Here is a 468,175-nt window from a genome sequence, read left to right as displayed (position 1 = left end):
CCGAGTGACAGCTTCGGATTTCATCCCCCGGGTGCCTCTGCGCTCAGGGACCACCCCGCTTTTCTTCCCGGGACCCCCCAAAACGTGCCGACCGCCCCGTCCCTCTTCCCCAACCCCCCCCCCCCCCCCCCCCCCCCCCGGCGCTGCGGGTGCCACCTGCGCCGGTGCGCAGAGCGGCAGAGCCTGGTGTGAGGGGTAGAGGGATTAAAGGGGTTCGGGGGGTTCCGCGGGTGCGGAGAGCCTCCTCTGGCCTCGATGCTGGTCAGCCTCGTTCTTGGCATTCACCGCGTGCCTTAATTGTATGGACATTTAAATCAAGGTCCGCTGTGAACACGGAGAGAGGGGCCTTTCCTCGGGAGGGAAAAATACAGAATCAGAGGGGGAAATTGGTTAAAATAAGGGTGGGGGGAAGAGGGAGGAGGTGGGAGAGGGGCCGCGCTGCCCACCGCTCGCGCGGAGGGCAGCCTTTGTTCTCCGCGCCCCGCGGAGGTCTCGCGCGCCCTTCCCGATGGGCGGGGGGGGGGGGGGGGGGTGGGATATAAAATGTAGCCTCCCCCCCCCGGGAAAAAAAAAGAAAAAGGAGGATATAAAATAAAATGAAATGAATGGAGGAGCGGTGGGGAAGGGGCCGGCGGCGGGGTCGGCGTCGCCCGTTACCTGCCCGCGGCTCTGCCCGCCGCTGCCCGCTCCGCCGCCTTCCCCAGCCCCGCCGCGCTGCTCTGCTCTGCCGGGGGTGGGGGGGGCCGGGCAGCGGTAGGAACCTGCCCCCGACCGCCGGCTGCAGTCAGTCCTTCCGCTCGGATCCCAAGTGGTGCAAAAAAAAAAAAAAGAGGAGAGGGGCCCATCTGGCTTCTCATCAGCTTTGTCAAGTCTTGCATACGCTAAAATGCTAATGACCTAGATAGCTCATGCAAAATGCAGCAGAGAGAGGGAGGGAGGGAGCAGGGAGGGAGGGAGGGAGGGATGGATGGAGGGAGGGGGGAGGCAGGGGGAGTGGGGGAGCCCGGGTGCATCACCCCCCTCCCCATCATCCCCCAGCCCTTGCTGGCCAATGCATCTCGGTAGGTACGAGCGGGGCTTGGATTTGAAAGGTCACCCGGGTACGACAGGAGGGAGGGGGAAACACAGGCAGAGCCCCCCCCCCCCCCCATAAACCATCCCGGGTCCCCCCTCCCCAGCCCTCGAAGGGGGAGAAAAGTGTGCGGAAAAAGGGGGGGGGGGGCAGCCCCCACTGCACCTTCCCTCCCCCGTGGGCTGCTGAGGGGTGTCGTGCTCCCCCACACTTCCCGACCCCAACCCCAAACCGTGCCCCCCCATACGAGGAGAGAAGGAAATACCCCCTGTGCAGCCCCGCCGTGGTCCCTCCGTCCGGCAGCCGATGCAGCAGCGCGGCCAGGCGCGTAATCCCGCGGATGATGCTTAAGGGGTGGAGGGGGACTGCCCCCCCCCCCCCCCCCCCCCCGCCGCGCTATGCGGAGGTGAAAATTATATATATGCGTATAAAAATATATATATATAAAAAAAGGGAAGGGGGGGGATCAAGTCGGGCCGGCAGCGGGGAGCGGAGAGGGCGCCTGGAGGGCGCGGAGGGAGCGCGCAGCGCGGAGCAGCCGGGCGGGCGCTGCGCGGAGAGAGGAGCTGTCAGCGGCGCCTTCTCATTTATCATTAGCCAGCCCTAATCTCGCTCGCTGTCCTCCTTCGGTGATGTTGATCCACTTTCCCTCCCTCCTCCCCCAGCCTCCCCCCCGCCCTTTCTCCGCACACCCCCTCCCCGTAAAGGATTATTCAGCCAAAAAAAAAAAAAAAAAAAAAGGAAAAAAGGAAAAAAAAAAGAGAGAGAAAAAAATCACAGCTGCTGACTCCGTGCGCCGAAAACAAGGCGGCTGCAGCCCTCGCCCCCAGCCCCTCTCCCGCAGAGATGCTCCGGGTGTTGTCCGCAGAAATGCTGCCTTTTAAAACAAGGAGCGATCCGCGGGGAGAGAGCCCCCAGCCCAGCCCAGTTCCCCCCGCCACCCCCCACCCGGCTGGGGCGGGGGGGGGGAACCCCTATCCTGGCCCCCCCCGGCCTCCCCTAGCCCCGCTGCGGAGAAAGGATGCTGCAGGGAGGGAGCAGCTTTGCGAGGAAAAAAGAAATAATAATAAAAAAATTATCATAAAGGACCAGTTTTGGATGAGGCTTCACTTTCTCTCCCCCCGCCTCAACCCCCCCAGCACTGCTGGTTTCATGGCTACGCTACTGTAATTATGAATTCTTCTTCTTGCGACTTGGTGTGCGTGTGTGCGAGGGGCTGGGGGTGGCAGTGGCTGTGTTTTGCGGCTGACATCACTGCAGTGGCGTGGGGCTGACAGCTCCGCTCGGGCTGCAGTGGCTCCTCCGCTTTTTTTTTGCAGCCTTTCTGCTGACAATTGCTAGTGAATGGGGGGGGGGGGGAATAATAATAATAATAATCCCCCCCCCAAAATATGAACCCACTCCATCTCACTGTGTTGAAGGTGAATTTCAAGGAGAACAGGGTGCTTTCTGTTGATGGTGAGGTCCTGGTGTATACTAGTGCTAAGAAGTGCATACTGTACCTATATCCAGGGATACCTCTATATTCCCAGCATCACCGGTCCTTCCAGAGCGCCCTGTCAGACTGTGTAACCTTGCCAGGGTGCTGCTCAGCGTAACCCAGGCTAAACCCCTGGCTAAAGCAGGCTCTGGAGGCAGGAAATCCTTTATTACTCGCCGGGTGATTTCGTGTCAAGGGCATGTGCCCGCTCCTCGGGTCTCTTTGCACAAGCTGCAGCTAAGAGTGCTGCTGAGATAATTTCAGCTACGCATCACACCGCGTTGCACGTATATTCCTTCTCATTGCGTGAAGATAAAAAGTGCCTGCCTTTTTTTTTCACTCCCCCCAGTCGAGGCCTAGAAGTTGCTGAGATAAAACCTCATGGAAGCATGAGCACAAGGTTTATACCCTCAACATTGTGTGTGTTCAGAGCATCCAGCTCCGAATAAGCACAAGAGCCCTGTGCGCATTGAGGGGTGGGGGGAGGCCCGATGTGCTTGAAATCTTCGTGTTGAGCAGGATGTGAGCCGTGGCCCTTTCTTCTTAGTGCTGCTTAACAGTAGTACCGTTTTGTTACCACTGCATTAATGACATTTCATCTAATGCACCAAATCTTAGTAGTTTTCAAGGAAATACTGGAAATTAGGTGTTTAAAATTGCTCATGAAAGCCACCAGCCAGGACACAAGAATCTTGCAGTCTTCCCTTTATAGCGGCACCCTCCAAAAAAGATGACACAATACTATTTGCTAAAAATGAAGACCAAAACGCTATTTATCCTGAATGAGCAGCTTCTCATATACCTCCTTTAAACTGTTTGCAATTCAAATAAGGAACCATATAGCATAGATTTTAAAGGTCTCACTGACAGAAGCCAACAGCCAGAGCATCCCTCTGAGACCGCCACGCTTCCAACCACAGCTGGAGCCAGGGGCCGCAGGAGCATCAGCCGCTGCCCACAGGCAGCTGCCTGATGGGGACCGTGCTGCAGCCTGCGCTGGGGATGGGGTCACGGCATTATCATGTTATTTATTTCCTTCTGGGTTTTCTGTCTTGGAGATTATAGAGAACTGGGCTGTTTTACCTGAAAGTAAATATGTGAGTTTCATGGGAGGTAACGGTTGGAGGTGAAAAGTTGCAATTTCAGCACCCCTCCAAAATTTCTTCTCTCTCTGTTTTTTATAAGTAACAGTGCTCTATCTCTATCTACCTTCCTTTGGAGGACCCCAAAATGCTTTGGGAATCTGCACAAGCACCAGTCCCAAGTGGCAATTTGAAGGAAGTAAATGCAATTCCCCCTTTACACAAGTGGGGAAACTGAGGATCAGTGCCTCAGGGACATTTTGCCACCCGTCCTTCATGGATTCAAATGGAAAGGAGATGCCTAAAAAGCCAAGCTATGGAGATGGAAAACCATGGAGGCAGCTGGAGATGTAAACCCAGAGCAGGGCTTGCATCGCTCACAGCCCTCAGCACTGGGATTTTCAGCCTGAATTTCAGCCCACTCGCATCAGGGCTGGATGCTACATTATAAACCCATTCTGGGTTAATTCTTCCAGGGTCTTTTCTAGTTCATGCTTTTGCCCATTCCTCACTGTGTTTACTGGGGGTATTTTAAAGCATACTCCAACCCGCCTGACAATACATTAGGCTCCCTTAAAAACATAAATCCTTGGACTAAACCGATGACCCATTCCCTCCCTTTGCACTATTAGCACATTAAGAAATTAAACGATAAAACTCCTAAAGATCCGATTGACCAGAATTGCGCCGCTCCATATGGCATGGCATATGTGCCCGGCCCTCCTGCGCGCCCCGCTCGGAATCGCCTGGATGCACACTCAGGCTGGCTGGGATGGGAAAAGGGTTTCAAGGCGAATTCGGATGGATTTAGAGTTACTTTTTTTCTTTTTTCCTTTTTTTTTTTTCCATGACATTTCACTTTTCTGCTCCACCCCCAGTGCCAGAGGGAAAACTGTAGAGGTGATGTGTGCCCTGAAATAAGGATGAGGAGCTTTGCTTTGTTGGAGGAGGTCAGGTGAGGCTATTTAACACTTTCTAGGACAGCTCCTAAAAGACCATGCACTTAAGAAAACAAGCCCAAACCAACATCCCCACAATCAGCTTAATGACTGCTGGAGGTGGCTCTGGGGAAACGGGTCCCTGCAGGTGGGTGCTGAGTACCCTTTCTGCCCTATCCACTCCATGATACATTACATTGCAGCAAACAATAGGCTCTGGGCCTCGCTGGGAGTTTTCCCCAAGCGACGGTGGCAGCATTTCTAAAAGCCTTCAGAAGCTTTTTTACTGCTTTGGGGAAATTTAAACCTCATTTTGCATATTTTGTACTTTTTTTCTTGGGGCTCTGCTCAATTTCTGGGTGCTGTGAGGTGCAAGGGGGTGAAGATGGCAGACCCAGAGCAGGCAGCACCTCTCTGGGTTCAGCCCCATGCCTGGCACTGAGGAGATGGATAGGCAGAGCCCATACTGACAAACTTTAACTCTAAACGCGACCTAAACCAGCTTAGTGGGGATATACATGAAGGAAGGGATTAACCCCCCTCACCCCCCCCAGCCAGGAGCAACAAATCCCATTAACTCGCCATCCCTGGGAGGGGAAATGCTGCATCCACCAGTCCCTGAAATAGGGACCTGCCCCATTTATTTATTTAGTTATTTCAGATGAAAATCCCAGCCTGTGACAATGTGTCCTGCACAAGCTCTGTACTGAGAATTAATGACGGCTTCTGCGGAAAGCATCGGCATCACTGCGAAGCAGCCTGACCGTGTTATTCTGGTGCGATGCCTTCGTCGGCTGCTTACTTCCTAAATAGTTAATTCCTGGAGACTGCAAGAAGGTTAAATATGTATTGGGATCAGATGCAGTCACCTATAGCTCCCCTTTCTGCAAGATTTCTCAGGGCTATGTAGAGATCTGGGAGCAAAATTCAGCAAGAGAGGGATGAAAAATCTCTCTCTTCGGGAAAAACCCGGCTTGCTCCCAAGTTGTAATTTGCTTTAAACCAGGAGAATTACTCACCGAGGTGATAGGTAGGAATTGCACAAAACATAGTGGGGGGAAAAAAAGAAGCTGTTAGAGACAACAGCAGAAAAAACCTCTGTTATCTATGGTAACAGTCTGGAGACCGATTTATACAGCGTATAAATAGAGTAGGAGAAGCTTTCCCCATGTAGACACTGCAATGGCAAAGGGAGAGTTTATTTTACCTTCCCTTTCAGGTTCAGCTTCATATGAAAATTCCCTGTTGAGGCAGCGGCCCTCTGCTCTGCAGGGAATGGCATTGCACTGATTCCCACAGGAAACGGGCCCAAACTTTCTCCCCTTGATGCCGTGCTGGATGCAGACATGAGATGCTTGGTGCAGTCATGGGATGCAAGCCTACATTCCCTCTTTCCTCAAGTAGCCATTTCATCATAATTAACCCCCCAGCTCCCCCAAGAACAGCCCTCTCTAAGCCCCCAAATATTCTTACTTTGCTTACTGTTGGGTTTTGTGGAGCATGAAAGCTGATGGACTAGATCCTTATTTCAATTATTCCCTTCCACATTTTTTAAAATATTATTTCATCTACTGGCTGTAGAGAAAAAACAGAACAAAAAACCAACCCAAACCTATTGTACTCTGTGATTTATTTCTGACTTTTTCTTGAGGGGGGGAAAATCAACTAAAGGTCTCTGAGCTGAGGGTTCAAAATAACGCATCATGTGTAAGCAAATAATATTGGAGTAAGCACAGATTAAAAAGGAAAGATGTAGTGGCAGGCTGGAGCCCTGTTAAGGGTTTTGAGAAATGCAACACATATTTCAGAGAACAAAATGTGCGGGGTAGTAGTGAGATCTCAGTGTGCATCTCAGATGTACCTGAGCCATTCATATTTGGGAGCCGCAAACCCCATCACGTCATTTGACCCCTTCACATTTTGCGCCTCTGTCATTTTGTGAGTATTTGCAAAGCGGATTAAACCCGAAAACTCGCCTCGCCCTTGCTGGAATTTGCTATTTATTTTCCAACCTGCTCTGCTACAGCAGCAACGGCCTTGAAATCCCACAGCTTCAGCTTTACGGTGACATCTCCCGGTGTACACATTATCTTGGCTCCTATTGTTCTATAGGTCAGCGTGAGAGCCCTGAATCAGGTAAAAGCACTTTCCTAGTCCCTTTTGTGCCGTATGCCACAATATAAATGTCTGCCTAGTGTGTGTTTCCCATACGCAGATTCAGCTGGCATTGAACAGCAGATGGTTCAGGTAGCGGATTTAAAAGCAGTCCTAGCCAACCCCCAGCCCTGACCTATATCGCAAGGCGAATGGATGAATGCCAGGCATACCTTTGCTTCGCCCTATGTCGATCATATATCTCTGGATTATTTTTTACCCCCATCAGCTGTCAAAAAAAAAAAGAAAAGGGAAAGGAAAAATAAAAAAAAAAGCAATACCTTCATGACTGATATTTACACAAGTAAATATTTTTTATGTATATACAGCCCATATGAAATGATTTTTAATGAATTATCTGTGAGTGAAAACAGTTCTGTAAATCAGCAGGGCTGCAGGCAATTTTTACCATATGTCGGCTTGCATTTGTATCACAGGATTTGTTTTTTAGCGAGGACAAAATATCTTCTTTTCTTTCATTGCTTCTGTGCTAGAATTAGGATCTACATAACTCAAAGCATTTAGGCAAGAATATTATCTGTTTTTATTGGACTATTATTAATGCAAAGGTGAATGTGTCCTGTACTGCACTGCACACTCAGACAGCAAGGCTGTAAGAGCTGCATGTTAGCAGGGAGGTGGTATTAAAAATCTCTTTTTTCCCCCATAAAGCTTCCTTCAAACCTTTCTCCAGGAGGTTTCTTAGAGTAAATCATAACAATACACTGCAAAAAAATAATAATAACTCTGCAAAATATAAGCCGTGTTCTGCCTACAACCCTCCCTTCCCCCTCCGTAAAATAACATCTGAATTCTTAATGGCAATAAGGATGAATTACTTAACGTATGGAGGGGGTGCTCAGGCTAAAAACACAGTCCATAATAATGCTAAGCCTTAATGTAACTGTATTTACCCGTAGAAGTGTAAAGCTTGACATGCAAAAGAGGAGCTGAAGCCCCAGATGAGGAATTTCCACTGTAATACCCTGCAAAATGCAGGTTAAAACTTCTGACTGATCCAGGTTAGGAATAAATGGCTCTCCTAAATTCAGTTACAACATCAAGATGAAAAGTGGCTGAGGGCTGGAAGAAAAAACACAAAACCTAACCAAAATAACTACAGAGATCTCTTATTCCTGCTTTATTCCTGAACTCTGGGGATTTTATTCCTGAGCTAGTAATGCTGAGGAAATGTTTCAATTATCTTTTAAAAATATTGCTGCAATAAAGAATCTAAAGCCAGACTCTTTATCGTGTAGCTGGGGCTAAATTGGGGTGGGGGGGTGGCATGGAACTTCACCTGGGTTGGGCTGGGTGGGAGGAGAAGGCCTCTGGTGACAGTGGTCCTCGCTCCGCTGCACCAGACCCCAAACAAAGAGAGGTTGCCCTTATTTGTATATGGGTCCTGTATATTGAGCGATTTGCTGCTGACTTCAATGGGAACAGGATGCTTTCCATTTGCCCATGGGAATACTCCTGGCGATGCTGCCTCGAGCAGGGGGGAAGGGAGAGAGTTTGAAAAGATTTATTTTTTATTCCCAAGAGAATAAAAATAATAAATAATAAAAATGCAAAAAATCCCAATTCTTTCTCCTCTGATCCCATGTTCATTCCCTCCCCTCTCCCGCCGTGTGGCAAGGATACAGCCACGAAACAGAAGACGGCGATTACATTATGATGTAATGCTTAGATGAAAAATGTCATAACCATTTGTCACCAAATGCCCTGTGTACTGCGATGAAGCAAACAGTATGAGACTGACAGGGCTGATGAAAAACAGCACTTAAGCTAATTTTTTTTCCTGCTAAACTCTGTTGTGCACTATGCAAATATGATTGCGAAAGTGGGACATTATCAACACTTTAACGCTAGTTAACTTTCCAAGATGATACTCGGAGCAATCAACATAAACTTAGCATACAGTAACTTAAATAACAAAACTGTTTCACCACTTGGAGCTGACATTTGATTCCAGCCAGTGCAGCGCCGGGTGATGGATTGTGCCGTGCCTGCGAACAGATTAAAAATACATTGCTTCAGATCACTTGTGGCAGTAGCGAACAGGAACTGGTTTTAAACCGGAATAACAATAATAGCAATTATATACCAATCTGGCCTGAATCATCTCACCCTGCCAGCAGTTATTGATTATTAACAGGGTAATATTTGCATGAGCCCGCCTTAGATCGCATCCTTCATCTTGCTGGCTTCTGCGCCAGCACCTAGCAAGAACCAACCCACTCCAGTCCTGCAGTGGGCACTTGCAGCTCTTAAATTTATCAAGTTATTCAACAGCCTGATTTTATTTTCCCTAAAGTTCCAATTCCTAACGCCATGTGATCATGTGAGAATTGCAGCTTTCCTTTCCTTTTTATTTTGCCCCTGGAAAATAAAACTCCTTATCCACCAGAGCTGTGTGTTGCAAACCCTAAAGGTCATCCTCCCGAAGAAAGGAAGACTAACCTGTAATTTGTTAGTTTTAGAAGATCACAGCAGTGGGACATGAAATGATGAACCGATTTACAGGAGAGGATGGGGAGTGCATCTCCCTAGTTAGGTTTTGCCCCCTTCCCAAGGCAATGAGGAATAATAAGAATACCTTAATACCTCCCAGCAGGGCTCAAAAGAGATGGAAAAATAGGCTTTAGGGTGTGAGCTGAGGGGGAAAAAGAAAAACCCTGTGCTGCAGCTGAACCCACAGAGAAAAGTTGAATCTGAATTTGATGTCACGGTGTTATTGATTGGGATGTTAACAAACCCGGAGCGCGGCAAGTGGAGGGAGGTTGGACAGCAGCCAGCTGCCGCTGCCGGTCCAGGCCTGGAAGGATGCCTGCTCAGATATGGCAAAACCCACTCCCATCCTAGGTCTTCCCAGGTCTTCTTCAAAAACGTTAATTAAGGCTCACACACTGAGTAGAGTACAGGGAGTTAGATCTGGTTTGCATGTGCAGAATGCAGGTGTGGGGAGGAGAAGCGCCTTAGTGAGGGTGGCTTACGGAGTCCACTGAGACTTGATCCACATCCTCACAGTCTGAGCCCTCCTCTTTGGACTGAGCCTCATTTGGTCTTCTTAATCAAACCGCCGGTGATCCTATCAAGTTCATTAACGAAATGCAACAACTCATAGCAAATACTATAGATTGGAGGAACAAATGGTACCTTTTCTGAGTTTTGGGATATACCGCAACACACAGAGCTGGTGCAGGGACTGGAGAGATGAGCAGAGCACCAGTCTACCATAGGAGGTCTGGCCAAGGAAACAATTACATCCAAGGAAGAATCTTCCTTCTTGTCTCAAGGAATTTCTGGCTGCAGAAATCCACTGGAGCGCAGGGTCCTTCCCCTTTTTGAGATGAGGGAAGGCTTTTTATGGATAAAGAAACCAAAAAAGACCTTAGTGGAGCTAGATCAGATCTGAATTTACACCAGCCCTGTAGACCTTGTGCTAGGCTTGCTGCTGACAGCATCACACTAGAGAGCAGAGAAAACCCTAGCTAGACCCTCCTGCATGACCTAATTTATTTAAAAAATGACAAAATATGCTTTGACTCTTTGCTAGAGGGGAAGAGCAAGGCTTACACATCACACAGGTCTCTCTGCTCATGGTGGGGTGGGAATCAGCTCTCCAAACTCCAGCTGTTTTGTTGCCTAGTGCCCAGATCTGCTCCAAGCTGTCTCTGAAGCAGCAAACTGGGGGTACCAAGACAAGGGTGAGACTCCATATGCACCCCAAGGTCACAGCTCCCCTGTCCCAAAGATCTCATGACCTATGATAGACCATCTGGCACAGGTTTATGTATTAGTAAATGCATAGCTAAATTCTGAAATTTATCCCAAGGGGTTTGCATATCTGCTCTGGCAGTGGCCCAGGGTGAATGAGAGATTGGAAACAGAGTGGTCCAGCTTTTTCAGGTCAGGGATGGGATGGTTTTGGTTCATTAGCCTGTGCTGCCCCAGCAGCTTGCCTTGATGCTTTACTCTCTTTCAGCTCCTTACATGCTGCTGGAAGGGTATCACCAAAGCTGTCACCAGAGCCAGCGTCTTGCAACACCCATGATACCTCCAGGCAGCTCTTTACACCTTCTCCCATGTCTCGGGTCTCTCTGGACTTCAGCCACTTGCAGGTTCACACCTCCAAAGGGATGTCTGGCCCTGGGAAGTAACCAGAGACCACCTCCCCATGGTGGAAAGCTGCCTTCTGTAACCTTGGCTGCTCTGCGGGGGGAGCTGAGGTCACCCAGCCTGTTCCTGTTTGACAGGAGAGTTCTCATTCTCACCCAATGCAAAGGCACTTCACCGCTGAATTTCTGATGCTGTAACAAGCCTGGTCCTAGTCCCCAGTTGCTTCTCATGGCCATCAGCAAGTCCTGGAGTGAGAGCATAAATGCACTTGTTCTGCCTTCCTGAGTGCAAAGAAAGTGCCTCAACAAAGAGGATGAAATATTTCTCATGGCTTTCTGTAAATGAAGGGAGAAAAAGCAGGGCAGACAGCAGCTACTTGAACCACTCCACCTGGCAATTTGTAGCCTACAAGAGTATTGCTGGGACAAGATTTTTCTGCCTTGGATGAACCCACTGCTTTGTCATCTCTGCCCACATTCCCTTATCTGCTCTTCCAGCTCCTGGTTTTGTAATAATTAGTGAATGAGTCTGTGAAGGGTGAGCAAGAACAACTCCCAGAGCCTCTTGCTTTGCTCTTCATCACACCCCCAAAACCCAAGTCCCTCTCTGCCATGGATTTTTGTTTTGCCAGCAGCAGCGGGATACAGGGGACTACAACCAGTAATCTCAAATATCAGGAGTTATGTTATTGAGGATTCCTTGGTCCTCATTTTCAATAGGGAAGGGATCTGGGCATGCTGGAGCTGTCTTTCACCAAGCTGATGTCCACCATAAAGAAAATGGCTCTTTTTGGCTCTTCCAAAGCCCCTTTCTGCACTTGAAATGGAGATCAAGAAAACATCCCACTTGCCATCACATTGTCTCAAATCACTGCTCTTTTTTCTTTGCTTTGAATGACCAGGATCCGCTCTTTTCTTATGTTTTATACATGGTCAGCAAGAGGCAATCTCTTTCATAATAGGGCAGGAGCACATCCAATTAAACTGGCAAACAATATTACATTTTCCTATTACTTTGCAGAGAACATCCTTTCTGGTAAAGAGAAGCCCAGAGGTTATAGAAATTTTAAGGATTTCTTTTTCAAACTCTTCCATGGCTGAATCTGTGATCTCAATTTGAATTAGTTGGTACCTGCTGTTTGGGCTGTTTGTTGTTAGATGTCACTAGCAATGGTGACGCCAGAAAGGCTGTAACACAATAGACTCAAAAGGATCTGAGGTCAAGGGCAATAAAGTTTAAAATATAATCTGTTCTTGCTTGGTGATATTTTTGCACATATATATCCTGAAAAGAGAATTTGGAAGAATAATGCTTTCAAATGCAATCTGAAGAAAGTCACAGGGAAAAAAAGGCAATATATTTTGTAATGAATTCATTTAAGCAACTCAGGTGATATTGTTGATTTGCTGCTCCCTGGATTGTAATTTATTAGAAATTGCTTCTGATGTTTACAGGATGCATAAAGAGTAGTTCAATGTAAATAAGGTGCTGCTGTATGTTTAAGTGTCCCTTCTGGTGAATTAAATAACGTTGTGAAAAGACTTCTTGCATATATTTATTCCACTTCCTACTTCAATGTCATCTTGGCTCAGTTAACTGAGGAGAAAACCCAGATTGCATGTGAATATCTTCCCATTCTTGATGGACCCACAGTCTGATATGGTCTGAAACCCCCAAATCATGCTGTGTGCTCTGCTGCCCTACTCACCCCCTTAACCTGATTATCCCAGGGACCCCGGTTCTGCTTTTTTTCTAGGCTGAGATGCCACAGTGTGAAGCAGAAATGGTCCCTCCCCTCCCTCGGTCGCTGCACCAGTGCAAAAGTGCTGAGCCCAGCAGATGAAAAGCTGCTGTCGAATGGGGAGAAGGGCGACTGTGGCACGTAGCCACTGCAAGATAGAGCACACAATATTATTCAAGAGTCACCTTTTCAGTGGAGTGATTTGCTTCATATGAGGCTTGCTTTCAACATAGAAATAAATCTGAAAATCTATATACAACCGTCTCCAATTGATCAGACAAATCTTGCATAGCCAAGGCTAATCAGAACGAGTTGTAATGCAGAGATTCCTTAAAGCATCTTAAAATTAATGGCAGGATCTATCCCAGAGCTGTATTTTTTTTTTTCCAGAGTGCTTAAAGGGGGTTATGCAGGCATAATTCAGCTGGATCGAACAGTCTAATCTGAGATTTACATGATTGGTAATGCTTACTTCTCTGGTAATCAATTCTTGCATTGCAAGATGGAGCTCTGAAACGCGCAGCCTTGATGTGAAGTACATTAATTCTTTCTAACAGGTTTATTCCTCCACCATTTTGAGCATGGTTTTGCATTACACCCCTCACAGACAAACCCAACAAAGCAGGTTTGTTTATTTAACCGATTTACAGCCAAACTTTAAATACCAGCACTTGCTGTTACTATTAACCATGCCCTCCTGTTAATGCAGAAGCACCTTGTAAGCCCCCAGAGAGCTTTCAGAGCATGGCACCCTACATTTTCTCCCAGCAACGGTGCCAGCTTCCTCAGGCAAGCTCCTGGTCTGGTCTGCTGTATTCGGTGATCACCCTTGGCTCAGCACCAAGGCTCAACACAAGCTGTATATCCCTTACAGTTTTCAAAACAGAGTTTTGAACTTGTTTTCCAGTATCACTACAATAGTCCAGAAAGCCCTTTAGCAAACATGAAATCCCAACTTCTTCAGGGCAATGTGTGTTTAACTGACCCTAAAGGATTTGGGGTTGTACAGGAAGCTGAATTTGTAGGGGCTGCTCCCCCATGCTGCAACCACATCGTGCTTACTGCCTAGCCCAGGTATAAATCCATGAAGGTATTTATGCCTCCACCGTGGATCTTAACCCATAGGAGCAGAAATGTAACTGCATGCCATATAAGCCTCACCCTGGGGATGCAGGAGGCACATTTTCTGCTTCTCTGTGAGACTAGGCTTTGGTGGTCACCCACATAAACAAGTGAATTTTTAAGCATCTCACAGTCCTGGTTATGGTGTTACTTGGTGGTGGTGAGTATCTCAGCACCTCCTGACCCTGAAGTGTCACATCTACAAGGCTTTAAGCTCTGCTTTAGGTCATTTGGAGATCAAAATCTCTTCTCCTTCTGCTTTTTCCATCCTCTGCGGCTATATGCTGAGTTTGGCTGTCAGAATTCTGTCACCAGTGCTGGTTCCTGAAGCAGAAGAGACTCTAACTTTTTCTTCCTTCTGTATCTAGGCAAAGAGATGTTTGTGACACAAGCTGAGTTAGAATTAGACTTATTCATATTTTAATTTTTCTGAGCAGAAGCATAATGTTCCTTAGGCTTGATCTTGCAAAACACTGGTTGCTTTGGCCCTGATCCATGATCGGAAATCATGCATGGTGACTTGTAGCATGTCTGGGGGACGTTATGTCTGTCTGCATATAAATTCTGGAAAATATATGATGTGTCGCTAACATGAAGCAGTCTGTTCTAGTACTGGTGCTGGGTCAAAACAGCAGGAGCTGTGTCCAACCAAGAAAGGATCATGTCCATGAACAGCACTGTGCAGAAGGAATGCCAAAGTCTTTCTCTCAAGAAAGGGGAAAGATGGAGTTTGCCACTGTTGACGATAATGAGCTTACACAACCTTGTTCATCTGAAATTAATGTTCTTCTGTGACTTTGCAAATGATTTGCACTACCACAGAAAAGAAAAGAGGTGTCATTCCGAAGGGATGGGGAGTTGTATTTGTACTTTGTTTCTCCTCATCTTCTGTGGGAAATACTGCTCCTGATAATGGACCCACGTTTAATGGCAAGAAGTATCATCCTTTTGCAGTCCAAGTGCTCATAGGACCTCTTAGATTTGGCTTTCTGGATTCTCTTGTGGGACAGGAGAGAAGAAAGCTGAGAGGAGATTAGAGAGGGAAGGAGCTCATTAGTGGACAGAGTGCTCTTCTCTCTCCTTTCTTGTAAAGCCTGATGAATGCCACAAATAGGAGAAGAAAATTATAAATAAGCTCTGGCAGAGCTGTTAATACCTTGGAGTTGGGCTAGGATCCTGCCATCCCACAGCTGAGCTGTGGCACTGTGGAGCATGGACCTGCAAATGAAGACTCCCCCTCTGTGCTGTGCTGGTTCAGCTGAGTTGAATGTGTCAGCAGGCAGCACAGTTTAATATTTATAACATGTTTTGACCAGGAATATATTCAGCCTGTTTTTAAGATGCGTGGCTCTGCATGGAGGGACACCTCACATTTCTGAGCCCTATGGAAAGCTCCTGGTCCATGAAGGAAGCTGGGAGAACTTTATAGCTGGTGTTCATCCTTTATGGAAAAGGTTTCCAGCCTTGCCTTGGTTTTCCAGCAGCTGGGAGGACAACCAGAGCTGTGGGTGGGATATGACATGATTCAAAGGTGGGAGAGAACATGATATTGGGTTATGGATACAGGATGCCTAGGAATGGCATGGGCTCTGCCAGGGTGGGATCAGATGCAATTGAATCAGATGTCTTCATCTATGTTTGCTCTTGTTTACATTACCTTAGAAAATGCTTCTGCTGTTGCTTTAGGAATAAATTTTCCTGGAAGCAGTTCCCAACCGTGGGTCAGTTTGTTTACATGAAGAAAGATTCAGACAATGAGACAACATCATTATGAGCACAAATAATCATCAAATCAAGCTTTTAAAGCAGGAGACCATTTTCCAGCAAACAAACCAGTTAAAATTCAGGTTCTAACGAGAGACCAGAAGGAAAATCTCTAGCAAGAGGAGCTGAAACCTGTCTTGTTTGGATTATGTGATTAGAAATTTTACTATTTTCAGTATCATTAATCTGAAAAAGTACGTAATGTCAGCAGAAATCAGTCAGCGTAGGAGGAAAATTTGGTGAGCATTTTAGGTGTTATTTCTGTGTTGGAAATCAGTTGTTAGCTGGAAAGCCCACCGGGAAGTTAAAGCAGTTGATGTTTCATCTCTGTTGCGCACAGAGCTGGGAGAAATCAGTGCTTTTTGGAAGGGAATTTGCATGGGACATGACAGCAGTTCCTTTCACATGAATCCTAACTTCTCCACATACAGATATGTATTTTTTAAACGTGAAATTCTGGGGGTCTGAGAGTTGTTCATAATTAAGTACGTGAAAGAGAAGTGGCTGGTAACGAGGAAGCTTTGTTTCATGTCTCCAAACACGCATCCCCTAGATGAGATTTGTGCCTATGAAGTCTTTCCAAGTGCCTGTGCATTATTTGAAATGTAAATAAAATATTCCCAACTGCTCAGACAACGAATGGGAGGGTGAGAGCAGTCTATGAGGTGCCTAAATTCAGGGCTAAACCAGAAGATGTGGGCACAGGTCTCCTGGTTTTCTGTCTCATGACCCATTGCACACAGAATGCATGAAAGGGCAAGAGATTTGGAGGTTGCTTTCCAAAGGAGAAGTCACCCCATTTTCACCTTCATGTAACCTGCTTAGCAGCTGATGTGACTGAGCTGAAACCAGGCCCCCTCCAATTTTGGTGAAAGCTGATGCAATGGGAACGGGTCTAACACAAAACACAGTAATAGGTCAGGATGGGTTTTGAGATCAGAGATCCTGATTTATATTTATACTTCACTATTTCCCATCCCAATAAAAAATGTAAAACAACCTTAAAATGACTGTGCAATATCAAATTCTCTCCTCTCCTGCAGAGGTCTCTAAGGACAAACCCCATGAGAGGCTCTGTTGAGCGAGGGCTAAAGAAGAGCCAGGGGATTTAGGCTTTGTCTCGTAAAGAGTATTTCAATGCATCACCCTGAATGAACTGCTGCCAGAGCTGCCAGCCAGTCAGTGATTTCCTCAGCAAACCTCAGAAACAGGTGAAACACTGGGCAGGGCTTGGAGCATCATTCAGCTGAACTTTTAAAACAGCATTCCCTGTAATAGGATTAAGTGGCAACAACCAATAGGGGAGAAGGCTTGAAGAGATTTTGTGAGGCATGCAAGAGGAAGGATTAGCAGGAGATACAACAAAAACGGATGCCAGGAGAGTGCACTTAGTGCTAAGGGCAAGTGGTGCCACGTGCGGTGCACGCGCCGGGTTGGTTAACCTCTGCACCTCTGCTCCAGGGCAGCCTGGACTCACCTTCTTCATCCACAAGAAAAATCCCTGCACTGTGCCTAATGAGATGTCCCACTGTCACTTGGACACCAGCTTGTGCTGTACGTTAGTACCGACATGGTCCAGGGCTACTGGGGCTGGCGGCTGCTGGGAGCGTGGACAGCTGTATGCACCAAAAAGAGACTATTTAAGGCCACTTCTCCTTTGCAGTCTGGTAGCCATGGAGTGATTGTTGTTTCAACTACTCTTAGCTTTCTCACCTCAAAACGCTCTGACAGGTGTGACAGCAAATTCATGCAGCAAAAATAGTTATCTGAGTGGGGTCCCAGAGTCATTCTTTTGCTTCCCTTTTGATTTCTGAAAAATTAATCTGCTAATGCATTTGTTCCCCACATGACACTCTTAATAAACTGTGTGAAAACATATTTTCCCCAGCCAGTGGAATAATCTGAAGACCTGTGAGTTTACATTCTCTCGTGGTCATGTTTTAGCCATGGATATTGAACTTAAGTAAGAATTGTAAGTGTGCCCTACCTGCTGCATAGTCTGTGCTTTAATGTCACAGTCTTTGTGAATTCACTGATTCAAGCTGGGTGAGATCTGAGCTGTTGACAGTCTACACCCTCATACCTGAAAAGACTTTCCAGCATACAAACATGAGGCCATGCCACGTAACTTCAGGCATTATCAAATACTGTTTGTTTCCTGTAGAAGATGGAGGTTTGTGTTCCTGGAAACCACATAGCAAGAGTCAAGGGCCTACCAAACCAAGGACTTCTTGGAGTTTCCTAGCTTTGTAATTTGATATATGGCTTCCAATAAGCAGAAATCCTGCTATTTTAAACTTAAAGAACAGCTCAGCTGGCCATTCTTCCCACTAACCATCTCAGATCCTTTCATACTATTTCCCTTTGTTGATCTAAATGCATCCTTCCTATATTTGTCCACCAGAATGGGACCTTACTGGTGACAAGATTGTCATGGTGATGGGTACCTCTTGGCATCAAAATAGCGAAGAAACACTTTGAAATGTCCTTGTTAGCAGCAACAACAGCAACTATAGTATGCACCCCATAAGCAAACAGCTCCAATTGATGCTGCTTCTTGTTTTATCCTGAGACTGAGTTTTATCCAGAGAAGTGGCAAATGGCCCTGGAGTTATGGGTTGACCACTCTAGTGAAACTTTGACAGATTGAGAGCATCCCATTGCTGCTGACACGTGGATGGTTGCACATGACTGCTCTGAGATGCTTATTCATCCTGTTAAGGCTGGCTATAGCGTAATCTTCTTGGCAACTCTGGGCCAGGGACATGAGATGTCACACAACCCTTCAAACTCAAGGAGCTACATCTACAAGTTGGCTGAATGTGGATGCAGCTGGCGAGCTCTTGTGGCATGCTGCAGGTTATTTTGGGAGGCAGAGCCATGGAAAAATGCTGAGAACTCTTGATTTGATCACTGCTGCTGTCCCTTGTCGGCTTTGCAGAGTTCTGCTTTGCATCCACATGTGCTAACCCATACTTCAAAAGCACAATGTTTTCCACTGTGTCTGTCTTGCTTAAAACCTCACAGAGGTGGCTTACACTGCTCCATACTGGGTACAGGCTCCTCATCCAGATCTTAGAGGCTTGATAACTCTTATCCCACATCTTAGAGGCTTGATAACTCTTATCCTACAGATTTATTTGTGTAGCCACCCAAATCAGACCTCTTCCACTACTACTAAAGAGGCGCAGTGCAGGCCATGTGGCTAGGAGCCTCCCCTGAAATCAGTTTCATATACTAATACATTATTCCCCGTCCCAAATAATCCTGAAGAAACCTGGAACCACACAATGATACAATCTAAGTGGACTTCTCAGTGGTAGAGGAGGTGACCTGAATAATGTAGTACAACTGCTCCATGTCAGAGATGAGCTGCATCCTGGCTTTTTGACTGCCCTTTTATGAGTTCATGCCTAAACCCAAGAGACAACTGTCAGAGTCATGCTGTGTCCATATTATCAAGGGCTTCAAAACCAGGTGGACACATCCCAACTGCTTTTTGGGATTGGCACTTGTCCTGCTATGCTGAGCAAGACCTTGTTCTGTTACTGTAAGACCTACTGATATAGAAGTCGGGTTTGAGTTTTCCATCTACATCCTCCAGGTACCATTTCTGATTCCCTGCACTGAACTCCATGTCTGGGTTTTCTTTCTGTATTTCTGACTCAAAGATCTCTTAAATGTACTTTTCATGTCATTGCAGCCTCTACAGACGGTTATACTTCAGACACATCCCCAAATATCAATATAGCAAAAAAAAAAGAAAGGATGTGAGAAGGAACACATCTCTTAATGATGTAAAAACCTTTTTAAAGGACTGCAGTTGGATATTTTTTAGTATAAAGTGACTCCTTTGGGACCTACCCTTGGTATAAACTTGTGCTGATATACTCTAGTATCTAAAATAAATCTGAAGTTGAGGTTATCCTTTTGAGCTCAATCTTATGAAACATGGAGTACCATCCCACCTGGAACGATCATGTTTCTTTATTCCACCTCTGGGTGCAACTGAGGATCTTACTGACCTGTTCTATAAGGCTGAACACTATGTACCCATCTTTATAATGCTTCTGTTGTGAATGTTGGAGGTGGCTCTGACACTTGACTTTTCTCTCATGAGAAATGTGGGCTACAAAGATCTTCCAGAACAGCCTCTTCTTATAAATAAATACATTTTCAACAAAATTCCCTTGAAATGTGACAAGTACTTTCACCTGTTCTCTGAAGTGCATATCATAATATCTGTACCAACATTGATGTATAACTTAAATACAATACAAAGCTCCCAACATAATCAAGGGTTTTCTCAGTGCCTTCTGTAACAGTTAAATGAGCCCTGGTGCCATTCAAGTAGGAAGGCCTGATTGACCTAAATGTTAATGCTCATGTTTCTTCAGAAACCTAACCTTCTGAGTTCACTGCTGCTTGACTTCAGTCATTGCCCATAGGTTTGTGTGGGTATGGGACTTCTGTCTCCATCACCAAATGCCTTGGGCAATTACAAATTGGATGTAAGACCTGAACATCGTGTCCTTGGGGACCAGCATTCATCTCGTGGTAGGCTCTGTCAGAAACAGTAAATTTAATGGCTGTTGTTGGAGCCCAGTGGTAAATCAGTAGCATTACCCTGGTATGGCTTGACCTGGGACAAGTAGCACTGAGCTAAGGGGGTGTGAGCAATCTGATCTAGTTGATGTCCCTGCTCATGGAAGAGGTTTGGACTTTAAAGGTCTCTTCCAACCCAGCCATTCTATGATTTGATGATTCTATGAAATAATCCCTAAATCCAGATTAGCACAGGTTAGTGATTGTTCTTAGTGTTTTGCTTGGGTGCAACCACCCTGTTTAGGGGTACAAGGGGGTTGGCAGTGCAGATGTGGCCACATTGCTCCAGCCATCCTGGGGCGAGAGGACAGACCCCAGTGCTGTTTATTTTACCAGGACAGATACAGCCCTTAAGTTACCATTCCATTTGTTGGTATCCAGCCTGTTATTAAAGTAGCCATCTTCCTCTGCTAGTGTGCATTTGTTTTGTCATAGGCTTCATCTGTATTTTCTAAAGCTGTGCTCTAAGAAAGTTGTAATTGGAATCTTGAAATTTAATTTAGTGGTTGCCTGGTTGTCGGACAGTTTTTCTGCCCATTGTAGGCCAGACATAATCATAGAATCATAGAATAGTTAGGGTTGGAAAGGACCTTAAGATCATCTAGTTCCAACCCCCCTGCTATGGGCAGGGACACCTTATGCTAAATCATATCACCCAAGGACTTGTCCAACCTGGCCTTGAATACTGCCAGGGATGGAGCATTCACAACCTCCCTGGGCAACCCATTCCAGTGCCTCACCACCCTCACAGTAAAGAACTTCTTCCTTATATCCAACCTAAACTTCCCCTGTTTAAGTTTTAACCAGTTGCCCCTTGTCCTATCACTACAGTCCCTAATGAAGAGTCCCTCTCCACCATCCTTATAGGCCCCCCTTCAGATACTGGAAGGCTGCTATGAGGTCTCCACGCAGCCTTCTCTTCTCCAGACTGAACAGCCCCAACTTTCTGAGCCTGTCTTCATACAGGAGGTGTTCCAGTCCCTTGATCATCCTCGTGGCCCTTCTCTGGACTTGTTCCAACAGTTCCATGTCCTTTTTATGTTGAGGACATCAGAACTGCACACAATACTCCAGGTGAGATCTCACAAGAGCAGAGTAGAGGGGCAGGATCACCTCCTTCAACCTGCTGGTCACGCTCCTTTTGATGCAGCCCAGGATACAGTTGGCTTTCTGGGCTGCAAGTGCACACTGCTGGCTCATGTTCATTTTCTCATCGACCAACACCCCCAGGTCCTTCTCCACAGCGCTGCTCTGAATCTCTTCTCTGCCCAACCTGTAGCTGTGCCTGGGATTGCTCTGACCCAGGTGTAGGACCTTGCACTTGGCATGGTTAAACTTCATGACGTTGGCATCAGCCCACCTCACAAGCGTGTCAAGGTCCCTCTGGATGGCATTCCTTCCCTCCAGGGTATCAACTGAACCACACAGCTTGGTGTCATCGGCAAACTTGCTGAGGGCGCACTCAATCCCACTGTCCATGTCAGCGACAAAGATGTTGAACAAGACCGGTCCCAACACCGATCCCTGAGGGACACCACTCGTTACTGGTCTCCAGCTGGACATTGAGCCATTGACCACAACTCTTTGCATGCGGCCATCCAGCCAGTTCTTTATCCACCGAGTGGTCCATACATCAAATTGATGTCTCTCCAATTTAGAGACAAGGATGTCGTGTGGGACAGTGTCGAATGCTTTGCACAAGTCCAGGTAGATGACATCAACTGCTCTACCTCTGTCCATCAGTTCTGTAGCCCCATCATAGAAGGCCACCAAATTGGTCAGGCAGGATTTCCCCTTAGTGAAGCCATGCTGGCTGTCACCAAGCACCTTGTTGTTTTTCATTTGCCTTAGCATGCCTTCCAGGAGAATCTGCTCCAAGATTTTGCCAGGCACAGAGGTGAGACTGACTGGTCTGTAATTCCCTGGGTCACCCATTTTCCCCTTCTTGAAAATGGGGGTTATATTTCCCTTTTTCCAGTCATCGGGAACTTCACCTGACTGCCATGATTTCTCAAATATGATGGACAGTGGCTTAGCAACTTCATTCGCCAGCTCCTTCAGGATCCACAGATGGATCTTATCAGGACCCATGGACTTGTGCCCATTCAGATTTTTAAGATGGTCTCGAACCAGATCCTCTCCTACAGTGGGCCCAAGGTCTTCGTTCTCACAGTCCTTGCATCTGCCTTCCAAGACTTGGGTGGTTTGGTCAGAGCCTTTGCCAGTGAAGACCGAGGCAAAGAAGCCATTCAGAACCTCAGCCTTCTCCAAATCCTGTGTAGCCAGCTCTCCCGAGAGCTTCCAGAGGGGGCCTATGTTCTCCCTAGTCTGTTTTTTATTTGCTACGTGCCTGTAGAATCACTTCCTGTTATCTTTAATACCTCTAGCTAAGTTTAATTCTAACTGAGCCTTAGCTTTCCTAACCTGGTCCCTAGCTTCTTGGACAACATCCCTGTGCTCTTCCCATGCCGCCTGTCCTTGCTTCCACTTATTATAAGCCTCTTTTTTCAACTGAATTTTCCTCAGGAGCTCGTTATCCATCCAAGCAGGTCTCCTGGCCCTCCTGCTGCACTTCCTTCTGGCTGGGATGCAACACTCCTGAGCTTGCAGCAGGTGATCCTTGAATGTCAACCAAGAGTCTTGGGCCCCCCTGCCCTCTAGGCTATATCCCATGGAACCTTCTGAAGCAGGCTCCTGAAGAGGCCAAAGTCTGCTCTTGTGAAGTCCAGGGCAGTGAGCTTGCTGCATGCTCTTCTCACTGTCCTGAGGATCTCAAACTCAACCATCTCATGATCGCTGCACCCAAGGCTGCCCTGGAGTGTCACATTTCCAACGAGCCCTTCCCTGTTGGTGAGCACGAGGTCAAGCATGGCACCTCTCCTGTTGGCTCCTCTATTACTTGCAGAAGGAAGTTGTCTTCCACACAATTGAGGAACCTCCTGGATTGCTTGTGCCGGGCTGTACCGTCCTTCCAACAGATGTCAGGGTGGTTGAAGTCACCCATGAGAACAAGGGCCTGCGAGCGTGAAGCTTTTCCTATCTGTCTATAGAGTGCTTCATCCACAGAGTCCTCTTGATCAGGAGGTCTGTAACAGATCCCCACAGTAATGTCTCCCATTGCTGTTTTCCCCTTAACCCTGACCCACAGACTCTGTTGACTGATCACCTCTCCCCAGACAGAGTTCCATACTCTCCAGCCTATCCCTAACATAAAGGGCAACTCCCCCTCCCCGCCTGCCAGGCCTGTCTTTCCTAAAGAGCCTGTAACCTTCCATTCCAACACTCCAGTCATAGGAGCCATCCCACCATGTGTCTGTGATGCCTATTATACCATACCCCCATAGACATGCACACATCTCTAATTCCTCTTGTTTATTCCTCATGCTACGGGCGTTTGTATAGAGGCATCTGAGCAGGGCTCCAAATGAAGCTGGCTCATTGGCTGGAGCAGCTGGGATATCTCTACATTGCTCTGAGCATTTATTATAGGTTCTGGCAACTGGCTGGGTGTGTTGCAACGGAATGATGCCCCCCTCCCCCAACACATCTAGTTTAAAGCCTCCTTGACCAGCCTGGCAAGCCTCCTACCAAAACTGCTCTTCCCCTTCTTTATCAGACCAGCTCCACCAGCCCCCACTAGACCTGGCCTACAAACTTGGGTCCAGTGTTCAAGACACCCAAACCCCTGACTATGACACCACCCTTTTAACCATTCATTAACCTGGCCAATCCTCCTAGCTTTTTTTAGGTCCTCCCCTGTACCCTGGAGAATTGATGAAAAGACCACCTGAGCTCCAGAGCCCCTAACCACCTCCCCCAGGGCTCTGTAGTCCTTCTTTATGTTCCCCAGGCTACTGCTATCTATATCCCTAGCACCCACATGTATCACTAGAAGTGGGTAATAGCCCGTGGGACTTACTAGAGCAGGCAGCCTCTCTGCCACATCCCTGATCTGTGCCCCTGGTAGGCAACACACCTCCCTTGAGACAGGGTCTGGCCGGCAGACGAGTGCTTCTGTCCCTTTCAGTGTAGAGTCCCCTACTACTACGACCTGCCACTTCTTCCTGGCAGCACCAGTAGAGATCTTCGTTACCAGGCCATCAGCTGGCTGTTTCTGGCTCGAGTGCGTTTCCTCAATAGTCCCCTGCAGGACAGCAAAGCGGTTCTGCGTTGGGACAGGGGATTTAGGGGGAAGCCCCTTGCGTTTGGTTGTCCTTTTCCTTCTTTTTTTTTGTTGTTTTTCCATCAGAGGCAGAATAAGACAGTATGTCCTGAATTACTAAGTGCAGTACAAGTTTATTGGCTGCTGGATATCCTTAGGGTTGGGTTTTTTTTGGTTTTGTTTGTTCTTTTTTTCCATGACACGTGTAGATACTCGTTTTTGTGACTCTTGTCTATGGGCCTTAGTGTGTTGAGTTGTGCTGATACATAGGAAAATAAAGAGAAATGGTGAAAAAAATACCCCAAAATTGAAAGGCCAAGCAGTGGTTGAATTAAGATAAAATAACAACCTCAGCCTTAAGGTTGTCATATTGCTAATAATATATATTCTGCCAAGACCAAGAGGGGGAAAGAGGAGAATGTTTGAGAGATGGATAGGAGCTGAGGTTAGAAATGACTCTGCAGCAGAAACAAAGTTATTTAGTGTCTGCCTGCTTGCGTGATCTTCACTTTGCTTGTACTGAGATGAAATCCCCTCCAGTGGATGTGGCAGCCCTGGTCAAATGGGTCATGATCACCTCCTCTGTTTATGCTGGCTTGTCCATAGCCAGACTCCCTTCTTGGGAGGATCAGCTCAGGGCATTGATGAATGCACATCTGTCTGCACCCATTTCTGTTGAAATGCCCATAGAAACCCCAAGCAGCCATATAGTAAAGTTAGTTGGGCTAAAGTATGTTTTTCAAGCCTACATTCAAACTTGAAGCACAGGGAAAACCCATGTATTTGGGCTGCTCCTGCTTTTATTATGTAGCTGTAAGTCAAAATAGAACACCCCTCCCCCCCCAAAAAAAACCAAAACCCAAAAAGGAACCACCACAGAACCAGATATGTTCAATGTAAATGCCTTTAAGAAAAAAGTAATCTAAAATTAAAAGTGAATTCATGATGATCCCTATTACAGTTTAAATTTATTAATAACCACTGAAATCACAAAGTACCAACAGCATCATTTAAGCAGTGACTATTTGTGAGCTGTTGCTTGGGAGCCTGACCTAGGCTTGGGGGAAGGGTTGATTCAGGTTTTGACAAAAAATACTATTCTGTGGGTGCAAATAGCATATTTTCTCTGGTCACTGACGCCAGCACTATAGCACCATGTGAACATATTCCCAGCTGGAGGGCTGCTGTGAATTTTGTGTAAGATGCCCAGATTCTTTGGAGAAACCCAGCTGCAGTTCCCTGGCAGCTACCTGCTCCTGCCAGTGGTCCTCAGTTGACATTATCTCCTGGCTTCACCTCTGATTGCTTCTCTGTCCTCTTTTGCTCTCTGTTGGAAGCCCTTTCCCTCTGGCAGATTGATGATGTAATAGGGGGTGTCCCCAGTGGCTCTGCTGCCATCTGTCCCCTTCCCATTGGCACAACCCAGAGGCACCACCACTTTGGGGTGGGTTTCCTGAGTGCTTCCAGGGGTCAGGTTTTCCCTTTAATGACTGCTGTGTGGAGCAAACTTCTCTCTTGGTGGGATGCAAGTACCTGAAAACTGTGCCCGACCACAGGACAAAGCGTCCTGCCTAGTTAAGACACAGTGGATACAGGGAGGCTTCCCCTTTTCTGTAGGATCTGCTCCAACATGCTATAAAAATAACTTATTCCAAGATGCTCTGGTCCCAGGAGGGAGCAGAAGACCAAATCCTGGTTTCTCTTCTGGCCTCATCTTTTATCCATCCCTGTGGCTTTTCTATCCCCTGGCTGCTGCTAATCAGCATTCCTCTCAAAGAGCAGCTGCTAATTTGCTGGCAGTAGTGAGTGCGTGCGAGTGTGGGGAGGTGGTTGGGGTGACGAAATGACATCTTCTCGGCAGCTCCTGCCCAGGCTCCTGCCTCCAGCATCACCAAAACACCCCTTTTCCCAGGCTCAAAGCCTCTGTGGCAAAACAGATTCAAGCTGGTGTCCTGAATCCCACTGATGAAAGAAAGGCTGTTTCATAGCACTTGCATTTTAGGTAGAAAAAAAAAGTATTTGTATGTGTATATGTGTTTGTGTGTGCGTGCATGTGTGTATATATAAATACATATATATATTTTCCCCTCTGAAACAACTTGCTTCCCTTTGGGAATAAAGGGGATCTTTAAAAATGCAAAAATTCCTTCCAGACAGTTTGTCATGTCTTACTAGAAACAGCCGACCCTATTAGCAATTTAAATGATGTCTCCTATTAGCATAATTTTTAATGAAGCAAAGCACGTGTTTCACATTTGTGTTTTTGATGCAGTGGGGAGGAGGCACTTGGACACTCAATGAATGTAGTAGGATTTGGCTTTGAGAAGACCAGGAGTAATGATGCAATCCTTTGACAGTGACTCAAGCTGGTGCATGAAATTCAGTATTGGGTGTGCATGTCTGTGTGTTAATGGTCCCCTGCTAAGGCAGTTGATGATGTCCACGTGGCCATTGTAATGGACTGGTCTATAGATGACACCTCCTATTTCAGTGTGACACCATGTAGATGCTTATACCAGGATTAACACTGCACACACTTGACATGCACACATGATTTCTGAGTCTTGGCTGAGACCTTATTTCAGATAGTCCTCTGCAAGTGCATTTTTGCATTACAACAGTTTTCCCCAGAATCTATCTATAATTTGCTGGAAAACCTTCACTGACAAAAAAGGCCATGGGAATAACCCCCCACCGCTGTTGGTCAGTCTGCCAGATTTTTAGATGCAGGTGGAGTGAATGGAGAGGCATATGGGGGTTGTGCATGTGTGGTTTTGCTCCTTAAGCAGCAGGTGTGAGATGTAGTGTGGGCATCCTGAAGGTCTGTGAACTATTTCTGCTCGTGAATAGACAAGCAAAGTCATCTCTATTGTGTGGCCAGCTTCACCAATGAAAACACAAACAGGGTCCACTGGAATATTTTTGGGATTCAGAACAGATTGCAAATTGCCCATTGTTGGATGTGAACATAAAAACTCTGGTTTTCATGTATATCTTTTTTTTTTTCTGTTTTCTCCCAGAATCTGGAAATAGCAGGATTTTTCTTCCCTGCTGTCATTCATAAAGTCTTTGGCAGATTTTAAAAATGATCCAGAAACTTTCTCAGGCCATTGCCCTACAAGCCAGGCTGTGATTGCCACCCCAAGTCCTCCTTACCCACTTGGAAGTCCAAAAGGGACCAGCAAACCCAGAAACACAGATGCAATATATGATAAATAAAATCACTTGCCACCCCAGATCTGTTATTATTTCAAATTCTTATTTGCTTTACAGTACCCTTGTGGCAGTGTTCAGGGAAGGAATGCCAATGGGTTTTCAACTCCATCGAACATCAGATAAGGCAGAGCTGTTTTGCGGTTTTTTGCTAAAATGTGACATGATTTCTCTAAGATGAAATAGTAGCTGAAATGTGCCCATATTTGCTGTTTTCCCCCCTGGTTTTCCCCCTCTCCCTGCCTGCAGCACTGATCCATTGCACTACACCAGGGCCTCACACACGAGCCATTTGCGACGTTAGAAGGGAAATTGTGTGTGGGTGTGAAGTCTTGTGTGCACACATGTTCCACATTTTGTTTGCTTAAAAGCCCGTGTAAAGCTTTTTTGTTGTTTTTCTTAATGGGGAAATCCTCCTGGGAGCTGAAGTTACACAGGCAATAACGCACAACATGAACCAGTAACCGATCCCCAATGGCAGGACAGAAATGCCGTTGTGCTGGGCCACCCTTTGGGAAAGCAGAAGGTCACTTGGACCAACCTCTTTCCCTGTGCCAGCCTCCCCTTCTCGTGCACGAATGGTCTGCCATGATACGGAAACATCCTCATTAGGATAATAGGCAGATTTCCAGGATCCACTTCTGATTCCCTCGTCCTGGAACAGTCCCAAATATCACAGATGTTTTGACGGCTCTCCCAGAGGGCGGCAGCAGCTCGTCCTCCACTTGCGGCACGTTGAGCCCTGGCATGCTGTGAGCAGCAGGCTGCCGATGCCCTGTTCTGTGCTGGGGATGGCAGCCACTCCAGTGCTCCCAGTGAAACCAATGCCTTCACCCCAGCAGAATGAGGTCTTTTTAGGACATCCTGCAAGCAAGTGCTGCTTCTTGAGAGGGACCTTGCTTTTAAGAAAGACACAGAGGAGATAACGACAGATGCAGACCCATGCTTCCTTTCCACAGGCCAGAAAATTATGAATAGGAAACAAAGCACTGAATTGCAGTAAGGACAGTTTGAGCATTAGGGCAAAAAGCAGGGAAACCTTCAGCATCAGGGTGGTCTTCAGCATCAGGGTGACCGTCCTCAGTCTACTCCAGCGCCAAACAAACACTACCCTGATTTTCATGCTGGGTACCATCCTGACAGCTAGAGGATGGGATGGTGAGTTGAGAGAGGTGAAACCGTATCTTGATTTGTTTGGTAACCCCAGTAAATTATTTCCCTTCCACCTTCCCTCCTATCCTCCCCACCTGCCTCAGAAGAGGCTGTGAAGCTTACTTCACTCAGGATTGCAAAGTGCTTGGGAAAGTTCAAGTGAAAGCATGGAGCTGTTATTGTTGCTGATGTTTTATTTTTCTCTGCCAGTCAATTAAGGGGGAAAACCTGACAATCAAAATTGTTTATCGCACTATATAACAGCCTCTTGTAGGGTATGTCTTCCTTGGGAAGGAAACAAGAGCCGCCTGTTTATGAGAAGACTGGAAATATCAGACAATAAGAAGTGTCTCTGCATGTTGCCGACCTGGCCCATCTCCCACCTGCTGTCCTCATTTATATCTGCTCGAAGCGATTGTGAAGTGGGCTCAAAGTGCTGTTCTGGCAGGGTAGCATTGCTGGCTGTCACAGGACCGAAGTCAGTGTAACGAGTCAGACCCCGAATCAGAAAACATGGGGCTCCTCTGTGCTTGTGAGTGAGCTGAGGTGGGAGTAGGTGGGCTCTGAAGGGTTTAACTCCCAGCTTGGAAACCTGGTGCGGGAGAAAGGCGGTTTGCACTGCTGCATGATATGAGACTTGCACAGGTGGCACGGGTGCATATATTGTTCATCCTTTTGTTTTCCATCCATTGGAAATAAGCTAAAAAAATCTGGGGCTGCTCAGCTTTGCTGCGCTCAGTTGATGTGTCCTGCTCAATGAGATGCTGTGGGTTTTGTGGCATGGCAACAAATTCAAAGCTCAAGATTCAAATAACAGATAACTGTTATTTGAATAACTGGCAGAAGAGCCATCCTTAGTGCTGCCTGCCTCATACCCTTGCTGTGCCTTTTTTCAAAGCCCTTCACAAATATTAACCAAATAAAGTGCATTGAAGAACCCTGCAAATTAAGTTAGGGAGATGAGGATTGCATGTCTAATGCTGTGCAGAAAGCTCCTGGGCCACTGCTGTTTTTCCCTACAGGACCACCCATCCCTGAAGAAGTCATTTGAGTAACCCTGCTGGAATTCCTGGGGAGATACCATACTTGGTCTTCAGGTTGTCCTCTGAGCTATGCTCTCGTAGCTCCTGGACGTCAAGCTAGTCCTCCATTTACTGAGTGAGCAAGTGGCTGAGAAAGTGCTGTATGATACACCATGGACACAGACATAAAGATTCATTGCTACCATGGGGATAAAATATAGCTCTTTTCCTACCTTCTCCACATCGCTTTTTCCTTTGAAAGAAATCCCATGGTCATTCATGGGGAGGTATCCACAAAGAGCCACAAGAGAGGACCCACATGTTCATGATGAGGAACATCAAGATGCTTCCTCAGGTCATCAAGCTGAATTAAAGTATCATATTGAAATTCCAGGAGAGACCTTAGTTATTCAAGTTAGAGCTTGGCCAGAGCATTGGGGTTAATTCTGTTAATCAAAATATGTGTGCTAGCACCATAAATGATCACAAATAGTTCCAAGCCAGGCTTGATAACTCCTTTGAAGGATGTTGCCATCAGCAGCAGAGACCTACTCAGGACTATTCAAGTACATAAGGGGAAAGCCATCTGCAACTTTCAGCACCAGCCAGAGGCTGCAGATGCCAACATTGTGCAGCCAGCACGTGCAAGGCTGTCTTACTCAATATAGCCCAATGAAATGTCTGAACTACCTCTTCCTTCTCAGAAGGCCAGTTGTCCTGAAAGGATGTGTCTCTGGCCAACATAGTGATCTCCATACGTACACACAGAGGCTAAGGAATTTAGAAAGTACATTCTGCCCAAAAGGGATCTTTAAACTGAAAAATATCTTTGGTATTCATAGTGCTACCTCAGTAATGGTGCTGCTTAATGACTATGCTGGTACAAATAAATAACAGCAATTAGCTAACAGCTGACAGTGGGGAAGGATCCTTTCTTCATTGGAAGTTGAAGCAGTTGCCATTGAAACCAATGGTAAGAGTCTTCCTTTTTCCCCCCAAGAGACCAACCCAAGTCATTCATGAAGATTTGATTTATATGTCCCATCACTGATGGAAAGGCTTGAAGTCCAGGGAGCTGAGAGGGAAAATGTGGAGTTGCGTCTCCTCTGTGAGTAATTCCCATGAGAACGTGGATTCAGACTTCATTAATAAACAGGTCTGTGGCAGACACACATCTGCTTTGTGTTATCTTTGAGTCCTACAAACACCGCACAAGCAGCTTGCTGCTTGTGCAAGGCGGGATGGCATGGTCCCCCATATCCCAGTAAGCCACTGGGAACACACAGCATGGTTAACATCCTCTTCTGCCGCAAACTCCCAAAAGATGAGGATGATGCACTTGGAAATAGCAGAGAAGTGGCTGTGGTGGTGGCGTTCACACTATCCGGATCTGAGTTTAGCTCAGGAACACAACATTCCTGAAGACCTCAATATCAGACAGGGATATTCCACACCTCCTTCACCTCCTGGTCCTTCTGTATCCAGGCCTCTGCTGACTCTCCCACAAGATCTGGCACAGAGCAGTGCCCTGACTTTACTTTTATAGAAGCTGGGTGGTTTATTACCCCTGTTAGACTTCCTGTCTCCCCCAGTCACTTGAACAAAGCATTGGGGAGATAAGTGTTTTGAGAGCTGGAGTGAATTTAATTTATTTTATTGTCCTCATTTTATCTGCTGGGTGGAGGTCAAGAGGAAATATTCCATCTTATTTTGGATTTTAATTTAGGAATATCTGAGTTATCTGATTGAAACTGATAATGCTAAATATTTCAAGGAAAGGTATGTCTAATGTTCAATATTTCAGGGAAAGGTGAGGTTGAATTTCCCTGCTTGTTAGTAAAGTTTTTGTAAGCCTCTTAATCAGAATTGATCTTACAGCTGAATGATTCCTTAGGTGGGGGCTTTAACTAGCACTAGCAGTGCAAGGATTTATTTGTCCTACTGTTAAGATCCCCTGGTTGCTGTACACATTCTCCCAGCAGTTGCTTGCTCCTGCTGTACTATGCTGTCATCTGGAACACAAAGTGATAGTAATTGGCCTTTTAATAATATCACAATGTCCAGCCTGATCAAGTGCTAGGACTGATTTGGGCTTTATTATCATAAAATCTTCCAGAAAATTAATTGCTATCTCTGCTGGTGATAACCCAGACTCTTAAAGATTAGTATCTCCTCCTGGTTTAAATGGTAAACTTACTGGAAGAAGGGTTGTCTTTTGCTTTTCTTGCTTAAACAAGATATAACTTGCAGTAAGGAAGAATAGTGTTAATGAAAGTTAAACTTCTGTGGCTGAACCTGGGTTTGTTTCCTCCCTCCCTCCCTCCTTCCTTCCACCACTTTTAGGCCAGCACTAATCCTGTGAGGTTTCAGAGGAGCTCCCACACAGCATGTAGTTCTTGTATGTAGGTTTTGCACTGGGCAGTTAGTTAAATGCATATGAAATGACTTGTCAAATGTGCTACAGAGTAAATGTTTTTTTCCTGCTCATTTGTTGCTTAGGCTAATGTTGTGAAACAGCAGAATAGGCCTTTTGCAATTGTAATGCTGAGCAGTCAAGCACAAGCATGTTAGCATCTAGTGGTGCCCTCAAATTGGCAGCTGGCGCTTTAGGTATAGCCCTTAAAGCTTATTAAATTGATCGGTCTTTGGAGTTCTAAATCTTTCCTACAGTGTCATATTTATGGGCACTCATGCCTACCAGTTGCTCTGCTGAGATTAATTGGCATGTCTTTGTGGGATCTTAAACTTTGATGTAAGCTATATGAGATAGTGCCACCTTCACCAAGTCTTCTGAAAGCACCTTTGTAATAAATAAACAAACTGATTTTGTTACATATTTATACTGTTGACCTCTCTTGTACAGCCATCAAAAGAGGTTCAGGACATTTCTATTGACTGTGCATCCGGAAATTTAAACCTCCAAGCCAAAGCTTCAAATTCAAAGCCAAGTTGATGGGAATCAAAATTTCATTGAGAAATCCTGCCTGAACAAAATGAGAGAAAAAAGATGGTGAAGAAGTAATTTCTTTGCAGATAAGTGCCCACAGCACCAGACTTCCAGAAGAAAGGTGCTGTGCCAATAACCCATTTTCTGGAAGGCTTTCCTAACTTTAAACAAATCCCAGTTGGAGATCCACCCAAACCCCACAGCTTTGTGGAATATGGCATGTTGGTGTCTCTCCTCAGATGAAGCAGGTATACACTGGCTTACAGCTAGCAATGAACCTTCATGATGGTGGTGTTCCAGAACACGTATTGTCACATTTCTTGCCATAAGAAGACCACAGGTCTTAAAGTTTGACCTACATTTATTTTTCTTGCTGATGCAATATAATAATATCCTTAAAAGGACCTGGTATTCTCTGGACTTTCAACTCTTATGTTTGGGGAGTTCATTAACCTTTTTAAGAACCACAGTTACATACCGTCTCCTTCCTCAGCAAAGGGAAGTTATTTCTCTCTGTTTTTCTTGTTCCACTCTGCTGTGGCCCAGGAAATGGAAATTCATTACAAGGTTTACAAGGGGTTTCCCTGGCACTGTGGTTTCCATAAGTGATGGGAGGATTCAGCAGCCCCTTCTGAAGCTCCTATGCTGTTCATGGAGGGGACAGTACTTGGATTTATTGTCCTCTGCAAACGCTTGGCGTGATCACTGTTTCTCCCCTACAAGGATGGTGGGAGGCACATCATCTTCCTCTCCATGTAGCTGCTGGTGAAGACATGAAATTAATGTGACTATATGGAAGTAGGCTGCAGATCTTGACTGTCTAACACTCCCCGGTTTCCAAAACCATGCTCCTAACACAACACAACCATAGGCTGCTCCAGACCCAAAGCTTGTGGCAAAAAGACGATTTTGTTCCTCTGCATTAGCCAAGGTACCTCAAGGTGTGAAAGATAAAGGTCTCTAGTAATTTATAACTGCTAATGCTCTGGCCCTGAAATCATCATGGAAGACATTTTATTTTCTGTTTATTCATCCTGACTTGAAGTGAATCAACTTCTGAGCTCACACCATGTGAGAGTGGCAGTGGCGCATGTTTTCTCTGCCAGGAGAGAGTATCCAGGCAACTAGACCAGATATCAAAATCTTGTCAGATTTCTCCCACCCTGTATTTTGTCTGTCTTACGGCCCTTATTACCACTGAATTTAGGACCCGTCGATCACTAATGAATTCAATTTCACAGCTGCCTTTGGCAGACAGAGCAATGTTTCCATTCCGCAGACAGAGATCAGAGACATGGAGAGCCATGTAGGAAACGTGGCAGAAGTAGAGATTAAAGTGGGATGTCCCATGTGGTCAGCTAGTAACAAGAGATCCTTGTTTAAAGGTGGGAACAGTTCTGAGTGTGAGGGGTTCAAGCTACAAAAGGAAAAGCTAACAACAAGGTGTTGTGTTACTGGACTGTGGGAGAATTAGTGCTGGAAGGGGCCTCAGGACATCTCTGGTCCAACCTCCTCCTCAAAGCAGGGTCAGCCCTGGGTTTAGACCAGAATGTTCATCCAGTCGGGTCTCAAAAACATGTAAGGATGGAGACTGCATTTCTGTAACTCACTCCACCCTGGTGCCCTTTGCCCACAGTCTGAAGCATTTCCGCACCCTTCTGCCAAGTACCAGCCCAGTAAGTCCCTGCAAATATAACTTGGAAGAGGGACCAAATTCATCAGATGGAGGACAAGGATTTTAATGATGAAACCAAGAAGGTCTAGTCCTGGTAACAAAATATGGAACCCTGTGTATGATTTAGAAGTAGGATCTACTCTACCTGATACAGGCACGCAATCTGCCATCTAAATTGTGCTTTTGTTCTGAAACACACATATACTTGTTGCTTGCTCAGGGCAGAGAGGCAAGTACTCTGAAGACCTCTATAAGAAGATCCTTAGACCATCCATAGCTTCTCTGGGCACCCATCCCTGGGCAGGAAAACCAGATCAATTTACCTGTCACTGTAATTCCTCCCCTCTGAGTGAGAAGGAAAAGCCAAATGCTGCGGCATTAACTTTTCATGCTTATCCTTTTTGTTCCTGCTTTTTGTTCAGCACTTCATTGTCAAGAGGAGAAATTGAGGAAGACAGGCATCATTTCTTGTATGACCAAACAGCCAGAATGAAAATGGAATACCTGACTTCTTTTTCCCCAGTTGTTAGGAATGTGGAAGTCAGCCACAGACATTGTCATGGTGGAATGGTGGCTGGATACTAAACTAAATTAGACTTCAGGTAAGTGTGGAATTTTGAGACCTGAGAATTATTCGTTATGTTACAAAGATTCATCTCCCTCTTTGGTCATATTAGGGAAAGAATGCATTTTCTTCTATTTTAAGTTAGAATAAATGTTGTTGATGACCCAACAATCTCAAAATTATTCCCCAGGGTGGGGCAGAAACCAGGAAAATCATGTGCATTTTTAATTCTTTGTCATTTTAGTTTAATGTCCTCAGGTTTTATTTCTTTCACAATTCTTCTCAAATCCGATTATTCCAAAGCCTATGTCCTAATTAAAAAGCACAGTGCCTTTAAAGAAGAGATGGTATGCATGAATGTCCTAAATAGAGAAAAAGAAATAAATAAAGGGCCTGTTAAATTTTTTACATAATGTCCCTGAATGAGGAAGCATCCCCCTCTTCCTTTTTGACCTATGGATATCATTAATATGGACTGTTCCAGCACAATGAACTGGAAAGAATGGTAATATTTTTAATTTCCTCTCTTCGGCAGAAATAGATGCTTTACCACAGTAATGCCTGCAAGGGTAATACACTGACTTCTGGCTGACATGAAATGGGACTTAAGCTTGGATTTTGTGGGTATGTCAGAATAGGGTCTGATTGCTTCAGGAAACAATATTCATGCCACAAATTCTAATAAACCTTCAGAGACAACTCACTGAGGTTCTTCCCAGGTGACCTGGAGCAAAACCAGTTCACAATTCCTGTAGGGAGCTTGGCTACCCTTGGTAATATGGTCAGGCACTTGGCTGACAAATCCACAGTTGTGCCTGTTTGGTAGCATAAATATGATTTTGTAGTACATTCTAGGTGTAATTCAGCTTTCATGTGCTGGACATGGGCCCAACTTCACCCAGATTTGCCATTGTTCTTCCCAAGAATAATTTACATAACAATTGAAAGTGATACTAACTAGTTAGAAATCAGCTATTAGAACAGATTTCAGTGACTAGTGAACCTGCAACCAGGCACAAGCAAAGGTGAGAAGCAAAATGGACTCAGAAGTGTGCAGGGGAACTTGTTCATTCCATTAGTGCAGCTCTCAGCCTTTCATTTTACTGCTTAAAATTATTTTGCTAATAATCTTACTAAAGAAACACAGGAACAACTAAATCAGTAATCATCTTCTCTTTTCTGTCTCCCAAAGAGTTTGCTACTCTGTGGGCTATGTGGTCCCATCTGATTCACGTGCTGTTTGTTGCGGGACTGAAAGGAGCTGCTCTAACCCCTATCTATGCACTTTGTCCTTTCAAAGTAGAGGAAAAAAACAGCTTGGATTTTAGTTTATATGCAGAAAGTCACACTGCAAGTACACTTTGCAGTTTTCCAGTCCCCAGTGGACACAGTATGTTTGATCTTTCTTTGTTATATTAAAAAAAAAAAAAAAAGATTCATCCAAGGAATTATTTGAGGCAAAAAAACCCTTTTACTGCTCCACAAAGTTTTAGTGGAGGAGAAAAAATTGAAAGAGTAAACATGCTGCTTCCCTGCAAGTCAGGATGGGGGACTTGCGGCAGGGTCCTGAAGGAGGAGTTGCCTGTCCTCATGTCTAGGCTGGACATCACGCTCCTGTGATGCTCCTGTGCAAAGGCATTGATGTGCCAAGGACAGCAGTGCATGGAGTAAAACCCAGATCCTCAATCAAAACCACCCCAAACAGGCAGGACAAATTGCAAACATGATCCAGGGCAGGAGCTTGGGCTGACAATGGCTTTGATGTGTCGTGTGTCCTTTCTGCTGCTGCAGGAGTAAGGACAAAGGGAAGGGCAGAAGAAAGCTGCATTTAGAGGGCTTTTTTTTGTACCAAAGGGAAAGTACAGTGATGGGACAGCAGAAGAGCATGAACTTGTGAAAGGCTGCTCTGGAGCAAATGCAGGTTGCTCCCCAGGAAGAGGATTAGAAGAAATAGGCTTTATTTGGGGGAGGAAGATTTAGGCTAAATATTAGGAAAGCTGTTCCACCCTGAAAGTTGAAAAAGACCTTTTCCAAGAAGGTCTTGGAAAAAAAAAAAGGCATCAGCATGGCTGTGACCTCTTCAACAAGATTTCTTCATTTGGCTTGAATGGGGAACTTCATAGATCTAACATGACCCACACCATGTTTCATACAGATCCTAGCTGTAGGCTATTGTTCTCCCATGTTTTGTGTTGGTGCATGGCCTAGGGAAGGCCTCTGAGAGCTCTTGCTGGGTTGAAGGAATGAGTCAAATGTCTGTTGGGACTGCACTGAGCCTATTTCTTTCCATCTTGGTGCAAGTGGAGGCTGAACACTGGCCGAGAGACCCTTTGGAGGTGCATCCATCTCTCTGGCTCCCAGCCCTCGGAGCAGCACAGAGCATTTCCCTTCACTGCCCATCTGAGGCATAAAGCTCAGGAGATCTAACATGAGCACGCAGGAGGGGGCACAACGGCGAGCATAAATGATCAAAGGGCAGAGCAGGCTGATGTGCATAAAGACGCTGTGATACAGCAGAAGAGATCCCCTCTAGCCCTCACTGATGCTAATGCATATATTTACCTCCTGATTGACTTCATAATTAATTGACTATGCAGGGTAGATCCTTCTCACACCTCCCTTGTTCTAAATAGAGCTGCAGAATGCTGCAGAGTAACATGGGTGTAAAACCGAGCCATGCAAGGGATGAATGTGGCCTTTTGTCTTTATTTTCTCTGAAAGTACATAAAAGCTATAAGGAGCCTGTAAGGATATAAACGAGGGCAAAAGTGTAATAATTTAAATCCCCAGACTGGGGTAGGAGAAAATGAGCATACAGAAGGGCTCTGGCAGTAGTTAAAAAGAAGAGGGTTTTGTATTTTTGACTCTAAGGTGGATATATTGTAAAAAAATATGGTAGAAAGGTAGGGGAAATTAATACTTCCATCCTGAGCAGAACAAGGAGAAGAAACATTTGTTATGCAAATCTTTTCATTATTGCAAATCCCTAGTGCTGATAAGAGATAAGCGTTGTTCTAGCTTTATTTCAAGTAGCTCCTGCACAGACGTGGGTATGTGATTATATTGCTGCAAAAGAAAGAAACAAACACACACATTTACCCTGTACTTTTATTTCTGTTACTGGAACATGAATTCTGGAGCCTGCCTGAAAAAAGCATTTGGTCCATTGAGGCTTGTTCATTTTACTGCTTTGTTTTCTGCTAAGGTGACATCTGCTCCTGAATGACCTTAGCATCTTTTCTCTCTGCAGCCTGGCCCGGGTGGCCGTTCCCTTTATGCGCATACATTAATGTTCGGGTGAATCGCAGCTTCATGAGGTCTGTTCTTTATCCTTTTCATTTCCACTAATCCCAGAGCCTGCAGGGAACAAAGGGCTGGATCCTCATGGTGTAAACGGCCAGACTCCACTGTAGGGATTTACATCCACTACGGCATGACACCGGTTATCTCCAAAACCCATTCCCCACTTCACCATCTCCACCATCAGATTCCTTGTCCTTGTTGATAATTTATTGCTTCCCCCCTCTCTGCTTTTTTTCTGCTTAGGAGGCAGCTGTAAGATTTGCTTGCAGCAGTGGGGGGGGGACAGTGCAGCGGCAGCTCCCATCCTGGGTACCCCCTGCCCTGATCAGACACATTGCAGCATGAGGGAGATTGCTGTTGGGTCGCAAGATTGATGCACCCAAATGGCATGGGATGCTACTTTCCTCCCCATCACTGTGTCGAGGTGCTCCATATTTTAGTGGCCCTACTGCAGGATCTGTCCCTGACTGCTGCTGCCTTCCACTGAAATCAATGAGGTTTGCTCAGCCCTGCATTTAGCTGAGACACAGTTATCTGTCCACCTAGCTATTAAATTACATTTCCACATTACAACAGAGCTTCCAAAGTTTGCAATATAATTTCAGTCTTCATATGCAGCTCTTTGAGCTATTTTCCCCCCTCCCATTGTTTTACCGTTCTCTCCTCATTCAGAAGCTCAGTGTTGAAACCAGAATATTACATTTGTCCAATCTCCCTTTGTCTGGCACCTTTGGTTTTTGCATCCCCACCAAATGAAAGCAATTTTATAACTGACTTCTCTGACCTGGCAACAGAATGACATGCCTACAGTTTCTGCTACAGATTCTCTTTGCTGTCCATAATAAGTTACTTAACCATTCCATTATTTCATGCCAGTTCCCGGTGGGTTTTAGCTGCACAAGATGTCTTTCTGATGAAATTGGCACTGGCTTTTAAAAAATCCAAATCAATTATATCTCCTGGGCCCCGCTCGAGACTTTAAAAGAAGTTAGTTAGGCAGGATCTTTGTTTTGCACATCCAGGTGGAAAATGCACAGGTATTTTTTCCCTACACCTGCATGTTACCAACAGCTCACATTGTTTCTTTAATAAAATTGTTTATTGTTGGGAGAGTCAGGAGCTCACTCAGGGAAGAAATTTGGCTGATATATATGGCAAGACTCCAATGGCTTTAATAAATGCAATGTTGATCACTTGAACAACAGTATCAGCAATATGGCATGGATGTGATAGCCCTTTTTTCCAGTCCTGGTTATAAAGTACCAGATAACACTGCTGTGTCAGAGGGCAACTCCCCTTAGAAGGGAAGAATTATGATCTGGGTGTTAGGTCTGGTTTCTTCTCCCATCTTCTCCCTAGCAAGACTTTGTCCTGGAGCTGATCCAATTCTTTTTCTATTCAAAGTGATACTGAAATCCAATATTACCTATCCTGGCAAGCTCTCTGGTAAAGAAAGAAATTAATCCCAATGAACATTTTAAGCACCATTTTCACTAGTTTTCTGAATCTTCTTAACCAAGTCTTACTCAAACTATTTCCTAAATGAATACTAAAATGTTCATTTACGGAAAGGGAAAAAGAAAATCAACTCCTTCACTTCTTCGAGGTCATATCGTTATGCAAAAATCCACATGTGCACAACTTCCCACCTTTTTAAAAAATCAAACCTAAATTTGACTTGTTCCAAGTACCTAATGGGAGCTGCAATTTCTTGCTAATTATATAATTACTCCAGATTGTTATGTAGCACTGGCAATTAAACACTTGAAATACTTTTAGCTTGAAGAAAGTAATTACGTAATTCTAGTGAATCTGCTCAAGTGAAGCTGCATTGGTTCCTGCTCCCCTTCCCCTATGACTTCACGTCCACAGCCCCTCTCACTGAGATGAAACGGTGAATTCCTGAGCTGCTGCTGAAATGGCAGAACTCGGCCAACCTTGGCACATCGCTTTATAGCACCTGAAGGGCAAGACAGGTATGATGCAAGGGGTTAACATGAAAGGAAGACCTTATTTATGTGAACAGAGTAATGTGGATGTGTGTGTGTATATAATAGTCTGGTTTTAGAAGCCATTTTCCTTCTAGACACTAGCAAGGCTATGCCCAAGGGAGCATCCCAGCATTGCAGTCCCCAAAAGGACCTCCCTGTCACACTGTCCAATGTGACTTCCCAGTGGATATTTTCATGGGAAATGTTTGCTCATGCCCCAAAAAGAATGCATTGCATGGTGTGGCATCTCCCATACAACCTCAGTGATAGCTCAAACATAGCCCAGTTGCTATTCAGCGCCTCCTTCTGTGTACCTGGAGTACCCACAGTTACGAATGTCTGAACAACACAGAAGAAAATGCCCTTGTCCCTATAGCTCAGTGTAACATCCCTTGACACCTAACACTTTCAATTCAGGCATCAGTTCTGTCTCTGATGTCTCTGCAGTCTCAGCTCTCTATGCCAAGATACTCCAAAGACACATTAGTCTTCAATCCTGTACTTCAACTCCTTCCTTCATAATAGCAAGGAAAATTATGAAGGAGTCTGGAATATTTTTTAGGGCTAGTCCCATAGGAGCAGGGACCAGTGAGCATTGATGCTGGCCACAACTGTCAAATACTGTGTCTTTTCACTGCATCCTGCATGGAGAATGAAGTATGTGTGTAAGTAAGAGCTGTATGAGATTTTAACGTTGCAGTAACCTCTTGGTTCAGACTTTAAGAAGGTTTTGAAGACAATTATAAGGCTTCTCATAGGGAGAAGGGTAAAAATAAGGAATAAGAGCAAAACAAGTTAAACAACTGGCTGAATTTTTGACAGCCCTCCAGCAAATAAAAAGGCTGGGACTTGATGATGCTCAGTTGAGAAGAATTCATTGCTATCTGCTGATTTCAACAACAAAAACATCCCTGCTGTATTGTTTATAAGGAAGGTATCATGACTCAAAGACCAGGATTTTTCATGGATGTTGATTCTATGTTTATGTCCCATGGTCACAGTGACTCTTCCTTCTTGCCTCATTTTTACCTTTTATATGGGGAATAAGGACTGAGAGTGAAAACCCTAAAACCATTAATCCTTGGCCCACTTCTGGAAGAAAACAGTATGGACTTGGAGCCTCCCTTTGATGATGACACTTTGACAGATCCCATTGTCCACATGCCACCATCATGTGAATTTACTGTCTTTCTCCTCTGTGAAGCTAAAACTCAGCCAGATCCCTCCTGGGCCTGGAGACTGGAGCAATGGGCCCATCTTTGGTGGTGAAATTTCATCCCACACTTGAAGCCTCGATGTGACGTTTTCCCATGTGCACTGCAGGGCCCACAAGAAGGTTTTCTGCAGGTAACTGGAGATCTCCATCCCAAGCTCACTGCACTGACAGAAATATTAGGCTTGGCTTGGCTCCATAAGACTTTGGTTAGTCCCTGGATTATACATATGTATGCATATATATATGTGTACATTACACACCACTATATAGTATATAAATCTCTATACCACTGATCACTTCACATTGGGTCTTGCTGGCCCGATGCAAATAAAGCCCTTACTGAAGCATACACAGCTTTTACACACATGAAAACCAGTGAGTTGAGGCCTCACTTTGTTAGAAAGCATTTTCATCCAAACCCAACTGGTGCAAACTGACCTGGAAAAAATACCTCTGTCACTGGGATGATCAGAGATGATCTGGTTTGACTTGATAGAAATAAAAATATAAAAAAATCCAACCTCTTTCATTTTTCTTGCTCCTCCTAAGCTGAGGGCAGTCCTCTGTTTAGTCATTCCTAGGGCTGAAACCAGCATGGAATGCTAAATGGATTAATTAGTACTACATCACTCTAAATTTAGACAGCTTCCTTTCAGAATTAGATTTCTTCAGGTTTATGCCATTATATTTCTTAAATGTACGTTCTCAATCACATTAGCAATTATGAATACATTACATTTATTTTATTTTTGAAATATTTTACTGTTGTACCTTAGGGTATAAAATACACACCATGTCCTACCCAAGCAGAAATGTGAGGTCACTACCCCTCACGATTTTATTCCAAATTTCATGGTTTTGTTCCATATCTCATGATTTTGTTCCAAATCTCATGGTTTTGTTCCATATCTCATGATTTTATTCCAAATCTCATGGTTTTGTTCCATATCTCATGATTTTATTCCAAACCTCATGGTTTTATTCCATATCTCATGATTTTATTCCAAATCTCATGGTTTTGTTCCATATCTCATGATTTTGTTCCAAATCTCATGGTTTTGTTCCATATCTCATGATTTTATTCCAAATCTCATGGTTTTGTTCCATATCTCATGATTTTATTCCAAACCTCATGGTTTTATTCCATATCTCATGATTTTATTCCAAATCTCATGGTTTTGTTCCATATCTCATGATTTTGTTCCAAATCTCATGATTTTGTTCCATAGCTCATGATTTTGTTCCAAATCTCATGATTTTGTTCCAAATCTCACGATTTTCAAGATAATCCTGAGATCCCCTCCCCAAAACCACCCAGTATCTCCTTGTATGAGAAAATCAATTTTCATTTGTCATGCAAGTTTTTAATTCTTTGAATTGCAGGGATATTCTTGCAAAAAAAAAAGGAGCATTGCAAAACCCGGGAGGTGAATAGAAACATTTGCCATTCAAACTAAACCTCTTTTTGCCTCAGATAATCACCGGATTGTGGGGACTAATCTCGTGACTTCTCATCATCACAAGTTAACATTGCTGAAAATTACAGAAATTGATACAACAACCAGCCAACCAAAAACTCCCACAGGGAAGGATCCTGGAGCAAGCACGTCATCTTGGAAGCAGTGTTAGGGCCATTTCTGTGCCTATGCCGTAAGCTTTGCAGTTCTTGTCTTTCTCCATTACGTGTGAAGACAACTGTGGACAACCAGACTGGATGTGTTCTGTTACATCAGGGTAAAAGGCACTTCAGGTCTGCATTGTAGGCTCTTCAAGAGAGTTTGACAATTTTGTATATTAAATGAATTTGCTCAGAAGTGTTCAGCATCTGACTCCTGATGAAAATCTGATCAGATTTTCAAACCAGGCAGGGGTATATCAAATTTAAGTTGTGCACACTCGAACATCTGGAGTTGTTGAGCTCTGCTGACAGTTCTGGTCATAGTGATTCTGTTGATATAAATAGGCTATTCTGCAGAAAATCTGGTGATTAAATGAAATAGTGACAGAAACACTGAAAATCTGTGAAACTTACAGAAAGTGAGGATAGGTGGCAATATGTTAAAAATAAAAATGAGAGTATTTCACATTCCCTGGTATTATGAAAAGTGCAAAATGAAACAATATCTATTAGCTCGGCACATTGAAGAAGACCAGCTGTAGAATGTTTACTGGGAGGTGTTGTAGGTGTGCAGCAAATCAGTTTGTGGTGTCATAGTAGTGAATGAATTCAAAAGTGATTTCAGGCAGAAGGGAACCTGAATATTTTTAGGGAACGGTATCATTAACAACAATGACAGAAGCAGCAGTGAAGAATTTACAAGATTTGCAGACATAGCAAGAAAACTAAACCTGATTCAAATAAAATGCCAAGGCAGTTTATAGAAAAGGATGTTTCTGCTTTAAAGAGCTCATTTTTACCAGTTTGTAAATTAATAGTGACTGAGAATCATAAATGCTTCATGACTAATGACTGCAGAGCTAGGAAATGGAAAGACAACAGCTCTGCAGCCCCTTTAGAGACAACCACCATGACTTCACCAAGGGCAAATGGTGCCTCACTAGTCTAGTGGCCTTCCATGATGGAGTGACTGTCAGGACCAGGAAAGAAAGACCTATGGGTGTCATCTACCTCAATTTCTGTGAGGCCTTTTATACAGTGCTCCCCAACATTCTCACTTCTATCTTACAGCAGGCAGACCCTGTGGTGTATTGCCCCTGTTAAATACTGCCCTGGGGCAGCCTGAAAGAATCATAGAATCACAGAATACCAATTGGAAGGGACCTCAAGGGTCATCTGGTCCAACCTTTCTTGGCAAACCATGACCTAGAATAGATGGCCAGTACTGTGTTCAGCTCAGGAGCCCTCAACACAAGAAGGACGTAGAGCTGTGGGACTGGGTCCAGAAGAGGCCACAAAGATGCTCCGAGGGCTGGAGCACCAATGCTATGGAGACAGGCTGAGAGAGCTGGGCTTGTTCAGCCTGGGGAAGAGAAGGCTCCAGGAAGACCTTAGAGCAGCCTTTCAATACTTAAAGGGGCCTTATAAGAAAAATGGAGACAGACTTCTTAATAGGGTTTGTAGCAATTGGGCAAGGGCAACAGTTTTAGACTGTAAGAGGGTACATTCAGACTAGATATAAAGAATAAATTTCTTATGACAAGGGTAGTGAGGCCCTGGCACAGGTTGCCCAGAGAAGCTGTGGCTGCCCCATCCCTGGCAGTGTTCAAAATCAGGTTGAACGGGGCTTTGAGAAACTTGATGTAGTGGAAAGTGTCCCTAACCCTGGAAGAAGGGTTGGAACTAGGTATCTTTGAAGGTCCCTTATGACCCAAACCATTCTGTGATTCTATGCATATGAAGTATCTCACATTTGTACACAAAGTCAATACAAGGTCTTGTGTCTTCTTCATGCTCTCGTTGTACAGCTCAAGCCTTGTTTGCCTGGTTTTCTGCTCTCATAGGTAAAATCGAAAAAATAATCATTAATGAACAGCCTTGTTTGTCAGTAGGTAAGTGACTTGCTTATCAGCCTGGGCTCTTCTGGTTCTGCACAAAACCATACCTTGAATATCATTTCTGTCCCAACAAATCTCAGACTACTACTGTGTGGATTTGCACTCCTCAAAGAACCTACCTTTAACAGGAGGAAGCAATGTACCTGCTGGTCAATCAAACGTTGTACAAAGCATGGAGCTGGGGCACAGCAAATGATTTCAGGGTACTCTTGTGAGGCACTTCAGAGATTGTCTGGTGCCACCTGGGTGTCGTGGTACAGTATCACCTTCTGAATTTTGCCCAAGAACAGGGAAGACCAACAAGGTTTAGACATTGGGATAGATGCAGACACACTTGACCAGCTTTATCTCACCTAATGTAAGGTCTTAACAGCATGCAATAGGTGAGATTATCTCCTCCTATGAGACTCTGCAGAAGTAACTCATACTGAACAGCCAGCAACTTAATAATGTTCATGAACAGGCAGTCAGTGCCAAAAATGAATGTTGCTTTTTGAGTAAATCCAATGTCCTTGGACTTCTGCAAAGCATTTAAATTAGCACCATATAACACTCCAATGTCAACGAAATATCCCTTTAATGGATTCAGTACAGGACGATCTCACAAAGCAGTCTGAAGAGGAGAATCACTGTCAAAAGGAGGGATGTTTATGAAAGTTTCACGTAGATCAAAACAAGGTCTGACATCGTTCCACATTTTTATTAGTCACTGAGAAATAAACATAGAAGCACTGCTGATGAACGTCCCAGGTATCCCATTGATTTACTGCAGTCACAATGAGGAAGGGACAGCTGGTTTTATTGCACCCTAATCCAAACTTAAATGCATTAGGAATAAAAAAGGTGAATTGCTCTTGGAAAGCAAAGGCTCTGGAGAGGTGTTAGAGGTTTAATAGATGGTGAGTGAACAGAGGCTGTCATGGCATACACCAATGTGATAGATTGTAAATGTGATGCTTGGAAGCACAGAGAGGAGAGGTGTAAAGGGGTCAGCTTCTCCTAGACCCTCTGCATGCAAGGAACCTGGAAATTTGGGAGACCCAAAGATTTTCCTTGCTGTGGTTGTATTCCTGCGACATTGCAATGCTCAGCGCATACGAGTGCTAGCAGTAATCATGACTTTTTTCATACCATTTAAAAGGCCTAAGGCAGATGACTTGCAAACTTGGGGTTGTGTGAGATTTCCAGGAAATTAGTATTTTTACCTTCTAAACAAACACAGCGTGTTCATCATCTTGGACTGTGCTTTCAGTGCAAAGGGATTTCTCCATGGCACATCCCAACTGCTGTGGTGCCACGTACCCATTTTACAATCTCAGTGCCCACACCCTTCTCCCCGGGTGCCTGTGTTTGTCTCTCTCCCCTGATATTAAGATGCGGAAATGCTCCCAGCTGAACAGGGTGTCAGAAGTGCCTCTCTGAGCTGGTCTTCATTTGCAACGTCTTGTGAAGATGAAGAAAAGAGGTACCCTGCTGCAGATAGCGTGGATTTTGGAAGCAGGACTGACCAGGAGAAGGCTACTCATACAATACCCAGACCCAGCAATTCAATGTCTTTATTTTCATATCGTCACTCTTATTGGGGTTGGGAGCAGGGAGATGTGAGCCTCCTTCTGTAGGCAGGAAAATGAGGCAGAGAGACATTAAAAGTAAGACTAACAGAGGGATTTGGGTAGATCTCATGGATCTAACAGTTGCATTAGATGTGCTATTCCTAAATCCTGTTCATCAGAGTCCCAGCCAGGTTGCTATACAACCTAGGAGATAGCTGATGTACAGCCATGCTCAAATGAGTAATATTTGCATTCCCAAGCATGTGAGTGGCCTTTATACCAGCATATTTAATAGTGCCAGGGGATGCTATTAGGCACTGAACCTGTCAGGGTTTACATTTTTTCTTCCATCAATTCAATTTCAATTCAATCTGTTAGGAAGGTTTTAGCGAGCCAGGACCAGTACAAAACAGAAATGGAGGACTGTTTTTTTCTTCATTAATTCTAGGAATGGAGCTTTCTGGTAGGATGCTGATACCAAAGCTTTATGCCTTCCTTTCCCTGAAGAGTTTGAGCTCCCATCTTTCTGCAAAGCTCTTAGGCTGCAATCCCAGGACAGGATGTAGGTGTGGTATCTTCCTTCAATGAAAGCTTTTCAGTTTCCCTTAGCATTTAAATATTAATTGCACCTGAGGGAGGAAGAGGAAACATGACCCTTTAGCTTGACTCTGACAGGGGGAGGCTCAGGTTATGACTATGGGGTCAGGCTATAAGGGTGCAAAGGCAGTATTAAATTGTCAGTGTGTTCTCTGGCATAGTTTTGGTCTGTGCTAAGTAACCCTGACCCAAATATTCCCTAGGCATAGCAGAGGGTATAGCGTGAACCAGATGTCATTCCCAGTGAATGGCATGGACATGGCCACCCTTGTTTTGGGACAATGAGCTTAGCTGTACTGCTTGGCCTCAGGGCAAAGCGCCATTCCCCAGCCTTCACTAAACCTTGTTTAGTTTGTTAGTGTGAATGAAACTGAGGGATTAATTTATGGAGCAAGGTCTGGGTCACAGGTCTCTCCCAGCAGCTCGATGAACATACGGCACATAAGAGACCTATCTCAGCAGCTTCAGCAGGAGAAGGTAAATTCATCCCCTCCCTGAGAAGAGTCTAGAGTGCGGTCAGAGAGAAGAAAATGGGAGGAGAAGCCTGCTCTGCGCAGGAAAAGATGTGCTTTTCCATCCCACATGCTCTGAATGCTCTGATGGGTGGATGCATTGTGACAATTGCCGAGTTTGAACAGAAAGACAGTCTTTTTCATGAAAGCAAAGTCTTGAGTACCTGGAGTAGGTGCAGGACTGTGAACCTACAAAAGGGAAGTCCCTTATATGTTATATGCAGTAACAAGTGCCGTTATGATGCCATTGTCAAGGCTAAAGAGGTTGGTGCTGCCCATCTGAGCTCTACCACATTTGAGGGACGTAAGGCATTGTGGGTCTCAGAACACATGAAGGCTGCTCTTGTTCATGGCTTTACGGTATTGACACCAGCCAAACCTCCTTTGAAAATTTAGTCCTAATCCTAGAAAATTTAATCCCAGGTCTGTGGTCAGAGGAGTTCATGGTCTGGCAAGGAAATTAGTTCAGTGCGTATGTCCCAGCCATATGGTTCAGATCTCTTTTGTGGTAATGCTGTCTATAGAATTATAGACTCATAGAATCCCAGGTTGGAAGGGACCTCAAGGATCATTTGGTCCAACCTTTCTAGGCAAAGCAGGACCTAGACTAGATGGCCCAGTACCCTGTCACCCTGTCCAGCCAAATCAAACACTGTGTCCAACGCTGGGGAGTCCACCACTTCCCTGGATAAATTATTCCAATGGCTGATTGTTCTCATTGTGAAAACATCTGACCTTGTGCTCATCACCCCTTGTCTTTTTCATGTGACTCCTTGTGAAAAAGGAGTCTCCATCTTTGTAGCCAACCTTTAAATACTGGAATGTGGTGATAATGAGTATATAAGCATGTGAATACGTGCATATATTTATACATTTAAACATATTTTTACATGACTGTATGTAAACACATCTATAGAAACTCATTTTCACCCCACAAAAATCATTGAAGCTTAAAAATAATTTCACAATAAAGAGTAAATAGGGAACCATGTCTTTTTTCAAAATATTTATTATAGCATAATTCTTCAGGATGCAGAACTTTGCCATGGCTTCGCCAGACTCATACCCACCTTGTGACTAAAGATGGAAATGAAGCCCAACACTCTGCAGAATGTTAAATGCACCCTCAACACCCTATTTCTTCCAGTCTTGCACTTGCTCTTTTATAACTCAGATTTAGGGCTAGTCTTTCTGGTCAACCTTAGCAGGGGTTGAAACTTTGCCACTTGAGATTTAATTTTCTGTCTCTTTCTTCTATCAGTAAGTGAATCTTCGATGTTCTCTCTGCCAGTCATTGTGCCTTTCTGCAGCTTTATATTTGTCTTGATTGTACTATCTTGTGAACACAACTGTCTTGAAACAGAATAGCATTGATGCACAGACTGTCAGTCAGAGAGAAGTCAATCTTGTTCTTCTTTTAATCATGTGGGCTTTCCCCTTTCCAATTCTTGGTGACTTTCCTCCTACAGGAAATGAGTAGGATCTTCTGGCTCTATTATAACATTTTACCACATGTGTTCTCTTTTGTTCCTAATTTCTCTTCAAAAGTGACTGCCTGGGTCGCTTTTCCCATGTTAACACCAGCGAAAAAAATGAATTTTTATTTCTCCTTCAGCAGCTTGTGACAAGACTTGAAACCTGTATTCATTGTGCAGTTAACCATCGTAGTATGTCTATTTACTATTTCAGGCACTAATTAATTCTATTTATCCTCTCAATGTCCCTTGCTTTTGAAAGAGAAAGAATACTGTGTGCTTGTCCCCACTTTGCAGTACTTAGGCACGGAGAATTGGTACTCACCCAAGAAAGCGCCAGAAAGGCACCACAATACCACCAAACACACACGTGGCTCCAGCGCCCTCCTTGCAGGTTTCACCCCAAGAAAATCTCCCTCTGGCTCCTTGGCACTAACTAGAAAGCCACTCCAAATGAAGGCACACTGTGTTATTCGTAATACTTTACACAGTTGTATGGTTTTAGCAGCTCATCATCTTGTGACTGCCGGTAAGAGCACGTATCAGAGCAATAATCAAGGTAGAATTTGGCTTTTAATTATACCCTATGTGACACATTGAAATCAGCACATCACACAGCAACATCTGAATGCTCAAATGAGAAAACTGGAAACATGTAAGTGAAAGGGATTTGGTAAAACTTTCCTGTTCTGATGGAGGTTAAGAAACTGAGTTTGGTTTCACAGAACTCTTGCTGAAGGCAAAATTTGGTCTTTTTGCTCTCTTTTCTTGCCTTTTCTAATTATTTTCTTCCCCCCATAGGACATGCTGGTTTAAAAAAATACTGAATGTCAAAATTACTAAAAGCTAGCTTTGAAAACCAAGTAATAATTCATTTAAAATCAGCATCAAACCAATGCCTCTCCCTAGTGTTCTCCAGAAACTCCTCAAAAAATAAGGTGTTTCAAGAAAAGCAGTTAATTATACTGACATAATGTGGAGCAAGACATTTATAAAATCCCCTAATGGCTGATCAAATGATCAGAGAATCACAGAGCATTTGCAATTAAACATAGAAATATTCTGGATTTCAGGTTGTGAGTTGCACTGTTGGTGGTCATCTTGTAGTGGCATATAATAAAACAGTTGTAAAAGCAAAGAAGCCCCCTTAGAAGATCAGATGATGAAGAAACACGTTGTGATCCTGAGATAATAGAAATCTGTGCTGATTTTTCACCAGTAGCAGGTGAATTAACTAATTCCTTTCTTCTGTGCTTTCCTAATCTATGCGGCAACAATTTTTCATCTTAGAATTAATCAAAGATTAAAGAAAAATAAAAATCCAGTAATTATTTTTATCCACAAGAAATTTGAATTACAATAAGGCATAAAGTAAGGGAATTTTCAATGGAATTTTTCCTTTGAAAAGCATGTGGCCTAGGTTATAGATGAGAAAATATTCATGCCCCTTTCTTGCTTGTTTGGTAGAAGATCCCACAGATTGTCCATGCTTGGTCTATGAGTCTTGTGTTAATGTCAACAGAGGTGAAAAGATTATGAAATTTAAAGGAAAGCTTGCTTTGTGAGCTCTGGGAGCCAACACCTTCCTTGTTTCTACAGGTTTGCAAAGAAGTTGAAAAGCTTTCACAATATCCTGTGGAGACATACAATTTGTATTCAGAACAGGCTTCAGAAGTGACAGCAAGATTTTCCATCCGAGATTTCCTCAATTAACCCCAAGACATGAAAATTGGCATTTCTACTAATATTCTCCAAGGTCTCAGGCTTGTGATGAGCAGAGCGCTGTCTCTCATTAGTGCACCTGTAAGGGCTTTGCAGCAAGCGCACGCACCTCCCAGCATCTGAGTGGTTTCCAACTCTGTGTCCGGATCAGCAGCTCTGCTCTCACGGGAGGGTGAAGGTAATGCCCAGACCTCACTAGAGACTTATGTTTGTCAAGAACATGCAGATTGACAGTGCCACTGGGTTTTGGTGGCAGTCCTCTCCAAAGAGTTTTAGGAGTAGGTCTGAGAAAATATTTAATCCCTCAAAACCATGAGCAAATATAACTATCTCTGTCATCTATATCTATATAATATCTATATAATATATGTTGATATCTAAATATATGCACACACACACACACACACACATATATATGTATTTGCTGGTTTTATTTTAATCCAGATCTATGATTCTATGATTCTATTACAGAGCTATTCCTCAGTTGCTTGGTCATGTAGCGACACTTCCTGAGATGTCCTAAATGGGATCAGAGATGCTATGGGTGTAGATGATGCAATAAAAAGGGGAACGATCATGTACACTGGATAAATATAATGTCCAAACTCAATGTTGGGGGTAAATTTTTAGATACTTATGAACAAATACTTCTTGGAGATGTAGTCGGTAAAAAAAGGAACTCCTGGTTTACTGAGGTATTATAAAAGAGACACTCTGTATGAGAAGCTTAACGTATTGGGCTTCATAGGAACAAGAAAGCCAAAAATATCACCAGTACAATCGTGGATTATAAAGGTGCCCTATGAAAAATGAGGCAGCTTGTTAAAAGAAAATTAGTACAAGCCATGACTGGGTGAAATGTTTGCAAGCAGCGGAGATATTGTTTAAAGACACCATATTAGAGGCTCAGAGAAAATACATGGAGTGTATCAAGAAAGACTTTAAAAAGACTGGAAGAAAGCTACTGTAATTAAAAATCAGAGTGAAGGAGGCTATTAAAAGTAAGAAGACTTCGTGTTCAAACAAGATCAAATATAGAGCATACATGCTACTAAAAAGGTAGACTAAAAGATTTGAAGAACAACCTTCTAAGAGCACGAGCAGATTATCAATCCTTTCCCAAACAGGACTGGATTAAGAAACCTGCTAGGCAGTGTGGAGAACCAACAGAGGACAGGAGTGTTAAAATGAGTAACTTCAGATACGCAGGCCATAGTGTATGTGTAGAAGAGCACCAAAAGAAAGAGAATCTGAACTGTCTGTGTAAGGGAAATTGCTTGTGATAATAACAAAGAACAGACACAGTAAGTGCATGAAGTTGGGGAAGAGTCCACATGGGTTTTGCAGGCCAAAGTCTTACTTAACAAAATTGCTAAAGTGCTTCACCAGCACCAATGGGTATGTTAATCTGGTTATGTTGTGTCTGTCACCTTTCAGACCCCTACCAAAGAGCTACGAAAAGCAAGCTGCCATGGACAAGACACATGTTTTTTCACCGATTAAGCAAGTATTGGAGCTATGGCAGATAGGGCTGCAAGAAGAGCAGAAACACTGCCCAGTAGGAAATAAAAAAACCCCAAATTCCTTTTCCTCCAAGTGACAAACTGAATGCTAGGAACCGTTAGGAAGTGAAAAAGAATAAAATAAATCCCATTATTTCACATGTGTAAAAGCCCATCTAGGGAACTGCATCCAATTTCTAAACTCCCCAGTCAGCAAGAAAGATGCTCACAAACTGGGAGTCCAGTGGCACCATCAATATGCTCTAGGAAAATGAAGCACATGGAATATGAACCAAGGCTGAAGGAACTGGGTTTGTTCAGCATTAAGAAAAGGCTGAGTGGAGATTTTATTGCCATATTAGTCCAACTTACAGGAAGGTGTTGAGAAGATGGAGCAAAACTCTTCTTGGAGGTGCACAGCAAAAGGAAAAGATTGAAACCTGCCCAAGCTGCATACATACATAAACGTACAGAACAAGGGAGGTTCTGCCTAGATGTATGGGAAACAAATCTCCACTATGAGGGTGGTCAAACATTGGGACAGCAACCCAGAGAGGCAGTGGAACCACCATCCTTCCAGATACTCAAAACCTGAGTGCAAGGCCCTGAGCAACCTGGTCTAAGCTAAGTGTAGGATTTGAGTGGCAACATCCAAATGTCCCTTCCAACCAAAACCACTTGTAAATCTAGGATTGCTTTGCATGTCTATAGATCACGTTGCCTCTGCACCTTGGAAACTGCATGCTGTTCAGGTCACCTTCTTCCCCCTCAAAAAGGACACTGGGAGGCTGGGAAAGTGTCAGTGAAAGGAGAGTGAGGATGACGGAGGTTATGGAACAAGACTAACATGAGAAGAGGCGAATTTGACTGCAATGGACAATTGAGCCTGGAGAAGAGGAAGGGAGGGGTATCTGCTCCAAATTATCAAGTGCTGTAAAGACATGAGCAGAGAATGATTATAATTTCACAGTACAAGACTGTACTGAGGTGAAGGCGCAGGAGGCTCTGGGGAAGTGCCATGGTACATCTTCCCTATTCTCAAAGTTTTCTACAAGTGTTTGTGAGTGGCTTGCTTAGAAAGAGGAGACTACTCAATAGAGTCAGTGCTGTCCTGCCAAGGCTGGACACAAGCTCTAGTGAGCCTGGGGGCATTTTGCTGAAGACTTACACACAGAAAAACCTTGTCCCAGCCTAGCATTTCGTGTGGACCAATAGGTATATAAGGGAAATGGTGAGCTCCAATCCTTTTCTCTGGCCTCAAATGCTGCTTGCCTGCGTTAGCATGCCTTGCCTGCTGACATGTTTCTGCAGGTGAAGTCAGGATTACTAAAAGGCTGGTGAAGGCCCTGGCACAGGTTGCCCAGAGAAGCTGTGGCTGCCCCATCCCTGGAAGTGTTTTCGGGTCAGGTTGGATGGGGCTTGGAGCAATCTGGTCTGGTGGAAGGTGTCCCTGCCTGTGGTAAGGGGTGGAACTAGATGATCTTTAAGGTCCCTTCCAACCCAAACCATCCTATGATTCTATGAAAGTGTTCAAGATGGAAGCTCACAGTGGATAAAGAGAAAAGCTGCTGCCAGGGCTCCTATGCCTTTTATCTCTGAAAACTTCTCCCTTCCCATCTGCTTTTTTAACTGGCAGAGCACTCTGCAGTGTCTGTGTTTTCATCTGGCAGGTTTTGAAGGGCAGAGGGAGGAGGAGAAATAGTGGGGTGTGCATTGGTTGCTATTGTCTCTGGTGGCAAGCTGGTTTTGTCTTTGAGGAAAGGTGACCATCACAGGCTTTCATGACATCAAATTAGATCTTGGAATGTTTAAAATAATAGGAAAATGCATTTCCCATTGACTTCTTCGGGAGCAGCTTGCACAATTCTGCAAGCAGATGGCATGATGTATATTAAATTATCACTTATGTCGGGGGGCTTATTTTAAGGATGGAAGTGTCATCTCTTGGTATTTGTGCCAGAACTGCTCATCCCCAAACCAGGATATTTTGTATCCTCCCAGCTATCCTGGAAAACAGTTGAAGGCCCATGTCCTTCTCAAAGACAGGTAAAAACTCTAACATCTTGTTCTTCTTTTGCATCTCTTAAAGAAAAGGGAAAGCAATTTCAAAAATCCCCTTTATAAAAGAAGGGTCCAAATTTGCATTAATTGAACTAAAGGCAAATGTCACCCAGACTTCATTGTAAATCTCCTCCACTTGGGTGAAGGTTCACATTGACGAACAGTGACAATATGAATAAGTAGTGCAAACATGACTAGTAAAGACCAAGAAGTCTAAAGCAAATGCTGAGTCATCAACAATATTTATAACCTCCCACACTCAGAATAGAAGATACCAAGGGACTGCAATTACTGAGATATGACAAATGTTGAATTTTTAATGACACCAGCTGTAGGACACTTCGTCGTCCAAGAACATTGCTGCGGAAAGTCACAACCTTTGCTTAATCCACATACACTGGTTGTGATTTATGCTCTGTCCAGTTTTGCAGCTCTCCACACCCCATTTTCCCCTGTCCCACTCCTCTCCATAATCTGGTTTTATCGCAGACCCTTTTTCTGTGTTGCTTGCAATCCTCTTATGCTCATTTTGGTGCCTTATACTATACAGTTGTTGAAACACATTCTTCTGTAGAGGATCTGTACTAGAATTCTCTTCACACCACACTTTCTAAACTAGCCTAGTAATTCTACCCCATCACCACAAAAAAACCTGTATTTGCTAAACACAACCTGCACTGGGCTAATTATGGCTTTGGGATATTCTGCCTCATTTGGAATGTGAGTTCACTGGGGGCAGAAGAGGTGACAAAGTCCCACTGGTTCCACTGGGATTAAAATATTTAGGTACTGACAGAATTTCAATACCCAATTACCTTTGATGATCTGGATCTGTGCCTTGCTGTACATACCACATAGGAATATACTGCATTGCAATTCCAATAAAGAATGGAATCAAAAGTCGGTACATCCCATGGATGATAAAGAAGATAATTCATTAGGCAGTCAGATATATTTTACATTTGCTGTTAATTTATTTTCTTCTAAACAGAATATTACCTGGCATTTAATTTCCCTCACAAATCTAGCTGCTGCCAGGAAATGTCCTGGTATTTTTGTTTAAGCATTTCACGTGTCTCTTAATCCATTTTATTATGATTTCTCCAGTGAAACTCTCTCAAACACACAACCTTTCCATTTACATCAGCACCTGAATGCATTTTGCAACGCAATGATGAGCTGTGCTGCGTATCTATTCCCAGAAGAGCTTTCCGTGTTGCAATTCAGTAATCGCCGTTATTGATGGATGCCAGAGCAAAAATAATGTATCTGTGGTCAAAGCCCTAAAAATTTCTCATGGCCTTTTATATTTTATTTTCACGTGCTTCTCTTATGCTTGGAGGTGAGGAAACAGCGCACGGTTCATAAAGATCATCTAATTGCCTCGTTTGTAGGAACCGGCTGCTGCAGTGGAGGAAGGAGCCCACGAGAGGGCTCAGGGAAGCAGCCTGCATCCCTGGACCAGCATTCCCAGGAAGAGGATGGGCAGGGCAAAGCCGGACCTTGAGGGAAAGCTCATCTGTTCAATCGTATTCACCAGGCTCCTTAAAACATCTCATACAGGGCAAGCAAATAAACGAACAGTCCAAACAACATCAGCTTTTATTACCGTGGAGAGCATCATACATGTATTTTTAATCTTTGCCTGTGTATTTTTTACAAACTTTATTAATAACAGGGCATGGTGCTGTACGGTAATATATGATCACACTTACAGCTTATGAAGCTTCCTTTCAGTTTTATAGTATCAGCACAGCAGGCTCTGCTGAACACCACAGGAGCACATTTATAAAAAGCTTATTACAGCATATAGCATCAGAGTTGTTTTCTCTTTTTTTTTTTTTTTTAAGGGGGAAACCAGCGCTGTTAAATATGATTATTTCCTTTAGTAGGGCAGCATAAACAACTCTGTCATTTGTTTTTATAAAGTCATCAGTGCCACTGCACACAAACCAGCAACGACCAACAAACCCAAGGAAGCTACTAGACACTGTGCAATGCATTTAAAATCACCGGTGGAGCATGTTTATGTTGCATAATTTTCCCAAAAAAAACCTCAGTTGATTTCATTAGTGTTTTGTTTTCTATTGTGCAGCTTACAGTCATGTGAAAATGAAACCAGACAGAAAGCCACAATATTTTGACCAAGTGCATACTTACGCATATAAGCAAAACAGGCTGCCAGCAATATATTAGGCGACATGTAATACTTTTTCCACTATCTGATCTATGACAAGGTAGCCTGCTAGGAAAAAAAAAATTATATTTACAGAAGTGATGTTTTTATAGATTTTGAAGATACTGTGTGTTATCTGCAGAATTTATTATGGGAGACTGTAAAGGAAATTCAGGTATTTCTTTGTATTTGCAAGTTAGACCCTGTCAGTACTTCCAGCAGAGCTGTGCAGCTGCCTTAGAGAAATGTTACAGGGATAGCCTTCATGTCACCACTTCTTATTTCTTCAATAGAGATAGTTTAAATAAAGTCCTTAAAATACTTTAGCCACTGGTATGGATTTACGTCAATGGGCTTAAGACTTTCATTAATTTGAAAGAACTTGAAAAAGGTATTTCAGCAAATATGAACTTGGGTTCAGGAAGGAAAAAGGTCTTAGTAAGGGAGGGAAAATATCTTGAGGACTATGAGATCAGTAAGGAAAACCTGGACTGGGGAATATAAACTACTACTTATGATGGGGAATGTAAAGGATGTTACCATAGAACCACAGAATGGTCTGCATTGGAAGGGACCTTAGAGATCATCTAGTTACAACCCCCTTGCCATGGGCAGGGACACATGTTATGTTTATGTTATGTTATGTTATGTTATGTTATGCTGTGTTACATAGTCAATTTATTTTGGAATGGGTAGTCAATGTGTAACACAAGTAACAATTTTGTGAGGTTGAAATCTGCTGTCATATTGTGCAGTTTTCCCCAGGTAAACAAAGGAAACCATTTCTGACAAATTTCAGGTACCAAAAAATCAAGGTATCTACTCTAAGGGACTCACTAGGGCACCTGGTAGGAGTTGAATGAGATAAACCTCTCTGGAGAACAGTCCATCCTCTCTGTCGTCTTTAAAGAGCGGATGAATTATGTTCTGAAGACACCACTCTCCCTTTGGTTGCTATGGAAAATACCTAGATGCCCAGCTTGGATGAGTTCCTGTACTTCTAAGTGGGTAGAGCCAGGTGGTATCAGTCCCACCCAAAACTCCTTTTCTGTGCCCTCACCTGTAGTGATTTATTCTTCTTCATGAAGTCCATCCTGCAAGAGTTCAAGCTGATAAAAAGACAGAAATTCCAAAGTGAATTGTATAGAAAGTATTTATTGAGAGATTTAATTACTGAAGTTACAGTTTTACCAAGAGAAAAGCTGCGTCATGATGGCTTCCAAGTAGTGAAATCTGTGTTAAAATTTCAGATTTTAGGCGGGAAATAATGCTAAATGACAATCTCACCTGATGTGTGCAGCAACAACCACTCAAGGTACCCAGTAATTTGCCCTCTAATAAACTGGAACTTGACCTACACATTTTGTACCACAGTGGGAAATCTTGATTTAAAAAACCCAGGATTAAGCATCAGCTGCTGGTTACTTCTCCTCAGCCAAGGAACTTTTTGGAGCTGGGAGAAGCCATACCATTGAAGGAGCTATCTGCTGCCTCCCTAGCTACCAGCTGCCTGGCTGCAAAGTGTTCATTGGTTCTTGCAGGTGTTTGTATCTCTGCAGGACCTAAGCTCAGTGGTGACAGACAACACCACACAAAGCTGTGTGACAGCTAAGGTCTCCGACTTTAGTGCCTGGGTGGGTTATGGCTAACGGTTTGGATATGTTTTAGGCGTCTAGATATGCATGGGACACCTGACCTCTGAAGATGGGCAAGGCTTTTCTGTTTGGTGGTCAATGGAGTGAATGAGCTCTTAAACCAGTGATCATTTCTCCACTGAAATTGCTCTCCTCACACCACTGACGGTAGCACTTTTTTCAGCTGCTCCCATATAGGAGCTGAAAGCTCTTTGAAATGCTCTACAGTATCAAAGACGTCTGTGTGGAGCTTCCAGATATGACACTGTGAAACCAGTGTCAACCTGGAAGAGCACCTGAAGTATAGGTGATATGCACTACAGCATCAGGAATGGCACCACACGCTTATGTGCAGGCAGCAAAACCAAGCCCTGCACTGACCAGCTCCTTAGTGGCTGTCGTGGGAGCTCAAAACTGATTTGCAGATGGGCAGACACCTAGACATCCAAATGCAGGTGCCTGCATCACCCTGGCTTGTGTAAACACATGGAAACTAGTTACAAAAACACACCTTGAAGCTCCAGTGAAGAGAGAACTAGAGGTTAAGCCTGCCAGCTTGCAGACAGCTTGCCTTTTGCATTACTTTTTTTTCCATAATTGCTACAGTGCAATGGAAAAATAACCTGTGTGAAGAGGTACTTCCATCCTGCACTTTTGCCTTCTCCCTGGCATGTGCTGTAGCCTCTATTAAATTGCCCATTGTTTTTGACATCCCCTTTTAATCCCAAATCATTGCATTATTCTGAGGTACAGTGCTGATGGCTCTTCTATGTCAGTTCCATTTTTAGTATAATTTATGTAGCTTAATCTGTACCTAAATGCTCACCTAGATCCCAAACGGAAGGCAGATGAAGGACTGATTAATCTTCCCACCTATCTCTAGAAACTGTCTCATGAAGATTGTTTTACTGTATTACCATCTTTACTGTCCTTCTGGGGTAACAGAGACAGCTGTTGATACTGGAGTTTGGGTCTCTTGTTTCCAAAGAGAATTGTGGTACTTACGAGTCTCTGGTTCCCTTGATTGAAAACCCTTAAACCCACACACATCCCTTTTGCTAAAACTGGGCACCAGCAGGTTTGTTCTGATGAAAGTAAGTCTTTTTTCAGAGATCTCAAGATGTGGCCAAGTTACAAAAGGTGATTGCAATGAGGCAGTCATCATATAGTCAGCGTATTTGCAGTGATGTCAAGTCAGCATCAGTCTTAAGCTTGATTGCCATTTTTATCAGTTAGGAAGAACATGGAAAGTGATTTCCAACTCCTAGCAGCTGACCCCAAAACTGCAGGAGAGGTAGTGACAAAGATGGAGGACTGGAACAAGTCTATACTAGTGATTTAAATGGTGCCAAGAACTATGCATAGAACACAATTTTATATGTATTTGCCATAACTGCTTTCTATATATTGACAGTAAATTACTTAAGAGCCCTCGGGAGGCACAGCAGTGTACCTCTGAGGCTGGAAGCTCAGACTTCCCTTGCATAGATCAAAGCAAACCCAAGCAGGAATTGAGAAACCACATTACATCAGCACTTGCTTTAGTCTGACCAGTGCCAGAATGCTGTATTCATTATTCACACCTTCATTAAAGTGAAAAAATGTAAAAAAAAAAAAATCAGGAAGTATGTAATTTGAAAAACTAGAGAGGGTATAGCGAAGTGCATTGCTTAGAGAATTAGAAAACATACTGTGCTGTGATGAACTCCCAGAGTCCTGTTTATCTTATCTTGAAGGATGACCACAATCTAGAGCAGTAAGTCTGGATAACACAAACTGGATAAATAATCTCTTCATCCTAGCAAAGATAAGCTAAGATTTAATGGGTAGGAGCTGAAGCTAACCTAAAAATAAGGTGTGTATTTTTAACAGTAATCAAGCACTGAATAATCCACTAAAGCCTGTGGAGGATCATCTTTTGCTGCATGTTTTCAGCTAAAAAAAAAATAGAGATTGCTTTTCCAGGAGATGCATGTTGCAGCGCAAACCTGCCTTCACAATCAGGTTATTGCCACAGAGATGGTTACACAGGGCTTTACTGGCGTCAGGATACAGCAGATTTTGCTACACGGGAAAACCACATCTATCCTAAACCACAAAGACTAGCAAATTTATCTCTGAAGGGAAGGATTATGTACAGTAAATATCAGGTTCTGGGATAAACTGTCTAGATTTTGAGCAAGTTCCTAGGATTGGATGATTAGAAATTTGTGTAGAGCCCTGGCTGAAAGGACACAGGTAAGTCCATATCCTGTTTCTTCTTGCTCTCCCTTAATTCAATCTCTTTCTTGGTACATATAAAGTCTATGTTTAAGTGTGAAGCATAGTATACCATAAATAAAAGATAATCATGTTTTGCTGCTTGCTTGGACAGATAAATCCCTACCATGAAAACTTTTAAAAGTTAGAAGGTGATTTTCGGAATCCCCTACTCTCACCTGTGGATGGAGAGAAGGGGATAGTGCACACCTTCCTGAAATGCAAATGGGATTTATCTAGTTTTAAAAGTATGCTGTTTCCATGGAGCCAGCCATCACTGAGCACTTGCGAAAACCATCAGTTTTTATTTGGTAAGTGGCATGACGACTTATTACTATTTAATAATTTGTATCTGGTTATGAAGCAGGAGCAGAGTGTGCAAACTGCTGTACACAGAAACAAAGGCTCTTTCCTGCAATAATGGCTGTAATCAAAATGCACCAACAGCCCCACTGTCCCTGCACTAACCACTGTTCTGAGTCCCACTGCTGGTCCTGCCGTGCCCTGCTCTTAACCAGCCTCACAAATGATGCAGCTGAATGCAAAGGGTGAGGAAGCAATTTTCCCTATAAGAATTAATGTACTGGAAAGGACACCTACGATTTAAGAGATACACACAATATAGACAGGACAGCACGTACGGCTTGGAGGATCACTGGGATCATTGGAGAGGAGACAAGGCTGGTGTTGCATCAGCTGGCATTTCGGAGCACATCAGGGCTCTGAAAGACCTCATCCACTTCATCTGTGAGGCTGAACAGCTAAACATTCGTCTGTTTTCCTGCCCTTCACCTCTGACTGACCTCGATTCATGCAAGGAAGACGGCAATGAAATTGTAATGCCTCACAAAGAGGCAGCAAGGATGCTCTCAGTAGAAGATTCAGGCTAAGCATTCAGGCTCACAAAGTAGATACATTAACTCTGAACGGAAAATTGCACTGCCAGCCATTGTGATGTTAACCAGTGCATGTTTTAGAAACACATTCTTGGCAGGTACTGGAGTGAGTACAGATACTTACGGTGAAACAGAAGAAATGGTCAGTATAAAACCTTCTTTAGTGGCTTCTTACAAAATAAGAGCTGGGAAACATCAGCATGACTATAATGGGACAACTATCATGAGAGAACAGTCAATTAGGTAAACACATTTGGAATGAAATTTACATTTTGTTATTGAGCATTTCTGATTTTCACTAACTTGTACTGTCAAAATATCACAGCTCTTTATGCATCTCTATATTCACTCATGCTTTATTTAATGCAGTCTCTTCAGGCTCTTGCAAGATTTTTTTTTTTTTTTTGAGGTCACCTGAGGTCCTCTCCAGTCCTGGTATCAACGATTCAAACTATACCAAAATTTAACAAAACTTGAAAAATGGGCAGCAATCCTGGGACTACATGTGCTCAAAGATTATGTAGTTCACCTTGCAAACAGGAACACTGAATCTGAAAACAGAGATGAGGCAGCTTGCCTCTCAGGTTCCCATCTAAGTTTCAATTTTACGGAAAGCCTGACTCCTAAAACATTAGGAGCATCTGGGATTCTCACTATTGCTGTAAATACCCACCTCCTTTATAAAGATGCATTAAATTCTATGCCTCAAGAGTATCATAAACAGCTTGATCATGAGCTGAATGGAACTGCATTCGTCATAGACCATTTTTGAGTGAATTATCTGGCCTTCCTCTCACAGACCAGGCATTACTCTGTAATTTCATAACTTCTCTCCTATTCAGCCACCAACGGAACTTTTTCAAACCCCCCCAGATGAATTTTCCACTGAATTACTACCACGTCCTTCTGCAACTTCTTTGCTTTTTCTTACTCGTGCACTGTCTTTTTCCACACTGACACTCTCACTGCAAGATGCTTGTCTAGTTCACAACTGTTTCGTACAAATTCCCCTTCTGCCTATTGACCATGACTACATGCACAGAATGAGCATCAGTTGTTTGAAAAACGAATCACCATTCCTCTAGCTTCTCCAAGTCTTCCTGTAAGAAACTTGGTGATATTATACATCCAGTCTGCACCATATTACCCCCAAAGATATGGTGGATTATTTCCACAAATACTTATACTCTGTTTTTTGTTTCTATGTTTTTATTACAAACATGTGTGCAGACACCAGTCTCTAGAACTGAATGCTACTTGGACCATCTTCATATAGAAAGTACTCAGCAAGTCTGGCATGATACAGTACACTGGCTAAACATCACATAGGGGAGTGCTACATATATGAAACTGTGAAAAAAAGATTGTTGCACAGTAAAACATGTAACTGCACAACCAGTCTGTGTGGCACCTTTTGCTGAATGTGTTTGCATAAGCCTTCTCCTCCCAACTGGGGGCATGGACAGCCAGGCAGGGGGTAGAGAAGACACACAGCCATACCCCAAGAGGTCCATGCATACAAAAATCCCTCATGAGGCACTGCCCATGTAAAAACATACTGAGCCAAACTGCACATGGGGCCTCCAGAGCTAGGAGTGTCCTATGCCTTATATGGGATCTCAAAGCATGCTTCATGCTTTGCATGGGACTTCCAAGCACAAAGCATGCCTTGCATGGGATCTCCAGAGCAAGAAACATGCCTTGCATGAGGCCTCTGAGCACAGAGCATGCCTTGCACAGGTCCTCCAAGCATGGATCATACCTTGCATTGGGCCTCCAAGGATGGCGCATGCCTTGCATGGTCTTCCAGACCAAGGAGCATGCCCCGCAAGTGTTTACAGCTCGGAGAGGAAGGCCCGGGTCAAATTTCAGCACGCCGAACCCCAAGACAGGACTACTTTTGGGTGGGTGCACGCAAACCACGGCAGCCAGTCCCTACGAGGGATGTCAGTGTGACCGAACGGTGCCTTCACCCCTCGGTGCACGCAGACCTAAGGGCACATCGCTCAGGGCACAGGGAGTTAGGTGCCTCCTCCCGAGCCGGGGTGGGCGGCGGGTGTTCCGCCAAGATCCCCTCAAGACACAACAACGGGGATGCGGCGCCCCGTCCAGAGCCCCCAGGCCAGGGGTAGGTGTGGTGTGAGTCCGGCGGTGCCCGCCACCGCTCGGCAGGGGGCAGGCCTCGCACCCCGCCGCGAGTCCCCACCCCGCCCTCACGCTCAGGCCGGCGCCCGTCCTAACGGTCGGCGCGAGCCGGGCCGCTCACCCCTCCCCGCCCGCCGCCAACTCCCCTCAGGGGCGATGCTGGCAGTGCCACGGCTCCTCCTCCGCTCACTCTTCAGCTTCACCTTCGGAATGAATGACTCGGGCTCCCGGCTGCCGCAGCGGGAAGAGGCGCTCCCCGGCAGGAACCAGCGCACGCCGGTGGCAGGTAAGGACTGATCCCACCCCGCTCACCCCTCGCCGCCCGCCCGGGGACCCACTCCGTCAGGCGACCCCTGCACGCGTGCGCACACCGCGGCGGCTTTGGGGGGTGGTGGGGAGGGAGTCGTTCCTGCGGCGCCTGCGCAGCGGCTGCGGCGCATGCCTGGCTGGCACTCAGCCGTTGGGGGTGTGTGGAGAGGGGAATGTGGCGGCGGGGGAAGCGCTTGTGTGAGGCAGCGGCAGCGGGTGCTCAGGGGGGTGCTCAGGGGCAGTGTGGAGGGTGCCTGGAGAGTGCGGTTGATTCGTCATTTAGGTGCGCAGTGACGCTTGCTGTGCACTCCGGTCTTAGGAATAGGAATCGATTGCTGGAGCTGCCGACAAGCGCGTACTTTTCTTGGCTGTATATGAGTTTTCTGTTTAATTTTTACTGAGGGGCATAGTAGTCCTATTCAGGGTTTTAAACAGGTTTACCTAGTCGTTACTTTTTCTGTTAATAAAGCCTAACCATGGTGTGGATGTTCAAACCCTAACATCTGCAAAGTGTTTTTAAGTGCTTGGACAATAGTTCTTTCTGTGATTTTCTAGTAGAACTTTCATCTTGAGTAAATTTGTATTGTCAGGTAAGCAAAGTAGCAGCTGAGGATTAAGCAATTTCACCTGTCAGTGCTCTGGAGAACTGAAAGCATTGCAAGGTTACTGTCAGCAGTATTCAATAGGAAGTAGAGTGGCATCTGGGTGCTCTGAGTCATGAGAGCATTCTCCCATTGTGCAAAGTGTTTGTCTTTGCTGCAGGTCTCTAGCAAAGTCTGTGAACGTAGGGGAAAAAAAAATATTTAAACACAGAAAGGACATAGGTACTGGTGGGAGAATAAGTGGATGAGCATAGAATCTTGGAATAGTTCTCCAGGCTGAACAAACCCAGCTCTCTCAGCCTCCCTCCATAGCAGAGGTGTCCCAGCCCTTGGATCGTTTTTGTGGTCTCCTCTGTACTCACTTTAAGAGCTCCACATCCTTCTTATGGAGCCCCAGAGTTGGATGCAGGACTGCAGGGGGAGGTCTTACCAGTGTGGGGTAGAGGGGAGAGTCACCTTCCCCTCTGATGGCATATGCCCATTGAAAGAAGTGTTTTGAAAGCAGTAAAATCTTCACTGTATAGATACGTGGTAAAATACTGAAGGTAGCAAGCACATAGAGTTGAAAGGTAGCAGGAAGAATAGTATGTCTGATGTGGAGAAAGTGAACTCAAAGGAGGGGTGTTGAGATGATGTTAGGACAATGAACTCTACCAAGAGTAGTACATTACCTGCGTTAAAGTGGCACCTTCACATTACTTGTAAAAGCCTGGGAGGAAGATACATGGTGTTCAGCCACTCCATAAAATGATTTTGTGCTGCTGTACATAAGGCCAAGTATCATTTTTTCAGCCATTTTTATGTTATGACTCATTGTGGTGGTGTTTGTAGTAAGTGTCGACCTTCAGTGAACTGCAAAAGTTAACATGTAAACTACTTTCAGAAAAGAATGTCCATTTAAATTTTAACATTGTGTAACATTTACTCAGTACCAGTTCTTTTGTTTAAATTACTTTTAGATCGCAGAATCAGAGGAGTGTTGGTTGGAAGGGCACTCCAGTTCAACCCCTGTGCCAATGATGCACTGCCTTCTTGTCATAGAACTTTTCCTTGTGTCCAGCACGAACCTTTTCCAGCACAGTCAGTGGCTGCTGCCCTTTCTGATACTGTCTGATGCTATTAAGAAGGGTTTGCCTGACTTGTCTCTCTGACTCCTGGTTAAGCTGCTGTAAGATTGCCCATTGATTTTGCCCTTCACCAGCTGAAATGCTCAGCTTCTGCAAGCTCTGTGGGTTTGTGTGCTGCAGCCTGCTGACCAGCTTAACCACTGGCCTTTAGGTTTTCGCCATTTTACTAGTATCTCGTGAACTGAGGGCCTAAAACTGGATGCGGTATTACAGGTGAATTCTTGCCAGAATAGTGTAGAGGAAAGGTTTTTTAACTCACTGCCCATGCTCCTTGCAGCGCAGCACAGTAGATGGGTTTGCTTTATTTGCATTGAGAGCACATTGCTAGCTCATATTTAACCTGCCAGTCAGCATATTCACAGCGTCTTCCCAGCAGGTCTGAGGTGATCTTGTACTGGTGCAGAAGTTGCACTTCCCATGTCTGATCTTCATGAAGTTTCTGTTCATGTAGACCTGAAATTTTTCAAGGTCTCATTGGACTGAAGCTCTGCTGTTTGGCATGCCTGCTCTCACGCTCTGTTTAGTGTTGCCCTCAAATTTGCTGAGCATGTTTTCTGTCACATCATTCATGTTATTGTTGAAGGTATTGAATGGTACTGGCCCCAGCATCAGCCCCTGGGGTAACCTGCTACACACTAGACAACAAGATATTGATCACTGCCTTTTGAGTCTGGTGGTTCTGCCAATTTTTGATGTGTCTAGTGCCTAGCAGTCTGTTCTTCCAGCCAGTACTTGCTCAGCTTCCAAATGCAAATCCTGTAAGAGATGGTGTCAGAAACCCTGCTAAAATCAACATATTACATCCTCTGCTTTGCCCTCATCTGCATAGCTAATTATTTCATTGTCAAAGGCACCTGGCTGTTCGAACTTGATTTGCCTTTGGTAAACATGTTGACTATTCCCGATTACTTTCTTGTTCTCCATGTGTTTGGAAATAATTTCTAAGAGGATATACTCCATGATCTTTCCCGGGACTGAGCTGAGGCTGAGCATCCTGTAGCTTCTCAATCCTCCTTTTGCCTTCTGTTACTATCACCTGTATCTCATCGTCAGAGATCTCCCCCAATAATTGATTTTTCTAGATATCACTATATCTAGATCTGTCACGGTGTTGGGATGGGCTCGCCAGGAAGCTTGCCTTGCCACTCTGGAAAAAGTCCATATGGCTCCTTGGATTTGAGCACCTTTAGCTTCTTTAAGTGCCTATAACCCTTTTTTAGAATCATAGAATCATAGAACAGTTAGGGTTGGAAAGGACCTAAAGATCATCTAGTTCCAACCCCCCTACCATGGGCAGGGACACCTCACCCTAAACCATCTCACCCAATTGCTCGCATTGTTTGCTGGTTTTCTTTCTGAATGTACCAGTGCATGGAGAAGTTTTGGAGTAGTCTTTGTGAAGACTTAGGCAAAAGAGATTTTGAGTACTTTGGTCTTTTCTGTACTACTTCTAGGCTGTGTTCTGTATTCATAATATACCTAGATTTCCTTTGAACTTTCTTTTACTCCTGTAATTTTTTGTGGAATCATTTCTTGCTGCCATTTATGTTCCTAGCTAGTTTTTAACTCCAGCTTTGGTCTTTTTGTGCCTAAATGCCTAGGCAATGCTTTTATGCCTCCTTTGTCCTTTCTTATTGTTTCTCCTTCTTGTATGCTTTCTCGTTGCATTTTCATCTGTTAAGTAGCTCTGTGTTTTTTGACAAAGTTCCCAGTCTTTCTGTTTGATAATTTGTTACTTAGCTCTCTTAGAAAATTTTTGGGAAAGTTCAGACCACCCTGAAGAGCACTTTCTCCCTTTGACAGCCTCTAAGGGGCTTCTACATAGCAATTCCCTAGATAAACCAGAGCCTGAGCTGTGGAAGTCCAGAATGCTTAATCTGCTCTTTACCTTTGCAGCCTTCCTTTGGGTCCTGAACTCCATTGTCTTTTGGCTGCTACAGCTCTCTGTCATCTACTGCTTCAGTGTCACAGTTTCTTCCCTGCTTCTGAACAGCCAGTCAGCAACCAACCTCTGGCACTTTAAATATGAAATTGTCACTAGTGTACCTTCCTGACTTGCTTACACAATTTGGTGTTACCCTCCCAGCAGATTTCTGGGAACTGAAATCTCACAGGGGCCAGAGCCTGCAGTCCAGAGACTTCTGCCATCTGGTTGTGGAAAGCCTCATCCACTTACCTCCTCCACAACATCTCCAGTGTTTTCCCTCTGATCTTGACTCAGAGACTCTCAGCAGAAGTGACTTCAGTTTTACACTTGCAGCTCTGTGCCTTCAGGGAGTTTGTTTCAGTAGAGTGCAGCTCCCCATTCTATTATTCTGTGTAAACCTTTCCTAAATACCCTGTTCCCATTGATGGCACTGCTTAGGTTGTGTGTGTTGTGCCAGGTCTCTGATTCTTGTCACATCATAGGTTTATGGCCACTCTTGGACACTTGAGACTTATTTGTGAACTAAACTCTGCCTCAGTGTGCAGACACTTGAGGAAAACATTTGCCAGACCTCTCTTTTAAGTGGTTACTAGCACTGATCCTGATCCAGTGACCTTGAGATGTCCATCCTGTTCATCTTCAGTGGTGTTGAGGGCCTCTGTTTTCTAGGTGAAGAGCTACAGAGCATTTAGCTTCTTGTCTGTGCAGTATTTTTGAAGATCCTGTTGATCTCCTGCTGCTCCCTGATGTGATGTAATGGACTGACATCTTCCTGCAGCTCCTTCCCTTGTGCTGCAGCAACTGGATCTGCTAGAGCACAGCTGTCAAAGGTGAGGCTGCTGCTACTGCTGCAGTCCCTGCAGAGGAGCGCCAGGCTCTCTACACAGCCTGAGACCACTCTTAGGAGTTAACTCTGGAGGGAGGATGCTGAAGTACTGCAGGTGTTAGTCATGTCTGGGTCAGGGCATTGCGTCCTGGAAGGTGTTTTCAGCAGCTGAGGATTTTCATGAGTGGCACTTCTGGGCTCTCTTTGAGCCTCCTGCACATTGTGTTTATTGTGTTGCACCTGCATAGCATCGTGGTCATTACGCTCCAAGTTCCTGATGCTTTCTGGGTGCAAGATAGGCATGACTGTGTTCTGCCCCTCAGTGGGATACATTGTTTGCTGGGGAACCTCTCATGTTGAGGGTTCTTGATTGCCATTCACAAACCTTATGAGTACAGAGACCAGGTCAGATGCTCTCTCCTTTGCTGGAGTCGAGGAGAGGAAATAACAGCAGAGAGAAAACCAGCTGAGTGACAACTTCAACTTGAAAGTTGCATTTTAATCTAATACTATGAAGAGCTAAAGTGCATTTCTGTTCCTTTGTAACATGCTGACCATGGGATTATGTGTGACTTGACCTTGTCTATATAACCCTTTTTTTGTTTTATCATAAGGTTATTGCTGATGAAAGACTGGTTGCAGTGAGACACTGTGCCAATGATTTGAAACGTTCTTAGGTGTGCACTTAAACACAGAGCACTTAGTGCAACACTTTAACCCCAAAAGTTCGTTATCTCTTGATACACAAATAGGAAGATATCGAGAGGGAACAAGACTGCAGTTGACACTATGACTTGTAAAATCCAGCGTCTATTTTTGATACCCAAAACTTAAGGAGAACCTTAAGTAATTCATGGCAATTTAAGGAAAAGAAACAAAAATTAGTAAGTGTTTGGAAAACCTGACTTCTGCCGACAATAAAAATTCACTTTGCTTGGTTTACATCTGGTTGAAAACTTCTTTTTCAGAAAACAGGCGAACTGGCAATTTAATTATGATCTAAATGTTTCATAAAACCTAGAAAAGACATAGTACCATGCTTTTTGTCTTCATGAAGAAAACTCTACCAAGCTGCAATGGTTGGAAGTTGAAACATAGCAAAGTGATTCAAAATACGCACCTTTTTAATGGTGCGAGTTATGAAACATTGGAACAATTTCTGAAATTTTGCTGAGCATCCTCTGTCAAATGACGTCTTTAATCAGTGTTTTCTTTAAAGAGCATGATCTGATTCAAGCAAGAATTAATTCATGGAAATACTGTGCTCTTTTATATACAGAAGGTCAGGCTAAAGTTCACCGTGACCTCCTCCACATTTATAATAATTGCCCTATTAATCTATAAATATACAGCTAAGAGGTTTAATAGGTTTAAACGATTGTGAGACTGTCTACCCATGAGCTGTACCTTTACTGCCTTAAAAAAGTCGACCCACTAGGATGTGTATGTTACAACCTAAGTACCTCTGCTAGCAACAGAGCTGAGATGGGATTTCCTCATACTACTCACTGGGACAAAACATTCCTTTTATATTATTAGGGGTCCTTGACTAGTGTTGCTACCACTATCATAAAATAGTTAAATACGGTAAGCAATACATCCTCACATCCTCATAAAAAGCAGCCATGTTTTAACAGTAAGGTAACTAAAATTAATTCTGAAAACTAGGGTTATACTGGAAATGTAGAAGCAATAAATTATGTGGTTTTACTTTAAAGCATGACATCGTATTGAACCATTATAAAGAAATCATTTGAAATAATTTCTACTGCAAGCAAAGAAAACAGCACAAAAAACTCCAATTCCCAGGTTTTGAAATTTGTTGGAGATCAGATAAATCCAACTTGATTATGAAAAGAGTAAGTGAAGGTTAATAATATTTATATTGTTTTCAGCTCACAGCATTTTTTTATGCCCATTTAACTGACTTCTACAAACAGAACCCTTTGTAGCACAAGCCAGCTATTTCCAGTGACTTCACAGAAATCTGTCAACCTTGGTGTTTATTTGCCTTGGTATTGTTAAAACAAATAGGTGATCTCTGAGTGAAAGGGTGTCTCTGCCTAAATTGATATAAGCTGGGATATGGTGATCAGGGGCTCTTACCAATGTGTATTAACTGGTGGGAGGGAATAAGGGAGGTGGACACATACTCTTCTCACTGGTGCCCCCTGGATGGACAAGGAGCAATAGGCACAACTGGGATGTAGGAAATTCCATTTCAACATAACAAGAAAGCTTTTCTTCTCTGAGGTTTTTCATCTCTGAGGTTAAGCAGTACCTCAGACAAGTTGTTACTTCTCCATCCTTGCAGGCGGTCATGACCTGAAAGGACATGGTCCTGAGCAATCTGCTCTAACTGACCTGGCTCTGAGCTGGGGAGCTGGACTGGCTTATCTCCAGAGGCCCCTTCCAGCTTCAGCTGTGTCAGCTGTGTCATGACTCTGCACATCCTCTTAGCTGTAGCTGTGGTGGTAGCAGCAGTGTCCATCTTTTCTAGGATACTCTGGCAGTTACAGAATACCCTCAGGATCTTGACAATCTTCCTCTGTTGGGAGACTGAAATGACATCCTGCACAAATATGTTAAAATAACCAGCCAAAGCTTACCTGGGATGATGGTATTTCTTTAAGTGACTGCAGGAGGCTGGAGCCAGACCCTCAGTTCTGCTTTCTTTCTGGCCACGCTACTTTCACAAATTTCTGCTCATGTAACAGTCTGACCCATGGCAGAGGGGGACATGATTTCTGTCTCACAGGATACTCCAAGTGGTTAGAATATACTTGTGAAATGTGTTTCAGTTTTCCCCAGGCTGAGGAGAGGTATGCCATTTTTTTTCTAAAGTTTCTAGAGGATGTACGGAAGTTTTACAACAGGGATCACTTGCTTTTCCTTCAGAGACACCCTTCTTGACATTACATTTATGCAGAACATAAACAGCTGTTTTATGGGAACTGCTTTACTCTTCCTGTTCTGTCCCCTGCCTGCTGAGGTAGTACTTGCTTTTCACAGGATATAGACAGATTGGATTCCACCCTGAATGACTGCATGAAGAAATGTATAACTTTTATTCTTACATGGAGATAATTTCACAAGACATTTTAAAATGAAATTATTTTAGGTATCATATACCCCGTTAGGACATGTTTATTTGATTTCTAATGTTGCATTTAGTTGGACATCTTTTAGTCTTAATAGTTTCCAAACACAACATTCAGAAGCAGAAATAACCCTTTAAATTGTTTCACTTCTGTACTTGTTTTAGTGGAATTTAGCTCTTCATGCTAATCTTTTTTACCATCCCTAAAACACTGAACAGAAATTACTGGAATTGCACTAGTGGCCTGTGGTCTGATACTTTAATTTGTCTCATCCCCTGCGGCTTGGAGAAGATGGCTAGGCTGCATATGCTGCCACGGGCGCATGGAAAGGACTTCCGACCAAGACTTTAACTATGTGTCTTTGTGGCCTGGTGCAAAGGCTTCCCAGTGGAATTTGATCCCTGTGGGCATGTGATCGTCCAGTAATTCAAATAATTCAACAGTCAGTGAATCTGTATTGTCATGACAGTTTAAATTATGCTGACTTGTAATGATAAAGTGTAGTGGATATCACCAAACTGTGATCATTGGCTGAAACCACAAGTACTTTCTTACCAAGGGTGAATGGTAAAATGGAGAACTGCTGCATGGGACAGCCCATCCCATGAGAGCTGTGAATCAGTATGGCATGGAAATCTCCATGGGTTGGTAACCTCTTTGTACTGTGCAGCATTAGGGAAAAAAATCTGGTACCTTGTGCTTATTTTTTTGCTTAAATATATATGCAGTGTTAGGGTGAGAAGATTTAAAGAGATTTTCCCTGATATTTTGTCAGTTTGCTGAGTAGTGCAAGGCACAAAACTTTGCAATAGAATTGCAAAATAAAGATCATAGAATCACAGAATGGTTTGGGTTGGAAGTGACCTTAAAGCTCATGAAGTTCCAACCCCCTGCTATGGGCAGGGACACTTTCCACTAGACCAGGTTGCTCCAAGCCCCATCCAACCTGGCCTTGAACACTGCCAGGGATGGGGCAGCCACAGCTCCTCTGGGCAACCTGTGCCAGGGTCTCACCACCCTCACAGGGAAAAACTTCTTCCTCATAGCTAACCTGAATCTTGCCTGTCAAAGTCATTCCCCATTGTCCTGTCATTATATGCCCTTGTAAAAAGTCCCTCTCCAGATTTCTTAGAATTTTATGCTGAGATTCAAATCAGAAAAGAGTTTAAAGCGGAGTATGTTTCTTTGTAGAAGCACCTCACCCTCAAGTAACTTTATTATCTGAAAGACAACTGAAATTTGTGGTTACAACATCTTTACAGGTAGGTGTGAGATTAATTTGCTTGCTTATCCTGTCTGTAATACTGTGGCTTTTTGTCTTTCTCCTTTTTTCTTTTTTTTTTGCACCTTGTCAGGTATTTATATTGAAACACTAAGCAGCTCGTTTTCAAGCCAAGTGTACAACTGTAAATATTGTACTGTCATTGGAAAAACAGGAATTATTTTTTAACCACGCATTGCATTTACATTTCGGAAGATCTTGCAAGGAGAAGCAAAGGTTAAGTCAATCTAAGTGGATTTTTTTGTCATTTGCATGTGCTTTTTAGCTCTTGGCAGCTGGAAAACAACAACAAAAAGGAAGTTAGTATGCACACACAATGCTTGATAGATTAAAAGCGTATCGGAAATACGTTAACAGAGCTGTACATCCAGCTGTCAAAGGGTGCTTCCAAGGTAACACCACCCCAGTATAAAACCTTTGCACTTCCTTATCACCTCTAACTACACTGCAATAGAAAGGACTTCCTCATTCATCGCCAAGCCCTCTCCAAAAAAACCTGGAAAATCTCTTGTTGGAGTCCCTGGAGTTCCTGGCAGGCTACTTAGCATGCCGCTCACTGTGTGAGCGCTGGCATGAAGCAGCGTTGCACAAAGCGGTACCCCCAGGACCACGGCGGGGAGGGTGCGGAGGATACTCTCCCTGGGATTTCTCCTGGCAACGGTGTGGGTTGCTGGGAAACAGAACTACTGAAACGGGGAGAAACTTTACCCAACTGGCAGCCTCTTGAATGCAAATAAGGCTTGAAGGAGGCTCCTCTTCCTGATACTGTAATTTCCCTCTCTGAAATGAAAAATGAATCCAGAGGTTCTATATTCAGAAGATTATGTGTGGATGCTGCTCTAAGGAGTCATTCAAAGTTGTGTAGTAAAAGAGGATAATTATTTCTAGTAGAAGGTAGCGGTGTGGCACGCTGCATTCAGTAGCTTCTTGTTGCTGCTATTATGAAAAGAGATGTAATGTCTGAATTTGCCAAATTTGTGTTGTTAAATAAACCTGTCAGGAGAATTAAACACAAGGGTTATATTTACACAGGTTATTTTTTCACTAGGGAATATTTTACATTATTTTGCTTGAGTCCTGGGATACATTTGACTTCTTTGTCTAATTGTGTCCGTTTATCCTACACAGTTAGGTAATGTGATTTTGACTCAGAAAATAAGAAGGTTGAGAGAAACATCTCACTCCCTTTACTTGGTGTCCATGCTACTACTTGAAAGACTTTTGTGCTTGGATGCTAAAATTCATGGTGTCATCTATGTCTTCAGTTGTGCCTGTGTAACTTGAATGAACAAGTATTTTTCAGTGTGGCATGTGGCTGACTTCATCATAACCACACAAGCACAGAGCATGTGACTCTTTATTAGGGACTGTAGCGATAAGACAAGGGGTAATCTTAAGCAGGGGAAGTTTATATTAGATATAAGGAAGAAGTTCTTTATTGTGAGGGTGGTGAGGCACTGGAATGGGTTGCCCAGGGAAGTTGTGAATGCTCCATCCCTGGCAGTGTTCAAGGCCAGGTTGGATGGAGTCTTGTGTGACATGGTTTAACATGAGGTGTCCCTGCCCATGGCAGGGGGTTGGAACTGGGTGATCTTAAGGTCCTTTCCAACCCTAACTATTCTATGATTCTGTCATCCTGTGATTCTATGTTTGGGGAAGAGTAAGTTGATTTTAAATGATGGGCTGTTGCAGCTATTTATGTCCAAGTAGACATTGCTGGAATACTGGGTAGTACGTCAGGTTGTGCCCTGGATCGCGCATCTGCCTCTGTAACGCTCATTTGGTGAATGTATCTCACAGGTAGAGACATGAGATTGTATTGCCTATTGCTCCTTCTATTTCCACAACAGACAGGAGAATATGGGGGGAAAAACCCCTTGTTCTGACTTCATATTGTCCCAGGTGCAAAGCTGGGAGAGAGCACTGAAAGGCACTGCATGTGTTTTTGAATTGCTGCTATATGTAGGGGTTCAGCAATATACAGAGTTACACCTTTATAGGTAAACCAGGCACTTGCATGTTTAATTCATCACATGGTGAACATCAAAAGACATATAAACTAGGTGAATAGTGCACCCCAGATGTCTCTTTCTTCCACTGGCTGCAAGGAGAGTGTCCAGTGACCAATTGACTTGTATTTCAGTTATATAACTGTTTATGTTGGTTAAATCATCAACACGCCTGTCCCAGTCTTCTTTTGGTTCCCGCTGAAGTGATCAGGCAGTTGCCTAAAACAGCAAAACCAGGATTCAGCAGCATCTTTAGGTCATTGAGAACACTCAGGAAGTACAATATTGAAACTCCTCATACTTCAGTTTATTTGAATGAAGGTAAGTGCAGGATATACCTTACATGAGGTTACCATAAGGCAGATTTAAGGTGATTTGAATGCTTCATCTCTTAACCTCTGTGTCTTAGTCCTTTCGTGTTTCTTTGATGTGTAGTATTTACTTTGTGCTTTTTTTGGCTTAAAAGCTTCTGTGGCTTAATAAACGTCTTCCTGTCAAATTTATACCTTCAAGTTACAGCAGAGACATTGCCTTCACTTCAGTTCTATGTAGTTTTTATTAAACTTACTTTTACTTTGTGACCATTGAATTATTTGGCTTATAATTTGTGGTGTGATAGGCATCATGTTATTATTACATGCTATTATTTTATTTATTACGTGTAGAACTTCAGTTGAATGGATACATTTGTATATTGCTCTTATTTTGTTACTCACAAATTTTTACGATACATATGAAGACTGCATTTCAGTTTCTAGTACAATTAAAATAATACATATAAATTTATCTCTAAATTGGAGAGACATCAATTTAATAGATGGACCACTCGGTGGATAAAGAACTGGCTGGATGGCCGCATGCAGTGTTCAAGACCAGGTTGGACAAGGCCTTGCGTGATATGATTTAGTGTGAGGTGTCCCTGCCCATGGCAGGGGGGTTGGAACTAGATGATCTTAAGGTCCTTTCCAACCCTAACTATTCTATGATTCTGTGATTCTGTGATTCTATGTAAAGAGTTGTGGTCAATGGCTCCGTGTCCAGCTGGAGACCAGTAACGAGTGATGTCCCTGTGGGATCGGTGTTGGGACTGGTCTTGTTCAACACCTTTGTTGGTGACAGGGACAGTGGGATTGAGTGCACCCTCAGCAAGTTTGCCGATGACACCAAGCTGTGTGGTTCAGTTGATAACGCTGGAGGGAAGAAATGCCATCCAGAGGGACCTTGACACGCTTGTGAGGTGGGCTGATGCCAACCTCATGAAGTTTAACCATGCCAAGCGCAAGGTCCTACACCTGGGTCGGAGCAATCCCAGTCACAGCTACAGGTTGGGCAGAGAAGAGATTCAGAGCAGCGCTGCAGAGGAGGACTTGGGGGTGTTGGTCGATGAGAAAATGAACATGAGAAGGCTTCAGTGTGCGCTTGCAGCCCAGAAAGCCAACCGTATCCTGGGCTACATCAAAAGGAGCGTGACCAGCAGGTCAAAGGAGGTGATCCTGCCCCTCTACTCTGCTCTTGTGAGACCTCACCTGGAGTATTGTGTGCTTAAAAAGGACATGGAAGTGTTGGAACAAGTCCAGAGGAGGTCCATGAGGATGATCAGGGGACTGGAGTACCTCCTGTATGAAGATAGGCTGAGAAAGTTGGGGCTGTTCAGCCTGGAGAAGAGAAGGCTGCGTGGAGACCTCATAGCAACCTCCCAGTATCTGAAGGGGGCCTATAAGGATGCTCAGGAGGGACTCTTCTTTAGGGACTGTAGTGATAGGACAAGGGGTAACAGGTTAAAACTTGAACAAGGGAAGTTTAGATTGGATATAAGGAAGAAGTTCTTTACTGTGAGGGTGGTGAGGCACTGGAATGGGTTGCCCAGGGAGGTTGTGAATGCTCCATCCCTGGAGGTGTGCAAGGCCAGGTTGGACAGAGCCTTGGGTGGCATGGTTTAGTGGGAGGTGTCCATGCCCATGGCAGGGGGTTGGAACTGGATGATCTTAAGGTCCTTTCCAACCCTAACTATTCTATGATTCTATGAAATAAATCCTTAGTTCAAATAAGATAAAAACCTGCGATGTTTATTGCTGTTTCTTTTGTATTGCTCATAGTTAATTCCTGTTGCAGATATGCAGAATTGGAGTTAATAGTATTTCATCCACCTGAGTGAAGAGATTATTTTGGTCTTAGTTTTGAAGACAGGATTTTATTTTCTGTTGAGTAATCTGTGTTTTTTTTTAACTGTAGTTTGGGCTTGTTTTTTAAAGAATTTAACTTTCCAGGAGCTTCCAAAGGTATTTTGAGGACTGCCCAAAATTCAGGAATGACTGAGAAGCATAACTCTAGTGGGAATCAATTTTTATGGTGTCCCTCAATGTAAGACGGAAAGCTCTCATCTTGAGGATGCATGCTATATTTATGGGTAGAGGTTTAGTGCCTGAGATACTGGCTGGTAACTTCTGGTAGGAACCCAATGAGAAAATAGATGTGTAGTGCAAGGGATGCTTGTTCTAATTAGACAATGGATGTGCTCTTAGAAAGCCTGAAGGTTTGCAGTGAAAACATGCCACATCCTGGACTACAGCTATGGAATCGGAGAACACTCCACTACCGTTGTGGGATGCTAGATATTTTCCACAAACTGTGGCCATCTCTGGCCATTGGGTAGGAAAAATGTATTGGTATTGCACCCTTGTTCTCAAAAGGAAAGCATGGATAGGTTGTTAATGGTGGTGTTGGTCTGTCTCCTCTCACTGAGGCATGTTCTGAGTAATGTTCATGCTTTTATGGAGGTCTTCCTGTTTCTGACATTCCCTTCCTGTTCCTGACATTTTTTACTATTTACAGGCGCAGATCCTAGGATCATAGGATACTCCAGGACTTTGGGAGATCACTGGTTTATGAAATCAGTGGATTGACAGCTGGTCTACTGCGTCTTCCTGGGTTTTAGTGGTCTGTAATCATCTGCTACTTTCAAATGTTGAGCTTACATTTAAAAAAAAAAGGACAAAACACTATGTCATGGAATCAGTGGATGATTTCCCAATCTGTTTTAGCAAACTGCAATAAGATTTTTTCTAGGAGTATCAAAAGCAAAGTAACTGCACCACAGATAGCATTAGAATACATAGGGTCCATGGGGGCTATTTATATTGTTGTCTTGCTTTTGTTTATGTTCTTCCTTAAGGATTCTTCTTCTTCCCTAAATAGGGATATGTGAATCTACTTTTGCACTCACGGAGGTTGATGTGCGATGGGGAGCAGAAATTAAATTTCATCTTAAAGAGGTTGCACTCAGACAACTAATAAAAAACTGCTTACAAAGTTATAACGCCTAATTTTGGTAGCATTTGAGTGACAATTTTCAAATTACTATTTAGAAAGGGAACAAGAAAGAGAAAAAATCAGTAGGCAAACCAAATGTAGAGTGTCAATTCTTAAGCAGTATGGGCTAGTATGTCTTTATATGAAAAAGAAAAATATCAGATGATCTAGAGAATGTTTACAGTTGATTCTCAAGATACTGATTTCAGAATTTATCTAATGATTTTTTTTTTTTTTTTTCTGAGTGATTTTAGTTTATTCTGACTCTCCTCCTGTTTTTTACCATTTCTCCCATCAGTCATAAATTTAGCGGTTTTGGTATAATTCCTCTTGATCACAGCTACAACTTTTGAAATTAAGCACTAGGTCCAACAGGCTGTCTGTTTGCCATGTTCACTTCTTTAGAAGTGGAGCATTATGCTTCCAAAAAGTGTCTTCTGATGTTGTTGGCAGCTGGACAAGATTCCTATTTAAAACACTGCATTAAGCAGTGCAGGGATTTGTGGTAGGACCTTATACCTTGTATTTTACAGTTGAGTGGATTTATGTGTTTTTCTTACCAAGTTGCTGAAATTTCTTGCCATTTGATTTAATTTGGTCCCTTGTGTCATTCTTAGTCATCAAATTGCTTTTTAAACTACCTGAAATGTTCTCTTTTACTGGAGCCATCCCACTCAGGACAAGCTGGATTCAGACTCTAACGCTGGAAACCCAAATGGGCATTGCAGGCTGTTTCTGTGCCAGTACATTGAACTGTATCAGGGCCCCAGTTCTGCAGATATAGCTCTATAACTCAGATCATCCCTGTTAAACTGTTAAGACAGATCCTGGGTCTGCCTTTGCTCTGGTCAACCAATGCGTTTCTCTGAAATTCCTACACATGGTTCAGGAGCTAGCATGGATCAGGAACTCTTCCCAGTCAACAGTTTGATGCAGCCATCCTTTTTCAGAGTGTACAAGTCTGGTGTGGCTGTCCTTGGGCAGGGGATGGGACCTGTGGTCACGAAATACTCATCAGCAGGCCTTAGGTGTCTCTCCAGTCTTTGGTGATGCGAAAGTGCAGACTTTCAGGCTTACCCTCTTGCATTTAAATGACTAAATTTCCCCCTAAGTCCTCATTAAGAAGTCATCCTTGTGTTGAGCATTTCACACACCAGTTAAGACTTACGCACTGTTTGATTTAATTTACAACAATTAAAACAAGCTTTTTAAATAAGACAGAAAAGAAGATCATAAAATACCTATCCTTGATGGATGTGTGGATATCTGTGTGCAGACATTCCTGGGTACTACTGTTGTAAAAATATTGTTAAGTATAATGAATGTGGAAAATGAATAAAAAATTGCACTCTCTGGGCTGATGACTGGATGCAGATGAGGTTTTCTGAGGTATTAATCTCTGTAGAACCATTTAAAACATTTAATTTGTTAAAACTTAACTGGTTAAGAGAATATTGAACACAAAATAAAGTGCCTTGTACCTGAATTTTACAATAAAGCCCTTGTTTAGTACAAAATAATGTTTCCTCACACATGAGTGGGTAGCCTGACCATATTTTGGATCAATACTCTTGCTTAGTTATTTGACTGTTTCAGAACCTTCTTTTTCATAATCAGTGAAGATATCGAGAGTTTCTGTCTACTTCAACTCTATTTTCACTCTATCCAACTTAACTGGAAGCAGATTCCATTATGAGTAACTGTTTCTACCTAAAGTGCTATGCATATATTTTTCATGTTCCACATTGTAATTGCTTTCCTAAATGACAGTCAGAAATGCCTGTGAAGCTGGGTTCCTAACATTTTGTTTTTTTTTAAATATGTGTTTTTCTCCAGAGATCTCGAAGGAAATTATAAGCAGTTAAGGGTACAAATGATGTTTAAACTTCCATGCGGCACTTGTATATAATGTATGTATCTAAAGTGTTCTGGGTGGTACTGGATGTAGAAAATGGGAAAACATTTTAATCCATCAATGCAAATCCTATTTGATATGCTCAGAAAACCAGCTGGTCCTCAAAAAAATGAAGAAGAATACGTTTAGTGAAGATTGACCCATATATTTTGCAATTTCAAATTGGGGTGTAATACAGCAGATGATGAGTAGTTGAAGTATATTCCCACAGTGGAATATTTAAGAAGTTGTTGACAGCTTCCCATAGAGTTTGGACTTGCAATTTTTTGGACTTGCAAAGCTGGAGATCTCCACTCAATAGCGTGATGGTGTGCCAGCCCTAAACCCACTGCATTGCGGCATAGTCCAGGCATGCAGATTTGCTGCTTTGATTTTCAGCTGGATTCCACTGGAAAAATCCGTTCCTGGTACTAATCCTTTTCTACAGCTCACCTGACTACTGCAGCATCCCACAGAAAAGGCCACAGTCATGCACACATTATGTTGTCAAAATGATAAATGATGGTGGTGAGTGGTCAGCCGCCAAGGAAAAGGCAGTCTGTCCTGGAACAAAGTTAATTGAGTACATGTACAGCTATGCAAAACAAGCTGTTGTAGGCAGTCCCTGATAGGGATATTTCATTGGTCTACTGACCAATAGCCCTGGAAGTCTGGGGGACCTGAGGTGCATGTGGGAGGTCACACGCACAGGGACACCTTTGACCAGACCAGGTTGCTCCAAGCCCCGTCCAACCTGGCCTTGAACACTGCCAGGGATGGGGCAGCCACAGCTTCTCTGGGCACCCTGTGCCAGGGCCTCACCACCCTCACAGGGAAGAACTTCTGCCTGAGATCTCATCCCAGTCTCCCCTCTGCCAGGTTAAAGCCATTCCCCCTTGTGCTGTCCCTACAGGCCCTTGTCAAAATCCCCTCTCCAGCTTTATTGTTGGCACCTGTAGGCACTGGAAGCTGCTCTAAGTTCTCCCTGGAGCCTTCTCTTCTCCAAACTGAACAAGCACAGCTCTCTCAGCCTGTCTCCATAGTAGAGGTGCTCCAGCCCTTGGAGCATCTTTGTGGCTTCCTCTTGACTCACTTCAATAGCTCTTTGTCCTTCTTATGTTGGGGACCCCAGAGCTGGATGTTGTTCTTGCAGATCTAGTCTTTCATTCAGGTCCAGAATGTTCATACATTTATAGGCCTTTATTCTTGTTTTCTCATATGTTTTTTCCATTTTTGTGGTTGAATCCTGGAATCAGCACTTACAGCTGTTGCTACCTTCTTTTTGCTGCTTCAGTGTGGCTGCAATATTCCTCCCCTCTCCTTCCCCCCTTATTTCTCTCAGTATTCATTCTCCTTTTATACTGGTCTCTATGTCATAGCTACATTCACTCACTTATGGGTTCTTAGAGCTTCACCAGTGTTTGACTATTTAATAAGAAATGAAAATTGGAAAAGTGGAGGGTCATTAGGCAATTGATTTTCGTCATCAGATTTTCCATAAGAACAGTCCAGGTAATAGTAGCCTTTTTTCTGTCACATAATGTACTTTAATAATATATCAACAAAGTATCTGGCTCGAAATTTAGCCTCCTGAAACACCTCTGGAGGAACTGGCTTCACTTTTTTTTCTAATGGGAATGCCCAGAAATGATAACAGGAGTGCAGTAGCAGAAAGGTTAATAGAGTTATCCCTGACATGACAAACATGCCACTTCAAGAATGTTTTTATTCTTAAAAGTATAATGTTTTGGGGAATATCATGCACATGCTGCTTTTGAGCAATATTCTCCTATCAGGTGGTCAGGATGAAGTGTTACACAGCTTTCACTGATCCGTAACGAATGTTCTGTCAAGGAAGATGAAAAGGGAAATGAGAGGTATACCTAACGTTAAAGTTTTAAAAGTGACTACTTGGGTTTAAAGTGTCTTGATGAGTTTTCAAATGGGTAAAGGTCTCTCAATGTGTACAAATACTTGTTAATATTTGTAGGTTATATTATCTGTATTCAGACATTCATTTACTGTTTTTCATGAGAAAACCATGAGATCATAGAATGATTTAGGTTGAAAACGACCTTAACTACCATCTGGTTCCCCCCCCTGCAAATGGGCAGGGCAGATCTGAAAGTGGTTTTGCATTTTATTCATCATTCTCTCATGATAATTCTTCTCATGAAACTTGCCTGATAGATTTGCCTTCCCTGCAAGTGAAGAAAATAAGCTTTGATTATATGGAAGGAGAGCCAATCTTCTCGGTGTCTTCTGTTCCAAATATAATAACTTAAGGGAATGAATAGCTTCTTCTATTCCTATGTTTTCCACTTGTAAGGTAGAAGTCATGCTCATTTGGAAGGTATACTAGGACAGGTATCCCTGTATACTACTTTTGCAAGACATAGGTGTATTTGAGTTAGATGGAGAAATATATGAATAAAGGGATTTTGAGAAATGGCAGAATAAGAAGGCATCAGGAGGCTATTGCAGGGAGAATTTTATATGCACAAATTGTAGGGGCATTAAGGTGAAATATTTAAAAGTTGGAAAAAGAATCGGAACTGAGAGATGACCAATGCACAGATAAATATTATTTTTTTCCCTAATTCATAGCAGAAAGATCACAGTGATATGTAGATGTTCCAAAAGAATAAATTTGTAGATTTTTCTGTGAGCATGGGGTTGTAGACAGAGTTGAATGACAGACCTACATGTTGTTCTGTAATGGTAAACCTGTCAACAACAAAGATGGTTAGATGTGGACTAGAAATAGAAGAATACTTGGAGAGCAAGATATCTTAATGCAAAAAGGAAAGAGGAAATGACTGACATCAGAACAGTGGGAGACCCAGATGAAAACATGGAGAAAAACAAATTGAAGAAGCTAGTGGGGAAGGTGAAAACCAGACAGAGAACATAAAAAAACCTGAAATACAAGGTGTGAAGAAAATTTTGTATTTTCTTCCTATTTGGAGGCTAGTGGATTAAGTGGGGTGCTAGATTAATCTGGGCTGGAAATTTATTTATGTGGTGAAGGAGATATTGGTTGCATTCTGGCAGCTCAAACTGGAGGGAGATGCATCTTGGGAAGTGTCACTGAGGGCAGTATAAGCATTTCAGTGGAGTGGGGCAGAACTGTAATTACAGAGTATGTAAGAGAAGAGAGAGGGAATTAAGAGAGCTACAGCAAACTACATATTTGAAAAACATGATTTAAGACAGGAAGGATGTAGTATTTTCTGCAATGAGATCCACTGTATTTGGAGCAGGGGATATTGAGAGATAAAATATGGCTCTTCATATTATTAGCAAGGCTCTTCAGGAAAGCATTTGGCTACTAGGGAAAGTATTTGTTTATTCTGCCATACTTTCAGTTAGAGTAATGTAGAAATAGTTAAAATTGTTTATTTCTGTTGGAATTATATATACGTATTTTAATATAGCTGAAATACTCTGTTGTTAGTACATACAGTTTTTGAGGGAAAACTAATTAAAAGATGAGTTTCTAATAGTGACAGCTGAAGTAGGATAGCCTTCCAGAGGTAATTCCCTGACAGTAATTTCTATGAAATCTTTTTGTTCCCATGTCGATACCTGATGGTCTTTCTGTAAAGGCAAACTGACACATTAAGAGTTTTCTGTCAAGTGCACAAAGGAAAGAAATAGAAAAATTACACATGGTGTATTTTTTTCCAAGTTGTCCTGTCATAATGATGCTAGGTGCTAATTGAAATGATATGATGTACAATATTGTGAGGCAAAAATGTGATTTTAAAGTTAATGATGTTTCTTCTGGAGTTGGGAGGCTACTGGGGAAAACATGGATAGGACTTTACAGTCGCTGGAAACAAGACAAAGGAAGCCTTGGGAGAATGTCTAATTTGTCCACCTGGCTGAAGGTCAGTTAATTAACCTATTTTTTAAAAAAGTCCCCAATAGTTAAGATTACAGTCGCTCACAGAATGCAGCAGTTGTTATCTTCATAAAGTTTTTGCTTAAGGCTTAAGCTAGATCTTTATTGTTTTGGTTTAACTTGTTTGAGTTCTTGTTCTGCTCATGGTACTTAGAAGAATTACTATTCTCCGGTTGAGTACCACATTTTCAGTATTTGAAGGCTGCTGTCAATTTTTTCTTGATTGAATAGGTGTAGCGTGCTGGTTTCAGATCTGAAATGGAGATATTGGAGATATAATGGGGGCTTATAAGGATGCTGGGGAGGGACTCTTCATTAGGGACTGTAGTGATAGGACAAGGGGTAATGGGTTAAAACTTAAATAGGGGAAGTTTAGATTGGATATAAGGAAGAATTTCTTTACTGTAAGGGTGATGAGGCACTGGAATGGGTTGCCCAAGGAAGTTGTAAATGCTCCATCCCTGGAGGTGTTCAAGGCCAGGTTGGACAAAGCCTTGGGTGGCGTGGTTTAGTGTGAGGTGTCCATGCCTATGGCAGGGGGGTTGGAACCAGATGATCTTAAGGTCCTTTCCAACTCTAACTATTCTGTGATTCTATATAGTGTATCTCAGGGTGCTCTGGGTGTGTAAGTGCCCATTATGTTCCATGGAGGTGTAGACCTGGAGTGAAGCCTAGAAAACTTGCTTTATAGGCCAAAGAAATGGGTGGGAAGAGCAAGTGAAACAGAATTTCTTGATAAATTTATTGTTGATCTTGGAGAAGGCTTTAGGGAGATCGTAGAGCAGCCTTCTGTACTTTAAGGGGGCCGACAAGCTGGAGGGAAGCTTTTTACAAGGGCCTGTAGGGACAGGACAAGGGGGAATGACTGTAAACTAACAGAGTGGAGATTGAGATGAGACCTTAGGAAGAAGTTCTTTCCTGTGAGGGTGCTGAGGCCCTAGCACAGGTTGCTCTGAGAAGCTGTGGCTGCCCCATTCTGGCAGTGTTCAAGGCCAGGTTGGATGGGGCTTTGAGTAGGCTGATCTAATGGAAGGTGTCCTTGCGTGTGCTAACAGCTTGGAGCGAGATGACCTTTAAGGTCCCTTCCTACCCAAACCATTCCATGATTCTATGATTTACCAACTGCATTGCCATACTTGGTGTATCACAGACATGCACCTGATGGACAAGACAGATATAAATTAAATGGTTTACAACTGGCAGACATTCTCACCTAGCCCTCTCGTTGGGCTTTAGTCTGCTCTCCAAAGACCTTTGAGAAATGTGAATTTTAAAGAAACACTTTTAAAACTCCAGGGCTTTCTGAGCCTGAGAAACAAAGCATGCTCCTGTGTTAGACTGAGGAAGAATATTTTTCCCCCTTTTTTAGCCAAGTAAACTATATCCCTGAATCAAACCATAGGGAAGATCTAATCAGTAAGTCCCAAATAACAACTTATCCCTGAAATATCTGGGACTCTATATGGTGTCTCTCATCAAGAAAATGGTAGTATCCATAGACATATAGGGAAGTTTTGGTGTTTTTTTCTGGATAATCAATTTTGGTCATTAATGTAATGCATATGTTTTAAAAAGTTGGCATTTTGCCTTGGCAAATAGCTTGAAGATTAAAGATTTATTCCTGTAATTCTCCTGTGAATTCTCGTCATTTGGAATATCTTGAATGAAGTTCCAAATGTAATTTTCTATCCTTAAAGTCTTAAAATATACCCAAAATTTTTCCACCAAGTTAGCTGTTAATGCTGAGCCATTACTCCTATGAAAGCCACAACCAGAACTTGTGCTTTTGAATTAGCAGATGACATCACTGGCATCTACGGATGTGTGGAGATTGCTAAGGATTTTTTGTGTATTAGCTGCAATCAGATTTATTATGAATTTTCAGTTGGTTTTTAGTAATGCTAGAATCGATAGGAAGTAGTAGTTTTCAAGCTGGAGTTTAGAAAGTTAAAATGTGCATTACTTTTGAATGTGATCTTAATTCAGATCTAGACGTCTCCCGCTCCTGGCATCTTCCCATGATTCTCGTGAGGAGAGAATAAAACATATTATTTTAAGGAGTATTTGGTGCTTATTAAAATTACACATACGCCCGCCTTCAAAAGAGTCTTGATTTACTGCAGGTTGTTCATGTGTCGCATGCGGACATTTTTAGAGAACAGATTTCTTATCACTGTGAACAGTGAATGGCTTCCAGTGCTCCACGATCAGTGAGCAAAAATGTTATATCCATTGTAAAAGGTAGGAAACCATGAAATCTATAAGCCGATTTGGCAGAAGAAGCGGTTGTTGGTGCCAAGATTTGGTTACTGACCCACAGTTTCCTGTTTTTAAATATATTAATTGATTCGCAAAGAGCATCTTTTGGAAAACAAGAACTCAGACAGACTGGCACAGGCTGGAGCTCCGCCAAGACTGCTCGGGAAGGTTGCCATGCTGGGAGCGAGAGAGTGAGAGAGCGAGCGAGCGAGAGAGCGGAGGAAAGAAAAAAAGGCAAGACTTGGCACGGCTCAGTCAAATCAGCTTCTTTTGTCTGCTTTCTCGGCTTGAGCTTCAGGAAAGAAAACCATCCTGGGGTACAGAAAAACTCAGAACTTTTTGGTTTTCAAACTTAGATAGCTTTTTAAGTCTCTTGGGCTGTTTGAAAGTGGTGGTACATTAAATGACGTTCAGTTGCCAGTGGTAAGAGAAATAAAAAGACTTCTTTAATGAAGCCTCCACAATGTCAGTTTATACATATGGGAAATACGATATTTGATTTTTATAATTTTTTTTTTTTTTGTATGCTGAGTAAACTGTAAGAGAGCCGAGTAACTTGGAAGATTACAGGGGGAATGCCTAAATAAAAGGGATAATTTTCATTTTTTGCATGAAAAAAAAAGTTTTCATCGACATGAACATGCTTGAAAACCAAATCTGACCTCTTTCGGAATATGTTCAGAATGGGAATTTCAGCATTTCTCTTATATATGCTACAGATGTGAACTTTTAATGGAACCTCCTTAAAGATATCGTCTGAGCCAGCAATGAAGTGAGAGTAGAAAGTTGTGGCATCTTAATACAAAAGTAAGTATGTTCTTAAAGCAACAATATTTATTTGTGCTGCTTCACACTGTCCTTGCTCCATCTCCCAGCTATTAGTGACAACACTGAAGACCAGCAGGGCAAGCCGAAGACACCCAGACTACGCCTGAAGGGCACAAAAAGAAAGGAGAGCATGGTTGCTTTGCTGCTGCTCTAAAATATTTCTTCCAGTGCATCTTACTAGAGAGGGTGTGAAATTGATGAATTTTCTACATTTAGAGGAAATAAGAGATAGAAAAATATTGACTTCTGCCAAGTGAGGAATGTTTGAAGATGACAGAGCTGGATTTGAACTGATGACACTGGATACAGAAACTTCAATTTATAGTTACAGTACCTGTTTGCTGTAAATTGTGAAAAAATCTGCTCTTTTCTCATACGTGGATTAAACCAAAATATGTGACGACTGAGGCGTGGATGTCTTATGATTTCAATAAAATTAAGGACCTAAAAATCCACTGTTTGTTTTCTCCAAGGGTGCCTGGATTTTCACTGAGACAGATACCTTATTCCTGATTTCAGAGGTACAAATACTAGCATGCTACCTATTAGGCCTGGATGTGGTTGGATTATACTTCTGCTGTGACAGTCAGCATCATTATATCAGAGAGTAACTGTAATGCATAGATTTTTATGGATCGTCTTCACTTATAGTAAGTATTATACTATCCTTAAGGAATAGATTGTTCAGCCTTTAAGATATGCAATTTCTGACATGCTGCAGAAGTACATTTCCCTAATTCTTATATGCTGAAAGAAAGGGGGAAAAAAAAAGGAAGTAATGAAAAGCATTTTGACAGGAATGTGTTTGTATTTTAACTGTACATCATGGCATTTTGATTACTAGACTACTAGAAATAACTGTTCTTTTTGATTATGGAAAAGAACTTGGGTTACTTAATATTACATTAAATTGGTTTCATAGCAAGATATGTCATATTTTTACTACATTAGTGAGCCTTTTGATAGATACTGGAGTTAAATAGTGGGTAAGATGCTGTTGTGATTACCATTCGATGCACTGAAACCTTTTAATATGGTTTGTTAGTGATTTTTGTAGAAAATGCCTCCATCATGTTATTATAAAAACAGCAACCCTATCTTTCAAAATCATTAGAAAATATATTCAACAGCTACATTCTCAAATAGTGATTCCGCAATAGATTGCAAATTGATACTCGGTGGAAAGGAAGTGTTCGGAGGAGTTCAGTTTTGCTTTCTGTGTGGTTAGCTAGTATGTTGTTCATTCCTGCACAGATATTAACATGTGATGTGATCGGGAAAACAGGGAGATGTGATGGGGATAAGTTTGCAATCACAGCTGTGTAGTAAGTTTGTCTCTCTGTGTGCATATTATGAAATTAATTTCCTTTATTTCTTGGAAATAGTCTCAAAGCGTGTGCTATTTTATTTAATCACAACATTTCAAAACAAATTTTTAATGGGTATCCTTATTAAGAGTCAGAAAACAATAGAAAACATTTATCGTGGTGTCTCTAAGTGAAAATAATCTCTGAATATTAAAATAACCATTTTTCTCTCCAGAGTACTCTAGGTAACTTCATAAATGATTTCTCAGGTTTTAAACCTGTTCAACATGTGGGTCCTTGCAGTGCATTTTACAGATAGAAATATTACAAATATTTGGACATATATTCACACTGAAGGTATTTTGAAAGCAGCTACTACAGTTTTGAAAATATTATTTATCTTTGGCATTTCTAGTCAGTACATTTTGGTTTCCTAAATGAGATATCTACCACTGCAGATTTCTTTTGGCCTACATAATAAACAAAGTATTTTTTCTTTCTGCTAAACCCTTCACTTTTACAAGTCTACCTAAGTGCTTATTTGTGGAAAATACCCCAAGTTGGCAAGTTAAAATCAAAATTGGGATTGCAGGGTTTAAATGGTTGGTTCCAGAATGTTGATTGAATTGCATGCTAATGTAATTTGTGAGTGTAATTTGACATGGTTTATGATATTTATATATTTTTTTACAAACTGTATAATAATCTGGAGTTTTCTGGATACTTTAATCAGATTATTTATTATCATCATTCATTTATGGTCTTTATTGGCTAAGTTTAGTAACTTCATAAACAAACAGTTTGTGTTTAATTCTTGATGAATCTATATATATATTTTGGATTGGATTGTGCAGTTTATTAAAGTGTCATACTGTGATGTGGAGGTGAGGATTAGACATTAGGGTTTAACTTGATTTTTCTAATTGAAGTACAGAGGCATAATATTATTTCATGTAGGAGCATTGAGTCTGGTGCTGTAGTAGGCCTATGTCTGATCTCACTTGTATGTACTAATAATATATAAACCAAGGTTTATTCTTCTTTTCTTACTAGTATCAAAGTAGATTAGGATCAAAATGAGACCGTAAAGGCTTAGGTTTTGCTTTTTATATTGATACTTGTAAACCATTTTTTACGCAGTTTTGAACAAAATTTGAGCGAGCGCTTACTATGAACCAGTATGTTTATTGCACAAGGAGGGTATGTGCAGTTCTCAGTGTGACTATGCATTTCTCCTAAATATGGCTGTAGGATAATAATATAAATGTTAATACAGTAGTGTTTCCCTCTTATCATCTATACCTTATCATAATTTAGCATAAATTACTTTTCCACTTGTTCATGAAAACAGACGTAGACTTCTTCATTTTACTTAAAATTGTTTATCCAGTATTATGTGTGCATGTCCTGGTTATACTTCCAACACCACAAATTGGCATAGTGGGATTGATTTTGGTGGAATTCCACTCCTTTATTCCAGCTGGGTCTATAGGTTACAGTCTTAATCTGTGCAATAGAAATTTTGAGCAAAATTGATAGCATTTTGTCCAGTGTAACTGTTAATACAGCATCTAAATGATTTAAGTAACTATTGTAATTATTGTGGAGGAATAAACAATTTTAGAAGGTGGTTTAGATGACTGTCCTGCTGGTTCCGTGAATCACTCTCTTTACTGACCTTAAAGGTAACCCAGGGCAGCGAGCTTAGACTGAGACAGCTGACATTTAATTGTCTAAGTTTGAGGAAGATCAGTTAAATACTTAATAAGGTAATGTAAAAAAGAAGAGAGTTTTAAAACAAAAAATAGCATTGTTTACTTGTACAGGCTTGTGCGCCACTACAATGCAGTATTTGCTATATTCAATGTCAAAGTTAAGAAAATAGGGCAAGTGATAAGAAGATGAAAATACTAATTTGTGATAGTTTTAAATTGTCTTAAGATAACTATTGTCTTCTGTGTTCCCATTTATTTTATAGATAAGGAATAATCCATGCTGTTTAGGGCGTGACTGACTCTGATGATCTTGTGGAAAATACTGTAGAAATGATAGAAGCTCCTCCTCTTGATAGTTATGGACATTTGTATTTTTCTAGTAGCTTTGTTATTAGCAAGTTACACCTAATATAATCTGTTTCTCTGAGTCACTATAGCAGTTTTTCCATATTTGGCTGAGTCTATGCAATTTTAAAATATTTGTATCTTCCCTGAAGCAGACAGGGAACCGTCCCTAATGTAGTTAAAAGCTCTTGTGGTCTTCACCTTGTCTTGGGTGTTTCCTGTCCTCTTAGGGTCACAAAGATGCCACTTACTGTGGGTAGAAAAATTGGTTGGCCACCTTCTCATCTAGGTCATGGAGATACCAGGATTGAAATGTGGGCCTATTTTGAGTGTTGTTTTCATTACAAGGAGATGAATTATAGGTCTTGTACGAAATTCCCTTTATTGGCCTTTCTTTACATTTGTTAAATTGTCTATTTTTTTGTAAGTAAGTTTTACGAGACTGAGCAGAGCGAGGCTAGCTTTGTTTTGTTGTCTTAGTATAATGAAGGTCAACTTTCTGGGTCTGTTTCAGTTTTAAACATGGTGAAGACAAAGGCACTTGAATCTTTTATAGTGTTTTAAACTGGAGAGTGACTTTTGTATTTGCTACCTCCTAATAAAAATGTAACACCCTTCTCTTCTGTATTTTTTCCTGTGAAGGTAAAAGATACCCTTGAAGGTACTTGGTGACACTTGTTATGTTTTCTGTTTTCCTAAGTATTTTGAAATGGATTAATTTGATTTTGTTTCTATTTTTTCACACACGATATAGTTTTCCCAGATCTGCATGAGAAGATATTCTGTGCTAAATAGTTTGAAGAGAGTCTATGAATTTCTTTTTCAAAAACCAGCAGCTCACCAGAGGTTTACATTGATGCTGTCTTCATTCTTCTGATAGTAGTGGATAGGAAAACATTTGTTTAGGGAAATGGGATACAATCTGTGGGAATATCTGGGGAGTTGAGGTGCCTAACAGCAGTATATAGTGCTGCTTTAGACATTCTAGGCTGCCTGAGATACCTTCATGGAATTGGCAGGCATGACATAGGGTATATAGGAGAACTGCAGTCTTCTGCAGGTACAGCTGAAGCCAGGTGGAGGCATCTGAAAAGGTATCAGGTATTTGGAATTACTTTCTTTTTTATCACTTTACTGATGAAGACTAAAGACATTTTGTAGAGATTCTTTTTCCATTAAGTATTTGATCTGTGAAGTCAGATTGTGTAATGCAAAGGGCGAGGGCCCTACAAATAATGTAATGACAAGAGATCTTGTGAGTACAGGATCAGGATCCCTTGCAACATGTCCTCTTAGTCTTACATTTTGGGATCTTAAAACAAATCTTAACACTTGTTCAAAGGTCTTTTTTCTTTCTCTCTTGAACCTGTCTTCTCTAATCTCTGAAATTTTAAGTTCTAAGATGACTGATTTATTTTAGTTGCTTTAACTTATTCTGCTATGTCTTCATTCTTCCCTATTTCTTAGGGATTGAACACTGAACAAATCCCTTTTTGAGAAAAGGACTTTTCTCAGTAAGGGACACAGGGTTACTAAGGTATCCTGTCACTACCTATTTCACATGAAGAGTTAAGATGAAGGGATCAGACAAAATCATCAAGGAGACCCTCCTGTTGAGTCATGAGGTTCCGAAAGGAGCCTCTTGCTTTCTGAACTCCTCAGAGTCCAGGTGTGGCTGGATCCAGACTTAGTCTCAGACGTGGTCAGTTGTTTATGTCTAAAGGATTTTATATGTGCAATCAATCCTTTATATCACTTAGCTAAGATTTCAGAGTTTAGCATGCTGTTCTCACTAACTGAGAATCTGTTGCAGCAAGGAATCTCCCTAACCTCAAGGAGTAACCTTGAGAAGTGTCCCTGCTCAAGGGGAGATTCTGGCGTGTAGCCCACTGCCATGCAGGAGAGCTCAATGGCTGGCCACTGTTTGTGAAGTGAGATAATTTAAACTCAGTCACATTTGCGTGCTGTCTACAGAAGTTAAGGTTTTTTTTAAACTTGGGTCAGACCGTGACCAGGATTTTGGTTGGGGTGGTGGTGCACGTTGCTCAGTTTATCCTTTGGTTATTATCTGTCTCCCTTGAACCCACTTTGAATAAGATGCAGCCATGACAACCAGATGCATCCATTACCACCACCACTTGTGGCTATCACTTGAACAGAGTTATGGGAAAAAGAGGTCATGCTAGGGAGTGGGGAAACACACTGTGACTTGCTCATTCATTGCTGATTAGGAAAGCACTTCTTTCTAATCTTCATAGATGAGAAGGCAGGAAGGATTTCCAAGGAGAAAGAGGACTTCTTTACTAGTAACTGTTATTTTAAGGCTTGCTGCTTTCACATGCATGGGTTGCCTTTCACTCTGCATTGGCGTTCTAGATAATGTCAGGTATCTGTAGTTTGGGAGGCAGAATTGGATGTTGTTATTATTTGCTTGCATATAGTCTTCATACATAGATAATTACACCATCCTGCACAAATCTGCCCTGTATTGTGTTGTCTGTGGTTCCGAGATTGAAAAGAGACACTTAAACCTTGGTTATAAAAGGTATAGGAAAGCCAAACTTCTTGGCTACAGCCCTCTGAGATTCCTGAAGGGAGCCAGTGATGATAGAGGATCTGTCTTTTGAGGACATATATTTCTTCAGCAGCTGGATGGTTGTGATGCTTCAGAACAAGAAAGGAGTGATCAGTGGCAGTACAGACATGTGCTGTACTGAAAGAAAACCAGCGCTGTTTGCACTTAAAACCAACACTGGCTTATATCTGCACTTATAAGGAAGGCAGCATTTTTATTACTTTGTCTATAGCTTTATCCAGTGAGCAAGAATGTTGTAAGAGTAATCTCGTATACTGACCTAATGCTTACATACAGATTTTTGGCACTCTCCAAGCAATTAAAACGTGGGCACTTGGTAGCAAACTAAGAACTCCACTTCATAATCTATAGATAAGAATTTTGTGGTCCCCAAAAGACATGAAATGAGGTATATATGTCTTTCTATTGTGTCCCACTGCTGTTACACTTACAGCTCTTGTTTTCTGTTTTTGTGCACCCAGTGTAGTAAGATTTTATAAATGAGCTTATGTAATGTTATATTTCTTGGATTTGGTTGTTTTGTTTTATTTTTCCCACTATCATTAAGCTTGTAAACTCACAGTACTGGTGTAATTTTGCATTTAAGATACATATTGTAATAAGATGCATTGTCCCAGTGTGATGTTTTCCCTTTTATATGGATTCATGCTGTACAATATAATTCCTTTTTTCTAGCACTTTTTTTTGGTGTAAATTAATCTGAAAGGGAAATACTAAAAGCCGATATATTTGCAGTGAATGAACTGATTTTAGCAGAGAGAGTGATGTGGTTCCCTGCAATGCTGTCTCGCTGTCTCTTCTTTAAAACTGCTGTGTCGCAGGAGGCTGTTGTGGTACATAAGTTTATAGTTGGGAAACATTATTCTTGTTATTTAACTCAGATGCTGACATAATGAGTGCTCTGCTGTAATGAATATTTGATGGCTTTATGCTAATGTAAATGCCCAACTATCTTGCCAGTTCTTTTCGATCTTTATAACCTTTTAAACAGCAATTTTGAAAGTGTTGCACTTTGTCTGACCAATGCGTTTTGATGAAAAGCAAGGATATTTTTACAGACACACAGTTAACACCTGCTAGAATCCATTTACTTGTGGTCTTGGCTGTTCTTCAGTGAGATTTTAATGTGAAATGATCTCTTTAGACTCATGAGAGAATTGGGCCAGTCAGTATCTTCAGTATACGTATGTAGAACACATTATGGCGTTTCCCCTCATTGTTGGCAGACAGAGGTAAGCACTTCAAGGCAAATTTGTTCATCCTATGGTATGATGCTATTGGAGCCTCAGGTGGAATAGTTTCTAGTAAAACCAGTATATTCTAATTAATTTTCTTCTAGAAGTGCTGAGTTATGACTGAGGTGCTCATAAGCAGTGAGTTTGTAAATCAAAGGCTTCCTTTAGCTTTCTGAATCTGGAGCAGGTCAACGTTCTTTAAAAATTACTAGCAGTATGCAGAATCCTTTGTAGGCACATAATTGCATCTAGCTCTTAGTGTCTCTGTGTGTTTCTGTGTATCCTCTGGGTGATGCTACCAGGGTGCGCTGTCCCACATGAGACATTTTAGAAGACCGTATGAGTGAATGTGGCACCTTCTCTCTGTAATTTGCCCTTCATTCTAGCAGTAAGGAATTATATGGAATAATGCAAATTTTAAGATTTTCTCACTGTATTTCAAGAAAAATATGGTCCAACTGGAAACAGCCCAGAGGACAGCAAAGACAGTGATCAGAGGTCCCCCTGCCATGGGCAGGAACACCTTCCAGTAGACCAAGTTGATCAAAGCTGCATCCAACCTGGCCTTGAGCACTTCTAAGGAGAGGGCATCCATAACTTCTTTGGGCAACCCATTCCAGTATCTCACCAACCTCATATTGAAGAATTTGTTCTTTACATCTAATCTACATCTAACTTTTTCATCTTAAATCAGTGAGAAGAGCAAATTTGAGTAATTTAGCCTAAGGAAGGGAAAATGGAAGGAAAATGTGATAGCACTAAAGTTATGTAGAAGGCTGCTGTAAATCAGAAGGTCGTAATCTGTTCTTCATGCCTGTGGTGGCTCAAATAAGGCATAGTGGACTTAAACTGTGTCAAAAGAGATTCAGTGTAGATATTACGGAACGAGTTGTGCAGAAACATATAGAACAGTACTGGAATAAGTGATCTCTGGGTCTTTGGAGTAGTAGTCCAATCTTGAGACAGACTGATGGACTACGTTTTCTCTCCGGGACCTCCTAACCTGTTTTTATAATTATTGATACAGTACATGAAAAAAAAAAAAAAAAGAGACAACCTGACCCAAATGGAAGGATGATGCTTTAACAAAACATCATAACATTTCTAAAACTACATTCCATCAGTTGGATTCACTTCCAGTTTGTTCTAATTCCAGAACTGTTCCCTTTGATCAGGAAGGCCAACAAAGTCGGGGTACATCAGGTTCTACTAACAGTACATATGAGTAGTAGTAACCAGTAGAGGTTGTCAAGTCCTGTAGTGTGATGGAGGTGAGGCTGGAGTAGCTCCATGCCATGAGGTTCACCCAGTTGTGAAGGTGATCCATGGAAAGTCTGATTTGATACTTAATTGGTTTCTTTATTTTTTTTTAATCTTCTTACAGTATTTTGAAAGAAATCTGTAGCAGAAAGGAGAGATGTGTTAAGTCTTTCAATACTTAGCTGTGCCAGGGAATGGCACCTCTGTATTTTACGGGTTTGTAGTGCAAGGAAGCTTATGATGCTCTGTCCAGTCTTTCCCATGTGAACTTGCAGCCTATTTTCTTGCCCTAATTTTTGTTCTAAAAAGGGAAAGTTTCTTCTGCTCTGTGTTGTCCTTTTTGTATAGGAAACTTGCATGTTCTGTGCTTGGCCAGCATACTCATTACTATCACAGGCAATCTCAGTGTTCCTGACTGCATATTTTACCTGCTTTTGGGTCATATGTCAGAAGTGCTAAATTTTGCATGTGATATTTTACCTCAGCTGTTTCATCCTTTGGGGTCAGGTGCAATCCCACTGGCAGGAATTATGCATGATATTACCGGAAAACATTACAGCTGACCATGTCTTATAATGAAAGGGCAGGGTACCATGCCCTGGAGTGGCCAGGCTTATATTTGCTTTGTGGATTCCTTTATAAGGAGTTCATTGAAACAAATCTTCTGGGTATTCAGGAGCCAAAGGTAGTTTTAAAATGAAAAAATATTTTTAACGTAATCATATAGTGAAAAAAATCAAAGAATGGTAGGAAGGAAGACAAAGCAGGGATAAGAAGAAATGTTTGTAGATGACATCTTCCAAGAAGTGCCCGCATATGTGTTGTTTGTGGTCACATTGCTTTTGCTATTAGGAACAGAAAGCTGTTGGTTAGGAAAAGTTCTTTTACTACTGAGGCATCTATTTCCCTTGCCCTGCATGCTTGTGTAGTAAATACACATCCTCTTACGCTCACAGGGAAAGGAGGGTGTTTTATCTTTGTCCTGTATGACTGTGGTCTGAGGGAATAGAGCCAATTAAAATAATTTAATTTTGGACAACGTCTGAAGAGTCGGTATCCTATGATATTACTGCTGCATGTTAGATCATAATCACCCTTTACTTGCTTGATTTTTTAATATATTTGGAGTTTTCTTCATGTTCAGTATTTATTTTCGTTTTCTTTTGGATAACTGCCAAAATCCTTGTACGCTTTTTTTTTATCTGTAACTTACTACAGCTTACTTTCGCATAGGAGATTTTGCTTAAAGATGAGAGAGGTGTGGTGCACGTATCTGTACAAATGTATATATGTGGAGAGGTGTTTGTAGTGAAAGTTAAAGTTTATGCTCATATGCTTCCCAGAGATAATTAAAACATTATCTTTTTCATCATAATCAAGTATAATAGCTCTTGTTTAAATATTATTTTTTTTTTCTTGGTAGGTTTTCCAGTTATTCTGGTCTTTGACTTACTTTGTACACTTACTTACATTTGGATTTCCGAGTGACATTAAGATCAAAGGCTCTGTAATTGTTTTATTGTAAATCATTATAATTTCATTTGCAATAGATAAAAAAGAGACAAGCAAATGTGGATAGTCCTTGTCTGCCTACCCTCTAGTAATGCATTTCCTTTTCATTGCCTGTGCTGGGAGTTGGGAGTTTCTTATATTGCCTCAAAATCACTGTTTTTTCTTTACAAGTCACTTCTCTTTTATGTATAAAAACTTGATGGATTTTGTTAGGTAATGCAGTTATTTGTTTTAAAACGTACCTTTGGGGTTCCAGCAGTCTTTTGTGTAACGCTGTTACATATGTGAGTGATGGGCATGCTGAATGCTTAACTTGCCTTTCAGAAGGACATGTGAAAATAAAATGTGGTATTTGCAGTTCTTTCAGGATGAGACCAGAAGTCTTATGAGGCACTAGTGTGAAAATAGCAGATGGAAAAATTTGAGTGCACTTCCTCTGATCCTAACAACTGAACTGAAAAGCAAGACCTGAATTTGTCTAAAATAGCGAACCCCTTCTACTACCTTGAAGAGGACCAACACAATTTCTTTCACTTGTGTTTTCTGCTAAAGTGCTTGATTTTTTTTCCTGCCTTTTTCTGTCACAGGACTGTGCCTGGAGACTTCTGGATCTAGTTCTTTTGTTCTTAACCTTCAGCTCATGTCATGCCCCCAAACAATGACATGCATCTCAAAGCTCTTGTCTTTCTCCCTAGGGTCCTCTGAGACATCAGCAGCATGAAAAGCTCCTTGCTGACACTGGGAAGCTGTGAGCTTCACTCCAAAGCTCACTGCTGCTGTTCTATTTCCCTCTTTTCCTTTTCAGACACATTTACATCATTCTCATATGGGTCTACAGTCTCGGTGCCTCATGGTGCAGCATCAGGAACAAGACCAGTGCTGATGGTACCAACAGTATGAAATACAAGATGTGGTCATGGATTTGTCATAGAATAGCTTAGGATTTGTGCCTAAACATTTAAAATTACTTTGATTTACTCTTTCATTGTTTAAACAGTAAAAGGAAATTTGTCCCATGCAAAACTGCATCTGAGTACTGCTAAGAGTTTTTATTAAGCTTCTGCTTTATTTAACCTCCTCACTTTTCTAATTTTACTTGCCTCTTTTTAATGGTCATAATAAAGAAGGTGATAATGTTTGTTTATTATCACACTACCATTCTCCCTTGCACTGTAACTAAAGTCAGTAGACCTTCATTTAGTACCCTCAGCGTCTGAGTTAATATTTCTCTTGCCTTCCTTTTTACTGAGAATTTATGCCTCCAAACATTCTGTTCTTAACACATTGCAAATAAATTTGTGGCTCCCATTACTGCTGTCAGGTGCTGAGCACCCCGGAGAATGGGATGCCAAATAATCATTGTCACACATGGACTCATCTGTTTTATTAGCAGTCCAAGTTTGCTACACCCCAAAAAGGACTCACACAGATCTTACAGTTCACTGAAGAGGAAACTGAGAAACTGAACTTAGTTGAAGAAGGTGTTGCCACCTTCTCATGCAGCACAGGGTCCACCAAGAAAGAGCACTGTGCTGTATTTTAAACACTTTAGAGCCTGGCTCCATTTTGAGCAGTTAAATGATGTAAAAGGTGTTTTTTCCTCACTCCCATGAGTGCTCAGACGAGGACTACAAACTTGCTGTCAAAGTTGCAAAGCTAATGATAAACCTGAAAATACTGGGTTTTTATGGATCACCTGCAGATTGCCTATGACAGCCTGCAATTACTAGTTTGGGTGCCATAGCTGAGAAACAGAGTAATATCCTTGTCCGGGAAAGTCCAGTAATGCAGTGTAATGGTACAATGATTTTAATATTGATGAATATGCTCCCCACAATATCTCATGTATAGTTTTATTGGTAACCTAGGGATACTGCTTAGCAGTTTCAGATAAAATTTTCTTTATATGAAATCGAGGAGGCCTGGAAATCATTTTCTGTATTGTTATCTCCCGTTTTGGTTGAGTCTAAACTTGCATGTCACAATTCATACTGGGACTTGAATGTAATAGCAGGACTTGAACTTTTGCTATCTACACACAGCTTCTTACTTCATTCTCTCTGGTTTTGCACTAAACTTGGACTGCATCTTTTTGACAGTAAGTGAAATTAAAAGCTGCTTCTCCTCTGCACAGCCTAGGAAGTGTCACCTTTCCCATAATTCTTTATCCAGAGATTTTTTGTTGTCAACTATTGCAGATTCCCAAGTTGCAGATTTTTAAATGGACACGTTATGTTTAGTTGTTGTAAGGATGATTACAGATATTTTGTATACTTCAGGTATTTTGAAATCAAGCTGTAATTTTGCCAATGGTGATAGCAGTTATTCTGAAAAGACAGTTGTGAAGCAGTTGGAAGCCAGTGAGTTCTGTACCTTAGGTAGCAGGACTGCTTTCAGGGCTTTCCGGACTTAAGTTCTGCAAGAGTGGCCAAATATTTCAAGCACATATGTTGAAACTGGCTTTCAAAGCTTGTATTTAGGCTTTGATTCTATTGGAAGGTGTAAGAGACTGGTCCTTTGGAAAATCAGGCTCCTCTAATTACGTAGGTAACATACTTTAAAATGTTAGATTCTGTCTATGAATCATTCTCTCCCTTTATTAGACATGACATTTCCATTTAATTTCCCAGTGGGATTCCATTTAATGTTTTCGAAACAACGTCAGTTGAAATCATATTTGTTTTGGTTGTTTGTCTTTATAAAGAAATTTTTATTAGAGGAATTGCAAAATTTTTAAAATGGAGGAAAGAAGAGTTTTTAGAGATTAAATATTTGTAAAGTTCCATGTGTTATTTTCTTTGAAATTCAATACCTTGAGTAGGTGCCAAAATGGTGAGGCAGCTGTGGCACATCTAAATATAATATCAGAAACAAATTATTTGGGAGTCTGCTGAATTTTCTTATTTTAAGCCTGTTTTATTCAGTGAATCATATTTATTTAGTGCTGCTGTGAGCAAAGCTAATGCTTTGGTTTTAATTTAAAGATGAAGTCAGTCCATCCTCGGAGTATTCTTTTTGTCTTATCAGGAATGATTTTTTTAGCAGGTGTATTAAATTTTTGTTACATTACCAGCTATGATGCAATATCAATTCTGTTCTAAATATGTCTGTTCTAAATAAAAGAAGGCCAAGTGATTTTTGGCTGTGGGACCACTGCCTTTTGTCAGTCAGGTCAAGGCATGGATTCAGGTGCTGAGACAAGATGCTCTGTATTCTCCAAATGTCCTGTTCTTTTGGAGATTACAAAGGCTAATTGGGTTTAAAGTTTTATGGGTGATCACTAATGAGATTCTCCAAGATATTTGAGTTTTTGCCTTGCTTTTGGTTTGGTGAAATGTGGTGTGTAATATGAAATTTAAATGTGTTAGGAAAAATTCTAGATGAAGAAAAACTGCTTATGCGATTGCGTGAGTGTGAAAAGGGAGAAAACTAGCAGAGGGGGGAAACAACATATGTGTGAAGAATTAGAGAGACGTAAAATCTTAGTACACTGCTTATTAATAGGATTTATTGCTGCTCTTTATAACAACCCTGACTGAAACTGCTTCTTTTACATTTCTCACTTGATACATTTTCAGGAAATTAGAAGAAAGCATTAAATGTGTTACCTTCTAGGCTCATGTCCCCTTTCTCTTCTGATCTTTTTACTTGTTAGGTTTTAAACATTTATGGAGAAAACGCATTTTTAAAGGGCATGTAACACAAAGGTAATAATCACAGTGCCATGCTGTTTTATGGGGCAATAATCAAGTTGCCTTGTTTGAAAAAACTACTCGGCCTTCATTCTCCTAGGCTTTACCTTAGGGAATTGAGCTGGATTATTGCCTTGTAAAACAGTGCTGCATTCCTTTTGTTGATTGATTCTAAATCTTTGCCTATCACTAATCACGAAGTACTTTCTGTCTTGCAGCATTCCTCTTCCTTTCCTTTGTGGCTTTGTCCTGCATTCAGAGAATTCACAAATAAAAGCTGAGTTCTGCCTGATTGGTGGCACCCTACTGTTAATCACCATTCTGTGAGTTTCTGTATGTTATACATTTATTTTCTTCAAATGAAGGGGAATCATAGCACCCTCCATGGAAGCAGCTTCTGAGTGAGATTCACCCTGCCTAAATTTAACTGAAGTCATTCAGTCTGATTTAATGGGGAGCTTAGTGGTGCCTTTAGTGGTGGTGAGGATCCACTGCCTACCCATGGGCATCAACTAAACTTTAGACCACATATCCACTTTCTGCATCCACTGGGATGTGACCCTGTTCAGTCTGATTTAACTTTAATTTGTTCTGCTTTGAGCAGGTGTTAGTCTTCAGACATCAGTGGTCCTTCCGAGCTACATCTTTCATGTGATTGAAATGAGGAGGTGCTGTCTTTATGTTACTGTCACAAACTGCACAGGAAGCCATGGATTGAAGCATGCTTCTTCTGTGTCAGAGAGTTTTTTTGGGTTGGATAAAGCCTTGGGTGAGATGGTTTAGTGTGAGGTGTCCCTGTCCATGGCAGGGCGGCTGGAACTAGATGATCTCAAGGTCCTTTCCAACTCTATTCTATGATTCTGTGATTCTATCACTGGCTTTTGGAAGCCATGCTCTCTTCCCATACTCTTCTTTAGTAGTTCATAAACTGTGCAGCTAGACAGAGAAACTTCTTGTTACTTTCTGGGTATGTTGGAGAATACATCCCAGGGGACTGGCTCCTGCACAAGTGTTCTACTCCCTCAGTTTTAAGTACACTACCAGAAGTTGGAATAGCTGCATGGTAGTTGGCTGCTTTCAAACTGCACATCACCACTAAAGTTACAGTTAGAATAAATAATGTGGGGAATATTTACAAGTTTTTCAAATACTTGATAAGAGGGGTGGTCAAACCGTGCTTGGTTAACCCATCCCAGGATCACATCTGAAATATATCTTTTTGTCTATAGCAACCTACGTCGTCATCATAAACAAAATTGTTTTCTGGTCTTGATCAGTCTGATCACATCCACACTATTAAACTCTTTCACCTGACAGAACTCTACAGCAAAATTCAAAACATCTTTTTGAAAGGTTCCTGGCCTGTACTGTCCCTGAGTAGATAAACACACCACCCAGTCTGCAGGGACAGGGTCTTGTATCTAGTGTGTACTGTACATCTTGTTTAAATTTGCTTAAATTAGAATTTTTCTCCCTTTCCTTTCCTACTCAGCTTTGTGTTTTCTTGTTCATCATTTGTCTAGGAGGCAGTTTCTGCTTCTGTTCCTGACAGCTAAGTGACCTTACATGCTAAGATATGCTATTTTTTTGACACACCATGTGCAAGCATCTCTCTTGTGCTTGCCTGAATTACAAGGAGGATATTAACTTTTAGTGGAGTGGGCTCCTCTTTCTCACCCAGAAATGCAGGTTTCTCACCAGCATGTAGGTTTCACAGTGAAGTTCTTCAGTATTCTGTGTTTTATAATTTTTATCAAAATATGCAGTAGCAAATGTATACTGTAGGCATAAAAATGAGACAAATCACTGCACCCCCCTATTGACTGTTGTTGGAGAACAGACATGTTGATAATTTACCACCTGATCGTGATAGTGAATTTTGGGTACTTGATCCTAGATCTTGTTTTTAAAAGAAATCATAATACTTCTTGAAGTTCTCAAAGCTTTGTATGCTAACAGCTTAGTGGAGCCTTTGTATGAAATTGTAAGAGGTGTGACCACACAAGAAATTAGAATTTTTCTGTTCTTTCAAGTGATGTGTGCTGATGGCTACTCACTTTTGCAAATATCTTTGATTATTGAACATTATGAACAGAAATATATAAAATAAAGGTAACTCCAGTTCACCTATGTGAACCAGTTTAACACTAACAATATCCAAAGGATTTTTATGATCACTGTATACTGATGAACAGTGTTTTATGAAAATGATATATTGATAACAATTGCTTAATAATTTGTAATGTGTATTTTTATTTTTACTCTGTTTGAATTTGGAATATAATGGCTAACATATTTAATTATCATCAGATTATTAGCATTAAGAGAATTAGGAGGAAAAAGCACAGGTTGTAGGAGGATGAAAGCAACGTGGAAGTCACTGAGTACTCAGACACCTGAACCTCAGGTTTTGGTTGCAGCAAGTCTATGAAGAGGTTTACAGTGAAGTGCCAATTTAATTTTAGAAAACAGGAGTTCTCATGTGCTGTCACCTGCCTTTGGTACATGCAGGTTGATATATGCCTTCCCTCTATGTATACACAAGAGATGTATTCCTTAAAAAGGAAACATATTTCTACACCCATGTCCCGTAATTTCTTATTGTTTTGTGCAAATGAAGTCAGAAGTGTATTTTAACTGCAGTTAGAGCAACATAATTGGTAGGATATATGATGCAAATAAATTGGTCAGATTTTCACCTAATGTACCTCTGCTTCAATTCTGCTGTCCTTATGAACTGTAGTTATTGTTCTTGCATTGTAGTTATCTTTGAAGAGGCAGGGTTGCCTGTGGCAGTCGCAGCAAGATCAGAAGAAAATTTAAATGATTAATTAATGTAATCTAGTGTCTGTTTTACCAAAGGCTTTCAGGGACTTATTTAGCTCGATTAATGAGAGAAACTCCAACAGCAGGTTTTTAGAATAGGTTTTTGAAGAGTGTAAATGACATAGCTGCTGGAGGGAAAATGATCTTACACCTCTTTATATTAAATCACAGACTGAATTAGTCCTAAGGAAAAATATTCTTTTAAAGCACTTATTTTTTATGTAGTTATTGTTTATTATTTGTAAAAATCAGGCTAGTACACAATTTCTTTTGAAGTTGTAGAGAACAGAGGATGTAAATCTCAGTAAGAAAAAAGTCCACTGCAGGATAATGAAATTAGGTTCTGGGAGATACTGAAATTCATTTGGGATAGGGAGTACCTGGAGGCTGGATAAATATTTTAGGACCTGTTGTTATCATGCTTATATTTGAAAGAGGAACTAATATATTATTATTCCATACTATTACACACAGAGTTATGTTAAGTGGGACTTCTGGAAGTTAACTGGTTCAGTTCCTTGCTCTGAGCAGGGCTGCCTTCAAAGTTAGGGCCTTGCTCAGTTGAGTGCTGAAAATCTTTGTTGATGCAGATTTCATTGCATTTTTTGGTACCTTGTTCTTTTGCTTAACCATTTCCACTGTGAAAAATCTTTTCCTTGTATGGAAATGGAGTTTTACTTGTCGCTGATATTCTTATTTCTAAAGAACTGTTTTAATACTTCCGAAGTATTTAAGTAGTTGCCGGTTTTGTTTTGTTTTTTTTTTTTAAACAAAGACAATCTATTCATTGATTATTTCCAGCAAATTTTTAATGTAAGGCATACTAGCAATTGATACTGAATGATGTAATCAATTCCTGTCCAGCTGTAATCAAGTTATTTAACATCAGTGAAAATGTTTGTCAGCCCAGAAGTTACAGCTGTCTATGAGGATGCAAAATGTCTTGAGTTGAGTGGAACAGTGGCAAACTGACAAAGATACAGAGACAGATCTTCAGAGCTGCCTTAATTTTTGTTTCTTTTTGGTAGTCTCAAAACTATTCAGATTCAAAGGCTGTCTTCCTCATTATTCCTTTCCTCCACCCTTCTTTATACAATATGCTAATCAAAATGGTAGTTAAGTAGAGAAAAACTCATCTACTGTAATTCTATAGCAGACAAATACTGTAGTTTTTGAAATGAAAATTAAAAAGTGAAGGTTTGCACTGTATGGAAAAGTATTTTTCTTTATACTAAAAATGTGTATGCTTTACACGTGGCTATAGGGACTAAGGCTAAGTGCATTAATTTAGAAGATGTGCCAATTATTCTTCCTCTTTCAAGAACAGGCACAACAATGTTATACTCACCAAAGGTCCAGCTGGCAATCAAGGGGCCAATATGACAGTGACAACATACAGCATTGGAGGTGAAGTGATAAAGGAATAAGAAAGCTAGAAAATGGAGGGATAAATCCCCAGACAATCTGAATATATGAGTCAGAAAAGGGAAGGAAGGAGGGTGACTTCTGGAGGAGAACTGAATTAAGGAATGAGAACGTGTGGTTTTTAGGGTAACTATGACATGACTCTGAAAAGAGAGATTGAGACATGGAATTTCATGGGCACTCATTTTAGGTCATGAGCCACAGAGGAAACCCCCCAAAAGAAGGCGATCAGTGAACTGCCTCTTCATTACCATTGACTATTGACATATGCAGAGCAGTTCCCCCGGGAGATAGTGAACCCTCTTTGGGTCTCCATGTTAGCAGTATCCCCTGGTTCTCAGTGTATCAGACCTGGTGTCCTGGAAAGCAGACTAATACACTAACCATTTGTGGAATCATTATGGACAGCAAGGTTTTATTTTATGTTATTGCATAGTTTCACCAAATTAGGTCATATGATATGCCTACATTTTTAATATCAAGAGGTTTCAATAAAGGTTAAGAGAAAAGTATCTTACTCTCTTAAAGCTTGCATAAGATACTACATTTGAATGCAAAGCAGCTGCTTCCATGAACCATAAAGCAGACCCAATGCAGCAAAGAGGTTCATTATTCAGTCCAAAACCACTCATGCACAGCTCACAAATGCAAGCACAAACGGCATCCCCTATGGCTTTTCAGTGAAGCTGCTGGCAACAAAAGGTCTATTTCTTCATTAACTGTATATACATCTTGATTTATCCTTGTTGGCAAGCTAGCCCACCTTATTCCTTATCTTGTGAAATACACACAATAGCTTGATTATGATTATGATACAGAAGAGACAGTTTAAATAGCCTTTAAGTAGCTTAATCTTACCCATAAATGGCAAAAGTTTATTTCGTCACTTTTCGATAGTTTATATTTAAAATTGCCATTGTCTTCCTGGTATGTATTGGGGTAAGATATACCAGGACAGCAAAAGATATTGTGTTGCCTAAAAATTTTCACTGGTGTATATCTGTCAGTGGTAATTCTGTTATTGCTTATGATCAGATACTAGTTCTTCTAGTTCAGTCTTTCACCAGAGAAGTTTGTGATTCATTGGTGAGAGAAATTAATAAGTTGTGTCCAAAAGCTAGTAGAGTGAAAACCACAGCAATTTAACTTCTTTGTTTGTACTGAAATGAACCTTGGGACTTTTCCTTCGGACAGAGTTACCTCTGGGAGGGGTACAGATGCCATGTTTCTTCCAAGTAACAAGAGAGAGGACAAGAGGAAACGGCTTCAAGTTGTGCCAGGGGTGGTTTAGGTTGGTTATTAGGAAAAAATACATCGCCGAAAGGTTGTCAAACACTGAAACGGGCTGCCCACGTTAGTGGTATTTAAAATGTGTAGATGCCCACGTTAGTGGTATTTAAAATGTGCTCAGGGGCATGGTTTAGTGGTGGACTTGGCAGAGCTGAGTTAATGGTTGGACTTGATGATCTTCAGTGTTTTTTTCAACCTACACAATTCTATGATTCTGTTAAGGGTTCCCAGATTCTTGTTTACCTACCTTTGGCAAAAGTATGATGCAGTCTTGAGGGGTATTAGTGCCTGTGCTGAATACATCTGATCCCCCCATTTTTGGGAGCCCTGCCTGTCAGAAATGCTGGATCAAACAAGCATGAGGTATTGATGGTAAGCAAACTTCTTGCTGTAAGAGCTTTAGGTGGCACTATAAAGAAAGTGAATGGCCATATTGCTGTCATTTGGGGTGCCTCAGCCAGGTACTACATCATCACTGGGACTAGTCACCTCTGAATGTCTTTGGAGACCAGTGCAGTGAAATTAACTGAAATGTCTGTCTCTCCCTATTAACTGCGGATATTTCTGGAGGATGAGTCTGTGCTTCTACATGACAAATACGCCTGTTAGCTTCCTGCAGGGGCTGAGAAAATACGAAGTTAAATTTGACAAAATTGTTTTGGGCTTGTGTTTGTACTTTGTGCCTACTCTCTTTGGTTTTCACTCTGAGTGGCAAGCCCATTGAACTCTGGTTGTGGTGTTTCTTGAATTTTATTTATATAGCTGAGATTTGTTTTTGTACCGTGTGATTTTTGCCACACATCCACAGTAGTTCTTGCTGCTAGAAAAAAGTGGGAAGAAATTTAAACACCACCATATCCCTGCTTTTAGTCTTAATTCCTTTGAGTTGGATCAAAGACTACCTAGTAAAAGAAAGAGAAGCTGCTAGTCTGAGTTAAAAATGCCTTCACAGACTTATCACCAAATGCCAAAGGAACATCGGTTCTCTTACTTTCTTCTATTTTCCCAATACCTGTAATCCTCCTCATGTTTATATTTACTTTTTTTTTTCATTATTTAAATCCACGCATTCTTTGATGTTCAGCTGCAGAAATGGAGTTTTCAGAACTTGTGGCTTTCTCAGTATCTTAAAAATATTTTAGCTTTAATACCGTAGCTGCATACATAATTTTAATATAGTGATATACAGTTTTATAGCTTGCCATTTGCCTGTGCTTTTATGTTGAAGAAGCAAAAGTCTAGTATTATGTATTGTTATTAAAACTGAAACTTTAAAACATTAATTCAGTCAACAAGTAAAGAATCCTGCAAAACATTTGATGTTGGTTGCAAAAATAATGTCAATACTGTATCATATTCAGGAGAGCACTTTATGTGTTTCTCTCCTTTATGATCTATAACACTGCCTTGTTTTTTTCCAAAGCTTCTGTTGGATCCTTCTTGTTGAGATTATTTAACAACCGGGTTTCTTGTGTCCTTCTGGGAGCAGAATGACACTTTTCACTGCTGCCTATTGTAAGATTTTCTTACATTTCATTCTTATGATTCTGTAATTATGTTGGATCAATGTCTGATTGTGTGATAGTTTAACATAAGGATCATCCGCCTCAGTCCTCCTCTAATGGGCAGAAGCAGATGCTATATTTGATCAAGGGTGATACAAAACTTTCACTCATTTTTATTAGCTTCTTTTATTATACTTTTTTGTATGGAAAATATCCTGGTCCTGTTTTGGTATACCACTGAGCTGTATATCACACATCATTTAAGTAGTTACCGAGCCTTGAACATTTGAGTTACTGTGTTAGAATTTTTCTGAGTGAAAAGATTTTTGGTTTACATTGGTTTTAAGGTACAAGTTGTTTTGATCAGTCTTTAATAAAATAAAGATAAATTTAATATAATGTCTTTCATCATTATTGACACTTTGGGATTGTAGTCTCCTAGCAACAGGAAAGAAGAAAACCTGGAAGAAAAATGGTTATGTATAGAAAAATCTACTTCTCCCTACTTACTTCTTACTTTCAAGCTCTTAGTAATTGGAAAAACTGAACCCAATTTTTTTTTAAAAAAGTCTTTACTGCTAACTACTTTATGTATTTTTGTCAATTCGTTTTAATGGAGGAATGGTCAAAGATTTTTTTTTAATGATCCCTGCAGTCCAGCTGTGCAGGAAGAAATAATGAATTTTGCTAACAATGCTGAGCTTAAACACAATTTTTAACCACATAACACTAAGTTATCCATGCTGTTGGGTCATCTGAGCCTTGTACAGGGTGAAACAGGCTCCAAGAATAAATGCACCCTCTGTGCTGGGGAGTATCTGTCTTTAGCAATCAGTGGTGACTGTATGTCAGCCTATCCCTCACCTGGTTTTCCTCTGTGGTTGTTGTAACTTGGGTCAGTGACCAATGAATTCACACTGTGTATAGAGAAGAAGCTGCTTCTCCGAGGCTGTGTAAGAGATACCCACACAGCTGGAAACAAAATTCAGATTATCCAGGTATCCCACCTACTGGACCAGAAGCCCTTAATCCATAGCAGATAACCAACATCCTGCCTTTGAGACTGATATTAATCACAGCAGTGATAAGAGGTTGTGCTGCTGTGATCTAACTGGGCAGAGGAAGTGAGGGGTGGGTGATGTTGCCTGTGACATTTGCATTGCCAGTATTGTTGCCCACAGGTCTTCAAATATTGAAGGTAATTTGCTGTTCAACTATGTTTTGCTTTTGATGATATGTGGCTGCCAGTGCATTATTTATCATAATGCACTGATTATAAACATATTATAAACATACTAAATCAGTTAGCATAAATGTATGGAAAAAAAAATTAAACCTAAGCACAGCCCCAGAATTCCTTTCCTTTTTGGTTTTCCAAACCAGTGCATGGCTGTACATATCCTCTTTTCCAGTATAGAATCACAGAATGGTTTGGGTTGGAAGAGACCTTAAAGCTCATCCAGTTCCAGCTCCCCTGCCGCAGGGGTCCACTAGACCAAGTTGCTCAAAGCCCAGTCCAGCCTGGCCTTGAACACTGCCAGGGATGGGGCAGTCACAGCTTCTCTGGGCAACCTGTGCCAGAGCCCAGGGAAGAACTTCTTCCTAAGATCTCATCTCAATCTACACTTTCTACCTCTTTAAAAGAAAGCTGCTTCTACCTGTGACTTATAATGTCCCTGTATTCTAGGTTTCTGACTGACTTGTCTTGGAATTAATTTGATTAATTTCTATTATTTAATTACTCTGTCAGGATTTTAAATTGAGTCTAATCTGCCTTCCTGTGTTTTCACTCTGTCTCTCACCCAGATGCATGATCCCTGCATCACAGATGCTTGTAAGCATTAACATTAAAACTGAGCTAAACTTGCATTTAAAAACAAATACTATTTTAAATGGAGCAGAAGAAACACATAAGAAGACATAACCTTTTAGTTTGATACCTGTAGTTACTTCAAGCTTTTGGCGTATGAGGATAGTTAAACGTTATTGTGATAAACAGGGATGCTAGCAACACTGTCTTGATCTCTCAGCTTCATGCCATTTCATGTCATGTGTGATTTGAGTGGCTTTTTGGTCTTGTTTTTCATTATTATTTTTTTTTTTTAAATAAATAAACGCATATAACCTCCTTGTTGATTTGGAGAGCTATTTTTTTTAATTCACGGAACGTCACTTTGTACTTATTTACATGTTATACACTGATTTTCTCTGTACCAGTAGAAATTCCAGTTTCTAAAGATGTTTTAGTTGAGCATACCAAGTAACACTGCTAAAACTGGGACAAGCTATATAAGAATGTGTTCTGTTTGCATATCTGGACAGTTCAGAAATCAGTCTGCAGTTTATGAGATGCTGTCTTGAACCATGAGAGACATTTCAAAGAACTTCCCCCTTCTCACAGGGGTATTTGTGTAATCATCTTTGCTGGAACAAGTTCATTTGACATACTAATGAATTCTTAACTCCAGGAGGTTCTTTCTGCAAAGTTTCTTTACATCGGATTTACTGCTGTCAAAAGTACACAAGAAAAATTAAGCCAGAAAATCTGTGCCATCATTGCTTTTGTTGCTTCATGAAAATGTGACATGCACAACATGAAGAGATGATTAACTAAGATAACTGTTCATATTGCGTGGAGAGGAACAGCCTAAGCTCTAACCTTGCTCTTTTGTGTATAAGCAAAGCCCTGGGATGATGCCATTGTAGGTCCACATTAATTACTCTGTAATTATAGAATCATAGAATCACAGAATGGTTTGGGTTAGAAGGGATCTTAAAGCTCATCTGGTTCCAGCTACCCTCCCATGGGCAGGGATACCTTCCACTAGACCAGGTTGCTCAAAGTGCCATCCAAGAATTATCCAAGAAGAGAAACAAGAATTTTTGAGAGAATTTATTATAAGGGATATTGGATATGTGTACTTATAATAATAATAATAATAATAATAAAAAGAAGGCTTTTCTGTAAGCTGTCCTCTTTTGTAGACTTTCATTAGTTTTCACCATTCTTTTTTTTAATGGCTCAGCTTGGGTTGTCTTGAGTCCATGGTCACAATGGAAACATACTGTATTTGGAGGATAAAATCAGTTTATTTTTCAAAAGCTTAAAACCTGTTTTGGAAGAAGTTATTTGACCTGTATGTGCTGAAGACATATTTAACCTCATAGTTCTGTTATGTGATGTCTTGTATGACAGGTGTTTAGCACAGAGGATTGCCTGTGTTACCCTCAAGGTGTCAACAGCCTCTAAGTACTGTATTAAACCAGTTCTTGTAATATTATTTTTAAGGGTGGATGCAGGTGATTTGTGCACATTAGGACTTCTTCAGTACAGAGCTGGCTAACTGATTTGTTCTATGATGCTTTTCTGGAGGGTAATTACAAGTAAAGAGGGGTGTCCAAAGGCAGAACAGCGTTTGCAAACCCACAGGTGTGTGGTTTTTTAGCATTACGCAGAGTGCGGATGCGCGAGGGCACAGGCTCTGCTGGGATGGTGATGAGCGTATTCCAGGACAGGAGGTGACAACCATGGTATCTCCTTTGGTAAGTCTACAGGAGGAAATAGTGTGAACCAATAGAAACAAAATTTTAGATTTAGATGTCATTGAGGGTCTGATGTCCATACTTGAAGACATTTCAAAACTTTTTATGTTGGATTAGCTGTAGTCTGGTCCTGACTGGTGAATACCCCTTTGCAGTTGGAGTATATTAAGCACATTTCTGGGGTGTATCTTCCAGTTTAATTTTAGCCAAGAAGAATCAGCTTCATGCACTCAGAGACTATCCCTAGTGTGAAACAGAGCAATTAAGTGGAGATTATCACAAGGTTTGCCTGAATAACTCCTCACTACTTCTACTCTAAGCTTAAACACTTAATGTAGATGCACCTTTTATTGCAGCCATGGGGGTGAAACTTTGGTTCAATTGCCTCCAACATATCCTAATTTGGAAGGAACTTGTTTTTTCTGAGAGAAAGTCTAGGAACAAGTTAATAAAGTTTTGACAGGTAGCAGAACAAACCCAGAAGCAAATCAGCTATATTATCTTGGCAGATTAGACAAACCTTCCAAATACTCTACTGTGGGGTAATGATACTCTGTTCGCTTCAGTGATTTATCAGGTGTGTTTTGAATAACAGAAGATCTTTGGCAATGCACCAACAGCAAATTTGATGCTCACCCTTTTGCACAGCCTTCTTGCCTGAATCTCATATCAACTCTCAATACAGAGAACATGGGGAAAGACCTAACTGCACTGAAGACCTGTAGTGATCCAAGAATATAGGCACAGTTCCTGGCATAATGTGGCCAAGAATAAGATTAGTTGACAATCAGAAGAGTGTTTCCAAAAATCAGAAACATTAAGTTCTGGAGTGGGCTTCCAATGGCAGTAATAAGGCAAATAACTTAAATGCTGTATAAATGAAATGACCGGTGTCTTGCTGAGAGCATGGGGTTGGAGTCAGTGACCCAGATGGTTACTTCCTCGTAGAATAACAATTAAACTGAAACTTACAATATAAAGTAGTTTCCAATGTGAATTGTGTTTATCTTAATATCTGATTTTTTTTGAAGATGGTTTGACTATCTGGCCTTTATGAGTCATACTACTGTAGGCTGAAGATAAAATTTTAACTCATTGAGGAAAATATGCTTCCATTCATACAGTCTGAGATGTGCTATTCCATTCTATATTCTCAGAAAAATGCCTTGGTGAATAAAAGCTTTTTCATTAAATCCGTGCTATCATATCTTCCTTTTTTACATTTGGTAAGGATTAATATTACTTTATTGTTTAGTCATAAAAGAACAGGTCCTCATAATGAATTGTGACAAGAGAGAGGTGAAGAAGAACTTTGATAGACAGATCTGATATAATGACACAGAAGATAATGTGCAATCCACTATCCTCCTATCTTGATCTTTTATATATGTTCAACTGCAGAAGAAATTGAGGAAAAAAAAGCTTTTTATCAAAAAAAAAGAAAAGAGAACATTAGACAGTTTGATTACAGAAAGCTTACTTGAATCACCACTGTGGAGTAGAGAATGTGTATGACCATCCAATCCACTTTTCCTTCCAGCATGGAAATGTTAACATTCTCTCACTGATACTGGAACCTAGTGAGGAATCATTTTGCTGATGTCCTCAAAACTGTTAATTTATCCTGCAGTTCCTTTGCTGGCTGAAGACTGAGAAGAATTTGGAGAAGGCATGAATTATCCAGGGCATTTTGGACATGTTTCTTCTGTCTTCTTCATCTCCTTCTGCCCGAGGGAAAGAAAAGACTTCCAGCCTGTACCTCTGTGTTATAACTGAACAAAACTTCTGTGATTATCCTGAATGCCTGTCCCTCCTTGTTCCCAGTAGTGTCTGCATCAGCTGGCCAGCTTCAATCAGGTTTGAAGGGAGGAAGGCATAACTTGAAAGAGAGAGATCAGTGAGCGCTCACACTAATGAAGAGGAACACAGGGAAATTCAGTTCTGCTTTAGGGCTAGTTGGCAAGCTGATCAGTGTGTCATTGCAGCTGTCTAATCAGCAGAAGCATGGCTTCAAATTAGCCTCAGTGTGTTTCTTCAGCAGTAAAAAACGGTCAAATGACATTTGGAGCAAGTAAAGTTTACAAATCTATAGGAAACCAGACTTTGCTGGCTGCGTTTCTCCACAAAACCCCAATTAAACATGTTAGTCCACACGTGATACAGTTTCAGTGTGAACAAGTAATTTTTTTTCAGGTGTGAAGGTTTGCTTCATTCTATCATGTGAAAAATCAAACCATGTTTTTCCACGTTATGATTTTCCTACATACCATTATGACAATTGATTGTCATATGGAGGCATTCTCCTCTTTGCCCCATCCTTCAGCACCCATCTCCAAAATGCACATTTTCCTCTAATTCTCATAGGGTATTAAAAAAATTTGAGTGTAAAAATTTGTGAAGATGGAAGTAAAAATAGTTGACGCCTAGCAAGTTCAACATTGGCCTTCCAAGGGAATAGTTTCTGCTCAAATACTGTCTGCATTTGTTCCAGTATGGCACGGCTTTTATTACATGTTAATTTTACCGTGGCTGGAAGTGTCACCCTGAATCCAAATAGCTGCCTGGTTTTGAAGAGACTGAGTTTGTACTTGCTTGTAACTTTAATCTCTCTAAAAGTGCTGAAAGAAGGATTTTAACATGGTAGTCTTTGTTTCTTTTGTTTAAAGATGTGTTTAATTCTTCTTAAAAAACTTTTTCAATGAGATATTATCATTAAAATGCTGTATTAAACTCAACGTCATGAATAATTCATAATGCAATTTTGAAAAAAAAATTGTCATGCAAAACTACAATAATTAGTTTTATGTGATAGGAAAAGCATTATTTTCATATTTAGACAGGAAGTGAACGTTCATTTAGATGCACTGTTCATGTTATACTAAATTATGACATAAACTAGTGTTTGTAATTTTAAAAAATGACAGGTTAATTTGAAAACCAGCTCTAAGATGCAAACTTGTATGTTGCCACCTACCTGATAAAATTGATTACTTTGTCTATTTATGCATTTGCTGTTAAGTGCGTGGCTTTAAAATGTGGTTGCACATTTGAAGCTAGCCTTGAGCCCATGGTGTTGCCTTTTTTTTTTTTTTTTGCTTTTATTCATAATATCTTGAGTAGTAATATCTGTAATTTTCTGAGGACACAATGACAATTCTCATTAATTGTCTCCAATCTTGTACACAGCTTTAAAGAAGTTTTGAGGTGGTTGGATGGAGTCATGGTGTATGCCACAAAATACTACTTGCCCGAATCTGGGATTGGAAGTTGCCTAAATACTGTTGTACAAATACTAACCTTTATCTTCTGAAATGAGACTGTCTGGCAGTTTTGAGTCAGGCTGTGTTCTTTTCTCTTATGACATCCGAAAAATATGCTTACTTTCTCAAACAGAGCAAGGTACTGTGCTAAGTGCCCTGAACTGTCCTTCTCAAAACCCTCTGTTTTGTAGAATCCCTCTTAGTTATTCGCTGAATCAAACTGAATGGCATTTTTCAGCTTCCTTAATCACCATGTACACAGCAACTAAGAAGAAAACAATTTTAGTTATTTAAGTTGTGATTAGGTTCCAGGCTCGTGTAGGAAGAGGGGCACAAACGTTTTCACATTCTCTGTTGACTTCAGTCCTTGGGCTGATGGATGGTGGCATGTGTTTTACAAGAGGGTAGTAAAATGAAACTTCATTTCATTTCAGATACTGAGGATCTGCCATGATCTTATTAAAAGTTGAGCCCAGCTTTACATCTTGTGCTCAGAAAAGTTTTGGCAAGTTTCTTTGATCTTTTTGGCAGTCCGTGGGAAGAAGCATTGTAATAAAATGGCTTGAATAATAAATACAATACATATATTTTTAACAAATGCATTACTTTTAATGCAGCTGCTGGAATACTTTTCTGCGTTGGTGACCATTGAGCAGTGCAAAGTTTAGTTTGCACTGGGTGGATAAAGCTGAGTGTTGTGATCTGTGAGACCAGGAAGGTTAGGAGATGAGCTGGGAGCCTGCAGCTTTGCTTCAGTGATTGCTTGGGTGCTCTCACTTGTAGCTGCGAAGAGCTTGCACAGCCTGTTAGATACAGGCAGGTACTGGGATAAAATGAAACACTGAAAAAAATCCTATTCACAAAGCAGAGCTGAAGTCCTGCCAGAAAAACAATAATGACAGAATTACATCTGTATCATGACACATACACACAGCGGGATTACTGTAATAGATGTAGACAGTCATAATTCTGGCATTGCCAAACTTCTGAGCACCCGATTTTGTGATTTTAACGTGACTTGAACCAATTATTTAAATAGAGTAGTGCTGAGAAAATGCTTGTTGAAATGCAGTCAAAAGCTCAGAGCAGCAAATAGAGTTTTGACTTATTTCTTCTGTTAATCTGAATGGCAGGCATGTCACAGCGGGCTGCAAGCATCGCACTCAATGTTTTTAATATGGGCAGTGGTAAGATACTCAGGCCTTGGCTTTCTGTGTTAAAAGACTACTGTATGGCTCTGTAAACCCTTAAAAGGTTTAAAAAAACCCTTTAAAAGCTTTCAATTAAGTGAAGAGTTCAGCACAGCTCTGCATTGGTAAAATTCTTTCACCACTATCCTGCATTTAAGATCCTTTCCTATTGCTAATTGTTGAAATGAGTTAGCTGTGTTTTAATTATGCTGTTAACATCTTGAGCAGTACCTGGACATGTGGCAGGGGAAGTAAGGTAGAGGTGTACTAGATAAAGGTTATTGAATCATAGAATTCCAAGTTGGAAGGGACCTCAAATTTCGTATGATCCAACCTTTCTTGGCAAAGCATGTCTCAGACTAGATGGCCCAGCACCCTCTCCAGCTGGAGCTTGACAGTTCCAGTGCTGGGGAGTCGCATCACTTCCCTGGAGAGATTATTCCAATGGTTGATTGTTCTTATTGTGACAAGTAGTGAAAATTTCTGAAAAAAAAACTTCATGAGAGTGTTGAAAATAACACTGGCATATCTAAATTATTCCTAACTATTCTTTTTAGTGGGGCTTTTTTTGTATCTCCAAGATAATTTTGGGACTACCACATTTGTGACTGGTGCCTAGTTTAAAGATCTGGAAAAGAGTTTGTTCTACCATCTAGGAAGATTCACTATTGCTTTTGTACCATGGAGTTTTCTCTAGCATGAAAAGGCTATAAATTAGTAAAGAATTCTTTTCTGTCCCATTAAAGGCATCATCAGAATAGTCCTTGCATTGGTTTTGACACCTTTTGTAACTTCATATTCTGCGCAGATCAGTGCATACCCATTTCATCAAAGCTTATATATGCAAACTTTTGTTGTGTTAATGTAAGCTCCCTCAGGGTTCTCTGTGGCACTAGCACAAATTTTAACATTTTGACTTCCACACTGCTGGATTTTGTGTATGTCACCTAAAAAGCAGCAAGAATTTTGTTTCTTTTTTGTTGTTATTGCTAGTTCTTTGTTACTTCAAAGGCTTTTGAAGGCACTTTCCGCTATTTTTGTGGATGCACTCATTTCTTTCCATGAATTAAAGTCATGGAATATTTTCTCCAATACCTTTAGAACTGACAGGTTCTTTTTGAGCTTTCAAAGGCATGGCAAGAAACAGGGTTGTGTCGTTATCAACACTGTCAGATTCTTTCTGTAACAACAAAAGAGCCATCTGAAGACTCTCTATTGCAAGATGAGAATTTATTGTGGATGTGCAGAAGCCCTGCCTAAGTTTTCTTCCCATTGCTCGTGGTGTACCAAGTACCAACATGACAATAGCATTGTTATAAGTAGTATATAAAAGCCATATTGCCTAGGCAAAGTAAACTGCCATTTCCTAGTGCAAGTACACTAGCCCTGGGAAATGATATAGCAGTATAAAAAATATTTTCATTTTTATGGATAGAATTTCTACCATATGGCAGTGGTGCCTTGATCTGGTGGGCTCTGTGTGGATCTTTCCTGACTTTTGTTTTTCAGTGGATGATGTGTTCCCTAAGGCTGGAGACATGTGGCAGTAAAGGCTGCTTTAGGATTAAAATTCCTACAGCATGGAAGAATGAAGCATTGGATCAGCAAAGCAGTTAATATCAAAGAGAACAAAAGAATAAGGGGTTTTCAACAGAGTTAAAAAGAATCAATAATAAGAAAGCCTTCCCGCCAGTAAAAAGGGGAAACCCACAATATTTTGACACAGCAGAGAAAACACTAGCCTTTTTATATAATACAGACTGAGAGCATATACCGTGATTAGTGACACTTAAGACACTGAGATGTGAGAATAAAAGCATGAACTTGGATAACTTCTGTAATAAAAAAAATGAAATTCTCAGATAGATAACCAGAATTCTTAGAAGGGCTGGAGTACCTCTGCTCTGTGGATAGGCTGATGAGAGAGCTGGGCTTGTTCAGACTGGGGAAAAGAAGGCTCTGGGGAGAACTTAGGGCAGCTTCCGGTACCTAAAGGGGCAACAAGAAATCTGGAGAGGGGCTTTTGACAAGGGCCTGTAGGGACAGGACAAGGGGGAATGGCTTTAAACTGACAGAGGGGAGATTGAGATGAGATCTTAGGAAGAAGTTGTTCCCTGTGAGGGTGGTGAGGCCCTGGCACAGGGTGCCCAGAGAAGCTGTGGCTGCCCCATCCCTGGCAGTGTTCAAGGCCAGGCTGGATGGGGCTTGGAGCAACCTGGTCTAGTGGAAGGTGTCTCTGCCTGTGGCAGGGGTTGGAACTGGATGAGCTTTGAAGGTCTCTTCCAACCCAAACCATCCTATGATGCATAGGCCTATGAAGATGGCAAATTCAATGTGACTTCATTGACTTCAGTGATTTTAGCTTGTGAAAAGGTCTAAGTCTCTTTGATATGACATAATAAATAATCCTGTTTTCAGTCCAAGTTATGACTTAAAAGAAATTCTGAGTGTAAATTCAAGGACCAAGGATCTGATTTGACTTTTTGTTTTATCAGTTTTGAATTTTTGACAGCTTGTAGCCTTAAAACTGAGATTAAACATACCGGCAAGTTACAGTGTTGTATGACGAAGTTTAATGTTTGTAGAATGAAGATTAACTTGCTCCTCCTGATAAAAATAGACTGATATTTGCAGTTCAGTTTCTTACAACTATATATATACTTTTTCTATTGCAAGTGCTTTTACAGTAGATCTCTGAGTTACTGAGTACATCATCCTCTAAATGTGCCCCAGTGTAATTATGGATAAATACTATACTTCATGAAGAAATGAATGTGTATTAATATTCTGTTTCATTGGCATATTCTTTGTACTTTGCCTAAGCAACTACTGAGAGCACAATGATTACATTTTAAAGATGTGAAAAACATTGTTCTGTACAAGTTGTAAATACTCAGTCTGCTGTCTTTACAAAATTATTTGTGTTATTTATATAGAACTTCCTTTTAGAAAAAGAAATAATTTCCTTTTGTAGTATTTAACATTTGCTCTCATATGCTCTGTTGTATGTTCAAGGGTTTTGGTTTTTTTTTTCTGGAAAGTGTTTTAAATCTCACTTCAACAAAGTCAAGGCAAATTCTCATTTTAATTCTTATGGGAACAATATTGGGCCAGTATATCTTAGATGTCTTTTAATGTGGTGGTTGACATTTTAAACCAGTTGGAGGATTAAAAAAATCGAGTTTTTAGGACTGAAATTGAATTAATTGCAATAGGTATGTGGACGAATGCATGATTTAGTAATTATATATATTTTACAAAAAGAGCACCTGTAAAGTCACGATGAGGGGATCTTTCAGCATACATACTCTAAGTTCTTTCCCAGGCAAGAGAACCAAGTGGATATGCACTGATGTTATTTTTAGAAATTAATTAAATAACTTGAAAGTATATTCAAGGTAATGATTTAGGAAAAAATATTTTGGATATAGATTGCTCTCACTTCCCGTCTTTCTGCAAATCTTATTTTCATTTTTCCCACTGTTTTATTGTTATCTTGTGAATAACTTTAATTATATTTAATTTGGGGTAAAGCATTAAAATTCTCTTTGCAGGGTTTTTTTTCACAGCACAAATCAGTAAGGAACTTTCTCTCATTTGCCTTTCTGTATCATTGTCTGCAACAACTATACAATTCCAAACTAGAGGAAAATATTTTCTTAAAGAAGATACTATAGTCAGTTTGAGCCAAGAAAATGTCATTAGAACTGTGAAAAAAAGAAGCAGAACTTTGTAAATATTCTGCGTAGCTGTGTAAAACTTTACATTCCTGCATGAATCATTTACATATGTGAAAAAAAAGCAACAGCTCTGAAAATACAATTTTAAAAATGATACATCAGTATTGGTTCAATATCTCACCATACTGAATGCTGCATATGTCTCTCTATACAAGGGGGAATGATTGCTGACCCAAATCTGATATACTAACACAAGCAGAATGGAATGCAAGGAGATAAAACATAGGTGTGTACTCGTTATGCTCATGCTAGTAAATTACATAGTGGTGGTGTGTGTGGCCAAGAGCCAAAACTCATATTCTGTATATACTTCATGTGTTCTCTATGCATCCCACCCAGCTAGCATTTGATCACAGTCTCTGGGCACATTTTGGCACTTAATTTGGCACATTTGGCACATTTGTGTACTAAAACACTCTGGCACCAATTTGGATGCAGCCTTCCTGTTTTGGAAGATGGGAGTGGTTTATGTGAATATGGCCAGGCTGGTGTCAAGCCATGGTCTGTGGGCTGCTGTGGGCTGCTGGGAGTCGTACCCAGAGAATTCACAGGGTGAAGAGCTGATATTGTTACCACCACCCCATAGTCCTATATATGTACCCAGTCATTAAAGTGATTTTTAACTGTTAATTGCTTGACAAGTCTATGGAAAAATTGATTTTACAGAAGAATTTGCAGAAAGAAGGGAATACTGGGATGTTCTGAGTGCACTATTCAGCATAAAATAATAAATGTACACAGGGAAATAGCCAGAAAGTATGTGGAAATTCACATTGTTGGTCCATCAATCAGAGTAACAATATTATAGTAGCAGCTGGTTAGAGAGTTTCAGAAGGCTGCACAATTCATTTGAAAGTATTAAATATAGGAGGGTTTAACTTGATGTCTATAGTAGTATCTTACAGAAGAATGTAGTGACAAGTGACCACCGTGACCAGCTGTGCTTTATGTGGAAAGAGAAAGTGCAGCCTATGAATCTGGGAGAGAATTATGGATGGAAATAACATGGTTTTGCTTTACAATTTTAGCTGTAAAGACTGAAAGGAAAGATCATTTTGGAGAAATTTATTGGAGCAAAAGCAGCACCTGGAATTGTAGTAAAAGACCTATGCCTGAAAAAAGCAAAACACCAATTTTATAGAAATGCCTAACTGCTATAAGTCATGGTCATCAGATTGTGCTGTGATGAAATGGTTGGAAGGCACAGATGATGGGGACCTTCAACTGAGGAGACTAGTGCAGCTATATTAACTTAACGGTCCTACATTGATTTACATCAATTAATTCCTAGTTTAGAAGCTTATTACTGTAATACCGTTACCTGATTACCCTGATTCCAGCTTCAAAACATGCAAACAGGTCAATTCTTGAGCAAGCCTTGTGGAATGTGGACTTTTCAAAGGTACTGTTTGCTTAATGACAGTGATTAACACGTAAGATCATCTACTCTAATTTGATCTCAGTGGAGGAGTAGAGAGAGTGGACATGAGAAATGCCATCGCTTCTTATTGCAAGTGCTTTGGCAACAAAAGACCAGTATATGTAAAAAAAATCCCTATGTAGAGAGTGATGCTCATAAATTGTGTTTTTTATGATAGTGAGCATGGATGAACTAATTTGTTGTCACCAGAGATACAAGATTCCTGACACTTTTCTTATCACATGAGGATCTTAGTTAATGGAACAGAAAACTAGCATATTATGATTCCTTGAGCTTTGACAAGTCCAGTTTTCATCTTAGACAGAAAAATCAGGTGCCATTGCCAGATAACTTTCACATAGTCATTGAAATAAAGTACATATTTTATAATTCTCACAGATTAATTTATCAAACATAAACTATTTTCCTCATATAATAATTCTATACTCATATTTACCCAAGTTACTTCCTGAGTCTGCAATATTCATTTATACATTGGGGAAGAATAAATAGAAGGTATATTTCTGCTAAACTTCAGTCTATAAATTGTAGTCTGCATTGATCAAATTCTTGGTAAAATATTCTTGTTCCCAAATAGCCCCGCTAAAAAGATTACCTGAATATCTACAATCCAGGTTTTGTTGGTTTCTTCTGTATTAACAGTACTCCTGCACAGGAATGTTAAGAGCCTTTCCAATCATGATGCTGGTTTTCAGAACAGGATACAATGAATATTTCCTTCAAAAGCTTTCATCTTTCTTTTAGTCATACCTATTCAGCTATAATAATAGCTGGACAAAGAAATTTTTTTTAAGTCTTTCTACCTTAAAAGGCTGAAAGTTGTTCAGTTGCAATTTAGGCTTATTTATTCATTGCCAGCTCATACTTAAAGTTCTGTAAAACTGCTATTTTTGCTCTTTACTGGCATTCTCTTCTGCTGAATTTTGATTCTTGTCATACCTGCATGGTTCTTGGTGAGGTCACTTTATACGTCTTAAAGCTTCTAGCATTTAAACTGAGCCCATGAAGTGCTTCTGGAGGCTGATGCACAGTCTGGGGAAGCAGGTCCACCCTTTACCTCCCTCTTTAAAGAGCAGAGACGTGATTTAGCTCTTTGGTTATTTGAACTTCTCTAATGTAAACTCTCCATCTCCAAGAACTCCTGTCATGTCAGCACTGTAGGTTTGTGTCTCAAAGACTTGTGATACATTAAGCAAACAGACAGTGTTTACGTGGTTTGAAAGGTAGACAAGTCTAGGCAAAACCAGTAAATTCATAGATTCACAGACTCCTAGAATGGTTTGGGTTGGAAGGAACCTTAAAGATTCTAGTTCCAGCCCTCTGCCATGGGTAGGGACACCTTCCACTAGACAAGGTTGCTCCAAGCTCTGTCCAACCTGGCCTTGAACACTGCCAAGGATGAGGCAGCCACAGCTCCTCTGGGCAACTTCTGCCAGGGCCTCACCACCATCACAGAGAAGAACTTCTTCTTCCTAGTATCTCATCTAAACCTCCCCTCTGTCAGCTTCAGGTCACTACCCCTTGTTCTATCCCTATTTGCTTGTATATTGCCCTGTAAAAAAAAAATATCTTTTATTCTAGCAAGCCTTCCATGTCTCAGTTTCTCCATTGTCATTGCAGTTAGATGAGGTTTCCAGTCCTCTTCCTGCAGCTCTTGACTTGTTCTCTGGAAGACAGTGTTTCTCCTTTGTTTTGGTACAGCCATGTCTAGTCTTGGCTAGCCTCTCAGTTAAAAAAGAAAACCCTTTCTCAGCTCTATCATAATTATGTTGCCTTGTTTTCAGCATTTAAGATGCTGAAGAGGCTTTTTGATGGTTTATGGAGGGACTTATTTCTCCCAGCTCTTTTCAAAGAATTACTCTGGGTGTTTTTCTTTGAATGAAGGATCATTGAAATTTAGGACCATTATTGCCATCTCTGGCCTAGTAGAAACAGAGTCCTAGGACGACAGTGGATGGAGGGGACCTCCTGAGGTGTTTGGTTCATCATCCTGCACTTACAGCAGATTGCCCAGGGCTTTGACTATTAGAAGACCAGATAGATCCTGCTGTCTTTCTGAGCCCTGCCCCAGTATTTGGTCAGGTTTACAGTAAATTTATTATTCTTTCTTATTTTGAGTTGGAACCTCCCATGTTTCAACTTTTGTCTGTGGCCTTTTGTCATTTTAGTTTACACTTGGAAGAAGGGCCTGGTTTCATCTTCCTTACAATGCCCAGTTAGGTAGACAGCAACAAGAATGGCTCTTAGCCTTCTCTTAATGTCATGCAAACCCAGTTCTTTCAGCATTCCCTCCTGCGTCCTGTGTTCCAGACCTCTAACCATTTTGGTACTTTATATAAGGCTCTGCCTAGTAATCTGTGTACCTACCAACCTACCTTCCTGCCTACATATATATGTACCTATCTGCCTGTCTACCTATGTTTTTGGTAGCCCTGTATATATACAATTGTTATAGGAATTATCTGATTCCCTAAAGCAGTGGTTAATATGCAACTTTTAGCAGTTCTATAATAACAGCTTCACAAAGTCAAACTGTGTGTGGGCTATGTAGGTGAAATCACACAGGTTTTAAGTCACAGGGTCATTCTTAGTATAGTTGAAAAGAATTTTTGTACATATTGTTAATATATAATTTCTAATTCCACATCTAAGTGCTGTTTTCTTCTTTTATAGTACATATCTTCTTTGGTTACAGTGTTTGTCTCCATAAGCGATGCATACAAAGAGAGTGGCTGCAGTCGTATGTTTTACAAATGCAAAATGACTAAAATTAATATTTTTTTTTTGTAAGCTGAAATTTTGGAAATACCATAAAATAAACATAAAGCAAATGAATAGAGAAAAAAATATAAAACAAATAGGATGTGTATTTTTTATTTTAACTACCAGGATCTGGAATGAGCTTACAGATGTTAAATACCATATTGTCTTCTTGTTACTTTTATTTTATTCTTTTACCTTGGTTATTAGAAGAACAAATGATAATGGAATTTAGAGGATGAGCAGTGAGGATCAAGAGACTGAAAGTAATATTTGCAGGTCCTTAAAGATGAAGGTAGCAGAAAGCCGAATGGTTTCCAAAAGGGGACATTTCATGGAGTGATTTATCTGATATGGCATTGCCATTTATTGTATAATTTCAGTCTTGTTGCTATGGGAACCAATTTTACTGTTGCAGTGATTGTTAATCAGGATTTGTAGTTATACCATTTTTACCACAAGGCCTTATATCCTTACAGATTAAATCATGGTTCTCATTGACAGTGGTATACATCACACATTATTGCCAGAAATAAAATCTGACCAACCTTCCTGTCATTTTTCTCACCATTACCAGAATCAGAGAGCAAAAGCTTAAGTTAACTTTTACAGGAACTCAGGGGTTCTGCTTCGGGTGCATTTGTCATGCTTGTACAATTCCAGGAAAAGAAAAAAACCAAACCGCCAACAAAGCAAGCTTCTGCCTTACAGTATAGTAATTTTATTTTTCGTTTAAGTGGAAATGAATTGAGTACTCAGGAGACACACTTTCTACATATTGCTAATTCAAGTATCTCTTAAAGTAAAATTAAAGCTTAAGGTCATCTAAAGTTATGAACTTTTCACTCTAATGACGAGAGGGAAATATTTGTGTTTATGGAGGGAGGATTCGACTCTTGAAGTTTAAATATTTTAGCAGTGTAAATATTCTGTATCTTTTCAATCTTCCCTCTAGTTTTATAACTGTCCCCACAAAGATGGTGTTGGCAAGGAACAGGGACAAAAGTGCTAATGCAGGCTAGATTGTATTATCTTTTGCAGGAGGATACTAGGGTCAAAGAGCATGATTTCTCTGGTCCTGGTCCTGCTCGATTCTCTGTAAGGTGAAAAAAAATGGGAGGAAGAATTCTTTCTCTCCAAATTTACTCCCTTGTTGAGTTGAAGAGCTAGGCTGAAGTGTTTGGACACTAACAGCTCTAAAGTAATGAACACATGCATTTCTGCTTGTTTTTTTGGTGTATCTTACTAGTTTCTTTGCTATCAAAACAATCCTTTAAATTCTGAAACAAAAAGCTGCTGGTAAATTGTAAACTGATGAAATGCTGCACTCAAAGTTCACAGAAAACTTGAAAAACCTGTAAGAATGGTTAACTTGCCTGTTCATCTCAGCGGGTGTTTTATGCTGAAGTATAGTGATGATCAACATTGCTCAGTGTTCACCAGAGATCATTTTAATGGAATCATTAAGCAAAATGCTTGTCTCTTAAGTCCAAAGCTACTGACCTCTAATGGCAGAGCTCCAGTTCTTCACGGCCCCGGCCAGCTCCTTTAACTTGCACAATGAAATGTTCTCAACACAAAATTTGTGATCAATTGTGAGATGAAATTACGTAGATCACATCATTTGAGTCCGGACTGGGCTGGGGACTATTTTCCTGCTTCCTCTTTTATTTAAGTGGCATTTGGCAGTATTTCTAGAGTGCTAAACAAGAACAATGCAGAGCTGTTCACGTTGTTCCCAGATTTATCTGGTAGTATGTTATTCAATATGATACAGCCAGGTAACATTTTATGTGATACTTCACAAAACCCCTCAGACTATCGGCTTTTTCCTGATGAACCAAATTCACAGCTTCTCTAATTTCAAGTCAGCCCTGTTGAGCCAGGAACGTCTTTGTAACAGTTTTGTTTTCACTTCATTGTATTCCAAGTACACTGAGGGACACAGAATCAAAATATTAGCAAGGTGCTAGTCACATTGTTTTGATCCCTTTCCTGATTTTCTTTCTCCCTTCTTTCTCCTTTTCACGTTCGCTGCTGCTGATACCCAGCCCCCACTATAATTCTGATTGGCTAAATTAATTCTGCAGCATCCTGCTGTGAATAATTATGTTCATCCAGTGTGGAGCTGGATGCCTTTCTCCCCCCCTCCTCCTCCTTGCCTAAATTATAATGTGACAATTGAAGCTCACAGCTGGCTCATCAGAGGTGGCCAGTTTGGGAATTGGCACATCTGAATGTGCCTCTCCGTTAACTCCCTGCCTTGATTGCTTAAGACAAGACATATGTAAACCCCATGATTATTACAATTTTGTGTGTTTCACAAAGATACTGCTTTAAACTGCAAAGCTGTTGTGTTTGTTGGGGGAGGGGAAATTACAGGAATTTTTCTCTTCTCCTCCCCACCGTTCCCTCCAACAATAAATAGCTGTCAGACTTATGTCAAGAATGAAATTATAGGAGCACATGAGGCCTTGATTACATTGTTTTGGATAGATTGCTATTAGCATACTGAAATGAAGTCTAATTTGTCAGTGCTTTAGCTCAGTCAAGAATCAAGTGACACTGGAGGGGTAAGGGATATCATCTACAAGAAATGAATGATGTAATTCTGTGCAACCGTTCTGTAGCTTGTTTCAGTTATCAGTGGTTAAAAACAAACAATGAAATAAATAAATATATTCTACTGCAATGTATTATTAGTTGGGAGGTAAGGCAAAGCTGGCGTATTATTGAACAAAACAGTCAGGTTAGATGTCATTCTTTGTGAACTCATTAAAGACGTCTCAGAAGCAAATTGGTGTATATTTAATCTATCCTCACACGGCTTGTAGTTCACTCAGTACGTTTGTATTTTAGAGTTGAAAAGATACTAGATTTTATTAGCTGTTTGCATAATTCATAGCACATTGCCAATTTCAGCTGCCGTGCATCCTCTGATGATGTGTGCTTATTATCAGATAATGTGCAGGGCGAGTGCCCTTGTTGTAGTTTTGTTGTTTACAATTTTGGATGATGTGCACACATTGCTCACTTAGTTTGAAAATCTTTCATTCTGTATTCTGTGAGTGTGCTAACCTGTAAATGTTTCAGTATCTGTGGCTCCTAGGATGGTAGTTTTATTAGTCACAGATACATTGGTTTAACTACCTCCCTTTTGGTTGGAGGGTTGGTAATAAATAAAACTTGTTTTGATGGATTCTTGAAACAATTGACCTGGAGTTTGGAAAGGGTCAAGATCCATTTGGGTTTACTGGGACAACTGAGGGCAGCAAGAAGAGAGCATGAGCTGTGCGTGATGATACATAAAAATTCTACTTGCATGAGCTTAAGTTGGCCGTGTTCTTTCTGAGTGGCAAAGTAGTGGGTGAGACACGGGAGACATCCAAATCATTTAGAAAAGATTTATACCACAACATCATGAATTTGCTAGATGACACATGCTATTCAGAAACTTCTTATTGAAAAGTTAGACATTTTATCTTTGTAATTTGAAATGCTGAGCACTTTATTATAACTTAAATTAATACAACTGCATCAGCCGCAGATGGAAATGGTAATTACAATTAATTCATTTTGAAACATCCCTAAAATGAAACAAAATACCTTGCTTATTCTATAAAAGGCAGTTTGAGATCTGCTGTTTTGCAGAGGTCTTACTACTCAAAGAAAACATGGTTTTATTTGGTGGAAAGCTGGGAGTCTCTTGGTTTGGTGGCTCATGAAGCCTGTGGAGCTCATTGGCAAAGGCCTTGGTGAATGCCAGTTGTTTACCAGAGCTCAGAAGGTGCTTACAGAAAAATCCATGAAGAGCTGTTAAACAATAAAGACTACTTCCAAGAGAGGCTTTAGGTGCAGATAACTGTAAATGAGAGACTCTACAAGGAAATACTGCTGTGTGCTTATACTGTTACACTGGGCAACATTAAAGCAGCATCAAGGAAAGGGACCCAGATATACTTTTGGTCAAATCTTGGGTTTATATGGAATGTTGATTAACTTGTGTTTTAGTTAGTGTTTACCTAGGGTTTGTTTTTATGTGTACTCCAGATGGTTGGTACTCCAGATGGTTATGGTACTCCAGATGAACTGTTTCAGTAGGTTGGGCTTTCTAGAACATTTATAATACAAAGACAGTTGAAATGATAGATCTTAGTAAAATAGGTATTATTAATGTCATGTTTTAAATGGTTCCAGTTGCTTCAGTATTAGGTGCAGAGGGCAATGGAGAGAAAGGGTGAAAGGAAGTGTAAGGTGAGGTGGAGTCAAAGGGCTTTCTAAGTCAGAGCAGGTATCTTCACTGGTGCCAAAGACCCTTTGAGCATGGGCTCATCACTAAATCTTTCTGGTAAAGTAGTGAATGCTGCATCTATAATTAGCCAACTAACTCCTTTCCAAGTCTTAGTCTAGACTGAGTGTGGGGCTCAGCTGTGCTACCTAGGCCTGGGAAGGAGACGTGAACATTAAGGTGAGTTACGTGATGACCTGGAATGAACCAAAATCAAGTCAACCCTTGCCTTGCTATGAGACTTCCAAAAGGCCCTTGGTAGTCAGATGAATTGATACAACCTTGTAGTCTCCCATTGGAAAAACATCCAACATTGGGTAGTATTTATTCTGCAGTTTCTCAGCTGTCTTGGCCTGTGATGTGACTATGAGGCCAAAGCATTAAACTCAATCCCAAACATCTATTGTGGTGGGTCTGAGGAATATTTAAGATGTTCTTTGGTTATAATTCATAGCTTGGTAATCACTTCTGTACTGGCTAAGACATGGAAGCCATGGGAAAAATGAAAATAGCACAGCATGGTTTCACTCTCCAGGATGCCTGAAGCTTGCAAAGTGAACTTGATAGTTCTGAAATACACCTTTTATATCCACTATAGTGAATTCTTGCTGATATTTTGGTACAACCTCAAAAGGCATATTGTATTGTCATTGTATCAGTTTACTAAGAAATATATCTCTCAGAGTTAGGTGAATTTCATTTCTGAAACTGGTGTATAAGCACACCTTGAAATCACACAGAGCTCAAACAATTGAAGTTATTGACAAAGAAAATTTCAGTTCAGTTGAGATCAGAGGAAGAATCAAGTTTACTAAATGGAAAAGGTCAAATTCACAAGAAAATCAAGGTGGCCTCAGATATGAACTAGAGAGAAAAATAGGTAGTAAGTATTAAAAATCCTAATCCAATGAATAAAGAATCTTAAAAATTCTGGATTCTAAAAATCTAAAAATATTTATGCAAAGGCTAAACAGTATTTCTTGCTGAACCATGTTTTCATGGAATAGTTCTACTGAGCTCTTTGAAAATCAAGTTCACCTCAATAATGGCAATGAAGCCACTTTACCCACACTGAAAATGATAGCAGTGTTGCTGTTGGTGATGGTAAGTACCAAATGTTGGAATAAAGATCTCATGAACTCATATTAAAAAAGGAAACCAGAATTTTTAATTAGAGAAGATGCCTGTGGTATCTGAATTTTTAATTTCAGTGGTGTGAATGTGTTGTAAATATTTCATACAAGGACTACTTATAAGTCACCGGAGTTGCAAGTTTAAAAGAAGTTAATCAGAGTAATAGCTGTGTTTGTTAGGCATTTCAAGTGCTTCCCAAAAAAAGTGAGAGAATGCAAACTCATGTTAGTATCTCCATGACTTAATAAAAGATGCCAACAGTGTGCCAATACAGCCAGAGGAAAATCTGGTAAATCACTTATTTCCTGAAAAATGTGACTTTCAGACATAATTAACCCAGCATTCATACACTTGTGACAATACTATTGATTAGCTAATCAATGATAACTAAATACACACCTCTAAATTACATATTTTAAAACACATTGCGTTATAGCAATGGAAACAAACCAATTAAAGTGCTTTAAATGCCTACAACTAATCAGGAATGTCATACATACTAACTGTGACCAAAATTTCAATTAATGTTTTGATACGTTACATCATATTCAAGAATGCAAAAAATCATGAAGTAATCATGTTCATCATGGTCATATCAAATGATCTCTGAAACATGCTATCAAGAAACAGTGGTATTTTCTGACATTTGTCAACTTTTTCTTATTACAGATAGAGACTTCATCTGTTTCTGTATATATATATTTGTATATAAATGTATATTTATATATATTGTATGTAGTTTATATAAAGTATATATATATACATATATGTACATGCATATATAAATATATATATAAATGCCTGGCTTAGTGTGTCCCAATTCCAGGGTGGCCTCAAGGTAATATTGCCAAATCTATCTCTTTTATATAATGTTGTTTCTATCATCTCCTTATAGAAGGTGTGATTGAATATTTTAATGTGTTACAAAAGACTAATGCTGGAGAGGTTTAGGTGGTGCATTGTAAATGACTAACAGGATAAATGTGTGTGTAGAATCTTTTCTCTAAGTAAAGTAAGATTTGTGTGCTGAATTATATTTGGAGAGTGCCAACAAATCATAATTTTCTCTTTGGGAAATGTTTGGATAATAAGAATTTGTGTCAGTATCCCTACTGTATTCCTTTTATTTTAACTGTAAACTATGGTGAATGTCTCTAATTAGATGAAAGGATTTAAATATGTGGTTTTCAAAATTAAGTGGACACTGGGCACTTTAGAAATCTCTTTCTGAAGTGATTAGTGTAAAAATGAATAGTAACAGTATATCAACTTGATCCATAGAGGAGTAGATAGGAAATAGGTGGTGGAAGAATTGCCAAAAATGCAAAGAGCAGCAGAGAGATAAAAATGCTAGAGTAGGACTGGCATTCAGTTCAAAGTTAATACACCTGAATTTAGATGTCTTTAAATTCAGTAGTTGTCTATGCTCTCATAATAGGCACTGTTGGTGCAGCCCAGAGAGCTGCCCTGCCAGTAATGTGCATGTCTGCTTCAGGGAGTGTTACTTTGTGGGGCCAGTGATGAACCTTCCCTGCCGTGTTTGTGCTGGTTGTAGGTAAAAAGAAGGACATGGAAACAGCACTGTGCAAATAATCGGTTCTTCTAATTCAGTAACAAATCTCGTTTAAGAATGTTTCTGATGACATAATTTGGAGTTTTACCATCGAAGACAAAGAAAACTGCATAAAACAAGTCTTTTGGTTTAAAACAGTGTTTCCATTTGGGGCACCCCTAGGAAGATATAAAGCAAGAAGAAGCTAAACTTTAGCTGTCAAGGATTAGTGACGTGGATGCTTTCACCAGATGTGAGAAATCCAGCTTTCATCTTCTTTTCCCTAACAGGATTTTATGTGATTTCCCCCTAGTTTTAAGAGATTACCTTCCTTTACAAGCAGTGAAGGAGACACTTTTTCAGGTGGTGCCTTTGACCTTTTGTCCATTTTGTAAATAAGCATTAACTGTATCAGGGAACTGAACCCACATGTCCTATTTCCAAAGGAGTACTTTAAGTGTCCCAGAATCAGTCTAAGTTGTGGCTTTGTATTATTCTTAATCCACTGCAACTACAGTTTGATGCTAAAAGAGTTTATCACTAAATGATCTGAAATACATTTTTCAGTGCGTGTACTCTTAAGAATTGGCTGGCAAATTGTTAGGAACCTGAAACCAGGAACTAAAAAGGCTCAAGATACTAAAGATATGGAGAAAGGTAGAAGACAGCTGAAATATACATAAACTGTGAAAGCTATATAAAAAATAAGTGCTAGAAATTGTATTACAAAATGATATTATTATTTTGTGAGCTTGAAATATACAGGTGCAGGAAATGGGAAATTTTCTAGTGAACACAATATGATCCTATTAAACGTGTCAAACTTGTAAAATAAGGTCATTATTCTGCCCTCCTTGCCTGATTTGAGTGCTGTATTCTATTTTGGACATTCTTTTAAAAATAGAACAAATTAACTAGGTTGACTCTATGTGTAATCAACAAATACATTGAATTTTACCAAATAAAATTTTGTTGAAGATTTTAGTAGGACTAAAAATGGTTTTCCTCAATAAATGAGTAAATAAAGGTGAAAGCTGAAGGAATGCAGTCAGTAAAGAAGGCAACTTTTCCACTTAATTAATAACAAAGCTGTATATACAGCGATGACTATTTCTTGTTGGAACTCCTGATCACTAGCCAGCGTTCAGGATTGCTTGAGGAGACAAAGTTCGGCCAGGCATGTCAATTATGTGTTTCTTACACAAGAGCCTGTGACTGAGCAAGGCACAACAGAAAGAAGTTGCCAGGAGTGGATGTAGGGTAAATGCAGTTTTCTGCTTTGGAGACCAGCAAGATGAGAAAATTTAGCTCTTAACAGAACTTTTATGATAATAAAACAAAATTAAAAAGTGACCTAACACATTTACTGGAATATGAGGCCATCAGCTGAAGGTTCTGTGAATGAACAGCTCACTTGAGTACTTGATTCTTCAGGTTATGCATGCTCAGGAACTTGGCTTTTAACACTGGTAGGAGGAAACTGAGAATCAAGTAGTAAGATGTTCAGAGGAAGTTTTCTAACAATAAAAAGTTGAATTAGAGCACATTATGTACCTGTATCATGTTAGAGAGCTTTTGCAGCCATTGCAATTTTTCAAGGGAAAGAGGGCAACTCTGGAGCAGTAGCTCTTCTGCGTAGGAGAGGACAATGGCAGCTTTTGAGAGCCAAGCCACAAATCCAGCATCCTTTAGCTATAGATACTGGAGTATCAAATTGGAGTTATGATTTTTCTGGTATGTAAAGTTCCAGGAAAGATTAATTTAAAAAAAATTAGTCAATGAAATAAAAAAAACAGTGGATGAAGCCAGTGGCCGGGCTGGCTGGGGCTTTGACCAGCCTGGTCTAGTGGAAGGTGTCCCTGCTTATGGCAGAGGGGTAGGAGCTAGGTGATCTTCAAGGTCCCTTCCAACCCAAACCATTCTGTGGTCCTATGATTCTGCAATATTCAGATGACATAAAAAGAGATTGAAGGCAGTGGTAAGGGCCTCTTTGAGAAACTGAAATTGCGTTAGTCCTTCCAGCTAAGTGATGAGGTGTATTTACAAAGTCATGCAGAATATAAGAAGAAAAAGCATGGGTTTGTCTCTTTGTCTGTGGAAATAGAACTCCAAACTCTCCTGTGTGAAGAAGAGAGACCTGCAGCTGTTCACTTATATTTCTACTAGCTTCCCATGAGCATCATCTGCCACTTTTAGGTGATACCTTTCTTTACACTCTGGAGGCTGAAGAACCTATTAGAATATTGGAAACTTTGGTCAAATCCCCAAAACCATAGAAAAAACACTGGCATATCTGTAAAAGAGAAGCATTCTTTCCTTTCTCCCCGAAGACTGAACAGAAGTATCTTTTGTACACAAATATTTTTATTCCTTATAAAAATATATATGAAGGGAAGTCTTCTCAGTAAAGACAGCTTATGGAAAGAGGTGGTCAAAAGAATTTATGCAAGAAATAGCCATTTCTTAGAGCAAGCAACAAACAACACATAGCAGTTGAGCAGCTTCTATTCCTATCGAGCATATAATAGTATATACTATCTAGAGAGAAGGTGTCTGAGATCCATGGCAAATAGGTATATGTATAATTTAAAATAATTTTTTTTTTTTTTGCCTATGAGAACAGCAGCGTTTCCAATAGTAACAGAACTCAATGAAATTTAAGCTTCCATGTGAACTGAACCCTTCACAATTTGAGGGTCTGACTCAGGAGACAGATGCAGCTCTGCACTATTTAATGCTCTCAGAAACAGCGATGTCTATTTTGTACTTCTCTATATATGTCTAAATAAATATACAAAATAGTCCAGATCGTTTGCAGAGACATTCTGATTGATGTATTTTCCCTGATATTTTTAATCAATTGGTAGCTTTCATGTATTAATGAGCATGTGCAAATAATTCCATTGGAGAGGACTTCAACATTTTTGGTATAGAAAGTGGCATCTATTTATTTGACTTCTTTTGCAACCACTCATTTATGAACAAAGGTGCCCTTCTGTGTAAAACTGTAAAAAAATGTGGAAGTGTGCAGCTAGGAAATGGATCTCTGAAAACCAACAGATGATCTGTGAGATCTTTTCATGGAAAAAAAACAAATGAAAAAATTACGAATACAAGACTGTAAGCAGAACTTTAAGTATCATTTGGTAAAAAGAGTTCATCTGGAAAAGGAAAACAGAACTGCAATATTGAGAACAATGTAAGAGAGAAAGAAAGGAATAGGATGCACTCCTGTAATTAGAGGGGGTAGATCAGGATTAATAGAGGTTTAGGATAAATATAAGCAGAGAAGGTTCTCAGCAGTAGGTTTTTAAAGTTATATTCCAAAGTTCAATAGCATTTCTCCAAAACTGTGAATGTCTAATACCACCACCAGAATAAAATTCCAATCAATTCTTGAAATAAATCGGAATTAGTCATCCCAATTAAGTACGTGGGATTAAAATAAGATCTTGTTTGACTTCATTTTCTCTTCATCTTGTGAAAATCATGTAAAATTCTGACAGGTGTGCTGTTTTCTTGGCGCCGCAGTCGGTATTTCCAGAAAGGTAGCATTGACCTCAGAGAGAATGCAATCGCTACAATTTCATCAAAGGGGTTTCATGTGCAGATCATGCAATAAGTTCTTAAGGTTTGGAAATGGAGATTCTCCTTGGGATTTAGACAGATGGACACATCTATTTTTATTTGGTTTCACTTCACAGGTTTCTGACTGCTAATTTTGCAAAGGCACAGAGGTCATACGCGCATATGTAATGTTCCACAAGGTCGGAGAAACATGTCAAAGCTGTAGAAATGTGAACTGGACACATATGCAATACCTGCTTGAGTAGATCCCAAACTTTCAAGGTTTTTTTTTTGCGTGGTACGAACAATGTGTTCAGATTTTTAAAGGAGCAATACAGCTTGTTTCTGAGAAAATAATGTTAAAGCAGGGGTCAAGCTATCACATTAATTACCTGGAGGTCATTTTGAGAAAATTACTATCAAATGTGTCGGAAAAGGTTTTATATTCTCACAGAAATTATGATCTGCTGTTTCTATGGAAACTGCAACAGTAGTTCATAAAAGCTCTTTAATGGAGGTTTACAAAAGCTTAACATCCTGAAGTCTAGCAACATCTATAGTAAAAGCACACACTCATGCACAGAAGCTAATTTCATCCTGCTGCAACTCTGATTTCAGCCAGAGTTACTTCAGGCATGAATTGAGTCCTCAGCATTTTGTAGTTTTAAAAGATACAGGGATAAATATGATAAGATAATATTTGAATTGCAATCCTCAAATCTTTCTCCTCTGTTGGACACACACACACTGTCATACTGTCAACCTGATGAAACGGAGCAAATCTTGAAGGAATAGAACTGTTTAAAAATGAACATTATTTCAATCTGTAGAACATTCTGGCCTAGGATCTTATTTTTGCATTTCCATATTCCACTAACTGTGCTTTTCTGGTGGGTTCAGTCTGGAGCGAGCATGAGCATTCTGCTCTTCTGCACATGCTTAACTTTAAGCATATGAATAATAATACTGGGTTCAGTGCATAAAGATAAGAAAATGCTTATTTGCTTTACTGGCTCTGAGCCAGATTGCGCAGCTCCCACCAAGAGAATGCCCGATATCAATGATTAAGAATAATGATGAAAACTGGAATTTTAATTCTCTTACATAGTTTGTTGACAACTTTTCCAAGATTAATATTCCTTTTACCTACCATGCACAGTCTGTCTCTCCACTGAGATATCATTGTGAAAAATTCTCAAGAGGCATGATGGACTGCACTTCCCTGTCTTTTAGTGGAGGGGTCTAATAAACATGAATCTTGAAAGAAGAGGAATAATGTGATATTTTAGCTTAAAGTGCAGTCAGGATTATTACTGTGATTTTGGGAAGATTCAAAATACTGCTGATTTGCTGACAAACCTGTCACACAAATCTTTAAAGCTCAGTAACAGTCCCAGGAAAGAAATGTGGGTGGAGTGATGGTGAAGAATAGGCCATTACATAATCTAATGGAAGTGATAGAAACACCCTTACAGCACTTGCTTGCAAATGTTAGTTCTGTTTGATTCTTCTGCTTTCTGCTAAGGCTTTTTAACACCTCCCATTCGTTTACACTGATGAACTGCCTTATGCAATTGAACTGCAGACTATTTGCAAACTGTGGCATCATTGATGTTTTTCTGTTTGTATTTGCTAATGAACATGTAAGCAATTTGGGATTAAATTAATGATAAAAGTTTGCTCATCTGCATAAAAAGTAGATTTTCTTCCTTTGCTAAGTGGATATCACATGAATAGGGAGAGAAAAGAATGGCTATAATTTGTTTGCAGCGTTAGTGTCATTTTAAATGGAATCCTCCAGTTATCACTCTCTTCTGTGTACCAGTGTGGTTTGGTGTATGCACTAAATCTCCTTTCAGAGGACCCTAAACCAACTTATCATATTGGTAAATAAAATCTGAACTAGTGACTGACCTTCAGGCATCTTTGTGCACATACGCAATCTGAGTAAGTCTAGTCCAAATAGCATCTACTGCATATAATATACAGATAGGGACTTTATCAACAACTGCTTGTTTAGTCGTTTATTTCTGTGAAACTGAATGACTTGCTCTTGTAAATATAATCACTGGGTTATGTAAAAATGTAAAAGAAAAACCAAACAAATTCTGTCTTTGTGGCCATTGTACCTTCATGAACTGCTCCCAGGTGAGTTCTTCCCACAGACTGCAGTTCTTTATGAACTTCTCCAGCCTGGGTCCCCTCCATGGGGTGCAGCCCTTCAGGAACAGGCTGCTCCAGCATAGGTCACAAGTCCTGAAGCAAACCTGCTCCAGCGTGGGCTCCTTTCTCCATGGTGCCACAGGTCCTGTAAGAAGCCTGCTCCAGCACAGCCTTCCCACAGGGTCACAGCCTACTTCGGGCATTCTCCTGCTCTGGCATGGACCTCCATGGGCTGCAGGGGCACAGCTGCCTCACCGTGGGCTGCACCATGGGCTGCAGGGGAATCTCTGCTCCAGTGCCTGGATCAGTTTCTCCTCTCCCTGTGCACTGACCTTGGTGTCTGCAGGGCTGCTCCTGTCACGTTTTCTCATTCCTGTCTCCAGCTGCAATTGCTTCTGCCCAGTAACTTTTCTCCTTAAACACATTATCCCAGAGCCCCTACCACTGTTACTGATGGGCTCAGTCCCAGCCAATGGTGGGTCCATCTTGGAGCCGGCTGCGTTGGCTCTGTTGATCACTGGGGAAGCTTCTATCAGCTTATCACAGAAGCCACCCTTGTAGCCCCTCCATCACCAAAACCTTGCCGTGGAAACCCAGTGCATAGCCATGGTTTGCACACAGTATCAGAAGTCCTGGAAGATACAGGTTTGCTAACAGCATCTAAGAACTAGGTGAGTGTTGTTGACGGGAAGCATGTAACTGAAAGTATGAAAGACTTCAGGTTCCTTGAGTTCATTTTTATTACAACCAGAAACTCAGTTAAAATACAATCAGAGGTGTCACTCAGTTCAGTAGAAGGTGGATATTAGCAAGTGTGAGCAAGCAAGCATATATGTGTTTTAGAGAATTTCCTGAAACCTTAATTGCACTGAAGATGTCAGTTTGCTCATGGGGTTGGCTGCCAAAAGGGGCATGGCTGACTCTGTAGCTATTCAGCCATTAGTGATGGTTAATGCTGTTCACAATTTGGGAGTGATTTGAGAAACCACATGGTATAGGCACACAGTCAGCAGTCAATAGAAATAGTATGATGCTTTTGTTGTTTTTACTTTCAGAATAAAGTAGGATTAAATTGAAGTCTGTGACTAAAACCCCACTATCCTCAGTGAGGACAGCCATTTTAGTCATTGACTAAAGCTTTTTTCCCTCTTGGTGTCACTAGTTAAGATAAAACAATAGCAAAAAGCCCACCAGCCAGTAAACATAAACAAGCTCCATCTGTAATAATACTACTAAATAGTTTGGTTTGTTGTGGAGACCCTGATTCTTTTACAGCCTTTGCCTGTTGTGGTTCCAAGACCAAAACAGATATGCATGAGGACCAATGGAATATCAATTTCTACTGCACAGATTCATTTCATAGAATCATAGACTCATAGAATCATAGAATCATAGACTCATATTCATGATTATATGAATCATAGAATGGTTTGGGTTGGAAATGACCTTAAGATCACCTAGTTCCAAGCCCCCTACCATGGGCAAGGATGCCTCACCCTAGACCATGTTGTCCAAGGCTCTGTCCAGCCTGGCCTTGAACACTCCAGGGGTGGAGCATTCACAACTTGTTTGGGCAACCCATTCCAGTGCCTCACCACCCTCACAGTAAAAAAACTTCCTCCTTATATCCAACCTAAACTTCCCCTGTTTAAGTTTAAACCCATTACCTCTGTTCTATCACTACAGTCCCTGATGAAGAGTCCTTTTACAGAACCTTTGCATGGGTTTGTATCTGTAACCTCTCAGTTGCAAGACTTAGCCATAGTTGGGTGAAACAGAAAATTAGTCTTCTGTCTTGTCTACATCACAACCAAATTGGAAGGTGTCCCTGCCCATCACAGGGGGTTGGAGCTAGATGATTTTTTAGGTCCCTTTCAACCCAACCCTTTCTGTGATTCTGTGACTGTCAGTGTGTTACATTACTATACTACTCCTAAAATATCCTAAAAAATATTAAAATTCTCCAACCTATATTCAGGGTAGTATTTAAGATTACATTGATATTGTAATAATTCTATGATTCTATGATTAATTATTTTAATTGCAAGAATGAAAATACTTGTAATAAGCATAAATATAGATTTAACAAAACTATTTATTTTTTCACAGAATCTCTTAATTAAGCAGATGTAGATAATGTGTGATATTACTATGCCTTTAGATACCTGATTTCTAAGAAGTGTTTGTCACTTAGGTACATACACTTTATAAGTAGAAGGAAAACCAATATAGATTAAATGTTAGTAACGTTTTTCAAAATTTGGCTATCTAATACCCATATAATTTCATTCGGTAAAACATTACTGAGAATATTTATTTAATTAAATATCATCTGTTTCCTCATTAATATGTGGTTCTTCTTGGCCATTTTGTTGTTTCTTTGTGCAGAAATTGTCCAATAAATTTGCATCAACCCTGATGTATTTTCTTCATTAGATGCTTGGGGTGATGAGTCCCCAGGCAGGCCTTAATTTGATTTATAGCCTACAAAGAATTGAACCTTTTTTACAAATTAAAACCAAAATGAAACAAACCATCTTAGCATGACCTTCGCTGAAGCTCTGAGAAGTACTACCATTTGCTTTTTTCTTCTGGAAAAAATCATGTAGAAAAGCTGCAATCATGTTATAGCAACCTATTATCACAAAATTAATTCTGAAACTGTTTGTACTCAGTTGAGTAGTCCTCACTAAGGCAAGAATTTTTATCACCTTAAACCTGGAATTTGTTTATCTTCCTTCTGTTCTGCATTTTATTTGAAATTTTCCAAGTTAGCTACTATATTGAGATGGGTATTTCTGGGATTTGATGTAAGATGCTTAGACATGTGAGTGAATAAGTGCCAGTTACATGTGCAAGTGCAAATTATGTGTGCCAGTAATTGGTAATAAAGTCCACCGCTTCAGCTGTGACCAGAATTTGCCAACCTACATCCTAATTGTCCCCCACAATTTAATTTCAGCAGGTCTCCTACCAGTTTATTACACAGATTAAAACAATGTGTATTGCCTATATTAGGATTTGAAAATGTCTTACGACAAAATTTTCTGTCTGCCTTGTGTTAATATTGTGTTTTAAAATCATTCGCACACTTAATCTTGATAGGACAGATGAAATAGAAGGGAGGTACAAGGAGTGTATGGTCAGGGAAAGCCACACATGCTTAAGAAAGCCAAATGAAATAATTAGTAGGGTTATTAGATTGTTGTGTACTACAAGCATCCAACACTTCTTCAAGCTGGAACACCATGGTGATGGATTTAGACACTTTTTTGTTTGACTGAAAAATTCAACAAGCTTTGAGGCTTCTGCTTTAAATTCCAGATTGAAAAGTCCAAAGGAAGAGATGTTACACTGAGCAAGCAAAGATCTACCTAAGAATTACTATTTCGAAACCAGGAAGCATCTAGTAGTCTTTAATTAAACGATTGCAAAGGTTTTTTATTTTAAACATAAAACCTTGCTTTATTTTCTTAAAACATGTTTTAGACAAGTGGCTAAGTTAAATTTATTTGGAGTTTATAGAAGTTGAATAGGTACAGACATTAGTATGGGAAGATTTCCTTCTAAGAATGGAAGCTTGGCATTATTATAGGTAATGTGAAACAAATCTAATGTGAGCAATGGGCAAGCTTAATTATAAGTGTATTAACACTGCAGCTAACATGCTGAGTTTCTAATTGAAAAAATCATGGTCATTGTTTCTGTATTTTCCTCATAATGAATGATTCTGGTTTCTCAGAGTGATTTCTAATATTTTGCTACTTGATCCTAGTTTGAAGTTTGATCAGCAAATATAGACCTTAATTTGGCAAAATATTGCTCGTGTGGTGCACCTTTTCCTGGTAGATTATAGAGTTGAGTAAGATCCTCTTGTGTGATTAATTTGCAGCAGTGTGCAATCTCAGCTCGTGAGCAGTGCTCTGCAGAGTAAGTGCTGCTTAAGCATAAATATAGCAGGTTCCTTGGTTTTCATCTTGCTCAAATCTCAGCCTAGCATTTTGTAGGAATATGTTTTGAGATCAGCTCTTTCTAATGCTGGATGCCCAGATTCACAGCAGTGCTAATGAAGGTGGCTCTGACCTCCATGAGCCTGTTTGTGCTTGTGTCCTTCACCCAGCTGAGAACCTATGCATTAACATGTGTTACATGGAACAAAATAATGTAGGAGTTGTACCTATTGTGACCATATTTCTCCATCCCTAATTACTGTCTTGAGATCTATAATGATATAAATGAGTATGGCTTGAATCTGTTTTATACATCGAATGTATCTTCTTCATAATGAAGTCCACTTAGACTGGAGAAATAGTGTGGTTCAGTTCACGTGTACAAGCCGGGGGTGTGTAGCTTATTAATTTCTATTTGAGTCATATGTGTCATGGACAAAGCCCTTTGCTTTTCAGGGTTTTTCTCTCATACATTTCTGAAATATCATGCCTGACTTAAAGAGTTAAACTGGGTATAATTTACTTTTCCCATTTCAGGAAGCTGACAAATTTAAGGTCTGATCCAAATCATATGAATCTGACTTTAGCATATTTTAGAGTTCACACAGTTTAGATCCATGATTGTAACGACTGTGACTTCTTTACTTGAGTCACTTTAATTTCCCTGTATTAAATTTTTCCCTTGTCAAGAACTAGCACTAATTCAAATTATATCTCTTTCCGTTGCTGATTAGGTCATTAACATTTAATACTGATTTGAACATCAAAACTACTAATCAAGCACAAATATTAATGGCTCTATTTTACAGCTTTTCCTCTGACCTAGGCTGTGAACAGTGTGGATTTGCTATGGACCGACAAGTTCTCAGGGCACCAGACATTTCGATTTTGTTGGTGAGTGTGAGGAAGGGTTGGAGGGATTTCTTTTACTTACCTCCTTTTGTTCCCGAAGTGATTCCTTGCTGGTGGTGATGTGATTTATTTATGATAATGTGAGCCCTGTCCATTCCCAGTACACTTGTTTACTTTATGATCTGTCCACACTGTTCCCTCCTTGTTCATCAGTCTTGACTCTCTACATGTGGACTTCTCCTTGGGAAGGCGCATAGATAATATTTGGTGGCGGTAAAAATTACACTACTGGGTTTAACAGAGGAAAGACTGCGTGAATAAGTTAATATAACATAATGGTCTGCTAATTAATCTAGTCTAGTCACGTTCTTTATTATCCATTATTTTTATGTGTGTTTCCTTTCTAAACAGGACTTTCCATTCAAGGTCTTTCTTCTTGAACTTGAATATTAGTCAGAGGACACCATGAAGATGCTCTGAGGGCTAGGGAACCTGTGCTGTGAAGATAGGCCGAGAGAGCTGGGCTTGTTCAGCCTGGAGAGAGAAGGTTCCAGGGAGACCTTAAAGCAGCTTCCAGTGCCTAAAGGGGTGACAAGAAATCTGGAGAGGGGCTTTTGACAAGGGCCTGTAGTGACAGGACACAGTCCCTAATGAAGAGTCCCTCCCCAGCATCCTTGTAAGCCCCCTTCAGATACTGGAAGGCTGCTATGAGGTCTCCATGCAGCCTTCTCTTCTCCAGGCTGAACAGCCCCAACTTTCTCAGCCTATCCTCATATGGGAGGTGCTTCAGCCCCCTGATCATCCCCATGGCCTCCTCTGGACTTGTTCCAACAGTTCCATGTCCTTTTTATGTTGAGGACACCAGAACTGTACACAATACTCCAAGTGAGGTCTTATGAGACTTATAAAGGTATCAGTCTTCTTGTACCATTTTGTGCAGGATTTCTCAGATACCTTAGAATGGCATTATCTTTATCTAAGTACCTGAATATTTCCAAATGTGTCACAGGATTACAGGAGCTTCCTTGCTTTTGTTTGTTTGTTTGTTTGACTGTATTAAATGTGCATTTATAGAGAGAAGTACAAATAGTCTGGGACTCTTGGCTCTTTGGAATAATGCACACAGCAAGATAGGATATTTGTTGATGCTTTAATTTGCCATAGAGCCACTGATCATCTTGCCCAAATTCTGAATTAACACTGAAGAACAGCTGTCTATAGCAAATAATTTAACTCCATGATTCTGGCCACTTACTGTATCTTTCATCTGGCAGTGCATCTTTTTGAAGGTTATGTGCCCATGCCTAGTTTGTTGGATAGGGCTGCTGCAGCTGAACAGGATGAATGAGAGTTTATGAGTTTATGTGGCACTCCTCTGAATGTGCTAGAGATGATAAGCAAAGAAGAAATTCACTTTTTAGAACAAAACCTAAACAGAAGGAAATCCAAAACACTTGGAGGCTTCTGAGAATGCCTTGAATTGCATTTTGAGCTACTCTTGTGGCGTATAGCTGAAGTGATGGCCCTAAAGAAAGCTTCAACCCTTCCATGCCTGTGGAAATAGTGATGCAGGATTAGTGAAAAGGAGGGAGAGAGATTAAAGGAGGAGGTATTTTTGAGAACAGTTCCCAAACCAAATATTGCCTGTCACATTCTATAATTTATCAGCAAGCTGACAGCCTATTTCAGATTTGGAAACATCCCAGAATTTTAAAATAAATCAAGTCACCCTTCTCAGTTTAAGTAGTACTTTGCCCCTTATCTTGGCTCTACTGTTTGTGGACTAGCATAAAGGGAAGGTGGCAGAATCTAGCTTTAAATTAAATGGATTGGCATTTTTCCAGTACCTACTTTTTCCTGCTACCATGAACTGTGTCAAGATCTTTTTTGCTCTCAGTTGACTGTAATCAGAATGTCATTTTGTCATTATTGATCCTTTCTTATTAGTGCCTGAAAATGTTGTGTTTGAAAGTGCTGCTTCCTTTGTCCAAATTTACAGCCAATATGCAAGTTTCCTCATCCTCACTTCTCCGTGAGCATGTTTTCTTACATTTATCTTTTCATGTATTACTTTCAGTGAAATTCATACGAAATGTCTGGTCTGGATGAAGAGAGAGGAGGGAAGAAGATAGGACTCATGTAACCTCTCCTCATGATCATCTTCCCTATTTCTATTCCTTTTTTACTCCACTGTAACTTGTTGTTGAACCATGACATCTCAGAAGCTGTCAGTCAACCTGTCAGCCCCCTTTTTTAAGTGCATGATATGAGATTATGCAACTTTCACTTCTGTCTTTCTAATGCTCCCTTTTCTCTTTGCTGTCATGCTGCCACAGTGGCAACATAAGTGATCTACTCGTGTTATTGGTGTCTTACCTTTGTTCCTTCAGTTCTCCCCTTACAGAGTTCACTTACCACATCAGGCATTTCCCTGGTGAGCTCCGGGACAGAAACTTCCATTATTGTTAATTTTTCCTTAGTCAATTCCTGAATATCTCCACATGAGACGAGACTTGCGTTGTGCTTGATGACAGGATGCCTAATGTAAATGGTTCTGGCCTAAGAGAAATTGAATGTAAAACCATCTACCACTGCACTTCCGATCAAAGAGCAAAACCCTTTTCACACATTTTGTTTCTTTATGCTTCAGATAATTTCTCCAACCTGGATATGAATTGTTACTTTGTCTGTTACGCAATTGTTTTTCAAATGAGTTGGAACAGGGTCTTTATCCTTTTCAGCAGTTCCCTGTTGATTTCTCAGAAATTGTTGCTCATGGAGTGGGGTTCATAAGAGGTTTGTTTGTAAGATACATATTCCATGGGGTGTCATTTAGATAGGACCTTTGGCCAAAGGTCTCAACTATTTCTGTGATTTTGTTTTTCACTTATTGGTTTTCAACTGACCTGCACTTGCAACTCTGAGGAAAAAGGTTTGAAGGAGCAAATTCAGGCAAAGAGGAGAAATTAAGTTTTTTTCTGCTTTCTTGGGGGAAAAAGGAGAAAAATAAGAAAAGAGAAATAATTTGTCACTCTTTCAGTCTTACAGTTCCACTGGCTATGATTTAGCCACTGGCTCAACTAGATAACATTCTGGATCCTCGTGTCTTGTTTGCATACATTTTTATATATAGATGAAATATGTGTATAGGTGCATGTATATATATACACATATATTCTTTTTATATATATATAATGTATGTATTTGTATAATGCAAAATGAAACTTGGAATCCTTCAAGATTATTGTGTAGGCATGAGTATCGCTGTGTTACCACTTAACATTTATAGTTTTGCAAAAACCTGCTTGTCATGGTTTAAAGACAGCTGGTAACTAAATACCACACATCTGCTTGCTCGCTCCCCTCCTTCCCCAACATCCTCACCCCTGGTATTATGGGAAAGAGAATGAAAAGAATGTAAAGCCCATGGGTTGAGATAAGAAAAGTTTAATACTAAAATAAAGTACAGTGTACTGCTACTGCTAATGGAAATAACAAGGAGAGAGATATAAAATTAAAAGAGAAATTAAAAAAAAACCCGATAAGTAACAGTGGTGCACAATACAGTTGCTCAAGACCTGCTGTTTGATACCAGGCCCAACCCAGGCAGCGATCGATCCCTTCTGGGTAATTCCCCCCCAGTTTATATACCAAGCCTGACATGCTGTTTGGGTCAGCTGTCCCGGCTGTGCTCCCTTCTGACTTCTTGTGCCCCTCCTCACTGGCAGAGTATGAGACTGAAAAGTCCTTGAATCAGGGTAAGTGCTACTTAGCAACAACTAAAACATCGGTGTGTTATCAGCATGTTCTCAGACTAAAGCCAAAACACAGCACTTCACCAGCTACTAGGAAAGTTAACTGTATCCCAGCCAAAACCTGGACACCGCTTTAGAATAACCTTAAATGTTTAGGCTGTATACCGTGTTTTATGCCAGTATTTTCAACTAAATGACAAAATTCACTTCCAAATGGTTTAGACCCATCTTTGGGTCTTTTTTTGAAATAGAGGGTATAAAAACAAATTTCCAGTTTGATGATACACCCTAGCTTTGGCATAAAAGGTGCTGAAGCTAAACTTATTATCCAGGCTGATTCTAAAGTTAATGCTGTTGGCTGCCAGAAGGTGTTTCTAGATTCCATTGTTAGATGATTCCAAGTAGAGAAGGGGAGTTCATCTCTTCAGTTGCCACTTTCTTTCTGTTGCCCCAGAAAGAACTTTGTGTTCATTAGAGATATTATAGCTAATTATATCAGGTTAGATAAATCTCATAGTTAAGATTTACAGTTCTTATTTTCCTGCTATTCAGTTGGTTGATGATATCAATTAGTTACCTTGAGTAAATGAACCAAACAGTCCCCCATAGTTATGAATGGATATCTTAGCAGCACTGAACTTTCCCTATATGTAATTAAATTAAGTTTTATTCCTGAGCTTTGACATGTAAGATAATATTTTAGTCATTCACTTTACTTTTGAAAGCTGTGTATAAAAAAAGACTATACACTACTTTCTGCATGATATATAACAAGGAAAATACTTTTAATTGGATTTTCATTTTCAGTTCACTGTACAATAATTTAATATAATTGTTTGTTAGAGTTTGTAGTCTCTGCTACAACAATTAAAAGTGAAAAAACAATAAGAAGAAGCGCTCATGTTGCACAACACGTAGCTGCTAGATTTTGCGTGTTTTCCTTTGCAGTTATTAACCAACAAAGACATTTTTCTAGTGAAAGACATTTTTCAAGAATTGCATTACTAGCTAAACAATTTCAAAGCTGCATTTAATAATATTGTAAAATAAAACTATTTCCTATGGTTGACTGAATAATGTAGTTTCCTCAAATAGTGCAAGCCTTAGCTAATTAACTAGGTGCTTTCATACCAGTAGCTGATTATTGCTTCTGGAAACAATCATTTAGGCACTGAGAGAGGAACAACACATCTTAATAAAGACATTTTTCCTTACAGATCAGCTCATTAAATTTTTTCTAATGCATGTTGTCAGCAAGGTTGTAGAGTAGTTTTGCCTGATCCAGTAAACTTTCGTTGGTTTCTGGTTGCATAATGGATATATAATATTTACTTGGAAGGTCTTTCATAGCCTGATAAACTAATGAAACTGGGGAATGCGTAGAGTAGGAAGGATATTTAGCTAAGTGCTCTGTTTTGAGGAAGCTGCACTTGTTGCTTGCAGATATTTGAAGGGTGAGACAGTACAAGAGCCTGCAGGCATAGGACAAGGGGGGATGGCTTTAAACTGAAAGAGGGGAGATTGAAATGAGATCTTTTAGGCAGAAGTTCTTCCCTGTGAGGGTGGTGAGGCCCTGGCACAGGTTGCCCAGAGAAGCTGTGGCTGCCCCATCCCTGGCAGTGTTCAAGGCCAGGCTGGATGGGGCTTGGAGCAACCTGGTCTAGCGGAAGGTGTCCCTGCCCATGGCAGGGGGTTGGAACTGGGTGAGCTTTGAAGGTCCCTTCCAAACCAAACCAGTCTGTGGTTCTGAGAAGACAGTAAGTATAACCGCAGTCATGACGTCAAACCTTTATGAATCTTAGTAGACATAATTGTGTTGGGTACAAAACTAGAAAGAAAGTTTGTGTTCTCTATTACTTATGTATTATTTAGCTACTTAAAAACTGTAAGTCAATAATCAATAAGAAACAGCAGCAGTTGGCTGTTACACAATGTACATTAGAGAAAGATTAGTCTAAGCACATGGTCCTTATGTGTTTGTAGGAGCCATGTGCTTAGATCTGTGAGTTTGGCTGCAAATTAAGTGCATTAATTAAGTGAATTACCTGTAGAATGAAAAGAAGTTAAATTATTTTAGATCATAGTCACAAAGAATAATTCAGGGTGTCTTACTTTGAAGAAAGTTACTCTGAGAAAATTTAACATGCTTTGTAAAGAATATTGAGATTCTCTGCTAACACTTTTTGTAGAAGGAAGATTTTGCTAGTTGAGGTAGCCAAATTTTTAGAAGATATTTTTCATGAAAGGAATCTATAATAAAAGTTTTTTTTATTCTTAATCAGAACTAAATATTGACACTAAAAATGCCCTATCTTTAATCACTGTTGTGAATTTGCAATTGATTTAGGTTGTTCCAGAAAAATATAATTATAGGGAAAGCATTTTTGCTATAATTTTTATTTTGATTTGAAAAGATAGTGTTCAATAAAATAAACATTAACATTATTTTTACTTAAACTAACGAGCTAGCTTGAATAGCGAAATCAAATATAAAATTATCTTTATAATGAAAGACAGCCTTCACACAAATCAGGCCATATTTTTTTCAAACATGAGTCTGCATTTGGGGTCTCTATGCAATTATTTCAGTATTTGTGTGTCCATTTAATTGTGGACACTTATCTAGAAGCAGTTATTATGCTGTTACCCTGGTCAGCAAACTCATGTAAATCTGTTGTAAATGCTTTGTTGACAGTTATGTGATTTTAATTTATTTATATAAGCATCAGTAAGAGAACAAATCCGTGAATCACAAGCCGTGGATATGCTGTGACATGCAATCTTTAATGGAAGAGTTGGGCTTGAAAACTGAGTGAAGTTTAGGTATTTTATTTTGACACTGAGTGTTGCCTATACATTTCTTTGTACTGCACTGTGACAAAGATGGCATCTCAATCATTTGCTAAGATTTCTCTTTTCAGAAAGAAAAATCATCTATTAGATTTATTGAGGCTGGAAGGACCATGGGAGGTCTTAAGTTAAGACTGCTCAGAGTCAGCACTGAATTTTACCAGCTGTGGCTTGAAAACCTCCAAGTAAAACATCCCACAAACTCTCTGTGCAAACTGTTCCTGTGCTTTATTATCTTTAGAGTCCTCTTTACATCAGTTGGAACCTCTCCTTTTCTGATTTGTGGCTGTCGTTTCTCCTGATGTGCAGCTCAATAAAGAACTCAAGTTTCTCTATCACTTTTTCTGCTCTTTTCTGAAGAGGGCTGTATATGGGTATTGGCTACACCCTGTGCAAAGGTAGTCAGATGTGTCCCTCACTCTTCCTCCATAAACAGCTGAGAGTCACTGGGTGCTTTTGTGACCTGGTTCAGCAGCAGCATAACTGTGCAGGTATCATCTTTATATTAGTCTGGGTGAGAAATGAAACAGGGTCAATTTAATTTGCAAGGCTACAAGTATTTGACTCCCCAGAGTGACTCTTAGTCTTCAGAGACAGAGCAGAGTCGGTGACTTGGACAGATGAAACTGTGCCATTTACTTTAAGTAGTTCCTGTTATGCTTATATTGGTAATAAATTCAGGTCTTATATTCCTCTGTAACATCAGAGTGAACAGCTTTTATATTTAGCTGTGCAAGGAAATAAGCCACTGAACTTACAAACTATTCTGCATTTGATTGTATCAATTTTATATTATTTGAACCTTTCTCAGTAAACATAGCAGTGGGGCATGAGTTACAGCTGTAGCTTTTTCTCACATCACTTTCTGTTCTTCCATTGGCTTTGTGCTCTTCATTTATTGCCTCCCCTGAGTCATCAGTATTGGTCTAATGGACTGGAACAGCCTAAGGTGAATGGTAATTACTTATTGAGTTGCTGATAGCCCAGATGAGAATAGGACTTATTAGATCAGTAATAATGGAAATCTGTGTTTAATGTAGAAATTTTAGAGTCTAAAGGAAAAGTGTCTGAATGTATCTTTTTTTTTTTTTTATGCAGGAACTTAAAATATTGTTGTAGAAAGGTTTAAAATGAATTATATGAATCACATTGTCAGAAGAAGACATTCTGAGAAGTAAGCATAATAAAAGTGTGCTGATTGTGGTCTTTCCTAATGAAACAATAAAATGAAAATGTTTTGCAACCCCTCTTTTAATATGACACAATAGGAAAAAAGTGTTCAGTTTCCTAGCAAGAGATGTATACAGCCTGCTTACATCTACCAAACAAGCACTACCCTTAAACTGTCTGAAAAGCATCCTCAGAAGCGCTGCTGTTCTCCTTTCATCCATATTGGGATGATCAGGGCTCAGCAGGTGTTCTGGGTTGAGATCTTGTTAAATCTTGTTACCTGCCATTGTTAGGGGGCTGATTGCTTGGATGGGCAATTATAGGAGAACATAACCCATATGAAGTCACTGATATTTTGTTTCTTTCTGTATTTTCTCTCCAGATGAATACAATGTTTTGTATTTTCTTCCAATCTTTAAACTTTAGTGTATTGTTGCAGGCGTAGACTTGGCTTCCTTTCAATATCCATCAAAGTAATTTTCTAATTCATCATCATGAAAGGCCCTTTATTAAAAGGTCTGCAGCTGCATTGTTGAATAAAATAACAATGTAACAATAATAATTTGTATTAACTGACACGCTCAATCAGGAAAGTGGGGTCTTTATTAAAAAGTCTGCAGCTACAATGTTAAATAAAATAACAATAATAATTTGTATTAACTGATGTGCTCAATCAGGAGAGTGGTGCTCCACTGTGCAGGGTAACGTAAAACACCTAAGCAGACATGACCCTCCTCAGAAAGACTGTAAACTGATTTAAGACTAGGTAGAACAGCTGTGTATAGTAAAAAATAGGAAAGGAGATTAGAAGGATGAAAATAATTGCAATAATGTCCATCATCTGCATCTTCGCAGCCTATGTTTGCCCTGAAGTTTTACCAGTTTTTCTACGATATTTGTTTCTCTAGTGAATCAGTTGTATAATGCAGTCACAAATAAGACATCAGAACAAAGAGAGCATGAGAACCAAGAATAAAAGAGCTATATCTTACGTGAATATGAAGTAAAAATTTCTGTGTGCTGTATTTTTCTGAAGTAAAAGAAAAAAGGTTTTAAAACCTTCCAAAGGAGAAGTGTAAGTGATGCCAAATAACTAAAATTAGAAACTCCATTATGTCCTTGTATTCTTACATGCCATTAATTTAAACAGATGAGACATTTTGTAAATCCAGCCCAATGAGAAGCCCCAGTGATTAGGGAGGCAGCTTATTGCTGCTGGGTGGTTCAGCAAAAAGCATGATTTGGAGACTTGTTTTTTGTGGTCTTTGCCTAAGATACAAAATAGCACTTTGAACACCGGTGTCACAAAAAGCTCAACATAATTCTTTCTGAAACAGAGAGCCTGTAATTTTCCTCAAGTTCTAATTTTTCTGATTTGCTTGTGCTATTCTAACAGCTAGGAATGAATGCTTCTTAGAATCCTGTGTTTTCAGTAAGCAGTATTTGAAATGTTTTTTCCTCAGATCAAGTCTGAAAGACCCTTGAATACTTTCTCTATTTGTAAGAGAAACTTTGCCTTCAAGTAAACCGAGAATAGACTCTGATTTCTGTTGTGTTGCCTGACCTGTAAGATTTACTCTTTCCCATACTGAAAATTCACCTTGGTGCTGGGATAACCTGACAAATTCATGGCTGGAGTTGCATAATGTTGTTGGGATTCAGAGGGTCCTTTCCACTGTTACAGCCATGAATATTTCTTAATGTCAAATAAATCCCAGGGAATCTCAGCTCATTCTAGGATTCTTTACCTTGTTCCTTTCTTATCTTTCAAACAGACTAATCCTTCAGGGCCAGTCATGCAGTGGTAGATATGAATTAATACCAAGATTCAGGTCTGCTGCGTTGCTGAAATCTGCCAGGCAGTATCAGATATTGTACAACATCTGTGTGGCAATGTTGAATGAACTGTATCACAGGCCTTGTTCCAATATCATGTATTAATTTAAAAGATGTTTTTACATCCAGGCTACACTCAGTGCTTTCTGACTGTAATAGGTTAAAAGCAATTATATTTTATCTAACCAAGCAGACAGTGTTATAGTCTCTTACAGTTTGTATTTGAAGAACTGTCTGGAATTGCCACCTTCTTTTGTTGTCTTTTCTTTCTTTGTTTTCATAATACTTCCAGTAATCATAGCCCAAAACTGAGTAGCTAACTTGATTTCTTCTTTTCCTCTTGAGTTGTCAGATCAGGCCACATTTGATATGTGGAGGTGGTTCATTGCCTATTTTGGTGGGTAGTTATTGCGTATTATATTTATGAATATTGCCTTCTTTATTTTTTTTTTTTTGGCTTTGAGGAGGTTACATGGCAAACCATTTCAGTTTACATTGACTACTGTCAGAACTTCCTTTCAAGCCAAGAAATCTGAACCGCCCGTGGATAGATAAGTGTGTGGAGATAATACCTATACAATAAGATCTAAACAATGTGCTGTAAATCAGTGCCTTATTCTCCAAATTACAGAGTTAATCATATTTCTGTCAGAGATTTGCAACTGAGATTAATTACTGAAGTTTAATTATACAGCCATACATGAATGTAGATATATGAATATATGCAGGGTAGTTAATTTGAATTTGCAAGGTTGTTTGTACTTGCATTACTAAATACTTTTGTCCTTGTTAGGTATTAGTTGTTGACCCTCTTTCCATCAGTTTACGTGTTGTTTCCAATCATTTGAAATAAAATTTATAGTGTTTAGCCATAATTGTTTCCTGTTTCAGGTTTCTTTACTGCTGACTGTGATGAAGTTAATGGTTTTGTTAGCACAGGTAGCTTAAACCCTGACACACACATACTCAGTTTCCTTCTCTGCTGCTTTTGTAACCAAGGGTATGTCAGGTCGCTCCTAATTCTGTCCTTCTAAGGGCTGTGAGAAAAACTGTGAAGTATGAGATGCTGTAGAGGCTTTCAAAGTGAGACAAATTTGCAGAGTGCGTTTTAAATTCTTCTCCTTGAATGCCTGCTTATGTGATTTTTGAAGTTGTTTTTCCTCAAACAGTTATAGCAGGGAAATTCAATCAACTGAACATTTGTAGGAAGCAAATTCAAAAGTGAAGTGAACATGGTAAAAGCAAATTAATTTCAAAATGTGATTTTCATTAGAAAATGCTTTCACATTGTTGCCAGTAAGAATTCATTCAGCTCTACATTGGAAGTATTAAGATAAAATTTTTGTTTCACTTTGGGGAAAGCAGTGAAACTGAAAAGAAAAAAAAAAGAAAAAAGAAGAGTATATACATAGTAGGTGTTATAAAAATTCAAGATTCCTGTGCTTTATTTGAGCCATACACTTGACCATCCTCGTTCTGGATGAACCACTTCAGAGGTCCTAATCCCATAGAGGACACTACTACTCTCATAATTGTGTTATTATCTTACATTAGCCAACCTGGTAAATGATTAGTTATATGTATGTATTTTAATGTTCCACACATAACTTAGATTTCCAATTTTCAAATACCAAATAAAGTTCAGTAACCTTAATAAAGACAGCAATTATGTTTTCATTATTCCCTCACTGCTTGTTAAATTTGGTCTAGAGTGTTTTGTGGATCCAGAGCAATAAGCAGTATCTTAGTTTGAAAGGTATTACAAAGTTTTGAGAAAAACATAGTTATTGTTATTGGAAATGTTCAAGATTTTAATGTGAGAATGTCAGAGAAACTTATAGTTTTTTTTCCTCTGAATAACTTGATATTTTGGAGCTCTGATAATGTCTTATTGAGCCTTTCATCTGTGGGCATTGCCAATGAGTCTTCAATAGTAGCAGGCAAAAGTTGTCACCTGAATTTGGCAGCATCTCAGCCCTATTCCATCTACATTTGTACAAGGACAAAGATTACTTCTCAAAATTAGACACCGTAACTTCCAGGCTCATGTCTTTCTGCAGATTCCTTGATGTAAAAGTTTGCATATGGCTCTCTCTAAATGGACTTCCGTTATCTTCTTGGAAAGCTAGTTGAACCTCATTGTATCTATTTACTGCAGCAGTCTTAAACAGCAGCGCTCAGATTCGTCCAACATAACATCTAAAAAACATCCACAACCTTAAGGCAACATCTATGCTAGTGAGCTAAACAGAGCTGTGGCCTGTTCATTGAGTTTGAGGCCAGTAGGGTGGTTTGGCCATCTTCATGCTATTAAACTTTCTTATATCTTCCAAAACATCACATGCCTGCCAAGATTATACCTTGACTTGCTCTAACTCCTGAGCCTTCCTGGGAATTGCCTGGGAGAGTGTTAGCGAAGGTTCACCATGAAACTGTACCAAAGACCATGTAACTGGGTAGAGCTTTCTTTGTGTCCAGCCCATGTGACTCTGCCACTCTTGATATATTACTACAAGCAAAGCCTGAAGAGTTAATAATCTTGTGTCAGTTCGTACTGTCCAGGTTCATTCATCAAAAAGCATCACGCAGGGGAGTCAACTGGTATTTGGGTTGGTGCTCAGGAGAAAAGCCGAAAACCAGTGTGGTCACACAGACTGAATAACCGGCATAGATTTGTAGGCAACCAAGAAGCAGGTTCTTAAGGTTAGGTGATTGAATGTGCACCAATTCTTTTAAAATCTAATTATTTTCCTTGAATACTAGTTGAAATAACACACAGGAGTCAGATTTTTGAAAGATCTTAAAATATTAAGCACTGAGCTCTTCTGAAAATCTGCCATCAGTTCAATAGGAGCTATTGAATAATTCTGAAAAACTCTCCTTGATTATGTAGTGCCATAAACTGCAGATGGTCATAATACGTGCAGCAATAAGAAAACAATGCAAAATTGGAGTCACATTTGCAACACTATTTCAGCAATATAAAGATAAAAATACTGTAGGACTGCTGTGGTTTTCTGCAAATGAGGCATTGTAAACTCAGGTTACTTGATGTTATATTTACTTCTTGCAAATCAAGACACAGTAAAGTACTAAAACCATCATTATGTTTTGTCATTTTATGAAGGGGAAAAATGTTTAAAAAATCCATATCCATCTTATCTACCAAAATCTGCTTTGTCTACCATGAAATCACAAACATTACCATGTATTACTCATAAAATTGTATGAGTAGTGACTGGCAAAATTATAAAGCAGGATTTCTCAGCAATTCTCTTTTGTTTCATGGTTTAATCAAGGAGGGAATACTGTGGGCAGCCACTGAAGTAGAAGATACACAGATATGGGACATTTCACAAGCAGTAAGAGCTAATCAAACTCACTCAGAAAGGAAGATATGCAAAACAGGCAATATTCCCATATTTCTCATTCATTCCAACCTGTGAAATTATTGAATGTGAGTGAGTTGTAAAGGAGTGATAGTGGTTCCATGAATTGTATGTCAGACCATAACCATGTAGCACAAGCCTAACCTGAGCTAAGGATGAGAGCTTGAGGTGATTTATATGTAACACAGCCATAATGGATAAATTCATTGCACCCCAATTTATTCCATTACAATGTAAGCCCAATGTCAGTTTCAGTGTATAACAGATCTGAAGGTTCGTATTCTGTTATTAAGATTGTTCAGAGCAAATGAAGACTAGAAAGGGTTCTGTATTTCTAAAAGATGTACTTTAATAATTAGAGTTAATTAGTTAATAGAAAGAGGAGGAAATTTTTAGGAAATTGATTCTATATTCAGAGGAATGTGTTGTGCATTTGAGTAACATATACTTTATATTTCTTGGTTGGAAGAAAGGTTCAATTCATGTTAGGTAGGGAGAGTACATTTACTATTAATTCTGGAATTGTGTCTACTAACAGAATAAATACTGAGGTACAACTAATGCTGCCATAATAACACAGTCTGCCCTTACTGTGCTTGATGTGCTTGTTTTTTTCTTCACAGGGGTGACATTCTTTGGAAATACAGGATTCCCTAGAAAAAATATTTTGAAATTAGGTTTTACAGTGGGGATGACAAATCACTTCTTTGCAAATAGTGAGAAATGTTAAATGCATTTGGCAGAAATGCAGATGCTCACAGTATAGGTGTTGCTATCTGAGCTAGTCACTGCTGGCTTTGTAACAGTCAAGGTCTGATTTGAATGTTTTAGATGACTGCTGTAGGATGTGATGAATCATGTTAGAATTACCAGCCTATATCACTACGTCTTTATTTGTTTGTATCTCTTGCTATAATGCATTAAAATGTTCATTTTGATGATTTTCAGAATAAATTCTAGCTTTCAGCTGAAATTTCTTGGGATTTGTAGGGCTATTCATAGAAACTTCAGCATAAAGAAGCTAACCAGCATAAAGAAGATAACTTTAGCATAAAGGAGCTAAAAGCTTGCATTTTTTTCATCCACAATCAAGAGAAAGACAGTGGGAGAGAGCTTCATTCAGAAGGTGGTTCAAAGCTGAAACCTAATTTTAGGTTATCAATTGCTCTCTTGAATGCCCTTTCTCCCCATTGATCATATAGAAGCAGTTAGTATGTTTAACGTTGGGGAATATATCGCTTATGCCTGCCCAAATAATTGCCAGGCCCAGTTTCTGTCTTTTCAAAGGGAGAAATCCTTTCTTAGTATCTCTCAAACAGGAGGGTGAACTTGCCATGCCTGCCTCCGGTCCGCCGAGCAGCAGCATAGAGCAGGCTGTTTGTGCTCCCTCCTCCCTGGCTGCAGGGTGCTCTTTGCAGCCCACATACCTCCCCACAGAGCTGGGATCTTCCCCTCTTTGTTTCATCTTGTTCTTTGGGCATTTCAGGGAGCAGCCTGTTCCTTCTGGTGCTCTCTAGTCCATGGCAGATGCCTCTTATAATAAAGTCAGCTATGCTGATTATACTCCCAATTGCCCCGTAAGCATAAATTTTCCCAGGCTGAAAGCATGATACAGCAATGCCAGTAAAGAAATATTAGTGTTTTTGGTGGAGTTTAGAAGCAAACCTCTAGCTGTGCTGCTGTTGGACTTAGTAATAATACCCTCCTCAATCAGTATTTTGGTATATTCTACAGTTCTTTTTAATTTTAGTATTAACATAGGTTACCAATAATTAACTATATGGACAAAATCCATTAAACTTTTCTACAACTTTCCTGATGTATTGACATGTGTAATATCCTTTCTAATCAAGCCCTCTTTTTTTCCCTGTATAGCTTTGTCAGTCTACATCCTTCCTCATCCACTCTGCCTCCTTCCTTCATAGCTCTGAGACATGACCCCTGCTATTCTGTTTCTGGATTTCCTCTAAGGTTTCAGTACCAATTACATCTAACTGTTCCAGATTCGGTAGTTGTTTAATGGTGCATACAGTCTTTTTGTTCCACTGTCCTCTCTTTAGCCTGGCTTCATCTCCCACAAAAGTCAATGCTGGAGAGCCTACATGTAGGGTAGGTTGATTTCAGAAGTGAATAAAGCCTGATAGCAAGGTAGAATCAAATTCACTTTGATTCCATTCCTTACAGCTGATCCGCTTTCTCTGCTTTGTCTACAGCCTTGCTCAGGAGATCGCTCCAATGACAATCACTAGACAAACAAGTTTCTTTGTACAAGTGTCTAACATAAGACTTTATGTTAGATGCTCTTATGTAATGCTTTTTGAGGGTTTAAGTCCACTTCTTAACCTGAGTGTGGCTTTGAGATAACAGTCATCTGGGAATGGTTAGAGGAATTTTAAAAATGGAACTTAGGGTTTCAAAGCAGAGATACTTAAAGATGCAGTGAATCTGATGTTCAGATGCCATGTAGACAGCAAGCAAGGCTGCAACCAAGATAACAACAGTTCAGTGCCTAACCCTGTCACCCTATGAGAACTGTGTGCATTATACTTAAGTTTTCTGAATGGCAAATGCATCTTCATTCATTTCAAATCCTCTTGCATCTCCTCAATGACTGATGCACTTGAGAAGGTACAAAATGTGAACTGGAAGTTTGCTGTGAAGCACCTGTTCATGAATGAGCCTTTCACTGTGGATATGGGTTTGTAGAAGTCAGTGGCTAATTTGGTGTTCAATGGTCACTAGTTTTAGTAAAGAAACATAGTTGGAGCCTAGGATCCTGGGGTTATTTATTTGACATAAAAGTGAAAACAAAAGTATGAAATATTTTATGATGTATTTCTAGATACTAAGAAATAGTATCAGCCTTAAACTGCAGTAGCTGTTCAAGACCAAGTTGTAGCAACTTTCTATAACTGGGGTAGCTACTTCCTGTTTCACTTTAAAAATTGTCCTTTTAGAATCCTTTTCCCATCCACTCCAGACGCAATTAAAGAAGCAATATCATTACAAGCCCTTTGCATAAAATATATTTATGGCTGAGGTACATTTCTGAAGCTTTGAGTGAGACGCATCCATCCTTTTAAAGAGGTAGTTAATTGATGACTGTGGTCTTTGAGGTGAGTTGACACTGGCTGAATGCCGGGTACACCCCCAAAGCCACTGCCCTCCTCAGCTGGACAAGGGAGAAAAAATATAATGAAAAGCTTATGGGTTGGGCTGCAGTTCTTCATGAACAACTCTAGCATGGGTCCCCTGTGGGGTCAGTAGTCTTGCCAGCAAACCTGCTCCAGCGTGGGGTCCTCTCTCCATGGGGCCAAAGGTCCTGCCAGTACCCAGCTCCAGTGAGGGCTTCCCATGGGGTCAAAGCCTCCTTCAGCATCCTCCTGCTTGGTGTGGGGTCCTCTCAGGCTGCAGGTGGATACCTGCTCCACCATGGACCTCCATGAGCTGCCTGGGGATATCTGCTCCATGGACCTCCATGGGCTGCACCGCGGGCTGCAGGAGAATCTCTGCACCAGTGCCTGGAGCACCTCCTCCCCTCCTTCTGCACTGACCTGGGTGTCTGCAGAGCTGCTGCTCTGACATGTTCTCACTGCTGTCTCCAGGTGAAGTTCCTGGGTTTTGTTATTCCCCCCCCCCCAACCCCTGTCTTAAATACGATATCCCAGAGGTGCTGCTACCATCACTATGGGCTCAGTCCTGGCCAGTGATGGGTCTGTTTTGGAGCCAGCTGGCATTGGCTCCATGAGACACAGGGGAAGCTTCTGGCAGCTTCTCAGAAGCCAACCCTGTAGACCCCCCCACCAAAACCTCACCACATGAATCCAATACAGCGGTTTATAACTCTGTTCTTAGCTTTTTTTCCATCAGGTTATGAGCTTCCTTGAGTAGCAAAATCCCAATTCCCTTTCTTTGAAAAAGAAAAGCCAGTTGGATGAACCTTGGCATTACCTGATCCTGTATTTGCTGTGCCGATGGGGGTATTACCAGAAAAAGGCTGATGTTCACCTGAAACAGATTGCGAGGGGAGGCCTGGACCCGTCAAGCTTAGCTGAGCATTAGGTCTGGTCATTTATCACTGTCAGATGGATGGGGGGGGGGAAGAAGCACTGGACCGTTCCTGCTCGTGTGCTGACTGACAGCTGACTGAAGCCTAATGCAACCTCCAGGCAGATAATCTGCCATCAAGGGGGAGCGTGTCAGAGAGAGATACTCTATCACAGGCTGCACGCTGCTTCTTGCTCAAAGCTACTGACATCTTCACAAGGCAAAAAGAAATGTCAGTTGTGCTTTAAGGGACTGCGGTCTATTGTAAAGCTTCGCTAAAACTGTGCTGTACCTCATTTCCCTGGCTTCGTGTAGATGCATTTTTTGAGAAGAACAGATTAATGGCGTAGTGGAGACATGCAGTCAGGCACAGAAATGGTAATATGATGACAATGTTCAGATGAGAAAAAGCACTGTTTGTTTCACCTATCAATTTAATTCACAGGGCTGCAGATATGCTGCAAAGCAGAGTAATTTTAAAATAGCAAATCCCACCCTGCCAAGCATAGGCCTCTGAGTAAGCCTACATATTTAAGGAACGTCGTTTCAAAAATATCTTTTGAGGGAAAAATGAAATTAAAGCAAGGAAAATCTACTAAGTAAGGATTAATACTATTCCCTGCAGTGTTTTGTGTAACAAATAATTCCTTTAGATGCTAATTTACAGGAAGATAAGCTCCCAAACTGGTGTGAGACTATCCTATTTTCAAAAATTCTTGTTCTACCACCTGATGAAAAATCCTGCATCTTTAATTTTGTCAATCTTAAAACTTATTGGTTTTAATTTGCTATTATTTTTATTAACAGTATCTAATTTTGCTGTTTATTACAAATCATATGCATTAACTTAACTGTGGAACATTTTAATTGAGCACTGCTGGAGGTTTTCCAATAAATTAACATTACATACTTCAAACAGATGTCTGAATTAGACATTGTTATAAGACATTGTAATTAATAGAAGTATTACTCAAAATAAAATCTCAGGGCCTTAGAAAAATTAAATTGTAGGTGGTGGAGTGATGTCAAGTCATTAATAGAAAATGACTGTTGAATTCCCTCTATTGGGTTTTATCAGGCCAATAAGCACCCTTTTCTAAATAGCTGGATAGGGATTTGAACAGACACTTTGGTATAAGGGACGTGGAACAGTGAGGTGTTTTACCAGTGATATTGTGAAGTTCTTTAACCTGTCATTGTGTTATTTGTATAATATGTGTAATAATACCTTTCTGGGATGTTGTAAAGTTTCAATATCATGTGTCAGATTTTTTGGCATACGGAAATGACAATAGGACAGGTTGTTCTGGCTTGGATCTTCAAAATTAGTAATTTTGTTTTAATTGCTGTGGAGAACAAATACAAAATTGGTATAAAACAGGACATTTGTGGAAAGAGGAATCCTTTCTTCAACAAAGGAAGTTTCAATGAGTACACAGAGATACTTTCAGCAAAGTATCAACAAGTAGACAGAGAAAAGTATGAATGTGACTTTTCGTTGGTATTGCTTCTCTAACTGAACGAAAGCAGTCTGGTTGAAATTAATTTGGCCCGGTATAGCTAACTTAATCTGAGCTAACCACTACAGAATCCTTCATATTAATTTGAGGAAAACAGTCACCTGTAGGATAAGATTGATCTCTTCTGTGTGCGGATGCCAAAAAGTAGATTAAATGCTCAATACTCATATTTTCCCCCATTAGTCCAGGTGCTTTGGGTGACCCAGCTTTTCTGGGTCAAGGTCTTCTATACTGTATTTCTGAAAAAAAACCAAAGAAATTGCATGTAGAGCAATCTCATCACCGCATGTTTCACTGCGATATTAAAATACTGTAGTATTAGTCAAAGAAGTCAACACTGGAGAAGCAGTGTTTCTATATGAGTTGCTCTGCAGGAAAAAAAAGTTTGATTTATGTCTCTGTGTATGTAATTAAGGGCTTGTAAAACCACTGCTCTACTCTTTATCTACAACTTCATGGCCAGCCATGACTTTCAAAGGGATTTTCCCACTTTGAACATGTATGTAAATAACCAGCAAAAATTATCTTGAGTCTAATTTTTAGAAGCTATGAACATAAAAAAATCAATAACAGCTCATCAGTGTTAAGATACCTGGTTTCAATTGGCACAAGACTGAACTGCTCTCAGGCTAAGCCCTCAGAAAGTGAGCATCCTAAATCAAAAGTCATGTTTAGATGGTTATTTATATAGATATTAATGTGTGAAAGGAAATCATAAAAAGGCAACCTTCTCAAAAGCAGTTTGGGAGATTTTGCCATGGGGTCTGCACTGTTTTCTGTACCTAGCTTTTCTTTGCATAGGCTAGCCTAGAATATGGCATTTATGTTGCTGATTCACAGGCAAGGAGATTTTGAGCCAAGCAGTGCCAGAAACCACACCAACAGAGATGATATCCCCAGCAGCAGTCTCTGTTAGAGAAGCTGAGGGCATGTGTGTTTCCAGAGTCTGGCTATTATAAGAGTTTATTTCTCCTGTGAATCTTCTCCCCTTCCCTCAGGCCATGGTCCCTGACCTTTTTGACAGTTGGTTTTTTTTTCCCATTTCTGCCTGAAGAAAGATGAGGGTGCAAGCTCTTCTTCCACAATAAGAAACCAGTAGTATTCCTGGAGCTACTTTGCATCTCTCTGTGCATCATTGCAGAATTTCTGCCTAGAGCTAGTGCTAGTTTTCATTTTTCATGGTGTACACATGATGTCCCAGTTGAGTATCCAGTGCATGTTTTATTCATGTGCTTTACACCCCTTCTTTGAGATCATTAATAAAGCCACTAAAGAAACCCAGATTTAACAATCCTCTTTGCCACACTCCACTGGACATCTCCTCCCAACTCAGTGACACTATGTTTATCATTGTCCTTTGTTCGGATCTCTTGGTTTCCCAGCCTGATAGTAGTCTTACCCAAGCTCGTTTAGATAATGGTTTCAGGTGGGGTTTTGAATGGCATTGTCTCCAATTCTGAAATAGAGTCCAGTTTTATTTTTATCAGTGTCATTCAGCTCTCCAACTAACAACCCGATGCTGCTGACGCTGCCTGAAAAACAGTAATGGTAGAAGCTGCATGGGTAGCTTGTGTTATGTGGATAACTCAATACCACACTCTGCTCCAGGTTTAGGGCTTTTTCGCATGATGATACAGAACTGACAGACAGCTGAAATCTCTGCAGGTCAGCATACCCAACTGAACATTCCCTACAAGCAGACTAACTACTGTCAGGCTTTTCATGTATATTTTCATAGCTAGAGGAAGTTTAAGGGGGAGATAAAGAGGTAGCTCTGGTTTTATCCCTCCTGAATATAAGGGGAAGTACTACAGAAATGATGAGGAAATTTGTTAAGAAGTGTAAAGAGTGATGGCTGGCATCTCTGAGGGATGAGAGATGGAACATGACATTCAGCTGGTGCATGGAAGAGGAGTGGCAGTGTAGGCTCAGTTTGGAGAGCCTCAAAAGTAGGCAAGCAATTCCTGCTTGGTGCAATAGAGAAGCAATTTGAAAAGGAGAGTGACATTGTCAAACTGATGGACTAGAACAGTGTTCTTTGCAGCAATATTCTTAGGGAATTTTAGTGCTCCAGGGAGCCTTTCTCAAGTCCCAAGGAAGGCATATTTTAGCAATCAAGGTGGGAGATAATGAGGACCTAAACTAAAGGTTTATATGTACATGTAGATAGCGGGGCCACATTGTAGAGTTATTAGGAAGATAAAATCTTCACTATTTGAACACTGCGTATCATCTTAGAAGGAGCAATTATATTTGTATTTCTTGTTTAATTTTAAACTTTTGAGTCTCAGTGTTCTCCATCTTTTAATCTCCTAACAGGCAGGTTAAAAAGCCTAGGTTTGAAAAATGAGATTTTCATGTTATGTGATAACTCCATGAGTTGGGTTTCTGGGAAGTGAAATGATGTGACAATCCCAAAAATACTACAAGAGTTGACTACCATGTGTATCTAATATATTTCTGTCTATGTTACCTGTCTAAGCTGGGTGAACAGTGTACTGATTAGTGGTCTATTACTGCAGCACAGCGATAAAACTGCTTGTGAGGTAGACTTCCTTCCAGCAACCACTCTAGGTAGGATTGTTACAGAAGCATAGAATCTTTAGGCTGGTGTTATTTTCCTCTGCTCTTGTGTGCTTTCCTACCTTGATCATATGTTTTACTGTTACCATTTGTCCTGGTTCACAACCCATAATCTCTGCTGGTGTCAAGGCCCTATTTTAATAAATACGTGTGTACACACAGGTACATGTAATGCTCCCACTGAACAGGTCATAAATCTCAATGATATTACTGCAGGTGATATAGGTGGAATTTATCTGTGGTTGTCACTAGTTTCCCTATAATCAGTGCTCAGAAATTGACATTTTTAAATATGATTCATATTATTCTGAAGAAGACATCCAAAATGTGTGAGATGAATCACCATAGAAGTGGCTGGTTCTTTTGAGAGTACAGAAGGATCCAAGGCTGAATACTCAGATGTAAATACCAATTGTAGATGACTAAAGCCAGTGGCGTGAATCCCAATTTAAGCATATTTAATTTAATTTCCATGTGTCTACTCCAAAACTCAATAGATAAACACCTGGCCTATAGAATCAGAAAATATATCAAGCAGCACACGTGGGTACAGTCAGGTTGTGAGCACTCTTATGTATCTAGGTCTCATGTACTCTCTGTATGTGGAAGTCACATAGTCATAGAATTGTAAAATCATTTAGATTGGAAAAGACCTGCAAGATAATCAAGTACAACCATTAACCCAGCACTTCCAAGCCCACCACTAAACTGTGTGTCCAGGTACCACCTATACATGCCTCTTAAGTACATCCATGGATGGGTGACTCCACCACCGCCCTCGGCATCCTGTTCCAGCGCTTGACATCCCTTTCCATGAATAAATGTTTCGTAACATCTAATCTAAACCTCCCCTGGCACAACTTCAGGCCGTTTCCTCTTGTCCTATCACTTGTTACTTGGGAGAAGAGAATGACCGCACCTCCCTACAACCTGTAGCAGTAGAAAATGATTAAGATCTCCCCTGGACCTCCTTTTCTTCAGGCTAAACAGCCCCTGTTCCTTCAACCACACAGTGGTACATGGCTTTGTGTCCTTGAAAGCAGTAAGTCTGTTATTGTAGCTTCTAGGATCTTTCCTCTTATTATACATTTAATATATCCCTGATCCTCATATTTTACTCCCACCCCCCACCATTCTTTAGCCTGTTTTTCCTTTTGCATATGCAGTCTCCTCTGACTTTGCAGCCTGTATGTTCATGCTGCACAGCCTTTTTCCCTTGTGGTCTGTAGCTGTGAGACAAGCTGCTGCCTATCAGCACAGTCACACAGACACAGGCACAGCTGTTTAGCCACTAATCTGCAAACCATGGTAGATTGGAATTTTCAAAGTAGCTATTTCTCCTCCTCTGCATCTCCACTGCCTTCTTCTAAGAAATGACTTCATTTTCCTTTTCAGTAACTGATTTTCCTGTCATTCCTGTTGGTACATTTCCCAGTAAAAACTGCAGAAGAATATCAGTGAGCGATAATCTTGCCTTTGTTCATTAAACAGAACCTATGTTTTTTGAGGATTCCATGTGTTTTGGAGTCTGAACTGACACACTGTGCTAGGACGCATCACATTTTGCAGCATCAATCAGTTTCTGTGTTGTAATCTGTTTGATAGAATGGATGCAGCAGAACACACTGTGTCACTTTGTGAGACATCATCTCCAGAATACATTACAAAACCGTTTTCAGCTACCACTCTTTCCTGACCTATTTTAGTAAATGAAGCTATTTATTTTTTCCACAAAATTTGTAATTAATGTTTTCCATGGAATGATACCATGCTTTGTTAATAATAGCTGGGAACCACCATGTGAGAACAATAACACAATACTACAAATAGTTGTAGGCAGTACATTACCATTACGTAGTTGACCTCTCTTTTTAATTCATAATGGGTTGACAGCTGATCTCTAATCACTGATGGAGGATGGAAGTAGAGGAATGGGAGGTGAAAGAGACCCAATAGATCACATACACCATCTCTCTGCCAATGCAGAGAACCAAAATAACACGTCAGAGTTGGAAACAGAAATGGCTGGGTTCAGGGAGCAATGTCCCTTTGCTGAAAATATCCTTTGGGAGACAAAGGGATTTGAAACGTAACACTTTGGATTTCATCTGATACAATATTAGATTTGCTTATTACACAGGAGCTTGCAGAACTGACAGTTTTGCTCATTGAACTAGACCTGAAAATCATAGAATCATGGAATAGTTAGGGTTGGAAAGGACCTTAAGATCAAGTTCCAAACCCCCTGCCATGGGCAGGGACACCTCACACTAAACCGTGTCACCCAAGGCTCTGTCCAACCTGGCCTTGAACACCGCCAGGGATGGAGCATTCACAGCTTCCTTGGGCAACCCATTCCAGTGCCTCACCACCCTAACAGGAAAAAATTTCCTCCTTATATCCAATCTAAACGTCCCCTGTTTAAGTTTTAACCCTTATCCCTTGTCCTATCTCTACAGTCCCTAATGAAGAGTCCCTCCCAAGCATCCCTATAGGCCTCCTTCAGATACTGGAAGGCTGCTATGAGGTCTCCACGCAGCCTTCTCTCCTCCAGGCTGAACAGCCTCGACTTCCTCAGCCTGTCTTCATATGGGAGGTGCTCCACTCCCCTGATCATCCTCATGGCCCTTCTCTGGACTTGTTCCACAGTTCCATGTCCTTTTTATGTTGAGGACACCAGAACTGCACACAATACTTCAAGTGAGGATTAAATAAAGAAGAGCTTCTATTTCATCAACAGCTATTAAGAATTTATGGACAAAATTCTGCCATAAATTGCACATCTAATACTACTACTAGCTTCCCAGAGGCCTGAAGTAGAGCAGCCCTCACCCTCTAAGAGCATGCCCTGGTGAAGCTATGCTTTCATGGATTTTTCCATTGAGTAGCTTTTTGAAATCCTAAAAATGATGATGAGAGACTCCACTTTCAGGGACAGGGATGAACAGTTGGGTTTAGACAGTTCAGGTTGGAAACAAGGGGATTTAGATAATTGGGTAATACCTATTCCTTTGGCAGCACTACCTGCAAACTTCCTCCCCTCTGTCCTTCCCAGATCATTGTGCAAACATCTCAAAAGCATTTTTTGAGATCCAGGAGATCTTGGGAAAAGGGACAGATGTTAATAAGGGGAAAGATTTCCCCTCTCTTTGAAGAAGTAAGGATCTGTTTCAACAGTAATGACTGGAACAATCCTATCCTTGTACAGTTTCTAAAATCTTTATATATAACATAATTTGACTCATGCATAACTCCTTTGCAAGGAGGTCCAATGTAAACCTCTTGACTCAATTAGAGGGTCCCCCTTACCCTTTTGACGTTCAGTGAATCATTTTAGCTTGATTCCACTTTGATTTTCCTTTATATATTCCATTAGACATGAGCTATTGACCAAGTTGGAAACTAAGACTAGATCCAGCCACGCCTGTGTTCCATCAGGAGTTTAGAAAGCAAGGGGGTGTATTCTGAACCTCGTGACTCAATGAGAGGGTCTCCCTTACCCTTTGTGCTTTCTGTCACTACTCTTGCTAATACCTTTGGCAGTCATTTTTCAAGTGACCCTAAACCACTCATATAACAACAGGCATACACATCAGATACCGTATTAGACAACTATTTCTTTTTTTTTTAAGGAAATATCTTCTGGGCTATAAAATAGGTAAATGGTGAAAAGTTTTGCCTTTATGCTTTTGTCTGAAAGATCTGTCAGGCTTACTCTTAGAATAACTGACAAAGCAATCCAAATAACTGTTTTGATCAAACTATCAGTCATGCCTACTGAGAATGATAGGACAAAAAAGGAAAGGTTCTGGCTCTGTGACAGTTAGGCTTTCAAACCAGAATTTAGTCAGATTGAGCTAAAATTGGATGAATCAATTGTTAAAAGATTTATCAGAGATTTAGCAATTACAAAAAAAAATTATAATGGTTACTGTTAAAAATTTAAGAGGGGTAGAGTGAAAATAAAATGAAACCTTCTTAGATTTAAAAAGTCAAGCCTCAAGGTTTGTATTTAGGTATATAAATGGTTGACCTCCTTTTCAAAAGTACTGGCCAGTTGTGGCTTTTGGTGAAGTTAATAGAAATTCTTTAAGCCCAGAAGTTTTCAGAATCAGGTAATTTTCTCAGGTGCCTCATTTTAGGTACAAGTGCAATAAAGCTCCATACTGAAATGGAGCCCTGTTTTGAGGATATTGAGGAAGTTTTTTACTTGGAAATGTGAATAATACAGTTTTTACTGTCTTTTAATTCCACAGGCCATGTAGCCTGTTCATACATATTATAGTAATGTTGGTTCACTGATAATCAATTAAGTGCTACTTGTAGACTTCAGTGGAGTAGTATAAGACTTCAATAGAGTACTGTAGAGGATATCATTATTTGAAAAAAAGAACAGGTATTTGGTTCATCCTCTGTTGACAGGTACTGCTTAAACTAAATGGTTAAATTAAAAAGAAAATACTTGTTTAGAATATACTGGTAAGTAAGGCTGATTTTGCTTCCTTTGAGCTAAGTTTCCATGAGTCACCTGTGTTGAACTTTTACTCAAGGGCAGTGAAGTCCTTATTTTTACTATTTAATCTTCTTTAGCTTAGGATTTCCTCTCTTTGATGGCACATACAGACCTTTTACTCATTACATGTTAAATGGTAACCCTGCACTGCCAAACTTATACCAATTTTTTTCTAAATGTCACAGTCTTTCACTGGGAATAAAATGAGATAATTTCTTGTTTACAGGGCAGAAAAGAAACCCACTGGCCTTCAATTATGTACTGTATATTGATGGTGCACAGCAGTAAAAAGCGTTATATGAAAAAACAGTGGGGGATGATCAGGCCTGATAGCCCCTGTATCTCACAGTGGGTTACCAATCATGCCATGAGGAGCTTTCACTGAATGTCTTACTTCTCACAAGGCACTTCACTTGTCTTGTGCTGCAGGTTAAATTTGTTGCTACATTGGTTTCCCCGCTACTGATAATTCTGTCTTCTCCTAAAGTAGTAAACTTCCTCGGCCATCACAGGAGCAATGAACCTGATGTCTTCATTCATTCTACTGTAGCATTCATTCTACTGTGGTCTTTCTGGGGCGTGCTAACTCCAACACTGAAGTTAAATTTGGGCATTCACCGAATTTTTAAATTACAGAACATAGCAGCTGTGGGTTACAGTGAAATGCCATCAGTCTGTCTTCATGTTATGAGTTTTCAAATAGTGTCTGTCATCCTAGTTTTCATTATTTTGCTTTAGAGAGGTGGAGTTGTGACTGTGGATGACATGCTCCTCTCACAGCCAAAATTTAGGAAGCATTTAAATAACTTGCTTATTCAATGCTGAACATTTTCTTCACCCCTCTTTATGCAGATGAAAACAGTCTTTTTCATGCAGCCCTGGCTCTAAGTTTTATGTCCTTTATTGCCTCCAAAGCTTTGTGAACGTATTATATAAATATATTATTTAAATATTTTATAAATATAATGTAAATATTATATGCACATGCCATACACAGCTAACACTTTGCAAAGTGAGCTGTGCTTTTCTGTTTCTTTGGTGCCCATCTTGCAACTCTTATGATATATATTATGACTTATATGCCATGTTTGGAAATAATAATTACCAAGTTATTTTTAGAACTGTTTACAAAATTCTTATATCCCCATACGTGCTTTCTCTGTTATCTGTATGGTATTTCCAGGCTCTCAGTGTTCTAGCTACATAGACAGTTGTTTGCTGTAACCAGAGGAGAAAAAACCTCCACCAGGGTGGTGTGATGGAAAACGTAGGAAAAGGAGTCTGAGGCAAAATGTAAAGGAGAAGGGAGTCATTCAGGCAGTAGCTGATTTGCTTTAGAAATTTCCTCCCTCACCTCATCATCCCTCTTCCTCCTCCTCTCCCCATGTACCCATCATGTTTGTGCTGGTACGAGATGGAGTAGGCTCATGCTAATCAGTTAATCAGCTATTTTCAATTCAATTCCTGTCTGTGCTTACCACAGAAAATTAACAGTCCTTGTGTATAAATATGACCCCTACTCCTGGATTAATTTGATTATGTGAGAATCTCAGTTTTCATTTAAAAATAATAACTTTCTGGCTGCTCTGATAAAACAAGTTTGGATATGTAGTCTAAATATTCCCTAATGGTTTCAAAATCGAAAGATAAATATGAAGAACATATGAATCTCTTTATAATAAAAAATAAATATCCTCAAATCTTTACTCTGATCGCTTGAGATTGAATATTTTGAGACCAGAACATTTCCGATTTTGAGTCAGTGCTGGATCAGCATTCTCTGAAAGCCAAATCTTTCTTAAGCAGCTTAATTTGGGTCCACAAATAGAGAACTCATGTTCATTAATGACTGTGGGTATCTTAACCTAGAGTTTCCCTTGGATATCGTCACTTACGCAAAATGCCTTGTGTAGGCTTGCTGTTGCTGATTTCATTGTGGTACAACTTCCATTTCATCTGTTCTACTTGAGAGAGGATTTTGCCTATGAGTGACTGGCTGCTCTACATTAGAGCAGTGCTTTGATTTTGCACATGCAAAAAAGAAGCACAAACCTCAGCCTCTAATCATTGCAAGTTTTATTCTCTTAAAGGTCTGATACGTGCTATAACTTTTGTAGCAATGGCTTTATTAGGAATCTAGCTTAATGGCAGTGAATTTTTATTTAACTGAACTTTACATTTCCTCTGGCCTGATGGCCCAGGGAACAGCAAATCTGCTTAGAACCAAAGTCAGGCTAGTTTGAAAGGAAGTATTTTTTATAAAACTTCCTCATTGGAACATCTTCTGTTAAATTTATTTATTACAGGTGTGATACCACTGACATACATAGAACTGTGAAGATAAATGAAGTGTATGCTAATAAATTAAAATGTGCCAGAGAACAGGTCCAGGCACTGAAGTTGATTGTCCGTGTGGGTAAATTGCTAGGATAGGATCTAACATGATTTCATAGGTTAATTAACACTCTCAAATAGTTTCTAGATATGACTTGTTTATTTTAATAGTTTACTAGTGCAGAAACAGCCTAATCCGTGTGTGGACAAAACTTTACTTGAAGTTAGAGAATCTTTAGCAAAGGGCAATTGTAGCACTATGTTAGAAACTGTTGAGGGATAAGCTGCAGAGACTGAAAAATCTGAAGAAAAACTGAGGACCTGTTTAGCAACTTCTGATTATCTTCCCATACATTATGCTGTTTCACAGATACAGAGGATCTGTGAAGGATTATTTCTATAAAAAAACCAAAGAATCTAAGGAGGGCAGGCTAGGCACTGCACCAGTCTAAAGCAGACTTTGCCTGAAGCTAAAGTTGAATGTTAAGACCTCTAGGATGTGTGCTGCTTTCAGCGCATGCTAGTTCTGTTCAGAAGGGAGCAAAGTACGTTGCAGATATCTCTCAGGCTTAGTTTGAAAAATGGTAGAGAGTTTTTGCAGTTGAGGATGGAGCAACTTTCGGCAGTTTTCACAAGAAGTCCCCTGTTGTTTGTTTGTGAATTAACATTCCTGAAAATGCTGCCAGCTTGAATATCAGTAAAAGAGGAATAAAAAATTCATTCCTTACCAATTGGCTTCCTGTTGAAACCTTGAGGATCAAGAAGGTTAAGAAAATGCATAAAGACATCCATGTCCTCCCAGTTTCCAAATGGCTGAATAGTGTTGTAGTATACTAAAGGATGAACCTTGTCAAAAATGTTGTTTTCACCATTAGGAAGCTGAAGTTAATTTCTTATAGTTCTTTTATCAGTGTTCCCTGATAATCTTTGCATGCCTCTGTAACATGAGGTTATATATTATTTTTTGTAAGTCCTTATCTCTGAAATGATGATGATCTTGGAAGAGTAATTTGTTATTTCTGTTGGCAAGTTACAGGGAAAGTCCTCCTAATTTTTTTCTTCTGGGGCTACTCAATCCAATTAGTCTGTGAGAATTAAAGCTTATGATTTCACAAGAAAAACTGTTCTCTAAAAAGCCCCAAAGTGCAGTGTTCTTTGAACATTGCCATTGTTTAGACACTGTTTATACTTCTGTGCTGATACTTTTGTCCTAAGGTTGAATGTAAGTTTTGTGAAAGTCCTTTTTTTTGCTGTTTAGTGTATTTAGGCAAGGTGCAGGGAATACTAGAAAAATGGTAAAACAAAGTACATATGACAAGAAAATGCATTATCTGGCTATGATCTTCGAAACAAAAGTATAAAGACATTGGAAGACAACTTGAGAACTCTGAAAATATTACTTTCATTCAAGCCTGTTTTACTTCTAAAAGTTTAATTTTAATATATTGAAAGCCTCACCATTTCAAATGCTAACTATTTCATACATCATGTATGTCATCACTCTTTAAATGAAGGCAGCTATCTGGAATAGGGCAGAGTTAGTTGATTTGATCTTGCATGATGTTTCATAATTTTTCTGACTGTTCACTCATCTCGGATGGCTGTAGATCATGTTAGTAATACAAGCTATAGCTAATGAGGTTAAAACCTTGTATGGCACTGGTCATAGTACTCCCACTCTGGAACCTCCCAACAATTTCCTTCCTAAAACCCCTCTCTTGGCTTGTGAGGTGTGAACATTCAATCTTCCCAAATGCAAACGATTGACTCCATGGCACTTCCTGCTCCAGTGGCAGATAACCCTGATTTTCCTTTCTCATTGACTGTTGATAAATGTTTGATGCCAGCTGGGATTAGTACTGTGCTATGCCTCCCTGCTAATGAAAAATATTGCTTTCAGAGAACTCACAAGGCAGTCCCATGTTCTTAATTTGACCTGGTTTATTCCTCACCAGTTTCTGTTCAACAGGAAATAAAATAATGCACATGCTGAGAAAACCTCTTGGTTTTCTCCCTGGAAAGTATTTTGTGTACAGAAACCTGTATTTTAATTTCAGGCAATTTTCTTTCTGCTATTGTTGAAATAAATCTTAGTGATCAAGCAATGAATGTGGTCATGCTAGTGGAAAGGATTGGAAATATTCTGTTGTACATCTGTGTATTTTATTTTATTTGGAGGTTGTAGAGCTCTTTTCCAGGTTATAAATACAACCCTTTGAGGTTATATGCACAACTCTGATTATACAGTAGTGATAAGCCTATATTATTACATTTTCCTTATGCTGAGGAAAGTACACTGGGATGAAAAAGAAGTGCATTGGGATGTGAAGAATGTATTGTTTAGTTTGGAAACTGAGCAGCTTCTAGTCCTTGGGAGCCATCTTGTCATGGAAGGAGTAAACCCAGGCTTCTACTACTTTACTGGATAGAAATAATCCTTATGAGCACCAGCGATGCCAGAATATTGCATTTCCCTGTAAGCTTTGAATTCCTTAAGACTGAAAGTCTCATTCTTGATTTGGATTTTGTGCAGTGCTTTGCATAGGTGTTCTGTCTTATGTCCTCCTGTATGCTTGTGTGAGGATATATAACTTAGTCTTAAGCCTCAGCTCATGATCCTGTAGCTCATCCATTTGCTTCGGCAGGCCCGATTTCCCAGATCCCAGCTGCTCCGTAGAAAAGATGGTATCTCACCTGTGAGTAGGTAGCCATGGTGGTGGAAAAGGACTGTTTACTACAGTAAACTTCAAATGGGCCAACTTTTCAATTTCCATTAAAATAGTGGGTGATATTTTGCTAATTTTGTGTCATGCCTCAAATTTTCAAAGAAAAATGGAAGAAATCTGTCCAAAACATAGAGGAAGTGTCCTCTGGGGAAAACATCTCCATTGCAGAGACCTGGTGGAAGATGGAAGGTGCTGGGGCCGCTGACTCCAAGTCACTGAGGGCTATTGCAGGATGGGTTTTGTTTTGCATTTTGTGCGCCTCTCCCCTTCTTCATTAAACATTGGTTAATGGAAGAGCAGTTATGTTTGTTCTGTTACTGTGGTTTCCAATGGCGACAGTTATTTAACAGTTTTAAAACAGCCTGAAGAGTGACGGCTGTAAAGGACAAACTGTCATGAGCGGGTATGGCATTACAGTGTGTTGGTAAAATGTTCATTTTAGCGAACAGATTGCTGGTTGTATTGGGTGTAAATGTCCAGGTTTTGGTAGTGGGAGGGTTGCAGGGGTGTCCTCTTTGAGGAGGTAACCGGGGTTGCCCTGTGTCAGGCCCAACTGGATACAGCCAGTTCTGACAAAATGTATGTAATAAAGGGCAAAACATGGCACAGCAGTGAGGAATGGGGAAAAAAATGTGAGACACAGCCTATAAGCCTGAAGATCAGCCAGGAAGGTGAGCTAGGGGAAATGGGAGTGGGGGAGTAAGGTGGTGGTGTGTGTGTTTCTCACTATCCACTATTCACACTATAGTGAATTGTACAGGTCGGCTTTCAAAAATCTGACTTCAGGTTTCAGTAGAACTGTAAGAAAAAAAAACCTGTTGGTTTATGCAAAGCGTATATTCTGTTACATTTTTACTTTTTTTTTTTCCCCTTTCTAGATAAACATCATGTCAATGGAAACAGAATGGTAGAACCTTTCCCAGAGGGAACACAGATGGCTTTATTTGGTAAGACATCAGTTTTAAAATAAAAGCTCTAAGCTGTATAATGTTACTGCCTGCCAAATTTCTTAATTTCAGCCCGAGTCCTGAGAGTTTTATATTCTGGGCTGCTATTGCCATTTTCTAATGACTACAAGGTGATTGAGAGGTCTGTACCCCAAAAAAGGTATACTAAAAGTATTTTTCTTAATTAAACAAACAGAAGTTTTGAACCCATATTTTGTTCCATAAAAATTCCCAAATTGTGTGATAATTCCAGTAAGATCATTTATTACTCCAAAAACTATCTTATCAATTGATGACTGCAAAGAAACATAGCTTTTGTATGTAGCAAATGTTTCTGTAGTTACATGGCAGAAAAGGAGAAAGGGTTTGTGGATGACACTGTTCAGTTGCGGTCATGATTTCTTCAAGTTCTCTTCAGAGTTCCTCTAATCCACTATTGTCTTTCTGCCAGTATCCCCTTGTCTGTGGGTTTTTGGAACATAAAAGAATTCTTGGAGGTGTGGAATAAGAGACTGTTTGATAAATTTTTTTGCAGCTAATAGAAAATGATTGTATGTTGCTTTTTAGGTTTTAAGGTCAAGATGTATTTAGAGATTCTTCTTGGAATTTCTTAGAGCAGGCAGGGTCAGAGAGTTCTGGTACAATCTCAAGTTGATGAAGTCTTCACTGTTTAAAATCTTGTAAAGGTCCTCCTTTATTTCCTGTGGGATGGTCAGATCAGTTTTCCAGTCCTTGTGGTGGGTATTGGTGTGAGTGCTTCTACTGGTTATCTCACAGTTAATTGGACATGATTTCTAAAATTTCATAGAAAGGAATATCCTACCTATGGAATTTTATTGGAAGAGCACAAAATCATATTAAACAGCCTACTTTGAATAATTCCTGAGCAACTCTATTATATTCATATCAAGCTTGGTAACTAATAATTTTTAAATTGCTCTAGGTTTTCCACAAGACTGTGATTGCAAATGTTGGGCTAGGTGGTGAAAACTCATGCTGTTGCCATCTGTGCTGTGAATAAATGGAAAACGTACATGTTCTTAGGTTTACTATTAGACCTGAAATATAATAGTATACAAACATGACTCTGATGATAATTGTTGTCATTTGTTGGCATTGACATCACGTGCTGATATGTAATATGGAAAAATGGAGCTACCTGTTGCTACCTCCAAGGGGGCAGCATTTGCTGGCCCTGTGTGGATGGGAATGAAAGGAAGCGCTCAAAGAAGAAAACAATTATCTGTTAGTAATTCTTCTTCTCAGAGTGTTACTCATCCTATCGTTGTATACTCCTGTTAACAGCAAGTTCTTTGTATTTTTAGGACTCTGTAAGGTAGGGGGAAGAAACTTGAGCTAGTCTGAGCTAGTAGACTTTCTGCCTTCACCTTAGCAAGACAGGGCTTCTCACCCTTCTTCGCCAGAAACACCCCCTAATCTTTTAATTGGGCTTGCACAGGGACAAGTCTCGAAGAGCTGTAGTTACTAAGAAGTAATCCCTCTTCCTTTAAAAGATCTACAAAAGCTAAAAGATGGTAAATAACCATATGGTTTTGTAGATATAGCCTACTTGCTGTGATTTTTTCTACTGCTTGGATAGTTTTAGATTCACCACTAAAACTAACACTATGAAACATAATGTGGGGTTGTAAACACTAATCCTTTTACCTGCTCGCAAAATGCAGTTAGATTGCATTACATAGCCCCATCTTCTGCAAAACATCCTTCAAGATGCTTTTACTGATGCTGCATTATTTGCTTTATGATAGGACTTTTTTGTTTTGATCAAGTACAGGTGAATGCACATGGGTCGTTGTTCTTGCAGGTTTCCCATTTATAACCGAAGCTCATAGTTTTCAAAAGACTGTTAAAATGATCTTGAGATTCTCCAGTTGTCTGTTAAGGACAGACATTCAGCTGCCTAATACACACCTATTGTTCATTAGAATAAAGAAATGCACCCTTGTTTCTACGGTGGTGAAGAAGCTGGATTTCAAGGGTGGGGGTGACTCTTTAATGGGAATCTTTTAATGCTAACCACCCAGTGACCTCTTAATGAAGTTTCCAGCTAATATTGAAGCATTAAGAGCATGGGAGGTACACGAGCACCACTCACAGCCTCACTAGAGACTCAGTTGCTCTATCAAGAATCACTGCGTCCCTTGAAGTAAAGAGAGGGGTGTGTTCCCTAGTTAGTTGACTGAAACTGATGAAACTCTAGATGTTATATGTTTAGGGCTTGTAAAGTAGAAACTATACAATAAATGCCTGCTTTATAGCTTTCTTGTAATTTTTGTGGCCATAGATATTTTCAGTCACAAGTACTTTGCCTGTAGTGACTGATTTTGACCAAAAACCTAACCGAAAGTCAAAACCTAAACAAACATTAGGGGGTTGATAATGTTTTGAAAAGAAGCAATTTAGGGTTTAATATCAGCTTTTGGGTAGAGGTGTAAAAAAGGAAAAGAAATGCTTCAAAGCTGCAGAACATATACATCATTCAGTAAACTAATATGTCCATCAGTGCCGTTGTAATTCCTTGCATATTTAAAGCACATTTAAACACACTGCTGTATTTTGCTAAGAGATATTTCTGGTCAGTATTTAATACTTTTAAATGCATATATTTCTTATCGAGTACTGCTATTGGAAGACTCCCAGAGCAGCTATAAATTCATTCTGCTTCATATGCTATCTTGTTTCTCTAAGAGGAAGCGTTGTGTGTATGGTGTGTTCATAGAAGGGCTCTTACTTACCTATAGTAAAATCTGGCAGTAGTTCAGATACGTAATTATAACACTTTTTAAATACAGGACTAAATTGTGTTGTATTTGCCTGAGATATACTGGCCAGTAATGGGATAATTGGTTCCTTTTTGTAAACAAAATATAGATAGAAGTAGTATGTTAAGTAACTGGTAAGATCTAAGTACAGACATTTCTGAGTTGGCAGTTCTGCTCTGCACTCACTAGACGGCAGCATGTTCTCTATAGTAACTCTATAGAGACATACTATTGTTGTACTTTGAGTGAGTTATTATATCCTGTTGAGACTCAGGTGTAGCCTGTGCACTCCCACAGTTCCCACTGCTTCCAAAGGTTATTTGAAATCTACAACAGGATTACACCGAGATTGCCCAATTAGTGCCAGCAGAGCGAAGAGTTTCTCAGCCATTGCACATGGTGTTTTCAGTTGCCTCTGCATTGTGGCACCATGCAAGACCTGTGTAGCTTATGTGATTGGAAAGCTGAGCTCCTCAAACAAGATCTGCTGTTGGGTGGTTCAAGTCTTTCAAATAAAGGCTTGATCGGGGCAAATTTTCAACTAAAAGAAAATGATTTAAGGTGAAAGAGGGATGGTGTGTTTCATAACTGATCACTCTATTTAGAATTCCTTTTACTTGTTCCTGAAACAGCTACTGCTGGCCATGTAAGATAAGGAAGTGTGTTAGGAAGTCCTGGTCCAACTGAGTTTTCAATTACTATGTTTTTATGATAAGCTCTCTACTCCAGAAAAAGGAAATCATAGGAAACAAAGTTTGGACCGCAAGAGAAATACTTTTTTTATAGACAGTAAAAGTAGAACAATTTTTCTCTGTTGCTCAAAGAAAGGAAAGAAAACTTTAAACCAAAAGGAAAAAAATTTAAACCATGTCAGAAAAGATTATTATTGAAAGAGAATGTAAGACTTCATGATATTGAAACAGGTGTGTGTGCTATGATCCAATTTGTAGGAGAAACATCTACAACAATACTACCAGATGTTACAAGGATCATGTTGCAGAAGATCCAAGAGCCAGAGGGTATGTCTTTCAGAACAATTCATGTTTCTCATGTTAATTCTCTTTAAACATATTGGAGAAGTGAAGGAAGTGTACTAATTGGCTGAATTTATAAAAGACTAAGGCATTAAAGCTGTTCTATGTTCACAAGGTGGTATAAAAATGGACAATGAACTTTCTACAGTTCTGGAATAAGAAAATGAACCTGTGAAGACATTGTATAACAAACAGGGGTTGGCTGCTCTGTCCTTGAACCAAATCATAAAATCAGAACAGTTTGGGTTGGAAGGCATGTTAAAGATCATCTAGTTCCAACTCCCCTGCCATGAGCATGAACACCTTCCACTAGAACAGGTTGCTCAAAGTACCATCCCACCTGGTCTTGAACACTTGGTCCTGTTCTTACCTTTGCATTATTAAAGAAATATATCCTTGTTTCCCATTTTCTTTTTTTATCTTCCAGATGCTGACTTACAGAGAGCATCTTTTTGTTGCCTTTTCCAGAGAACTGAAAACAACCCAGTTCCCTGCCCCTGCTATCTGTTCCTGGTTCATCCTTATTGCGACCAGTGCCTAAACATCTTCTTTGTAATTGCCTGATGTATGATGATCTGGTTTGCTACTCAGAGGGTATGTCAGCTCTAAGCAATTGCCAGGGAACTCATATATATATATATGTTTCTGTTATAAAAGTCTAACCAGGGAAGGCCTGAACTGAAAATTTTCCCCTAAGCCTGTTGTAAAATAAGGTGATAATCACAGAAATAAGTATAATTCTGGGGCCTTTTAAAAATAAAAAATCTTGATATTCAGTTTCTCTGAATGCATATCACAGGCATTACTCATTAAATGCTGGTGATCTGATTTGATAACATCATGCAACAACTTTGTGGTTGTAAATGTGGCCAATCACAGAGCAAGACAGACCCAGATAAATGCAAAATGCAGTGGTCTGCTTGGTCTTTGCCAAGGACATTTCCTGACATTTATAAACACTAATAAAGGACAAAAGAGTATCCCTAATGCAAAGTGAAAGCTGTCCTTGATCAGCACAACCCTTCATAACATTCTTTTATTTCAAAGGATCCACATCTCCTTCTTTTTTCTTCTGAAAACAAAAGTAATGTGGCCTTCAAACACAGTATCTGTCCTTCTCCATCAGGGACTTGCTTATGTTAATTCAGCTTTCTTGAGGTATATGAAGAATTTAGCCATGTGTGATTTTCACTTAGAGGGGGTATTGCACATTAGAGGTTTTTAAAAGTAAATCAGATTACAGCTTTTCAGGCAACATCATTCACCTTAAAACAGACATTTAATTATATTTTGGGGACTTCCCCACTGAAATGAGTAGAAGAGACTGAGTTAATTTTCTTGGATAATTTTTTGGGGATAAGGCTCAATGATCTCCAACGTCTCTAACATACGTTTTATTTTCTGTGCAAAAAGCCAGCCAGAGCACCTAGATTACTTCAGTAATGAACAAGCCTTGCAGAGAAGTAATTTCTTGCCAATGATAAATAGGGATGTATCAGTGACTAGGATGAACATATGCTTGGCATCATTCTGAGTTGGTTTAAGTTTGAAATAGAAGTAAATTATCCTGCTAATGACTAGAGGGTGCCCTCGTCAGATTTATGCTGCTTTGCAGGAGATATATGTGTGTATGTGTGTGTTTATGTGCTGGGATATATACACATACACATTTACCATCAGCATTTATCCTTTGCTTCCTGTTAATAAAGCACAGGGCATGGTGACATAGCATAAAACATACAGAACTGTGATGACATTGTATTCAGCCATGAAAAATGTGATGCTAATTGTCAGTAGTTACAATGGCAGAGAGAAAAAACATATAAGGAGGTTTTTGGAGGGATTAAATTGTGTTGTTTTGATAATTTTAGATGTACTAGACATACTGTGACATTCACAAAGTGTCCTCAGTGCATCTTACAGATCCTAATGGATTTATCTCTAAAAGACTGCTGTCACAAACTGACAATATTATAGCTGGGGATGTGAGACTGAGCAGATAGTGTCCTATACTAAAAAATGTGGATTACTTATTACTGAGTTATTCAGTTTGGGATAATTTAGAGTAATTTTCCTGCTTTTCAATTTTTTTTCTCACCTGATGATGTTATTGGTGATCTCAAAAAACATATAATTAGATATCTTGCTTAAAACTGAAGGTACAAAAATCTGCATCTACTTGCAATACGCGTGCTCAGAAACACTCCTGAATCTTGGGGGAAGTCAACCAGATCTTTATATTGATTTCATTGGTCCTCTCCACTCATCCAGCTGGAATTAATCTCAATAGATTTTAGGTATGTAATCTGAAGTGGTCTTCAAGAATTCCTCACTAGTCAGAGAAAACACATTTGGAGGTCAGTTCATAGCAGCTGTCACATAAAGGAATAAATAACCCTCTGTAGGTGCCTTGTTCTGTCGAATGCTGTCTAAACAACTAGTTTATACTAGGGGAAATTGATTCATTCGCATAAATGTGTTGCAAATATTTTATGCCATTAGAGGTGTCCTTTGAGGACATTTGAGATGTCCACAGGGGCTGGCAGGGATGATAAAGGTCTCACAGGAGATCCATACTCTTCTGAACTCAGAGATAAAAGCCAGGTAAGTTTATGTAGGATATCCCAAATGATACTAGATACTGTTGATTATGGATTACATGTGCAGATAAAAGTAAGTGTAATGTGCATGCATAATCTTCCTTGATCTCCAGCTTCCTATGACACAGGTCTACCTTTTGTCATGTGTGCCACTCTTATGCTAGTCCTGTGCAGAACTCCTGCATAAGGATGTGTAAGGCAGCTCAGATGACACCAGATGCCTTTGTTTATGCATCATTACCAAACCCTGGATCCCCACTGACTGCTGTGGGAGCTTGGACACACTTTGTCAGATGTGAACACCTATTTGTAACCATCTCGGTGTAGTTCAAGTCTGCATGCTGAAGCACACTGTAGAGGTCCCTGTCTCAAGCGCCTGAGGTTAGCTGGGAAGAATTGCTTCTAAAATATTTCTCACAGAATCCCACAGTGTCTCAGTATATGCCAGGTACATTATTTACCCTTCTATTTAGGGCAATGCCCACATTATTAGATTAATTTCAATGTCAGTCTATGCTGGCTACTACAGTCTCTCTGTGTCTCTGGGAGACACACGCAAGTCTTTTGTCTTTAAAAAAGAGTGAAACCTCCAGCCTTTAAGAGGGCCAGACAGCATTTTGTTCCAGATTATTTTTCTTCTACGATACCACCTGACTTTGCTTTCTGTGCGGGACACGCTTTACAAAGGAAGGAAAAAAAAACACTTCAGCATCTACAAGAAAGAAATAATGTGATCATTTTTTCAAGTAAGATAAGAACTAATCACAAAAAAATTCTGATTTGAGTTGAACTGTAAGTAATTTTGAAACAGCCGTAGTTATTTGTTTGTGAGCCAGAGAAAACAGCATGTGATATGTCAGGCTTTGAGATAAAATTTATTGGTGTGTCATTGGCTTAAATCCAACATTATGCTCATAAATAATATAATCCTAGTGTGACACATTTCTGCTTGAACCTTGACTGAAAATTATTGAGAATCACATTATGAATTATGTAGTAGCAGTCACACATTAAAGTCAAAAGGGTATAACTCGAGTGAAATGCTGAAATGTATTTGTAATTAGGTACACTATCTAAAGATGTGTGCTTGCAGAAAGGGCAAGGTGTCTTCCTGTGTATCCAAAGATATGACACAGAGCCTTGCTGCAGACTCATGCTAATGGTCACCCAGGTATTATTGCCTCATTCTTCTGGGATGGAAAGTCTGATGTGGTTGGACGTTGTAATCTGTGTCACTCTTTTGTATGCTGTTAGCACTGTCTTTTGTCTCTTAATTTATACTAGCCCGGTATGAGTCAAGGTTCCAGACAAACCTCGACAGTAATACGCAGTCCAACTGCATAGCGGGATGTGAGTAACTCAGTGTTATTCACTTGAATGCGCCTGATAAGTCAAGAGAGGACAAACATAGGGCTTTAAACATCAAAATGGCTATACTCAGGCTCATCAGGTGTGATGGTGTTTATCCCTTTGGTAGATAAAGAGATTATCAATAGTTTTATTTTCGGGATGCCAGTAAACCCAAGATCTTTTTACTGTGCTGCTGCATTAACGATCTGGGCATGTGTTTTTTTCAGATGTAGAGGGACTTTTGGCAGCTAACATGGTCTCTTTTCAGACCACGGTCTCTTGTGTAGAGTGCTGCTTGGCTGTAGTGGTTATTTCTAGTCTACTACAGAAATTTGCACTGGGGTCACTACTTTGTTCCCAGGCTTTCTTCTGCAGAGTATCAATCTGTTCCCTTTGAAATGAAATCTGCCTGTGGTTCTGGGAATAGTTCCTTCTGGGTACCACTCCTTCTAGTCACACTGTGAAGCAGAGAGAAGTTTCACTCCCTCTGCTCTGTAAGATCCCCCAGTATTTTCCTAGCAGGCCTCAATGAGTGCAGCACCCACCCTTGGTCTCATGCTACAGAAGAGCCACTCTTAACAGACTGACACTGCTTTGAAACAAAACCCCAAATTGAGAAAATATGTATGCACACATACACACAACACTAATTATGCCTTAGAGCCATAAGCGAAATGTGTTTTGCATGGTAAGTGGAACAACAAAGTTGTTGACTACATTTCCCACCTCAGCTTTTCTTGAATGTCCTAGATCTTATGCCACAGTATATCCCGAAAACAGGGAACAGCAGAGTTGTGTTAATAAATGAAGCCAGGCCTTGAACCAGCTGTGGTACACACACAATGAGCCAACTGGAGCTGACCACAGGGTGAGGATTTAGCATCTGTGAAGAATTCATAAGTACTCCTGACTTTGACTTGTTCTAGTACTTTGTCTACCTTCAGATAAAGATGACTGCATATAATAATATGGATTTATACAGATTTTCTCTTGCTAGACAATGTCTTCCCTATCCTCTGTTCTTGCTTGCATCAACAGACTTTAGAATAGGTCGCCAGTTCCTTGGTGCGTGTGACAAAGCCCAAGTTTATATCTTTGTAAGACATGTGTATAATAGATCTTTTTAAATCTTCAGTAGAATATTGTCCCTTACTTCATTTTTAATGCTACTCTTGGTTCCCTCCAGTTGTTTGTTCCAGACTACAATTATTTATGCTTTACGATGCCTCAGACCAAACCCAAGAGTAAAGCAAACATGTTTGTAACCTTGTGGCAGTTTTGTTGCTTTAACAGACTTACCGACTCTATACAGATAATTTCCCAAGAATTCAAGGTACTCTGTGGATCCAAAATGTTTTGGAGCATGTGCTGAAGCTTACAGAAGTGCTATATTGTTTGCAACCTGAGGCTAGAAGAGTATCTCAACTCATTCAGTTGCATTCTCCCTGGCTGCAGTCTTCTGTGAGTCTAAGGCACTTCACTGACAGCTCCATCAGTTGTATTTTGCCTCCAGACTCCCTTCTTCTACACAGCTTTAGGAGGAGGGTAATGTAAGGATTTTAACTGATGTCCAAGTGTGCAGTTCCTTTCCATGTCAATGCCTGTTGTTGGAAACTGGAACAGAAAAGAGAACAAAGCAGGAATTATCATTATGCCTGTGTGTAAACTCATGGTTTTCTGTGTAGGGAATACTGTATGCTTTTCTGCAGCAGTAAGGTGAGAAGAGATCTAACAGAACTGAAAAAAGTTTCATGGAGGCAAAAAGAGTGATCGGAAGTATGGAGCATCTTCTATACAAGGAAGAACAGGTTATACTAGGACTATTCAGTGTGAAAAAGAGACAACTTAATGGACTGTAAGAGAAGTCTACAGAATAATTATAGGCACAAGGAAGGAAACAGGGAATTGATTTTGCAGAATATCTCCCTGTGTAAAAATAAGGGCCAGAAGAAAGGATACAACTGAGAGCCAGTTTGCAAATAAATCAGAGGAACTGGAATAAAATAAAAGACTATTGATCTCCTTGCCAGAGGATTTTCTGCATACAGAAGATTTCTTTGGTTGAAATGGGGCCAGAAGAAGTAGCTGGAAGAGAGATCCACTGAGAGTTATTCAAATCACAGCAGCCTCAGAAATCCTGTAAAAGTCAGAGACCAGGACTGTAGTACTGGCAAATAGAGTTTGTGTTTGTCCTTTTCTTATTCTTCCCTGAGTACCTCCTGTTCTCAGCTGTGAGATGGTTGCTTATTATTCCATACACTGTATGTCATAGGTCACATACATCATGTGGAGAAAGAACTGGGTCTACAAGAAAGCTGGAGAGGGATTTTTGACAAGGCCATGTAGGGATAGGACAAGGGGAATGAATTTAAACTGACAGGAGATTTAGATTAAGAAAGAAATTCTTCTCTGTGAGGGTGGTGAGGCCCTGGCACAGGTTGCCAGGAGAAACTGTAGCTGCTCCATCCCTGGCAGCGATCAAGGCCAGGTTGGATGGAGCTTTGAGGAGTATTGTGGAAGGTGGCGCTGTCCATGGCAAATCCAAACCATTCCAAGATTGTATGATTGTTGAAAATGGTGTTGAAAACCATGCAAATGCAAGCCACATCTGTCATTAGTTTCCTGTTGAGAAAGATTTATAATGAGAAATAGTAAATTAAAGATGCATGTGAATCTTTTTCTGTTGGACAAGTTTTGGGCAAGTGTTGCAAACTTGGCATGCATTCAAGTAATCACACCTAAGCTGCTTTGAAGTCATATGTAGAAAAAAGCTCCAAAGCCCCAAAAGTAGGTAAAATGACTGATTGCACAGTGGGTGCTGTAAAATAGGCAACAGCTCTCTCTGTATGCATTTCTAGCTTGGCATGTATATGAGAGATGTCTGTGCCTCTTTGTTTGGGAAGCTGGTAGGCTGAAGGCATAGCAAAGGGAGACCTCTTACTGCTTCCACCCCGGGCAGCACCACTCTATGACTGTGGTACCTGAGTTATCCAGGCCTGTTTGGGTAACTACAGGTATCCAAAATTCATGAGTACAAGGAGCTCTGACCATGGTTTGTATAAGCTATTTTATTATCCACTTCAGTGTTCACTCTATTGCATCTCAGGCTTGTCTGTCGTGTATCACTTCTGAGAACTGCATTATTCTGAAATGCAGTAGTCAGAGGTAATATGTACTGCGTTGCTTTACAAAAAATAATGATTGCTGATTCAAAACCTGTGAAGAAAGAGAAAAAATCTGCTGCATACAAAATTAAGTGTTATCTTTGCTTGTTCAAAGCGTTGCTATACAGCAACCACATCCAGATTCATGGTAAGGATGGAAATTTTCACCTTAGATGGCTGCTGCCATGGTGCTTCTTTAACAAATGACAGTGTGTATGTCTGTAGCATATTATGAGGCTCTCCCAAAAGCCTTCTTCAAGGTTAGAGAGGCTATTTATTGAAGCAAGAGCATGCTACTACGCACCTTAAAACAGCTAGACACTGTATGCCTCATGATGCCACCGGCTTAATATTCTGCCAATCACTGCCAGAATACACAGGATGTTTAGAGGATGTCTAGGAAAAACATGGGGTCAGAGAGTGAGTAGGGCATGGACTTTGCTACACATAATGGCATTTCCTGTGCCGACCCCTCAAAGCATCTCAGACACTACCTCAGCATTTATTAAAGTTGCTTTATTTTCAACAGTGGCATACCACCTTTTTTGGCAATGAGTGCATGTCAAGTACTGCATAACTGGTAAATGACTAACCACATACCTCTACCTGTCCCTCTGGATATAAATTATTTTTTCTGTAACAATCTTCTCTGGTATTTTCTTGTGTAATCGTCTTTTTTTTGGGGGGGTGAATAGGAAAGTTATTCTCTTTTGCAAGTGAGAACATACCATAATTTTATTGGCTACTAACAGATGAGAAAATAACTCTTGGAAATTCTGTATTTTCATTAAGGACAGCTGTGGTTCAAAATAGATGAATTTTAATGATCTTCTGGGTAGACTTAGAAGGCATTTATTATTTTGGGCTTTTGTTGGAAAAGGGTTAAGGGTATGTTTCTTTGGAGCTGGGGAAAGAAGGACGAAAGGGCTGCTTGTTGAATTGGGCTGTTATTTGAATGTAATTATTTTTTGCTCCTGAGCAATTATAGATTATAAATTTAAATAATTGTCAGGGTGCCTACAGCTTTCCATTGTTGTCTAAAATCTAAGGTTATAAGTGAAATAAGCAATACGAGATTACTTTTTCTGAATGTGTCTATGGCAGTTAATTTAACTTAGCAATAGTTATGAAAAAAGGAAAGAAAAGCCAAAATTTCTATTCCTTGCAGTAAACAAACTTTGTAAACAAGTTATTATTTTCTGCAGCATAGCCCTAAAAGCGATTCTTACTTTGCTGGTAACAAAATGTGATGCTTTGCTTTTATAATAGCAGAATATATTTTGTTTTGCTTCTGTATATTTCAAGCCCCCTAAGGTTGCTGAGAGATTAGAGAGATTTTCACAAGATGAGGGTAAGGCTTCTCTATTATGCAGAGATGAATTTATATGAAAGATACAGTTTCAAGAGAATCAAATGGATTACACAGCCCTGATGACATCTCTTATTTTATGTGTACATCAAGTTCTAACTTGAGTAGCAGAGCACTAAAGTGTGTCAAATGACCGAAGATGATCTAAAATGAATCTCTGCATAGTGTTGGAATGCTTAGAGCAAAGGAAGATCACAAAATGATTTGAAAGCCTCAGATCAATGACTGAACTAAAGATGTGATGCTTTGCAATGAAGCAAATAATCAGGTCGATGATAGGACTGTGTAGCTCTATCTCAATCCCTTTCACATATTATTATACCAGAGGTTCTTTTTTATCCCTAACAGACTTTTGAAAGGTAATATATTAAGGAACTACTCCCTTCTTCAAAGGAGATAGAAAAGTAGCTAGACTGAATTTGTCTGTGCACAAGCTGGCATAATTTATTCTTTAGTGACTTTATCCGTGGACATTCCAGTGATTTCATTCAGATTAAGGTTTGGTTCAATTTTCAGACACTTCAGAGGTGTGGAAAGAGCTTCTGATGCTTATATTCATACTCATCATATTTTCAGTGATCTTTTGTAGGAGAAATTAGAAAGAGTAAACAGTTAAAGGAGTCAGAAATTTGACCATAAACACTGATGTTTTTTTCTGCGTCGTTGGGAGACTTCAGTCATTACCTTTGTGTCCGAAACATCAGGTCCCTGCAGTACTTCTTAAGACTACTTTTAATTGATTAGATATGAGAGGCATGCAATTTTAATCCAAATATTTTGCACTTAAGGACTTAAAGTTTCTTACTTTGTGAAAAGGATTTCTTTTCTGCAGGTGATATCCATTTTTGGTGCAATATTGCCTTGTATGTGATGCAGTTGTTCATGGAAACTGATGCCAAATTGATCCAGCCATGACCATTAACACAGTTGCATTCCCAAATCCCCAAACATGAAAGAAAACATGTTTATTTTTTTCCAAGTCATGAATTGTACAGTTTGTGACTGTTCTCATTTATGTTTATGGAAGTACCCATATGAATGGTCCTGTAAATAGAAAACTATTCTTTTGGGGCAGTTGCTGTTTTGTTCTGTATTTGTACCTCAAATCCAGCAGAATGGAATTCAAATCTGTGATGAAAGCTTTTATGTGCTGTGGTTTTGAAAATAGAAATGCCACTAATGGGAGGAACCAGCCTCAGACAGGTCTTTCACAGTCTGCATTCAGGCTTGAAGTCCTGAAGCTTCCTTCTCATCTTGATTTTCCTGGTTCTACACCTGTGTAAATATATTGGAATCAATGATTTAGACAATGCCAAGTAAACAGAATTAGTTCAATTTTATGAATGAAACTCTATCAAAGAACAAAATAAACTTTCATAAGATGTAAGTCTTCAAGAGTAAGACATTGTAATTCTTCTTGTATGAATATTTATTGTTAAATCTTTCTGTCCTGTGCCAGATCTTGACTGGTTCTATCCTCAACCTAACAAATATCAGGATCACCATTTGGTAGATATGGCTCAACATAAAGCAATCACAATGTTCTACTATATTTTTTGTATCTTTGGAAGCAGTTCTTTTTGTCTTATTTTCTATGTTACTGTATTGCAGCTATATTCCACTGACAGAAGACAAATAAAATGGAACTTGCTACATTTTATAAATGCAGTTTACTGAAGAATACAAACCAACCAAAATATGTGAAGGAAAAAGTTAGAAAATGCATGGTTTTATCAAGTTGTGTTTCTGTCACCCAATAATCATGGCATGTAAAAGAGATTTTAAACAAAGACCTGTTAGTTGGAATCCTTTGGTATTTTTCCAAAAGGGATTCTTTGCTTTGCTTTGGGACCACTTATACCTCAGTTGTGGAGTACTTAAAGGTAATAATTCATAAATTATGGTTCATATGAGGCTTAATTATTGTGTACAGAAAGCTTTGATGTTTTTGGCTGAAAGGAGCCAAATATGTGTGAATTACTATATAAGTATTTGCTTTCTAGAGGAGGCAGAAAACATGGTCCCCACATCCAAATGTTTGCTGCCAGGCTTCCTCCTGTGCCATATTCCCCCACTGGTGTCTTTTTGGGGGTGGGAAGTAAAGCCTGTGAATTGTATGTATATGTTTGGGGCTAATGAACCCTGCACATCTTCCAACTCCTTTTAACCTTTCTCTCCTAATTAAGAAAATGCTGAGTGTGATTAATGCGGAACAAATAGACGCAGAACAGTGACTGGGAATAAAGCATGTCCCACAAAATGATGGAAAAAGGCAGAGCTGCAGAAGTGGTTGGTTTTTGTCACTCTTGCAAGGACTGCTTCTCTTCCTAGTCACTTTTAGGGGTTGTTCACAGTGTTAATTCTCATTATTTAGCCCCAAGACTCTGAGCGGTTCGGGTGTAGCTCACAGTTATGTTGCACAGTTGTCCTTCCAGCTCTGCTTTTACCTCTTCTCCTTCTAGTGTGTGATGATGACCTTTCAGATCAGCATAAATGATTTTTTTGAGTGGGCCATATCTTCCAGTTTCTGGCAATTAAAGGCAAGATGTTTTCCAACAGGGGGTTTTGATGATGGAATTTTCTTATTATGTGGCCTCACCAGAGAACAGTTTCCTTGAGGTTCAGGATAAAATTGGTTTAAATATTCCTGCTTACTGGGTGGGGAAAGAATACTGAGGCAGTGAATAAGGCCATCTTTCAAATTATTTTAATGCACTGACTTGTGTATATCCCTGCTCTCTGCTGGTTAAGATCAAAACTGCATTTAAATAGGAATATTTGAAATCTCTCCTACTGTGACTGTGAAATTTAGAGCAACTGTGGTTTGTGCCTTATTAACATTCTTGATATTGGCTTCAGATTTATTTAAATCCTGTTGATTTTGTATTATTTATAACTTGTAACATGCTTTTACGATGGATTGAATAAACACATTTCAAGACTCATTTTCTATCTCTCTATTGCTTTTCCCAGTTTGAGTGCTGTTGTCTCAGAGGGATTTTCAAAAGTCATACTTGTACTTATGACATGTTATGCATATTTTCCATGCTGAAAACATGGCAGTTTTTCTCTTGACAGTAAAATATTCCTTTTCTATTATGATAGTCTGCTTTTCCTTTTACAATAATTCTAATCTGTTGTGCAGATTTTATACAAACATACCTACATACACAAACATGTGCCCGCACGCATTTTGAATGTCGGCAGCTACCATACAGGCATAAATGAATTGCCTGGCCATTTGGTAATTTGAATGAACATGAGGCTTCTGCTTTGCCTATGGTAAAAGAAGCAAACCCAACAGTTTCTCTGGGAATTCATGCAGTGTGAACAGAACGCATCTTGGCAAAATGGTGAGCCAAGAAATTCCTCTTTAGTTGCTCTGTTAGGCAAACTGCATTTTAAATTTCTTGCCGAGGGCTTTGTTTGACTTGCCCCAGGCAAGCTGTTCAACATATTTATCAACCCTGTTGTCGCATTAGAGCCAACGCTTATCTAGGAAGATCATCAGCTCAATGCCATCTGTCATCAGGAGTTTTTATTTCTTTCACCTGAGTTTCTTCTCCATTTTAGTTTTTGTTTGTTTTTGTTTGTTTTTTTTTTAATATTCCTCCCAACTATTTCTTACTTGATTGCTTTTCTCAAATATTCTGTGATTGCTCAAATATTCTCTGGTTGCTCCATGTTAAACCCCTAAAGACATCAATAATACAATTTTACTTGAAATCTTGATTGATAACATTAATCCTATATGCATCCAGATGGCTTACCAAAGCACCCTACATATTGCAGTGTTATGTAAAAGATGATACTGCATTTCAGTCTGAATCTGGAATTCTTTCCAGATTCTCACAAGAATTTGAAAAAAGTCAGAACAAAGACTCTCGGGTAATTTCATGCTGTATTTTCAACTTGGTGCCTGTGAGGCCATAGCTTTGATCATTTTAGACTTTCAGGCCCTTATTAACTGTTGTGTTAGCGCTCAGGCAGAACGGAAGTTTTCAACAGAGCTGTATTCACTCGCTTTATGTGTGATTGTAAGATCCAGTTGTACTTTTGGATTTCTGTCCACAGTAACAGTGAAGCCAAAGGAGCTGGCATAGTTTCCTGCAGAGACCAAAACTTAGTTTTCTGAAAGTCTCGTGCCATTGAGCTATGTAAAGTAAAGTAGAATTATTGTAAGCAGGCATACAACCCCTGTGTATGGATTAGACACAGGCTGGGTGTTTTCCTGGGTTTCCAGGACATCCTGTTCTCCTTGTTGTCCAAACTCGGTGTTTGCCTGTGTCCCATTACATTTCTTGCCGCCTGCTTGCCCATCTTCTCTTTGCAGGAGAGAGCACAGTGGTGCCTGCCAAGGTCTCATCCTGACCTTGCACGGGGAAGCCAAGGTATCCACTTCAACCTGTGAAGTACTAAAAATTAATGGTCCCCACAGCTTCAGACCACACGGCATAAATATCTCTTTGGCTCAGTACTTAGAAACAGCAGTACTTGGACTGACTTCAATCAGTCAGCTGTACCAACTGCTCCACACGTTTTTTTTAAAAGAGAAAAATGCCAATCACACTCAGTATTTGGTGGAAATGTACGAAATAAGAATTATTATATAGGTATATAACTTGCTGAGGTTCACTCTATTCCTTCCAACTGGGGAAAATATCATTTCAGTTCAAAGCAGCTGAGCATTTCCTTCTCCAGATTTTATAGAGGTAACTAAATCAATCGTATTCAAAATTTGGGCCAAGTCCTAGACTGGCCAAGAGAAGCGGGGCTACTGGCAGCTGTGTCTTCAGCTCCCAGAGAGATGCTGGCTCGAGCCAGACACACTGAGGTAGGCCGGTGGGATGTACTGTTGGCTGTCCTTTACTGCTTCAATGTATAGGAGCAGGCTGTGCCCCCAGCTACTTTTGGCTGGGTACTGTAGCGTTTGAGCAGCTGGCAGAATCATCGCTTCCAGGGTTTCAGAACATAAGCTGGCACAAGAGACAATCTCCTCTGTCTACTGTGCTCCTGAGCTTTGGAAAGATCCTGTCCTGCTACTTACTGTGATCTGGGGTTAGGGAAGAGGTTTCCAAAGGTACTTTGCTCTTTGTTCTCAGCAAACAAGCATGTTTTATTTTTCTGAGTATATATTTAAAGCTGACATTTCCCCCTTTTTAGTGAAATCGTACATTCTAAAATCCTGTTAACAGAAGGAGGGGCAGGATCCTTTGCAATTCATCTTCTGCAGTGAAGCTTTGCTATCAACCTGGCATTGAAAGAGCTTCTTAATCTGCTGCATGGAAAAGTGCCTTGAAGTGTGGGTGTACGGATTGCAGGCGGTGGGCCAGAAAAGACTTGGCATGCCAATGAAATAATGCATTCATTCTTCAGAATATGACAAAAAGTCTTCTGGATGTCCTGTTGGACTGTGGGGAGAGAGCATGCTAGTAAATAAAGCTGGCAGGAACAAAAGGTCGTTGGGTAGTCAGACAGAAGTCAGGTTGTGTGTGCACCTGGTGCCAGGCAGAGAAGGATATACCACAAAGGTAAAGGACAAAGGCATTAACAAAAATGCTCTGCAAAGGAAAATACCGTATACATGTACATGTTTTAGAGAAAATATGAAAAATAGACAGTATATAAAAACAATACACCTGAAGTGGGTTTCTTTAAATGGAAAGCAAAGAGTGCCTGAAGCATCAGCCTCCTTCAGCAACTATAGAGTTCACAACTTAATAGGCTTTTATTAGTAAAGAATGGGTACATCTTGTGAGGTTTTAGTTTGGGTTAGGAATACCCTTCTGATGCAAATGCATAATGGAACATTGGGGAACCTGTATGGAAAGCAGTGTTACTCAAAGATGTGATAGGAACAGACATTGGAGAAGGGGATCAGAACAAAGATGAGTAAAGGTCACCTTTGCAGGATCATACGGTTTCTTGTAGCAGTGGAGAAAACATCTTAAACATTACATCATTTTCAAACAAGTTTTTGAGTTTTTTATTTTTGTTTCTGTATCGTGGCTATTGGATGCAGTACACAATATAGAGAATCTAGCAACATTACAAGCTATGAACATTATTATGAGGGAAAATAACTTTGTAGTTAGCAATTTGTCTTAGGATTCATCTATCTTATGCTGCAGAATAGATTTCTACAAATGGGCTAGTCATGCCAGGCTCTTTTTTATAGTTGTGGAAGAGAAATAGACAACTTTCAGACAGAAATCACAGCATTTTGGGAGATTTAACTGCAGATTCAGAGACCTTCAGGTTTGTGTAATGTCTGCATGCAGGTTATGGACTTGATTCTCTTGACTTAAAATATACAAACAGGTACACTGGAGATGTCCAGGACCATTTTACCTGGCCTCAGGATGTCTTTCAAGAAAGGCATGTTGTCTCTCCAAAGTCCTCTGTCATTTATGTCGCACCTTGTGTAGATAGATGTCTTGGATATTCTGAGGCATCTCAAATGACCCTGGATGTCTCTATTTAGGCAGATAAATTAATCCCTGAACGAATGAGCTCCTGTTTCAGTCAATGGAGACCTAGTCAATACGGTTAACATAATCCTTAAAGCTATTCATCTCACTAGAAGGTAAACACCTGGGGTTCAGTTCTGCTTGGTTTATTTCTGAATATTTCAGAATTATTACAGATTATCTATAACAGTGGGATGCATTTGTCTCTTATCAGAGTAACATTTTGCTTTCATTATTTTAGAAAAATGCTTCAGCTTGTGCTACTTTTTACTAATATGCAAGTGATCTGGGTTACCTATGGAAACAAATGTTCCTTGGCTGAGTGTAAGGCTGTGTACAGAAAGTTGTTTAGGAGATATATATCCGTATGTATATAAAAGAAAATAGTGTGAGAAAATGGGTGTGGATGCTAGAAAGGAATAGGAGTAGTAGCATGTATTCCTGGATTGCATGATTAGTATTATTTGTAGGGATGAATGAACATTTAAAGATTGCCATTTGAATCTGTTTGGTTTTGAAGTTCAAAAGAAAAAATCTTTAAATACCTTTTGAAATTCCAATTAAGAGTCAGTCAAAATCCATGACTAAAAGAATAGTTTTTGTTTTACAAATTAGCAATTAAAAAGTGACAAATATCTTCAATGCTTTAACACTCTTCTGCAATACCCATTATGTTCAAATAGTACTTTTCCTGGGAACATGAGTATGTCCCTCAGAATTTCCTTTTTTTTCCTTTCTCTTAGGAATGCCTTTGGAAGCTCTCTATCTAACTCTAAAGCTGCACTCACTTCACCAGTACTGGGGATTATGCAAATCATTCCATGAATAGTTTAAAATCACATTCATGTTTTCTAGTTTCAAATTATAATATGGGTGGCTTATTTTGCTTTTATGTTTCTTTTCCTGATGTTTTTTACTAGTTTCTTTTTTCCTTTGAGTTTCATTTAATTATTTAATTGAATTACTTTAATTATTTATTTATTCAGTTTTCTTACTAGAGTAGTAATAATTAGGGAAAGGAAATTTTTTTGTACTACAAGACTATGCAAAGTCTTGAACTGAGATTATTTTCCTATTTTAATACTCATTGTTCGTGTTTAACGTTTATGTCTTGAGGCATCCAGTGCTCTGCAGAACAGACATTCCATGAGCTGATGTGTCTTAACTCCAGAATATTATGTGGGGTTTTATTGTTAATATTTCTCTCCTTATGACAATTTCTCTGTAGAATATGGCACCACTTTAGCAGAATAACAAACATCAGCTGCTGAATGTATTAATACTGTGGAAAGCAATTTAGTATTGTATTGTTGTAAATTACGTCCCTTTACTAGCAGGTTGTTTCATTATGACAAAGATTTCAATTTTATCTGTTCTCGTGGATGTGAGGATTTATGCTTTGTGAAAGGTGCCAGCGTACTTACAAAATGATGAGAATAGTTCACCAAGAGGATAAAATGTCTGTCTCTTAGAGGAAGGAGGGCAGAATGAATTCAGACATAAACAGGAAGAAGAAAAAGTGACAGAAACTGTGATGAGGATGTAGGTCACTAGATGAAATCAACAGGCCAGAGAGGGCTATCAATAAGAGAATCTTAATTAGCAGTTATTGGTCAAGGAGAGTCAGTGACCACTACCCTGATGATCCGTAATTTGAGGCAGTGCAGTTAGGGATTTATTGGACATTAAAATTTTTGAAATAAATAGGAAATGAATGAGCATTTCTATTTTGTATTTGATGTTGGGCCTGTATCTGAACTCAAACCGTAATTGTGGGTTACTCATTTGAACTCAGGTGTAGGCACAGGAGCACGTGGGAAAAATTTTGGGTCTGTATTATTCCTTGGTGTAAATTAAATAGCTCATTCACCACCCCTCAGCGTGCTTGTCCAGACAATGTTAGTTTGATAAATTTGCTACAGTGTCCTTTCTTGCACGGTCTCAGCATCACCTGCTGCAGACATAGGTGGGATTATAGGCAGCTGGAGCTCAAACTTCCCAACTAATATTAAGGATGCACTTTAATATTAAGGAAACATCCTTATGCAGTTTATTTTCTGCACTTTGCATACAGATCCAGAGACAGACTTAGGATCTAACAAACACCCCACAAACTAAATTGAAAGCACCCTTGGAAGCAGACTAACATAGTCTAAGTCTGCCAACTGTGAGTTCTGATGCCCTCTTCTTCTCTCCGCCTAAATCCAAAAGATGACTGTTTTTTCTGGATAACGTGTTTGGATAAACAGTGTCAGGGGAATTAGAGAAAAACCTGATGAATTCTGAAAATGCCAAGAAGAATAACTGGACAATGTGTGTATTTAAACATCTAAATCTAAGATAGATCAGTATTAAGCGAATCCTGACTCCTTCTTTTGAGATTGCATTTCTGAATACAAAATTTTCTTCTGTTGAAGAAATTCTGATTATCAGAATGACCAAGATCTGTTAGAACAGACTGGATAGCCATTGAAAAACTGTGTTCCTAACTTTTCACTATCTTGCAATGGAATGGAAATGCCTTTTTGGGGAACCTGTGATAGACTCGATATACAATAGGCATTTCACATAATTAAATGATGATCCTAGTCATCATTTTTAAAAACTATGTTTTCTGTGACATTAGCAAAATCAGGTGCACTTTTTGAATAGGTTCTTCATCACAGTCAGATTCTGTAATGCCTTCAAAATGTCCTCATAGATAAAGCAGCATGAAGACATAGTCAAGATTCAGCTATATCTCTAAGGCTGGGGATGAGGAGTAAAGAACTGAAGACAGAAATGATGAGGCTCAAGGGTTTTATTTTAACAGAGAATTGGCTTCTTACCCCAAACTGTGTATGCTTATGCTTGGTTCTGAACTTTGTTACTATATGCCTGTTCGGTGTAAAAGGGTCAAGATTTCACACATCCTCCATGTTAAAGTATTGTAATGAATACTGGCAATGTGCTTCACATCACTCAAATGTACTGTGACAGTTTTGGCAGGATACACGTGGTATTTTTGCAAGGAACTTGAAGACGTACCTGTGTTCACATACAGATTTACACATAACTGTGTATCCTGAAACATGAATAAAAAAATAACCAATTATTTGGTTAAACACTTAAAACACTGTGTCTAAAGTACATATTCAAAGGCTGCCTTCACAGTTCAAAGAGCACTTCACACCTCACTGTTCTAGCCTCCCTCTTATCCATGACCTGACTGTTGGGATGAAACATGGGCATACAGTGTCCCCCTGTACATGCTCTGCTTTGTGTGGGGAGAAAACCTGAGTGTCAGGGATTACTGATGTTCTCTAGTTATGCTTTCGATTTGACAAGGAAGCACAGGACCACAGCTGCCACTTGTGCTGTGCAGCATAGGCAGAGTGATGTATAAAAACTCTCACCCTGTATCAGTTGATTAGACCTAGGGGCATAATTCTTGAGAAGTTTTCAGACTTGAGATAAAATAGCAACATCAGGTATAGAAATACGACCTAGTTTAAATCACCTTTAGGTAAGTGGGTGAGTGCCTGAAAAATATCTCAAATAAGAATTCTTGGTTATTCATTCTTCAAAATGGGGAGGGAATTCCAAGAGAGGTCCTAGAGCAATTTGCCACTAGCCTAATTTAGCTGAGAAACCTAAGTCTGATAGCTATAGCTATCTCTGTAGTCAGGGGAGAATGACTGTAATTTGATCAGCAATTTGTATCTGTGTGCTGAATTGTTCTCAGGACTTGCCTGCCTCTTCCCCTGGCCTCCAGGAACAGGCTAGGCTCCTACTTTATGCAACTTGCTTGAGCACCTGAATTGGAAGGAAGAATCTGGGTCATTACTTCTGTAATTTTTGGGGCATTACAACTTTAATTTGAAATTAATCTCTGAAAGAGAAGAAAGAATATACCTTTGTGGGTAATCATAATTGATAGAAGGGACTGTTTTGTTCTAGTTGTATTTGAAGGCACATTTCTAATTTTTAACCCCTCATATCTCCGGTGCTATCAACAGAGAGCCCATTGTGGATTATTGATTTCTGAGTGTATTTAATATTTTTAGTTTATTTTTATGGCCTTTTTAAATTTTTTTTTCCAAATATTTTAGTATGGGAATACTAAAAGTAAATATCTTCTCATTGAAAAAGACATCACCCATATCAGAGATAAGCTAAACAATACAGGTGTGCCTGACATGTTTCAACTTTAGAGAGTCCTCCAAATCGTAGTTAACATCTCTAAACTGTTTAAGCCATCAGAGCACTGTGAATGTTATTTGCTTATTCCTTCCCCCAGCTTTCAGGCAATGTGCTTGATTTCTGTTAGTAGAAGAGCTTTGCTAATTTACACCTGTTGATGGCCTGATGTCCTTTGATAATTGGCCACGTGGGTGAATGACTTCCAGAATTTTGTCTGAACATCAAATATCTGCATGCATAAATTGTTAAACTAAAGCATTTCTCCTTCTGTATAGCATATAATTGAATACATTATTACTGCCACCTTTTAAGACTGCATATGCCTGAAAGAAGAAAATTAAATAACTGTCTGCCATTAATACAAATTACTGTGTTTTGACAGTTTGTTAATCAACTAAAGTAAAAATGATGCTGTACAAACAATGCAGGTGCCTTTTAAGTAACTTTTTTTTTTATGTGCATGAGAATTCTTGTTTGGGCCTTTGAACCTTGTAGGATTTGTCCTGTGTGATATGTTAATATTCAGAAGCATAAATAAAGCTTTATTTGAGTTGTGCTCTGGTGGTGCAGAATGTATTTCCATGTTTCACCATCATATGCTGGCTATGGGTGTTCCTTCCACGTTGGACTATATCAGTATGCAAATGAGTGTTTTAGTATAGATCATATTTTGACATAACGGTATGTACTTTATACTATATTCAGGTATGGGCTGTTTCTGGGGAGCCGAGAGGAAGTTTTGGAGACAGAAGGGAGTCTACTCCACTCAAGTGGGTTATGCAGGAGGGTATACTCCAAATCCTACCTACAAAGAGGTCTGTTCAGGTAAGTCTTCCTCGTTGGTATTTAAGAATCTTGTCAGGTTATGAGTGACAATAAACAGTAAAATGAGTGTCTGCAGCGACTAAAGAGGTTTGGTGTTTAGTCAACTTGGGTATTGGCCTTTCATCCCAAACTGTAATGAAATCTATGGTATACTCATCCCAATGTTATCTTCTAATAATTAAGAAGCTAATGTATGTACAAATATTCTGGAAAAAAAATGTCCTGGGTTCAGCAGAAGCAGTCATTTTTCTCCTTCTTAGTAGCTGGTGCAGTGCTGTGTTTGTGACTTTCAGCCTGGGAAACACTGACGACACCGATGTTTTTAGTTGTCGCTCAGTAATGTTTACTCTGACCAAGGACTTTTTGAGTCTCATGCTCTGCCAGGGAGGAGGGGAAGCCAGGAGAAAGCAGAGACCGGACACCTGACCCAGATTAGCCGAAGGGGTATTCTATACCACAGCATGTCATTCCCAGGATATAAACTGGGGGGAGTTACCCAGAAGGGCCAAATTGCTCCTCAGGTCAGGCTGGGCATCGGTCGGCGGGTGGTGAGCGGTTGTATTCTCTTCCCTTGTTATCTCCCTTATCATTATTATTATTGGTGGTAGCAGCAGTGGTTTGTGTTATACCTTAGTTACTAAACTGTTCTTATCTCAACCTGTGGGAGTTACATTCTTTTGATTCTCCTCTCCATGCCTCTGGGAGCAGGGGGAGGACGAAGCTGGGGGGAGTGGGCGAGCAGCATGGTTCTGAGTTATCGACTGGGCTTAAACCATGACAAAACCCCCAAAAAATCTTTAGGAAATTAATTCTGTCTCAAATTATGCAAAAGGGTTCCTTAGAAAAATCAGGAGTTTTGATTTTATGTTAGTCTGTATGTAAGTATGAACAAAAATTAGAAAGCGCACATAGATTTTTTTATTCTTTTCATATAACCAAGATGTTGTATAGAGAAGTATGAATTTCTCCTGTGTTCTTATTAATAATTTGTTATTTTTCATACAGTTCAGTGCACAGTATCCTCTCATTTCCATGCGAAACCTTGCATTTATTTTTCATTGCACTCTTATACTAATCCTTCTACATTACTAATAACCCAACAGTTTCTTTCTGCGATCTAAAACACAAAACCACTGCCAGCCAACCGACTATTGATGCTGTTAAAGCAGATTCTTGCTTTCTGATACTCACTGGTGGGGAACAGCTTGGAGACGTTCTTTTGGTTTATTTCCTTGTTAACATTTTTTATACCTAATGCTGAAGTTGATACACTGTTCTCAGTGACAATCTGACTTGACAGAAAGAGCATAAAATGCTTAGTGGCACAAGCAACAAATGGACTCTTCAGGAACTGTGCAGAAGTGCTGCAAGACATCCAAAAGAAGAATCTTTCTAAAAATAGTAAAAAAAAAGGGAAAAGATGTGTTTTAAGTTGGAATAGAATAGAGTACAGTAGGGGTAGGGTAGAACAGAATAGAATATGTCAGTTGTGATGGAATAGACTATTTATATTCTATTGACTTAAAATTATATTCTACTGGTACTCTATGGAATTGAATAGAATATTTCAGTTGGACGGTGATGATCTAGTCCAACTGCCTGGCCACTTCAGGGGTAACCAAAACTTAGAGCATGTTATTAAGGGCATTGTCCAAATGCCTTTATTAGTAGACAATACTGCACTAATTTGAAATGCCTTATACATGCTAAACAAAACTTCTAGCTTAGGGAAAACAGGCATGCAATTGAGTGCAAATGCTTAATATATAGAGATTTAAAAATATCTAGAACAAAAAAAGGACACCTTGCATTAGAATTAACTAATTAGTAGATACCCAGAACTCCTGCAAAACATGGCAGTAAGAAGTGTCATCTGTGGAAGGATTGGTGGTGTGTCTTATTTGTCCAAATGATCCATTATTTCCTAATACTTCTGCAGTCTTCTATTTTGTACTTTCATCATTTGCCTGCACTATCTGTAATTTTTGTAAGCATATAGGGTCAAGGCCTATTTGGTAATTATTGTCCACTCTGTTTAATGGCCTGGGTATTAAATAATTAGATGATTTATATAGAATAGGGATATGCAGCACAATTTTGCTTTCCCAATGAATTCAGAGTTCCAGCACACTAAGGGTGAGTGTGATGGGCTGTGGAGTGTTTCTCCAAAAATAAGAAGTGCTGGTGATTGGCCAAGGGGAGATGTGAACACAGGACAAGATGGTGTAGCCAGGGATGTAGAAAAAAGATACCATCTCTTTCAGTTCTATGCAGTATAGGCTAATTTTCTATTTCAGAATAGGTCCATAGTACTGAGCTACCTTGAAAGCTTTTTACAGCTGCTTTAAGTATTGCATTTTTCAATAGTGAACAAAAATTAAAATGTTAATTAAATAATAAGAATCCTGGAATAAAGAAATAGGAAAAATCTTTGAAGCCTATTTTTAGATAGTTGTTTTAGTTAGATTTGTAGTGCAAAACCACAACTGAGGTTATTTTTCTAGTGGTTGTTTTTACGCACATTTGCATTATGGATGTTTATATTCCTCCAGATACTGGACACTAGAGGATTTCTTACTCAGAGATATTCAGAAACATAAGCACATATATCGTAGCTTTGTCTGAACATAAATGGGATGTGTGTATGCCACACATTTCTCTTCCTGGTTGTGCAGCTGAGCTGAGTTGCAGAATTTACTGATTTCAGCCTGCTATTTTTTTCCTACTTGGCTTCCTCTAGCCCTATTTTATTCTAATTCTATTCTGGTTTGGGTTGGGTTTCTTTTTTCTTTCTTTCTTTTTTTTTTTTCATCTTTGAACATATTTTTTGGATGTCTCTTTAAAGAGAGATCACACAAGGTCCCCTAAGATATTGCCATCTGACTGCTTCTAGCTGCAATAGTTTTCACTGAGAAGAGCAGTTCGTATGAAATAGTAGACTTCAGTTATGCACTGCGGTTGCAACTTTCTTATTCATCTGTTCTGGCAAGATTATATCTATGGTAAACATTTAACAGACATGTCCTCTAAATCTAGGAAGGACATCAGAGACATCTAAACAGTATCGACTTGGCAAGTGCTTGAGCTTTGCTTTCAGCCCATGCAGTCGTGAAAATTCATGCGGGAAAGTTATTTTAGTCCAACACCTTTCTGGCATTCTACTCTGAAGAAGAAAAAGCAACAGTTCCTTGGATTAAACATTCATCACTTCTTCTAAAAGCACATTGTCAGCTTCAGTCTTTATACTAAACCTGTTAGTCCTGAGTATCTTCTGCAGAAAACAAGAAAATTATGTTTCTTTCTTCTCTTCATGCTCTTAATAGGTTTTCTAGTAAGAAAGCATTGTGTTGCTTCAAGGGAATACAGGTCTGTTTTCCACACTGGTGGTGTTCCAGTCTTCTGCTATGATCTTTATTTGTTAGACTTCACTGGGAAGCAGAAGTGGTCTGCAGACATACTATTAAACTGTGTGAGTGGACACCATTTCTCCTACATCACCCAGGTTATACTGATTGGCTATACTGTTAACAACACTGTGTTGGTTCCCCCTGGAAACTTAAGCCTGTAAGGGCAAACCTCCAACCTCATAAGCCTTGCATGATTCACCTCTCTATTGGGGAGGTAGGAAATTCATGATTCTGCTTGAAAGGATCAGGTTAGTGTTACCCTGTGCAGTCGTGGGACAGGTCATTTAAAGATTTTCCTAGCAATTGATCTGCTATTGTCTTGCTAAATTGATGTCTGAAAGATAACTGAGTTACTTTGAAGCTTATGAGTAGAGTGCTGTAAAATTATTTTTACATTTTGTGGTGACAACCATACAGATAAAAATCTGAAAAGGCATTCTGGAGTGTGCGAAGGATTTTGAGCTATTTTCAGAGCATTAGCCTAATACATAAATAGACCAGTTTTGGCCAGCATTAGACAACCCAGGATGTTCATTCAGTATGAAACAGCTTTTCATATTTTGCTTACAGATGTTCAGAACAATTCTGTTTATCTGTATATTCATAAGCTTTTTGAAATCTGCATAACTCAAGTGGCACTGAAATCAGAAGGGAAAAACGCTGCTGTTGTTATTCATAAACTGGTTATGTACAATTACCATAAAAATATGCAGCTAACAATGATTTTCTTAAAAACAGGTCAGTTTATAAGCTTATGGTTCAGGCTGTTAACATCTAAGCAGGTTATTTTATTTTGTTTTGAGGTTTTTCCTTTGTTTATCTTCAGCAACTAGAATGTGAGAAAAATAGATGAATATGCCTATTTATTATCCAATATTAGTTAGAAGGCTTAGTGAATGTAACAGTTTATTTAGTTAGTTAAACCAATTTATATTCTATTCAATTCTAGGTACCTTTCTGAAGCATATTCTCTTGTACCCAAATCACAATCCTTAATAATGAACAATGAAATATAAAAAATATGCCACATGGACTTAGTTTTGTCTTTGAGTTACATAAAATATCGATTATGAAGTTATTTTACATTTCCCATCTTTCTGAGGGATAGTATTGTCTCTTGCATACTGATTAGTCTTCTGACTGATTCTTGTATGTAGGAGTTCCAGTTGTCCTTAAAATGTCTATGCTTCCAAAGGTCATCTGGAAGACTTCAAAATAAATAGCTGATGGAAGAGAGTGGAGAAAGGCAAAATTAATTTCTTGCTCTGCTACCTCCTATCCCTTTGGTCAGTTGGTGATTTACAAAGTTAGTTCTATTTCTACTTCATCTTAGTTATACTTGAAGAGAAGGGTAAGATAACCAATCAAGTCCACATCAAGTTGATGGTTAGTATGCTTTTGCTTTAAGAATGGAAACGTGTGCAGGGGGTTTGTCTCCATGATGTGGGCCTTATTTGACATTATCATGCATAAACAGCATGATCATTAAATCCAACAGCAGAAAATCTGACTGGCATTTTTCTTGAGCTATTAATAGCAATATAGACAAAATAAAATATGGGAAAATATTTCTTTCCTTCTCAGATTTCCCATTCTCTACAAAATACAAATGAATATGGATGTGCCATCCTTGGAAGTGTTCAAGGACAGGTTGGATGAGTCTTTGAGCAACCTAGTCTAGTGGAAGGTGGAACTATGTGAGCTCTAGGGTCTCTTCTGTGAGATGATTCTGTGATTCTAGCAATGTCCAAACAACTACCAGTATGTTGTGATAGTGCCTTATGTTACTTGGAAAGCCATTTAGACACCACAACACTATTCCGAAGTGGGTCTGATTCTCCAAAATGTTTAAATGTATAATTAAACTACAAATATTCCGTTCACTTTCTGTAGCTTATAAGGGGATCTGAAGGTTTCCATGAGCAGATACTGAGTCCCCAAGATTAAAGTTTCCAGGCAGTAATGAGAATGGCTCAGAACATTTTCTTTTATTATTACATTGCTGTCAAGAGAATAGATTCCTGTTGTGCCTTTTTCTGTCCTTTTTTTTTTCTTATAAGAACAGGATATAGGAATTTTAATGACTTATAGGTTCTGTGAAGAACATCAGTGTTCACCATGCCCTTGATCCATACAATGTGCCTTGATGCTATTGGCCAATTGCTCTGCCTCTCTTCTTTTTTTTTTTTTTCTGCCTAGTTCACCTGGAAAGGTCAGCCAATCAAAGTAAAAATATTGTATTGATCAAAGTAATTTACTGTGGACATTAGTGGTTTGTATATTTTTGTAGCAAATGAAGAAAAGGGTTTTGTAGAAAATATATATTTTTTATTAACTAGGCCACAGGCAGAATAAGTGGTGTCTCTCTAATCATGAGACTGTAGTCCTAGGATCCTCCTAGGTGTGCAGACAAAACCTTGATATAACCCTATAAACTATAATTTGTCCTCTACATAACTGCTAAGTCATGAAATAAAATGAATGCACCAATTTAACTTCAAAAAATCATTTGGAAAGGTGATAGCAGATGCTGCTGCAACATTAAAACCTTGGCAACAAGAAATATAACAAATGCATTAAATTTCATTTGCCTGCTATATTGCAGTTCTGGCTAGAAAATTGTCTACGTTGACATTATTGACATGTTCTTTTTCAACAGAAGAGCTTCTTGTTGACCAAGAAAACTTAATTATTCCTTTGAATACTAGGATACAGAAATGTATTCTGTAGATTCAGCATTTAAAAATAAAAGGCAAAATAAATACTACTGACCACTGTCTGAAAAGCAAAAAGCTCACTGTGCACAAGGGATGGTAGCTGCTCTGCTTAGGGACTTCTGCTGCCTCTTTAATCAAGGTTAAGTTTATGTTTCCATTTCAGAATTTGACTTCTCAGGGCTGATGTCTTAGCCGATACAGGCTTGGAGAAATTAAACTGCTATATATTATTTAGATACCTGATTATGCCTCGTGGCAAATTTAAAATCCTAAAAGCCTGACTGCTATCCTTTTCCTTTTATCTGTTTATCTCAGCATTGCCTATATTAACAGGCTTAGGTTGTAGTAGCAGTATAAATACTGAATATATTATTTATTATTAACAACTTTATTTGAATTGTATTCCACTGAGATGTGTTGTTTCCATCTTTCTCATCTCCTGGTTTTATTAAAGATATATATAAGATGGAAATGTGATAGCCCCAGAGGTTGAAAGAGCCATTACAGAAAAGTCAAAGACAAAATCTTCTGACCTGGAGCCTACACCAAGTTCCCAGAGGAACTTTGTTTTCAGAAGAGAATCCATGCAGGGTTAGGCTGTGATGTTCACTGTGTCACTGTGCCTGAAAACAGAAGAAGATGCAGCAGAAGGCTGCTTCTCATTTTAGGCATGGGAACATGGTGTATTTGTGAAAAAGATGATGTTATCAAAGGCTCACTGTTGTTACTATGGTTAGTGGATATTTCTTACATTTTGTTTTTCCTATGGAGACACCTGAAAAAGGAAAACATCAAGGCCAGCCTACTCAGTCTACCAAACTGTCCTTCCAGAAGTATTGATTACTACAGGTGATAATTCCATTGAGGTCACCTGTGGCTATTTGTTTCCATGAGAACCATTCTTGGTATGTTATGTTTGAAGTATCTTGTGCAAACTGATACTACTACTAGTCAAAAGAAAGAGGAAAGCAACAAGCAAAAGATTGTAATAAGGCATAGAGATCAGAGATGGAAGAAACCAGGGAGAAGCTACAGCTATTCCAGAGCATCCTCTGAAGTAAAGTAGATGATAGAATGCTTTTGTTTTCCCTGTATTTCTTGCTAATTGTGTTAATTGTGTTTGTTTTATTTTGCTGCTTCTACTGCTTATTCCCCTGGTGAAATCTTCCTTTCTTTAGTGGCACATGACTGAAATGCTGTGAGGGTAATATGGACATTTCTGAGAATATATTTTTCCTGAAATTTGGAGAATACTGAAATTACTGTGTAAACTTAACCCACTTTGACTTATTCCCTTTATGGAACATGTTTCTATGCTGACATATAAAAGTTTGTTAATTGTGTACTGTGTCACCACAATGATTAAGGTTTTGAATAATTCTACAAGTGACCTGTGCATTTTCTATGTCTTGGATGAATGATGAAAATATCTAATTACAAGAGTTCAACTTTCTTCTGTTTGCTCAGCTGTGCCCATGAAGACTATTGTATCTCTATTTTTAATAAGCTAAATTATGATAGTCAAGTTCTGCTCTGTCTTACGTTTGTAGATTCATGCACTCTCATGTGAGTTTGCCCAGGTAAGAATGTGATCTGTAAGTAAGACAAGAATTTGATCCAGTGAAACGAAAGGCAGAACCTTTGGGGTCTTTATGGCAGCTGCAGTGCTCTGTAGCAACAGTTTCTGTATTTGACATGAAGTAACAACAGGATAAAGAATGCTTTGAGAAGGATCTGGGGAAAGCCAAAGCTTAAGGGAGTTCACAGAGTTATTCACATGGGCTAAGACTTGAGTACATCCCTTGCAGGTGTTATTTTTTTTTAGAAGAGTCAAAAATCTTTCAAATGCTTTGTTGCACTAAAAAAGGCAGAGATTGTAAAGCTAGGAGAGGCTGTAAATTATGACTGAGGTACGATTCTGGTGTAAGAGAAGGTATAGGATGCCATCTATAAACTTTTGCATGCAGTATCAAAACCTATGACTAGGTAGGCTCCATCACTTTATTTTTGTATACTTTCAGGTTAGGTGCCCTAAGTACTACTGTAATCACAGTAGTAAGCTATGAAGCCCAAGCTACTGAAAAGGCTGTTACTCAGTTTTTATTTGAATACCCAAAGTGATAGAAAATCTGCCATTTCCATTGGTAGGAAAATTCCCCACAAAACAGGGTGCAACAGCCCTCATAATTGATTTGTAGGACTCAGATAGATCTACTTAACACTGCAGCAGTGATCTTGACCACTAGAGCTCAAGAGATATTCCACAAGCCACACAGGATCCTTCTGACAAAAGATGACTGAGGTACAATTGACACATGGGCTCCTTCTGCTTTTTGTTCATTGACAAAAATTGTGTCTTCCTGTGTGGGACCTGTGTGTTCCTACAGCATAAGCGGGAGGGAGAGTGTATCACTCTTTTCTTGACCCCAGGATCTACGATTTGTTTGATGAAATATGTTAGCTGTTCCTTGACTAACTGGGTCACTTAAAGATTTATTTCAGTTTTCACTCAGTAACTAAAAAAAAATCCCTTTTTATTTAAGTTATCTTTCTGGAAATTTCTGGGTTATAAAATTTAAAAAAAAAGGGAGAAAATAAAGGGAAGGTAGTTAACTAGTTGAAATGTAACTGCTCTGTTGTTTCACTTCAAGCATGCATTTAATCTAACAATCTACTTCAGCAAAAGTTTGCGTGAGTTTTGTTTTCATAATAGGTCACAGTTTAATAATCACTGATGACCTTTTCTGTATTAATTTGTTTATCCATTTCTGTAATATGATTTTATTTCTGGCATTTACAAATGTGAGAGGAAATTGTGGTTTCATTAACTCTTGGTGCTGAACCTGTGCAGGAAGTGTCAAATAAACCATGGTATAGTTAAACGATGTTTTGCTAAAGGTTATTTTATGGCAGCTAGGTATCAATTATGTCTGGGAGTGAAACCCAGTAAGCAATGTGGGTGTGGGTGGATCCTGGGAGTTCTTGGGCTGGGAAGAAGCAAGAGGGAATTTCCAGCTTTGCCTCCTTGACTCTGCATGTGGTGTATGCCTGGAGGCATTTCTGTACCTATTACTGAATGCAAAAATATATCGTGGCAGTGCTTGCATACGCATGTGCCCACAGTGCTAATACATAGATCTGGCTGGGAAAAAAAGCAACTCTGACATGTGGCTAACCTTATTTTTTTGTCTACTAGTCCCCACTTGGCTTTATCCAGTGTTTATTCAGTGAAGCGATTCAATTAGAAACTGTTTTTATTTTGTTTCTGAGCAGTGAAAAATGTTAACTGTAGCTGAAATGCCTTCGAGTGATTCTGTTCTAATGCCACATTTCCATAAAGTCTATACAGTTTGCTTCCTGCTAAAATAGTACAGCAGTAGAATGGAAATATTAAAAAGTGTCATTAATGTTTTGAATGCTGGACTTGGCATGGACTGTAACCTTGCTGGTTAAAGCACAGGAAAAGAAAAAATGTTCCTTTCTTCCATCTAAGACTTAGAGAAAAGACAAGATTGCTGCAGACTGTTGGAAAAATCAGAAGAAACTATAAGAGAATTTTAATTAATATGATGAGCCATCATCTCAGAATATGAGTATGTACGTGCCACTGCCTAGAAGTCGAAAGTAAGTGAACATAAAACAATTTCAGCTATGTTGTCCTTGGGCTCTCAGGCTGCTACTGGGTTTTAAACGGGAGTGTGATGCGGACTGTGACTGTCCTCAGGAATCTTGCCAAAACCAGAGCTGCATCCCTGTTACCTGGCACTGAAACATATGATAGCATCTGTTCTAGCACCTCTGGCAGGGGGAAGAGCGCTGCTGTCACCAAAATCTTGGGGTCAGCTTGCTGTTTATGGTGTCCCACTGGTGAGGTGCAGCTTTGGCTGTCATTAGGCAATACCATTTCAATCTTGAGGAAGTCAAAGGAACAAGTCTAAACTTAATGGGTGATACTCAACACATTTGTGTTAAAGGGATGGTAGTCTATGTCTATGTTCAGCTTAGAAACTTCTCCAGGGTAGCTAGGTGGAGATGGTAGAAACCTCTCAGCATAGGTGGGAGGCTGCTGGGACTGGAACCAGGAGTAGTAGCAGGGAGTAGTTAGCCACATTGGACAAGGTATGGTACTCTCTTGAGGGTTGTTTGAGGAGACAGGCTTCATCCCCCATGGGCATTGTTGAGCTCTTCATGGTCCTGTCACAACACTTTGACCTCCCCCACTAAGGCTCCTTTCAAGTTCAGTGCTCCAGAGGCAGAGGAAATGGAGATCCCTTTCAAGTACTTTACAGATACTCATACATCGAATTGCTGCAGGGAGCCGTAGCAATTGTTTTATCTTGCTCCTCTGCAAGCACAGTAACTGTTCTGTTTAGCTTAGGAGCCAGATAAACAGCAGAAATATTCATTGAGGTTCAAACATGCATTATAGCTGGCAGCCTTGACTAAGATACATCTCCTTAATTATAAAGGTTAGGAGAGAGTTCCAAAACACAAGAAAAATTTGCCATCACTGTGAAGCTTTTACTTATCTTTCTAAAATACCTTCAGCCTAGCCCTGAGTTAACCGCCTCACTGATATGAAAGAATACATTGCTTCTGAAAAGGAGACTGGTTTAAAGAAGGCTCTCTAGCCTGTACTATTATGGAGGTCATGATTTATTCTGGCCATAACTTTATTCATTTCAAAAAGGCGACAGGTACTGTGTTCTAAACTGAAAGTTTGCATTATCATCAACCACCATGATTACACATAGTTTACTTTTTAAAAAATATTTCTTTTTTTTTTAATTTATTTTATTTTAGTATTACAATTACAGTGGTTTAGATTTTCTGGAAAGGATACAGGGTTTAATCATGTCATTATGTGTGCTGAATGCTGTGAAAATTCTTTGTTCCATCTCAAGTGGAGCACCATTATGATACTCTTAATACCCATTAAGAAAGTAATAAATTGCGCCAAATTGATCCTAGACATAATTCTGCTGATGTAAATGGTGTTACATCAGGAAGAAATTTGTCTCAGTCTGTTAATGTCATGATAAGATAGAAAAGTGGCCACTGAGCACCAAACGTGTCTTGGAAAAAGAAGTTCCTCTTTCCTTGATTAGGCTCTGTGCAATGCTTTGAAGCCACAGAGATTTGCAAGAGCTCAAGTATTGTTATTATTAGTACTATTGTTATTATTTTCTGAATGGACTGAATATGGTGAAGAAAGTGGTTAGTATTCTATTTCATTCTCTCCTTTCAGTTTTTGGCATTGCTCTTTTCTTCAGCAGAACTGACCCTGAACCAGTGGTAGGTGCAGATGGGACCATTATTTTTCACTGCTTCATTTATTTTGTTTTAACAAATGGATTCATTTTATTTCTTGCCTCATTCGTCTCTGTTCAGGGACAGTTTAGCCCTTCTGCAGGTGTTCAAAGATGTTCAAAGGCAGGAGTAATGTGTAATGAGTTCTCCACTCACAATGCAATCTCTCAGCTTGCCTTTGTGATCAGAAGCCTTAAAGTGAAGCTAAAATTAATATAGACTGGGATCTGGTCCTTAGACTGTGAGCTGAATTTAGGCACTTAGGTTGAAAGCACAAAGAAAGTAGGATCCAATTTGTGTTAATTAAGTAGGTTGGATTTTTAGGTGGGGAGGGGACCTCTTCCTTCTTCTCTCAAATGAGCAGTAACACTTGATCCAAACTGTAAATGTGGTGGGTACAGAAGCAAAAGAGATCAAATTCTTGCAGAGGAAAAAGCAGAGGTCCCAGATTTGGCTTCTCACAATGTATCTGGCATGAAAATATTGTAAAGTATTTCCTCCTCTCTGCCCCAGATTGCCCTCATCAGTAGAAGAAAACAAGTGTCTGGTTTTAGGGCATCCAGAGAAGGGCAAACAAACTGGTGAAGGGTCTGGAACAGAGGTCTTACGAAGAATGGCTGAGGGAACTGGGGATGTTCAGACTGGAGAAAAGGAGACCTCTACAACTACCTGAAGGAGGTTGTCGCAAGGTGGGAGTCAGTCTCCCAATAACAAGTGATAGGACAAGAGGAAATGGCCTCAAGATGTACCAGGGGAGGTTTAGATTGGATTTGAGGAGAAATTTCTTCCCAAAAGGGTTGTCAAGCATTGGAACAGGCTGTCCAAGGCAGTGTTGGAGCCACCATCCCTGGAGGTATTCAAAAGATGTGTAGATGTGGCACTTAGGGACATCATTTAGTGGTGGGCTTGGCAGTGTCAGGTTAAGAGCTTGATGTTCTTAAGGTTCTTTTCCAGCCTAAATGATTCTGTGATTCTGTGATTCTATAACATTGCATTTGTGGCTATACAGTGGCCTTGCTTCATCAGGATAAGTAACAAATGTGCTTTCTGAGCATATCCTCTCGGCTGGTAGTTAGGATGCTCTCAGGAGATTGCATCTCTTATTTTGAGAGCCATTTGGGATCCACACATCAACCTTCCTGAGCAGGTGTTTGACCCGAGGGCTATCACACAAAAGCTGAGCAATAGTTTGGTACCAACTCCCACTGTTTCAGATCTAATTAACTAGGAAGAGGAAAATACTCTTCCTGGTCTTTCTCAGAGATTCATACACTCTGAACTTCACCGAAGTTCCTCATGATTATAAGTATCTTTTATGTAGCGGTGGGGATTTAAGGAACTTTGCGTAATAAAGAATTATTTCTAAAGCCTGTTGGAAGGATGACTGTTTCAGGAAGCTATGGAAAAGAAAATTATTAATTAAAAAGGGGAAAATTTTGCAGCATTTGTTGCTATTGCTTATGTAATAGGCAGTTGTGATCTACTAAAGGTAAAGAAATAGTGTCACAACAGATATGGAAGGCAAATTCTAGAGACTACCCAAGTATAAAGCCAAGTGGCTTACTGCATATTCATATATTTACCACCTTCCGTTCTTCTCTAATTCCTTTATTTTTCATATGATAATAGACTTTTCTCAATGCAGGCTCATTGTTACTGGGAAATAGAATTTGTCTACACATGATATGTTCATATATCATGTGAGGGCAGAATTAATCAAAACAACTGAGCTATGAGCAGGGATATCAGTTGCTTTTTGCCTCCTTTATTCTCATCTTTCTGAAACTGAATTGTTAAACATGAGCTTTGCTGCAGTGTCAAAGAGTGTCTTACAAAAGCTATTGCCATGGTGTTATACCTAGATATGAATTCTTTTTATATCACTGGCACAATAAGTTTTTATTTATTTTTACTTTGGCCTATTTAATAGCTCTTCATTAGAAGAATAGCCTGGAGTTTGAAGAACAACTTAACTATTAGAACTACTGCTCCCATAGTATTTGATAGAGATTGCATAAAATGTTTTCAAATAACCTTTTTCAGAAAGTTATGAGAAAATAACTCCATCTTTTCCCATGTCTTCCAAGAATCCCTAAACTACCTCTGTAGTTATCACACCAGCAATGCAGCCTTCCTCTCCTCTTTTGAAACCCCTCCTAGAAATGAAACTGCTCCCCAAATGTGGTAAGGGAAGATCTTCCCATTTAATTACACCTGCACTAAAAATGGATGACAGAAGTTCCTGTCATGCAGCACTGCAGTCTTGGTTGGTGTGTGCTTTCTTCCCTTTTGTTGCTCTTACCTTTCATATTCCTCAGCAGAAGTTTTAATGCTGGACTTTCCCTGGCAGCTCTTTGGAGCAGAACATACTGCAGAAAGGAGGAGGAGCACCTCAGCTACGCTGCTACCTTGAGACTGCTGATTTCCTTCTATTCCAGGCTCCAAGGCTGACTCGGATGACCTTCAGTTCTTCCTTCCTATTGCCCTCATTTATAAAAAAAAGAGATACTGTATCTTATCTTGTCTTATAAAGTACTTTCAAATCTACAGCCATGTGGATTTTTCTGGTACTGAGTGTTGGAGGAAAGCATAGGTAACAAGGGGAAATCTAAAGGTTTCTTTTATCTCCGGTAGTCATAGAGAATTTCAGCTGGTGTATGTAAGTACTTAGATATCTAAACTATTTAGTTCAGTTGAAAAGGAACTATGTATCAGAACATTTTACATTAAACATATTTTTTAGTGTCCATTTTAAAATTCTGGTTCCTTTCTGGTTCTGTAGGCTGCAGAAGTAGGTACTGTACTGCATCATATAAACAAATCTTCTTCTGGGCACTTTATAATTGTGCAAATATTACAGTATAACACATACTACATGCAATGGCTGCCTCCCAAGCCTGCTCTGTATATTTCATTAAAACACTCCTTTTGATTGAAATAAACTTTCAGACACAGATTTTTACAGCACTGCAGCATGCAACTTGATAGTTTCATTCAGTACTAACATATATTGTGCAAATGCATTAAATTCATTGGAGTTACTGTTGTTATTTTAACGAAGTTATTGACAGAAAGATCTGGCCCTAAAACTTTGGTAATTTTGACATACTAAGTATAGCTAAAATGAAACAGCAAAGCTAACATTATTTTTCCAGTGGATGGACTGTACTATATTGTCTCTTTCATTGGAGACTTTCTAGGAAGGTTTGGGTTTAAAAAAACTTTCTCCTACAGAAATGCTCTAAAAAACCCTATTTCTCCTATGAAGGTTTTAATTCCCCCAGAAATATTTAAACCACTTTTTCTGTGTCTCCTCAATTGAATGCAGCAGTGTTTCACTGCTACAAGCCAGGGCAAATCTTATTTCATCGTAAAACTCCTACCTTGACACAACCAAAATAATAATAAAAAAAACAACCCCTGGGGAAAAAAAGCCCAAACCCTGAAGCCAGAAATTACTGCTTATGCAAGGATAGTGTTAGTGGTTGAACCATTCCCTTTTAAATTATTCCTCTCTAATTGGTAACCCAATGTAATGGGTAAGTGAACATATTTCACAGCAGCAGCTGTTGGATGTTCAATGACTGGAAAATACAGTGATGGTTAAGTGTATGGAGTACTCATCCCATCAGTAAGAGTAAGTTAATCATATACAATTCACTGAACAGTAGAGTTGCATTTGCCGAGCAGTGGGCTGCCTTTTAATTGTTGTAGGTCTTTTTCAGTATCTTGCAATATCTTTTGTCTCAGCTGTAGCAGTTTTGGTTGCATCCCTAAAACTGTCAGTCTTCCTTATTTTTGCAAGGGCCTAACAATTCCTCCTTCACAATGCAGCTTAAATTGGACCAGATGCTGCATCAATAGAACAGTCTGCCCATCTCAGAGGCATTAAGCCCAAAATTATTTAGAAAATTGAAGCCTTTAACATACACTGGATTAATGTGATTAAGTAGAGCTTGCTTTAATTCGTAGCCATCTATTCCTTTATTAATAGCCATTTCATCAACAGGAGTAGCACATATGGGTACAAGATGACTGAAAGTTAAATTGATTGCTGTAAGCCTGTAAGAAAAGCATTTAATGTTATAATAATAACTGATTTAAGACTTCACTGTGGGGCATTTTAGATAGATTTATATCAGCTTATAGACACATTATTTATTAACATCTTTTAATTTTTAATATAAGCTTGCTAAATGGAAGTTTGGTGGTTGGTTTTAGTTTTGAGTTTGGTTTTTTTTTAATTTTTAATCCTGTCTTGAAGTCTGCATTTGATATACAAGATCAGTACATTTATAAAGGAGGGTCTCTTATTAAAAAAAAAAAAAAATGTAAATTATAACAGCTGGTCCAGGGCATAGTGGAGTTGAGACTTCTGTCAGGCTTAAGAAAAGATAAAATGGAACAGAGCTTAATTTTATGTGAGTATCATCCAACGACACACATTTCTGATCCTATTAGCATTATAAGTTCTGAAAGAGTGTGTGCTAGACCACGTACAACCTATCATATAGGGAATCCATCACTTACACACTTAAACACTCCATTTCTGGGGAAGGTTCAGGTGGTCCTTACTCCTTTTCCACCTCAGTAATTACATATGTGCAAATGTATACATGCACGCAAATGTGTGGTGAGAGGAGAGAGGCATTTACAGCATGACCCAAAGCCATGGAGGTGACCATTCCAACAATTTACATTTGAAGAGATATAATCCCAGTACCTGGGATTGTTTCCTGGTACTGATTAATTTGCTAGTATAGGCATAGTCTAAAATCCTGCTAAAGATAACTAAAATGCCAAACTTTCTATATTCAAATTGACTGTGTCATCCAGAATAAGTCTATAAATTTAAAATGGACAATGAAATAAACTAGCTGTAGTTTATTACCGCCATTACTGTTAAGATTTAGAATCATAGCAATGCTGTTTGGAAGGGAGATGTGAAAGTCTTTACTCCAAACGCCCATCTTCAACACTCAGTTAGGTCATCAATGGCTTTGGCAAGCTAAGTCAGGAAAAGCTCCAAGGTTACAGAAGTGCACAGCATAGTGTGCTCCACTGCAGCACTGACCTCCTGGTGACAAAGGCTCTCCTAATGTCCAAGCTTATGGCCATTGTCACTTTCTATACTATCCATCACTGCTGAGGAAAGAAGATTTTGTTTACAACTCTCCTATGAAGACAGACCGAGAGAGCTGAGGTTGTTCAGCCTGGAGAAGAAAAGGCTCCAGGGAGACCTTAGAGCAGCTTCCAGTGCCTAAAGGGGCTGACAAGAAAGCTGGAGAGGGGCTTTTGACAAGGGCCTGTAGGGACAGGACAATGGGGAATGGCTTTAACCTGACAGAGGGGAGGTTGAGATGAGATCTCAGGCAGAAGTTGCTCCCTGTGAGGGTGGTGAGGCCCTGGCACAGGGTGCCCAGAGAAGCTGTGGCTGCCCCATCCCTGGCAGTGTTCAAGGCCAGGGTGGATGGGCCTTGGAGCAGCCTGGTCTAGTGGAAGGTGTCCCTGCCCATGGCAGGGGGTTGGAGCTGGGTGATGTTTAAGGTCCCTTCCAACCCAAACACTTCCATGATTCTGTGATCCTACATGATTGCTGTAACTTCTCATCAAAATATTCTAGGTTGGATTTATCTTTCCCTTTAACATGCTCTTTGACAGACTCGTCTTTCTGCAGGTCATGTCTTTTCACACCTTGCTAATTTGATACCATTCTGTTGACCTTCTTAGTTTCTGAACAACCTTGAACTGTCCAATAGTCTGGCCTTCCTCCTGAAGGGAAAAAAACAAAAACCAAACCAAACAAAAATGTAGATGTCAGTGTGATTTTACATGTAATTATAGTTTCACACAGTTCATAGTTTAAGGGGGACAACAAATAATCTAATCTTCAGGCTATGTCACATTTCCTACAACTCACTCTTATTTCCACATCGAAGCTCAGATAACTGTGATCCTATGTGCCATATGCAAGAAGCAGACAATGGAAAACTACAGCTAGCATACAAGACCTTAGCAGTGGCAATTCACTAAATATCCTCAGATGATCCCAGGGGAAAGTTATGCACCTTCCTGCAGATAAAATGAGAGATGAAAAGAGCAAAACACATTAACCATCCATCTGTCATGGAGAAGTATCTCTTCCCTTTCCTTCATCTGCAGTGTGTACCGCATAAGCCAGATGTAGGGCACCGGACCATTGTGTCCTCACTGCAGTGGAATCTGTGCTTCATTGGAAGGCAAAACTGGAAGAAAGATGGAGAATACCCCTGGCTAGTTATATAGAGGGAGCTGACTATAAGTATCAGTGTTGACTCTAGTAATTGTTTTAGTGAGAGTTGGAAACTAAATGAGTGCCAAGCATTACAAAAGTGATGTTCTCAGTAAAGCTTGTGAAAGAAAGGAATGATGGATAGAATCCACATAGATTTGTGGATTCTGGTGCTGTGGATGACCACCATGACTGCTGGCCTCCTGCATCTGCAGACCATAGAATTCAGCGCAGAAGCTTGGATTAAAAGTAGCTGAAGAAGATAAATGATGTCAAGCGGTTATCCCTCAATGTTAAGAAATTGTATTTTATTACAGGTGGAATTTATGTAACCTCATCATTTAGCCACAGGATCTTCCTGTGCCTGTGTCTCTTAGAAAGACTAGAGCTCTTCTCAATATAAGAAAAATTATCTCCAAGGAGTTGTGTCTGTGAGAAAGAAATGTGTGTCCCTCATTTTGCCAGATTTGATGCTATTCAATTCTAATAGATCTCACAGTAGTAGGTCATGTACAGTAAATAGAAACGTGAGCACAGTGATTCACATTATTTGAATATTTTACTTCCTTGAGATTTGGTTGGGGTTTTTTGTTGGTTTGTGTTTGGTTTGTGTGTTTTTTTTTGTTTTTTTTTTTGTTTTTTGATAGATTGACAATTACTTTTTTTTTTTCTCATTGTCTTCAAAGTGCTTATGGGCATCCAAGTTGGGTGCTTCTGTTTGGATGATTTAATGTCAAGGAGTACTGGTTTCACTTGAATTAAAATGCTTTCTTACTTTTCTTAAATACTCCTATTTAAATGGGAATTTTAGAAAGGATGCCAGTGACCTGTAATTTAAAACTCTTAGTTTGTGATTGGTTGAATAGAAATAATTGATAGTCAAATACAATGAGTGTTCATTAGGTTTAAACAGGAGGCAAATTCTTTCACTGGTCTAATGTGAAGTATAACAGTTCACATTTTATGAAAAAAAAAGAGAAGCAAAAATATTTTTTGTTGTATGTAAGTAGCAGTATAAACAGTCCAGTGTTTACTGGAGTCAATTTTAATTAATTTTATCAGTGCCTGAAATAAAGGTTGCTCTTGTTGGCCTATTACAGCATAATTAATCATCAATAATAATTCGTTTTGCGTGACTTCTTGAGGTTAAGCATTGGCACAGCCATTCATTAAAATTGGGGTGAGAATTAATGATGTCTAAAAGGTTTGCCACAAAAAGCGGAATATCTTTAAAGATTTATTAAAGGCTAAGGATTCATCTCCTTGCCTTTATTTTTTAAACCTGATCTCAAATATGGGTCATGCAGCTGTAGAAATACATGAGCTGGCATTTGATCTATTTCCAGTGGTTAATGGTCTTTGTGAAACCTGTGACACTATGCAGCATATTTTTCATGCTGTCCTTAAGAATAAGCTTGTCATCACTAAGTGGGGTTTTATGCTCAGGATGAGATTCTAGGAATGAAGAATTCCACTTACCATAATCAGAAATGAGATATTCTAAAATGTTGATGTAGCCTTGGATGATGTTGGCAATGGAACAAGCTGTCTCTTCTCATTGCAGGGACCTTCATGAGGACAGTTGGGAAAATAAACTTACAGTCAAGCAACCATTAATAGAATTGTAGAATGGTTTGGTTTGGAAGGGGCCTTAAAGATCATTTAGTGATCTGGAATTTTTTCCAGCAGTTTCAGTGGGTGGCAGGGCTCTCTCCTATTCTGTATTTGTACAGCACCTTGCACAATGGGATGGCAGCTACAATTTGCAATGTAATGACCAGGTATTGCAATAACAAAGTGAGTCAGAGAAAGGGGGAGATGTGATTTTCTAGCAGAAGGACAACCCATTGCTCTGTTGTACGCTCAGTAGGGTCCCCAGGATGCGTTGTGATTGAAAGGAGCCTCTCACTAGTGTCACTGGTTTTCTCTTCACGATTAAAGAAAATAAAGCATTTTAACAGTTGTGCCTCAACCCCATCTACAGTTAATGGAGAACAATTGATGGGTCCCCTCATGGTGGGTGAAGAGCTGCTTTGAGCCAGATGAGAGGTAAGATCAGAACAGTTGATGACTTAGTCTACACAAGATCCTGATTACCAGGCTGTAGGCTGTGACATCCGTCAAGATCAGACCGGGTACAAGAGCTCTAATGTTTCTGTTTATCAGATAGGGATTCTTTGGGTAAGCGCACATCTTAGACTGCAATGATATTTCTTTGATTAACCTTAAGTTGCATGGTAGCTAACCCTTTTGCAGTGAGCTCTCTGCAGTTTTCTGGCGTTCTCTGCATTCAAACTCATTTATTTGATCATCATATCTTTAAGTTTTCTAAATCTCTTTTTTTACCAACCAACGAACTTTTTCAGTTTTTCTTCTTTGAAGCCCCCTTTCTTTCTGTTGCAGAACACCTGTTATCTGTTACAGACTGCCTGATCAAGAGGATTCTGTGGATGAAATGCTCTATAGACAGATAGGAACAGCCTCACGCTCCCAGGCCCTTGTCCTCACAGGGGACTTCAACCATCCTGATATCTGTTGGAGGGACGGTACAGCCCGACACAAGCAATCCAGGAGGTTCCTCAATTGTGTGGAAGACAACTTCCTTCTGCAAGTAATAGAGGAGCCAACAGGAGAGGTGCCATGCTTGACCTCGTGCTCACCAACAAGGGGGGGCTGGTTGGAAATGTAGCGCTCCAGGGCAGCCTTGGTTGTAGTGATGATGAGATGGTCAAATTTGAGATCCTCAGGACAGTGAGAAGAGCATGCAGCAAGCTCACTGCCCTGGACTTCAAAAGAGCAGACTTTGGCCTCTTCAGGAACCTGCTTAGTAAGGTTCCATGGGATATAGCCCTAGAGGGCAGGGGGCCCAAGACTGTTGGTAGGTATTCAAGGATCACCTGCTACAAGCTCAGGAGTGTTGCATCCCAACTAGAAGGAAGTGCAGCAGGAGGGCCAGGAGACCTCCTTGGATGGCTAAGGAGCTGCTGAGGAAAATTCAATTGAAAAAAGAGGCTTATAAAAGGTGGAAGCAAGGACAGGAGGCCTGGGAGGAATATAGGGATGCTGTCCAGGAAGCTAGGGACCAGGTTAGGAAAACTAAGGCCCAGTTAGAATTAAACTTCACTAGGGATGTGAAAGATAACAGGAAGGGATTCCATAGGTACGTAGTGAATAAAAGACGGACTAGAGACAACATGGGCCCTCTCCGGAAGCTATCAGGAGACCTGGCTACCCTGGATTTGGAGAAGGCTGAGGTTCTTAGTGAATTCTTTGCCTCAGTCTTCACTGGCAGATGCTCTGACCGCAACACCCAAGTCTTGGAAGGCAGATACAGGGACTATGAGAATGAAGACCTTGGGCCCACTGTAGGAGAGGAACTGGTTTGAGACCATCTTAAGAACTTGAATGTGCACAAGTCCATGGGACCTGATGAAATCCGTCCATGGGTCCTGAAGGAGCTGGCAAATGAAGCTTCTAAGCCACTGGCCATCGTATTTGAAAAATCATGGCAGTCAGGTGAAGCTTCCCTTGAAGGGAAATACAACCCCCATTTTCAAGAAGGGGAAAATGGATGACCCAGGGAATTACAGACCAGTCAGTCTCACCTCTGTGCCTGGCAAAATCTTGGAGCAGATTCTCCTGGAAGGCATGCTAAGGCACATGAAAAATCAACAAGGTGCTTGGTGACAGCCAGCATGGCTTCACTAAGGGGAAATCCTGCCTGACCAATTTGGTGGCCTTCTATGATGGGGCTACAGAACTGATGGACAGGGGTAGAGCAGTTGATGTCATCTACCTGGACTTGTGCAAAGCGTTCGACACTGTCCCACACGACATCCTTCTCTCTAAATTGGAGCAACATCAATTTGATGGATGGACCACTCGGTGGATAAAGAGCTGGCTGGCTGGCCGCACACAAAGAGTTGTGGTCAATGGCTCAATTTCCAGCTGGAGACCAGTAACGAGTGGTGTCCCTCAGGGATCAGTGTTGGGACCGGTCTTGTTCAACATCTTTGTCGCTGACATGGACAGTGGGATTGAGTGCGCCCTCAGCAAGTTTGCTGATGACACCAAGCTGTGTGGTTCAGTTGATACCCTGGAGGGAAGGAATGCCATCCAGAGGGACCTTGACACGGTTGTGAGGTGGGCTGATGCCAACCTCATGAAGTTTAACCATGACAAGTGCAAGGTCCTGCACCTAGGTCAGAGCAATCCCAGGCACAGCTACAGGTTGGGCAGAGAAGAGATTCAGAGCAGCCCTGTGGAGAAGGACTTGGGGGTGTTGGTCAATGAGAAACTTAAAATGAGCCGGCTTCAGTGTGCACTTGCAGCCCAGAAAGCCAACCGTAACCTGGGCTGCATCAAAAGGAGCATGACCAGCAGGTTGAAGGAGGTGATCCTGGCCCTCTACTCTGCTCTCGTGAGACCTCACCTGGAGTATTGTGTGCAGTTCTGGTGTGATCAACATAAAAAGGACATGGAACTGTTGGAACAAGTCCAGAGAAGGGCCAAGAGGATGATCAGGGGGCTGGAGCACCTCCTGTATGAAGACAGGCTGAGAAAGTTGGGGCTGTTCAGCCTGGAGAAGAGAAGGCTGCGTGGAGACCTCATAGCAGCCTTCCAGTATCTGAAGGGGGACTCTTCATTAGGGACTGTAGTGACAGGACAAGGGGTAACGGGTTCAAACTTAAACAGGGGAAATTTAGTTTGGATATAAGGAAGGAGTTCTTTACTGTTAGTGTGGTGAGGCACTGGAATGGGTTGCCAAGGAAGTTCTGAATGCTTCAACCTTGGCAGTGTCCAAGGTCGGGTTGGACAGAGCCTTGGGTGAGATAGTTTAGTGTGAGGTGTCCCTGCCCATTGCAGGGGGTTTGGAACTTTATTATCTTAAGGTCCTTTCCAACCCTAACTATTGTATGATTCTTGCTCTTCGCAGACATTTGTACCACCCACCAAAGACTGTACATGACTTACTTATCTGCCTCTGGCCTTACTGCAGTTTTCAATACTTATACTGGGCATATTTTAGCCCTCTTCCTCAATAATCTTTCATGAATATCATGTTAACAGGGGCAATAGCTATAGTTTATATTTAAAAGAAATCAAATGATTTTAAATGTTCTTAAAAGGAAGGTACAGTTTTGCCAGGGCACACTAGATGAAACAACTAAATATAACTTTTTATACTTTTGTCTTGGGGATTTTTCCCTGAAGCTTAAGGAACTTCTCTGCAGTTCCTCTGTCACATTTGTAGTGTGATTGCATTTTGAGAGGCGCTCTGTTTTGATTCCATGTCCAGACATTGGTCTTCCATCATGTGACATGCAATGTCTACTTACTCACTTTTCGCTTACTTTCTCATAGCTGTGTTCTAGATATATAAATTGTGAAGGAGTTGTCTTTTTAAGCTCCTACCCACTTACATAATTTGTTTCTGTTTAAGAGTTTTGCAGGAAAGAGGTTCCTTGGGCGGTTTTAGACCTTTCTGTCTAGACTCCTTTATTATTTTTGCTGGAATAAAAAGTGTTTGTCTAGTATAAATTAATACTGAATTTTCCTCCTGGATTCTTTTTTGCTGGAAGCCCTCTGAATGTCTGTTTGTCCTCAGGAAGTTCTCTGCCAACCTGTCTCTTTCCAGTTTGATGTCTAGGAGGAGCCTTTGGTGAAACCAGGTTGCCTGTACTGCTTTTTGCGTATTCGTTTTTGGGAAATTGTGAGGGAAATAATGATCCAAATCATACTTATTTATATCATGTAACTGTCAGTTTAATAAAAGTTAGATATGAAAGAGAAGTTTTCAGAGTACAAATACAGAAATTTATCCTTTTTTTTTTATTATTTTAGCTTACAGTTCATGGCTTTTAAGATATGTACAGTTTTCTTCTAAGTGCTCTGTTGGTGTCCCTTGTATTCAGAGATCTCCTAAGACTAGTAACCTCTTCCTGAAATCACTTTGGAGAGAAAAAGAAAACTACAGTTTTTGTTATTCTAGTGGAAAACAATAGGTATTAAAATACCTCATTCTCATTTCTTCTTTTTTATATTCCAGATTATTTAATATTTTCCAACTCCTTACATTGAGCTTGCTATAAATAGTTGTCCCTGGTATTATATTTACCTCCATTTATCCCTTTCAAAGTTGTTCTCAATGCATGGCATATTCTTTGCATTTCTATTATTCTTTGTCTTCCATTTATTTAAGGAAATGTTGCATAACTGTACTACAGAGTCTTTGCAGTTAAAAGCTGTAAACTTTTCAACAAAAAAAATCAGTATTTTCTGCTAAATTCTCATTAAAAATATTCCTTTAATAGATGGAAGCTGGATTTAAGTAGTGAGTCCAAGTATTTTCTTTATAAATATATATTCTTTTCCATCTATGTTTTTTCTGTACCAGAGCAGAGCTCCAGTCTTGCTTTGGTTTGGGATATTATAGCTATTTTTGTGAATGAATCTCTCCTTAAGACTCTTTTCTGGAGACTTGGGTCTTTATAGCTCCTTACTCCTGAGCCTGCTTGTGGTTGTCCTGTAGTATCACTCCCTTGATCTCCATAAATATTCAGGCAAACTGGAACACAATCTAGAAATAAATGGTTTCGCCTTCGTAATCATTTGTGACTGCATGATTTAGTGAGTTTTTAGGTTCTTGTACCCACTTATGCAGTCTGTGCTACTATGATGGACTCTAGAAGATTGCTCGAGTCCTTCTTTGCTCTGTGCAGTCAGCTGCCTCTATTCCTGGCAGATGGAGCAGTCAGAAGGTTTCTGCCTTTCAAACCCTTGTCATTTGTTTATCTCTCAGAGCTTTTGGGGATTATATTAACATTTGGTTTATTCACTGCTTTTTAAAGGCAAATTTCAGTGTTTCAATCATCTTTCCTCATTTGGCAGTCATCTTCTTGCCCTATGGTACTTCACTTTGGAAGTGGTTTGTATTATGAGTCTGTTTTCTTTGGCAAGAGAAGGACATGACACAGGTCCTAAAGCCATTGTCTGACTTCACGTCCACCAAGGCAGTAACTAAGGTAGCATTTTTGTAATGTATAATCATAAATTACTACCTTTTGAAATTCTTACCTGAAGTCAAAATTGCATCACCGTATATATTCCACATTATTATCTAAGCATGATAATATTGTTTCCCTTAGTCCCACACTAAATATTTATATTAGATAAGGTTTTGCATTTGGGTTTTAAAAGAACAGAAATGCTGTCTGCCCAGGGCTTGTTGTATTTAGAGAAATTATGCTGCATCTATAGAAAATTAATTATGAAGAACACAGTGTGATAGTGGGTTGTGCTTTGCAAAATGGGGATAATGGAATCCAAATTTAGAAAGTACTTTGAAATCTTTGGTACAAAGGCATGGTGCAACTGTGACAGAGTATTAATCTTTCATCCTTAAAGTTTTTCATGCCTATGGATAACAGGACGTACGTAATATATCACTGTGCTTATCTATTGTGATAAAAAATGTCAACATAATTTCATTAATCAATTTTTTTAAAGGAGCTTTGCAATGAAACAGTCTTCTGAGCTACTAAATTCATTACTGTATGACACAGAAATTGATGATAATAGACGCAAGCTAAAGCTGTGTGGTACAGTGACTCCTGTGCTTTAGTTAGCGGCAGAAGCCCGAGTTGCAGTTTGGTACAGGTCTTACCCCTAAGCAAAAGGCAATTAGTTTGTTGAATGCCCTAAGGTCTTATTCTGTGCTCAATTCTCTTGTCATCCTCCTTCATTATGTTTTTCAAGAATGACCTGTATACCTGGTACTTATCAAGAAATCAATGTGTTTGTCATTTATAGAAAAGCATATATATGAATAAAAGAAGTGGTATTTCAGTTTGCCACAGCTGTGTTACAGTAGCCTTGTTACATTCCTTAATAGACATTTTCTTATCTGACCTTATGTGCACAAGTATGTCAGATAAGGAATTAATATGAGGGGAAATTAATGAGTAGGACTGAAGAATACAAGGACTTAAGTCCTGAATAACATTTTTTTTTCTTCTGAGGAAACTAAATTCACTCAATCCAAAGTATCTAATAGAAACCTAAGCTGAAAATTTGGGATTGAATTCTCACAGAATCTAAATCTTTACTTTCACATGAATAATTTTAATCAGATGAGTACCTTTGCATTTGTGATGTGTTACACCCTTGATAGCAAGTTCATCATGTACTTTGGACACAGTACACAGTTTGCTTTCTTTGAGGAGATGGAAAGAAACTTACTTGGAATGAAAAACGATGGACTCTGTGTCTTGTTGTACTATTCCAAAGCTTGGATCCTAGTCTAGGGAAGAAAATTGAATGTTTTGTCCTGCTTTATGCTGTTAAGTGTTTGTCCCATCCAGGCAAGTGACAAATTCAGTGACATTTTGTCAAAACTGTCTGTCTTCGGTGAAACATCTTCTTTGTACATTGTGTGTTCATATGACTGGTTTTTGACCTTCTGCCATTTCTTATCACTCCCCAAACTGCCTTTCATGAGATACATTGTGATTTTTTGCATATTTGAGTTTATGAAACACATTTTTGTTTCCAAGACCATGACTTAAAGTTTTTTGTATGAAAAACTTTAGCATGCCATTCTTAAAGCAAACATACAGTATAAACCAGTTATGTCCTAATTCTTGGCTCCACAGCAATGTAAATTGCTTTAAATAATACAAGATTGCTGTTAGTTATGAGGCTACGGTTCTGTGGTTCCCATTACTTCCTCCATATTTAATCCTTCATTATATTAATTTCATAATTAATATGTCCTAACCTAAAGCTAGCATTTCTTACTTGCATGACCACTTGTTTTGTTTTATATTCCTCTAATCTAACATTCAGATTCAGACAAGTCAGATGTTATAAGCCTGGCATGGAATTTCCTTGGTGTCACATACAACTAGTTTGCCTGTAAACACAATTTATTGGCATGTAAAGGTTCTGTCCATCTGATATGTAACTTTAGGGTTAAATTTGGGTTTTTAAATGAGAACTTTTTAAATGTGGCAATATGATGTCTTTTTTGTTCCCAACAATGTAGCTGAAAGATTTTAATTCACCTATATAAAGATCATATAGAAATTGTAGTTAGGTTAGAGTCTACCTCATCAACCATGATGAAAAGAAGGCAATACAAAAAGTCCCAACTCTTTGTACAGATAACAGTGTTTGGGATAGAAAGACTTTGTTAAAGCTAAGTGAACAAAGGAAAAAGAGGGGCAATTCACTCATATATTCACAGCATTTAAGACTGGTAAGGGCTCACAGCATTATTTAATTTGACATCTTTTATATCATAGGTCATTACTTTTCATCCAGTTACTATTTTATTAAGCCCTGCAACTTTTTCCTTTAAGTTTAAATGCTATGTGCCTGAAGTGTCTCTCCCAGAAGGAAATCAAATCAGACTTGAAAACATCAGGAGATGAAGAATTGACTGCTTCCCTTGGTTTATAGGACGCAGGTTTATAGGAGCACCAGTGATTCAGTAGTGTAATTGAGCAGTAACCATCTTCTGTACTTAAAAGATATGCCTACTTTTCCATTTGAATTTACTGGTTTCCATTCCTACCACTAGCTCTTGATGTGCCTTTTCATTACTTGTTCAAAGACCCCTTTTGCACTTAGTCATTCTCTTCCTGAGAAGATGCTTATATCCTTTAATTAAAAACCTCTAGGTTTTCTTTTTGAAAGGCTAAATATATCATGCTCTTTGCGGCTGCCACTGAAACTATTTTTGAGGATCTACTTAGTCAGGATTGATCTCACCAGTGTTGCTTCTACCAACCTCTTTTTTACTTCTTAGGCTTCCCAATTCATTCAGTATTCCAGTTTATTTCAATATTGCAATGAAATTTCATATTTACTTACTTGTGCACTGCCACTCTTGCACTTTCCTCAAAGCTTGTTGCCCATTTGCAGGTATTGTTTGTGTCACTTCTGCCCTTAATTGGTAATTTTACATATGACTGTTTTTAATACATTCTTGATTGAATGGCCCAGCACAGCAAGTAATTGCTTTGTAAAACCATCCTATCAGCCTTCTCATTTGAGTTATCCTCAAATTTTATAAGTTGAAACTTCTTTCTTTAAAATTACTGATGAAAGACTTTTAAAGCAACAGGATTTGTACCAGTCCCTGCAGAGGACAGATAAAAATGCTGCCATTCAATGCTTGTTCCCTTCAGACAATTTTTTTTAGAACTGTCATTTAGACAATTCTTAATCCATTTAACATCTGCACTATTGGTACTGTATAGTGTTAATTTTTTAATCCGGCTGTCATGAAGTAATAAGTCAAACGCATTAGTAAAGTCTAAGTCAGTTGCTATTACATCCTACATTTATTAAAACTAGACTTGTAATTTCATGAGAGGATGAAATTGAGTTTGGCTGACAAGACCTATGTTCCATAGAACCATCTCGATGGGCATTAATTATATGCCTATCTTCAACATTTTTCTTCAACTGAATGCCATGGGAAATATTCTGCTGTATTGTTGGGGGGCTGTGTCAGACTAATCCTTTAGATGATGGGGTTCATCCAGTTCAGTGATCTCTTCTGTACCCTGGCTAGCAAAGCAGCACAACTCAAAGCAGAGATATCCCACAGAATCATAGAATAGTTAGGTTTGGAAAGGACCTTAAGATCATCAATTTCCAACCCCCTCTGCCATGAGCAGGGACACCTCACTCTTGACCATATTGCCCAAGGCTCTGCTCAACCTGGCCTTGAACACTGCTAGGGATGGAGCATTTACCGCCTCTATGGGCAACCTGTTCCAGTGCCTCACCACCCTCACAGTAAAGAGCTTTGTCCTTACATCTAACCTGAACTTGCCCTGTGTAAGTTTAGATCCATTTCCCCTTGTCCTAGATAAACCTATCTCCCTAGTGTGCAGACATTTCTTCCGATGCAAACGGTAAAGAAGCTTTCCACTGACATGTGCAAGAAATCACAAAATTCGGTTTCGCTTTTTTTTTAAGCTGAGATTCCTTTTGAGTAAAATTAAATCAGAATATACTGTCTAGTAGCATGCTCCAACTGTGAACAGCATCCAGTCTACAGGACCAGACCAGAGCAAGTCTGAAGTGGTCCCTCTTGAAGTGCTTCCAGTGTGGACACTCAACCTACAGAAGGCATAACCTATAAGGACAGTGAACGAGATAGTAAAGTTTTGCCATTTCCTTTTGTCCTATAAGCTGTATAGTTTTATTTTTCCTTTTATGGGTTCTTCAATGTCCATGTATTTTAAAAATAAGAACAGAAAAAGTGTCATTAGTAGAGGTTTTGCTTTCAGATATTCTGTTCAGTGTCTAATTCTCAAAACCAATTTACTGCTAAAGAATACATAGGATTTTAACAAGCACACGTAAGAACTTTTTACAGCTATACTTTATAAATTTTAAATACTTGCAAATAAGAAACAAGTTAATTTAGTAGTTTCATTTTGAGGATTTTTAGGAAAAAAAGAGCAATATTCTTTGTTCAAACTGACAATCTTTATTTTAAATTCATTCAACTAGTTTTACTGAAAAAGACAACTGAATATCTGTGGAAAAAATACCAATAACAGCATTTTATATCCCATTTTTCACTGTTATCTTTATTCTCTTAATTTTGATTTGACAATCTAGAAAACCTAAGTGATTCTAACAGTCACCAGAAATGCACTTTATAACAATTTATTGTTCAGTCAGCAAAATTTCTTGTCTTTTAAAGTTTTCATTTACTGTGTAATTAATCTGCCCTCTTCTAAAATAAATAAATGAAATATAAGAAAATTCTTTCTTCAGATGTATGCACCACATCGTAGATGCTGTATATGCTATTTTCTGTAGGTGCTAGAAGAGACATGGTTTCCTGTGGTCCAGGCAGAAGTTTCTGCCTTCCAGGCAGAAATTTCTAGAATTTATGGAAAATTTTACTCTGACTAACAACTACAGGACTGGCTGGACCATAGTGATAAATTGACTTCTCACTGTATAAGATTGACATACTTATATATAACTGTATAAAAGAGCATGAATCACACTGAGCAAGTAAAGCATTATGTTTTGTAAAGCATAAATTCACAGTTGATAATAGACCAAACATTATCTCCTATTTCAGTGCTAACAAAGTCATTAAAGTTATTTGAAATAGAAAGAAGAAAGTTAAAAAATAGTAGCCACATGTTAGTGCCATTGTGTACATGATACATTTTACAGTCTCTTCCAAACAGTGGGAAAATCACCCTGGAAAACTGAAAAGTGGTCAGGAAACCATTAGCTGCCAAAGGTGACTGTGTAAAGATGGGTTGCTGACTGTCTCTTCCAGTAGAGCTAAAAGAGTCTCAGAAGAAGCAAGTAGGAGCCAAGTTCAGATAAAGGCAGTTGATTCTTCATGTATGGTGTAGTAGATGTATCACATATTCTTTTGCAGCCTTTCCCTGGGCATCTGCTTATGGTCTTGGCCAGGGAGAGGCTGAATGTCTGAGTTAATACTTGCTTATGTTCCCAAAAAGGAAAACAAAAAACTGTGTCCAACAGCGTCATTTATTAGAAATATTAGAAATTCATTTGAAAAATTCAGGGAATAAAGATAAGGGATGACTTCCTAGCAGTCTTTGTACAGAATGATCTTTCAAGAAATAAGCTTAGTTAATAAACAAAATATCTGTTGACTTTGTTTTTCTTCTTTACTTGTTTTAAAAGTGAGAGGTATTGACCTCATGATGAAGTGTCCTTGACTTCTGGTGGATTTTCAGTCTGTTGGGTTCTTTTGAGTCAAGAGCTGTTACTTAAGTGAAAAATATGGGCCTGCTCCAGTGAAATTCTCTCATCTGTGATTAGGCAGGAAGTAAAATAAAATTATCATAATGGACCCATCTTAAAAATCTATTGCTCTGTGATTATTTCCACTTTTCATCCCCATTACTTTCACGGAAAAAAGTAAGAGTTGAGGAGGTCCCCAAAGTGTGAGCTCTCAGTGTGTTAGTGTTGAACTCCTTTATTTCACACATTGCTATTTTAGGAAGAAGCTGGAAATTTTATTAGGGATAACTACAACATAAAAGGCTTCCCAGGCTAGTTTGGAGAAATGGATGCTCAAAAGGCCTACTACTTTTTCGTGTAATGCTTTGCATGTTCACTAGTGCCTACGCTTCAGCTAGCACAGATTGTTGTAGCTCCAAAGTCAATAAGCTCTGAAATGAGCATCAGCTGAAGATCTACCACCTATTTGTTTACATTATCTTTAGACTTTTACTGAATTTAGGACCTTTATTTCAGTGGGGAAAGAGAAGCAAGTCCTTTTTTATTGAAGAAGTGGGGCAGGAGGGAATAGTTTTGGCAAGGTCGCTGCTTGAACTTTATAACTCAATTCACCCAGGGCTGGGCCAGCTGGAGATGAAGACCACATGGCATGTAGCAGCACTGTAGCTGCTGGGTGTTCGTTCACAGGTGAGGTACTCTCACGCCAGCCCTTTGAAGTTGTTCCACTTTGCCGAAATAATTAAATGCTTACTGAATAAAGCAAGTTAAGAATGAATTCGCTTCGATAATCCCTTGGTTTGGGCGCTCACCTGGGAGATGATTAAGAAGGTGAAAATCTAAACGATATTAGGAAGAAAAAAATTGAAAAAGAGCACTGAGGTGTCACTCAGATGTCTTTTTCTGTTACTTTTTACAGGAACATTTTTGCCAGAGTTTGAATCCCCACTGAAAGAGCTCACTGTAGCTAATCCTCTGAGACTGTTCTAAGTGGGAAATGGATACAGGATAAACAGACAATCTGCTGTTGGCACACAGCCCTCTCTGCCATGGTGTAATAAAGTCTTATCATCTGCAGCAAGGTTCTTCAATGGCTAAGCTCTTTCTAAAGCTGAAGGAGAACTGAGCACCATAACTGGAAATCCAATAATGGCACCTATAAATAAAGGATTTCTATTTGCACAGCTAACAGCAAATGAAATTATTTTTAGTGATTAAATAAATTATTAAAAAAACCTGGTTCAAACATTAAGGTTTTTTTTGGGAGAAGACTTCAAGAAATGTTCATACTTGTTAAAACTTTTGGAACTTTTGGGAGCATGCTTTCACTGTGGAATGTTAAAAATCAGCTCATTAAAAGCAATAGGAGAACTGAGGACACCATGACTGACTTAATATAAATGGACCTTTCATGAGAAATTTTGAAGGAGGCACTAAGGTGAAGAGCTCAGTGTCACTGAAAGAATAGCATCTATCACTGATCATTTAAAATCGTTTCAGCTGTTGAGTGTTAGCCTGTTAAATTTCTTCCTAAAAGACATGCAGCTTTTTAGAGCAAGGGGGTTTGTTATTTATCTTTGATTACTGCCTCTCCATTTTAAGAAATCCTACAAAAAAGATTTGATTAGAAATATTTCAGTGATTTTTATTTGTTTTTTTACAATGCAGAGGAATGGTTAACTTTCAGCACTTTTCTGTCAGCACTGTAGTGTAACAAATATATGAAATCCAAACTGAAAGGTACTTATTCTGTTTTTATAGTCAAACTTAAGCCTAACAAAAAAAGTGAAATAAGAAAACCATAAAATCACAGAATAGACCTTAAAGCTCATCCAGTTCCAGCCCCCTGCCACAGGCAGGGACACCTTCCACCAGACCAGGTTGCTCCAAGCCCCATCCAACCTGGCCTTGAACACTGCCAGGGATGGGGCATCCAAAGCTTCTCTGGGCAACCAGTGCCAGTGCCAGTGCCAGTGCCAGTGCCAGTGCCAGTGTCAGTGTCAGTGCCTCACCACCCTCACAAGGAAGAACTTATTCCTTACATCTAATTTAAAAATCAACAGGGAGAACCCAATTTGAGTTCCCTTTTGCCACTTTAGCTGCAGCTGACTCATATTCAGCACTAATGAGCTATTCATTTCCACATGCTACTTAAGGTAACCTTCTAATATCTTTTGATTCCTTCTTGTGGGACATGTTGAATCTATAGAGAGTTTGTTCTTTTTCTTTTCCTGTTGCCATTTTTTCACTGTGCTGCTTCTAGGAAGTGTGGTTACTCTGTTCCTCATAGAGCCTTTTATCTGTCTGTTTGCTCATGTGTACCTAGCTAATTGGAATAGTTTCCCTGAAATTGTTAGCAAGTAGGTGTGCTCACCACAAATGACTAAGATTGTTCTTAGTAGAAATGGCCACACCATATTCTGAAAGACAATCCACTAGATTATGGAAAGGCTTTGGGAAAATGAGTGGTGAATCTGATGGGACCAGTAGCATTACCTCCTTTCGCTGAGGATGAATATTGATTTTAAATATGCTCTAGGTTCTAACAGTCTGTTAGCCACATATCTGAGGATTTTTTCTCAAGGTCAGGCTATAGTTCTTAAAGTAGCACCATTATTTCCTTATTCAGTGGAAAAGAAGAAAGCTGATTCTTTGAACTTATGAATTAGAGCAGACAGTGTTGACAATATGTAATTGCTGCTTCAATTGAGAGGAAAGGTAATGCCTCTGTTGTTTTGAAGTTCTTTAAGAAACTCCCTTGTGATCTAAAGCTAGTCATCTTAGACAAGCAATTTGCTCCTGAGTGATAAGAACCTTTCATAAGCATTGCATTGGCTTACAAAAAACACCCCAGCCCAACAACAGAGAACAGAAAAGGGAATTAAAGTCAGAAGCCACTCCTTAATCTCTTTTCAGTTACACAGTGTAGGCTTGCAGGAGTGGGACAAACTTCTGTCCAGTTGCTCTCCTTTAGCTCAAGCAACAGCAGCAGTCCCTACTTGAACTTAAGCTAAGGCTAGAAAATGTTATTTTCACTGATAGTCAATATTAAGCTTTGAAATCTGGAATAGATTCCATCCCTGACCTCAGTTGGCTGTCAGTGCATGCCCTAATATAGAAAGATCATTTCGTTGTTTCATTAAGCCAATTATCTCTGACTTGTACTCACATTCTGCTAAATGTATGATCCCTTTCTGCCAACCTACCATCCAAATTTGACTGCAGATAATGAGTTGCTTCCATGGACTTCAGTAGGCATGGTGCATGTAAAAGAGGAATTGGGCCATCATTTGCCTGTGCAGTTCCCTGGTGGACAGGATGACATGGCTTTAGCTACAGGTTACAGGAAACCCGTGTATTTTCTGTCTTTTAATCTCAGACAGCGTATCTTTGCTGTATTGTGAAGAACACTAGATATGAACCAATTTGATTTTGTCAAAATTTTATTACAGGTATCCCAGATGTGTCCCCTTTTACTCCTCTGCATTAGAAAGTTTAATCCCAGTCTTTCAAATCCCTTTTAATAACTAGCCCACCCCTCTGTGCTTCATTTAGGTTTTCTTCATTTCAGGTGCCCCATTAACTAACGCTGTCATAGTTTTCCCTGTTAAGTTTCTATAATATACCTTAGCATCTTTTTTATTTCTTTGTACTTTTTTTTTTAATTAAAATTTGTCTCAGTACTGAATTGCTTTTTCTACTGAACACTTCTCAGTTGGTCATAGATTTTTCTTGCTTGGTGACAGCTAATTCAGAACCCATCAGTGGGCTGGATTCATCTGGTTCTTGCACTGCATGAAATTAAACAGTTCTATTGAAGTCAGTTGGGTAAATCTGAAGTTTATGCTGGCATAAATGAGATAAAATACTGGCCTGGTGTGATCAAGAAGCTTATTGCGTCCCTACCAAAAGCCAGGTCTGCCTGTCCAGTTTACTTTTTTAGTTACTTAGTTTGATGTAACTGAAGAATGGGGTAAGTTTCATGCATATATTATGACAACAAATATGCCTACATTTATAAATTGCAAAAGACACATAACTATGTATAAAACTTTAAGTATAAAATCCTTGTGTAGCATGCAGTGTGATGGACTTTCACCCTGAGATGTCTGAGCACTCGATCTATTAGTTACAACTGAAGTGAATTATTTGGCCAGATCCTTCGTATTTTATGAAGCTGGATCTTTCAACAATATTGTGAGTGACTAGGCACATAAGGAATGACAAAGCCATACCCATGATGTAACTAGAAAACTGGAATAATATGTTTTAACGTGCTGCAACACCTGTCAATATTCCACAAACTTCATGTGCTGCCATAAAGTTCAGTCAGGCTCTCTTTGACTCTTTTTGAACCCCACTGACATCAGTGGTTTTGATGATGTGAAATAGTTTGAAACTGTTTGTGTGATCTTGTGTAAACACACCCTTGAAATTTGCTTTTATAATAAATTATTTTATCCATATCTTACCTGATGGAAATGAATCCTGGTTTTATACTGTCAGGACAGCTTAGCCATACAAGTTTTCATATTTCAATGTTGTAATTAGAATATTTTAAATTATTTTGCTAGTTGTCAGTTACAAATATTTAAAAACTACTTTTGGTTTTGTTTTTTCTTCTTCTTTCTATAAGCTGACAAACTACTGTAATGACATTGCTCTAATATCTTATTTCCTCTCTGAATGGTTTATGTCATGCTGGCCTTGTCCAAACTAGCAAAGATCTTAAAGCTGGCAAGTATATAAAATATTGTATAAAAAGGCTTAAGTGTGAATGATGGTAAATCAAAACACCTTTAGAAAAAAAAGAAAAACAAAGGATTGTGCTTTGAATCTCAGATATAAAAAAACTGATACGCACTAGCTAATTCTCACTAGTAACATCTGATTTTACTTTGTCTTTAAAGGTAAAACCGGCCACACAGAGATTGTACGAGTAGTGTATCAGCCAGAAAACATCAGCTTTGAGGAATTGCTCAAGGTCTTCTGGGAGAGTCATGACCCGACACAAGGTAGAGTGATGAGTGAGCCAGTATTTAATTATCTTACTAATTACAGCTGGGATAATTAGTGTTTGAGCTGCATGGAAGAGATGAACCTTGAAATCACACTGGAGCTCAGGAATATGATTGCAGACATTTATTGACAGAGAAAGAGAGGGAGAGAGAGAATGAGAGTACAGAAATGCACAATACCCCTCCTCCTTTACAGCTGTCTGTGCTGGGAAAATTCCCACAGAGAGGCACAGTAGACAATAGATTTTTTTTTCAACTTTGATTATGACAATTTCTTCTGTAATGCTCTCTTTTGTCTCTTTTAAATTAAAGCATATTTCTTTGCAGCTTCAGAGCTGGCCTTTTTATTTGTGCAGAGGACCTTTAATCCTTCATAAAAAAAATTGTTTTTTATATTTTTCAATGGCAGTGAATATCATTTATGATTAGAAAAAGGGAACAAAATGAGGTAAGAGATGGTGTGTAGAGGCACCACCAGAGCATTCTAGTTATTTGCCTTATTCAAACCTTTTATTTAATTTATCTTTCTTGGAAGAGGCTTCATGATGACATTACACACATCTGTGCAAACAGAAATGGGAAACTGTGTTGAGAAAACATTTTACATGTTTGTATAGTTTCAGTAAACATCATTCTTTCTACCATTTCCCAGAAACACTGCACACAGTAACTCATTTCAATATTTTAACAGCTATCATAATTATGACACTTGTTACTACATCTGGAAACAAAAAAAAAAAAACAACGCAAATAATACCTTCAAAATGCGATAACATCCTTGGAAACAGTAACTCTGAGAAAGGGGTTATTGTGGATAAGTGTCTTCCAGTGAGCCCAGAGCACAACGCAAAGGCAAAACTGGCTGTTGTGACTCCTGCCTGTATGAAAAGGGAAGCCTTACTCAGGTGTTTGAAGCTATTTTCTGTATGCAGAGTCAGTAAAATCAGAACATTTTGTGCAGTTTCTGTGTTGACATACCAGTAATTACACTGAAATATCGCTGGGGATTCAAGGAAGGGACACAAAAAGGACATAGAGCCTAGAAAACTGGCCTGATGCTCTGAATAAACACGTTCAACTAGTTGAAGAGAAAAAAAAATTGATCAAGTAATCTTTACAGGTGCATATGAGAGGAGCAGATACCTTGTAGTGAGGTTGACAACCCAATGGCTAATAAAGCCATAAAAAAATCCCATTGCTGAAAGGTGAAGTTTGAGAAGTTCCACCTTAGATTAAAATAGTTTTACAGCTTTTAGTGTAATTAAACATTGGTGTCTTTTTCCAGCACTATCCTTTTGAATCATGAGAAGAAATTATGTATCCATGTGTTGTGTGGTGGCCTGTATTGTTGATTTATGAATCTCCCTTTTCAACTTCTTCCTTTATGGTTGTGTTCAGAGTAAGTTACACCATTCTTGAAATACTTGCAGCTCTGAATTAAGACAATGACCATCTTCAAATCATGCTTCAGGGCCTTTGTGGCTTACTTGTCAGGGTCAGGAAGGAGATTTTCTCCTTATCCTAACAGGAGTTGTGTTTAGGTCTTTTTTTAATCAGTTTTTTTTTTTTGATTGTCAGAGACTGTCCATCAGAAGAGGCTGGCTTCTTTGCAATGGGCTGGTTGTTTTGATATAGCAGAGAAGCCTATTTTGGGATAATTGGTTCATGTGTCTTGTTCTCATGTTCAGCAGATCCTGAGTGCTAGAGCTGGGAACTAATAAGCAGGACTATAGGATTCTTTGCCTTCCAAAGCAGTATGAGGAATGGATTTCTGTTGAAATAATCTGGGCCACTACCACCTAATGAGTTATCTGCCGTGTCTGTAATTTTGGATTTGAGAGCGTATGGTTGGACTTTGCCTGTGGCACACATGAAATAGGGTCAGTCTCTAAAGGACTTCAGTGCTAAAGGCTGACTGAAATTCATATGCTGGACCCAATGTGGATGAAGTGTAGCAGTTGTGATAACAGGTCAGATCAGATGAAGTTATCGTTCCTTCTGGCTTTAAAACAAAGTAAAATGATGACATTATGTCTTCATATTCCCCTTGAATTCTCATGTAACTGAGGTTCAAAATAGTTCCAGTCTGTGCTTTCAGAAGAAGGTTGGATGCTGGCAGATGTATGATTCACTCTTTGATTTCTGGCAACTGGGGAAACATCACCTAATTAGCCCGGGCACAGAGCCACACTAATGTGGCGGTATTCCTTCTGGGATGTGAGCTGATATCTCTGTATGACACTGAGCTGTGTAGATACCCAAGTCATTCACAACTGTCTCAGGCATCTGTGTGGCACTGTAGTGCTTGGTGTGAACATACATAAGCCTTTATCTAAGCTTGAATTTCCAAATGGTTCTTCTGTAATAATTTTCAAAATGTGAGTACATCACTATCCACAGAGCAGATGGCACTCTTCTCTGAAGACTTTGCATATCCAAAACTTGGACAGGTTGCTTTACCAAAGTATTCTTATGGTTCTTTAATACTAATATCTGTTTGAGAACCTCGCAAAGCTCATTTTTGCAAAGCTGTACCACCTTTCTTGATTGAGGAAAACCTAAACCGCACGGTCCCGATTTCAAGTTCTTTATTTTGTAAGATGGGAATGTTATGCTTATATACCCTTTCAGGTTTGAGCAGCAGAAGATATTTAAGGTGGAATTGTTTCTTTGCCTTGGTTTGTGTCTACTCCCTGCCTTTAACTTGCTACGGGTAATGTGGTTTCATGTATAGATACAAAAAGTGAGAGTTATTTCTCTCACTTACGATATTTTTCTCCTTTCCTGAGGTTCAGTGATGTGCACAAAGTAAATCTTATTTAGCCAGCCTTACAGTAATGCAGATCTGTCAAAGAGAAGTTTTTTTACTAAGCAGATAAACTTTTGGCACACTCTTTGGATAAATCCAGCATAGGCAGAAAATGTTGGACTTCCTGAGTATAGTGCTCACTCAAAAGTCTAAAAGCTTTGTCTGTGGCATTATCTTACCTTTTCTCTAGAAGCTGAGTTAATGTCATTTAAGCCTGACTACCCCCAACAGCAATTATGTACTTGTCTAATTGTTCTGATGTTGTTAAACATCAAATATGTACATTCTGTTGCAGTTAAAGACCTTTCAAATATCAATCTAGATGGTACAGAGTTGCTTAAGTGTACAAACTGGAAGTCCTATATACTAATATTCAAAAGTTCCTGCTTTCTGAACAGTTGGCCTCCTGCCTCTAAGATGAGACTGTCATCTCACTGGGATTCGAATTTTCTCTTGGTGACAGCCTGATTCTTGTTTCATGAAGCTCTTGAGTCTGAGTATTATACAGAAGTCTGTTGAAAAGCAAGAACCTTTAATCAAGTCAAACAACCTAAGAGATTCTCCCAGATGAGCATCTCATAAGTGTAAGGCCCTGATAAAGTCCTCCTTGACTATTAATTTAGGCTTTATTTTATAATTCATTACATTTGGGATATGGAAAAAGCAACAAACAAACCCCCCAACTTCTGTCAAGTGACATATGGTTGTCATCCCTGTTCAGCCTATAATGCACAGGTGAGCATTCTTTCTCTTGTGGGAATGATCTTGTCTATATGAGGACTGGTATGTATAGCTCTATAAGTGCTTCAAGTGTTTGCTTCTTTGACATTGATACAGAAAAGAGAATAAATGTGAAAATACCGAAAATGCTGAAAATACTGGAAAAGAATCATATGGCTGTTCACTTTGTACATAATCTTATTTTTCTAAAGTTTATAAAGGTTTGGGGATTATGTATTACCTTGTTTTTTGCACTAAAGAGGCCATCCTCAGCCCCTTCCAGATTTTTAATTTATATACCTTAAAATTGCACTCCAACAGTGGTTCTGCTGGCACCTCCATGCTGTCTGTCTAGAGGGATGTGGATTTTCAGACCTCCGGTTTGTTTGTATTGTGCCTCAACCAGCAGTTCCATGATTGCTATAAGCTAATCTTTGACAGGGAAAAGGGCACTCTCTCCCTGACCTGTCAGCAGGATACAACCTCTTTCTTTGTGTTGACATTGTCAGTCACAAAGTTCTCTGATCAAGCTGAAAATTAACCCGGCATGAATTGAAGTGAAACATAATTTTCAGCCAGGACTTCAACTGCCAGGAGCATGACTGCTGGTGGGACTACCCTTCTGGCATTAGCACTATCCTATGGTGTGTGAGCCAACTGCAAAACCCAACTGTGCTTATGGTTAGGGAGGAAGATGGCATATTTTATCTCATCAGAAAGTCTGGCCACTCTTTGTGGGGTGTCAGAAACTATTTCTCCAACTCTTTGGAAAAATCTATCTGATATCAGAGGAGTTTGTCATTGTGCAAATGTGACAGCGTATTACTGTTCGTAATTCCCCTGACCCTGTGTGTGATTGATGTCCTACTTGTGTCAGAGATTTCAGTCCAGTCCAAAGGGTTCCTTGTTGCTTTCAATGACTTTACAGGAGGAAAGCAGAAGACAAACCAAAACCTATTTATTTCTCCTTAAAACATGTTTGGGGCAAATGAAAATTCTACTTGCCTCCTTTAGATCTTTTCTCTCTTGAACACAATCCAAAACGAGTTCTTGCTTTGATAGTTCTGCTCCCCATATTTGTCAAGAGTACCTAATCCTTCCCAGCCCACAAGAAGTAACTTAGGTACAACTACCATTCTCTGGAGTGGGGCCCTGATGTACACAAATCCCATCCTTTTTCATTGCTGCTTCTGGCTTTCTGTTTGGATTTTTTACTTAATTTGGAGGAACTGAGAGGAAGCCAGGCCTCCACAGTTCTGGCTGTCTTCTGACAGTGGAGTGAAGGGTGAAGGCACCCATGGCCACTGCTCTCCAGGAACTTCTGGAAATTTTCTTCTAGCCTTATTGATTCTTGGAGTGCAAATTTACAAAGAACCTAAGTTGCTGGTAAGTAATCTCGTTCCTCCCTTCTGTCATGAAGAAGTCCTTAACTTGCCTGTGTTTGTACAGGAAATGTAAGCAGAACTGATATTTTTCCAGCAGTTGAGGACCATCTGTACTACAACAAACTCATCACCTGCCAGATTTATTCAGAACATCTCTTAGTCCATATGTCTTGTGTATCCATGGTAAAGAAGAGATGTATGAGCCATTTCTCCTCCCTGTGACCTTCCAAACAGTTTGACATTTAGCCTTAGTGCTGATACATGAATTCTCTGGATTAATATCTTTTTTTTCATTGTGCTGACCCATTTTAGTTACAGAGGGTATATTTATTTCTCAACAGTTTTGAAGGACTGTACTTTTTTTAGGCATTGCATATGGAATCTATCATCTGCAAATAATTAAAATCAGACACTAGAAATGACATTGTATTGCTAATGAGCAGATGTGTCTACTTATACCAGTGGAAGAACAGCTGTACACATAAAAAACAGTAAGGCGACTCTAAACCAGCATTATGTATTCTGTACAGGCTTGTAACTTCATTTAAAGTTTAAAGGGAAAAAAGTAATCTCTTCATGTAAGATAGAACCATTTTTTGATTTTTTTCTTTACATTTCTGTAACTCTCTTCCCTTTATAATTTGAATGAAATTTGCATGTCTCAGATTAAAGCACAGAGCACCTTTGTCTTGTATTTCAAATGTTATTAAGAGTCCTGATGGTTTCAGCATTATTACAAGGTGTAACAAAACACAGTAGAAATACAAAATCTATTGTCCCCAGACATATTAAATATATTCAAAATAGAATTACCAACCCCTTAGGGAGCCATTCTTGGTCCAATACTCTTCAATATTTTCATTAATGACTTGGAGGATATAGTGGAGAGGATGCTAATTAAATCTGTGGTAAAGATATTGCTAGGAGGCTCTTGGAGGAAACGAATAAAACACAGCTCTGTGTTGATAAATTAAAAAAGCCATGGAAATCGATATGCTGAGACACAATAAAGATAAATGTATTCATGCAGGACTGAATACTCAACAATAGAACTATGATCCGAGTTGCTTGATAGGAGACAGTGTCTTCTGTTGCCTTCAGATTCTGATTCCTGTTATTTCCAGTGAAATGTCAATGGTGGGATATAGCTGACTGATGTCTACCCATCCCACCAACAACCAGTTTAGTGGTCCCTTGCCCATCATCACTTCATCAATACCTGCAGTTTACATTTCTTGCAAAGTGGCAAAGATGGTCTTTGCCAATGATGCTTAACCAGTATTGTACTTTGAGAATGCAACTTCATTTCTTTCATGACGTTAAATGCTTAATGTTATGTTGTTCCTATTCTTTATCCTTTCTCTAGAAGGAAATATGCATTAAAAATAAATACATAATGTTAGTCTGCTTTGCATCCACAGGAATTTTAGCTGTCATGACCTAATTTATTAGTTCTCTATTATTAGAAATCTTCTATTAAACTCTTCTTAACCATATAAATTAGAATAGACTTTTTCTGACCTGTATTTCTAGTTTAGGAGATGTTGGTTTTCCATATCACAGTGAGAAGCAGAGATTTGACTCTGCATCTTTTTTAATGAAGGGGATTATTAGAGGGTGCAATGGTTGCTGAGATGGCTGAATAGTTTGCATTATGAACTGAGTGGTGCTGAATCAATTCTGGCTCAAGGGCAAAAGTCCTTCTGGGCTCTTGATTTCTTCTTATCTTTAAACTACTTTTAGCCTATTTATTTTATAATGATGTGTTAAACAGTTCCCCAGAACTACCTAAAATTAATTTTATCTTTCAGTATTGCTGCAGTCAGTAATAAAATGGTCCCTTGAAGATGAAAAAAGTCATGGCATCAATTGTTTCTGCCACTTTAGATGACACTGTGACTCTTGTACTGTGGGCAACATGAACCCACCACTCACCTGAAGGGAGGGTAGATTTAGACTAGATATAAGGAAGAAATTGTTTATGATGATGGTGGTGAGGCACTGGTACAGGTTGCCCAAAGAGGTGGTAGATACCCTGTCACTGTAAGCATTAAAAGTCAGCTTGATGAGGCTTTAAGCAGCCTGATGAAGTTGTCCCTGGTCTTGGCAGGGAGGGTGGACTAGATAAGCTTTAAATTCCCCTCCAATCCAAACCATTCTGTGATTCTATGATTCCTTTTGTTCCTAATACCTATAAGAACAACTTTGGAAAATGTTTTTATTCTATTACAACATTCCTCAGGATGATTTCTGGATTATTTCATAATTATAGCATAGATGCGTTTGTAACAGCAAAGGAAGAAAAGGGATGAAGGAGGGAGTCTTCATTTTAATTCAGGCTTGTTGATTTGTAACTTCTGAAGGAAAATTTGGACTTCTCAATGCTTAGGACTGTCTTCAGTAGCTTTCAAATATCCCTGAAGTCAATAGGTATGTAGTGTGAATAACCACATCTAGATTTTCATTATGTTTGTAGAACTAGAAATCTTATATAGGACTAAGGACTTAGAAGGTCTTTTTCTGCAGGATTTTTTGATGGACTGTTCCTAGTTTTTATACAACGAAAGCAATAGACAAAGTCAAAGCAAAGTAATTTGAACCATTCTTTTCTTCTTTAAATAACCCACTAGTGAATTTCCTTGTACTTTGGTCTAAAAATCTGAGGCACTGAAGCATGGCATCATTAATCATAGTTTATGGTGATTATTAGTAGGCTTTTAATCTTTGTTTTCATGTATAATTAGGTACAAGAGGTCAAAACTGAATCTCTTCTAAACAACAATATTTTCAGTGAATGACTGGTTTTCTCTGCCTGCTATTTTCTCTTGCATATTTATAAGAACATACTTGTCTGTGTTTTGAGAGAGCAGTGGCCTGTGAGCTTATCTGCTGATAAAAGCTAATGACAACACCATTAGTTTTATTATCACTAATTATTTTTATTACTATTGCAGTAACACCTGGTGGTTCATAGTAGGTTTAGATTCATAATGATAACACATGCCTAAATTTAGGCAAGACACTAGTGAGCAACAGATAAAAGAAGAGAAATTAGAAGACACATAAAGAAAACAACAGCAAATCTGTGTGATTCCATAGCTGAGCTCTATGTAGTACCTGATCTGATTTCTGTATTCCTTAATTATATTTTAACACATGATCAGTAGTTGTCCAGCTTTTTGTAAGCATCACAACACAGCTAGTCAATATAGAAAAGAGTCAATGGTGGCTCATTGACTGAGATAGCTGTAGCCACCATTGACAATGATGGGTAAAGACTGAGATAGTCACATAAATTTAGACATTTCTGTAGTCATGGAGGGTCTCAGCTACCATGATTGTCAGTAAAAATGTAGTCAATACAGTTGACTCACCCCAGTTAACACCTGTGTTTGGTCAGCTTTTGGTTTCCTAAACCTGGAAGCTTAGTTCCGTCTGCACTGATAAATATTGTTAAAAGATTTCATTCTTATCCCAAGAACTCTTCTTCTAAATCAAGTCTTCATTCGGACTCTCTAGTTTTCGAAAATATTTGAACTATCTTGAGAAGCAATGTGATGCATTTTATAACTCTTGAATAGTAATAATGCTAATAAAAAGCAAAGATAATTGATCAGAGATGGAGCCTATGCTGGTATACCACCACCGCTTCAGTGACAGTCCCTGCTACACTATACAGGAATGTCTCTGAACAGCGAACACAAAAGCTGTAGTTTTTAACCTATATGAAATATGTGTGGTGTTTGTGTTTCTTTTTTACTGGAAGAAGACACCCAAACCAACAAACTAGCATGTGGACAAGCACAAGACAAAACTTGGAAGCAGAAAATGTTGTGGGCGTTTTGCTGGATTGAACTTAAAACCTACCACTGCAGAGTTATGCATTCTGAAAGTTGCCCCTTTATTTCATATTGAATACAAGCAGGCTGCCAAAATTGTAGAGAGCAAAGCTCAGGAAATGTTTTTGGCATATGTAGTGGGGCAGGAGAGATTTATTCCAGCTGAAAGAAGGTGGTGAAGAATCGCCAGAGTGCATTTCTCTTGTTAGCTTCTAGTTCTTGCATGACTTTTACCAGCAGATGCTAGGGTGGACCATACTAATTTAGTATGATGTGGTGATGGTGAATCACAGAAGGGTTTAAATTTGAAGGGACCTTCAAAGCACATCTAATTCCAACCCCCTGCCACAGGTAGGGACACCTTCCACTAGACCAAGTTGCTCGAAGCCCCATCCAAACTGGCCTTGAACACTTCCAAGGACGGAGCATTTACAACTTCCTGGGCATCTTGTTCCAGCGCCTCACTAGGTAATGTAGTACTTTTTTTTTTATGATGACCAAATAGGGAAGACCAGAAGTATAGTTTCCTCTTTGACACTGAAACCCATGTATATTGGAAGGTTTGTAAACCTTTATTTCTATTGACAGTACAAAAGTTTTCTTTAATATGTACAAGCTCATTCATGTCTTGTAACCTTCTGAAGATACATTTTTATTTTTCATTTATCCTTCCTGCTGCCTGGCACCTTGAAACTCATCAAGAACTCTCAATTCACAGCACTGTAACTAACTTCTCTTCTATTAACATTTTTCTCCTTTAATCATATGCTATAAAGAGTTTTACTTTCCCTTGGCAACTTTTAAGCTGTATAGATGTAATCATGACAGTGAGTGATGACATCAAGCCAGGATGACATGGTGCAATTGATTTTTACTAAATAATTATATGATGAGCTGAAAGAAGGAGTTTTATTAGTCTTAACTCAGCAAGGATTGATTGGGGAAAAGAAAATGACCAATCAGTGTATCAGGTTTCTGCAGGAATAAGAAAATAAGTGACAGCTGCAGAAAAGTCTATAAATCACAGAAAAAATTATGATAAAAATAAGAGCTTTGAGCTGCCCTTTAAAATTTCACTGGGTGACACAGAAGAGTCTAACAGACCTTCGTCATTTATCTCCATTATGTTTTAGATCCTCTGAGAATAGCAAGGTTGACAAATGATGCCATTACATTTTTTCATTATTTTAAAATGGGAAGAAGATATGGAATGTTGTATAAGTATTACTTTCAAGTCATTATAGGGTTGAGTCTTCAAAAGAAATCCTTGATTTAGCCACTACGATAAATATATTTTGCTTTAGCCTTCTGTATGTAATACATTAAACAATCACTGTTTTGAAACAAATCTGGTTGGTTGCAATTTCTAGAGAAAAAAAAAACCCAACAGCATAGTACTGAAAAATCTATGGTTTTATTAATGCTGTGGATATTACTATTTCTTATTGACCTCAAGATACTCTGGAGTTAGACAGGAAGGACAGCGACCCACCTAAGATGCATCTCAACAGAAACCCAAATTGTAGTGTAATAGCTGTGTAATTGCTTTAAAGGGGGAACTCTTTGCCCCTGCCAATAATACACTGTAGTTTTGACAACGTATAGAAACTATGAAGGAAAAAGTATTGACCAGCTGAATAGAACCAGGATGATTTAATCTATTCTAGTCATTGAAATCAAGGGGGAGCCAGTATTTACTACTTTGATGCCAACGAAATATGAAGGAAATATGTGGGAGACCAAAATGAAGTAATTCCCACCCAGGTGCATTAGAAGATGTCAGAGAGGTTAGAGGGCTTTTTAGAGCCATTTGTTTGATTGTTATCTACATTTTGCCAAATAACAGTTAATCCAATGGCAGTATGCTTGGTTGCATGGCTATCTCAACCTGGCAATTGTTCCTTTTTGCAGTATCTGGGAGAACATCACAGCTCCCTGTTCTCTCCATCTACCTTCCTGTGGCCATGAATTTTTATTTCGTGTAAGTCAGAGCAAGCGCTCAGCTCTTGAGTGCATTTTTTGATTAATTGGTGTTCTGTTTGCTGGCACAGTGAGAAAATTTTATGTTCTCCAGAGTGGTCAGCTTTGGTCAGCCAAAGTGAAATTCGTAAATATGATCCATGCCCAAAATCTAAAGACATTTAGAGCTCCAGATGCCCTCATTCTCACTGGTTCTCCAGAGACAAGAGCTTACGAGGACTGTCCAGTTCTCACACAGGCTTTGGGCTTATACTCTGGCACTGTGCAGCTGTATCCAAAACCAGGTATTTTTGTCTTTTGCTAGAGGGTTGCAAATTCTGTGCTTTTCTGTCACTTCTAAAATCAGCTTCTCTATCTGAATATCTCTTTGACAAAAGATTTTATGGCCATTCTCAGCATAGCAGCCACTTTTCTTTGTCTCAGGCATCAACAGCAAGTGCCAGCCTTTTGACTCCAGGGTATATTTGTTCCTGCAACTGTTGGATGTGCTTCTGATCACCTGGTCAGGGAGGTGGATATTTGCCTTTTTGCCAGTTACTGTCTTGTACCACTGACATTTGGAAAGTACACCCAGATGATATGGGGTGACCTTGAAAACCCTGAGCTGGCCAAGAGGGTTCTAGTGTTGGAATCCTGGAGGACCTGATGTGAAGCTCAAGGACTTGTCTCTGCTCTAAACCTTCTTCACCAGTAAAAATCAAGTAAATCACCCAGGCTTTGGCTGTGTTTGCATCACAGCAGGGATGTTGGGTAGCCCTTTAAATTCTGCGTGGTAGTCTGTAGTTACAAAGATTCTGATTGGCACTGGGAAACCATTCCATGATTCAGTGGAACCGAAGATGTCTCAGAAGACTTTTTCATAGTCTAATGAGCATCCAGTGCAGCTAGAATCAATGGTATTAATCACCTGTAAGAATGTGTTTTGATTTAGCAGTGACAAGTATCTTCACATATGTTTAGCATCTTTATTAAATTTATTATTTATATTTTCTCTTTCTTATCTGAAACCTAATGTATATGACTAATGTTAATGGAGAGAGACAGAATGCCGTGACAGACAAAATAAGAAAGTCATTTCAGAAAAGGAAGGAAATTTAAGTGCAGATGACATTGTGGATTTTTTAGATAGCCAAGCAGAGATAATTTTTTATTTAGTAGACTTTATTTTTTCAGACAAAGACAGGATTGTTAAGCTCAATCATCCTACCACAGTTGTTTAATAAATTGAGTATCTTGCCTTGTTTGCTACTCATTGAGTTAGTGAATCTCAACAAGTAAGACTTGCCAGAGGGTTTTAAAAAATCAGTGATGGACCCTTGAGAAGTAGGTTTGCATGTGTGAGGTATATTACAAATAACAACAGCAACACTAGTAATTGATTATGTCTATACGCATGGAATTTATTTTATTATCTCGTAGTCTTTGTGCTTTAGCTAATGTATTAGCTACTGATTGTGGGAGATTTAGGTACAAATTGATTTAAGTAACATGGAAAAATGAATGGCATTTTAGCTCAGATGATTGATCACATTAAAGCTACACTTTGGGCTAATAATTATAATACCTGTTCAGTCTTCTTCATAGCTAATGGATGATTTAACAGTGCAAGCCGACACTTGAGTTCTAGGAGGGGCTGTTACTGTTGCACAGTTCGACCTCCTCCTTAACTTCATAATTCTATCACTGACCTTGTACAGCTCTTTGAGCTTTGGTATATCTTTACGGAAAATGTATATCCTTAATGTGAAGCCCTCAGGAAAGGGATATGGCTTTAGGTGCATTGTTCCACTGATAAATGCTCTTTGCTATTTGAATGTTGCCTTATTTCCCATCTGGATTTTGTATATTTTGACTTCAAACTGGCCTACATAGTTAGGCAACATTGGCAAAACTAAAGAGCCTTATTTCTCAGGGTCTTTCTCTATGTCATATCCGTATTTGTGAATCAGAATCAGTTCTCCTCTTAAACTTTGCTTCAGTAAATTAAGCTGACCACTTCCCTATTGCTATGCAATGGTGGCATGTGCATATGTTAAATAATCTTGTTTATCTTCTCACTCAGAGCACCTTACACAGAAGTTTATGCTAAACTCATACTCTTGAAATGCTTGCTTGAAGCTGGTATACTACATAGTGATCCTCCATTTATGGAGATTTTTGTAATCAACTCCTTAGTTGGTTGTTAAGTAGTTTGTTAAGCAGTAAATAGATTTGTTGAATACTAATTCTTAAGCTCAAACATCAATCAGCATTAACATATCTTGGCAAAACTAATGCTTTACTGGCCTTTACTGTATTCATTTTGTGCCTTAATATTCAGTAACACTGGCTTTACAAGAGCTCCCTACTACTCTAAAATACTTGCAAAGAAATGAGCAAAGTATTTTTTGCCTTGCAGACTACACTATTAAGTATTGATGAAGAAGGTAGTTGTTGTTCTTGTGTGTAATAATGAAACACTTTAGCAGCTAAAAAGTAAACCAAATCATCAGAAAACTCTGTAACTTTTTTTGGAATCACATCTCTGATGTATACTGTTGGTCACTGAATGGAATTTTTGTCCAAATGCATCTTTCAAAATATTTCTGCACCTTTTCATTCATACCTGTTTCAGCCAGATTTTATTTATTGTACTATCCTTTAAACCAGTTGTCTGTTTCCTTGGAAAGTGCAAGAGGGATAAAAGTTATCATGTTTTAATGAGTAGTATTATGTTGGTAGCGTCTTTTCCCCCCAGTATCACAGGCTCTTTCTCTATCCTCTGCCTTTTGCTAGGGGGGCATCAGGGTGTACAGTTTTTTTTCCATTTCATCTCTACAGTCCTGAGAGTTGATGGTAATCTTCAAAGGGGCTTCTGTATTCTGGTGGCAGTCAAAATACAAATCCCGATGATTTCCAATTTGTCTTGGGTTGCAGGCATTTGAGAAGAGTCTGCTTGTCTGAGTCTGCTTCAGACCCTCCAGCTTTTTAACTCATCCAAGTCCATATACAACACCAGACAAACTCAAACCGAATACTTTTTATTAGAGAAACGCCATTTTGAATGCAAAATTGGGAACGAGGTATGAAAGACAGAAACTGGGAAATAGCAATTGCAAAACTGCACCTCCAGACCATTCTTAATGCTAAAGCTCCTCTTTAAGGCTGTTTTTTGACTTTCTGGAATGATCCACAGCAGAGCTGGCTTGCAGTGTTGCTGCCTGGGGAAAGGAGAGTGGATAGTGATGAAAGACAGCAGTGCCTTTGGCCAGCGTGGCTGCCTAGGACAACATAATGCCAAACCATTCCTGAACTCGTCACCTAAGGGGTTAGTAATCTTCTCTCTGCTTTGGCCCATTATTTTATAGTTTTGTAGGTAGTAGCCATCCCATATTTTGAAAATTCATACATGAGCAACTTCATGCAACTAGTCTTTTGAAGGGATTTGCATACATCAGTATTAAAGGGACTAATTACCAGAATTACTCATTTATGGTATAATTTGAAGGAGTTACGGATATGTCTAACTAGGGTTTTGTTTTCAAAATGTCACATATAAACAGTATTAGATACTTTTGCTGTCTGTATTATCCACGTGTAGGTTGCAAATAGAATTAAAGAGATATATCCATATATACCTGTGCTTTCTACTTTTCCCAAACTCAAAAAAAAAATTGTGAAAGGGTTGCTGTTCCTAGGCATTGCTCACTCTGTAACAGTACTAACTCAGTGAGGCTTTATCTAAACCTTTCTCCTTAGCACAATTCTCTATCAGAGTGCTCTTTGGAGCTCAGATTTGAGAGCTTCGTAAGAGATGCTGTTAGGAATGGATAACTTCAGAGGTAACTTGACAATACATGCATACCAGTCTTGGTTCGTGAATAGAGAAGAATAGCTAATTACCTCCAAGGGTGTTTTGAATCTTTCTCCCATTAAGAGGTACTCCCCCAGCACAAGAAAGTTTTTAAGCACTTAGTAAAATAAACTTTTTTTTTTGTAAACGTTTCATAGTTCAAAATAAATAATTTAAGAGTACCTTGATTACAGTAACTCTAGCTTGATTATTTAAGGTTTTACATCTGTATTTGACTACTGTATGATTTACCAAAATGTGAAATGCTCACATTTCATTTGCATGTCATTTAGAAGGAGATATCAGAGTTGAATCTCTTCAGGACTATTTAACCAAGGAAAGACTTGGACTTCCTAAAAATACCTACTGAGTATGTACATAAGAGACTGTGCTAATCAGGTGTATGGAATATCCTAAATTTAGGTTTATTGAATTTAGGCCTGCAGCCTAGTCAGGTAGGGAGGGTGATCCTTATGGTGTGCTGTGTTTTCTTTCTCCCCAGGAATGAGACAAGGTGGGGATGTTGGCACACAGTATCGCTCGGCCATCTACACATTTTCTCCTGAACAGATGGAAGCTGCCTTGAGATCTAAGGAAAGATATCAAAAGGTAACACTGGGAAGGGCATGGAAGGGCTCATATGTAAGCAGAGGTCAAAGCTGTCACCAGTTATCACAAAATCACTTCTTGTGCTGTGCATTGTCTTTGTGTTGCTATTGGACCTCCTCATTCCAGTACTGAACTTGCATCGTATTTGCTTTAAATTCCAACTTCTGCGAGATTTTTTTTTTCTGTGTGTGAGTCATTTTATAGCTGTGCAGGAAGAAAAATAGTTACTTGTGCAGAGATATTTTTAATCTTTTACAAGTTTATGTGGGTGTGCCAGAGGAGAAAATCTGTGATCTTAAAGGTATTCAAGTGTATCTGGACCCCTCACTTTGAACGGTGTATCCAAACTCTCAGACCCAAGAGTTCTTGAACAATGGGGGAAAGTCCTGATCAATATTTGATCTTGATAACTCAGAATCACCCACCTGCTGCTTATAAGATGCTTCTATCGAGCCATTCCATAAATGTCTTCAGTTAAATGTGACAGCCCCTGACTTAGTAAGACTATTTGTTTTGACACTAGAATTTGTGTGAGAGAAGATCAACCTTTCTATACACGGTTCTGTTTTTCATTGAAGATGGATTCTGTCTCTTCCCTGCCACATAAGCTATTATTTAACCAAAGGTAGAGGGATTAGTGGCCTATAGTGTTGCTGCATTGCAGTTGCTGTCTGATCTTCCTTGTGGCCTTGTCAATGCAAGATTCAGATTCCACAGCAGAGATATATCAATTCTTTTAATTTATATAAAAAACCTCCACACCTAGGACATCAAATCTACAGAGAATAACTATTAAGTAGTGCTAAAAGAATATCAGCTTTCATACATTCATTTATACTATGAATTAACTCAAGTGTTATGTTAATGAACATGGGGTTTTGGTGTATATTTAACATTAGAACTAAACAACTGGTTTTTTTTTTTGGAGAGTGGGGTTATATCAGTCAGAAGCATCTACCAAGGTCCAAAAAGGAGGTGCATGTGCTGAAGTTTTGTGCGGTAGTTTGGTTTGCCTAAATGTGCGCATGACATTGGTGGGCTGAGCTATGTGTGCATTTTAGAGTTGGTTTATATATACAGTTGGCATTATTTTGCATGCAAAGAGATTCTCTGAACTGCATTAACTAATTTGCAAGTCGTGCTTAGCAGTGTGATAACTGTGCATGTAAATTAAGTGTTCAGTGACATATATATGTATTTTCTTGTAAGTATCTGAACACATGGGGATAAGTCAGTCTGGCAGGTGTTTATTAACTGAGTGGTTTCTGAAGGTTTGGTATTCATATTTAAGATGCAGGACTTCTTTCTACTCATTGTTTACCTTAGATCCATTCCTTTTCTAAATTGTTTTTGTTCCTTTCTGTTAGCATCTGCTGACCAACATCACATTGTAAATCTTACAGCTTTCAGTTTGCTTTCCCAACTCTATTATTCTCTGCTGTTCTTTGTCATTAGACTAATACAGACTTGAAAGCAAAATTACGATGTAGGAGATTGCAATATGATATTACAGAAATTTCCATCATCAAATAGATTTCCTTAATGGCACAATTTAAAATTTACCTACTTTGAAGTCTATCACCATTTGAAAAGTGTGTATAATTAGTACATTTATATAATTAGGCACAACTCTGTACGTGATCACATGTAGGGTTTGTTTTTGCATTGAAGTAGGGGGAAGGAAGGGTCTGTGTCACCAGCTAAGGAAACACAGCAAATATATATTGAAATTCCTACAGGATATGTGGTTTCTATGTATTGTTAACAACAATATCTACAATAATATTTGTTGTATTGCAGTAGCAGTAGCATGGTTGTATGAGAAACATACTGAACAAACAAAGTGTTCAGGAATCTCTTTCCATATTAAATGTTTTGCATTATATTATTTTAATGTAAAACAATCACTTTCCTTATCATTCCAGTAATTTAAAATAAATACCAAGCTCTTCTGTCAGTGGCACATGCATGTCTATGCATGTGATGACAGATAAAAACATGCGGAGATAGTGTAACACTAGATTTTTCCATGATAATCAGTGGTGCATACACCAGATAGGGGAAGGACTAACAAATATCGGAAGTACAATAACTGCAATAAGTATGAGTGATTCTAGAGTTTCTTGGCATAGCAAATGAATAAAACCAAAATGCAGTTTGTTTGTTCACTGGATAATTTTGTGTGTGCTCTTAGATGGTATTTTTTAGCTGAGGACCTGGAAGAGAGCTCAGAATGGCCTCTGAACAGAAGGTATGTATTTGCTAGATGATTTCTTTTCATAGGCAGGTAGGGCTGTTAACTTAAAGGAAACATTTTTCTTCGCTGAGTGTAGAAACCGTCCAACCCCAAAGTTTATATTGTGAATTCCTTTCTCCAAAAAGGCTAGCCAGAAGTGCTAGCTCCTCTGTGGTAGTCAGACAGCCGTGTTCAGCTCTGTCTACGTTCAGCAGTTAGTGTGGGCAGAGAGGAGCAGATCTGCAGAACAAAGCCTTTTGTACTGAAGATCCAGAAAACACTATATGCATTTGAAGAGGGTTTACCCTTCTGTAGCTATAGTTTGGTCCTCAGAAGCACACATGCTACTAGCAGGTGGAAGTCACTGGTGCATTTCTGGTACAGCTCCATCAAAATGAGTTCATCTGTCCCAGTGGATAGGAGATTTATTACACAAGCACGCTTCTGCTCCAAACTGAAACACTAATGTAGCTTATACCTTTAGGGTACTGCTATGCTTGAGTGGAGAAATACTGTAGTTAAGTGCACTATGTCCTTAGCTCCTACCAGCCTATGAGTGGGAATCATAATGCACAGTGAGCCCAAGTATCCTGCAGGGTTACATCTATTTTAAGTTGTGAAACTTGTTGCTGATTCATGCAGCTGTTTTAACATCTGAGAAATGGCGATGCAGCAATGAATATGCATCGAGCCATGTGTCTTTAGCTCTTGATGAAACTGAATGCATACAGTCAGAGTTGGCTAGTGGTAATACATATTGTAATACTATAGTGCTGCCAGTAAATTGTAACACAATGTAAGTGTAATCAGAAAGACATACAATGAGGGCCAGGGCTTGGTGAAAGTACTGCAAATGAGCTGTTCCATCAGTTTTGCCTGAAGCTGAAGTTTTATAGTGCAGTTGAACCTGGGGTTACTCAATTTTCAAGACAGTTGCTAGGCTGCATTTGGTTTTCAAATGGATTATCTAGGCAATAATCCAAATAATGAAATCAGGGTGGGAAAAAGTTTGTATTTATTTATTTATTCATTTATTTTCTGCAGCATTTGAAGCATTTCTTTTGTCAAGCACTAGCACACTAGGTTTTCAGACTGCAAGAATGCACAGAGTAACTCCTTTCTATGTTTGGCTTATATTAAAGTAGTATGCAAAAATGCCAATATCTCTGCATCTTCATGTAGGCCAGCACTGACAATAAACACCATGCAGAGGGAGCAAAACAAAGGTGTATAACTTTTTTATGAAAGCAAATATTTGTCAGGAGGAGATCCTTCCACAAAGCAACTAAAGGGCCTTTCTGTGAATAATTATGAGTCTTGAGGTCTTGACAGAGGTGTTGGGTGATGTGAGGAGGTAATAAACTCCTGATTTGTTATAGCTAAGAGAAGTTGATGGGGAGAACTGCTGTTGTTTACATCATGGTTGTAATCTGGGAGATTAATAAGGGCTGAAAGTCACAGGAGTATAGAAATATTGAGATTTTTATGAAGACATTAAAAGTGTGGCTCTTACTGTTTTACAGTGATGGGTTTGGGGAATGGTGTGGGGGGTGGGCTTTGTTTTGTTGGTTTTTTAACTGTAAAAGTCCTGAACAGTTGGATGGTAAATCATGGATGACCAGGGGAAGAATGGGGATCAATGTTATTTTACGCAGTTGTGGATTTACAGTGCTATCGTTCATTTGTAATGGCCAACTTTCAGTGTGGCTGCAGTTACACAATAGCACTCCTGATCCTGAGCTCACCACAGGAGATCCCAGAACACACTGAATTAACACTGAGATTGACTTTGCACCACAGTATACCTCACAGTACTGGCCTTCAGGAAATGCAACGGTCTCTGCAGCACAGCAGCCTTACAGGTACTGTGTAAGTTTCATAAGCTTGGTGTGAGGTGATGAGGGAACAGCCTAACAAAATCCTCAGCTGCAAAATCAAGAGCTTCATATTTGATATCATAGAAAAGAGATTAAAAAGCTGGAGTTTCCTGGCCAGTGCAATGAGCTTTGGAGCAGCAATCTGCAAGGAAATGAAGTGGTGAGGATTGTATTTGTCAAGGCTGGAGGAAAGGCTGTTTACAGACCTACAGGATTGATGGTTTTGAGTCTTCCATTGCATCAAGGAATGCCCTGTGGAGTGAATTTACATTTATGTGATGTAAAATATCGCTGTGTGAGTTTAGAACATGCTTTGGCTGGGAGACAGTTTTTCACATGTTTTTTGGCTGGGAAAGTTAAATAGGTCTTTTAAAAAGCAGGTTGTTATTAAAGCAATACAATAGAGCTCATAAAAAAATAACGCCTGCTTACTCGCCTTCAAATTATGTCTATTTCAGAGCTTTATGTATTGAATTATCTTTGCTTCACTCTGATGTGAATAGTAGCTGCTTGATTCCTGATTGATGGTGGTAGTTGTTATGAAAATAAGTAAATCTGATCTGATAAGCTAAGCCATTATTTGTTTTGTAATCACTCATCTGTGCTGCAGAGATACCTTTTTTAAGTCCATCCCTCCTGAGAAGGAGGGAGCTGCATTCCGCTGTGGATGAGGAGGTTTTGTGTGAACAGTGGCAACAAGATAAAAGTTTTAATGGCGTGAACTGAATTTCTTTGTTGAATTTTGTCTGAAATGCATCTATATGATGCATTTATAAAGTTTTGTGGTACATGCTGTGTCTACTTTTTTCTACCTTTTGGGTAGGGAATTCTGTTATGGTAGGCATGGTCAGTGCCATATGTTTTTCTTTGCAGCCACAACATATGACATGAGTTTACTCAGTATTATAGTCATTGTTTATCTGGCTTTTTTTTCTTAACAATTTTTCCTATGTTTCTGTGCTGTAGAATCTTATCTCATGTTGTGGGTGGGAAAACATCTTAGTATCACCATCAAGATGTCTTTATTTTGAAACTATGAAAAGTACAGGATGTGTATGTCCTTATGAAAATGGAAGTGAGCACAGGAGGTCTAAGGACACCTCTCAAATTTCACTGAGGTAGAGGAGAAGTGAACCCAACCTATGAGGAGTGCAGTATGCTACCAGTTGCGTGCTATTTCTGTTCCCCTGGATGCAGCAACAGCACATGCTGCTTGTTTTTGTTAATGCTGAAGAAAGCAAGATTTTTTTTTAGCTTTTGATTCTGCATATATGCTGTTCATTTGATCAAAGGCTGGGTGTTTCACTTAGCCCTTTGACTGTTGCAAATATAGCTAATCATGCATTTGAAATTAGGACTATGAACAACAGTATGAAACCATACTTCCTGTTTTACAGTAATTTTTTCATCTGGGTGTCCATGGAGTTCAGCAAAGAAGCCATTTTCTTTATTGTACGGTGAATGTGAAACTGGTGCTTCATGCTAACGCTTATGTTGGACATTTAAACTAATGTTAGAAATTGTCCTACAGTAAATTAATGTAAATAGTGAACAGATTTAACTCCAAGAATGGATTGTAAATAAAACATTTCCTGCTTTATATTGCATGCTCTGTTCAGCTCGCCAGTAATGTAAAAACATCCTAAATTTGACCAGACATCAAGTTTTCATACACTTAGGCAGATGAATTCTCAATCTTCAAGGCAGATCCCCGTGCTGATTCAAAAGATGAGGATATGAAGAGCTAAGCTGTCTACAGCAGTCGTGCTATTTGGTTGTCCGACACTATCTGACCTGGCCTCCAGCTGCCGCTCCAGCTGGCATAGGTCTCCTGTAAGTCCTAGTCATAGCAGTGGTAAGGCAACACACTAAAGCTAAATACCTTTATATCAGCCTATAAATGTGTTCATAAATGGTTCAGTGGCATACAGGATCATTCTGAAGGGCTTCTATCTCAGGCTTTTGAATTTCTTGATCCTGATTATGCATCTGTTATGGCACTTTAAAAGTTTCACAAGCACATTAAATGTCAGGAGCATAAATCTGATAAGGATATTAATAAATATGGTTTAAGTGAACAGTGATTTACAGGGAACAGGGTATAGTTCTCTTAGGGAATTATAGAATCAGAGTGATTCATGGAATCCCAGGTTGGAAGGGACCTCAAGGATCATCTGGTCCAACCTTTCCTGGCAAAGCATGACCTTCTTGGCAAAGCTGGAACTAGATGTCCCAGCACCCCAGGGTGCTCCCTGTCCAGCTGAATCTTAACAGTCTCCAGTGTTGAGGAGTCCACCACATCCCTGGGGAGATTATTCCAATGGCTGGTTGTCCTCGTGGTAAAAGATTTTCCTCTTCTGTCCAAGAGGTTTTCAAGGAGCTTAGTTTAAATGAGATTAGTTATGGGGAGGACATGATAAAGTAGTCTACAAGAAGGCCAAGGTAAAAGGAAGGTGGTTATGATTAGCTGTTGCCGTGCTGGGTCAGATCTTGTTCTCTTTGGGTTAAACGTAGCCCTTAAAAGCGACTTCAGCAAAAATTTCTGGAAGACAAAACCAAAAATCATCTTGAGATGTATCGAGTCTTGCAATGTGTTGAAAGATAAAGCTTATAGTGGGACTCTCCACATTGATCTGGGCAAGTAGAGAGGGGTTGGCCTGGTTTATAGTTTCCATGCAAATTAAAAAATGAATCAAAAAGTTTCTTGTTTTTTTTCCTGGGTTTTTTCATTTTAAAATGACACATACATTTTTAATGAGCATGGTGAAGTCTGTGAGCGTTACTTCTGCTATCCATAGTTTGCTTATCCTTAATGCAAAGCTGTTGGATCCAAACAACACTATTCAAACCCTGAGTTTTCTCAGTGACAAAAATGTGCCAGAGCCAGAATTCAAGGAAGTACTCATGGAACATTCTTCCACTGTTTATCCAACTCTAAAATATGAAGCCAAGAATTTGTCTGAAATGGCTTTTCAAATCAAATATAAGAACATAATAGCACTTCAGGAAGTTCCAAGCTCCACAAAGGTGACACATGGAAACAATAGATACTCCACATTTGTAAAATATGCTGCTTAGGTTTGGATATAGGAGTGTCTGCTTGAGCACTTGGGTTCAAACAAGTTGATAACCAGATGTACTACATCATGTGTTGACAGTTGCCATACCCTCATGCGGTTGCATCAGGTAGAATCTAATGTTAATGTTTGCTGAAGTAAGTCTCCAGAGTTTCACAGGACACAATGCAGATCAACAGCACATCTGCAAAGCCAGAACACCACCATTAGAATCAATGGAATTACTTTGGCTTTCCAGTAATGCAATTGAGATAAAAATCTGGCCCAGGAGTTTCTTTATTTTCAGCATTTTTGTTCCCCAAGGAATTGTCAGAAAATTCTGTGTCTTATTTTCTGTTTGAAGTATGACACTTAGTCAACTAAAGCTCTCAGCTTTTGGGAAAACACGTCAATATTTCCTGGAAAGAAAAATCAGAGCATGATTTAGCCAGCAACATTGTCATGTCTGTTTTGATCTTGTGATCTTTTTGCATCAAGATCTTTTTCTCCTTTATTGAGTTCTACAGGTTGCTTGTAGACTAGCCTTGTTTTCTTTTCAATCCAGGATGTATGCTGATTACAGTATGAGCTAGATTGCAGGAGGTCAGAATGGGCTTTCTGGTTGATGGGCAATACCATCAATGGTATTATCAGTCTTGTCCTGGAGTTTTGTAGGATTGTGGAAATTGAAGTGATCCAGTTTGGAAAAGCCAGGACATTTCTCTTTGTGTTAATGCATATCCATCATTCCCAGGAAAACATGAAGTTACAACAGATATTAATGTAAGTACTCTCTTAGTTGTGTATCAATGGGCTCATGCCTGTATATGGATCATCATAGGCATCAGGCATATAGGAATATGAAAATATGTTTTGTTAGGAGCTGCTGTGAAACAAAAAGGACAAAACTTGCTAGACAGATGCTCCTATGCTGAAATATTTGGGTGTGTCTGAGGACAAGGAAGGATGGGATATTTGTGAGTTCAGTCCTATTTTTCAGGAGTCTCTGTCTCTATGACTTTGATTTTATTCCTTGGTGCTGTAGCTAGGAATTTTGTCATCTTATGCTGCCTGTGAGCCTAACTGGTAAAGTACCAGCAAGATAGATGTCTGCATTCACACCATGCATTGCTGACAAGAAAGATCAAGCAAAGCCCACATTACAGCTCTCCATTGAGCTGATGTAGGAAAATCAGTTTTTCTGCCTTTCTCACTTCATTTTCCCACTCCCAAGTATATTTCAGCCTTAATTTGTTGTTTGTTTCCTTCCAATTTGCTTTCCAGCGTCTTCTATCATTTGACCTTGCCCCACATCCCTTTCTTCGTAGTTCTGCATTTATTTTGGTCTTAAAATTTTCCCCTTTCTTCCTCAGGCCTGTGTTTCTGAAAAGTCTTCTCTTCCCTCTATCCCTGCAGACAACGATAAACTTGTGTTTTTTTTCTAGCTGACCTTTATTACATGCCGTTTAGTCACAAGGTCTAAAAGTAGATCTAACTACCCAGCATGTCAAGGTAGACAAAATATATTCCCTCTTTTGCAGCCTAAAGCATCATAAGATACCTCCCTCTGCAGAACCATGTAGGTGTGTGCTCTGCAGGGCCGCTGCAGAAAGTGTCACTAAATACTGAGAAATCACAGAATCATGGATTGGTTTGTGTTGGAAGGGACCTTAAAGCTCATCCAGTTCCAACCCCTTGCCACAGGCAGGGACACCTTCCGCTAGACCAGGTTGCTCCAAGCTCTGTCCAACCTGGCCCTGTACACTCCCAGGGACAGGGCAGCCACAGCTTCTCTCAGTGCCACTTCCACTCACAGTAAAAGTATTTCTTCCTAATGTCTAATCTAAATCTCCCCTCAGTCAGTTTAAAGCCATTCCTCCTAATCTTATCACTACTTGCCCTGTTATAAACCCCTCTCCAAGTTTCTTGTCTGCCCCTTTAGGTACTGAAAGGCTGCTCTAAGGTAATGACACTGTGCTCCCAGCCCCCAGGACTCTGCTCTGTATTTTTTGGTTTTGACCTTTCCCCAAGCAATCAGCTTCCTATGGCGTATTGAGGTTAATGTATTTCCATTCTGGTTGCTCCTTTCTCCTTTGCTTTGGTTATTTTTAGGTGAGCCAGTTAAACCACATCTTTTTCAATTTTTAAAGGAACTGTATTAAAGATGTTCATAGACGAAAAACTTTTATACATAAAAGCACTTTGTAAGCTAGTAGGAAAAGGCATAATGAAGACCCATAGCCCAGAGCTTAAACTAGGTGAAGGTATATATTTGTAACAGCAGGTGACTGACAGTGAAAGCCAGGGATGCACCATCTCTTCAGCAGAATAGTGTTATTCAACTAAGTATAGTTGTATAGATGTATAGTCAAATTTGTAGCTTTATGCATCAATGTTCTCATATCGGTGACTTTCACCAAAAAGATTCTCTAAGTTTAGTTTTGAGATTTCTTGACATTTTTGTCTGTTAAAATCAGCTTTTTTAAAAAAAATGAAAATCAGTTTGTTTTTTTTCTGTGGAAAAAAGCAAACGACAACAACAACAACAAAAGCATACCAGAACTGAATAGACTATCAGAGAATTAATTTAATCAGTGATCTAAATAAAGGTGAAATGAACTCCATGGGCACACTGCCGTTTATATCCATTTCTGTAGATGTTCCTGTATTCTTTGTTCTTAAATGTAAAATTTTTGGATTTCACCTTCCTACTTGTAGAATTTGAGGTTTAACTATGCCACAATGATCTCAAATATGCAGGGGGAGCACCCTGGCATTATCACCATTTACTGTAACTCTGACCTTTATGTCATCTTCCAATTTTACCAGCACGAATTTTATAATTATTTCTAAGGCTTTATCACTGTGCTTCATAATGATTCTGGTGAAAATCCACCTCAATCCAGTTAGCATTTGCTGTATTGATACCATGTAGCACTTCTTTTTTTTTTTTTTTATTTTTAATCAAAACAGTTATATGGTACTAAATCAAATGTAAAATATTAACTATTGTGTCTTCAAAATTTCCTTTGTCAGCTAAACTTTGTCATCTCATCAAAGAAAGTTGTTGGGTTTATATTTGACCTGTTTTCTACAAAAACATGGTGATTGGCACTAATTATATTCCTTACCATTTGAATGTCATTTCATTTTTGTTTGGTTGGTTTTGTTTTTAACCAAGTACAAATTGGCGCAGTGTTGTGTGTCTTGTCTTACTTGTCCCTTTTGAAGTGCTGCAGGGAATCGGTGCTTATTCCCTCTTTTAGAATATTCAATACTAACCATCTCCACTGCTTGTGTGAAAAATGCATTCTTCTAAAAAGTTGAATAATTAGGCAACTTTGGGTTTACTGACTGGTTCTTCATGCTGAAGGACTTCCAACTGTTATCCTAGAATATGTGGCAAATTAATTGTCTCCAGCAAATACAATTCATTGACAGCTTTCAGCCCAAAAGGTAAAGTTTTATGGAGCTTAAAGCACCCAAAGAAAATATCTGAAAAAAAGATGAGCTATAAATTGCAGTGAAGGCTTGTAGCATCCTTCCTGCTATTCTACATACACACACAAATGTGCACTTTAAATTTAATCTCCCTCATTTTACTTTCTGTATTTTTTATTTTTACCTCAATCAGCTAATTATATCTTGGATGATTATTTTTCATCCCACTCTTCTTGCCATTATATATACGTGGTGGCTATTTTATGTGCCAACAATCATAGGAAATAAATTTTCCCATTATCCCATGAGATGTTATTATAAGAAAAACGTTCAGAGCGAAATCAGGAGATTGAACAGGGCTGGAGGAAAACCTGATTTGTGTCATTGCCCTCTAGTGGCCTCGCTGCAGCTCTGCAGTATGATGAAATGCAGGAGCTCGTTTTCTTCTTTCTCTTTGTGTGCAGCCACCAGGTTTCTTGTCATTTCAGCATCCTAAAGTTGTTTGTCCACATCTATGTAAGCCACAGAGCACTGTTTTATATATCAGCTAAAAGTAGAAGTATCCTGCTGGTGTCTGTAAGTGATGACAACAGGATATTCTGTGGGTTTTATATTTTGCTATGGAAAAGAGGAAGATGCATGTAGTCTGTATTAACATTATTTAGTAAGTGAGATTGGATGGGGAAACACTCATGTATGATGGCTGATCATTTAAATATATACACTTTAGAGAAGTAGATGTAATTTTTTTTTTTTGCATCATTTTCTGCCTCCATTGCTGTGTATAGTTGTGAATTCATAGAATAGAATAGTTAGGGTTGGAAAGGACCTTAAGATCATCTAGTTCCAACCCCCCTGCTGTGGGCAGGGACACCTTACGCTAAATCATATCACCCAAGGCCTCGTCCAGCCTGGTCTTGAACACTGCCAGCAATGGAGCATTCACAACCTCCCTGGGCAACCCATTCTAGTGCCTCACCACCCTAACAGGAAAGAATTTCCTTCTTACATCCAACCTAAACTTCCCCTGTTTAAGTTTTAACCTGTTACCCCTTGTCCTATCACTACAGTCTCTAATGAAAGGTCCCTCTCCAGCATTCCTATAGGCCCCCTTCAGATACTGGAAGGCTGCTATGAGGTCTCCACGCAGCCTTCTCTTCTCCAGGCTGAACAACCCCAACTTCCTCAGCCTGTCTTCATACGGGAGGTGCTCCAGTCCCCTCATCATCCTCGTGGCCCTTCTCTGGATTTGTTCCAACACTTCCATGTCCTTTTTATGTTGAGGACACCAGAACTGCACACAATACTCCAGGTGAGGTCTCACAAGAGCAGAGTAGAGGGGCAGGATCACCTCCTTCGACCTGCTGTTCAGGCTCCTTTTGATGTAGCCCAGGATACGGTTGGCTTTCTGGGCTGCAAGCGCACACTGAAGCCGGCTCATGTTCATTTTCTCATCAACCAACACCCCCAAGTCCTTCTCTGCAGGGCTGCTCTGAATCTCTTCTCTGCCCAACCTGTAGCTGTGCCTGGGATTGCTCTGACCCAGGTGTAGGACCTTGCACTTGGCATGGTTAAACTTCATGAGGTTGGCATCAGCCCACCTCACAAGCGTGTCGAGGTCCCTCTGGATGGCATTCCTTCCCTCCAGGGTATCAACCGAACCACACAGCTTGGTGTCATCGGCAAACTTGCTGCGGGCACACTCAATCCCACTGTCCATGTCAGAGACAAAGATGTTGAACAAGACCGGTCCCAACACCGATCCCTGAGGGACACCACTCGTTACTGGTCTCCAGCTGGACATTGAGCCATTGACCACAACTCTTTGTGTGTGGCCATCCAGCCAGTTCTTTATCCACCGAGTGGTCCATCCATCAAATTGATGTCTCTTCAACTCAGAGACAAGGATGTCGTGTGGGACAGTGTTGAACGCTTTGCCCAAGTCCAGGTAGATGACATCAACTGCTCTACCCCTGTCCATCAGTTCTGTAGCCCCATCATAGAAGGCCACCAAATTGGTCAGGCAGGATTTCCCCTTAGTGAAGCCATGCTGGCTGTCACCAAGCACCTTGTTGATTTTCATGTGCCTTAGCATGGCAGAAAGCCTACCAAATATTTCATCCCATTTATTTCTAAATTATTCTTCCATCTTGTTGTGGAAATCTTCACTGGTATCCACAGGTACTGATCATTGTGTCTGTGCAGGTTCACTTGCAGATTCAGAAGTGTTGAAGCCCATGGGAGTTGATGGTTTTGCATCTTGAGCTTGCTGAGCATCTCCAACCTCATTGATACGCACAATGATGAGCACTCAGCACCTTTCAGATTGATTCTTCACCATTGTTATGCTCAGTGCTTGACACTGGAGAGAGACCACAGAAATCAATGGGATCTAGTTCTCATTTTGCAAATAGAAAGCATGTAACCTACCCCCAACATCCAATTCTATTGCAAGTTAATGTTTCAACAAATGTATCAGTAAAGTGCAGTAAGCATTATAAATTAGATATTTATAAGACATACCAATGGGAGAAAGAAGGGTGAATAATGCTTGTGTTGGAGAAGGATCATTATAAGAATGGCCTTTTGTGAAATGAAAAATCAAAACAAAACTTGAGGCAATTATATTCATTTTAAATGCTACAATCAGAGGAAATGAAACACTGCTGCAGACTGGTTGTTTCTATTTTTTACTTTGAGTTAAAGCACAATGCACGACTGTATTATATCTTGTTAGTCTCAAAAGTTGAGTGACTTTTTTGCCATAAAATGCCTGTCTAATATATATTGACTTTATATGATGTTATATTTCTGCACTATGCAGGAAGGAGAGGAAGGAAAAAGGCTTTACAGGGCATTTTTGAAATGACAGCACAGTTCTGGCTTTGATAGTTGTTTTAGGTTAGGCATTAATTTAGCATCACGAGAAAATCACAGCTTTCATTAGAGAGCAGAGCACAGGCAATTCAAACACCTGTGCAAAAGAGATGAAAGCACATTTATTTAGAATCATAAAATCATAGAATCATTTAGGTTGGAAAAGACCTTTAAGATCAGAGATCCAACTGTTATCCTAACACTGCCAAGTCCACCCCTAAACCATGTCTGTAAGTGCCACATCTACACATCTTTTAAGTACCCCCAGGTATGGTGGCTCCCACCACTGCCCTGGACAGCCTGTTCCAATCCTTGACAGCCCTTTTGGGGAAGAAATGTTTTCTAATACCCAATCTGAACCTCCCCTGGTGCCACTTGAGGCCATTTCCTCTTGTTCTATTGCTTGTTACTTGGGAGAAGAGACCAACCCTACCTGGCTACAACCTCCTGTCAGGTAGTTGTAGAGAGTGAGAAGGTTTCCCCTAAGACTGCTTTTCTCCAGGCTAAACATCTTGAGTTCCCTCAGCCACTCCTTGTAAGACTGTGGTCTTCCCCAGTGCTGAGGTCAGAGTGAGAAGCCTGTAGTTCCCCGGATCCTCCTTCTGGCTCCTTCTCATGCAAATGTGTATCACATTTGCTAACTGCCAGTCATCTGGGATCTCCCTCAATAGCCAGGACCAGTGATAAATGATGGAAAGTGGCTTGGTAAGCACTTCCACCAGCTCCCCTAGTACTTTTGGGTGGATCCTATCTGGCCCCATAGACTGGTGTGTATCTGGTGTAACAGGTTGCTGACCATTTCCTCATGGAATAAAGGGGCTTCATTCTGCTCCCCATCCCTGTCTTCCAGCTCAGGAGGATAGGCACCTGGAGAATAGCTGGTCTTACTATTAAAGACTGAGGCATTAAGTACTTCAGCCTTTCCTCATCCTTTGTCACTATGTTTCGCCCTGCATCCAATAAAGGATGGAGATTTGAGTGTTTGTGGATGTGCATTGAAGGCGTAGGAAAAAAATATTGCAGCTTTGAACTTACTTCAAAAATGACTCACTCCCTCTGGTGGGAACATTTAATTCTGAATGTGTGATGCTGATTTCCCTCCTCCTCTTGCATCCACCCCCCCCCCCCCCCCCCGCCACATTCGCATTCATCTTGCTTCGTGTGACATCTGCTCTGTGTGCTGCAGAGCAGCACTTTGGTTTCTATGGTAGCTGCTGTAGCCAGCAGACCCACGGACTGAGTGGGAAAGGAGGAAGAAAAAGCCCAATGTGGCTGGATTTAGGTGCATGATGGTTGATCACCCTTTGCCATTGAGCTGGGATGCCTTCTGAGAGGATGCCCCAAGGCTAGGTTGCTCCCATGGCCAGCAACTGCTGGGGCATCCAAGGCCAGGGGCATTTGCTTTCTTTTCCAGTGTGAAGTGGCTGAAGAACAACAGTCAAGTGGAGGGTGTGAAGAACAGCAGATTGTGGGTTTGGTTGAACTTCAGTCTGTATTTCTTTTTGTCTTGTTTAGGTCTCCAATTTTGCAGTAAACGGTTCTCAGCTTCTGTCTCTCAGATGGTGAAAATGCAGATGCCAGACCTAAGATATTATAATTAAGTGTCTATTTATAACATAGTTTGACATTAGAATTACCATGTCATTTTTTAAACAAGAGAGGATAATGCCAATTCACAATCTACACCTGTAGCTGGGTTTTTTGTTGTGGTTTTGGTTTTTGGTTTTGGTGATTTTATTATTATTATTACTATTCTATTTTAAACACAGTTTTTCTTTGATTTATTCTGCCTCTGAATTCATTAAGAGGTCTGAATTAGCATCCTACCGTATTGTCTGTGGCTTCTTCGCTCCTCTGTCTCCCCAGCTATAAACACCAGGATTCTGAGCTGGCTCACTTTAGCTATGGTGAGTTGAATAAAATAAAGAGCCCACATAGACTAGACTAGACTAGACTAGGCTAGAATTGGTTTGATTGAATGAGACCTTTAAGATCATCAAGTACAACCATTACCCCAGTACTGCCAAGACTACCACCAAACCTTGTCACTGAGGGCATCTGTACATATTTTGAACGCTTCCAGGGACAGTGATTCCACCACTGCCCTGGGCAGCCTGTTCCAGTGCCTGAGCACCCTCTCTGTGAAGAAATTTTACTAATATAGAAATGTAAACCTCCCCTGGAGCAACTTGAGGCCGTTACCTCTTGTCCTGTCACTTGTTACCTGGGAGAAGAGACTGACCCCTACCTCACTACAACCTCCTGTCAGACAGTTGTAGAGATTAGTAAGGTCCCCCTGAGTCTTCTCTTTCCAGACTGAACACCCCCAGTTCCCTCAGCTGTTCCTCACAGGAGTTGTGCTCCAGACCCTTCACCAGCTTCTTTGCCCTTCTCTGGACCCACTCCAGCACCTCAATGTCTTTCTTGCAGTGAGGGGCTTAGAACTGAACACAGGATTTGAGGTGCGGCCTCACCAGTGCCAAGTACAGGATGATCTCTGCCCTGGCACGTTTTCTTTAATGCTTAGAATTTCAGCATGCTAAGGCCAAGTGTTTTGTCTTATGTGAATAATATTTTGCATTTTCAGGCATGCCTGCTATACTCTGTGTGATTGTATTATCTATGTGTGTTTGTACCTTGCATCTTTTCCACTTTGTCAGTTATTCCCATTTAATCCTATAGTCAGTTATTCCTGTTTAATCCTATATTATCTGTCACTGAGGCTTTATTAGCATGCCAGATATCAGAAACCCCTCAGTCTGTTTTAAGTAGTTGTCAGTGGTGTGATACATTCTCTGAAACTCAGTTGTAGTCTGTTGTATGTGGCTTTCTGGTGCTGTTCTAAAATAACCCAAATTAAGCTTCATTAGAAGAAAAAAAAGTTACAGAAAATTAGGGCAAAAGAAGAAGAAGAAGAAGAAGAAGAAGAAGAAGAAGAAGAAGAAGAAGAAGACGACGTTTTGCTACGTTCCTTAGGAGCTATGGTTGCCATTTTAAAGTGGGGCTTGGTTGCCTGTTTTAGTCTTCTTCCAGTTTTCCTGTAATGGTTCTGTTCATTGCCATAACTTCAGCTGTAAATATTTTCTCTGGAAGCTAAGATCATCCCACATTTTCCAGTATTTGACCCTGAACAGTCGTAGGCCCTGTGATCCACTTTGAAGAGATGGAACATGAATTCTGGTCATAGCAGATGCCACATCACGAGAGGGAGGGATGTCTTGAGCATTTACTTGCAGAAGGTTAAGATCTTTTCCTAAAATGATGTTGTGAGGGAACTGTGAATAGTAATGACATAAGACAAAAGACAAAAATCCAACAGCTGAGGGCTCTTTGCAATTGTGCAGACACCTGATTATTTAGATATTTTATAATAATATATATTATAAATTAGAATTATATATAATAATAATATATATTATATAGATTATAGTTTATAGATTTTATTTTCTATATTATATATTATATATTATATATTATATGCATCATATATATATAAAACATCTATAGTATAGATGTTATATACTGTTATCATTCACTTGGGCCCAGCATTTTACATGCATGGTATCCTTCTCATGTTCCCAACTTCCATTTGATTTTTTTGCTTGAAACATGTAGCTCACACTACTGCTACTATTATAATGCACACTAGTTCTTTCTTACCATTCTTAGAGTCTGTAGCATCTTGGTTGTAGGTGGACCATAACTATATTTGCATTTTATTGTGTTTCTTTTGCAAGAGCTGTTTTGTTTTCTTTTTCTCGAAATCAGTCTGTGTATGACTTATGTGGCTATGTATTGATCGATGTTTGAAGATAATATTAAAAATGGGATTAGCACATAGCAATGATATATTAAATAGTGTAATTCATCATTCTGCAGAGGCCATCATTAATTTAATTTGTTTAATTAAAATAACCCATTAAAATGCTGGTGCTGGATTTAGTTACTGGCATAAAAACACTACTGGCTTCCCTTTTGTTAATGGGACATAATATTATACAAGGTCTCAACAACTTCAACATTTTGCTAATTGAGTCAGCAGTTCAATTAGAAATTAGTGTTGTTGGGAAGGAAAAACAAATCAAATATAGAACCTAGTTAGCATTTAAAACTTAAAACGGGGTTTCCTTATTTTCTTTTTAGTGAGTGTGAGCAGGAGGTTAGGTTGTTATGTGAACATTAAAAAATGTCATCACCCGACCTGCTTTATGCCTGACAATGCGTCATGTTTATACTGAGAGAAAGAAGCAAACAAAACAAAATGAAAAGGTAATGAGGTAGAACATGGAGGAGCTGCGAAATCTTCCTCTCAGAAAGCTCTGAAATGTTTATTAATGCTGTTGGTTCAATATAAAAATGCAACCTGCAATAAAATACCACTCTGTAGTTTTCCATTTCAATTTGTACTTTTGGAATTTGCCCACGGTAGAAAAGCAAAAATGAAATAATTCCATATCTGAGTGTAAAGGCTCAAAATACATCCATGCTGGTAAGCAGGTTTCATTTCTACTCTGGTTTTGAAGCATTTTACACAGAGTAGACAAAGTCCAGTTTAGCCCTTTGGTGAACCATAGAATCCCAGATTGGAAGGGACCTCAAGGATCATCTGGTCCAACCTTTCTAGGCAAAGCGTGACCTAGACGAGATGTCTCACTGTCCTGGTCAGACAAATCTTAAAAGTGTCCAACAATGGAGAGTCCACCATTTACCTGGGGAATTATTCCAGTGGCTGTTTTTTCTCATGGTGAAATTGTCCTCTTGTGTCCGAAAGGAAAATTGTGTGTCCAGTTGGAATTTCCCCAGGAGTAACTTGTGCCCATCACACCTCATCTTTTCCACGTGACTCCTTGTAAAAAGGGAATCTCCATCTTCTTTGTAGCCACCCTTTAAATACTGGAACATGGTGCTAAGGTCTCCCTTGAGGCTTCTTTTCTCCAGGCTGAACAAGCCCAGATCTCTCAGCCTTTTCTCATGCGGTTGCTCAGTCCTTGGATCATTTTTGTGGCCTTTCTCTGGACCCTTTCCAGTCTGTAAAGTCTGGAGTTGCAGTGTTGTTAACATTATAGCCCTAACCTTCCTGCAGATTGTCCTTCCGCATAGTTGTTCAGGGTCTACCTTCTCTTGCAACCTTCTCTCTGTGGCTTAAGTTTGTGGAGCGTCAAAGTGAAGCCCCAGAACACTTTTACTTTTTTTCTGTACAAAAATACAGTTAATGCCTGTGCTTGGGACTGGATGAGCCATCCTGGATGATCTACACCGGTTGCTAAAACTTGAACACAAGTGTCTGATGGCTTAGTAATTCTGTAGTAGGGGCTAGGGTATAAATTTGTTTGTCTAACATAGCACCTGGTGTAGTTTGAGGTGCTTTGGGATATCTGAGACACTTGTGTGGGGTTGTTAGATAGGTTGAAGGACTTGCAGGAGTCCTGCATGCTTCTGGATCAGCAGCTGGAGATCAAAGCAAAGTATCCATATATAGGTAACTGAATTCAACCCCTAGTTTACTAGAAGACACCTCTGCTGCAGGTTTGTCCAGAACAGAGTCTGACACATGAGCTACAATTAAACAACTTTTTGTGTTCCCTCCTTGGGTGCTTTTGTTCTTTATCCCAGATGCATGTGAAAGCTACACTGATAATGGTGGGGTAAACATGGTTATGGCCTGGGTCCAAGTGCTGCCCTGCAACCGTGCACACTCTCCAGTTGCTAGTGTGGTTGCTGGAATGGTTTTAGCCTTGTCTCACTAGCAATCTCCAAAGCAATGGCCATGAAAGATTTGAGGGTGATAAGGTGAAGAACAGTTCCCAAGAGGCAGCTTCAGTGTGACCAGATCATAGGGAGTAGGAGAGTCTGGTTGCTTGGATGTGAGCCCAGCTGCACTGCCTGGCCTATGGACTGCATAATGAACAATGAATGATTGAGCACGCTTTGTTTTCAAGTATGAATGCAGCCATTCCACATCAAGAATTACTTCTGTGAATGAGAAGGATTTACACTGTTGCTTTTGATCATGGTGAAATCAAGGAATACACTTCTTCACAATTGTTTTAAATAATACACTTCACTTAGATGGATGTCATTTTGCCTCTTGAAAAAATTGATGAAAGCATTTGGCAAAACCACTGCCTTAGCCTTCTCTGGTGGTTGGAGATTTTCTGATGCTCCAAGCAGTGAGAAGGGGTAGGACCTGGGGGTACTTCTGGGTGACACTGTGAGGCAGCAAAGAGGTACAGGGGGGTAGATTTGGGATCTATCCAGATAATTTTGGTAGAACTGGAGAATGAGAGCTGTAATGATAATAAGGAAGACATTAGCTCAGACCCATCTGCAGTATCGTGTACAACTCTGGTCACTCATCCATCCACTACAGATGCAGAAAAGTCTTACTAGTATGATCAGGGAATATGGAAGTATTAAATAAGAAACTGAAAAAAAAATATACTTTTTTTTTTCTACAAATAGGGAAGGAGTAAATGTCAGGGAAGGGGGAAAAGCTGTTTAAGATAAAGAATAATGTTAGCACAAATCCAGGTGGGTATAAATTTGCCATCTTTACATTTAGGTTTGGAAATTAGGTGTTTTATAATCATTAGAGCAGCTGGGTTCAGAAACAGCTGGCCAAACAGAATAGAGGCAATAAGAAATCTGATGATTTATGCAACAGCGCTCACAAAGTTCACGAAAGGAAGTATGTGAACTTCCAGTGGCAGAAAACTGAAGCTGATAACACAGGAGGACGTCTTTCAGACCTCTGGCCCTATCAGTGCAAACTGCTACTGTTTTATGAACTAATTTATCCTAATTTTTTTCCTATTTTAAAAGAGCTGGGACTACATGAAGCCATTATACCACATCACATGCCTTGTCTTTATGAATTTATAGATTCACTGGGAGAACCTTGTTTATCAGTATTCAGTTCCCTGGACCCTTCAGTACACCCACTATATACAGCTGTTTGCATAATGTCACAAGTTTCAAAACCTGATGCACTGAAAAGACATGATATACAGAAAATAAGCAAGTTATATGGCCAGAGAGTGCTCTGATGATGGTAGAAAGCTAGGTTTACTGGAATCATATGCAGACAGCCACTTAAATTGTAGATGACTGGTTGTCAACATCATCATGAAATACATTATCTAAAGTTACCCATGAAAAACTTGCATGCTGACCATAAAACTCCCAACATCTTAATGATGACTGTGAACAGAGAAAGCTTCTCTTTCCATGCAACAATCTCAATTGTTGTAAGATGATTTCTTCTTTTTGCAAATTATGACTGATGAATCTATCCCTGTTTTACATTTATGTATATATATATAAGTATATTTATTTCTCTTACTTTTACCATTCCCAAATGTCAGTTAAGTTCATAAAAGTGGATCTGATTAAAGAAGAGGTAGAAGACCCCTAAAATTTGGGACCTCTCATGCACCGAAGTTCATTTAGATCCTTGTCAATTGGTATGTGAACTTGGGCAAAAACCAAGAAGAAGTTAAGAAAAATGAGTGTGAACATACTCTTGAAAATTAGACATGCGAACCTAATCATAAAGTCCTAATTTTAAAGTTAACTAGATGCTATGTTGTGATCAGCCAACCAGTTTGCCAACAAATGATAGCTTTGGAATTTATTTCCACCAGTGAATTTAAGGTGAATACAGATCACAAACAGGTAAAATACTCAAAATTAGCCTCTTGACAGAGACTGAATGATTAGAATCAAGAAAGTCTATATTCATGGAGTAAACTGCCAAATAGTCTGTGAATGGATGCAATGTGGGTTTTAGATCTTTTGAACAGATCCTAATTTCCACTTTCAGGCTTCATTTTGCCAAAGACATCAACACTTTAAATAAGTACTAGATGTTGGTCATCAGCGTTGTCTTCTGCAGGACCAGAGGTTTCCTGTCAGTAAACATATTTAATTTGGATGATCAGGGTGTCTGAAAACAATACTGAATATTGCAGCACAGCCCTGATGTGGAGAACTGGATTGCAAATGTGGCTTGATTTATTTATTTTTTTTTACCACTAGGTTAATTATTGCTTTGATTATAAAGCTAGAATTGCCATCTGTCACAAGCTCTGTGGGATGACCAAGCTTATTTTGGCTTAGTGTTTTGCTACATATAATGTTTATTATTCCCAAAATAATATAATGTGGGACAGATACTATCACCTTGGGACAGCTTGTCATGTGATGACTTTTCTCATATCATCATACTGTACTCTAATGCAATTACATTTTCATGTGCCACTCGATTAGGCTGTGAGCTACATGACATTATGTTGTGCATAGCTTAGAGTTGTGACACAGACGGGAAAATGGTGCATCTGACTGACATATCTCATCCGTTTAATTCACGTTATTTCCATAGTGCCTAGCAGTTAGCCAGTAGGTTTCTTGAAAGTTGAGAGCACTTAGGAAAATAGGATATTACCGTCAGATTAAAATATCTTCATTTTGTTAAGGATCCTTCTCGGATCTGTCACAAAACAGTCCTCTTCTCCTTTGCATTGTGAAGCTGTAAGATCAAATCTCCTGGTGCTGACTGCTATTGCTGTATTACAAGGAAAAAAGGCATAAACACATCCAGTTTTGTTTGAGGCTTTGCAGATGAAAGTGAATATTTAACTATCATCCTAAACTGAAAATACTTCCAGGTGAGAAAACACAAACCAGTGGAAAAAACACTAAATAAACATGCAGATGCATTATCCCCTAGCTCAAGTCTTAATCGAGTTTGGGCTCTAATTCTGGGGAAATTCTGTTCTCAGCCTTGCTATGGCGAGGGCTGCAGCTAACAAGAAAAGTTTCAAGCTCTTTGCTGTGTAAAGTGTGGGAAAAAACTCACATTCTGGGCCAGAACTAAATTAAGGGATTGGGCTTACACACTGGCAAGTTAATATAGTGACAGCACCAAAGCCTCTTGCAGGTGTTTTTCCGCCCCCCCAAAAAATAGGTAGAGGAAAATTGTAGGATGTGTCACTCTTACCTATTAGCCGCTAAAAAAGATACCTCCATGTCTCTGCATGCCATTCCACCCTGTCACTTCCTCCTTGCTTCCTCAGGCTTTTCCTTTGCATTTTTTGATCTAGAAACAATAAAGGATTTTTGAACCCAAGATGTGTGTGCAGAACAACTGCAGAATTACCGGGTTGTTTTGAATGTTTCATATTAAGCTAATCAACCATAAGGAGAAGGGAGAGGGCCAGGGTGCTACCTCCTTTTTCAGTTTATTGAAGTGATGCTGATGGAAATCCTTAAAACCATTTCTAATCATATAAAAAGCAGGAAAATAAAAGAAGGGAAATTAATTGCCAGCAGCCTAGCTTTCATGATGAGCTCTACTCACAAAATGCGATGTCTGTCTATAGGCAGTGAATAAAGTGCATGTGATTTCCAACTCCAGGAGATGAGAATATAAAATCTGTAGCTGGTCTCTTGTCACCGCCTCTTCTGGACGAGGAGAAAAAAATCCTCTGGTTGTGGGTTTTTTTCCTCTCTTTTCACAATTTTTCTGTGGAACACTGTGCAAACAAGCTTCAAAACCTGGGTTACCAAGCTTTTCAATTAAATTCCCATCAAAACCACAAATAGAAAAATCAGTGTGGTTCATCTCGCATTTCTAAAGTAGCTCATATACTGCTGGATAAATAACACACTGGCAGTGTTGGTTCCCCCCCCCCAGTTGTTTTATTGTTTTGTTAATAATTTAAAAAATCAGATATTTTAGGGTCTTACTTCCAAAACTTGAAACAAACTTAGAAGCCTGTTTTCCTCTCCTTCATGCATTAGGTATGACTTCTTAGAAACCACTTGGTTATTACTTTGTGTGTGTATATTTATATCAGCTGTTTTGTTGGTAGGATACCAATAAAAGCATATTCTTCCTTGGGCAGCAGTGCTGAGGACCTGTGAAATGCAAGCACTCGGGTCTGTGTGTGCTCCAGAGGACACCCTCCAGCCATGCCTGAGGCAGTGCTTGCAAGTCCCGTCATAGGGCAGAGCTATTTTTGAGGGTGTGCCTCAGAGGATACACATGAGATACTCAAGGATATTTGCAATTTCAGGCAAGGTAGCAGGATCTGGAAGCATTGTAGATGTTTTTGCTGACTGTCTTTGCAAGCGGATGCAAAACCAGTGGCAAATTGTGAACCTAGCTGCAGTGTCAGCATCATTTTAATTAAATATATATTGCTTTATTTAGATATAGATAGCATCAGTTGTATTATTTCTTTAAATAAAGGACTGGAATGCAAATGGTGTGCATTTAAGTGTAGAGAGCCAATGATGGTATTATAGTGGGAAAAAACATCTAAATGAAACACAGAGAAAAGATTCTCAGTGATATTACTGCTTATGGCAGACTTGGTTGAAATGTGCATTCACCCATTATCTTAACTCCTCATGTGCACACAAATTGCATTCCCAGCTTATTCGGAGCTTGCATACTGTTAGCACAGTCACCAGGGTGTTTGGGCAGCATTATTAAAACAGCATTAGTATGCAGCAAGGTGCTCCTCGCCCTGCTAAATCACTTTGTAAAGTAAGCCTTCGAGCTCTCCCTCTTTTTGTTCTGACAGTGCTACTCCTCGTGCTTCTGATGCAAGACTAATAAGACTTAAAAGTAGAGAGCTGAATTAAGTAGATGGGAAATGAAGGCAGGGGTAGAGGCTAAACTGGGCTGAAGGCAAAGAGTGGGCAGGTGGGAAAGACAGAGGGAAAGTGAACATAGATGGGGAGAGGTCCCAGGGAGTCGGGCTGTGGGAATATGGCACAAGAGGCCCCAGCAGAAGGGAACTGGAGCTTATTCTGGGTCTGGTATGATAAAGATGGCTGAAGTGTCAGCATTAAAGAGCAAAAAAGTTAACAAAACCCAATATTTGCAAACCAAGATGACCCAGTGAAATGATGCATGTGAAAAAGAAGAGAATGAGGAATATGGGGGACATAATGCACAAAGAAAACAGAGAAATAAGTGGCTGGAAAATTAGAATATTTCTGTTGTAAGGAAAGAACATTCAAGCCATCTTTTTTTTCCTACCAACTTTCAGTTCAAGAATGCTTCTAACCAAACAGAACGCTGTATTCCTGGTCCTATATGGTATTTTTTAACACTTGCCAAATGGTGTCTGCTAGCTTGTAACAGATGTAAAAGATTATTTCCCAAATCTGCAAGAATTGTCACTTTACACTTGCAAAGTGAAGACGTCTTGACTGGAAATACAGGAAGAATGAATTATGCATGGAAAGTGCTGCATGCCTATTTTTAATGGTGCATGGGCATAGTCTGAAATATTATTTGTTTCCTTGGCTTATGTTTAAGAGGGATGTGAGTAGGGAAAGAATAAGAAGGTGAAGAAGGAAATCTGCCTTAAAAGCATGTGCTGAGATTTCCTGATGACAGAGATACAAGTCCAGCACTGCAGAGCAATACTGCTCTGTGAGGAACTAAAATTAGTATGTGTAAAATGCTAGTAACTTCATGGTATCTCTGTCACCATCACTAATAAAATTGCATTACAGCTGCAGGGCAAGGCAGCATTAACAGTAGGCTCCCTAAGTTGAGGCCAGTTAAATGGTTTATTTATTAATTAGCAAAGCAGAAGCAATCCTGATCAGAGCAGCATTTTCCCTTGCAGCATGGAAGAGGAATGCACATTTCCTCCCATTGTTTTGAAAGTGACAATTTGGAACATCAGGTGGAAGACGTGACAACTTTCCCACTGTGCTGGCTTGTTGCAAGTGATAGATAGTCCATGCTCCCCCATCAAAGACCCCACGCATCCCTTGTTTATATCCAGTTGTAAGGAACGGGGAGAATGAACAGCTTGCACATCAGAAAGTTTGTATTGGAGGGGAGATTAATGAGATGAAGATGTACTTGCTAGAGCTGTTTGGATCCTTAGAGGAGTCTGAATGAAAGACTCTGAACAGAGAATGTGTTCAGCTTGTAGCTTCAGTACTTCATAATACATATAAGAAGGAATACAATCAGTATTTCATTTTAAATTGAATTTTTAGTCCCCTTTAGTTAAGGAAAACAGATTTCTTTCCAGCAGTTCTATTATTCTTTGTAGGCTGTGTAGGGCAGGTCAGAAAACACTTTCTGTTCCTTAGGAAACATCAAGATTGTTGAGGTTGATGTGCTTGCTTTTGTTTCACATTAAAACATTTTAAAATGATTTGATTTTTGTGCGCATGCGAAAGAACGGAGATATCCTGAGAGGGGGAGGATTTGTGACTACTGCCCTATCTGTGATTTCTGGGAGACTGCTCCCCAGCACTAATTTCTTTATGATACTGGTGATGTGAGACCTCCAGCCACATTTGCACTGACCCTGTATTATCATCTGATTGGAAGGAAGCCCTACTTTGAGAAGCTTTCATGGCAAACAGCAAATTCTTCAATTCTGATCTAATGATCAAAGATACTTTAGTGGAGAGCTGTAGAAGAGAATAAAGTTGATTAAGGTAACACAAAGAGCAAGAGGCAAGGCTTCGTTAGGGATTTCTTCCCAGCCTTTAGTGATGAATGGGACCTTGATGGGTGTTTCTGTCAGCTAATTCTTCCCACCATTTAGGAGACCTCAATGGCCTCTCAGCATCCTCTGGTTTTCCTCTCTCTTTTTTATCAGCTCAACCATTAAGAATATCCTGCTTGACACTGATCTCCATATGAGATAGTGTTGTATTGGTACTTTGCTATTTAATAACTAATAACGTTATTGCAACTGTATAATGGAGTTGGATGGTTGAAAACATTTATAATTAGAGAGGTAAATAGGCCATTAAGCAGATAGTCCACATGCTCTGTAGGAATACCGCTACAGAGCTGGCAGGGCACACATGATGTGTTTGTCTTCTACTTCTGTAACAAATAAGATATTATACAGTAATACTCCTTCCTTTCACTGCCTCTTCCTTTTGGAAGGTGTGGGAAATATGTTCAGCCTCCAGTAGGCCGGTTTGGCAGGTGCCTACAGCTGGCATGACTTTGGCAGTTGTAAGACCAAGGTGCCTAGTTCTGACCAGTTTACTCATGGCATCTACAAATCAGTTCTTATATGACCTGGCTTGGCCAGCTTGCTTTTTGAAGTATGTGGTGTAAAGCGTTATGGTTAGTACTTGACTTTCTTCTCATTTTTTGAAATCTCATTTATTCTTCACAGTCTTGAAACTATGGGTAGTGAATGCGTCACCATACTGGAAGAGTAACAGCAAACACTGTATGCAGTGACCAAAACTCCCAACTGTTTACATCAACATGCAATGCCTCTAACAAGTTTTCAGATAACTGTATGGTTTCATTAAGAATTCCATCTTGCGATGTTGTGGTGTGTATCACACTCAAGCATGTAAAATCACAGAGTGTAGTAAGGAAGTCACATTCAAGGCTAAAATTACATTAAAATTTTGGCATTCCCAACAGTTTTTTGAGTGAAAAGTGACTTCAAGATTCCTTTAAATTCTGGAAATATGGCTCCTGCCATGTGTTTGCAATCATGACTTTGTGCCTGTTGACTCTGGGGGAAGCAATTAATCCATTTTTGGGTCATAGACTGGGGGATCTGCTCTTCATATTGTAACAAATGTCTCTTGGTTCCTTGGGGAAAAATCTGTCCTATATCATGGCAGTGTAATGCTGTTTTTTCGTATATGTGTTATATTCTCATGCGGTTACATCTTCTGTACTACACATGAAAATTGCAGTGACCCCATGCAGACTGATCATTAGCTGGTATAAATAATCACAGCTCTGGTGGTTTCCAGGCATTCACTTTGTTTTATGCTAGCTGAGAATATGACCATATCCTTTCAAACCTGCTGTGGTAACAAACTCAGAGCCCAGTCCTGCTTTCAGCAAGCCTAGGAGACCTTTTGCAAATGGCTAATGGTGCTTGAGAAGGCCCCAGTTCTTATAGCTTGCTTTATGTACTGCTTGCAGTTTTAAGATTTGGGGATAGTTAACTTAGCTCTGATGAGAAGGGAAAAAGGCAGCAGTGCTGTTCTTCATCTGCAGAAGTACATTTGTTGGGTAGGCTGTGTTCTTTTAATGCTTTCCTCAAATGCCATTTTGTAACAGTAAAATGCTCACTAAAAATACTAAAATATTTTTAGTTGTCGAGTACAAATCAGATTGAGCTGCACATTTCCCTCGTGAGTAAAAGTGATGAGTTTGTGTTCATTAACTCGGGGCCATCTGGTGCAGACATGCTGCAGTCTGTGAATCAAACATGCATCAAACTCCAGGGATCAGAATAACTGCCAGACCCAGTGTTTGGGGGGCTTGGGGGTGGAGGGAAGAGGAAGAGGGTAGTCAACTATACATTTCACTCCTTTTAAAAATTAACTCTTCTCTACAACAGATTTCAGAGTTTAGTGGTATATTATTGTAAAACTGTGTTCCAGGCTCATCAGTGACCATTTGAGTAACCTTCAGGCAGCTTGCCTGCCATTGAAGTAATTGTACCTGTCATGCTGACTACTTTGTGTACAAAATGACTCAATAGTACTGTGTATCTCTATTTAAATAATGCATCTTGAGGTTGCAGCTACACAGATGCATATAAGAAATAAATCTAAACAGTCTTTCTCAGTTTTTTTGGATTTGCACTGATGCAAGTCAGTGTTGTTTTCACTTATGTTGGCATGACTGATCAGATTTTGTACCGTATTCATAGAAAATTTGAAAGAAGAAGGAGTTGTAATTAAAGGCCTTGGTTCCATCTTTAAAATCTTTTCCAACCTAAATGATTCTACGATTCTATAAAATCTGCTTTGGTTACCAACCTGGCAGCCTTTGTATGTTTCTCACCCAAATGCCTCCAGACTTCCTTCTTCCTGCCTCTCCTATATATGTTTTTTCTGGGCTCTGCCTTCATCTCTCCAAGCTCACATCTGTCATGGCCTGCAGTGATAGCTGGCTGGCCCCGTAGGGTCCCATAGCTGGCTGGTCCCAGTTTTAAGCCTGCATGTATTTTGAGATGATCCAAAGTCACCAGGTTCCACCTGCAAACCTGGTGACTTTGGGTCTAGGGGTACTTTGCACAGTCAAAATGAACGCACGTATAAACTTCGCTTTTTCTTTCTAGGCTCTATCCATGTAATAACCTATTACACTAATTTTATACAAGGTTGTCTTGTTTTGAATAGGGCATATGTGTCACTCTAAACATCTGCTTATTCTAACTTCAGTAGTTTTTCCTTCCCTAATATTGGGAGGGGTAGAACCTCCAAGAGGGAGATGAAATTCTTATGAGCTTGGTGAAAGAGACACGTATCTAAAGCCGTAAAATAGAGTGCTGCAGCCATTGTCCATACCACTTGAGTTGTTTCAGTGTAACCTCTCAGGGTTTTGCCTAGGTCAACAGTAACTCTCCTGAGAATCTCCTAGGTGCTTGTTGCCAGTGTTTGGGCAACTGAATTGAACCCACAGAGCCTTCAGAGCAATTCTGCTGACCAAAGATAGATATTTATTTTAGACGGAATTGAATTGCTGTCTGGGCTCCACTAGGCTCATTTAATTTGTCCATACACGTATGTCAAGTGCTGTTAAAGATGATTTTGGATATTTGAGATGTCCACATAAATCTGACAGTTATGACTTGGTACCCAAAAGAGATTTGAGCCATGGGAATGGTAGTCAGGGGCTGGACAAGATTCCCTGTGGCATCTCAGATGCTTGTATTTGATGCCTATGGTTGCCTGTATTTATCCAACTACATCCTGCAGTAAGACTTTATTGGCTTTAAATGGAGCTTGGAAACTTTCCTGTAAATGCTTAAGTCAAAGTTTCTGGAGGAGAATCCCATTTATCTGTTTTGTTAGATGTCCTAGGGCATAAGCTGTATTCTCAGTATCTGTAATGTACTCACTGGCTTGTAGTGTAGAAGTTGTGTCCGTCTTGCAGAAACTGTGTCTCCTTAAACCAGGCACAGTCCCAGGTGGGGAATAAAGACCAGGTCTTGTGGGCCACTACTGCAGGTTGCCTGTAAATGAGAAATGACACACCTGAAACCCAGGGTGAAATCCATACAGGAGATGGGAGAAGATTCAGGTCCATGGTCTGTAACTGGCTTAACAAAAACAAATAATATATCTATTATTAATGTCTGATGGGAAAATGAGAACAGGAGTAAGTAGTAACTTCTGTGCAAAGATCATGTTTCCATGACAAAAACAGGAGTAAGTAGTAACTTCTGTGCAAAGATCATGTTTCCATGACAATACCCGTATCACTAGATAATCCATATAGCATAAGCTTGTCTGTCCTGCGGGGATGTATTTTGTTGTATTTGGAAAGAAAAATTCTGCAACTCAAACAGAATTACACCTTTGGAAAAGTTGGTCTTGTTTCGTTGGATTTTTTTTTAAGATTCTCAGTCTTTTTATCACTCTCTTAAATGACTCATTCCATTAATGGGACCTAATCAAAGGAGATAACAGTGCTGCAAGGCCCCTTGTTTCCTTTCTATTTTCTCTTTGAGTCTTCTCAAAATGACCATCCCTGCTCTGTCTCCTAATTTTCTGCCTAGATTCAGTCACTCTGCTCTCCCGTTAAGAGCAGTTTTGTGAATGACATCTTTGAAAGCTCATCATTGCTTTCATTTGCCTACAAGGGAAATGTCTGCTTACTCATCCCTTTTGGGAAATCAAGTTTACTTTCCAAAGAAGTCTCTTTTACAGTACTTTGTACTAGAGTCAGTATGTTGGTTCTTCCTTTGTGCCACCTTCAGGAAGAGAAATACATCTTTATGCTCATTTACTCAAGAAAGCAGTGACATTCAGGCTCTAATAGCTCATTTTTTGAGTAACTTTTTCCATAGGACATAGTGATTCTTTATAATTTTCTATTAAAAGATGTTTCAAAGTTGCATCAATTTCTTTCTCAATAGAGTTGCTTTTCCCCCTTCAGTCTCATGACATTTGAGTTTGAGTCTTTGGGATTTGGATGCTCCTAAAATTCTGGATTCTGATTCTTTTCATATTACCTGCCTGTCACTTAACCTCATTATATACTCACTTTATGATCTCTTTACACTGTGAATGCAGCACATACACAGCAAGCCTTAGTAAAGATGAAAATCAGGTGTACAATTTTTATTGAAAGAAAACTAAAGGGTCATTACAGCACATGGCTTTGTGTTGCCTTGGGATGTCTAAAGCTTCCCAGGCCCTTGAGCAGCATAGCACCCCCAAACCTGATCTAGCACAGCTCCCAACATCCAAGCACATTGTGGTTCATCCCGTAGAGCCACAAGATTTTGTGATTTGCTCTCCACACTTCCCGCTATTGCAGTCCACAAGGCAGTTATTTGCTGTTTCATGGAAATTATGTGGTTAGGTGAAATTCTCAGTCAGATAGAAGTACCTCAGAAAAACGATTTTCAATTTGTTTTCATTTAAGCTTAGTGAGAGAGGCTCACTTGTGCTTTCTGAGAGAGACTTTATAACTACTAATCTCCAGGAGCAGAGATCTTGGAGGCCGCAGCGGATAAACCAAGGTTATTTTCATAGATCTGTACTTGGCTATTGTCTGTTCCTATTTCCTTTCAGAAATTGCATCTTGTGTCAGAGAATAAAAAGAAGGAATTTTATTCAGTAGTAGTGTCCTTATTATTACTCTTATTCTGTTCTTTCCTCTTTTCTTTCCTTGTCTCTCTTGTGTAGCTGTGTGCATACCTTCCAGAGTAGCAGGTAGCCTTTTCTACAACCCCTCAGTAGTTTAATAGGCTCAGTCCCAATAAACTCAGCAAAGTTCAGGCTCCTCAGTTGCTTTGAGGATTTCAAATACGTTACTCTGAAAGCTAACAGCGGCAGTGACTGTCACATACTATGCCAACGTACTGCATCTAGAGTGATGCCAACGTACTGTGTCATGAAGCTATGGCACAATATTAACTGACAGGGTAGAGCCAGCCCGTCTCCCTTCATAAATACAACTGTGGTACAGCTGTGCACTCGCACTGGGGGATGTGGGAACAGTATTAATTTAAATGCTTTCATTCCATCTGGAGCTTCTTGGCTCTACTCTGTGAGCCTAGAAGAGCTCTTTTTTGAGGCAGTGTATCTGAAGAATTCCATTTAATGCGGATAAATAATCCATTGCTATGTGTTGGTCAGAAAAGAAGGATGGAAAAGTCCTAATTAATCACATCTCTTCCTAATTGGCTATGGCAAAAAGATTTCTAAGCATGCCAAGTTCATAAAGTAACCAAATAACTGACTTTGCCTAAGTAAGATAGAGACTGTTTCTGAAAATGTTGGACTGAATTTGCTTGGATTTGCTGTGAGGAGGTGGCAGCAGAATGTCAGGTAGATTAATCTTGGCTTCTTTACATCCCGTCTCGGAGTGTCATCCCTTTGCCTCCCGTCCACTTTGCCCAGGAGTGTGACTGCAGCACTTTTAGCCTTGAATTCTGAATTGTTCTGATGAAGCTCACATGAACCAAATGCAGTTTGACTGGCACCTCTGAAGCAAGTGATGTTCAGTGAGTGAGTAGAATTAAATTGTTGGCCGTGTGAGGAATTTATAGTCTTAACCATTAGTTTTCCTCATTTTGGTTCATAAAGCCTTTTAAACAGCCTGTTTGGACTATATACAGACTGCAACTTTATAACATTTCCAAGCAATAAAATGTAATGTTGACTGTTTCGATTGGCTGGTACTTTTGGATCACCTTACTGGCATAAATCTCCTTCCTTGGTGGGGAACAGTCCAAACTGAACCTGAAAGGCAGGAGTCAGTTGTCAACTGCATGTACATGGCGGGGCAGAAAGCTGGGTGCTGTGATGGTATGTCAGCTGGAAAGAAACTCTAAGCCTTTGGCCCTCTGAGCTTCTGCATTTTAGAAGTCACCCCAGGAAATACTTTGAGTTATGCCCAGACATTTGAGATGAGCATTTGCTATCCCATTTGCTGGATGTGACTAGCCATTTAGCACAACCACTAGACCCCTTGTGTCAAACAGGTCCTGAAGAGATATTGGAGAGCAGGATGTCTGTCCAAGCCCAGCACTGTGGCCAACAGAAAACACTCCACAGAGCCTTTAGGCTTGCAGTGATACATAATTTTCCCCATTATCACATATAAAAGGTATGAGCTTTTCTCCTGCACCAGCAGCAGTATAAAAGGCAAGATGGGTGAAAGTAAAGAAAGTGAGATAGCACTGGCATAAGAATGGCTGCAATCAGGTTATGATGAGATTATATCAAATGTGTTGTGATAGTTCTAATAATTAATTGTTTCTTAAACCGTGAAGTCTATTTGTTTGATCTTTCTTCTGCATTTCTGAAGCAGCATATAATTTATTTTTCTTCATTCTTTTTTTCCTCATGAACCGTATTTCTATACTTCATGCTTGATTTAGTAACCATAGCAATGAAATAAATGCATTATCTTCATTTACAATGGTGTCTAAATAGGTACTCATCTCTCTGTAAGTCCTTTAACAAGGGATAGTTTCCTACCACCATAATGAGAAAGCCATGAGCTATGTTATTGAAATCATTTTTACTTTGATTTTGTGACATCAAGTTAAAAAGTCTCTGAAAACGCATTTGTGTCTATTTTATTTCTCAAGAGTATACATAGAAATATATAACCAGAACATTCCAGGGGTATTTTTTGTGGCGAGAGAGAACATGGTGAGCATTACATCTTTCCAGATACAAAGAAATGCATTAATACCTTTTATTTTCTTATGCTACCCTCACATTATCTATAACCCAAAAGTTTCTATAGACACCCACACACACAAAAAGAATGCATAATGACTTTTTTTGTCTAAGGAAAGGTACATACTCTTGTGCTTGGGCAGTCCTTGCAGGGATAGATGTAAACTGTGTTCATTTCCTAAGGTTAAAAATAAAAGCATCAAAAGCAAATGAAAAAAATTCCTCCTTTTGTGTTCTTAATAGACTGTTTTTTCAACTTGGTGGCGGATACATGACTCCCTTTCGCTTATTTACCTTTTATATATTAATTCTGTTTATCACAAACTTATGTAAACATAATGCAGTCATTTTCTAGAAAGCAGATGTGGATTTCTGTTTACGCTACAGTCATGCTATAGTTTCACTGCACTTGTAAGAGTTGCACATCACGTTTGAGCAGCAGTTTGCAACTATTTTATTTTGGCACAATCGGAGAATGCTGTGGTAGATTTGCCCTGAAATTACAGCATTCCCTCTGTGCATCATGTTCTTTGCATACCTCTGCCATAAGCAAAAATGGTGAACTATTGTCAACACTGAATCCTATTCAGATAAATTCACACTGCATGTTGCTACATGCACCATGAGCATCTCTTGGACAGAATAGTGTTACAGCTACTGGTGTTAAATTTAAATCTTTTCGCTCCAGGCATATAGTTTAAAAGAAAAGGCTTATTATCCCTTTTAAATATGGAGCTGAGATTTCTAGGAAAGAGGCTGGAAAGGATTTGCACCACCAGCAAATTAGAGACCTAAATCAGACTTGCCGGAAAATTTTTCACAGAAGTATTTCTGTGGTTTTAGCTAAGGGAAGTTTTCTAATTAACTACGGGATGATTTTTTTTTTTTTTTAACCTTCAGATAACAAAGCCTCTCAAAAATACATTTTGGACTGTTGATTGTATACATATATATATATATGTTGATGTACATATGTGTACATGTGCTATAAATACAGCCATTGTCTGGATTTTTACTTTTTCATGACAGTTAAGGAGAAAAAAGTGGGGTAAGAACAGATTAAAATGCAATGCTTTTAGTTGATTTGGGGTTTTTTGTTGGATTTTTTTTTTTTTTTGTGAAAGGAAAGGATTTTCTTACATGCTCTACTTTTAACTGTAAGCCTTAGCTTCTGGCCATTGCCTGTGTGTTATAAATGCCCAACTGCAAAAGCCAGCTGCTGACTCCAGACTTTTAAACTCTGTATACCTCTAATAGGCTAAATCAAGAAAAAATCTCTTGCAAGTACATAGCATAGCTAGCAGCAGGATAGGTAATTTATACATTCCCTGGGGTTTGCAGGGAGTCTGAAATTGAAGTTTAGCCCTATGTCCTAGTAACGTCACTTCTGTAGTACCTGACCATATGTTATTCAAACACTTCTCACCCTTGTCACTACCTGGGTTAGAGCCTTTACTGCTTGAACTAAAACTGTGCCCTAGTTGGGGGCTGCAGCAGAGTTGTACTCTGCATTTTGGGCACAGAAGGGAGACTTAGAGCACCCAGGGCACAGGGGGCTGCAGTGTTTCTCTTCAAAGGAGGTAGGTGTGTGCTCTTTGATTCATCAGGAAAACCCTTTTATCTTGCGAAAGCTTTCTGAAATACGATTTCTTTTTATTTCTTGCAGTACAGGTTTTGATGACAGTGCAGGTAGTTCCTGCAAAAGGAGATGATAATTTTTTAGGGGGAGGTGTTAAAGGCAGAGGCTGTTCCTCAAGACTAGAGTAAAATAAGAGTGAAACCTTGTGACGGACAGACCCCTGAACTCTAAATAATGACAACAGAAATAATCATATTCTGGTGATGATCAATCCTTTCTTTTATGTATAGTTAATAGAGGGTAGATTTAGATGAGATCTTAGGAAGAAGTTGTTCCCTGTGAGGGTGGCACAGGTTGCCCAGAGAAGCTGTGGCTGCCCCATCCATGGCTGTGTTCAAGGCCAGGTTGGATGGAGCTTGGAGCAACCTGATCTAGTGGAAGGTGTCCCTGCCCACGACAGGGGGTTGGAACGAGATGAGCTTTAAGGTCCCTTACAATCCATTCTATGATTCTATATATCTCAAAGCAAAAGTCGTAGAGAGGTTACGGGAAAACAAGGTGGTCATCCTGTCTCACCAGAAAATCCATGGGCTCCTTTCCCATACAAAATTTCCTAAACCAGGTAGATGTTATAACAAAACCCAGTGTTTTCACAGCACAGTATTCAGATTCCCCATATTTCTGAGTTTATTAAGAGTTACTATATCAATGGACTGATAAAAAATACAATGCAATGTTTGCAATATAGAACTGCAGGGTGTATCTCATGTCTTCAAAGTTCAGCCTTATGTTGTTGCAAGCAATATCATATCACCTGATCTTTTTTCTATAGATGATCAGAATTTACTTAATAAAGCATCCCTTCTCCAATTTCTCTTCCACATGTGAGTCTTTTGATAGGCAGCTCTATAACTTTAGATTTTCTAAGGCAGGGGAAATCAGATAATTGATTCCAAAGTAGCTGATTATGGAAATATGTGGTGGAGACAGTTTCATTCTTCCATCAGTCAGAGCTTCTGAACAGTGCAGGACTGCAAGAGTGAATAAACTATATTTGCACAGGCTCTGAAGCCCAAACTTCTAATTTCAGGAGCTCCTCATGGAATCCTTCTGCAGCACTGATTTCCCACAGAGGAGCCCAACACATTGTTACAGGTCTGCTTCAGTGCTTCTCAGCAAACTTAAGGAAATCCATGTGGACTCCGCATTGAAGATTCAGCAGACTCATATACTCAGAGAAAATACCTGCTTACCCAAAAGTTACAAAACAGAAATAGTGTGGCCAGCAGGACTAGGGCAGGGATCATCCCCCTGTACTTGACACTGCTGATACCTCACTCTGAATCCTGTGTTCAGTTCTGTGCCCCTCACAAGAGAGACACTGGAGTGCGGGAGCGGGTCCAGAGAAGGGCAACAAACTGTCGAAGGGTCTGGAGCACAAGGCTGGTGAGGAACGGCTGAAGGAACTGAGGGTATTCAATCTGGAGAAGAGAAGGTCCGGGGAGACCTTATCACTCTCTACAACTACCTGACAGGAGGTTAAAGTGAGGTGGGTCAGTCTCTTCTCCCAAGTAACAAGTGGTAGGACAACAGGAGATGATAGCCTCAAGTTGCCCTAGGAGAGGTTTAGATTGGATATTAGGAAAAACTTCTTCCCCAAAAGGAACAGGCTGCCCAGGGAAGTGGTAGAGTCACCATCCCTGGGAGTATTTAAAAGATGTGTATACGTGGCACTTAGGGACAAGTTTAGTGGTGGACATGGCAGTGCTGGGTTAACTGTTGGACTCTTTGATCTTAAAGGTGTTTTCCAACCTAAGTGATTCTATAATTCTGCGATTCTGTGCAAGTATTTCTGGTGGCACATGTGAATGCTGATCCAGGGAAGACTGACACTATTTACCAGAATACTGGATATCTATTGAGATTCCTCCAGCTGCTGCAGGAAGGTATCAGTATGAACATGCTACCAGAGAGGACTTCATCTAACAGATAAAGCTGAAAAAAGCACTAGTTCTTTGGTATACATTTCTTTCACATCTTCTTCTGTCTAGGGTCCTTCAAAATCCTTGACCTGAGTGGTTTTGTCATCTCAGACTCCCTTTGGTATGTGTTCATACTCAGACTACCTCTGGTTTCCTTTTGGTGCAATATCCTGGTGTTTTATCCCATCCAGATTTATAAAATCTGATTATGCATCAGATCTGAAATGTTTATATTAGCTGGCATGCTAGGAAAGAACACCTATGGTGACATGCAGCTCCTGCATATCAGTGTCTGCAGGTAGGAGCTACCTGTGCCCTAGTTAGTAGAGCTGGTGGAGTACAGAGAGCTGTGTAGGTGACCAGATGTCTGCTCAAGGAGAGCAGAATTACCCCTGTGTCCTACGATTAGGTCCTCATTCACTATACAAGGAGTTTAGGCACCTAATATGCGTGTAGACCCATATATGTAGACATTATATGAGGGTGTGTCAGTCTCAAAGTCAGTTCTTCCCGGGGATCAAATGGTCTGCCCTAGATTAAATGACCTAGTGTCATCGGATTTGTTCTGACACATTCATCCTGGTGTGAAGCAGTCTGTCCAGATATGTACAGGTCAGCTGTGGGTTGTATATCCTACCTGCCAGCCCTATGTAGATGGTCAGGATGTTCTAGGGCACTGCAAATGGCATTGCATGTCAATGACTGTAACAGAATTCAGTCCATGTAGATACCCAAATACAGATGTCTGAGCCTGATGCTGGATGTCACTCTTAGTTTTCCAGAAAGTTATTCTCTGATCTGTCATGCAAGGGTGTAAGGGAATTCAGTCTACAAATGCAAAGCATATGTCAGTGCAGTAGATGACATCATTCCAAACTCTCCTCAGTTTCCTCCGGACATTTCAGGCATTCATTTCAGAGGCAGTTTCTTTTCATGAGCATAATTTGATTTTAATCATCTTTATACACGTAACATTAAGTTTTTCATTTGCCTCATTAACTGTTGCTTTAAAATTTAGATGGTCAAATATTAATGAAGTACCAAGCTCTGGGACAGATCATATCCTCATTCACCAAATTCAACAGTGTTTGGGGTATTTTGATCATAAATTTTCATCAGTTTCCCTGTATGCACAGATAAATCACTTCTCCTTTTGCCAGAAGAAAATTTATTATAGCTGAAAACAAATTTCCCAAATTACTCTTATTACTGTTCCAGAACGGATATCTTTTCTAGATACTGTGTCCTTTATCTGTCCTCTCTTGATGTTTTGGGTGCTGTAGGGTATCTGAAATAGCATTAGATGCCTGTCTTCAGGCAGTAGAATTGTACCCTGGGCAAACTCTCTGCCTGCCAGTGGAAGTTTTCCCTCTGAGGCACCTGGGAACAAAATACTATTTAGTATCTATGACAGTAGTTCCAATCATTGTCCATGGAGAAGTTGCCTATAACTTTTACAAAATTGAGGCTCCTGCTTCTGGATGTCATTGTTTCAGCTATTGAATTGTAACAGAATAAGTTTAAATGAAATGAAATGTTTCTTAAAAACAATGTTTCTTAACACTTCTTTAAAATGTTTCTTAAAAAAGAAGCCTAATTCCTGTGTTTCCCATGAAGATATTAGATGCCTGCAACTGCAAAAGGCAATTATCTGTTTCAGGTCTACTGAAAGAAGATGGTCACCAGAGAAGCATGGGTTAAAAAAGCTGAAAATAGTTCAGTACTGGCAAACAGCTGGTCTCCATGTTATCTGGCCTTTAACTTAGCAAGTGTATACATTAGTTGATATATTTTATAGAGAACTCATGTATCAAAGCTGCTCACGGCTGCAAGCATAAGGCATGTCTCAGCAATTCTGGGAATTCTTGCTGGCTGGAAAATGCCACTGTCCTAGAGATTTAAAGATGTTGCTGACCTGTGCCGTGGTTTTTTTTTTCAGATAAATTTTAGTTGCAGAATTTTCTCATTGCTAATGAAGAGAATGATTCGAAAGGTTTGTGATTTTGTTAGCTAAAATTATCTCAGAAGGCGTGATACTGTTAGGTGGGCTCATAAAAACTTAGTTATGAGTGAGATGTCTGTATGGGCAATATATTTGTTATTATTAAAGAAGCAAAAAACCCAATCAGCTGTGCATTCCTTGTACAGTTTCACTGGGGCTGAATAAATGAAGGGTTTAGGTTTTAATAACCAGTGGAAAATGAAAATGAAATAATGGGATAAAATGAATAAAGTCTTTCGTTCTAAGTCAGTATACTTTCTGCGATTAGGATGATGGCGAAAAAATTCATTGCATTCTAAAATCCAATTTGTAGGCTATACCTGTTGAAAGGTTTGTGCCATGTATGTTTCCATTTGCTTCGTTAGGCTCAAAGTCAAAAAAATCCCCAAAAGATTACAAAACCAAAACAGCTTTCCTATATTGGAGGTGGGCGAAGGGACAATCAGGCCACTGGTGCAGAGGTTCTTGCAGAGCTGCTCTCTTACTTCAGACAGTGACGGTTTTGAGGTTCCAGATTGTTGGTGTAACCTAGCCACTGAAAATCACTGGTGGCTGTTACATGAAACATTTTTTCAGATCTCATGAGAGCTACTGTAATTATCTTCCCAAGTAGCATACCACATTTTATGCATTCTTAGGAAATCCATAGTTGTATGTTTCCTGTAATATTCATATCAATAAGATCTTGAGGAAAATCCATAGGCTGCCATACGTCTTAGATTACCACACAGTGATGTGCACATAATAAAAGTTCATGTTTCCTGGACACGTAGAATTTGAAGCCAGTCATGTGCAAACCAGACATATGCACTCCAGTCCTGAAATTGCTACTGTAGATCCTTCTTAGACCATCACCAATTTTTCAACATGCTTTAAAAATGCAGTTGGCAGGAATGGATTTAATAGTCCAGCATTAGTCTCAATGCTGCTGTAAATGAAAATCAAGTCACTCTCTACTACTCCTGCTCTGCTGTGCACATGTCCATGGATTGCATTAGTGCTTTTCATCACGGCATCCTAATGGGAGCTAGTGCTAAGCTGTTTGGCTACTGTGACCCCTAAATTACTTTCAGATGCTATTTTCCATTATGTAATCCTTTGTTCTCTCTGTTCCTGCTTTCCTTCTTCCTAGCTGAACAGAGTCATATGTCTATATTAAAATATGGGTTTGCTGATTGAGCCTAATGTAGTAAGGAATCCAAGCCGATTTTATGACTACCTCATTCTCCTTAATACTTATTATGATGTCAAACTTTGTGTGATTCACAAATGTTTAAGCAATGATTTTATATTTGTTTCCAGATCCCATAAAAAAATAATTTAATGGTATTAGATCTAAGACAAGGCCTTTTAAAAGAAATGCAACACTTAGGAAATGGCTCAAATGGTTTGTTTTATAGCCAGCATGAAACAATGTATGCTTAGTTGTAATTATCAGATTCTTGGTGGTGCAGATGACTGGTGAGTAGCAGTGCTTGTGGTATTTATTAATGGTCAATATGGTTGCAACCAAACCCCTGCTTTGCATCCCGCTCAAGTAAAAGGATGCATTTGAAGTGTAAAAATGAGGTAAATATTGGTAGCTAACTTAGCCAGGTGGTCTCCCTCTGTTCCTGCTGCAGTTAATGGAGAGGGAAGGGCTCCTCTGTGGTGGAGCAGGGCTTGGGCACTCAGAATTCCCTCCTGTCTCTGAGTGCTGTGGAAGGATGTCAGCTGTCTTCCATGCCTGAAGCTGGGGGGTATGAATTACTCCTTTCCCCCAGCTGTTGAATAATAATCTTCACTTTTTATGGCTCTCTAATTTGAGGTGCCAAGCACCTATGACATTCTCTCAATAAATAACATAAAGAACTTGCATTAAAGATCTTAACATTCAGGAGCCATTTTAGGCATTAGTGACAGCACTATCATTTCGCAAGCACCCGTAATGCTTCCCCTGCCTGCATCTGTTTTACAGTGGTCTTTAGTTTCCTGATTGCACACTGATTTCCAAGTAAAACAATGCACTGTATACATATTTCCTACAATTTTTAGTGAAAGTGTAACATGGTATAAGCAAAACAATACAGTATTCCTTTACAATCTTCTACATGTACAATGTTGTAGAATAATGAGGTACATTTGAGGAAATAGCCAGCTCTTCTGCATTTTTTTCATATAAATTAACTATGTAGCTAATTGCCTCATCTGCCAGCCTGCAGTTTGCATGTGTTCACAGGTATATTACTTTTGTGTTTAACTGCTTCATTTCCATGAATTGTATGCATAAAGGGGTTGTAGAGCTCTGTGTAGTACAACACAGATTGCTAAAATATTGAAATACATACCTTAGAGAGAAGAAAGATCATTTAAAGTTGATTAAGATGATGTCAAACAGAGTAAGTACACCATGAAGGAATGCTACCCACCCCTGTAAACAAACTGGTATTGCAGGAAGGTCTTATGAAATGCAAGAGAACAGAAAACAGCAGAATCACCTTATAAGCCAAATTCTTCTCCTACAAATAACTTTGTTGAATTCAGGGGAGTCAGATCAGAATCAAGTCTGTGCAAGACTGAAGGAAGTTTTTTTCACTGCGCACTTTGTATGGGGGCAGAGGGAACTGTGCAGGTGCAACTCTAGTTGTGGCGTTTCCTGATTTTGTTGATTACTTAATTGTAACGTCCTCAATACACTTGTTTCAGAGTGGAATTTCTTAAATCAACACCACTCAGAGCTCATTAGCACCCAGAGATATACAGCAGCCACCATTATCATGGTTAAAAAAAAACCTGGAGGAGGCATCAAGGCTGGAAATGGTCATGTATGAAAACTTGAACCTGGATCCAGAGTTTTTGGAGCATTTGATCGGCTAATTCATGTAGTACATTGTATGAACTGTTCTGCCATAAGGCTTCTGCTGTACTGAAGGCTGTAGTAATGGCAGAGTGTGTTCAAAAGCAGTTGGTATTATTGCTTGTGGGAAGGTTGAGCTTAGGTCAAGACAGCAGACTGACCCTGCAGGTGTTAGAGCTTGATTATCTGCCCTGTGCAGGGTGTGTAGCCTCAATCTACTCAATTGGTGTTGCAATCAGATGAACCAAGATCCTTCCTTGGAGGTCTTCAGTGCTTTTTGATGCAAGGATTGAGCTTATAGGCATGCACTTCTCAGGCTTGCTGACACAACGCTATGGATACGCATTTGAGGTTGTCTGGAGGGGTTTACTGGGATGCAGGATGTAGCTATGTCTGTGCTGATAAATATTGCCAGGGCACAGCCCCAGGCGCCAGACTGCCACTGTTCTTGTTGTTTCGGTAGTCCTGGCACTGTTTTGGCCCTGGTGAACTTTCCAGGCCCTTCCCAAGCACATTCTGGGAGCTGGCACTTACCAGAGACCATTCCAAAAGGCAGTTTGATGCCACTATCCAGTTCTGGAGCGCAGAAGAGCACGGGCATGGCCAGCTGGCCTCTCACACCGAATTAACTGAGTTGTGGAAGTGTATACTTCTGGTCCATAGTTTGAGTGAAGTTCTGTTTTAGAGCTCCCATCATTTGAGGCAGGATCCACCACAGCTACTTTTAGCCGCTGCAAAGAGAGAGATCTCGTCTAAGCTCCCGAACCAGGTGCCTGAGGGAGTGCAGAAAGCTGGGCTTCTCCAAAGGGCGATCCATCCCACTTAGTTACCAATTTGGGAAAGACCGATAGTGAGTGACAAACACACCCCTCTCGTGGCAGAACAGGATGTCGATGCCTACGGAAGGGCAGACACCTACTGCAGGAAGCTGGTGGGACTGAACATGGATGTGCAACAAGGATGCAAGCACCAGGCCAGTTCGGACAACATGTGTGTTCATGCCTCTGTAAGGAGCAGTACAGGGCGATGCGAGTTGTGCAAATCATTTAAAGCTGTCTGGGTACAGCTTAGAAACAAGCCCTCAACAGCCGAGTGATGCGTTCACGTGAATCACAGTGGGCTCGCTCCCATCTCTGATAACTTGCATCCAAAAAGTGCTGATTGGGAGTAGAAAACTTTCAGCTAATTGCTGTCATTTTTTTTTTTTTATTTTTTTCCTTTTTTTCCCTGTGAGCTCTGACTACTGTTCTTAATTTCCTGACCAGCTTGCGCCCTTCCCCCGCGCCTCTCTGAGCATCTGTGGTCGTTTCAAATTGAGCTGTACTACCTGCTGCTCCGACTTTCTAACATACCATACCAGTTGGTTTGCCAAACAGTGAACTGCCAGCCATCTGCCATCCGAATCAGAATTTACATTGTTTCATCTTAAAATAACGCCTTCGGAATATCAAGTAACTCTCTGCATCAGGTTCTGTGAACTAGAAATCGGCCAGGATTAAAAACAAATACCAAATGTGCCTCTGAAAGGAGTGGAAAAGGAGGGAGGGAAAGTTGTAGAGGTGAAGTTTTTAATTTGCTAGTTACCTGATCTGGAGTGAGATGATAAGGCTGGTAGTATTAACCTTGCAAATGCAAACTCCTTAACACGGAAGCAATTTCACAGTAGCTGGTGAGGTGGAGCAGGGGAAATGAGGACTCTGATTTTTCTCGAATTAAATATTCCTTGGGCCTCAGTTTCTCTGTCTTCAAATACTTCAAACCAAGTATCCACAAGTTCTTGGAGTACTCTGGCGTTAGGTCTGCTCTTTTAGGTGTACAGTTTTCATGAGTACAACAGCTAGCTGTAAATTAATGAGTCAGTTGTAACAGCCTATTAACTTAGTGGAGATCTAATTTGCCTGACTCTTTAAACCCCATCATTAAGAGGAAAAATAATAATTTTACTCAGAATATGGAACACATTCAGCTGTTTATTATTAAACACTTTTAATCACAAGGCTTTAGGATATATTTTAGTGACAATGTCAGGCAGCTGATTGGTCTTTCAAATTCATGCAATACCCACCACTGTGTACCTGTAATGAAGGTGTCTGTAGGTGATGTTTGCTTGTAACACTTATTAACTAGAAGAGGAATCTGACTGACTGTTCACGGTCCCTCTGTGCCTGTGAGCTAAAACATAATAGTGGCCAGTGTATCTCTTCTTAGAAAAGTCTGTCATCATATCTATCCTATGGCCTGGTATGAAAGGTAGTAAAACAGAAAAGGATTCAGATGTCACCAACAGACTTTAACTTGTCTCTCTCTCTCTTCCTGCAAACTTCCATGTGATTCTAAATTCTTTCAAGCTCTAAAAAATGCTTTATTGTGATGGTTTCTTTTAGGCAACGTGTTGCAAATTTCCCTTTTGCTGAAGAAGTCATGGATAGTGTGTGTACACTTACAGTGACAAGTTCAGTTGCCTTTAGCAGTGAAAGGTGCAGGAATGTAGACTACATAAAAATGTGTTAAAATGTCAACCCACAAGATTAATTTCCTATGTATTTAGGTATTACGGGTGTCCCTGTCCATGGGAGAGGCATTGGAACTAGATGATCTTTAAGATCCCTTCCAACCCAAACCATTCTAGGATTCATTCTATGTTTTAGTTAAGGGAAAAATAAGTCTGTATTCCAGCATACAGTATAATAGCAGCCTCAGTCTTCTTCCAGGACTGTAGGAAAGGTGCATTCGGAGCACTGTCCATCTGCTAATAGTCAATTCTTTCAAATGGAATCATTACAAAACTGACTTGTCTGCATATAGGCCCAAGGCACTGATTAAGAGTCAGTCTGCTTATCTGTGGTGCCTAATACATGCTAAATACTCAGAAACGTGTTTTTTTTTCTGGTAAACTCAGATGTTTTGGGCTAGAGAACAGAAGCATGTCAGTTTGGTTACTTAAGCACTTAGAGGGTGATTATTCTTACCTTACTTTAGCTATTTAAAATTAATGGTCTTAACCTAAACTTGTCATGTAGATTGCCTCCATTATCAATGGAAAGAGAGCAGTGCCTCCAGGGAACAATTCAACCCATCCTAGGACAGGTCTGGAGTCAGTACACCTGACAATTTTTCTCATCTTTCTTCTGAACCTTAAGGATTAGCTAGAGCTACCTGCCTTCATTTTTTAAATGAGTCCTACTATAACATATGCTACCTTCTATTTAGGGTTTCTGCTTTTTATTTTGTAGAAATGGCACACTAGGACTTTCTTCTGCTAGAACCCAACAGCTGCTCTGCAAAATCTTTATTTTCATTGATTTTTGAAAGGCTGAGCTCTTCTCAGTTAGACATTTGGCCTCGGGAGATCACTTCATATTCTGAATCTAGGTTGGACGTCGGTAGTGGGAGCCCCTCATTCAGAGGTTTAAGCTTCAAATCAAGTGGATTGACCCATCTTCTTGCCTAGAATTTAAATGAGCTAACTATGAATCACTCTTTAGAAGTGCCTGGGGCTAAGTTGGTATTATTTTGTTGAAGAGACAAGCAGAGTTGCGGAATGGGCACTTGCATTGGAAAGTCATTCTCCACCCTATTAAAAAGTTATAAGGGTTCCTGGTATAGTTGGCCAGTTTCAGTCCAACAGAAACTCTTCTGGATGATGACCAGGCATGGTTAGAAAACTTGGACAGACAAGGAATTATTCCCACTTGGCTCTTTAGATGCAACCAGTATGTTTGGGAAGTAAGAAAGCGTAGCTGTGCCATGTTAGTTGCACCTCAGGGGCAGAAAGTGGAACCTGGCACGTTATTTGCCAGCATAGATGGCAGCCTGAGTCTCTGCATTATCTGCAGAGTGCTTAATTGAAGTACTCTGAATTCAAGCCAGACACCTGCATTTTAGGCGTTATAAAATCTGAGACCTGAAACAGCCTGAACCAAACTGCACATGCCTTGGTTTGCTCAGAACTGGGCAGGGACCCAGATTCTGTTTTGGGAGCTTTCTTTCTGCATTATTTATATACTCGTGCTTTAGTAGCCACTACAAGCCCCAAACCCACTTAAGCAAAGTGTTATGCCGATGTGTAACAGGATTGCTCTGTCTCCAAACCTACTGATGATTCATGTACACAGTGAGAGGTAAGAAGTACTTTTATAGCAAGAAGTGCTTCTATAAGATGGGAAGTAAAAAGCACCTAGCAGAGGAGTGCTGAGACCCGCTGGGAGCCTGCAGCTTGCATAAGAGTGGTTGATTAGGTGCAGGCAGGGACAGGAGTAATGGTGCCACCCCCCCACCCCATTCCCACATACGGTAGCCCTTGGCAGTGCAAGTGACCAGGATATACTTGAAGTCCCCATAACCCAGCAACTGGGCACCATTCTGTGATCATCTATACAGATGATCATCCTACCTGACCCTCAAGGCAGGATGGTGGGCACTTGTCTGAGAGCAAAGATAGTGTCTCTGGCAAGGGGGTCTACATTATCCACCCAGCGGTGGACAATGCCTCCACTCAAACAGAGCTGTGAAGGGAGAGGCTGCAGTGCAGACCTCAGGCTGCAGGAAGTGCCCAGACCTTTCTGCTGGGTCAGGGACAGACAGCAGACATGCCTGCAAAGGGTGTGCTCATGTGGAGGATCTCCTACAGCAGGCTGAGGTACAGGAGGCAGTGATAAGGCTGCATAACATCAGGGAGGCTGAGAAGTTGTTAGGTAGCTGGTTCCAACAGCAGTCTGCTGTGAATCCACATCCCATGTCCAAACAGCCAAAACCTCCCCCACCAGCGCACACCAGAGGGAAGGGGGCCAACAATACAGAAGAATGGAGGCTTGCCACAGCAAGGAACTGTAGGAGGAAAAGACTTCCTATGAATCCTGAGATGCCCTTGCAGGACTGCTTCACCACTTTGCAGGCTGAAGAGGAAAGACCTTAAGATCATCTAGTTCCAACCACCCTGCCTTAGTCAGGGATGCCTCACAGTAGACCATGCTGCCCAAGGTTCTGTCCAGCCTGGCCTTGAACACTGCCAGGGGTGGAGCATTTATCACTGCTCTGGGCAACCTGTTCCAGTGCCTCACAACCCTCACGATAAAGAACTCTCCCACAGACGTATCCACACTTGTAGGGCTGTGATCTTATTGGCATCATAGAGACACAGTGGGATGGCTCCTATGAGGGGAGTGTTGGAATGGAAGGATATGGTCTCTTCAGAAAGGACAGGGAAGGCAAAGAATAGTGGTGTCACTCCCTGCATCAGTGACCAGCTGGAGTGCCTGGAGCTCTGCCTGGGGATGGACGATGAGCTGAAAGAGGTCTTACTGGTCAGGATTAAAGGGAAGGCAGGATAAGTGACATTGTAGTGGGGGTCTGCTGCAAACCACCCAAAGAGTATGGGCCACTCAGTGAATATGTAGTTGGCTGGATGGTTATACTCAAAAGAGTTGTGGTCAATGGCTTGATATTCAAGTGAAGACCAGTGACTTGTGGCATTCCTCAGGGGTCATTGTTGGGACTAGCACTGTTAACATCTTTATCAATAACGTGGGCAGATGGATTGAGTGCACTTTCAGCAAGTTTGCCATTGACACTGAGCTGTGTGATCAACACACAGGAGGGATGGGATGCAATACAGAGGGACCTGGACAAGCCGAAAAGGTGGGACAGTGCAAACCTCATGAAGTTCAACAAGACCAAGTGCAAGATTCTGCACTTGGGTCAGGGCAATCTCAAGCACAAACACAGGCTGGGTAGATACTAGATTCACAGCAGCCCTCAGGAGAAGGACTTCCCCCGGGGGTGTTAGTCAATGAGAAGCTCACCATGACCCGTCAGTCTGCGCTTTAGCCCAGAAACCAACCGTGTCCTGGGCTGCATCACCAGCAGCGTGACCAGCAGCTTGAGGGAGGGGATTCATCCCCTCTGCTCTGGCGAGACCCCTCCTGCAGTCCTGTGTCCAGCTCTGGGGCCTCAACATAAGAAGGACGCGGAGCTGTTGGAGGGTGCTGAGGCCCTGGCACAGGTTGCCCAGAGAAGCTGTGGCTGCCCAATCCCTGGCAGTGTTCAAGGCCAGGCTGGACAGGGCTTGGAGCAACCTGGTCTAGTGGAAGGTGTCCCTGCCCGTGGCAGGGGTTGGAACTGGATGAGCTTTAAGGTCCCTTCCAACCCAAACCATTCTGTGATTCTGTGATTTTCAAGAAACAGATGTTTGGAATACAGGATAACAAACAGTTCCATTAGCAGAAATGTTCAATGATTTCCTTCATTGCCTCTTCTCCCAAAGCTCTTTTATCATAAACTAAAGATAGTTTATGATAAAATTACTAAAAGAAAGAACTCAAGAAAATAATTTTAGTTAGGGCTTGAGGGTGGTAAGTTTCAAGCTGTCTTCACTGCACCCCCAGAAAAACTAGTGGAGCATATTGATACCTAAATTACTTTAAAAATGGTTCTAAAGGGTGAAAATTACCCATGTTGAGCTTCATGCTTGCACATTCAGCCTGCTACTCACAGGCAAATTAGCTAGTTTAAAGCTATCTGAGGTGCCTTAACAAAAGCCTTAGTTTTTCTAGTTGCTAATGTTTTGCATCTCTCCTTATTCATGCAAAGAATCTCAAGCCCTTGCTAATCCTTTCACCTGCCAGCTGTGCTTGAGTCTTAGCAAAAATCTCTTTCCACTTGTCCAAGGTCACTGAGACGTTTCTTCAGACTTGAATTCCAACTATTCAGTGCTCTTAGACTCTCAAAGAAACATTTGAAAACAGCTACCTTTTAGAACATCAAGGATGAAGAATTAGATCACGTTCTGTGATTTGTATTTATCAGTAAGTGCATTTACCAGCAAATCTCGTGTTTTCTTCTTTGTACCTAAGTTGAAGTTTAGCCACCTCAAAATTCTATTCCCAGGATACCATGGGAACTGTCAGGCACTGTGCAGCCCTACAGAAAAGAGAAAAGGAGCTACAAGAAATAACACTTAGCAAAAATTACTCTTATATGGGAGGTGGGAGAGATTCACTTGTTCTGGACTTTGTAGCTGAGTTCAGTCCATATATGAGAATGCAACTATTTCATGTTTGTGAAAGATTTTGTAAATACATGTTTGACTTTTATGGTATTTGGTGTCTCTCTATTAAGGAACCCATTGTAGAGAAAAAAAAAAAAAAAAGAAAGTGAAAGTCAGTGTATTTTCACAGTAATTTTTGCCTTTAGGAATGGAAATATCCACAGAAGTTCAGACTTTTTTTTTCCTCAGTTCTGTAAATAGCTTCAAGCTTTTAAACCCCCAAGAAATGTATAATGAAAACATGTGAGTTACAAATATTAGTGTCCATAGTCCCCATACGGTTTATTTATAGGAAACCAAGGAAGCACAACAGTGGTAGGTGGATGAATTGAAAAACACACTTTATTAAAGAAAAAGTCATAATGGTCAACCATGTACTGTGCTTGGTGTTGTGCCCAAGTTAATTCATGGAAGATGTGCAGACTGTGTTGTCACATGAATTATGTCATTTTTGAAGGAAGTTCTGCAAAGGGTGTAATTATTCGTAGGATCATTTCTATCCTGATATAAATGGTCTCTTCTATTTTGAAAAAAAAAAAAAAGCCCATCAGAATTAATTCAAGGTCTTTATATTGGCTATTTATAAGACCAAAAATAGATAACAGTTGGGCAAAGGAACAGTGAAGCTACTGAGGTCAGATTTAGACATGGGAGCAATGATATTACTGAGAAGCACTGGTAGACATCATAATAATGATGGAGAAAGGGTCGTTGAAGGACAAAAGATGAAGACAAGCCTACAATAGCCACAGACGAGTTGACCTGTGCTGAGACTACCAGCCCTGACTTCTGGTTGCTGCATATGTCTGTGTCCAAAACTTTGGCATGAGTCAGCAACCTCAGCAAACCTTTGCATCTGGGCAGAATCATGGCTTATCCACAGACCTGTAATGGTCCATCTGTTGGGAGTGCTCAAAACCTCTGGTGTGGGAGAGCAATGCATGTAATTAAGAAGTTAGTTGTGAATCAGGAGCCTGGGGAGGTCCTACGGTCTTTCTGCCTTCTGAGGACAGCAGGAAACTGGGCAGAAAGGGGTCTGTGAAAAGGAGTGAGGCAGTTGGTATAAAAATTACTTTCAGTGTGACTTCTCTCTATTTCCTAGTGAAAGCACCCTTTCCTAGGAGCTGGTGCTAGAACTTTCCCATGTACATTTTCATTCTTGAATGCAAACATTCTTACCTTTCTTACCCTGGACAGCATCTCTGCTATGTGTAGGAAGGAGTGTTTTGAAGACTCAGAAAAGCCATTAGTTTATCTCCCTCTGAGAGATAAATTCTCCCAGAGACTGCATCCTGCATAAAATGCTGTCTGTGGGAAGGGTGGAATTCAGAAAATGTTCAACTCTTGTACTGTAAACAAGGGCTGTGGACTAAATTCCACCTCGGTTTGCAGTCACAATGGTTCCAAGAGGTTCTGTGCTATTTGTACCTGACAGAACTTGACCTTTTCTGTATGAATAGAATTGATGTCATGTAAAGTTTGCTGCAGTAAAGATTGTGCAGATATTCATTCATGAAGAAGGCAGGTTATGGAGACAGTGTCCTGGAAAAATAGTCAGAAGCTAACAATAAATGTTTTAGCATAGCCAGCTGCTACATTATGTCTGACAAAAAGGTAACAGATGTGATATGAGTGGCGTATTGAGTAAAAACAGGTAAAAGATTTTGTCTTTGTGTGTGATTTTAAGATAGTTATTGATAGCCAATGTTCGGTTCTGGATCAATTTGGAAATGAAAGTAATGGCAATGATAGAGAACAGGACATGATAGGACAGGACAGGAGAGGATAGGCTAAGAAAAGATCTCCTAGATGAGACATTTCAGTCCTTTTGACAAAGACATGGCATAAGACAGTGATTGGAAGTTACCACTGGACAAAATCTAACATGATGTTTCCTAGAAGTGAACGTAGTTGAATATTAGGTTTGTAGAAACTTGGAATAATTTAGACTGGAAACAACCTCTGCGGGTCTCTGGTCCAAGCCTGTGCTCAGAGCAGGTCCAGCTCAGATCAAGTTGCTCATGGCTGTGTCCAGTTGGATTTTTAATATTTGTACGGTCCACACACTCTGGCTCCTTTCTTGAGTTTCTGGCCACCCTCAAGGTGAAAATGCTTTCCCCAGTTACATCTTGTGCTTGTTGCCTCTCATCCTGCAAAGGAGTCTGGTTTTGTCTTCTGTATACCCTCCTTAGATTAAGAAAGCAGTAGTTTCTCCCATTAGCCATTCTCTTGGTTAAATGAACCCAGTTCTCAGCCTTTTCTCAGTATTACATGCCCCAAGCCCTTAACCAATGTGGCCTTCAAAGCATGGAGGAAATTATGGATTTGTTTGAAATTTTTAACAGGACACTAGATACCTTTCTGGAAAACCTGCTTATGAATTCCTCTTTCTGTAATAGTTTAGCAATGCAAATATGACATATCCTCTATGTGTAGCAACAACTATTTAGTCATCCTAAAATAAGTTTCCATAATGGATCAAACTCTGATCATTTAAACTCTCCTGCTTTATAAAGGAAGGCGAATAATCAGGACTCACAAAAAATTGTTCATGGAGCTTGTACTGCTCAGGTCATTTCTGGATGGGAGGGAAAGCTGTAGTAAATATCTGTAATTTTGTTGAGAAAAACCCATGAAGCATTGCTCTGTGCAGCATGTGTCTTACAAAATGTGTATATGACCCCTGCAAAAATTAAAGCTTTCAACAAGTATTAACTCGTGCCCCATGTCAAGTCCATGTCTTTTATGGGAGCGGCACAACATTTGACCCAGGGCCTACTTTTTCAAGGTACTTTGTGTACCATGGCTAAGTCTTAGGCTTAGAGTACAGCAAAGCTGTTGGTGAGACCGTACTACAAAACAGATCATGAGACTTCTCTTGCTATAAGGAAGGGTTTTTGTCAGGATTTTGCTGGTTTTCATTTAAATTTGGATCAGTTCCCTGGTGTGGTTCAGGAAACAGTGGTTGTACTCTTGCTTCTTTGAGAGTGTCCATACCATGGTTTCCTTGAAAAACTGGGAGAGCTGCTATTTAACAAAAGATCATTAAATTCTTGAAGCGAAATAAATTAACCAACTTAGCAACAGAAAGGTATAATTTATAGCCAGGAACCTGAGGATGATCAGAACTGATCAGAGATGGTCAGAAATGTGCAGTGTATGTGTATATATATGAATATTCCATATATATAGTGTGTTCTGTAATATAAATCTTTCTGACCTGTGAGTCCTTAGTTAAGATATTCTGGGGGAGGGAAGTGGACAGGGGGGGCTAAGTTATGTAGATGTTTGGTATTTTGAAGTGATATTTTTATGGAAATGAAATGGATTTTCTAATCTTTCCATTGAAAAGTTCATAAAACCAAATTTGAAAAAATTACATTTCACCATATCTTCACTTTCTTTAATCTCCATTTGGACCTGTAATATAACAAAAATAATGTAGTTCTTTGCTACTTTTTTCATTATTTTACTGCCATCTTTGATTTCATTGGTATTATTTTTGATGGCAAAGGAGCAAAAGAAGTGGGGAAAAATAGACGAGGGTGAACATTATTCTGATGCACATGGGAAACCAGAAGAATCCTAAGGTGGAGTTTAAAATTTGTGATTTCTTAGGAAAAGCAGAATATTTCAATTAAAAAATTGGCATGGAAGTTTTCATTTACAGACGAAATTAATTTTTCCCAAGAAAAAATACTGATTTGTAGCATTTATGTACAGTGATGCTGTTGCTCTAAAACCCCAACTCCTTTATTGATGGTTGCTATAGAAAACTTTCTGAAAAACAGGTGTATATATAGTAAGCTTTTAGCCAAGTGCTTTCTTCAGGCTCTTTTTCCTTTCCCATTCATGCATGATCTTGACAAAATAGAGTTACTGATGGCCACATCCTAATCTCACTTTAATTAGGGTAACTTAGAAGTACTTCCTGAGCATCCTTGAAAGTAACTGACCTGAAAGTGGACCAAAAGAAAAAACTAGCTCCAAATGTATATTTATTTTATGGTTTTCTTTCACATGGGTTTTGCAGTGATTTATTTATTTTTCGCTTAAACATCCCAACCTGAAGGTGACTCAAATCCTGATTTTAAATATTTTTCAATAGAAGTCTGGCTAGTGCCCCAAGCATAATTTGGCTCACTGAGCACAAGATCCTTTTACACCCCTCTAGCAAAGTCTTCCATCATAAAGTCATGAGCCCTCAGAGGACTTTGAGAGAATTTATTACATTATTAATAAACTAGCTGATTAAAGGACACCGTTCCCTCTGGCTTTTCCTAAACTGGTTTTGTTCATGGTATTTTAATTGAGGCACATTCCATAATTAAGGCATTTTGATTCCATTTCTATTAACAGTGATAAGGAGCCAAATCATAAAAGAATCAACTGAAAGTGGAGAAAGGCCTGAGGATACAATCTTCAGAGAGCACCCAGTCAACAGCGATATTTCTCTATGAAAGGTATCAGATTCTTTTAGTTGCACAATGTCTTCTTTAGGGTTAAAGAAAATAAGAATGGATGAAAACAAAAGCATTTCAGCCAGAGAGCACAATTCACTCCTAGCACACCGCCTCAGCTAACCCACAGCAACCTCATTCAGCATGGCTTGAAGGTGAATACCTCACAAATATAAAGGTGCAGGGAAAGAAATCAAATTCACAAGACCTACATTTGCACAAGAATTATATTAGCCATTTGCAGATGCATTTCTCTGCATTATACTGAAATTTGACAGGATTCTGCCTTATTAATCAAAGACAAAGGGTTTAATTGAAGAAAGAGGCTTTAATTATGTTTAGCATATGCAGCACATGCTGGCAATCTACTTTCAATAAAATGGAAATGAAGACCCAATTGAGCTGAGCTGACCACCAGGAAGGATCACTGGTTTCCAGCTGCAATGAGCTGAGCCCATTTGTGAATCAACCCCAGCAAGCATGTCCTGGCAGAGCTGAATTTCACAAAGCCACAGCATTTTAATGTGCTTTAACTGTAGCCTAATAAACTACATCTATATTAGTAAACTAAATACAGCCAGGGCATGGGCTCAGATGTTGGCCCAGGATTTTTAGTAAAGCCTTTGACACAGTTTTGGCCAGACTAACTGTGCCATTCCCAGATGTGGTCTGAGACTCAGCACATGCCAGTTACCAAACTGAAGCTTGGATGTGGCCACTTGTTTGGGTGTGTTTAGTTGTATGTACTTAAACAGGACCATGACAGTTGACCTTTAAACCAGGGACCAGTCCTTTATCCTTTATGGAAATCTTCCAAAAAGAGCTTAGGGACAGGTATATAAAATGCAGGAGCTGGGAAGGGGAGGAATTAAATAATATTCTGTATTAACACAGCACTAAAATTAGTTGCTAGATGTAGAGCAAAAAATGTTTCCTGTCACTCTTCCCTTATCCACCAAAGCTATAACCCTGTCATTGAAGGCCACCAGATTTGTCAGGCACAGTTTGCCCTAAGTGAAGCCATGTTGGCTGTCACCGATCACCTCATTATATTCCATGTCTTAGCATAGTTTCCATGAAGATCTGTTCCATGATCTTGCCAGGCACCAAGGTGACACTGACCAGCCTGTAGTTCCTTGAGTCTTCATTTTTTCCCTTTTGAAAACTGGGGATTACTTTTCCACTTTTCCAGTCAGTGGGAACTTCACCAGATGGCCACAACTTCTCAAATAGGATGGGTAGTGGCTTGGCCACTTCATCTGCCAGTTCCTTCGGCATCTGCAGGTGCCTCTCAGCAGGTCCCATGGACTTGTGTGCCTTTAGGTTCCTTAGATGATCTTGAACGTAATTGTCTGCTATAGTGGGCAGTTCTTCCTTCTCCCATTCTTTACCTTTCCTATCTGTAACTTGGGCAGTGTGGCTGGAGCACTTCCTGGTGAAGACTGAGGCAAAAAAAAAAAGTTGAGTACCTCAGCCTTCTCCATATCCCAAGTAACCAGTTTTTGCATCTCCTCATAGAGAGGACCCACATTTTCCCTATCTTTCTTGCACTGCTTGTGCCCGGCTGTGTTGTCACTCCAAGAGACACCAGGGTGGTTGAAGTCTCCCATGAAAACCAGGGCTTTGATTGTGAGTCAGTTCCTTTCTGTCTCTAGAGGGCCTCATCCCCTCAGTCTTCCTGGGTCAGGTGTCCTCTAGCAGACCCCCCACTGTAATGTCACCTGTCCCTGCCCTCCCTCTAATCCTGACCCATAAGCTCTCAGTCATCTCCTTATCCATCCCAGGCATTGCTCCATGCACTCCAGCTGGTCATTGACATAGGGAGGGACACCCCCTCCTTGTTCACCCCAGCCAGTCTTTCCTGAAGAACCTTTATCCTTCCTTTCCAAAACTCCACTCTTAGAAGCCATTCCCCCACATCCTCATGATACCAGTAAGATCACAGCCCTGCAAATGAGTGCACGTCTAACTCCTCTTGTTTACTCCCCATGCTGCGTGCATTTGCACAGAAGGGGCATTGAAGTTGGACCCCTGATGAAGCTGACTTACTTGCTGGAGTTGCAGGAAGTCCTTTGTGCTGCTCTTAGGTGGTCTCCTGCTGACCTTTAATCCCTCTCCAGGCTCTGAGCATCTCTCACTGGCACTGGCATCAAACTGGGATGGATTGAGGTTCACCTGTCCCCATGACTTTAGTTTAAAGCCTTCTTCAGCAGCTTGGCAAGCGTATGACCAAAGATGCTCTTCCACTTCTCTGACAGATGGACCCCATCAGCCCCCAGCAGAACAGGTTGCTCAAAGTGAGTTCCATGGTCTAAGTAGCAGAACCATTGGCTGTGGCCCTTTCCAAACCCTTCCCTTTGACCAGGCGGGTTGATGAAAAAAACTACCTGGGGTCCAGAGTCCTTTATTGCCAGCCTCAGGGCTCTGTAACCCTTTTTGATCCTCAGCCTGCTCCTCACTGTATCAGTGGTGCCCACATGAAACAACAGCACTGGATAATAGTTTTTTTATATGTGCAATATATATTTATATTCTAAAAATATATTTTTGTGCCTTATTGCTTCATTTTGTGAGCTGTGTTGGCTTCAATGAATTATGCCAATGTGAAACTGGTATCCTGAAATGAAAGATGTGGCTGAGGAAGCAATTTTAAACTGGTCATACCAGCAGCTGTATGATTATCTTCCTGTAGTGCTGGACACCTGGACACCATTGAGAGCTGAAGCTGAATTCAGGTGCCACGTTGGCTCTGACACAGAGATAACTTCATCTTCAAGCATTGTGGCTTTCAGGCTGTGGGTTTGTTTTCTTTTATTCTGGCTCACCACTGGCTCAAAAAGAGTTCTTTTTCTCTCCCTACTGATCAGTGAAATAAGCACTAAAAGAAGACTGTGCATTGTAGGCCAGCTACCTAATCTTCTACTTTACAGGTTTTAAAGAGCTTCTTCATATGTAGCTCCATAATTTTCCAGACTTTCAGAAAAGATAGACTCAAGCTATCTGTCAGGGTCATAAAATGCAGACCATTGTACTCTGTGTCTGATCTAACAGGTAAAGCTGGAACTTGCTTTCACACTGGTGCCAGAAATAAATAAGCCAACGCACTGAGATGTAAGCTTAAATCCACCTTACCCTCCTAACTTCTGGGATTCTAAGTACATTTTCAGAATTCTTGTATTTCTCTCTGATATTTTGAAGCTCTACCAGATGGATGTGTAAAACAGAAAAACATTTAATCTTACATTTAAGACCTAGTTATACAGTATTATTGTCTCTAAATACTGCAGCAAACTGACGTAATGAGCACTTTCTCAAAGCAAGCTCAGAGGAGAATAATATTCCAATGCAGAGACACTTCTGGAGAGAAAGCAAGTACCTTCTTTTGCACTCCGACTCCCCATGTGCCTTGAATACACGTAGTTAGCTCTTTCTTTATCACCAAGGGGTTTTTATTCTTTTGCAATATGGCAAGCTATTTCTTCTTTCTTAAATTTAGTTTAATCAGCAGTTATGGCACAGTGTGTGGCTTCTTGTGATTCTACTGATGTTTCTGCAAATGATTACTTAGTGCAGTGCATTATTATTATTGTGGACAATCACTTACAAACATCTGTCAGGGCTTACACAGGTACAGCTGAGCCTGCCTTCAGGCAGAAGGATGGGTTAGAGGTCCTTCCAAGTCCTATTTTTATAATACCCTGCTGGTTCAGTTGCCTGGTTTTCTCGTTTCTCGAATGTCTTCAGCACTGTATGTCATTATCTGCCCCAATCATCTTTTTCTTTTTTGTGATGCCCTAATAATGAGCTTTTGTCATGTACAATGACTACATCTTATTCCCCCTCCCCGCCCCCCCTTTTTATCATAATATCATCTGCTTGGGATGTTCTGAGGAAAATGCAACAAGCTATGATAAATCACCTTGTCAAGTTACACAGTAATTCAAGCTGTTGCTGAAGTTACAGATAAAATCCAGCAAGAGGCTTTGCAGGGAAAAAAGGTGGGGGGAGGAATTCAGTTCTTCAGAGCCTGCATCTCTCCTATGTCTATAATGAATCTATGGGTGGGATGAAATGTGGGGGATGTGTCAACCTTGCTGTTGTTCCTAATGAATCAAGAAGCTATTTTGAAGAGTTTCTCTGTCTCTCAGGAGCTGTTTCCATGTTGCAACATTGGAGATGCATTTTGATTCACTCTGCGTTTTCAACCTGCACCTGCAGTGCAGTAAAATACGCTAAGTTCAGATTGGTGCATGTTACCAGGTCGAAGGGTTGGGCAGACCTGGCTGCAAACTTCATAGAGCCCTTTGCAGTCTGAGGTTTTACAGCAGCCACAGAAAGCAGAGACAAATACTGTCAGTTTTGCAGATGTTGTCTCTGTATTTGTTGTCAGGGACCTTTGAGGGGAAAAAAAGCTTTCTCTTTTTCTCTTAAAGAAGATGATTGGGGGCACAAGTGTTCACAAGACATTAAGACCAGTTAGTCTGTAAATAACAGAAGTCTTAGATTTTCCCTTTGTAGTTCCTTCAGCCAAAAAATGACTTTTGGTAGAGCTGGAGCACACTTCTTTCATAGCTGCTGCATCTGCTTACAAATAAAGAGTGAAGGCATCCCTTGAGAGTGAAGGACTTCGCTTTGAGATGAAAGGAAGGGGACATAGGAAGTCCAAATATCAGGGCAGGCCATAGTATATATTTCTTTTCTATGACAGCAGCTATCTTAAACTGAAATCATTCTCTGAATTGCAGCTCCTCACAGCAGATGGGTAGGAAAACTGCCTGGATACTGAGCTGTACACAGAAATAAAAAGCAGAACAGATCCATGATTACAGATAAAAGAAATAGCTAACTTTTAAATAGTTTTACTGCCAGTTCCCCCTCTCCCCTGATATAGCAATGTTTCAATAGTTTAATACATTAGTGGAAAAAGATAGCACCCAGAAAAGACATCATCCAGAGGAATTAAGATACCATTATTTATAACATCCAGAAATTGTCTTTGTATGAGGACTGTAAAATAAGCCCAGTGTGCATTAGCACATAAAGTACAGTCTGAACCCATCCTTGTGTACTAAATCATGCTGTACAACGTTTGCAGGTGCAGATGCTCCTTGGTCCATGCTGATCACTTGTTAGCATGTCCTTGGCACACATGGGACTCATTCTGGCAGTAGCCTGGGCAATTCCTGGCCACAGTGAACAAGCTGACATAGGCCAAGAACCGTTCCCAGTATGTGATCTGTGCATGGAAACCCATCTTCAGGGCCTAAGAGAGGTTAATAGATGGATGTGAGCTGTGTCACAACATTTTAGCCTCTCGGCCACAGTGTGGTCTCAGGTGCATTTTATGAAATAGGGGAATTGATGCGCACAAAGATGATGATTTTCCCAACAAAAGATGGTTTCTTGTAATCATCCTTTGCAGGGAAAAAAAAACACTATTAGATTACCTTTACACATGTTATTAGCAAAAATAGCATTTTGGTTGAAGTTGGACTGGGTAATAGATACACTTCTTTGAGCAGTGAAACAGCAGGAGAAATGCTTGCTATGAAACACAATTACAAATCCCAGCTTTGCACAGATGCTTGTATGGGGCCTGTGTTGTGTATTGCCAGATGCGAAAATATCCCTTTGTTCAACAGTTCAACACAGTTTGTTCAACAGACGGTGACAATTCCGTATCAGATTCCTTCAGCTGAGCTCATATATAAATTATTGAAATGGCCTGGGATTTCCCTGCCTGGGAGATAGCCTTGTTTCATCTGTGCTGCATACCTAGAGTGGAGGCCGGTGGTGCTCTCTCTCTGTGTGCCTCTCGGAAGACAGCTACAGGCAGTGCACTCCCAATGCTTTAGAAATCTCCAATCAAACCTTTCCCTCAAGGAGAATAAGCATTCCCCAGGACACGCTGCAAGACTCAGCTGTTTCTGTGTCTCTTACAGGAGTCAAATGTCATTGGTCGGCATTATTTAGAGAAAGCAATGTTTTTTTTTTCCATTCTTTTCCTGATAAAAAAAAAAGAAATCACATGTGCATATTTTGGTTTCATCTAGCTGAGTTTTTAAGTCATTGCAGAAAACACTTGTGGTCTGTTTTCCACCCTTGTGTGTGCCCTCCTAACTGCCCCTCCTATACATGCTCCACGATGCCTATTTCAGTTTGTAAGCTCCCTGGGGCAGAGACCCATCAGTCCTCATTATCGTGACACAAGCCACGCACACCCTTCCTGCTATATATATAAAATAATCTTGAATATAAAAACAGGGTTGTCATGGTGATTTGAAACTCCCTGAAAGCTTCCTGTAATGCAGTTAATCTTATGCACATATCTACACTTATTTAAAATCAACCATATGACAAGTCACCTTATATGTAATGGCATCCAACCCACCCCTTAGGGAGTAAAAAAATCTGCATAGGCTGTGCAGCTGCCTTTTTGGGGGAGTAGTAGTCTGAGCATCTAACTGCTTTTGACCTCACCTGGCTGCCAGATGCTGTCAGCTATTCCTACAACCATGCAAACAATACTCCTCATTTATAATTTACAAAATATAAATCATGGCTTTTTGTTGGGGCTTGGGGCTCACCTCTGTATAATTAGCAATGACACCTCAAAGTTCAGCACAAGGGTGGGAAGCTGCTGATTTCTCCATGTGGTCTGTTCCTTAAATACTCAATTAAGAGACAACCATAGGAGGGGAGGGCAAGGGGGGAGTGAAATTAATTTTGCTATCCCTGTAGAGATGCTCTGTAGAGAGCAGTTCAGCTCCTGTGGAAGTGGGATAGGAACAGGTCTTGAGAAGTCACTGTGAAACACAAAGGAGGTAGAAGTATTAATATTTGCGTTTAAAAGTCTGAAAGTTATGTGACTTTCTAGAAGAGAGCCATTTCTGTACCCATCATTAAGTGCAAGAGATATAATTCTTTCCACATCTGTATGGAAACTTAGTCTGTAGATAGACTAGATGTTACTAATGTTGCACAATACGAAGGACCACAATAAAATGAAATTATGACTTCATCTTAAAAGCAAATGTACTGTAGTTCAGCTCTGTTTTGTTGGCTGTTGTGCCCCTTGAATGCTAAAAAGCCCCAGACACCTTGGGTGTATTAAGGTTGCCAGTCTGTAGTTGGTTTGTTTTAATATTGTGTTAATGGAGGGCTCTCTTTTTGAATGTCATTGCGTTTAAACTGCTAAAACAGTTGTATGTGCAGTACCAATTAGCTTCTCAAATAGTGATTGGGAAAGAGGAAATAATAGTTATTTTGCAGCATTTGCTTCAAACAAAGACTAAAACGTGCTCATGTTTTCAGGAGTTTAGCAGCATTGTGAGGAATTACCTGTCATGTTCTGGTGCTTCTATTTACTGGGTTCCCATGAGGCTGCTGAGCCCATATTGTTCTTTCCACATCCAGTCAGTAGATGGATTGGTCTTCTGTCTTCCTCATTAAAGACTGAGAAATACTCCATCCATCTCAAGCCCATGTGGTTTTCCTTGCTGTGTTAATCTATCAATGAGTATTTTAACCTGCAGCTGGTGGTCCTTAGTCTTGAACACATTTTATTACCAAAGGAACCAAACTCTAAGTGTGTTCCAGCAACAAGAAGTCCAGTTTCAGTAATCCTAGAATTATTAAGTCATAGAATCATAGAATGGGTTTGAAGGCATCTTAAATATCATCTAGTTCCAACCCCTCTGCCACGGGAAGGGACATCTTCCACTAGACCAGGTTGCTCCAAACCCCATCCAACCTGGCCTTGAACACTGCCAGGGATGGGGCAGCCACAGCTTCTCTGGGCAACCTGTGCCAGGTCCTCACCTTTCCTTACAAGGAAGAACTTCGGCCTAAGATCTAACCTAAATCTACCCTTTTTCAGTATAAAGCCATTCTCTCTTGTCCTATCATTGCTTGCTTTTATAACAAGTCCCCCTCCAGCTTTCTTGTCAGCTCTTGTACTGTAAGGCTGCTATAAGTTTCATCATACGATGTTCAGTGCAGGGTTTGTACCTTTTTTAGTGTGTAGGGGGAACAGGGGGAAGAAGGCAGGGGTATTTCAGTGATCTTTATTTATGGTCCTTCAAACAGCGTTGTTCTAATTTCAGTTCCTGTGACTGTGCTCACTATGGTGTTAGCATCAGGCTAGGTTTTGCTTCTTTCAGCAACGCTGACAAATGAGGACTTGGAGCAGATTTTGTCCCTCTGATAATAGTAAGGGAGAATTAGCAACACTTCTCTTAATTATCTCCTTTGGAAAAAAAGGGTTATGCTGAAAGAAAAAGACAAAGTCTGCAAGATCAGGCCAATTTATGATAAGAAAAAAGAAAATGTAATCCTTATATTCAGCGAAAGCCTGGTATCTCTTATGGTAATGCTGCCCTTTGGGGAACAAGCATAAAGGTGTGCAGAACTCAGGTTGGGGGGTACATTTGGTATCAACTTGGTTTTCCTGCCTTGTTAGCTGTAAAAAAAAGGCAAAACACTGGGGTTTGTGTGTTCTGGTTTTCTTCCTTGTGGCCACTGAAGACAGGGGAGGGATTAGATGAATGGAAAAAAAGAAATATTAGATCTGAGAAGGCTATTTTTTGTTCACTCTTCCATTTCTTTTCCTTTTTCTGATTTCTCTATCTACTAGCAGCCCTGAACTTAAACAATGTCCTGAGATCTTCCATGCTAGGGAATTGTTACCAGTGTTCTTTGTCATGGTTTTGGCCCAAAGCAATGAGTGCTCTACCCAGAAAAATCTGGACATTTAGCTCTTTTAGTTGGACCAGCTGGCCTCTGGAATCATGTTGTTTACTGGCAGAAATCTGGGCCATTCATTTAAAGTAGTCGTGATATAAGGACTGGACTACATTTTCCTCTTTTCCTTCTCCATTCTTTATGCTTTAAATTTCTTACCTTTGTTTGCTATCATGTCTTCCTCTCCCTTCATCTTCCTCACCTTTGTTCTTTCCTTGCTAACATTTGTTAGTATGTATATAGTATTTCTGAACTGAAAAGCTGTCATGCAGTACCTTTATTTCTTGGATAGCTAAGTGCTTTCTCTGTTACTTAGTACTGGGTCTGACAGACACATGCCTCTGGCTTATTAATCTCACAGAGTGAGGTTCATTAGGAGTATGTGCTATTAGAAAACAGGAAAGTGCTTACTTATAATTGCTGTTCTCTAAAGGTTGCCTTGTCTGTGGATTCAGATTCATCATCATCTTTGTTCTAGAAAGTGAAAATCTGTTTTTGCTAATAGGGCTGGCCCTTATCAGACCAAGCAGCAGTCAGCAATGGCTTTAGGGGAAGACCTACACTGCTTTTTTTAAAGTACTCCTAGATATTGCCTTTGGGATAGGGCATATCTGCTTTCATACTGAAGACCTGAAGGCTGGATTCAAAGGTCCATGTTGCACCATATGGATAAAGCAAACGTGCAGATATGATCTATTGCCACAGACTCCTGCAGGGGAACTCAGCAGACACATCCTACTCTATTTCCATACCTGGGTTTTCTGTGCTAAGTATAACCCTCATCTCTAGGTATTGTCGTAGAGAAGCAGGGTCCTCTGCATTACTCTGATGTTGTTGCCTCTGCATGCTTTGCCAGGTTGCTGCATGCAGGGAGTGAGAAAGTCAAAAAAAGCAGCAGAAATCTCAAAAGCAGGCAGACTTGCCATACTGGAGGTAGCTCTGTTATCCTCCTGAGATCCTATGCCAAGGGTGCTTCCAGCCTAACTTCATGCTGCAAGTGATTTTGCTGGGCACACTTCACTGAGTGCATCGTATGTAGGTGTTCTATGTAGGATGTCCATATAGAACATCCATATATAGGATGACATGTAGGATGCTCTATAGTGGCCTGTTGGTGTTCTGCTTTGATAGTGGTACTTAGGGAATGGGAAAGCTCCTTCACTGGGTTTTCAGAGTCAGCTTTGGAACAGATCACAGACAAAGGGAGAAGCTGGTAAAGACCTAGTTAATAGACAGTCTGTGGGAGAGGGTGACACTGTTGTATTAGTGGATGTCACTGCCAGGGAGAGAGAGACAGCTTATTCTTAAGTGATGCCCCATCATTGTTGTAGATGCCCCATCCCTTTAGGGGCATGCCTTTAGGCCTGAGAGCCCTCGTCCCCAGGGTATCAGATGAGGAATCTCATGCTGCACTCTTACAGGCAACCTAAAACTGTCTCTGGATGGATGATTGGGGACCATAGTCTCACTGAGGGTGTTATTGTGGGGCAATTTAGATGCAACCTGAATATGCTTGGAGGCATGTCTTCAGTCATATGAATTTTCCTAAAAGAAAAAGGTCAACCCAAATGAAATAAGAAGTCATTTTGCCTCTCACTGGGAGCCATACAGCACAGCAGTAAAAAGAAGTTGCAGAACAATCACTAAAATATTGCAGAGGAGAGGGTTTAAAGGGTCCAATAACTTAAGAGAACTCCATTCATTATATTTTCCCACTGGTATAACAGTGGAAGATGAGCTGAAGGTCGTAACTATGTGTGTGATGCTGAGATAACAGATGACTACTTCTAATGTTTTGAAGGAAACCTGAATTACTTTCCTTTAGAAAAAAAAAAAACACCTTTTCAGTATAACCCTGAATTCAGTCCATTCCCCAGTATGCTGGGAGATTCATGAACAAAAAGGGTCTGATGCCTTCACAGCTTTCTGGTCTGAAGCAGCAGCACTGGAAGTATTCAGAAGGGTACCCAAATTACTGCCAAGTACCCAAGCACATCCTTCTCAGGGTGTGAGCAGAGGGACTACAGCTCTCTGAGAATTCCACAACACCTGAAAGGTTGAGATCAGATGGCAACAGATTGCAGCACAGGGAACGCTGCTTCGATCTGGGGATGAACAACAGTGAAATGCAAGCGGTGTTTTAACGGTTTGAGTTGCACATTTTAACTCTGGGAAGCCAGGGAAGTCAAAGGCAGAATTGAAATGTGAATCCCTCAACCTGTCCTCTTGTCATTATAAATTGCTGTGGTCTCTAGCAAAGCCATCCTGGGCTGTTTTGAAATGTATAGCTATGTGAAAGGTTGTGGCAAAAGATTATTTAAGAAACAGTATGCAATGATCTGATAAAAGATGACAACATAATTAATATCCTCAAGGAGGCAGAGTTAAAGCTCTGTGAGCCTCGCATTTCTCATTTCCTGACTTTTGAGTGCTTAACTGTGCATATTTAATGTTATATTAAAATAAAGGAGAGGTGCATGCTATAAGCAAATAGTCCCTTTCCTGCGACTTGAGGATATTGAATTATTTCACGGAAGATGCATTGTTTTGATGGTATCTGCATGATGTGAATCGAAATGACATCAGCTTTGATCCACATTTATAATTCTAATTTATAATATCATATTAGTAAATTGGGCCGTGCGTTATGCTATCCAGTATCAGAGTACGTGATGCTTTTTGGCAGACATGAGCTAAATACTAAATCGAAAAGTGTTGTTCTGGTTGGAAACAAAAAGAGGCCGAGGCTGTTTTGCTGCTCTGCAATACGCTGTTACATGGAGTGACTGGTTTAGAACTGGGGAGGAACTGGTCTGGGGGAGTGACCTAGGATGTATTAATAACTTTGCTGCTGGGGATGTTGGAGCTCTGTTAATGTAAAACTTATCTGAAATGAGGTAAAGCTGCTTAGAAACAGATTTCCAAACATAAGGGTGGGTAGTAACTTTTTAAGAAGCAGTGAGGAAGGGGCTCAGTGGGGATTATTCTAAGAGATGTCACTGAGACACACTGCAAATGTTTCCTCTTATAACTTCTCAAAAGAAAAAAGTGAATTCACAGCAAGCATCCTAGGTGGAGTGTCGCCGGCTTGCTCTTTAATCTGCCTTGCTGGCTGTGCTACCATCTTCCAGCTCCAGCACCTCAGGTGTAAAAGTCACAAGTCTGCACAGCCTTGCAGATGGAAGATCAGCATTAAATAATAAAATCTGAAATCAATGCTCAGCACTTGGCAGAGGTGGAGTACCAAGGCGGTGCTGCAGATAATGGCAACGCTGCTGCTCTTGGTGTCCATTACCCTGTGCTTGCTGGCAGACTTGTAAAGATGTGTCTGAGGGTGCGAGTTATTTTCTACGCTGCATGGAGGGCGTCTGCATGAGCACATCTCTGCTTGAACGTGGTGGGGTTAATGGGGGCTGTGAACCATGATGACAGCTCTGTTCCATTTTGAATGGATAAAGTATTCTCTGATCTGCATGCTGTCAGAGCACCAGGGCTTTTCCCTCACCTCCAGACCTTCTCTGCATACCAAACACCCATGAAGATGCTATCAGACCCTTTGTTACCAAGCAGGACTGACCAAGAGACAGCCTTGGCTGTAGGAAGGGAGCCTATGTGTCCAGGCTGCCAATCCTTCCTTTTCCAAAGTTATTAGATGGAAAAGATGAGCTCCAGGTGCTGGAAGATTGTACCACTTGGGTTATTGTCATTCTTTCTTCATGGAGTTGCGTACCCTGCTCCTTCAGTAGGTGCATCACAAAGTGTGCTAGTGCCACACCTCGGAGAGGTTGAGCAGCTCTGAGAAATGTATCACCTACTTTCTGGCAGAGAAGAAATCTTCTCTTAGAGATTTGGAGCAGACTTGAAAAGGAGTGAGGGACCCTTCTCTGTAGATCCTGTTGACCCCAGCACTTTTCTGGTGTGGTGGAACAGGCTTTGCAGATCCACCTGTTTGACCAGGTTGGGGTGAAGAGTTTTTGCTCAGGCCATCTTCTCAGGTGCTCACTAGCAAATTGCAGCCATTGAGGGCCTTGCTTTGGTCTCTTGCTGCTTGTTCTGGAACATGCACAGAATCATAGAATCACAGAATGGTTTGTTGGAAGGGACCTTAGAGCACATCTAGTTACAACTTCTGTCACCTTCCACTAGACCAGGTTGCATAAAACCCCATCCAACCTGGCCTTGAACGCTTCACAACATCTCTGGTCAATCTGTTGCCAGTCCAGGTCTTTTCTTAAAGATCAGGAAACTTCATAATCTGAGGACCTGGAGCGTGGTGCCACTCCTCAGCAGGATTTACAAGACCTCATGGTGGCTGATGATATGGGATAAGGAGAGATTTAGATGACATAGAAAAGCCTGACCAGACCAGAGGAAGAATGTTTGCCCTAAACACTGCTTGGATGTGGCTGTGGCCAGTAAAGGAGAATGGTAGGGTTTAGGTTTACTTTGCTACTACACCTTTAAACCTTGAAAGGTTGATTGAGAGGCTACACTATTATCACATGAAAAAAAAAAACCTACAGTGAGAACAGAGTCAAACACCCCACTTTGGTAACATACTTCCATTAAAATACAATCAGAACAAAGTAATAATTTATAAAGCCAGAATTATTTTCTGGTTACTGACAGTATCCTGGCTATTGTCTTCTGCTATATTTATACCTCTGACAAAGAGGGCAGCTGCACTGATTGCCAGGTGTCAAAATAAGAAGGCCAAAAAGCTTTCATGTGATGTAAACTTTGGAGAAGAAATTACTGTGAATGCAAAGCACTCGAGTCAGGACTCTTCAGTACTATCACTGCCTCTGCCAGCAGACTGCTATGTAGGACACTGTGGCTTGTTTTCCCTTCACGCCTAGTTTGCACCAAAATAACTCCACTGACATCAAAGGCTCTACGTATGATCTTCATCAAGGAGAGGAGGAGGAGGAGGAACAGGAACAGACATTTCAGGTGCAGTCGCATGTCACAGTCAAAAAACTCACACAATCGTCTGCTGTTGGAAGAGGTGATCCTGACTTCTCCCTACTGCTGTCCCCTTCCACCCCTTCTTTTTCACTAGCACTCATGTGGGACTGTGCTGAGCCACTTCACAGATTTAAACTGGTGGAAAATGTACTGTTTTGTGGATTAGTTTTCCACTGATACAATTCCCTAGGCAAGAACCTAGGGAACCATGGGACCTGATGAAATCCATCTGCAGATCCTGAAGGAGCTGGCAAATGAAGTTGCTAAGCCACCTGCTATCGTATTTGAAAAATCATGGGAAATATAACCCCCATTTTCAAGAAGGGGAAAATGGATGACCTGGGGAATTACAGACCAGTCAGTCTCACGTCTGTGCCTGGCAAAATCTTGGAGCAGATTCTCCTGGATGGCATGCTAAGGCACAATAAAAACAACAAGGTGCTTGGTGACAGCCAGCATGGCTTTTCTAAGGGGAAGTCCTGGCCTTCTATGATGGGGTTATGGAACTGATGGACAGGGGTAGAGCAGTTGATGTCATCTACCTGGACTTGTGCGAAGCATTTGACACTGTCCCACACGACATCCTTGTCTCTAAATTGGAGAGACATCAATTTCATAGGTGGATCACTCAGTGGATAAGGAACTGGCTGGATGGCCGCATGTAAAGAGTTGTGGTCAATGTCCCAATGTCCAGCTGGAGACCAGTAACGAGTGGTGTCCCTCAGGGGTCAGTGTTGGGACCAGTCTTGCTCAACATCTTTGTTGGTGACATGGACAGTGGGATTGAGTGTGCCCGCAGCAAGTTTGCCGATGACACCAAGCTGTGTGGTTCAGTTGATACCCTGGAGGGAAGGAATGGCATCCAGAGGGACCTTGACACGCTTGTGAGGTGGGCTGATGCCAACCTCATGAAGTTTAACCATGCCAAGTGCAAGGTCCTACAGCTGGGTGGGAGCAATCCCAGGCACAGCTACAGGTTGGGCAGAGAAGAGATTCAGAGCAGCCCTGTGGAGAAGGACTTGGGGGTGTTGGTGGATGAGAAAATGAACATGAGCTGGCTTCAGTGTGCACTCACAGCACAGAAAGCCAACGGTATCCTGGGCTGCATCAGAAGGAGTGTGACCAGCAGGTTGAAGGAGGTGATCCTGCCCCTCTACTCTGCTCTTGTGAGACCTCACCTGGAGCATTGTGTGCAGTTCTGGTGTCCTCAACATTAAAAGGACATGAAACAGATGTGGACATTTTCCATCACATTCTCTTTTATAAATCTGGATGTTTTAGTGCTGCAGAGCTAAATCAAGTATCTGCCATCACTACATTCTCTTCTTCCACCCCCAGCTGGCATTTCATGCAGCACATATTGCAGTTTTCTTTTTGAACAGAAGCCTTTTCATCTACTGGAAAGCAGAAAAATGCCATAGGTGACATAGTTTAGCAGCATTTAACACATTAAACTGCAGCTGAACTGCTGCAAATAGGAAAAAAAAAGAGTCCTGTGTGCGTATCAAAACTACAGGAAAACACATTTTCCTTTCAGAAATTAACACTGCATTTTCCATGCGCATAGTTTAAAGAGAACAGAAACTTGGGTGTGGAAAAGATTCCATAGGTCGTGTAATCTGGTCTCTTGTTATTCTGGGCAACCATCTCATTGAACCTTTCCTGTAAACAAATCCATTTAACATCTAGTGAAGTTTTTCTCTCAACTGTTCCCATTGGGAAGCTATTTCCTAACAATTTATCCCAAAGTAAAAGATTTCTTTTTTTCTTTTTCCATTCTTTTTTTCTTTTCTTTTTTCTTTTTTCTTTTTTTTTAATTTACAGTCTACCTTTCTTCATGGCCAGTTTAGCCACATCTGTGGTTCAGATTCTCTCGCAAACCCTGTCCACATCTGCTTATTGGCCTAGGACAAAGCAAAAATGCTCTAGAGGACTAGGATAACATGGTACGGCAATTCCTCTTTGCCAAATGGTGCAATTTTTTCAAAGGAAGCTGTCGGTCACTGCCTGTTGGACTAATTCTTTATGCCAACCACAAATCATGGCACAACAAAGCTGAAAATAAATGATTTGAGAGGTTAAAACCAAGGAGGGCTAGAGATGTACTTATTCTGGGGACTTGAGTGAGCTTTTCATCTGTGTTGCCATTTCAACTGCTATGTCCTGATGTCAAATATGTGGTAAGGTGATGTATGCCATGTTAATAGCTGGGGCAAGAGTAAGGCTGCAGGTTCCCTGGTAGACCACAAGTATTTGAATGGAGCAATGAATAGGCAACAAGATGGGACAGGTTGGCCTAGAGTGAAGTATAATGTTCTGCTGCCAAAGAGCAGGGGGAGAGGGTCAGTGTCAGAAGACTGTGGATCCTCAGATAGGTCCAGCTGGCTTGCCAGAAAAGCTTATTTTGACAGCCAGTTTTATCCCAAAGTCTTGGCAATTCAGCAGCCAGCCAGGAGTCACTCTGAGGCAGGCTGTCGCTGGTTGTGGTTCTGTAGCACTCATTTGCAGTGGTGATCAACTCAGAAGACTAGTAGATATCAAGGAGGTAGAAATCACATAATTCTGAAGGGCTTAGCTGCAAATATCATTTAATGGCAGGAGACAGATGTAAATATCAGAGGCAACGTGTCATCAAAATGAAAAATTACTTAGCACTGCTTACCCAAACTCATGTCATCAGCAGATAAATTAATGGAATAGAGCTTTAAGCTGTTTGATAATGTACAAATGGGGGGAAAAGAAAACATAACAGTACTCATATGGAACAGATTAAGAGGTGCCGCAAATAGCCTTTGAAATTATGCTGTGTAAAGTTCTGTAATGTGAATAAACCACATAGCAAATACTCTAGACAGTTACACTAGCAGGCTGCTGTGGTATACCTTGTCATGGGAGGAAATGGTTAACCTACCTCTCTCTCTCCTAAAGATTTCTTGAGTGATTGAATCCCTGGATTGCACTTGCCTTATTAATAGGTACATCATGTCAGTGGGGCGAAGCCTGAAAGGCAGTCTGGCTTCATCCATATTATTAAAGTCCTTCATTTTCAGAAACAGAGTGGCCACTTGCAACCTACCTTTGGGAATGATCCCTGGCCCACACTCTCCGAACATGCTTGGAAAGCATGGGAAAGAGTGTTAGTCGGCGTGGGCTAAAAGCCTGCATTGGGCTGCTATAAAAGCTTAGCACTACCGATGATTGAGTTTCTCTGCCCATGCCCTGGCACAGTTTAATTTACTAGTATGGCCGTAGCCATATTATGTTTTATTAGCTTTGTGGATATAATTGAATAAAACAATCTTTCAGGAGCTAATGGGGTTTTTCGGGCAGACACAGTAAGTATAGGCTGAGAACAATATCTTTGAGTATAACTTGTTTATGTTAATTAATTAGAAAATCTGAAAGCAATGGTGCTTAATTCCCTTAGAGCAGATGCGTCTGATAGCAAAGGAAGCAGTAATTACTTCACGGTCTTCATATCAAATGTTACCAAGAAAAAAAGGGGTTCTATCCTTCTTAGCTCTTTGGCTTTTAATAGCCAAAGATTTGAAGTCCACCATTTTAATCCATTTCTAAATGCTTCACTCTCAAAGCTCCATTGTTTTTTTTATGATGATATTACAGTTCCCTTGTATTGGTCTCAGAGCTGTTAGCAGTTACAAGTGGCTTGAATTTGCAGGAGATATGCAAGGTACTGGAGGGACTGGAAAAAGGCAGTCCCTGTCTTAATACTGAATGGGAAAGAAGGACCTGACAATGAAGAGATCAACCACTCTTAAGTCAATTCCTAGAAATATGCTGGCACAAATAATCAGAGCCTTTGCAAGCACCTAGAAGATAACAAGGAGCTAAGTAACAGTGAACATGAACTTGTCAAGAACAAATGGCATCAAACTAATCTAATTTCCAGGATAAAAAGCCATTTGGACAGACAGGAAGTAATAGGTGTCATATCTTTGTGCAAGAAAGCTTTTGACACTGCCCCTCATGACATTCTTGTAAGCAAGCTGAGGTTTTATGTGGCCTACATGAAACTGCTGTAAAGTCTGTATGAAATCCACTGGAATGCTGTAGTCAGAGAAGTTAACAATAGTTTTGACATTTATGCTGTGTCAAATAGAAAGATGCATTGAATAGAGTTGCTCAGAGCTCTGGTTTGGCCCAGCAAGTTTAACTGCATGCATTTGGAGTGGAAAACTGGAAGTCTAGGAGGCTGTTTTATAGGTATAGATTTAGAATGAGTATGTGAATGGGACCAAATAATGCCATGTTCTTGGAAAAATATGCAAATACATCCTAGGATATATATTATGGAGTTAGTCTACATGCCATACATAGTAAACCTGCTTTGTTACCCTCTCACAAAGCCATAGCTGTTTTTCTGTGCATGGTTTTGGCTGATGTCCTTCAACAAAACCATGGAGCAGTGAATGTAGACCAATAGAAATGTCACAGGTGAGAAAAGATCGGGCAAATATGTATCAGGAAAGCTGGAAATGTAGTTGCTTCTGTTTTAGAAAACTAGGATGACTTGCAAAAATCTGCACAAACTGTGGTATACCATGATGGATTATTGCAAGTGCATGTTTTGTCAACTGATTTCTATTGTTCTGTGTCAAAGAAGTGAATGAACATATGAAACAGGATTAGTCCTAAGAATGTGCCTTGAAGAACTCCAGTTTTAATCTTCCTCCAGTCTAATCTTGCTCTAATTTAGGGTGCTTTTCTGTCATCTTTCTTTTAGCCAGAGTCTTTGTACTAATTAGCATCTTTACTTTTATCAGAAATAGTTTCCCATCTGGCATGAAATCAAATACTTAAGTATTTCTAGTATTAGAAGTCACAACGGATCTGTTCAGTCAAAATTTTCCAGAAAATTAAGAAGAACTGTTAACTCTGTCCATTCTTGGAAACTCCCATGAGTGCTAATATTGCTTAAAGTGATGTGTTTCAGCAATCTGTCAGATATATTATGTCTGCTTATGCATGCTGAATATTTACAGGCCCAAGGTCTGCCTTTCCTATATTTGTGAGTCTGAACTAAGCTTAAACATCACAGTTGCCAGGGCCATCATGTTAGTCACCTGTAATAAGGTGGGCTTTTGTATTTATTGTGGCCTTTGCTCTGTAGCTGGACTATACTAAGTGCAGGACACAGTTTACACATGTAATACAATGAATTCCTTTGGAAAAATGAGGTGAAATGAGTGTTAATTCCAACACCAAATGGGTGTTAATTCCAACATCTCTTCTGTCTAAAAGGTAAGGAGTCTCAACCTACATCACAGTATCACACAGTATCACAGTATGCTAGAGATTGGAAGGTAATAATGTTACACAGGAATGTGTCCAGGCGGGTTTTGAATGTCTCCAGGGAAGGAGACTCCACAACCTCCCTGGGCAGTCTGTTCCAGTGTTCCGTCACCCTCACTGAGAAGAAGTTTCTTCTCAAGCTTAAGTGGAACCTCTTGTGCTCCAGTTTGTACCCATTACCCCTTGTCCTATCATTGTTTGCCACTGAGTAGAGCCTGGCTCCATCCTCATGACACACCCCCTTTATATATTTATATACACTAATAAGGTCACCCCTCAGTCTCCTCTTCTCCAAACTATAGAGACCCAGCTCCCTCAGTCGTAATCCATTTGTTTTATGTTTTGTCAAATTTCTTTAACAGTATCAGAATCTTTTATGGGAACTTGATTGCCTAGCAGCTAGACATCAGTTTCAGATCCAAAGGAATACTATTTCTGATTCTTGTCTTCTCCTGTCTTACTGGGCTGGAAGTGCAGAAGCAGTTAAATCTCTCTTCCCGTCTTGCACACACACATACACACACACGTAGCCTAACACACCACTTTATACGATGTGTCTGCTTGGCAACTTGTGAGAGTTTTGCTGGCGTGTGGGAGAGACCTGCAGGAGTCAAGTGCAGCATTAATGTAAGTTCCCAGTGGCTTAGAGGGAAGCTTATTACTGACCTGGCTTCTGCATCTTGTTCATTTACAGTAACACTTTAAATATTTAATCAATCTCTCATTCTTTCCTGTCATGGACCATTTTCCTTCAATTGATTCCTTTTTTTGGGGAGCAGTGATGGTTGGAATGCATTTATGTTAGTGGAATTCTATAAATTATACTCATTAAGAGGCCAGATACAACAAGCTGATGTGGAATTAGTCTAAGCTTCATATTGTATTTTTTACCCCAGGTTCTCAAAGCACTTCAGAAGCATTAACTAGTTAAAGGTGAAGAGCAAAGCTCTGCTGAAAGTTAAAATACCTCATTTTGTTCCCAGGAGCTGCTGCTTAGGAGTTGTTGCTGCAGAGGTAACAGGATTATCCTTTCTGTAACGCACAACTTACTCAGCTTCAGCCTTTCTGGGTTTCCTGTCAAGATGAGGGATGGGATGAATCTTAACTAGAGGGAAATAAGGTGGAAGGTTGCCATGAGAATCATCACTTTTTCCAGCAAAAAGGTGTATGGTCTTCTTGGTTGCATCTCGTGAGACTCCTCACCAGGTCAGGCAACGCTTGTTCAGTTCACAAGGTCGAGCAGTATCCTCATATTATACGATTAAGCCTTGAAGTATTTCTCCTGTATGTAGATATGTTGAAGATCTGTTTTACAGGTGGGTATGTAGAGACCCAGGCAGGGAAGGGGCCTGCCCCAACCTCTCATCTACAGACTTACACATCTTGTGTTGCATTTGTGGGATCACAAATTAATTTTCACCACACAGGATTTGACAACAACTTTTGGGGGCATGTTTATAATAAGGTCTATAAGCCTCGCTTTATAATCCTATGAAATAGGCATCAGACAGGATGTGCTTGTAAAGACAGCCATAGCAGGCACATTTACTTTACACAGCTCCTGAGTGTACTCAGGGGAATCATGAAAACAATATCACACCTTTGGGGTTGTACAGAGGTCTTAGAGTAGTTTGGCCTTGTTCTTGATGAACACAATATCACTTTATAAACCTTATAAAGAAAGAACTGTGGGGTATTTGCCTTTCACCAAGCCAGGCTCAGAGAAGATAATGAGAAAAACCTTCAGTAGCTGGAGGCAAACACTTTTAATGGGCAGGCAGAGGGGACTTACAGTAAATGTGCTTTGAGACAGGATAACAAAACTGACATTCAGAGCTGCTTCTGGGCCTGGCAAGTTCTTTGCCACTCCTGGTGAATGTGTAAATCACCTTGAAAATGTGTCATTTTCAAATCAAATTAAATCCCTTGCACACTTCCTTGATTGATACTGATTTTTATTTTATTGATCATACAAAAAATGGTTGTGTTTAAACTGTATTCCCATGTCATCTGGTTTTGTGCTGTCGATCTTAGATCTAAATGTGCTCAGTTAGCTGAAATAACAAAGTAAAAAAAAGCAACCCCAAACCTGTCCTGTTCCCTGGTAACTTAGCATGAAGTTTTATCCCACTGGTGTCACAAGTGTTTTTCTTCAAATCACAGTGATATAGTACAGAAGAAAGACATAGCCAGGTTCATGCTCTGTGGGAACAGGGTAGTTTCATGTAAAGGAATATTTTCTTTTCAACACAATACTTTGTAATACTATCCATTATTACTCAACTAAAATGATCAGCCTTTGAACTCAGATGCTAGTATTGCCTAATAACAAGGACCAGTATCTGTCCGATTGTATATATGCTATTACCATTTAAGCAAGCATTTGAGTAGCTGGCTCTGAATACCATTAAATTGCAAAGACAAATGCTGCTGTTGTCGTTATTGATGGTGTGTGTCCTTGATACAAGTGCTGTATCTCAAGGAGAGAAGTATTCATGCAATAGTCCACTGCTGACTTTCTTGGCACCCTTCATTTCAGTTGTTTGGTAAGTGGTGGAGTCTTTGAATGAAGATGCAACATTTCAATTATTCCTCTCTTTTCTTTCCTGAAAACTGTCAAGGGATAAGAGCTGTGATTGTAATTGAAAATATCCCTACAAAGCCTCAAAATTATTATGACTGAAATTAAAATCTTATTCTTTAACTACTATTAGGTTTCACCTTGAAAACCATAGCTGACTTTCAAAGAAGAGTTTCATGGCTAATAATAATAATCTTTGAGAATTTAGCAGATTTTGATCATTCCTTTCCTTATACAGTGTTAAAGAAATATCTAGGGAAGTCTTGGTCTTCTAACTGTAAATTTGATTTGCTTTGACCAGAGTCACCATTGGAAATTCTGGCACCTAACACAGGAATAAAGAAATGGTGGGATCTTCTGTCATGAATGGAGCATTATAGGCACCTCCGGATGGCAAGGCAAATTTTAGGAGGACTGAACTACTCTCTGGAGGTGGATAGCTGTTGACATGCATTGTGGAGTAGACCATTCTCCTAAGTTCAGGTTATGGAGGATGTCCTTAGAGTGTTGAGACATCTCTTGTAGAGAAGTTAGGTGGCATCTCATGCGCATGTTCTGCCTTTTTTTGATCTCCCTGTGGAAATTTCTTAATTTACAGGCATTAAAAAAAAAAAAAAGTCACAGCATTTAACAGCTGAAGCCTTCCAGAGATGCTGTGGGGTGTCATGCTGCCCTGACTGTGCATCTCCCATTGCCGCAGCGTGCTTTCCACTGACTCCAAAGCAACAGGGATGGTCCTCACCATCACAGATGATCTTTGCTCTTTGCAAATTTGGGAGCTGGCTTCTCCTGGGATTTTAAAGCAATGGCACCCCATGCAATGACGAGCAGCAAGCTGCCTGGCTAGAAGGCAAAAATGAAAAAATCATATCTTAAAGAGGGAAAGAAAGAAGAAGTTTGGACAGAGAGAGGAGAACAAGGGAGCTAATGGGATTTGAAATTGTTTGGGGCTGCTCAGACACGTTGGAGAGGGAGATGAGACAAGGAGCCTGATGGGAGGTACCTGGGTCTGGAGCCTAAAGAGCTTGGAGAGGGTCTGGCAGAGGAAAGGTTCAAAGGGAAATCAAAACCATTGATGATGTGAGGGAGAGGCATAGCCCAAACATAATTCCCATTGCTTAGCCCAAGTACTGTTTCTAACACCGCTAGCCAGCACAGCACCTGTTTAAAGGCTGACCCTTGGGCTACAATATATACAGCTACAGCATTTCAGGTTTGAGGTCCTATACACTATACCTCCTTATTTCCCAGTGAACACACAGCTTTAAATACAACAGCCATGTTAAACTCACCAGAACAAAATGCTTGATGCTAGATTTTGCCAGCCCAGCAAGCCAAGTGAACATCCACTTCTGCGGCATCAGGTATTAGAAAGGAGCAAGACATGCACACTTTTAGAGAAGAAAAAGAAATCAAGCTGCTTTCATGTGTTCTTTGTAATTATTTTCCCCCTGTTGTTCAGAATTCAAGTTAAAAAAATAAAAAAAAAAGGAAAAGAGAGGAAAAAAAAAAAGGGCTCTAACATTTACTGGCAGTAATCATTTCACCATCTGCTCAGACATGCTGCTTCCAGAACACACGTTCTCAGCTGCTGAGCAGTCAGCTCTCCGCTCCCCTTCCTTTCGGAGACAGGGATGCCAGCAGTTCCTAAACTGTAACAGCATGAACAAGGCTTTTTTTCTTTTTCTTTTTTTTTTTTCCTCCTCCTTTTTTCCCTTTCAGTCACTGGATTTTTTTTGAAAAGGCAGGAGAGTTTGGACTTTTCACCAGATTGTTTCAAAGACTGTGCTCTTCCCGATTTGACAGTTCTTCATCTGAGTTCGTGCGAGCGGTAAAAATGTGGAGAATACTAATATGTTAGTATTTCAGGGTACCCCAAGCAGGTTTGCTGGGTAGAAGAGATCCACTCGTGCTTGGGCTGCAAATTCAAAAATGAATTAACCCTGTGTTTCTTTAGTTGTATCTAGGGGAAGGCTTTCGTGGTTGGGTATTCTCATGCCTGGGCACAGACACGTTTGATTTCTGCTCTCACGTACTGTAATACTGAGCTCCGCGCACCTCCTTCTAATGGCTTCTTCCTGTTCTCTTCTGCATGCTAAACCAGCACTGGGCTGTTCAACATCCCAATCTTCTCTTTGACAGCCCGAACCAAGCAGTGAATTGCAGTGTATAAGACAGAGGGAGGTAAACCTTACTACCAAATGGGCTTTGTTGGCTAAAAGGAGCTAAGACAGCCAGAGTTACCCTCTCTGCATGCTCCTGAATCTTTGCCCTTTGGCTAGTGGTGTGCAGAAGCACTTAAGTAAATATATGACTAATTTAGAGGGCAGAGGGTAAAATTAATTAGCTCATCTTGTCCTTGAATATTTCTGTGTCACTGACTCCCTAATCTATGGCTCTTGCATTTTCTGTTGTTCTTTCTCATGGCAATAATAACCCGCGATCTCAGTTTGTATATTTGAATTCAAAATGGAAAAACACCCATCAGTGAAAGACCTTATTCAATTCTTCCACTGTATAACCAGCGCTTTACAAAGAAATGAGCCAGAGTGAATTCAGAGCCCATTAGGCATGTCCCAGGAGGCATGAATCTATATGCTTACAGATGTACTTACAGACATAAATCTGCATTAAGAAAAAAAATCCTGCTTGACCAAAGGTATTTGTTCTAAACCACACAATTTAAAGTGCAGCATTGAATGGAGAACTGACTCTGCAGGATGGCTTTGTGTGATTTTATGTATGTTTCATTGCACCAATATTAAATTTACTCCTTTACAAGCGGAAGAAATGTTATTTCTCTGTCAGCCTCACATACTTGTTTTTGTTTCCATATCCCAAGATGAATGGGTGTTTTCCCATCCAGAAATCAGGGATTTTTTTGATCAGCGTTTAATCCAACTGAACTGTAATGCAGATCACAGAGGTTGGAGCCTCAAAACCACTTTGGGAATATCCCTTGTTTCTCAAGACAGTGTCTGTGTTTGTGCATTAGCCTTAGTTGGTGCGTTATTTTCACCTTTGAGCATACTGTGACACTTAGTGTAGTTCTTTGCTGCCATTTGAGAAAATATCAGTCTCTGAGATTAAGTCGAACATGCCATTTATAAAAAGGTTATGTAAGCCAAATGTTTATCATTCTCATAGCACAGATGGTGACACAGGGCAAATCAGAAGATGGGCAGATAGGAAAAAGGGGTTGAAAGGACAAGAAACGGTGGCTGAAGAACCTAAGGAAGCAGGGAAAAGAGGAAAAGAGAAAAAGGGAAGCTATTTGGGCCTGAAAGAACTCCTAAATATCAGTGTCTATTGCAAATTCTCCCTGTCCAAGGGAAACACATCCATTGACTTCCTGGTGCTGTTACCTAGATGTAGACAGGAGCTTATTACAGTGCTATTATACCTCCCCCAATGATTATTAGATGTAGTACTGTGTGGTAAAGAGGAACAGGAAAATCCCCTGCAGTCTTGCTGACTTTAAGGCAAAAAGATCTTTTGTACCCTGGCATGAGCAGATTCTGGCCACTTCCATAAGGTGCATGGCTGTGTCACACAGGCTGTGTAAGACAAGCTCAGCTGTGGGGCACCAAGGCTGCACTCACTAGCTGAAGAAATTTAGACAGAAACCTAAAAGGGGCCTGCAAGAAAGCTGGAAGGGGGCATTTTACAAGGGCATGTTGGGATAGGACAAGGGGGAATGGCTGTAAACTGGAAAACAGGAGATTAGATTAGTTACAAGGAAGAAGTTCTTCCCTGTAAGGCTGATGAGGTCCTGGCACAGGTTGCCCAGAGAAGCTGTGGCTGCTCCAAGCCTGGAAGTGTTCAAGGCCAGGTTGGATGGTGCTTGGAGCAACCCACTCTAGTGGAAGGTGTCTGTGCCTGTGGCAAGGGGTTGGAACTGGACGAGCCTTAAGGTCCCTTCCAACCCAAACCATTCTGTGATTTTATAACAGTCTCTGCTTGGGAGTTTGGGAGAGAACAAACTGAATGACTTATTCCTTAACCATGGATTAAGGGCAGCAGATTTGAGACCATCCATAGTGTGCGGCATGGTGGGAGAGGCCATGGTGACTTGTGATCTTGGATATAACACTTGGAAGAGTATGGAAATCCTTTAATGTGTCCCTCCTGCCCACTTCTTGCTGCCTATACGGTAGGACCCCCATTGCTTCCCCTGGAGAAATGACAGCCTGGCAAGGTTGGCATCTGTTGGTACCTATAGCTTTGATCACAGCAAGCACTTGGACCAAGCCCCTTCATTTCCTTCTTGTAAAACCCTCAGAGGACCCACACTGAGATGGACGTAAAGAGGCAGCAAAAGGGAAGCAGTTGTTCTTGAAAGGAAGGAGTCGAGGGGTGTTGCTAACACTGTGATTCCTTGGAGCAATGTGTCCTGATGCAGCCTGCCATGCCAAGAGAGGCACTGAGCCATGCACAGCATCTCCAAATGATCTGTTAGCTTTCTCTGGGCTCTTGCTTCAAAAATAAAAGGAAAAGGCAGGGAAGAGGGCAGAGATCTTAATGGAAGCTGGGGAAGTGTTTTGGGGTGCGGTGGCAGGAGCCCCATCTTTTCTCTCTACTTGCCATAATAACCTAAATGAACAGTTTTGAGATTTCATAATGCTAGCCTCTTCCTAATTAGGACAAACTTAAAAAGGACCACTTGGCATCCTTCTTGGTGAGAGCCATGTGCTACCTGCAGCAGGCCAATTCCAAAATGAAACTGATTTTTCTCTTACCTACATTCTGCATTCAAGCAGCTGCTCCTAACAGGTGCTTGCTCTCTTCCTAGCAGATGGCTACAAAGAAATGGGTTTGTTGGCAGGTTTTACCACAAAGCAGCCTTCTTATCACACATATTGATGTGTATACAAACATACATGCGTGCTATCAGGCTTTCGGTTTAAAAACTGATTCTCCTTCTGATATGAGGTCAGTCATGCAGTGAGAGTGGTACGTACTTCTGTCTTTTGTTGCCTGGGTCTGAAGGCATTTGTGACTTAGCTGCCACATCAAAATCCTGGCAAACATTTGCCCATTAGTTCAACTCTTGTGCTGTAGCTAAAGGACCATGTGGTAGCAGGAATATGTAATGTTAGACTGCATACCTCCATATTTATCAGTACATCTTTAATAGTTTGACCTAACTTAAATAACAGAGAACTGGAAAGCCAGCAGGTTTTAAATGGGGACTACCCTGATGGTTTTCTTTGCTATTGTTAGGGTAGTATTAATAGAAAGGCAGAAAACAAATGATCTCTATCCTTAAATAAAACAACGAACTGAAAATTTACAGTTGAGGAAAGAGATAGCAATATATTTGAAGAAAAAAATATAACTGCATAGCTGATTTTATCACTTGGAAATGCACCCAGGTCTCTGAGTACTGAAATGTGTTCAGAACTGCCTTGGGGAAGTACACAGGGAGATCATTTGTTCTGTATTCATCACCTGAAGAGAGGCAGCTGTCAAACAAATCCTTACATCCCGTTTTGTTCTTGGCCTGTTAACTCTGATTCCTAATCCCAGATTTTGCCTGGTGAGGGCTGTAAATTCAACAAAATGGTGCAAAGCAATGCCAGATTCAGAGGACTGTGGCATCACCCAGAAGACCTTTCCTAGTTATATTTCTTACTGTGCAAGTAGCACCAGGAAGACCCAATACTTGCTCTGTTTTGCTGTTCATTTAAAGAAACATCCTGAGCCAAGAGAACCAGATGAGGATGACATCTGGCTATCAAACCTCTGCCAAGTCACTGCTGTTCTGTAGCTGGCAGGAAGATGTGCTGCAAATGCCAGGTTCTCGCTGAAATGTAAAGTGCATTCCCTGCATTTTCTTTGCTTCCTATCCATCCACAAACAGTTTGGTATTTTGTTTTACTAATGGCCAAATTCAGATCTCCTTTCCAGATGCATTAATGCATTTTGTCAGTGCTAGGAGGCTTATACATCAAGTGGAATTTGAAGTCCAAGACAGTCTTATATTTTCTAAGCTTACTGACAAATTAACTTGTTAACTGTGAATCTTGTTGAAACATCCAAGCCTCTCCTGTGGGGTATGTTTGTAGTGAGCACTGCTAATTACATATATGAGAGCAGTTTGTATCTAGACTCTTCCAGGAGTAGGTAAGAGCCTGGGGCAGATGGATAAGCTAAAGAAACTCTGGAGATCTCCTTCACTGCTATTTTTCTGTAAACATAAGGTGCCCCTTTTTAATAAGAAACCACTGTAGCTTGTGAAAAAAAGCACTGTAGCTTGTGAAAGAAAACTGTGGATTTAAAAGATAGATAGCTCACAAGGCCCCTGGTACACGCAGTTGCTCTCTCGTGCTCAGAAAAAGTCTGATCAGAGTTATGTAGAGGAAGCTCATTCAGAGACGGTGTGTGAAGGAGCTGAAGCTGTAGCAATTACCCCATTTCCTTATGAATGATCTTTGTTTTTACCCCTCCCCACATGCTGCCATACTCTCAGGGTTTTTGGCAGCTGCAGAGGGGCATGAAATAACTATGCCTGGCTTTGCAGCTCATGTTCTGGCCAAGTGCATTTTTTCCCTTCTTCTGATAAATTTGGTTTGCTGCAGGCACAAGTAACCAGTTTTCAAAACTGTACAAGTAATTGTATTAAATATTTGATGCACAGAGCTTGGGCTGTTGAAGTGAACTTGCATTGCAAAGGGTGGAGGTCTTATTTCTATTTCTCTAGTCAGCATCCAAAGTTTGACTTCTTTGCCACATATTTGCTTACTTAAGGAGTATCATTACGCTTTCAGTCCATGGGCTTGTAAGCAGATGCCATCTGCTTTTGAGGTTGCTCACACAAGAAGTGGATGTTAATGACCGAAGAATGACTCAGATCTTTTAGATTTTCTTTGGTGAACCAGCTTGCTATGAAAATGAAGTCTATGCCAAAATCCTCACCAGAGTCTGTAGATGGATAGTAATTAGAGTTTGCGCTTCCTAGATAGCTTTTGTGGTGCTGGTTTCAGAGGAATGTATGTTTGCATGTGGAACTATCAAGGTGATGCCAAGTGACACTGGATTTAGTAGCTTCTCTTTGATCCCAGCTATATCCATTTCCCTTTAATACTTTATCAGGTTAACAGGAACCTGGTTTGGTACATGGGCTGACTGCTGGGTTTTAATTCTGTTGCCTGATGCACATTCATGATATACTGGAGAGGCATCTTCTGTCCTTCAGATGCCACTCCGGTACCTTGCATACATGCAGCTCACTACAATAAAGAGAAAGCATATGGTTGACAGCATTACCCTGCCTTCTGCACTGAAATCAGTTGGTTTCAGCATCAGATAAGCCAACCCAAACCGATCTGTACGGAAATACTCCAGCATTGTACATGTTTATTCAAAAGGTGTTTTCAGCTACTGGCTCCAAAGTAGATCTCTCACAGAGCAAATTCAAACCATAACAATTTTTTTTTTAACTTCATCAAAAGTTTCCCTCTATCTGTGCCATAGCAATAAGTTAGAGTATTTTTGATTAAAATCAAATTTGATTGAAGAGTTGTCAGATATGGGGGGATCATTGCATTGAAAGGTACGTACAGATACCATAACTTGAATCACGTTCTGTGCAGCATAACTTCTTAACTTGGAGTATCGTTCTGAATATCTAACTAAATCTATGTATTTTTAGATTCTGCCCTTATCAATGATCATAATGCATCCTCCTGTGTAAATAATCTGTTTAACTCATGGAACTGTCATGGCAGTATGGGCTGTTTGTACCTACACAAAAAATAAATTGCTTGATATTATCCCAGTACTTGAGGGTAAAACTTTTTTTTTTTTCCCAAGAAAAGATAGCAAATAGCTAATTCAGGTTTCCAAAAGCATGTGTACTAGTATCATTACTCAGAAGCTTAACCAACCTGAAAGCAAATGCTAAATGATCCGGATCTTAGCCTTATTAAGCTCTCATGTTTTCTACCACTTAAAAGCCTATCAAAAACCTAAAGATCTGGGTAAATGAGATTTTCTGGAAGGCAAGCTTTAAAGTTTACCTCCTTCTCTTTTCAAACAGGAAGGCAATGCCTCTATTTACATGCCGTTTCTGGAACTCAAATGGAGCGAATACATCACTGCTGCAGTGTTTCATGGAACATCCTTTGTTTATTCACACTGTGCCACTTTTAAACTTCAGATGTAAACAACAAAGGCTTCTTTGTATTTCACACTATCTCATACTCACTACCTTCTGAAGTCCAAAGCCAAAACACTGTGGAATTTTGCCCTCCTCACACTTTCTTCTGCTTGTCGGATGCGTTCTTGCAGCCTTTTCTATTTATAGTAGCTGGAAAACTACTTATCCTCTGATTAAAACATGCTCTGTTTATTTCCTCTTGACTTCTCAGTCCTTGGTATTGCTAGAATTGTATTCTCTAGTAACCATTTCAAAAATAATTTTAGTAGTAATTATGCATTTGTCATCCTGAAAGTTCCAAATTGCTTGAAGTGGTCAACCTCTCCGTGATCTGTTACACATATAAAAAATGCAGAAAATATTCCACCAAACTCAGTTGGTCAGACAGAAAAGTTAGAAAGACCCCAGCTAGAAATGCAGCAGCTGTCTGACGGCACACTCTTTAGCACGGAGAAGTACGGATTCCATTTCAAACCAAAGTGGGTGTTTTAGTAGGAATTTTCACAGAACTTTAGCTGCACTGATCCTTGAGATCTGCTGCTGGCAAGTCCCTCCTGCCTTTCTCACCATGAAGAAGGACCTCAGTTTATGTTTCATTTGACATGCAATGGGCCAGGCTGTGAATGGTGTCTGCATCAATCTCATGCTGGATCTTTACCTTCTCTATTTATTGATGCCTGGGGGAGGTAGCCAAGGCTCTTTGCTTCTCTTATACCATTCTGTGCTTATCTTGTGCGAAAGACAAGGACAGACTACCCAGGCATTTTTGAACGCTGTGCTGTGTCGCATACTTTCCTTGCTATATCTGTAGTATAAATGAAATCGTACTTTTAAACAAAACCAGAGTAATATGGTGTTCATTTTTTCATTTCCAAAGGACATCCTTTAGCACCCCATCTCCTTAAGCTGCACTTGAGCACAAGACGTTTCTTATGAGCTCATCCATTGAATACTGTGTTCAGTTTTGGGACCTTCACTACAACACAGACACTGAGGTGCCTGAGCAAGTCCAGAGAATGGCAGTAAAGCTGATGAAGCCAGGTTCGATGGGACTTTGAGCAACCTGGTCTAGTGGAAGGTGTCCCTGTCTGTCTGTGACAGGGGGGTAGAACCGGATGAGCTTTAAGGTCCCTTCCAACCAATACCATTCTATGATTCTCTGGTGATATGATTCTATGAAGGTCTGGAACACAAGTATCCAGAGGAGAGACTGAGGGAACTGGGGATGTTTAGCCTGGGAAAAATGAGATTCAGGGGAGACCTTGTCACTCTCTACAAGTACCTGAAAGGAGGTTGTAGCGGGGTGATGGCCAGTCTCTTCTCCAAGTAACAAGCAATAGAACATAAAGAAATGGCCTCAAGTTGACCCAGGGGAGGTTTAGATTGGATATTAGGAAAAATTTCTTCCCCAAAAGGTGTGTCCAGCACTGGAACTGGAAACCCATGGGAGTGGTGAAGTCATCGTCCCTGGAGGTATCTAAAAGAGGTGTAGATGTGGCATTTAAGGACATGGTTTAGTGGTGGACATGGAAATGCTTGATTAATGGTTGGACTTGATCATTAAAGTCTTTTCCAACATAAATGATTCTATGACTCTGGGTATTTAAGGTATAGCATAACCAATAATTCTGCTGTAAATTGTTAGGAGTGTTAGGCCCCTGTTTCATCCCTCTGAGATCTTTTCTTATATAAGGAAACAGCAATATAGACTGAAAAGATTTCAAAGGTGACAGCATTTTTTGTTTAGTAGGTGTCTAGAGGTTAAGTGTTCAAGGTGAGTAATTCTCCACTCCAGTGTACACTCTTGTAGCTGCATGAAAGTTTGGTTAACAAACAGTATTGACAAAATCCCTTTGGCCTCAGTATGTCCAGAGTTTCCCTTGAGGTCTCAGACTACCTAGGGGCTCTGAGGCACATTATATCATGACTTTCTTAATATTTGTGCTAATGGTAGCAAGTAGAGCCTGCCACTTCAGTCAGGCTCCTTGTTGTGCCAAGTGGCTCATGTATGGCCGTTGTAAAAATCAGCGAATGCCCTGCAGAGTGGGAATAAAAAAGGAAGAGTAGCATTAGTGCCATTTTAAAGAATAAGAAATAAAAGCAGAAAGAGAGATTGGGAATACTTGTTTTGCTGAAAGTCACCAGAACCGTCAGAGACCAGCTGGGTGATAGTACTGCTGCTCTAGGAAGTAGGCTCAGAGCTTTCACCACAAACAACTCTGTCTTCTGAAGATGGTGGACAGCACAGTGCAAATCATCTCCCAGCTTTTTGGGAATGAGATGGTTTAGGATCTACCCAATAATGGCCATGAGAGGCTGAAAAGAAGGACAGAGCTTGTTGGGGCAAGATAAGTGTCAGAGATGACAGGTTGCCCAACAATTTCCATTATAAGTATCTTCATTCAGATATTCCAGTATACCAATTTTTTATGATTTCAGAAGTAAATATTCGTGCTTGGTCTCTGTCTGAAAGTCTTTTCCTGAAATCACAACAGAAATAATTTATGGATTTTTTTCAGGATGAGTATAGGAAAACATAAATTGTTTATTCCTCTTAAAAATGCACATATTTTCCTGAGAAACTGTCATGCTTATATATTGTGGAAGTGATATAAATCCAGTGTGGACTACAGTAAGAAAAATAAAATTATGTCAGTGTAACAGTAGAGCTGAACTGAGCCCTCTTCGTTAAATATGTGAAATTGACATTCTTACTTCTACATTGCATCTCCCTGAACGAAAAATAATTGGAGTGACTTCCAAGTATTGCAAAAGATATGTACACAAGGGAGTACCTTGCATCGCACAAGCTAGTCTGCATTTTGCTACAAAGCATTGTTCAGAGGTAACAGAGCTAATGGATGTGGTAGAGTCTTGTCAACACAGTATTTATATGTGGAGTGTTTTCTTCTGCTCACAGGCAGCATGATTTGCCTCATCTTACCATTTCACTGCTTATGGACCCAAGTTAGCACCTCAGAGTCGTTCAGGTCTGCATCATGTGGAGAAACACACGGTGAGGCACTGAAACAGGTTGCCCAAGGAAGCTGTGAATGCCCCATCCCTGGCAGTGTTCAAGGCCAGGTTGGACAGAGCCTTGGGTGACATGGTCAGTGGAAGGTGTCCCTGCCCGTGATAGGGGGTTGGAACTGGATGATCTTCAGGTCCTTTAAAACCCAAATTATTCTATGATACATACCAGTTCTGGTCTGCAACAACTTGGAAGATTCTGCACTAAGCTTCATTGCTCCATATGTGGGTTGTTATCAGTGGCCCCATCTCAGTTTGGACCTGGCCATTTTTCATTTCAGGAATATGAGAGTAATGGATGAGTGCTTAGTGAAGAACAGACTGCTGTCTCAAACCACGGATAGATTTTAGCTTTAGATCACTGAAAGTCAGAACAGGGCATATCTTTTCTTAGCCATCATAAATTATCCATGCAGGATGTACAGTAAAAGGCTGTTTGGCTGCCTTAAAGTTGGCTGCACAAACAGAATTTCCATCTCTTTCAATGGCCCCTTCAACACCTAATTAGTTCCCAGATGCTAGTTGAGCAAGATGTCTTTTATCTTTGCTAATGTTATCTTCCTATACCTCCTAAATGCTCCCTGGTGCCATTCTTCACTTTCATCTCTCTTCCCTCAAGAGAAGGCAGGATGGGTGTTCAGGAAGCTCTACTCTGAAGGTCAAGCTTGTAAAGACTGTGGGTCAAGTTGATCCTATTATACCAGTCAGTATCAGGGGCAAAAGCTTTGAATCCAGAATTAGATTGATATGATGGAAAGCAGGATACAACTTCCTTTCTATGCATGTTCATACGATCAGTATCTAAAAGGAAAAAATAGAATTGCAGATTTTATTTTGCTGTCAGTTCTATTAAATACACCTTAGGACAAATTCAATGTTCATCTTTTCCCATTGCTAGAAGGTACAAAGAGGTCTGTCTGTATAAATCTGTCATTTCAACTGGCATAGCTGATTGTTGTGGGCAACAAGGAAGTACACTCAGATGTAAAATAGTAGGAAATATCAGACTAACTGCACTCCTGATCCTTCCTGGGCCCTCTGAGCATAACCACTTGGGGCCTCAGATATGTTAATAGCTAGGCTATTGGCCAACTGTAATTTACCTTGGCAGGTCTGATTTATATCCAAGCCCAGTAATTCTTTCCCCTCTGGCAGGAAGGAGTGACCAAACAGCCTCTTTCAAGCTAAGTATTTAAGAGAAAAGCATTTCAGAATAAACAGATCTTCAAACCAATGGAACAAACTATGTGTATATGTTCAGCTTTCCCTTAAGGCTCATGAAGCTGTGTCTCTAGTTAGGTTCAGTTTACTCGATTCATGTGATGTGCTCTGTTGCATGTGTGGGTTTTGTCAATAGGCAGAAGCTCTGAGAAAGTTATGCAGTTTTATACATGAGAATAAAAATTCTTCAGCTTAGATTTTGCACCACCATCTTTTAAGTTTCTGTTGTACTTCCTTCTTATCTGCATTTTCTCTGTGCCACACTGGAAGAATGCACTTTCATGAACAATTCCAGCAGGCCCGTGTAACACCATTTCTCCTCTTTGATTAGGTTATGTGTAGTCCCTGCAGGATATTTGTGTCTTCAGATTTATAATGTAGTCACATAGCAGCTTGTTTTCTACCACAGCAAAGACCAAAGAAAGCTCTAAAGTCAGTGGGTTTCACCATTTCTGCTCTTAGATCCATATGCCCACACTATGAAGGATGCAGAATTTATACCAACATAATTCCATCATTCCCAGTTTCAATTTCGCCCAGTTTGCGGAAGGCATGCTGCAAAGTGAGTTCTGAAACTTGATAGCTTCCTTGCAAGGATATTAATAATACTTAGAAATTATATAGCACTCCAAAATTGTGTGCAGGCATTAGCTAATTATGTAGTACTCCAAAGCCCAGGGCAAAACATTAGCTAATCAATTCTTGCAATATCTATCAAATATATCAATATCATTGAATCCCCTGTGCAGTGAGGTAATTGGAAACAGAACAACGTGGAGTTCTGTCCCAGGCCATGCTGCTGCCCAGTGCAGTAGCTGGGGTTGGACTTAAATGACTTGCCAGCCACTGCTCCCACTTTTTCCTTGTCAGGATCCTTCTTCTTGTCATAAACACACAATTTCCAAAAGAGGTCACCTACATGAATGCGAATGGAGATTTTACCAACACACATGATTTCAGCCCATTCCAGGGCTTTGTACAGGTCACTGTCCTCAAGCAGTTTGGAAAAGCCAGAATCAGTAAGTGACATAGAGAAGTGTTCAGAGAAGACTAGATGCCACACACAAATGGGATTTTAATATTTGCTAAAATAACAGTTGAGTGTTTCCCAGTGAGATGCTCCAGCCATCTGAAGGCAGCACAAAGGAGGCAATTTAAAATAATATATCATTGAGTTTTGATACTGCCGAGCAGGTGGTCTTGCAGGAAAGGAGAGGCATATCTATATGACACTTTGCAAATGAAGGAGAAAATGGAACATTCTTAATTGCACGTTATTAAGGCCTCACGCTATTCATTGTGTTAGTTCCTCTGGACCAAAGTTAGGTACTCTGGACCAAGTGAGCATGGATTGATGAATTTCTGCTCCCAAGCCTGCCAGCAACTGCTCTACCAACTTGGCAAAGTCAGTTAATGTGTTTTCCAGTTAAAAATATCACAGTAATCATGCATCTAGGATGTACATATAATCCCATCCTACAGAGGATCAAGCCTGTGGTATTTTCAATATCAGTGATTTTAGGGGGGGCATTTGAAATGCAGTATCTTCATGTAGCTTGCTAAGACATGAGACAAACTGGAAATTGCAGCAGCCAGAGTACAGGCTGTAAACTTGCTTTTAAAATGTGTATTTGAGCAATACAGATGATGCTATTTTTATTAAAAGCCACAAAATGCTTGGAGCAAATTAATACTCTGCTACTTTACTAATGACTCTGCTCCGAAAATTAAATTGTTGTATTTACCAAAAACCAATTTTAAAGCCTTTTTTTTTTTGGTCAGATTTTGAAGTGAGTTTGACCCCTTCTCTAAACTTGCATGAATCATGTATTTTTAGCACAACATATCAAAGCGTTAGTGGCTTCCAGCCTGTTTCTACAAATATTTGGGGGCACAAGGGAATCATGCTTTTCTGTCACTGTTCATTCCGAATTCTTAGGGCACTTTACAAATATTAGCTAATTCCATCTGAATATAAACAAGGAGCCAAACACCTTGAATATGTTTTTGCCATGCTGTAATGTCGAATGATGAAATATTTTGACATACTTTGGTTCAATATAATCAGATGGCTACAAAAAGCTGAAGCAGCAATTACTGTCAGTTCAGAGGGCAGTAGCAAATCAAAGTGAAGAAGTATCACATGCTAGAATTGCTTGGGAGTAAGTGAATAGCAGCCTTCTGAGGTTACACTGGTTTGGTTTATTCCTTGGCAGCCTACCATATAATCTCCCCTGCTGAGGACAGCATTTCGTATCACCTAGCATAACTGAAGTGAATTGGTGCTGGTGGAACAAACCAATTTCAGTAACACACAGAACTCTGCTGTGTTCCAGCAACCCAGTACATAGCCTTGAAGTTAGAAAGTGAAAACATCTATGGGATGATACCGTCTCTAAATGGCTAGACCATCCCTTAAAATCTTTCTAGCTGCATCTACATGCTATGGGACCCCCTCGCTACAGCAGAGATGGAGCTAGTAGCACTAGCTACTTAATGGCCCAGTATCTGTAGTGAAAGTGCTCTAAACAGAATCTTGGTGCACATCTCCAGTCTTGGTGCCACCAGAAGGAAAACTACTTCTTGCCAGTATGTGCTGCGCAAGTCCAAATATAGATGCAAATCTGCATCTAAAATAATTGCTCCAGTTCACTAATTAACTAATATGTTTTCCTTAGGATAGCTGAGCATTTTAAGAATCAGTTCTGGAGACAAAGCATCTGCAAAGCTCGAGCTGACCATGAAGGACTTGACACAATTAATACCAGAGCAGAAAGCTATGTAATTCCTGAAGTCTGTGTCCTCAGCTGAGGAATTTGGGGGGTTCCCCACAGCAGGTAATAGTTGCAATTTTAAGGACCTGCCTCAAGTTCAAGCTATAGCAAAAGAAGTTCAGAGCAAATCACTGAAATTAACAGTGGAGGTCAGTGCAATCAGGTTGAGGTCAGCTTTAGGTATGAATAGAAATAAAATTGGCAATTGCTTGCACACGAGCATCACGGATAAGCTGTCATTTAAATTGGAATTTAAAAGTGGGTTGCTTCTGTGCTTAACATATCTTCAAGATGATCCAGCAGAATTATAGGCAAGTTAGGTCTGATGTTTTATGCTGCAGATTGCTTGAGTTATCAGAAGTTAGCAGACACACATAGAATACATGTTTCAGAGAAGAGCTGATGTGAGCAGAGAAAATTCATGTCTTGCACACATAATATAGTCTTTTGAAGAGACTGGGTGCATAAAAGCAAGCCAGGCACTAGAATAAGAGGAAAGTTTCTCTTCTGAATGAATACCTGGTTATAGATAGGAAATAAAAGACACAAATAACTGGGCAGTTTTTGCAGTGAAGGGAGATTACCAGTTACTGCCTTCAGAACCTGTACAATTCAATATGCTCATAAAAGAGCTGGAAAAGGGAGACAGACATCAGTGACATGCCCAAGTCTGCTGATGGTATAGAGATATTCCAGGTAAGCAAAAGTAGACGTGGATACATAAAGTTGGAGAAGAATCCGACAGTATCAAACGTCTGGGCAATAAGATAGCTGCTGAAATTCCATGTCGATAAAAGTCAAGTGCAGACACAACGATAGGGTTTAAATTAGCCCGCGAAAGAGGTTCTGGCGTCATTGCAGATGGTTCTTTGAAAACGTCTGCTCAGTGCTCAGCAGAGGTCAGAAAGGCAAGTGGAATGCTAAGAATTGCTGGGAAAGAGATAGAGAATAAAAGAGAAAATGTAAGTACACCACTGAATAAATCTGTGGAGATCTTGAATAGAGTGCAATTCCAGTCACCCCATCTCAATGCAGCAGTAAAATAGAAGTAGAAGAGATGCAGGAAAGGGTGAGAGGGCTGACCTGAGCTGTGAAGCAGGGAGTCTAAGCCTGTGCAGCTTGCTGAAGAAATGAATGAGCAGGATTAAAACAGAGGTGTAAAATCAAGATCACTATGGAAAGAGTGAATAAGGCATTGTTTTTTGCAGTGAAGGATGTAATGACATGGTCAGGCAAGAAGTTTAAAGCAAACAACAGGAAAAAACTTTCACAGGCTATAACAAATTAGGAAACTCACCAAACACAATATATTTTACATGCTAAAAGCAGAGGGTTTTTAAAACGGTAGCAGTACTGAGGTTCTCAGTGCTGGCTTCAACATCTTCTTGCTCTAGCACCTATCCAAACAGACCAAGCTGGTCATGTCTCCTCTGCCCTCTACACCTGAGTGAGATTTGGCTTCTGGTTTGGTTTGGCCTCTCACCAGTAGAACCTTCCAGGTGTTTTGGACTGGATCATGATCAGCTAAAGATCATTGTGATCTTCTGGTATGATCTCTCCTATGACAAAAGCCACACAAGTCCCTTGAATGAATTAATGAATTAATTCTCTGAAATGCAGTGGAATATTGGGGGAAAAAGATCAAAAAGTGCCTAAAAAATATCCTCACTGAGTAAAAGGTCCCAAGGGTTAATTACACTGTCTTTTATTTGGTTCTTCCTATTTCTGTATGCAAAAGCTGCGGTAGCACTTTTGGCTGCAGCATGAAAATGGGAGGTCACATTGGATGGCTCAAGAATTTTAAGCCGGACTAAAAAGGACTAAATGCTAGAACAGGAGTATCATCAAATTATATCTGCCTTGGCAGCAGGAAATCAATCAAGAATGGGCTGATTTACACCTGCCGGCACCAGCACATCATGAATTTCATCATCTTTCCTAGTGATGTTTTTATCTTTGCATCGACACAGTCAGTGCAAGAAAAATATTTTCCCATTTAAAATCAAAACAGTCAAGGTAGTGTTTGGCAGAGTGTTGGAGCCTGGGGTTCCTGCTGCTTCTGACAACAGTGCTGGTATCTTTTGCTAATGACCAAAGTGCAATATAATGAGTTGTCTTGGGCTTCTGCTTTATTCAGCGTGCAGTGTTTTAATAGGCTGTTAGTATTTCTGAGAGGGATAAATGATGTTTATGCCCTCTTGTGGTATGTTATTGAACAGAATGGATTTTCTAACTGACAAAATTAGGCCAGTGATGGAAAGTCCCAGGTAAAAACCTGTAACGAATACTGTTTTGCACAGTAGAAAAATATCTATCCCTCTAGCATGACACAGTTAAGGCAGGGGGAAGCCAATTTTACATACATTTACAGCTGCAAGTACATGAGTGATGCCCACGATGACAGAGTTTGTGCCATCTTTCTGGAGTGAGGATAATTTTAAAAGTGCTTTTCTTTGCTAGGAAGTTTAGAAAGTGAAATGCTGCTTTCTAAAAGCAGTTGTGTTGATACTTTGTGTTAGTTCCTGCCAATGAGATGTGGTATATACACATACATATATTCACATTTTTTATCTTCTTTGCTCACACATCTGATTCCTTTGGTAAATAATCTGATTCCCTTGGGAAAAAGCCTGTCCCAAAGATGAAAAACACTGTTTGTGTTTTTCATGTAATTGTGTTTTATGTGTAGTTTTAGAGGGGGAAATAAGACCAGATTCCTGTGAAACTTGTCTTGTTATGCTGTTGTGTTCACATACAATGAATTAACTAGTCAACATCTTCCTAACCTGAGCTGAGAATTTAGGGGCTCCCCAGACATGTCAGTCATGGGTTTTGTGCCAATCTTATTGTTTCATTCCTGACTGAAAACTGAATACAGCAAAATGTAACCTTCAGGCAGTGAAATTACTAGAATAAATCAGACTAATGCTCTATAAAGTCCAGCAACTGGTGTCAGGCTCTGGTCAGTACTTAGATGTGCTGAGGCAGGGTCTAAAAAACTCTGTTGTAGGAAATCTGAAGGCCTTTTGGTCCCAAATAATCACCTATTATTTAAGTGTTAGCTAATGCTGTGAGGAAGCATTGCTTCCATTACATGTCATCTTTCTCTCTGGCCAGCCCCCAAGTCTATAGAAGACTGCTATAAAGATGAAGGGAACGATTTCTTTTCCACATCGACATCCATTCATCATGGATGTGGTTTCCACATCATCATGGATGTGGAAACCACAACAGTGGGTTTAAATGACAGCAGTGGACTTAATTGGGCTGGGCTTTAGGAGAAACTCTCTACAGGATTGTAAATATTGGAATGGGCTCCTCAAGGAAACTGAACCATCTCCATCTCCAAAGAACTTTCAGAAGCAGTTAAATAAAAGTTTGCTGAAAATAAGGTGGATATTAGTTGTTGTACCATGATGAAAGAAGTTGGACTTGATGTCTTAAAATAGATCTACTAGCTCTGTTTTTGTGAGTCTGTGTGATGATTTCCTTTTATTTGATTTTTTTATTAGTATGATGACAGAACACATATTTATCTGGTAATCTTAAATGCTGATGCTTTGTTCTTAGTGTTGGTCTTGCTGTCAAGTCTGATTGATAGCAAGGCAATTCTGTCTACATCCAGTACTTTAGAAGTATGCTTTTCAACAGTAGTCTGACATCAGTTACAGTGTTTATTAGGTTATTGTGGACTTCAGTGAGCACAAGTTATGTCCCCACTGAGATGAGAATTCACTTCAAAATGTTGGTGCTTACCAGTTTCCTTAGAAAAGGACAATTCAATAGGTAAAACGTCATGGCAAGTCATGTTAAAATGAAATTCCCTCCATCAGAAACCTTTCAGGAGTTTCAAATTCAGTTAGGGGATATCAGAAAGAAATTAGAGTCTAAAATCCCCACCTAATCTTTTCAAAGTGGTTATTGCTTCTGGTCCACATATTGGCAAATCTTCCAGGAATAAGCCATTATTTGCCTTAAAAATACCTTTCTGGTCATGATGGAACTGTTCTTTTTGAAGAATGGATTTGTAGAAACTCCATGAAGAAGAACCCAGATGCTCTTATTTCTTTATGACATCAGTGAGGCCAAAATTTCACCCAGAGAGTCTTCTTGGCATAAGGATATTTGGGGTGGACAGCATATTTCAAAGCTAAGGCACCTGCCTGGTGAAGTTCTGAGACGCTGCAAGGCCACTGGCCAGGGTTGATAGAAGCGTGCTCTGCTGCCTTTCACATTTGTTCACTTTTGTTGATGGCACCACATCCCTGCCTGGCGTGATTCATAAAGAGGAGAGAACAAATGTGTGGCCATGGCAAATTAACAAATGAGCCATTAAAGCAGGAGGGTGCTCTACCTCTTCTCACCAATGCCTGCTTTGGTGCCCACAATGTCTCCTAGCAAAACAACATGAGAGCAAGGATAAAGGGTTTTCAGAGATGCACTGCAAATGTGGTCCAAGTGCTGAGAAATCTCTGTGGCTCCTGCTGAGAGAAAACCTAACATCATTCATCAGCAGAGTAGAGAGCAAACCACTAATGGCTTTCCATCATATTTCTTGACAGGTATTGACAGGGGGCGGTTTTGGTCCCATCACAACAGAAATCCGGGAGGCTCCAGAGTTTTATTACGCTGAAGATTACCATCAGCAGTACCTCAGTAAGAACCCTGGCGGATACTGCGGCCTCGGGGGAACAGGGCTTTCCTGCCCTATTGGGATCAAGAAATAGCTTGTGCTTACTCCACTGCTTCTGCTTTGCTTTAGGGAATCTGAAAAAACACCGGCAACCCTGATAGATATAGCATGCCTGCATCATTAGTGCATAAAGATTTGGGAACTTGTTGGGGCGGCTTTCCATAATCTGAGCAGTTTCCCATTCACCAACATCATTAAATGCCAAAGCAGAGGCAGAAATTGCACCTGTTGGCAAATGCAGCTTCTTGCTCCATGCAGCTCATGGGTTTTCCTTGCAATGTTGTAATCTGGAGAGAAATTACTAAAAGTTTGGCTCAAAATGCTGTTAAAAAGATGAATTGGGATGTTATGGCACCTACTAAATGCTTTGCATAGCTAAGGCCTTCGGATATGTTTATTTGCTTGGGTTAATAAATTTGCTTATGTTATGAGAGCTTTGACATGGAGACATGGCTGGGCTCATCTTAACTATCACAAACCTGTAATCTGATGTCTTTGAGATCAGTGATTCTCTCACAATTAAATTTTCACAACATGTAATACCACCTATACTGCCTGTTTTCTGAAACAATTTTAGTAAGAAAAAGTAAAAATTGTAATATTCTTCCAAAAAGTGTATAAACACAAAAATAAACCTTTTTTTTTTCATTTCCTGCACTACAATAAATTACAAAAAAGAGAACAGAAAAATGTTGTCTGTGGTGTGTTCCATGGCTCTTAAGTACATATCAGGGTAGATCTAAATGAAAGTATCAAATATTATAAAAGGCTGCAGCCTGCTAATCAAACACCAGGGCTTTTAAATCTGTATTATCATGCATGACAGTTCAGAGGAGTAGCATCGGTACTGGCCACACTGTAACATAATTATTCCTGTGATTAATTATTTGTACTTCAATAGCTTGTGGAGCCCCACCAAGACCAGAGCTCATTACAGCAATTGCTGTGCAAACATAATGTCAGGCAGTCTCTGCTCCAGTGAGTGGATAGTCAAAATAGAAGGACAGCCAGAAAGAGGAAAAATAATCATCTTATTCATGGGGCTCCCAGAGTGGAGACTAAAAGCTACAGCCAATGGATGTAGAGAATACAGGAGTTAATCTGTATTGTTATGGGATCCAGTGGGTTATATGTATCCCATGGCAGAGAGTGGAATCTAGATGATCTTTAAAGTCCCTTTCAACCCAAACCGTTCTATGTTTCTATGGTATATATGTTATGGAGTATCCTAGGACAAATAGCTTCAGTAGGAAGGATGCGGATGGGTTTGTCCTACCCATCCCAACATGCTGCTTGCAATACTTAGAGCAGTGAGAGGTGTGGGCTTGAGCTTCTCATATGTTTCCCGTTTTGGAGACTGTCTTCATCACTAAGTACATGTGTGTCCTCTTGCAGATGTGCTTTTTTCAGGGAAAGCTTGTAAAAGCCTGCCTTGGTATGTCAATTCTGGGCAGCAGAGCACATAAAGCCATTTCTGAGGGCTAGAGGTGGGACCCAGAGACACGAATCCTTTTTTATTTTTCAGTTAGCTCTCCTTGGCACTCTGCTCCTTGGCATCTTGGTTTGATGTTTCCTGCTCAACAGCTCAGGTTTTAGTCTCAGAAAGGCCCAAAATATCTCCCTGAACATCTCCTGCAATGATGCAGCAGACCAGCTGTTGTTCCAAGCTTGGAGCAATTGAAAACATGCATCAGACAGTCTCCAGGCATGTAAATTCACTGCTGAAGTCCTGCCTGCTCTATCCAAAGACAAGCAGTAAGTGCCAGAGAAATTAGCTCCCCATCCTCCCTTGCTCCTCAGCTGATGCTGAGCTCATTCCAGTCTCAAAAGCCAGAGAAAACCTGTCCCTTTAGTAGATCTATACCTAGAGCAAGCTTGAGAGGAGCTACCACTGGCACAGTTGCCATGTTAGACTCTTTCCGGAGATGCCCCAAAATGGGCTTTCATCACACTCAGAATTTCCAGTTGCTGTGGTAACTGATTGCCTGTTCTTAACGTATTGTGACACTAAGGTGTTCTAGGACTCACTGTCAAGGAAACCAGCACTTCCATCTCATTTCCTAGGCATGAAGTGACATGAAAGCAAAGAAGAGAGGAAAGTAAAGTCTTCCTTAGACCCTATGCATTTTTAACCTCTGCATAATTCAGACTTCAGGGGGATAACTCATGATTTGTTCCAATGTACAGGCAAAACATTTCATATTCTGAATCATTTGTGTGATCATAAAATGTTTCTTGGTTCCCTTCTGTCCTTTCCTCTCCCTCCCATCCTACTCCACACTATAGTTACTGTTTTGAAACAGCTGGGATGTCTTTGGAGAAAACACCATTCTGTCCTTAATATAGCCAGGCTCAAGTCTTAACCTAGCTGAGGGTTTGGGTTTTTTCATTTGTCTTTATGGAAATAGTGTGTTGGTTTAGAAATCCACATGGATGGGCCCATTGTTGCTGAAATTTGCCACATCAGAATATTATGCCACCACAGAATTAATCATGGAGTTGCTGTAGGATAGAGTTTTGGCCTTGATCCCTTGGAATTGCTGCTGAGGGTACAGTAATCCTATCAGTGATACTATCAGTAAAGTTGAAATGCTAATGATGCAGCCTCATGGATTATTTTTTTTTAAGCTGGATTTGGTCTTGTAAGCCATCCTTGCCCACAGGGAAGAAGGGAGTAGCTGCTGCAACATCTTTTGACTTGTGACTGTTTGAAATTTACCCTACCACAGATCTGTATCTTTCTTCTGAGAACATAGACATGGTCTAAATGAAAAAGAGAAAATTAATTCAGATTTTCATAGGCTTCAGCACTTCTCAGAGTAGAAGATGAAAGCTGATGCAGGACCAGCATCTAGGGTCTTCAGAAAGAAGAACATGGTTCAAGATTCAAAAACTACTACAAGCACCCAAATCATGAAGTCCGCTACTGCAGTACCATGTGAAATTCAGTCCGGGATACAGACAGGAATTTCACTGCTGCCCTGTCCCTATCATACCTAAATGAAATCCCAAGCCTCTTGGGAATCACTAACCTTTCCCTCACTGCCTGAGAAAAGACAGCATCCAGCGGTGATGTCATCAGAAACAATCTGATTGTGTGATGTCACATCCTGGTTGCCCCAGCAGAGATGTGTGTTGTCTCTGGTGAGAACATGGAATGGGGAAGATGTCCACTGCTGTGGAAGCATCACTGCTCTGTTGTCAGAACGTTGGTCCAAGACTGGGATTGCAATGCTGCTCTTTACCCTCCTTTGTTTAACTTTTCTGATCAGCAGCGTCAGTGCAGGTTTTTCTTCTCAAATTTTTATGTTCAGAAATGATGAGGAGAGCAGAACTGCTAGTAGCCCTACAGGATATGCACCTATTGCTATATCAAACAGGACTGGGCTTATTCCTTATTTTTGGTGGAATACGTATGACTTATACTACAGCCTGATGCTGAACTTCTCCACTCATAGTCCCTAAACAAGAATTTTATCCAGCCTGCCAATGGGAAACCATCTGTGGCCATGCTAGCCCCAAAGTGCCTGGGCATTGCTTGGCAGAGCGCAGTTTTGGGGTGGCTACAGTGATACCAAGGGCTTTGGATAAAGTAGCATGGACAACTACAGGCCAATGCTTTAGCTGATGTTCTGTTCTCTAGTTTTGTAGCACAGGCAGTGCCACTGCTGTACATGAGCAATATGTCTCATTTTGTTCCCAGAATGTGGCCTCCGACCATCTTACGAGTCCTTTCAGGGGACAGGCAAGAGGTTCACAAAGGGGAGATACGCCATAGAAGGGGAGTTCCCGTGGCATGTGAGCATCCAGAGCAATGGGAGACATGTCTGTGGAGGCACCATAATCAGCGCATTGTGGATTTTGACTGCAGCTCATTGCTTTGGAGAAGAGATGTGAGTATTGAGGGGAAGTGAGGACAGCCCAGGCACAGTGGGTTGATAACATTCCTCCTTGTGGGAGTAGGATATGAATGTCCTTGGGGTTAAGTGCAAGATAAATGTTACTGAGCCAGAAAGAGAGTCTTGAAAACAGGAATTGCTTCCTTTGGGGAAAACAGGATCATTTTTTATCAGAGGTAGAGGTACAACAGAAATGTGAATGAATCTGGATAACCAGGCGATGCAGAAGGGGAATATTTTAAAGGATGATCTGAGCAACCTTTTATAAATGCCTGTGATTGCTGTCCTGATGGACCCAAGCATTACCTGTTCTTAGGTTGCCCAGAGAAGCTGTGGCTGCCCCTTGCCTGGCAGTGCTCAAGGCCAGGTTGGATGGGGCTTTGAGCAACCTGGTCTAGTGGAAGGTGTCCCTGCCCATGGCAGGGGTTGGAACTGGATGAGCTTTAAGGTCCCTTCCAATCCAAACCATTCTGTGATTCTATGATTCTGTGTGTCTACACATGTTGCAGTACTTCATAAAAAGAGATGTATTCCATTACACCTTATTCTAACCCCCAAATTACTCTTGCTTTCATATAGCAAACACCTTTACTTTATGAAGAGTCTGATTTTAAAGCAGTAGCTTCTGGATAAATCAACCCCATGCACTGCTCAGAGGAAGGGTCAAGCCCTCTGTGAGCCCCTTCCAAACTTTGGCAGGTCTGAGAGCAGAGACTGCTCAGTCTGGAGCTGCCAAGCTAGGGCACCAGAGATCCACAATATTCAGCCCAAGCCATCTGTTCATTAGGATGTGGGCTATTTATGACTTGGTTACACCTCTCTCCCCCGAAGATCAGCTTTGCCTAGAAGTGAAGGTAAATTTCTGCAATATTTATAGCTAACCTGCCTGTGAAATTTGCTGAGCACCATCCTACCCTGCTCAGGAGGCACCAACCTTTATAACACAAAGCCTATATGTTTGCTTATCTCTACCCTGCTTCTTTTTTGTTCATAAGGCCACCAGACCTCACTGTTTTAGTGGGGGGAACTGACCTCAGTGTCCCGCTGGAAGAACATAAGCCAGACAGCTTGATCATCCATGAAAAATTTGACAGAATGACCATGCAAAATGACATTGCTCTGATCCTGCTCAGCTCTCCCATTGAGTTCAGCAATGAGAAAATCCCTGTCTGCTTGCCCTACATGCATGACATCAATACGTGGCAACACTGCTGGGTTGCAGGGTGGGGAACCACAAGTGCAGGTGAGATGCTGTCAGAAGATCTATTTTCTAATCATTTATCCATTTAAAGTAAATGTTGTCTCACAGGAAGGATCACCCACACTAACTTCCACTCTCTACCTCCCTGGTAAACACATCCAGACCCTTGCAGCCTCTGCACATCCACCAGTTCTCTGTTCAGTGCAACAGCAGTCGTGAAGTGACCGCCAGAGCAAAGTCCCTGGTACCCTGAGCATGTATATTCAAGCTGAAACCTTAGAGCCATCTTTGCTCTGCAGAAACTCAAACTTTCTTTGGATGCATATTTTGGCATCCAAAGTAAGACAAGCTCAACCCTGGTCAGCAAGTTAGACTGGGTCTATGCTGGTCTGAAGTAAGGGAAATGTGGGTGTAGGGTTATCTTTGCCTTAATGCCTTCCTGAACCAGATTGATTCAATGGTACTGGCCACCCCTCCTCTTTATTCATTCAGAAGAGCAGATTGCTGTTGCTAATTGTTTAAGCATTAATGAAAGTAGCTCCAGCACTTATTGTGACCCAAAACATCTATCCTGAACAAATGTTACTAAATGGCTAATAGGCATTTTCATTATTGGAAAGAATTAATCAGGAAAGAGTGGGCAGGGTGGTGCCTTGAGGCTTTGACAGTCCTTTTTAGGATTTAGTAAGTGTCCTATTTAATCCTTGCTATTTTGCTCAAAAGGGTTACTGCCTTCTCTCTGAAACTCTGCATTTTCCTTCTTAGGCTTCATTTGCCTCACATAACTGTAATGCATAGCACAACACTATGTTACAGTTGTGAAACTCTCCCATTTCACCAAGGTAACACGCTCCTAGAAACAGAAAAGCAGGTGGCTGCTGCAGAGTCACTCTGCTGCTTGGCAGGATATCTCTTTAGCTAGGCTCTTTGCAAAATGCATGCCATGGCTCCAGATATCAGTCTCATGCTGCTGTGTGGGCACAGGCGACGTGGCTCCTGCTATCCAAATTGCGCTCAGTGTGAGGTCAATGTACTCAGCCCTGGCACACACCCCTTCTCTTCTGGAGGTGTTTCAGGAGAAACCAGCAGAAGCTGGGTTTGGTGAGAGGGATGTGTGATGGTGTGATATGGGCCATACCAAAAAGTATGAGGCGTTGTTCCTCAGCAGAGGAAAATTGGTCATTTCTGGTCTCTACCAGCCTTTTGTAGGTGGCACCTCAGGCAGCACTAGCCTGACTCCCCTTCAGCTGCAGTCAGACCTCAGCAAGTAGAGCCACCTCCTTGGAGATGCTTACCTCAAAGCACTTTAATCTGTTGGCACAATTCCAGGAGTGGCCCCATCTTAGCTTAGAAAGGGACCTGACAAATTTCTGTCTATTAGATCTTACCTTTGAGTTCCACCTTCCCAAAGGTGATGAAGAAATTCTTTAGGTCTCCCCAGCAGCAACATCCTCCAAAAGTCCATTTGTTCCTGAACAGATTCACTTTAAAGAGGAGTGAGGGTGAAACGAGTGGCTTTTCCAAGTAGCCCTGCGTATTTTCAGTCTTTTTTGTCACTTGATGGTGCCTGCTCTGATTTCTGTTTTCCCATCTGAAGGGAAAAATAAAGCAATTATTTCCATTTTATACCACCATCTTGAGAACCACTTTGTGGAACGTGCAGCTGGTGCCCTGTGTGAGGCACAGCCATCCAGGAGAGCATGGGGATAACAAGAGCATCTGTTCCGGGTAAAGCTCAGTGGACTTACCTCCACAGGGCTTGCACAGGACTCTGTGAAGAGTCCCTCGAACTGAGCTCTCTGGAAATATGAGTGGAAAACCCAAGGTGAGCAGTGCAGCTTATCTCAGGTCATCATCAAGATGCACAGGATAAGCCATCCTTCGGGGGTCCTCCAGCTGTACCACATCCCAGAGTTCATCTACAAAATAAGTGGTTTTTTAAATCACATTTAGCAAGCTTTCACTCCCCAGGATTTCAGCATTACCCATTAACACCTCCCCCCTTTCTACCTGCCTACCCACCTTCTAATCTGGTGTGAAGTCAAGAGCACAAACTTATCTTTGCCAACATTTGGAGAGCCTCTGTTAAGCCCCCATGACCACAAGGCCATAGGGTTGTGGCCTGAGACCCTCTTGCCATGAGATGCTTTACAAATTCAGCTGAGGGCAGTCCCAAAGGCCAGTCTCTGGCTGTGGTTTCACGCTTACTAGTGGTTGCACACTTACTAGCTCTGCAGGTTTTGTTAATTGTTCTCTTTTCACTACCTTGTTAGCAATTGCAAGGCCAACATCCCACATGATGCAGAAAGCACCAGTGAAGCTCATCAGCAGGCAGCAGTGCTTGAAGAGTATCCCACAGCTAGTGGAGAACACGCTGTGTGCTGAGATGGAGAAAGGAAGAGGTGCTTGGCAGTCACAGGTAAAATAAACAGGCATATGGATGGGCATGCTGCCTAGGAAGGGCACAGAGACACTGGAGGAGAGAGCCTTCACTTCAGGAATGAACAGTGATCCTTCCCATGGCTTCCTGGGATTGCTAAAGTTTCCCTGCAGGAGGCCAGAGCAGGATGCCCAGGGGCCAAGGAACTTCCTGCGAAGGTATATTGACCCACAATATTAGTGGTGGTAAATGGTACCACATCTAGCTGGCGATCAGTCACTAGTGATGTCCCTCAGGGCCACTGTTGTTTAACACCTTCACTGATGATCTGGATGAGGGAATTGAGTGCATCCTCAGTAAATTTGCAGATGACATCAAGTTGGCTGGGATTGTTCATCTGCTGAAGGACAGGAGGGTTTGCAGAGGGATCTGGACAGGCTGGATCAGTGGGCTGTGGCCAATAGCATGCAATTCAACAAGGCAAAGTGCCAGGTCCTGCATTTGGGCCACAACAACCCCATGCAATGCTCCAGGCTTGGGGAAGAGGGGCTGGAAAACCGCTCTGCAAAAAAGGCCCTTGGGGGTGCTGACTGATGGAGCTGAACATGAGCCAGCTTGTGCCCAGGCAGCCAAGAAGGCCAACAGCATCCTGGCCTGTATCAGCAATAGTGTGGGCAGCAGGGCCAGGGCAGTGATCATCCCCCTGTGCCCAGCACTGCTGAGGCTCCACCTCTAATCCTGTGTTCACTTCTGGGCCCCTCACTACAAGAAAGACATTGAGGTGCTGGAGAAGGTCCAGAGAAGGTCCAGAGAAGGGCAATGGAGCTGGTGAAGGCTCTGGAGCACAAGTCCTATGAGTAACAGCTGAGGGGACTGAGGGTATTTAGTCTGGAGAAGAAAAGGCTCAGGGGGAACCATATTGCTCTCTACAGCTGCCTGAAAGGAGGTTGTAGTGAAGTGGGGTTGGTCTCTTCTCCTGAGTAACAAGCAATAGGACAAGAGGTAATGGCCTCAAGCTGATCCAGGGAAGGTTTTGATTGGGTATTAGGAAAAACTTCTTCACAGGGAGAGTACTGGAAGAGAGGCATTGAACAGGCTGCCCAGGGAAGTGGTGGAATCACTGTCCCTGGAAGTGTTAATAACTGTGTAGATGAAGCCTTCCAGTGGGTCTATGGTTTAGTGGTGGACTTGGCAGTCCTGGGGTTGGACTTGATGATATTAGAGGTCTTTTCCAACCTAGTTGATTCTATGATTCTATGATTTTATGATTCTCTGATTCTCTGACCTAGACAGTGGGGGTGCAGGACTTTCTTTGAATATTAGAAATATTAGAAACGTTTCTCAGGGGAGGTCCTTGCTTTTATCCAAATGTCTTTTGCTAACGTGGCAGGTTGGCCTGTGGGTGCCAGAACTAGTCACAACTTACTACAATGAGTTCATGATATGGGATTGTCCTGGGTTCAGCAGTAGCAGTCAATTTTTCTCCTTGGTAGCTGGTGCAGTGCTGTGTTTTGACTTTCAGCCTGGGAACAGTGCTGATAATACCGATGTTTCCAGTTGTTGCTAAGTGATGTTTACCCTGACCAAGGACTTTGTGAGGCTCATGCTCTGCCAGGGAGGAGGGGAAGCTGGGAGGAAGCAGAGACAGGACACCTGACCCAAACTAACCAAAGAGGTATTCCATACCACAGCACATCATGCCCGGGGAGGGTAACTGGGAGTTACCCAGAAGGACACAGGGTCTTCTGGGTCGGATTTGTTTCTTGGCTGGTGGTATCGTATTCTCTTCCCTTGTTATTTTCTCTTATCATTGTTGTTGGTGGTGGTAGCGGTGGTGATTTGTGTTGTACATTGGTTGCTGGACTGTTCTTGTCTCAACCCGTGGGAGTTGCACTCTTTCGATCCTCCTCCCCATCCGTCCGGGAGCGGGGAAGGGGAGAGACCTGGCAAGGGGGGCCTCGATTGCTTCCAGCCCAGCACCACTCACTTGGGAGTGAGTGAATGAGCTGTCTGGCTAGGGTTTAAACCACGACAGGGATGATGGACTTTTCAGGTGAAATGATAGAGTTTGAGCAGGGTTTGACATCAGGGAATACTAAGGGGAGAGAGCTGACATGAACACTCAAATGTGGGAAAACCTTACTCAGAACTTGTACCTCAGAACATATTCCACCTGTGGGATTGCTGTTCTGATGTCAAACAGTCTGAAAGCCAAAAAATGCCTTTCATAGCATCCAGCCTTCAGTGGTAAGGACTGGGCTGCCCTGCAGCCTCTGCTTCAGGACTAAGAGCTCCATTGTCCACTAGGCAAAGGGTTTTCTTACACATCTGCATGTGTTTGCAGGGGGACAGATGGGCAGACGCATGTATACACAGCATTGTCCTGTAGTAATCATTTGCTGAGGGAACTAAAACAACATCCAGGACAGAGAGGGATCCTCTGCCATTTAGGCAAAGACAGCAGGTACACAGACTGTGGACTGCAAAGCCATTGTGAGCTGACCTTGTAGCTGGGCAGCAGAGGGGAAGTTTCCTTTGCAGAATCATTTTTGATTAGCCAGAAAGCATCTGTCTCTGAAACCATTCATCTAGCAACTTTCACCTCCATTAAATTCAATCAAAAAATTTAAAAAGAAAACTGTCACAGGATAACATTAACATGATTAAAGAATGCACTTCCCAGCCCAGCCTTAAGTTCTGCAGCTGAATTATGCCGATGAAACAGCAAGAGCACTTGTACCCAGCAAAATGAATCGCCTGTATTCAGAAGGCTGATGAGGGTACTATTTTGATCTACAAAATGTTAGAATTGTCTGAGAAATGAACTAGAAATGTGAGCCTTCCAAGCAGTGGAAGTACACAATGATTGCATGTGTGATAATGCTCATAACCCAGCTACTGCCCACATTCAGGAGAAGCTTGACAAGGCAGAAACGTCTTGCAACCTGAGATAACAAGAGCAAGACAAAATCACACCCCAGGCTAGAAGTGGAACTCTTCAAGGAAGAAATAGGTGACTTCACCAGAATTCACTGATTTGCTGCAGGGGAAACATGTTGCTGATGGACAGTTTTCTGGGAAGTACTGATTGAAGTCAAGTAGAGCACACTGTGACCTTTCTAGGCTGGTTCAGAAATCCTGTGGCTTGTCCATAGTAAGCTACCTGGTCATGAACTGGGAGGTCAGGGCTGAACCCAATGCTTGTTTTGCAGCATAGACTATTGGACACCAATTCATCTGCCCTGGGCAGATAGCAAGGCACACTGTAGGCAGTGCAATCTATTGAGCTATGTTTGTATGTCAAATGAGAATGAGGCCAGATTTCAGAATACCTAAATCTTTTACAAAGTCAGCACTGTCAAGATGTTTGGGGCATGTTTTTGGTCTGTGCTAACAAGGTGTCTCCTGGATGACTTCCAGACACAGAATCACAGAATAACAGAATCACAGAATGGTTAAGGTTGGAAGGGACCACTGGAGGTCATCTAGTCCAAACCCCCTGCTCAAGCAAGTTCATCTAGAGCACATTACTCAGGACCATGTCCAGATGGTTCTTCAATATCTCCAAGAAAGGAGACTTCACAATCTCCCTGGGCACCCTATTTCAATGCTCAGCCACCCTCACAGTAAAGAAGATCTTCCTCATGTTCAGGTGAAACTTCCTGTGTTTTAATTTAGGACCACTGCCTCTCATCCTATTGCCTGACACAGCCCCAGCTTTTTCATAGGTCAAGAGCCACCCACAGTAATCACTTTGGATCACTTTAGAGGCCAGGAAGGAATAGCAGTGTGGGCAAAGCAAAGACATCTAATCAGGGAACAAGCCCTGGAGGTGCCGAGTTTGCTATTGTAGATGTGGTCACAGGAAACATGGAAGCCATGCACTGCATAGGTGCATGATCTGTTTGGACATGAAGTGGATAAAAGCCTTATGTTAACCTTACCTGAGCTTTGCTGAAAATTGGGATACATTTGTTCATATCCAGAGCCAGGCTAAGATGGGCAAGTTACATCTAGACCCAAGGTTGTAAGTCCATACAACCCTCATCTGGATCCAAAGGATTACCATCCTAGGTCTTTGCACTGTATGTCATTCATGTACTGGATTTGCAACAAGCTGTTTTATATGAGTAACTAAAACCACACAGATATCTTCATCCAGGCATCATGTAGAAGGTTCATCCTACTGACCACTGCCTTAATGGCAACAGGAAATGCATAGGAAAGCTCAGACATTTTACTAGCTACCATCATACTAGTACCAGACAAGACTAATTTGTGGATCACTGATGATATTCCTACATTAACTCAAGGAGATTGAATAACAGAGCTTCCAAGTATTTGTACTTAAAAGAAAAAAAAAAATAAAAATCCATTCACTTAAAAGGAAAAAAAATCTATGGCATACCAATTCCCTTGCAATTCTGCAGACAAATACATAGATTGACTGTGAATTAACACTAACAGGATCTGTAATTGACTTATAGTTCTGTTTAGTCATAAACATTAGCATTAATGGATGTTCATGGTGTACAAGTGCTAAAGAAGAGACACTAGAGATGGCCTACGCATTATTTTTTGTGTGCTACATTTCTTCCATGACCCCATGAACCACAATTGATATCTAATTCCTTGCTTTCTCAAGCATCTTTTGTTAGGCTCTGATGCAATGGTAACTGGAACAATAATTAGAGTATAAGAGATTGAAAGCAAATGCCTCCTTCAGTGTGTTGCCTATCCAGACAAAATTCAGTAAACAGCCCAATTATATTTTAGAGATTCTCTGCAAAGGGGGTCTGTAAGGGTAGCTCTGTGATGTGGTGATTAGGACAGAGTGTGTTCAGCTCGAAGTCACAGTTCACATTCAGTTCAGGTCAGCAGCAGATGAAGGGGTAACCAGTCCTTAGCCCGACTTCCAGGGAAAGGAATCATTGTGTAGCCACAAACAAGCAGTAGGATGGTTCCAGCTCTGCTTCATCATGTCCTACACTGTTCCCCAGTGTAGGGCTGATCTGAGTCATGGGCTGAAGGTATCTATCCCCTTCCACCGACTGTACCAGGAGGTGATCTTCACAGTATCACACAGTATCACAGTATGCTAGAGATTGGAAGGGACCTCAAAAGATCATCTAGTCCAATCCCCCTGCCATCTGTTACACAGGAATGTGTCCAGGCAGGCTTTGAATGTCTAAATTCCCTGGGCAGCCTGTTCCAGTGTTCCGTCACCCTCACTGAGAAGAAGTTTCTTCTCAAGTTTAAGTGGAACCTTGGCCATCTCTGATTAATGTCTAAATTGACACTAGGATGCAACTACAGCAATGGGTTTTGATTTCTTTAGTTCATAAAAAGGCAGGAAAGGACCTCTTTCCTTGACCTAAAGTATGTCCTGCCTACATATACTGTCAGCAGTTTGGAAAGGGCAAATGCCCTTTACAGCACCTGGGATAATCAGGGCTCCCATCCTACATAGCTATAGAAACAGCAGTAGTTGTTGTACAACCCTGTGTGGGATTTATCAGGCCACATACATATAGATAATCTCTATAGCCATGTGCATCTACCAAATCTCTTCCCATCAATAGTGAGACACCACCCCCACCCCCACCCCCCTTCAAAGTCATTGAGACTGTTTCAACCACCTATTTTAAAACTAGATAAATCCCTGTACAAGTGTTTGTTGCTCTGTGTTAACTAAAAGCAAGACCAAGGTGTTAAGACCACAGAGAAACACAGGACTCCAAGGCAGGACAGTGCCTACATCCAAATCTCCAGTGTGATTTTAGATATCCCAGGATATCCCCCTGGCATCCCACTGCCTATCTCAAACTATGCCCCAGTGCCAGTAACGTGTCTGCAGTGGGGGCTTGACACTTGCTCTGGAAGCACCAAGAAGAGGTGATCAGTCTGGAGCTGAACTCACTTCTTGCACCCTCACTTCATCTGTGCATAAGAGTGCTACACCAGTGAAGAACTAACAAAAGCTCTTGCATCCTTTTACTGGTGCTAACATGGCTCAAAAACTGCAAAGAAAGACTTGTTAAATAGAATTTTTGTTTTAAGAAAAAGTCTGCAAATGAAAATTAGGTCCATATGGGTAAATTATCACAGATGCAAGGAAATGGTCAGAAAGCAAGGAAGCATGGTCAATCCCTCAGGCTCTTCAAAATGCCTGAGCAGAGGTGGCTAGATGGAGGTCTGATTATAGTCTGTAGGGATGCAGAATGCCTGTGTGAGGTCTGAGGTTTGTCTATCAGACAAAGCTCTCCTGGGAACCAGAAGTCAAAGCTAACCACATTTCAGTTCAAAGTTATTAGTAGTGATGCAAAATTACTTCATGTTCATACCTTACCTTATGAGCCACTCTCCACCCTTCCGGTGGATTCTCCATCACTGAACTATTGCTAACATGATGAGGTGGGTTTGTTTCTGTTTTTTTTTCCTGAAGGGGTGAATTGCTTTAAGTAGGAAAGTATCTTGGGAAGCTCCAGAGCAAAGCAGTAGAAATATTTCTGCATTTGCAGTCTCTTAAATTTGCTTCTGAAGGGTGCTTTGATGTGCCGCTCATAAGAATCAGAGCACTTTTGCTGTGTCCCATGGGTTTGTAGGGCTTTCATCATTTTATCATTTTATGATATGGGCAGACAAGTGAACACATTCAAGCTGTTGTGGCTTAATTCTGTAATCTGTCAAAATCATTCCTTCCTGTTGCAAGGATCTGGAATGTTGATGATATCCCATGTCTCTTCTGTTTTCTTCTTCTGGGTTTTTTTTGCTCCCTCAGACTGAAGTTCTTCGTTTTGCAGCAAGAGGGTCCAGCATTACTTTGTGTGCCTGGTGGGTGAAGCTGTGGGGAGCAGAACATCTCTGAATGGAGCTGAACACAAAAATCCAATGTGTGCTTGCCCTCAGAGTGGGGGAATTGGTGTGATGACTCAGAGGGGCCACTTCTCATTCAGTGAGTCAACACAGCTTTAAGGGGAAGTCATGACTCACAGGCGGATTTAAATTCTTTGAAGAAGTCGACGAGCATGTGGCAGAGGGTGATCCAGCTGATGTAATGTGCTGAGACTTCTAAAACTCTTTTAGTGAGACTTCTCACCAAAGGCTCATGGAGAAAGTCAACTGTCATGAAGTAGAAGTGCTTTGGTTTGAAAGGGAGGCAAGACAGAGGAAGGATTTGACAAGAGAAGGGGCTTACAGATGGAGTTTTGTTGGCATCTATGCAAGGAATTGTGATGTTCAAGGAGGGTGAATGCTGAGATGACCAAGTCAGCCAGTGCCACGGCATTTTTCGTGGTGGTCACAAGTAAAACTGACTGTGCAGAGGTGCAGCAGGATCTCATCATTCAGACTTACTGGAGGTTAAAACAGCAGATGCAGTTCATTGTTGATAAAGGAAAAGTAATGTATATAGGGAGAAGCAACTCCAGCAGTACACATACAATGATAGGCTCTAATTTAAATATTACCTTGTAAGATCTTGGAGCAGCTGTGGATAGTCCTTCAAAAACATCAGCCTGAGGCTCTGTGGAGGTCAAAAATGCAATGAGGGCATTATGAATTACTAGGAAAGCAAATGCATGTTATGCTAGGGCACTAATCTTGGAAGCCTATGTCTTATGTGCTGTGATTCCCATCTACCCCATCAGAGAAAGGACAAGTAGTTTTAGAAAAGGACAAGGGTAGAGTAGGAAGGATGAACAGGGACATGGAATGGTTTCTGTTGGAAAATAGAGCAGGACTTCGAGGCTGAAAAAGAGATGTCAGATGGAGATATGACACAGATTTCTAAAGTCATGAGCAGCAAGGAGAGGACAGTCGAAAGCTGTCCTCTTGTTCCTGCTGTTAAAAACATATGAAGGAGGGAGTGTCAGATGGTTGTATCAGCCAGCGGATTTAAAACAAAGAGAAGTGTATTTTCATCCAACAGATAATTAAACTATGGAAGTCACTGACCAGGATGTTGTGGGTATTTATCCTAAGGGATAAATGGATTCAAAAAGCAATTAGATAACTTCCTGGATGAAGATCTCTCTAAGGCTATTAACCACTGTGATGTAAATACAACTCTGTAAATACTTGTCCTGTTTCTCATTCTCCTTCCCTGAGTACTTGCTACAGATGACTGTCAGAGATTGGAGTCTGGGCCACATGGGGTTTGGTCCAGATGCATTGTAACTGCCTGTAAGTCTGTGCAACTAATGGACCCTGCTGACATCAGTGAGAATAGAGTTGGGCAGTCTTGTCATTTTCCAGCAAGTGGATGGAGGGGCAGAGTAGCTGAAGATCACTGAGATCACAAGGGGATCCTATGAAAGGAGTCCAAGTGCTCTGTGTTACCTGAGTCACTTTTGATACCTGCATACTAAAAACAGCCATAGCCTCTTTCCTCCTGCCTTTCTCTAAAGATAGCTTGTTCATAGTGAAATAACTAAAGAAATCATGTTTGCAAAAGCCTTTATTTCCTGCAGCCAGAGCAACTCTAATGGCAAGTGTTGTTATTCACATGCTAATTCTCTCCAGTTTACACAGAGCTTACCAACATGAAAATGAAACTAGCAATGAGTGCAAGGATTGTGTATCCACCTAACGAGTATCAGATGGGTTGTTCTCCGTTCCTCAGAACTTCTCCCACCTAAGAAGATTTATGTGGCTGAATGTGTTTGTTCTGATCAATTACCCATGTTGCAGACATGGATACAAATACAGAAAGGAAGCAGATTACGTTCTTGATCCAAAGCCCACTAAAGTCAGCAGAAATGCACCTGATGTTCACAAAAAAGTTTTGGCCACATTGAAAAGGATGAAACTTTTTATTAGCTTCAGTGAACAAAGCGCTTAAGTGCATTGTTAGTTGGTGACAGTTTTTATATAACCCAGAACTATTTACCAGTGAATACATCATTGCTCTCACCTCTCCTGATCGAAGGATTAACATGCAGTTGTGGAAGGCATGAGTTCAGCACCAGATCTGATTTGATGTTGCTTTTCACTCATCTTCTAGTTGACAAGAATTGTGGAACAGAAGCAAAGGTGTTATTTTCAGAACTTTTTTTCTGTCCAGTAACTTGGCACTGAGACTGAAGATCAGAAGCAGGTATCTGGTTGTGTGCTGTTGACCAGAAGTATTTCACCACCAGGATGCGGGAGGCTGAAAGCAGCATAAATTCTTCGATCTTCAGTTGTTAATCTGAGCATTCACTAAATTAATGCTACTGGAAACATCACGGAGCTTAGATAATTGTACCAGCTCGCTCCTCTCACAGCCTCTCCTACACAAGGATGGAAAAACCTTGGGCCAAGATTACTGACAGCTTAAGTTAGATACAGGGATATTAAGAAATGTCCAAGAACTGAGTTTATTTTCTCTATCTTTAGGCCTGTAAAACCCAGACTATTGATTCATCTGGGCTCCTACTATAATTCTGTGAGTGAGTTTATCACATAGAGAGGATGATTTAGCCCACTTCGTGAAAATCATCAAGTTAAATACCTGAAGAGAAATATTATGTTAGAAGTTGCACCCATTGGAGCAGACCAGCTCAGCCCATGTGGAAAGGGATCTGAAGCAGGATTTGCATCTCAGGGTTTGTGGATTAAAGAAATGGATTTGCAGCTGCTGCCTGGGTTTTCACAGCTCTGTCTAACTCTCTGCCTAGGTTTTAAATCTCTTTGCACAGTGGACATTCCCCCAAGCCCTGCAGATAGCTATCCCTTTCCCCACTGACCAGGCGGAGAACAAAATGAACATGGGTAGAGAGGCAAACAGTGAAAAGCAGATCTGATTTGAAAGGAAAATGCATGATGTATGGTTTGAATAGGGATTCCTGGCTCTGCTGTTGCCTCATGCAAATCTCATCACTTTTCCGCTGTGTTTTTTTCAGTTATGAAATAAGATAAGACTTTTCCCCCAGGGATAGTCACAAGGTATCAGGGATTAACTGGTACTTAAGCGCTCTGGGAGAAAGATCCTTTGCAAGTGTGAACAGCCTCCAAATTGAACACTGAAACCAAACTTGCCTGATGGTGTGTGTGGGCTCTACCAGTGCTAAAAGTCTCCTACACTAGGAAAAGCTGGCATGACGCACCCCGACATATCGCCAATGAGGGATTGTCAGCCGTTGCTGCGTCACTGCCTTGCGAACGGCTCCCACTCTCTTGACTTCATTTATTATCTTAGTGTAGGAGGCTTGAGGCGCCTTCCTTTCACTACCAGGATAATATGTTTGGCCTGTTCCTGTCCTGAGGGGATTAACAGTAAAATTCCCAGTAATTTAATTGTGCGTACAGCCTAGGAGATGTTCATTTATTCAAGCAGGATGCCATCACCAATGACACTGATAACACATGGATCTGAGGTCGCTGCAAGGTCACCTGTAGAATTCATGAAAATTCTTGGTGAAACAGGGTTGGGAAATGTCTTCAGATCCTGAACCTGAAGGGGGTCCAGCACCACTGGCTGAGATGCAGACATGTAGCTACAGTAACACCATGTCAGTGTAAACAGCATTGAATTTAGAGTTGGACTCTATGATCCTAAAGGTCTTTTCCAACCTGAATGATCCTGTGATTCTATGACACTTTGAATGCTGAAGCAACATTTGCTCTGTATTTTTCTTAATTTTAGCCTCCTGCATGCATGTTGAACCATATTCATATACATGAGTGACCTGGGCCCTCCATCTAGTGAAGTGAATAGGAGTTCAGCCATAAACGTTAGCAGGTGCTGATGCGTTGCACAGGGGACTACAGCCAATTCCTTACTCATTAATTAATGTGTGTTAGCTCAGTGTAGCTGCTGGAGGAAGGGGGCTCATACATTAATGACAAAGACATTTCTCAGAGTAGTGTGCAAAGAGGGAAGAATAACCTTTCCCAGGAAAGAGGAAAGCTGGTTGTTTCAGGAAATAGGTTTACATTGAATTTATTTGCCACATGTAGTGGAGATGGGGGAGAAAAAAGATTCAAACCCACTGTGGAATGGAACTTATTTAGAGCACGGTCTTCACAGCACTTAAAAAGTCCATAACTGTGAGAAAAAGGCTGCACTTTGCTGGGTGGATTTTGTGCTAGTTTCTCTACTTCCTCAGGCTGTGTTCAGAGACAGCATGGAGAGGTCATATAGGCAACTGCATGTGCTCTTGGTGCTCAGGCTGCAGCACCCAAGAGGAGGACATTCTGGCTGCAACATGCATTTGAAGGCTTGCACACACTGGGTGAGTGATGGTTGCCCTTGCAGTAGCAGGCAAGTTTTCAGTAAAATTACTGTGGTTGCCAGAAGGATTTGTCAGGATTAGTGTTCATCTCTTGTCCAATTTCTGGATCCTAGCCCACAGAATTAATGGTGGCAGCTACCTGTCACCTACATGCTTCAGTTTTGCAGAGAAGTCACAGACTGAATGAGCAGTCACAGCAATCTCCCTTTTCATTCCTGGATGTTGTCTCTTGGTGACAGGATTTAGGTATCATTCTGGAGCCACAGGAGTGTGTGGAAGAATCTGAGAAGGACAGGGCATTGCACTGAGCCAGAGCTTGTGACTGATCTCCTCTTACCTTTTGTATCTTTTTATTCTGCAAGGACATCAGGTCTGAGCTGTAGAATTCTGAGTCCAAAATTTCCTTGTCCCCCAAATCCTCATGAACCTGGGATAGAGTTCAGTTTTCCCATCAGCCTGTGGGATTCAGCTGATGAGAGATGTGAGGTTTGACTTTGCTCTAACATCCTTCTTACGCCATAGGTGGACAGCGGGGGACCTCTGATTTGCAGCAGCTGGAACACCATGAAGTGGTTTCAGGTTGGAATTGTCAGCTGGAAACAAGATCGTGCAGACAAGCCAGCCCATGAGATCTTATTGTCTGTTTACAGCTACCGTCACTGGATAGAGACTGAAACAGCCAAAAGTGGGAAACCTTTCTTCATTGAAGGTGTGGATAACTATGCTAATAGTCAGCTGTTTTCCTCCAAGGCTGAGCCACAGCTGGTATCCCTTGGGTATTGTCTCCTTTTATTTATCTCTTTAATAGCAATTAGATTACTCTAGGGAAGATTTTTTCAAAACATAATAAAAGTCAGAACTCATGTCTTATCATTCTTTCACACATATAATCGTGTCTCAGGTTAACTCCATCCCACTCATGAGCATACAGACACCAAAATGAGATGCAACTATGAGGCAGAAGAGCAAGGCAGAGGCCATTGAAACGAAATGAAAGATCAAGACTCAAACAAGAGAGGCCATAATCCTCTGAGAAAAACACATATTTTTGCACTGGTGGTCATACCAGGACTATTTTTTTGCTGAGTTCAGATGAAAAGTCAAATTGTGGCATCTGAAGGAGCTGCTCCTGTTAGAAAGCTGAAACCCGAAGAAAGGTCTTAGCTTACGCAGTTGCATATTAGCTGTTGGTAATATAGCTCTGGGTTAACATATCTTAATGCAAATTATCATTGGAACTAATGTATCTTCTATCTTGCAGCTAGCCCAAGCTAGGAGCATATTCAGAGACCACAGTAACTTCTTAGATGGTACGTCAAGCTGCTGGGACTTGACTACATGTCAAATTCAGTGTCTCCTTAAGTGGCCAGTGTTGGAAGGTGTAGCATGATATAACTAATCAATCTTATTTACCTGGATTGCAAATGCTGGGTTTTGTTTGTTAAAAGCAACAGATAAAAATTCAGTTGACTGAAGAGAACTGTTTCTGAGCTATCCATAAAATACCATCTACAGAAAGCTACAAAGTTTTCTACCCCTTGGCTTTGTAATTAGCCAAAATTAATCCCTTGCAAGTAAATGGTAAATCTAAAGGAAATACCTTTTTTTTTTTTTTTTTTTTAAATTATTCTGTTAGAAGCCTTTTACATGGTTGCTAAGAAGCCCACATCCAGCCCGAGCTGGACCTGAGCTGGTCCTTCATTCAGTGCATGGTTCTTCATTCCTTCTCCAGCAGCAAAGTGCATTGCAAAATGTGTTCTGGTCTTCACAAGGCATTTGCTTTTCTTGGAAGTGATGGCAAAGGAGGCAAGCGAGAAGGTCTTCTTCATGTTCCACCTTTGAAGCAGCATAAAAGCACCTGTAATTTGCAGCAATGATAAAACTCAGTGAATGTGCAATAGGACAGAACCTCACGAATTAGTTTTAATTACCTTGATATTTTCTGGCTACTGGTGGAGAAGCCTTGTAAATGAGAATTAATTCATCTACCCTAAGCTAATGCAAGCCCATCTAGGCATAAAAGTCAGACTTTATTTTCTGTGTTATCTGAGCAGAAAATGATGCTTAATTATTATTAGTTCAGAGTAATGCTTATGAAAATTGCTCCACATTAATTTCACATGGCTGACTGGCTAATGGATGCATAAGGGTCTTGTAACCCTTTGCAAAAAGACTAATAAAAGCTAAAAACAAGGGGAATATATTACTTTAGCAGCTATTAGTAGTAGACAGTGTCTGCTGGCATTAATACCTATATTTATTTTCCTTTCTATTAATAATATATCAACAGATTCTAGAAGCTGTGTCAGGGGCTGGACATCAGGAAATATTTCCTAATGCTGCAATCTATTCAGCTACAGAATTGTTTCCCCTAAAGGAAATGAGATGTCCTCCTGCTTGAATTATTTTAATGTAGGGATTGCATAAAGCACTTTCATCTACAGGACATGGCATGGAAAAAGCCTGCGCTTACAGGGAAATACTCAGAAGATATTTTCCATCAGTAGCATTTGCAAACTGATAGTTGTCTATGTTAAATGAAGGTGAAGCTACTTAGTGGGTATAGCAAGGCACCACTGCTATGGGTTTTGATTCATCCTGCTGCTCATTTACTCAGTGGCTTTAGGGAAAGAAAGTTTGTGCTTCATTCCTCAGTTTCCATACAGTAAACCGAGATAATTGAGGTACCTCATCCCTGTCAGTGTTCAAGGCCAGGGTGGACAGGGCTTGAAGCAACCTGGCCTAGTGAAAGATGCCCCTATCTGTGGCAGAGGATTGGAACTGTATGAGCTTTAAGGTCCCTCCCAACACAAATCATTCTGTGATTCTTTACTATAATTCTATGATGAAAGGGGTTCACTTTGCTGTATGGAAGCATTAGTTACGCAAATTAAGCTCAGCTATGTAGCTATAAAGTAATAAACAGGAAAGAGGACTTTTTTCCTCCTTATTTAAAACATCATAACATTTATGAAAGTGAATTCATCTTTGCTACTACATGCACTGTTCAGTAACTATGGCAGGAAATAAAATGTTTGTACAATATTTCTATGCTGTAAGTAGGCCCGCTGTTGGTGCTGTATTTTATTTCAAAGGTATTTGTGTTTTGAGAAACCACATCAGTTTGGATTTGATAAGAATCAGAATGCAAGGTATCAACTTTTCATTAACATTTAAATGTGACCCCTTAATTTCTTAAGCTTTGCCACCTTGGTGTACTATGTTTCTTACGTTATCGTATTGCATATTTGTGGGTTTAGATCATCTAAGTAAACAGTTTCCAAACTGGACAACTTCATCTTTTATGCTTCATGCTATAGTTTGGGATGTTCACTTTTTGTCTCCATTTGCACCTCATTTCTTATTGATCCTTCCCTCTTTACAGATACCTCTTCCTCATGTCCAGTCAGCCCAATGGAGGGCATGAAACAGCCTGGGCAAAAGAAGTATGTCCCTTTGAATACACTTTGCTTAATGAGCAAATTGGCCAATATAAAACAAAGGCTGATGCATGGAGCAAAGTGATGAGAAGTAGTGCACCAATACAGATTTTGTTCTCAGCACTACACCTTTAGTGTAAATACCAGAAGAGAAGCAGGATATTGAAATGCTTAGAGACCTAGGGAAACATCCATAAGACAACTCATGGAAAAAAACATAGAAGGATATGAGTACTCAAGGAAACAGAGGAGAGGTAAGTCAGGCCTTGCTTGCACATTTTGCGAAGAAGAGAAAAAGCACCTCCCATGAGCACTGAAGACAGCAAAATAATTTTGGCTTAGTTCTGCAGAAGTTAAGGGCTGTATATACTCACATTTATATGTGTGTTTGTGTTTCCCTGACTGCCCCATCCCAGCTGGCCATTTGCACACAAGCTTGAGTAGCAAGATGGGAGATATGAAAATGATGGCGTTCGTGCAAGTTTGGTGGTGAGAGCTGGTTGCAGATGATAAGTAGGGAGGGCTCTAAGTAAGTAGGACAGTTGTGTGGCTCCACCTCAGAAGAGGAAGGTTGGAAAAGCATCAATCCAAGTTCTCAGATGTCTACCACTGCAGAAATCCAACCTTTATTCTGGGTAAAGATCCCAGACCTCTCCCCCAGCTCCTCCATGGTAAATGTGACATGGGTCTGAAGACAAAGCAGTTCCCAGTACTGTCCTTTTAAAGGAGCTAAGATTTCCCATTTTCTCCTTTTCCAGCCTGTATTTCCATGTGGGGGTAAGACACAATGAATAGTCTTGTCTTCTCCTGATCCTCTCTGTCCCCTTGAGGAGAAAGAAGAGGGCACACATGGCTGTGACCATGACCACTGTCATCCATTTGTCATTTCATATGCACATGGAGTGTTCTGACTTTGTGTATGTGTCTTTAGATGTCTGAATTCAATGCAGGCAAAATGTCAATGGGTTTATTTCTCACTCATATTTTTGTGTGCCTGCCAGACGATGAGTGAAGAATCATCTGTGTAGATGGTAAAAATCATTGGTCAACTCTTTAGTTGTGTCTTCTGTTGACAGCAAAGTAGTTAGTTTAGAGCTGGAGACTGAAGGCTGCAGAGGATCAGCACCCATTGCCACATTTCTGAGTGACTTCCCAAGTGGCTTTATGGACAGGCCACTTTTCAGGCTAAGGACTCAGTTTATCCTTCTGTAAAAATGAGAATATTTAAAAGCCAGGGATGTCTCTTGGGATGCACCAATTGTGATAGTGATTAATCACTATTGCTAACTGAAGTGAAGATAGGGACAGAAAACAATACTGGCAGTGTTAAACTACTTAATTTGTGCTGAACACTTCTGGTGTTAGGCTGAAGAGATGTTTTAAGTAGGTGGATTATGGTCTGGAGAAGATTCTGGCTTTGGGGTGAATACAGGATTAAGGTTGGCAGCCTTTAACATGCCTAACCAAGCTGCTACCATGCCTAAATGCACTCCAGAAATACAGCCATGCCTTTCCCAGCAATTTGGGAACCCTTAAGTGTGATGGATCTGTGATGAAGTGAGAAGTGCCCATCCTTTGCATAGCGATTGTGCTTGCTGCCCTTGAAGAAAACCTATTCTGCTTGAACAATTTTACTTTGGCAATGAAATCACTCCGGTTTTGGCTTCCCTGGCAGTCCTGTGCAGTCCACACTGCTGATCATGGATAGCTTCTCTAAGCCATGCTTGAACTACCCATGTACTTAAAAAGCACCAGCTTGGCTGCCTCTTCTCCATTCTGACATTGTGTGCCCTACTCCTGGTGGTTATGAGGGCTTGCTGACTGCAGCTGAGCTTACAACATCCTGCGGCATCAGAAAACATACTCTTAGTGGGTATTTCCAAGTGTCTGCATTCAATGTATCTGCCTCCCATGTATTTTTCTCAAGAGGTGTCTTGTGTTTGCTAACATTACTTGTACTCACAACTGGTTGCTTTCTCCATATATCAGGATGACTCACTGCTTCAAGGGCTCTTTAATATGCAAGTCACTTTGTTTCCACAGCCCAGACCATTAAATGATTTCCTCTGCTGGGAAGAGTGGGTTTCAAGACACCACTGGAAAGTAACTGTTCCTCCAGGCATTTGAATTTGTATGTCTTCACACTAAGTCTGCAGGCACTAATCACAACATAAGTAACTCAAGAGCTAACTCATGTGCCTCCAGATTAGGGAAATGGCGGTGGGGAAGGATGATAGGCACTGAAGGCAGGCGTAAGAGTATAAATTCAACTCTACAGCAGCCCTGTGAGATCCTAGAGGAGCTCCATAGGTTTGTTTATGAAGAGTAACTCTTGAAAATTGGGACAATCAAGTGTGATCCAGATGGAATTTCTTTGGAGAGCTATTGGGAGAAGAAAGTTTTGTTCTTTGTCCTCTTTGCTTTCATCACAATGGGAGATAATTTGAATATACTTGTGCCTTGGACATACATGGGAAAGAATTTTCTCACCGCCAATGTGAAAAGCATTGCTTCCGTCTGGAATACATAGGATTTTGGGTAAAAGAGAATGTGAGTGTTTCCACCAAAGAGGGTTGTCTCAAGCAAAGATTTTGGGAGCAACTTTGGTCTGAACAGTCATGGGAAAGGGACAAGAGAACAATAGGAGGCAATATGTCAACTAGTAGCTCAAGTTTACAAACAACCTCTGAAACGCAGTGTGCTGAGCCAGCGGTCTAGATATTCCTTTGCTTCAAGCTGCACTAATAATTTGTCCTGATTTTGCCAGGAACTGAAGGTAAAAGTGATGCTATACAGAGCAGAGGGCCTTGTTAGGATGGGAGGGGACTCAGGAATGATGCAGCAACTCAGGGGCACTGAGGAGGTATTGAGAAACCTCCAGCCATCTGAGTGTTGCTGTCCCAGCCATAGTCACAGTAAGTGTTGAGGAGGTGGAGTAGGAAGCTGGAGCTGGGTGTGTAGAGGAGCATGAAGAATCGCAAAGTGTTTATTCCGGGTTGGCCCAATTGCTGGGTGCCTTGTGACAAAAGAGTTATTTTGCAGATAACTGTGTGGCTGTCACTCTGTTTGCATGACTGGTAATATCAGAATGAAGCCATTGGTGCAGAAGGGAGCCTCCTGGCAAATGCATGCTGTCACATCCAAGGTGCCTGGGGTATGGGTTCAGGGTATGCTGCCACTTGCAAATGCCTCCAATGCCCAACGTTTGACCCTTTTTCCCAGAGGAACCTGGCACATCACATCCTTCAGTTCTCTCCCAAAATCCTCTGCTTGCTGCCAGATCTCCAGCTATGATCTTTCACTGTTCTGTTGGCTTGGGGAAAGAAGGAAGAAGGAGGGATATTTGGGGTTATGGCATTTGCCTTGCCAAGTGTCATTAAATGTGATATATACCTGTTTTCCTGGGGATGGCTGAACACCTGCCTGCTGATGGGAAGTGCATTCCTTATTTCGCTTTACTTGTGCAAGCAGCTTTGCTTCACTAATTAAATTGTCTTTATCTTGACCTGTAAGGTTTTTGCCTTTGTATTGGTTCCTGTACTTATATTTTGCTGGTATTGTTAAAGCATCTAAAACTCATGCACCTTCAAGGGTGCATTTAGAACCACTGTTGCAGGTTGGTCCTCACATAAGCTCCTGGTGACTCTGCTATATTTCCCCTGCAACCAGCACAGATGTGGCTTCATATCTCAGATAACCTAAATGGCACCAAGAACTCTTCTCCAGGCCCAAAACCAACTGGCAGGGTCCTGCCTGATACATATGGTTAATGTCTCAGCCTCCAAATCAGGGTGTCTGATCCAAACTGCCTCTTGGCAACGGTCCCTGGCTTGTGCTAAGCTGGGAAGTGTTTGGATTGATGCTTGCTGGTCTGGGCTAAAGCAGGGCCAGAGATATCTATGAGTCATGCAGGACAGTGAGTTCTTGGACCCACTGGACCCTGTCTGATTTACCAGTACAGAGCTTGTGCATCACTCCCTCCTCCAAACCCAGCTTCTTTTCTATGTCTTCTGCCAGTGATTCCTCCTTTACAACCATCCCAAACATCCACCTACCAGCCTGGCAGGCTTGCTCAAGTCATGAAGCCATTATTCAAATCCTCAAATGGGCTTAAAAAGTATGGTTTGGTGTTCTGTTTTTCCCACTGTGTTTAGAGGCACACTGAGTCACTGTTGAAAAAGGCTTTGACCAACCCGCTGCCTGCCTTTACAGGAAGGGGTTGTATCACAAACTTTTCAATACCACCTACGTTCCTGCTCAGCTGCCAAGATTTCAAAGCAATCACTGCACAATTACAGGCTAACTATACAATAAAGTAAAGGGAATGGTACCACCCCACTGTGATCCTGTGGAGAACCACAGAACTGTTCTTTAATGAAGGTAAATCAGTTTCTGCTTTGCTGCATAATGAGATTTTGATGATTTCAGCAGGAGAAATCCCAATTAGAAGTAGATGGAAAAGGGGCATCCCATCTTGGGAGCATGCTGGAAAGCCTGAGAATTTTTCCTGTTGTGCTTTGTGGTTAAACTAGAGGTTTTATATCTAAAAAATCCACCCTGAATTAGCCTGGCACAATGCTGAAAGCAGGATTCAGACCTTCCTACCCCTTTATTTCGCCTGCTGCATTATGATGAGAGGAGCATCTTCCACCCCAGCTATGATCCAGAGGATAGTGTATGAACTATTTGGTGGTGGGATTCTCTGTGGGAGCTGTTCTGCTTCATATAAATGACTATTTGCAAAGATAAAAGAGATTGACATATAGCTAACACAATTTTAAAGGAGATTTGAAAAATCTTAATGTAGCTACAGCAGTGAAGGACAAGCAGAGGCATCTGCAATTCAACCTGAACCAGACCCCAGAAAGGGTTGTAAGAACCACAAGACTTGCATTGTAGGTGCATTCCGTCACTAACTAATGATGCTGATATCCAGGAGGCAATCTTAAAAGGCCAGATGGCCTTGTTTTGACTATCTCCAGGCTATGGCTTCATCCTGGAGCACAGGAGAGAGGACCAACTGAATGTCTCCAAAAACATGACCTCCTGCATGTCAGTGGGCACCTTCCACCCTGCATGGGAGGTGGTTATCATGGGGCAATATCTAAATATATGGTGAAGCTTGGTGTGGCATACTGCACTGCCCATAATCAGGTCAGTGCAAGCAGACATGTCAGAAGGGTTGTCTGTCCAGCACTGAGATTTTGCAGCTTCCAGGCAACGTCAGCTGCATTGCCATTGCTGTGCTTCATTTCTCAAGGGAGGAAGAAAACTTCTGGCTTCTTTTACTCTCCATGGCAGGTGAAGCAAATCAACCTTATGGCAGGAATGAACTGTAATAAAAATAAGACAGGTTTTTTGTGTGCTTCCAAAATTGTTAGATCAGACAGGTAGGATTGTAAAGTTCGAGTGACATGAGACTGAAATAGGAAAAACATGTCCAAGTCATAAACTCAGCATGTTGGATTTTCCTCTGGATTCAAGGCATCACTTTTGAATTCCTGAAAGCAGTGGATATGAACAATGAATAGCATTTTATAGGCATTCAAAATGGCATCCATTACCCCTAAAACAAGGATTTTCAAAGAATTCCAACAGTCGCAGCCAATCTGACTTTAGAAATAGTTTTGCTTGAACTTCTGGAGACTTTCAGGTAATAAGAAACTCTTCTTATACAGTTTATTTGTCTGTGTAGCACAGTACAACAAAACCATAAAGAAATAAAAATATTATACTGCTATAAGTTTATTAAGATTTTACAAACTGCACCATAGTGCACAAGCACTGAAAAGTGTCGCACGCTTGAAATATCAAGCCACTGCTTTGCTACTTAAACAGAAGTTGAATTCTTTTAAAGGCTGGGCTTAGCTGTGGGTGTTAAGCATAAAAAAATGTGATGTTTATTTTTCCACTGCAAACTGAGGTTTAAAACAAAAAAAAAATCCCAACCCCAAACTCTATTGCTCCTTCCCCTCTTTTGTGGCTTTGTCTAAAAACTTTCCTCAGTTCCTTGTCAAGAAATGATAAACAAACTTTGGGTCCTCATGTGCTTTATTCAGCACTTTTCTAATGTGAACAATGTTGAGACATTGCAGTAAGAATAAAATAGAAATTAAACTGTTTCTTGTTGCAAATTCATCGAGAAAAGGGAATTTACTCACCTTTTTTCCTTGTAAAGCTTAGTTTTGGAAGAGATCTATGTACATATGTATATACATATATATTTATGTGTATATATTTAAGACAGGTGATATGATTTACCTTCTCCCGATTTGATGTAATTAAAAACATGACCTCTAGATGGCACAAACTCCCTCTTTAGATTTTGTTGGTTTTTTTTTTAAACCCCTGCGCAGGACACTCTAAAATCAAGTTCTAGATGGATTCAGCCTTACCCAAGCCTGGAGATCTCATAGCATGATGTGGCATCATCCAGCTCTAAGCCACACCGAATTTGCTTTATGCTTATCATACTGCAAACCTTATGGCATACTGCAACTGTCTGCCCTCAGCCAGACAGGCCCAAGTGATTTTTGGTGAGCAATCATCTAGTAAAACACTGAGGAGCTGATTTAGTGAAATCAGGATGAGCTAAGTGCCTAAGTATTACTGGATCTGGATTATTTGGATGATTGGTGCAGCTTGTGTCAGATAGGTAATTTGTGATTTTTTGCACAGTCTATCAGAAAAGAGACTGGTCTGGAGGTAAAAATTTGTTCCCTAGCTAAAAGTTTAGCGTCTAGGCTAAGGGGTTCACTTAGTTGGGTTTTTTAAAATCTGTGGAACAATTCATTCCTCCTACCTGGGGCATTTCTTCATCCGAGGACCACTGCTGCTGCCTCACCTTCACTGAAACTCATGGCTTCCACCTTCACCTCTAAATCTAGGGATTGCACAGGCTGAGAACTGATGGAGTGGTCTTCAAACAAGCTTTTTTCATGCTAGTGCAAGGGGAGAAAGACAGACTGAGCCCCTCAGAATGAAACAGGCTTCTGCTTTCCCAAAGTATTATGATCAAAATACACCTTGTCCTTCCCCTTCCTGTCTTCTGGCACTGGGTAACAGGTAGGATTTTTTTTCACTTGTTTATCCCAATTTACATTTTTAATTACCTTTTCCCACCTCTGTTCTCAGCCAAGGGTTTCTGGACCTTGGCCCAAATTATGGACTTCTAACACCGACATAAATCAAGACTTGTGGCCATCTCATGCCTTCCAGAAACATATCCAACACTCACATCTAGTTACTGAAGGCACCTGCCTCCAGCCATGGGAGAGATGGGTAAATCTGAGGGATATGAGGAGAAGATTTTATTTTGCTAGTAAACTGGAGCCCATGAATGTAGGCAGCTGAGGACCACAACCTCGAGTATAGCCCAGTGCTGACCAAAGAATCCTTGCTATTAATTACTGAGAAAATCTATGTTCAAGCAAGGGCTGGGTACGTGAATAAATAACATGGGAAAAACTGGTAAGGCAGAATATAGTGCAAAAGCATACAAATGGCTGAACAGCTTCAGATGAAGACAGGCTGAGGAATTTGGGGCTGTTCAGCCTGGAGAAGAGAAGGCTGTGTGGAGACCTCATAGCAGCCTTCCAGTATCTGAAGGGGGCCTATAGGGATGCTGGGGAGGGACTCTTCATTAGACACTGTAGTGATAGGACAAGGGGTAACGGGTTAAAACTTAAACAAGGGAAGTTTAGATTGGATATAAGGAGGAAATTCTTTCCTGTTAGGGTGGTGAGGCACTGGAATGGGCTGCCCAGGGAGGTTGTGAATGCTCCATTGCTGGCAGTGTTCAAGACCAGGTTGGACGAAGCCTTGGGTTAGATGGTTTAGTGTGAGGTGTCCCTGCCCATGGCAGAGGGGTTGGAGCTAGGTTCCAACCCTAACTATTCTATGATTCTATGATTCTATGATGAGTCTGTCCAGTCTCTACCAATGGCTGACCAAGTGAGCATGCTCAGGGCTACCAAATGCCTTTTTGAAGTCTGGTCTACTTTTGAAGGGAAAGAAGAGAAGCAAAGGGTTAGAGAGCACCACCCATGAATCCATACAGTCCTAGTGCAAGAGCTGGCTTCCACATGGAGCCAAGTGTGCCCTGTGGGACAGAGAGAGGTGCCCTTGGGGGGGTCACAGAGCACTGCATCTTTTTCCCCCACCCTAGAACATGTAAAGGGCTTTATAAAAAGTGACAAGGTGGGAAAACTGTCATTTCTAACATATCAAAACCCTCTGTCATTCTCTCTGAGTTGTTGCAACTTGCTGATGCTCAAACCAAAAGGACCATTTCATGCTGTCAGCAGCCCCTGGATGCCTCAGGCAGTGACCTTTATAGCTCTGTAAGATAAAATACTGTGAAAGCTACTTGATTCTTGAATGGGAAGTTATCAAGCAGCAATGGGGATCACCAGGGGCTAATTAAAAGGCTAAACAAATCATAATTTGATTTGCACAAAGATACCTCCCTGCAGCTGGCATCAAGAGCAGGCACAAGGCAGGCTCTTCAAAGAAGGCTTCATTTTGACTCCCCAGAACTTCAGGCATGTAAGCCATCTTTGCCTGAGTGTTGTTATTTCCTGAGAATAATGCCTCTGTGTGTGAGATCTGTGGCCATGCTGCTGCCCTGATCTGGGGGCAAAGAGGGGTCCATTCGATGGTGGTGGTAAAAGGCTGGTTTGTGTACTTGTGGTCTCCCTGAGGAGGGACCATCTGACTCTAGGGGTGGGTCTCAGCTCCCTCACACTACCATGGAAAATGAGTTTGGCAAGGAATGGGGTCAGCAGCAGCAGGATCAGGCTCCGCACATCTTGTACACAGCTCTCTGTTTGGCACTTTCATCCCAGCAGCCGCTTGTCTAGGGATTTGGAGAATACTGCGGACATGGAGAAAGGAAGGAATAGAGTTTCACCTTTTATTCTTTTATCTTGGCAACAATGTATGGTGGGAAAAAAAAATAGAAAAAAAGAAAAAAGGAGAAGTTGTAAATGGCAGAATTAACAATAATGTAAGCCCCCCATCCCTCCTCCCTCTCTCTCTGCCGTCCATTCAGGAGACCGACAATAAACAAGGTCATTTGATTCATTCAGCTTGGGGTGTAAACAAAGTCTTACAATAAAATCCCCCCGTCAGGGCCCCCCTTTTTCTCTAAGAATAGCTGTCCCCCTCCTATGCCGGTTCCCCCCCCTTTGCTTCTCCTCTCCCATCATCCCCGGATCAGTGGCCATGGGCAGCCAGCCCTTCTGCCGCTTCCGCAGTCCCCATCCCGGCTTCGTGAGGCCCCGCTTCCTACTTGGTGTGGGAACCTCAGCTTCCCTGGGCAACATCTGCACGGACAGCCCTACTTTCTCATGCCCACAGCAGCAGCACTGCCTCATCCGTGGCTCCCAATCCAGAGAGAGAGAGAAAAGAGGAAAAAAACCAAAGTAAACCAAACCTGACCAACAATAAAGGGATCCGCATCCCCCTCCCCGGCCCATGGGGAACAGATCCCAAAAGCCTGTGGTTAGCTTCCTTTTTTCACAGGCTTTGCTGCTATCTGTGTGGCCAATAGAAAAACAGGTCTCTGTGTGTGCGTGTGCATGCACAATAGAAGGGCTACAGATTTATTAAGAAGACATGTAGTTGGATCAAACCTAGTATGGGATTTGGAGGAGTGAATGAGCCTTTGCCTGTATGAGGACAGGTGATGAGGGCTCACAGAATCACAGAATGGTTTAGGTTGGAAGGGACCTTAAAGCTCATCTATTTTCACCCCTCTGCCATTGGCAGGGACATCTCCTACTAGATCAGGTTGCTCAGAGCCCCATCCAACCTAGCCTGGAATGTTTCCAGGCATGGGGTATCTGCCACCTCTCTGGGCAACCTCTGCCAGTGTTTAAACACCCTAATTGTAAAGACTTTCTTTCTTGTATATAATCTAAATCTCACCTCTGACAGTTTAAATCCAATCCCCCTTGTTTTGTCCTTAATTGACCTTGTAAAAAAGCCCTCTCCAGATTTTTTGTTGGCCTCTTTAGGCACTGGAAGCTGCTCTAAGGTCTCTCTGGAGCCTTCTCTTCTCCAGGCTGAACAAGCACAGCTCTCTCAGCCTGTCAGCAAAGGGGAGGTGCTCCAGCCCTTGGAGCATGTTCATGGGCTCTTCTGGACTCATTCCAACAGGTTCATGTCCTTCTTATATTGGAGGCCTCAAGAGCTGGACACAATACTTTGGGTAGGGTGTCATGAGAATGGAGTAAAGGGGGAGAATCACTTCGTTCAACATGCTGGCCACGTTTCTTTTTATGCCAGGATAGGGTTGGCTGGGTTATAGGTTGTTGCTAAGCGTGTTGCTCTATGTTCATTCCTGAAGGCTGGATATTGATTTGGATGGCTGTGTATTGCAAGTGATAGTGTTGTAGCATGGTGCAGGATGTGACATGCAGAGTAAGGATCCTCTTGGAGGATCTGAGCCCTCTGATGGCAGACAGCTTAGACGCTTTCTTCAGGTTAAGGTCAGTTCAGGGTGGGTTGATGCCAGAAGGCAGGCTTGAGAAGCTCTGAGGCCTTTTTTCACATCATACCATGCTTAAAATCATTCATACAGATCATTAGGTGAATACCAAACTAATGAGCCTTACACCTAGAGATGTATCCCTACCTGGCATGTTCATCCATCCTGCTTGTCTCCCCTGCTACCTATGCATGCTGGGATGACAGTTATGGGTCCTCCCTACGGGATTCTGCCAAAATGTGGCATACCTTGTATCATAGATGTTCACCAGAACACCAGAAGCTCCCCTTACCCTTGGGATTCCCTCCAATGCTTTGCAGTGGCTCCAGGGTCTGCAGGCAATCCTGGAATGCAGGAAGGGAGATAGCAGCATGTACATGGTACATAGGAGACTGCATTTCATGCTTTGATCAAGACACAGAAATTAGCAATAACTCTCCTAACACATGCAGTTTTACTCTCTGTTTCTCAGCAACATAGATGCACTGATGAATTTATGCACTGGGAAAGCTGTCTCAGCTTTTTCTATGTTGAATCCACCATGAACTTTCTCTATGTCACCTCAAACAGCCCAAATCCTCAGGAGCACCTCAGTTTCCTACTCGAAAGAGCTGAAATAACACTGGGCAATCCACCTTCACTCCCTGTTCCTCAGTTTCCTACTGTTGTTTTTTTCCTTTCTCTGCGTTCAACAACTCATTTTACTTAAACTGTGAATTTGCAACATCAGTTGTCTCATATTTTCACATCACTTAGTACAGTGGAAAACAGCTCGTCTTTTACAACTTCTTTAATACCACAACACTTTCACAGTGGTGTCTTGAGATCTGTAATAATAATAAAAATAATAAAAAGGAACAAGTTGTTGTTCCTCAGGGGAGGAAGGCTATTTTCAGGGATGCTCTAGTGACGGGTAACAGCAAATAATTCTAATACAAAACTGAAGTGCAAACCCTTGGATAAATGTACTGCAAGAAAACCTCTCCAGTGACAATGAACTTCAGTTATCACCTGTATCACATAAATCATAGAATCATAGAATCATATATGCTTTAGGCATGGAAAATGCCTCTCTTCCTCCCTCTCTCACACACACTATAAAAATCGGCCATTTCGTCTGCTCAGACGTTGGCAGGTGCATTGCAGTCCTCTCGAGTTGACAGGTTCCCTTCAGAAATACATCCCACTTAGGTCATCAAGCAGCCTACAGCAGCTTTGTTCTTTCCGGGAGCAGTTCCGTGTTCAGTGGTGTTCTGATGAAATGGGGAAGACCTGTCTGGCAGGGACCAAGAGACTGGTGTTTTGCTGAAATTCCTGGTGATGTCCCTGAACAGAGCAAAAGGGAGACATCTGAGACTTCTCTGTGAGATCTGTGTAGCTCTTGGGCAGGAAAGAAAAGAAGAAGGGAAATTTAGCAGGGCGTCATTTCTGAGTTCACGCTACACAACATCCAGACAGCACCACTTTCTTGAAGTTCGACATGTTTCATCATATCAAAGACCATAAGACTTAGCAAAGCATCTGGGTTGTGTACACAGAAAAGCATGTCACTGGGTTTTTCCTGGTCTCGCTCTAGCTATATGAGTACAAAAAAGAATATATCCCCTTAACTGGTAAATGATGAAAAGGACAAAATCTGCTACAGTTTTTCTCCAGTGGGCTTCTTTGAACTGTAGTAGGATCAATCTAGGCCTGATCTTTAAGGATTTTCAGCACAGATTTTGATAGGCACAGCACCTGCCCTTTGGGAATGATGTGTCTCTTCAACAGGGCAATGAGAAGGGAAAGAAGTTCATAGTTTGAAGTTTTGTGAGGGGATGCATTGCTAGGGTGAAGGAAAACTTCAGATCAGTCCCTGGGAATTCTACAACCAAGAAATCTGCATTGCTGGAAAGAGTCTTCCAGAGGAAGTGATTGAAATATCAACATGTGTGTAATATCTGTAACAAGGTTGCACTGTAGGAAGCAAACCTTTGCTGAACCCTGGGAATAGCATAAATGACCTAAGAAGCCTTTTTTTTTATTTCCTGGGGCCTTTTCACCATGTTAAATGAAGACTTCTGGTTTTGGGAGTCTAACAGGACTGGGTTGTCCCACAACATCCCCTGTCACCAAATGTGCTGCACAAGGTGATCAAGTACATCTATAGATGGCTTTTCTGCTATTTAGAGAGGGCTGAACTATCTCAAATGCTGACCCTTGTAGTGATAAAATCTGCATGTGGAGTATTCTTATGGTGTGGCTGGTGTGTAGTGGTTGCTGAGGCTCAGAATAGCTGTGATCAGTGACTGGCACCGCTGGGGCATCGTATTTGAAAAATCATGGCAGTCAGGTGAAGCTCCCGATGACTGGAAAAAGGGAAATATAACCCCCATTTTCAAGAAGGGGAAAATGCATGACCCGGGGAATTACAGAGCAGTCAGTCTCACCTCTGTACCTGACAAAATCTTGGCATGCTAAGGCACATGAAAAACAAAAAGGTGCTTGGCGACAGCCAGCATGGCTTCACTAAGGGGAAATCCTGCCTGACCAATTTGGTGGCCTTCTATGATGGGGCTACAGAAATGATGGACAGAGATAGAGCAGTTGATGTCATCTACCTGGACTTGTGCAAAGCGTTCGACACTGTCCCACACGACATCCTTGTCTCTAAATTGGAGAGATATCAATTTGATGGATGGACCACTCGGTGGATAAAGAACTGTCTGGATGGCCGCACACAAAAAGTTGTGGTCAATGGCTCAATGTCCGGCTGGAGACCAGTAACGAGTGGTGTCCCTCAGGGATCGGTGTTGAGACCGGTCTTGTTCGACATCTTTGTTGGTGACATGGACAGTGGGATTGAGTGCACCCTCAGCAAGTTTGCTGATGACACCAAGCTGTGTGGTTCGGTTGATACCCTGGGGGGAAGGAATGCCATCCAGAGGGACCTTGACACTCTTGTGAGGTGGGCTGATGCCAACGTCATGAAGTTTAACCATGCCAAGTGCAAGGTCCTACACGTGGGTCAGAGCAATCCCAGGCACAGCTACAGGTTGGGCAGAGAAGAGATTCAGAGCAGCCCTGCAGAGAAGGACTTGGGGGTGTTGGTTGATGAGAAAATGAACATGAGCCGGCTTCAGTGTGCACTCGCAGCCCAGAAAGCCAACCGTATCCTGGGCTGCATCAAAAGGAGTGTGACCAGCAGGTCGAAGGAGGTGATCCTGCCCCTCTACTCTGCTCTCGTGAGACCTCACTTGGAGTATTGTGTGCAGTTCTGGTGTCCTCAACATAAAAAGGACATGGAACTGTTGGAACAAGTCCAGAGAAGGGCCACGAGGATGATCGGGGGACTGGAGCACCTCCCGTGTGAATACAGGATGAGAAAGTTGGGGCTGTTCAGCCTGGAGAAGAGAAGGCTGCGTGGAGACCTTATAGCAGCCTTCCAGTATCTGAAGAGGGCCTATGGGGATGCTGGAGAGGGACTCTTCATTAGTGTCTGTAGTGACAGGACAAGGGGTAACAGGTTAAAACTTAAACAGGGGAAGTTTAGATTGGGTATAAGGAAGAAATTCTTTACTGTGAGGGTGGTGAGGCACTGGAATTGGAGGTTGTGAATGCTCCATTGCTGGCAGTGTTCAAGACCAGGTTGGACGAAGCCTTGGGTGAGATGGTTTAGTGTGAGGTGCCCCTGCCCATAGCAGGGGGGTTGGAACTACATGATCTTAAGGTCCTTTCCAACCCTAATGATTCTATGATTCTATAAGGCCACAGAAACAGGAGACATAGCGGAGGCTGACAGAGAGGTTTGAGGTCCTTTTCTGGGGATAGTAGCTAGTATAGAGATGGGAAAGGATGTTTGAGGGGGTATACATCTAGGGAGGTGAGTGTTGTGCTGTGGTGACGAGTCTGGATTGACCCATGACACAATATCTCTGGTAGGAATGATATCCATGAACTCATTTAGGATCTCTCTTGCACAGGGCTGATTCGTGGAATACTTTCCATTGTGCAGCTTTCTCTGTACTACTATTTCAACCTGTCGCCCCTGTCAAGACTGTTGTTTCAGGGACTATGTATATTGGTAGCAAAAAAGCAGTCTGCTCCAAGGATCTTAGAATCTGCATGCAGCTACCATGAAATTACTGGAACAGTTGACGCATGCATGAGTAAAGTACCAAATATAATACATATCTTCCTATATGTCTTAATGGGCAGAAAGAAGACTGCAAAACCCACATAAACTGATGTTTATTAGGTAACTGTAACAAATACCTATTTACTCTGTAGTTGCTTTGTCCTGCCAGACATTCTTACTGCCTGCTTCAACTCAGTTCTGAAGCAAACGTTATCAGCTCATCCAGTTGCCTATATTTAACATTCCAAATCTGGCTCAGATTTATACCAGCACTGGTAACAATGGCACTGAACACCTGTCAGTGACTGCATTTGCCCAGGGATTCACTTCGTTCCATGCTGCGTGTTTAATAATTCCTGTGAACAATGGGACAAATAAACACAGGTTTTGCTTAGCTTTTACTCAAGCCAATGCCACTGTCCAAATTGTACATGAGAGGCCTGCAGAGGCTGGTGGTTGTTTCCTAGGCTTGTCGCCTCTTTCCCTCAAAAATGATGCTGTCAGCAGCTCTGTGCTCAGAGAGGGCATTTACCACTTGTATGTAAGGAAGGAAGAAGGAAGAATGAGCAGGAAAGGGGCAATGATGTGCAAGGCTCTGAAGCAAGGATGATAAATTTGAACTTGAAGCTGTGGATGACAGAGGTCTTCTAAGAAAGGCTGAGGTGGTCTGAGCAAAAGGGATGGGAAATGCTTGTAGGGCTTGGCCAAGGTTTAAATAACGAGGGGTTACAGGACAGAATAGGAGGTGGGAGCTATTGATGGTTGACCAGAGGGAATAGAATATGTTTCAGCTGTGTTCTGGAGTAAGATGTAGGGATGGATTGGTAAAGATTTGGCAGCGCTGTCTTTCGATGGGAAAAGGACTAGGGAAGGAAGGCAGGTTGTGTTTGACAGGGAAAAGTTGGCTTCTGGTGTCATTTGGAGAGAAGCGTCTTTATGATCCTCTAGACAGCACAGCCCTTTGCATATGATGAGTAAGGGACATGTAGCAATCTAATCCTCTGGCTGATGATTTTGCAGTCATCAATCAGTGCTTAATACTATCTGCTCTTTACACAGAAATGAGTCCTGCCTTGTGACGTTGAGTAGTTACATTTCCCCAGTCACAGATAGTGTTTTGCTAGAAATTTGTGGATGGGCAAGAGTGGGTGTCTCAGGAGTATCTCACCAGGAAGGATGGGTGACCTATTTAAAAGGAAAATGTAGGGCCTTCAAGCCTTGAATGCTTAAGGAAAATCAACAAACTATCAGATCTGGAAGGGGATCCACCACAGAAGCTTGAAGAAGCTTTGCTGTCGACTTTGTGAGACCGTGATCTTGACAGTGGTCAAGGAGACAAGCTCACCTTCTCTCAGATCAACTGAACTCTGGGTTTACAAAACAAAACAAAAATTTGGCAGGCTGTGTCTGTCCAAAGTCTGAATGAATAGAAACTCCAAAGGAAGCACCTGCTGCTAAAGGAAATCCAGGACAAGTTTTATTATCCTTTTTCACAGGTCTATTCAGGACTACATTAGGGGTTTCCTCTTTCCTTTTCTGGTACTTCACACTCATTCGCAACAAAAAACATATTGTGCTTATGAATTATATTCCAGAGAATATGGTTGGAGCTTATAAAGGCACTGGCCAAAGTACTTTATTTTTAATCCTATTCCCTTGTGAATTATTTTCTCAAATGAAAGCTTTGCAATTGTTTGGGGTTATTTTTCTCTCTTTTTCTTGGACAGGGCACAAGGGCAAATCCTGCCTACTCTGTGTTAACAAAAAATGCCTCTCAAGGAATGAGGAGCAAAAGAGGTGAGTGAGACTCTGGATGGAGCTGAGCTATGGGGAACAAATGGAAAATATTAATGCAATTCCTCCTAAACCAACAAAGTGTTAGAAGACCCCCTATTCATTGACTACTCTCATGCATGCAGAAGGCAATGGTAGTTTTTCCATTTTTAATGTGCTTTAGGTGTACAGCACAAGGAGAGAGAAAGCCCCCTTCAGCTGATGAAGGCCATGTAAAGACAAACTTTTGGGTTTGATCCTGAGACCATTTGAACCAGTGATGAGGTACGCAGGAGGCACTGTGGAGTTTGCTTATCAAACACAGCTGCTCAGCTGAACATCTTCCAAGTAGAAAGTACAGAAAAGCTGAAGGGCTTGCAAAGAACCCAGGTGTAACTTGAGCCACTTATGAACCAATGTGTTTGCTTTAGTGGGTCATTTTGCACCTGTACAAAAAGGATATGACCCAATCCCTGAGTAACCAAGGAAGGTTTTGCACCCTTTGGCACCAGTGTGGGTGCCTAAGAGGAGGCACTGAGCCGTCTGCATATCAAATATACTGTAACCAGTGAGAGCAAGGACCTTCCTGTGCATGCACACATAACCTTTTCTCACTCTTCTTTTGTTCGGTCCTTAAAAGTCTTCTTCTTGGTTTGAAATGCTCTTGTCCGTCGCGCTGCCTCCATGCCATGAGGAGGTCACAGCCCTGAGCATGGCTTTTCATTGCTACAACCTTCTGCTACCCCTCTGGGTGCTGGTTCTCCTTCTCACAGGTTATATTTTGATTGGGAACCCTTTTTAAGAGGAGATGTTTTGCTCTGATTTTGAGCAGTAGCCAGTACAACTGTTTCTTCTTTAGCCTGAGGCTCCTTGTTGCTAGTGCAGTGGAAACAGTAAACTATAGCAGTTAACAGTGGCATAAATCAGAAAACATGACCAGATGAGGTCACTAAGGACTCAAGGGCTGCATCATACCAGTAAATTATCCCAGACAGGAATTCCTTCATCCGCACTGCTAAATCAGGCATTTCTTGACATGGTTTTGGCCCAGGCCAACCATGCTGACCCCAAGAATGGCTCAGGCATTACCATGGGCCAGCAATCAGCTGGGCACCTTGTGTGAGACCCTTGTCTGAAGACAAGGAGTGGTGCTCCAGCCCTTGGAGCATCTTCATGGCCTTCTCTGGACTCATTCCAATAGCTCCACATCCTTTTTATGCTGGGGGCCCCAGGGCTGCACACAGTACACATTTCTTCCTTCACAAGGTGTTAGCTAAGTTTGTTTTAAGATTTTACCCCGGAGCCAAACTGTTAGTCCTTGTAATTTCTAAGTGATGTCAGACACCATGTCACTCTGGGGTGAGATACGTCTGCCCTCACAGACAGGAGTCTTGGCTGGTTGGAAGGTGCAAGACACAAAGCCCTGAAAGTTCTTGCTAAAGGATGTTAGCAAAACAGGGGCTTCTATGTCCAGATGGGACCAATTTTTCTCTTTTCATCTTCTTGACTTTTAGGATGGTCTTTTGAATGTTCTTGTTTGATCTTATTTAATGGCAATAATACTTCCAGATGTCACCTATAACTTTACAATATAGTTACTGAACATGGTTGAATATACAGCTCATTTTCTATATTGACAAGCTGTACTACTCCTACCATAAGGCAGTGACACTCTTTTACGAAGTAATGTGAAATTTAATGTGGTGAGCCTGGACTTGGATATCTGATGAATCCCACTTCTTGCAGCACAGGGGGTTGGAAGTCCTTCATGGCTGAATCCTTAACTGTGTTGTCTCCTTGCCACACAACACTGCCAAAAAGGACGTTCGTAATTTAGGCCTCTAGGTTTTAATTCATCTTTGAACTGGTTGCGCAGGAACATCAGTGAGGACGCAGGATGGTGCTGGAGTCAGCAGATGTTATTCTGCGCCCATGTTTGAACACGACTTATCCTTGGTTTCTGGATGGGATGGTGCAAACAGGAATAGAGCCATGTGTGCAAGGGAAAACTAGTACCTGTCCATTGTGTGAGAACCAAGGTAGTAGTCAGATATGTCAGACTGGGAAACGTATAACCTGGGAGATTTGTGGTTAGGAAGTATTATGCTCTAGGAGGAAAGATGTTCCACTAGTTTTTCAATCCAGGGTAACTCCGTTGCCTGCCCTGGATGTGTCAGACAAAAGCAGCAGTCATCAGCCTCTCTTCACCTAGTCCTTGAGACACTCAAAATCCCCCCAAGACCATTCTTTTGGTGTTTGGTTTCTGTATCTGGGTAGGTCACCACCATCCCATCCCTAGCATCATGGACGCTTGAAGCCAATAGTGAGTCTCAACAGTGAGGTCATCCCAACCTATTCCACGTGGTGTGGGGCCTGAAACAATGGCCTCAAAACACATTCTGAAACAAAAGCACTTTGCAAAGCATGGGTGCTCCTGTTCCCAGACTCCTGCACATCCTCCTGCTCCAGAACTGTTTGATGTTTTGAACTCTTGGTCAGGAAGAGAGAGTAGCCACTATGGGATTAATTTGTACCAAAAAATCTGTATCACTCATCTCGTGCTTTGCTCCTTCAGCTCTTTGTCTCTGGATTATCATCTATGGAAAAGTTACCTTCTGAACAAGTGCCTCCTTTGAATGTGTTTTCAAAGAAAATAATGCTCCTTGCTTCCCTTAAGAGACAGGGCACAAGCACCACAGCTTGTGGGAGCTGTAGGCTGAGCATCCCCATTGCATAAGCACTCCTCTGCTGTCTGGGGGCAATAAGGCAGGTTCTTGACCTAATGTTGCTGATGGCCTTACTCCAGGCTGCTGGCTTTGCGTACCCCAACCACCACAAAGTCCAGCCTGAGATATGTTGCTCTACCAAAGCATGGCAGAAATAACTCAAATACCTTCAAAAGCTATACTGCATAATACATTGAATAATAAAGGCTACCTCTGGTCAGGTATTGCACATGGGAGGCAGTCTTCCTGCACATACTTTACATGGGACAACGTCAATCCTACTTTACATCTCCCAGAGTCAGGTTTAACCTGTGCTGCTGGGATAGGTATGCTGGTTTCAAAGGAAGCTTCTTTGTGAGTGAGCATTGGAGGCACGGGCTAAAGGGACTGAGCTGTGACTCCAAGGAGCAATTAGAAATTTTCCATGTTACAGAGCATATCCTCCTCTCCACAAAGAGTTCTGCCAGCCAGGGGAATCTTGTAATTTCTTTGAGAGTTAAAAAATGAAGATTAGTCCATCTCCCTCCCAACTCTGCTACCTGGGTGGTACCCAAAAGGCTGTTAGGATGCAGGAGTTGAATCTTTACTCCTTTCCTATATGACATCAAAAAAGGAAGTGTAGCCTGTGGGGGAAAGTTGGAAGATGCTCCACTGAATCTCATGGGGTTTTTTGGAGGGGTTGGAAAATGGCTGAAGTCTTTATAAGACATAGGAGCTCAGTAGTAATGGAGGAGATCCTCCTCTTATATTTTGCAGTCACTTTCAGCTGAGGAAAAGGCACTCCACACTGATTTGGTGGGAAATTAGTATTATCTGATATTCTGCAGCTTCAGCAGAGAGGCTCAGAGCCCTACTATGGTAGGTGCTATACGGAGTCAGGGAGGAAGAAAGGCAGCTCCAGCATTCATTATCAAAGTCAAGGAAGAGGGAAGAGGTTCCCACTATTTTCAGTTTTGTTCTGGAATTTAATTCAGATCAAGGAGGTGAATCTGGGGACAATGTAGATGAGTTCAGCAGCTGTGGCATTGAAAAGCAGGGATCATAAATGGCAGAAGGAAGGGAAATCCAGTAAACAATTTTCAGGTTTCAACTGAGCATTGCCTCTGAACTACGAAAACCTGCAAGATAGGGGTATCAAACACCCAGCTCCTACTTTGACCCCTGCCTGACCCCTCCAAATGAATCAATGTTGGGAAAATATGGAAAGCAGGATGAGATTATCTACTGTATAAAAGAAGCTGGAAGAGATGGCTTGGGATATTTGTGTATTAGGCTCTTTCCACGTCCTATTCCTTTATGGGGGGTGCTATTGTACCTATTGTGACAGATCTTTATCTGCCCTGTTTATCACGTTGGGTGCAGGGAATGTCAGATTGCCGAATGTCAGGTTGTTGACTGTTTTCATAACAGGAAGCTGCCTGCTGTCTTGCTGTGTTAAGGAACTCCTGTATGCACAATATTTTCCAAAACAAAACAAAAAAAAAAAAAAGGCTAAACACTCTGCTGTGGTTGGGTGACTGCACGGATTCAAGTTTCTATTGTTCCTTGTAAGGCAAAATGCTGTATAGATAAATACACTTGATACACATATGCCTGTTATTTCTTTTGTGTAAAGATACAGGAAATATGGCTGCTGTTTTGTCAAGATGAAATATTTTCCAACGCTAAAACTAAACCTCAACATTTTCATCAGTGCCTGGGAGCCTGGAAAGCTGCCATGGTTGGGTGCAGGTAGGACGTGGGAGACAGCGGTTCAAGAGTGGGTTAGTTGTTGCAACACTGAGCATCGCAGAACCCAGTTTTTAAGTGCCTTCATCTCTGTGAGCTGAAGTTAGGCATCCGGCTTCCCATGAGCACTGCAGAGAGAGGATTGCTAATTCAGATTTCTTACTAGAAAACTGTGCCTGCCTCTCCTCACTTGGAAAACAAGTGACCCAAATGCCTCCTGGCTTCCCTGAAAATCAAAATCACAATGACAGAGTCTGGGAGCTGTAAGAAACCCAAGTGAGCTGCATGAGAATGCAATCTGGACACCCTCTGCAGTGTAGACACATCTCAGTTGTTCAGTTTGGGCACAAGTTACCTCAATTTGAGTGAGAAAAGGTCCTGAGCACCTTTGTTCAGAGTCCTAGCTGCCTTCTAATTGTAGGCATCTAGACTCCTTCTTGGAGCAATGCACTTAAGAAACTCATAGAAGTGATCTCCGAGTGATAGTCACTCTGAATAGTTCAAAAACCATGCAAACATTGTGTGAAAATAAAGTACCTTTGATCACATCCTCACTCATTTTAAGGTGCATTTTACCTTAGTGCAACTATGAGATGTTGGTCTGAAGCACCTCTAGGATAAGGAATTTGAACCTGAATCTTCCCTAATCTCCCTAATCTTTCTTTCCCTGCCCCTAATCCCCTGGCTACTTTAATCAATGGAGAGAGGGGAGGATAATGTTTTTTCACAGGACTAAAATGGGTTAGAGGAAGACAGAGGGGAATCTAAACTTTGGACATGTGGTCTCCATTCCACAGGGGTTTTCTTTTCTGACACCAGATAGCAGGGTGTTGAAATAGGGTCAATATGCTTCAAAAATTGGTCATAAGCACAGCTGCCTGCTCTTCCTGACTCCAGGTCGTCAGAATTCAGTCCACAAGATGTGTGTCTTTCCTTGAGACCCTATGAGGTGCTCTTAGGTTGCTGCCTGGACTGTAGGATCATGGCACAGGCAAGAGAATTAGCAAAGGAGTTTCTTAAAAGTCCCTGCAAATTAAGGAATTTTGGTACCAATAGAAAAAGCAGTGTGCTTTCTGTGTCTATGTCCCTTGTGGTCAACATACTCGCACTTCAACCTGGATAAAATCCCCCTCTGCTCTGTAGTATAACCAGAATTATTGACTTAGGTAATTCTGAGACTTTGCACAAAGCAAAATATACCTTTTTAAAGAGCATCTTCCCCCTCTCCAGTGAGCAGGTAACCTCATGAGACTGCCAGCACAGTGCAGGAGATGTTGGCAGAAAGGAGGGCAAGGTCTTTCTGACCCAGACTCTTTGGAGCTTCAGAAACTCTGTGAGACATCAGGCCAATGGTGGTGGGGAACTCACACCTTCTACTTTCCTCCTGAGGAGCTCATACCTGATGGCTTCATCTGTACTTCTGGGATGCAAACATGCTGTTAAGGTGGCAGAGGAATGGCATGTGCCACAATGGAGCAAGGAAAGTCATATCTTTCAAAAGAAGTTTTAAGAGGCAGATGAAAGCAATTATGGCAACCAGAATTCAAGCAAAATTGATTTTTGTTTTGGTGTAGGGCACGGACTAGAAGGTCCTTCCATCCCATATTTTTATTATTTTGTGCTCATGTAAAAGCAGACCCAGCAACATCGAGTCTGGCTTTGAATTATATCATTAAATATAATGTACTCATATTTGTCATATAGTCAGCAGAGGGCGTCAAATGCACACGTCTCTTAGCCCATGTACAGAGTTGGAACTTCAAATCCTCTATCGGCCAACTATTCCTCCGAGCGCTGGTGATGCTTCCCCGTCAATTGTGCGGTTGCCCCAGGTTTCCTTCCCCACTCGCCGAGTGTGGTGCCATACAGTAGATGCAGACCTAATTGTTCACCCTGCAGCCCCTGCAGACAGGATACAAGTCCAGTGCCAGGTGCTGAATTATTTTCCTGTGTGGTGGTATAGTGCATGGGAATTGTTGATAACATTAACAATACAGCAAAGGAAAAGTGGGAGAGGAGGAGGACAATTAAGCAGCCTTTGAAAGCTCGGGGGACATGTAAAATACCCTCCCTCTATTCATATGTCACTGAGTCTAAGTTCTTAAGTATAGAAACACGGGTGTCGTTACTAGGTGAATCTCTTACAGCCTGAAACTTTTCAGCAAGACCTCGTCTGCCTTGTAGTAACATTCACCCCAGTGGCTTGGTGGAGTTAAACTTGATTTATCTCAGGAGGCAGTCAAGATGGATCATCTTCCTAGGGAGTAGCTATATAATCCTGCTATGTTTTGGTAGCAGTGGGGACTGAGTTAGGGTTGGGTCCCAGGCTGCTGGCCTAAAAGGCTCTCAGAGGAAAGCAGGTGAGGTAGGGTGATTAGGACAAGAAGGTGAGGAGTCTGAAGTAGGAGATGTTTTGTGGGTAAAGGAGACCCACAATGTAGGAGATCTGGGGTCAGGCTCTGGCTCCAGATTCACTTTTTGATATGGAGAAAGTCACTAGTCCTCCTTCACTCCTGAATGACTATGTAGAAGTAGTCAGATTTTTACAGTTAAAACTCTGTGCAGTGATATAGCACCATATAGCACCATACAGCACCCAGATATGCATGCAAAGAACTTGTCAACATCCTGGATCTTGTTACATGGCAGCACCCTGTAGGTCTTTTAAAAGAGTATTAATCATTGATGCATGGAAGTATAAGAGCTTGAGGACCTTTTTCCTGGACTCCTGAGCATTCCAATGCTCAAGGTGAGCATTTAGCCGCATTTCCAGGCCTACCAACATCTCTTGCCAAGATGGATGTGTCACCAGCCCTTCTCACGACACCGTGCTCTTGCACTGCCCAAGGGGCCACTGCGCGCCAGCAAGCTGGGGCCCCTCGAGCTCTCTGCCATGATGACACTTTCCTGTTGTCCAGCATGCAAATCCCAGAGCAAATCACCAACACTTCTGATTAGAAACTGTTTTGTCAGCATTTGGCACTGTCCCAGCAAAAGTGACACCAATTATTTGTGTCAGCTCCCCTTTGAAAGCAAGAGATATATGAAATATCACGCCAAGACAATTCATCACAGTTTGCAATGGGATTTGGGACCTGTCACCTTGATGGGGTATTGACTGAGCGTGGCTTCTTCCAGGACAGAGAGGTTATGGGGAGCATTATATCATCCCCAGTAAGGCATCATAGTTTGAAACTGAAAAATGAGCCTCAGAGTCACTTGACTTGTGTAAATGGTCCAATGAAAGTAACTAAGGTGAATTCAGGCTGCTGCTGGTTTATGTTTATCTGAGGAGTTTTAATAACTGATATGCGGTTAAATGGAAATGTTTGTTTTAAAACAAGCTGGGACTAGACCTTTTGTTTGTTTATTTGCTGTTTTAACATCTGCTTAAGTTATGTTCAAGTCTTTCCACCAGGGTACATGGTGAGCTCTTGCTTTGCTCAAGGTCCACAGGATTTTCAAATGAGTCCTTTGTTTTTTTCTTGACTGGTAGCAGCTGGGGTTTTGAACTGATAACAGGCTTTGCTTGCAAACGGGATGGGGAATGGTGGGCACTCAACTTGGAAGACAGGACTTGGGTTTTGCCTGAGGTTGTTTGGAAAAGTGACATTGCATCCACAATTCCTCAGTGCTTCCTCGCAGTCTAATGAAAAGAGTATTAAACACCTTGAGTAATTGTTTGAGCTATCGTTTAGCTAAGGGTTAAATAAAGTTACAGTAATGGCTCAGCAACACCATGAACTCTAACTTGATTGCGACTGGGTTTACTGGGAAGTGTCCTGTACACTTCTTCTAAGCTTTTCCTAAAAATAGCTAAACATTGGAAAGGGCTAGAAGTACCTCTGGTCGAACGCTGTAATGAATGGTTCCTCATAAACTATCATTACTCTTTGTTAAAACATGTTCATTTCCTGGTTTGCAGTGGTTGTTGTTTTCTATTTTTCCCCAAGATGAAGTTTGCTGTGTGCATCATTAATATATAATATCATCTGATGATCTTTCCCTATGGCTTTACTCATCCCACAGCTCATGTCAGCTCTGTCCTGGGCCTTATTCCTCAAATTTTGGTGGCTGCAGCTCCATTTTTCTGCTAAAGGATCACCTTGGATTAGTGCAGGACACCTGCTATGGGCTTTCCTTTTTCTTCTTTCTTCGTAGCGTCATACTGTCTAGTCTAGCATGAGGATTTGCAGAGTTCATCCACAGGTGCAGGAATGATTAGCACAACCCATGTCCTGCAAAATAAATCTAGAAACTCAGACAAGAGGACTATGGTCTTCTACCTCTGTTAGACACTTGTCATCATCACCGTGAAAGAATCCCCAGGTAACTCACCTCCTAACTTCAGCAGCACCCATCTCCAAGCCCACCCAAACCAAAAGCAACTAGAACTAAGAAGTCTGGGTTCTGCAAGGTGGAAACATGCCCTTACAACTGCACTAGTTATTGAATGAACACCCACATCCGCACTCACACATTAAAACTATTCACAAAAAAAAAACCACACAGCAAAGCATTGAAGAGGAGAAGAATCAGACCAGGAGGTGTGCTTACAGAGCAGGTTAAAAGTGCATTTTCCCACTATTCAGGATATTTATTCTGATTGTTTTACTATTATCCTTCACCAAACCACCAGGAGTACATGCTCTGCTAATGGAGGAGAGCAGCAACATAATAATACAACTCTGAGGTCTCCATTTCCTCAGCACCATGGCTACATTTGACCTGCAAGTTTTGAGCCTTCTCCTACCTAAAGGGCAAGCTCAACTTGGTGCAGTGGTTACGGGATTTCTCAGTGTATGCAGAGAACCAGGGGGTGCTTCCTGTGACCCAGGTTGCAGGGGAGGTAGAAAATATGTGTTTCTCAACCAGACAGCTTCACAACTCACCTCAGACCCCATATACCAGTTACAGCTGCAATGATACAGGCACACTCCATCCAAAAGCTTTGGGAGAAGCTCTTTATATTGTGAATTGACCTTCACCAAGAGCAGCTCTCCTTGAATGAGCTACTGCTGAGCTGCCCCCCTCTGACAATTCACTTGTCCCATTTCTTGCCACCCATCAGCTTTCCTCTGCCTGTTTCTTTGCGGGCGCTGATTTACTCCAGTTTATGCCATGACCAGTACACTCCCTTTCTGAAAAAATTATGTGTATGAGCGAGCACAGAATCTTTCTATCAGAGGACAGGAGTCGAGAAGTCAAGAGGGATTTTGGCATTGCAAAGGCCACAGTTGCTCATCTGGGGACTGACTCTTGGCCACAGACAAGTACAGATCTCAGCAAGAGAAGAATGATTCCTAAGGGAAAATACTAAGATGCATTGATGATACCAATAACTGTGGGGTATCTACACTTCTGCCTTTCCCTTTCGCAGTCAGTAAGTATGCTGGCTGAGTCTGATACATAGCTCTTCCTGCCTTTCCCCAGCCTCAAATGATAAGCCTGTATCATAGAATCATAAAATCACATAAAATTTGCCTCCTAGTTTGATCTGGCACCTAATGGTGCATCTTGCAGATGGGGAAATCCAGAACAAGACTACTCTGCCTCTATGTTTGCAATCCCTTCCTCCTCTGTGACACCTAGGTGATGAGTATCCCCTTAATGCCTAAAAAGAGGTAACATAAAACCCCCACATTATGCGACAGAAGAGCAATCAGGCAGCTGGACTGAGGCATCATTGGAGGAATCCCTGCTACCAAATTCATGATAATAATAATAATATTCAGCTATACTAATCATGATAACCCAAAGAAGCCCAGCATCTTGGAAGAACTTGCCTACCCTAAGCATGAGCAAGTAAAGAGTAATGACAGGTTGTATCCCAACACTTCATAAATGGACTTACTGAGACAGACTGAGATGGTGAAACAGGTTAAGTGGATTTAACAATAAGGAGAGGTTGACAAGACTGCAAAAATTTCATGGAGTTAAATGCTCCACTCTTACAGACAGTACCATAAATAAATAATGTGTGCCATAAATATATGAGACTACCATCTGATCATCCAGTTCTTCTCCCTACCCTGAAAAAAAAAGTTTTTGCCCATCTTTTCTCATCTAAGCAAGTTTTAAACTCCCTGAGCCAATGGGTTTAAACAGTGTCAGGTGTGTTTTCTTGTGTTATTCATACCTGCATTCAGTAAACTGATGAAATAAATTCAGATGGACAAAACACAGAAATACAGTAGCAGGGAAGACAGGAAGAATGAGCAATGCAAAGGGAGGTAGCAATGCACACAGCAGCAGAAAAAGGCAGCTGGGAATAGCTGTGGATCAGCTGTAGAAGGAAGGCTTCAGTTTGATATATGGTGCCAGAGACATTATTAATGATTTGCTGGTTTTTACCTTTAAAAACATTGGGTGGATTATTTATTATGTCACCACAGTGCTCATATGATCTATGAAAGGGGCAATAATATGTATCTGTTCCTGGCCTCTCAGAATCACTGCTGTTTTACAGCCTTTAATTAGGATTTAATTCTGTGCTTTCAACACATAGAGTATGTAGTATACTTAAAGCAAAATGCAAAAAACGCACCCCTCTTACTTAAACTATCCTTTATAACTTTCTATCATGAATGAACAGTTCTGCTGATAGTCACTGCAGCATTTTCAAAGGCCAAAGCACTTATTTTCCTTTGAAAATAGTGACTAATCCAGGGAAACCTAAATGGAATAGAAACAGTGCTAGAGCCCTGAAGCTAGAATCTTTCCATGAAGTTAGCTAGTAAAGCAATGGTTAGCTGTTCACTGACTGGGGATCTCTTCAGGAGGGGAAATTGTCTGTGAATTGAACACACAGAAAGCCAACCATATCTCCCAGAAAGCCAACCGTGTCCTGGGCTGCATCACCACCAGTGTGATCAGCAGGTTGAGGGAGGGGATTCTTCCCCTCAATTCTGTTCTGGTGAGACCCCCCTGCAATCCTGCACCCAGCTCTGGGACCCCAACAGAAGAAGGACTTGGAGCTGTTGGAGTGAGTCCAGAGGAGGCCACAAAGATGCTTCAAGGGCTGAAGCACCTCTGCTATGGAGACAGTCTGAGAGAGCTGGGCTTGCTCAGCCTGGAGAAGAAAAGGCTCTAGGGAGACCTTAGAGCAGCTTTCAGCTGCTTCTAAACCTGGCAGCGTTCAAGGCCAGCTTGGATGGGGCTTGAAGCAACTTTGTCTAGTGGAAGGTGTCCCTGCCTGTGACAGGTGGCTAGAACTAAATGAACTTTAAGGTCCCTTCCAACCCAAACCATTCTGTGATTCTATGACTCCCACTTTATTTTCAGTGGAAAGTCACTGCTGATTCTTAAAGAGCATCATAAGCTTATATTTTCCACTGAGCTAGCACCTAGCGTATTCATCTTGATGTCTTTTCACAGTAACAAGAAACGTGCAGGAAGCAAAGCTAGCACTTCTACCACAGGAGTTTGATTGCCACCTAGTTCCGCTAAGCAAGTTGCTTCTTTGTCTGGGATGAAGAGAGTTAGTGAGTCCAACTCTTAAAAACTCCTCAGTGTTCTGGATTCCCTGATCTTAGCAAGGGTTCTGTGCTATTCACATCTCTTGGGGTTTCAAGGGTGCTGCAAATCTTCAGGGTAGTTAATTTCTGAAAGCAAGAGCTGTGTACTATGAAGACCTTGTAAGGGAGATTTTGAAAATCATATAGGGTCTCTATGGAGGTGTGAAGAATAGTAGCTGCTAAATGTTTCCCTAAGTTTCTGGATGCCTCACCTTATTAGCGTGGAGAAACTTGTTTCTGTGTCTGAATGCTCATCTGACTTGTCCTTACTCATAGAAACTGTACCTATCCATGCTCACAACTAGTTTGGAAACCATCAGCAGGCAAATCTACTTCTTTGGGAGGCCTGAACATCCCATTTTTGCTTATGATGAGTAGCCTGCCTTTGTAGCAGGGTTGCAGAAGAAAACCTACCATGTCTTCACTGAATTGGGAAATCCTGACAAAAAGTCCTGCTACCTGTAAACATGTCAGTGGTGCCAGCACGACACTTGCTGTAATTCAGATGGAAATTGCAGCTTTCTTTCTACTAGCACTGAAGCAACCCCACATCAAACTAATTTCTCTGATACTCTGATCTCCTAATGTCTCTCAGCAAAGCTTTTTCCCTTTAATGTTTTCTAGGGAGAAATCACCTCCTGGAGTGCTATTTTCAGGATATTGCATGTTTCATATCTAGGCTAATTGAAATTTTTCCTGTGTCCAGAAAAAAAAGATTTAAAGATATCAAATTGCTTCAAGCAGAGATCCCATCAATTGTCTGTTCCACCCACTCTTAATAGCATTAAGCTGATGTCTTGGGCAGCGAATTTTTAATGCCCAAATGATAGTGTCCTCTCTGGAAACTCTTTTACAACCTCACCAATTTCTTTAGGACAGTTTTCACTCCAGTATTCAATCTATATTGTGGGTACAGCCTGAGCCAACCCACTTCTGAATTCATTGTGACATAATGGTAGCAGTCAGCATGGATAAGAGGGGCAAGGATGTAAGCGCCTCAATCAATATATCTTATATTGACTCTTTAGGATTAAATTTAGTAGAATTTGCCCTTACACTGGACAAAATCTCATAAATTGCTGAAAATCATTACTTACATCAAAATTTAAGCCTCTCTGGTTCATATCTGAATGTTATTATTTTTCTAAAAATATGTATTTACTTGTTTTGGTATATTGTCATTTATGAGTCCACTTTCTACCCTTGAACTTTATTTCTGTGCATTTAATTTCTGTTCCTTCAAACAGTTCACAGCCATCTATCCCTGGATGTACCAGACACTCATTATTCCCATCAATCCAGTCCTCACAGCACATATATTTCTTCATTTCTGGGCATGTTTGGAGCTGCATAGGTCTCAACAGTGATGATTAGTGAGGAGCTTACTCAGCTCTAAACCCTGGTGGAACTCACCAGCTGAGCATGTCCTTACCTGCTTAGCTTTGGGGATTGATCCAGTGGGTGTATTCAGAAGATGCCAAACTGTTCCTTGTATAGATTGCAGCAGCAGGCGGAAGTAACCTCTTGCCTGTTTAGTGGTTGGTCCTTCTCTCCTAATTTTCAAGAAGCCCTTGTTCAAATAAATCCATATGGAATTTGAACCTACATTTCACATGTTACAGGAAAGGACACTAATTCATAGGTAGTCTGATACTCCTGTTTCTCATCCATTAAATAACCCAGTGGTACATAACAGTGATGGCATAGTTCAACAGTAAGTTCATTGCCCTGAAATTGTCCCCATTGCTATAGGGACAAAACAGCTTCCAGATGTGACATCATGTGACCACGCAAGATTTTAGTTCCCTACACATCCCTGACTGAAAGACACTGATGGGACTTGCTAAAGCATTTCTGTGTCTTTTTTTTGCTGACTGTGTGTGGCATAGACTGCTATGACAAAACTGACAAGATCAAGGCCAACAAGTATCATGCCTGTGGACACTGCATTTCTCAGTGTGACCAGCGTTTGGGTCACTATGTATGATCAATAGCAGAAGGACAGGTACATGCAAAAGTAGCAACACAGTTGTAAGTGCTAAGGGAAGAGCTATGGTTTAAGCATAATGTTTAAATGTCTTTGGCTGGAAAGTCAGTGTGGTTATTTCAAAGTTCCATGGGTTTATACAACCCATGCTAGAGGAAAATGAGTCTTCCTCTCTCCATGGATGATCCACATGAAACAATAAGAAGCTATTAGAAGACCCAGGTCATGGAGTTGTCCCTTAAGGTTCTAAGGGTCAAGACACTGTAAAATGTCTTTCTATGTTAACGTCAACTGCAGATGTAGTTAATATAGGTTTGAATTTTAATTCTTGGTTATTAATGACACTAATGCTAATCTATCCCTTTTCCTCAAGCTGGTCTGCTCCAAAATGACAAAAAACAAAAGCAGAATTCTTTGAACCACTCCTGATTTGGAAAAGAGACTGTATTTGCTCATGTATCCAGAACCCTCTCTGAGGACAAATGCTCTTTTTCCCCTCTTTTCCTCAGTGGCTGTGAAACTCCCAGGCCCCCTTGATGTCTTCTCTGCCAGTCTGGCAGGGAATAACCCTAAACCCAAAAGCTGCAACGTGTTCCTGTCATCTTGCTGGGAAAAGTTCAGGATCACCAGACAGGAAGAGATAGGGAGGAGCAGCAGGAAAATGAGGGAAAGGAGGGTGTAGGGAGGACTCAGCTTTTCCCATCTTCTGTCTTTCCTCTCTAACAGCAGCACTCCCACTTGATGTGAACCTTGGGTGTGGCCAGAGATGCACAATCCTCTTTCCTTGCACAAGAGATGTCACAGGAAGGTGAAACCTGATGAGATTAGATGAGGAACCTCACTGCGACTGGCTGTTAGCTCTGAAAGACATCTGATGTAACTAAATCCTTGCAGTTCAGTGTAGGCAACAGCCGTGGGAGATAATAAAGATCTCACAGAGTGGGTACATTTTCTTGCCCACATTCTCCTTCCCTCCTGGCACATATTCCTGTTGCGGACTGAGTTTGCCAGGAACTGCTGTCCTCACTATCTTGGTCTCACCCCTGTAGCTCTGATACTTATTAAATGCATCACCATGGCTGTGGCTCAGAAAGTTAAGTTATTCCATGAGTAACTTCCAAAATGTTACTGCTTTGCTGGGGACATGTCTTCTTGGGATGTCATTTTAAGGTGTGCAATAAAGTAGCTTGCTGAATGAAGATTTCTGCACCTCTGGGATAAGCATTATGGCTCTGGCCTGAAGGAACTACTTCATGTCCTTCTGTTTTTACTTCTGGGATTTTTAGGAAGCCAAGAAAAATACAGCATATTAGGACTGATGGGTATTTGCTTTTAAGTTTAGGTTTGGGGCAGGTAAGAGAGTGGGGAAGGTATCAAGGTTTCTCCCATAAAATACAGCCTGTGCTTTTCAGAAATAGAAAGAGGAAACCCCTTTTCTTCGAATCATCGTAAATTTTAATGTGGAATCTCTGTTCTCTTCTCCGCTCCACCATCTATATGGCTTTGAGGTTTAGCAGTCCAAAAAGGATTATGGGTTTGTCCAAACCAACCTTGCGTGTCTAATGCCACTATAAAGTAGAGGAGAAGCCTTAACACTCCCCAGTTCACACCTTGGGTGGTGCATGGGGTCAGTAATCACCATGGAACCCACAAGATCATACAGCAGCCCTTCCCCAAGACAGCTCGGTACGTGGAGCTCTGCAGGGATTGCAGCCCTGGGCTGTGGCTGCCCTCCATGATGCCTGACATTGATGTTTGGGGAACCATGTGGCTGAGGCATGGCAAGGGAGAGACTGCAGCAAAGGACAGACCGACAAGTGAGAGCCAGACCTGGTTGCATCCCTTGTCTGCTCCTGAAAGCAGACTCTTTAATAAGGGTAAGTCCCACTGCCCACTGACACACTCAAGAACAGGGGTTGGTCGTTTGTACTTCAGTACACATCCAGTGTTCTGGATTACCTGGGGAAAAATTGTTGCTTGAAAGAGAAATATAGAAATTTGAATGTTTAGCAACCAGCAAATTATTTCAAATATTTTAGTGTACAATAAAATATTTTTGTATAGTCCAGGAACTTACCCATGCCATTCATGAAGTTTAACATGGAATTGGCCCTGAGTGGCTGAGTTTGCTACGACAGACTGGAGAGGCCCTGCTTCAAGATAGCACTGCAACTGGAAGTGAAGAGGTGATGTTTATTGAGTCTGGGTCCTAGAGCTGTAAGCCCACTAGGACCATGGAGAAATCCAGATCAGACTGGTAAAGGGCAAAGATTTCTGTACTGTAACATACTAATTAGGCACCATGGCAATGCGGTTTCCATCAGCTTAGGAAGCGCTGTCCTGACCTTGCTCTTATGCCTACTCCCTCTTTGTCACAGGATGGAAAGAGCCTCACTCAGCTCTTTTAAAACTGTAAAAGGAGCCATCCTTTATGCAAGAGCTGAAAGGTTAATACATGTCACTTCTGTTAGCCAGGACTCTGCAATAGGCTAAGGAGGAGCCATCCTTCTTTACTGAGGAAAAAGAAACATGAGCTTGCCATGACCTGCCCTTTCAACCCTCACAGTTCAACCCCACTTCACACCACAGGGCTTAGAATAAATATATCCTTCTCTGAGCAGGGCTTTGTCCTCTCACTTGCCACAAACTCAAAATACACTTCACTGCAGTGCAATGGGAACTCTGCAGGTTGCTCTTAGGTAGGGGTTTTCCTGTGGCTTGCATGGATAAGCAAGCATCAAGCTCCTGAAATTCAAAAGGTCAGAGGGAATGCTTCCTGTTGGGGCTGCACAAACCCAGGTGCTCACCTCAGAGGGCATGGAGTTAAAATTAAAAGTGGCTGCAGGGTTACAGAGGTTGCTCCTTCAGCCTGACATGGTAATGGGGTCTGTGGCGCAGGGGCATGAGAAAATAAACACCTCCAGCCTGAATGTGTTCTAGAGAACCACAGAAGATACCACTCCTTCTGTCTTGGACGCAAGGTTTGGGATATCAGGAATTCCTCCCTAAATAATCCCTCTCTTTCCCTGGCATATAGAGGATGAGTATACACTTATCTGTCTACACCAAAATAATGCAGACCAAAATAATTAGGAAATCCCCAGCTGAGTTGCTTCCCAGAAAGGCTATGTCAGGTGGAGACAGTTCAGAAGATGTCTTGGCACCTGGCGTTTTTCTGGGATATAAAAGACAGTAATTCACCATTCAGAAGCTCAGAATCTGAGCCCCCTTCTCTGCTGAGTATGTACTGCACCTCTTTCTGACTTTGGGAATACGTATTCACCAAAAGCAGGACAGCTCCAACAGAAGAGATGGAGAGAGATCCCACAGGCCCAGAAAGTCCATTTTTGCTTCAGACCTTCTTAGCTACCCTTCCCCAGTTATCTACCATGTACTTAAGGTATCTAATTTGGAGGACAAATTGCAGGGTCTGACTACTGCCAAGGATGTGACTTGTGGTCATATGCAACACTTCAAACCATTTTTATGTGCTCCTTATCCCATGTCCTAACCACAGCCTTCTACTCCTGCATCCATGAGGACATACATACCTCTCTGGAGGAGACGGGACTCATAGACTTACCCCAAGGCCTGTCTTGATGTAGGAAAGTAGTGTTGCACTTTTGGAACAAAACACTGCAACTTCCAAATGTCTAATTTCAGAGCTTGATGATTCAGAGCTTCAGTGCATGGACTTAAGTTTTTCCACACAACTCCTAACCCTGTGTTAGGAGGAGCATGTGTTCCTGCTGCTTGCCAAGGAACCATCAAGCCCTGTAATGCAAGTTCTCCACCTTCCAATTAAATAAAAAAGATAGCTTGCAGGGTACATACAGAGCCATCTTGGAAATTCTCCCTGCCCTCCAGAACAAAGCCTACCAGAGGAGCCTGAGGTCCAGAAATAACAACAAAGCACCCCATCCTGTAAGGCAGCTGGGATTTCAAGTGGCTGGAGCTAAATACAGTGCTAGGTCAGCAAGGACCCACCAGAAAAGGGGAATTATTGCTCTCCATTAGTGAGAAGCATGTCTGCTTGAACACATCAGCTTTAGAAAGAACGTTTCTTTTATTTTAGTGGTTTACACTTTCATTTCCACCTTGATCTTCATCTTTCTCTGAGAATTCCCTATTTAAAAAACAAACAAACCCAACATACATCAAGAAGCAATTTGTCTGGCTGGTAAAAAACAACCAACCAACAAAACAACAACCACCCAGAAGACAGAGATGTGCGGCAAAACATGCCATTCAGCTCTGCACAGCCAAACACACCGTACAGCTGTGCAAGTCTCACATTGCCTCTTCTCCCTCCTCCTCAGCTCTGCTGAAAGACAGCAGCTGTAATCCCCTCCAGGTGGTGACAAGCATTATCTTTGCAGCCGGTATAAACATGACAGCTCTGGAGCTGGCTGGTAACACATGTTCCCGTGCTGTAAGAGGGTGAGGGAAGCTGCAAGCCTGAACACGCATGTGAGTCATACCAGCCAAGGGGAAATGTAAACTTTGGAAGCAGTGCAAGCACTAGAGATGTAACTGCGAGGGATCCTTTTCAGCTGTGTGCCTTGTTCATGGATGCTCCCGGCGATCCTGGAAGAGACTGATGAAGGAAAGAAATACCTACTTCAGCAATATGTCTCCTGGATCAACAATGTGACTGGTCCTCAGCCTCTCTGAATGGGGCTTTTTGTAAGCAGGCTGTATGGGTACAGAGCCCAAGCTGCCCCGACAAGGACAGGCACATGCATGAGTCACTGCCCAAATACAGACAAGTATGGAACAGGTCTCATGCAGGGAGAACTCCTGTGATTTCAGTTGTCACGGTTTGGTGATTACATTTTTGTGGTTTATTTGATTTCCTTCTCCTTGCTGGTGCTGCAAGCAAGGAACTTACTGACTCAACGCAGATAGGATGTGATGTTGGCTGTGCAGAAGCAGCTTTAAAATAAGCAAAGTCAACAGCTGGAGCAGAAATCCTGGGAAATGGTCACTCTTTCACTAACCCATTAAGTTCCAGCAATAGCTTTTAGCAATAGCAGAGAAGGGTGATTTGGAAGCCAACAAACACTTTCAAAACTTCCATGGGACGACTGGCTTGAGCTGTTGCCTGGCAGTCTGCAAATCACCATCATAAGCATTGTAAGATGCTTTTGAGTAGCTATGGTGGAATCAGCTCTTTCCACATGAAGTACTTCCATCTGAGTAGCTTGTCTAGACTCCACAGAGAGAAATGCATGCTGAGACTGTAATTCTTCTCCTTTTAAGGTAGCTGTCCACAGGAGATGAACCACTCTTTTCTTTGCCTCTCTCTCTGTAATGGGAGCCTGGATGGTGGGCTCAGAGGGAGATATCTTCACCAGAAATGCTTGAAGTTAAGTCAATGTGTACCACTTCCAGTGTATATCTCATGTCAAGATCAGCACTATGACTACCTAGCTCAGTACCTTTCTGAATCCTGAGAGAATTGATGTGTCAGAAGACAGATATTTCACTTTGCTCCCTATGAAACCAAAATACATGCACACATGACTTTGTACCTGCCAGTCTCTGCCAAGTGGAGAGACATACACTGCAGGGCCACTGAGCGGCCATGCTGGGCCAGCTGTTCTGCTGCAGGGACCGACATCACTAACAGGATTCTTCAGCAGCAAACTCCTTTTCCCTGATATCTGGAATAGCTCCCTAGCAGGCATCAGTGAACAAAGAGGCCACAGCCTTCACTCAGTGTCCCTACGATGGGTAGGGACCAACCAGCCCGATGGTACCTGGACAACTTCCTAGCTGCAGGGGTAGTCACAGCTTGAATATATAGGCTCATAAAATCACAGAATGGTTTGGGTTGTAAGGGATCTTCAAATTCATCTCGTTTCAACATCCCTGCCATGTGGACACCTTCCACTAGACCAGGTTTCTTCAGGCTCCTTCCAACCTGGCCTTGAACACTGCCACAGCCACTGGCATCCTGTGCCAGTGACTCACCACCCTCATAGTGAAGAATTTGTTCAAAGTGCCAGGGTTAAGATGCTACAATCCATGGGCTTCTAGCACTTCAGATGACAATCCTCTGTCACACTCTGAATAACTGCTGGGAGATGCTGTCTCTTCACATTGCCCAGAGAACCCAGGACAAAAAAACTGACACACATGCCTTGAACCAGAGATATGAATCTAGCCCAGCAGTAATTTTCTCCTTGGTGCCTTTCCCTTAGCTATAAATCAATGGATGTACCTGTATTTTTGATGTTTCTCATGCTGGACATCTTAAAAAAAGTGTTTTGGCATTGGTTTGTGGAAATTTTGGAAAGGTTTAATAGAGACTCAGAACACTGATGTCACGGGACATCACTACAGAAGGGGAAAACTGCCCTGCAGCAGTTCTGTTTCTTTCTGACCCAGACAGTAAATGCCAGAGGGATCACTTTTCCTGTGTGGGTTCTGTCTTTAGCCATGAGCATAAGTCTAGACAAGGAGGATTCATTAGGACTATCAAGTCTTGCGAACGATGGGTGCCTGAAGGCATTTGCAACCGAATCCAGCTCATACAAGCCATGTTCAGTTATATGCAAAGCCTAGCACCTGCATGACAACCTTCAAATATCACCTTAAGGTTGACCTTTAATGGTACAGAAGCTACAGCACTGGCCCTTGGAGTAGGTGTAGTGTTCATCATGTACTCTAGATGTGGGAATTAACTTGGTAGTGTAATATTGATATACTAGAAAACATCTAACTATTGCTGTGTCATAAAAGAGAGTTTCCAGTTTCCTGTTGTGCTGGTTTTAGCTGAGGTAGAGTTAATTTCTTTCATAGTAACTGGTATGAAGCTATGTGCTGGATTTGTGCTGGAGATGGTGTTAATAGTTCAGGGATGTTTTCACTCTATTGCTGAGCAGTGCTTACACAGAGTCAAGGCCTTACACCACCCCATCAGCCAGAGAGTAGCTGGACAGGCTGGGGGTGCACAGGGAGCTGCAAGGGAGCACAGGCAGTACTGCTGATCTCAACTGACCCAAGGGATGTTCCATACCATATGAAGCTGAGGGCAGAAGAAGGAAAGGGAGAGAAGTTTGGAGTGATGACGTTTGTCTTCTCATGTAACGATTCGTGTGTGATGGACCACTGCTTTTCTGGAGATGGCTGAACATCTGCCTGTGATGCAAAGTGGTGAATGGATTCCTTCGTTTGTTTTGCTTGCAAAATTAGGCTTTTGTGTTACCTAATAAACAATCTTTACCTCAACCCACCATTTTTCTCACTTCTACTCTTCCAGTTCTCTCCCCCATCCCACCAGGGAGTAGTGAGCAAGAGGCTGTGTGGGGCTTAGCTGTCAGCTGGGGTTAAACCATGACACCTACTTCAAAGCCAATTGAGTTTTAATGCTTAGTTATAACCTTGCACTTCAGCTTCTTGAGGTAGCATTTGCTTACACAGTTTTAGGGGTGGATTAAGTTTTTTTTTACATCCATGACTAATTCAATTTAAGATGCCCTCAAACATCCCTGACATTTAAAAGGAGCTTGAGATATGACTCTGGACCTACAAAAGATCTGTATCTCTTTAGGCCAACACTATGGCATGATACTGGGCTCCCTAGGCCATCTTAACTGGCACTAAACCTATATGTTTAAACTACATAGACTTTAAGGTGTCTGGAAGCTAGTAATCTTAGATATGGAAATGTCTGCAGAAAAAAAAACATGGAACTGGGACTACCAGATGAGACAATATATCAAACTTTGAGACAGGGTTCAGCAGAGTTGCATCTAGAGAAACACACAGTTCCACGCGAGATGTCCTAGGAAACCCAAGACATCCACCTGAGGCTAACAGGGTTACCCTTCTTTTTAGAAAACCCAGATCTTTCCTTCTTAAAAAAAAGGGCATCCTCCCTGGAGGATCTCAGATGGATGGCACTATAAGCCTTTGTGAGGGCACACCAGTTGAGACCCAGCTCTCCACTGGTTACTCCATATAGACCCCTATTTCTCAGACACCTAAAATTAAGTGTTAACCTCTGGAGCTGAACCAAATTCTTACTTTGAGTGAAATGAATCTTATCTGTGGAAATCAATGGGTTGGCTATGAGTTTAAGAAACTGTTTCTTAAAATGATAACAATGTAAATTATTTCATATTAAATATTGATTATTTCAACACATCCGCATGCACTTTCACAAACCTGGCACAATACTACACACATACTTTTCCACCATACAATTTAAGGCATTTTGTTTTCACCCTCAATTTTTTTTTGCTGTTTTATTGTCCTTGCAAAGTATTGATCAAATAGACTGTTTCCCAAGGATACAATCTGATAGAAAACAGTTGTTAAATTAAATTTGCAGTTCTATCATGATTTGTTATGTCCAGCATCTCCAGTAAATGCTTGAGCCTCTTCCAGCTGTTTGCTGCAGCACAAATGCCCAAACTTTTTTCCATGTTAAAGCTAAAATTAGCTTAAATTTTATTGGTTGTCTGCAAGGGCGAGGCACAGAGCAATTGCAGATCCTATAGGTTTGGAACAGGGCCTCATACAAAATCGTCTGAGGGATCCCAGATGATTGTAAAGTGCTTAGATACTATCATTGGCATAGTAAAGGTAATTACAAGGAATGGAACTTTACTAATTTCTAATTTGGTCAATATTGCATTCAACCACTACCTCAGACACCTCATATAGATAGGTGAATTAACTCATCTTTTTTATCTACCAGTACATGATTACATACTGCAGTAATGAGCACAGTACAAACAGATCGGTGGTCTGAAAGAGGTGCACTCTACAGGAATAACCTTTCTTGGTGTTGAGGATTTCCAGTGAAATGATGAGTAATCTCAACCTCTACTAAGGAAAAATAGGGGAAGTGGTGAAACACTTTGATATCTCAGACTCTTTTCTGGGTACAGAGAAGGTAGGGTAGGATAGGGTAGGGTAGGGTATGGCAGGGTAAGGTAGAGTAGGGTAGAGCAGCATAGGGTAGAGTAGAGTAGGGTAGGGTAGAGTAGGGTAAGATAGGGTAGGGTAGGATAAGGTAGAGTAGAGTAGGGTAAGGTAGAGTAGGGTAGGGTATGGTAGAGTAGGGCAGGGTAGAGTAGAGTAGGGTAGGGTAGAGTAGAGTAGGGTAGGGTAGAGTAGGGTAAGTTCGGGTAGGGTACGGTAGGACATGTAGAGAGGAAGTGAATGTATTTTTCTGTGGGCTCTGACAAGACTTTGGCAACAAATCCAGATTTTGCCATGTTTCTGTGGATTGGCAATCTTTCCAGGAAAATGGCATGCAACAGACAAAAGGCATCCTGAAGTCACTCAGAGATGACGCCCAGCAGAGCCACAGATCACTCAAGCAGCAAACAGCATGTCTTAAAGAGTGGACACAAGAAGGTATCACAAACAAACCAGCCTTCCCTTTCTGCAAACCATTTTTCTACTAAAAACACTACATCTTAATGAGTTTAGTAGCCCTCTAGAAATGAGGGCAAGTAATTGCAACATTACTGACAGGATTCAAGATCAAGTTTACCACATTTAACCAGAATAAAAGCCAATTATGATGGCTCAACTCACTGGAGATACTGTAACATGTAATGAAAATATACTTTAAAAAAAGAAAGGAAGAAGAAAAATAAAAGCAGGTTTTGATAAGCAGTTCTAGAAGTCCAGGTCATCCTGGCCAATCTCATTAGAGTCTTCTTTCTTTTTAGAAGCCTGAACATTTTCAGTATGTTCAACCTCCTTTGGATCTGTCCCTTCAACGTCTACCTGGTCCTCATCTTCCAAAGGATCAGTGCATGAAGATGCTTTGTCCTCTTCTTCCTCGCTGTCAGGATACATCTGTGAGGGTTTGCTGCTCTCATCACTGTGCACTTCTCCATTAGGAAGATTGCTCATGGAGTTATTGTCATCTTTGCATTCTTCTTCATCTTCAGACCCCTTCTGAGATTTCTGTGAGAAGTTTCCTACAGAAGAATAACAAGAAAAGGCAGCTGCTTTGTTCAGAGTCCCTAGCGTTTCATTGCTTTTTCTTTCTTTGGCCTTTAAGGCTCTCTCAGAAACCTTGTTACCTTTCACCCGTTTCAATTCATGCTTTTCATGTGCCTTGTCAGGGTCATCACTAGTAGGTTTCTCAAAATTCTCATCACATTTGTCATCTCCTTCACTGTTGTTTTTCTCCTTATCTGAACACATCTCATCTGATTCTGGATTTGCATCTTCCTCTGCTTCAGCTTCATGCTGCTCAGCTTCACTTCCTTCCGCAGCATCTCCTTCAGGACTGTTGACAGTTCCAGAGCCGTCAGCATCTCCTCTGCATTCAGATGTCTCTTTCTCATTATCAGCCCCAATGTCCTCATCCTCTTCTTCTTCAGCATCATTGTCAGCTTCAGCTTCAGTTTCCTGTTCTTCATTTTGAGTTTCTTCTTGTTCTTCCTCTTCTCCATTAACTTCCTCCTCCTCTTCCTTTGCTTCCTCCTCCTCCTCTTTGGGGTTTTCTACCTCTTCTACTTCCTGCTCCTCTTGTTTTGATTCTTCCTCTTCTTTTGCTTCATCATGCTCCTTGCTTACTTCTTCCTCTTTTTCCTCTTCCTCCTCTTTTGCTTCTTCCTCCTCCTTCATGTCTTCCTCTTCTTCTTTTGTTTCTTCCTCTTCCTCCTTCCCTTCCTCTCCCTCTTCATTTGCTTCTTCCTCCTCCTTCATGTCTTCCTCTTCTTCTTTTGTTTCTTCCTCTTCCTCCTTCCCTTCCTCTCCCTCTTCATTTGCTTCTTCCTCTTCCTCCTCCTTCATGTCTTCCTCTTCTTCTTTTGCTTCTTCCTCCTCCATGTCTTCTTCTTCTTTTATTTCTTCCTCTTCCTCCTTCCCTTCTTCTCCCTCCTCATTTGCTTCTTCCTCTTCCTCCTCTTTTGCTTCTTCCTCCTCCTTCATGTCTTCTTCTTCTTTTATTTCTTCCTCTTCCTCCTCTTTTGCTTCTTCCTCCTCCTTCATGTCTTCTTCTTCTTTTATTTCTTCCTCTTCCTCCTCTTTTCTTTCTTCTTCCTCCTCCTTCACTCCTGCCTCCTCCTCCTTCTCTTTTTCTTCATTTATTTCCTCTTCCTCCATTGCTTCCTCTGCTCCTTCCTCTTCTACTTCCTCATCTTCTTGCTCTTTTGTTTCTCCCTCCTCTTCTTTTCTTTCTTCTCCCTCCTCCTTCACTCCTGCCTCCTCCTCCTTCTCTTTTTCTTCATTTATTTCCTCTTCCTCCATTGTTTCCTCTGCTCCTTCCTCTTCTACTTCCTCATCTTCTTTCTCTTTTGTTTCTCCCTCCTCCTCTTCTTCTACATTCATTATTTCTTCTTCCTCTTCCTCTTCCTTCTCCTCTTTTGCTTCCACTTCTCTCTCTTTTGCTTCTTCCTCCACTTCTGCTTCTTTCTTTTCTTCTTCATTGGTTTCTTCATCTTTAACTTCATTCTCCACCTCACAGTTTTGATTTTCTGATATTTCAGATCCTTCACCTCCATTCAACATTGAGCTGCCCATTTCATTTAATTCTGGCTCCTTTTCTTCATTGCCCTCTACTTCCGTTTCACCTTCGTCATTCTCATTTGGATTGCCATTCTCTGTTGCTTCTTCCACAGAACTACTGGGAGTTGTTTTGTTGTCTTGGGCTGCTTCTGAGACACAGGCTTCCTCATTATAATTTTTCTTTAACCTCAGGATTTGCTGTAAATCAAATGCTTTCATGACTGGGGCATTGGTGGCCACCACTGGATTTCTTGTGGGTTTGGAAGCCATTTGTTTCCTCACACAAGAGTCACATGGGCAGTATTCCTCCTCACTTGTTTGTTTACTAATACTGGCCTCAAAAGCTTCACTAAATGATGTATCGTTATCTACATCAAAAGATAAGTCTGATGTGTCTTCTAGCCTAGTCTGGTTTCCATCCTTGTCACTGAAGTGTGACTTTTTATGCATAGTTTGCAATCGCAGTCTCCTCTGCTCAGTTTGGAGTGTTGACTCTCGTCTGAGAGGTTCATCCGGAGGTCTTGGCAGCTTCTTCCCTGCTCTGTTTTTGATCTTTCTCAGCTCCTTCTCTATGCTTTTTTGAATCCTTTTACTCACTTCCTCCTTCAGTTCCAATATCATTTCATCCATTTGTTGGTTGTCCTGCAGGTTCCACCTGACTTTGAATTCATTCATGGCACTGACATAGTGAGCCATGAACTCCTTCTCAATTTTCTTGAGTAGTTTCAGGACCCAAACTGGGTCTGGATCTATTGAGTTTTGCTGAACAAAGGATGTGCCCACACTGGTGGCTGTATCAACTTTGGGTTCTGGGTCATTTGGAGACTCTTTTTCAAGCTGTTCTTCCAAATAGTCTTTCAGCTCTGTTCCACAGTCAGCATCATTGACATTTGTATTGTCAGTAGCGGCTAGCTGATCAGCTTCTTCTTCAAGATTTTCTTTTGGGAGTTCATTGTTCACAACTTCAGATTCTTCTTGTTCTCCATTTTCAGTTAATTTGCGGTTTTCTTTGTCTTCATTTTCTCCCTCTTCCTCCTGACCATGTTCACAGTTACTGCACTGGTCCTCTTTATTCTCTTCTGCCTCTTGAATTAGAGAGTTCTCTCTAGTAGACTGTGCTTTTTCCTCAGCCTTTGATTTTGAGCAGGCTGTTGAAGGTCGGGATGACTGCTCTTCCTTTTTACTTTGCTCCTCAGCCTCAGTCAGTTCAGTGCCAGTCTCTACATTTTCCACTTGTCCAGATGATTTGAATTCAGCAGTTTTCTGTGCTGCCAAAGTGCAGTCTCTGGCACCAGCTGTATTCTCTTCCACTGAGCCACAAGAACCACTGTTAACATCAACCCCAGAAGAGGACATGGGAGTGAAATCATAATCTACAGACCTGGGGGCTTTAAACGCTGAGGCTGTCTTTGCCTGTTCACACGCTTCTTGATCTGAACATGGGCCACTTTTTTCAGGTATGCACCCAAACCACAGGGCTTGAAAAACATTTAGCAGCTCCATGTACCTTGGCTTATTCAAACATTTTGATTTATCTGATGGACCTTCTGACTCTTCGTCAAGGAGCTGGAGACTGGCAAGACAAGTAATCAGGATACTGGCAGAGTTACTCAGTTTCCTCCCCATAGTAGGGGACACTTCAGGCAAACTGTTCGATCGGTCAAATTTTGTTTCATGTTTTGAACTAAGCAAGGCCTTCATGATCTGGACTGAAGTCTGGACAGTGGTTGGCAGGTCTCTTCTGTTGCTATTTCGTTGGGATGTAGCTGACTGGCTGCATTCTGCCTGGTCAGCTTTGTCAGCTTCGTCAGCTTCGGACACAACCTCAGAAATTTGTTCCTGATTCACGCATTCTTCAGCCTCTTCATTAATAGCTGTACCTTCTGCTGCCTCTTTTCCTACTTCATCCTTTTCCTCATTTTCAGCCTCCTCCTTTTTCTCAGCTTTTTCATCCTCTGAGATTTCCTCAGCATTTGTACAGTATGATACCTCAGTGGTTGCCTCCATACATTCCTCTTCTACATTATCCTCCATTTCATATTTCATAAGCAATGTTTCTGAAGGGATTTTACTCAGCCATTCTTGCACAACCTCTTCTGGAGATGTATTTGGTAGAGTAGATGGCACTAATTCACTCCCTTCCTCCTGCATGTCCATGCCTTCTAACTCTTCCTCCACTTTTTTATTGCAAGAACCATCAATCTCTTTACTCTTCTCATCATCTATTTCAGCTGCAGCTGATTTAGACCCATAGGAAGTTGCTTTGGAGGAATCAACAATTTCTTTTCGCTCTTTTCGTGGGGTCATCACTGAAGCAGTACCTATGCTGCTAATGGAGGAATTCTTGAACATGGTTGAACGAATTTTTTTGCTCTTTGGCTTCCCTTTTGGTGGGGCAGGGCAATGTATACTGCATATTGACACAGTGTCAGGCAATGATGCTTGGCTGGAGTTTGACATCTCCACATGAAGATTTCCAGTTTTTATCTGCCTTGATTTTGAATACTTAGATACATTTGATTGTGAGCATCTATCATCACTTTCCTGGGATATATGTGCTAACAAGCATTTATCTTTTATTTCTGACTTTGATGAGACTCTTGAAGAGACACTTGCAGTATTTCCATTCTTAATCCCAGTCTCAGTTAAATGGTCAAATTTTGAACATACACTCTCACTCATACTTCCCTGTCTTGAAGAAGGGGCCTCTGAATTAATCTTAGAATGACCCTCTCCAGCTTTTCCATTAGAGCTTGAAACACTTGAGCAGACAGATGATGATTTGCTATTTTCTTCTCTATGGCTTCTCTTCTTTGAGCCTTTTGAGGATTCACTGTAGCCATTGGTGGTACTTTTCAAGCTTTTCTCCTCTGTAAAACCTGCATTTGCCTCTGTTTCACTAACAGATGAAATGTTTGAATGAAAAGATCCTGACTTATGAGACATGGGGTCTCCAACAGACTTTTTTTTTATTTCACATGAACTTTTGGAGTAATTGGATGTCCTGCTGCATGATCTCAGATCATCTGCATGGAGGGAATTCTTCTTTTTATTCAGAGTAGATTCAAGTGAAGACACAGACATTTCAGACTGTGTGTCCAAATGAATATGTCTGTGTTTGCTCTTTTGGGATCCTCTGGAGGAGCAAGAAGCATTGCACAGAATGACCTCCTCATTGTCACTTCTCTTGCTGTCCCTGACACTAGCTCTGGAATGAGGAGTTCCTTGTGTAGAGCATCGGTCACCTTCACTGCTTTCATCTCTAATCAATTGACTGGGCTTTGATTTTGCTGACACTGAGCTGACTTCATTGATTTCATTTTCTTCTTCCTCTGCTTCAACCTCTTCAGCCTCTTTCTTCGGGTTGGACTCACTGGAGAAGGAGGAGATCACTGCATTGTCATCAGAATGGTCATCCTGTTCACTCTTTGCTCTTGGTGCAGTACAGTTACTAGACTTGCTGTGCACACTATTGGCAGGAGTGGAAGACCTAGTGTTACTGTCTTGATTTGCCCTCTGAAGGCTTGAGGAGAACGTGCTCCTATCCACACTACTTGTTTCCTCACATACATTCTTCTTGCTCTTTCTGGACTGCAGAGATGACCTTGACATGGCACTCCCAACTCTGCTGCTTTCAACCTCTTCCCCATCATCCTTTAAGCACTTCACAGAGGAGACTTCAAAACAAGTTTCATCTTCATTTTGTGAATTGGTTTTGCTGGCCTCATGGTCTTCAGGGGTTTCTTGAGTATCCAGGTTGTTTTCACAGCTTGAATGTGACATTAAACCCAAGGATGAAGGTCTCTGACTATTGCTTGTGCTTGTTTGAGTGTATTCTTGCTGGTCTTCTCCATTGGAAGCACCTGTTGACAAATCACTTCGACACGTGCACTTTTTAATGGATCGATATGCTACTCGGTTCTCTATAGTCTCTGAGTAGGATGAGGACTCTTGCACAATGTGCTCAGAGAATTCCTCACTGGATGTGGTGCGGAGGCTATCCACAGAAGCCATTTTTTTGTGGACTACTCTCCTTCGGGAAGATGTGCTGGAGCATGATGACCGTGTGTGCCAGGTGGTTCGTACACTGGGCTCTCCCCTCTGGGATGTGTGCATGGGGTTTTTCCAAATGTCATAGTCCTGGTGTTTCTTTCCACAGCTATGACAATGAGCCTCATCACATTCCGATTCCTCAAGTTTCGACATGTAAGAATCAATATCACAGGGATATAATGACTCATCTGCCTCTGAGCTGGCTTCTGGGTTCATTTTCTCTATGGGGTGTACTCCATTGTCCTCCCCTACACCTGACTCTTCACAAGGCATCTGGTTCATCAGATTGGATTTTTTGATCTGGGTGGACCACTGCAAAGTCTCATCATTTAGCAAACGGAAGCGGACTTTCATCTCAACAGACAAGCTGCCATCCTTGTTCACATGTACCCGCTTTTCTATGTCATCATTGACCAAGGAATGGACCAGGTCCCCAGGTTTTGAATGCAAGCAACTGTTTGAGAAAGGTACACCATTATCTGGTGAGGCAGCAAGACCGTTAGGATATGATTTTTCTGATGATAAAGAAAATCTCATCGACCTATTGCTTGATGCTGTTCGTGGATGGATAACACTTTTTTTGGCTTTCAGTCCAAAGTCCACTGGAGTTTGAAATAAGTGAAGAAAAGAAAGATGGAGACAAATGTGAATTCATATAATGATGGCACAAAATATATAGATCAAACCCTCAAATTAGTTGATACTGATATTATTCTATTAAAGCTGAGCTTATAGCAGTTTTCATAATTTGAAAATTTGGCTTTGACTAAGCGATGGCCATAAATGTTGAGTTTTGAATGAATAATCAGCATTTAAATCTTCTATACATTAATTTTATTTTTTTAACCTAAATGGAAACACAGAAACTTTTTTTGTTGTAAAAGGTGCATGCCAAGAAGAAAAATTTTAATGCAAAGAGAGATTTACTCTCAGACTTTCTCTGTTTTACCATGATGCAAATATCCTTTTATTCAACTGTGCAAGTTTTCATCTTTCTTATTTAGTTAGTGAAAAATACATGGAGCAGTCACCCTCTTCCTTAGCAAGAAGTCAAGTATCACGCATTTATTGTGCATCATCCACTTCTCCACTCACATGCCAAGAAACACAGATGCAGTCATGTAGACCAGAGCAGCACTCAGACCCTGCAGGGATGTGCCACTGTGAATAATTATAATGTTTATTAAAAAAAAAACACAAATGATAAAGGAATCATAAGCTGATGACAGTTGCAAAGAAAAATCATGGTAGTTCTAGAAGAAATCAGTGATAGTAAGGGAATTTTAAGAATTGTAATCAAAAGCACATCTCTATGGCCAAAGCAGTGATCTGCAGAGATTTACTGAGGTCATACACCCTTTATTTCAAGCAGAGTACATTGTCATCATGCTGTCTTGAGAAATGCATCTATCTTGTTTCTAATATATGTTTATTCAAAGTGTACTTAATACATATCTGGGCATATGGATATGAAGCTGAATGGTGGGCATTTTAGGAAGGAATTGTTGAACAGAAAACACATCAAAGAAGATCACATGAAATAACTCTTATCTAACCATCTTTATGAATTTGAGCTGATATATTGCTCAGTCTTTTGATGGACAAAGTTTTAGTTTATTTGCACTGCTCCCTCCTATTTTTTATGTCTTGATCAGAAAGTGTGAGATGCCTCTGTCCCTAAGTTTCTACAACTTGTCAAAACACAAGTGAGCATTTCCTGGCTCCTGGTATTGACAATGGAGAGAAACAGGTGCACCTCCAGAGCATACTTCATTTCATCCTAAAAAAAACCTCTAGTATGGGTGAGATTAATTGCCCTTTGGAAATAGGAAGTTTCTTTTCATAGGCTACTGAGGATGGTTGATTTAATTACATGTGACTTTAGATAACTCATGATGAAGTGCCTAAGAAGTATCATCCTGAGTAATCTATGACATACTCCTTCCTGAACACAATCTTTCCATAAAAACATGGTTTGTTTCCAAAGGGCTGCATTGCAGCTGTAACCTGTAGGAGAAACTGAGTCTCCTGCTGACAAAAAGTGGGCACCCTCTTATCCTGGTGCAGGCAAATGCAAAGTGCAAGCGTTATATGACAGACAGACAAGGGGATAGAGTATTCGTGGGAAATCTCAAGAGTTTGGGAAGTCTCAGAGGCAGACACAGGAAAGGAGGGAGTTCTGGAAGGAAAAGGAGACACAGAGATATGAAAGAGGAAGGGAAGTCAGCCAGACATGGGTAGCATGTAAAAGAAAGACTGGAGGGTGTAGGGAGGAAATCCTAGAAGGAAACCAGAGAAAAAGAAGGGGAGGATGGAAAGGCTTGGGAGGCAGAGAGAGGGAAGTACATTTTCCACATGAAATCTGCGCATTGGGGCAGTACAATAGGTGCCTGTAATCTCTATGCTGTGGGACACAGGCCTGGAGATGACTGTGCAATATGCCCGAGAGTTTTTCTTACCTTCATTGTTTTCTTTGACATTGTTGCCATTGGAATGGGGAGCCAGGTTAGGCAGCTTCTCCACTGAGTGTTTCCTCAAATTCTCCACCAGTACGGGTTTAAATGGCTCCCGACCAACACACACCAGCACATTGGGGCAGTGAAGCAGAGCCTGCATGCTGTCGATCTAGAAAGAGAAGAACAAGTAGATCACCATGAGCTGATAGACCAGAGCTAGGTTTTTCCAAGCCCAAAATCAACTAACAATTAGTTGTCACCTAAAATAAAATAAACATGGCTCCAGAGAACTTCAGGATTTACAGAGCCTGTTGGCAGGCTTTGTTGCAGTTTTCTTCCATTGACAGAGAAGCTCTGCTATGCTTTAATCAGATCTTCTAAGATAGGGAAGATAAGGAGATTGAAGATCTCCTAAGAAGGGTGGGAGATATTGCCTCAGGGACAAGTATCTCATTTTTGTTACAAGGGTTTATATCTTGGGAAAGATTCAGGTATAATCAATGTGGTAGTGAGGAAGAGGACAGAACTAGCAGATTTTCAGTTTCCTTTACAGAGAATACTATTAATTCTTCTAATTAGTGTATGGGACAGTGATTTTTATTTGGTAACTGCTACATTTCAGATTGACCATTAGTTCTCTTCCTTCCTCTGCTCAGAAAGAGACAAGAACTGTGACTTCCCCTAATATTACCTCACATACTGTCTCAAATATTACTTCACGTATTGCCTTAATACAGACTATGTGGGACATTGTCCTTCAGAGAAGCAAGTGCCTGTGAGTGATCCTCCATTCTTAAGGCTTAGACGCTGCCTCTTCATCTTCACTGCATGACCTGTTTCTGAATTACACACCCAGTCCTTTAGTCAGCTGCAGCTAGTAGCAGGGAGCAGAGCTAGATGTGGCAGAGAGTCACTTTTACTCAAATACAAAGATTACATCTCTAAAGGAGCAGGACTCTGTCTTGTGATATGAACTGGCTAGACAAAACCCAGACCCCTCTTCCATCTTGCTGCTGCAATCTCTTAATTTGAAAGACTGAAGTTAAGCTCTCGGGTAAAATACTTGATGGCTTCTAAAATGATGAGAAGGCTCTTGCCGTCTGAGAGGACTTTAGAGTGGCCAGCACCTGGCAGCTTTGTGCTGTCAAGGGCTGCACAACCTAACTAGGATGTCCTTTCCTCCTCAGTCTGCTACATCAGGAGAACATCTCTAAAGCATACAGGGAATTCACCAGTAGCAAGTGACCACACAACGGGTTACCAAGGTGCCATCTAGCACCAGTGGTGGGTTAAACAATATCTTGCCTGTAAGATGCACCCTGACCTCACTGTGTCAGTTAATCATCAGTCCCTTAGCTAGCAACCGAGTATGGAAGAGAACAAATCTCACAGGAGCTGCGATGACAGTTCAGCTGTTGTCACACATGCCTGGCATAACAGTGCATGGAGGGTGGACCTCATGCTCTAAATATTGCTGTAGCAAGGGAATGAAGAATCAGGCCCCCCTCAGAGCCCAAGCCCTCATTTTGGGGAATGCATTTAGGGTTTTCTGAGATTAGTTAGTACCACCAGGGCTTTGAGAGGTACAAAGATAATAGTGCTGGATCTTGTGCAAGTAAGAGGAGGGTTAGTGCGTGAAGCATGAAAGAACAAGACAAGAGGCAGACAGAACCACATTCAAGATCCAGTTAAACACTTCTGGTAATTTTGCTTACAGTAAAGCATATGGCAGCAACTTTTCAGTGGGATTACACTAAAATCTTGTCATCTTCCCATTATTGTTCTTTTATTGTTTACACTATAACACTTGCTACCTGAGGCCCATTGAGTTTGTTGCTATGAAAGTCCATATTAAGATAGGCTCTGCTCTCTAAAGCTTAACCTCAGACTTTCAAATTAAGAGATTGCAGCATCAAGATGGAAGAGGGGTCCAGGCTTTGTCTAGCCAGTTCACATCACAAGACACATTCCTCCTCCTTTGGAGAGGTAAACATCAATAAATCCACTTCTGGTCCATATATTTCTAAAGGAAACATCTTTCTACCTCACTTAAGAAGTTTATAGAGAGGCTATAATTTAATAAATAGAATATTTTGAGCAAGTTTTTGCCACCTGTATATTCCTTTTCCTTATTTACTTTGTTGTGGTTATTGTTGTTTGCTTTTTCATTCCTTTAGTGAGATCTTTCGCCTTGCGCTGATACAAGTAGAAAAATAACAAGGCTAAAAAAGGAGAGAGAGAAAAGGACAAAGAGGGATACAAGAAATAAAACCAGATATGAAATCCCTTCTGCCCCTAATGTAAAACTATCTGTCTTTAAACCCCCACTAAGTTTAGGAACTATTTCTGTTTGTAAAGGACAATTTTTCAGTGAAAGCTATTTTTTGCACAGGACATTTCCTCACATGGCACTGCCTCTGTGTATAGACACTTCAATCACACTCATCACTGCTGTGTTATGTGTGTAGAAAATAGATGGTGCCAATGACACAGTTTCAGGAATCAATGGAGCCAAGCCAGCTGAGTTACTGAATTTATGCATACTGCACAAACCAAATCTGTTCATATGGAATAAACTTGTGTTATGTGACTTAAAATAAAAAGTCTGTCATATAGTTTTTCTGTCATCATCAGCTCTTTAACAGCATTTATACCTATAACATAGTTTTTATTTGTAGTACCTTGCAAACTTAATCTCTTTGAATTGATAACCATAGAACATCAGCACTTCATAATGCTTCATTGATGCTTCATTGTTAAAAATATTTTGGGAGTTGTAAATGCAATTGAATGTTTTCTAAGGGTTAAATAAATTATTTCACTCACAGTTGATTGGTTTAATTCAGTATCTGTTCTGACTGGGCAGTACAGTGCTGTGGAGGTGGGATAATAGTTCACCTTGGTTTGCTCAGCACAGGCCTTTCCCCCACTGCTGTATGAATCCCATCCTCTCAACAACACGTCACTGCCTGGGCCGTACAGAAGACATCTGTCTTTGGGGCAATCAATATGGCACTTTTTTACTAGTGCTAAATTATCTCTAAACAGCATGTCCCCTCTTCAGTGTTCAGCAACTCGCAGCTTGCTCAGTGTGTCCAAGGATGAGGCCCATGTGTTGTTTCTCAGATTTGCTTCTTTTTAAGGAAAACATAAAAATTGTTTCTAATGTGAAGGGATCAGACCCTAAAGCTGCAGGCATGCTGATACCTACTCTTACTCCTGTATGTGCTGAGTAAAATACTGGCCCCATTTCAACCAGGGGGATAATGTCTTTTCTGGAGTCTGCATTATACTGCTTACAGCTAGGAAATAACACAAAAACTGGGAACTTTCTTTTTCTATTCTGCAGGAGAGGAGATCGTGTTCTTCTGCTTGAATGTAACAATCACCAGGCAAAAAGTTATTATGACTTCTGTAACTTTATTTTCCCTGCACTTTCTGCCATTGATTTTCGTCCTGGGGGAGGAAACAGGAAACCAAACAGAAAACTGTTGAAGTGGCTTGAGAGAAAAGATTCCAAGATTTGTCAATAACACTATGATGAAAAGCAGACTCAGTGGCTATTCATATTTTAGAAGCGCATGAGCCCCAGAGAAAGAGATGAAATATTAGATCTGGTTAAATTATGTGAAAATAATCTGATATTGAATTGCTGTTCAGAATGAGAGGTGGGAATGGTCTTGCAGAGGACAGTGCGAATTCCAGTGTACGGGATGCTGTTCAAGGCTGAGATATGCCTCCCAGAGTATGACCCTAGCGTAACTCTCATGAGCTTTCTTATTCCAAAGTGATTTGTTCTGGGACCTAGATTTTTATAAGCAACTACTATAAAGGAACATATTGTTATCATCTCTCCTGGATAAATTGTGAAAACCAAGGAACAGGCATCCTTTTATAAGTGTTGAAAACAAAGGACAGGAAAATAATAGCTAGATCTTGCCTCAGATTTTGGACATTTACAAGTTATGTCTGTAGGACTGAACTATTCAACCAAGGCTATATAATCCACTTAAAAAAAGCAATTTCTGTACCCTAGACTGAACATCTTTTCTACTGAAAAAAGAATCATGCTCTGGAGGTGCCTCTTTCTTCCTTGTCAAAAGAACACCTTGAAATGATTAAGAGATATGTAGACACCTAAGATAAGGCAGATGATTATCTCTAGCAGCCATGACCACTCAATAGTTATCAGCGAATGTCATCTCAGCTGTATATTGAATATTGGTCTCCAGGGTCCCAGGACTGTCCTCCTACTCGAAGACCATATTATTTCAATGAGTTGCTGCTGTTAGTTGCTGTTTAAGGACTACAGTCATAATTAACTTCATCTGTATAGTATTGAATGTGGCATAACCTCAATATAAGTAAAATCAGTATTAAAACATGTCAGCACAACATATATAGATAGGAAGACTATCACTGCAATAAATATTAAATTATTTTAAAGGGCCTTTTAAATTTCATTGCAGTTGGTAAAAAGGACTTTAGAGACCATTGCTGTCTAACCTTTACTGAATTGGGTTATTTTAAAATGTATTTATACAGGTAATATCATTTAAATGTAAGAAAATTTGTTTTTTTTTTTCACTGCGAGGGTGGCCAAACACTGGAACAGGTTGTTCAGTTATGTTGTGGAGTCTCCATCCTTGGAGATATTAAAAACCCAGCTGGACACCTGAACAACCCCATGTAATTTGCTTTGGAAAGGGATCTCTTTGATGAGATGATTGCCAGAGGTCTCCTCCAACATCAGCAATAGTCTGACTCTCTGATTTATTATAGGAGAGGTGGTCGTTTTTTTTCATACAGACATGAGCCAGAGGAAAAATGTGGTGGAACTGAAAGGACAGAAAGTAGATGTTCCTATCTGCTTTAGCTGTCACAATCAGTGGAGAAAAATAAATGCCCTCAGGATGTGTTTCATCTTAAAGCAGCAATAAACCTGAAGATATTTGGTGCTTTCTTTTAATGTGGGGGATAGATCAGAAGATGCCACAGTGAAATTATATGGTGGTTACTGTTTGGTGAGCACAGATTACTTCCAACATTAAAGTTTTTTTGTTTTCTCAGAGATGTCATTAATCTCTTCCGAGCAGTACCCTGTAAAGAAATCCCTCTAGCAAACAGATTCCGCACTTCCCTAAGGCTGCCATAGCAAGGTTCTGGAGTACCCATGCCAGGATACCATACTACAAGAAAACAGGATTACAAACCAGTCCAATTTACCTGCAAAAAATGAAGTCAACTGATTGTGAATGAAAAATGAAAATGAATAGCTTATGATGAAGGTTTTTGGTGGGTTACTAAAGAGTTCCTTTGTATTGCTCAGCCCTTTTTTGAGTTCCACCAATATAATTACCCTATCATACCAGGTCATGGGAAGGGTTGCTCACCTTCAAGGCACTTGATCTCCAGAAACAAAAATCCACTAAGCAAAATCCAAAGGGAACAATTTCTAGCAGTTTGCACTCCTTGGGCTGAAATAGACTCCTGTTAGTTCTATTGCATTGTCCCAGGTTCAGCAGTAGCAGTCATTTTTAATCCTTCTTAGTAGCTGGTGCAGTGCTGTGTTTTTGACTTTCAGCCCGGGAACAGCACTGATAACACCGATGTTTTTAATTACTGCTCAAATATTTAGTCTGACCAAGGACTTTGTGAGTCTCATGCTCTGCCAGGGAGGAGGGGAAGCCAGGAGGAAGCAGAGACAGGACACCTGACCCAAACTAACCAAAGAGGTATTCCATACCACAGCACGTCATGCCCACTATGTAAACTGAGGGCAGTTACCCAGAAGGGTTAGGTCACTGCTTAGTCAGGCTGGGTATCAGTCGGCAGCTGGTGAGGTATTGTATTCTCTTCCCTTGTTATTTCCCTTATCATTATTATTATTGGTGGTAGCGGTAGTGGGTTTGTGTTATACCTTATTTACTGGACTGTTCTTATCTCAACCCATGGGAGTTACCTTCTTTCAATTCTCCTCCCCATCCCTCTGGAAAGGGGAGGGAGTGAGCGAACAGATGTGTGGTTTCTGAGTGACAGGCTGGGCTTAAACCACGACATGCATAATCCCTGAAAATGAAATTAATTTCTTAATCTTATTGTAAAAGCTGATCCAAATCCCACTATAACAAATAGAGAGAATCTTGCTGACCTATACAGACTCTAGATCAGGAACCAAGAGAATTATGGATGTTGTGAGTGAAGTTCTGCACCGGAAAGTAAAAATGCTTGCTCTGTTGAAGTATTTTTGTTTGCATCAGTGAAATTCTGGCTGACAAACCACTGTGGTCTCTTAAAGATTAGGTGCTGCCATGTGAAAAAAATTGCAATTGCAGTTTGCTGTCCATTAACACTATATGCACAGACTCTTCCAAGGAAATGTCTTCAGGTTTCATTAAAGTCCTTGTACTTCTGACAAAAAAATGATGATTTTTCAAAATAGTAAAACTTGTGTTTACTTGCATGCTTCATTATCTCATACCACAGGAATTCTCTGTCACAGCAAGATATGTCATGTATGAGTCTTTTCAAAAAGGTTGGCTGTTCTTTCCAAGAAAAATGTTTCATAGCTGTTACCCTAAGCCCCACTGGGGAGGCCACCATGTACAAAGTGGAAATGAAAGAACATCCTCTCTTCTGAACTATCTCTTTTTTTTTCCAGCTTGGGTATTATCCATTGAAGGATGGATTGCCTTCATGAATGTTGCAGTATCTACCAAAAAAGGCCTGTGATCTCAGCAAGAACCTCTAGGTGCTACTGCAACACAATTAATAATAAAATGTCACCAATACCTAAACAGAAGAAAGACAAAAATAACATCTGTAAAATAAGGAATCTGTTGCTTGTTGTGGAGAACACGCTATCCTCTGGCTCTTCCCAGAGAACAAAGAACTTTCTTAAACCTTACCCATCTCAGAAGATGAGTTTTGATGAAGGTAAAAGACAGGAGATAGATGCTTGAATTTGCTTTATTTTTTTTAACTCTGCTGGCTACCAGCCAACAAAAGATATCTGAGAGTTAGAAAGAAAATCAGAATGTGGAAATAATGCAAGGCACAGTTAAGATCAGAAGTCCATAAGCTAATCCACCTTATAAAGAAGCGCAGAGATGTAAGGGAGAAACAGGAAAAGCTTGTAACAGACATGTTGAAGAAAAGCCTAACGGGCTGAGTTCATTGCCTATCATGCTGACTCACTGCCTCATTTCCTTGTGCTCTTTCATCTATTCCCATTTGTCTTTCATTCAGATTTACAATTTTTGGAGTGCAAACAGCCCTTTTATTTTATAGTTGTATGACATTCAGTACAGCAGGATCCAGGCTTGGAACTGGGGTGTCTCTTTTTAACAATCATTTGTATTTTTTCATGTAAAGAACCCATTTTCCCTTCCCTCTTTGCACTGGGGGAATTAGAGAGTGTTTCTTCTGGGGAGTGGTTTTAAAACTATGATAATCTGTTGGTCAGAAGGTGATTCATGGGGTGTTGTCATTCCATGCCCACACATATTTTAGCAAATTAGTAGAAGAAAAAGACGAAGGTGTAGGAAAGTGTATTACTTGAACCTCACTTTCTCTAACATCAGCATGGGCCAGAAGGCTCACTCTACCACAAGAGAAGGAACATAGAACAAGAGATAATATTGAACTCAAAGTAGGGAATTATTACGTGAATCTAATCCCCTGCAAACTGCTGCACCCAAATGATTAGGCCAGAAAAGAATACACAGCATCCCTTCCATCTCCTGCAGTAAATCAAAACTCACATGGTCTTGTACACACCAAATCAAATATCAGGTCCCAAAATCCATATGCAGGAAACAGAAGAGATGCTGGTGTCTTATGCTCCTGCAATAGCAGGTAATATGCTAAACATAAATTATACACTGCTACCTTTATTTGATGCTTAGATCATGGGAATATGTGCCAGTTTCTTGCTCCAGATGCTGAAATGCAGCAATATAAGATGATTGGTGTCATACCAACACTTCTGAAAACATCAGCCTCTTCCAGAACTTTTCAGATATGAGCTGTCCAGTTTTCTGTTTAATCCACTGTGTAAAGCTGCATGAAAAATTATACCTTTGGGACTTGTGATCTGGAAATCAGGCAATGAACCACTCAAACAGCCAAGTAAAATATGTGAAAGATAGAGGAATAAATGCACTGCACTGCTTTCTCAGTCAAACACAGGCAAAGATAATGTTCAGCTATTGCACTGCTGGCAGCTTTTCCTAGAGTACTCATAGATGCCTTTTCCCATGTGTGTGACACTTTGCATATGCATAAAGAAGGCTTTCTAAGTGTGGCCCTGGAAATAGCCTGGATGAGCATGTCTTTCAGCAGTCCATGAGAAATATTACAATCAGAAGTTCAGTGGCCATTGGAAATCATTTGGGTAGAAGCAGAAGAGAGATGCCACATGGGAAAAAGGGAAGGGAGAGAAAAAGAGGAAAGACTGAAAAAAAAGGCATGAAGAAAGCAGAAAAGTTTTAGTGAAAAAGGTGAAGAGGACAAAAAGGATAAAAACTGGTTCACAGCCTGGTTCAGTTTGGAAGACAAGCTGCTACGATCATGTGAGAGATGCCACGGTTACTGCCCCTGTGGAAGATGAGCTGGCTCCTGATGAAGACTGTGGAAGTCTTCAGGAGGACTTCCACTGACTGCTGAATTTAGCTGGGGAGGTCCTCACATCACACTGGCTTCATATGCAGACTTCTGATGGCCTTTTCCCTACTCACCCACCCTTATCAGCTCAAAATGCAGTTGCAGACTGTCCTAGTTGTGAAGCAGCCAAGAAACAGAAAATTGCTTCTAAGGATGCAAATTTCAACACAGAAGAGAGCATTTCTTAGAGAGTTTTGGCTGCGGATATTTTCCACCTTCTGACATACTGCAATTCCTCATTGAAATCAGAGTCCACCACCTGCCCCTTTGGCAATGGGCTCATTAAATCTGGTCCATCCAATATCAGCATTTAAAAATCATGAGTCAGACTAATATCCACTCCACCCCAAGCACCTGCCCTCATCCTCTCTGAGGGCAGGATTAGCTTAAAAATTGTAAAGTTCTAAGAAATGCTAAGCATTTGTTTCTTGTGATTAGCCCTGTGGTGACTGAGTCAGTGGGAAGGATATGGTTCATGAGTTCAAGCTTATTCTTTTGACATAAAGTTCTCAAAACTTACTCTTTCTGTATGGGAAACATCCACATCATGGATAAAGTTATTCCAGCTGGAAGCTGTGGGAGGAAAGAGGTAAGCGCAACATAGATGTGCTCAAATTGTAGCACTGAGTGTATAAACCCTACTTCTTCTAGATCAAGCTCATAGATCTATATGATGTTGTTCCATGGTCCTAGCCAGTTGTCCTTTTGTGCATTGTGCTTCATTGAGCACTATGGATAGAGGCTATGGACTCCAGAAGCTCAGGGCATAAAGAGAAACACATTTACCTGAAAACCCTAGTTTAATTGAATAGTTTTCTTGTTATTGAATCCAGGATTTCAGTCTCAGTTTACAAAGTACAAATTTGGAAGCTAGATCACTGTTTACTTCTACACAGGAGAAGTAGCTTCCCTGATGTTAACAGAATATATTTCAGAAAAGATACAATTTGAAAGAGAATTAGACATTGCTAAGAATTGCAGCAGAATACTTTGGATTCTTGTTTAGGACCCAAAAGGAAGAAATAAATGGTGAAAATGCAAAACATCTTCTCTTTTACTCTCCCATTGTTGGTAAAAACTCCAAAATTTGCATTTGGAACCAGATTTCCGTATTTAAAAACAAACAAAAAAAAACCCAAAAAAACAAAACCACAACAAATTAAAAAAAAAAGAAAAAAAACAAAACAACAACAACAAAAAAACAAAACCAGATTTTCTGCAAAAATTCTTTGCAGAAACAGTGATTTCTACTGAAAGTCCCTAATGAAAATTCACAGTTTTTCCAGGAGAGGGTGGAATTCTGCTATTCTTTGTGCTCTAGGTAAATGAATAAACAGAAGCATCATGTTTGCAAATATCATTGCACATACTCAATAATACGATTGGATAATACGATGCCCTGGATTAAATTCAAAAGAATTAGAAAGTAATTACACTTTGCTACATTATTATTGAAAGAACAAAATCTCCTCAGGCTAAGGGAATCATTTGCATTTGGTATATGTTAGATAAGAAATTATTAGATTTGGTATATGCTAGATAAGAAAGTGGCTAGTGCGCTCAGGGTCCATTTAACTACATCTTGTAAGGCATTGGGCCAAATGATTTCAGGGCATCTCAAAGGTTCATAAAACACACCTGGCTATGAGTCTTCTTATGGATCAGGTTCATGGAAAGTTTTGCTGAGGTTTACAGATTGCTTGTGTAAATCTCATTGGAGTCATTGTGGTTTTGGCATGGAATCAGAGAATATTGAACCTGAACCCTGTGGTTTGTTTTTAGACTATGAGTCACACACATGGTGGGTGGAAAGTGGTACAACTCACTTGATAACAACGGTTTGCACCACATGAGGGGCTGAAATTGATTGCAATTATTCATACCTGAACACAGCACAAAACCAATGTCACAGTGAATATGTCAGCATGAAACGAGAAAATTAACTATCCCAAAGAGAGAAATTATCACCTTTCTTCTCTTATTGTTTATATACATGCTACATTTTAAACCAGCAATTTGCCTCCATGTATCCAATTTCCCTCTTCCAGTTCCATCAGGTCTTGATGACACCTGTCATTAAGACAGATGAGCTTGGTAGACAGCCCAAACATGAGCGGCCTAGAGGATGCCTGCGGGCAGTCTACAGATGTCCTAGAAATGGCTGTGTGGCTGTGTAAATCTGAGTCAGGAAATATGTCAGACAAGCCTGTTTCCTGGCCTTGCACCCTAAGGTCGCTGTAAAAGCAGTCGTTATTATCAAGAACGATTTAGTAATAATAGTTAGGCCAATACCTTTACTAATACCAGCTAAAAATAAAAATTCTGTCTTTACTGCAAATTAAGCAATTCTGGATCCAGGGCACTGGAAGAGGGTTGCCTGTACTGTTAAATTGTTAGAATGGTCTTTAGTGCATTTAAAGCCTGGATCAACTGGCAATCTCCCAAGCAATTCCTGGGCAGATCTGGTATTTAACATATGACAGGGATCTTTTCTAAGAAGTAGCTTGAATGCGGCCAGCCGATTTTAGAGGCTGTGGGAACTAGACCCTATTTTGGAGGCTACACAGTATAAATAGGTATCAAGAGTGCCATGTAGTGTCAAGGCCAGCATATGCCCTGATATTCTGTCTGCTAGAAGCTACCATGGTGCTACTTCCGGCTGAGGAAGATTTTAGCCTACGGATTGCTGCAGACTGGGAAGATCACTGGGGAAAAAAATCATTGCATATGTGCCCTTCTGTCTTTCTCCAAGACTACTACAACTGGCCACTGCCAAAGATGACTTGATTTGACCCAGAATGGTTAGTCTTGCCACATCTTGTGTGTCTTGCTCCAAACTCTACACAAACATAGGAGAAAAATGGGGTACTTACCCCAAGGAGTTTCTAATAACTAATCCCTTACAGTCTCCAATTAGTGGTGCCTGAGGAAGCATTCCTTTGCTCCCCTGATTAACTTGTACAGTAATTCTCTGATCCCTCAAGGAAACTTGGTTTCATACAGTGTTCATTCTGCAATGTTCTTACTTGTGGAGTCTAAGGAAAAGAGTCTTTCTAGTCATCTACTCTGCCTTTCTTCATAACAGACTCAATCAGATTCGCTCATTAAGTGTAACAACTTACGGGCAGCCTTGAGTGCGCCTAAGCAAAAATACATCTAAGTCTTGGCCTGACTCCAACAAATATAAAACTAGCCACATCCCTTGGAAAACTGTACTGATGGTTGATAAATCCCATTTGAGAAGCTTATGATAATTATGACCAGTAGCCATAAACTATGTACACTATTTGCCATAACACAATGTGGTTTCAAACACCATACAAGGAGTAGTATTGGATTTTAAGGAAGAATTTGGTTTTGGTTTTGTTTTAATTTAAGACAGCCAGTAAAATTAAGGCTTCATGATTCAAGAGTAAATGCAGAGATCAGGACATCTGTGACTAGACATACAGTCATGTTGCTGGGTTCCTGTGACTTAAAGAAGTCTCAATGACTGTCCAGCTGGTGGGCCCTGGATAATTGCCATTAGTAAGGGAAATCCTCTTGCTGTGCAGTTGCTGTCATGTAATCCTACACGTCATTACTTACAGTTTAATTGTCTGTTAGGATTTCTGGCCTTTCTATGATCTCTGTCTGCCTCTTTGCCCCTAGGGGAATTCTTCCCTCTCCCAGAGGCAGGCAGAAGGGATCTGCACATAGGTGCATTCTGTGGTTCAGATCATGAAGAATGAAAACCCACTAGGTTGTATAAGAATTTCCCAGAACAGAAGTGAAAGTCCATCTGATGGTGAAGATAACCTACAAATTTTACTCTACCTTTTTATATCATGATAACTACTCTTAGTAGCACAACTCATTCTTCTTTCGTGTAGAACTGATGTCCCTAGTAAAAACTAAGAAAGCTGTAATTTTCAACTGTCCCATAAGCCAAGTGATCTTCAGATGTAGACTCCTATGACTTAAATTTACTAATATTTAAATATCTTTCATCTTTAAATAGATGAAAACTTGGGCCTAGGTTAATTTTAGGTCTAGTCTGAGCCAGTCTTCTGATCTTCTATAGTTAACAAATAGAGACCAGCAGGGAATATGACACACACCCCCCCCCATCCTAAATGCCTAATAAGCTGATCAAATTTAGATGAATTAAATCCAGACCTGTCTATCTTTAAGTGCACAAAATTGCACAAAGTTTCACTGGCAAGTTAATTATATGTCAGTGTTACCTTAAATAACAGATTTCTCTCTATTTGGGCATTATTTACACTTAATTTTCTGGAAAAGAATAACTAGTGGCTTGACCTGAAAAGAACTACATAATCCACAGTTTTCACTTGCTGAAAATGTAACTGATTTTTCTAAGCTGAAATTAAGTTAAATTTCTCTTCAGTCCCATGGTCATCATATTAGCTAATGGTTTTGTAAATCTAAAATCAGTTTTAAATTTAAAAACTGACAACAAAAATCATGGCTAGTTTGGGAAGAAGGGCTCTTGGCCCTGCTGAAATCAGTGCCCAAATATTTAAACACCTATTCACTTCAGTAGAACTAGCTTTTTCTTACTAGTAGGCAGCCTGCTTGATGCTTAAGAGTAAAAATACTGGTTTCATCTCAGTTAAAGCTTCGAGAGTTAGAATGAAACTTCAAACATGTAAATACCAATAGAACTACTCTGGATTTATACTAACATTGGAATCAGGATCTTTCAAGCACTGCTTAAACTGACCTGAGTTTTGCATAATTACTAGAGGCTAATTTGGGATTCATAGCACTGAAAGACTTTCTGGCCCAAGAGCAATTAAGGCCCCTTAACCTGGGCTGCAGAAGAAACAAGCAGTGAATAGACTGACTTTTCCTAGGAAGTTCATAAAGTATAATTTTGAAAATATGTGAGAGGCAAATAAGCAGACAAATGAGAGCAAATAAAGACAAAATAACAGAAAGACAAGTGTGATCACAAAAGCAAGAGGTCTGCTGGCCTCCAATGGATCTTGATGCTCCAACACCACTTTTGGCCTTACAATGAACTTCATCTGTATTAGGATTCTGCACAGGTGCCCATGACCTCCTGAATTTCTACCATGAAACAGAAGTAAAATGTTCCATTGAATGGCTTCATGAAATCACTAAATTTCTTCCTATTCAGGTAAAACCTCACACTAAAGTCAATTCGAAAAAAAAAAAAAAAGAAGAGACAGAATGAGGGCTATAAAAATAAATGATACAAGTTTTGTCTGGAGAAGAATATGGACTGGTGTGCAAAACCAGTGAAATTTGGTTTATTTCATTGTGAGTTATGATTGAATTAACTCAGAAGTTTACCATAAACATCTGTGGACTAGGTAGACTATGAAAGGAACAAAACACTTTTCTCTGCTTTTTCAAATCAATACTATATGAAAGAAACACAAAAAAACGAGCTAGTTCCATGTGTGCATGTGTGTCTAAGTTTATACCCACATAAATAGGACACCAAAGACTAGTAATTAAGTGATCTGAGTGTATTAAAACAGAGCCACTGGGACAGTGTATGCCAACCATACTTTACGTGGAGTAGGTGATTTAACTTAAGATTTGAATTTAGATCTGGAATTACAGCAATGGAAACAAAAGGAGATTTGGAAGGGCAACACTCTCAGGTCTATAAATAGCACTTTCATTGATGGAAGAGGTCTATTCACTGGTAGGAGAGGATATTTTTCCTATTTTGTGTTCAGTTTCCCAGAGATCAAGAAAAAACTGGCAGCAAAAGAGAAATGTGAACCTGCAATTAAATACAGTGAGTTAGGTTATTCTAAGCCAGACAAATACAAAGTCAATCAAGCAGTAGTCCAGATGCATTGCTTATCTTACTGGTATTCAGCTAATTTGGCAAATTATGGTAATAAATGTCAAAAGTTACTGTTCCACTCAATCTTAGCCCACTTTTCCAGAAATACTGGCCTCTGTAATAAGTCTTGCAAAAAACTTACTCAGCCACTTGATAAAGGAAGCTTACAAAATTATTTTAAAAAAAATTAATTATTATTCAAAAAGAACAATATGAGAACAATATGAGAAACATGGAATATGAAATATCCAGACAACTTTGTATAGTCATGGAAGAATGGAAGCTTATTTTCATCTTCTCTAGCAGAAAACACAAAGGCAAGACGTACAGTCAAAAGTTTTCTTCAGCACCAGTTGAAGATGGTTATTTAAAAAAAACCCAAACAAATTATCTGAAAAAAATTGCCATTTTTCGCCCCTCAAAGAAAACGTTAGTATCTGCTGAAAACTCCAGGACACAACCATTTGTGTTTAGGGAACAGAGATCTTGAAGTTAAGGTAAGACAAGAAAAATTAGATAGAAGGGCAGAAATGGATCCTTAAGAAAGGAAAAGATTAGAAAATCCAAGATAGAATGACTTTTTTTTTATGGTTTAAATATTCTGCACCCAAGAGCGGAGAAACAGGAAGTCCTAACAGCAAAAAAACACTGAATGAGCAGTAATGAAGAGTAAAAAAAAAGCAAGAGGTAAATGACTGAAATTAAGAATGGATAAAAAAAAAATCACTTTAAAGGATTCTCCAGAAAATATATTAATAATCACATATTTCTTAGATATTTGTAAACTGATAACACTGATCACGTTGGACACATAGTCACCTATCATAATGATATTCTACACAAGAATAAAGGAGTGCAAATTAAATTAATAAGGTATGGAAGATGAACTGCTTATTAACAAGTTTTATATGAAAATATGAAAATTTTCATATCCAAAAAACAGATCCCAAGAGACCATGAAGAGATTAAGTGTCTGATCCACACCCACATTTCTGCAGATGGAAAACATGGAGGGCAAAGAAAAAAAATTCAGGGCGGAAGTTCTGTATGGGACCTTTGAGATTTATTGTGAAAAGTATCATTATGACCACATAGAGCGTAATCTTAAATTCTTTGGCCTGCCAGAGAAGATAATCTAGCTGCAACAAAGAGCATCAATATCTTTTCAAGTGATGTGCTTGTGCAGCTTTGCCTGAACCATTTCCAGAAACAAAGGCTGGACTGAGAGCGAGGACACAAAGCATGTGATTAAGGTACTGATTGTCTCCTCATGAGATCTACATAACTATCACTTAAACTGTCAGCAAAGATGTTAGCATGTAAAACTGAGTAGGTGCCATCAGCTTCAAATACTTCACAGTGACCGCTTCTGGTCAGTTAGTACCAGTGTCATTCTAGCTGTATCTTGCTACATATATGAAATATGACTGAGAGAAGAGAGAACAAGGTGACCATCTCTGCAGAGCTCAAAAATGTAAAAGATAACTGCATATATTTATATGGAAAGAAGGATGAAGGTTGAATAATGACAATATTGTTCTTACAGAGTGTGTACTTAGTACATATCTCAGATAAAATATTGGTGTTTAAAATGAATAGAAGGAAAATTGTGGGAAAGTAATTTAAGAATCACAAGGAGAACATTAAGACTGCATTAGGAAGCAGAAGGCAAAACTTTCCATTAGAGAAATCAGTGAAAAGTCTCAAAAACGTAAGAACTGAAGACGAAGCCACTACCACTAACCAAGATTATTATCTCCATGTGGACTGAACAGGAGTCCAAGTCTTGAAAACTGGAGAAATCAGTAACAAAATAAAATACTTATCCATAAATTATAACACATCTTGGTAGCAGGATTGGGGTTGTTTTTTGTTTTTTTTTTCCTTAATTTGAGTTGGATGCACATGTAGTAGTAAAGCAAGCAGTGCCAGACCCTTTTCTTCAGAATAGAGGTCAACTGAAGTAGCCTGGTTGCTCAAACACAGACTGGCCAAATCCAATCTACTTATAGTGAATACTCCCAGGTCCTAAATCTAAACTGTTGGGACACTATTAGTCTGGGCCAAGACCAAACCCAGGAAGATGTTAAGAATTTCACAGGATGGAGAAGGATGAGGTCCTGCTGTAAGATGTTTTAATTTAGTAGAACAATTGCAGCTGTGGTACACAGCAAACTTGCAAATAAATTGATAGAAACTTAATGAAAAAAAAAGACTCTAACTGATTCTGAAGCCATCTAGACACCTTTCTTTGACCAGCTCCATGTCCATTGGTGTCCTGAGTTCAGCAGTAGCAGTCATGTTTCTCCTTCATGGTAGCTGGTGCTGTGCTGTGTTTTGACTTCCAGCCTGGGAACAGTGCTGATAGCACCGATGTTTTTGGTTGTTGGTAAGTGATGTTTACCCTGACCAAGGACTTTGTGAGGCTCATGCTCTGCCAGGGAGGAGGGGAAGCCATGAGGAAGCAGAGACGGGGCGCCTGACCCAGGCTAGCCAAAGAGGTATTCCATACCACAGCACGTCATGCCCGGGGAGGGTAACTGGGAGTTACCCAGAAGGACACAGGGTCTTCTGGGTCGGACTTGTTTCTTGGCTGGTGATACTGTATCCTCTTCCCTTGTTATTTTCTCTTATTGTTGTTGTTGGTGGTAGCGGTGGTGATTTGTGTTGTACATTGGTTGCTGGACTTTTCTTGTCTCAACCCGTGGGAGTCGCACTCTTTCGATCCTCCTCCCCATCCCTCCGGGAGCGGGGAAGGGGAGAGCGCTGGGGGGGGGCCTCGATTGCTTCCAGCCCAGCACCACTCACTGGGAGTGAGTGAACGAGCTGTCTGGCTAGGGTTTAAACCACGACAATTGGACTGTCAGCTTAGTCCCAACAGCTATATGGGGGCTTACCCACTTTAGTCACTTACGGAAAAATTTAGACACTGACATGCAGGTAGCTGAATCTGAAATTAATCCAGCTCCATATATCCACAGTCATTTAGACAGTTACTTGGAAAGTAGCTGTCTGAAGTGCCTATTTCTTTCCATTGACTGTCGAAATAGCCTAGGGGATGGAATTGTCTTGCCTATTACCATGCAGTTGCCTGTAAGTGAGCCTTTTTTTTTTTTTACTCTCCTATTAGGAGAAACACAGACTCTAGACACACTTAGAAAAGACAAATCCCTCAATAGGGTAACCAGCCTGCTTATCTTGGACTTAGCCAACTGACTTTTAGGTCACAAAGTCTGGGGAGATGAATTATCTATTTGTTTTTCCTAGGCCATGCTTGGGTAGCCCACGGCTAAGTTTTCTTTCCTGCTCCTGGGTCCCTTTTCATAAACCCTCAGTTTCTCAGCAAGATTGCAGTTTCATTTATCCTGCATATGTGGAGTGGCACCATCCTTTCCCTGGTGTTTCATCTCATCTCTGACTGCAGTCAGCTTGACACTCTTTTAGACTCTAGAGCAGTAGGGCTGGGAAAGCTTAAGCAGTAGGATGTTCACGAAGGACCTTTTCCTTGGATCCTCTAGCTGAGAACAGGAAGCTCTTTCCAGAGTGGTGGGCAAATAGAAAGCACTGTGATGACATCTTTCCTCCACCAGGAAAGATGGCTTAAGGCACCATTATCCCCTCCCTTTCTCTTTCATAGCTGCACACTCCTGTCAGTGTTCCAGGTCAAAATTATTTGGGCTAAATATACTCCTCCACACTTTTTCCCCTCCTGGATAGTGGGTCATTTGAAACCAAGTCATTTCAGTCATCTGCTTCAGAACGTGACACCATAAATGGCTGTAATGTTACCACTGAGGAGCTGGCACACAGTACTGTAAAGGTGGAAAAAGTGGCAAGGAGCAGGGTAACTGCTCTGCTCAGCTGCATTGCCAAGGACAAGTCAGGCTAACATGTGAGACCTCTTCAGAAGAAATAGAAGTACAGGTTAGTCTGCATTATAAGGAGATGGAGAAGAAACAACGAGAATCTTAGTTTTGTCAGGAAATTAGTTTGGGAGCAGAAGAACAAAGGAGTTGTCATGCCCTGAATTTATTGTAAGAGTCAACCCCAATTGGCACATTCACCAAGTCATCAATACAGATGTGTCTCCCGATCCCACTCGTACCCTAATTACTTATGCATTTATTAGTTATATTACCATAATGCTGACGATGCCACATCATGAGCAGGACCCTATTCTGTTAGGACCTATGCAACTGCAAGGTGCCACCTAAGGGCCATGTTATTCTGTTGAATTCCCAGTTGTTAGGTATAGAAAAGTTAAGCCTCTGTTGGGACATTCCTCCACGGAGAGGGTGGGAAACTGCATTATTAGAAGTTTATTTGAGGTTTTATACCCAGCTGCAAAACATTGAGCTTCTGGACTTCTGTCAGAAGTTGCATCCCATTGACCTAAAACAATATCTGATGTATGAAGTTCTTGAATGGTTGAACAAGATTTTTCTACATCACCCCTTCATGTAATTAAAGGGGAATTAATTTATGTGGTATTAAGTACACAAGACCAAAGGATTAAGATGATATGCACTGGCCCCATGACCTAAAGCATTTGCATCATAGGGAATGCAAACACTGATGTGGTAATACCTGTTAGAATAACTGACCAGCACCAGGTATCAGAGATACTTGCCTTCTTCCCATCAACAGTGTAGAGCTTCTTCACTGGGAACTGCAGGATCTCAGAAATCTCATCCAGGAGTGTTTTGAAACTCCTGGCATTTCTGCGGTTCAAGATGATTGAACGACGAAAACCACTTTCTCCATTCTTAACTAGTGTGAACTTCTTTGGTATTCTGGGGCCATGCTGAGTGAAAGGTGTGGAATAATCTTCAAGCTTGCCCTCCTGAGCTGTTCTTCTTAAGGTACTGGAGGGACGGCCGTTTCGTGGAGGGCCTGGCCTGTGTCCCCCAGAAGGAATGCTAATAGGCTTGACATATTTCTTGTCGGAGCAAAGATAACATCCTCCATCCTCTAGTTGGTCCAGCTCACTGATGCAATGTATTCCTCGTGGGGTGGTAATGGTCCGTACCCCAAATGGCAGTGGGACCCGATGAGAGAGGTCATCCATGAGTGCACTGAAGCTCTTGAAACTTCGCTGGTTGATGGCCATCTTGACTCCTGCAAACTGAGGATCTCCACTCTTGAAGAAGGTTATTTTTTTGGCTGGGAGTACCTTGGTGACAGTGCTTGTCTGAGCCACAGAAGTAAGGGGCTGCTCATAGTTGTAGGAGCTGGTGGTTGACAGGTAGTCAGCAGGTATCTGAGTCATCCCTGTTGCTTAATGGTAACTACAAGAGAAAATAAATAGAGTAGTGTTTGTTTGAGTCATGCAACATTTGTTTTCCTCACAACAGTTTTACCGTCTATGCTTGATCAAAATCAGATTGTACCCACATGGAGTTATGAGCTAATTGGTCCTCACAGTTAAACCATACTTGTTCTGCAGATGCCAATGCAAATTCAGTCAGTGTTAATAGCCTCTGAGACACAAAAAGCATGAGTCAGATCCCAAGAGAAACCCACAAAACCTGATATTTGTATATTGTTGTCAGTTCTGTGTCTTCCTTGCTTATATTTTTGAGGTTTTCTCTGAAACTATCAGAGCCAGTGATTATTTCAGTTTTATTTTTGCAAGAAGAGCACCAAGATTCCTATGCAACCCTTTAACCCCATGAACTGGTGCATAACAAAACTCTACTGAATTTGTTCATTTAGTGATTGCAAATTGTACACAGCCAGTCCTGAGTGTACCAAGGGGCAGAATAGCCTGGTTTCAGAACAGCTGGGCATAGTCACACCATAGTGTTCTCAAGTAAGGTCTGAATGAAAAATCCATGGCAGCTATGCAAACAGATAACAGTAAGAAATATCACAAGACATCTACAAAAAACCCTACAAAGGTTGGTTCTGCTAAACAATGGAATATTTGAAATCAGCCCAGTAAGGACAAACCTGAGGAGAACAATCTGCAGAGTTTGTGTCAAAGCAGATGGGTCCTTCACTTTAAAAGCTAAGCTGACTTTGATGTTTAAGTCTGGTGGTTGAATCCGACCTTTTGATACCCAAATATTTGTAATGTCTTTGCTATGGTGGAGACAAGTGGAAAAGAAACTGGGCTCTACTCTTTCTTACTTGCCCTTACCAAATGCATTGTCTTGGAAGTCAACCACTAAAAAATTCAGACCATGCATTGAATGAAACTACAATGCCAAAAAAGAAGACATGTTGGTTTTGACAGGGTCAAAATAAACCATCACCACTATTTAAAACCACTAAAATATTGGCTGCAATGAGTATGACAGATGTCTATTCCATTAGTATGAACAATGACTCCATAATTCACTTTGAGTTGATTATTTAAACTTAAATGGAGACTCTCAAAATGGCATTTAGAGATGTCATCTTCTGATCAGAAGTTACTGCTCACAGATAGGCAGCAAACTTTTTGAATTAGTAAGGAGTACCATAGCTTTTCTTGTACCTTGCAGATGGTTCTGGCTACAAGCACCTACATCCAACTTACTTTCCAAATTATGTTCTTAGTTGATAGCAGTTTTTTATGGCAACTTCAAAAAAGTCTCTCACAATAAAAAAAAAAGTTTAATGTTCACAAATGGGTTAGAAAACAATAAATGTATTTCTAATTGCAAGTTTCCTTCGGTTTGCTCCTGGTTACACTTCTTGCAGCAACTGAATAAAGTTCTAGTTTCAAGAAAACAGTCATGCTATTTGCAAATTATTCTTTGGAGGACCAGTTTGGTGACCAATGTAATTCATGGGAGTTTTGTCACTGAATCCAGAGGTGCAGCATTCAAAATCTGCAAATGTTGATTTTCTCCACATTTTAAAACTAAACCATCATTTTCACATTGTGCTACTCTCAAGTGAAGTATTTATGCACTTTGTATGACAGCAAATTCACTCCTGCAATAAATGGAAGTTTAACCTCAGGTAGTTGAGAAACGACATTAAGCACCATTTGAAAGATTATTATTTTGACAAATGTCTGCTTTTTTATATCCATGCACACTGACAAAGATTTCAATATGATTTATTCTCTCCATGTACGTATTTCACCAAGAGATTATTCACTTATTTATTTCCCAAGTAAAGGTCAATCCATCAGCCTATCTTCCAGGGAAAAACATATCTAATTTCTCTATTTTTCAGCGGCTTTCAGAAAGGTAGCTTTAACTTTTTCTCCATAAGTCCCACATTATAGCTTTCAGACATCAGCAGCATAATTTCCAAACAAATCCATTATCCAAATTGTAGTCCCTGGACAAATGGTGGTCTACAATATACTGGCTGCATTCCCAGAAATCTAACTGCTTCCCAAAGATTTATTCTATTATTTTTTTTCAAGTTTTTAAATCATACTGTAAGAAGTAAAAAAAAAAAGGGACAAATTGTATCATATGTTCCCAATACTAATTTTCTTTAGGAATAATTTTACAAGGTTGTTAAGGGATCAGCAGTGTAAAGGAATATTGCCCCTTAAATTTTGGGTGATAGAGTTGGTTACCCACCCAGGCCTAGATGGTCTATCTTCTTTTAAGAAGTAGTATATACGTGAAGAGCAAGCATTCCACACAAACCTTGCATGAAATGGAAACAGTTCCTTCAGGGAGAAGTTTTGTATTGTCTATTTGAAGTTTCAGAATGGTAAAGGGATTCTATTGCATACTGGCAAGGCAACAAAAATGGTTATCTTGCCCAAATACATCTTTTTATAGATACAGATATTTACAAGAAAGTCTCAATGCATATTTTCATACTTACATTGAAATACTTCATGTCTCTTGCTCAAGATGACTTTTTCTTATAGAATATCCAAGAAATTAAAAATAAATGAACAAAACAACTAAGCAAACCCAACACAGCCAACCAACCACCTCTAGGGTCTAATGCACTGGACAGAGCAGGGAAATGCATTGGCAAGTTACGTGCTGTCAATCAAACTGTCCTCAAAATGACTGACCACAGCTTGGAGGGTTAATCAGGACTGTGTTGCTAAGGATAGAAAGAAAAGCTACCTAATCTGCTGAAGAAGGCTCTCAAATCCACTGGGGCTTTAGGAACAGTTTGCCCAATCCTTCTCTTGCTTGTGTCTACGTAACTCAGGTATAAATCTGACTCAGTAACACTCCTCCGAAACCATACCAGTATAAGTAAGAACACAGTCAAGGCCAAAGAGGTAACGTTTTTGTCTTGCATAAAGGCCTGCTGAGATCTGGAAAACTTTCCAGAGCCACCCTACTCATGAACTCACCAACTCATCAGCAATACTTTGGAATCAGATTTACCTTCAGGGAAACTCCAGGGAAATCGATGGAGCTAAAGATGATGGTAGTCCTTACGGATTTCTGTACATGTTTGTTACTTCTCAGCTGATTGATAGTAATTTACTTGGGGCACAGATTCATAACAATTTTTCAGTGAAATACTGTCTTAATAGTAAAGTCTGGTGAGTCATAATTTGCAATCAGGATGGTGAAATACTGGAACAAGTTGCACAGAGAGATGGAGATGCACCATCCCTGAAGACATTTAAGGCCAGGCTGTATGTGGTTCTGGGCAACCTGATCTAATGGAAGACGTCCCTGCCCATGGTAGGGGGTTTGGAATAGATGACCTTTGAAGGTCCCTTCCAACCCAAACTACGCTATGATTCTAAGATCATGGCAGATGTCAGAGTCTTGGATGAAATAAGAACAGCCAAGCAACATAAGAATGACAAATAACATGGAAATTACTTTTCAATTTACCATTGTAGCCCAAAAGGAGATCTCAAAATGACTAAACTATAGCAGGCAGGTAAGTCATGCACTTTTTAACCATACCAAACCTCCACTATCCAACTTCACATAGAAGCAGCTGTGAGAGCATGTAGTTGAGCATTCATTAGGTGAACCCTTAGCCAATACATCTGCAGCACACATCAGCCTTCACCTTCTGTCCCTCACACTACGCTTGTTATCTCCAAGGGCTTTTTGCAGCCTTCTCTCTGTTGGGGACAAAAAAGGAGAGAAATCCAGCTACCACTCTGGAAAGTGCCTGAGCTGAGGCAGGAGAGATGTTGAAGAACTTGACTCAATGAACTGAAAATGAAGTCTATAACCACTCTTGGTTATAGATGAGAATGCTTTCTTGAGAAGCATCCAGACTTGACTTAAATACTATAAATTATTCAGGGTCTATCCTGTCCAGCAGCAACAGTTCCAGTAGGTAATCCCACTTAATGCTAAACACCTCTACTTTTTTTCTAGCCTATATATGCCTAGTGACAATTTTTTGTATGGCTTTTGTTGATAAATTATTTTGCAGACTTTTACTGGAAGTTTCTCTTACCAACGAATAATTGTAGCTTCCATTTTTACAAAGTCATTTCTTGCAGACAGAAGAAAAACGTACAGGTCAACATTAACATTTGGAATAGAGCTGGTTGAAAAATCCAGGTGTGTTACAGAGAAATCATGAACAAGACTATTTCATTTGAAAATTTTCCCAGAAAAGGTGTGAGTTTCTAGCAAGAAAGAAGAATCATTGTTTTGCAAGATCTAACCATTTTTCTCTATAAAGGCTCATTTTAATTTGCTCTGTGCCCTTTTTGAGAAAGACAAATATATTTTAAAATGTCAAAGTGATCTTATTAACAAGAGCTATTTATGGTCCGACCAAGACAAAGTATTGTATGGAAAATTACCAAAGTTGTGATGTTTCATTCATAGAATAGAAAAGCATTGAATTTGAAGACAGTGAACCCATTTACCTGTGATTATTTAAGAATTTTCTGGAAACAAAAAAAAAAAAGGTAAATTATATATATATATTTTTTCCTTCAATTTATTTGTAACTTAAAATTACTTGAAAAGGATTATCAAATTCTGTGTAGGACTTGAAAGATACTGGCGTACTGGAGTGAGTCCAGCAAAGGACAGCAAGATGATAGGACAAAATAGGAGCATATGATGTGCAGGGGAGGATAAGAGCACTGGAATCATTGATCATGGAGAAGAAATTTGGAGACATCCATATCATTGTGTAGGACATCGTATAGGCATGGTATAAAAAGAGACAGACTCTTCCCAAAAGTGTATAGTAAAGCATTAAGATGTGGCAGATACAAGTGGCATCATTCAAAATACCATTTAGGTATTAGAGAAAATTCTTCATAATGGTGATAAAAGACTGGGATCTAAGAGGTGGAGGAATATCCAACCCTGGAGATATTAAAAACTCAGTTGAGCATCTTCATCTATTGGGCACAGCTATGTGTGGTTGGACCAGAGAATCTCCAAAGCCCCTTCCAGCCTGGTTTGTTCTGCTATTTAGCAAAGGTTGTTTGCACTCTCCTTGGCTCAGGCTCATGTGGTAATTAAGATCTAGAGAAGTGCCAGTTTAATACAATCCATCCTCCATAGCAATTTGAGCTGTTTCATCGTCAGAGACATTTTCTGTGATCTGTTAGAATACTCCACCTTTAACTACTTAAACATTAGCTCTTCCCCTTTGTAATTACTGGATTTTCTTTAAAGAAAATTAAATATTAATTTATAAGTGTGGGGCAGATCTTAGTAGATGAGGGATTTTTGTGATTGTTTCTGGGCCTTTGAAGGGATGTGTTGGGGGCTTTGTTTTGGGCTTGTTTTTTTATTAAAAAACAAAATAAAACAAAACAATAATGTACTGTTTTTAATTTATTTGGGTCCGTATCAGTTTGAAACAAGGCAATCTTCAAAGCACAGCAGTCCAAGTTGTATTTCCAGCTACATCATTCAATGCAAAGGATTATGTTGCACTTAACATAGGTAACCAAGAAGCACAGCTTTCTGCAGGGTAAGAATTAGTCTCCCGGATCAGATTTACCTGCAACAAATCTCCCTCCTTTTGTAGATGAGCTCTTCAGCCATTAACGTGGCAAAGAAAGAAAACCCTCTGAATTTGCCAAAAATTTAAATGGTTTTCTTCCACTGTTTCTGGCTTTTAAAAGCATTTACTCTGTAGACAATACCTCTACATCAGTCTTCATGGACTTAAATTGCTAACTTGAGTCCCTTCAATGTGAAGTAAAGTACAGTTGAAAAATGTTATTAGTTTGCCACTCACCATGCAAATAAGAGGTGCATTTATGAAGGTGAAGACCAAAGCTCATGATATCACAAGCAGTTCAGAGAATAAGGCCTGAGTCATAAATATCTGATTACAGGATCAGGACCTCAGACCAGAGAGACCTTGCCCAGCTTGGGTCCTCTATACTGAGGCTTCATTCAGAATCCTGAGTTATGAAATGTACTTTCTGCTTAGGATGAAACATAAGGATAGTTGTATGAGTACAACATAATAAAATAAGACAATGGACAACACACGGAGAATGTGCTAGGTTCTCGTGGTGGGCAATAAGAGACAGGGACATGGTGGTGCCCGTTTGTTGTTTCTTCCACTATGTATCATGTTGTTTCCCATCAATTATTTCTCAGAGTTCCTCAATACAGTCATCCTGTGAGAGCTCCCCTGAGATGCTGTTAATCAGTCCAATGTGAAATTAAAGCAATCTTCCGCTGAAAGGAGAAGCCCTAATACAGAGAAGTGATTTTCTTTTGCTAAAGAAATGTAGGATTTCTCTTCCGCAAAATGAAACCGAGGGCTTAAGAAACCAGAGGCAGAGAGGCCAGCTCTGCCACATACTGTTCAACACCCAGCTGTGGTCTGTCAAAGTAACAACTCTGTGACACAGTCCTGATTACAGCATCTTTGCAACAGGTTCCAACAGCAACAGCTCCATCTGGGTGTTTCAGACTGCTCACAGTTCAGTAATACCCCTAGAAGCTGTAGACAAGGTTTTGTTTTGGACGGTATTTCTACTGCCATAGTCAAGCATTTCCTAAGGGTATAGCTATTTTAAATATCCAGGGGTTTAAGTAACCTGCACTGCCCTTTACTCACATTTCTGGCAATATTGGGGAAAATAACTTTACATTTTCATTTGACGTGAGCTTGAAGTTTTATGTTCAAGCCGATTTGCATGTCTGTGCCAGGAAACTGATAAACAGTTGTGCTATTTGTCACATCAGGTGGAGAAGACAGCACGGCAAGATTGGAGCAGCTTGCCAAATTCAAACCTGGAATTGACACAACTGACTACTTGAAAGGAACAAGATCACAAGAACATACACGTACCACAAGGATTAAGCATGGGTTGAGCAGGATGTTAGCAGTCTTTTTTGCCTTCTCAGGAAGGCTGTCTGGTATGCGTGTGTCTTGGTTAATGTGATCACAGCCACACAAGGTGTCTACTTCATCTGTCATTCCAGGACTATTTCCGTCTTCAAAGACGATATAAAAGCTCAGGCACAAAAGTTTTACAGACAACCAGTTGAGGTTTCCAAGACTGGTTAACTCATATACAACCAACTCCTGTTAATCTAAGCTTTGCTTCCTCATCTTCCTGTCTGTAAAGGGGAATCAAGAAAGAGGCTGAGCAAAGCTGATTATGTGAGTAGTCAGCTGTCAGTAACAAAACAGCTGACTACGGTGAGCAGCTGAAGAACTAGGGATATGCACAATAACCAGGACAAGGCATGCCTAAAATGTGTCACCCAGAAGTCAATTAACTGAGAGAGAAACTAAGAAAGTCACAACAAGCTTTGAAGAGGTTTCAATCTATAGCTGCTTCTGGACTTGACAGCTAAAGGCTACATGTCAATGGAAGAAACTCACTGGAGATTCCAGCAACTGCAGGCATTGGAAGTTTTTTTTCCAGTTTCCATGAAACCCACCCCAATCTTTCTTCCTCAGGACAGCGCCCAACTCTGTAAACATACAGGCACATATGTCCCAAGTTCAGCGTGGGACTACCCATATGTGCAGTGAAACAACCACTTGCATCCCTCTGTTGTCATCCACCATAAGGCACAAGTTGATTTCCTCTACACCACCATCACTTCCAATTCTCCCATTGCAACAAATCTTTACTTGATATTATTAAACCTTTTGTATTTGACCTCAGTTCCTTCCAAATGATTATCAATTTTAATTTTCATTAGTACATTTTTACACTCTTTAGAAATTATTTCAAAATACATTAAATCCAGTCAGATCACTCCACATTTCAATAAGCATAGTCATTCTTTCTCACTTTCTCAATATATTTATAACTGAATCTGAAGACAGCTTTTATTCATCCAAAAATATATCTTCTAAAATGCTTTTAAATAATTTTCCTAGCCAAATTAAACACTTTTAAAATCTGATAAACAGTAGAAGCAGTCAAGTTTCTCTGGCATCATGTATTTCTTTGGCCTTTTGACTACAATTCTTGTGCCATACAGCTGTGTACTTATTTCTGCCTTAACATTTGTTCCATTATATTAGAAGACACAATGTCTCACCTAGAGTGACTCTCCCCTTTTGGCTTTGGGTAGTAGGGAAAAAAACCCAGGGATATTATCCCAGTCCTTTCTCCTTTATTTATCCCATTTAGCATCAGCTGCATTTGGGAAATGATACACTTGGTTTCTCAATTCATTCTGTAAAGTCCAAAGGTCAACAAGATCAGCAAAGCTGATATGTGCTTTCCAATTTTTTTTCAGGGATTCCTCCACTTGTTCTTTATCAATTACATTTTTCTTTACAGTGACTTCCTTCCTCACTTTAAATCCTGTCCAAGCTCCTCTCGTATAGTTTTCTTCTTTAAGAGAGATTTTTTTTAAAGTCGTTCAATAACTCAGCCAATTTTGAATTACTGTCCTCCTTTTTTATTTATTAATGATCTGCTTTTTCCGCTACTTTTGCTCTACCCCCAAGATTTACATCCTTTCAATTTTACTTATTCTTGATTTTAATTCATGTCAGCAGAACTTTGACCTCTCATCAAGGGTAACATTGCTAATACTGGTACCCCAGCCAAAGTCTAAATTTGGTGATTTCTGCAACTTTTGCTTGCCTACACTTTTAACACAATAAAATGTTCTTTCTTTTCTCCTTCTATTGAATTTCAGTGCCAGATTCTCAGACCAGATGAGCCAGCAGGACTCGCTCACTGGAGCTCACAAGATCTCTTGGGATTGGCGCTTGTTGAACACCTGCTCTTTTTGGGCATTGCGCAGGAGCAGAAAGGACAATGCTTGCTCTTTGCTGCCAGCTGTGTGACAATGGTGGGTATTTCCTACATGCACACTCCTTCCCAGATGTGTTGGGGCCATTCTGGAAGAACAAAGTGTTCTGGTGGGGTAGTATGGTCAGGTGGTTCCACAACTGCTTAACTTCAAGCAGGGTCAGAGAGATCAGATGCAGGAAGGGAGCAAGGACAAGGATCAGCCAATGCCTGGGCACTGTGGGACAAATATATTGTACCAGCACAGGATACTTCAGCTCAATGTGGATGTCTGTAATGTCTCTACTTGAGACAATCACTCTAGCCTTCCTTCAGCATTGCCAGAAAGATATGATGTCTTTTAGGTTGCGTTCATCTCATCCTGAGCTGGATGTCTCAGATGAGCTCTATCTTAAGCTCAACATGACCAGTCAGTGTGCACTTGCAGCCCAGGAGCCAACCGTGTCCTGGGCTGCATCATGTCGAGGGAGGTGATTCTTCCACTCTGCTCTGGTCTGGTGAGACCCCCCCTGCAGTCCTGCATCCAGCTCTGGGACCCCAACATAAGAAGAACATGGAGTGCTGGAGTGAGTCCAGATGAAGGCACAAAGATGCTCTGAGGGCTGGAGTGCTTCTGTCATCAAAACAGGCTGAGAGAGCTGGGCTTGTTCAGCCTGAAGAGAAGGCTCTGGGAAGACCTTAGAACCTTCCAGTACCTAAACGGATTAACAAGAAAGGTGGTCTGCTTTGTAAGAGACTGGCCAACATCTGCTGCCTCCCTCCACACCCTTTCTGAATGCCCTGGTAATTCTTCCTCATCCTTATGCTCTCTCCTGTTGACATCATGTTCCCTGTGATGTCATCTGGTGACATCACTCTCCACATTCATGGTAGCAGGTGTAGCTTTAAACTGCTGGGTCTCCCCTACCCTTCCTCTGAGCTATATCCCAGATGTGGATCTGCCAACACTTTTATCGCAGTTAAAAAAACACCTCCTTATCTTTCATCACAAACCTTTCCTTCCCCCTTCCCTCCTTGTTGTGAATAACCCGCATTTGTATAACACTCAAATTCACAATCTCTGTGTCGTGTTCAACACCTACATCTCCTTCACACCAGATACTCTCTTCTGGATTGTCGCCAAATCTTACGGCTTCATGGCTGTAACCTCTCCAAAATCTCCTGCCATCCTTTCCTGCTAAAACACCTATCTGTTTCTGAGCTAGCTTATCTCAACCTTTATAAACTTTACCAGCTTTCACAGTATTATGCAAGGTCTATTCAACATCCTGCCTATAAGATTCTTCCTTTCTGCAATCTGGTGGTTTCCCTCTATTTTTCCTCATTTTCATATTTGCCCTCGCCACCCTCAAAAGCTCTCAAGACCTTCACCTTCTCCTTTCTTGCTCCTGCCTCACCTGAAGATTGCCAAGGCTGACCAGTTCAGCTCACACCTCACAATTCGTGGAGCAGAAAGTGTTCAGGTACTATGGCAAAAGATGTTATGTGAAAGCACAGCGAGACATGTAGTCCTCCTTGTTGCTGTGCACCTCTCTTCCTTGGCCTCATACCCTTCCTAACACACATCTTCTAAAGCCTGTAGGAGTTAAGGCAAAGCTTATATAACACCACAGTCATTACTTGGCCCTTCATCATCAGCATTTCCCAGGCTCCACCTGATCCTGACCTGGATTCAGATGTGAACGCTGCCCCATTTGTCCTGTCTCTCACTCAGAGGCAGATGTGATAAGAAATAGCAAGATTATTTATTAAGACGCTTTGCATGCCTTTGAGGAAGCTTAAAGTGGTAATGTGCTGAAATGGGTAAATGAATCCGCAACAAGAAGAGAGTAGCTCTGGAAAAGTACTGCAAAATACACTGAAGATTATTGGTGCCGATTTTTTTTCCCATGGGTTGGCCAAGTGCCACATTTTTCTGACTTCAGTGTTCACTTTGCCTGAACTTTAACAGCTAGGGCATCTGCCAAATGTGCTTATGGGCTTGCTGAGCTGTTCATGGAGGGCAAGTCAGAACTACCTCCCTGACAGACCTCATGGCCAAATCTCAGTGACAGGAGACTGGCTTGTGTAGTCAAGAAACAAAGATGGCACTAGGTGACTAAGGCTGGTCAGCTAATGCAGAAAGAATGAAATATGAAGAAACCAAGTCACAAAGCAAAAGAAACCTGGGAGCAGTTTGTATAAACTTTGACGCAGCAGTGAGTGTTCCCTCAAGTAGGACAAAAAATGTTCCGCCAAACTGTTATTATTTATTGAACTGACAGTATTTAAAGAGTAGAGCTGGCACAACGTGGCTCTGGGACGTGCATCAGATCTGTCCAATAAGCAGATATCGTTTCTACAGATTTATTGCTCCTTTGGATTCCAGCAGTGTGCCAAAGCTGCTGCTGAGATGGCTGACAGTAAATGAACATGTTGGGACATCCACATCACCAGCCAGCACTGGCCCAGGCTTGCTGTCAGGAACAGACTTGCCCACCACCACACTGTGATTAGGCACATGTGCACGAAGAGGTCACCTCTGCTCTCTGGATGCTGTAATGCAAGCCGAACTCCTGGCTGGGCAACATCCAGGTGATCCTGCATGTGCCATCGACAGATATCCAAGCTTGGGTGCTTCCAAGCACATTGTGGATGCTGAGACCCAACCAGAGCCCATCACAGAGAGTGGGTAGAAAGCAGGCAGCTTTGGAAGCCTGCAGTGCTTAGGCTTTCTCTCCATTTCAGTTGTATTTTCACAAACATAAGTGATATTCACAGTTCCCAGAGCATCAGACAGAATGGACAGATAATGGTCAGACGGGAAACTGAGGTACTGACAGGTCAAGTGACTTGCCTACTAACGCTTATTTGGCTACAGGAACAACACTAGGAACACCACCTTTGTCTCTTTGGTCCTGATACAGTCATTTATGCTACCTTGTTAAAGCAAAAAAAAAAAAAAGATAAAGAGTTCAAGCCAATTTCTGACAAAAGTGCATTGTTTCTGGGTGAGCTGCTCTGAAACAAGCATGGAAGGACTTGCATCACCATCTCGGTAGCCCACCTCTGCTGCTAAGCCTGTAAGTACACACAGGACTCTTCTCACGCAATCCAGGGCACCAGCATCAGTGAAAACACCTAAGAAAATAAGGCAACAAGCTTCCATGCCCTGCAACAGGAGGAAGACTGAGGGTAACATTGGACAGCCACAAGCCTGCAGGATGCTGACAATTTAGAGAAAAGCAACAAAATGATTGAGGGTTGGTTAGATGAAGGAAGGAGGAAAAAATAATATTGAAAGCACTAAATATACATTGCTTGGCCAAGTAATGCCTCAGGGAAAATAAAAGAGCTGGCAGTCAGGAGGAAGCTGAGAGCCAAGGAAGAAGTAGGATCTCCATTGTTAAGGGCTCTCAGCCCTTGTAAGCGAACAATGAGGAATGACTGTGTGCTGCAAGCCAGGAGATAAGTTAGGATGAGGGGAAGCTGATGAGTGCAGGCACTACACAAATAGATGAGATCAAGTCTTTTCTGAAACAACATTTCTGCCACCAGCTGCACCTGGGTCTTGATTTTCTCCTGTGTTTTTCATTCACTGCATGGTCAAATGTTAAGGCACTAATTCTTCCCAGGCATATGGAGGAATCACTTAATGTAGAGCAAGAGGTTATAAATAGATGTGATTGGACAAAAGTGAAAAAAGGGCAAGTGAGGTCATTTAGATGGGAATAACCTTCAAATAAAGTAGTAGAAACCCCTTCTCACAGGTTATTTAAAACCAGACTGGGGAAAAAGAAAACTGGTTTCTGTATTCAAGGCAGAGTAGAATTTGGGGAAAAAATTGCACTGTGAAGGGAAGAGATGAAGAGATCCATTGTTTATCTCTCCAAACTGATATTTTAAAATGTTCAAACCACTTTGGCTCTATAAGCAGCATTTTACACTTGAATGTGCAGTTAGTCTGTCCTTTACATTAATGGATTAAAAGTAACAAATTAATGGCAACAACAATTGACAAGGATAAAATTCACCTACTGGCCAATGATCCATGTTTCTCCAAGGAACGATAATAATACAGCCATGATTTACAAGGAGATTAATTAAAGAACAGGGGGAAAGAAAAAAAAGCCAACAACTATTAAAGCTTCAAAAGCGAGCAAAGGGAGAAGTAAGGGGTGGGAAAAGGAATAAACAAGCAAAAAACCAACAAGAGATAGAAACATTATTTTGTGCCCTCAGTTGCTGTAAGGAGCAATTTGGGGGAGTAGAAGATAAATACCGATTGACCACCATCAGAACCAATAATTCATAGTGATTATAGACAGACCAAGAACCTACTATGTTTTCAGATGTTCAAAGCAAATACAAATCTTGGTCCTGACCCTACTAGAGGAGTCACAGAGATGCAGAAATTCCCAGATCAGGATTTTGGCCACCAGGCAATATTTTTCCATAACAGACAGCTGAAACCAGGTAGTTTTTGAGCAAGAGGCAACTGGGTATTGCCAGGCTCTTCTCTGCAAAGGGTCGATAAGCTGCTGACCTATCTTGACCTATGCTTTACCTCCTGGTAAATTTATATCAGTACTCTTTTTCCCTTCCATGTTAATTCAGTCCCTGCAGATATGCCATGCTGATATTATGAGCTCCTTAGCATGATGTATAAAGACCATAAATGAAAAGCCAGGAGCTACAGGATGAAATTCAGTGCTCCGTACTATTCAAGGGGTCAGATTTGATGATCTAAATGACCCTTATGTCATCAACTATATGAACCTCTCTTCAGCCCAAGAAATGAATTCATTTTTTTAATAGTAATTCACTGAAAAGCTGTCAAGGGTAAATGACCTGAGGCTTGTAGTTGCCAAAAAACACAAGCCCCCCCCTTTTAGCCCGTACTTTGAGAGACTGAGGGGTTGCCAACAAAAGAAAGAAAGAAAAAAACCCCAACCAAACAAGCAAGCAAACAGAAAAGAGAAGGCCTTGTGGGCAATTTAGATCTTACAGAGAAAATCAGAGCAGAAATTCTGGCTTAGACTCCAACTGGGATTGTGGTGAAAGTCACAATCTCTTCCATCAGGGACCAGTGTTGGTGCAAAACTGCATCCAGCCTGGCTCCCTGCCTGGGCAGGGCTGCTTAAAATGGCCATGAGTCCCCTCCCAGTACACAGGAGACTATATCTTCTTATGGGCTTGATCCACTCAATCTTCTGCTGACCCTAAATAACAGCAGAGACTTTAAGTGGCCGCAGGGAGTTGTATTAGGAAAACTGGGATCTAGCTCTGGTCAGAAAAGAGACCTGGTCGTTTGGGAAATTCCTCAGTAAGGATGGACCCAGAGCCCACTGCAAAGCCTCCCAGGAAAACACAAAAGCAGCTTTTAGAAATCTTCCAGGGATAACATCTGCATTGCTCAACAGAACAAAATATAGCCAACAGCTATGGCTTGATCACATCAGCAACCTTCCTCCATAAGTATAACTCTTATTTCCATGGACACTTATTTCTCCCACCTGAACATCAGCCACATCTGACTTTCCTAGTGAGAAACAAAGATGTAAAAAAAGGAAAACAGAGCTACTGAAAAAAAGGCAATCGATACTAACATCAGACCTCCTGCTGCTACCTGCTCTCCATTGCTCCAGTATCATCCTTGTTGCTCTTTGCCTGTATTGATTCACAGGTGACTAGAGGGACAGAGAGCAAATTCAACTCACCACAGCAAAGGTAATCCAGGTACATAGCTTTGCTCAAGTCAGTAATCCATCCCAGGTCAGGCCTCCCTTGAGCACTCACAGCTGAGATCAAAAGCCAGGCAGAGAAATTTCCCTTCTTTACTTTTCCCAGCCCTGCAAATGAAAGAACTCTTCTGCTCACTGTCTGCACAGGGGAATGGCCCCCACCTTCCTTCCTAAATCTTTACATCTCTCCTTTTCTTGCAGCTTTCCCCACCATCGTATGCTCCCATGCTCAACCACTTCTCCAGATAAAAGAAGCAAATGGACTCTGCCCAGGGTAGCCACTTGGAATGGGATTAAGATGAGCAGCTTACAGCTGGGCACCATCTGCAGTGACGATAATTAATTAATGAGGTTTTAAAGATCTTTTTTTCTTTGTTCCTCATACAGATTTGATGACTGAGAAATTTGCATCACTGTGTGGATTGTGCTCTCTGCTGACTGACAAGCCTGACACAGTGTCTCCTTCTGTACATAGTACACCTGTATTTAAGTCACGAGCTTGAAAGGCTGGCTCCTGGTGTCAAAGCCTTTCTTGCCTTTTCTGATCACAAAGCCCATGTTTTAAGTCTCCAGCCTGTGACAGGCAGTAAATAAATCAGATTAAATGATTGCAAAAGTCCCTCCCAGCCTGAAAAAAAAAAAACAAAAAATATGGCAAAAAGAAAAACTCATACTCTAGGAGAAAGTTTCATATATTCCATCAAGGGATGTTAAAGGGTGCTATAAATGACAGAAATCACAACCCCAGAGAGGCAAAGGGAAACATTATTCCTCATTCACCAGTGGGAAAAGAGGCATCTTCAAATTCTGGTATTTCTTCAACAGTCAGGCCAGGTGCAGACCCCAAATGTCCTAATGCCCAGCGCAATACCTTCAATGCTTCCTTGCCAAAAGGCTCTTACGTTTTCTTACACAAAAACATTGCCTGGCCTGTAAAGATGATGTGCTCTGCAGTCCCTGTTAATGATTCACCCCAAACCTCTCCAGATTACACTGAGGCTCCATCCCCGCTTCCTCATCTCAGCTTTCTTTGGGTTGGACCAAAAGCATTCGGAGATGATGGTGCATGGCTGAGTATCACCTCAGCCTTGTACGGGGACACAGGATGGGTGGAAGATACCTGACAGAATATAGGTGATAACACTATAGACCCTGTGAGATAGCAGTCTACACTCCTATGCTCCTTGGGGTACAATTCCTCACATGCTATAGCTGATGTAAAAACACAGTCATCTGACTCACCCTCAAGAGTACCTCATTCTCCCCAGGGACTGAATGAAGTCTGAGATGTTAGCTCAGATACTGAGCTCTGCCTCACAGGCATCTAGAGTTAAACGATATGAGTGTCCATCATATAAGTGGATAAGCACTTTCCAAAAATTTTCCATATCCTAAAGTAAATACACTAGCTAACTGCAGTACTGAATAACTATTATCAAATAGCTGCTACTATTCTTTTCATGGTGACATGGAATCTTAATTGCAAATAGTGAAAGACAGACACCACTGGGCCCTCTGCTTTAGAATGAGCTGCTCCATTTTTCAGACTCTATTGACCATGTCTCATCTAGGAAGAACAACATCATATGCAAAACACATACATAAAGTTCAATTCCTGAGTTTATACAGTGAATCTCATCCTTACATCCCTTGAACTATGGGGTAAATAAATAAGTAGCCCCTGCAATTACTACCTACCTTCAGATGCTTCTCTTGGTTCTGCATCAAGGGAGAGACCTCAACCAGCTCTGAATTACCCTTGCAAGTGACTATTGCCTCACTGATGACAGACCAGAGGCTGTTTGCAATGTATTATTCAATAGTTGTAACCAGAGCAGAATCTGATTCTGTATGATTTCCTCAATGCTCCAAAAGACAAGGTCGCAAGAACAGTGGTATAAAAATATTTTCCTTTTTGTGTGTCTCCTGTTTCTTTCCTCACCCTGTCCCATCCCAAAGTTAAACCCCATTTGCAGTACTGTTCAAACCATAACTGAAAACCGGGCTGCCTTCTGACATGTGAGGACTCCACATGTTGCTGGCTGTAACTTCAGGCAGGTGTCATGTTAAATCTCTAGAGGGATTGATTGCTGTTTATCATCAGAAGGAGGGGAATCTCCCCATCTTTGACCTCTGCAATGGCTTCATAAGTTAAAGCCACACATGATCAGGTTGACCTTATGCTGCAGTTGTTGATTTTTGGGTTGGTTTCTTATTTTTCAAAAAGATTATGTATACAGTTGCTCAGAGTGGGATTTCCAGCACTTTTCTCCTCTGAGAATCCTCGGTCTTAATAATTAATTACTATTATTAATTGTATTTTGGCAGCCTCCCTGGCCTTTTTTACCCATAAATGTCCATGAAACTTCAAGGCATTAATGAAAATAGACTCACCTGCAGAGGTGGAAGAGGAGTTTTTTATTAAGTGTTAAGGGAGAATGCAGGGGGAGAAAGGCATTTTGGAAAATGTGTTAGGTTTGAGAAAACTCCTGGTGGGAACGTTTCTCAAATTCAGGGCTAAACCTTAGTCAAATCTACAGGGGAGAGAAAACACCCAGGGTGGAAATCTATTAACCCAGATTCAAGCCTCTTTGGTATGTTAAAAATCGCATTGAAGGTTCCAGCTCCACACCCCAGTGCCTATCCTAACCCTATTTCCTCTCCAAATAGAGTTCTATAAGGTCTTGAGCACAAGAAGAAGCTGTGATGCTCATCTGCCTTGAGAGTGAGAGAAAAGCAGATGAACTTTCAGGTTGAGCTGTGACACAGCAGCAGGTTATGCAACAAAGCCAGGGATCTCCTTTTCTAATTCCCCTTCCCCCCATTAATAAACATCTCCTACCTCTCAATGAGTAATATAGCAGAAGATGGGAGAAATTAGCTGATTGACGGATAGAACCTAAGCCATTTGACTCCCATAAAGTCTTCCTTACATTTGGGTATTATTAGCACCTGTTTCTAATCCATTCTTTAAAGGGTTTATGCTTAACAGCTGAAATTGCCAAGAGTGTTAAGTCTCGCTCAGAAAAAGTGAATACAGTACAGTTGGTGTTACTTTAGGCAAATCATTTGCTCCCTGTTCACAAAGGGATATAAGCCAACACTTCATTTCCAGGAGGTGCTTGGCTTCCTCCTAGGTTGTCTTCTGCTGAATAGGGTCTCATTTTCTCTATACAGAATTATTTTACATATAGTGAAAGCACTTATCCTGTGAAAACAGGGTGAGAGAGCTGGGGCTGTTGAGAAGAGAAGGCTCCAGGAAGACAGAGCAGCTTCCGGTGCCTAAAGGGGCTAAAAAGAAAGCTGGAGAGGGGCTTTTGACAAGGGCCTGTAGGGACAGGACAAGGGGGAAATGGCTTTAACCTGACAGAGGGGAAATTGAGATGAGATCTTAGGCAGAAGTTCTTCCCTGTGAGGGTGGTGAGGCCCTGGCACAGGTTGCCCAGAGAAGCTGTGGCTGCCCCATCGCTGGCAGTGTTCAAGGCCAGGTTGGAGGGGACTTGGAGCAACCTGGTCTAGTGGAAGGTGTCCCTGCCTGTGGCAGGGGTTGGAACTGGATGAGCTTTAAGGTCCCTTCCAACCCAAACCATCCTGTGATTCTATCAGTCTAGCATCTCTGTTCTGGCTTCCCAGAGTTCATCAGGGGCAATTGTGCTGCCCAGCTTGCACAGCAGAGAAGAATCAGCACAGACCTCCCTGTTTGGTTTGGTTGTCAGTAACTGCTCTCTATCTAAATAATTCCCAGAACTAATAATGCCCATTGCAGCCCCTGTATGTATGGTGATATGTCAATATTGCATAATTTTAGACAGACTGTACTTAAGGACTGGTTTGCTCAGATGATCCCAACTGTAGATTAGCAACTTCTAGGAAAACCAGGAAGCCTAGGTGTTACCAAGACTATATGAAGACCTCTGGAGGGTCTAGCAACTTAGGACATACAGCTGCAGGCAGTCTTCTCTCCTAGCTGCAGCAGATCCCTCTTTCCCATTGAGACTAAATTTATTTCTTTGCCGTATCTCCTGTCCCTCCTCACCAAACACATATCCTATTTCAACATTACAGGGTCACTTGAGCAAGCTTTCCATTCAATCCTGAGTTTTATGAAAATAGAAACATCCTGAAATCAAAACAAACTAGGAAACCCAATTCTGTACTGAGATGCAGCTGTATGCCTGCATTAAACTATCAGAGTCAGTATGAGTGAAAAAGAAGTTGCTCACTTTCATAAAATGCCTCTGGGTTTGCTGTTAAGGATGATGAAGGCATTTAGCCTTCAGCATCTGAAGGGTTTGTCATGTTATTTATTCAGGATAGGGACAGAAAAAATAAACTGCCACAAGGGTACAGGTAAAGTCAAGCACATTGAATGAAGTTTATTACAAAGGTGTTGCTATCTCTAAGGTGGGAAGTACCTTTCTGACCCCAGCTAGCTGGCTTTTCTGAGCCAGGCCACATGCAATGGCTGTGCTGTCTTCTGCTGCACAACAGCACCAAAAAGAATAGACACACCAAGGCAGATGGTGGGGAGGACAAAACCACAGGTCTCAAAATGCCAGTCGCCTTGGAGATGTTTGATTGGCAGGACAGCAAGATTACCTTGCTTTGGTCTGTTACAGAGATAACAGACGGCTGTGAAATGCTTGATCATGTTCCTGGGCCCCTCTCTAAAACCAACTCCAGGCTCCCACTTGGGGCTGTGGCCACAGTGGGAGGTCTGAGCAGGACTCTCCACCATCAGCAGCTCTTCTGAGTGAACCAAAAAGAGAGCTGAGATTTGCCAGGCTTTGCTGTGCTTATCTCAGCTGGAGCACAGCCTCTCACATATCTTTGCAGATTCATCTCTGTGCTGTGACGCAGCCAGCAGATGCACAGGGTGATATCGCTGCCTGGTCTAAAATCCCTGCCTTTACCACACTTGTGGTGGGATCTGAGATTAGGATCTCAGGTTGTCATTGGAAAGCAGCTGAATTACCACAAGCCTTGTTGGGCTGTGCTGAAGGTCTCTGGCCATACAGCAGTTACACCTGCAGTGAGTAATAGTAAGGGTTTTCAGGAGTGTATCTTTTCACCCTCAAGTTGCTGTCCCTTGCAACACACTGTACAATGCAGAGTGATGAGTGTGATGCAGGACACAAGGGCAAGAGATGATAGACCTTTCCTACTAATCTCCTTGTACCCAAAATCTGTAGAAGAGAGAGCTGCCTCATATGTTAAGGCATTAATGTATTACTGCTAAGAGCATTAGGGGCTTGATTAGTACAGTAACACCCACACCCCCACCTACCACATGGCCATGCTTTAAAGGGCTCCATCATGGTCATCAGAGTCAGCTGTACTAAAATACAGCCATGCGTCTGCAACAGGCTTGATGTCTCCTGTTCTCCTTAGATGATGCAAGCTCCTAGCAGGAATCAGCTGCTTTGCAAGCAGTTTTGACTTTACAGCCGTACCATAACACTTTCACTTTGACATCTTGCCTTCAGTCCAAAGCTACTTGCTGCAAAGCAGAGTTTTTCATGGCTAGTTTTTTTCCACAATTTCAGCTGCATCAGTCTGAATCCATCCAACCAAGCTGTAGGCAGTTACAGTCTAAATAGAGATCTTCTTTGAGGGAGATCTTTGCTGGGAAGAATTCAAGCCACGTGGAGATGGAGAGACATCACATGTGGAAAGCTCCTGTATTCTGAGCAATGTATCTTTCTCTAAATCTGGACCTGAAGATTTGGTCCCAGCCATATCAGCATATAGGGAAAATTCTTCCACTCATCCCAGGAGCTGCTTGCTACTTTGAACACTTTGAACTCCAAAAAATGCTGACAGAAACGATACTGCTGAGCAAGACTCCAAAACCTCTGGTGCTGTGCAGCACACTGAATGCTCTAGCACATGCTCCGCAACTGTGTCACAACCTCTTCAGATCACTTGATCATCAGCTGTGGTTAAGCAGAGGATGTAGGACTTGATGCATCAGGCAGCCTTTGGGTAAATGCATCTTCTCATGCTGGAGAATGTCCTGTGTTCTCTGGGATGTACACACGAATGACCACAGGAGCAACTGTTCTGACAAACATAGGGAGTGGGAAAGCAGAGTGATGGAAGTGTGGATAATGTCAGAGTTCAGAAAAAGCCACCACTGATTCTTTGGTTTAGAGTGGAGGGATAGTGATAATCATGATCTGCTTGCTCCAACATTTTCATGCATCAGCTTTGGAGATGCCATACTGATACAGAACAGGAAGATGACATCTATACTAGGAAACTAAATGGTGCTTATAGTCATTTTCAGGTGGTCCTGGTTTGGGCTGGAACAGAGCTAATTTTCTTCCCAGTAGCTGGTGCAGTGCTGTGTTTTGGATTTAGTATGATGATAATGTTGATGACACACCAATGTTTTAGGTGTTGCTCAGTAGCACTTACACTGATCAAGGACTTTTCAGTCTCTCATGTTCTGCCAGTAAGGAGGGGAACAAGAAGCCAGGAGGGAGCAGAGCCAGGACACCTGACCCAAACTAGCCAGAGGGATATTCTGTACCATAAAGTACTGCACCTGGTACACAAACTTGGGGTGGTGGTGGGCTCGGAGGTGATGATCACTGCTCAGAGGTGGGATGGGTGCTCATCAGCAGGGGGTGAGCAATTGTACTGTGCATCACTTGTCCTTCTTGGGCTTTATTCCTCTCTTTCTTTTCATTGTTGTTAAAATTAAAATCATTATCAAACTGTTCTTATTCAACCCTTTTCTGATTCTCCTCCCCATCCCACCAGGCAGGGCAATGAGCAAGTGGTTGCCTAGTACTTAGCTGCCAGGTGGGATTTAACCACAACACTGGTCCTGAGGCCAATCGTCAGAGCTAGCAATGTCCCATTGTTAAACTTCCACCAAAACAAGGTGAATGCTTCCTAACTGTCTGGGAGCAGGGATGGTTTTTGGTACATGCTGTCCCTCAGTCTGGCCTGGGACTTACTTGGCCTAGACCATAGCCAGACTTGGGACTGTGCTGTGTAATAATGTCTATAGACCAGTTACCCCATTGCCTGTGCTCTATTGCTGATTAATCTGCTTGTTCTCAGCATGACCACTTTGCTTGATTCAGAGAGAACTGGAAAAAACAGAGCCTAAGAGGAAAGCAAGGAACATAATGAAGAGGGTGTAGAGGGCTGAAACTTGAGGAAGAGGAAAGCTGGCTCTGGTCAGGTTGTCAAGTGCCAGAGGGGGTGTGAATCAGTGCAGAAATACTTCCCCAAGGAAATGCCACTGCATGCATATTGGAGGTTCCTTGCCTACCCACCCCACAAAATTGGCCCTCTTGGACAAACTTTTAGGGGATGAAATCTAATGGCAACTCTGCAGCTTGAGATATTTGACACACCCAAGGACAGTGGCCTGGATTTCTTCTGGCTGTGCTGAAAAGGGCAATGTCTTCCCCAGCAAAACATTACAGGATGCACCGTGTGTCCTTTGGGGATTCAAAATCCACCCTGTCAGGTACTTCACTGAACCTCTGCTCTTTCCAGGCCCTCACTCATTTTTTTCTCCCTGTCATTTTAATTTCACCTTCAGGAATGAGTTTAGTTCATCTTTTTTTTCTGCTCAAGTAGACAATAATGGGAGCCAATAGTTTCTAACAGGGCACCAGGTCTTGGCTTTGGCTTCCCAAAGTCTCTTGCAGAGCCCAAAGACCCCTCACAACCACAAAAGGAGCCACTGTAGATGGATGGGGTACCACCTCCTGCGGGAGCTCCCAGGGTGGGGGCCCTGCAACAACTTTGCAACACCTGGATGTCCTATACAGCAGCAGTGAGGAAGATGGAGGAGCTCCCCAAAGAGATGAAAGGAAATGGAGGACTGACCTTGTGTGGTCCAGGATCAACTGTTTGCCTATCATGTCGCTCAGGGTGGGGGGAATGGGTGAGAGGAGACCAGCTTCCCAAGACCAGCAGAAGAAATAATGCAAATTGTGCACTTTTGATGCTCAATTGGAGCATTCAGTGATGTGTTACACCTACAGCATGGTGTCTAGTAAGCCAGATCCAGACTTCTGGGTATGGCAATATCCTATGCCTTTGAGGCAGCCCATAAAATCTAACCTCTCACCCTATGCACAGCCCAGCACCAACAGCTTCTCCTAGCCCATTGTGAGTCCCATACCTAGGCTCCCTGCAACAGCACCATCTGACCTCTGCAGCCTGATCATCCCCAGGCTCATCCCACATATATTTAAGACCTTCCCAAGGTCTCTAAGTAAGGTGTGGTGCAATCTTTGGGTCTTTCTGCCAATAGAAAGAAACAATGCCTGCAGAGAGGGTTTATGTAAAGAGCATGGGCTGGTTAGCTCAAAATCCAAGCCAATAGCACATGGACGTTGATTCAGAGAGGGAATATAATTTGCATAATGGAATACAAATATAAAAGAGGTGGAAAAGTCCATGGTGGTCTGAGAGCTGCCCCAGGCTGGGAAAAGCCCAGGAGGGAAGGGTTTGTTAGAGCTGTAGTTGCTGGGGACATCAGGAAGAGTCATGCTCTGCTATGCTCTGGGCTAAATGTCTGGGAGCCCAGCCCTACAGAACAAGTCTGGTAGGTTGCTGGCATATTCATACCGGTGTGATTGGTATGAAATCATGCCCTCACCCTACCTCCCAGTGAGCTGTTGAACAGCTTCCCTGTTTTGTAAGAGAGATGACAACATCCATCCATCCCCTGCCAAGCAGGGATCTGAGTGGGGCGAGTAAACATCCCTGCATTTCCCTGAGGCTGGTGGGCAACATGGGATCCTGCCTGCAGCTCCTGCTGATGTGGGGCAAAGTGGTGCTCGCCCCTATGCGTGCTTGTGGCTCACTGCAGCAAGCAGCTTTACTCAGCACACTCATACTTGTAATACAAACATATGTGAGAATTTTCTCCTTTGTAAGACTGGTTCAAGGGACTACTGCTTAGTTCAGGTGATGTGGCTTTCATTTCTGGTCTTAAGTTCTGTACAGAACAGGGAAAAGGAGCCAGCCTATTCAAAATACAGTCACACCAGATCAGCAGTGAAAAGTTAAATAAAACGCTGAGACTTTAGTCCTTTGCATGGCAGCAAGAAGTATTGCTACTGACTTTATTTGTATCTGATTTTGCTCCAGACTTCCATATGTTCTTGGGTATCAGATCTAGAGATGGATTCTCCGTCACAGTAGTATTAGTCTAGAGTAATCAGTTTAAAGTTGAAGAAGATACTATGGTTTTAGACCATTGAAATGAATCCAGAATTGAGCCCCTCACTTGACACTGAGTATTATATTCATGTTGGGTATCACAGCTGCTTTCTATCTTTGTTAAGCTGACTCAATATAGTTTCATCACATTCCTCCTTGTTGCAATATTCAAGGCCAGGTTGGACAGGGCTTTGAGCAACTTGGTATAGTGAAAGGTTTCCCTGCCCATGGCAGGGGGTTAGAATTGGGTGATCTCTAAGATCCCTTCCAATCCAAATTGTTCTATGATTCTATGGCATTATGGCCAGGAGTGAGAAATTGGATCTACTTTTTTGCAGAAACCTAGCTATGCCACTGCTGCAAACCCCAGTGCAGATGGGTTCTTCCCAGTTTACAAGGGTAGCCTTTACACTTTCCTTCTTCTGAAACCACTGTCTGGATTTGTTAAACCCTCTACCCCTACTGCTATAGCGTGTCACCACCCAGCTCTGACTCTTCACTGAAGTGGCCCCAACTCTTCAATGGGAGGTGTGAAGATTCTAAATGGAGCATTCTCTACTCACATTCAGTAGTGCAGTTCCTTGAGACTCACCAGGAATGCTCTGTAAATATAAGAAGTGAATTAGCCCTGAAGTGTGCCTGAGCGTGTGTATGGATAACCAGAACACTTACCTGAGTCACTGGGAACTTTGGCTACTACTAATGTCAAATACCTGGCACAGATTTAGCTTGATTTTACACCGCTCTCAGGAACAATGCCCAGGTTCAGACTGGGAGTTAGAACAGGACCACCCTGTTTTGAAAGCTGAATTTTATCGTATGGACATGGCCAAACCATATCAGGTGAACCGAGGACCAGAGAACGGACAAGGCACTGTGTGATTAGCAGATATTGCAATAAAATGTTTGGTGTTGCCTCTCTTGGTTGTGGCTTAGTTGGATATGAATATCTTAGATATGTATAGATATGAGTATCCTGAAGGTTTTACCCTGCAAAAGCCACAATTTGCATTGTCTTAGTGGTTTCAGAGTTGGCAAAACCACTCCGTAATTTAGTACGTTGAAGTGCCTGCATTGTTATGGCTATTCATAAACATCATCAGACAGTTTGTTTCTTTCTTGCTCTCACTTGCTGCCAAGAAATAAATTAGAGTTAATGCTTCCTTTGTTTGCATATGACATAACTGAGTGGCTTCACACCACCGGGTGTGCCCGATGTGCTCTAAGCATGGCTCTGAGCAGTGATGGGCAGTCACCTTTGACTGCGGAGTTTGGTGTGACCTTCCTTAAAACTTCCCTTACATCCATGAAAACATGCAGCCAGGGGCTTGTCCTGGACTCTTCACAGAATCATGGAGTGATTCATGAATTGTGGAGTCCCTTCACCATGAAATGACCTCAGAAGGTCTCTGGGTCAACCCTCCATTCAAAGCAGGGTGAGTCTGAAGTTAGATCCAACTTCAAAGTTGCAACATATTGCTTAGGGTCATACTCATCAATGTGTTGAGTATCTCCAATGATGGAGATCCCCCAACATCTCTTGCTACCTCCTCCAATTTTTTTACTGTCTCATGGTAGGTTTCCCTCCTCCCCCAGCCCCTTAATATCTAACTGGGATTTCTATTCTTGCAGTCAAAGCCTCTTTTCCTTTCACTGTGGACATCCAAGGAGAATCTGACTCTACCTTCTCCATACCCTCCCATTACATAGTTGAAGACAACGGTAAGATGCCCCGTAGGCATCTCTGCTTATGGCTGAACAAACCCAGCTCCCACAGGCTCTGTTTGTAAATCCTGCCCTTTTGTCTCCTAACCATGCTGGTAATCTACTGCCTGACTCTCTAGTTTGTCAATCTCCTCCTTGTGGAAAAGACCCAAACTGGGAAGCCCAAAAACGGATATAGTATTCTAGATGTACTTACACGTATCAAATACAAAGGAGAATATGTCTTCTATTATGCTATTATGCTGCTCTATTACACCCTACTGCACTCCTATAGGTGTAATAGGATTCTTCTCCTCTTGGACTGTTTTTACATCCAACTCCTCAGTATTCTGAAATTCTTGCTTGCTTGAATTGATGCATGTAAGGCAGGAATCACATCTAATCTAAGAGAGAGGTGAGGATGATCCCTTTCTTCTTCATGCTTCCATTGAGAATGAGGATGGAGCAAATGATAAGAGAAATCAGCAGCAAAGCCACATCAACATAGCTCAACAGGAAATGCCCACATTAACAGCTGGGTGAAAAAGCAGTTACCTGCCTATCTGTTCCCTGCACTGGACAGAAAGAGAAGAGGCAATAGTACTATGGCACCATGTTATTCTGCATGATATGCTGGCTGGCTTCCCATCTCACCTTTTGGAGGGGGTCCATGTCCACCACATGGCCAAAGAGATATAACGGGGTTTTGTACTCATGCTGGAGTAAACCTTTTTGCCCACCTATGAAAAAAAAAAATCAAGGTGCCACTAATGCATAACTCAACACAAAGATTGTGCCTGTGCCTGAATAGGGCTTGGACCCCACCCCACCAGGCCCTAAGCATCATATTGATGGTGCAGAGCAGAACTGAAAAGAACGTACTAGACCGTACTAACCAGTCCTGGATTAGACCCTGCACAGGGAAGCCTGAGAGACTTGGTATTTTGATGCTTACAGAGCTGCTTAATCATAAGATAATGCACAGACTGTTCACACAAATTAGGGTGGGTCCCTTTTGCATAATGTTGATTTCAGAGACGAATTAATCTCACAACTTGTTTCCACTGCGAATTTTATCCATTCAGCACATTTGATGCAGGATCAGATCTCAGTCTGATGAAATTGTTGCAGGATGGATTTTGAGAGGAAGAAAGGAGGAATGTGAAGTGCATCCAGAAAGGTATCTGGACTTCACTGTATAGTTGCTCCTGGATTGCTAGGTTTAGATAGAATTTAGCCAAGGCTTTATAACTTGAAGAGGATCTTTGCTTCTTGCAGGCCCTTTTGATTACAGGATGTTTAATAATAATTTATTCCCTATTTGTTTTGCAAATAATACAACTTCAGTCAAGGATTAAACATACCCCCAAACTCTCCTGCGCTTCTAGCCTCACCAATCTTACAATCTGAATACCTTCCTTAAAAAATGCATCTATTCATTACTTTTGCAGCACCACACAGGATCAGAGCACCCATTTTCAAACATTCCCTTTGAAAAAAAAATCAATTCAGGACATCCCCTGCTTCTTAAAAATTTTTAATTAAACATCACTAAGAAATTAAATTTCCCTTTGCAGTCAGCTGGGTCAGGAATTGCCATGGGGCATTCTGACAAACATGCAGCTTTTCTTAGCTTTCAAAGAGGAGGGATCTCTGCTGATTCATTCATAATCAGCTCACTGAATAATACGTGGGATGCTCATGACTGTCCAAAGCCCTGAGAAGGAGGCAGAATGTACTTCCACAACTCTTTTTCACTGTGAGAAGCCAGGATGGAAAACACAGCTTTGAGGACTTTGTGGGTTCCTTAAAATATCTGGAGGTGCATATTTTGGGGGATATTTCAGAAACTGCCTTCTGGGCTCTCACTCTATTACTACATTTTGTCCTATATCTCTCACTGTAGCAGAAATACTAACACTTGAAAATAAGTCTTCCGACAGCTTATGCTCTCACACAGGGACCAACAAAGGAGGCAGCAGAGGATGTGGGGTACTGAGAGAGAGGGGGGAAGCTGTCGGGGATCAGGAGCAATGAGACACTGGGAGTTGCACAGCTCTGAAGAAGACTTGCTCTCATATTACCGCTACAAGCCTAGAAATTGTCCCTGATTAGAAGGGGCTTTTAAAAGAAACCCTGAGGTTAATGGCCATAACCGTGGCATATGGCTTTGGTTAAAATGTAATTTTAAGCCACCCTAAATCACTTTGTACTCAGAAAGCCAAAAGGCTTGTCCTGCATTGCCCCAGGACAGGACATCTTCAGTGTGAGGGGCTGGAGAAGCACAAAAAAGTCTAAGCTTGGCAGCAGCTGACATCCAGATGATTTGGGGTGAAAAAGACAGTATCTGAGCAATGGAAAGACAACCTTTCTGGTTCATTTCCTCACTTGTACTGTCTCTCTGCAAAGAAAAGGCAGGACTATATGTTTCCGTGATGAAGCTCTTTTTAACTGAGGGTTTGAAGGATGAAGTGGAAGTGTGGAGATAAGAGTAGACTGGGCTCTCCCTCTTGCCTTACCCTAGCCTTGGGAGCAGTGCTGTGTATAGCCAGGACACCAAGAAAGGGAGAGTCTATATAAGACCTACAAAAGTCCACGAGTGCCCTTTGGACTGAGAGTAAGAGACAGGTGAGGGAGCAATGGACTCAGTTGTGCCCTACAAGTGAAATGTCTTTGGTGCAGAAGTGCAGGAATGATTGAGGAGAGCTTACAATGTGTGAGAGAAAAGGGGTTTTGTTACCGCCAGCAAAGGGGACCTACCAAATCCTTCTCTTGAAATATGAGTCCTCTCCTTACCTGTAAAAAGTAGTTGCAATCTTTGGCAAAGTTTTTGGTCTGAGCGATTTAACTCACCCCAACCGATGCCTAGGTGCAGATCAGGAGTCAACACAGACCAAGGACCATTCCCAAGAGGCACTTTGGGTGGGGCCACCTTATTTTGGAGAGTGAATGAGTAAAGGCATGGCCAGATGATGCTTACTGGCAGAAGGGTGAGACAGTTAGTGCCATTGCTGTTCTGTCTCATAACTCAGGTGTATCCAGAGATGTGTCCCAGTTCAGGACACAGCCTGCAGAGAAATATCCATGTTCCTTGGAATGTTACTACAGCCACTCAACAGCTCCCTGCAGCCCGTCCTTCCTCTTGACCCATTGCTGAAACAAAAGAGTTGGCAGTGGTTTCCTCCACCCAGTTCTAGCTCTCCCCTGGGAACTATATTCCTGTTTTTCAAGATGTGAATAGGAACTGCTCATTCCCATCTATCTTCCAACATGGTTTCAGATTGGTTCTCCAAGGCTGCCTGCAATTCCCCGCTTAGCTCACAATTTCTCCCTGCTGCTGCTACCCTCCATGGGGTTTGTTTTCCAGCCATTCCCCACACAGTGCTGTACTCAGCTACCAGTTTAAATACCAATGGTGTCAGCTTCTTTCATTCTTTTTTTTCAAAACTAAGAATTTTCACTGACTTTCATCCTTTGTCAGTTTACAGCACTACATCAGGATCAACTTCTGTTTGGACCACAGACCAGACTCCACCTTGGAAGCCCCAGAAGATGACAGCTCTTTGACAGGCTTGCAAAAGTTTGCATTTGAAGTGCATTAAAATATGTTAAATGCAAGACCTTTGTGCTCTAGATGCATTAAATACAAGTTCTTTGCTTTTTTTGAGAGGAAAAAGGTGTCATGGAGAATTTGGAGCTTACCTGAGCAGCTATGCTCCATCTTCTCAGCTGCTTCTGCATAGGTACGTAGAAAGGCTCAGGTAACATGCAGATAGCTACCAGGAAGTTGTATGACCACAGTCCAAAGAGCCTAATTATTCAGTAATTTCGGCAGCTGCAGGGAGCTCAGGACTTGCACCATCATCTTGAGATCTCCTTCTGCTACAGCTGAGCTTTGGTGTCCCCTCAGCCTGTTTCTTCCCTGCAGGCCTCAGGGTGGAAATCACAACACCTCATTCCATTTTGTGTGGTGCTGTAGTGAATAGGGTAACTGCTTCAGTGGAGCTACCTCACTTTGGTGTGTGATTAGGTGCTAAAAGGGTGCAAGAAAGGGGTGGAGTAAGCTACAGCTGCTGGGTCTGAGTTTACATGGAAGCAAATGAGAAGCAGTTGCACTGAATCTTAGGGGGTTGTACTCAGTGAAACCAGCATGTGGTCAGAGCAAAGCCATATCCTAATATTAATATGTTAACCCAGTATTTCAGCCTCCTGAATCCCCTATTTATAAAGTACTTGGGGTGAAGGACTTTTCTGTTGTTGTTTTGCATTTGTGGAGAGGGTGTCATGGGGCATTGCTGGGATCTGGACAAAGTCCTCTGGCAGTTCAGTGATGATAACACTATTTTCACAGTAAAACACCCATGATGGGTCTTGTCTATGCTGCTCAAGGCTCTTCATGTATTGGTGCGATTCATTTAAACTGCAGTAAGAATGCTGGAGCCAGCTAAATCCAACCTCACTGCTCTTGCTCCTTTTGTACCTTGTGGAGGATACAGTGAAGAAGAGAGTAAGAATGAAGGGCATTTTTACAAAGACAAGTTGTCTTATTTTAAAATAGATGTATAAAATCCCACAGGATCCCTGAAAGATTTTCATGCCTAGGCAGGATGAGGTGAACACAGTCAATGCCAGGTCTCAACCCTCTAACAACATTCCCCTGACATGACCCATTTTTGGACATCCAGCCTGAAGAAAGTCCAGATGTGCCTCCAAGTGCAATCAGTAGGCATCAGAGTTCTACATCCTCATGTAATTAAGCTCTTTCAGATATTTCCCATCGAAAAGCGTCAAGGGAACACTGTTCTTAATCACCGTATCAGTTTATTCAACACTGCTTCACCTCAGTTCCCCAGTGGGCTTTTGCCATGTGTTGCTGTGGATCTTCCTTCCTAGCCAAATATTTTCATGCTAACAGTTTTATCTCCCAAGCCTCAGCCTATTACTACAGGCATTTCTCCCAAAAGACACCAATCTCTCTCCAACTCATTAATGTCACCTTGGAGGAAACTAATAGAAGTGTATGTTCATTAGCTCTATGGGATTTTGCAGAGAATAACAGATATTCCCAGGTTCCCTAGGAGAGGAATCATCATTCCAGTACTGCAGACAGGTTAGCCAGGGCTCACTAAGTTTAAGGGACTTGGCAAAGGGCAGTTAGTGATTTGGTGGCAGAAGCAAGATTGTAAAAGTGTGGATTCCTGACACAGTTCAGTCATAATTATTGTCTGCCATTACCATAACGCTGACTGTAGAATCAGGAAGCAGATCCCTCTTTCCCTCCAGCCTCCAAACATACGTAACCTTCTCACTTGATTTTTAGAAATATTTGCTAATTCTATAGGTTTCATTTTGCAGCTTGGCTGAAAAGTACAAACAAAATCATCAATAAACAATTTGACAATCTGAATTGTTCTCTCATCATTATTTCTTCAACATAAAACTGCTTTTGTGGAAAAAAAAAAGATTCCTTTTTAATATATTTATTGAAAAATCTTATAAATAAAATCTTGTAAGTATTTCAATAAATATTATAGATATATATTTATTTCAAGAAAACATTTCTTGAAAAATTTAATACTTTTAGTCAGTAAAAAAATTGTTCACCTGAACATAGTTAATGCTAAATTAGAGACTAATTAATGCTAAATCAGAATCACAGAATGGTTTGGATTGGAAGGGAGTCTCAAAGAGCATCTAGTCCAACTCCAATGCCTGTGGGCAAGGACATCTTCCCCCAGACCAGGTTGCTCAAAGCCTCATCCAATCTGGCCTTGAACTCTTCCTGGGATGGGACATCCAAAATTATTGCCTCTTGTCCTGGCACTGAAGACCTTGGTAAAAAGTTTCCCTCCATCTTTCTTATAAAGTCCTTTATATATTGAAAAGCAATAAGGTCTCCCTTGATCATTTTTTAATTCCGGTTCCCACCTCACAGACTGGGAAGTGATTGTGTGACAGAAACCCCATCTCTTCCCAGCTCTGTTGTGTGATCCTATGTCTCTAAACACTGTTGTGTTTTAGGGTTAGAAGTATTATTCATTTAATTTCCTCTCTCTGCCCCTCAAATATTTCCCATTCAGACAGGAAGTAGTAGGAACACTCTTCAATATTAGAAGATGATCCCATCAGAAATGTTGGGGTAGGGTATGATCCTTTGACTTCAAACAGTTTATGATACAGATGTCCCAGTAATACTCTTTATTGTGCGTAGAGTCTAAGTCTCAAGCCAATGTCAGCTTCATAGACATTATAGATGAGATTCAGCTCACCTACACTTAGTTTTCTCCACTGAGATCAAATGCCACTTCCAGACTTGGGGAGATAAATAATCTGCCTGTTCAGGTTCTTCCCTTCCTTGCAGATAACTCCAAACCTTTAACCATATAACACCTTACAGTGCAGAAAGCATCCCCAGTTTATGGGCTGGGAAACAAGGATAAAAGGGATGCAGAGTCCTGCAGCAGGTTGTGACATGACTAGGATGCAGCACTAGAGAGCCTGGCCCATCCTGACTAATTCTGCATCATGCAGATGTCATCCTGTGTCAGACTGGCACTACAAATAGTTCTTGCCCACATTAATGCTCTTGTGTCCAGTAGTATAGTTGTGTGTGTGCACTGTACCATATTCTCAGAAAGAAGTATTATGGTGTCTGAATTCAATGATATCATCAAAATCATCACCACATCATTGGAACTTCTTCCACGCTATCAGATTGGATTTGGACTGGCCAAAAGACTTACGAACAATGGGGAAGAGGACAGTAAATGTGGATATTCTGGTTGCAGAAGTCACATTTCCATAGCACTTTAGGCTTTTTCTATTTTTTTTTAAATCTGAGAGTGTTTGCTAAACCAGAAAGGTTCAGAGCTGGACACTTTCTATATTCACTGTTCTCTTTAACCTACTAAAACTACATAGGTCTTCAAACTTGTAGAGTACAATGGTGAAAATGAAGCCTAACTCTACCAAGAAACTGTTGATTACAGATAACGGAAAGAAATAAGTACAGCACATGAAAATAATAGTAATAAAAAAATCTACTTTCTGTGAATGTTCTGGGTGAGCTTGGGTATTGCTATGAAAAATAATAATTCTTTTTAAAATATACTGCATATCTTTAAAAATATCAAACAATCTCACTCTGTCAGTCATCAACTTTATTTTTCCTTCAAGTATGCAGGCTATTCAAGAGGAGAGAAAAGTGAAAAACCTGTGTAAAATGCAGTTTCTTTTTAAGGGAAACTAAGCTAAACCTAGAGTTTTCCTCAAGTTTCTCTTTTTTCTTTTTTTTTTTTCCTTAGAAGGATGTTTTCTGCAAGGAAATCATCAATGGAAAATGTTTGACCAGCTGTACGCTTATCTTTAGATCTGGAAACACATGCAATACATGGAAATCCCCACCTCACTTGAAGTTTCAAGGGGATGACTGGTTTTTGTGTTCATGGTTCTTTCGATATGAGTAAGTGTTTCAGTATTTGCTTTTGTTTGCTACCCATCCACTCCAGTTCAAGGAAAAATACAGGAAAATTTCCCCTTTTGCCATTACAGTGCATGATCAGTGCACAGGGATCTGGGAATCTCTGTGCTTGTTCATTTTTTTGCAATCCCCTGAAAAAAAAGCCTAGGTCTTGGCTCCTTTTTTCGTCTTCAGGGAATTTTAATCTGGAGTTTAACTTCCAGCTAGCAGGAAATAACAGAGGCAACCTAGATATATCTCAATATGGACTGGCCATCAGAGCTCGGTCATTTGCACTGTTGCTAACACAGTCTTTGGCTTGATTTTGGCCCAAGCCTGCTGGCATGAGCCCAATGATCGCCAGCCATGGGTCAGGAGTTAGCATAGTCCAAGGACCATTCCTCATAGGTTGTTTAGATGCAGTCACCTTGCTCTGGAGAGAGTTTAACTGTATGGACTTTACCAGACTAGGCCAGCTGGCCGTACAGGCAGAGCATGGGCACTGGTCCTGGTTAATCTGCCTGTAAGCAACTATTTGGGTTCATCATGGAGTGTTTTTTTTCTCTGAGGTTAATTACCCAAGTGCATCTTTATACCATGGAGTAAAGTAGCAGAAGGGTCTTGTCCTTTGGTGAATGTTGTCCTACTAAAACCCTTGTCCAACTGCTCTACTCGTCAAAATCCTCTAGGCAGAAGATTTTGACATCCAGGTTATCCAAAGGATCCTTAAACACGAACTGTTTTAGCAGTTCATTGGAAACAGCAGCCTCCCATCCTCTCTCCACCTCCAGTAGGAATTCCAGGAAATAAAATAATAATAATAATAATAAAGGGGAAGAGGACGTTAAGTTACTTTTTCCAGTTGACTGAATATCACTTCATGCTAGTAGCTGCCTTTTTTTTTTCCAAACCCAGAGTACCATAAGAGTGTATGTTGACAACTACAGGATTCTCACAGGCTCATTTAGACCTGCATTCTCTCACATTCTGGCACACAATTAAGGTCCCTAAAGGATTTTAACTGGCTGGTCTCTATTTGGAGTCCATGGAAAGAGCTGGTCCTCTCTGGAAGAGAGAACTCAAAACAGGAGGATCGCTGTTAGAAGACCCTGTTGCTCTTCACTGGGCTGAATCTAAGCCTCAGGAGCCATTATGATCTCTTTCCAGGTATAACAATACTCCAAAACCCCCAAGTCTTCTGGCATGAAGTCAGCTTGTATTCAAAGTTGAGGCTGCTCAGGATGAGCATCTTGTATGATCACTTTCTCAACACGTATACCAGATTGGAGATCTGTGTGCCTCCACATGCCCTCTCGCTGGAGGATGCCCTAGATGTTGAGTTTGAAAAACACTATTGTCACATTGCTACTCTAGTGGATACCAAGACTCAAAAATGCAGCTATGTGCTAATTCTGCGAAAGACAGTAATGGTGGAGAAGGATGCCATCCTGGAAAAAGTATATAAAACACTGGAAGACCCAGGGAAAAAAGATGAGTATAGCAGTAAAACTCTGCTGCACTGGAGTTGCTGTTGCCCAGCACTTGGAACAGACTAATGGATTGGAGATGGCTCCAGGCCTCTGCCGCAATTCAGTGTCTGACCTTTCTACCTCTTCATTTTTTTCACCTATTAGACTGAGGGTGAGGGTAAAATATGGGTCTTGTCTTCAATATAAAGAGATCTGGTTTTGTTTGCCATCCAAAGCTGCTAAGTTTGGAATTCCTTTGTCTGTTTTGTTGGGTTGTTTGTGGGTTTTCTTGCTAAGTTTTGATAAGTCCTGGTCACTGCACCTCCTGCTTGTGTCCTGCAAAAGGCCTGTAGTTCAAAATCCTGCTGTTCTTCCAGAAGAACAGCACTCTTATCAGGAGTGGTGGGTGCTGAAAGTCTGCAAGATTTGGCTTTTCTTCATACAGTCTGACTGGATTGCCACCTCTGCTTTCACTTCATACCCCAGCCACAAAGTATTGATAACACTTAGGAAAAAAAGTATTACATGTGCAAACACAAAAATAGAAACCCCAGAACCCCAGATGCACACACACATATACATACACATGTAGACCTGCTTCAGCTTGAATTACAGGTTCTCAACCCGGGAGCAAATCACTTGGGAAATTTAATTAAACTTTAATGAGGTACTTTGATTGTTGGGCCGTACGCCTAGTGGAATTAATGTACAATGAAGGGGTGTCTCGTCATGCTGCTGGCAGTAGCTGGCAAGTTCACGTAGAGCAGAGCATGTCATCCTAGATCACCTTTTGAACTCGGGAAAGCAGCAGGGAAGAACAACCAGGAAACTCTAATGGGTCATTTAATTACAGCAGGTCCTTTAAGTGCGAGTCCCATACATTGAAGAAACTCCTTCTGAGTGACTTTCAGGGCTTTTCAGGAGGTTAGGGAATGGAAGGAGGCAGGGTGGTGGTCTGGGTTGTGGATTCCTTTCTCTTCTTTCCCTTCAGCAGGCAGGAACCTGGACTGGAGATCTGGCATGGGAGATCCTGGAAGACTTGGGTAATGAGCAGGGAGCTCCACAGATCCCCTCCATGGGACCTTGGTACACAGCTACCCACTAACCAGAGAAAGGCACTGTTTTGTTGCCAGTGCATTCACCACACTATGCTACCACACAAGACTCCTTATGGAAAGGATCTTTTTTTGAGAAGGACACCCTTCTCTGAGCATCCAGAAAAGCAGCTCACACATGCTGGGATAGAAGAGAGTTGCAAGGTTTACAAAGGAGAATCACAGGATAATTCAGGTTGTAAGGGACCTCTGGGGGTTTCCAGTCCAATCTCTCCCCTGCTCAAAGCAGGGCCAATTAGAGCACATTGCTCAGAATCTTAATGAGTTGAGCTTTCACTGTCTCCAGGGATAGAGATCTCTTTGGGATCCTGTCCCCAGGTTTAACTACTTCCAGAATTTCACTTGCTGCAACTTTTGTTCATTGTGGTTTATCTTTCATTGTGTTTTATCTTTTTCTGCACACTTCTCATAAGAGACTCTCTGTCTTCTCTACAGCCCGCTTTAGGTAAGCAGAAAGCAGTAGTAAGATGTTCCTTGGGCCTTGTCTTCTTCAATCTGAGCAAACCCAGATCTCAGGCTCTCTGCATACATGTGTTTCAAGATTACCAGAAAAGATAACCCTCTGCTTTGACCTGTGTCAGTTTGTCAGCAAGAAGGAACCCTAAAAAGAGAAGCCTCAAACTTCCTGTATTTGTTTGATCCTTTAGAGAAGATTCATGAAAGAGGGATCAGTGGCAAGATAGAATCTATGCATGAGATTTTCCAGGCTAAGATCCAGAACACCTTTGATTCCAGAAGAAGTATCCAGAAGAAAACATGAGCCTTGAAGCCACCTATTTCAAGGCAACCCTGGAGATCCCAATTTAGAAATACAGTCCTGCTCTATGCTCAGGTAGGTCAACGTTATAAACAACAGATAC

At 40.9% G+C, this 468,175-nt stretch overlaps 3 protein-coding genes and 1 long non-coding RNA gene across 10 annotated transcripts; 3 read left to right on the top strand and 1 right to left on the bottom strand.

Moving 5' to 3' along the window:
* Positions 1 to 18,928: 18,928 nt before the first annotated feature.
* LOC134173918 (uncharacterized) lies at positions 18,929 to 19,722 on the top strand. The gene is made up of 2 exons (XR_009968438.1): positions 18,929 to 19,079; positions 19,179 to 19,722. It is a non-coding gene; the product is annotated as an uncharacterized LOC134173918 (long non-coding RNA).
* Positions 19,723 to 63,242: 43,520 nt separating this feature from the next.
* Positions 63,243 to 341,872, top strand: MSRA (methionine sulfoxide reductase A). Of its 5 annotated transcripts, none has more exons than XM_062638574.1 (6): positions 63,309 to 63,660; positions 172,504 to 172,572; positions 196,230 to 196,349; positions 231,724 to 231,828; positions 246,899 to 247,005; positions 341,435 to 341,872. In XM_062638574.1, the coding sequence occupies exons 1-6, from the start codon at positions 63,324 to 63,326 to the stop codon at positions 341,597 to 341,599; spliced, it is 903 nt and encodes a 300-aa protein (XP_062494558.1). In that variant the 5' UTR covers positions 63,309 to 63,323; the 3' UTR covers positions 341,600 to 341,872. The 5 variants fall into 5 exon arrangements, with proteins under 5 accessions (XP_062494560.1, XP_062494559.1, XP_062494558.1 ...); XM_062638578.1 differs by lacking the exon at positions 63,309 to 63,660 and adding an exon at positions 86,142 to 86,733; XM_062638577.1 differs by lacking the exon at positions 63,309 to 63,660 and adding an exon at positions 86,762 to 87,404.
* A 2,759-nt stretch (positions 341,873 to 344,631) lies between these two features.
* LOC134173997 (serine protease 55-like) lies at positions 344,632 to 361,134 on the top strand. 3 transcript variants are annotated; one of them, XM_062638562.1, is made up of 6 exons: positions 344,731 to 344,851; positions 345,269 to 345,458; positions 346,460 to 346,707; positions 348,939 to 349,084; positions 360,784 to 360,840; positions 360,912 to 361,134. In XM_062638562.1, exons 1-6 carry the CDS (start codon positions 344,797 to 344,799, stop codon positions 360,933 to 360,935), a joined length of 720 nt encoding a protein of 239 aa, XP_062494546.1. In that variant the 5' UTR covers positions 344,731 to 344,796; the 3' UTR covers positions 360,936 to 361,134. The 3 variants fall into 3 exon arrangements, with proteins under 3 accessions (XP_062494545.1, XP_062494544.1, XP_062494546.1); XM_062638561.1 differs by lacking the exon at positions 344,731 to 344,851 and adding an exon at positions 344,632 to 344,709 and having other exon boundaries at positions 360,784 to 361,134; XM_062638560.1 differs by having other exon boundaries at positions 344,723 to 344,851; positions 360,784 to 361,134.
* Positions 361,135 to 403,683: 42,549 nt separating this feature from the next.
* Positions 403,684 to 446,680, bottom strand: RP1L1 (RP1 like 1). The gene is made up of 8 exons (XM_062638585.1): positions 446,347 to 446,680; positions 431,162 to 431,819; positions 412,041 to 412,206; positions 408,774 to 410,183; positions 405,418 to 407,912; positions 404,791 to 404,937; positions 404,097 to 404,427; positions 403,684 to 403,991 (listed from the first exon to the last, which is right to left on the bottom strand). The coding sequence occupies exons 2-8, from the start codon at positions 431,798 to 431,800 to the stop codon at positions 403,684 to 403,686; spliced, it is 5,496 nt and encodes a 1,831-aa protein (XP_062494569.1). The 5' UTR covers positions 431,801 to 431,819; positions 446,347 to 446,680.
* Positions 446,681 to 468,175: the final 21,495 nt, after the last annotated feature.

This window comes from Pezoporus occidentalis, unplaced genomic scaffold (assembly GCF_034315485.1).
Source record: "Pezoporus occidentalis ecotype Australia unplaced genomic scaffold, CSIRO_AGI_Poc_V1 ctg57, whole genome shotgun sequence".
In the NCBI taxonomy this organism is placed as follows: Eukaryota; Metazoa; Chordata; class Aves; order Psittaciformes; family Psittacidae; genus Pezoporus; species Pezoporus occidentalis.
This window is presented reverse-complemented; position numbering and strand designations above follow the sequence as displayed.

Bases quoted from the DNA above. Each gene is read 5' to 3' on its own strand.
- MSRA (XM_062638574.1), top strand. From the start codon at position 63,324: ATGCGGCGCCCCGTCCAGAGCCCCCAGGCCAGGGGTAGGTGTGGTGTG. The intron at 63,661-172,503 runs GTAAGGACTGAT...TCCCCTTTCTAG, and splicing joins CCAGCGCACGCCGGTGGCAG to ATAAACATCATGTCAATGGA. The intron at 231,829-246,898 runs GTAGAGTGATGA...CTTTCTCCCCAG, and splicing joins GAGTCATGACCCGACACAAG to GAATGAGACAAGGTGGGGAT.
- LOC134173997 (XM_062638560.1), top strand. From the start codon at position 344,797: ATGCTGCTCTTTACCCTCCTTTGTTTAACTTTTCTGATCAGCAGCGTC. The intron at 344,852-345,268 runs GTTTTTCTTCTC...TTTTGTTCCCAG, and splicing joins GATCAGCAGCGTCAGTGCAG to AATGTGGCCTCCGACCATCT. The intron at 346,708-348,938 runs GTGAGATGCTGT...CTACCTTGTTAG, and splicing joins GTGGGGAACCACAAGTGCAG to CAATTGCAAGGCCAACATCC.
- RP1L1 (XM_062638585.1), bottom strand. From the start codon at position 431,800: ATGACTCAGATACCTGCTGACTACCTGTCAACCACCAGCTCCTACAAC. The intron at 407,913-408,773 runs GTGACCGATGCT...CCCCACCAAAAG, and splicing joins TAGAGATGAAAGCAGTGAAG to GGAAGCCAAAGAGCAAAAAA. The intron at 404,938-405,417 runs GAAGAAGCAAAA...AAGGAGGAGGAA, and splicing joins AGAAAGAAGCAGAAGTGGAG to GAAGCAAAAGAGGAGGAAGA.